Raw genomic sequence first — 471,448 nt, forward strand, 5'->3', positions numbered from 1 at the left:
TCTAAAGGGATTATTAGATCAACCTGTTTGTGTTTGTCTCTGTGTGGAAACTAACAACAGCAGTAGTTCATTAGACATTATTGAGTTTGCCCGTCACCAGACCAATCATAACCATCATTATAAGGTTAGTTGCCAATCCATGCAACAGGTGAGTATGGCTAGAATGCCGAGACAGCTTAGACAACATGCCAAGCAATAAGGGAGAACAGGCATACACCACAGTGAGTAATGACAGTAGTGAGTAGTGACGATACAGGTGCTTCATAAAATCATGAAAACTCTCTGAGGGCTTCTAGTGGACAGGTGCGGCATGACAGGGTTAAAGAAGTCAGCACAAAAACAGAAGTTAGTACAAGGAATAATCAGAGGGAAGGGGAGAGGGACACGGGGCGTGCGACACATGACAGGGTGCTGGGTTTGTTGACGAGACACAAACAAACAGTGCTTCACTGAACGCACGTCAGCTGCACGTCAGCCCAAACAGCTGACAAACAGCTGACAGTTGTGGAAAAAACAAGGGTCACCGCATTGTCAAAAGGTCAGACTGTAACCAAATTTAAGATTTTTCATAGATAAGTACAGTGTGTAAAATACCTACAAGTTAGCTACACAGCTTACGCTTATTTTAACAGAATTCTAGCATGTTGTCTTCTTTTTGTCAAACTTTAAGGTTTGTTGTGATGACAGACAATTTGGAAAAAGTCCAAGCTCCTCAGAGATGATAACTGACAACAGGAGCAGCTGAAACTCTCCAAAGTGTAATTGCTTGTTAGCCAATAAATCACATATACCACATGTTTTGACTTTTTACATGTATAACATAGCAGAATCCATCTAAAAATGGAGAAAACAGACTTTATTTTGAAGGATGCCTCCAAATTAACAAATTTCCTTCTTTTCTCTTATGTTTCCCTAGACATGTCAGTCCAAGGTGTTCGATCTATCAGATGGAGTGTCCCAGTATGCATGGTTCCCCTGTCGTGAGGCCCATGAGTCAGCCTGGGGATATCCGAGCTATTGGCTCAAGGTAAGACTTACTTTATATCCATCAAATATGGCCCAGGTGACATCTAAAAAGGAAATGCACTCAGTTACCTGGTGGGGGAACAATAGTTCATGTCAAACTGCTGTACTGTCACCTCGTTTTGATGCAATTTGAGAGGGTGAAGGACCAAGGAGAGACCTTGTAAGTGTTTAGTTCTTTTCTGTCAAGCAGAAACACATCCAACTCCTGATAGCATTTGAATAAAAATGAGGGCCGCTTTGAGGAAAGGCTTTCACAGACATCTAGTTATTGAAGATTTTGTCCTTAACTTTACACTTTTCCTTCATTCAGGCCCACTTTTCTCATCCCATGGTGGCAGCGGCAGTGATTATACACCTGGCTGCTGATGGGACTGGCTACATTGACCAGACTCAGTGTAACATCACTGTTCAGCTAGTGGACACCAAGGAGGGCATCCATAGTCTCGGTGAGAACTTCCTTATCTTTATATTACAACCATCTTAATTCAGCTTTGGTGTCAGATTGCTAAATATGATACATATGAGTGGAAAACAAGCATCTACATGATGCAGAATGAAACCTTAACTACACCAACATGCGATTTACTCCTCTCTTTCATCCTTTCATTCTCTCCTTATTCACCTTTAAGGTGTGATTAACATTTTCCACTCTGGTTCCCTCCACAGGTGAGTGGCGTCTCAGCTGCCGCACCAACCCTCTGGTGATCCCAGTGAACCACGACCTGTCCGTGGCCTTCTACCACACCAAGGCCATCCTGGTCATGTTTGCCTCTCGCCTTGTGGCCATCTCGGGTGTAGGTCTGCGCTCCTTCCAGTCCTTTGACCCCATCACTATAAGCGGTTGCCAGAGCAATGAGATCTACAACCCCACAGGCCAGAGGTGAGCCCGAGAAACATGGAAATGGAGCACTGGTGCGCATGAGTGTTGCATATGTTAGACACACAGTACAGTCCAGAAGCATTCATATTGAAATCGTAAGATTATGTGCATTTACACAACCATGCTGTCACACACAGATACACAAACTAACACCAAGTATCCATATACGCACATACGTATGTTACATACTGTGCAAGTCAGTTTTATATATATATTTATACAGCCCCAGATTACACATGTGTCTCAGAGACAATAAAGAAGAACAGAGGAGGGATCCCTACTCCAGGACAGACAGACATGCAGTGCTGTACATTCAGAGCAGACAAAAGGCAGACAAAATCTGTCCTCTCTACCACCTTGAAAGAGGACAGACTGCACATACACATGAGATGCAAGTCAAGGTTACCATTCACTCGAAAGGGCAAAGAGACAAGACACGTTAACAGCCGTCTTTCTATATGTGTATCTGAGCTGGAGGGAGAGAGAGTCTTGCGTAAATTAATGGCGCCAACAAGCTGTTTAATGTTAGACGTCTGACCGAAGTTATAGCTATAACAGTAAAACTTTCTAGGTAACAAATATAATTTAACTGGGAATTTATAATCAATTTGGACCTCTTGCTGCAGCCCACAAATTCCTAACCACGCTGCATCCAACACTAAATCTTGTTTACATTGTTTTGTATTGGCTGCAGTGCACGCTGCATAAAAATGTCCCTTTTCCTTGAAAAATCATGCCAGAATAGTTTTTTCTGCAATAGTTTATGCAATAGTCAATACTACACTGAGGTTATGCCATTTTCTCATGTCTATCCCGTTAATTAAATAAATGACCTCTCAATCAGGCATCAAAGGTGATAACTTTAAGCTGTTAGCAAGGCCAACAAAAGAATTAGCGCCTATTCAGCTATAAAACTCACAATTTTGAGTGTGCCGTACCTTTAACTTTAACTACTAAACACATGATGTCAAGTCCCTCCTCACAAGTATAGCTAAACCAGACCACACACACGCACAAGGAGTCACAATTTACCAATTTCCACACCACTGTCATGCATAAGACAATTCATACTGATGATGCTCCCACAGCCCTTTCAACAAGAATTGCACTAATAAACACCACAATACACAAAGAGTGGATGGTCGGGGGGTCTGTGTGGAGAGATAGAGCTGTTTGTGGCTTTTGTTGTGTGCCAGTGAGACATCCAAGAGCACCTAAATAGATTAAAACTATTGTGTATCTGCATCAGCCAGGAAATTGTTTGTTACCGCACACACACGCTCACACACACACACACACACACACGCTCACACGCACGCACACACACGCACACACACACACAGAGTAGTTGCTTTCCCTCAGAGTTCTCGCTGACTTTCCTTCCTTTCATATTCTTTCCACTTTATCTAATATCCAGAGGCTCTTGAAAACTACATGTTTATACGATGGCAATTCAACCAGACATGCCAACTTATCCTCAGCAGTTTTGACTTGAACACGCTACAAGCTGAATGTTGTAATAAAGTATTGCGATGAGTTTATTATTGGCAGGTCTGTCCACACATCAGGAGAAAATCCTGGCTCTCTGTGTCATTGATCTGTTTCTTTTCTTTAATCAACTCCGATTCATCATCTTCATTCTGTCGTCTATACCCTACTTTCAAAAAACTTCTTATCTCTCCTCTCCATTTTGCCTCACTCCATCCATATTCCCATCCCATCTCGACTCCCCGTCCTCTGAATCATATCTGTTATCCCGTGCTGTCTTCCCATCCTTTTCTTTCACACCCCTCGTCCTTTCCCTCAAACTGTTTGCCATCTCCTTCTTAATTCTCCCCTTTCTGTGCCTCCTGCTCCCGCTTTCCCTCTCTCATTCTCCTGGGCTGAGCAGCACATTTCCCGTAATACTTATGCCTCCACAAAACACCACATCCCCTTTTCCCTGACTTGTTAACAACTGGAGCTATTAACATGACTCAGTCTTATGTTCCATGCTTGTCTGCAAGCACATGCACATATATGAATTCCCTTTTGTCGAAGATTTTCACACCAGTGTTTTTTCTTCTCACTTTGATGTTTTTACTCAATTTTTACACTCATCAACTCTTACCACATCAAGAATTCTTGTTTTCTTTCTGGGATATTCACACTATTTTTTGTTCTGTTCTCTCTTTTCTATTCTATTCTTCTTTTTGTCGTACATACTATGCTATTGTGCTGTATACTGTACTTCTCATGCACAGTGTAGGAGGAAAGTTTTCCAGGTAGTTAATTGTAATTTATGTCAGAAATTCCAGAGTGACTAGCAGAAAACCACAAAGAGATTTTGTTCCAAGCCAAAGTGTCCACAGAGGAGGCTTCTAGGCTTCCCTAGTTTGTCCTTAAAAACCCTAGGCGTTAGGGACTGCTGCTCTTGTGCCTTAGCATCTTGTCAACATTTTAATTATGAGTTCATTTGGTTTTACTTCAACTTTCTTCTAACACCAGGTGTTAGACATAAGGGATAATATAGGTACATATGAGGTTTGCATCATTAATAATTTGATAGAAAAAGCATAGAAAGTCTGAACAGAAGCAAGAAAACAAATGGATGAAAAGAGCAAAATAGAGATTCCATTGGTGCAGGAGTGAGTTTAACAATGTTTCTCCAGACCTGTATTTTCTTACATCCCATTTCTCTCTCTCTCTCTCTCTCTCTCTCTCTCTCTCTCTCTCCCTTTCTCTCTCTCTCTCTGTCGGCTTCATAAGGGAACCCTACACTGTAGAATGCGGACTGTTGTAAAAAGGTGCCTTGGGCATCCAAGCATTCCAAGAGCATGAAATGCCTTCTCCATCAGGCTACCAACGCAGAGCTGTGGCCAAACTCTGCCATTGTAGCCTGCACAGAAATATATCCTGTCGCTCTTAATTCTCAAACTACACTCGTCGTGCACACAGACACCCCTTTCATGCGCATAGCAAATATAGCAATCTTTTTTCCATGTGGTTTATTGATTTGATATATTAAACAGTCATTGATGGATGGATGTGGTTGACTCAATGCGTAGCTTTTCTGTTTGTGAACAAATGTGTGACTGCTTCCATGTTTGAGTGTCTGCAGTGTTATTTTATACACTAAATTTATGTTGGTTGTAACTTTAAATGTGGTTTTTAGTTTCTCTCTCTCTCTCTCTCTCCCTCCCTCTCTTGCTTTCTTTTACCCCCCCACCCCCCACCCCACCCTGCACATACACACACACACACACACACACACACACACACACACTCCCTCATAGTTGTGTACATTATTCGTGCGAAGCCATTGACTGCCAGGAACCCTTAATCCGCAATGCAGAGCTCAAGTGCAGTAGCCCTGGCCGCCACTTCTACAATGGGGACCGCTGCACCATCTCCTGCAACTCTGGCTACGTCCTGCAAATCCACCAGGATGATGACATCATCAAGAGCCAGGTAAGCACACTGCTCTACACACTTGTTTAAATGCATGCGGGCAGTTAAAGAGCTCAGTGCATAAAGAGGCACATGAATGCATAAATGTACACATGCAGACCCTTAAGTGCAAAAAGCATTTCTGCAGCATATGGAAGGATGCGTGCAAACATAAATTTGCGAATGCACACATTGGACATGCATTGATGCAAACTCAAGTACACAAATTGCCATATAGAGAGAGGTGCAAACGCGCTTTTCCTCTGCTCTCCTCTCTATCTCTGCATTTATTTTGTCACCTGCAAAAACTAGGCTTGGCACGGCAAGCCTCCTGGGAGAATGACATCATCAACATCCAGGTAGATACGTGCTGCACTGAGGAGCGGAGATGCCCCAGTCTCCTCCTCTTGCTACACATATACAAACACACACATGCACGCACACACACCACACATATTCAGCACAAGCACAGACATAATAGTGTTTAGTCTCTTGCTGAGCATGCCGCACCATCACCTCAAACAGTCACTTTGTATCGCTACTCCACCGGGACGATGACATCATCGCATAGTGTCTGCTCCCTCTCCCTCCCTCGCTCCATCCCTGCTCATTTCGCACACATTGAAGTCTCTGTTTAAGGGCAGAGATTTGCTGCCGCTCTCGCACAGCAGAACACATTAAATGCTTCCATGTTGATGCCAACACATAGACAGCAAAGTACAGACAATCTCCTGCATAAACAGGACGCAGATGCGGACAGATAGAGTATGCACACAGATGCATGCACACCACACCACAAGTAAACAAACAAACAGGGTAGTTGACACCGCATCGTAAACCTTTTGGATAGGGGCCAAGCTGCTGTAAAGGCCATATAAACACTTTATCCTTCTCCATGGCTCTGTAAAGCAGTCTGCAAGACAATCTATTAATGCTCCCTCAGAGAGACGGGAGGTTCAGAGAACAAGGTAAATTTTGTTTTTATGTGTATTTCAGTCTGAAAAAAAACATGCCTGTACTGCTGTATGTGTAGGTGTTTTTGTGGTGTGATGGTGTGCGCGAGTAATGGACAGAAAAGAAGGGGGCGGGGGGGGGGTTTACAGAATAAATCTTTTAATTCTTTTTTTTTTGTGGTATTCATTCTTTCTCCCATCTTTCACACGGCTGCTGCTGGGATCTGTAACTCGTCATAACTGGAGAGTTTCCCTCCGTCCTTCACAAATATACTATATGTTTGCGTACATGCACGGAAGCACATTTACATGCACATCCATACATACTGTATCTACAATCACTATCAGAATAGTTCTCCAATGAGTCTGCACAGACTTCTAATTGCATTAGATTTTGATTGACAGTGCGCTATGTGGCTATTCATCAATGTCAGTTCATCTAGTGATAAATTATCCTTTTCAGAGAGGGAGAGGCAGGAAAGTACAGACAAAGTGGGGTGAAGGGGGGCAGGAGAGAACAGAAAAGGAAGTGGGGCTGTGCCAAAAAACATTTTCTTAGACTTTGAGCTGTCACTCATCATTTGTGGCAGACCTTCAAAGGTATTTAGAGGACCTGCTATTTATGAATAACTTTTTTGCATCTATTCACTCCACTAAACGACATCAGGTCAGTTTAGACTATGTCATTTTCTTTACCAGATGGCAAGATGTTTTTAGATGCGGCCTCTTTGACATCATATTTTTTGTTCTGTGACCTTTGCTCTGTGTGAAATGGCCCATGTCGCACTCATTTTTTAAATGCATTGGATCGTAGCATTTTGAATTGCAAAACATGACAACTCTCTTGGAATTATTTACTCCACGTTTTGGAATTGTAAGTTGTTTACAGATGTTATAATCAGTTCCTTGGTGGGATGATTAAAGTGATGAACTGCATCATTCAAACCTCACATTACATCTTCATTCAGAAGGAGCGACAGAAACCTAGATGCCAAAATCTTCTTGCGACGTTCCAAAATCATGTTCAGTCCAGTCACGTAAAGTTGATAAGGACAAGTAAATCACTCTGCTCAGCTGACACGCCGCTGCTAAAAAAAGATTATGCTGTAAAATAGATGTGCAGACTGAATTATGTTTATAATTACCATAGCAGGAGTGCCTTCTATTACTCGCTTTTTGATCCATTCCAAGTCAAGTCTTTTATCCCCAAAGAATGAAATGATTCTCTGGAAAAAGATTCTACTTGCACATCCCTCCAAGGGCAGTGGAAGTCTCTCCCCAAAAGCCTTTGGAAGTTTCACTGCAAATAAACACATGGGCAACATTTCATATTTAGTATAAACTTCAGTTGTGTTGTTTATTGTTTTGTCGTTGTTTTGACATGTACGTTTCTTTATTCTGACAGGAGAAAGCAACATTTTGAAGCTGGTTTTGTTGTTAGCTATAGAATCCAGCATGAGACAGCACTGTATTGTTTCTTTGACAGCAACAGCAGCATAGCTGCAGGACAGACCTGAATAACTAGAACAATACAGATTTGAAAGAAACACTGGGAATACTCTTGAAAAAATGTAAGAATGGAAAAGTGCTTTATGAATCAAAGGGTCAGTAATAAATCGATCTGGCCAGATTCTTAGTCTACTGAGTCTACTCTAATCTCCTCCTCAAATAGAGTAATAGCTGAAAACCCACATCAACAAATAAAGTGAATTTTGAAGTTTCACAACAAAAGTAAAACAGCAAAAATGGAACAAAATAAAATTGAATTAAAATTTAAAATTGAACAGATTGTCCACATCCCCTTAGTACACATCACTTGATTTATTCCATTCCTTCTTTTTTCAGCCGCACAAGTGTTTACAAAAACACACACACACCACACACACACACACACACACACACACACACACACACCTGCAAACTAAGGTCGAAAAGTCCAGCATGAAGCTTTGTCTTGTCTCCTTTCTTTAGCCAATTACCTTCTTGTTTCAATGATGTCAAAGTAGCTCTGGGAACACCACCTTCTTAGAGAATGCTGTCTTCAGAAGAAATCTGTTTCCCTCACTTGTTTGATTTGTGTATGTCAGTTTTATTTCACACAGGCTTGACTGCTGTCCACCATGAAACAGTACTTGCTCATCTGAATTCAAGCCCAGCACACCTCCATACTGTACCTGCCCTCTATATGATGGCCTTACCCCAACTGAGCATCCATTTTCTTTAAATGACAGAAAAACCCTCTTCAGGTCTCCGAGTGATGATGAAAATGGTCCCACATTAATAATTCCTAGAAATAACTCCTGCTATCACCATAATTTGAGCCATTATGTCCAATGTAAATTTACGAGCTATTAAGATCCATATTGATGTATTATCATCATATTCGTACGAGTGGGCAGTCGGCCAGCTCAGCCGGAGAAAGGCTTTTATCTGCACATCCTATTGACACCCGAATGTGGAATCCTGAATATCTTTTTCAGTGTATCTACCCAGTGAGCAACTTTGATTAGAACGATTAGGCACCATGTTGGAACACTGAAACCAGTTTTCATTTTGTCCATCATGTGAAATTTGGACACTCTCCTTACCCATGCGTAGCTTTTCTGTGGGTGCTCTATGCATGTAAGGTACTGTGTGAGCAGTACTCCTGTCTTTGACCTTTATCAAGGCACTGGCCCGAGAGCTGGAGTGAGTCCAGAGTAGCTGCTCGTAAGCAGCTAGTAAGGATGAGTCAAATGCAAAGGGCAAATATCATTGTGGTTATTAATAATTCACTATAACTATAACTTAAAATGACTTGAAGACATCATCCCCCGCTGATATCCCCAGCCTCCCTTTATTTCCCCAGCCTCCCAGCCAGGAAATAGAATGGTGGACACTACTGTATGTGCCTGGCCTCAATTTATATTGAGGGAAGTCTACAGGGTTCAACCAGACAGTGCTGACCATTATGTGTGTCATTTGTGCTACATTTAAGCCAATAAATTCTACATCCGTTAATACATGAGAGTCCGCAAGGGTCTATGTGATGTAAATTCACGGAGGATGTATGCAAGGCTCGTCTGTGTACTCAGGCGTACCCACCAATTTGTCTGCGCGCCCACTACTCTACAAGGGTATCAACAAACATGGATGCTAAGTTTGAAGAGAGGCTGTGTAAGGAGGTCCGCAGCTTTTGTTCTTCTGAGATGGATGTCTCCATTTTGATTTGATCGGTATCGCACATGCGTGGAATAAACGGTCTACTGTGCATGTATGGAATGCATCCTCCGAGCAACTGCATGTGCGTGGTGTCCACAGTATGCGTCCACAGGCGAGTATAACTAAGGCCTTACAGTGCCACAGCAGGGAAAACCTGCACTGGTGTTCACCTTTGTAAGCCTATAAGCAACCTTTATAAGCCTACTTTGGTGAATGAGGGTGGAGGCTGCGAAGTGTAATACCAGTTTTTAAAGCACAGACAGAGCCCTTTAACATCGCTGACTTTGTGGATGCTGAGTTAGAATCTGACTCTCCCTGACTGGACGAGCATGTGAATACAAATTTTCAATGTGCTGCTCTGCAGTGAAGAGTGGTCAAACCTACAGAGTCCTCCATGTCTGCTAATGGAAAGCCTGTGTAAATGTACATTTAATTCTTCCACTGAAGACAAAAGCTCTCACATGGTGATTTGTAACACAAGTAGGTTTGAAATCCACTCTGTTCAGGCAAATGTGGTTGTCATTTAAAGAAAAACTAAGCCTCCCAGAATTATATCTACTTAGAAGCATGTCTGCTTCTCAGTACTGTTAAATTCTCAGTAACACCTCTGACCACATTCTTGTCCAGAGTCAGTTGCAGAGTTGTGTTGTGTTAAACCAGTGAGTGTGTATATTTTAGGCAAATAAAACCTCTGCTTCTAAGTAAAGAAAACTTTTTCCTCAGAAACAGCCTCAAAAGGGCTTTTCCATGAGGACCAGACAATAATAAATTATACTTAATTCCTTAGCATCACTGCAATAAGTCTACCTATCAATGAAAGGCTGTGTGCTGTTACCATATGTTTTGTGTGTGCCTTATGTGTGTGTGCAATCTGAGTTGAGGCAAACCTCTGAGTTGAAGGAAGAGGCTGTCAGTCTGTCAGTTCATTTGTCTGTTAGTCTGTCTGGCTTGAATTAGGCAGAGTAGCCAACGGTTGTTAAAGTCGCTACTGGAAGAAAAATAGTCAGCTGTAAATTTTTTAAAGGAAGGAAAATTCCCACACACTTACACACATAATAGTACACACAGGAACACAACCCTATATATACACCTAAACACTTGGGGATACACGCCGGATTAAGACGGCTTGTGGCAGATGTACGTAAATGTAAATGTGTTTTTCTGAGTATCTGTGCGCGTACACTTGAACACAGTTTTACACACCCACATTTTAGGATGGGTAAAACTTAACGCACACACATTTTCACAAACTTATTTAACGTTCCACTTGCATACATATTTACAGTCGGCACATTAACACTAAATTGATCCTTCCACATTTCTTCCATGCAGACTTTTGATCACAACCTCCCATCATGACTGACTCATTCAACTCTACACCCAGTTCTTATTCAGCAGGCACTCACATGCGATGCATATGTTACTTTGTTGGATATCCAAATACGAAAGGAGCTTATTTATTTTGAGGGAACCTGATACTGTTTTGCAGTATCATATAATGAGATCAAGATGAAAGATAGAAATACAGGGGAAGAGAGAGAAGGTTATGAAGCAATAGATATGTAGTGCTAACTGAGTCCAGCTTGTGTTGCCTTTAAAATTTGGCCACTCTCTCAAAAGATGTGTGTAATTAAAGGCAACCAAAACAGGGGTAGAATGGTAAAAAACATAGGTTTCCTTTTTTTATTCTGGGAAGGAAAACTCACAATGATTGAGCTCTGACAGTTTTGTTGTGAGATTTCTTGGCACTACTATCAATTTAAGCGTTCATGTCGTGTCACATAGTGCTATTTAATGGAAGAGGATGAAAACAGTCAAAGTTTTGAACGATGAGGTGGCTCCCCATTTTGGTCTCATCTCATCTGCAAATATCACACCACAAGCCAAATAATTGACAGGAATCAGAGCTATTTCTAAAAGGAAATAGACTTAAGATCAGGATTCTTTTTCTGGTGAAAAAAAAAAACAACATCCCAGGAACAAGAGATTCCCATTTTGAAATGTAATGTTTTGGAAACATTCTGGTTGTCCTCTCTGTTTCCAGGAACTATTATACCAGCAAATATTATGTGTTTAATGCTATATTCTGACTCTTGATCAGGAATGGTTACACATCTATATGTGCACATGAGGATGTAAAGAGTTCACACACGCGCACACACACACATACACAATTAATGCAAGACATGTGGCCTTTGCAAGTCTCAGTCAGGCCTTGCTGGGTCCTACCTCCTTCAGTAGTAGATTGGCTGCTGTTTCTAATTAAGGACTATTGATAGGTCGATAATATGAATGGAAGGGATGTTAATCTATTATATTAGGTCTTATATCGTGCTGTAAACTGGAGCTTGTCTTCATTTGTCATAGTAGAGCGCTGTTACCACTGTTGAGTTTGACTCCTGGCCCGAGTCCGTTTCTTGTGGATTTTGCATGTTCTCCCCCCTGTGTGGATTTCCTCTGGGTTCTCCAGTTTCCTCAGCGCATTCCAACAACATGTAAGGACCCAATCGCACAGAGCGCGCTTTGGAGACTTGAATATGTGAGGCAGTCTGGCTTGATTTTAAGAAGCTTACACAGGAAGAAACAGTGGAAAAGTTGTGTTTTTTTTTCCTGTTGACAGGCCACTGCATGGACAGGCACTGTCAATCAAAAAGCAAAGCAGCATAGTTGAGTACATTAGCTAACTTAATGTTTGTGCAACAACTGCCTACCTACTCTTTCCCTCCATTTTCTTTGTCAATGTCAAACATGTTAAGTTATCGGTGCATATAACCGTTTACTTAGTGCGATGACTACACAGCAACTCAGAATGAGGATACATTCACAGTGGGTTGTATTCCAATTGTGGAAGATTCCCTTTCTGTGTGTGTTTCTCTGAAGTTGTCACCTTCCTATCGAAGTCAATCTGTTTGGTGTTCGGGCTGATCGTGCAGTTGTTGGATATCAGTTGTCTGAGTGGCATGACTTGACCTTACAAATGCTATCAGCAGTTACTTGAGCTGCTGAGTTGCCCGTGAAGCTTACTGACATACAGTAAGCCAAGCTCGATCAAGCTTTGTTGGGTTACACGCTGATTAGAGACCTGTTGGAGTGAGCGCGGAATTGCTGTCATCATTTTTTTTTGAGGTAGACATTTATAGGATGTGTGCGGGAAATCAGTCTGTCCCATCGATGTGCAAATGAATGCTCGTATCTGTCACTCACTTTATATCTTGTGTTATTTTCCAGTCGGACTCCTCGGTGACTATAACGTGTGCGAATGGGAAGTGGAACAAACAGGTGTCGTGTGAGCCTGTGGACTGTGGTCTGCCTGACAAATACCACGTTCATCCTGCCCATTTCAACTTCCCAGACGGCACTACCTACGGCAAGAAGATCACCTTTCAGTGTCGAGAACCTGCCCAGCTTGTAGGTGAGATGCATAGTGGAGCATGCACAGATAAATATTATCAGGCCATCCTCAAACAACCTGTCAAGTTTACTAAAAAAAAAAAAAAAAAAAAAAAATGTGTGTGTGTAAATATATATATATATATATATATATATATATGTATATGAACAAGAGATTTAATATATTGTATGTAGGTCGACATACAGAATTACAGGAGTTTAAAATGTTTTTTGTTCATTTTAAACATCCTCATCAAATCTTTTTAATTGCTCTTTCAATAACTACTACTATTTACTATTTGCCAATCTGTGTTTCTTTTTTTTTTTTTTTAATTTTTCTTCTTTTAATTTTCAAATTTACTGACCGAGACTCCTGTATTCACATACCATTTTCTTCTTTTTCTGCTCAGGTACAAACAACACCCTTACCTGCCTAGAAGACGGACTGTGGTCCTTTCCAGAGGCCCTTTGTGAGCTTCGCTGCCCAGCCCCTCCTCCTGTACCCAATGCTGTGCTGCAAACCAAGCGATGCAACGAGACAGGCCTCAAAGTGGGCACGCTGTGCAAGTACAAGTGCAAGCCAGGCTACCATGTCACCAACAAACCTAAGAGGTAGAAAAAGAAATAGACGTAGTAGTTGTTGGATTTAGTTGGCCTTTCATCAGAAAGTTTCTGGGTGAAAGTATATAAGGCCTGAAATCAGTTCCATTAATCGCCTCCTTTTCCTTTAGGCGTGCATTTAAGCGGCAGTGCACGGAGGATGGCAGCTGGCTAGAGGGGGCATGCGAGCCAGTGACTTGTGATCCCCCACCTCCAATTTTCCATGGCTCTTATCACTGTACCGATGGCTTCCGCTTTGACAGTGTCTGCAGACTCAACTGCTCTGATCCTGCCGGTAATTCCGCTATCACCGCCACAGGAGGCTCTGCCCATACGGTGAGGCTGCTGCACGGTCCATGCAAGCAGGTCTGTCCATCTCTTTCCTCTCTTTCTATTCTTGCTTCACCTATGTTTTTGTCTTCTTTTGCTCATGTGTATAAAAAGCAGACATTCTCTCTTTTTTCTCTCTTCTTCGCATCTTTACAGTTTTTTTTTTTTATATCACCTTTAGGTTCAACATGGTTTAATGGCATAGAAGTATTGATCAGCAATTTGTGTTTGTTGGATAGTTTGTTGAATATTGTTTGGTTAAAATCACCACAGACACATTATTATAAGCATACTCCTGTCTAATATCATATAATATAGATCTGATAGCTAATGATAAGATGCAAAACTAGGGAGTTAATGAGTAAAAACCTATTTGTTTCCCCAAATACACTTTCTGCCCTCTTCTTACATTGCCCTCACTGTCTGAGCATTTGTCTCTCCATTCCCGTTTCTCTCCCCGTCTCCCTCAGCCCTACTCAATTTGACGCCATGCTAATTAGATTGCTATTGATTTCCAGAATAGTCCTGCTGCCACAGACTTTTGAAATGTATACACCTTTTAATCTGTTCTGCCTCTCAGGCGTTGTGGCTTAGACGCCTGGAAAAAAAATTGGATTGTATTTCCCACTTTGCAACGGGTTGCCGTCTCAATGTCCTTGGCCTGCTAGTGTTTGTGTGTCGCGTGTGTGTGTGTGTGTGTGTGAGTATAATTGTTTGTCTGTCAATATATGTGGGTTTTTCAGGGTGCAGCATCCAATGTGATCCGCTGTAGGAAGGATGGAAACTGGACAGGGTCGTTCCGCCTGTGCCCACACAGCAAAGGCCAGTGTTCTTTACCTCAAAACCTCCATTATAGCCTACAGTACTCATGCAAGCGAGGACACGGCATAGGTCTGTATGCACAAATTTACTGTTATATAATAACAATTGAGTTTTCTTACTGCTGATGTCATCTTTCATTGTTCCTATTACTCACAGCTTTTGTTGTGTGTGCTATTATTCTTCATTGTGTCATCATTACTCATTCCTTTTCAGTTTGTACTGTTTACAGCCATTTTAATTTGTTCTTAATGAGTCAACAACATGTCTGAACCATAGTTATGTAAGCTAGCACTTTGAATCATAATCATTTGAAAAGAAAAAGGTTAAAGGGGTAAGGATATGTCATTTGAAATGTTCGATCTAGGTGTGGCCGGCGCATACTTTGACTGTTTTTGTTTTTCTGTCTCTTTCTCGCTCACGCGCTCGCACAGGTGAGGAGTGTGAGCTGAGCTGCAGAGAGAGTAACAACGACGTGGTGATCCTCCCTAGCAACATGACCGTTGAAAGTGTACTTAAAGAGCACTGGAGGAACCCGAACAAAGTCAAGGTAGGTTTTCGTATGTGTGTTTGTGTCCGCCTCACAGCTCTGACAGACGCACTTAACAAAGTTCTGTGATCCACATCTCTCCTGTAAGGAATTTCACGTATAGTGTCTACATCCTGGCTCTATTACCCACAATGCAAGATGCCCGTCTTATGCTTGTCTTTTGTGCCCAGTGCCATGCAAATGTTTGTCTTAGCAGCATGGCAACCCTTCAAACATTTTTGTTCTATTTTTGATTTGAAGTGCGACAACGCGCCGCTGCCCTCTTGCATCCCAGTCATCAAGAAGACATTTCATTAACCTTCTTGAAGAGATAATATACGGAAAAGCGTCTCTGGGATTTAACTGTTGCCCTTACACTGACAAACATGTAATCGTGCCATTTGTAACATTCAGTTTCCCATGTATTTGTCTTACCACTGGAAATAAAAAAAAAAGCAGAACAAAAAACAAAAAAGAAAGGAAACTTACTGCTGAATTCTTGGCTATGGCCAAGTTTTAAAACCTTATCAAATGGCAAATCATCAGTAATCACTGTAATTTTCTGAAATAAACCTGTGACGCTCACCAGTTAATTTATATATATCTCACAGCTACCGACTGTACTGGTTAAGTACTGTTTGCTTAAACTAGCAGATAGGAAAACACGGAGGTTAGAGGTTATGGCCGGGGAGGTCATTAAACACAGAACTGCGCACCGTGTCCCTGTGGCGAGAGAAGGGGGGTTGTTGTTGGGCGGGGTCAAGAGGTGGTGGTAGGAATATGGCGTGAGTGTGTGTACTCTTCTGATTTTACCTCCCCATTTAACTTGATTAATGTCAGTGATGTCCAATTTGTTCTCGGTGTTTTACTCAGCTCAATGCCCTTTTTAGCTGAGAGGAGGATCTTACTAAATAGCATCAAGTGTTGTAACTAGAGAAGGAGAAAAGGGAACACATTGTATTTCTCACTGTATTTTGTCCCACAACTCCTTTTGTTTTTGCTTCAGTCACACTGAGTCAGCAGCTTTTTGTGGTAGATGTTGGGAGAGAGGAGTGGGTTGGGCCACGTGGACATGAAATGATCTGTTTTTCATGGATTTGTGAAATTGATAGGATTTGTCCTCAGTGGTAATTTGAGACTCGAGCCGATGCTGTTGGGGGCAGTTGATAGCATAAGAGCAGGCGGAGAAATGAGGGTTGGTGGGGTGAATGCTCGAGACATGATGCACCATGGACAGAGGTTGGAGAGGGTGGAGATTTTTCAGGTAGTGTGCACATGTTTTGTCCTGTGCCACTATGTAAAGTTTATTTCTTAATACAGGCAGTTGAGTCACTAAACCTCGAGTCCCCAGCGTTTGAGTCCAAATCCAAGTCGAGTTCCAAGATGTGCTCCGGTGCTCCACACTGGCACAATCAAAGAGCTGACGTACAAATAAAAGAGGTCTACATCACACACAAATGACACAGCTGTCACCATTTCTAACCCTAACCCAAATTTACTGTGTGTGACACAATGGCCAAACAAAAGCAAGTGCACGCACTAAAACTAACAACAACAAAAAAGGCAGAGTCCTCGTCTCCAACTTCCGAGTCAAAATGCAGTCAGTGCTTGAGTCCGACTCCAACTCATCAGTGCTCAAGTCCGAGTCAATTTACGAGTCCTGGACTCAAGTACTGCAACACTGAATACAGGAAATGCAAGGAGGATCAATTTCATGTCCCCACACACATGCACAAGCACAGCAGCGACACTTTTTCCAATAGCAGTCAGTTTATAAAATCTTCCATTTGTATTTACACTCATGTCAAAGGGTAGGAGATCCTTTATGGTCCACCTTGAGAGTGCTGCCCATTTAGTTGCCTAAGCTAAGCAAAACAGATGCGTATGGCTGATATATAAGATGGTTTTAAGAAACAAAAACAGTAGGAGGTTGCTGTGGTGGAAACAGAAATCAATCATGACAATGATTGTGGTAATAGTAGGAGTGTAGTAAGTATGAATAGACATGATATTTTATACTTCTAAACAACCCTCTAGGATGGGATTCTTCATACAGTATCTTCAAGAGAATTCATGACCTGAAATGCACTTTCTAGTTCTACTTTGCTGAGTTGGAGGTCAATGTTGCCCACCTTAATAACTGATGTTGATTTATTGCCTTTAAACTAGTTGTATTTCGGTTCTTAGTGTGACCCACTTAGAATTCTCTCCTGCTTTTCTACCTCCACCTCCTCCTCTTCTTTTTCCTGTCCCTCTATATCTAACGATTCTGCGCCCCCGGCACCCTCCTCCCCCTTTATCAGCAAAATTACCCTGTCGGGCTTGCTGTGGAATTAGTCATTTTCTATATGACATGACCTCGTCTGTGGTGGCGCTGAGATAGGGATCTATTTTTATGTGGTATCAGCGCCCCGGGGAGGCTTCAGAGGGTGAGGATCCCATACGTAGCGAGGGGTGAAGCCAGGCCACGATCATGGATTATCATGATTTACGGCCTTGCTGTGAGAGGGAAAAAAAAAGAGTGAGAGAGAAAATGAGAGAGAGGGGAAGAGAAGGAGTTTCTGGATGACATCATCATAGCAGAACACTAGAAAGAGAGAATAAAAGTACAGTAGATGCAAAAAGTTTCACCTCTGAGACAAACTGATGTGTTTAATCTTCTACCACATACGGACGAAGCATCACAGCCCTTCACACACATGCGTACACATAGCGCAGACGTGCCTGCATTCTGCCATGCAGTACTACATCACAGTAGTAGAACTGTTATTCCTGCAGCTCTCAGTTGTCCTCGGATGTAATGTTGTTCTTTTTCTCTACCTTCATCCCCCCATCTTTCTTTTTCTTTTTTTGTATTGATTTGCTGACAGTGCTGAAATGAAAAATACCTTAGTTTGCAGCAACAAAAGAAAAGCACGTCAAATTTGTGAGATATTGGGACACAGGGGGTCTGAGAAATGAACCATCGGAGGTCAGCCGGTCCTTTGCTGTGGATGGCACTTTTGATCGTGCACACTACTATCCCAAGTCTGGAGACGCACTTAAGCTGTAAGCAAAACCCTTCTCCACGCTCTGGCTCAAGTACACTCGTATATACAACTGTCCCTACACACTTTATGGAGACATAGTCATACAGCGCACAGCACAGGCACACATGCCCACAGAGAGTCATTTGAACATACAGTATTTTCATAGTATATTCCTGTATGAACAGATATGCAGGTACACATTCCGTGCACAGTGTTGTCCACCTCCCCTGAGCACAAATGTTTTCTGTTGCATTTGAAATGAGCACAGCGGGAGAACAGGATGGGATTCCACACATTCTGCAAAGATATTTGAGAGCATGGTGCTCTTTACCTCTGTCTCTCCATCTGTCTTTCTCGCTCTCAAATCTTTGCCCTCCTGGGGCCATGACTTAGTCGTAAAAAAACACCACTTTTATCAAGTTATATCTTGTCAAAATCAATTTATACAGCTTTGTTCTTTGCTCAGTGTAAATCAAACAAGGCTTCACAATAAAAGCAACCATGTGTAGCACATGAGCCCTGTTGATATCTCCTGTGTTTCACTGTCTTAGGTGTGTTTGTGTGTGTGTGTGTGTGTGTGTGTGTGTGTGTGGTGTGTGTGTGTGTGTGTGTGTGTGTGTGTGTGTGTGTGTGTTTGTGTGTGTGTGTGTCTAGAAAGTACCCAGCAACTTTAGTCAGGATTAGGGTTTTGTGGACTGAAATGCAGGTAAAAAGAACAAAGTCTTGGCAAAACTGTTCATGCGCTGCACATAAAGGAAATAAGATCTTGAGACCAAACCACTGAAAGAACTAGTTTTCTTAATTAATTCAACCCCACCTCAACTTTTGTCTTATTTCACAGACTATGGTGTGCACAATGGGACTGAAGTGGTATCCACACCCAGAATTTCTCCACTGTATCAAAGGATGTGAGGTAAGGGCTCGACCTGGATTAGATATTTTTTTCTTTTGTACTTGTGGAGTAATAGTCTCATCTATCACACAAAACCTCCACTACTTACATTCTTCAACCTTTCTTGATCTTGAATATATAGTGTAAGTATGGAGTACAAACTTTTATTCACTGTGGTTGGCCAAAAGGAGTTTAGACAGACAATGGATTGGCTGATGCTATGCAAGTAAAACACTTAGACCAACTGGTGGGTGAGGACTGATCTCTTGTCAGAATATTTGGATTTATAACTCTTAACATACTTGCAGGTGCAACTGAGATCAGCGACTAGTTTTCTTTTTTTCTCTACAGGCTATCTGATGCGAGGGTAAAGTTAAAAATACAGTGGTGTTTAAACACACACTGGAAAGAAAATGTTTTTTTTTTTTCTCTTCTGATAACAGTTGTTGAGGACAACCACCTGGACAGGTTGCTGTGTGGGTATCTGGTACTCATTGATATAGCTCACTGAAATGTATTAACTTTCTGTAATTTAGCGTGATTACTGATTTATTACCTCGCAGGAAAATCTGTGCACGTGATCATGTGACCACGGGTTAAAACCGACTTTCCTCTAAAAATGGTGCATTTACATGTGAAGGAATTCTATTCCACTTCACGGAAGAATGATATCATGTACTCCCTTTAGGCCAACTGGATAACCTGATTGGTAACCCAAGTGGAGGGTGGGGCCAACCCAATAAATCACCTTATTGGAGTGTTTTCTGTAGCGAATAGTTTATGGTGTCCTCAGTTTGACTTACGGGTCTGGCCCACTAAGGGCTTAAAAAGTCACATTGAAAGATGAGGGAAATTTAATGCATCGGATTCATCAGCAAATCTATCCGCAGACGTCTAAAAGGCCCCGAAAAGGAAACTACCACTAAAACAAAAGGCTTTTTCCAGTAATTCACCTTTTAATCATTATCAACCAGTTACGTTAGCAATATAAAAGGTAGCACTTTTTTTTCCACCCAGTATTTTTTGTCTAATTGACACACTGCTTTTTTCTTGTGTAGCCATTCATGGGAGACAACTACTGTGATTCGGTCAACAACAGAGCCTTCTGTAACTATGACGGAGGAGACTGCTGCCAATCCACTGTCAAGACCAAGAAGGTTAGTGGCATATTCGTACCTCAGAATAAATCTCACCCTTCAGACAGAGACATGATGTTGAGGTTGGTCACACTGATCAACAGTTAAGTTCCCCAACTCATACAGCTCAGGGACAAATCCCACCTCAAATGTGAGCGTTTTTCTTTTTCCCTGCGCCTTACCCACTTGGACCTCCTTTCCTTTCTCACTGCCATTCATCCAGTAAAGGTTGCGTGTTTCTTTTATCAAGCTTTGACATTTATAAATAATATATTCTACCTACAAAAGGTAAGTATTATGGAAGATTAGAATTTGCTGTCGAAGACTGTTTTATTTCACCTCTTGGAACGTCTCTAAACAGATTCTTCCTTCCTTTGCTTTGTGTCCAACCTTATATCACTGGTAGACAGATTACTGACTCCACATCCAAGAGAGTGGGAGTTTTCAGACTTCATCAGTAGTCTTTGTTTTTCTGAGGTATTCTGTTTCCTAATGCGTAAAACGTCTATATTTATCTTTGTGTGTCTGTATTTATACCACTACTCAAAATGCAGGTAGTCATTTTAATCGTATTTATTCATCACACACTTAGGGGTCATGAGTATATGAACTTGGAGTATAATTGACTTGCTCCTCTTCACTCTATCTTTTTTCTTTTTTTTTTTTTTATCTCTTGACACTTAATCGGCTGTGTTGTATTTCAGCATTAAGATGTCAAAAAGTTTGGTCATCCTAACTCTCTTACTTCAAGGAGGTGCTTTGTCTGGCTCGTTCCGTCCAGCTGCTGGCAGGAGATCTGATTGGAAGTGTGTTGTAGCTTCTGTGCTGCAGCATCTGCTCTTCTGGTCTGTTCCATGTGCAGTTTTGACTAGAGCCGGCGTTATCCCTGTCCAGTCCAGGACAGAAAAATAACACTTATCATAAAATATTACTCCTTTTGTAATACTGCATGTCGCTCACTCGGTCGATCAGCGTCTACAATGTGTCGGATAATCTACGATGCAACGAGATAACGGACAAGGCAAATTTGCACAGGATTTAGATCACTGAGACTTTTCGCAGTTATCACTAATTACCAAATGTCTGGCAACTTTAGTGAGGCCAAACAATACTCTTCATGCTTCATTTGATTGCACTATGCTATTTTTTTTTTTTTTTTTTTTTTAATGAACATACATAAACCAGACTCAGACTAGAAAGAGGTCCATCGGCCCGTGATTTGTTTTTGTCCTTTATTCATAACTTTACTATCAGATGGAAGGTATCATATCCTCCGCTCAATAGCAGCAGGAAAGTCGGTGAGCAGCCTGCTGGGAAGTGACCTCACTCCTGAAGTGGTTTCGCTGCTGTTGATTGACGCTATCTCATCTCTACATCTTCTGGCCCCAATCCAGTGCAGGGGCTCAGCCAGAACTTGCATAACTCACTTTTACTGACAGACCCCAATGGGAGGATAGACTCCATTGAATTACTGCAGCAACAAGAGGTCGAGCTGGGCGAGAGGAAGGCAGGCAATGGGTCTTGTTAGAGTTAAGAATTGTTATGTTGTTCATCAAAGGGAGGTATGGTCTGAACATCGTCTGTTTGGATGTCAAGTAAGTAATCTCTGGTTTTAAAAATGAAATGCCTTTGATGGTTTTGACTTTAAGGTCTACTTCCTGAAAACAGTTAAGACTAATCCAAAGGAACAATTTATGTGCTTAGTCTGAATATAGCCTTTAAATCCAACTGACATTACATCGCGTGTTTTTGCAAACATAGCTCTCTAAATCAAACGTCCTACGCTCACCTTGGATAAAAGAAAAACATAAAACAAAAGGAGAGAACATTTTTTTTTTCTCCGTTTTGGTTTCAAGTTGGAATCCCCTAACTTTTGCATTTACCTTTGCATAGACTAGTAATGTCCAAGCTTTATCATTGACAGCCAGACGGCAGCCTGCTACAAAACACAGACTTGGAGTTAACCCACATTAGCTCTCCTGCTCCATCTTACCGAGCTCACAAACATGAACACTCGTCCTGCACCTTAGCTCGTCGAACAAGCAACCAATCAAGCAAACATTTCAAATGCGGGAAAGTGCTCTGCTGACTTACTGTAACTTCTCAGCTAATTAACTACTCAGCTGCTGCACATTAACAGCATATAAATATATCTGCAAATATCACTTGGGTCCACTTAGAGCCTGGTGTGGTCCTCACTCTTCAATACTACTGCTTATAAAACAATGTCTGCTCACGGATTATAAACTACAGTGAAAGTTTATTTATTCTGCTGGGGTTCAGCCCGCCAGCTGCTGTCAGTCAAACATGGACATAACCCCCTCGCCAGTCGCTGAGAGGAAAAAAGTATTTCTGATAAATCACCAAATAACTTTTTTTTCTTCCTTAAAATGACAGAAAAATGTTGATAATGCCTTTAAAATAGCACTGCCTGTATTCGACTGCAAAAAAGGGGGATGACTAAATGTAATTGCAGTTGGACTTTACGCCTTGATGAGGAATCTGGCTCAGGTTTACTGCTGTAGTATTTCCAAGCCAAGGATGCTACATGCCTATGGTCAATAGTAGTGTCTGCAAAACAGGTGTTACCAGTTGGCTGAAATAATAACTGCAGGCAAATGGAGGAAATTAAGTAAATACTTGGTACTAACTTCTGTCACACCAGCAAAGATGGATTAGGTGAGGAGAAGGTCCATTCCGATTACTGAAACCTTGCTCTTTTCGGCGGGCTGCTACGCTATGATACAGTAAGTGGATCACCTGGGCTCAAGAACTCCAGGCTGCTTGTCCAATTTCTACTTGAAGGCATTTTACCTTGGCATTATTCAAAGGAAACAGTCTGGCTGGTGTTTTCCACTTGTGGGTCCCTTGGAAACTGTTCAGAAAGATACGAAAAATTACTCTGAAATAACCAATCATAATCTGATTTATCGGCTGCCAGGAGCAAAGGGGCGAGGAAGGTTACTGTGGGTGAACAACAAAAAAGGAAACACTAAGGAATGGAGCTGATATGTGACGTTGATAAGGGCACAGAGGAAAGCCAGATGTTTGATATAATCCCTTTTGACTTGTTAGCCCATTGCCTAATTGATGCTGCTTACTTGCACACACATGTTGCTTGGTGCATCGGCTAATATAAACCTTGTTTGCATGAAACTCAAATTAACCTGAATGTCAGGTTTAAATTATTAGCCTGACAACTTTATCTGGGGGTTTTATTGCGTTGCTTTGATATTTTTTTGTCCACTTTAAAATTTCCTCTGTATTTGTTATCGTTTTGGTACTTGCGTTTAGTTAGGCATTTAGATTTAGTTGTTTATTCCTCTCGGGCAAAGCCTTCATAGTTATCCCTATTTGATCAACTCCGTCAAAACAGAAACAGGATACTTTGCACCTGATTCTGATTTTCCACCAAACTGAACACATGCGTGGCAGGCAACGAGGGACAGAGCTGCATAAAAACCTCCAAAAACAAAGGAAAATGACACAATATATGACAAAAGGAATCTGTAACTCATTTATGACAGACCTTCGCCTCCGAGCTGCTGAGTAATACACTTGCTGGGTGACAAAGAACGCCAGTTTTTTCTTCTTTAGCGGGAAATCAATGTTCTCGTCCAGACCACAAGTGAATACTTTGTCCCAACTTGTCTAATTGTTCCTGAACACAGATTTTGTTGTCTGCGTTACGGTGGATCTCATTTGATGTCAGCTAGGAACTATCTGTATTTATTGCAGCTCATAGCAACTGTTTTACACACAGAAAACTTTCACAGAAAAAAAATTCTTACTGCAATAAGTCTGCTTAAGTAAATCAAAAGTAAAGTTATCGAAAGTGCTTATAATAGATTATATTAGCTGTTTCATTGGATTGCATTTAATTGACTATTATAGATTAAGAAGCTGCTCCCTTGAAGACCTAATAAAATATTGGTGTCAGAGATCAGACTCCTTCAAAGACCAACAAAGTATTGCGTGTAGTGATGTGTAAAGCAGTTTTTTTTTTTTTTTTTTTTTGTGTCCCAAATCACTGCAATCAGTTCATTAAAAATGTAGTTTTCTCTAAATCGTTGATCGGAGCTCTAGCCCCGATAATCACTGAGCAACACTTGAGGCTCACATATGAAAGTTATTTGTTTGAAGGGATAGACTCACTCACTTGCGTGTATCCCACTCAGTAAGTGTATCCCTGCACGTTCGGTTGCAACTTACTCAGAGCTCAACTGAATTAAGAGATGAAGGGATCGTGATTCAGTTCGGTTTGTTCACCCAAAAGATTTGTTCTTTTGAACAAATTGTTTGTGTAATTTTCTGATTTGCCGTTTTTTTTGCAGTGGATATCAAGTAAAAATACAGGCACCAAAATAGTATAGTGTCGCTGAATAATAGCTATAGCAAACTCTAGTGATATTCTATGTATTTTCATTGTTAATAAATATCATGAACAAACAAAACCAACAATGAATTGATCCTGCTATAAAGTGCTATTCCTCTTTACTGTATTCCTTTACAAAAACTTTCAAAAACACATCAATCAGCCACATGGTTGCTTCATTACAATGTACATGGTCACTCTAGTGTATTTCATGCTTATATCGGAATCCCACAGTTAATATGGACCTGCACTGCAAATATCTATTAATCCACATCTGAAAATCATCCTGCAACTCTAGTATTTACTCCTATAAAGTAATGTTTGCTGTAAACTAAAGTCTTTTTGTCTTAGGAAATGATTTCATCTTTCAACAAAAGTGAAACTATATAGTATATTTGCAACCTTTTTTCAGTAGTCTCTTCTGGGCTTGGTGCTACAGATAGGGTTTGGAAGCTGTAAAGTAATGAGAGACGGTAGTCTATCTCTCAGTACAGCTTCACAACCCTGTTATTGTTGCTTTTGGTCTTTTCAGATATTTTTTATTGCTGATTTTATTGCTGGGGAACGGCAGTAACCAGGGAATTGTGTTACTTTAACTGAGGTTTTCAAATTAAAATCAGTAATTCAACCTTTGTTTAAGCAGATACTTTATTATTTTTTAGAAAGAGTTTATAATCTAAACGGATTATAGTCCGAATTATGTCACAGTTTGAAAGATAAAACATTTGCTTCCTTTCCTTATGATCTGTGAGAGAAACACACACACTCACACTCATTCATGTTCTCTCTCTCCCGTTCACAGTCACTCACACGCACAACACAAACATATACAGCACATGAACAGACACACCAGCCACCAGTTGCTTTGATGCAGAAGTCAGGTGACTCAGTGGGAATCTTGGTCAGTGCTCGTGTCCCCAGTGTGTTGAGACAATGGTATGACCCTTTCCACACAAACTCACACACCTATTATTTGGTCCTTTGCCAAACTCTTACATGCACTGTTTCCCTCTGATCTTTAGTAATGAGGCAAAAGGAAAAAAAAGGGACAAAATGAAATTTTACAACAGATCTTCATCCTCCCTCATTGTCCAGAATCATATACATATCTCTTTTGGTCCTTTAAGCCTGTCCAAAGAGTCCAAAGTTGAAAAACAAATCCTCCTCTGCCTGACTTGTTTTTATCTCTGACCCAACACCAAATGTGCATACCACTATTATGTCTCCAGTGATGGAGGAGATACAAAACACTGATGGAAACATCTGCTCACCCGTCCTTAGCAGAAGATGCTTAAGTGACTTCTTTACAGCAATCACATGATTGTTTATTACTGCGTTCCCCAACATCAAATGCCATGCCTTTCAAATATGAAATGATTCAATGCATCAAAATGAAAAAAATCATAATTTTTGGAATGTGATACAATTTCTTCCAGATACAACAAGTGAGCATTTTCTGCTCTTTCCACACAAGCTTAAAAGCTATTGTAGGAATTAGGTTATCAATTCCTAAATATTTCCAGATTCCTCGTGCTTCCTCTCTTCTCTTTTTCCTCGGAGCTCTGAGTTTCATCCTGATAAAAGCTGAATAAGTGGGGGGGGGGGACTCATGGAACTCAGTTGCTCATTTAGTTTTAGTCCCCTTTCCAGCAAATGCTGCTCTCGTCTTTTATTTTGGTAGAGATTTGTGTATTAAGGAGTTCTGGATGACTTGCTGTGTATTATTCCACCCCAGGAGCTTTGAAGGTGCAAGGACTGGCTGCACGTAAGGTCACCACAGGATCTCCCCTTAATAGTTGCAAGCTGTTGGCTGGATTTGGAGAGGCAGGGAGGAGAGGAGGCAAGAGTATGCCTTTCTGAGGGTTGCCTGCGCAAGACCCTTTTTGTAGGTCCCCTCAACCCCCCCCCCCCCCAGTTTGGAAGGAATTCCTTTCTTGGATGCTGGAAGCCGTACGCAGAGGGCACCGATTATATAGTTATACGGCTTGGCCTCTCTAAAACAACTATTTCTAAATGTGCCTGTATGTTTTTCTGTCTGCGTTGGTGGTGGGGTCTAGGGTAAGTGCTGAGATCTCTCCCAGCCTTTCACCCCTGTTTACAACTCTCAGTCTGGCACAAGTAAGCTCACTACGTGACTTGCTATGTGCCACGATTGATGTTTGTGTCCTAGCTGATGGTCCGTGATAGCCACCCCTGACCACTAACCTCTCCGTCTGAGTTGGTGACTCACATAGACAAATCTCTTTGCTCCCTTTTAAAATGTCATTTACTTCTCTGCGATTTCGTTTCTGTTATTAGATGCATCAAATATTCACATAACTGGATGCCAAAAATGCATGCCATCAACAGCTCTTTATTTTTTAAAGCTAAGTTGACTTTATTTCCCATTGCCCAATGCTCTGCCAGGGCAATTAAAGCGGAGGAGGGGGCTGAGGCATCTGCACAGGCACTAGGGGTATTTCTTGGTCACGGAATCAAGAAATTGTTTGTTACCATCTTACTTTGTGTTTTATAAAACCACTGCAATGTGATGCTTATGGCCAATCATTAAATAAGCAGCAGTATTCCATAGCTTCCTTTATTCCCAACTTTTCTATGTGTATCTGTGTGTGGGGAGTGGGGGCTGAGGGTGAAGGGGGCAAAATGCATCTGAGAGTGAGGGGAAGGAAGGATAACATGCAGGGCTTTTCTACACAGCTGGGAAAGGTTAAGTTAAAAGTTGTACCGTGTTGCCTAAGAAGTTTCTGACAGAAATGTTGCTAGTTGTAATAAACTCTAATAACCTCAGCTACTTGCTAATGAACTGTGTGTTATGCATCCCTAGATCAGCCAGTTCCCTTTTCCCCAGGCCTGTGCCCCTTACACCACCTCCCTTCACACTGACTGACACACTCTGCACACACAGAAATGTAGAGAGGAACTCTGTGTTATTTTGACCTGTTCCTGAGATGGAAGGATGGGGCTCTGACAAGGTCTGCGTTCTTCAGAAGGGCTTTCATGTTGCTGTTAGTGGGTGTCCTCCCCCAGCCTTCCTCTAGCCCTGGGACATGGGGCAGCATGAGGGCCCCCAGGCTCACAAGGCCAGCCAGTCCCATTTCCCAGCCACCCTGAGAGAACCTCAAGTCAGGGCCAGATGTGGCAGCTGGCCCAGCCACCCTGGAGGTCAAGGTCAAAGGAAACCATGTCAAATTTGCCACCCACCGTCATTCTCTAGATAGAGAGATAAACAGAAGTGGCCTTGGAGGGGAAGTGAGGTGTAGAAGGGAGGTGGGAGGCGTAGTGGGGGATTGTGCTGAGAGAGAGAGAGAGGAGGGATAAAGCAAGGTAAAGTAAGGAAGAGACTCTAAAGTAGACAAGGTGAAAGTGTGAAACTGAGAGATAGTGTAATTAAACTGAGAAAGAGTTAGGTGAGAGTGAGGAGCCCCATGTTCTTGGCTTCAAAATGCCACAGAGGAAACACTGCTCACGCGGTTGACAGCTGTTTCTGAAGTGTGTCCGGACCTGGGCTTGTAAAGTCGTCACATGTAGGCCTCATTTTCTCAGAGGAGTCTGGGCACTGCCCACCTGGCCCTCACATTAGGAACACCCCCGCCACCCCCCCTCAACACACACACTCACACACACAAACAACTTATTTAATACGCTATTTCAAAGGGGAGCCTGCGTCACTGCTCCTCAGTGACTAGCATGCTCCCCCATGTCATTCCACAGGACTGCTGTCTACAAATCCCTGACTCTCACAAACTGTTGGTGCTGTTTCCTGTGTTTTGCATAGAGGCATTTACTTTACAGTGCTATCCAAAGAAAAACGTGAGACTGGCACTGAGGCATAAAATCTGATGTCCCATAAATGAACATATACTCTTATTTTTTATCCATTTTTCTCGCCAATTTCTATTACTGAAAGATCATCTGAGCTAAGAAACTTCTTTAATTGTGGTCAGAATCTTCCTGTAGTGGGAAACATGGGGACATTAATTAATATTTTTTTTAAAAAGAAAAGTTCTAAGAGATCTGCTCTTTTTTTTTTTAGAAATGCATGTATTTTTGTGAAAATGTGTAAAAACTGAAAACAATTACCCCTCACAATGACGTTTCCATTAATATCTAGCAAAACAAGATGAATTTATTTTTTTTTTTGTAATTAGTCACTCAGGAAGTGAGTGAGCCTCAAAGTCCCAAAACTTTGGAGCTGACAGTGTGCAATGCAGTGGACACTACTGTTATGAATGTGTCTTTTAGTGGATGGGAAGTTTTCATTTCTTAGTCATTCTTTGCTAATGCATTCAGTAATTACTTGACTAACCTCCCAGATAGTATTAGCTCTTGACGCAATTTATTTGATGGTATTACAGTAGCAGCTACTCCATATTCACATAATTGCTCCATGACCCTCCCCTGGAAACAGCCCCTCCCATAGCAGCCAGACAGCTTTCATTAATAGCTTTGAACTAATAGCTGTCTTTGGCATGAGGCGTGCTGTCAACTACGTATCTGTGTTGGGTAAAGTGGCTGGTATTGTCATTACATTTACATTGTATACTGAGATCCATTGTGCAAAAGAGGCAATACCACTTAGCCCTAATAAGAAAAAGTGACACTGGCCACAGGCCCCCACAGATTGATTTGATAAGCCACCAGAACACAAATGCATACATGCCCTCGGTCTGCTGCCTGCCTTCCATGACTTGGACCACATGTGTTCCTTGTTTGGCCTGGAGAAGGGGGACACATTTTGTGTACTCAAACAGCTGAAGCAGGCCCCCCGAGAGGCAAGCAGACAAGGCAGCAGCAGCTGGTGCTGGTGACGCATTGCCAACGTTGTCCAGTGACGTCAAACGCCGGGGGCAATGGCCAATGATCTTCCGGTTCTATTTTCACCTACAGTGTTTAACTTTGACATCAGAATATCAGAGACCCATGGTTATTGATTTTGTGATATATCATTGGTCTTCTGTACCAAACCCACTAATGGAATGTATGTTCATTTCAATTTCAATGTATGTTATTTACTTGCTACAGCAAGATGTGTATGTAGATGTTTATGGTGGAGAACTAGATTTTATAGAACAAATGCAATTACGCCTGACATGCAGGTATTTGGTGTTTATGGAACTTGGGATCTTGTCTTTAACTTAAAAGTATTGCTGTCAGTTTCAACCTCTTTCGACCACCCACTATGCATATGTAATGATTACATGGGTTGTAGAGTCAATGGTAATTACACTTAATGACTGTAAGTATCTTTGTTTCTCCTGCCCAGGTGATTCCATTCCCCATGTCCTGCGACATACGGGATGAGTGCTCCTGTCGGGATCCCAACGCTATAGAGAACAGAAAGGATGAACACGTCCATTCCCTGGGGTGACCAACCTGAGCAGGGACCTCTGTTCAACGTCCCAGGAACCTTGCTCCAACACAACACAGCCAGAGTGGCCGAGGCAGACCCCTCCTTCATCCTCCTCTCGGCCTCCAGTTTCCTGCACATGCTGCTTAACAGGCATACCTCTCCATCCATACTGCAACCCCAACCAGCTGAAATGCCTCCACCTCCACCTCACAGAAAGATCTAGAAAAAGAGGATGGGACCCATGAGACTCCACAGAAAACTTCATTTCTCAGCTAAAAAGGAAAGTAACCCTGCAATATCATCAATAAAAAAACAAAACAAAAAAAAAAAACATAGCAAGGAGAAAAAAAATTACATGAAACAGACACTTTTTTGAAAGAATAAGAAAACAAACAAACAAACAAAAAAAAATAAACAAAAACATAACCAAGCCTAGGTAGCATGCCTTTTGTTCAGTTTTGTGCTGGCTTCAGTGTCTATTTTAGTGACCTTGTTCTACAATCACACGATTGAACCTAAGGTACCTTAAAATGTGCAAGTTGGGGATTGTGTTGATGTTGGCTCTGTGTTTTTGCAAATATGAAGGAAATCAAAAACAAATGTTAAAAAATAATCCTCACACACTTTGAAGGCATGTTCAACACCTTTTTGGAGGGGCTAGAAGTTTGGGCTTATATCATTCCTGGTTTCTAACTGGTTAGACATTCTGTATCTCTATGTCCTTTTTCAGTAAAGTGTGTTTCTTCATAGGCACATCAGAGGCTATAGAGGTTATTCCTAGCTTGGTGGGGAATGAGACAGCCATATTCTTAAGGCAAGACACTACAGGTGAATAGAGTAAAAAAAAATTAATTAACACGGATCACCATGAAACTTTCCCAGTTGTTTCCTTACATTAAGACAACTATTTCTTATGTTACAAGTTTTGTGAAATTTTCTGTTTAAATATGCAAATGACGCATTATGTAATTTCTAACAGAAATCTAAACATTGGATGACGCTAGATTCAAAATTCTTGTTTCCTTTTGTTGAGATAATAGAGTCAAGTGTTTTTACAGAGGTGGTTTTGAATAGATGTTTTATCTCTCCATGAATCAGAAATGACTGTCAGCCATAACAAATTCATTTTGGCCATGCTTTTAGTAATAAAATGTTATATAAATCAGGCTATGAATGATATATGTACAAACCCCTCTGTAAAAACCTACAGAATACAGACAAGAGTAAAACTGGAAAGTTTGGTGTTTGTAAGTGCTGCTGAAGTGGAGATTTCTGGCTCAGAGTATGAGGAAAAAATTCATTTTGAGAAAACGGCCTTCAAAGATATTTATTGTAAAATTCCATAAATTTTTATTGGAAACCACTATTTACACAGGATACACAGGAAATGACCATGTTTGGATCCCATTACATTTTGCAGGAAAGAGAGAGAGCTTTACAACGACACCTGTGACGACATGGTGTGGACAATGATTGCGGTACTACATGTTGAGTTAGAGTGCTAACTGAATTTAGGAGAAATCTACAGAAACAAATAGACAAAGTGTTGTAAAATAAACACTTAAATGTGTATTTTGGAAGTTATCTTTCCACTAGTCTAAAAGGAGACATGATATGGAAGCAGAATAGCCCAAAATCTCAAAATCGACTAGTGTATGAAAAAACAAAGTTTTTGCCTGCCGTGTCTCGCCTTAATTAAGTTTCAAGCCACAGATTCAACACAAAAGCCAAAATGAAATACACAAACACAAAAAAACCTGAGAGCAAAATCCTGAATGCATAATCGAAACATTTTTAGCATGACTTCTGCTACTGTGTTTGCTGCTACTCGCCATCGTCACATCATATCTGATAGGGTTAGACAGCTTTGTCTGCCTTGCTGCTTACAGTACCTCCTTCTAGCATTCATTCACACTTGCATGTTAGTACACTATACTTTCAGCTCACATTAATACATGTTGACAACACCACATATGAAATGCACTAAGAACTTTAAAAAAAAAAAAAAAAACCCAGAACCTCACTTGTCATTCCCATTTAACCCAGCTGCCCAAGAAAATACTACACACATTGACCACGACTTAAAGAATGTCATCGATAACACCTCACTTTGGGTTGGCGTGATTTTAGTTTCAGTTTGAACTCCTCCCTCATGGTGCTTGATGAGAACACTGTTACCTCAAGCACTGATTTAAAACGTTTAAACTGAAAATAAAATGATCCCAGCCCTTTTCAGAATGTAGTCAATGCTTTTCAGGAGTCTGTGGCTTCTTTTATTTTTTTTTGATTGCACAGTACTGCACAGCACAGTCACACAAAAGTACAGAAATAAAAGGGCTGGACATAGGCCATGGCTCTTAGTGAAAATGAGTATAGGTGGAAGGATACCACATGTGACACACACACCCACGAGAATACATATACACTTTTCTCTCATTCTCTCCCCTCCCAGTAGTATTGGACTCTCAGCTCCAGCTCTGCAGGCAACAATGTTGTCTATAAAAATGACATTTGGATGTATATGTCAGTACAGCATTAGCAGTCACAATATGATCAAAGGTCCCTAAGATTCTCTGTTTTAGTCATTTTACTATTATGTTTGTCTCTGCAGTAAAAAAGTGCACTTGGTTGTGATCAGCACTTTTCAGTATTGTGAACTTGGGTGTCCGTCCCCACCAATTAACATCATTAGATTATATGGCTGCTACAACAGCTTTGTATTTTGTTACTCATCATTCCACACACACATATACACACTAGATTTTTCTCATGCACATTTGATAATGAAGGCTGCTTGGCATATTGGTCCAAATTTTGCTGCTCCTACTTGGCTGCAACAATAACCATGGTTACAGTCAGCATGGTTATAACTTTTAATTTCATTTTGGGTCAATGGCACAGTCCCTCTGACTCATATTAGGCTGCTATAGCATTCCAGATCATTCTCATAAGTAGGGAAACAATGTGTATACAACATGCTGTACAAGTGGTGATGTAAGACCAATTTCATGTCATTTTTCAAACTAATGTTAGTGAAGAACTAAGACAATACCACGACATGCGGAGAAAGTGAAAAGGTATTATTTTCCACCAAATACAAAGAAAAAAAAATATTGTGTAAATATAAATATATGTTCTTGATGGACAGGAGTGTTGAGAAATGTTTTTAGTTTGTTTTTTTTTTGTTTTCATTTTCAGTTTTTTTTTTTTACAAAATGTCATATTTAATCAGTGTTTGTATTATTGACCTCAGTTACTGCACTTTTTAGTTGCCATGTAAGAAGAAAAAGTATATCTTTCAAAAATGTTTAGAAGCTGCTATTGTCAGAATGGTGATCTGAAACAAACTGTATGATATTCGGTCATTTGACTCCCTGTGTTGCTATTAGCTTTCCTATCATTAGTGTTTTAGTCGTATCTGACCCTAGATACTCCTCTTGACTTTGCATTCAATGTTATCAATGTCACTATGAACCATATATTCATCTTCCGTCATCTTTAGAGGCGCCAGATCTTACAAAATAGGGTACACACCAATGCATTATCTATAGAAATACCGTATATTGTCCACATATTTAAGGTCTAGCTAGATTGCAAAGTTGTTTGTCTTTTGTTTTGCCCTGATGTTTATCTTAGGTTAAAGGTGTAAATTTTGGAGAAACCTAGAGATGCTGAAGGTGAAGGAAAAACTTAAATGAAGAAACTCCCATTTAAAAAAGGGACTCTTAAAAGAATTTGTAACTTTTATGAAATATGAAACTTTGTAAGGACGTTCTAAAGGTTACATCATCTTCAAAGATTGCATTTAACACTTTATATGAAAGGTATATAGCCCTGGTTTAAAAAAAAAAAAAAAAAAAAAAAAAAAAAAAAGAATAAAAAAAGACTTGTATTATGTTGATATTATCAAATTATATGTAATGTTAGTACTCCAGATACTGCTGCTTTACATAGAACTGTTACCAGTGGGGAGAGACTGACCTGCAATCACTACACTATGCCAATGACATGCAGTACTGTGGTTCATCATCTGCCATTGAGGTCACTGGAAAGCCAATTCCAACCATTTGAATGGATGAATCCGAAATCTGTCATTGGATCCTTCCCTTCATCCTATAAACTGAGTCAATACAACCTGTTGTTGCTTCCACATACTTTGACTAACTTATAAATATCCTCCTCAACAATTACTTGTATCACCTGGATACCAAAACATCTTATCGTTATTACTATCAGAAAGGCTACAGAATGTGACTGCATGTCAACTTGAAAAATTATATTCTTAATATTGGAGAAGGTACCCATAAGCCATAGCTAAACAAGATATTCATGGAAGAAAGTATAAGATTGCGCATTGGATGAGGACATCACCTCTCTACTGTAGTCTTCACAGGATCCCTTGCTGTACCTCATGCCTGTAATGTTTGCTGCTTCTATATTTTTGGTATTTTAGTGACATTTTTGCGTCTCATAACAATGGTGTAAATAGTAGAACTATTTATTGAGAGTGTTATACTTTTTTAAGTTATATTTAATGTCCATGTAAGTTATTTTTTACATTGTTCTTATAAACAAAAACATTATTGGTTGTGAGTCAAAACTGTCATTTTGTCTGTTATCACACTCGGTTGTGATCATTGGCGTCAAGCGTTGATCAGACATACAGTACACTTCAAGCCCACAACCATGAATGAAATCTCATTGGTCATTAAGTGTAGATGGACACTGCTTGTATCCAATGAGGATTTGCCACATTTAAAATGTTACTGAGTGCAGTGTATCTTTTTTTCCCTTTAAAACCAGAATGTAAAGTTTTTGTTTTCTGTTTTTTGTTCTTCTTGATTTGCTTTTTTTTAAATGCACACATTAGCCATACTTACAAGGAGTTGTGAAAGGAGAACCAAGTATATAATGGTCAAGTACATAAATCCATAATATAGCAAACAACATTTTCAGAGCCAGGGTAAGGCACAAGGAATATATGTACACAGCCGGCTGAGGGCAGGAGAAAATGGGCAAGTGGCAAAGAGAGGGATCAAAAATTAAGGGAAAGAAGGACTGGAGGTCAAAAGGCAGCCGATGGTGCTCCAGATAGAGCGCTCTTAGAGGGGGGGTAGAGGGGGGGCAAAGAGAGAGGTAGGGATGGGTGGGCTGCTTTTCCTGGCCAGTCTAGGTATTTGTCCAGGTGTGAAAATGTGTACTCACAGAGGCTGCCCCTGGGCCAGTGGTGGCCGGTGCTGACTGGCAACAAGCCGAGGCCAATGAGTCAGAGTTTCTTCTAGGGGTGGCAGCCATCCCTCTCTGGGACTCCCCCCCACCCCACCCCACCCTACCCCACCCACCACCACCATCACCACCCTCCTACCTCCACCTCCCCACTCCTCGACACACTGCCTCATCTGTCACTGTCAGGTATGCCTGCTTAGGGCGGCCAGGGTCAAGCTGGCCCTGTAAAAATGAGAGAGGATGTTTGCCCAGCTTACAGAGCCTTTTGAAGTTAGGCTGAAGGAACACAGTTCTTCTCACCTAGAGCCTATGCTTATCACATAATATGATTTGTGTAGCAGTCTTTTTTGACGGGCTTTGATACCTCTCCACATTTTCCACCAACAGTCGCTCCTTTGTTTCTAATTTCACACCTGGTATTTGTATTGCTCTTCTAAAAATGGCAGAAACTTTGTAGTGTCTAACTCATTACGAAGCGATGGGGAGTATAATAAAGAGTGTCTGAAGCCCTAATGTTTTTTGCTCAGATCATTGTGGAGAAAAATACTGATGTGCCATCTTGTTGTAAGACATTTTCTTTGTGTATTGTAACACATGAAGTACCTCTCACAGGCCTCTGGTTATAGAATGGTCCACTTATGTCTGTTTCCTAATCCCTAAATAAATAAAAAAAAAAAGGTGAATTGTCCTTTTTTCTAAGTGGGAAGTACAAAAAAAAGTGTATTTACATATTATGTGGATATCTAGTGGTATTACTGCAATGTTTCGTACCTGATTGCTCAACAAATATATTTTAAGATGTAAATAATATTATATGATGATTGTATTTGCAAACCATGTACTAACTGTTTGGGAGTAGCTCTCTTGGATTCATTTTTATCATAACTATTATACAAAGAGATGAACCGTGAATATGTTGTGCATTGTGTCAAAGTATCACCTGCAAAGACAGAAAAAAAGAAAAAAAAAAGACCTGTGATGCTTTACCACACCACTCGCTGTCAGCATTTATTTGTTCATAAAGGCTTAGTACAAGCACTGTTGTCAGGTGTCTAAACCATGAATTTATCCATTGAGTCATAAATTATTTATTTGTTGTCAAGATGAATAAAATCATAATGGTCATTTCTGGGTCTTAGGAGTCTGTTGAAATTGATCCTCATAATCAAGCTTGACTGATCTTTGTTATGCATTGAGAAGTTTTCAAATTTGATCTGCGTTGACTGGCACCAACCAACAGCTTTCATTTGTCCTCACTCCATACTGTATATTGTTGAGTCTTATCCCTATGCCTTTGTGTTTGCTGAGAATTTCACCAACACTGTAAAGGTAGCCATCAGACTCAGTAGTCCCTCCCTCCCTCTCTCCCTCCCTCCCTCTGATGGCCTCCTCTCTCTTTGGTTCTTACACAGTATGCACTTTTTCAGGCACATATACAACAGATTGGACTTTTATGTTTCAGTCGATGTTTCTCTCTGTTTTCACAGTTGCAATTATATATATTTTTGGTGCTCTGGTACATGGCAAAACATGTCTGATGTGTACTATATTTTCATAAGGAAGAGTCATACAGATGAGTATCATGTTCATTTTGCTGTCATTTATTGTGTAGAAATAAAACACTGGTTAAAGTGAACATAAGCTGCACAAGTGTGGTCACTTTGTTTTTTTTCCATTATTGGTCTGTCCAGGTTCATTTGGAGCTGCTGTATATTGTATTTTCAACTCTTGTATGCCTATAAAGAGTATGTTTCTTCTGGAAGTCATTTGGGCACCAAAGATCCATAGTAAGCCCTTTCAAAATAATAATAATAATAATAATTTTAAAAAATGGGCTGAGGTGGTTATAAAAGAGGAACTCATTCTTTAAGCCTCCATTGATACATTGGCATGGAAATGTGAGTGCTGTTCCTGGCACACCAATGACGTTAATGGCCTAATTTGTGAGAATGAACATCAAGCTACTGATTTTTAAAGTGCAGTTAATGTTGCATGACTGGAAAGAAACTGGATCTCAGCTTAAAGGAATAGTTTGTTGAGGGAGATGGAAAAAGAAAATGCTTCCCAGCAGCTCACATGCAGAGAGGCATAGCCACCTTCAGTTAATGATATAAATTAGAGTAATTCATAGGGGATAGCTGTCTGTTAGTTCAGTGAATGATTTCCTCCCTTCCTAGCTCAATGTAAATATTTTTAAGCTGGATCATGTTGTAAATTGGGCAAAAACCTGGGAAATAACAGGCATTGCACTGCAATCTACATTTGCTGACTTAAAAATATGATGATTACAGCCATTTTCATCTGTGCCTCATTTTGCCATCATGCTAATTAATTCTGATCCAAATATTGCTGTGATATTGTGCAACTTCACTGTAGTGGTTTGCACCCCACAGGCTTCTCTCCAGGGAGGTCTGTGTCAGTCCAGGCAGGACACATGAGGCATGTGCACCACATCAGCTGATCAAAACCATGTAAGATTGAATTTGACCATTTAACAAGACAGATCATTGAAGTCAACAGCACATTGTTCTCTATGTTGTTACATGTTGGTGTTAATGGCCCGAGCTTGTTAGGCCTACCTAGGTTTCACTTTATCACTGGGACACAGTCTGATAAAAAAAAAAAAGGTACAAAAACCTTTGGTCTGGACCAAAGTGGGCCAACCAATAGTAGAGGAATATGGAATGTGTAACATTAGTGGTCGAATGCATATAAAGGAACTATGACATTTAGGGAGGTTTTACAAAGTGTAATATAAATCATCAGCTGTGGATGCATTAACACAAAAAGTTAACACAAAAATCACAAATTTTGGTAAAAAAAAAATTGAACATGTGCTCCAGTTCATTGATTTTCAAGTCATGAATACAATTGGTTTTGGATGTGGGTGTTCCGACATGTGTTAACAGTTGAGGTAACAACATCCCGTTCTTCGGTTTCTTCTGATATGACGTAAACGCACCACAAAATGAGCACTCAGGATTAAACAGGGAAGTGTGGGAGTATCACGTATACTTTAGTATCAAATGGGCTATCAACTCACACGCTGTGACAATTATTCAATCAGCTATTTTACGACGTGCAATGGCAGAGTAAGTGTTATGTTGAAATGGTAGGTTTGAGTCACTTTTTGGTCTAGACTGAGTTGTTTTGGCTTGAATGGATTGCAGAGAAATATAGATACTAGAAATTGATACATTTCTAGTATCTACTTGATTGTTAAGAATTACCAAATTATGACTCTTTATGCCTTACTAAACTATGAGTTTTTTCTGGCTTACTATACAATGACATTTTATGTCTTATTATGCTATGAGTTTTTATGCCTTGCTTTACTATGACATTTTTTACATTTTTATGCCTTACTCTACAATTACATTTTTTGCTTATTATATGCCTTAGTCTACAATATCGTTCTTAGGCCTGAATATACTATGACGTTTTTTGACACTTTAAGGCCTTATTATACAATGACATTTTTTGATGTTTTATGCCTTGCCATACTATGAGGTTTTTATGCCTTCGTATAGTATGAAAATCTTTTGAAGTTTTATTCCTTGCCATACTATGACATTTGTATGCGTGATTATATTATGTTGTTTTTTGACAGTTTATGCCTTACTATACTTTGAAGTTTTATGCCTTAGTATACTGTAATGTTTTTTGATGTTTTTATGCCTTTCTATACTATGTCGTTTTTTTTCTCTTTTGGGGCCTTATTATACCATGGCATCTTTATACCTTTCCATACTATGACATTTTCTGATGGTTTTATGCTTTATTATATTTTGTAGTTTTTTTTTTTTTTTTGCCATACTATACTATGTCGTTTTTTTTCAATTTTAAGGCCTTACTATGACGTCTTCACATCTTTAAATATTATGATGTTTTTTGATGTTTTTATGCCTTTCAATACTATGTGTTTTTTTTTTCGCTTTTAGGGCCTTATTGTACCATGACATCTTCAATCCTTGACATTGACATGCTTAATTATACTTTTTCATTTTTTCATGTTTTTTACCATACTATACTATGTTGTTTTTTTCACTTTTAAGGCCTCAATATACTATGACGTCTTCATATCTTACTATATTATGAGGTTTTTTGATGTTTTTATACTTTATTATACTTTTTAATTTTTTTAATTTTTTTGCCATACTATACTATGTCGTTTTTTCACGATTTTTGCTATCCTATACTATGTGGTTTTTTTCACTTTTAAGGCCTTATTATACCATGATGTCTTCATACCTTACCATACTATAACATTCTCAGATGGTTTTATGCTTTATTATACTTTGTCATTTTTTCAATTTTTTTGCCATACTATACTATGTTGTTTTTTTCACCTTTTTGACATACTATACTATGTCGTATTTTTCACTTTTCAGGCCTTAATATACTATGACGTCTTCATATCTTAATATATTATGAGGTTTTTTGATGTTTTAATGCTTTATTATACTTTTTCATTTTTTCAATTTTTTTGCCATACTATACTATGTCGTTTTTTCACTTTTTGCCATACTATACTATGTTGTATTTTTCACTCTTAAGGCCTCAATATACTATGACGTCTTCATATCTTACTATATTATGAGGTTTTTTGATGTTTTATGCTTTATTATACTTTTTCATTTTTTCAATTTTTTTGCCATACTATACTATGTTGTTTTTTTCACCTTTTTGCCATACTATACTATGTCGTATTTTTCACTTTTCAGGCCTTAATATACTATGACGTTTTCATATCTTAATATATTATGAGGTTTTTTGATATTTTATGCTTTATTATACTTTTTCATTTTTTCGATTTTTTTGCCATACTATACTATGTCGTTTTTTCACTTTTTTGCTATATTATACTATGTCGTATTTTTCACTTTTATGGCCTTAATATACTATGACGTCTTCATATCTTACTATATTATGAGGTTTTTTGATGTTTTTATACTTTATTATACTTTGTCATTTTTTCAATTTTTTTGCCATACTATACTATGTTGTTTTTTTCACTTTTTTACCATACTATACTATGTCGTATTTTTCACTTTTCAGGCCTTAATATACTATGAGGTCTTCGTATCTTACTATATTATGAGGTTTTTTGATGTTTTAATGCTTTATTATACTTTTTCATTTTTTCAATTTTTTTGCCATACTATATTATATCATTTTTTTCCACTTTTAAGGCCTTAATTTACCATGACGTCTTCATATCTTACTATATTATGAGATTAATTTTATGTTTTTAGGCCTTTCTATACTATGACGTTTTTTACCTTGATATTGTTTTCCTTAACACATTCCCATCTTTTATCTTTTGATGGCTGATTATGACAAGCTGTCGTTTGGCAGCATGGTAGCGCAGTGGTTAAATCTGTGGACTTCAAAGTGGAAAGTGCAGGGTTCAAACCCCACCTTGGACACATCTGCATTCACGTTTTTTGCTATACTATATGTTTTTTTCACTTTTATGGCCTTATTATACCATGGTGTCTTCATACCTTACCATACTATAACATTCTCAGATGGTTTTATGCTTTATTATACTTTTTCATTTTTTCAATTTTTTTGCCATACTATACTATGTCGTTTTTTTCACTTTTTTGCCATACTATACTATGTCGTATTTTTCACTTTTAAGGCCTCAATATACTATGACGTCTTCATATCTTACTATATTATGAGGTTTTTTGATGTTTTTATACTTTATTATACTTTTTAATTTTTTTAATTTTTTTGCCATACTATACTATGTCGTTTTTTCACGATTTTTGCTATCCTATACTATGTGGTTTTTTTCACTTTTAAGGCCTTATTATACCATGATGTCTTCATACCTTACCATACTATAACATTCTCAGATGGTTTTATGCTTTATTATACTTTGTCATTTTTTCAATTTTTTTGCCATACTATACTATGTTGTTTTTTTCACCTTTTTGACATACTATACTATGTCGTATTTTTCACTTTTCAGGCCTTAATATACTATGACGTCTTCATATCTTAATATATTATGAGGTTTTTTGATGTTTTAATGCTTTATTATACTTTTTCATTTTTTCATTTTTTTGCCATACTATACTATGTCGTTTTTTCACTTTTTTGCCATACTATACTATGTTGTATTTTTCACTCTTAAGGCCTCAATATACTATGACGTCTTCATATCTTACTATATTATGAGGTTTTTTGATGTTTTATGCTTTATTATACTTTTTCATTTTTTCAATTTTTTTGCCATACTATACTATGTTGTTTTTTTCACCTTTTTGCCATACTATACTATGTCGTATTTTTCACTTTTCAGGCCTTAATATACTATGACGTCTTCATATCTTAATATATTATGAGGTTTTTTGATATTTTATGCTTTATTATACTTTTTCATTTTTTCAATTTTTTTGCCATACTATACTATGTCGTTTTTTCACTTTTTTGCTATATTATACTATGTCGTATTTTTCACTTTTATGGCCTTAATATACTATGACGTCTTCATATCTTACTATATTATGAGGTTTTTTGATGTTTTTATAATTTATTATACTTTGTCATTTTTTTCAATTTTTTTGCCATACTATACTATGTTGTTTTTTTTTCACTTTTTTACCATACTATACTATGTCGTATTTTTCACTTTTCAGGCCTTAATATACTATGAGGTCTTCGTATCTTACTATATTATGAGGTTTTTTGATGTTTTAATGCTTTATTATACTTTTTCATTTTTTCAATTTTTTTGCCATACTATATTATATCATTTTTTTCCACTTTTAAGGCCTTAATTTACCATGACGTCTTCATATCTTACTATATTATGAGATTAATTTTATGTTTTTAGGCCTTTCTATACTATGACGTTTTTTACCTTGATATTGTTTTCCTTAACACATTCCCATCTTTTATCTTTTGATGGCTGATTATGACAAGCTGTCGTTTGGCAGCATGGTAGCGCAGTGGTTAAATCTGTGGACTTCCTTTGGCGTCGTGTAGCGTAGTGGTTTAAGCAGGCGCCCCATGTGTAGAGGCTACAGTCCTCGCTGCAGTTGGCCCCGGTTCGAATCCCGCATCGGAAGGCCTTTCGCTGCATGTCATTCCCCCTCTCTCTGCCTCCCTGTTTCCTGTCACTCTCCACTGTGCTGTCCATTAAAGGCATAAAAGCCCAAAAAAAAAAAAAAAATCTGTGGACTTCAAAGTGGAAAGTGCAGGGTTCAAACCCCACCTTGGACACATCTGCATTCACGTTTTTTGCTATCCTATACTATATGTTTTTTTCACTTTTATGGCCTTATTATACCATGGTGTCTTCATACCTTACCATACTATAACATTCTCAGATGGTTTTATGCTTTATTATACTTTGTCATTTTTTCAATTTTTTTGCCATACTATACTATGTTGTTTTTTTCACCTTTTTGACATACTATACTATGTCGTATTTTTCACTTTTCAGGCCTTAATATACTATGACGTCTTCATATCTTAATATATTATGAGGTTTTTTGATGTTTTAATGCTTTATTATACTTTTTCATTTTTTCAATTTTTTTGCCATACTATACTATGTCGTTTTTTCCACTTTTTTGCCATACTATACTATGTCGTATTTTTCACTTTTAAGGCCTCAATATACTGTGACGTCTTCATATCTTACTATATTATGAGGTTTTTTGATGTTTTTATACTTTATTATACTTTTTCATTTTTTTAATTTTTTTGCCATACTATACTATGTCGTTTTTTCACGTTTTTTGTTATCCTATACTATGTGGTTTTTTTCACTTTTAAGGCCTTATTATACCATGATGTCTTCATACCTTACCATACTATAACATTCTCAGATGGTTTTATGCTTTATTATACTTTGTCATTTTTTCAGTTTTTTTGCCATACTATACTATGTCGTTTTATCACTTTTTTGCCATACTATACTATGTCGTATTTTTCACTTTTCAGGCCTTAATATACCATGACGTCTTCATGTCTTACTATATTATGAGGTTTTTTTGATGTTTTAATGCTTTATTATACTTTTTCATTTTTTCAATTTTTTTGCCATACTATACTATGTCGTTTTTTTCACTTTTTTGCCATACTATACTATGTCGTATTTTTCACTCTTAAGGCCTCAATATACTATGACGTCTTCATATCTTACTATATTATGAGGTTTTTTGATGTTTTATGCTTTATTATACTTTTTCATTTTTTCAATTTTTTTGCCATACTATACTATGCCGTTTTCTCATGATTTTTGCTATTCTATACTATGTGTTTTTTTCAATTTTATGACCTTATTACACCATGATGTCTTCATACCTTACCATAAAATAACATTCTCAGATGGTTTTATGCTTTATTATACTTTGTCATTTTTTCAGTTTTTTTGCCATACTATACTATGTCGTTTTATCACTTTTTTGCCATACTATACTATGTTGTTTTTTTCACCTTTTTGACATACTATACTATGTCGTATTTTTCACTTTTCAGGCCTTAATATACTATGACGTCTTGATATCTTAATATATTATGAGGTTTTTTGATGTTTTAATGCTTTATTATACTTTTTCATTTTTTCAATTTTTTTGCCATACTATACTATGTCGTTTTTTCCACTTTTTTGCCATACTATACTATGTCGTATTTTTCACTTTTAAGGCCTCAATATACTGTGACGTCTTCATATCTTACTATATTATGAGGTTTTTTGATGTTTTTATACTTTATTATACTTTTTCATTTTTTTAATTTTTTTGCCATACTATACTATGTCGTTTTTTCACGTTTTTTGTTATCCTATACTATGTGGTTTTTTTCACTTTTAAGGCCTTATTATACCATGATGTCTTCATACCTTACCATACTATAACATTCTCAGATGGTTTTATGCTTTATTATACTTTGTCATTTTTTCAGTTTTTTTGCCATACTATACTATGTCGTTTTATCACTTTTTTGCCATACTATACTATGTCGTATTTTTCACTTTTCAGGCCTTAATATACCATGACGTCTTCATGTCTTACTATATTATGAGGTTTTTTTGATGTTTTAATGCTTTATTATACTTTTTCATTTTTTCAATTTTTTTGCCATACTATACTATGTCGTTTTTTTCACTTTTTTGCCATACTATACTATGTCGTATTTTTCACTCTTAAGGCCTCAATATACTATGACGTCTTCATATCTTACTATATTATGAAGTTTTTTGATGTTTTATGCTTTATTATACTTTTTCATTTTTTCAATTTTTTTGCCATACTATACTATGCCGTTTTCTCATGATTTTTGCTATTCTATACTATGTGTTTTTTTCAATTTTATGACCTTATTACACCATGATGTCTTCATACCTTACCATAAAATAACATTCTCAGATGGTTTTATGCTTTATTATACTTTGTCATTTTTTCAGTTTTTTTGCCATACTATACTATGTCGTTTTATCACTTTTTTGCCATACTATACTATGTCGTATTTTTCACTTTTCAGGCCTTAATATACCATGACGTCTTCATGTCTTACTATATTATGAGGTTTTTTTGATGTTTTAATGCTTTATTATACTTTTTCATTTTTTCAATTTTTTTGCCATACTATACTATGTCGTTTTTTTCACTTTTTTGCCATACTATACTATGTCGTATTTTTCACTCTTAAGGCCTCAATATACTATGACGTCTTCATATCTCACTATATTATGAAGTTTTTTGATGTTTTATGCTTTATTATACTTTTTCATTTTTTCAATTTTTTTGCCATACTATACTATGCCGTTTTCTCATGATTTTTGCTATTCTATACTATGTGTTTTTTTCAATTTTATGACCTTATTACACCATGATGTCTTCATACCTTACCATAAAATAACATTCTCAGATGGTTTTATGCTTTATTATACTTTGTCATTTTTTCAGTTTTTTTGCCATACTATACTATGTCGTTTTATCACTTTTTTGCCATACTATACTATGTTGTTTTTTTCACCTTTTTGACATACTATACTATGTCGTATTTTTCACTTTTCAGGCCTTAATATACTATGACGTCTTCATATCTTAATATATTATGAGGTTTTTTGATGTTTTAATGCTTTATTATACTTTTTCATTTTTTCAATTTTTTTGCCATACTATACTATGTCGTTTTTTCCACTTTTTTGCCATACTATACTATGTCGTATTTTTCACTTTTAAGGCCTCAATATACTGTGACGTCTTCATATCTTACTATATTATGAGGTTTTTTGATGTTTTTATACTTTATTATACTTTTTCATTTTTTCATTTTTTTGCCATACTATACTATGTCGTTTTTTCACGTTTTTTGTTATCCTATACTATGTGGTTTTTTTCACTTTTAAGGCCTTATTATACCATGATGTCTTCATACCTTACCATACTATAACATTCTCAGATGGTTTTATGCTTTATTATACTTTGTCATTTTTTCAGTTTTTTTACCATACTATACTATGTCGTTTTATCACTTTTTTGCCATACTATACTATGTCGTATTTTTCACTTTTCAGGCCTTAATATACCATGACGTCTTCATGTCTTACTATATTATGAGGTTTTTTTGATGTTTTAATGCTTTATTATACTTTTTCATTTTTTCAATTTTTTTGCCATACTATACTATGTCGTTTTCTCATGATTTTTGCTATTCTATACTATGTGTTTTTTTCAATTTTATGACCTTATTACACCATGATGTCTTCATACCTTATCATAAAATAACTTTCTCTGATGGTTTTATGCTTTATTATACTCTGTCATTTTTTCAATTTTTTTGCCATACTATACTATATCGTTTTTTTCACTTTTTTGCCATACTGTATTATATCATTTTTTTTCCACTTTTAAGGCCTTAATTTACCATGACGTCTTCATATCTTACTATATTATGAGATTTATTTTATGTTTTTAGGCCTTTCTATACTATGGCGTTTTTTACCTTGATATTGTTTTCCTTAACACCTTCCTAATCTTTTATCTTTTGATGGCTGATTATGACAAGCTGTGGTTTGGCAGCATGGTAGCGCAGTGGTTAAATCTATGGACTTCAAAGTGGAAAGTGCAGGGTTCAAACCCCACCTTGGACACATCTGCATTCATGTTTTTTGCTATCCTATACTATATGTTTTTTTCACTTTTATGGCCTTATTATACCATGGTGTCTTCATACCTTACCATACTATAACATTCTCAGATGGTTTTATGCTTTATTATACTTTTTCATTTTTTCAATTTTTTTGCCATACTATACTATGTCGTTTTTTCCACTTTTTTGCCATACTATACTATGTCGTATTTTTCACTTTTAAGGCCTCAATATACTGTGACGTCTTCATATCTTACTATATTATGAGGTTTTTTGATGTTTTTATACTTTATTATACTTTTTAATTTTTTTAATTTTTTTGCCATACTATACTATGTCGTTTTTTCACGTTTTTTGTTATCCTATACTATGTGGTTTTTTTCACTTTTAAGGCCTTATTATACCATGATGTCTTCATACCTTACCATAATATAACATTCTCAGATGGTTTTATGCTTTATTATACTTTGTCATTTTTTCAGTTTTTTTGCCATACTATACTATGTTGTTTTTTTCACCTTTTTGCCATACTATACTATGTCGTTTTTTTCACAATTAAGGCCTCAATATACTATGACGTCTTCATATCTTACTATATTATGAGGTATTTTAATGTTTTAATGCTTTATTATACTTTTTCATTTTTTCAATTTTTTTGCCATACTATACCATGTCGATTTTTGCACTTTTTTGCCATACTATACTATGTGTTTTTTTCAATTTTATGACCTTGTTATACCATGATGTCTTCATACCTTACCATACTATAACATTCTCAGATGGTTTTATGCTTTATTATACTTTGTCATTTTTTCAGTTTTTTTGCCATACTATACTATGTCGTTTTATCACGTTTTTTGCCATACTATACTATGTCGTATTTTTCACTTTTCAGGCCTTAATATACCATGACGTCTTCATGTCTTACTATATTATGAGGTTTTTTTGATGTTTTAATGCTTTATTATACTTTTTCATTTTTTCAATTTTTTTGCCATACTATACTATGTCGTTTTTTCACTTTTTGCCATACTATACTATGTTGTATTTTTCACTCTTAAGGCCTCAATATACTATGACGTCTTCGTATCTTACTATATTATGAGGTTTTTTGATGTTTTGCTTATGATGTTATGCTTTATTATACTTTTTCATTTTTTCAATTTTTTTGCCACACTATACTATGTCGTTTTCTCATGATATTTGCTATTCTATACTATGTGTTTTTTTCAATTTTATGACCTTATTACACCATGATGTCTTCATACCTTATCATAAAATAACATTCTCTGATGGTTTTATGCTTTATTATACTCTGTCATTTTTTCAATTTTTTTGCCATACTATACTATATCGTTTTTTTCACTTTTTTGCCATACTGTATTATATCATTTTTTTCCACTTTTAAGGCCTTAATTTACCATGACGTCTTCATATCTTACTATATTATGAGATTTATTTTATGTTTTTAGGCCTTTCTATACTATGGCGTTTTTTACCTTGATATTGTTTTCCTTAACACCTTCCTAATCTTTTATCTTTTGATGGCTGATTATGACAAGCTGTGGTTTGGCAGCATGGTAGCGCAGTGGTTAAATCTGTGGACTTCAAAGTGGAAAGTGCAGGGTTCAAACCCCACCTTGGACACATCTGCATTCATGTTTTTTGCTATCCTATACTATATGTTTTTTTCACTTTTATGGCCTTATTATACCATGGTGTCTTCATACCTTACCATACTATAACATTCTCAGATGGTTTTATGCTTTATTATACTTTGTCATTTTTTCAGTTTTTTTGCCATACTATACTATGTTGTTTTTTTCACCTTTTTGCCATACTATACTATGTCGTTTTTTTCACAATTAAGGCCTCAATATACTATGACGTCTTCATATCTTACTATATTATGAGGTATTTTAATGTTTTAATGCTTTATTATACTTTTTCATTTTTTCAATTTTTTTGCCATACTATACCATGTCGATTTTTGCACTTTTTTGCCATACTATACTATGTGTTTTTTTCAATTTTATGACCTTGTTATACCATGATGTCTTCATACCTTACCATACTATAACATTCTCAGATGGTTTTATGCTTTATTATACTTTGTCATTTTTTCAGTTTTTTTGCCATACTATACTATGTCGTTTTATCACGTTTTTTGCCATACTATACTATGTCGTATTTTTCACTTTTCAGGCCTTAATATACCATGACGTCTTCATGTCTTACTATATTATGAGGTTTTTTTGATGTTTTAATGCTTTATTATACTTTTTCATTTTTTCAATTTTTTTGCCATACTATACTATGTCGTTTTTTTCACTTTTTTGCCATACTATACTATGTTGTATTTTTCACTCTTAAGGCCTCAATATACTATGACGTCTTCATATCTTACTATATTATGAGGTTTTTTGATGTTTTATGCTTTATTATACTTTTTCATTTTTTCAATTTTTTTGCCATACTATACTATGTCGTTTTCTCATGATTTTTGCTATTCTATACTATGTGTTTTTTTCAATTTTATGACCTTATTACACCATGATGTCTTCATACCTTATCATAAAATAACATTCTCTGATGGTTTTATGCTTTATTATACTCTGTCATTTTTTCAATTTTTTTGCCATACTATACTATATCGTTTTTTTCACTTTTTTGCCATACTGTATTATATCATTTTTTTCCACTTTTAAGGCCTTAATTTACCATGACGTCTTCATATCTTACTATATTATGAGATTTATTTTATGTTTTTAGGCCTTTCTATACTATGGCGTTTTTTACCTTGATATTGTTTTCCTTAACACCTTCCTAATCTTTTATCTTTTGATGGCTGATTATGACAAGCTGTGGTTTGGCAGCAGGGTAGCGCAGTGGTTAAATCTGTGGACTTCAAAGTGGAAAGTGCAGGGTTCAAACCCCACCTTGGACACATCTGCATTCATGTTTTTTGCTATCCTATACTATATGTTTTTTTCACTTTTATGGCCTTATTATACCATGGTGTCTTCATACCTTACCATACTATAACATTCTCAGATGGTTTTATGCTTTATTATACTTTGTCATCTTTTCAATTTTTTTGCCATACTATACTATGTCGTTTTATCACTTTTTTGCCATACTATACCACGTCGTTTTATCACTTTTTTGCCATACTATACCACGTCGTTTTTTTCACTTTTAAGGCCTCAATATACTATGACGTCTTCATATCTTACTATATTATGAGGTTTTTTGATGTTTTAATGCTTTATTATACTTTTTAATTTTTTCAATTTTTTTGCCATACTATACTATGTCGTTTTTTTCATTTTTTTGCCATACTATACTATGTCGTATTTTTCACTTTTAAGGCCTTAATATACTATGACGTCTTAATATCTTACTATATTATGAGATTTTTTTAATGTTTTTAGGCCTTTCTATACTATTACGTTTTTTACCTTGTTATTGTTTTCCTCAACACCTTCCTAATCTTTTATCTTTTAATCCCTGATTATGACAGGCTGTTGTTTGGACGCATGGTAGCGCAGTTGTTAAATCTGTGGACTACAAAGTGGAAAGTGCAGGGTTCAAATCCCACCTGCGACATATCTGCCTTCACGTTTCTTGCCATACTATACTATGTTGTTTATTTCACCTTTTTGCAATACTATACTATGTCGTATTTTTCACTTTTCAGGCCTTAACATACTATGACGTCTTCATATCTTACTATATTATGAGGTTTTTGGATGTTTTAATGCTTTATTATACTTTTTCATTTTTTCAATTTTTTTGCCATACTATACTATGTCGTTTTTTCACATTTTTGCCATACTATACTATGTCGTATTTTTCACAATTAAGGCCTCAATATACTATGACGTCTTCATATCTTACTATATTATGAGGTTTTTTAATGTTTTTATACTTTATTATACTTTTTCATTTTTTCAATTTTTTTGCCATACTATACTATGTCGTTTTTTTCACTTTTTTGCCATACTATACTATGTCGTATTTTTCACTTTTCAGGCCTTAATATACTATGACGTCTTCATGTCTTACTATATTATGAAGTTTTTTGATGTTTTTATGCTTTATTATACTTTTTCATTTTATCAATTTTTTTGCCATACTATACCATGTCGTTTTCTCACGTTTTTTGCTATCCTATACTATGTGTTTTTTTCACTTTTATGGCCTTATTATACCATGATGTCTTCATACCTTACCATACTATAACATTCTCAGATGGTTTTATGCTTTATTATACTTTTTCATTTTTTCAATTTTTTTGCCATACTATACTATGTTGTTTTTTTCACCTTTTTGCCATACTATACTATGTCGTATTTTTCATTTTTCAGGCCTTAATATACTATGACGTCTTCATGTCTTTCTATATTATGAAGTTTTTTGATGTTTTTATGCTTTATTATACTTTTTCATTTTATCAATTTTTTTGCCATACTATACCATGTCGTTTTCTCACGTTTTTTGCTATCCTATACTATGTGTTTTTTTCACTTTTATGGCCTTATTATACCATGATGTCTTCATACCTTACCATACTATAACATTCTCAGATGGTTTTATGCTTTATTATACTTTGTCATTTTTTCAATTTTTTTTGCCATACTATACTATATCGTTTTTTTCACGTTTTTTGCCATACTATACTACGTCGTTTTTTTCACTCTTAAGGCCTCAATATACTATGACGTCTTCATATCTTACTATATTATGAGGTTTTTTAATGTTTTTATACTTTATTATACTTTTTCATTTTATCAATTTTTTTGCCATACTATACCATGTCGTTTTCTCACGTTTTTTGCTATCCTATACTATGTGTTTTTTTCACTTTTATGGCCTTATTATACCATGATGTCTTCATACCTTACCATACTATAACATTCTCAGATGTTTTTATACTTTATTATACTTTGTCATTTTTTCAATTTTTTTGCCATATTATACTATATCGTTTTTTTCACGTTTTTTGCCATATTATACTACGTCGTTTTTTTCACTCTTAAGGCCTCAATATACTATGACGTCTTCATATCTTACTATATTATGAGGTTTTTTAATGTTTTTATACTTTATTATTCTTTTTCATTTTTTCAATTTTTTTGCCATACTATACTATGTCGTTTTTTTCACTTTTTTGCCATACTATACTATGTCGTATTTTTCACTTTTCAGGCCTTAATATACTATGACGTCTTAATATCTTACTATATTATGAGGTATTTTGATGTTTTAATGCTTTATTATACTTTTTCATTTTTTCAATTTTTTTGCCATACTATACTATGTCGTTTTTTTCACTTTTTTGCCATACTATGCTATGTCGTATTTTTCACTTTTAAGTCCTCAATATACTATGACGTCTTCATATCCTACTATATTATGAGATTTTTTTTATGTTTTTAGGCCTTTCTATACTATTACGTTTTTTACCTTGATATTGTTTTCCTTAACACCTTCCTAATCTTTTATCTTTTAATGCCTGATTATGACAAGCTGTTGTTTGGCAGCATGGTAGCGCAGTTGTTAAATCTGTGGACTTCAAAGTGGAAAGTGCAGGGTTCAAGCCCCACCTGGGACATATCTGCCTTCACGTTTTTTTGCCTATGTTGTTTTTTTCACCTTTTTGCAATACTATACTATGTCGTATTTTTCACTTTTCAGGCCTTAATATACTATGACGTCTTCATATCTTACTATATTATGAGGTTTTTGGATGTTTTAATGCTTTATTATACTTTGTCGTTTTTTCAATTTTTTGCCATACTATACTATGTCGCATTTTTCACTCTTAAGGCCTCAATATACTATGACGTCTTCATGTCTTACTATATTATGAAGTTTTTTGATGTTTTTATGCTTTATTATACTTTTTCATTTTATCAATTTTTTTGCCATACTATACTATGTCGTTTTCTCACGTTTTTTGCTATCCTATACTATGTGTTTTTTTCACTTTCATGGCCTTATTATACAATGATGTCTTCATACCTTACCATACTATAACATTCTCAGATGGTTTTATGCTTTATTATACTTTTTCATTTTTTCAATTTTTTTGCCATACTATACTATGTTGTTTTTTTCATCTTTTTGCCATACTATACTATGTCGTATTTTTCACTTTTCAGGCCTTAATATACTATGACGTCTTCATATCTTACTATATTATGAGGTTTTTTGATGTTTTAATGCTTTATTATACTTTTTCATTTTTTCAATTTTTTTTGCCATACTATACTATGACGTTTTATCACTTTTTTGCCATACTATACTACGTCGTTTTTTTCACTTTTAAGGCCTCAATATACTATGACGTCTTCATATCTTACTATATTATGATGTTTTTTGATGTTTTTATACTTTATTATACTTTTTATTTTTTTTAATTTTTTTGCCATACTATACTATGTCGTTTTCTCACGTTTTTTGCTATCCTATACTATGTGTTTTTTTCACTTTTTTGCCATACTATACTATGTCGTATTTTTCACTTTTCAGGCCTTAATATACTATGACGTCTTAATATCTTACTATATTATGAGGTATTTTGATGTTTTAATGCTTTATTATACTTTTTCATTTTTTCAATTTTTTTGCCATACTATACTATGTCGTTTTTTTCACTTTTTTGCCATACTATACTATGTCGTATTTTTCACTTTTAAGTCCTCAATATACTATGACGTCTTCATATCCTACTATATTATGAGATTTTTTTTATGTTTTTAGGACTTTCTATACTATTACGTTTTTTACCTTGATATTGTTTTCCTTAACACCTTCCTAATCTTTTATCTTTTAATGCCTGATTATGACAAGCTGTTGTTTGGCAGCATGGTAGCGCAGTTGTTAAATCTGTGGACTTCAAAGTGGAAAGTGCAGGGTTCAAGCCCCACCTGGGACATATCTGCCTTCACGTTTTTTTGCCTATGTTGTTTTTTTCACCTTTTTGCAATACTATACTATGTCGTATTTTTCACTTTTCAGGCCTTAATATACTATGACGTCTTCATATCTTACTATATTATGAGGTTTTTGGATGTTTTAATGCTTTATTATACTTTTTCATTTTTTCATTTTTTCAATTTTTTTGCCATACTATACTATGTCGCATTTTTCACTCTTAAGGCCTCAATATACTATGACGTCTTCATGTCTTACTATATTATGAAGTTTTTTGATGTTTTTATGCTTTATTATACTTTTTCATTTTATCAATTTTTTTGCCATACTATACTATGTCGTTTTCTCACGTTTTTTGCTATCCTATACTATGTGTTTTTTTCACTTTCATGGCCTTATTATACAATGATGTCTTCATACCTTACCATACTATAACATTCTCAGATGGTTTTATGCTTTATTATACTTTTTCATTTTTTCAATTTTTTTGCCATACTATACTATGTTGTTTTTTTCATCTTTTTGCCATACTATACTATGTCGTATTTTTCACTTTTCAGGCCTTAATATACTATGACGTCTTCATATCTTACTATATTATGAGGTTTTTTGATGTTTTAATGCTTTATTATACTTTTTCATTTTTTCAATTTTTTTTGCCATACTATACTATGTCGTTTTATCACTTTTTTGCCATACTATACTACGTCGTTTTTTTCACTTTTAAGGCCTCAATATACTATGACGTCTTCATATCTTACTATATTATGATGTTTTTTGATGTTTTTATACTTTATTATGCTTTTTATTTTTTTTAATTTTTTTGCCATACTATACTATGTCGTTTTCTCACGTTTTTTGCTATCCTATACTATGTGTTTTTTTCACTTTTATGGCCTTATTATACCATGATGTGTTCATATCTTACTATATTATGAGGTTTTTTAATGTTTTTATACTTTATTATACTTTTTCATTTTTTCAACTTTTTTGCCATACTATACTCTGTCGTATTTTTCACTTTTCAGGCCTTAATAAACTATGACGTCTTCATATCTTACTATATTATGAGGTTTTTTGATGTTTTAATGCTTTATTATACTTTTTAATTTTTTCAATTTTTTTGCCATACTATACTATGTCGTTTTTTTCACTTTTTTGCCATACTATACTATGTCGTATTTTTCACTTTTAAGTCCTCAATATACTATGATGTCTTCATATCCTACTATATTATGAGATTTTTTTTATGTTTTTAAGCCTTTCTATACTATTACGTTTTTTACCTTGATATTGTTTTCCTCAACACCTTCCTAATCTTTTATCTTTTAATCCCTGATTATGACAGGCTGTTGTTTGGACGCATGGTAGCGCAGTTGTTAAATCTGTGGACTTCAAAGTGGAAAGTACAGGGTTCAAATCCCACCTGAGACATATCTGCCTTCATGTTTTTTGCCATACTATGTTGTTTTTTTCACCTTTTTGCCATACTATACTATGTCGTATTTTTCACTTTTCAGGCCTTAATATACTATGACGTCTTCATATCTTACTATATTATGAGTTTTTTTGATGTTTTAATGCTTTATTATACTTTTTCATTTTTTCAATTTTTTTGCCATACTATACTGTCGTTTTCTCATGATTTTTGCTATTCTATACTATGTGTTTTTTTCAATTTTATGACCTTATTACACCATGATGTCTTCATACCTTATCATAAAATAACATTCTCAGATGGTTTTATGCTTTATTATACTTTGTCATTTTTTCAATTTTTTTGCCATACTATACTATGTTGTTTTTTTCACCTTTTTGACATACTATACTATGTCGTATTTTTCACTTTTCAGGCCTTAATATACTATGACGTCTTCATATCTTAATATATTATGAGGTTTTTTGATGTTTTAATGCTTTATTATACTTTTTCATTTTTTCAATTTTTTTACCATACTATACTATGTCGCATTTTTCACTCTTAAGGCCTCAATATACTATGACGTCTTCATGTCTTACTATATTATGAAGTTTTTTGATGTTTTTATGCTTTATTATACTTTTTCATTTTATCAATTTTTTTGCCATACTATACTCTGTCGTATTTTTCACTTTTCAGGCCTTAATATACTATGACGTCTTCATATCTTAATATATTATGAGGTTTTTTGATGTTTTAATGCTTTATTATACTTTTTCATTTTTTCAATTTTTTTGCCATACTATACTATGTCGTTTTTTCACTTTTTGCAATACTATACTATGTTGTATTTTTCACTCTTAAGGCCTCAATATACTATGACGTCTTCATATCTTACTATATTATGAGGTTTTTTGATGTTTTATGCTTTATTATACTTTTTCATTTTTTCAATTTTTTTGCCATACTATACTATGTCGTTTTCTCACGTTTTTTGCTATCCTATACTATGTGTTTTTTTCACTTTTATGGCCTTATTATACCATGATGTCTTCATACCTTACCATACTATAACATTCTCAGATGGTTTTATGCTTTATTATACTTTTTCATTTTTTCAATTTTTTTGCCATACTATACTATATCGTTTTTTTCACGTTTTTTGCCATACTATACTACGTCGTTTTTTTCACTCTTAAGGCCTCAATATACTATGACGTCTTCATATCTGACTATATTATGAGGTTTTTTAATGTTTTTATACTTTATTATACTTTTTCATTTTTTCAATTTTTTTGCCATACTATACTATGTCGTTTTTTCACTTTTTTGCCATACTATACTATGTCGTATTTTTCACTCTTAAGGCCTCAATATACTATGACGTCTTCATATCTTACTATATTATGAGGTTTTTTGATGTTTTAATGCTTTATTATACTTTTTCATTTTTTCAATTTTTTTTGCCATACTATACTATGTCGTTTTATCACTTTTTTGCCATACTATACTACGTCGTTTTTTTCACTCTTAAGGCCTCAATATACTATGACGTCTTCATATCTTACTATATTATGAAGTTTTTTGATGTTTTTATGCTTTATTATACTTTTTCATTTTATCAATTTTTTTGCCATACTATACAATGTCGTTTTTGTCACTTTTTTTGCTATACTATACTATGTGTTTTTTTCACTTTTATGGCCTTATTATACCATGATGTCTTCATACCTTACCTTACTATAACATTCTCAGATGGTTTTATGCTTTATTATACTTTGTCATTTTTTCAATTTTTTTGCCATACTATACTATGTCGTTTTTTTTCCCTTTTTTGCCATATTATACTATGTCGTATTTTTCACTTTTAAGGCCTCAATATACTATGACGTCTTCATATCTTACTATATTATGAGGTTTTTTGATGTTTTTATACTTTATTATACTTTTTCATTTTTTCAATTTTTTTGCCATACTATACAATGTCGTTTTTGTCACTTTTTTTGCTATACTGTACTGTGTCTTTTTTTCACTTTTAAAGCTTTATAATACCATGACATCTTCATACCTTAACATACTACTACATTTTCAGATGGTTTTATGCTTTATTATACTTTGTCATTTTTTCAATTTTTTTGGCATACTATACTATGTCATTTTTTTCACTTTTAAGGTGTTAATTGACTATGTGATCTTCGTATCTTACTATATTATGAGGTTTTTTGATGTTTTTATACTTTATTATACTTTGTCATTTTTTCAATTTTTTTGCCATACTATACTATGTCGTTTTTTCACTTTTTTGCCATACTAACCTATGTCTTATTTTTCACTCTTAAGGCCTCAATATACTATGACGTCTTCATATCTTACTATATTATGAGGTTTTTTGATGTATTTATCCTTTATTATACTTTTTCATTTTTTCCATTTTTTTCCCATAATATACTATGTCGTTTTTTTTACTTTTTTGCCATACTATACTATGTTGTATTTTTCACTCTTAAGGCCTCAATATACTATGACGTCTTCATACCTTACCATACTATAACATTCTCAGATGGTCTTATGCTTTATTATACTTTGTCATTTTTTCAATTTTTTTGCCATACTATACTATGTCTTATTTTTCACTCTTAAGGCCTCAATATACTATGACGTCTTCATATCTTACTATATTATGAGGTTTTTTGATGTATTTATCCTTTATTATACTTTTTCATTTTTTCAATTTTTTTGCCATAATATACTATGTCGTTTTTTTTACTTTTTTGCCATACTATACTATGTCGTTTTTTTCACTCTTAAGGCCTCAATATACTATGACGTCTTCATATCTTACTATATTATGAAGTTTTTTGATGTTTTTATGCTTTATTATACTTTTTCATTTTATCAATTTTTTTGCCATACTATACTATGTCGTTTTCTCACGTTTTTTGCTATCCTATACTATGTGTTTTTTTCACTTTTATGGCCTTATTATACCATGATGTCTTCATACCTTACCATACTATAACATTCTCAGATGGTTTTATGCTTTATTATACTTTGTCATTTTTTCAATTTTTTTGCCATACTATACTATGTCGTTTTTTTCCCTTTTTTGCCATACTATACTATGTCGTATTTTTCACTTTTAAGGCCTCAATATACTATGACGTCTTCATATCTTACTATATTATGAGGTTTTTTGATGTTTTTATACTTTATTATACTTTTTCATTTTTTCAATTTTTTTGCCATACTATACTATATCGTTTTATCACTTTTTTGCCATACTATACTATGTCGTTTTTGTCACTTTTTTTGCTATACTATACTGTGTCTTTTTTTCACTTTTAAAGCTTTATAATACCATGACATCTTCATACCTTAACATACTACTACATTTTCAGATGGTTTTATGCTTTATTATACTTTGTCATTTTTTCAATTTTTTTGGCATACTATACTATGTCATTTTTTCACTTTTAAGGTGTTAATTGACTATGTGATTTTCGTATCTTACTATATTATGAGGTTTTTTGATGTTTTTATACTTTATTATACTTTGTCATTTTTTCAGTTTTTTTGCCATACTATAATATGTCGTTTTTTCACTTTTTTGCCATACTAACCTATGTCTTATTTTTCACTCTTAAGGCCTCAATATACTATGACGTCTTCATATCTTACTATATTATGAGGTTTTTTGATGTATTTATCCTTTATTATACTTTTTCATTTTTTCCATTTTTTTGCCATAATATACTATGTCGTTTTTTTTACTTTTTTGCCATACTATACTATGTCGTATTTTTCACTCTTAAGGCCTCAATATACTATGACGTCTTCATACCTTACCATACTATAACATTCTCAGATGGTCTTATGCTTTATTATACTTTGTCATTTTTTCAATTTTTTTGCCATACTATACTATGTCGTTTTTCACTTTTTTGCCATACTATACTATGTGGTTTTTTCACTTTTAAGGCCTTATTATACCATGATGTCTTCATACCTTACCATACTATAACATTCTCAGATGGTTTTATGCTTTATTATACTTTGTCATTTTTTTCAATTTTTTTGCCATACTATACTATGTCGTTTTTTTTCACTTTTTTGCCATACTATACTATGTCGTATTTTTCACTTTTAAGGCCTCAATATACTATGACGTCTTCATATCTTACTATATTATGAGGTTTTTTGATGTTTTTATACTTTATTATACTTTTTCATTTTTTTATTTTTTTTGCCATACTATATTATGTCGTTTTATCACTTTTTTGCCATCCTATAATATGTCGTTTTTGTCACTTTTTTGCTATACTATACTGTGTCTTTTTTTCACTTTTAAAGCTTTATAATACCATGACATCTTCTTACCTTAACATACTACTACATTTTCAGATGGTTTTATGCTTTATTATACTTTGTCATTTTTTCAATTTTTTTGGCATACTATACCATGTTATTTTTTTCACTTTTAAGGTGTTAATTGACTATGGGATCTTCGTATCTTACTATATTATGAGGTTTTTTGATGTTTTTATACTTTATTATACTTTGTCATTTTTTCAATTTTTTTGCCATACTATACTATGTCGTTTTATCACTTTTTTGCCATATTATACTATGTCGTATTATTACTTTTTTGCCATACTATACTATGTCGTATTTTCCACTTTTCAGGCCTTAATATACTATGACGTCTTCATATCTTACTATATTATGAGGTTTTTTGATGTTTTAATGCTTTACTATACTTTTTAATTTTTTCAATTTTTTTGCCATACTATACTGTGTAGTTTTTTCATGTTTTTTTACCATACTATACTATGTTGTTCTTTTCACTTTTAAGGCCTTAATATACTATGACGTCTTCATATCTTACTATATTATGAGTTTTTTGATGTTTTTATACTTTATTATACTTTTTCATTTTTTCACTTTTTTTGCCATACTATATTATATCATTTTTTTCAACTTTTAAGGCTTTAATTTACCATGACGTCTTCATATATTACTATATTATGAGATTTTTTTTAAATGTTTTTAGGCCTTCCTATAATATGACGTTTTTTACCTTGATATTGTTTTCCTTAACACCTTCCTAATCTTTTATTTTTTAATGCCTGATTATGACAAGCTGTTGTTTGGCAGCATGGTAGCGCAGTTGTTAAATCTGTGGACTTCAAAGTGGAAAGTGCAGGGTTCAAACCCCACCTGGGACATATCTGCATTCAGGTTTTTTGCTATACTATACTATGTCGTTTTTTTCACTTTCATGGCCTTATTATACCATGATGTTTTTTGATGTTTTCATGCCTTTCTATGCTATGTAGTTTTTTTTTTGCTTTTAGGGCCTCATTATATCATGATGTCCTCATACCTTACCACATTATAACTTTTTCAAATGGTTTTATGCTTTATTATACTTTGTCAATTTTTCAATACTTTCGCCATACTATATTATGTTGTTTTTTTCACTTTTTTGCTATACTCTACTATGTTTTTTTCGCTTTTAGGGCCATATTATACCATGACATTTTCATACCTTAAAACATTATGTTGTTTTTAAGTTTATTTTGCAATAGTATACTATGTCTTTTTTTCACTTTTTAGGCCTTACTATACTATGATGTTTCTATACCTTACTCTACTCTGACGTTTTGATGCATTGGTATACTACGGCATCTTTTGACATTTTTATGCCTTGTTATAATATGACTTTTTTTGACCCTTTTATGCCTCACTATGCTATGACATTCTTTGACATCTTTATGCCCCAGTATAGAATGATAATTTTAGATTTATTTTATGCCTTACCATAGTATGACGTTTTTGACATTCTATGTATTATAAAATTTTTATGCTATCAGTGCTGTTAGTAAACTATACATATAACATTTTCTTTACTTTTTTATGTTTTTTATACTTTTTTTTATGTCTTACTATACTATGAAGTTTTTATGACTTAGTGTAATGTTATTTTTTACTACAATGTTTTTTTGATATTTCATACCTTAGTATACTATGATGTTTTTATTTGTTATTATACTATGACGTTTTTTGACATTTTTATGCCTCACCATACCATGACGTGTTTGACGTTTTATGCTTTACTATACTGTGACTTTTTATGTCTTACTATACTATGGTGTTTTTATGCTTCAGGATACTATAACTTTTTATTGCTCATTATGCTATGACTTTTTTATGCCTTCCTATATTATAATGTTTCTATGCCCTTCTATACTATAATGTTATATGTTAATTGTTTGGTTGACAGAATTAAAATGTCAATTTCTTTGTTTTGGAGGGGTAGCGGGGCTGTTGAGATCAAACCTGTTCCTTTGTACAAGAAGAAACAGTGTGCAGATGTAGTAAACAGTTTTGGAATTAATCATTTTTGTGGAGGGAATTATATCTTTTTTGCACTTATATTGTTAACATAGTTTTAAATAAATGCTTCACAGCTGTTCAAGTAAGAATGATTTTTAAACCTAAATTCAATAACATAATTTTTAATATAATCATTTCAGTGTAACGCTGAAAGAAAAGTCTTCAGATTTTTTATACATTTTTAATATTTCACATTCTTCAGAAAAAGACAATCAAAGCCACATAATAATACAGATGTCCTTTTTTTACAATTTAAAATTTACAATATAATAATTTATTATTACAATTCATATAACATGAGATGAAAATATCGAAAAAAGGCATTGTTTCTCTTCATGAAAACAATCCATGGCTTTGAAGTTATGACACTGGCCTGAAAAATAAGAGGATTAAAAAGGACCACAGGTGATCCCTACAATCACTGATTCTTTACAATTCAGTGTACAGTACCTCACATTGTTACAGTCTGTTGGATATAAACTGTTCGGCCAACTGAAAATGTTCCTCGAGATTATTATATTATTTGCCCATATTTATGTGGAAAGCAGGATAATATCAAATTCTGCCACGAGGGAGGAACTTTTCAAAGATGCATTCACATCACCACACTGTGTCTGTAATGCAGCTGACCCTCTTATCTGTGTATTACAGATCTATTTTTAAATTTGCAGAACTTGTCAACTGATGACTTCCGTCACATTCCACTGACAAGTTGTAACTTATCGTTAGTTTACAAGCATATTATATGGGTTTGCAGAAATTATTAAATCCAGTTATAGCATCTGATTTTTTTTCCAGTATTTATACTGTTTTAGTCACATACCAAAACCCATCATAATATTTAAAGCATTCACTTTAAAGACTTCAGTGTGGCAAAAGCATTGCTTTTTGTTTGTTTTGGGTGCTCAAATCAAATCAAATCAATCAAGTCTGGGAAATAAACGTCCTTGAAATTCATTACTATATTTTCAATTGTATTTATTTTGGGTACTGTAGTACTAAAAACGGAGACAAAGATTTCAGCACTTAACTAAGTACTGAATTAAAAGTCTATGAATGAGTATGATGTCTGAAGTCACCCACTGTGTCTTTGCATAATTTCAACAGGCTGCCAGAGGCATGTTTGTCAATCCTGTTACCACACAAAGCCTTGCTATTTCAATTGAATCTATCAAATGTAATACAAGACTAACTACATAGATTCTCACTTACTGATTTTAAATTCATGAAGCAAAGATTTATTTTTTATTTTTTTTTAATTAATGTGAACTTGAAAACAAGTAAGTGATTTTCAAATGGCTTTAACACATTTCAGTTTCTCCTTTCAAATGAAGGTAGTAAAGGCAAATAAGTAATGCAATTGATTTTTCCTTTTTTTCTCTCTTTAAGTGTCCCAGGTAAGCTTCAAAGCACCGAAAAGGAACTACAATATTACATTCAAAGTACTTAAGCCAACCAGTTTTTCTCTTGGCTGAATGATATTTTACATGTTCACACTGCAGTTTCTCATTGATATGTGCAATCACTGGCATTTTGCAGTTGAGAAGTATGTTCGCTCCAGATTTTTTTTCTTTTTTTTTTTTCAATCATCTGTCTTATAATAAAAGTAGGCCACACAAAAATATTTTTTCGGTAGCTTTAACACAATGTCCAGTGAATTCTGAGGTTTTTTTTTTTTTAGGCTCTCCTGGTTTTCAAAATGCACCAGTCACTTGAGAGACACCTGCTGCAGAGTGGAGTGACGAAGTACATCAATCAATGATGTCATTTTGCAGGAAAAAAAACAAAAACAAGATGCACCGCTCATCTCGAAACTCCTGTCTCATCGGAGTTTGGTGTTGCTGTATGTGTTGCGCTGTACAGAAATGAGCTTCTCCATGCAGGTGGTGCGACTTTCATGTAAAGAGCCATGCCAGGTTTTACTGGGAGGACGGCCCTCTTCACTCAGAAGACAGTAGACATATGCCATAGTGTCGGTGCGACTCTGGATGTGGGTGCTGCGCAAAAGAGACCGACAGTAGTGGCTAATTTTCTCCACCCTGCGAAGTATCAGGTTGGCTTTTCTGTCCGAGAAAACAAAAAAATATGTTATTATCTCATCACCATCACATTTAAAGTTCAAGCAGACATCTAACATTAGGACATGAGAAACATATTAAAGGCTCTTCATCTCTGAAGTTCAATGCATAAATGAAAGCACAAGTTTGGGGCGCAAGGACGCATGAATACAGAAAAATTATTTTTGCAATTTTGGTGACAGTAGACACAAATAGAATTCCTGTGCAATCAGAAAAAAGGCTAGGAGCAGGATGATTCATTCAGTGGTTTCTGTAAGGTACACACACACACACACACACACACACACACACACACACACACACACACACACACACACACACACACACACACACCCATGTGATACCGGACACAGCACAACCCAAAAATTAGACAATGGATGGCACATGTTAGTCCTGCTGTTGTATGGTTTTAGGGGTTTAAGGAAGTTCTTCAAACAAGCTGAAAGCAGCTGTGAATTACAATATATCGGTAGAAAAATAACCCATTACTCCAGCAGGTATAAAATCTGCCATACTGCATCAAATATTAAATTAACATTGTATCTCCAATAGATGGAACAAATCAAAAAATTAGTTTATAAAACTTTGAAGAGATTTTTGAGTGCTGCTTTTTGTGTTTGCGATGAGGCATGGAAAAAAACAACGACAACAGTTTTGCTCCACATGGGGCACCTTAAAATTCACTGCATGAGCTGATATACTGTACATAAACATAACGTCAGATGTGCCACTCCACCCACCTCATTGTGAACATGTTCATTTGTTGCCACAAAGTTAACGAATACATTCAAAGAAAGAAAGAAAAAGAATAGAAAAAGTAAATAGACAAATGTGGCATTGTGCTTTAATTTGCACCTCCTCTGGCTTCATGTCTGCACAGAAATACAGCTTTAAATGTTACCACGATTGAAAAGAATTGTAAATGTGTATCTCCTGTCACTCTGCCAGACTGTCAGTCTGGCATTTTGAATTCTCGAGTACTGATTCTGTTGAATGCTACACCAGAGGCAGCTTATCTAGAGTGAGTAAAACTAAGGATTTTGTCTCCAGGACAAGAATCTGGAGCTGCTCTTTATGACATGAAGGAGCCATATGTCAGCTCAGCTCAATTTAGAAAAGATGCCTCACTAAACACACAAACACACATCCATTCCATACTTCCCCAAAAGAGAAAATACACTTACAGTATAACTATTCAAGGTGGTTAAGCTCATATGGACACTGAAATGAGGAAAACACACGCAGAGAACGGCAAAATTCCATTTGTTTTGAAAAGCAGTGTCTGCTGAGCATCAACATCTGTCTTTAGTTAAGCAAGGAGTACAGACATCCTTTTCACTTATTTGCTGAAAAAAAAAGGGGGGGGGGCATTTTCTCATTTCCCTTAAATTCTTACGTCTGAAACAACAGAATACCAAACACAATCAAAGGAGGCTCACAAGCATTTGAGCTACGGACAAATTAAACAAATGTAGTTAAATGTTAAATGTGATTCAAGGTGACAAAGAAGCGACTTATTTTTGTTTTTTTTTTAGAAAAAGGACAAGTTGAAAATATTTCTGGTTTCTGCGTAACCTTTCAGACTGCACATCCAGCAAGTAAGTCAAAGTGATTAAGGTAACTGAATCCTTAGTAATTGATTGGAAGGGAAAGATTGCCAACAACAACTGAAAACATCAAATCAGAGGAGACTGACGTTTGGGAATATAAAAAGTGCACTGAAGTACAAGACAATAGTTGTGTTTACAGTAAAGGTAAAAAAAAAAAAAAAGCACAAAACAAAAACACATCATAGCATATACAGAGAACAATACAATTATGAAAGGGGCTAGTGTTAGGTTGAAACAATGCTGGTGGATATTTGGGGGCTCCTGGGATTCTCAGCTCCTGGAGGAGTGCTGACTGTGCTTACGTTTCACTTGGCCATTCTGTTACCTTTTAAAAAGGCACCACCAATAGAGCCTGCTTGTAAATTACCCCAACAAGGCTCAACCCTGCCAACTTCAGGCAGTAAATAATCCGTGCTCGCTCATCCAAAAGCCACCCCCACCTCTTGCAACTGCCCACACACAAACACATACACAAACACAACATTTCGACCACCCCAATCCCCATATTAAGTCCCAGTGGCCAACCCGTGCCTCCCACCCCCCTTCACCAATCAGAGAGAAGCATAATCTTCCTACAGACAAAAGTTATTCCACAGTTATTACATTATTTATAGCTTGAAAAGGACTGCTTCCAGGCAGTGGGGGTGCACAAACCAAAACATTGGGCTATAATTGGATAAACCAAAACATGGACCAACCAAAGCAGTTGTCAGCCTTGTCAGACTCGAATACATGATTTTTTTTTTCTTGTTCTATAGTTTGAGAGTATTGTTTATCTCCCTCCTTTGTAGTTTTATTGGTCAATAAGCTTCCTATTGTCTCCATGGTGTTGTAATGTCTGTTCACACAACAATCTGTCTATGGGGGTGTCCCTGTTAAGAGGGTGAGGCGTGAGGGGATGTCAGGGTGGCATGGTGTGGACACGGAGAAACGTCTATTTTTTTTTTTTTTTAAATGAGAGAGAAGAGGAAATGGAGTTGGAAGTTGAGTTAGTGTTAGCTGACTATCAAATTTAGTGTTTGGCTTGGCAGTCAAACACTGTTTCAGCATCACCATGGTAATGCGAGGAGCGACTGTAACCCCAGAGTTTTCACGGTCACCTTGCCCATTTGCTTTCCAGTCGAAGCACTTTGGAGAGGGGGGGAATGGGGGCAATTGTGCAACGGTGTTCCTGCTTAGAGGGGGTCCAGACAATGCCATGAGAAATGGCTTAATAGTCTGAATCTGGCAGCACCAGTTCACATGGCTTTGGCTTTTGTTATGTAAGAAACCTCAGGGTGAGTGTAATTGATCCTAAACAACACATCATCAAACAAGATGACAGGGGGGCACGTATAAATAGTGGCAAACTGGGGAAAATAAGGACGTTTCTAAACGAGAAAACTGGTACACATAAAAATCCCAAAGACAACAAACTGTAAATGTGGAAAACATTTAAGCATTTTCTAAGTCGGAGAAAACCGTGCCGTCATCTGAATCTTCTCACCTGGGGCCCAGCTCATCCTCGCTACGCCACACAAAGTCTCCAAACTTCTCATAGTGGGAATTGTAGTGGTGCTGCACTCTGTATAGGAGGGGCGGAGGGATCTCCATCAGTGTGTTGTAGGCCATCTGCTGCTCCTTGCCACTAGTGTAGCCATTGTATAAGTTGTACACCTTGTCTGCTATCTCTGTGAGGTGGTAAGAGAAGGAAAGGGAAGGATTTAACATGAGTGAGGAATGAAAATAATCAGACCAAAGTGTATGGCATGAATTTGACGTATTGATTTAGGACTGCATCTCAATAAGGTTGGTGGACTTGCAAATAAAGGAGCAGACAACAAGATATCCAGATTCTTAGTCCCCAATATAGGTCAACTTCATATAGACTGGATCCTATACTTCCCATAATGCAACTTGATGGTGTCTTACATCAGACCCTCCCTGCCTGGCAAGCACCCAATAATTAGTAAATTGAATTTGACATGTGAAATTGGTGGATTGCTCCTTTACATTTTGTTACAGCTTGTTTTAATAACCACAGTATATAATCATGCATGTGAACATTGAGAGAGTAGTTAAGAAGCTGCAATCAAAGAGAACTGCATGTGAATCCTGACCTCATTCCTCTAACCTTTTTAAGAAAAAAATGAGTTGAAATAAAGCCTGATACTAACTGATGAATACTGGTGTATTTTGAATTTATAGCAAATATTTAATAATTGGATGTGACTTTCAACATCTAACTGGCTAAAACAGTTCGATGAAAGGGTGTAACCATTGTTGGGGAAGGTACTTTGAAAGCATAGCTTTGCAAGCTACCAATTACTTCACACTGGAAGAAGTTGAACTACAGCAAAGCTATTGTGAGAAATCTAGTTTGGTTAACTAAAAAAACTTTTTAAAAAAGTAGTTTAAAAAGTTGTTTAAAAAGATGATGGTGGAACACTGTGGATCCTTTCAGATAGTCACAATTTACACATTTAGGTATTGTAATTATGTGAACGGAAGTGTGGTGGCAATTTCTGTTTAATAAAAGCACAAAGTTATCATTTTTCTTTCTGCAAGTTTCATATCCGCGTCAGCAGATGGAATCACTGCACAGTTGCAAATAAAAAAAGAATATATATAAGTACAAGAAGGCACAGTCGCTACAAGTCAAAAAGGTGAGAGTACCTTCTGCTCGGCTGTCATCCACCATTGGACAGGATGTCCGTACTGAGACGAAGCTTGATTCAGAGTGACTGCCTCGGCTATCCACTGCATTCAGAGTGAACCTGAAGATGACAGAAAATCAACAGAAGAAAGTTTATTATTTGTGACCAACATCCCAAGATAATCCCAGGTAAAACAAAGTGAGCACAAAAGTGAGCAGGAAATACTCAGCAAAAGTTTGAAAGCCATTACCAGTGTACCGTTGAACAAGACACTTAGAGCTCCAACTAGTTACAACCACTTAGGGCAGAAGTCAAAACATAACAAATTCCTCACTGCATCAACTAGTAGAGCACACAAAAACAAGTCAACTTGCTTGACTGAGTGAGAAGGAGAAAGAAGTTTAGTTTGGAAGCATTAACATATGGACAGAAGAAAGAGGATAAACACAAGAGCAGATAAGAAAATATTTAATATGATAAGTATTATCTTTAACATCCATAAAGATAAAAATCCCCAATGTTCTCAGTCAGTGAACATGTTAATACCACACAGTCCACAAAAACATAATCGTCATCACATGACAAAAAGATAACTGCATCCCATGCTATCCAAACTCACATAGCCATCTTGCTGTCAGCAAATGTCAGCATATTATGTTATTTCACTACAAATGAATTCAAATAATTATTTTAAGCTTGCAGGACAACAAGCATGAGGAGATGGCCATCTTGCTGGGTGAGAATATATTTGATCATATATGATATGATCATCATTTTTCCAGGAAATGCCCATGACCCAGGGGGTTGTGGGATTTAATTATATCTGAAAATGAGTACCACAACGGCAGAGGAGAGAGGAGTTAAGGGGCATCCAGTCTGACTCCAGGAACTCTGTAAGGACAAAGTTCCTCTTTCTGAAAATGTCAAGCATCAGAATTTTTTGGGTTCCATGACAGACTTCAGGACCACTCTGGACCTCGATAAGAAACCACAGCGAACAGTTCAAGACAGTGCAATAGGAGATGAGACACAATGAGAAAATCGCTCATAACGCATCTCAGGTATTGTGGGGCCACACAGCTTGGAATAGAAAACAAATGACCTTTACATGTCCTTTTGAAAATGCCAATCTGTGTACTTAGGCATAAGAAAAAAAAGTGCAGGGAGGAACTGGTCATACTGAATCTTAAAAGAAAAAAAAAAAAAAAAAAAGGATCAGGAGCGGCACAGATTAAGCCATCAATATCCTTGCAGCAGCAAGGACACAGAGAGAGAGAGACAGAGAGAGAGAGAGAGAGAGAGAGGGTGGCTGTCGTGCTCATGAACGTGCACGACTATTTGCCGCCACCGTCTTGATGACGGCTGAACTTTTAACTTGTGGCCGCGGCTCACTGTGTGACCAAGGTAACCACAGGAACCACACCAAGGAAGATGTTGCAGGAGCTGCTTTTATTGGTTCTCAAGAGTTCACTGTTTTATGCTCCTCTTAGCTTAACCTGCTATATCAAGTGTGTCATATTGCTAACCGTTTTCATTATTCTAAGCTACAACCAGCTGTATATGTCGACGTCTTTTTCCATGGGAGATATTTTGATATGTCTTAGCAGGTAACGCACAGGTTAGAATGTTAAAATGAATGATGGCTGAATTCCATTTTGCTGCTCTGGTGTTGGGTATGCAAGCTCCTTGTCACAGTCATCAGGACACTTGAATAGAACACAGAGGTAACTACCTGAAAGCACTGTTAAAAGCACAAGTTTGACATTTTGGAGAATATACTTAATTTTCTGGTGGAGAGTGAGAAGATGGAAACCATGCATGTGTTATGAATATGAAGCTACAGCAAATAGCCAGTTAGCTTACCAAAAAGAGCCACTGGAAGCAGGGATGAAACAGCTAGCCCGGCTCTGCTCAACGTGATCAAAATCTGCCCACTACCAAAGTGTAAAAGTGATAATTACTGGTCTATTTCTTGGCTCTGTGCAGTTGCCAGGCAACCAGTGAGGACAGGTGATGTGAGTTATTTTGGCTAATTAGGCCCCTCCTCAGGACTTTTTGGGTGTGTACAGACTCTGCTTGATTGACATCTCCTTTACTCTTGTGTTAGATTTGTTTCACTCGTTGGGGGCGGGATAAGTTACACCTTTATCAACCATATTAGTACATGGTGGTCTGGTGACCTCACGCATTTCCAGCATAGTCCCCTCCCACCTCCAACATGCAGCAGATGTCTTATTAAAGTTATGAAAACAAAAAGCTGTGTGGGTGTGCAGGCCCTTTTATGGAATGGTTACCATTTGGTCTTATTCATGGACAAGGGTATTAATGTTGCTTTACAGCAGTTGACTGCAAAATCTAAACAGTGTTGTTTACTGTCCTTCACTTCTCATTCAAGGTTGCATGTTAAACGTAAACACGCTGTAATTAATGTACCTTTGTGGTGGAAAAATAAAAAAATAAAAAATAAAATATATATTCTTAGGTCCACAGGTACTGTTTTGTTTACTGCAGGCGAAGTTTTGAAAAAGTGAATTAAGTATTGAGAAATGTTTGTAACTAGTTATGAAAAACTAAGCTTTCAGCAGTATTTCCACAGTTACCACTGTAAAAACAGAGTGACAAAAAAAAGGAAACCACAAAACACAGTGAGACAAAATGAACAACTCAGATGACATTCCAATGCTAAATACTTTTAGAAATACATGAAAATAAAGACATTAGGATATTATTGTTTTTACAAAAGCTGCTTTTCTTCCTAAACCCATTTGCCTTTTTTATTTTCTTTATTTTTATTTTTTTTAATGTAATGTCTTTTGAGAGCTGTCCCAATGCTGTCAAATGATTGTTTTGTTTGTAACATGACCTGTTTGGACATTGCTCACATAGTTTGTCTGGTCTTGTTATTCAGCAGGGTGGATGTGGTATTCTCGAAGAACCTCACAAAAGACACACGGGCCTCGCCGGCTCCTCTGCCCAGCAAAACAATGCCGGCATGTAACAGTCACACTGTTTAAATTATGTGGCCACATAACGTGCAGATGGATACAATGAGGTGGGAGAGGGGAGGCGAGAAGGGGGAAGATGAGGGTGCTTTATCAAGGCAATTTGTTTAAAGTCTTGTTTAGGACCCAGGATGCAAGCATGCCAGACTTTTATTGCCGTTTTCGGTTGTTTAATTGGTTGGCATCAATGACAGGTACTGTTTCCCCTTTCATAGCCCCTACAGCAATTACTAGATTGTTATGTACAGTAATAAAGCTGTTGCTGCCAGGAGGTTAAGCCTCTCAGAGTCAGCTTTGGGAGATCTGAATTTTGGTTTGGTAAAAGATGGATAACTGCGCTTATCATGCGAGGAATTCTGACATTTTACAGAAAAATGTATATGGAAATTCTTTGATAGGGGATGGGGGTTTGATGATATGGGGGGGCCAGATGGACAGAGTGTGGTGTCTGAGCGCTGCACAGGCACTCAGTGATGATAAAGATCGCCTGGGAGAACAAAGGAACCAGCCACGGTCTGGCCTGCCATGAGAATGTCAAAACATCAAGTAACAGAATTGGCAACACTCACACACACACACACACACACACACACTTCCCTTTGTCTCCATTTCTCTATCTACATTGCTTGCATATAGCTCAGCTCTGTCTACCCCCCCTTACTAATTCCCTGTCTCTCACTTCTATTCCAAGGCTGTCTGGCTGCACATGGATCCTTTGGAAGCAGCTCAGTTTTGTCCGTGTGCCATAGTTTTGAAAGCTCAGCAAACAATGAAGTGGACAAATGGCAGATTAATGTTTGTGTAAATTAACAATGTTGCCATTAAAGTAACCATTGTCCTCTAATTTAATGAGACAGTGGAGAGATGGCTGAACAAGAGATGACAAGACAGAAAGCGCAGAGACAGACAGAGCAAGAGGGGATGAACGAGAGAAAGTGAGAGAGGATCAATTAGGGCAGTATTTTTGGCATGCGGAGAGAAGCCAGGGCAGTAGGGGGATGCCTTTTCCATGACATCAGCGTTTGGACACACATCAGTTGAGCCAGTCCACAAATCATTCAAAGCCACATAGAATTGTCTCGCACTGCCTGAAGAATTCGTGGCAGCTTACAGTATCTGATGACTTTGAAATCCTCAGATCTAAGTGGCATCATGCTGCTGCAACAGGCCTAAATAAAATTGCCTTGCCATGTATTGTAAAATTGAAAAATTTGCTCAGCTCTGAATGATCTCACTTGCAGACAAGCAAGACTCTATAGTCCACAGTAAAAATGACAACGTCCCATTAAAAGGCCGTTTTAAATGCTTGATATTTCTGGAGTATTCAGAAAATTGGCAGGACCATCATTTCAATAATACTTCGGATGGAATTACACAGTCAAGACAATCATTGTGTTGGATGAACCAGTGTCAGGATGTGCTGTCATGATTGCACTATAAACAAGTGATATGTCCATACATTAAAATGCATGGACAGTCTGTTTCCACAGAGCATGCCTTTATTTATATATAAAAAAAAAAAAAAAAATGTGGACCTGCCTACCTACTGGAACTTATAAGATTTGTAGCCACAGTCCATACCCATGCACCTACAGGTTGCCATGGTCACATGGTTGTCATTGTGCTACTGTCGCAGAACGTCAAGAACGTAGGTCTTACCTAATTTAAGCCTATCCATAGCAGATCCCAGAAACAAAAAGAGAAGCACAGAAATAAAAATGCAAGAATATTTGCCTGTTGCTGAGTAGTGAAAAAGTAATGAGACTCGTTTTGCTAAGACTGATGGACAATGAATAATAACTGAAGTATTCTGGTTTAGTTTCTGTGTTTACCTAAATGACCACAAACCAATGCTGAGCTGTGAGCTGTCAGTGAACAGCTGGCATCCCACCAGGATAAGCTGGGCCCAGCTTCCAGCACTCATGGGAAGCAACATCTCGTCAAACTCACAGGGGTTCAGGTGTCAGGTGTTTCATGTCATTTCTTAGGCCAGTCATCAGCACTCAAGCTGTTAGTAGCTGTAATATTAGTGTTCAAGGCCCTGTACACCCACACACAAAACCCAGGTGTTTTCAGTTACTCTGGCTGATTACGCTTGTGTTCAGGTTGAAGCTGGGTGGAGCAACACACCTATAACTATGAAGTTTTAATTGTCCCACTGTAACAAGTGCATGTGTATGAGGGAGATGACAATTAGCCCCAGTTGGTAAAAGCCCACACAGTCCTGAGTGGAGCCCTAATTAAGCAGCACAAGTGAAAACATGTGTGGGTGGACAGTGGGGCTTTAATCCCCCTAGATGCAACGACAAATCACTTCTCAAGTACTACCAGTGCTGTGACAAGACACACTATACCACATCATTTGTTGAAAAAAAAAAAACACAAACAAAAAAAAAAAAATGTTTTCAAGCCCCACATAGATACTTTTGTGCAATGACATCTGCAGTTCAGAATGAGGAAAATAGTGGGGAGTGTTGTGTGTTCTGGCTGATGAAAACTAGTCAAGCTGAAGAGAAAAAGACAGACAGGATGGTTGGTTTACTGGTAAAAGGCTGCTAACACACAAATAAAAGCTATAAGAGGGAACGAAATGAAATAAAGCACAAATTCAAGAGTTCAGGCTGGCAAAAACATGGCAAAGGAATTGAGACAAACTGGGTGCCTGGAGACACGGCCTTAAATAGTCTAGAGCAATTAGAAGCAGCTGAGGAGCAATCAGGAAGATGCAGGGCAGCTGGGACTGGACAATTCAGGGAAGATTCAGGGTCTGACAAGTGATGCAGACAGTCAAGGCGTGATCCTTGTGCTGTATATAGTATAACAAACTGTCATTAAAAAAAACAGGAAGGAGCAAAAGATCTCTCTAATGCACCCCTATAATATTACAGAAGCTTTTATTAGAAGAACTATAAGCTTTTAAAAACAAAATGTAATTTGGCCAGTGTAGTAGTGTTAATGTGTGTACTTCTGTGTGTGTTCTTATTGTTTTTATTTATTGCTGTCCTTTTTCTGTATTTATTATCCATTGGCTGCTGTCTGGTAACCCCACTTACCTGTCTGGATGCACAAAGTCAACACTGACATAAAAGTTTGCGTTTGGTGAATGGTGCTGAAAGTTTGATATTCCGACAAGTATATTAACATCTGGGGTGATATTCTCTAGAGGAGGCAAATCTGGTTCAGCACAAGCTGTTTTTAACATCTGATGTTTTTGGCATCAGCATTATATCCAGTATATTGGTAACTGCTGATTATTTTCTAAAAATTCACCTTCTGAAATGAGGTGTGTAACTTTTCATAGAGCAAACAGCATTTTAGTTTGCCGGGGCAACATTAGGGCCATAGCAGTCTGGGTAATGATCAAGTGTAAAGTCAATACCAGTAGAGGTCTTATCAGCCCCTTGATTAAGACAAGCGGAGTTGGCTGCAAACAGATGTGCCCTCAGACGTAATTCCGACGTAAATTCTGCTCTTATCAGAGAAAAACAACACTGTGGAGAATGTCTAAACAAAGATAACACTGCTACAAAGTTGGAAATGAGGCTCTTATTGCAGGTTTTTGTTAGTGGAAGCCTGAACTCTACAGATTAACCTAATAGTTATTCCCCTACTATTCTTTATCCACTTTCAAATCCTTTAGGAAACTCTTTATCAGGATTTTTTAACTAAATAGATGGTAATTATGTTGTTGGCATTTTTTTTTATCAGCCTCCAGATCATCAATGACTATTGACTGCTTCCTTAATTGATCTTTTATTACATTTATTTTATCATCTCTATTTACTTGTTTAAATGCTCAGCTCTGAGCACCTGTATTCCTGCTGTGTTAGTGTTTGACACAACTAAATAAATTCTCCTTTTTGTCACTCATTGGGTTGAATTTACCTTGTCTTTTTGATTTCATTTGCATTTAATGGAAATGCCCCTAGTATGCTGGCATTTGGACTCCCATTAGAAAAGCCAGATTAAACTATTGCAGCTTTGAAGCACTGTAACTTTTACTTGTACATCACATGTATACCGACAGTACATATAGATTAAGTAGGACTCTACAACATGTTTCCCACAGCTTTAAATCCTGGTAGTTTTTTTCAGAGGTTCTCAAAACAAACCAAGGCCACCAAACAGCAAGATCATTATAAACAAGTCCCTTAACAAAACCTGAGAAGACAGTGAAACGCAGAGAAGACTGTGTGTTTCACGCGTCCCATGAAAGCCACAACAACATCTGGGTCCTGTCTGGTTCATCCATTGTTGCTGCTCTTGCAACTTTATTTCAAAATGCCTGCCTCAAATCTAAGATAAATATATTTCTAGTCTGAAATGTCCCTCTAAAGACCTTACCATACAGTGATTGATCATTGCAGTGCAATCCTATAAAACAGCCCAGTAATTAATGCTACCAACTTTTCAGTTGTTCTTGACACTGTGTCAGAGACAAGTTGAGTCAGCTCTATGGTAATTTTTGATGCTGTATTTTAATAATAATAAATAGCTAGAAACATATTTCATTGTAATGTTGTCCAGTATAACGTCAACCCATCATGCAGGCACAAAAGCAAGGAAAGTTGAGACTAATACTAAAGTATTATACTCAGCAAAAACTCGACATTTTAAGTTATGTAATATCTGTTGGAGGGAAATTGAGCCGCATTACAATGTGCTGGTCTTTCTTTCTTTTTTTCTTTCTCTCTTTGCTCACTTTGTATTACTGTACACATCCCACCATAATGACACATGGCTTTGTAAGGCCATGCGCATGGAGAGCTGTGGGCTACTAGATGTTGACCATCACTGGTAGGGCCACTGATGCAGCATTTAAGAAGTTGCCTGCTCATTTTTCATACTGTCACAGTTTGGATTAATGTTGTAAAATGCACGATGTGTTAAGGTGATGACCACAATGTCTATGACTGCATGTAATGACTTCAGGTAAAGTCGGTTTGTTAGCTAAATGTCCCCCCCAAAAAACTTCACATACAAAATGTTCACTTTGTTTTTGAGTTTAAAAAAATATGGCCTCTTAACAGGGATCCTCCTGTCCTCTGAGCAAATAGAACATAAAAAAGGAAGCATCCACCACTTCCACCATGTTGAGACTAAGTACGCTTCCCTGGTTAACTGGACCCAGCTGTTGTTCAGGAGTACGTAACAATCACCCCCTGAAACAAAATAACATTTGCAGTGGTAATTGTAGGCACCCAGGGGAGGATGTGGTTTTGCTGATATTTGCCCAGTCATTGTTGGAAAGATGCAAACATGGCCACAATATAATGTTTAATGAAATTAATTGTCTTTATATGGTTATGGGAAACACTGCACTCATAGAAACATGGTCAGAAAAAGTTGCAATAATTATTGTAATCCTTGACCAAGAGCAATGTCGCTGAATACTGTAGGTGAGCAGGACATGCAAAAGAGGGGATTGAATATTAAAAAAAGGTTTGGAAGTTTTCTAGATCATCATCATACAAGTAAGCAGCAGGTTCATGAGAAAATAGCACAAATGTTTCAAAATCTCCCACAATGAAATGGAAAAAAAACTCATCACTTGTCGTTTAGCTGATGACCAATTAGGTGATGCCCTGCTAAATGGAGCACACCCTGGGACACCCTCCTCTTCTTCCAGTTCATAGACATTGTCCCCGACCTCCACATAACACTGATAAGGTGTATTAACTGAGTCTGCGAAAACATGTCTTTAGCACTTCAGGGAAAATTTCAACCACCACAGGCACCTTGCCTACCTCCACCAAAAAAGACTGGTGAGACTTCCTCTGAATCCTCCAACTTTGCCCACTCCACAGCAGGGGTGTCAGTCAGATTCTGGAGTTCTTCAAAGTCAAGGTCAGCAGTTCTCCTTTGCTGAAAACAGCCTTCATTAGGCCCTGCCTCTCCTTCCTGAATTGTGTCATGGTTTGCCATAACCTCTATAAAGCCAAACAAAGGTCCCCCTATAAGGGCCTCCGCAAATCCTTCCATACATTTGCTTCTGTGAAGACATAAGCTGCAGTTCTTTAGGCTTCCTAAAGCCTGACCACTGATCAAGGAGTCCCTTGGGCTAACCAAATCGTAGGTTCTGATACAACTACAAAGGCAATAATGGATCTTTGGAAATGTTGCTGTTTCTTGTAACACATACACTTGTCACGGAGAGTTCATGACTAGCCCAAAAGCCCAATGACAAAACACCGCATAGTTCTGATCGAGGTCAAGTCAGGCAAGTTGTTCCTTCGAGTCAACCCAAAGCTGCATACTCCTATGGGCTGGTTCATATTCTGTCAGGACTAGATTGTAAGACATATTGTCCAACCACATTGGAAATCAAAAGAATTTATACCAGATGAAATGGCCACACTCAAAGGTGGGGGAAAAGTAGGAACAAAGGTGCAAAAACATGCAACAGTGTGTTTTCCTCACCACAACAGTAATTACATTGAGGCAACTCTCTTGTTCTCCGTGGAAAATGAGCTCTTGAGTATTTGGACACCTACCAAATAACTCTCATGCACATAAATCTGGAAAAAGATGGCGCCCAAGGATGGCGCCCAACCTCTTCCCAGGTGTGTGATTTTACCTCTATGCCTACTTATGGGAACACAGTTTCCGTATTGTAAAGGATGTTCATTTTTGAATATGGTGACGTCTGAGAGTCTTAGTCTAGACTCTTACCTAGGACCTGTGTGTCTTGGTAGACCCTAATAGGATCCCTCAAACACAGCTCCCAGTGTTACAGGGACACACAAAAACAAGACCCCTTACGATCAGCAAAACACAATTCTGTCTGTAAACTCTTCCAGCTTCTAACATATTGTATATATCTTCATTTACACAAACATTTGGAATCACATTATTTTCAAATTCATTTTAAAATCCATGCTCTCTATGAATCCTTACACCCATTGAGATCGGAGAACATACTTCGGGACTTTCCATATTTTATAGACATTTCTGTAACAACACAACACAACAGCCACAATAGACCAACTGACTCAGAAAACTTTGCGAAGGGCATCAGCAGACTTACTTGTAGAGACTGTCGGGTTCCAGGCACTTGAAGACCACTGAATATAGCACAGAGTGAGGATGGTCTCCACTTCTCCTCCCGGCAACAACACAGGATGAACCCAAACCAGAAAACAGATCATCCATCAAGCTCAGAACCTCACCTGGTATGAAACAGGAAGGAAAGAAGAAAGTGTAAAATGAACAGACAGAAAGAAACAAAGAAAATCTTACAAAAATTCTTCTTTGGAAATGTTATTTGTACTGTTTTACCATCTGTCATACTTTTTTGCCAAAAAGGAAAAAAAAAGGCAAACTTATCTTTCAACAATATCTTTTATCTATTGTTTCATAGTCAAACAAAGCAATGCCACATGTTTTCGTTCCACCACATGTTTCAACACAGGAAAACAATGGCTCACAACATGAGCTTAGTCATGAATGAATTTCTACATTTGGGAAAGCAGTGCTTTCCTTATCAATGATTGTGCCATTTGACTCTGGTGTTATGAGTTTCCCCTCTGCCCGGTCCGGTAGGAGCCATTTCGCCAGCACGAAGCCCGAGGCTAAATTAAATATGATGTTTTACTGGCAGCATCCCATACACACCACGTTATAGAACTGTAAGAAAACAGATTTTCTTTCTTTTATGGGCACATGGTACTGTTACAGTGATATCTCACTGAGCACCCTTGTGTCTCACAAAACACTACTTCACAAGTTGTGAAATATCTTTCATGTCAGCTTACGGGAAAGGCGAGCGACGCACACTTGTTCATTTAGACACACACATACATGCCGCCAGTTTCCAGTGCTCATGGGGGTGATGGAAAAAAGAGGGAGCTGTCAAAATAGTTTAAAAGCTCTCAAACGGTTGGATTTCCAACTATTTCTACATGAGCTAAAGGGCAGCTTAGTTTTAGCTTATGATACATGGGCCAACTTATAAACACAGGGAGTAAGTCTGGCTGGTAAGGCACATGGGGATGGTAAGAAAAGGTTGCAGAAGAGAGGAAAAAGAACTGCACGAATGAATGATTTGACCTTTTCACAGAAAGAGCTCTGTGTATAGGAGGTTTCCCCTTAAACACATTCCTGTACTGTTGCAGTGTTTTCTCTTTCGAAGGTTTTACCTTTTAAAAACATGAATCTGAAATTTGACTCATTTAATCTGTTAAAACCTGCTTAGCTCTGCAAAAGAACTTGTCAATATCAATTTTACATGATGTACATTTTCAAAATATTAATCGTATGAGTCTATATACAGTATATGTTTATCTAAGTACATATAGTTGTAGTATACTGCACTGTCTTCCAGTTCAGTACTGGGATTTAGACATTTCACATTCAATGCAGTTTTCCTAAATTATTTTTTATGGAACAGATCCGCCCTTCATATGTTTCATCGACCTTGATCTTTTTGACATTATTCTTATTTTTTAAATAATATAAACACCTCTGTCTTACATTGGTGCAATCTGCTTGGTGTTTGCTTTTAACAGGAATGATAAGGAAGATTTTCAGCTGGCTAATTAATGATTGCATACAGACACTATATACAACACTGTCTCCTAGAAATTATGTGTATACACTATTAATTTGCAAACGAAAATTTTTTTCTGAAAAATTTAATGCTGCCCTTATTGTGGTTTTTTTTCAACATAATGTTGGAACCTTATCAAACATTTAATAACAACATACTTCATTTGTTTTTCTTACAATCTGAGCTTGTATCAACTGACACATGAATAATGTTTTCATTGTTATGTTTAAGCAACTAAAAGCACTTTGGTTAAGATTAGGGAAAGATTGTGGTATTGGTTAAATGTTAGAAAAATTAATGCTGACTTAAAATAAAAGACAAGGCATGCTTAGTTTTTAAATATTTAATCAAAAACTGCATTTTTCCCCCTAACCTTAACCAAATTGTTTTTGCAGCCTGTGAAACCAGGTCTCCAATGTCATGGCTCTACAGTTTGTATGCACACCATTTCAACTGTGGCATAGAACAACCATGTGGCTATTTGCCAGTCAGCCAGTTTTCAGGCATGGTATGGATACTCCGCCTGCCAGCACATCAGGACATTAGCATCAGGAATTTTATTTTGCCACTTGATCTTCATGGGCTTGAACTATATAGCAGGCTCCTGGTACTCAGCACAGTTACACTAAACTGAAACTGATATTAGTTGTTGACTTTTTTTCCCCCTGTCTGGGGCAACACAGAACTGTTCCGTTCCCTTATTATTCTTGCAATTAGTGTATTTAGTGGGCTAAGCATGTTAACACACCAAAATTTGGTGGAACAATAAATTACGCCTAGCAGACCACTTTATCTTTTGCAGTAATAATTGGTAATGATCTATTAAAGATTGACTATTGACCTGATTTGGCTTGCGTTCATCATACCTTTCAAGGCCATTCCCCTGCCTTTCATTGCAAGAAACTATGACAGAGACGCAGTGAATCCCAGATTTCTCCTACTTCACAAAGCCTAAAAGTAGAAAAAGAGAGTTCTAAACACAGCGTGGACCAAAGAGGAGTAAAAGGAGGGAAGGAAAGAAAAAAATTGTCAAGAGACAAAGAGACAAACAATAAGACAGGAAAGGAAAAAGGATGGCAAGTGCTCTGATGTTTTATGATTTTGGATGTGGTCAGGTGGAGGAATGATGATGTCAATGGATGTTTTGATAATCAGAATAAATCATGGCGCTGATGCGTGACTACAGTACAGTTCAGGAGCAATCACCTGTGAGTGTTTAAGTAGGGGCGAGTTGATGTATAGTACAGTGGCAAGAAAAAGTAAGTGAACCCTTTGGAATTACCTCCATTCATGTATAAATTTGTGGGAAAACGCGGTCAGATCTTCATCCAAGTTACAATTATGAACAAACACAATCTAACTTTAACTACTAACACACAAATCATTGCATTGTTCTAGTCCATATTGAAAAAATCATTCAAACATTCACAGAGGAGGCTGGAAAACGTATGAGAACCCCTCGGCTAAGGGCATCAATCAAAGCTAATTGTACTCAGGAGTTAGCAAACATGGAATCAAATCAATGAACCAAGATTAGAGGTGTAAGTCAGAGTTCCTTTGAATTATAAAAACACTTTGCTATTCACTATTTACAAGAAATATCTGCTGATGTGAAACTTGTCTCGCAAAAAAAGAGATCTCAGACGACTTAGGATCAAGAATTGTTGATTTGCATGAAGCTTAAAAGTGTTGACTCCAAATGCACAATGCAGAATGATCAGTAACATAACAAAGAACCTCAGAGAAACAGCTAAAGGCTTAAAGGAATCATTGGAGCTGGTTAACATCTCTGCTCATGGTAGTGCATGGTTGCATAAAGCATGGTGTCCATGAGTAACACTGAGGAAGCCACTGCCTCTCCAAAAAAATATTTCTGTGCTTCCGAGGTTTGCCAAAGAGCAGCTTGACACTCCACAACACCACTGGGAAAATGTTTTGTGGACTGATGATGACTAATGAAACATCATCGTGAAGTAGGGGGGAACAAGCATCATGATTTGGGGCGTTGTTGCCTCTGGGCCTGGACAGCTCCACATCATTAAGGCAAAAAATGAATCCTCAAGTATATCAAAGAATATTGCAGGATAGAAGTAATAGTAGAAGTTGGGTGACCCTGATCCAGTATAGACATTGTTGAATGACTTGAAGAGAGCTGTTCACACCAGACATCCTGGGAATATGGCTGAGCTAAAAAGCTGTTCTATAAAGAAGAATGGTCCAAAATTCCTCCTGAACGTTACTAGAAGCTCTTGTTTCAGGTTATTGCCACTAAAGCAGGTTTGTCATTAAGGGGTTCACTTACTTTTTCCACCAGCACTGTGGATGTTTAAGGGCTGTGTTCAATTAAGACATTAAAGTTTATAATAGTTTCTGTGATATTACCTTAAGCATGTTGTGTTTGTCTGTACTTGTGACTTAGATGAAGATCAGATCACATTTTATGACCAATCAGAACAGGAAACCAGGTTATTCCAATGGGTTCACATACATTTTCTTGGCATTGTATTTGATTACAACATAACCCTGACTTGCAAAAATCAAATGGCGGATCTACTGACTCATGCTTGTATAGCAGAGTGTGCTCACCAATAGCGGTGCTCTCTGACGTATTGTCTAGAGATCATTGCTGGGCCACAAGTTTTTCTTTTTGTTTACAGCCACATTGACAATGTGGCCTGTAGACAAATGAACAAACACACACAAACATTGACAAATATGCACTTGTCTCCCAGAAGGCAACAACAAACAACATCAACAACAACAAAAAAGAGCAAAAGTACTATAAAAGGAAGGAGGAGATTATAGGGTAAGCCTTATTTAATATCCCCTGTGGTCATAAATCTAACAAATCAAGAACAGTTGCTGATAAAGTTTTGCTGTAAATGTATAGCTAACTGATCTATTAAAGACACAAAGCACTGAATATGCAATTATCAAATGTGCTCATCATAGTGTTTATACAGTAGATAATTTGCAACATTGTTCCTTAACAGTTGGGGTCCAAAACCAACATTTCACATGACAAAATCCATGTGTACTAACAGAGTTAAAAATATGTTGTGTCTCCCTGGCCTTAATTGAAAGGCATGAGCATGAGCTTAGCGACATGAGGCAATGTGTCATAATTGGACATTACATGTACAGTGTGAGTAGACCATTTATGTCACTGACGGTGCAGGGAAGTGTTTCAGTTAGATCCATCTGGAAGACTAAACAAAAGACAAATGTCTTTGGTGTAGTCTTTTGTGGCTCTTGAGTGGCTTACTGTATAATTATCAATTTAAGGACTCAGCAGGAGAGCACAGTGTGTGTTTTTTTTCTTTTTAATAATCATATACCCTTACCTAGCAAACTTTACCCACACATTCCATGGGTCAAACCCCTTTTTAAACAGAGCCATCTGAAAGCTATAAACTGTTACACAATTACATAAATATAAGACCAGTAAGCAGGTTTCGGGGGGTACACAATGTACTATCATGTGCACACAGTAAAGGGGCTGATAAAGGCCTTTTCTATGTGTAAATGTTAGCTTGCAAGAATACTGAAATAATGACAATCAAATAAAAGCGGATAAATGACAGCAATTTTTATATGAAATGCAGCCTAAGTAATCCAAACAGAGGGCAAAGAAATAGTCTTGTCAATGGCCCTGCTGATTTAAGAGACATCAAATACAATGGGAAGCTACTGAAGTTGTAGACTGATCCTACATAAGAACACTGTCAGACAGTGCTGGCTCCTTGAGAGTGGTGAAAAGTATCTGGAAATACTGTTCACTGCATGTAACTATTACAAAGGAAAGCAAACATAATTTATGAGGAGGCATTTATTTAGCTCAGAAGTGATCAAACCGGAGGGCGGATTCTGGTGCCGGATCTAACAACTGCAGAACCTTGAACACGAGTCCAAATTCATTCTCTGAACCATTTGAACTCAACTAAAACTATGTGTTAATCTTTTAAAGCTTGGCTTTAAGCTTTGAGCACATGGCCGTGGTCTCGCTCTGTATCTTTCCTAATCAAGCCGGTGCTTGATTCAATGTAGAGAGGGAGGAAATTCCAGCAACACTTGCTGCAAAACAGTAATTTATGAATCAGCAGCACATGGTCTAAACATTAACGAAGGCAATATGTTAAAACGCAGCGGAGTGGATCTGTGGCAGGACCTGAAATGACAGCAGAAATACAACATGGACGCACAAACAACTGGACTGAATGAATAAAAGGGTGAATGAGCAGCCTGAAACTCAGAACCATGACAAAATGGTTGTATGAATCACCTGCTGAACTGGAAGTGTTTTTTAAGAAGCAACTGGCACACATGTATTCTACCGAGGACTTTCAATCATCCTCTGCCTCCACGGTGGTAGCTTTTAAGTGCTTGCATACCAATCTAGTATTAGGTAATGCTAAACAAACATCTCCTGCATTAACTGTAGAATAGGACATTAAAACCCACCCAGAAGCAGCATTTATGGTTCTACCCTTCGGAGGGGCTCCTCATGGGTAGGCCTGAGGTCCGTCAACATTTCTGTCAATACCAAAGCCAAACCAGCACACAGCTGGCAAAAATTAAGGCCCCCGAAAATTCTATTACGGTAAAAGCCATTTTGCGTGTTCTCCAGCTTACATGGCGATGGTAAATGCCAGGTGACCTTTTTAGTTAACAGAAAGGGGGGAACAAATAATAGCAGTTCATGGGAACATGACGAAACGGGCTGACCGACAGCGAACACAGAGAAACACTCTGATTCAAACACACACAGGCCTCGTAACTATGATGTAGTTGCAAACAAGTCAAGTTCAGTTTATTTGGACAGACCAATGTCATATACAGTGTCTCAAAGGGCTTTGCTGGACCACAACAGCAACAGTTCCTGACCCAGACTGACCCAGTTTCTAAGAAGACAAGGAAAACCCCTCTCAAAAAACGTTGGCACAAAACAAAACAAAACAAAAAAAAGGAGGGGATGGGGGTGGGCACGGGAGGGGAAATTCAAGAAGAAATCCGTCCTTCATGGGTGTCATGGGGTGCAGCAGTAGCTGTAGGCGGGACACAAAAAGTGAACAGGAAGTTGGAATTTACTGTATACTTTCATCGTATACAATGCAAAATGTGCACTTTTACGACAAACACAGTACATGTGTACGGTATATGCACAATTACACGCAGGCAGACTTACAGAAGCACAACACACGCTCCCCTTATTTGCCCTTGTGTGGCTGGATGTAGAGACGGGTGTGTACATGGTGGCGCGGTGGCATTTCGTCTGATGTTGGAAGCCAGACTTTGCTATACTGTTATCCCTGACATATCATTTCAATTACACTACTGAATTCAGGCACAGTGTAATTGCCTCAGCCATTAGCCATGTCTGTGTGTGTGTGTGTGTGTGTGTGTGTGTGTGTGTATGTGTGTGTGTGAGAGAGAGAGAGAGTGAGTGAGTGTACGTGTAAATCCTCAAGGTCAGTGGGTTCACACATTAGGGCTTTTTTTTTTTTTTTTTACTGCCCAAAGAGGAAATTTGAGGGAAAGTGGCAGAACAACAAAATCACTGCAGTAAATCACTGTTTATTCACTTTCTTAGCTACAAGCTCAGTTTAGTAAAGTTAAATGTATCTTAAATTAATTACATTTTTCTTTTCTTTTCCACAACTGTTAACTTTAGTTCACATTTGCCAGTCAAAGGTTAAAAATGTTAAAAATACAGTCGTAAAATGTTTTTTTTCTCTTCATAAATAACAATATCTTGGTAGTTGGTTTTCAGAAAATACACAGTATTTTAATCCATTTTTGTGCCTAATATTTCGATCATACCAGTTCCAAGGGATTTCATATAATTGAAAGTTTGATCTGATATAATGTCTTTGTGATAACAACAGTTTTTGTGTTGGCAAGTGAGTGATCAAGTTTCAGCATAGATATATCACCATGTGTGCTAAAGTATGGGCTGCTCTCTGTTTTTATTCTTACATGATCACCTTTCATTCTTTCTCTCTCACATCATGTTTCTGTTTGTCCTCAGACTACCCTCTTTCTCGTTCTGTTTTCCTTTGTCCCTCTTTCTCTTCCGACCTACTATCAGTCCAGATAACTGCACAGTGGACTCTTTTTAAACAAACAAAACACAAGCTTTATATTAACAAACAAATCACAAGCTTTATATTTCCTGTGGCCTGCCAAACCTGCAAGGGGCCTCTTCTGTTAAACTGTCAGCACTCAAGCCTCCACTCCCCACGCAGAGCCTACGCAACATCACCTTCCTCCCTTCCTCTTTCTCTCTCACACACACACACACACACACACACACACACACACACACACACACACACACACACACACACACACACAGAGAGTAGACATTATACAGGTATATAAATACTACCCTAACCTAATGTCGCACAGTGCCACCTATTGCAGGAAACTCAAGGTAAAAACAAAAACAAGACACATCACACATTTAAGTGTTTATGTGTGAGAGAGCTTTGCAGTTGAGACGAGGGGATTTACTAATGGCATCCAAAGGAGATATTTAGAGGTATAGCAACAAAGCACTTTGGGAAACAGATTTCTCCAAGCAGGCTGAGTTGCATAGAATTGTCCAACTTTTTCTAATCAGGTAGAGGGACATCCCTTTGGACAACTCTCCAGAGACATTGTGCTGGCAGAGAGATACATCATTTATTTATGAAAACACTTTTTTCATTGTTTGAGACAGAAAGCTAAAATAGATTGGAATGGAGTTATGTGCTTACTTTGAAGCAGCATCATGTCATGTATTAAAATGCATTCTGTATTGCCCTTACGTACACATAAACTCAACTTGTAATGTCCTTGCGCCATTACAATGTAAGTGTTGTGTAACAAGTCCTCTGTATCAGGTCACGGAGACTCCCTGTGTTGGCCTGGGTGTAGACTGTAGAGTGCCATGTGTCATCTTTGATACATACTGAACTGCCAGCAGCTTCTTTTTTTTTTACCTGACAGCAAGGTGCTTCACCTGAAGGGTGCAGCTTTGCTTAAGTAAGGGAGTAACAAGGCGATGCAATAAGTCTGAACAAAAAGCCTTTTATGAATAAATATAACAAAGCATGATGAAGCAACAGTTATGCAAACAGAAAAAAGTCAAATCCTTAAGACGAGACTTCAAGATTATCAGACACCTTTATGGAGACTTTAAAGCTTTCTTTCTCTCTTTAGCGCACCATTGTCATGATCAGGAGATCAACATCAACTATGATAAAAAACCTTTTTTCTGCTGACTTCTGTGTAATATTGGACACATGTTCTTTGCACATTTTTCTACCCGAACCATTGCTCAGAACAATAAATCATTCCACTTAACCGAGGAGCACAATAGCACATCATCAACATAACAACAAAACAAGGCAGCTGTCAACCTCTTCTCTGACTCTGTGAGCCATCATACCATACGCTTAGTCTTCAAGTATATGCTATAATTCCAGTTTAATGCCAACATCAATGTGCCACCATGTGTCATTTTATTGAAACCAAGGTCGGTTTCAATAACCTATGCACACATTCTGCAAACACAAGGTTGGTTTCCCAAAGTGAGTAACCATTGCACTTCCACACCAACCTTTCGACTCTTTTATTAATTTGTTCTTCAAACAAACTATTCACAAAACATGTCCCGAATGTACAGACTTATGAGATTGTATGTTGTTGTTGAGCAGTAAGAAATACAATGGACAACTCAGTGGAACACTTGCATCTTGATAACGCGTTCATTTGCAAGAGTAATAAGAGTATTACGTCAGATAACTGCCTGATTAATTTCAGACAGTTATCTGAAATTAATCAACTTCCTTCCAGCTAATAATAATTGAGTTTTCACCCAGGCCATGGTGTAATCAAAGATAAGATGTGATATTAGAAGCTAAAGTAACATATGGGTCTGAATGAAAACAGAGTAAAACAGGTTAAGCAGATATAATGGCAAAAATTAATTAATTAATTATTTCTCCTTCCCCTGGGACAAATTTGATGTTTAATTTCACTGTCAACCTGTCAATCATACACAATACAATAATATTTCTGCAGCTCTGTGGACTGCTGATATTGCAGGCAGAAGGTGAAATGAGGTCATAACTGAACGACAATAACCACAAGTGGCAAATATGGAGATCCTCGTTGATAATGAAACTGAAAGATGTACCATGCAAACAAGACTTAATTTTCTCCTCATTAAACATGGGTGTATTGAACAATTCTCCACATACAACAGCCTCATCTTACTCCTGCTGTTTTGGATACTCAGTGGCCAAGTCCCTGCCTGTTCGTCAGATTCTTTGTACTGGACATTCCTGGGTTGCCTCTGCCCTTTCACAAGAAAATGGCCCTGCATAACAAGGAATTGGGTCAGGTGTGGTGGTTTGTCACAGACTAATGGCCCCCTGGGTCCATGTCTGCCATTTTGATGTGACCCGTGTGTGGTCTGTTTTTACTGCCCCCAGCTCCTTTTACTGTGGCTCTGTCTCCCCCTGGGTCTGTCCTTGGCACTAAGAATAAACCACTGGGTGTTGACAGGCTGTTGGCTTGTGTCTTACTGTGATGCTACACTGTATTGACTGGTTGATGTGCACTGCCATCCTCCACCTGCTGTACCACTAGACTGGTGGGCTCTGATGGCTTCAGCTGGCTCTGTGGTACAGACACTAGTAGGATTTGTGTAGGCTGACCAATTGTTGCCTGTCTCTTACACCACTTGGTGTCAGTCAACTCTCTGTGCATACTGGCTAGTATAGTTGTTGTGTGGTGGTCATTCTGTTTCACAGGTCTGTGTGATGGCGATCAGTCAGGCTTGTAACTGGGAGTACGTTATGTCAAAGCTTATGTAAAATAGAACAGCAGCTATCCATTGCTACCTTAGTTCTATGGCTACAGGTGCTGCTTCCTGTAGCCATTGAACTCAGGTTACAGGCCAGTTCTCATCATCTGTTTACCTATGAGAAAAAGGCTAAGAAAAGAAATGAGAAAAGGTCTCCCTAGTAGTGTCAATGCATCATTTATGTTAATACTTTTTTGGATTGTGAATCTTTCAGTTTTGACTATTGAGCTTTTTGATTATAGAATTACCATGGTGATGTGTCGATTGAAATGGTCATTTGAGGGATGGACAAAATATTAGAAACACTTCAATATAATCCAATACAATTCAGCAACACAACAGTGTTGTGTATTGTGGCTGGCTGGGGCACAGATACAGTATCAGCAACAAAATGTGTCTCGGCAATGACTATAATAGCTCGAAATAAATCTAGGCAGGGTTGTTGGTCCTTTACTGTATATTAATGCAGAGAGTAATTCCATCATGACTAAATATTTATTTCTACCACTTTAAGTGTTTGCAGTGCCCTGGAGGCAAAGTGAGACTAATCAATCCCAATTTAAAGCTTAAATGCATTTTAAATCGATTTTAGCTAGCGCCAAATTCAACAAAGATCATGTCCACATCACCCTAAGTTCTGTCAATTCATAACATGCAAAAATCTCATTAGCATCCGTATGACTGATAGGGACGCAATGCCCCACAGCACACAATGATGATTGAAAAGGAAGGCACTGAGGGGAAGCATCCTTGTCTTGTGTCAATTACAATTCAAGCACAAATCCACTAACGTGAGTTAGAGGTTTCATGAACACACATTAAGTGTCCATATTTACATAAGAGATGCCAAGGGAGTGTCATGGTTGTTGAGCAAAGGAGAAAAAAAAAATGAAATCGGGAAAGTCAAAGATAGAGAGGATAACTGTGTGTGTGATGAGGCAAAATGGGAAAGGAAGCAAAAAGGGAAAGGGAATGCAGAAAGCCCTTGGCCCCCTGCCTGCAATCTGCAATCTGCTGATGGCGAGGCTCGTGACGAGGAGGTGCACAGCGTCCATTTTTAGCGATGAGGTCATCTTTAATTAACAAAACAAAGAGAGTCAGCTGTGTCACTCCAATCTGTTATCTGCACCCATGCTCAAGGACACCGTTTATCTCCATATAATTCAATCTCTTTGAATGAGGGCTTATCGACGCATTGGAGGGGCATTCTTGGTCTCAACCAATAATGGAGCTGTTACATAAACAGGGGAGGGGGATACCACTGACCCTGATCGCAGAAGAAAGGGGGACATGAGGGAAGTAGTGAGGTATGTGGAGGTATGAGGTATGTGACAGAAGAGGAGAGTAAAGCAGAGGAAGATCCGCATGTCATGCCATAACAATAATCCGACTGTGTGGGCTGGGAGGAGGAAACTGGAACTAAAATAAGGGCAAAGATCAAATGGCTAATCTGTTTCTCAGTCCAACAGTGCCAGTATGAGGTGACATCACTGCTGTGTAACCCTCAGTGCTGCTGCTGTCTGCGTCCTCTCCTCTACATTGTGATCTCTCTTTCCTCTCCTTTTGTCTTTTCTGCCCACTTTTTTCCCCCCTCTGTTCTTCTCACTTTTCCACATTTTCATACAATCTCTTCTCACTTTCTCGTTCTTGCCAACCCTTGTAATTTTCCTGCTCTGCCGTGCCCTCGGTCGTTCTTCATGTCACAAAATCAGGTGTCATACAGCGGTGACGCAACACACAGAGAGAGAGAGAGAGAGACAGAGAGAGAGAGACAGAGACAGAGACAGAGAGAGAGAGAGAGAGAGAGAGAGACTCACAGGTTTTTAATTAGCGCCAAGTGTGTGCATTTGTGTGAGAGTTGTGGGAAGCACAGTGCTACGCTGATGAGCGCTTTCACAAAAAAGTGTCACCTCAGCATAACTGTGATTTAAGGACAAGCCACCCAAATTAGCAGCTGAGGAGACAATAGAGGGATTGTAAAAATGGGATGATGGAACCCAAAAGCTTTCTGAATGCGGCCAATCGGGGGGTACTTTTGGTTAAGCCCTTTATTAGACAAATTTCATTACATTTTTTGGCACATTCCATTTTTTTTTCCTGGGAACTCCCAGTGAGACTCACAGGAAACAGAGCTGAAGGATGTCTGACATTATAGCGTAGGTAAGCCACTAATTATTTCCATGCAGTCAAAACACAGTCTTGCATCCTTTTGCATGAGAATCTGCAGTTGCAACCATGTCATAAGGTGTTCACCCAGTTTCAAAGTAGATGTCTTTAATGGTGGCGGTTGATTATCTGGCTTTGGCACCTTAGATGACTAAAATTGAAACAAAACCAGGTGATTTCCTTACTATTGGTCCAGTCACAGGGTTGTATTTGTAATTTGAAGCACAGGTGAAAAGGACATGCCCTTAATGTCAATACAGTATCATTTAAACAACTTACTGTTGCTAATTCTTTGTTGCTTTGTCACTTATTTTGGCTGCTGCAGGTATTAAAGCTACCTCTAGAGATTTTTTTTTTTTTTTTTAGCATTTATCCATTTTAATGCTGTTATCAGATGTCTGTGATCGTCAATATCTTCTTACATATTACAGCTGCTTTGACCTATTGCTGTGGAGGAATGCTGAGCCCCACACTAATGCATCAGCACTGCCTATCTAACTGGCTTCTCTGTGAATGCTGCCTCTGCCTTGGTGTGCCATCTAGAGGCCTGCATGAGGCCCAGTGAAGTGGATCACTCATCTGAGCATATCCATCACTGATGGGACTGAAATCATAGTGGGGGGGGAAAAGGCTTGTAAAATAAACTGCACAAGGCTTCATGGCCATTAACGTAGGAATGAAGAGTCTGAATTACAAGATTGAGCATAATAAAACTCCATAAGTTATTAAATGTTAATAACAATAATGAAATAAATAAGAATGAATAAAAGGAGAATGAATGGGGGACAAAGTAGTGGCAATACATGACATGTAGATATTCCCCTTTTCCTGAACTAGCATATAATTAAAACCATTGTAGTTAATGAACTGTTTTGATCTATTATTACCTTTGTAGATTACTGTGGCAATAACAACATTGTGCAAGCAGTCGTACCACCAGCAGGGTTTCATTTGACTTTTGCTCCGTATCTTGAAATACGAGAGGTAAGCAGACAGGGAGGATGGGGGATAAAATAGAGTTATATATTTTTGCCAATTGTTTAAACACCACTGACGATCAAGGTTTCCTATAAATATAGTTCTGTTTCTCGCAGTCACTGCCCTCTAACGGGCTCTACGAGCTTAGGTACTGTTCGTTGCCACCAAGATTTACATTTGAACTTGCCTGCCAATCAGGATGAGTTATCACGTTTGGAGACTGCACGGTAGCCATTAAAACTTCCCTATACGTCTGCTTTTTTCTTTTCAGCACTTGAATACATGCTATTCAGACAATTAACTTCAATCTGGGACGACCTCATCCTCACCCATGTCTCATCTCAGTGAGTCAGTGCCCCTCTTTCCTTACTGGCCTTATCGGTAAAGGTGTTCCCTCTCTGTGTACTCCATCTGTACATCTGGCAAGAGCAGTGTTCGGACTTCTTCTGCACTAACCTTGGGACCTGACTCTTGGCAGTAACGACCGTGTCTCCAATACCCTAATTACCACTGTTAGTTTTCGTGACAAAGACAGGGTGACGGTTGTGATTTAAACACCCTCTGGTAGAAGACACTATTGTTGACTCCCGGTGGCTGGAAACTTTGAAGCACTTGCTGATATGCCATCTTGAACACACAGCCTTGGCGAGCTAACAGCAGGTGGTTTTTTTTTTCTTCTGCCATGGCAAAGTTTTTGAGCACGAACTTCCCCAAACTACACGACGGCCTCATTGCACTCTCTCCCTCTTTTAATGGCTTTTTTAAAAAAAAAAAATTTATGCAGACTGATGACTGTTTAATGTCACAGTGTCCCCACCTTCAACTTTGCTGCAAGGATGGGTCGATTGTTCTTGGCTGAGATGATCGCAGCCTCTCCGTGGACCTACCCTGGATGTCGTGGTCATGATGTGTCTTACCGGGTGAGACCCCTTTGCAGTCTGCCCCCTGCCTTCATTAAATTCATGGTTGTCGGTGCGTTGATGATTGCTGACCGTGTATGGCTTAAGTCGGAGGTTGGTGTGTTTGATTCCACCTGGGGCCTCTGCATTGAGAAATGATTAAGTGAGTGTGCAACAGTACCTGAGTTTCTTCAAAGATCAGCATGAGTGGTTGGCAACATCCCTATGATGTACAGGTTAAGATTGAGTGCCGCTTCCGTGTTATCACAGTCAGTCAAGGTCTAGAGTGGGCTCCTACTGATAAGAATGGGTTGCCTTAGTGACACTGTCTCAGTATTATGGCAGGGCTGTCCTCTATGCGTTTTGTGCTTCTTAGAAGATGCAGTTTATATGCAACCAAATATATAACAGTTTATGAATTGCAGGCCCAGTTCTATGACTATAGGTGGAATTTTCTAACCTGTCAACCTTGTGCTTCTTGGTCAGTTTGGATTAATGGATAGAGACGTCATTAGACTGACTGTTTTTTATCCTGGGTAACAAAAAATGGATAGCATGTCCTGATTGACTGGAGGGGTGGTAAAATACCTGCTTTACTTTTGCTCATAGAACTAAGGTTACATTTCATAACCCACATTATAAAATACCTACTTGGATCCCCCAGTAATGCTCACATGGAGTGGGTCAAGGGTCAGAAAAAAAAACAAAACTTCCCAGCTTCTATAGGATCCGGATGAATAGCAGCATTTCTAGTGATGAAATGAGGGTGGGTGGGGTGGGGTGGGGGTTCCAGCGATAGCAGAGTTCAGGAGGTAACAAAGTTGATCAGAGCCACACCAGGCCCTGTCTGCTCACATTCCTGGAAGAGGACTTTACTGTGTGGAAATGGGAGGCTTTCAAGGATAGAGGGAAGCGGTATCTGCTACTGACATGTGATTTTCTTTTTTTCTTCAAGTGCCAGCGAGCCGACAACCTCTTGTGATTAACTGCTAATGTGAACACTAAGACCAACTCTGGTGTATGTCAGGGTAATTGTGAGAGCACACATTACAAGTCAATACTGCAGCACTGGAGCCTGTTGATACTTTGTGTGCACTTTAGGTTTTTACTATTTGACAATGACAGCTGTAAAATATCACTGAAATAGCCATGGAAAACAACACCAATAGAACTGCTTCTTGGTTGGTCTCCGTGTTTTTCTGTTAGGTCAATGAATCATGACCCATGAAATGGAACACATGATAACCATCTGTAAAAAAAAAGAAAAAAAGAAAAAAAAAAGCCAACAATTGAGGATGTTTCAGGTGTTGCATATTGTCATAGATTCCCTCTCCCATGCTTTGCAACCATGCATATATGGGTCCAGACCTGGGCGAAGGTGGGGATACTGCGGCGTGCCAGTAGAGCATGGTGTCCATATAAACAACAAGATATATGAACTAAGGGCTCAGCTGCTCTCCTTGCACATCAAAGCAGCAAAGTCTATCTCCAAGTCACTGTTGACCTCAGAGGGAAGATTTGTGAGGGACCAGGGAGAAACCTTCAAGAATAGATTACTTTTTTTTTTTTTTTTCCCAAACAGCACTGATAGGTGGGGTGATCTAAGGGGATTGGAGACAGGGGTCTTGTTGTTGATGGTTTGTACAGATGTGAGAGAAACGGGTGATGCTACAAAATGACCTGATCCCTCTCTAAAGCCCTCCTGCCACAAAAAAGTAGGGACAAAGACAGGTAAGAGAGAAGGAATGGTGAGAGATGTCAACGAAGGATGTAAAGAGTGAAAAATGGTTTCAGGGGCCATGTGAGGGAGGTTAGAAGCCATGTTAGTGGAAACAGTTGAAAAAGAAGCACAATAATATCCAAACATGAAACTCGTCTTTATTATCTTGTTTTATTTGGTTACCTGTTTTTACTTTCAGGACGCAATTTTTAGAATGCAGACCATCCTGCTGTTTGTGTGCATAATGTTGTCCTGTCTGTGTTTACAGCCAAACATGGAGCTGTCCTCATTTGAGATGATGACGGCAGAAAATGTCACACTAATTTAATGAATGGTGATGAATTTGCGCTTAGAGTCAGACGTAAGCCGGAGTAGACTGAACAAGTAATTGACAAATTGCAGGGAGAGGCCTAGGCGGTATTAGACCCAGCCAGCCAGCCAGCGAGCCAGCGAGCTAACATCATTGATCCTTAAACTGCCGGGCATCATGATGGACGGTTCATAACTTCCAAACAACAAACATGAGTTCGCCACTCAGCATTGATACCCACTACCAGAAAATGTGCATCCCCCTGTAGTATGTTATGTTATGAACAGAGGTGTGACATCATCTCTAGAATTTACATCAAGCAAGAGTGAGTCACATTAGTAACATTTATGGATCTTAGCCTGGAAGAAGATACCATTCACAGTCAAGGAGTCTATGATTGCATCCTGATTCATGCAGGAAGCTGTTACGAGTGAAAAACCAGATCCAAAAGAGTGGCACATTACATCATTTGATTCAGCTTATTAACATGGATAAAACTGCCACCCTGCTTGTGGATAAACTCTTTTGGAGGTTTTATAAAGCAACTTACCCCCACGAATCCCCACTGAGGTGTTGAATTACTCTTAATCTGTTGATGTTGCTGGGAAGTTTTTAAAGTTCAATCGAGTAAGCAAGGATTCATTCATGTTATTTGGATATATGTTTTGATGTCATTAAAAGCAGATTTTTTTTTCATTTCATATGTCCATGTAAAAATATATAATCAAATTATTAAATTATTATTAAAATATGTAGACACAACCTGGATTTATAACACATCTGTAATCTATTTTTCAATCAGACTGCTTGGAAAGAATAACAGCAGGTAGCACACAGTGTTTTCCTAGCGAGTCAAATCTCTGGAATCAAGTCACTCTTGCAATTATAGAAGCCAAATCTGTGGAAACCTTGAAGCTGAAAAAAAGACCTATTTATTCTTATTGTCATATGACTGACCTTAAAAATGTCTAGCTCAGGAGGGATACAGTATCTTCTCCTTTCCTAGTCTAGACAGCACTGACATAGAAACATGGCTTTGGGAACCCAGTGAGGGCTGCATCCAAGTGTCTGCATCTCTACGCTCTCTGTCTGCCATCTGTATGAGTGTGCACATGGCTAAATGTGTGTGCTCTGAGTGTGTGACTCATGCTCAGCGTGGCTGAGTGTTTGTGTGTGGCTGTCTGTTTATCTTTCCTCTCTCTCAGACACCAGCCCGAAGCAATGTTTCAACTTGGCAATGGATGCGGATGCAGCCTCAGCTTCTGTGGATGCCGGCGCCGGCTGAATCCCTTCCCCTGGATGCAGGTGCTGCCCTCACTACTGACGATGTTGGCGACAGCCTTAGTCCCATCTCTCCACAACACCATGTTTATCCGTGTCTCATCTGCCTTCTGCTTCCAGTGGCACTGTCAATATAACTGTCCTTTATATATACTATTTTTGTCCCAGCTCACACACTCAGTTGTCAGTTTATTAGGAACACCTAGCTAAACCCACTGCTTTCCAATCCAACGGTCCTGTGATAAATCTTCCCTTCACGAAGGTTATGATGTTCAGTTTTTGTTGAAACTGTCTCAAAGACGTGTTGGTTCAACTATATGATCATTTTAGAGGCTGTAGTTTGTGATGTTGTTGAACTGCAGTAAGTTATGTTGACAGGTGTTTCTATTATTTTGTCCAACCCACTGAAGTCAAAGTGGGTTGGCTAAACAGCAGAAACGTCTCTCTGTATTATGCAATACAATTCAACAGCAGCACAAACTACAGCCTCCTAAATGCTCATATAGTACAGAATCAACACGTCATTAACGCAGTTTCAACAAAAACTGAACCTGTCATGAAGGATGATTTATGGCAGGATTGTTACATTAGACTGCATTAGTTTTAACTGGACGTTCATAAAAAACAATGAGAAAACTGAATGCATGAGCATCACTTTTTGACTGTGTCTGCCCAAAGATTTCCTTTTTTTGTTTTTAGCTCCTTTCTCATTTTTTTCTTTCCATGTACATTTGTTGTGCTGTTGTCTTTTCAGTATGACAATTGATTTTGTGATTGATACTGGGTTAGTCAAATACTCCATATCCAGGTCTGAAGAAAATGTTGTTTGAATGTATATCCAAAAGGTATTGTTATTAGCTTTCACTACTGATGAAACTGCCTGACCCTTTTATTTTTTTTATTTTTTTTTCCAGTTGTGACATTAAACTGAGGGCAATTCAGAATAGCTTGGTCAAACTCTGCAATATGATCTCATAAAAACCTGAGTGGTACGATATTTGTGCTTCACTTGCACTTATCTGACTACAAGACTGCAACAAGTCTTGTTTTCCATAATATTCCCACTTTAACACTTTAAAATTGAATCTGAACACCTCACACTGCCCTACAGTGCCAACTATCAGCCTTGACTAAGCTTTGGATCAAGATTTTTCCCCTACGATGGTCTAGATTGTTGAATATGGTTTACTGTAAATCAGCCGAATAATCCTTTAGTGTGTACCCGCCCTTAGATGTTGGAGAAGGAGGCTTGACGGCAAGCTCACTGGTTCAAATCATCACACAGTCTTGGAAAATATGAACAGGGAAAATGAAGGAGAAACACTTGCTTTCCAGAAAACCACCAAGATGCCCTCGAGCAAAGTATTTATCCCCAAACTGCTCCATTAGAGCTGCTCCGTGGCCAATGGCAGAAGACTGGTTTCACTGGCAGCTTCCACAGGGGAATGTGTGTGTGTGTGTGTGTGTGTGTGTGTGTGTGTGTGTATCTGTCTGTGAGAGTCAACAGGAGCACTGCTGAGAAAAAAAAAAGCACTGAGGAATGACTGAGCCTGAGAGCATGAGATGCATGTTACTTTAGGTGAGCAGGGCACATGGATAAACTGGATTTCTGATTTATCTGAGCTTTTGGCTTCATTACAAGAACTCCCATTTTCCTAGAAAGTGCCTCTGAGATGGTCCTTAAATAAGAAGCCAGCAGTGGGCGAAGGGAGTACAAATCCAATAATTTCAAAATAAGTCGGAGTAAGTGTGAGAAAACTATACTTCTCAAACACTACGCCTTCTTATTTGCTGAGTCCAGAGAACAAGATCTCATCATTTTAAGAGGCTGCTATTATTTCATAAATCTACCCCGGCGATGCCTTCCAAGTTTGTATCAGCAATCTTGATCCCCGCATTTTGGAGAACAATGGCGTTTTTGAGTAGCTACAGTTTTCAGTACTTGCAGTGGAAGATGGCGCTACCCAGATGCGTACCTATACAGTTCATAATGGTGAACTGAGAGAGAACCTATGGCCTGCCGGTGTTCCCTGCCAGTTAACATTATCTATGCCACACTAAGTTTTTTACTCACTAAAGTTCTACTTCAGCTCTGTCCGGATACTTGAAAGAAAGTTGACAGAGTAGAGAAAACAGACATGACTCACAGGTAGAGATAAAGAGTGACAGACATAAAGGGAAGAGAAAAAGACAAAAGTGGAAGACAATGACTTCTGATCCGTATATTATACTGTCTGTTATGACATGATTTATAGTGGTGACTGGCACATAGCAGGGTGAGTCACCCACACCATCTGCCCCTTCCTACCTCACCTCTGCCAGCACGCCTGTGTCTAGCTGTCTGTACCCTCTCCTCTCTCACCGGTGCCTAGGCTTCATCAGCACTCCTCCCAGGGGTGATGGATGGCCTGTCCATACCTCCCAATGACTAAAGCCAGCTTCACCCAGACCACCTCATTTCTCCAATATTATTAAATTCCCATCACCCTTCCTCTGATTCACCCCGGCCCCCTCGTCACAACCATGACTACTTTCCCCTAGCCCCTACAGCACAATGGTCAGCAGCACCATTTACGGCGCCTGATAAATTGCCCTGCGTCATTATTCGCCCCATCCTCAACCGAAGCTCCTCCTTCTGTTCTGTCTCTAAACCACAACTTCAACCTCATTTCCCACAATTGCAACTTAACTCTTCCCTTTTTGAGTCTTCCCATCAACTCATCTAAAGTCTTCCTTCTTTTATATATCTGTAGCATTTAACTATCCTCTCTGCTCTCATCATCATCCCGTGATTGACCCGAAGCATGGCTCATCGTTGATTTCTCTCTTTTTGCAGAATGTGAGCGCAGTCGACGATGTAATTTTCCTTTTATTTGCGAAACTTTCCCCGAAACTCAGCTGGACAGGAGGCCGTCACAGGATTAACCCAATTTAGACAATTTTAGAGCCTCTAATCCACCTAATTTCCACATCTGTGGACAGTAGATGAATTCAGTGGAACATGAAAAATCCACATAGAAAGTGATGATCATCAGGAACTGGACCAGTGGATGTAAACACTGCCAACCAAAAGAACTGATGAAACTACCAAATGAAAATCACATACAGATATGATCCTCCTTCTCAGTGCTGGTTAAACACCAGCACTAAATAAACTACATTCACAAAACTTGCCAAAATTGTAATCTAGATATTAGGTAATTAAGGAAAAAGTTCCAAACTCATTAAAGAAAATATACCTTTATAAAACTGTCAGATGAATTTCAAGCTACCAGACAAGCTGACTCCATCCTAGCATAGTATTTGAGTCTATACAGTTACAAAAAGTAAATCAACTCAGGCTTTGGATTTAGTTTTTCTACCTGTGTATATTTCCGCTTCCGAGGGGTCCTCCACTCGTTTATGCTGGATGACGTAGTCGGACACCTTGCAGCCAATCAGAGGCTCCACATCCATCCACTCCAGGGCCACCATTGTGCTTGAGGGCTCCAGGTAAGGGGCTAAGCGCAAACTAATCAGAGAGAGGGACAAAACAGATGGGACAAAGTTTAAGATATGGAAAACAGCAGCTTCGAACAAAACAACATTCCAATGCCACCTGTTCTCCAGCAGTGTTCCCTGTGCAGTCTTCCCTCTTTAATCCCTCAAAAGAGATAAAAGAGCAGTATTTCCATTTTTGCCTGCCCTCCAGCTGTGTCTGTGACAATGGCGTGAGAGAGGTAAGTTATCCCTCTTTCATAAAAAGCATGCCATTCGGTTTCATCCTCATAGACAATAAGAAGAAGTGCTGCAGGTTTTTTACAGGTCTTACACTCTGGCGCTGGTCAGAGTTGGAGATTTGGCTGCTGCAGTGACTCTTCTCTGGCCCTGTCGTGCCAGCAGGCACGGGCCCTGGGAAAGCAAGACCAAAACTCTGGTTGTGGAGCCACACCCTTCATGTCCAATTCCACAACCACAGTCCACAAACAAAACCGTCATGAAAGCACCTCAAAGTACTTGTGCAATACTTGTACAGCATAATCTCAAGTATCAATCAATCAGGACTTTTGCTTTTTTTTTGTGAAACATTTAAGAACAATCTCGCCACAGCTGCCAATTAACAGCTGTTGGGGAGTTTTTGAATTGTAGTTGTTCAAATCTTCATGAGAGCTTCTCATCCATGTTGGCTCAAAAGTTGAGGTTCAAAGTTCTTTCTTGATTTTGGGAACAGAATGTATCGTGACACTAAGTATTCAAGCCTCCGGGGATGGCACTGGGCTGTGAGGTGATTTTGACGTGGTGCTTTCAGTTTGTGTTGCAGGAGCATGTGACACATACTGGCCCACAAATACTTTTTCCCTGTACACAATCATTACAGATGAGTAATAGATTTAGTGTCCTCAAAATGACTTGTTGTAATATCTGAATTTGATCTATTCGGTCCAATAGATCCAGAATCTTAGAATAGTAAATAAATTATCTTAATGCGTGCTGAGCTAGCAGGAAGTCAGAGAAGAACTTTAGTAAAAATAAAAATAAATGAAAAATGAAATATAAAAACTTGTGACTAAATGAGGTCTGTCACATTCAGGAATCCAGCCTAAATATATATCTTGAAGCTAAAATCTGTAATGTTTTAAATAATACATATGTATAATGTATACACCTGCATGTTGGAGTGTGTCCACACCTGCTCAACTCACAAGGCCATTGCAAGTAATATTTATGCTGATGTCACCTTGTTTTCACCCATTACCAAAAATGAGTCAGTCAAACAAATTCAAAAACACTTGATACGCCGCCGTCTCTGGTGCTGTCTGAAAGTGGACAGGGGTTGAGATTTCAAATTGAATTGGTCTGGTATATAGCAACTTTGCAGCTCTGCCATCACATTTGTCACAGCATTACCTCAACAAAGAATTGTGTCTAAAGTATAAATTTGGTTATAATTGATAATGTAGGCCGAGCCTTTGCAAATGCATTGGGTGCAAATGTCGTCAGGTCTTGGAACCCAGAATCCTCTCTTGCTGTAGACACTATATTTTATTGTTTTTAAGCTTTTATTATTATTCTAGAGTGGTGCCAATAAGTGCTGGCATTCATTCTGGGTTGTAATATACTAATAGGCATATTTAGTTTTCATTCTTTAATTAAATGCTGTCATTTTACCCTTATCATCTGAAGCCTTGCCCTTTTAACTTCTTGTTTCTCTTTAAAAGTTATCAGGGCAACAATATCAGGGGTGGATGACTCACAAAAACCTCAGGAGTATTGTTAGGACACCTTGAATGAAAGCATGTTCTTTTTCAGAGGGGTGTAAGGGCCGACTGACAGCTATTAGAACTTTGGGGACTGTGTTTGTGTCTACAACTTTCTCAAGTGCCTCAGGAGTCAGTAGAGACAGGTGTGTGTGTGTGTGTGTGTGTGTGTGTGTGTGTGTGTGTGTGTGTGTGTGTGTGTGTGTGTGTGTGTGTGTGTGTGTGCATGTCCACGTGCATACGTGAGTGTGCCTGTGGTGCATCAGTGCATGCATCCATGAAATCTCTCTTGTGCATGAATTCCTAGGTGTCATGGTGTCACCTCACACTTACATTGGCTGCCTGAGGGGACTGCAGTTAGGCAGGCCATCTTTGCTGAAGGCACTCAGGTCACAGCGACACCAGTTATCAATGACATCGCCCTTTCCAGCACACCAGTATGAGCTCATTGTGGCGCTCTTGAAGGCCTGTAAAGGGTAACAGGTGAGAGAAATGCAATTATCTCTTGGAACATGCGCTCCCCCGTCCATCTACGCTTACCCCACTCCCATCTCCCACCCCGCCCACCTTCTCCACCGCTGCCCTCCATATCCCAGGCACACATCCTTATACTTCTGTCCATATGATGACTTTCTACTGACTATATTCATTTCCTTTTGCCTTCCTTTCCCCTAAAGTGAACCATGAGTGCTAATGTGTCAAACCTCAGCCCCTTGAAGCGGTGAGGAGCAGCCAAATAGTCCTTGCTTTACAAAAATGTCCTCTCTCAAGGTCCAGAACTCAGAATGGGTCTCACAAAGATAGAAGCACAGGCACGCGCACACACACACGCACACACACACACACACATACACACACACACACACACACACACACACACACACACACACACACACACACACACACACACACACACAGACACACCAAGTGACCTTTTCATACCCACCGTTCCCAATTACCGGAGGGCATGAACATCTCACTAACATCGACAAGCTTACACTGTGATATCATAGACGCACTGTGATTTTTATGATGGAGATGTGAAAGCTGTGACACTCCCCACCTCCTCCATTCTATGCGTAAGTTTTTGTGTGTGTGTGTGTGTGTGTGTGTGTGTGTGTGTGTCTGTGTGTGTGCGTGCGTGCAGATATGTCGGTGTCGCTGTCGGTCTGTCTGTGAAGGGGATGGAGGGGGCGGGTAGTGAGATGTTAGGAGATGACATCATCTCCTAACATCTCCTTGTGCTGCTTCATTAACGGGCGAAAGAAAAATCAAAGGCAGAAGCTCAGTCATCCTCTAAAAGGCAGCAAAATGCCAATATAACCGTCAAAGCAATAAAGTATAATGTCAGGGCTTTCCCTAAAGCCACAAGCATGATATAGAGTGAGTTCAAGGGAGTTCGCCAGCCCTCTGGCTCCCCCTCTCACACTATGGATCAATGGAGCACTCAGTTATTTATGTGCTCTAACTGGTTGGCAGCACTGCCTCATGCAGACAACTTTGGAGATGTGCTTGATCATGGTCACAAAAATAGGACACTGGAACCATGTGGAAACATTATCACTGGGTACCAGCCATCCAACAAAAAGCAGAGAGGAGCCACTCCTTTGTTCCAATACACCATGACATTCACTTATCCCAAAGCAAAGGAACTGATGAGACCACACACATCTTTAAGACAGCCGCGCACATGCAAGCGCCTGCACACGGGCACATGCAAACTCACACTCCAATTAATGATTGATTTCCACAGTTGGTCGTTTCATTTCATTGGAGAAATGCCAAGGAAGATTTCTGCAGTGTGTTGATTAGTGGAAGTGACATTTGAGATGACTTTGGGCATAGTCCTGACCAGAAAGGCGGACGGCTTGGCCAAAAAAAGAGTCAGGGTATGCACTCAGAAGCTGATGTTAGCATTTCCACAACACTGCATTGTTAGCTGTAGAGGAGGCTCAACAGACTTTCATGGGAACTGACTTCTTCCAATACCACTTGCTTTCACTCAAGGCAAAGGATCTTGAGAGTGAAAGTGACCTAAACGAGTGAGAAAAAAAGAGGACAAGGCTGGAGAGGCCGAAGCAAATAGGACAAAGACAAAAACAAACAAAGGTGTCAAAAAGGAAAGACTCCCAACTCTCACAGCATTCCTCACCTTACTGTGGGACAGGATCAGGATCCATCAGCAGCCAAGGCTTTCCCATTATTTATCCTCCAATACAAGCCCCTCTAAATGAGCCTGCTGAATGAGCAGTTATTATAGGGGGGTAGGCGAGCACTGTAATCCATGGCTATATAATAACCCCTTGGGAAACCAAAAAGGGGAAAAAGGTTATTACATTTTTCCCCCCTTGCCTGAACCCATGTGGCTAACTGCTGCCAGAAAACAACAGCAGCAGGGGTCTTGCCACCTCATGTCAATGTGAAGCAGGCCACAGACAAAAGGCAACACGAAAAAACTTGGACTCAAGGTCTGTGCATGCACACAGACTAGACAAATATGAGAAATGAGAAATGACCTCCGCTGCTAGGGGCAAAAGAGAGAAAGACCACAGGACCGCCATGCGTTTACCACCACCAGATTCCTAGAAAAACCCCATATGGGTCTGCGCGCTTGATTGCATGGCTGCACATGTGAAAAATAGACAAAGCGATTACCGCCGTGTTTATGTTTGAAGAGTAATGCAAGCCAGTCTCCACTGGGTAAACAGGGAATCTAATTGTGGTTTACAGAATGAGGTGGGGGGTACGGTGAGGGGTGGGGGTGGGGGTGGGGGGTGGGTGGGGGGGACAGGAGGTAAAACAGGGATGAGGATTTAGAGAAAAGCAAGAAAAAGTGATAGTTAGCTAATGCATGTAAAGTGATGAAATGTCAAGTGTGTGGTGGTGGAGACAGCATTATGTCCTGCTGTTGCAAGAAAAAAAAAAAAACGTCTGGGGTCAGTAAGGAAAATCCTTTAGTGATTTGTAGAGACATATGGAAAGGCCCAGGAGAGAATACTCAATGCAGTTACTAGATCAGCCACAGCTGAAAAGCGGAGGATACCCTATACTTTATTGATTAACTAAAGATCATGCATTTCCCAGAACACTATAGATCCATATACATTATGTGTTGGCGGGATAAAAGTAAGTAACAAACCTAATCTTGGTCTATGCTTCATGTTTGAAAAGCAAGTGTTTTGACAAAGACGGTCCTGCTGGAGCGTTGACTGTAACAGTGTAAGACAGTTTATGTGCAGTCACGACAGATTCGCTGTCAGGAACTGGTGATGCCCCTATGGTTACAATAACACATGGTTTTACCGTTTCACAAATATGCCACGATTCATCTGCATTGACCTTATCGATACTGAACAAATTGAGCTGAAATGTAATCACCCCCTGCTTTGAGAAGAAGACAAGATCAGTGAGCAGCGAGGCCACTGAGCATCAGCAACAGCTCCAGCCGCAAATTCCAAGCCTTGACGTCATTTGGGCCGGGCAGACTCACTGGCACCAAAATACTATTTGGACCTTTCACTTTCGTGGAAGCCTGTCGTGACTTACAAGAAGGCAAGGGAGGCCATTGTGACCTCTTTAATGTATTAATCTGTTTGTCTAGTCTAAGCCGACCATATTACTGTCTATCTTCAGAGGCTAATACATGAAAACACTGGCCAGCTGGCCCACAGTATTGATTTATAAGATGATCACCACTGGTTGTAAAGAGTCTAAGTCAGCACACACAGGACACCATCAATGGTGACCTAACTGTGCGTGTGTGTGTATGTTTGTGTGTGCGTGCGCACACGAATGCGTTTATGGGACCCTTCAAATCATTTAACGCTAATGGTGTTAACAGAGGAACCAATGGGCTGTTTCTAGGAACCTTATCAAAAGAACTTCCAGGAAAATGGACACAGGGGACAGATGGGAGGGTGGTTCACCCAGAGGTGGATGGGGGATTGCCATGTCACTGGAGAACCCTCTAACAGCAGGTATTGTTTTTCAGGTGTGTCATCTCTGTCTGCTAACTTGACCTGACATTGCCAGCAATGTCAATTACACTATTACTGTCTTACGTTTTATTGTGTGTAACAAAACAGCAATCTTAGCCAACAATAACAAAGCCAACACAGAAAGGGAATAAAACACAATTATGAGCAAATAAAACTTGTTTTCAGTTATGATTTAATGATATAACAAACACTGGGATTTCATGCTCTGTGTAGAACTTTTCTTGTGTCCTTACCACTTGATGAATCTAACAAATGTGTATATATTTGTTTTCAAGTGCTCTGTTATTTTGACTAATAGTCTTAGTGAAATATCAAAAGAAAAGTTACTTGATACTTGGTGAAACCACAGCGCAAAGACTGTGGATTTCATCCATCCAAGGTATCTCTTAATGGCCAATATAAACAGGAGGAATGATTACAACATACAAAATCTTTTACAATTTCAGATGGGCACCTGACTATTGTTTTTAGACAGTCTCTGCAAATTGCAAACCTATCCTATAATGGAGTGATTACCAATGCTGCCTTTGTATCATTCATTGTCAAAGCACATAGGCTAGATGAGTAACAGGGGATTTTTGGGCTTGGGCTAGGGCTTGGATCTTTCTTTCTGATTTAGTGTCACTGCAGTCAATTTGTAGCAAAAAGGACAAGTCTGCACTCCTGCTGATGCAATAAGGTTTTATGGACCAAATGTTGACTACAACATAGTAGGTACAAGTCATACAGGGTCTATATGCATCTCTTTGATGACCTAAAGGAGCTTGCACTCTCCTTGGTACTGAAAAGATGTCTCTGGAATCAAAACATTTTTTTTTTTTTTTTTTTTTTATAAATGTGTGAATTATGCTGTGTGGTAGATTATTGCCTATAGAATGGGAAAATGCTGGCTGCATGCTACTAGACACTGGGCATACTTTGGCTTGTGTTCATGATTATGTTCACTCCACTAATAACTGGATACTGCACTGGTTAAAAAAAAAGTCCCCAAAAAGCAAGCTCCTCCCACCCTTTGCAAATATATATTTTTATGCTGTGTAACGCTGCCACCTCTTTCGTTTTGGTGCAGACACATTGTTGCTCCTCGGAGCCCCTCCTGCCCCTCCTGAAAAAATTCTAGACACGCCCCTGCGAGGAGCTGCAGTAGTGCGTTATGGTGAGAGAATGACAGCATTCTGACCCATTAAACTCACAACCAATTTGTTCAAAAGGTTTGCCATAATTCAGTCACAGCAACACGGGACATAGGTCCACTGGCAAGCTCCACAGGCGTAAGCTTATTTATTTATCCACTGAGGTATTTTTCTCTGGCACTAAAACAGGGGAGTATCTGTGTGCGTGTGTGTATTTGCATGCACACTCCAGGCCTGTAAGCAAGACCACCTTAGTCGAGTCCAAGCCAATTACAAAACCAGTTCCAGTCGCATTCAAGTCAAGACCAGATTTAAAGCGAGCCAAGTCTGAGAGGGAGTAAACCTCAAACCTTTCCTTCCAAATGCAAAACATACTAACTGAGTATCTTACAGACCACTTGAGATAATGAAGTATCAACAAATTTAGCGATACATGCAACTGATGAATGCATAAGCAAGTTAACTACAGGTTTTTACAGGTGAAATTCCTTCTATTGCTAAAAAGACCCAATCTAAAATAAACCCAATAATAAAATGATAATAATAATAATAATAATAATAATAATAACAATACAATGGAAGTGAATAGAAGTTTATTAGAACTTCTACCTACTGAAGAAATAGTCCCTGTTACAACAGTTGACTTATCAAAGAATTATCCAGAATTAAACACTGCATCTGGAAAAAAATATTGCAGTTATATTTTTTTAAATGTCGTTTTCATTTGGATGTAGGAGGTAGATATCACAAAATCGTCAACAGTTTTAAGTGGAACTATTTGCACGGATAGATACTATAAGAGGTGAATTTCTCTCTGTCCGGGTGAATCAAATTTAACATGTTTTTAGGAAATACCCAGATAACTACCCACCGTTGTCTGATAGGATCAGTCTTTCAGGTATTATTTTCCCCAAATCCTTAACTAGTCAATGGTAATGTCAGTACTTGGCACATGCACAAAGAAATACTTTATTCCCCATTCTCCTCTTTGACAGAGCCACACAGAGCAAGCAAAGGAGAGGGCAGACATGCCAGTCTACTTTTCTGCCATTTAGTTGTGTTTCTTTTCAGTCCTGCTAGTGGTCTTTTCAAAGAAGGGGTAATTTCACACTGTAACAAAATCCCCCTCTGGCTTAATAATGAGGAGATTGATGTGAAAGGGACATGACATGTCCTGTCAAACAGTCAGGCAGCCAGAGAGAGGCCACTGAAAGATGCAGGTAGCTGAGAGAGGAGGGAGAATAGGAGCCAAAGAAAGAGTGACAGGTCCATGTAAGTCCAGTATTGGGCAAACGCGGATGCATGCATACAAATAGGTATATACATATAAGTATGACCTAATCATAAACTGGACAACTAAGCCTCTATTTTGATTGCATCAGTAGGTTTAAGGTAAAAAAAAAAAAAGAAAGAAAAAAAGAACCTCATCTCTGGGAAAGCTTTTGCAACACGGCAGCCGTCTTTCCCGACAGACCCAGCCAAGTAGAAAGACAGTCTCAAGTAAAAGTGTGTGTGACAGAGACACACACAAATACGAAGAGAGAGAGAGAGAGACAGAGACAGAGAGAGAGAGAGAGAAAGAGAGAGCGAGTGGTTGTGTGTGTGGAGGAGCAGGTTGTTGTGTCGCTCGTCTCTAATGCAATATACGTATGTGCCTTTCAGAGTAGCAGCAGCAGCAGTTGCGGCCAGGAGAAGAAGAGAAAAGAGAGGAAAAGAGGAGCAGAGTGATGGACTCCCCTCCCTCCCAAGAGGTCGATGACATCAATAAGAAGCTAATAATCCTGCCTCAAGCTACCTCAGAGGGGCTTGCCAGAGCGATCCACTGCAGTCTACCCCTTCTCCTCCTCCTCATACATCTCTACATCCCCAGAAGACCACGGGTTGGGCAGGGGGGAGAGAGAAGGATGGATAGTGAGGTGTTTGGAAGAGAGGGAAAAGAGACATTTTGCTCTTCCTCACGTTTAGCTATCGATGAGGCCCACTAGGGACCGTCTGCTATTGATTGTGCCTTCTTTTCATTGGGGCTGTGGTGCTTGTTATGGGTGGCACGTATAGGGGGCTTTGTGGCTTTGTTGTGTGTCTGTGTGTGATATGAGTGTGTGTGTGTGTGTGTGTGTATGTTCATGAGTGCATGTATATATATATATGATTTGTGTGTGTGTGTGTGTGTGTGTGTGTGTGTGTGTGTGTGCGTGCATGCGTGTGTGCACACATGTTTGCCTCTGGTATTGTTGTTGCCTGCAGTAATTTCAGAAGGTAAGGTAATTAGATGCTTGATTGGGGTGGGGGGTGGCGGCGTGAACCAGTCTGCTCCCTATGGCGTGTGCATGGGTGTGTGTTGGGTGTGAGTCACCTGCAAACAGCTCTGCGTTGGCTTACACACGCACAGAGGAGACATGCACCGGATGCTAGGTAGCGAGACAATGTCAAGATGAAATCCAAACAGAGCAGAATGTGGTAAACTAAATGTCAAGTGAAGCCAGAGCCCCCTTCTAAATTACCTTATGGAAAAGAAATCCGATATGATTAACTTGCACAAAGATCCAAAGACTTCTCATACAGGATGAATCATACACACAACATGTGGCCATTAAGCTGATATTACATTCAGCTGTGTATGCTTGTTTAGAAACAGACACACATACATATCTCACACATATACACACCGACTTCCCCACAAGAGGAGAAAACCATGATGTCATCGTTTTTATGCCCTCTGTATTACAGTGTTCATTTCCAGTGGACAAAGTTAGCCAACTAATGCCACCTAGAGGTGAATCGTTACAACTGCATCAGTTAGACGACAGTACACATGTACAGTATGAAAGAAGGACTATGCCACCACCGCATGGCATGACACTGGGGAAAAGTAAAATATACTGAACATTAAGCATTCACCTCCTGCACAAACAGGGCAGCCGAACATGTGTTTTAATTTGCTTCACACTGACAATAGGCGTTTGCAGACGTTGCAGCATAATCACATGCCAACTTTTATTTATTTTAATTACTCATTTTTAATAAATTGACACCGTTTACAATCATATAAACTAACCACTCATACAATGTCATGAATGAATTTAAAGGAAACCCTATTGATGACATTATGTCGATGTTCATTCCTCTTATTCAACAATATGTTTGATGTTACAATGTACTGATGAAAGTTGATTCCTGGATGTGGATGTTTTTGCTCTCGGTGGGTCTGTTGATGCGTCACATCTCTTGACTTGATTCCCCAGTTATACGGTCACTTTCTAATCCTCTCTCTCTCTTTCTCTCTCCTTCACACACGTGCACACAAGCAGACACACACACACAAACACATTCTTATCTTTGTCTTACTATATTTGTGGAGGCCCGTCGTTAAGATAATGCCATTCAGATAATTCCCCAGCCCTTTACCCTGATTTTAACCATCACAAGTGAAGGCCTAACCCTGACCTGAGCCTAATTCTATTCTCAACCCTAAAACTAAGTCTTAACCCTCAAACAACTCTTTGAAGGTTTGTCAGAAAGTGAGAACTAGTCAAAATTTAGTCACTTTCCCAAAAGGTATAAAACTCAAACTGGTCCTAACAATGTAGAGCTACACACGCCCCATGTTGCTTTCTCACCTCTTTGGTGACGTTGTCTTGGACCAGACTGTAGAGGGGCACCACGCGGCTGACTTCCAGCAGCACAGGGATGGGGGAAGGCTGCTCTCCGCTCCTGCCGTTACCACTGCGGCCTCTCCCTGACACTCCTCCCATCATGGTCTGGTGATGGCACAGGTGGCAGCCAGCTGGACAGCTGCCCTTCTCCTCGCAGCGGATCTCCACGCCACTCACCATGTCGTCAGACAACAGCTGGCTCTTCTGCAGCGCAGACAGGTAGCTGATGAAGGGAACCGACTTCAGCTCTCGCCGCCCTCCTCCTCCGACCCCTTGGTCTGTTGCCTCTGGAGGGGTAGGCAGGAAAGGAAGGGGGGATACGTGGGTATAGGTAGAAGGGGGGTGCAAGTAAAGATAAACAAAGTTAACAACAATAACATTCATTCCAGGAAGTGTGCATTCACACCACAGCTATTTATTTCACTTCCACTGCATTTTTTTTCCAAATTACAAAAGCAATCCCCTCTTCCTCAACTTTCTCTTATCTTTATTATTTCCATAAAGCAGTTTATGAGTTTTAATTTGGACAAGCAAAGAACATTCACAGTCCCTCAGTTGGATAGACTATCCGCATCTGGATTTATTTTGCTTGCTGCCAAGGAAAAGAAGAAAAAACAACAACTAATCCCTTACTGTCATCAGCTTTCATGGACAAAGGATGAATGGGAGGGTGGAGGGAGGGGTGTCACTAGCTTCTTCTCCTGAGTGTCAATTACCACTGTTTGATGTTCTCACTGGAGTTGGGGAGGGGGGGATTCTTTCTCATCATTTCCTCTTTCAGCGAGAAAACAACACACCATGCGGAGAGAGGAGACAGCGACAGAAGCAGGGGAGGAGTAGAAACAGGAGGGAATGCTACTTGGGTGTTGAGTGATTCATTTGGAGGACACATCAGGCCACATGTTACACTGGAGCAGATCTGCCATCTGTGCTGATGTGGCAGATGTGCTTTTGTGTGTATTTGCTTTACAAGAATAGAAGAAACACATTCGAGTCTTCCAAATGAGTGAGACAGGATTCTTTCTAATGACAAAAAATAAAAATAAAAAAGTGTATTAAAGTTGGGATTACTGGCTTATGATGTGCCACTGAGACATTGTGCATCATCAGTCACTGCTACAAAATGTGGAGAAACCATAATGTGTGATTGGGGTTTAAAACACTGAATATGGGTTACACTTCAATGTAGGTTGTTAGGGTATTGAATAACCTGCAGATTAATGAACCTTTTTGTCCGAATGAAAAAACAGACAAGAATAAATGTATAAAAATACAAATGTCTAAGTTACGATCACACCCCCCCCACTCATGATGACACACACACGGATGGATTGATCAGATTACCAATGTTTACATTATTATATAAGCGCATATAAAACACACACATACACCTACAAACCAAGAAATAACAAGGGTGAGGGTTAGACAGCAGGAAAAGCGTTTAAATTGTTCAGAGTGTGTTAATTGAGATCAATTAGGTAATAGTTTTAATGACAGTGAAATCAAATATCCCTTAAGTATTCTTGGTGGGAAAAAGACATACAGTGCATGAACTATAAACTACCGTGTGTGCGTGTTTGCGTGAGAGACAGAGAGAAACAAGTATTAATGTGTTGAAATGTGCCAATTTCCCTTGGAGTCCTGTAACATCAACACTTTTAAATAAGTTAACCCGAGACACGAAAAGGGTGTGTAAACTTTCAACCTTTCATTTCTCAAACACATACACAAGCCAACACATGTGCTTTACCAGCGAGCATTTAACAGCTCTGAGAAAAACAGAACACAGGTGGGGATGTTTTCAAGGGCTATTTTCTAACTAAAATTATCTGCAGGGGGAAAAAAATCACGGAGGTGTCACGTTGACATGATATTTCAACCATGCAAACACTAAATACAAAAATTATCTAATTACAGTGTATTTCGAATGAGTTTTCAATTTCAAGTAAAAGAGAACAAAATGCCTCAATGTAACAAAAAGTTTTGTTTCTTTTTGACATTGCAAAATCACATGATTACAGATCATGTAAAACTGTTTAAAAAAAGGCCGTGTTCTGTTGAATTGTTAAAAGACTAAAATGGCTTTACATTAATTATTAACATGCACATATAAAATTCCTAAATTATTCATTTACATACTTTAGCATTTAAATGAAATTAAATGATGAAAACAAGAACAGAGAAGAAAGTAGCTAAAAGTAAAACTAATTTTAACGTAGCTATTTTACTTATTTATTTTAGTTAACTTAGCTTTTTTCTATCTGAACAATATGTAACTCACTAATTAAAAGTACATAATACTGATTAGAAATGCAAAATTTTAAGACAAGAAAATGGTTATAGCTAAGAGGCTAGAAGACTTCATAACCAATATTAAAAACTAACTGGCAGTATAAAATGTATTATTGTAACAAATATATATAATAGAATATATTGGTATTAGTTAGAAAAGAAAAAAAACAATGATGCATAGTATTCAATTATTCAATGAAAAGTGCACCACAGGTCACTGGAACTTCCAAATTCCCAGAAAAAAACATTAAGGACTTATGTCCTAAATTGTAGCTATGATCCTGTCGTGTACGTTTGTGTGTGAGAGGGGATTGTCTGTACATACATCTATTTATGTATGTCTTTGTGGTTTACTCCCTGTGTGTGTCTATAAGACACTGGCAAGCAGTTGAAAGGGTGGGTGGTAACTTCAGTATGTAAACAGGCTCAAGGGGTGGCCCAAGAGCCCAATTACATGCATTTCTTGAGGCAACACAGACACAGAAAGGAGCTGTCGTCACCCAGCTCTCACAATAAAGCCCTGTAGGTCAGACTGGCTGTGGCTAGCCAGGCTAATTCACTCTTTAATTGATTTCACCCCTGATGACAATTGTTTACATCTATGTTAACAGCTGCATTTCATGAAATATTTGGCACTGTCAAGTATTTATGGGAAACAAAACATAATTGAGGCAATATGATTGTCAAAGTACACTGACATCAGGGCCTTACTTCCTGTACAATCTTGTTTTCTCTGTTTCTGAATTTACTGTTGGATTTTTACAACTTCTTCTTGGTTTGGTTAAGTGTCTTTAAAGTAAATCACATTTTGAGCCTGGTATAGTAAGCTGATGTAACATGTAATTTCCTTCTGGGATCACTGAAATGCTATGTCTGTGTGTGTGTTTATTTGTGTTCGTGCAATGTACAGTTTCACTGAAATTACCAAAGGCGACACCCTTCACAAGGAGAAATTAAATTGGACCACATGTATTTTTGTGCGGTTATGGGGGGGGGGGGGGGGGGGGGGGGGGGGGGGGGGGGGGGGGGGGGTCGTCATTTTGCCTCTTTATAAACTATGACAGCTCTTTGCTGTGTCGAATGAATGTGATGCTTATGCAACACTTGCCGGTCATCTGACACAGTGAAGAGATGAATGGAGTGAATTTCACTGCCATTGATCTTGTACTGCCTTTGTTAATTAAAAATTCTTTCTAGACTGGTTGCTGTATAATTACTCATCAGGGACACAGCCCCTCTGGCCAGGGTTATGTTGCCCAGGCAACAACAACAAAGGTGTCAAATATCTTCCATAGCAATTTAATACAGATGTTGTTGATATGGTTGCTGTTGGCATTGTTGTTTTTGCTTAATTAAAACAGCAGCAAGTGCTAGATGTACCACAGACCTCCGATTTTAACAGGCCCTTGTTATATCTAGATCATACTCATTCATTTTTACACACTTATTTTTAACATAATACCCGTATAATATGAGGGGCATATACTATTAAAATGTGTAGTCTGTCTGCAAGTAAGCTTTACCATTAAAACTGAAACTTGTTATACTTGACTGTGAAAATTAACTTGAACAGCATTACCCTGCAACATCCATTCAGCAGGATAAAATATAAAAACATGTTAAATGACTAAAATGCATTTTCCACATTTCTTTAAATCATATTTGTTTTAAAATTGCTTATCCAAAGAAAAACAGACACTTCCTTAGATGGTCCTAACCCCCATACTTAAACTCACTGTGTGGGAGAATAGGTTGCATGAACATCTTCTAGTGGACTTACTCTGACATCTAGTGGTCCATCTCTATACTTACTGGCTTACATTTAAAAACTGCAAGATTTGATCAACATCTGGATGTTTTCAAATGCAGCTGTAGCCTATGGGCAGTACTTAAGGTTCTCTCTGTTACACTCATTTTCTAAGTTACAGGTCTGTTTACTTACTCACTCAAGTTAACAAATCTTACATGTTCGACTATTTGCAAGATAGACCGATAGATTCAATGACAGAGTTCGTCTTCCCAGTGAAAGTGACAACTGTTTCCTTTCAGGCTAAGTTACATTATATTTAATAAGTATGACACAAATCACTTTCCTGATAAAATCACAATCTTGGTAGGAGGACTATAATTCATTTAGAGTGGGTACTGTGCAAGAAAATCAATAAAATCCAATTTTCTTGACAAAAACTTTTGCCCCCTGTTCCGTGTGAATGACGGAATGTTGTGAACCAGTAAAACCCCATGAACTGCATCAGGACCATGGCATGGACCATGGCTGCCTCGCCGGGACGCCGGCGTGCTCGTGTACAAGCCTACACAGCAGCCAATCAAAACAACCGTCCGGCTCGGAGCTGGCGTAATAACATACCGGGTGCGCGCACGTGACGTCGTCAACACTGCAGTCTCTCACTAGCAGCTGCAGTAGCAGAAACACAGCACGCCCATCAAAACCTCTGTATTTCCAAACAACTGACTTTGGAGAAAAAAAGGTAATGTTTTAAAGCAGAAACGTCTAAAGAGATACAGCACGATGAGCCGCACATCTTATATTTGAATGCACGTTCATCGAAATCAGCCCTGTCATGTTGTTGAATAACATTGTCGAGTTGTGTTTAAGGACAGCGTTAACGTTTCCTGTCATGTAGAGAGGCCTCCGATTTACTTGTCCAAAATTGGACAATTCACAATGTAGTTCGTTTAAAGTCTGTACTGGAAGGTCATCCTATTTTTAGGCAACACGAGAGCATGATGGTGGCGACTAGATATAACCTAGTTAGCTTGCTTATCACATTGCTTGTCATTAGCGTTGCGTGGAAGGATCGTGTGTCCATTAGCCCAGTGATACAGTAAATAACAACAACTAGTCAATTAGCTTCCTTATCATTCTCATCGCTGCTTTATTGTGGAAGCTCGTTTTTTTTGCTAGCAAGAGGATGTAGCCAGTTATAACGAATATTAGCGTTGCTTAGTGAATAACATTCTCTGTTGAGTAACGTTAAGTTGGCATCCCACTTCTTAACTGGTCACCCAATAAGTCATTTTCGGTGTCTATTTATGTCAGCTACACTGCGACAACTAGCTACTTTCAAATAGTGAAGGACTAGCTTGCAGTGCTAGTTATAGATCGTCACATACCTATTCATTTCCCTATCAAATAAAGCTGCAAACTAGGCAACTAGCGTTAGAGTTGTGGCAGTGAATGCATCACATAAGCATCTGACTTCATCGGATGATTTAGATTTCCTTTTCCTATCACTACAATATTCTGCTGCATCCAATATAATATGCAACAGTGTTCACATAGTTTTTGCTCACAAGTTATTGACATATTTTTTTACCTCTCACTCTAAGTAGAATTTCACACAGAATAGTGAAATATTGAAAACACACATTAAAAATATTTCCTTTTGTTGTTTTTTCTCACCCAAGGGAAGGACCATAATGGCGTGGGCATCATCCCCGCTGGACCCAGACCTAATGAGGGAGATTCTTGAGTGCCCTATCTGCCTGGAGACTTACAACCAGGAACAAATGAGACCCAAACTCCTGCAGTGTGGTCACACAGTATGCCGGCAGTGTCTAGAGAAGCTGCTGGCTAATACCATCAACGGTGTGCGCTGCCCCTTCTGTAGCAAGGTCTCCCGTATGAGCAGTATTTCCCAGCTGGCCGATAATCTCACTGTGCTAAAGATCATAGATTGTACTACGTCCTGCAGTGCTGCTGCTGCTGCCCTCATGTGCAAGTCCTGCTGCAACCGTCTACCACGACAATACTGCCATGACTGTGCCATAGTCCTCTGTGAGCTCTGCAAAGGGGATGGCCACCTGCATCAAGGCCATTCAGTCCAGCCGATTAGGGTGGCTGCTGAACAGCGTCGTAAAGAACTGGGTGGCAAGCTTGCTGCTCTGCGTGATGTTATGGGTGAAATTCAGAAGAAAAAAGCAACTATTGACAACATTTCCAAGTCTCTGAGACTTAAGTACCGGGCAGTGCAGCAGGACTATGCTACAGCTGAGCTACGTCTTCAAGAGGAACTCAGCAGGTCACGAAGGGCATTCACAGCTTCCATGGCAGAAGTGGAAAAGCTCAATGGACAGGTCCTGGAGGAGCAGACGTACCTTCTTAACATTGCAGAGGTAAAAGTGGTGTCCCGCTGTGATTATCTGACAATGCGGGTGAGGCAGAGTGACATCGCCTTGCTGAAAGATGATGGTGGAGGCAGTGATGATGAAGAGCTGGATCTGAGGAGCAGCTTTCCCACCATGTTTCAGCTGCAAGAACAAGAGCTAATCCAAACAGAGCACTCCAAGCCCGTAGAAGTGGGCCAGTTGACCACTAACACTTACACTGTCAATACAGATGACGAGGAGAGTGGGTTGGAGATTGCACTTGAAGGTGATGTAGATGGTGTAACTGGGGCAGCAGGGGCTATCAGTGGTGCAATGGGGGCTCCAGTGGATCTTTACCGAGATATTGACATGGTTGCAGCTGTAGAGGAGGCAGTGTGTGGTTCACCTGGCAGCTTTAAATCAAAGTCCCTGGATGCAGGTGGAGGATCCCCTGGAGGAGCTGGAGCAAGTGCAGGGCCCCCAGTCTGCCAGTTTGTGAAGAAGATGGGCTGTAAGGGAACTTTACCTGGTATGTTCAATTTACCTGTCAGCATCTGTGTAACAACTCAAGGTGAGGTGCTGGTGGCCGACCGTGGGAACTACCGTGTTCAGATATTTAATCGCAAAGGTTTCCAGCGTGAGATCCGCCGCAACGCCAGTAGCATTGACAACTTTGTCCTGAGCTTCCTTGGGGCTGACTTGCCTAACCTAATCCCCTTATCTATTGCTGTCACTCCTCAAGGTCTGATTGGGGTAACTGACAACTACGATAACTCAGTTAAAGTCTACACTATGGATGGACATTGCGTAGCTTGCCACAAGAACCAACTGATTAAACCCTGGGGCATTACTGCCATGCCATCGGGCCAGTTTGTGGTGTCAGATGTGGAAGGCGGCAAGCTGTGGTGTCTAGCAGTGGACCGCAATGTGGGTGTGGTCAGCTACAACCGACTGTGCTCTGCTGTGCGGCCAAAGTTCGTGACATGCGATGCAGCTGGAACAGTCTATTTCACCCAAGGCCTGGCCCTGAACTTTGAGAAACGTCACAATGAGCCCCACCTGGAGGGTGGCTTCTCCATTGGTTCAGTGGGTTCTGATGGCCAGCTGGGCAAGCAGCTCAGCCATTTCTTCTCAGAGACTGAGGACTTCCGCTGTATCACTGGCATGTGTGTGGATGCCAATGGGGATTTGCTGGTAACAGACAGTGGCAGGAAAGAAATCCTCCAGTTTCCCAAAGAGGGTGGATTCAAAATTCTCATCCAGGAAGGGCTGACTTGTCCTGTGGGAGTGGCGACCACCCAGAAAGGACAGCTGCTAGTGCTGGATTGTTGGGACCACTGTGTCAAAGTCTACTCATACATTCAGAGGAGGCACTCCTCCACTTCTTAGAGGAACAATCCAGTCTATCTGCACATGAGCGTGTGAGGTTTTGTAGGTATGTGTTGGTAGGTGTGTCGGGAATTTTGAAAAAGGTAGAAACACACTGTCACATCTGTCACTTTAGTTTGGCTGCAGTCCAAACAATTTTCACTCCAGCTTTCTATGGGTTATTTAATGAATGTTCTAGTCAGTTTGGTTCAGTTTAAAGCCTACTGGATTTTAATTTAATACCTCAAATTAAAAATCAGCTAATTAAGCTGCCTCTTACCTGGTTATTTTAATGGATCACTGCACTAAAAACAGACCTTCTTATGTCGAAGAATCCTGGCACAAGTTGTCACATTACAGTAAGCAAAAGAAGCCATTGATGTCAAAGCTAATGCAGGCACAAAGTAAGGATGATTTTCCCTCGTCTATTATTGGCTGCTATATCCACCATTCAGCCTGACTCTCTGTGATGCATGGCTTTCACAGATTTGGCTCGGCATTGCAACAGAAAACAACAAAAAAAAAAACACGGGAGGAAGAAGAGCAGAAAATGAACGTGTATTTACATATGAAATAAAGCATACCAAGGCTTTTGGCCTCTGAAGCACTTTATTATCGACACGTCACTGTTTCCTAATGTTAGGTTTTAGTAGCACAGACTAACACTGATGTTGCTGAATGCAGCTGGCAGCTTTAAAAGTTTATCATGCAGTTAGCTAACGGCAAAACAGTAACTACGTATCAGCATTCATCAAATTGCATTCAGTAACATTCAGGGAACATTATGTGTAGAATATTAAGTTACCTGCAGGAAAGAAGGTGGAACTATAAAATCACAGCATGTCCTGTGGAGGAAAGCTTGGTAATACAGGGCAATAGTAATACGTCATTTATTGGTCTCCCGGGGGTTACCTAAAATTTTTCACTGACATTGTCAGAACAAATCTTTTGTGTCAGCACATTATAGGAAAAACAAAGACACTATCATCTGGTAAAGTAGTCTTATCGTTTGGGTTGCTGAGTTAATTCAATCAGAATTAGGGTCACTGATGTTTAATTTCTAGACTGCATTATTATCATTATAATTTTTTCTGGTAGTTATTAACACTGTCTTGCTAGCCTGTGGACACCAGCCACAACCTGAGTAACTGGTTTAGAACAAAATGGAGCAGTGTATCTGCGGCATTGACATTTTCAGAGCAAACATACTAACATCTATTGTCTGGTCCACAAAGCCTATTGTCTGCATATGTCTTCTTATTCAACCTCCTGCTAGTGACTTCCCAGCCACAGCTTCCCTCACACAGAGGCAAGTTGAAATAACATCTGCAAGATGAAATTCTTGTCATCTAATCCGGATCCTATTCCAGTCATGCATCTCACCTCAATTTCAGGCCTCTGCATCCCTTTCTGTCTGCTTTTTGTTTTAACCTGCAGCATTGAGGTTAGTGTTAAGCGATTTTATGTATGATCACAGACACTGTAGCTTCTCTTTCTATTCACCATCCAGCCCTACATGGATATATCTTTGGCACAATTTAAGTCAGTGAATAGATGACGAGATGGTTTGCTGCAACTGTCAGACAGAGCAGTGTCCATTAATAAAAAAGTTGTGTCCATTAATAACAGTTGCAAAGTTCTACGGTCCCAGATGACTTTTGTAGCTTGCAAGGCCCTTAAATGTGCAAGACTGGGTCCCTCGGCTCTGTTTGTCCTATTACATAACTGTCTTCACATTACTTATGTTACTATGCCAGTACAACCAACACTAAATAACTCATGCACTAAGACCACATTAAGCATAAGGGCACAGCAGACATCTACAACCTGAATAATGTTTACAAGCTTTGTTTAAACCCAATGTTCATTCCAGAGAACTTGTTCCATTGCCTCTTTTTCCTCACTTCTGGACTGTGGTTACATGGGGCAGGGACTGGCAGGAGTGTTCAGAATAGCACTACTAGGATAATGACGAGTGAAAACTCCAGCATCACACACACACACACACACACACACACCAAATGTGGCTTTGTTACACTGGGATGTTGGTTCCGTGTCGTTGTGTCTCCCTCAGGTTTCTATTCAACACTAGACAACTGCAGCCTGAGTTCTCAAGTGTTAGATAGATATGGTAAAGACAACAGCCATATATAGTCTTTTGCTAGTTAGTGCTAGTGTTAGTTAAAATGGGTCTCTATCAGCATGCATTTTATGTATTATTTTATCATGTAAATTAATTGAATTTTTGAGTCCATAAGAAGCATGAAAGAGATTATACTTTCAGGTAAAATAACAATAAAAGACACCTTTAATCAAGAAATTTAGTGGCCTAAATATGGGGAATCAAGTTAATCATTGAAACCCACTTAATAATACTGTATGTAACATATTCTATGTCCGTAAAGTCATAAATAGTAAATATTCCTGCTCTGAGGCAATACGTATCTTCCAGTCCAGGTTTGCTCATAAGAGCATGTTGCATACTGATTCAGCTTCAGCCTTAAAATTGAATAATTTCACAAAGCTGACCTTAACTCTGCACCTGGGGCCCTATTAAACAGTAACATACAAATACACCTATCTGAGAATCAAATCGTAAAAACACATTGTGTATTTAATATTTCTACATAAACAAAAAGATTAGGAGAAAAAAAACCTAGAACTGAATTTTAAGTATCAGGTGAAGTCTGTCACAGTCACATTCTTGTGCTTTTTTTCTTTTTACATGATGTATTTGTTTTATTGTTAGGCCATGTTATATCTCAGAACTATATGAATTATGATTCATGATAGTCTCAGCTGCATGTCGACCTTACCATCAAAATATATTCTTTTTTTCAGTGCTTACACTGTATTCATGTGGTCTATAGAAATAGTCATTACTAGCGTATATACAGACTTACAATGACATGAAAAACGCATAAAATGCTAGAAAAATCAAGTGTCCTTGTGTCAGTGTGCTCAACATCAGTGTCTCACATTATCTGAATATGTTTTGTTGTATGTCATTGGAGAGAAGTTATTTCTTTAGCATACTTCTTCAGAGTTCCACTCATTTATACTATTGTCAATGAACCAAACTCCCACATCCTACAGGTGTTTTGTCCTTTTGGAGGCTGTGAAATTTTACAATGTGTTGAACACATTACAGAAATCTCTGTGTAGTCAAATTCATGTTTGTATTGTTGAATATCTGAGTGCAATAAACATTTATGAAACTACTGAAAAATAGGCAGCAAACTTTCTTCATAGCATTCTAACCTTTGTGTTCACTTATCGAATGATGTGTGTCTACCTTTACAATTTAGATTTCTGTGTGACTCTTATAGTGAAAGCAAACCTCTTGCTGCCAAAATTGGCTGGCTGTAGAACTCCATTTGAACATATTGCATTCAGAGTCTTACTGAAGATAAAGTATCAATGAAATGTATGATCAAAAATAACAGTATTCAAGCAGCAGGATGCTCATTAATATATATTATATTATTGGATAAACATCGATGCAATAACATTACCGATAGAGATCAAGCTAATTTTGTGTAGTTTAATCTATAACAACCCTTTAAAGTAACTAGTACATAGAGAGTAGAAGTAAATGAATGGAAATACTTAAGAACGAATAGCTCAAAGTTGTACAGCACTTGAGCATATGTACTCATTTACTTATCACCAATGTTTCAAATGTACCACTGAAAACAGCATGTTTTCAGTCAGGTTTTATGTACTTTATTTAGTACAACTGCCTTCCCAGTCCTGGGTCTTTCATGCCAGGATAGGCACAGTATGTCATGGATTAGTAGAGTCAGGGAAATGCATGTTTTCATTTGATCAGGTGATTTTACCGATGTATCTCAGTCTAGATGTATTAAATTGAAATTTTATTCCTTTGTATCACATGGATCCCGTACTTGTCATAAAGCACGCTGGCTTTGAAAACAGATTTTTAAATTACATTACTCATTAAGGGGCTGTAGGTGTTCAATCCTGATCCTCATTAACCCCAAATCTATTTTTCTTTTTTTCGCTACAAGGTGAGTAAGTGTGTAATAGGTTTTATTTTGAAACCCAGGTGCCAATCAACAACACTGAAAATCTTGACTGAAAATCAGCATCTTTTTGGATGACAAATAAACAGGATTAAAAACACCATCTAAATGGGACAGTGCTGCAAGATGCTTTTGGGATGCGGTTAAGTCACACTGATGTTTCATTCAATTCATGCAGCTTATGCAGCCTCTTAACCAGAAGGCGAATTGAGGGAGGATGAAGTCTTTAAACATAACCCAGTTTAGTTTGTATTCAGACAAAGTGTAACCCCTCCCCCCCCCCCCTTCCTGTTCAATTATAGCAAATCCTGCTCTACTTCTCTTTCGTATTTGCAGTAGGTTGATTGCATTGAGTTAGAAAAGGTTCAGGTGTCCTGGTAACTCTTGATAGTAACCCCATCATATCTGAAGTTCCCGCTTTCATCCTTTCTTGAACATGGTCTATTCTCTTGTGTACAAGGGTGTGTAGGACTCAGTGGCATCTAGTGGTGAGATTGCAGATTGCACCCAACTGAATACCCCTTTTCCCTCATCCCTCCCTTTCCAAGCATGTAGGAGAAAATGTGGTGGCCATCAGGTAACGTAAAAAATGCAAAAGGCCCTCTCTGGAGATAGTGTTAGGTTTGTCAAATCTGGGCTACTGAAGAAACATGGCAGAGCAACATGGCAGGCTCCCTGGAAGGGAACCCACTACCTATGAAAAATTAAGGGCTCATTCTAAGATAAAGCAAACACAACCATTTGTAGTTTTAGGTTAATATTATATTCCATTTCTGCCAATAGATCCCCCTAAATCCAACACACTGGTCCTTTAAAGTTTAAAAAGATATGTTACATAAATCTCTCTGCCTTTGACAGAATTCCCCCCAAAATTTGATATGTCATGTGTGAGGATAGCTTCTCCGTTCATCTCTCTGGAATTCAGCGTTCATGCTTTTCTTTTGGCCTTTCTCCCTGTCCGTCAGCATGCTCACCTTTCTGGTACTGCAGCCAGAGCTGCTGCTGGGCCTTCTTGCTGGGGAAGTAGATGCTGCAGCTGAGCTCAGAGCCGTACAGGGCCTCCGACACGTAGTGGCTGCCGTATTGCTGGAGAAAAGCCAGCAGCTCCTCGCGTGTGCTGTCTGCTGACAGTGTCTTCAGCACTTTGGAAAAGCCTACCAGGTCAATGTGTGATGTATGCACAATTAATGTCAAAATCAAGATCCATCGAGAGCAGACAAAGGTAGACAGACAGGTAGCTTGATAAATAGATGATAGTTGTTTGAATCAAATGTTGTAACTGACAACAAAATGCAGAATATATATTAAAACTATATAGGCTGGGCGGTAAATGCAACACAACTTTTATAATATGTACCTATGCAATGTTTTGTGATGCTAAGAAATCAACTGTCATATTTTTCAGGCACTTACCTGCAGATAAAGTAATGGAGCTGAGTTTGACTTTGTACAGATTGCTGCGTACTCTCCACTGTTGAACCATAGGGTAGCCGACTGCCTCGCTGAACTGGGCATCCCCTAAGAAAAACAGACAAGAGGAGGACAAGGAAATAAATTAAGACAGAAGGTAGTGGTATAGGAATGTCAATAAATACAACTATTTAAAACAAACAACTAAACTCAGATTCATAAAGAGCTGCCGAAGTTCAAAATGAATGAATAGATAAATAAAAACCATCATTTCATTTGAACAGTTTATTGCAGATCCATTGTTATCCATGATTGCCTTAACATCATTTATTATCACAGCCCATATCCCAGCTGCTCCTGGATCAATGGCAGATATACAGTGCAGCTCCAACTCCAATTGGATTGCTGACATTAAAAGTGAGAGCAATCTTGCCTTTCTCTGCAATTCAATTACCAAACTTTCACACCAGTTTAGAACTAAAACCACAAAAGTGAAGAGCATAGGAAAAATAAAAAAATAAACTGCTTACAGGAACCTTGATTCTCTCCCTCTAGAAAGCTTTTGACACCTGAGGCATTCATGCACGGTAAAAAAGGGCAATTTAGTTTCTCTACGTGTGTCCAATTCTGGTAAAAGCATGACCCCAGTAAAAAAAAAATTATATATATATATATATATCGCAGGGGTCAATGTGGACTAAATACCAATTTAGCTAATGGAGGGATTAGGTAGCAGAGGTGGAGGTGCAGGTTTCAAGCCTAATATTTACGTGAGTCTGTCCCCACCAGGATGGGGTGGAACAGCCGAGAAAAGGATAAAAGGATAAAGGGATAAAATGGGAGGTTAAGTGTTAGAGTTTACAAGGTCCCGTATATGTGTGTGTGTGTGTGTGTGTGTTAGATAGGGTTTAACAGCACAGTGGCACCAAAAGCATACTTACACACAAAGGACTTTGCACTCATATATTGCCACAAAACAGGCAATATATCAGCAACAAGAACACACTGACAGTTTGCATTTACCAGTTTCTATATAAAACTTGTTGTCTCCTCTCTCAGGTGTGTATAGCGACGCTCATCTGAACAAATGATAAAATGGGATTGGAGTCCGGAGCCTTAAAACTGATACATCGTTTAGGCTTTCCGTCTACATAATTCGTTCAAGATGAACGTGGGGGCTGCTTTTTGCTATTGACTTTAATCAGTTCGGAATTTATTAAGCCATAAACCATGACTGGATCTCAGAGAGATAATAGAGCTGCCACTGAAAAATGCAATGAATCAAATGGCTCTCAACAATAGAGACAGGCGAGAAAGAAAAAAAAGCACATATCCACACACTTACTGTACACACACACACACACACACACACCAAACACTCACCTGTGAGGAGCTGCAGGTTGGGCAGGGGCTCTGACAAGATGCCTCGACACTGTTCCTCTACCGGTAAGGGGATGACCATGAGACCATCAGCTAGCTGGGGAAAGTCCTTAATGAAGTTGTTGTCCCTGAGAGAGAGAGAGAGAGAGAAACAGAGGAAAGAAAGAAAGAAAGAAAGAAAGAAAGAAAGAAAGAAAGAAAAGGCAAACAGTTCTGGTATCACGTAGTCATTTTCAGTACAAATACAAACGCACGGCTTGCTAACACCTAGAACAATAACCGAGGTCCACAAAGGTCCAGTAACTATTTGTAATAAAAGGTTAACAGCCCATAGTGGCTTCCAAGCATCACACCTCTACTTTATTTATCTAAAGTTTGTACCTAACAGTCAGGGGTGCAGCTACACGCTCTGGAATCAGCTCAACAGCTCAACAACGGTTCACAACAAATATCTACAGTCCCTACATGTTCCTGTGGCCCATCCAGACGCTGGCCTCCTGAATCATTCACAGACAGGGATTTGGAGATTTCTCTTGCAAGCGTTTCTATTATAATCTTTTATGTGCTGATATTTTCCCCCGTCTCCCCTGCCTCACAGAGGTTAGACTAAAGGAGCTAGGGGTCATCGGCTGCGTGTAATTATTGATAAAATATTTGACCTTTAAACGCGACAAGGTGTACCTGTTGTTTAATGTCTTGTCGTCATGGTAATTTGTTCCAGCCATGAAGCGACAGAGTTCCTCACCGTAAACAACAGTAGCATGGGGTACAAAGCCGAGTCGCGCGCGCGTGTGTGTATGCATGTGCGATGCTTGGTGGTGCAATAAAGACAACAGTTGTGTGCCCCTGTTTGAGGGCAGAACAGAGAGCTGCGACCCAGATAAAAAACAGACCCCTTGGACTCTCTCTCTCTCTCTCTTGCTTTCTCTCTGCTGGAGACGATAAGTACAAGAAAGAATGGAAATGAGAAAGGAACTGTGAAATGTTGGGAGGGGAGGGCAGAAAGAGAGAATCCACATACTTTACTACAGAGAGAGGTAACTAAGAACATCCAGAAATACACACACAGCTGATATTTTGAGGAGCATATTAGCTCTAAACATGTAAAGTAAATAGCAATTGTGAATGTTGAGCTCCATTTTTTGTTGAGGAGATAGACCATTCTGGTTAAACCAAAGCAGCTGTGGTTCATTTCCTGTCAAAAAAAAAAAAAAGATGAGTTGTCTTCCTGCAGTCTGAGAGCATTGCAAGCAGCAGCAACCTATTTCCCATAATCCACTTTTATGGGACCAAGTCTCAGAGCACAGACCTTGCGCCATGGAGACTCAGGGGGTGTAGCTTCACTCTTCTTGATATCAATTTTTCATCCTGTTCCTTTCTTTCCTGTCTCTCTCTCTCTCTCCCTCTCTCTCTCCCTCTGTGCTTCCTCTAACCACAAAGCCTGTTAGATGCAATCACAGCCTTAGTGTTACAATGAAGGGGTAGAAGGATTGACTCAAGGGCAGAGGATGAGAGGAGAGAGGGAGAGGAGAGGTGCTATAAAAAGATTACCGTGGCTTATGCTCACAGAAAACATATTGATTGCTAAATTAAATCAGCCAGCTTCACGCTGAGGCTCAGAGAACCTTTGGGGGCGTGTGGACCAAGACGATATGTAGCTTTATGGATTTTCAAACCCAGATGTGGACTGTCCTTGACACTCTGTGAGAGTTCCTTTTCTTTAGCCACTTTGCTCACAACAAGACACACTATATAAGAAAGTGAAGTACCCAATAGCTCACTTTAGATTTGCTAAGAAACAAAACTGAAAATTGACTCAATTTGGAGAAACAAAAAAAAAAAAAAGGATTGGGAAGACTATTGCCTTGGGTCTTTGCAGCGCCTGATCGCACATAACATTGTTAAATGTCCTTAACCTTCCTCTTCTTCTTCTTCCACCCGAGGGAAAAATAAGGCAAGTGTAGATTGTCGTGCCATCTGTCCCCTTTTGCAGAGGTTAAATGGTAAGACAGCAAATTCAGAATGGTCAAAGTGTCAGTCCGGAAGCTTTCTGTTTACCACGGTAAAAAGACCACAGTTCCTTTGTGCATGTGTGTGTGTGTGTGTGTGTGTGTGTGTGTGTGTGTGTGTGTGTGTGTGTGTGTGTGTGTTTGTGTGTGTGTGTGTGTGTGTGTGTGTGTGTGTATATGTGGCAGTGAGGGGGCTTGAAGCATCTGTTCTGCTGACAGCTCATTAGAGGAAGAGACATTTATCTGTAACTCCACAACCCAAACAAACCAAAGTGGTTAACAGGGTGAGCCAGTTGCTTCATCTCTGTTCCACACAAACGCTAACGATACGGTTTAGCTGTTAGCTGCCCATGGCTAACTCATCACACCTTAGTGTGAAAAACCAACATTAATGGCCTAAAAAGCTGAAGCCTAACAAGCAGTGGACCTGGCAATAAGCCCCTTCTCACAGCAGATGTTTTGAATTCTTTAACACAGATGTAACTATTAACATTAATAATGGCTGCATTCTGCTTAAGTGCTCCAGGACCAGGAATATGCTAATGCATGTGCTGGCCCACTTATATTACTTCCTGAAACTTAAATGGAATGGAGCCATCATTATTTATCATTATTAGTTACACCTGTGCTTTTCCCGCAGTGTTTAGGGCCAAATGCAAAAGCGTGAAGATGCATACCCAGCTGGATTTTCTGTGTACTATATTAAACTGGCCGAGTTTAATCACTTACACAAAATAAATAATTGAACATGCAAGATGTATTAGCCCTCATATCCCATTTTTCTCCAATTTTTTAATAGAAATAATGAAATTGACAACGGCTGAATTCCATTTAGCTGTTTCAGATACCTTGTACATCTTTCAGATATATAACATCTCTAACTTTTCTGCTTTTCCCTCATTTTGTCCTCCAGTTACATTCAACCACATGGTTTTCTGTGATCTATTCTTTTTCTTATAAGTAGCTCAGGCCAGAGCTGTGTGTCCATACAGCCACTAATGAGGATTAACACAGGTGGCTAAAATGAACGTGAAGTAATTCCACAATTAGCAATCCTTGAGACCTGCTCCTCATTCAGGTACCCAACCCATTATTTTTACTAGCCGAGCTTACATACACACACGCACACGCACGTACACGCACACGCGCACACACACACACACACACACACACCCCCCCACCCACCCATACAGCCTTATCTCATTTAACAACCTCCCATACACCAACCCACGAATGTGAGTCTGGTCTGCCGCGGCAATGGCCAACAAACCTGCATATTTACTCATGTTTCATTCAGTACCCATGTGTGTTCATTAAGAGCAGTGGACACTGGGCTCCCTCCTGGCCAAATAGGCCTCCTATCCTACTTGAGTCTACAAGTGTGGCAAACTCTTCCCATTTGAATGAGAATCTCCAAAACACAAGCTCCACCGTCCAGTGTATAATAAAATTATATCTGGTGGGATGAATACAAATATTCTAGACCAGTTCATGCATATATATTAAAGCGCTCGCTCTCTCTTAGTTCTCCCCTCCCTTTATCTCAGTCTCCATGTCTCTTCCTGCCCTCTATGTGTACCATTTCAATTCAAACACACAGTAAAGATACATCTGATTATTCAAGCATATTGGAGCTGAGGTCTCACATGCAAATAGTTTTTTTTTTTTTTTTTTTTTTTTGTATTTCACAGCCAGACATCAATGTCAGTATTTTTCCCTAGGTAGAGTGTAACAATTGTTTGCTGTTTGCTCAGCCCGGTCCCCAGCGGTAACCCTTCCTGGTTTGCTTTCTACATCCCGTATTCCTCTTGTCTCATATTCTCTCTCACAGCCTCCCGTACTCAATCCTCCCAAATCACAGGCAATCTGTTGAATGGCACAGATGAGCGCTATCTACAAGTCAATTTAGAAAAATGTTTTTTTTTTTGTGCCTCTCTGTGTGTGTTTTGAGTGTGTATATGTCCATCTGAGTCTATAATAGGCATCGGGGCTATCTACAAGTCACTTCATTTTCAGATGCCTGTGTCTGTGTTTGTGCATGTGTGTATTTATCTGAGTTTGTGACTGTGTAACTGATATCGAGTGGTACTTATCTAAACATTGTCCAAGGTAATTGGCTCTTGTGCTGTCGAGAAGGGAGAGTCCATGTAGATACCCCCCCACCCCACACAGCACCACTGATCAGACACATTATACCATAGTCACTATGTCTTAACTACACTGACATTCCGCAACATCTCAGTTCATTATCTACAACGTTAAGACTCATCGCGACAACAATAAAGGCTAATGGTGCTTTTCAACAGCGGCTTCTGCTGGAAAATGCCATCCACCACTGGGCTCCAAACACAATGAATAGCTAAAACCACAGTAATAAATGCAGTATACACCTGCAAGAAACTCGGCACAAGCCTACTCTGCAGGTTTGCAATTACACGCTGGTGTTCAGAAATCTTATTTTTCCAAACAATTGTGGGACAGCCAACCAATCAGATCAGAGAATGAACTACGCAGGCATCCATAGGTTCCACAGATGATTAATCCTCCTGGCTTTGGGCAGTTAAGAAACCTAACTGTTTCTGCAAACTGTAAGCCATGCAGGATGCTCTTTTTCACTCATTTGGAAGCCGACTCCGTGGACTGATGCAAGCATTAACAAAACGTTCCTAATTCCCAGAGGAAATGAGCATTGAATATACATACAAATCCTTGGCGCCAAAGGCTTACAAAGGCTATATTCTGATTATCACAGAGTCTTTTCTGGCCCAGCTGCTGACTGAGCACGTGTAACCTTTTTAGGTCAAAACTGAACAAGGAAGTAGCTCCTCAAAAAGTACCAGACATCTACAGAAGACAGTTTGAATGGTAATTCCACTGGCTCGTGTTCTTTTTCACTTCAAAATAAACAGATCAGATTGACTGCTTTAAACTGGATTTGTGTGTAGCTGTGTTGCAATGAACCCCTATTATAACGGCATATCTCAGAAAAGGAAACTCTGATTTTAACAGTAAATTATGTAATGTCAAACACATTGGTTTAGGCAAGTAAACAACCTCAGTTAAGGGCGAGATTAAAGCAGGCCTTATAGTTTAAAGCAGCCTGAATAGTAAGTTTTTCTCATTAAAACTTTATTTAAGTAGATATGAGTCTGCAATTATGAAGCAAGGTTGCTCGATTTGAAGGCCAACTTTATTTCCACATTCCAATTTTAATGTTAGTCTTTTACTTTTTAACAGTCATGGTCTGTTTTCACACTCCTGTCCAAAAATATAGCACCCCTCTGCATCCTGCCACACTTTAATGACCATTTACAGAACAACACTGGATTGGACAAGTTATGGTGCTATGTGGACTCAAAGTGTCTGCATTTCCTGTGATGATGAATAAATAAATAACTTACTGAATGGCAGGAAAAAGAGGAAAAAAAAGCACAATCATAGTCTTCACCACTAGAGGCTGCTCTATCTCTGTGCCAAAATGACAGGTTAATGGCATCGGGATTAGTCCAGTGTTTCTGCGTGTTTGTTACTGCACTTTACATGTGGACCGCTGGGTTCACTTGTTTTTGCTCTGTCAGACTCAAAGAAAAAAAAAATTATTTACTGCAGGAAGTGTCAGGTAAGATCCATCCAATCAGCAAGAACAAGTAAATTCTCATTTAATTACACCCTAACAACACCAACAAAAGTCTGGCTAATTTGTGTGTGTGTGTGTGTGTTTGTGTGTGTGTGTGTGTGTTTGTGTGGCAGATAAGCCGGACATGAGGAATCAGGTTGGGCACAGAGCTGGAGTTCAGAGGTGAGCTGGAGAAGCAGAGGAGCGATTTCTGAATGTATTAGATGGGAATTGATTGCAGTTCTGACTGAGGTGAAAAGATTACTACTCCACTGGGAGAGTCCAACCCGAGGAAGGGTTGAAGAGTCCGGACAGGGCAGAGCGATGGCCTGCTTACCACAGAGAAAGGCGGGGCTGTGAATCAGAAGCTGAGTGTGAGAATGTGGGGTTGAATCATGATCTGGAGATAGGGGGGGGGGGGGTTGCTGTGCGCTTGGTAGCCTTGTAGGCTAACAACAGTGTTTTGAACCGTATGTGAGCAGCCACTGGGTGCCAGTGCAGTGCAGAAAGGAGGGAGGGGGGTTATATTGGAGAATGTGTCTGCGTGGAAAGCAAGAGGACCAGGAGGGAGGAAGACAATGGTTCTGCCACGAAATACAAAGGAAGAAACTGCCTTTTCTAACTCAGCAAAAGACACTTCTCTGAGCAATGTCAATCATTTATGGTCAAAAACCTGGGCCTTTCTGGAGCAGTCAGCACTTGATCAGATCTTGTGTCTGCTTTTGACATATGACTGAAAGCAGAAGAAAACAACTAACAGAAAAAAAAAAACCGTGGCAACAAACTGTGCAATGATGCTGCCAAAATCTGACTTCCTGATTTGCCGACAAATTGACAATAACATGAAAAAGCAATCTCCAATGTTACATCTCTACTTACATTTTCTAAGAGGAAAAAAAAAACTGCTCTACCAAGGGTTTAATAGTTTTAAAATATACCATGACACAGCTGTAAGTGGATAATACTAGTTGGACTCATGTGGCGTGTACTCATCACTCGTCTCCTCCCAATCTTCTCCTTCCACATACACACCAGAGCCAGAAAACAACCAACAGAAAATTTGACATCCAGCATGACACAGCATGTTTGTAATTTCTATGGCTGCCATGCTGTTTGGATTCATCCCTAAATGGGATAATTACCCAGTGTTAGAAAGAGAAGCGTGCAACAAAAGGCAGCACAGACAAAAGGGAAAGAGCCTTGTTCAAAACAGTTGTCTCTACCACAAAATATAGACAATATGCAAAAAAAAAGAAAAAAGGGCAACTGCATGAGCAAACTGAAAACACAGACTAGACTGTTCACTTAAATTTGAATCATCGCTTTACTGTAATTCAGCATCATGCAAAGGCCAACGATACAGAGGCTGTGTAATAATGTCTTATACCTCTAAATACCTTTGGATTTTTACCAAAATTCCAGCCAGCTGCTACGATACATCTCAAATTACTCTATTATGTCCAGGGTTGGTTCACAAAGGGTTGGATTTTCTCACTTGGTGGTCTCAACTCAAGCAAACAGTTTGTACTTAATTAGCCCAGTCCAAGATTTCTGCCCAAACTACAACCAAACAAGTGTTTTGTGTGTTTTCAGAAATGCCCTGATTGCTCTAGTTAATCTTTTACAGAAAAAGCAGTCCCTATGAAAACTAAAACCAATGTGACTCCATCGTTAAATAATAAAAGGAAGAGAAAGGAAATTTCAAAGACATTTGATATCACTATGTAATATAATTTCTGAATTAAACATTTAATGTGTCAATCCAACTGGCTCTCTTCCTGTCGTTTCCCCTCCCATTGCTTTGAAAACGTTGCCACACTTGCCCTTGAGAGTCATCCACCAATTTAGTTTGGACTGCACAATCAAAGGTTTATGAGGTCTGGAGAGGGTAGCCCATCCAATTGCATGTAATATGTTTAATAGCTGTAATATCTGTTATTTGAATAAACGCTTGTTTGCGAGCGGGGCCTGTCAGATGAGTCATAACAAAGATAAAGTGCCCGTGTGTCACCCAGGACACGGGCCCCAGATGAAGAATTAAAGAGTTATTAAAGAATAGCATCCAAAAACACCAGGCTAATTCGTGGTGTAATAAAACAATCAGCCATGTTTACCTTGAGACTTGTGTTACAGTGTCTTATTACAGCTGCAGCCACAGCTCGGTTGATGAATGATTCCGCTGAGAGGAGGAGATCTGGTGACTTTTCAGGGCCAATATTGATTAGGCTTGGGAGGTGATGCTGTCAATGAAACAGCCTGTGATAGAGAGTACACTGTGGAGTTTGTGCACATGAGTGATTGTACGCTTGTACATTTGTGTTTTTATGCGAGCTTCAGTGTAGACAATTGACTAATTTATAAGTAGCAGCATGCTGCCGCCCGACCAATCAAAATCAGTGATACATACAGCATGTTTCATGTAGAATGTAATTTAGCCAGAAAAGTTAAAAAACAAATTATAATAAGCCTTGATGCAGAGATGCAGAGACATGTTGAGTGGGATGATATACAAAGTGTAAAGTGTGTTTCTTTTTGTAAAATATGACATTACTCATTGTTTTTGTCACTCTCTGCCCTTCAGACACTCACAAAAACACACACACACACACACACACACACACAAAAAAAAAACACTCAACCTCACATTTACTCCCCTGGGTCGTGCATAAAATTGGAATACAATGTGAGCGTGCATAGACATTTTTTTTTTTTTGTACCTTGATATCTCTGTTGGCCTGCCTTAGGAAATTGTGGAAATGAACTCTGGTGGCCGGGAGCATTACCATAGAGATGAAGCTTGGTAATGCAGAGTGAGGGGGTCATGCAGGCGAACTAGCTGCGGAACTGATTAGAGCCATTGCTTTTCTGCTTTTTATTATTCCACTTGCACTTTTTCACTTTCTCTAAACCCTTCCAATTGTGTGTATCCTTCCTGACAAACTTCTGTCTCTCTCCCTCTCTTTGCCTCCGTATTCTCAGATGTAACTGTGTTTCTGACAGACTCTCATGTCATCACCCTGAGAGCAGAGTAGCCCTTCCGAGAACTTGACTGAGGAACACAGAGTACAACAGCAGGTTCTCTTTTTGGATTTTGCGCAATGAACAAGAGGCAGTGGTTTAACAACCTTCTATTTTCACAAAAGAAGACGACTAAACAGCCAAAAGACACAACAAATTATCAACTGTCTGTCTTTTTGATCAAGAGAATAGAATAAACAGCCTCTTCAATTTTTTTTTTTTTTTGGTTGGCGTTTGTGGACTTTGAACAATAAAACAAGTATACAGGCTAAACCTAGCTCTGAAACTGAGATATAGGACCTTGTATTTATCTGTATGGATATACTTACAAAAGCATGTGAGTCTATATCTTTATATAAAAGCTATGTGCACCCATCACTAAAGCCCGCATCCTTCATCTTACCAAAAGAAGGCCGGCTTAAGGCCTGGTTTAAGATACACAAAGGACATTTAAGAGACTCCATGCAATTTTTCCTCCATCTTATCATTTTGTATTTGATCTGCTGTAATGGGCCAAGAGAGCGCGGCAGTCTTTGTATTCTTTTATTTTACAGTGTAATTACAGAGTGATATGACTGGCACGGAGGCATGATTAAATGCTATTATGTTATCTGCTTTTCTGTCTATCAACGTGATATGACTAACCGAAGCAGAGCTGTGTTTTTGTGGCCCAATCTTGAAGGGCAGGAAGTGGGAATAAACCGCTTTATAGTGTGTGGCCTTGCAGAGGTGAATGTGGGCGAATACTCATTGTAGCAAACTTCATAACGTTGAATAAAACTCAAGTGCCATCTATTTAGGAAATTATATTTATGAATAATTTATGAATGGTAAATTTACAGTACAAGGCAACAATCTTAAAAAAAAAAAAAAAAAGAAGAAGCAGGCCAGGGTGATAGGGGGAGAAAAAGGTGGAGAGAGGGGAAGAGTGAAGACAGTCGTAGTAGTTCATTAATCAATACTAAAATCATCTAGCCACCAATTCAGGATTTACCCCTGGTCCACAAATTACATACAGTTTTTCCTCAGAGGAAATGGGAGGCAGCTGAGGCCATTTTGGAGGCCGAGCATTGTTAGCTACCCCCTGTGAAGCAGCTCCATCACAGTCCCAGGCTGAGGAGGGTTTAATGCTTTGTGCTGCATATTCTCATTTTTCACCCTCCAGTCTACTATTGATTCGCTGGCTGCTGCACATGCAAGTGATTTTATCAGTCTAGCCCGACTGCACAACAGCATCACCAGCTAAGTTAATTAAATACACAAAATCATTGTCTTTGTCCCTGGATGCTCCCGCAGCATAATTTATGCAAAATAGAAATTTATAACTTCACAACGTAAAGGTTTCAGAGAGAAGCTTGGGATTGATTTTCACCCAAAAAAAAAAAAAAAAAAAAAATTGACTATGCTGTCAAATTTTCAGTGTAATTGCAAAGTCTCTGAGTAGACAAATGAAGAGGCTGTTTAATCAATAAAAAAAAAAAAATGAATGAATTTGTGCTTTAGTTGAACAAGACTATGTTAAACTAGATCTGCTGGACCACAGGTGGCAAACACTTCAAAAATTAAACCTCTGAGTCATAAATCTCTGTCCATACATGGCGCTGGACTCCTGCATCCTCTCTCTCCGTCTATAAATATTATTAGGTTTTAAGTAAAAAGCACAGTATTTGATACAGGCAGGCAGGTGACCATCAGCACCATTCCCCACGTGCAGCCGTTCTCCTGCCTCCCCCTTCCTCTTCCTCCTCCTCCCCGCTCGTCTCTGTCTTTTCTGAAGAGCTGAATTACCGTAAGTGACAATGGCTGGAAAACAAAGCCAACAATGGCAATCTCCAGTATCATCAGTGTACCCTGGCGTATACCCACCGGTCATAGCGTGGTCAAACTCTCCTGTCACGACAGTTTGAGATTCACACACCTCCTTCCACACTGAGCTGTAACTGACAAGAGCAGTAACGATTTGGAAAACACTTGAGCAAACACCTCTTCTCACCATGGGGAGAAATGGAACTACTTGTAAAGTTGCACTGTGTACAGAACCCGCTGCTATAATTGCCTTTCAGAATAAGGTCCAGCAAGGAACTACAATATGTAGAAAGGGGTATTCATGATTTCACCACCATTTACCTCACAATAACAGGGTCTTTTTGAGAATAATAAAATTCTGCAAAAATGGAAATGATGGGAATAGATTTTTTTTTTTTTCAAATTTGTTTGTGTCTAAATGGGTCGTCTAGTTGTTATCTCTTTTCACAAAACATGACACAGCAAATCATTTATGAATATTGGCAAAATAGGCTGACAGGCAAAGCTCTTTTCAAATGCATGAGCTTGCATGTAAACAGCGGCCTCCGTCAGTCTCATACAAGTTAGTAGCAGCAGCCTTGTTGTCTCAGGTCAGGACACAGTACGTGGAAGAACTGATCTGATCAGTAGAATTTGTAATGATCATTAAAGCCGTTTAGGCCTGTGTTCGTTCCAATAACACACTTTCCACAAATCTCCTGAACAGAACTGGAGCAACTCAACAAGACACGAGGATGAATCTCCATGCAGTCGCTTAAAATGATTAATGATGGGAAAATAAATATATTTAATACCAAAGGTAACGGCTACAGGTACAGTAGCTATAGTTGGTTGAGTGATTATGGATATAATGTGTAATTATACTTTTCAGACAGCAGCAGGACACACATCAGGTGAACCAATATTTGACAGTAATCTACATGGCGCTGATTAATTTGAGACGACAAATGAAGCAGTACGTCTGAATAAAGTGAAATGAGTGTAGATGGGCAGACGCAGCCTGCTTCAAGCTGCATATGCCTTGCAACATGAGCTATGTGTATGCATTTACTCTCCTGCGCGGTTGAGCTCTACCTGTGTGTGTGTGTGTGTGTGTGTGTGTGATGTCTGATAACTGCCTCACAGTCCAGCATGCTTAAGAAGCCTCATATGCTGTGTTACTGCTATCTGTGTTTTTCCTCTTTTGCATTTCTCTCACTCTCTGCACTCTCTCCCAGTGTCTCGCTCTCCAACTTTTGCTCAGCTTTGCTCTTTTGATTTAGCCTTTTCTCTTTCCATTTATTTCCCTATTCATTCTCCTTCTCAACCCTTATCGCTGCCTCCAACAATCCACCTCTCTCTCTCTCTCAAACAGCAGGTAGTCAGCCATAAGCCTCTCTGACATTAGCTGATATTAGGCTAGGGTCTATTAGGTCCTGCCTTGCCATGTGAGTTATTGAGCAGAGAGAGAGAGCAACCGCCTCGGGAATGATCACACTCACGTATGCATGTGCGCTGAGTCACACAAGCCAACGCATACCCACACAAAGGTAAACACAAGCCCACACAAATGTTTCGGCACACACACGCGCAAAAGCCTCTGCAATCTCCCAAACATGTTCACCTTATGTCTTCTAAGCCTCAAAGATGGAGGAATCACTGAGGCTTTAAGAGTTCCTCTTGCACATACATCTTTTTTTTTTTGCTAAATTCTCTCCACTAAGTCATCATTGTGTGAATATGAGCAAAAACTTTCCAGGAAGTCAGCTGCTGCAGTGTGTGAGGGAAAGACTTCGTAAAAGTAAAAGTTACTTGATCACATAAGCAAGACTTAAAAAGTTGAGAAGTTCAATTTTCCCCCAAAAAATTAAGCATGTGAGAAAAACAAGACTTTTTTTTCTCAGCAGCTGTTAGTCACAGTGTAGCTATATATACAAGTTAAAGACAAAGTGAAAAGCCCTCTTTGCTGAGAGGGGATACTTATACAAACTTAGTAGAAAACAGTGATTTAGTATTGCACTTAAGGCTAGTGATAAAGTTGGAGACTAAATCAAAGTTAGTTAAAGAATAGACAATAGATATATTTCAAGAACAATCACCAATACTAATGTGGAGGAGGTCATTATATCCTGATTTTTAGACCCTGTGTTCACCTGGTATTAACATACAATCTATACCTGGATATGTTAACCCAGTTTGTAATGCAGGCTTTCTGTAAAAAAAAAAAGAAAAAAACAAATCACCTCATTTCCAAGCCCAAGCAGAGAATTGTAAATCATTCAATGACTTAAAGAACATTTACTTAAACCAATTCAATTCTGTAATTCCAAATTTCAATGAACTAAATAACGAGACAGAGCACATCCTGCAGCCCAATATACATCATAATGCCACAACCTGAGGGGCAGTGAATGACCTAAACACACACAAACACACGCACATGCAAACAATATAATGTAAATATATAATTAATATGCCCATGAATATTCATCTTGGTATTGAAATTGAATTTTGACGCTTTGGCAACATTGTTTTTCCGAAAAACTTTCATGCACCTTTCAGTTGAATTGATAACACTGCTGATATCATAAGGGATTATCTCAGCTACAGAAACTCTCCCCAGAGCCACAGAAAACATTCTACAACTGACCTCCATACATACAAATGGCAAAATGGCCCTTTAAACTTCACCCACTACACTGAATAAGTAAATATACTGTCCCAATTTTCAATGTTCCATGCTGAGCTAGCAGTCACATTTTGTGTATTGCTGCTTTTGTAAATCTATGTAAAAGCAACTAAATATGCATAGCTATACAGTGTGTATTCAGTGAGTGAGCTAATGACTGAAGTCATTAAATATATGCATAAACACATTCAACATCACAGAATATCACAGTCATAAAGCTACCCAGAAACACACATAGCTCTACGTGAGTTCATGATCCACTACACACACACACACACACACACACACACACACACACACACACACACACACACACACACACACACACACACACACACACACACACACACACACACACACACACACACACACACACACACACACACACACACACACACACACACACACGCAGGCAAGAATAAATAAGTAAACACTAGATTCAATGCTGGGAGCTCTTAAAAAACAGAAGGAGCAAGCAGACCACTTATTTCAGGGGGAGCATTAAGAAGCTTCTCATCATCTTTGAGCAGCTTAACCCTTCACTCATTATGTGGGAAGAAATTACCTTATAATGTTTGTTGACTCAACTCCCCAGTAGAAGCTTCCGTGTGTGCACCAAGGAGATAATTACTGAAAATTACAGAGGAACATGGAAATATGGCTGTGTTTATGCCCGGGAGCCTTGTGGGCTGCCAGATTCACAAATTATTCATGTTGTGGTGTCGTCTTAGTCTGAGAGGTGAGCGGTGATGAGGAGTTAGCAGAGTGCCTATCAAAAGCGGTTTTGTCTCTTTTCTTCCTGACTGGATCTTCTCCTTTTTGTGAAAAAAAAAGAAAAGAAAAAAGTTTGACATGGGAGTGACAAGAAGGCATCACCTTCACAAAGCAGGTGAAACTTCTTTTTCTTCTCCTTTCTCAACCACCGCTTCTCATTTTGTCACAACCTCTAACTTCTAACAGCTGTTCGCTGCGGCGCACTCTTGATGTGAAACCTTTTTGTAGGGAATGGAAACGCTCAGGACGGACTGTGAGTCCATCAAAACGTGAAGACATTTTAAAGCTTGATTTTGGACAGGACCCATTTCTCAGGGGTGATGTGTGTGCTGAAATATTTACTCTAAGTGACTTCAATCATCTATCTCGAAGGATTTTACATCTCCAGAAGATAAATGATGTTTTTCATTATGCCATTACTGCAAATTTTAATGCAATTGTGTTCTCTTTCCAGACAGGAATACAATTATCATTATCAGTACTCAGGTCTGGGAAGGTTCTCTTCCATTGCAGCTGGTTTCAGGTGTCTGTCAATATGTTGAATAGCAGAGTGTAGCCAAGCAGACTTACTATCAGCTCTCTCATGCGGTGATTGCTGGAAGAAAAAAAAAAAAAAAAAAAAGTCTTCTCAGAGGTGAGACAGAGAGTGTGATCTGCGAAGAGCAGGGAAAGATGATATGTTGCTGCTCTTTCCAACACTGCTGCTGCTTGGTAGGTGGTGGTGCATCATGCTGCTGTCGGTGTTAGTATTCTCTCCCTAGTGGGATCTGATCAGGTCGACCACATTTCAGATCAGGTCTAATTATCTGCAGGCCTTTTTCAGATCAGGTTCAAACTGCCTAGGTGCTCTCTAGATCAGGTTCTTCTTTTTTTTTTTTTATTATTTATATACGTTGGGTTCAGGTGGGTTTTTTTCACAAGGAGACTATTTCAGATCTGGTCCAAACACCTCTACTTTGTACCACTCAATGCACCGACAGTGTGTCAATGTAAGTGTGTACTGTATGTGTTTCTCCACTGAATCACCACTATTGACTGCTGCCTATCTGCTATTTCTCAATTTAAATCCCTGTATAGTTTGTGTGTGTGTGTGTGTGTGTGTCAGACAGGTGTGTTGTGACAGTTGACAAGGCCAAAAATGTTCCTCTTGGAACTGATGGATAGCCACTATCAATGGCCTACACACATTCACATTCACTCCTCTCCAAATCATTTGGTTTGTGTGTGTGTGTGTGTGTATGTGTGTGTGTCCATATGTCTCCATTTGTGATGTGACAAGATGTTATTACTATGCAATTAAAGGCACAAAAGACAAAATTGAACTCTAAATAAAAAAGGGGCGGGATTCTGAGGAGAAGGCTTGTTTGCATTTCAATATCTGAATGATCTGAACTTTTGAAATTGAAATTAGATACTTACCTTTACGCATTCTCTGTTGGGCGGATGATGTTTTCATATCTTTACATAGCGGCATCGCAATCACATTGTAGAGGAACTGTTCTCAGCCTCCAACATTCACCTTAAGACATGTACCGTTATCATCCGGATTGCACGCCTGCATGGCTTTGTATTAGTCTGTAATTTCATAACAGCATTTTGCAAACTTCATTCCCTGAGACCGCTTCAAGAGGCTGTTCAAAGTGCGATCACTTTGAACCAAAATGTATGCAACACATTCATAAATCACAGGTAATATTTCACATTAAAACACAACCTGCGAAGCTGTGACTCCAATCATGCACGGTAATTTATCTCAATCATCTAATATTTCACTTTGAGATGCTAATGCGAGGGAGTGGGGTAGTTGGGGAGAGGGAGGTGAGTAGACAGTGGAGGTGAGGGAAAGAAAGGGATGCAGGGCTGTGTGATAAGACTTGCATCTGCATATCAAAGGCAGTATGCAGGAAAGTGGAGAAAATGATGAGGATAACAACTGTAACATATTGCTATGAATAAGAGGAGCGTATGTACCGAGCGTGAGGTAGAACCTTGCGGGACCGAGTCGTTCTGAAGACAAAGCTATTGTTCCTTTTTTTTTGACAAAAGACACAGTGGATTTGATAAGGAGAATGAGTACTTTAGTGAGATGACATGCAGTAATACACATGTTTAATTAGAGGCACGGGGAGTGGAGTATTATGCTCCTGTGTGCTCAGCTTGTCTGGTTAAACTTAGAATGATGAATAGCGCAAGAAAAATGTGACTTTCAAAATATTACCTGAAATAAATTTGATCAAGCACATAAAACAAAGACAGAAGCGCAGTGGGGATGCGTATGAAATACCAACTGGTGAACAATACACAAAGCTTGCTTCTTTTTTGTTTTCCTCCCCAATTTCATGATGAGTTCAATCATGGATTCAGCAAGTAACTTCTTTCTTTCTTCCTCCCCTTTCTTTTCTTTTTTTTCTTCTTTTCTTTCGCCTGCCCTCTTCAGTAACTGCTGAACTGTGTACAGTAGGCCGGTTTGCATAAATGCTTTTTGCGCTTCATTTCAGACACGCTCTGCACCCAGAGACATTCGTGTTATCTATCAAAAAAAAAAAAAAAAAATAGAAAAGTCACATCAGCCTGGAAGTGCACTTTGCCTGTCATATACATGTAATCAGCCATGTGTGCCTCTAACTGCAGGGAACGAGATACGTGTGGCTGAGTGTGCATCTCGCAATTAGCATGGAAATTTTCCGAGCCTCTAGGAGCAGGTGCAAATTGCGCAGGTGTAATGAAATGAAGGTTGAGGTGGGAAGGGGGTTTGGTCTCTGTCGTATAGAAGTCTCAAAGTGCACCACACAAAAAAAAAATATAGGTAGCCTATGCAAGGGGATGTAGGGAAACTCCGTCTTTTACAAATCTTTCTGCAAAAATTTTACAATTTTATGACACGCCTAACAAACAAGCAAATTTATTTTCTCAGGTAGAGCTGAACTGCTGCTGCAGTAAATGTTTTGTAATCTTGTCATTTAGTTAATGAGTATTTGTTTTGCAGTATCGCAGAAATTTGATATCCTTTCTTTTTTAGGCTAGTTGTAATATATGTGAGAAAAAGAACAACAGCTTCCGGACGAGATGCAAAGTGTACGACATGAATTATATGCACTTGTGTCCTCCATATGAAGATAATCAGATGTGTTATTGCTTGTGTAGCGAGTGTCCGGGCTGCCATGGTGTTTGACTAGTTTAAAGCTGTCATGTGTATGAACCCACCAGAGACCTGGCTTGACTGCAAATCCCACTACTGGCCATAGTTTGATGTAACCCAGTGTGTAGAGCTGGAGTCTACAGACAGAAGACCCACTGTGCTCTCCACTGCTTGAGGGCAAATGGATCAAGACTGTCTTCTCTCCCCAGTTCTCAAATCCTCAGACTGCGCCTTTGTTTTATCTGTCAAACTGTGCCCTGTTTGGTGTATTTGAGGTACTTCCCAACTGGTTTAGCCCCTTGAACCTTTGGGAAACATTAGGCTCTTAGATCTACAGCCTAATATGGGAAAAGAACTGTCAGTCATTCCTACAAATTCTCTTAAGATGGATATCAAGCCCCTTTTAGCTTTATAACTCTTTGGGTGATCATAGATACTGGCTCCCCTTTAAAAACCATAGCTCTTTATTTCTATCCGTGTTCTTCAGTGCAAATCCATGCAAAGACACGTCAGGGAGGTAAAACAACATAACCTTTACCACCCTGTTCTGCATGCTCTGCTAAATGGCTGAAATCTCTTTAAGGCATTTGTGAAAGTGTTCCCTTATGTTGAAGAATTTTTTATTCTCTGAGAAAAGACTTGTAGACGCTGCATACTTGGGAAATTAAGGGCGCCCACATCCCAAAGGCATCTTCAAAGACAGATACAGACACTATAGTAAACTAGTGTTTTAAAACTCTAATAAATTCAACTTCATGTCATTTAGCATTACTTCTTCTGAAAGACATTTATGTTCAAAATTAAACAATATTAATCAAAAAGTTCATGTTTCATTCACTTATCTGTCATTAAATGCTGAGTGCTTTGAAGAATTATGTGATTTATAATATTTCCAGACTGAGGACTTCACAAAATAACAGCACAGCTGTTACCAAGGCAATCTGGAGATCTCAATATTAATACATTTGATTATGCCCAAATAAATTCTCCATACATTCAAATAAACTTTGTCTGGATTTCAAATTAATTTGTGATCATTTAAACAAATGTATAAAAGGAAAACAGTTCATTTGTTCTCCGAGTCCATGAAAGGAGCATCCAGCGTGACATCTAACCTGTAGAAATCCTGCTTCATATTAATATATGTTACAGAAGCCTAACCCCAAAGACCTACAGCAGACAGATCTTATGGATGTGTTTAGTCAAGCACAACTATTATGACGTATACAGATTAACAGATTATTATGGTTACTTGAAAAAAAAAATGTGGCGATGTATAGTGTGTGTGTGTGTGTGTGAGAAGGAGAGAGAGAGAAAGAGAGAGAGAGAGAGAGAGAGTGAGAGAGAGAGAGAGAGTGGGTAAATAAAAGACAGACAGAGAATGTGAGATAAAGGTTGAGTGTGTTTTTCTGCGCGTACTGGATTGGTGCATAGACAGACCCTCATCATCTCTCTGTGATTACAGGAGCATTTCGCCACAAACAGCATGTGACTTATCAGACAGAGCCAGGTTTTCAGAGGGCTGACAGTTTAGTGAGAACTGCCATGGGATAAGTCTCAATCCTCACTCAGACATCACTCTCTCATCCCTCTCTCTCCCTCTCCCCCTCTCCCTCTCTCTCACATGCACACATCTGTGCAAATGCAGATGCAAGCACCCCAACGGCAAACCCAAAACTGATAAAAGACGACCATTACTCCCGATGATGTGTCTTTGGAGATGCAGGAAAAATGTAAACAGTTAAGATGAGAAACAACAAGTCTCATGGGAAGATTGTAAGTGGAATCTACACTTGTGGATGGAAATAATAAAATAATGTTTTTTTCTCAACAGAAACAGAGGAATAGGGGAAGAAAACAAGCACGAACGTATGAGACAAAACATGATAACGGATCAGATCAAATAAAAGGAAAGAGCCACATGTTGTTGAGTCAGTAACAATAAGAAAATAAATGGTAGTTTTCAATGGAAATCACCTCTATTATGTATCTGTGTAAGTGTAAATGTGTATACTTGTACACTAGTTACCGGAAGGTCATTTGGAATATCTGTCCCAAGTTGACTTGCTGGGTTTTGTTGTTGTATCCATGCAGCATCTCACCAAACAGGGTGTCATTGAAGTGGACATCCTGCCTTGGGCATTTGGGTCCTTCACAGTTGTCTGACTGCAGGAGGCAGGAGCGCCCATCCCCTGCCAGTTTGTACTCCTGCACGCACCTGAGTGGAAGCGAAAAGCTGTCAGTGCAATGTATAAAATGTAATGTATGTGGACCTATTTACACTTGAGGTGAAAGGATACGTACAGTCTGTACAGTTACTGGCCAGATGCCGAACGTTATGAGATGAATTGTGGCATAAATGCTGCAGGTTGATGATAAAGCAAAATGCAAAACAAGAGTTCTGAAAGGCTGACACTGTTTGAACCCAAACAAAGATGTTCCCATTTTACTACTTTGATCTACAGATTAAAAAAAAATACTCTTGGGTAAAACAACCATGGCAGTATCTAAGCCCTTTTCTTTTAACCCTGTTCATTACAAAGGATGTTCACATAAAAATGACTGGAAAAGCAAGCTAGTAATAACGAATATGCCTTTTACATTACTAAAGCAGTATACCTGCAGTTGTCACTGTGGGGACTGTGGACACAAGCACTCTGCTGGAAACAGTTTTAAAACAGATTCCAATGGCGCAGCATTCAGCAGACCATGTAATCAGTCACAAATTATCGTATCTCCTTCATTTAATTGCATAATCCTCCCTTACAGACAAGGTTGAGTATCCGTCGCTGTTAGCTGGCGCTGAGATTTGGGCTCATGCAGATGATCAGGTCTCAGCGCCTCAGTGGGAAGGAGGACTCTGCCATTGTTGGCAACACTGTCCTGAAAATCCGATAGACCTGGTGGTGCAGTGTTTTCCTGGGGCTTGAAGGTATTTGCCATTTCTGGAAACCAGCGATTCGTCCAACCACAGATCAAGGCCATGCTATTCCAGGCAGTGCAGTGTATTAATTTTATCTATTAATTTTACAGTCCAGTTCTAACGAGCAGTTAGTCATTACACACTGGACCGATCAATAAAAGAATCAATCATGGCTTGACGCGTGCCATTGCGCATATACCCTTATTGAAAAGTGAGACCAGTCAATTGTACTGAGGAGATCAGGGAAAGTGGACATTGCTGCAAATTGCATTTTTCATACTGGCCTGTTCGCCCGTAGAGTAAGGGGAACGTTCTGGGAGAAAAATTATGCCATCCCACACTGTAGACCTGACAAATCTCAAGGAGAATTAGGATTTCCTTCACCTGTCAATCTGCTCCGTCTTTTAAGTTCCCAGTTGCCAGAAACCCAAGAATTGTCAGGAGCTGCATACATACAAGTGTGCATACTATAGTTTCTTTGTGTCAGTCATTACAGAAATGGGACTCATAGATTCAGCAATATCCAATGCACTATAATCAATGTTACTCGATCCTCATTTTGTTTCCACACACGCAAATGTTACATATGTGCATATATTGAATTTCCATAGATGAAATATATGTACATATAAAATAAAAACATATGTGTAAAGATTATATGTGAGACCTATTAGAAAGCGGAACAATTTCACATAAATATGTATGTTTATGTATGTATACTTATATTGTAGACATATGTTACATTAATATACATCCATCCAAAAGCTTGTCAATATTTGCTGGTATTATTCCACTTTTCCAGAAAGGGGAGGCAGAAATGTTTAAAATTAATGACAAATTAATAAGGAAAGCGTAACATAAGCATATAGAATTTTTATATGTATATTGTTCAAATATGAATTAAACATATGTCATTAATATCTATGGTTACAACCTGTTATATCATATAAAAAATCATCATATAGATATTTCTAATATATGTACATATACAAATTTTACTATGGGTATTTCATTATGTTATAAAGTTATATCTTCATATAACCACAGGACATATATATTTGTGATAATAATAGATCCCCTTATAGATGAAATTTATGGCAATATTGCTCTTGAAATAAGGACATATATGTTATATATTACATTTCTGTATTACCAGATCATCATCTCCAAATTGGCCTGTATTACTGCTTGGAATCATCTACACCACAAAATGTATGTACAAATCCGCTCAAAGATGACAGTTGTAAATAAAATGGAAAGTGAGAACTAGCAGGGAGTAGAGGTGGCAAGTGTGACACATGACACAAACAGCCTGAATGAACTGATTCATGCTAGCTGGTGTATAAGGGGTAAAAGGTAGTGGTGGCATAATGGTGTGGAACATGATTTCTTGCTACATATTAGACCCGTTAGTAAAAAAAAAAGAAAAACAGCTGGAATGCAACAGTGTAACATTGTTGGTGACCAGCTGCATAGCCTTTCATGGCCGCCGGATAACCCTTTTCAAATGGAAACTCCCTGGAGATTACTATGCCATGTGATACAATCTACAGTAATTCTAGGGCAGGTGCTGAGAAGATTAAAAAAAAAAAAAAAAAAAAAAACCTTTCCAAGTCCACATCCATTATATCAGCTCAGTGGAAAACATGTGGGATGGGGGAGAGGGCGCTCACAGAGTGAATGTATCGCTGAATAATGTGCAGGGAGTGCAGTCGGCATGGTCCAAGATTTCAGGTTTAATCCTCCAACACATGCGTTGAACAATTTAAGCTTCTGTGCAGACAAATGTGTGTGTGGGGGGGGGGTACCCTGTGAATTTACTGTACCCACTGATGTACATGCTTGCTTGTATTTGTACTATTCAAACAGTTGCTTAAATGTACACCATATGAAAGGATTTATAAAAGCTTGCCTGCAAAATAGTGACCCATGAACCAAGTAGTATTGTAAAACCTCTATGATTAGGATACATACAGTATGTATATTCAAACAATGCTTTTTAAACTGTATGCAATCTTGGGTGAATGTCTTTCATCACATATAGAAGTGACTTTGTTAATTCTCACTGACATATATCATTTCCTTCACTTCCTTCCTTTCCTTATTGAGATATCACTCATGACGTCTCATTCACGAGGAACCTTTATTTTCAGCCTTCAGACACCATTAAATATTTCACTGTTAGTCATTCTCACCCGCAAAACATAAGCACGTTGCTGGAGCTGGGGTCATCTTCAAGGGGCACAAGCTGCTGTAGACACAGCTGTTCGCAGCCTCCATTGAAGCCATCCGTGCAGTCAATGCCCCTGGAGTAGTCATAGCAACCTGAGCCATCTTTCATTGGCCTCAGCCCCTCAGGACACTGCGAGAAAAGGGAGATAGAAGAAGGAGGAAGAGGTGGTGGGCAGGATACGTAGAAAGAGGGTGAGGAGGAAGGCACAGATTAGGGAGAGAGAAGAAGAGAGTCGGGCGCAGAGGTCAGCGTGTGCATTTTAATCAGGATCAGGCGTCAGCGTGGAGGCAAAAAGACAGCAAGATGGCAGAGATGAGAGAGGAGAAGAGTGCAGCTGAGAACAGAGTCAGGGATACAAACAAAGCGAAATGAAATATGCTAATTATCTTATTTGATGGGGGAAAAAAAATGGTTGTTTTTTTAAATCTTAGAACCATTATTACAACTCATCTTACTACTTGAATACGAAGACACTTTATTGAGTCGAAGTCTGTGTTGTTTTATTTCATGCCAGAAGCAAAGCTCCACGCGTTATGCTCTCCTGGTGAGAATCTACACGGACAGGTGGGAAGGGAGTGGCAGGTGACTCCGCCTTCACACCTTCAGCCAATAAGGAGTGTAACCACTGAAAAGGAGCGTGTGCGGAACAAGTTGCAGTGAAAAGAAATGGAGATAATTAACATAGAATGTGTAGTAAATTAGTGGCGTTAGATATTCTAAGGATATGGGCTTTGAGGAGCAGAAATATCTCAATTTCATTCATACACACAAACCTTGAAATGACATTGAAGGCACTGAGACTGACAGACGTACGAGTAATGGGGAAGTCAGTGTATGTATGTGATGTGCTAAGAAGGCGCGGCTAATTACAAAATGATATCGCAAACTTTTGCCAGAAGTAAACGTTTTGTTAAGAGTTTCAGTTTCAGTTACACAAATCACATTTACCTGAGAAAACTGCACACACTCTGGTCACACACCTAATGGAGAACATTGGGTCCAAAATCCTATCATTACACTTGGCTAATTTACAGCACAGCATTTCATTTATGAAGTGTTATTTTTAATGAATTGTATTTCTTCCAGCATAAGAAATACTAATTAAGCATGAATGCAGCAACAGCAGATGCATTCTATAACAAAGATGGACCCCATTAAAAATGTCATTTTACTTACCATTAATAACTCGTAGACTTAATAGCCCACTGTTCAGGACTTGGGTTGCATTATGCATGTCAGATGTAAACAAGAGAGGTTGCACTTGATGAACTTTTCTGCTGGCTCAGTTTATTTTGTTTATAATGACAAGTATTGTTATGTTAAAAAAATAAAATCAAGAGACCTAAGTTCATTTAATTAATTCACATATCATTCACATTTTTATCATTTTATACAAAGATAATATTTCTTACAAGCAATTAGAATAAGAAGCAGTGACTGTCAAAATTAAATATTAACACAGAAGCGTTAACGCTACTTTAGTAAGCAAAGTACATTCTAACTATTATATGTATTTGACTTTATATAACTATTTTTTTTTTTGCTATCATTACATTACATACTCAGGCGCAGTTTGAATCGTATAGCATACAGTACAATACTGTTGGCTTTGCCTAATATTCCGGGAGCCCTTCAAATAAAGGGAAGAATTTCTTTACCGTTTGGCCATCACAAGGTACTTCATTAGACAACTTTGCAGACTGTCGCAGCCAATACAGTGAGTGTTATTCCCAATTATACTCGTTTACCACCGTCAGCAAAAGCCTGAGTGTGAATGAAGTGTGTTTAGAAGATGTGCAAGTGTTAATGGCGAAGTGTGTGTCTCAAATAAAGGAAGTCAGAAGAAGCAAGAAAACATCATGTTGTAATGTAGACGGAGAAGCAGACTTTTACCCTGACTGTGAGGAAGGGTAAAAACATTAAGACAACAAAAAAGAAATTCTTGACCTTTTAGCACGGACTGGACTGGTCAGCCTGGACAGTGCTCAAATCATCCTCCAACAACAGACATATCTGACAAATACTGCACGTCAGTACATTTTGTTCTGCAAGCTGCCGGAGATCTGCAGTAAACAAATTAAGATTTTCCTTTGTAATAAACCTTGGGTCACAAAAGCAATTAAAGGCCTCATTTGGTAGGTTTTAATAAAGGTTGCGTAATACAGGACGAGGAAATTAAAAGGGAGGAAAAATCAAGTCAGAAATAAAGACATGACTGAGCCGGGGCTTAGAAGTAACTGTGAGAGATGTTTGGAAAGGCATGACACTTATTACTAAAAATAGGGATGTTAGCCTGAATGTTTTCAGACTAATTATCAGTTTGTTGTTTAATTCAGCAGTTTTAAAATTACAAGTGTTAAAGGGGGGGAAAACAATTTTGTCACATAAAAATACTGTGACAAAGCTTTTCTACCAGATAACTGTCTAGAATGCATTCGACAACATCTGTTACTGGGTGTTTATAGCTTTCTTCTCCCCTTTCTCATCAACAGTAAAATATGAAACTGTTTGGAAAGCTAACCACTGCTAAATGTGAAACCTCCAAAGCGTCGGATGCCCCCGGAGCAGCAGCCGGTCTGCGGTTATCGAGGCTTTTTTTATTTTAGATTTTTTTGGGAAAAATATCAAGCACAAGATTTTAATGCAGATGGGGAACAAACTGGAGAGCGAACAGGTAAATCAGCTGCGGACGAACCTTAGGCTTGTTAAATGATGTGTTTTGACATTTGGAAGACCTTCTCTCTCATGTCAGGCTTTAATTTATAGACTTTTCAACATTAAACTTTTGCCTCAAGGATGCCCGAAAGTTATTTGATGATCAACACGGTGATTTACAATCCAACACTATCAACAACCACCAGCAGTGACTGAACTCTTAGTTTCTAATTATGAGATTTGATTCTCATATTCTGCCTTTTCATAACAGGAAGATCATGTTATGGAATAAAGATCTCCCTCGTGAGATGGAATGTTTTCACATAGCGGGTGAGACACTGACACATGGTGACATCAGCTGTGGAAATCTTATTTCTGATCTCCAGGGAGGAACCACTGCCAAACACTACGAAAAAGAGGATAAATGTGCAATAAACATTATGCATTGTTCACACGTGTGTTCTGGACAAAGTCCCATATGTTCATTATTCAAAGGAAAAGCTCTCCACTCTCAGATCCATTAACTGTATCTCATGAATGTAATGCTAACTTCCTCAGCAGAACAAGATTGGGGCCATTCATCACACTGAGGCGGAGCCGTGGGAATAGCTGTCTGTAATTCAGAACTGTCATGGAGCACTCTGCGGTTGAATGAAAGGACTTAAGGTTAGCCATTAGCACAGCCCACTAGCTACTTACCCTCTCTGTTCAGACAACTCTCTGAAGACACAAGGGCCGGGGAGGGGGAGGATTTGCATTTCAGATAAATGAATTTCAGTCAGTTCCTCTGTGGTGCCTCTGCTCTGGCAGCACAATGAGAGCAGGCCAAGAGATCTGCTGAACCTTATTGACGAGGATGTTGTTAGAATTATAATTATAAGTAGAATTAACATCAGTTGGCACTTGATCATTCATTGAAAATACATAAAAAAAAACATTTGATTCTGGCAGTTGACGTGTTACTTATTTAATACATTAAATGTTTGAAAAGAAAAAGCCGAAAGGACACATTACACACAAGTGTGGATGTGCGTGTGTTTTTGTGCTTGCAAATTTGCAAGTTCAATCAAATTCAACTACTAGATTAAATTTAATGGATTGTTTGCATATTATCTCTTTTTCTTTTTTTACACCTGCATATCTGCTGCATCCCCGAATGTAGGCATATGACGGTAACAAATAAAACTTGAAGGGTTGAGTATATGTGCTCTCTGGGGGCTATTACAAATGGGAATTTTATGACACCATTAAATACCAGCGTGATGATATTTCACTCTTGAGTATACTTGGGGGATTAAAAGTACAAGGTAAGCAGGTTTGAGGAAATGAAAGAAAAATGAAATGCTTCAAACCTAACTGCACATATATCTCCCCACACATTATATACCGCACATAGATCACCCCTACAAATTAAAGTTCACACATTCTGAATGAATGCTATTCATTTTGCTAATCACCCATTAGTGCCCTCGGCTTTAATCAGGAACTGAGCATAATCTATTAACTCTGTCTCTTAATAATCTTGTCAGAATTAAGATGCTAGATGTTCTTACTTAGTGGCCATTACAAAGAAAAAAAAAAAAAAAACGAGAGATAGCAAGAAAAGTGTGAAGAGTGAAGACAATAAGGAAACGTTTTCCTTAATATTTTCTTAAGGAAGATGTGTATTTAGTCTTTCACAAAACAAGTCCGCTCTACATCACACTGACAGGCGGCGGTGGTGGCGGTGGTGGTGGGGGGATCAAATACTCTAAAAGCGTATTTGACAGCCTAATCTGGTTTAGAGGTGGCAGAGATGCATGCCCTGCAGCTCCACTGCTGTTCAAATGGGTTAAATTAGGCAAACAGTTTCATTGCTGCAAGAGCAAAAAAAAACTTGTGAGGGCGCAGTACAGTCCCCAGCTGTTTGCTCCTCATATTCATGTGAACTCAGACTTAATCTTCAGTGAGAAAACACACAGTTGTCTCGCAGCTATTGGAAATGGCGTTGCCCAAAGGCAAAAATAGACTTTGAGATTTAAGATAGATTTAGCTTGTCTTCTTTGATTTTCATCCTCTTTTTTTTTTTTTTTTTTGGTGCGGATGGCTTACATATGCAAACGTGCAGAATATTTGGATGAATACACATCAAAAGAAAACAAAAACATACTGCCTTGTTCTATTTCACATTCACGCTCTGATTTAATATTGAGCACTAACCATCACAGTGAGAATCTGCATGCGTGTGCTCAATCCATCCTGCACTATGGAGACTGGCTGTGTTTAAAGGCCATTTTGTCTTTATTTGTCATCCTCCTTTCTATAGTGGTGACAACACAACGGATGACACTGAGTGTAAAGGATTGCTTGGTACGGCGACTCTGCTGCTCTCAGCTTAGCTTGATCGCCGAAGGCATTCAAGAACTGCTGTTATTTGCTTCCTCTGACGAAGAAGACAATGGAGACGCGGTCTGTTAACGATGAGTTATCTTTGTTTATGCCTGGACAGAAAATACAGAAAGTATAAACACTGGCTAATGGATGCGCCTTTAGATTTTTCAGCGTTCTAACGGTTAACATGTAAAAGTCAATAAGACGTCTGAGGCAGAGATATACAAAGATATATAAAAGACGGACAAACAAATGCGTCTCCTTTCAGATATGAATGGAGGTTATCATAAAAATAGCAGCAATACTCTACAACTTACTGTAACAGCTGAGCAATAAATATTTTATGCCTCTCTTGATCTCTTAATCTTGCCACAAAGAATAAGAGATATTATCTGCAATGTATGTCCAAAACTAGTCCACCTACATTTATAAAATGATTAGACGAGAGAGGAAATTCCAACACCAGCCTGCCTCTGCGTATCAAACCTGTTAGTTGGGAATAAAGCCTGTGTGATTTAATAATCTTTCTCAACCCATTTAATATTTGCTTTGGTTTGGAACTGAGCCACTGAACTGACAGAGACTGATTCTAATTGAAAAAACTTGTCAAATAATAGATAACATATTGGAGCCACCACAGGGGAGAGTGCCCCCTTAAATTAGTGGATTATGATACAATTATGACATAAAACAAAAGCAGCGCTTGAGTTGTTCTCTGCAGTTGTTGCTCATACAATAATTTCACCCATTCAAAAGCCTTGGATAATCAGGGACACATTATAATTAGATTACATTAATATATTAAATATATCCACACATTGCCACACATGTTTGGGTTTTACTGTTATGTTGCAAATATTTGCTAATGTTTCCCTCATAAGGTTTTACCCGAACTGTATTCCACTGTGCACAGATCTTAATTTCCACCCTTGACTGCAGCGGTGTAATGCAGATCTCTGTGGTACACTAAATGACACACTTGATCCGGCATTTAACCAACAGTGTCGGGGCTGAAAGGATGAACGAATTATTACAATGTATTTGCTTTAAAGCATAAAGCATTGAAATTCATTGGTAATGAAGTACACTGAGCTGTGCCGTGCAGCGGAGCGGGGGGGGTGGGGGGGGGTGGCGGCTTGGGGAAGTCATGACGCTTGGCTGTCAGGAGCACGGGGCTGTTGGGACACACAGGGGGTGTTGGATAGAGGGATTAGGGGATGAGGGTTTGCACAAAACTTTTGTTTGGATGCAGTTGCCATTTTTCCTCCCTGCTGACTCTTTATGCAAACCAGCGGTAACCAAGCGGAAATCTGGCTCCACGCTGACAACTCATCATTTAATTCCTGACTTTTTGAGTGTGCCACAAATTTTAATAAACTCTTGCATGCTGAGACAGTATACAATTGCCTTAAAATGAGTTTGGAGACAACAATATCTGTCTTCTCTAAACTGTTATAAACTACCGGAATTTGACAGGCCAAAATTAAAGTTTTGGGTGGTGCCTGAAGTTAAAACATACATCTTTGCCAACCCAGCATCCAAACAACTCTACCAGAGATGTCCCAAAAGGCACATCAACTGATGAAAGATATGCCACTAATATCCCACCATCTGCTCAGCCTCTGAGTACTTCCATTAGGAAGACGGATACTGTAGCTGGATACAACAATGTGCCATAAAGAAAAACATTCTGACATTCCCTAAAAGCACAGAAACCGCCACAATATGCTGCAGTTGTCAAACTTAAACATTAAAAATGGCAAGCTACCAGGAAAAGCCATGTTTACAGAGTTCTGAACTTCACCAAGCAGCCCCGGGAGAGTTCACCGAGTGCATCAGTAATACCACTTTCACACACAAACACAGCGGAAGACACGGTACATTGACCACAGGTTCAACCAGAATTCGACCGTTCATTCCACACCACCGGCTAAATGCTGGATTGTTGCTGCTTTCACAACTCACTTCTGCCCGATGAAGTTCCCTCCTCACAGAGTGCTTCATAATAATAATAAATGTTGTTTTTACAGTTTGCATCCAATACCATAGCCACATATTGTAACCATGACCAGAAAGGTCCTCTAACCTGAAGGAAGTACTTGTTTACACTTATTTACCACTTGTACTTGTCTTTAAAACAAAAGATATATGTTTAGCTTGGGTTTATTTGTCTTTGCATTTATACTCTTTATGCGTTTTTCTTGTACACAGGTCTCTCTTGAAAAAAAGTGAGCTTTCTTGTTTAAATAAAAGGATTTAACTAGACATATAACTCCTTTCTCTTTCCTGTCTTCTCTCTCCCTTTAAGCAATTTAGTCACGGCCATTAGTGCAGAAACATTTCCAGTAACACTATCTGTTTCACACAGTGGAGGGAGGTGACTGTAATCATGAAAACAGCAGTGCGGGCTGTAATGTAAACAGAATAACAACATACACTTTTTCATAGCACAATGCTACTGTGCTGCACAATATAACCAACCGGTGTTTGATGAGCCAAGTGATGAAAAAGGAAAAGCACTAGCACAAAAACATTTCCTGTCTAAAATCGCTAACCTGCGCTTACAGCAGCTGTTGTTGTAAACTGAGGTTAGCGAGCACAGGAATAAACCAGCTGTCATCCTCTCAGCAGAGAAAAAAAAAAAAAAAAAAAACTGGAATGCAATGTCTCCAAAAACTTCAGCACCGGCTCTGACTAGAATTGAATTCATTGCAAATGCATTTCAACTGTCTTAGGAGCAGTAGACAGCCGTGAGGGACTGACTCTGATAATGGATTTTAAGCCCTCCATGTGGCATGTCGCTGCTCTGTGTTAGCACCCACTCTGACAAGGATGGTTAAAATAACACCAACCCATAAGAGTCGGAAAAGAAAATAATACCACTGTGTCTGTGATCCTCTCCCTTAATCTTTGAAGACTAGAAGGCTTTGTCAGTCTTTTTTGTCTGCGTATTAATCAGCCGCACACGGAGGCGTGAGTTCTGAATCATTTCAGAGTAATATTTATACAACATCTATACTTTATGAAAGTGTGAAACTGATGCTAAACCTTTTCCAAGTGAGGTCCAGAGGAAAGAGAAGCTTGAATAAGGCAGATAATATGAGTATGTATTCATTCTGTCTCTACTTCTCTTTCTTTACTGACAGAGGTTATTCCTGGCAGTTTCTTGATAACGGATCTACGTTCGTGCTGATGGTTAGCATGTGTGTGAAATCTGTTTATAAAATATGGCACGATAAATCCAGGGGCGTTTGACAAACAATCCACTGGCTTATTAGCACATACTCATTCATATTTTATACACACACTCTCCACTGTCCACTTCCTCCCAGCTCTGGGTCTAGTGAGGATTCATCGCAGGTGCACCGGTTTAGTATGAAAAACTGGTTTCTACAACTGCGCAAAAACATCAATGGGACCACTGCTATGGATGTAAATTACTGTACATCCGCAATATTTCATAGAATACAGATCATGCACATAAGCTAGCATGACTGAATTCGTATTTACGGTAATTCAACATGTCAAATTTTTTTAGTTTAATGCAGGCAAACATACTGTAAATTGGGTTAAAATTAAACATCGTTATATGATAGCACAGAAATCCTGTGGTAGCACGTGCTGGAAATCGTTAAATCAAATATACTGACATTTAAGATTATATTTGTGAATGTACATTTGGCATTTAAATATTGCATTTTCAAAATTGGTGAGGAACTGCCACTCAAAATAAATAAATAAATAAAATAAAAATTGCCACTTATGTTAATAACTATAACGTGAGCTCATGACGACTTTGCAGCCATTAAAATGCTACAAAACAGACGTTACGAGGCGCGTGAAGTAAATGCATTAGTTGGAAGCCGCATTTAATTGTGCTACTCGGGAAAGAGTGACTCAGTGCACTCTTACGCAGTTCATGCATATTTTTAATAAATTATCCATATCGCAGGTGCAGAGGAAGAAACGTAGAGTACTTGGCTTATTATAAAATGTTATAATATTATCTGTAACAGTATGATGAATATTATACTGTTAGCATGCCTGGGGCAAAAGCCAATTACTGCTATATGTAGACAAAAACCTACCTAGGTCATAAAAAACAGCCATAAGCTACTAAATATGTCAAGAGTGGAAATTGTCTTGGTTCTGATGAATGATGGGGAGCATAATTCAAGTTTATTAATATGAAATAGTCGTCATGGTAACGCAGTGGGAGGTAAATCGTTGGGGATGAATCTGCAGCAGGCATGAGCAGAATAACTTGTGTGTGTATAGAAGTGATTAAAAAGTGTCTTACTGAACATATTACATGTGATGCATACTGTGTATTTAGCTCAGTAAAATATACTGTGTTAAAACCTGTGTATTTAGCTCAGCCTCAGCCAGGTGCCTGGCTGAGGCTGTCAGTCATGGTATACATTACTGCTTAACAGCAGTGTCACAAATAAAGCTGTGTGTTATTCATCATCCGTGATCAGTGCCAGATAAAATTACAGATAGCTGTATGATAGCAGTGTGAGAGTGCAGGAAGAGCTGCGGTGAGGTTTGAATGAATGATGTTTTTGTTAGTGACCATTTGTTTTGTTTTTTTTGCTCTTTTTGGTTGTTCTAAGAGTTAAAAGATAAAGACGAAGAAAGAAAAACAAGAAAATTGCCGTATCAGTGTTTGTCTTTGGTTGGTACAAACCACGAAAAGACCAGTCGATTTATAGCCCCGTCCAAGTACTTAATGACTCTCCAAACCGTCCTCCAGCAATTGAGATGGCTCATCAATTTAATTACTTTACAACGCAGGCCCGCCCCATGCTGTCAAAAGCCTGGCATCGGAAGTTTCCAGCCACCCCGCACTTGTAAATATGCCAGGAGAAAACCTCTTTTGCACTGCATTTTACAATGTTACATCTGAAGTCAAACTAGGGTTGATGAATCAAAGGAGGACATAAAAATTCAGCTCCATCCTTAAGTATAGCAAATATGCATTTATAATACATATAATAGCAGTATCTAACTGGGGAAAAGACGCACATTACTAATGCTATTAGTAGCACTTCTTCTACTTTGCTGTTGTCGCTGGAAAAGTTTGCGTCTGCTGATCCATGTTACAGCGTGAATAACGGCCCCATCGTAGCCAATACAGTAAAGCTCATAGTGTTACATATACCTAAACCTGACCAAAGCAGAAAGTATCATAAAAAGTTAAGTCTGTGTACAGTCAATACCGGGGCACACACTGCAACAGTGTCTTAACTGCTTCTAACCATAAGCCCCATAGTGTCCATACATATACAAAGTGGATAACATCAAGCATACTAATTATGGCTGTAAATGGCACATAAAATATTATAGATTGCTTATATCACAAAAGCCAAGATAGGATATAGCAGATGGCATGCAAATTTAATGAGTGGCATTCATCTTGGGGAAAAACATTAAAAATAAGTGATTATGCAAATGAATTTTAGAATATATACCATGTATCACTTTCGGTACTTAATTAGTCTTTTAGTTGCACAGTCCTGCAATAAGTACTGAGTAGCAGGAGCACTGGTCATTAAGTGAACGACTTAATTCATATATTGCTTGCTGGTAGAGTTATTTTGTATTTTATTTGTTGTTTATTTTCATTAGCTGTTTTGCAGCAGTTGGCTATTGTTTGTCAGGGTTTCCTCAATTTTCCAGTGTGCCCTAAACCCAAAAATGAGAAAATGGGAGCACAGTTACGGGTAAAATACATGTAGCATGACAATCTTGAATGCTAACGTGCCAGAGACAGCGTATCGACAGCTTCTGTGTGTCCAGCCAGACTAAAAGCTTGAATCCAGCATTACATAAGTCTGCTGTCCCTTAGAAATCAGTTGTCAACACCCACTGAGCTCTGCCAGCTAGTTAGCTGCAGCTCAACACCTGCTCAGCTGACAGCAGGCCTGGGCGATAAATGGAACTACTAGGACTTTTATCAGTATGTCTATCACTGACAAGCACATCTCTCACACAAACACAAATACACACACACAGACCTGCACTCGCAAGACTTTTAAGGTACACAAAACTTTCAACCCACAATGTATATACAGATTTTTTTTAAACCAGAGTGGCTTTAATCGACAGCTTAATCTGATATAATCATACAGTATCTAACCATTAAAAATAGTGTACACTCACCACATACATAGCAACTTGCTCATGTCAGTGTGTCACCTAAAGACAAAACCAGCACATCCGAGTACACTTACCATGCAGCCTGATGAGTCCAGCTGTCGGTCGGACACACACTTGAAGTTCTTTTTGCAGCCGCCGTTATCTTTGGAACAGTCACGGACAGGTCCGAAAGATGCCAGGAGGTCCTCCACTGTCTCGAAGTAAGTGGACATCATGGCCTCTTCCCTGAAATGGAAGGAAAAAAAAAAAAGTGAAAAAACATGAAAAAACAGACGCATTTGCACGTTTTCATAGTGCAAATAAGGACATACAGGTACAATTAATGACAAGTACAAATGGATGCTTGAGTAGCTGAACATAATCCTTCACCACCTGGAGAGCAGTTTCTCATAACCTTTCTGTTTCTAGTGCAATTATAAAGCTATTCATGCTTGCACATAATGTGACAAAATTGTGGTGTTTTAATGGCTTTTACCTTTCCGCCTGCAATTAATGACTACTTGTAATGTTTGTGACTCGGGTTTGTTTCATAAAAGGGTATAAAAGTTAGCATAATGGCTAAAATATGAATAGAATGTAAATTCTGAAAATGACAATTAATGATAACAGAGCTGTTATTGAATACAGGAAAGTTTTATTGACAAACTTTTGACCTCTGTGAGCTTTGGTTTCATTTTGTGACTGGCAGTGAAAAGGCAAATGTTAATAAACCTTGAAATAGTAGTCTAATATTGATGTACCCTTGGGCATGTTTTGTGCTTTAGCAAGCTACAGCAGTTTTAAAACAGCTGTTTTAAAAGTTTCACTGGAGTGATGCATGCAGGAGTTCATGCTGGTTCATGGTGGGTCATGTCTGGGACTAATCGGTGCTTTGGCATTAATTGAACATGGTGTGTTGGTGGAGAGCCTAGGGAATCAGCAATCTCCATCCATTAATTCTCACAACTAATCCAAGGCCAAGGCATCCAGGTCCGCCCTAGCTGGCAGCTGGTGTTGAAGGAGACAGCGGAAGAACAAAAAAGTACATGCAAAGACAAACTCAGGCATACACAGTCAAAACTTCATTTAACGCAGTGTATTTTATTAATGCATTCAATTTAGTTTTTGACATAATGATAGCTATATAATGCTATTTCTCATTTGCAGAGCTCCATAGAGGGCTAGATGGCAATGTGCCTGTATTTTAATAGATCTGCATAATATTATATAACTTTATTTAAGTTACACTGAATGCTAATTTATGCAGAATTTATGACATGATTAAGAGTGTATAGCCATGCTAACAACTCTCTGAAGCAGGCAGAGTGTTGCTTTGAGCAACAGCTAACGTCAGCACGTTAACATTGTCCCGAGATCATGTTTGCCTTGTTCACCATCTTAGATAAGTGCGATAGGATGCTATCGTTACCTAAAGATAGGATAAAATTCTGATCTGATCATGGCAATTGATGAAAAGTCAGGGGAGCACTAAAGTCATTACATTTCACCCTGCAAGGACCATGAACGGACCAAACTTAACGGCTATCCATCCAACATTTGTTAAGACATTTCAAAATCACAAAAGTCAGCCATGTGGCAGCGCTAGAGGTCCAAAGTTGGTGGGGCCTCAGCCTTTGGAGACCACGGATGTCTGCACAAAATTTCATGGCAATCCGTCTAATAGTTTTGAGAGATTTTTAGTCTAGACCAAAGTTGCTAACTGACTGGCAGACAGATCGTCATTACCATCTCTGGTAATGCCAAAAGTATGTTTTCGCTTCAGACTTGGATTAAGTCTAATTAGAGATCAATCGATCTGTGTGTGTGTGCGTGTGTGCGCGTGTGTGTCACTCTGCCACTGCTAGGGCTATACTGTTTAAAAATCATTAGAAACGAAGGAGAGATCTGTAATTTCCAAATCCTGGATCTTTGTGCCTTTTTTCTGAGAAATGTCATATTGACCAATCTTGTACAGCTCAGCTGCTGTGTTCACTTCAGCATGCTCAGCCATGCCCATACACTGAGCTCTGCATGCCCGCTGTCAGAGTGAACGAAGAGGTAAGCAACCCCTGTGTTTTCCTTTGCACAGAAACAAAAGCTCTGTCTCTTGCAATGAGACCACAGGGACCACAGTGTGTTCTGAGGATGACTTGACTCAACAAACAGCAACAAGATCTCGAATGATGGGAAGACAGATGCCCTGCTGAGCAAGGATGCTTTTCGGTGTACTGTCACTGTCACTGTTTGTGTGTGTCTTTGTCTCTGTGTACTTGGGCGCTTATGTGGCAATGTCATTTCAAAGAAAGTGCTGAAAACAGGACCACGGAACCAGTAATATACACACTGATGTTGCAGTTGTTGATTTGATTAAAATGTCCTTAAGTAACCTCTGCTCAAAGTGGTTATAAACCATCACAAAGTAATTTATCTTGCAAAGTTTCATCAATGAGCAAAGATGGCGAAGTGAACTCTTATTGACTCAATGTTTACTGCGAAATAGTTTTGTGAAAATAATTGATAAATGAAATAATATTGTGACCTTGTCATTGGCTTTAGGCAAAGATGAAAAGCGAAGCATTAAAATTCATCAAAAAGGTAGCAATGCTCCGTGCACAGCATTGACAAAAATACCTTCAAAATTCATATCTTATTAATAAGAGCAGGGATGTATTGTGGGTAGATGTGAGCAGACAATGTCAACCTACCTTTTCAATTACAAAATATAATTTTTTTTTTTCATAATGTATGCCCATGTGTGATCAGCATTTGGAATGCTGTTTCACACCTCGCACTGTTTTGAGCGAGGGATTCTTCATATTAAATATTTGGCTTTCATGTTAGATTTATGGCACATCAGTCGGTAATTGGCACATCTTCCTTGTGTGAGCGGTGAAGTGTTACGACTCACTGACAGCACATCGGGACTGTCCCCTTTACAAAATCAAACCTTTCCTGGCACTGTGTTGTGCTGATAGCAAATCACTCACTGTCCTCACTGTCACACAAACTGAATATATATATATATATATATATATATAAAAAGATGTCAAACAAAAGAGCCCAGACAAGTAACCTATCAGTCCTGACTTTAATTTATGGAGTCAGATGTTTGAGTTGGTTTGTTTTTTGTAATTATAAGGTAATCCCCTGGCTATTTGTGCTTTGCTATATCAATGGTCACCTAATCAACTATGCCAGTGGTCCATCTGTTTTGAGCATTAATTCTAATGTGGACATTAATGACATCAACTAAACAGGAAAAAAATATATTTTAAAATGGTTTTAGCTTGTTGACCACAAGAGGGATAGTATTCGACTGGAGAATGTGATTACAGATACCAAAACATTTTAAGATAATTAAAATGTCACCTTCTGTTTACAACGGATTAACAAATGTTTCATCGTCCCCAATAGACACTTTTGATGTGGTTATGGCAGAACCATTATATTAGTAGTACTGATGTCACCCAGTAATTCCCAGTACTCAACATCAATGCAAAATACACTCTTTATCTTTTACAGTTTACTGTTTTTGCTGGCCACATGAGCAGCTCTGTTGCAGTTAAGTATTTTGGAAGATACATGCTTTTCTTAAGGCCAAATAAACGGCATTTGTAAATAGGATGAGAAATTGACCTTTTGGTCAACCAGCCATAGTTGCTGGAGGACATCTCAAAATGGTGTATTTAATTATATTTATTCTGCCTTCTTCGGGGAAGCATTTCTAGGACAGCCACAGGATGCAGTATGCGAGTCGAACTCTCCAAATATATCAAATGAAAACCACTGAAAAGTTCACATTTGTTTGTTCTTCCATATTCACTGTGATACGTAGTGGAGTTGTAGATGATTATTGCCGCCACTGGGACAGATAACATCAATCATTAATCTTTAGCCATACTGTAGTAGTTTTTCAGTAAATTTTTCTCAAGAAACAAACTCAGAATGAAAGCAGTTCAGTTGCAGTATTCACACTAAATGGATTACCCAAAAATGACTTCCTCTGAGCAATAGGTGGAGCAGAGGTCTCTATTTGAGGCTACGCTCATCTCCTTGGTGGTGTAGGTTTAATAATGGGAATTAGACCTGGCGATATTGATGTGCCACATTGTCGCACTCAGCTGCAAACTATCCAATGTACATCAGACATCATAGGCCAATCAATCATCTACATCATCTACATCATCTAGATTCAGTTGAAATGTCGCCCAATCATCACTGAAGTGGAGAGTCTCAAGACCTCAGCTGCACCTTGATGAATATCAAAAACAGGAGGTATCCGTGTGAACTCTTGTCAGAGACCAATACCCACATTCAACGTGCTTGACTTAATACCACAAAAGGGAAACACATCTCCCAAGTGTATTGGAACTGAATGGCTCACAAACAGGAACTCTGCCACCTGATTCTACCAGAGGACATCCCACAGGATACCTAAAGCAACACTGCATTTTTCCAAAATAAAAATTGCGTGGACTCAAGAAAGTCTAATTTCAGTGACCGCTTGATTATCCGCTTGGGGCAAACAAGCTGGTCCACTGTTCCAGAGCCAAGGATCCTGCAAGTCAAAAGGCAGAGATCAGTGCAGTACCTAAAGGGCAATGGCTGAGGGTGGAACAGATTTGGTCAATGTGGATCTCAGCAAATGAAAACTTGCCCTTAGACTGTAATCTAAGTTTAGGGAGGTTGCCTGATTTAGTGCGTGGAGTTGAGAGGTACCAACAAAATGCAGTTGGGCTCACCTCTATGCACAGCTTTGGCTCTGGAACCAAACTCCTTGATAGACGGTGGACTCCTACTCAGGAATTGTCCATGGCGAGATGTGCCAGTCGGTTGTGGGACTACTGACAAATCACCGGCTGGCTGCTGCACACTTGGACTTTCTCCCGGTGGATGAGAGGGTCACCATCATGTGGCTGCGTAATGCAGAGAGAAAAACTATTACTGTTGTTTGCGCATATGCGCTCATTTTTGGTTGCTAGGCTACAGTGGTTGGTAAGATGTCCTGCACCACGATCGCATAGCCACAAAAACTATATGCCTGAATTTACCAAAGGGTAGCTGAACACAATGCAGCCTATTTATTTTGAATGTTGTCAGAGAATGAATGCATGTTAGAAGTGGAACAAAATTTATGTTATGAGCACCAAATCCATGATGCAATTTCTGAATCCTGCTTGATTTAAGGACACTCAGGTTAAATAGTTAATAAGGATCAAAAGTGATAATCAGAACACTCTTGCTGATTGGGCCCATTATCTACATGGGTTGATTTCTCAGTTTCTTTTATCTTCTTTTATCTCGTAGCAAAAACTGTAACATTTGTGAGGATAATCTCCACAGGGTCTGTGTTTTGTACAGGTCTGCAAAGACTTGCTCTTTATTAAACTGAGCCCCATTTGCAACCAAAACGCCACCAATGTCACCCCCACCCCCATTAAAACCACACTCATTTTCAGAGGGCGTTCTGCATTAAGGGATAGGGTAGGGTATTAATAAGCAGCTAAAGTGTGGGATGCACTCTCCACACTCCGCCATGACCAGGGAGCATCAGTACGGATATTAAAAGAAGCTTTGACATCAGCTTGTTTCTCTTTGAAATTGGTAGGCTACTCATTGCTGTTTCCTTTATCCATGAACGTTCCACAACCATAAGTGTGTGTTTATTATAGTAACCATGATGGTGGTTTTTGAACCTTAAAGAAGTACTTATCTTAATCTATACTACATCCAACCGAACTGTGACCGTTCCATGACCTTAACCTGACCTGTTTATTATTGAAACCTTGACCGCAAAGGTCCGGTACACCTGCAACTGTAGGGGCGCTATTTCAGGAGATGCTCCCATGTGTCAGAGACAAATGACCTATATGATCGTTTAGGTTGCAAGACATGTTGGAGTAAAGATATACAATTTCATTGTTAATGCATAGCACTCCTAACACAATCAGCATGTGCTATAAAGTAGATAATGTGCATGTGCATATGACCTCTTTATTGCAGTGTTATTGTATTGTACTAAAATCTACACAGAGAGAGAAAAAAAGTTAATTCAATGTCTTGGTCTCCATGTCTTATTTTTCTTCTCTTTATTTGGCAACTCAATTTTTCTGAATTAGACAGGCAACACATGGCATTCTGTGCATCAGTTCTTTCTGCCAGGCACTCAAAGCATTGACAAATGTCTTCTTAATTGAGAGGAAAACAGAGGGTTGGGAAGGTGAGGCAGACTAAAATAATGGGTTGCCTCAGCTGTGAGGTGCATGCTAACTGGCTCTCCTTCTGGATAGAGGGAATAGTCAGTCGAAGAAAAAAAAAAACAATCAATCAATTCCAAGATGCCTGTTGCAAGACAGTCCGAGGGGAGAAAAAGTGGGGAAACGTGCTGAAGGAAACTCTCAGTAAGGATATTGGAAAGTTCCTTAAAATGTTGTGCAACATATTAAATCATGATACAGAGGCTGGAAATAATTCAGCAAAGTTTGCCTCTCACTATTTAATTAACAGGAGTCCAAAAACTGATCTATATGGGCATATAGAAGAGTCAAGCAATCCATACCCTACATCACTCTGTAAAGTTGTTTAAACTATATATATTGTTACCAAAATCAACACAGACTCAAATCCTGATAGTGTTTCTTTTCCAAATCATTAGCTTATCAAGATCATCTCTTCTGGCACTGTGACTCTTTTGCTTGACCTAGAAGCACATTGGTTGCATCTAAACACTGACTAATGTACTTGTTATTAATCTCCCTCTCTGCCTCTTGCTTTTCCCGATGATGAATGACCAGGCGATGCTGCCCAAAGTTAGAGCGCTGCTCCAGCATGATTACAGAGCCCGTTATTGGTCTGCCCCTGCACTTGATTAATGCTCTTGTTCCAGCTCCCCACAAATATGCTGACTCTCATCAAGCACTTTCGTCATTGAATGGAGTGCATTTTCTTTAAGCTTGCTGTAATCACTGAGGAAAAATCTAGTGGGTGAAAAAAGCAGCTAAACTTAAGTGATAAAATAAGGATTGATACATCAATTCTTTGGTTTGAATGTAGAGTTATAAAACATTTTTGACAGAGATCTGGAGTAAGGGGAAGTGGATTTATGTAGTACTTAAATTTTTCCTGGTGTCAACCTCTCGCAGTTGCATTGGATTATTGGCAACGGCACATTTTGATGGTTCACTTGATCACAGTGAGTGAGATCATTAATCACCAGTATGTGGTGTCACCAGTTACTCAGGGTTATTAACAGTTCCCTATTGACAAAAATGCCAGTCTTAGCGCACCGTTTAGAGTGTCTGAATCATTGTGTGTGTGTGTGTGTGTATGTGTGTGAGATATTCATGAGGTGTTCACTGACACATTGCCTTTGGTCCAACAATAATCAGTAGAAATGCCAGGCTAATATTAAATAAGAATAAATGTTAATAATAGCTAGTGGGTCTGTGAGTAAGAGAACTCATTCTTCAAATATCACTAAATATTTGATAATGTGAATGTTGGTGACTTACCATATACAGTTCAACTCATTCTTTACAGTTGTAAATACAAAGAGAAACACTTTTTTTCAAATAGTTCAACTGCAAGGTAAGCTAAAATTGTATGTGTTAAAATAATGGCTTGGAGGTACAACATATACAATGGCTCATTGTTTGTCAGCACTACCGAGACGATAAACAAGGCTCAGCCTGAATTCCACACAGTTATTGATTTGTTAACCAGACTAAACACTGAACACAGCAAAAGAGTAAAACATATTTATACATTCGGTACAGCGCTCCACTGTTAAAGGTCCCATATTTTACACTTTTCTGGTATTTTATTTGAAGTTGTGATATCTGTAAGAAGATATATTTGTGGTTTTAAGCACCACATCTCCTCTCTCAAGTCTTCTCTCTGGAGCTCTAGTAACAACAGGTCGTTGGGCAATTCAGAAGAGTCGCACTGAGCCTGATTGACTCCTGATTGGCTGACTGTTTTGAGTGATCGAACAAAAATAAAGCAGATTTGAGGTAAACACACACAAAGGTTTGATATTGAGTCCGGGCTGGTGGGGCTTGGGGCATGGCTGAGAGAAAGTTACAGAAGTCCTGACAGTTTGTTTTAAGGCTCATTTTCTGAATACAGGCTGTGTGCATTTCTCTGTGGACTGAGTGATTTGACACTTTAACAGTATTTATATAAAACCTCTCACTTTATACAATAAGGGACCTTTAAACTAGAAACTTAAAAAGTGTGAACGCTTACTTTGAACACACAATATTGTTGAGAAAAGACTTCACTAATTCAGTAACATCAGACCCTTTGTGAAAGTTTGCTGACTTTATGACCTTCTATTCACCACTCAAGGTAATGCACAAAGACGTATAAATTGATTTATGAATATGATTAATGAATGAGGAGGGATTTCAAATGTAGAATGTACTGAATGTACTGCATATCTCAATCCTTAAAATAATCCCTTTCATACAAGCAATAACAAACCAGAGCCCAGAACTGAATACTGCATAATAAAGCTCTGCTTTTATTATTATGACCCATTTTATCCTTTTTTTATGTTTCTTGTATTTAAATGTGCCTGACAAAGTCATATGGGCATCCACTGGAACAAACTTTCTTCAAAATCACCTTCATTCTTTAAAATCAGTTGTGTGTTAAATTACAGCTGCATTTTAACTGCTCTTTTACAGGTAAATAATTGAACATGCTTTTTTTGGTAACCTTTTAGTCAAGCAGGTTAATACTGTATGTCAAAATGACATTACCAAGAAGTTTTGTACTCAGGGAGGCACTTTGTTCTATTTCACATAGGCCTTAAACTATAATACACTCTGCACACTCACCCCTGTGGTGCAGGGCACTGAAATGTGCATGCACTGGTTAAAAACACTGGAAACTGAAAAACGAAAAAAAAAAAAAAAAAAAAAAAAAGATTACCTGTGGCTGGCCTTGCCTCTGCTTATCTGAGATAACACTGTCGCTCCTGGCCTAATTTCCATAACCATAAAAAAAAAAAACTAAGATGAATTAACTCTTAATATGAATGCTGTGATTCACTAGCTGCAGAAAAACATTTAAAAACAGTTCTCATTGAAAGTAGCTGAAAATCTCTTTGGATCCATCTCAACACAAACCAAGGCAAATTTTCAATGCTTTAAACACTGAGTGCACAATGGAAAAAATAAAAAAATAAACACACTGAGTGTGTAATTTTAAAACCAGCTCACTTAAAAGGATTATTAGAGAAGCCTAACCGGTGTGAGGTTGGGTGATATTGATATCAAGAGATAAAAATCTTCAGTTAAAAGCTGAGCTTGGTTAAGATGACACTTACCTTGACACTTACTTATCTTCTTTCACATAGAAAAGATTTCATCGGGTTTTTGGCACTGAGCCAAAAACCCGAAAACATCCTGTTAAAGCCATGGCTACAGTACATTTCCCCACCTCCTACATCAACATGTCTATCATGACTGACTGACTGCATCAATGTCTGGATAAACACTTTGGGAACGTGCATCAGCTAGAAACTCCAAAAGGCCCCATGGGACTTTGTTCCACAAAAATGCTTTGGATAATGAGTTGTCTGCATTATTCATGACACTCAGATCCTCCTATGTGACAGGAACTAATCGTTAACCAAATACAGAACATTAACATATTACTCTAACTGAATTGGGCTTTTAATTAGTTATACAATATGTATCCCCCTACATGTTTTAAAAACTCTTGTTTATTTCCTGTGTGATGTGAAGACTGATTAATCCTTCCGCAGCCACTCACGTTGGCAAACTAGAATAGATAGCTTTTTTTATGTAATATAATGGTTAATATGCAACATGTTAAGTTGCCATAAAGTACCATGTCACTTGAAATTAGACACACTAAATAAGCAATTCTAAATGGCCTTCTCTAAATGGAGCTCATACAGTGGAAGCATCAACAGCAAGCATGCCTGAAGGCCTGCCCTTCTGCTGATGAATAGCTGAAGTTACTGCAGCTCAAATGCAGCTCCTCTGCTGTGAAGTAAACACAAGCTAAGTTCTAGCTCTCTGCTGAAGTGCTCAATTTCCACCTTCCCCAGCAAGGTCTTTTCATCACACAATGACTGCAACACTTGAATGATGGTCAAAGAATAAATAGACTGCACAACAGACGCACGCTTTGAAATAATCACTTTACGTCCTAGCTAAATGGAGAGACTAACCTTTTGTGACTTCAGAACAGCTAAGATTAACATGTAGCAGAAATATTGCTATAAACTGTTGTTACTGTAAAACATGTCCTTTAGATTACTGATCGCAACCTCTAAGTAAATGAAATGGCTAGTTAATCGAGAGGGGTGGTGTAATCCCATTTATGTCAGAATAAGCAGATGTTTACAAATACCATGGGAGTTCTGTGCTCCTGAGGCATTTTCATAAAGTCTGTGAAAAGTCTGGATTTTTGCAGTAGTGGATAAAATTTGCAACAATTTCTCTGATGCACATTAGACATAAAAATTCAGTGATTGCTGCAATTTGGGCTTTTCTGAATTGCAAATGAGTTTATCGGAGATTTGGCCTCACCCGAAAAGGTTCTGAGTGTAGAGACGGTTCCGAGAAATCTACCGGTCAGGTGTATGTTTTAATACATTTGCAGTGCAGTAGCTGTCTGCCCTAGTTTCAGTCTATTAAAGCAGTTCATCGCATGCTGGGGTGACAAGGCACTTTGCACAGTATTAAAGGGCCGTCTACAACGCGGACGTCACACTGAGGTCCAGGACAATGATTGTTTGCATTATGAGATCAGCATCAACATCATCAGCTTTCATTCTGCTTTGATTGTTGGGTCAGTCCAAGGTTCCTTATTAGTGCAGTGATTCCAAGGCAGTGATCCCTGAGTCAAATCACCACGCTGCCTTGTTGAATTTGTGAAGCAAAGATCATTTATCACACAAAAGGGACTTTAAAAAATACAAGATAAGAAACAGGGTCAGGGGTTTGTTCCAGACCTCTGACCTATTGTTAGTTCATTTTTGGACTTTTCAAAAAAAATAAAAATAAAAAAAATGTGATGACCCCTGATATTTCCCCTGTCGGCAAAATAAAACCGCAGAAGAGTGAAAGATCTACATTGCCTCTGTCGTCTTTGGTTTAATATTTGCAAACTGGGAAGTTTTTGGTTTTGGGACTTCTGTACTTGAAATCTGAAAATGAGATGCCCATTCTGTTTTTCAGATTGACATTCGACTATCTGCTGACGATACAAACATTCGACATTAATGAGAAATACTAAGTGGCGCAAAAGACAAAAAGTAATATTAAGTGCAATATTTCTTGGTAAATTCCATCGTCTTTGTCTAAACAGATCTCTGTTTACAGCATTAACCATCAGAGTTCATCAAATGTAACTGAGAATCAGACAATGCTAGGGAGCGCTTAAAGTTTATCATGTATTTCAATGTTTCATGGACTACATATTTAATGTTTTTGTCTCTATATTGAGCATATACACAGGTTCAAAAGTCTCAGTTCAAGTTTTGCTTTTATTGCAGCACACGTTGCAGAAATGGGTGGAGTGAATTGATTTGTACTTTTCTTCTTTTAATGTTGAGTCCCAGTCTTTGTTAATGTCAATGTTAATGTTGAGACTCAAGGTTAATGTTAATAATAAGGCTCAAGTTGGGAACGTGACACATTTACCTTTTCGTTATGTGATAATAACTGTATGTTTTTCATGAAATTAAATGAATAAGAATATATTTTTTGCATCAACAATTCTCATTCATTCTCCCATGTGATTTGCAGGATGTACAGTGCGCACATGTGGTATAACTAGGATAGGAACATGTGGCACCACTGCACAGCCTCCATACACTGATATCAATGAATATTTTTCGACAAAATCATATATTTAATTAAAAAAAAACAAAAACCGCATTGTTGCATCAGTATTAATACATGTGTATCCTGAGACGCTGAAGGCCACTTTTAAAAGCCGGTCTAAGGTGTAAACTAATTTTGTGTAGTGACAGGGTAAAATAATGGGCTCTAGTGATTCACACGCCTATACTCTTCTCCTGTATCACATTACTATTCTTTCCTTTACATTATGTGACAAGTGCAACATTTTTTATGCAGCAATGGCAGACATTTGGTTTTCAAATGAAACATCACCTCCCAGGCTGATGTCAGTTAGATTGCATAGGTGGATGATTGTTTTAATCTGCAGCCGATGCTCTGACAATGTTTTGGGATGTTCAGCTGCACTGATGCATGCCAGCACGTGCTGGCTGGTCGGATGAAACGATGTGTGTTTTATATGGTTATTATTGTACTCTGGGCTAGTCAGTCAGATCCACAACCCTGTCAGCAGTAGTTTTTGCTTTTCAGATCGCTATGTGTATAGTCCAGGTTTTTGTAACGCTGCTTTGCCTGTCACTTTATTTATCTAATTTCGAGCGGTCCAACTTTGTTAAAATTTTTTAAGCACATCCCCCATGCAGATACAAAATGCTCATCTTTAATGCTTACCTGTACTTCTAACAAACCAAATTACTGTCGCCTACAGCAAGAAGCATACTGCTGTATAGTGGCTACAGCCAGTTATACTGATATAAACAGTGGTAAGAAGGCAGCCATGACAGCAAAAATAATAATGTGACACTCCTATATACCTGTTATATGGTTGTATAGGAATGTCGAATAAGAATGGAATTCTCTCAGAGTGGCAGAATCAACAATAACACTTCTGTCATTGAAATAGCTCAGACTCAAGCAAAGACATATATTATTTGGGCTTATACACTCCACTACACAAAGGAGATTCATAAAATATTTCTACGCCACTCAAGCTGTCGAGCCAGACTTTACAATTCCATAAACACTGATTTTCCTGTATTTGTTGAGACCTTCCAAAATAAAAAGTGCATGTATTTATGGGCCTTTAAGTTTATAGGGAGCAGTCAGCAAAGAAACTGCTATATGGACGGTTTCTCTTGCAACAAGCCGTGGAGAGCTCTGAGCAGAGTCGGACTGACCTGACCTCCCCTGGATCTTCAGTCACCAGCACGTCTGTCTTACAGCTGGCGATGGGGTTGATTGACAGTTCCACCGGTGGCACCACGAAGCTCTTGCTGACTGGCAGCCACAGCCCTTGGCCCAGACTGTAGAATGATCTGTGTTGGCGCAACCACAAGACATAAATGTCAATCAAACTCCTGTTGCATTATCACACTGAGTTATTGCACACAAGCACGTTTTCCACAGTATCTACATACATAAGCATGCAAAGACAGTACTAAAGGAAGGAGCACACTGACAAGTGTAGGCTTAGTGAGGGCAAGATGCTGGTGTATTTTACAAATTCTATATTGAGTGCCATTTATACAGTATAATGGGCAGTATTATTCTTGTATTCATTCTTTGAATTCAGAGAACATTTTATGTCTTCTCCTCGAGACATTTCTTGCAATTCTATAAATTTCATGATATTCAAGATTAAATTGAATGTACATAGAAGTTTGTGAATCATAAAATTTACAATGATCGCTGCAAACACTAAAAAGAAAAAAGAAACATGTTCTTACATTATTCAATCTCTATAGCATGTTTTTCTCCCTTTATCAAGTCGAGGAAACCTTTTTAGATTATTTAATAATTGCCAGCTTATGATGTCAATCTTGAGTGGCAGCTAATATAATTGGTATTTTCATGTGGTGCATCAATGGCACAGTTGGAAACAAAATTGAATTTGCAGAAATACACTGCAAGTTGATTTAGCAGCATGGCTTTTTTTTTAAGTAACTAATTTAAAAAAAAAAAAGTCTTCTCTTTGCAAGTAACGTGCTCTGCAGCACAATGCTTTGGCATTTCTGTGACATGCGTGGTGAAAACCATAGTTGAAAGGGTTAAAATATTCTGGTTTTGATAGAGATGTTTTTCCTGAGTGAAGATTACTGTCCTCTCCCAGCAGGATGCCTAGGACATACCGCTTGGGAGAAACAACACCTGGTAAAGCCTCAGAATATCACACAGAACATGGCTGCGTTTTGCATCATGTGCTTTAATGTGTCTGAGCAGGTGGGCGACAGGACCACAAATTACAAGAAATCTAGAAAACCGAGCTTCAATCACTTTGCTTTGCTGCAAAAAGCTTGGCATTGCATTTAATCAAATGCTCTCATTTGACGCCCACATAAAATGTAACACCAAATGCTTTTTTTTTTTTCCTCAACTTCACAACACCATCTAAGTTTATGCACTGTTAATTTCACTGACATATAACCTGTACAAGACCAGATTAGTGGAACACCCTGGGCTGCCAAACCTCAGCATTAAAAACCTTCAACTTGCACACATCACTGCTCCCAGTGCATGGTCCACGATCAAACACTGAATACATTACATACATTCTCACCTCCCCTCAATATCTGACAATTCAAAGCAAATTTGACTTCATAATGTCTATTATTCAAAATTAAAATATTACACATAATCCTGCCTTTTGTTCACAGGATGCTTATTTTCTCACTTTTCCCAGCATGAAGGAAAAAAAAGAAAAGAAAAGGCAGCACAGGTTTCCTTCAAAGCTCCCCATCTGTGAAACCAATCCATGTTACAATTAAGCTCCTCTTTTCACTGCTATAGGACTGAAACTAACACTGTCCAGCTGTAGAGTGATGCAGTCTCTTCCCTGATCCTCCCCCTACAATAAAAAAAAAAAAAAAAAACCTTCCAACTGGAAACCATGTTGAGTTTGCTGCATCTTCACTCACTTTGTCTGCAACTGTGTGTGTGTTTGTGTGTGTGTGTATATGCGGCTGTCCTTTCATTGTCTCAAAAACTCTGCACCGACACAGTGCTTCAACCAAGCAGTAGATTTGGTTTCCACCTGAGTGTGTGTGGATGCCAGCATTTACAGTCCCCATCTCCAACGTGGTGCTTTTAAGTGGCAGTGGATGGCTGAGAGATGGAATGTGTGTTTGTGCAGAACAAAGACTGTGGATTTACTACTTCATTTCTGAGACATCGTGCCGAGGAACTAACTCTGCAAGGTCAGTCTGAAGAGGAGCGAGATTACTGTGACAAAAGAACTCTTCCTATCTGCCTACTGGAGAGGTGAAGTGAGCATGAAATCAAGATAGATTTCACCGAATTAAAGCTTATTCCTTTATCTCACTTCGATTACACAACTAAATAGAACTGAATGAGGAAATTCCCACATCGACGTTTTAAAGGTGTGTAGACATGTACTATATATGGACAATCAAGATAGTGGGATTATAGTTTGTGCAATTTATGTTTCCTGTCATTGCATCACACTTACTGGCCTCATGACATCTGTGATACCTGGGGCCTAAAAAAAAGTGATTGTTTATTATCGTACTTCATATGAATAAATGGGGGAAAAGTTATCATATGTGTTTTTCTGTTTTGTTTTGTTTTGTTTTGTTTTTTGATAACTTTTCATGGAAAAAGTTGACATACACAGGGTGTCATGGTTATAAAACAGGGTCCGTAGTCCCTGATTACTAAGAGGTAGAACATATCCATCATGGCACATAACAATGGTACATTTCATATTTTAGCTCAGTAATATGTTTTGCACCTTCATATATATTTAAAGCTCTCCTCAAAGCCTTACATTTATCATCAACATGATTGAGTACTGTGTTTTTAGAAAAAAGGAGACTGAAGTCCATGTAATGCACTACGCAAGGTTGATCTGCGCTATTAACAAAAAGAAAAAGAAAACTTAAGAAATAGTGTAACAATAACATAAAATGCAATTTACTTGTTAAAGTACATACAAAATAAAACAGTAAACATTTTAATAGGAACAGCTGGGTGTTACTGAATGGGTCCATTGAGACTTGCACTTCTTGCAAAAATGTCAGACACAATGACCCCCATCAAGAATGAGAAGTAAACAAAAATGGCAGTAAAAGCATTTGAAAGGAGTCCATCCAGGACGACCCCTTGGGCTATTCCTCCACACAGCAGCCCATGGGTGAGACTTCACCCCAGCACCAGGTTTATATTTGTGTGTCCAGCCAACTGTGTCTATGTGTATCCGCAGGATACTCATCTGTATGCTCTGTCACACACACTCACACACAAACACATGCCAAGAACACCACCATCATTCCACTGTGTGTCCACAGAGTCACAGATGGCCAGCAGAAGTCATGCACTAGGGAGATGCACCAGAAGTGAAGGACTCACCTGAAGATCCTCTCTGGGGCTTGCTCTCCTGTAACTAGGTCATAGCCCTTCTCCAAGTTAGCATATGGCCAAGGACTTGAGAAAGGACACAGAAAGAGGGAAATATATGAACGTTAATATTTGAAAATAAGTGTCATATTTATAATGACATTGAATTATGTTTATCTAATCTGAGTAAAAATCTGGAACACAGGATGATCTTGATTGACATTGACATTTATTCATGCAGAAACCAGAAAGATGTTGCAGCTGTGCACTTAAAATGCTTTGCACAGTATATATATAATGGAATATACTAAACACAGCCTATAGTAAATGAAGCACAAAGTTCAAATCTACCATCACTTGGTGAAACACTCTGGATTACCCTCTGTCAGCTGCTGATCCTACAGAACCGTGGCTGGAAATTTGATCTGCGATTGGACCGAATCCAGCAGATGACAGGTGGAGTTGAATAACAATGTGACCTTTTTAATGAACCAATGATTGGGCGAGCCAGCTAATTGTCAAACAAAGTCAGAGTGAGTGAGAGAGGGTTGATTTGACTTTTCTCTCCCTATCAAGTCAATTTCCACTATTTGTCTGTTTTTGGTGTCACACTTCAGTGATCTGTCTCTCTCTCTTTCTCTCTCTCACTCTTTCGCTCTCTGCCCTCCCCCCTGCTGTTTTGTGTCATTACACACTATAACTTACCTCCTACCTTCTCCTCCATCTATCTGTACTTCTGAGTCCCACTTCAAAGTCTACTTCCTCAAGTTAAAAGACCATACAGGTACATTTGCATGTTTTAGTTCATTAACTACAAATTGCTTGTATTTCACATTACCACTGACCATTTTGAGAGCATACAGTAAGTTATTAAATACATTTTTATACCATTCCTTTTAATACTCTGAAGATGGACTTGCAGGGGCTTGAAACCTGAAACCCCAGATAGCTAATCCATCAGAGCTAACAATTCACCTTTGTTTTATGCAAAGTTAATATTGTGTGCTAATGCAGTTGGGAGTAGGGACTGCAAACCCAGCCGTAAGGCCATTTAAATACAGATGAGACTTTAGACATATAAGTGGAAAGAGCACAGAGTACTTACCCTTCGTTGCGTCCCCAGTCGCTGCGAACACAGAGGTGTTTATGGACAGGATCAGGGGAATAACCCTCATGACAGCTGCATTCTCCTGCCACAGAGAGAACAAGAAGGGACACAGCAGCAGACGTTTATTTATCCTCAGTAGCTGAATAAATTACCATGTATGTGACCCTGTCCAGAACCTTCACTGGAGATAATAGTAGCATAATAGCACTTTTCTAAACCCATGTTACAAGGTGCTTCACACAAGGCAACATCTTTAAAAAAGCAGATCATAAAATTTCAATGGACTAATAAGCAAATAAAACAAATATAACCAACTACACTGTCAATAAAAATCAAGTAGAATCAAGAAAAGCTCTGTGATAAAACTTTGTTTTCAGAAGAGGTCACTAATTCTGCTGACTTGATTTCCTCAGGTCTTACTGACTTACATTCTTACTGCGAATGTTACTTCTAGTTCTGAAAGCATGTAAAATGCTCACTGTGTCTTTGACGGATAAAATGGATTGTATTTTGGAAATATCTCTAAGATGATAAAAACATGACATGACTACACAAGTTTTGTTGTGTGCTCCTCAAAGCTGAAGTTAGCATCGAATGAAACGGCAAGACTCTTTGCAACAGACGTGATGTTTTCAAGCAGGGAACCAGCAGATGGCAGGATTTGTTTTGCTATGTGCTGGGAACCAATTACACTGATCTCTGTTTTGCTAGAGGTTACGCTCCAGAAAGTTATGTGGCAGCCAGTGATTGACATTACATAGGCGGTGATGTAGTCATCTCAAATGTGCCAGGATCAGACAGGCAGGTACATGAGCATGTCATCGGCATAACAATGAAAGGAAACACCACGTTTACTGATAATACGTCCCAGGGGAAGCATGTACAGAGAAAATAAAACTGGTCCCAATAACTGGTACACCCTTCTTGACAAGAGCAAAAGATAACGTGGTTACTAATGGAGACACAGAATCTCCTGTTCACCATGAATGAGGGAGAACCATTTTAAAGTTGTACCAGATATTCCTACCCAGTGGCTCAGCCTGTCTAACAAAATGCTATGATCCACTGTGTCAAAGGCAGCACTCAGGTCCAGAAGAGCAAGGACTGAGCACATCCCAGCATCAGCAGCCATTAAAAAGTCATTAGACACCCTGAGAAGAGCAGGCTCAGTGCTATGATGCTTGCAAAAACTGGACTGAACCTTTCGAAAATGTTATTGTTTTCTGCTACTAAAAGTATAAGTAATTAAGTAAATAATGCATCTGTCAATTTGTTAGTATGACAGTGTTTAGACAGGAATGGGCAATTAAAAAGTGTACAGAACCTTGAAACACTGTTTTTAAGGTTAAAGGATGTAGTGATGTTTTTGAACACTCTATTTCTGAAAGTTTTTATGGAATTCATTACACGGTAACAGATGGTAGGATAAGCAGTTGCCATGTCATCTGATTTTCCACAGATCAAAACTGGAAAAACAGGCTAGTTCCTGAAAGTCATTATTTTCCCCCAAACTTATTCGCAATCATTCTCTTGGTTTGTTCCTCATCAAGCCATCAAGATGAAGCCCCATGTTTCCTCTACTGATTTTTCTCCCAGGATACTAATGGACACAAGCTCCATTTATTAAAGACCTATTAAACATATATTTCAACATTATAATAGCATTTATTTTGTTAATGTATATGTGATGGCTTAAAAACAGAGCTCGGAAAAAATAGCGTCAGTCAGCACACAAATGAGAAAATAGTGATATAAACATTGCTTAGTTGCACACACGCACGTGCATGCGCAAACTCAAACACACACACACACACACACACACACACACACACACACACACACACACACACACACACGGGTACATACTGAAATCAGTGGCATATTCTGTTGGCTCCAATCCAACAAAAAAGGCTCCCAGTATTAATGGAAGTCTTTACTATCCTCACTGAGGTATTTTTGTCCTTGATCTTCACTCAGTTTTTCTCCTACTGCAGAACGAGCCACAGACATTCAGACGGTAGCACGGCACCGTGTTTTGGTGCAGCAAGCTGCCATTCGTGCTGCTTCGGTCACGTTTTACTTTTCTGGCTTTTGGTGCCGCTGCCTCACCAGCTAGCTATTAAGTGTTTTCTGTAATGTAACTTGCTTGTAAATGGACAGCTATGTCATAATGGATCGTTGGACTGCTTATTAATAGGTGAGTGGTGAAATGTGTATGTGGACTGTACATCTTGAAATGTGACGCATTTCTTCTTTCGGTATGAAGCTTTAAGTGAATCACTCATCCACTGAATCATAGGACATTTCACAGGACATTTTAAAAGTACGTGGATTTTACTCCTACATCTATGGGGTTAGCATGTAAGAATTCCCTGAACACAGTAGATCGTATTGTTTTCTGTTTTGTTTTAGCTGTATTACTACCGTGGGAATTATAAAAAAACTAAACAAATAAAAACATTCAGTCTTTCTCTGGTGAACTAGAGTACCTTCAACAATAACGTCCATTTATGATAGTCACAAGTAAATGGGAAAATAAAATCAAACTCTCCCCCTTGCTGCGTAAACACAATATTTGTGAACTCCTGTGCAATTAAGTTACTGCTTCTCAAATGACATCTAACAGTGGTTTATTTTATGAGGGTCAATTCAGTTTCATAAAGACAGAACTTCTCCATAGTGTCGTGTGTGGCAGTGTGTGGTGTACACTGCATGGGTAATGCCTTTTAAGAGGATGGAACCATCTGTGAAATCTGAAGTCACAGATAGCTTCACCAACCTTTCTATTAGCACTGTTCCAGAAATAAATGCTCCTGACTGCTTTCTGTTGACCTATGGAGGCATAACACTGGAAAATGTGTAATGGCCACCCAGGCAACACCATTCACATTTTATGACAAGGTGTTTAATAATTTACTGGTTGACTTTACAGGCTTAAGACTCAACACATGGAATGATGCACCACCAGGATTCGGCCACAGAGAAGCTACAAAAAAAATATTTTCCTTTGCTTGTGGCTATTCTATGTGGCCTTACTAAAGGAGGAGAAAGAGCTCTTAGAATGGGTTTTAAATATGAACACGAGTAAACATCAACAAAATTCAAATAGCCAGCCATTTTGAATAAAAGATGAATGACGAGGACAGAGATGGCAGGATTATTGTTGCATCCATTTTGAGAATGTATTACCATCATTTTATTAAAATAACTTCTAGTTCTTTCTGTCCATGACAAAATATTTCCTATAAATTTGAGACCAATAAAAAGTAACACAATTAACCCAAACCACCAAAACACCAAAGTATACCATTTGACATTGGCCTCCAGAAGCATTTTCTGATATGACGCTATCAGCAGGATGACTTCATTTGTCAGTCCCTTCTAAAGCTTTGACAAAACACCATTTCAAAATTAAAGGTATTCTGAGGTTATAACCCTGCGGACTTGCTTAGGGTTAGGGAAAGATCATGGTTTGGGTAATAATGACCTTTTCATCATCATGGTCACAATAATAACCACTTGGTGGAGGTTAGGGAACAACTGCAGTCATGGCTAAAGGAAAGCAATGTTGATTGACAGTTGGAAACAAGAAAAGACTAGCGTTCTCCCATGTTAAAATCCAATCTAATCACATTTTGTCCACCCATTCACCCACCCATCCATCCTCACCGCCTCCCTCTGCTGACTCTATGGCTCTGTAACTTCACACTATTTCTTTCTTTGCTCCTGGGAGAAAAGAGTCATAATACTAGAGTTGCTAGAGGGCTCTGTCACTTGAACATGAACATACTATATTTCATTTTTGGGTATCCTGTTCAAGCTGTAAACACACACAGTCACACATACATATATAAACACAGACACCCCCATTTCCCAGTGCTACTCTTTACATACATGTTTAACCTAGTTATATTCAATTCTTCCTGACTGCCAGAGGCAGTGCTTAATAAAATCCATCTTGCACATGTGCAGTTAGGTCACATGTTAGCAGTTACATGCTGGAGAGGTAGGGAAGAAATCTAAATAACCTTTCTCTCTACACTCTCTCTCTCTCCCTTTTCAGTATGCCAAGGGCTGGAAGTGACATTTTCATTAGTAGTCTGTTGGTGGTTAGGCTAACAATGGTGCCCCAACTTGAGATTTCTTTTCTTACACATGCAAGGGGAAAGATTTACATAACAAACTCTGATTTGCTGGTGAAAATGCAATGACTGTGCTCTGATTAATTGGAGAGGAGAGGTGGGAGCTGGCTGAATCCAGGAATACCACTGACAGGACTGTGCCTGCTGCTGACAGAGGCTATACTTAGCTAGTGTTTGGATGAAGAGGAAACATCTAATGGGACAAGGCCAACACTTGTTTTTGGATTTCATCATGCACACCAAACAGAGAGCCGATCATTACCTAAATTACCACTGTTCCTTTGCTGAATGAACTGCTAACAGAGCAAGTCTGGAGTCGAGGGCCAGTGACGGACCTGAGTGCCACACTTGCATTCTGTCATGTATTGTAATCCCTTGATGCCCAAAACAACTATTCACATTTAGGCATGTCAACATAAATCAAAACGGTCTGTCCAACAAAATAAAACACTAACGCTGTGTCTCCCAATTTACACACTGTATTATAATATGATGATACACTAGATTATTTTTACATATGAACATATCCCCTTTCTAACCTTACCTGTTTAAACAGTTAAAAAAAATGTCCGTACCGACACAATTAAAGGTTACTTCAACAACTGTGTTCAGCAATCATCGTCAGTTTAAATTAACTTATCCCCCATGGCCCGGGCCTTCCCCGAAGGGTTGTAGCAATATGTTTGTGGATCAAAGCAGTCTCCACTTCTAGGTCAAAGGTGAAACTCATATATATATATATATATATATATATATATATATATTATATATATATATATATATATATATATATGTTTTTTTACCAGCAAATCAGAGTAAACTTATCCACACATTACACAGATAAAGTTACTGTACATTGTCCAGCATTTTCCCTGTCTGATCCCTTCTATACAGGTTTTTATACAGTATTATTGTTGTGAACATGAGTCAGTTGATATTTGGGTGTGCATGAGTGATTAGTGCATCTTACATGTTTACATTCACATGTTCCCCAGAATGGCTTTTGAATGACAGACACTGGGCCCTGATAATAACGGCAGGAGCCATAAACTCTTTGGCAGGTAGTTATTTTGGAAAGGAGAAAATGGACACAGGAAGTCAGTGAACTGGAAGCTTCTGTTTCAGCTTCAGTTTTAGTTTTTTAGCTTTGATCGCAAGCAGAAAGAAAACCTTTTCCTCTCACATTTATTGTATGGTTATATGTGTGTGAAACCGTGGAGGCTGCACAGGGACGCATCTCTTCCACCTCGCACCAGCCTGGAAGCACAGTTTGGCTTTAATCTGAGACACACCTTACTAATAATCAGTGGAGTGCAGCTCTTTCCTTTATGCAAATGCATTTAAGGCAGGATCAAACAATTAACAGGAAGAGATATGTCTGGTTAATTAATTACACATTGGATTAACTAACCTTCACACAATTTGCATGCATCAGTTATGTGCGGCTTTTTACGCGCCTCTAAAAATCTGGTTCGGGGCATGTTAAAAGGAAGGTTCAGGTTAGGAGGGGACACCTGAACGGACTTCTTTGGAAAGCTCAATGATAACGGACAATAGGTAAGAAACAAAAAGTAGGAGTTGTGCTGAATTAGTTAATAAATAAAAAAAACTGCTTCTTAAAAAGATAAAGCTGGCAGTAAAAACAACACACAAGGAGGGGACAGGGAGTTGTGATTGTGCGGTCATTAAACTTGAACTTCACGGAGCTGCTAATGCACTATGGCAACAGCGCTGCCTTTGCATTTACAATGTGTATTTGGCTGCTGGCTTCCTATTCTAGGAAGATATCATCTATACCAGTGCCATCCATCTGTTCTGTTACTATTTTGGACCAGTTACTGATGCGGTGGCTCATTGATTTATTTATTTCTATGAGCCATATTTCCTTTTATGTGTGCTTTTATATCATGCTATTTTTTTTAATACCTTAGGAGGAATTTAATGGCTGCAATTGCATGAATTTGGAACCTTAAGAATGAAGGAGGCAGAAAATATGTTTTCTCAGGTATAACTGCCACTTAATGTGTTCTAGGAAATGATGAGAATTTGTACTTTGTATCAAAACATTTTGATCTTAAACAAGGGAGCATTATTGAACATTATGTCGCCTTAATAAATCAGGTTGTTTCACTTTGTTTTAGGAAGATTACGAATGCGAATTGAATGTTTTCATGTATATCTGGCCTTGAGCGCACAGATAAAGTGGGTTAAATTCAGTGATGCCAAAAGTTAAGGTTGACTGACTACAATAAGTTGTCGGCCTAATTCAGAGGTAATCACCTGTGATTGGAAATTAACATTTGACGACAACAATTCTCTAACTGTCCCTTTCCTGTTGCATCACAGCCATGTTTCTGCACAGACACACCACCTTATACTGCACACGGGGATCGTGCCGTGCTGCATAAACACCAGTATTAGATTGCCAATCAAATTTGTCACCATTATGTCACCATTGTGTCCTCATTCCCCACCTCTCTTTCCTTTGTGCTCCCTTTTACCACCCGTCTGTTCTAAATTAGGAGCCAAAAATGTAAAACAGTTCAAGTGGCAATCACATGAGACCGCAAGCCATTTCTCCTCTCTCTTCCTCCTGTATTACCAACCTCATGTTATAAATGATGTGTTGTTATAATGATTTCTGGAATCCCACTGTGGCCGCATGAGTGATTTTCACATTTCAAGGACCATGGTATGAGCACAGAAACAACTTATTGTTGTCCTGATGTATTTTCATGCTTTCGTGGGGGAGAAGCCATTCTGCCCAAAGACCTTGGGCAGATTTTACATAAGTTTGTTTTTTTCCTCATAGGAGAATGTGTGTGTGCGTGTATGTCCACATGCAAGTATAGTATGCATTGAATAAAGCTGGGGTATATGTTAACACCCCAGCAGTTTCAGTTCCAATTAGGTGAGGCTGGAGGAGCCTGGGAGACATAATTTCAAATGAGGAAAACAAAGGCAGCGGCAGAGGTTCACAGGTCTTTATGAGGTTAGTTATGATGATAGATGGAAAAGTGCTGGCAGCAATCTATTCCTCCTTAGCAGGGCGTATAACTATATGAGATAGGATGGATTGACTAAAAGCATAATAACTCATAATAATAAAGTGATAACTTGAGTCATCATGCTATCATGGCAACATCACTGACTAAAATAATTTCATGTTTTTTCATTAAATTACATCATCTTCTATATAGAGGTGATGTTATTTCATGTAAAGGGTTTTTATTACATTTATTTTTTTCAATCCATCTCCGGGCACATATCATTCCATTTTGACAAGTACTATATACATATCTGGTTGTTAATGCAATATCAGCTCTGACAAAGATGTCAAAGATATACCGCTAAATCTCAAGTATCCAGCAATAGGAACAGTTAACTCATGCCATTCATCTACTGACCTCCGTTCTAGCAGTTGAGTCAAGGAGAGAAGGTGAGAGCAGAGAAGATTGATTATCCAGGCACAGCGATGTAGTGATATAGTGGTAGTCAACAGTGGCAGTCAACCAGTGTGACACTGAGGCAGGACGGAGGCACGATGGAGATGGTGTGAGATAAGTTGGTGGAATGATACACACTTGTGGTTACAGAGCACAAAGAAACATAACAAGAAAATGTCCGCAGTTATATTTGTGTTCGTCATGAAAACTGACGGGTGCGACGGTTTAAATGTCTAAATGTGAGGATTTAAGGTATGTATATGTGTATACAGTATATGTATGTGTGGAATACAGTATACAGTATGTTTGAATGATGTTTGAACAACTTGTTAATGTCACTGCTGTAATACTTTGAAAGCCCCAGTGGTAGTACTGAGAAAGACGTTGTGGTAGACAGCGATGTGTGCTGTTCACACACGCAGATGCTATTTTATCTCCTTCACTTGTTTGAACAATGAGCAGTAGTAGGTCTCCTGTATTCCCTGACATGTATTTTTCTTTAATACAACAGCAGAACTTAAATTTAGAATCTCCATCCAAAAACCTACAGACAACACGAGGACATGTCACCATGTCTTTGGCCAGCTTTTATTAGAAGGCAGCAAAAATCAGCACTGGTTGTGCAGCAGCATCCTCGCACCCAGGTGGAGGAGGTAAGATATATTTGTATTGCTGCAAGATTTTTTTTTTTTGCACCCTGTCACTTGCTTTATTTATTTATTTATTTTAAGTTGTATCAGGTTTTATGAATTATAGTGGTGGGGTTTTTGTTCAAGTACAGCACCTCCTGCTCAATGGCAAATGTCCATTTCCAACAACTAACATGAGGTTTGGTTTTGTAAAAACCAAACATTTGTTTGATGATGCAACACTGATTACTATTTTTTGTTTTTCAACATCCCAGCTCTTTAACTCTCTTACAATTTCAAAGATAAAAGTCAATGCAATGGCTGGTCAGCACAGACCCACAGGACACAGGGTGACCCCAGTGTGCACGAGTTTTGTGGGAAGTCAACAAGTTTGTAGCTGTCAAACACATCTAAACACCACCAGTCAACATTTATGGCAGCTTTTTTTTTTTTGTGTGTGTGTGTGTGTGTGTGTGTATCTCCATGTTAAACAAGCAAGTGTTTTCATGTCACTTGTCAAAAATGGAAAAAAAAATACCCATTTTAACATTGCCTATTGTTGTGGCTGTGATTGCAACGTGCTCACTGCATAGAGAGCAGTGCACTTTTCTTCCCCATGTCATTTCCCCTTTAGCATTTCACAACCAGTGGCTCACCCTATTGTTGAAACGGCAATAAATGTGCCTGAATAAAAGAGGCCCTCTCAGGTGTGCTGCCTTCAAGAAAAGAGCTGTGTGTGTGTGTAAGAGGGTGCGTATCATTGTTGAGAACTATTGTAAGGGTGTTATAATGCATGCTAGAGGACAGTGATGGGAACAGAAGCTCTTTTGTAGAACACCTTTAATTTTGCTGCCAGATTGATGTTGTTGCCCTGAGGAGACACAACATACTTACTGATCAAATAATCTCGCTGTTGAAAAGGACAGATGAAAAGGGAAATAAATGGAGAGAGACAAAGAGACAGGGGGGAAACACAAGTACTAATAATGTGAGAATGCTGAATGCACTGGAGTCTGAATGAGAAAATGAATCCCAAATTGAATTACAACTATTACTGATCTCACAATGCAGAGACGCGCAGGGGCCGGTTCTGGCAAAAGCACGCGTTACGCACACATTCAAGAATCCACAAACATGTGCGCGTGGAGTCCATCTTTGGCATCTCCGTGTGTGCTGACTGAGTTGAGTGTCTGGACCTCTAATACATTATGCATCAGCCCCCCACACGCCCTTGACCAGGGTGACATACATTTCACATACATTACAGATGTAATCCATTCTAATGAGCTTAGGCTTTATCTATCTGGCCACGAAATACTCGAGGGCGTTACGCCAATCGAGGGAAGATAAATATCAACACTGCAGTCTCTGCTTATGTCAGTATATTTTTAATGTCAGCACAGATAGACGCAGAATACAATACAAACAGACAGCCTTTTTTGTGAGGGCGCTAGACTGCCAATCACTCATAAATACCATTGTTTTATTAGTTTTACGGAGCTGTCTTCTGCACCCATTTTATACCCATTTACTTCCATTAGAAGGAAGTGGGATCAGAAGGAAGCTAGTGTGGGATTATTGTGTATTACATGACTGGGATGGTGCCCATTATGAAAGAGAATATAAAATTCAGATTCTATCAGATTCATTTGTGCGGGTAATTTCATACTACCAAAATGCTTAAAAAGTAACAACTCATTTATTTGTTCATTTCAAATATTTAATTACTTAAGTTAAGAGGGTGTGACTTTGAGACCTTAGTATAATGCCCCCTATGATATGTTCCCTGCTGATTTGCTTACAAATTAATGAACAAATTAAGAGGAAATAAAAAAAATTAAAAATAAAAAATAATCAGTGAAATTGCTCAAAAAACTAGACCCCAGCACGAGCATCCGTGTGTGTGTGTGTCGGTACTGTATGTGCACTAACCTGTGTCCTGGTCACAAATCTGCTCGCATGGCTCAGTCGTCCTCTGGCCACAGTAGTCCCGGACCCACTGTGTGGACGAATTGGTCTGATAGTAGAGGGTTAGCTTGGCTGGGTTTAGCCAATTAGAAACATCAAGGAAGCTTCCCATGCTGACCACAAAACTACTTCCTGAAAAGAAGAAAACATGAGATAAAATTATTTTGCTTGTTAAAAAAAAAAAAAAAAAAAAAGGTACATGGGGGGTTGATTGTTTGGTACTTTTAAGAGCTCTCTTCCTGATTCTATTGCAAAGTCAATTAGAAAGTAGCTAATTCTTTTGTTTTCACTGTAATTTTAATTCCCGTCCTGACCAGGCTGAATTTAAATGAGAAAATTAAGACCTATAATGTGTTTATTGATGGGATTTCCTTGGTAATTGCAGTAGCGGGGCTAAAAGGGTTTCACGAGTCAATCGGTAAACGCTATGCTCATTGACGCTGATTTACCTTTCTTTCTTACTGCTCCCAGACCAATCGTTAAACTCTGATCACTGAACAAGATTATCCCTAATTGATGCCAATGACTTTTGGTTCCAAAGGGAGCTGTGAGAAGATTGTTCCTCAGCTCTCTGGTGAACACACAGATTCTTACACAGCTAGGGTTTGTGTGTATGCCGTGGAAGGTAAATTTGTGGCGGGTATAAGTGCACATTTCAGCGTCAAAAGTGAATTTTTAAAATGGATTCCAAAAACTATAGTTGAAGATACAAAGATGACAACTGTTGGATTAAAGAAAAAGAAAAAAGAAAACAAGATTCAAACAATTATTCCTTTTTTTTCCATGACGTGAAACACAGTGATGGTGGTCTTCATGCTGGTTTTCTAAGGAGAGGATTTGTACAGATGGAAAAGCTTAGACAGTAGCCAGCAATCACGTCTGACTCACAGGAAAAATTACAGGGCCAATGCCCTGCAGTAAAATGCAAAACTCGGAGGAGAAATATCTCACAAAGAATGCTTTGCTCTTACATTGTGCAACAGATAAAGCAATATCTCGAGCCTCATTTATTCCGTTTTGCTTTTTTCTTTCTTTCTCAACATTCTAGGTTTTCCACACTTCTAATAGAATACACTACCATTTGCCTCCTCCTACACACATAAGCCACCACCAGCTGCTTCTTTTCACTTGACAGGAAAATGTCACACTGGGACAGTCTGACCCACACAAAGCCTCACAAAAATACACTCATATGTTGAAAGTTTTATTTTCTGACTACCTGACTGGAGCCATTCATCTAGACTGTATAGACCAAAAACGGGGAGGCTGCCTGGCCCTCCAGTTAATATTGTGCTGCTTGTAGCCATTATTCTGCTACCTTTAGCATGGACTAAAAGCTCAAACTGAGGCACATCTTCCTCATATGGTGAAGTCATACGCGAACGGTCCTTAAAAATAGGTTAACATTAGCGGTATAACATATGCTCATGTTTCGTCGTGCCTGAAATGAAACACATTGTGAAAACACCTGGCTGAGGTGCTTGAATATGTATTTTCCTTGCCACTGAATAGAAGAGTTATAAATGTACGAAATGTATAAATCCATAATTTACATTTATGAAATGATTAAATATTAAACAGTGATAGATTAGATTCACACATTCTTTTTTAGAAACAGGGGCTGCTATTGCTCCTGTAAATGAAGTATTCACTGCTCACCAAAATTCCAAAAGACTGAAATATACACATAATTCTCCAGAAAGGATCCCTAAAAGTATTTCCCAGGTCAGGCTGACAAAAAAAAAAGAAAAAAAAAAAGAAGAGCATAACAAGGCTATTTCCTGCAGCACAGCAGTTTAGTGAACAGAACTGGCAGCAGCCCTCATTTGCTGAGAGAGTGGAGAAATCTAATGGCTTCAACTCTCACAGTGAGGAGGCAATTGTTAGATTATGGGTTGGTTTCTCTGAGACCTGTAAAGAAACCCCTCTTGAGTGGTACATCGGAACATCGCTGATTGCCTGCAATTTTGTTGTGCATATTGTGAATTGAGTGCAGAGGACTATTTTGTTAGATTAATTCCCCTTTCAACTGTTTTGGGAACAGAGGTGGAGTAGAAAGCCTCACGCATCTGTGTCATGGCTACAGTGATAATTAAAGAAACAGTGCACATTCAGCAGTGCAACAACTGCGCCTTAATAAATAAAAAAAAAAAAAACAATAACAAAACAACCATTATCCCCAACTTACTTGGCACCTTATTTGACATGTTATTTATTTTTAGAAATTCTGCTGTTTTATTTTTCTGTGCTTCACTGTGCTTTTTGGTGTGCTCTCTGTTATCTATACGGCCATTGAGGTTCACGATTAGACACATAACTGAACGGCAAAGATGATTTCTTATATCTTCATAATTTATGCATTTGCTAAATTACCAATTCCCACCTTTGGGCTGTAATTTCATGTAAGTTATTTATATTTTCCCTCTGTCTGTTTCCTCTCTCAGGTAAGAAAACGCTGTCCTTCATAGACTTGATATTAAAAACACAACTTAAAAAAAAAAAGAAAGAAAAAAAAAGAAAGCAATGTTTTGGAGCGCTAAGTATCAATTCTGTTCAGAACTAATAATACTACTACTACAACCTGCTACTCCACTGCTACCCTGTTGTGTTTGTGTGTCTACCATCCCCTGCCATGTCTCCTCTGTCTATGAGTCATTCCCGTTGACTTTACTGCTCATACAGATGCCAGACCTCATCGCCTGTCTGCTCACCAGCCTCCTATCACTCATCATATCTCCAGTATATGGAGACTGGCTTATAGAGAGCAGCTCTCGCCTTGCATTTCATGTGCGCTGCCCGTGTAGCCATAGTGTTTCAGTACTTTTTATTGCCTCCCTGCTACTGCCCTGACCCAACTTATACTGTACGCGGCTTGCCAGTTTGGATTTGTTCTGTTTGTTTATCTACTGGATTTGTTTGTTTGTTTGCTATGACTGCCTGCCTGCTGCCGACTGTACGCCTGCCAGACTACTGCGTTAAGCCACCTTTTATCACATCTGCTCTGCCTCAGGTGTCCACTTTTCTGAGTCCCATTCCCGAACACGTCTGGTACAGAGTTTCCGAAGGGACAACAAAAAGTCAAAAATAAAAGTCTAAAGGCCTGATTATAACTCCCTAAGGATACTCGGTTCATGTTCAACCATTGGCTTTTTGGAATCCTGCGTGTAAAGAACTCAGGTCAAAGGACAGCTCGAGGCGTATCCATGCTTTAAACATAAGTGGAAACTTTGCCTTGTTAGTCGTGTTAGAGTGAAGGTCAGGGGGTCACCAAAATCAATCAATAATCATTCAACAGGGACAAAACAAGTTCATATTAAATTTCACAGAATGTTAACAATTGTAAAGATATCTTAAATTCTTATATTGAGTGTAATATGGACGGACAAAATAAACCGTCCATTAGAGACTCTGCACTCAATACTATTATGATGTGAGTCAAAGATTCATCCAACTAAGAGCGCTGTGATTGGTCTGGCTAGAGCTGGTAGGAGGAAAACTAACATCATATACACCATTTAATTGTACTAGCAGGTAAAGACTATACCGTACTTACTGACTTCACTCAACTCCTTGCACATTTTCCACTTTTCCGTCTCTCTCCTGCCAGTGAGCTTTATACTGCAGTATCCTGCCAATGAATGCACCCAATTTACAACTATCCCATAGGCGAAAAGGAATTTAAAACAGACTCGGAGGGACGACTCTCCAAGCAGTTCCATGCGCATCCATGCCTATATACTTGATTTACATCTATTTTGCAAATATATTGTTTACTGCTGCCATTTGAGGATGTAAATAGCCCCAAAAAAAAAAACTATTATCAACTACATTTTGTCAAAGATGTTTACGTCAAGGTCTTATTTATTCTACTTCCTTGATATTATTTTTTATGTTGGTGCATATAGCTTCTCTATGTGCAATAGAGACACTTTCTTCTATGGTCTGAATAAAATAGAAATGAACCATGGAGTATTCACAGTGAGTAGTTGAATAGAATGTTTATGTCATGTCAACTGAAACCATAAAGGGGGTTAGTATTCCAATCTACAGTATGCAGACTCATGTAACAAAGCCCTGCACACCGAAGGCTCCCAGTGCAGAAACAAAGAAAAAAAAAAAAACAATCATGTTTTGCCTCTTCATCAGTCTGATGGCTCAAAATGTCACTCAGTTGTTTGTGGTGATAACAAATCATTTTTTCCCATTGGGAGCTTTCAGTGTGTGGGCTTTATTGTCCTGATTTTTGCTCCTTTATTTTTTGTTTTGGTTCCAGCACATGGTTTACTCTTTTTTTTTTTTGTGTGTGTTGTTGGATGGATGTGTGTCTTTTGTACTTTATCAGTCGTGCAGAGGGGGCATTGACACAGCAAAAGCATGGAAATTGAAAACCACACATCACGGTTGAGGGGGTAGAGATTTTACTGCAAGCCATTTGTAAACAGAAACAGGGGAAGCATGCCCAGCTGTCCCTGGCCCATTAGCTGTTCCTCCTCACAACAGAAACCATACAAATTAAATAATATTATTTTTTTTTAATTTTATTTTTTTTACCATTCGACAACAGCGTGGAGCTACTCAACAGTCATGCCCATGATATGCTGCTTGAAGGACAACTGGATCCAATTATAGCTGGGAACAAGCGAAACAGAATTGTAACATATTGGATAGTGGCTATTATGATAACATGCTCCACAAATCTATATCCTGTTTTAACACCAGGCTCGACTGTACCTCGGGGTCTAGAGCCTTCAGCCATGTTTGCCCCTCGACTCTGGAACTCACTTCCACAAGACATCCGTAAAATTGATTATCTCCCTAAACTCAAATCCTGCGTCAAAACACACCCCTTCAAACTCGCCTATACTGTTTAACCCCAGCACTAGCATACAATGCAGTCATATTTATTTTAAGGCAATTATATTACTCTAATTTATTTTGTATTTTTTGCCTTGTGGGATTACTGTCTGTTGCTATTTTATTTCTTTTACTGCGTGCGCCTAAGAATAAAAATGTAGTATTCTCATTATTATTGTTACTATTATTAAAGTTGAGGTAGGTACAGTATATCCTTTCTACATTATATATCTATAGCTGTGTCATCTAAGTGATACCTCACCAAGTCCCATTAGGAATTTTGTGGGTTTCAGTGACCAGCATTTTTTTTTTTCCCTTTACTGCAAAGAATCTCTCTCAATTGGACATAAAAGTTTGTGAGACATGAGAGCTCCTGGGTTTTTCACATCATATAGTTTCAATTAAAATAAGAGAGTGCAATAAAAAGAGGAAAAAAGTGGTGCAACAAAGAAAAAAGACAGAGCTCAGTGAGTAAAAGTTTTCTTTTTTGGATATTCCCTTAGTTGAATATTCTGCCAAGGTCTGATGAATGTGTTGCACTTACCGTCCGCGACAAAATGCTCAGGCACATGGAGGGTAACCTTGACAGTGAGGGGGCAGGAATCCTGCGTGGCATAGACAATGGCAATGACACATGTGCTGATGGTAATCAACGTCAGGGTGACCTTATTTAGAGGACTGTGCGGGTGGCCTGAAGGTAGAGAAAGAGAGAGAAAAGAAAGTTAACGGTGAACTAGTTTTACACAGGCACCTTTAGTTTTGATCAGGGTTTTAAACAAATGGCTGCGTTTGAAAATCCTTGACAGAAAAATACAGCTGCATACTTTTGCGACCATACTATAAGACACACAGACACCGCAACACGCACCTGAGACTAAATCATCCACTTTAGCACCATTCTTTGTTCAAAGTACACCCTCCAAGCCCCCCAAAGCCTTGAAAATACACTTAATTGTCCGTCTGATTTATGAATCTAACCTGGGTTCAAGTTTGGCCTGAGTGAGTAAAAGATGACTTAGAATACCTGAGCCCAGAATCATTTGTTGGTGTGATATATGATCTTATTGCCACTGACAGGGATATAGATTGGTTGTTTTGGTTGCCCTTTGGCTCTGTCAGGGTTTCCCATTTCCAAGCCAGGATATAGGGAATGAAATTAGCTGCTTAACCTCTGTCTACGGATATTCGTCATGGGAGAGAAGGCGGCATGCCGAGAGGAGGCTTACTGGGATGTGAGAGGGATAAGGTGCTGGTTTGGAAAAAATGTTCTGACTAGATTTGAAATGTTAAAAATGTTTTTGGTCCTGCTGAACTTCTCGAAAATGTACTATCGTGCTATTTTTTTTTTTAATCTAAACCTTGGAAAATGTCTCAGGTTCTGCAGGCTTCAGAAAGTGTGTGAATAGTTTCAAAGAAGAGAGCTGCACCCTGAACTCTGTAGGTTTGTTGTAAAAGTCAATAGTAACAGTACAGTCTATTCTTGTTTCCCTGTTCTAACCACTGGACCTCAGGTGGCACCTAGTTCCTGCACCGCTGAGGTGATGTATATTGAAGAAATGTCCCTTTTGCTGATTAGAGTTATGTTACTAGATCAGAGGTTGTCTCAGAGAAAAACGCAGCAACACATCATTTCAGATGTTTTACCTCTTCCAACCAAAGTGTGATTTTCTTAATCACCGCTGAAATGTGCAAAATGGTTAAATGGATTGAATTGAAACAATGTACCATCATAGAAACTCTAACACCCTCTACACCCCGAGTGACAGGAGAGTCCAGGGAAATCTTCACAGAGGTTTGGAAATAGTGAGATGCAGCTCAAGGTCAAAAGCAGGGAGACAAAGTTGGGATAATGAATCCATCTGTACTGAATCGCACGTCTACCACAGTCGCAGTGCTGTGAAGGAACAAGAACAACAGCTGTGTGCAGCAAAAGTGGAAGGGCAGCTAATCCCTTTGGGGTGTGGGTGGTGTCACTGGGCTTGTGAAGGGGCCCCTCAATCACTGTAAAAGCCTACTGAGTAGACAAAAGCATGTACACTCACGATGGCAAACACTTACTTTATGGCGGCAAACCAAACACCTAGTCTTGGCTCTCACGCACACAGTGAGGCACGCTCACCGACGGTGGATATTTAGACTAATGCATAAGTGCATGTAAAGCAACGAGCAAACACACAAATACACTCAAAACTCCAAACAAATGTAAGCTCAAGCTTCGGTTGAAATTCCTTCATCTCACATCTCTTTATTTATTTTTCTCTGTCCATCCTCTAGAGGAAGCTCAACCTGCTCACCCTGGCTGGAACCTTAAGACAGATCATGACCACTGGCTTTTTGTCTGTCCAGGTCGTGTACCCACAATGCTTTTTCTAATAAAATCCAAGCGTCGATTTACTCAGGAACACACAGTTTAGGGCTTTGTCATCTCCAACCATACACCTAAGGCCTTTGTATTTCTTTCTTAGTGAACGATCAGCTATTTTCTTAATTTAATTCTGATTAATTGCATTCTAAATCAAATGTTAAAGGTCTGTTAAAAGATACACACTCTGTTACTGCGGCATTCGCCCAGGGAATATAATTCAGACTTGAATTTATTGAAGCCTGTAGAATCAAGGATCAGAGATCCAATTCTTTAAGCTATGACAGGAACTTGAACAGCAAACATTTTCATAAGTCCTACACTAAGACTGTGTACAAAAGATCAATATCCATGTCCAGAAATCCATCCATCCATCTGTTTTCCAAACAGTTTATGGAGCTTCGGGTCTCTGGGGCTGAAAAATATGAACGAAAAGTAGACGGATACTTTTCAACTTTTTGAAGAACTTTTGTAGGAAATCAGGAACATTCTGGACTCTGGAATCTAGTTCAAGGCTTTGTTCCTCGGTTACAACCTCATAACTGTATCATTGCGTACTAAAGCAGAAAAGGTTCCCATCACATGCCATGTCATGCAACAAAAACAAAAACACCACTATGGCTTTAATCTCATTCACCTTAGCTGCGTTGAGAAGTTGTCGCTTCTTAATTTTTTGGGTTTGCCACAACACTGATTGACAGTATTGATGTCTGCATTATATAACATAATTCTATCGTAATTCTAAATTGAGCAGTGACAGGAGTACAGAAGATTTTCTTGCTTTGAAATTCCTTCTCTCAGGTTGAATTTAACATTCAGGTGTCCCCATAATAAGCTCAGGTAGAGGAAGTGCTGCCTGAGAGGCAAAATTCAGGGCAGTTAAACTGTATAATCCTGTAATAGGCTAATTATTATTATTATTATGCGAGCTGTAACTTTTCCATCTTTTCTGACATATTGCTATGTCCATCAAAGAGGGCACACACTGTGCTTGACTTCCTCTAGGTCGCTCACTCACATACACACAGTGAAGTAAAAATCTACGCAGTCTTTACTATCACATATCACAATGTGGGAAGGGAAGTTAAAATCATGCTTCCCATCAAAGTTATTTGACTCAGCTTTGCTCATCACCGAGCCTCCATTTGCCTCAGCTCATATATCTACTTTGAGTGTCATTGAGCTGTGCCGAGGAACGGCACTTTAAACCCCACCGGGAACATGCATGACTCCTTCCTACTTCCAGCTATGCTGACAATTCCAGAAGTGTCTAGCTTCATTTCACTCAGCTATAGGTCGCCCTTCCATTATTCATCCTCATATTCAACTAGGGTAAAGTTGGAAATGATTTGTTTTTCAAAATGTTTATTGTATTTTATTCCCTTTCTTTCGTTGCGGCCCCGTCAGTGGTATGAGAGGGTCCAACCCACTATGCAAGTTAATGTGTTTAAAATGAAACACATTTATAATGGTTTACAAAGAAGTGCATTCCTTCTCACCTTTGCCACGCCTTCGTCCTCTGTGCTGCTCTGTGTAAAACTTCATTTGGCTGTCATCTTCGGGCTCTGACCCTGATTCTCCTTGAGGACCAAACACACCTCCAGTTGCTGGCAGTGGGATGATAAGACGAAAAAGGTGGAAAGAGATCGAAGGAGAATCAATCAATCAATGGTTTTCACAGCTTTGCAAGTAACCAGCATTTAGAAACTCTTTGTAAGACAGAACACACAGCAGAGAAGTATCTTATTAAATGTTTAACAACCTCCAAGACTATGTACAAGTAAGTTATTCAACACAGGGTTGTCATAATCGTTGTGATTACAGTACCGCTGAAGCACAAAAGGGATTAAGAACACTTCAATTCAAATTCTGTTCAAAGTCTATTCAGTTCAAATGTTAAACATGGAGCGCTTCATTCACTTTTTTGCATCTGTATGCAGAGCATCCACATCAGCTTATTGTTGCTACTTTAGTTTTACTGATATATTCAAGTTTTGGGGAAATATATACATATACATATATGTACACAGGCAATGACAATGACAAATTGATCTAGCCTAAATCAAATATCATCATTCTTGAATAGAAAATATGTCCTTTGAATTACAAAGTATTAATATGCAATCTCGGATACACATATAAACCAGTGTTTTTTTAATAGTTTAGGGTAACTTAACTGCATCATGAAGATGATAAAAACCTGACTTAACTAAATCAAATCAAGATGAAGTGAATGGTTGATGTCAGTAATTTAATCCATCACTTACATTGTTGGGTCATCATTACAGACTCTTGATTCGCTCTATTTATATATTTCCACTATAAGACACTCTGTTGTAGTTGGAAACATCTGTTTCCCTCTCGCCCAGTTTTGTGTGGTGTTCTCAAGGGGTCAGTTTTAGGTCCCTTACAGTAATTTTACTTACATATTCCACTTGGTTTACATTAAAATGCCATACATTTCCACTGATATGCTGATGATACTCTACTTTATTTTGTAATGAAAAACAATGATTCTAGCCGTATTTCATTGGAATAATTTTGTGTGTGATAGTCAAATCACTAAGAATGAATAAAGACCTGTGTTTGGGTTAGAATAGGACAGGTGGTAGGAAATGATTAGGCCCCTGTCTTTATTGACTCATTTGTCCCATATTGCGCTGAAACCAAAACCATTTTTACACTATTCTCCACCATTTCCTGTCCCCCATTGTTTGATCTGTTGGCCACTGTTGGTAATTTGTCCATCATTACTGAGTCTCTGTAGTTCCATTTCTGCTAATCATAATGGGTCACATCCCCAAAGTGTGTGTATCTGTGCATGTCTGTGCTCAAGTCAGGATGAGAGCAAGAGCAAGCCTGTGAGTTAAGAGGCTTTGTTTGTTGCTGCAACACACATCCCTGCTAACTTCACAAGGGTTGCCAACAAAAAGTGATATTTTTCAGGGATTTGCAAAGTGTTAAATCACAGAAGGATATAGAAGCAATCTAAACCTGATATAAAAGATCCACTCGGGAGTTTATGTTAAATATCTTTATTACTGTAAATCACATAACAGATTGTTATTATAGAGGGTTTAGTGGAAGACCCACCCTAAAAAAAATGACTTTATGGTAATAACATCTAATTTCCTCATGGTTGTACATATGTTTTGCTTGTATAATCCCCAAGATCACAGTGATTATACTTCCTAATCTCACTAAGTGGAAAGGGGATAAAGGACAGAAAGAAAATCAATGTTTTTCTCTTGGCTATGAAGGAGCATCTGAGAAGAAACGCTTCACCTGTCAGAGCAAATTACAAATCACAAAACCCGGAAACATGGAAAAAGAAGAATGACTATGGGGTTGGTGTGTTGTGTCAATACCTTGATCCATATGACATGTTATGTTATCTTCTGTAAGATGTTTACAACCACAACGATGATGATAGGTAGATTAAAAAAAGGTCTTGGTAATTGTAGCATTCATGATTCATAATTATAAAAAAAGCAGTGCAATTGAGGGGAAAAGGAGGCACTCTGGGTAAAAAAAAAAATGCACAAAATGTAGGCTACACATCGGGGGTGGGGGGTGGGGTGAAGTTACAAAAAAGAATACCTTTTTCTGCGGTAGGGCACATTCGCAGAATTCAAGCAACTGAGTGTAAACTACCTTGGAGAGGAGAGCTCAATCAAATGTTTGAAAAGCTGAGATGACAATATCAAATGCCAGATCAAGACAGTATTTCAAGTAAACAATACAAATCAGAAAACCAAGAGGCAAACCAATACAGCAGTCAAGCCAAGCTGCTGTGTTCTGAGGCAAATGTAGATAGGAGAGATTGTTTCTAGTCTCTTCTTTAAGTCTTTTTCAGCTTGTAGCTAAGGAAACTTTAAATACAGACAGATACTGCACATAAGGGACACTCTGTCTCTCTGTCTTTTTATTCACCTCAAAAATCTGTTCTTTTCATTTACTGACATTACACTTACATTCCTTATTAAAAGTACTTTTATTGGCAGCAGTAGTGCAACATGTTTTTTTCTTCCTTGTTCGCTGGACACAGTCATAACTCCTGGGCAAATGCTGAGCAGTGCTCCGGTAGGTGAAATACCCTATTTCACTCACTTCATAAACATTATGTCATATCTCATGAAAATTTGCCCGCACCATAAAGATTTTAGACGTGATTAAAAGTTCTATTAAGTCTGAGTGAAAAAAAAAAAAAAAAGAAAGAAACCGCGCACAGAAAGCCGCAGTCATTCTTTCGGTCCGGTGCACTTAAACAGGTTGAGAGAGGGGCTGGATTTGGAGTGCGAGAGTCTGGCAGTATTTGGAGAGTGAGACCAAGGCAATGTGGTGTAAAATTGGTTCTGAATTTATGCATCGTGTTAAAACATGCCCAGAGAGGTGGTGGATGGAAACATAGTTGGGGACTGAGGAAGGGAGACTGAAACAGAAAGTCTTACAAATGTATTTAAAAAAAAAAAAAAAAAGAGCACAATGACATTTTCACAGATCAGCCTGAAAATGTTACTTGTACAGATTGGTTGAAAGTATGTGTTACTTTTTACATCTCACCAAAGAACAGGTTTCATTTACTGATGCACAGGTGTTGTTTTTGAAAAGCAGCATGCACCTTGAAAACCCACAGCACCTGGTAAAGCAATTAATGTCTTAGCATTACAAGACGGAACACTCTCTCCAATGCTACATTTAATGAACTGATAAACCCTTTGTCCAAATATAATTCTGATGTCCCTTATTGTGATGAATATATTTTCTGCAGCTCAGTGATGACCTCATTATGAATTTTAGAAAAGGCAGACATTTGTTGAAAATTATGTTTTTTTTGTTGTTTTTTTTACCTCAGCATCTGGTTGCATTAGGTGTGGTTGTTTTTGAAGTTCTTCAGTTTGGAAGTGTTGAAGTGTAAAAGTGCTTCAGGTCTGATCCAAAAATTCCTACTGTGCACATCTCAACTTTGAATGTGGCTCGAATTAAAAACTCAGGAGAGCCATCAACATGCTTCATGCAGTTTCACATTTGATTAGGACCTTGAAAGACAAACGAATCACGTTGTGAAAGTAATTAAATCTTCCCTTTCTGCAGATCAATACCTGATTGATCTTACAGAAGGCAGCTGTAGAGATAATCTGTTTCCGTATTTACTCAAACTTCAACTTTTGCAGTTAATGTAAGATGTGTTGTTTTGTGCGCAACATCGATCATATGATAGAATAATCTTTGAAGATAATAATAATCTTTGTATCGCTATATAACAAAGTGCTTTAAAATGTAAAATAAAAACAGCAGGGTTAAGACATAAAAGGAATATTTAAATAAAAGAGTGAAAAAGTGATTTAAGAGCTTAGGCTGTTTTTGACTGGTCCAGATTTCCAGATAAGGGGTTTTACAACTATGAAATCTTGCTCGCAAAGACTTTGTCGCCCTTAGAGATAATTCCTAATTTTTGTAACTAGGGGCGTGTGAGGCTGTGAAATAGTTTGATAAAATCTATCCTACACCTCAGAGTGTAGCCCTTGAAGAGAGGCAAGGATGTAATATGATCCCTGTAGTTTGGCTGTGATTAAATAAATGTGTGTGTTACATTTTCGCTTTGGCAAAGCACAAATTACTTACTTTGGCTATGTTCTTCAACCCTAACCCTGCAAGAAAAAAAAAAAAAATCCTTGATGAAATGAGTTCTGACCATAATGCCCTCCACTCTAAAAGTCTTGAGGACAAAAAAAAAAAGGTTCCTACCATTAACACGCAGATACACAGAGGTCAGGTACCATCCACACTCTTGACCAGACTTTGACATTTGGAAGCACGGCACAAATTAGCCTGCCATTAAATTTGCACTTTGCAACCTGCATCAGGTTTAGTGAAACATGAGCTAATTACACAACCAGAGACTGGGGCTTTCTCTTCTAGCTGCTTTATAGCAAAGTCATATTTCAGCGATACAGTAACAGAAATACTCATCGATGATGAGGTGATGAGTAAAGATATTAAGGAACCAAAGTTGCAATTTAAAAGCAAGGGAAACTACTCAGATGATCAAAACATTCTTAAAATAAACAGAATGATGGAGTTGGCATAAATACATGAACCTCTTAGGTGATGAAAAACATAGGAAAGACAAATACAAAAGAAAAGAAAACGACTAAAGAAACTGCCGCCAAAATGTAAATGAATTATCAAGAGAGAGCAATCGCCACAGTGCATTAGCAGCTCAGTGAACACCAAAATCAATTTCTAGTTTAATAACTACGCCGTCACAACTCTCTAAACCCTCTGTGTTTTGTATTATAAAAAGGTCGGATATTGCTCTCTCTTTTTCTGTCTGTGAAGCTGTAGTTCTTTATTTTTGTTTAATGCGGCATCTTTGCACTTTTTCTTTTTGTGATGCATTCACCTTTTTTCCGCCCAACACTGACATTTGAACAGAAAACTGGTCAGCTACATTTTCTCATTCTAACCTTCCTTTAACAGGCCTTTGCAAATTTGTACATCTTCACGAGTTGTAAAGACGCACAGAAATTGTACCAAGGATTCTGAATCCAGTGTAATAAAAAGTCGACAAGACTTATTTCTTTCTGCTGTTTGCATGATACTTCCTCAAATACATATGCATGAAGAATAGAGTAACATTTCATGGATCACACAAAAGGTGAGTTGACAGGCACTGTGTGTGCGAGCGAGCCAGATGACAGGTGAATTGTGCTTCCAGGCAAGAGCCCAGGTTTGATAAATAACACACACAAGAATTCACCTGAAACAAGGTAAAAAAAAAAAAAAAAGTCTTTAGAAATCTGGCCCTGGGTCTTTTTCTATTTCACGGCTTTCTTTCCTTTTTTCACAACATTTCCTCCGCTTTCAGTCCATTTTCTTCTGTCTTGATCTTTCTTTTCTCTCCCTCAGCGCTAATACCTTTGAAACCAAGTCCCATAAAAACATCAACAGCCAGAACACTGAGGCTAAACTCCCGCATGTTGGTACCAGGAATTACAAACACTGGGGCAAAGCCATCTCACTGTTACAGTTCCTTTCAAGTCCATTCGATAATTTGTCTGTCAATCTCCTTTCCCGCAACGATTTCACTACTTAAAAAGAAATCCCCTTTATCTACAGTTAAATACAAAATGTCATAAGTGTAATATTTACATCTCAATTACTTTCAGTCGATGTTTTTGGAATAGTGCAATACCATGTGCAATACGTGTGATACATTATTCATTGCTGTCCCCGACACTCACCTGTATTGACTCCTTCATTTTGATAAGGCAAAGGCACCTGCTGTCACTGTTAACACTCTTTCTAAAGGGTGACAGCAGCGTGTGTGATTTTTTTTTTTCTTTTGCTCTCAGGGCTATGAAATAAAATCTCACCCCATTGTGTTGCACAGGATACAAATTACAAATGCAGACAAAAAGGAAGGCACGGTGTGATAGACTGTGGCATATCAGTTAGTCACAGAAAGGACTGGATCCAGTTCTCACTGTGCTTTAATGCCATTTTAATCCCAATACAAAAAAAAAAAAAAAGAGGACAGAAAAGAAAATTGAGATGAAATACAAAATAAACAAAGAAATACAAAGGCAATGATTGTAGAACAAAATGTTTCACTATTTTGATATAAAGTATGTTGAGCGTTAAATGTAATTTCAGAATCCAATCAATCAATAAGCAGATCAAAAATATTACCGTGTGTATTAATAGAATGAGAATAAGACGTTAGAGTAGTATTATAAACAAAAGGCTTGCAGGCAAAATGAGAATGAGATGTTACAATTACGTACTGACACAGGAATGATGTGATTCGGTGCCGGGGATAAAAGGAGGAAGTTAAGACAGACTGCGTGACTAGTGACTGTTGACTGTTATACAGAGAAACAACACACTCATGTACGAGTTATCAGAGAGAAGCGGAAGTCCAGAGAGGAGAGAGAGAGAGACAGGGAGAGAGAGCGAGGGAGTGAGACTCTTTTATAATCTCTCCTTTAATGAGAGCGATTAACAGTTATGGGAAAACAGGGAGGTGAGGTCACGAGTTCAAGCTGAACAGTAAAAGCTAATCACCTTCTGCATAGAAGGAGGGCACGTCACGCTCTGCTAGTGCGATGATATACTGTACTGTACAACGGCATCAGAAAACCAGCTAACCCCAGAAAATCTGATGGACCTTAGACTGAGGGAGTGAAGAGTACTCCAGTGCCCTTCAGGACTCTTCACATTAGTATGGATTTCCTATTATTCTATGATTATAAATCCTTGTTTCTCCATTTAGGAGAAACACAGATTTCACCCACAATTTCTACCCTATGGAGCCTGCTGGTTTTCACAAAATAAGTTACTTCCTAGACTGGCTGGGCAATAATCCTTACATAACTCTGCCACGACAACTGGAGGCACAGGAATCGTTGCCTTGGTAATATACAACCTAAAGTTTTTTAGAGGCAGTAAATCAGGATGCAGACCTTGGAGTGAGACGCCTTTTCTATGGAGATAACTCTCTGCGGTGCTCTCACAGTCGGTTGTGTATGTCGGCCCGGGTGCGGAATCCAATAAGATCCATCATGACCTTAACTTTTTTAGCAGGTCACCACGTAGTGCCGTCTCTGTATATATATTGTTCTGGTATTACAGTGTCAAGAATTTCACTTTTACAGTGGAGATGAAACCATCAGTCGATTTATGGATGTGTAGATCAACAGGGAAATTAATTGGCACCAATTTCGATGATCGGCTAAATGATTAAGTCGTTTTTAAAGTGCACCAAATGTTTTCTTAGTCTTCTTCGGTAGATTCATCATGAATGAAAATAATGACTCAAGGCAGGATTCTGTGCAATACAATACAGATGTCAAAGAATTTGCTTCTCAGACATGTCTGACAACATATTATTACAGCCGACTGCACAGGACGGTATAACTTGTTTGTTTCTCTCATTTATCATGGCTCATCTCAATGGGAGAAGGCAAATGCAGAATCATGCAAAGGCATTTTTACGTATATAATGACCTGGGGTGGTTTTCACTGGCAATTAATGTAAAAAAAAAAAAAAAAAAAAGAAAAGAAAAAAAAAGGGGGTGGGTGTACCAGATTAATGGTTCTCAGCCGTGTTTTCTATGGAGGCTGAATTTCTGTTTATTGTGGTGTGTAGGCTAAAGCAGAGGTTTTCAGCTCATCAACAGTTGCTTCGGGCTCTTGACTGGCTGAACACACATGATCCAGCTAATCACCTGTGGGTAGAGCAGGGAAAAGAAGGATAACAAGAAAGGCTGTGAACCATTGTACTAGCTCTCGTATATGTGGCGGTAACAGCATAAGTAGAATTTACTGGTCAAGCTTGTATGAGAATCTTGACTCCAGCTGTCAGAGCCCACCAACCATTAGTCATGATACAGTTTTTATATACAGGATAAACTGGACAAATAAGAAGCCAAACAGACACACATAGAGTAAATAGTGTATATGCACAGTAGGTGAATTACACACTGGGTGTCTGTCAGGTTGCTAAATCTGCAGGAGTGACAGAGAGTATGGTTGAGCAAAGAAGGCTGAAATGAATAGTTGTATGGATTGTACAATAAATTATAAATAAAGGTTTGCTACAGAACAGCATCCATTGAGTAAGGCTGCCAGGATACACACCCCTCAAAAACAGATGTTTGTTGATACAGGTGCTTGAACCTGCGCTGAAGCCGCAGCCTTGTTATTCATAATGCATACAGTGCATCACATGTATCTTAATGCGCCTTAATGAATTCTGCTCACTGGACTGACTGTGTTTTCACTGTGACGATCCAACCTGCCAAACAATATTCATCCTTTTAGAGGTGAAAAAGGTTGAGTGCAGTCTTCACACTAACCCCCACCATCGTCATATGGACACGTGAATCGATAACGGTGGGTGAAGGTGTGACACCTGTGAGAGGAAAGACCTTTCACAGGTCAAGGTGCATGTGTGCGTCTGTGTGGGGGGAAAAAAAAGACAGCAGGAGAGGGAAAAGACAGACTGTACCACAGCTGATTTTGCACCTGCCTACGCACACACACAAACAAACACATATATATATATATATATATATATATATATATATATTGACAGATGACTTGTGCATATGCTCACGTGTTCATTCATATTGCATGTGCACGTGTCCCAACTCTCATTTACTGTATGCATATGTGAGCAAGCGATGCTGACGCGGCGTCACTTGCTCACATATGCATACATACTGTGCATGCTCCACAACTTCATTGTGGTGTCAGTGACTTTTGTGCGAGCAAGACAAATCGCCCGGACTTGCGGCTGCTCGACTTCCAGTTAAACGTCAGCTCGCGTGTTCATACCGAACAGCGTCTGCGCTTTTGTACGCGGATACCCCGTGCTGCATGTGCGCCTGGGTACGTACATCTGTGACAATGTGTTTGTGAGTAAATTAAGCTGACAGCACCACCAGTCCCCCCACATGGCTCAGCAACTGGTAATCATATTAAGGCACAGCTGCATTCAGCAGTCAGGCTTTCCGACACCGGCAAGCTAAATATTTCCAACTCAAATTCAATAGCGACTGGCATCTACATTCATACAAAAGTGAGAGTATGCAAATGCGCCATTTATGATGCACGAGACAGCATCTGAGGGGTTGCAAGAGCAGATTTTAGAAGTCATCATCTCTGAGGTTGTATTATGCAGAAAAAAACAAAAAACAAAACAAATTAAGCGTGTAGGTGAGCGAATGTGAATACAAGTTTGCCACTTCAGTGAAATACTGACTTAAAATTCCCCACGATAACAATTGTTGCTTAAATGCCACACTTGCTTTTGAAGTACATTATGTTAGAGTGATTTGAGAAATTGGGCTCTGAGCACAAACACAAGCGCAGGCTGGAAGGGTCAGTATCAAGGGGCGAGGCCTGAGGCGTTCCAGGCAGACATGCTGCACCAAACAAAAGGGATTCAGCGTTGTATACCAGGGACTCACAGAGGAAATCCGGGAGGTACAACCTGTGATTTACTTTGTGCTTTCTCTCTGTCCCAATCTGTCTATTCTATTCAGAAACTGCATATTGGCACTGAATGCCCAAAGGTACGTCGCTGTGGTCTAGCTCTCCTCACCAGTAACTGTCGCTAACTCACTTCTCTCTCATGCCTCAGACTCCCACTGCTCTGTTTGCTTTCCAAAATAATCCCAATCAATACTATTATACTCTGCCGTTGCACATTGTATTTTTAAAAGCTCTTTGCGCGCAACCACACACACACACACAGACACACGCGCACGCACGCACACACACACACACACACACACACACACACACAAACACACACACACAATAAACAACCTAGGCATGCTGAAAAGTTATTACAGAGGGCATCACAATATAAGCCCTGCCGACACCTTTTACAACCTAAATTTATGGTTTGCTACCTGTTATATGGGAGAGAAAGGACTTGAAAAGGTGGGAGGCTTAACAAGGCACCACTTGGCTCTTGTACTCAAGTGGGCTCAGTATTTGTACACTCATCTCTATATATTTTTACTGCGTCTCTCCTGCGTCGAGAACATACCCGCCAATTTGGAGCTAATAAGCAAATGGTAGAGTACAGGGAGACCACTCAGGGATTTTAGATATGCGATTGCTTAAAAGGTGTGACGGCTGTTAAGAGTAATTTCAGATGCAGTGGCCCCTGGCACCCTGCTGTAAGTTGTTTTCTCACCTCTTATCTACCAGCCTGTGCAGTGGTAAAGCCACCAAGGGTGGCACAGGACGGCAGCCAAAGGAGTGTCACCTTGCCACTGCAGCCATCCAAAATGGAATATTGAAAAAGGGCAGCCCTGTCTACACTCCTTTTTTACTCTTTTTATTAAATCAGTGACAATTTAAGGATTTTCACATTAAGCTGACATATTACATTAGGTTAAAGTGTTTGTCTTTCCATCTATTTGAGTCTGAGTCTAACAGCTTGTCAGTCACTGCAGAGCCATTCACCACCCCTGCAGGGCAGTGAAAACAACACATGCACAGTCTGGTGCGCTCAGTCGGTCAGCTGTCTCTGCAGAACATCAACGTTGAAAGGGAGAACCCCCCCAACCCAAAAAAAAATGTACAGGTCGCATTCATTACTTCATGAGGTGAGGCTTGATTTTACAATTTGTGAGCATATGCATTATAACTCCAAAATATCCGGTCTTCAGGCTGTACTTTGCTCCACATTTCAGACGACGGAAGAGATAGTGGATGTTGCTTTATGACAGTCTGGTACAGCCTGCCTCATGGGGGGTTAAAAGGTCAGAGTAATGTAGCTCCAGTAATGGATAATTCATGCTGTGGTCTGATAAAATAAAATCTTAAAAGCAATCCTGGAATGAAAAAGTAACCACTGCAGGAAGGCTGCTATTACGATGATACTGGCACTACATCCAGCAGCAGATAAAATCCCTCTGGCGACATTATGGATGTCTTTTGAGTGATGTGCAGACAAAGGCAATTCTAATAACAAAGGCAATTCTAATAAAGCCAAAAAACAGGGAAACAATGTATGAAAGACCTCCATATAAGTTGAGGAAGTCAGTAGCTGCGGGTTTTATATTATTCAAAGATGCAAAACAAAACAAAAAAACACATTAACACATTTCTTTTAGCTTGGATGTTAAAGATAAACATAGAAATTTGATGCCAATCATTTCAGGCATTTTTACAAGCAATGGGCATAACCATCCATCAACATTGTTTTGATACCATTTAAGGTTATTTGTGTGTTATACATATAAATTATACATACATTTTAATTTACTAAACAATTTATGATAGTGGAATCCCCTTTTTTTCCCTCTCAACCTGTAAAACCAATAAATATAATAAAGAAAACGCTCACATCCCCAAATCACCTGCCTACTGAATAGTAATGTTACCGCTGTAGGCAACATCAAAGAATATCCCCAGACTCTTTGAGTCAAAATATCAAAGAGTGTGGTTAGGACTAAGAAACAGTATCAACAGATCATACTCAAAGGTGGGATGCAAAGAATCGTTCTGAATTTGCCACCAGTAAATTTTAACGCTTGAACCTTGGGTGCCTTTGCTTGGTTTTAAAAGAAGGACTTGAACATAGACATGAGCAGCATGCAGCACACACACACACACACACACACACACAGCCAGTAATGCGCGTATACACTAGTGGTATTGTGATGTACCGATATTGATTTTTTTTCTTTTGCTTATCAGTTCATCTGCTGCCATTTCACGATCCATGAAGTGTAACTGCTCTTTTTTTTCGCTGCAGTTACAGCTACAGACTCTCTCTCTCTCTCTCTCTCCATCTCCCTACAGTTGTATTTGAACGTCATTCATTTGCCAAAAAAGAGACAAAACACACTTCAAAATAGAGTTAAAGATAAATTAGATTTTTAGTATTTATGTGTTTGTATACATAAATATTTGTATTTGTAAATTTGGTACCACTTGACAACAACACGATCCTTATAAAGGATTTATAAATGGTTTATAATTAGCTTATTTATTTTGTTGTTAACTTTATAAACCATAAATAAACAATTATAAACAAGTTGTAACACCATTTTTATACATTGATTCAGGCTCACTATTTGGCAAGATCGAGTTAATGCTTACTGCTCATTAATCTTACTAATAAGTTACTACCATTTATAACTGGTAAAAGGAGCCTTATAGTAACTCATTATTAAATGATGATGTGTTTCACACTTTAGAGTAAGGTTCCCTTTTACCGGTTATAAATCGTAACTCATTAGTAAGATGAATGAGAAGTAAGCATTAACGTGACATGATAATGTGATACGCCATAATTTGATCTCCCAAATAAAACTTTTTGACCATTAAGATGTTGACGGTGGCTAATTGCTATTAACTTAGATGTCTGATGAAGCAACAGGTACAAATGCTGGATGATGGAGAAAACAAAGAAAGCTCAGTAACTAATGAGATATGAGGCTCAACAGTACAGATAAATGTGGGCTCATTATTTGGCAAGCAACAGGTCACTGTTGCCCTTTTATCTAATGTGTCATAACAGCGTATAAATGATTTACAAAGTGTTAACAAGCTATTCAATAAACTAGTTATAAACAGTGATAAATCCTTTATGAGGGAAGTCTTATTGTAAAGTGACACCGTAAATTTTCTCAAGATATTGTGATAATATCGTAATCATGAATTCTTCTGATAAACTTGTAGTGAAAATCTGACAGCCCTGGTATACAAACACACACACACTAACACACACACACACACACACACACACACACACACACACACAAAATGAAAAACAGGCTCAGCTTAGGGCCAGTGAGCCCAACTCCATCACCGCGACCTTACAGCAATGAGAACCAAAGGATCACTTGAGCAGCTGCTCTCAGACAGACAGGAGAAGCACGGCAGGGGGATAACCCCAAATTGCATGGCTGTTTGCTCGATGCCACTTCAGTGTGTCAACACCAGCAGCATTCTCAACCTCTGCCACACTTCTCTGAATAAACTAATAAATTTTGTTCCTCATCATTAACTGAGCCAAATTACAGCACTCCTCACTGGAGTTTGGCCACGGCGCCTGGGAAAACCGCTTAAGCACAACAGACCGCCTCTACACACACAGGCTTTAAGCCACTTTTTTAAGAAAAAAAACCCCAAAAAAACTAGTGGGCATGTTCACATACACTTGTGGTCCACGCAGGCCGAGTTCGCCCAAATTGCACATCCCACTAAGCACCCACTTGTCCTCTTGTGCGGAGGATATATAGATTTCAATAATCAGACGGCTCGGGCAAACATCATGTCATATTTAGGAGCAGTGAAATGCTTCACACAGCAGGATCAATGTTCGGGATTACAGAAAAGAAAGCTATGTTCTGGTGATGGGGATTTTAATTAGATTTAGAAATACTGAAGAGGAAAATCGGGTTTGGGATGTATCATTACGTTATCCGTGTTGATGATAGTATTGGGGTTAAAAAAAGACGTTTTTTAACTTTATTAAATTACAATTGATGTAACAGTACGAGTTGACTGTGTTCACTAGAGTAAGATGTCTAGTTGTGTTGGGTAAGAAGGGCCAATGAATCGTGGTGTTGTATCTTCCTTACTTAAGCAAATTTATGACACCCCGAAGCTAGCCCCAGTGCTAATTTATGCCATCAGTATTTTTTATTTATTTTTTTTAATCGGAACTTTATCAGTATTCATTCTGGTAAAAACAAGTGAAAAAGCAATTTGAAAACCACAACACTCATCAGCACAACACTGAAAATCCTTCAGAGCTGCCATTACTACTAGAGGACCTATGGGGGACATATTACACATACTGTAATGCAATGTACTGTAACCCACTGGCTAAATTATTAGCCACAATATGAACAGAGAAAAAATTAAAGAAAACGGATATGGTCAAATGGCTCTACAGATTATTATTTGATTTCTTTGTGTCATTTTCCCTCCGTCTCTCTTGGTCTTTTACACACAAAGCACATACAAAAACTGAGTAACACTCTGCTCTGACTTGGCAGTAAATCAGCTGTATGGCCTGTTGTAGAGAAGCCCTTGGGCTGCAGACCCACAGCTGTAATCACTGTGTTTTGTCTGCAGTGAAGATTGAGGACTGCTGAAAGTGGAGCTGAACACAGAATGAATTCAAGCACCATGGAACACAAACACACACTCTCTCTCTCTCTCTCTCTCTCTCTCCTCTCTCTCTCTCTCTCTCTCTCTATCCCTCCCTCCCTCCCTGCCACACACACACACATAAGAAAGCATAGAACCACTTTCATGTGCTACTTCAAAGCATCAATTAAACAGGAGAAAAGCTAGATAATAACCATAAGGTTATCCTCATCGTAACGAGCCAAAGTATTCGTTGTGACACATCAAAACGCTATCACAGCTTCTAGCCAGCACATGGAAATGCATTAACGCCACAGCGGGGACCGGCGTACACAGAGGTGCATGCAAATAAGGGAGTGAGTCTTTTAGGACAAATCTTAATACTTGACAAAACCACAATGTTTTGTGACAAAGTATATATATTTTTTTTTTCTGGAATGGTTGCTGGAGCTGAACAATGACGGTTACATATTGAAACTCTAGTTTTACAAACATAGGCATCACCCTGTGTGGCTCTACACAGGCTTTTTCTCTGAATATTACAGAATGCATTTTTATCTTCAGGTGAAGGCAGAACAGTTATGCCAAAAACGGTTGCTACATCATGTACATAATAAGCTAATAAATTGGTTTCTTGCTAACTGGAAATTGTACACAAATATGCATATGTATATATTCTTTTCTTTCCATTGTCAAACCTGATTCACTCTCGACAAAGTGGTTATTTTTCTTCCGTGAGAGTTTTCTGGTGGCAGTTTTTGGGGAAAGAGAGCATTTCTTTTCTTTTTGCAAATGGTAGGCTCGACTGTGGCTTGACAAAATGACACAAGCAAAAAAAAACCTCTTAATACCCACAGCAATCTTCAATGTGTTTAGTGAGCATCAATCTTGGAAGTTCTTTTTTTCCCACTTTGGCCCATAAATGACGCACAGCACCTAGCACCAAACATAATGTGTGGGAGAGAGCAACACTGCACCAAAGTCCATCAGACAAACTTGTGTCTCCTTAGTGTTGATTATAGTTCTGGGGAGAAAGGAAAGTACTTCTCTTGACAGTCAACATAAACTGTGATTGCCAGCATCTATAATGCCGTGTATGGGGGAGATAAGGTCAGAGTCACAGTTATAGTGAAGCGCTTAACAAGGAAGCAAAAACATAAGAGGTCTAGGTTGAACTGCTACCCCCTGACTAAACTTCACAGGGAGGGGGGGACCGGGGGGGGGGGGGGGGGGGGGGGGGGTGTAGCCAGCAGCAGCTCACAGCATGAAAATTCCAGATCATTAGAACCGGTGTTCACAGAGCTGGAAAAAGGCATGTCCAGGGGATTGTAGTGTCTCAAAAGAAAGAGCTTCTGCGTGTACCTCATTGTACTGGTGTACTTCATATGGCACCAAAAAACGAAACCCCCATCTTTCCAAACTTGACAAGACATGGGGAAAATTGCTGACACATACACTTTGACAGCAGGATGCAACAGCTTCTCTCAGGCAGGAAAGGGATCACTGATTGGGCAGTTCAGCGGGTTAACTCCTCTTTCCTCGCACCGACTCCTCTGAAATCTGAGCAGCCTTGAGACTGTGGCCCAGTGCTGGCACCATGCCTACTGTGCTGTCACCATGTGGCAACACTCCCAGTGTGGTACATGGGTCCCTACAAGTGACCCCACCTTGCTGGCCAGCCCTGTAAACAACAGCACTGTAGGTGGCTGTAGGTTAACGAAATAGCTCACCCCCATTCATATAAATCATTTCATGTGATTCATATCCAGATACAATCTGTTTTCTTTTTTTTTTTTACTGTCAATTACATTTAGCCGCATAGATGCAGCTTCGTGAGGCAGCATCGGTCTTGATTTTTTCAGGCTATATGCAAATCACTTTGGTTAAAGGGGCTATTTATGGCCTTTATAATACAAGAGGATATAATACACCTTCTGAACAGTGCAACGTCTTCAGGGCAGATTGGAGGCTACAGTGAGTCACTATCCAAAAAGTAGTTAAGACTGCACGTGGTTTGGAGAGATCTACGCATTTACAATTTCTCAGCATCTGACTAGAATTCGTCCCATGATGACCTCCAAAGGTGGTTTCAGCAATCAAACTGCAATAAGTTCTGTCTCGGTAGAGTTTGGCTTCGCCTTGGCTTTTTTGATCATATATTTATTCTATCTGCCCAAGACACATCAAGTGCAAATGTGCAACCGACAGCGGGTCAGGTTTTATGGGATGCCATAGGACTGCAGGCCAGGTACAACTACAATCTTAGTAATTATTTAAAATTGCTGCCAGTGTGAATAATTTTATATCTATAAATTATGCATGTTGATAGCAATTTCAAATCTCCCTGATCATGCTTTGTGAAATATCCTCCAGATAACGTCCTGAGAGGGACTGCCAGGATGGAAAAAGGGGAAAGTAAAAGGTGGTGACTGTAAGTAGAAAATCTGTGCAATCCAAGATTTTCTGAAAGTCCACGTACAAGACAGTGCTACAAGAAAAGAAACTAGGGCAGTGGATGCCGACAGGGATGTAAGGACTGTTTGCATAAAGCAGAATTTCAATATGCAGGCTTGTGGACACCAGGAGAAGAGTAGATGAACAGCTGCAGGCTTTAGCTGAGCAGACACAACTGCTACAGTAGTTTTCCAGCTGAATGGATATGTAGACGTTTTGTCCTCACAATTTAAATGTGCATCAAGTTAATTAACCTCCTAGGACCTGGCGTCCACATATGTGGACCTAACATTTTGGGTTCTCTAGACCACAATACTAACTTTTTCTCAACAAAGGCCTGGTGACCACATATGAGGATATTATACTGCCACTCAGTAATCGAAATTTAAAAGTAATGTCCTCATATTTGGACATCATTTTTCTCAGGTCCCAATCAGCCTATATAGCAAAGAATAGAGCTCGGGTCTTAGGAGGTTAAAGGTACTTTGGTTTGTAAACTATTGGCAGTTTTACTTGACAACCAGACACTAGTGTGTTTCTATACTGGTCCTTCATTTGCTCTTGTTCCCACTCCTATACAGAATTGGGGAAAATCTCCAATCCAGACAGCCCTCAGGCTCATTGATTGGCCATTAATGGCATGTTTTCTCCATCTCTCAGGCTTCACGGTAAAAAAAAAGTACATTTTCTGAAAATCGTCATATGTGCTGCTAGATGTTGACCTCCCCCATGCATCGTATTCTCACAGAGCCTACTGTTCCTCCCTCACACTGTGATGTCGGGGACAATAGCTTTCTCCTTGCACAGACTAGCCCGCTGTCTGTACACACATCAGCAACATGGTACAGCAAATTGACAGAGCAGATGACACCATCATCCTAGCTAATTACTCAGTTCTGAGGGAATTCGGGTTGTGAGATGTAACGTTGTGCTCCGCTTTTGCCAAGGGGAGGAGGGCACAGGCAGGGCCCATTTTCCAAAGGCAACTTTAAGGATAAGATAATACTCGCCCACAGATTTACAATGGGGCTTAAATAATCTCACCCTTTAAATGCTGTTGGGCAACCAGAGCCAAGTTTTGGTTTATGAAGGTTGAGGGTGAGTGTCTTACTGAATCAGCGTGGTACTCATTCCCTTTCAAGCAGGGCATGGCTGGACAAGATAAGACGAATATTTAACGTTGTTCATTTCTGTCTTTGCAACGTCATTTAGAAGACAGAAATATTTATTCCAGGTAAGGAAGTATTTCATTTGACATTAACCGTTTGCAAGTAAGTAAGATCAATCGCTTCTAAGTGTTTTCAAAATACGCTTGAAGATGGGTAAAACCTCCATGTCTTTATTGTGACCACTCCCTGTATTTTGTGTCATGTATGTCGGTGATATTAATTCTAGCAGCTAGGCCTAAGCACGTCCTGTCACTTCTTGTAAACTACACAGACGATGTTTTCCTCTCCACCTGTCTGTGTCGCCTGGTTAGACCTGCACGACACGGATCCCTGTCACACACAGCTCTACTGACTCATATTATCTGTAATATGACTCACAGCTCATTTTTGACGGTATATTTGACACTGCCAAAGTTATTTATTGGTTACAGAAAGGAAAAACAACTTGCAGGCACTTGAAGCCAAACCTGAGCCGTATCCACATCCCAAACTCTTCTACAAAAGGGGAAACAAACAAAAGAACTATAGTTATTGCACGGCATAAAAAAATGTCTAAATAAATCGGAGAAATACGGAAAAGAAAAGCATCTGCCCGACCAAAATCCACTTTCCTCTTGGCCTATGTCTAGTGCACTTGAGGAATTTGCCAATGCCTTCATTTCACTTACACAGTACTAACCCTCTGGCTCTGACCAATTAACTTTCCCCTTTAACCTCACTCCACCTAACAGAGTTTCCTGCTCAGTTTAAGTGTTTGTCCAATTATCATGTTTGTAGTATTGGCATACGCTTTTGCGCTGAGGACAAATTTTCACCCCTAATTATAGACCTTCAAAGGAGACTATTGACCTCAGAGAGGACAGCTCTCAGCAGAGTCCTTCACAGTTTTGAGCGGCTTGACCTGCACAGATTTTTAGAGGCATCATTTTCACAGAAGGCTGACACAAGATGCCTTTTAATATTTCAGAGTTAAATAGTCAAAAAGGAAACAAGAAAAGCAAAAACCGGTCTTAAGTGTTCTAGAGAACCAGGGATGTAAATTCTGTCAGCTGCTGGATATGTGACTGGAAAGATGGATAATCCCCACCTAGGTAAGTATGCATAATATGCCAAACTGCTCAGTGTTGTATTTTGCATCCAGAGTGCTGTACTGTTCTGCAGTGATCAAAAGGATATCAAATAAGTCCGTCAAGGGTAGGTGAGAACATCATGGTTAATGTCTCATTTTGAATGTTAAATTCTCACCAGTCACAATGGTGCGACCACTGACACAGACTTTAAATTACTGGAAATGTTACTAGTAACGAGCTGAATTTATTTCTGAGGCAAAGGCTGATGTCACCAAGGTGTCACATCTCAAAACTGCACCAAGCATAGCTTTTCAGAAGTGTGAATCCATTCTGCTCTCAACTGATATTTAATGAAATAGAAAGAAAGGAGAGTAATTTGACAGCAATTCTAACAAAATGTGGAAACACTAAATTGCAAAGGTTAAAACGGTACAGAGGGGCCTCTTTTTAAATCTGCTATGACAAAAGATAATGGTTCTTTTCTAAATAAATTAACTGATTCTCTTGAAGGTATTTTCATTTGAAATGAGCTCTTTTATGCACAAAGCCTCAGAAGATAGATGCAACCCTATTATGTAGGTTAGATACAGGGGTGTGTGTCATCATGCAAGATGTGAACCTGAGTGAAGTATATGTAAATTGACATATGTTCACTTGAAAATGATAAATATGTCTCAGACCACTTTTATGCATTATTCCTCACACGCCTAAACCCCCGAAACTATATCCAGTGTCTATATCAGTCATGATGTAAAACAAAAAAATCTACATATTAATAAGTTTCAAAGATATCCATCTGAATACAGAGTGTAGAGTCGCAAATACTTGAAGGAAATTAATTGTGAAATGAACTATGAAACATTGTCTTCAAAGCAATTTGCAATCCTCCAGGGCGAGGTGATGATTCAGTGAACCAGAGATCATAGATTCAAATCTTTGTGAAGAGCTTGCTCATTTCTGCTTTGTTTGTATGCGTTTGTTTCCTCCCTTATTACAAAAGTACACAGGTCAAGCAGACTGGAACATCCATATTGTGCACCTGTCACCTGCAATGTTGACATGAATGCATCAAAAACAATGGACACCAATTGCTACCAATAAGTCCGCTAACCTGAGCAACCCGTATGAGTTACGGGACGAGGACGGTTTGGTTTCGGCGTGGGCACAAAAACAACTTGGTTAGTTTTAAGAAAAGATTGTTTAAGTTTAAATTAAGTACTTCCTTAAGGTCTGAGGACCTTTGTGTCATGGGTAAAAGAAATGTGGGAAAATGGGGACTCTCGTCTTCACACAGGAAATGAAAGGTGGTGTGAAAGAACACCGATGTGAATTTTCTCTTTATACTACATCACCTGACTTCCTCCTTTGCTCCCACCATAATAACTACGGCTATTAGAGGTCGCCTAACAATAAAACCTAACTTTGGGTCATAATAAGCTGCCCGCACAGATGACATATTGCGCTGTTTCTTTTCAGGGAGGAAAGTCTCATTGCTACCTGGACAGTTATTCTTTGGATAAAATTCAGCAGTAATGTAAATGACATGTAATTTGGTATTCGAGTTTGGTATTTTATAAAAAGCCAGTCGCAAAGTGATCTTCAGTGGACAAGCAGTGACAACCTAAAAGGCTGTCAAATACAAATAATGGTTAGTTGGATGCTAGAGTGTTGGAGGGTGGAAAAGGCACATCTAAATTTACCCCTCACAAGAGGCTGAGTGGAAACAGCTCAAACCATATAATCAAATATCCCGATCCAAAATGAGGATAGCAGAAATTGTCCTCTATAAACTGTAAAACGAGAGAGAATATGAAAATATTATAAATGATCTTTCTTGCAGGGTTTGTAACATTCTACCGAGAAAACTAGAAACTCTTTGAATGACTTTTCGTCCCGTACCTCTGGTGTGGCTGGGGACCCTCCGGCGGCCTGTTGATGAGCTGTGCATGACGTGCTGGTAGTGAGACATGTCTGTTGGTGTGTTGGGGACACGGAAACTGTCCTGGAACCTCTGCATCAAATCCTCGACTGACTCCGTGTTTGGGTCGATGGCTGAGAAAAAGAGATGCAAAGTGAAAGTGGCAGGCATGTCATGAGGCTTTAAAGTTAAAATCATCTTGCGAAGAGTGACAGACAAGTCAAGATATAGCACAAAAGAAAAAAATACATACACAAACATGTAAAGTCATAAACCCAAAATGGCTTGCTTTATGTTTCTCTATTTTTAGGAAAGATGGAAGATTAGAGTATGATATGCATCACGAGCCACTAGGCTGTCCCATTTAGACACTGTAAAAATGCACCACCATGTTATTCCTTTTGTTCTATTTTTTTCCTGGCCTTTAAATGATTCCATCTATTCAATATTGCCTCATCTCTACAGGGATGCTGCCAGCACTTCCCCTGATGGCTCAGTCTCACTCTTCCTGATGAATGACTCCAAAAGAACTGGCAGAGGGGGGAGAGAGAGAAGGGAGAGCAGACAGACGGTCGTGCTTTCCTTTCCTTACAGTTTTTAAAATTACAAAAGGAAAGGATAGAAAAATCCCACGATCTGCAGAGATATGTTCTGACTCACTCATGCCAGCAAACAGACACATTTCGGGTAGATTATTATCGTGTCTGACGCACGCAAAAAGTTTGAAATGTGGATATTTAAAAGAGATAATGATGTCCAACTAATTAGGGTTAGAGTATGTGGAGAGCGAAGTATCTTCAGTTTGTCCGGACGGAGTGATGATTTTTCTGTGTGTAGGCTACAGTATCGTATCTTCACTGAGAGCACAGGCTTGGACAAACTGTGGCCCCAAAACAAACAACAACTGTGAAAACTGTGAAAATAACCGTCTCCAAAAGATGGGGCCATTCATCACCCCAACCACTAGTACCACGACCTATCATCCGCATCTTTTGATGTGTCAGTCTGGCTCTGAGGTGTACTCTTTCCATGAATAATGGCGAGAAGTGTTGCTCTCTGTGGATGCTCAACATGCATGCCAATAAGCATGCAAGAGCAGAGGAAGAGGGGGAAGATGAGGAGGAGGAGGGTGAAAGTGAAGAGGCAGAAGTATTCACACAAAGTTTCACATGAAGCGGGGAGCTAACAATGACAGAGGCGTCGAAAGCAAACATTATCCGTGCAGTAATATGCTTTTGTTCTGATATGTGGTTAACTCAGCTCTCTACACCACAGTTAGTGTTCTGTCAAATAGGAAAAAATGCTTAGTATTTCCACGGTAACAGGCTCCGTAACCAGATGGGATCAATGCCGCAAAGTGACCGTGACCTCATTTGGGGGACAGATGTCAGCTTATGTCTTCCGGTTGAAGGTGTTCTTGATTTTTAAACAACATATAAGATAGGATGATTTAAGATATGAGACAAGATATAAACAAAACCCCCTGGGGTTGAAGATCCTCTAGCTTCCCCCCTTGTGCCATCTTTGCTTGACACTGTGAGCAGTTACAATCCTCAAAAGTGCATTAGCTACAATATGTTCAGTTTGGGTGTTAAGTTAAGTGAGGCATCCAGCAGCAGAGCTATAGTACTAACGGCACTTACACAGTTAACCAGCAACTAGCGGTGAACAAAACACATGCATTATAGTCAAAAATAAACTGCACAGTATGCAGTGCATCTACACAGCACATGATGCCATCTACCAGTCTGATTTAGATATAACCCAATGTCTGCCATCTTAAATGTTTCTAGTTTAATTTCCTGTTGCACGGTTTGTTAATATGGCTCACGGAAATTAAACTGGGACCCAAATAGCTTCTTAGCAACAGAAATCCAGAGAAACGGTCTACAACATGTGTTTATGGAAAATAAGCACCTCCTTTTAATAACACGAGCCGTTTAATGTTTCTAGGTGAAATTAATAAATGTAATTTACTTTGTATTAATGCTCTCTGTGTACATATCTCGTAGTGTTGCCACTGATATGCCATAGTACTGCTGCTAAGCGGCCAGTGGCTTCAAATTCACTGAAAGCCTCAAGGCATCGATCACTCACCACCCCAGATTTCATTCATACTTTGCTCAATTTGAGATAGTGCTAGCGCTCAGTGCCTGCTGCATGTAGCTGCTATAACTGCTGCTGCAGCAGCTGAAAACATTTGTTATTCAGACAGGCTTCTGGTCAGTCTGTCTGAATACCTCCCCGTTTTATGTTATTGCTCTTAAATTAGTTCATTGCTTCCATTGTTGTATTTCTTGAACTTTTGTACTTTTTGTGATGTAAAGCACTTTGTGATCTTTTTTTTTCTGTGAACAGTGCTATATAAATACATTTTTACTTACTTTACTTATTGCTTATAAATGCTATATTTACAAGCCAGCAGCCTCCACTTTACCGCAAACTGAAAAGACATTCAATTTTGAAAAAAAATAGAACTCTTACAGCTATAGCTCTTATAAGCCAACATGTATTTAGTCTGTCTATTATGTTGTCATTTGTGCAGATAGATATAACAATTAACACCAGAGCAATGTAACTTTTTTCCCCTATATCTTCTGCCCTGCCTAATGGGAGAGGGCATTACTGCTAGATCCTACAATGAAGGATAACAAAAGTGTTCCTGACTGAAATACCACTTTTTTTTTTTTTTTCCCAAAACGGCCGCACACTGGCTTTGATGCTGAAGCAGCTACTGTAGCTTCTGCTTCTGGCAATGTTGTTGTAAACGAAAGTGCGTGTACACCGACTCTTGGCTGCGAGTGGGATCTGCCTCGCTTTCTTCCTGCTGCCGCCATACAGGAACCCTTTTGAAAATGTGACACAGGAGCTAAAACAGAGTTCCCTACATTTTCTGGCACCGAGTTGCAAAAGGATTTCCCACTCTCACCGTTTTCTTCAAACCAAACAGAGCCCCGCTCAGTTTTTTTTTTCGCACCGGTGGAAGTCCCACATGAGTGTGTACCACGGTGCACTGCGATGCGAAGTTAGCTCTCTCCTTATTGAATTATACACTCTTTTGTGCACATCATTGGACAAGGGCTACTTTATTCTTCACTCTGTTTACTGGCGTGTTAAACAGAGCAGACAAATAGGGCAATTGTATGGACACATTTTTAACTGATCTTCAAATATAAACAGTTACAAGTGGAAGATTTACAAAGAACTTGTACAGTATGCACATCACTCCAGTAACTGAAATGTTGCGTTCAGTTCCTGTAATAAATACTAACTGCATATGGTGATAGTGCTGGGTTGTTGGTGCCCAACTGCATATGTTGATATATGATATGATATATGTTGACCCCAGTATATATCCTGTGTATGTTGACCATTTTGTTTGTGTTTATTGACTGTGGCGCTGTGCAACACACTTTTAGCACTACAATCCCTTATAAAGAAGAGAAAAGTAAAGGGGGTGTAGCATTGTGGGGAAAACTCCTTCTCCCCTTATCTATTCATGTGCATCAGTGTAGTGTGAATATCCTTGGAAAAAAAGATTTTTGAAGGATACAGTTGAGTTTTTCTTTTCTTCATTGAGCCCGGCAGAATCTGAAGATATACAACCCTTTAAACGGTAAACAGGCTTATGTTCATTCATCCCTATCACATTCAACTGACCACCACATTCAATAAACACTAACCTTGAAATGACAGAGTGGAGACAAGTGAGGTACTCAAAAACGGTTAAGTGAGCTCCGTTCTCTGTGGGCAGTTATAGTAGTTCTATTCTGATTCAGGAACACGGGGCTTAGCAAACAAACAAGACGGGCTGGGCGGTTAGCACTTAAGCTCTGACCTGCCATGAGTGAGCAGAGTCTGTGACAGCATGTTTGAGGTTAACTGCTCGCATACATTTTTCATGGGCTGCTGGAACTCTCGTTATCTCTCTTTCTTAGTTCCATTTTGAGGAAGGAGGAGATGCCAGGCCAGACAGAAGAGCTCCGAGCCACGGTCTCCTTGAAACAAATATAATTTGTCTGTGAAGGTTGTCACAACCTTTTTTGCTCATGCTCGTGTGTTTTTATTTTTGTCTTCCGTACACACACACACACACACACACCTCTTATACCTCAAACAGCTTAAAATAGCAAAATAAAAGTTATTTGGTAAATATTTAAATATGCAGAGCAATCATTGGATGGCCACACATGTCATCACAGATCCAACATACGACTTTAGAGTTTGCACAAGATATTGTAAGTCTGTATTAGTCGTGGATAAAAGACAAAAATATGTATGTTTTTTTTTTGTTTTTTTTGCAGTATTCTTTCTCCTGTGGATCTCTCACCACTTTGCTGTTATTCCCCATTTCTCACTTGTGTCAGAAGCAGATACCAAGATATTTTATTTTTGACATTTGTTTTTCCCTAGGCCCCAAGTCCGCGCTGGCTTCTCATTTTTAGTTCAATGTCAGCTAAAGCTCTGGTGCCTTTATTTTCTCCTTTTCATCTCCCTTATCTGCAGTTACTCCCTTATCGGCGCTGAGTGTGTGTTAACAGTGTCTCATAAGCAGTGGATGTCAACAGCATGCTGCCTCAGTCAACCTATTCCTGGTGGTCTCACAATGCCCAGAACGAGAAGATAACCCTTTTCAATTTTCGGTTTTTGTTCAGCTGCACACTTGTGCTTGTTTATATGATCCTGCAAGCTTTTGTGAAAGTCTGCATGTATGTGTGCGTGTATGTTTTTGTCTGAGTAAATGTTTATGCATTTCTGTACTTCCACCCAAATTTTTTTTTTTAAACAATGATGGAAACATCTGAAGGTCGTCCACCATTTTTACAGATTAGATCACATTTAGACGGAAGGTTCTGTGACGTCATGTTTGCTCAGGCAGATAGCCTTTTTCCATTTTGCACACATACTACATCATGGAAGTAACTAAATTCTCCTAAGAACAATGCATCTTCCTATCAGGGTGCTGACAGCACATTATGGACAGAAGACCTTCCAAGGAGCGCGTGCTGCGGGATTTCCTCCCGGTGAAGCAAGTGGTCTTGCTGACTTCTGATTGCTACCCCAAGAGAAATGTCCTGCAAATTCAAAACTCTAGCTGAAGTGGCGCTGGTAAATGCAGTCTCCAGTCATGGGTTCAGTCTTCAGAAAAAAAAATTACGGCATCTGTCTGAGACAAAAATGCAACACCTAATGACAACCACCTCTGCAGCAATCTAGCTTGATGCGTGCACCCGGCTTAAGTCCATGGGGGAAGGTTTGAGTTCAGGCTGGGCTATAGCATATTTTAATTGCAATGATGGACTTCTGTGAAGTTGCATTGTTCATATTTGCTTGTTTAGGCTCAGGGTTTGGGTGCCCTCCTCTGTCACTGTGGAAAAAACAAAGTCATTCACCTGCTTCGTGTGGTGTTGACATGAAAAGTCACGGCACGGTCGGTGCCTCTGCTCATCTTTTCTCTCCATGCCCTCATAAATGCATAATCCCAGTTGTTTTTGAAAATTAAATGCTACGAGATAGGATATGTCTCACTATCATTAAATATTAAAATGACAGGTAATAATAGATTATGACGGAATATTTGCGACTGTCCATCAAAATGACGGACAGCTATATGCAAACTCTGCTTACACCCTGCTTTTATTTCCTACTTCCTGTCCACGGAGCATAAAGTGCAGCGGTTTACATAAAGCAGACTCCAGACTTTCATGTTTTCATGGTCTTTACATAAGTCTTAAAACGGCCATCAAACAAAAAGAATTTAAGCAAAACAAGTGCTGAAATAAAAGAAAAACAAGGACAATGAATTGAATTATATTCTGTCTAAACTCTTACATTAAATGTCAAGACTAATGAACAGTGAACACATGACACTTCACTCCAAACATAATGCATCTGCTTTACCCTTGTGCTTCTCCTTCTGCATCTCTCATTCTCTGGCCTCCCCTGGGACCTCATTGGTGAGCAATGCACTCATACAGTCCCAGAGAGGTAAAATATGCTGCCATTGGCTTTTTGATGGTTTGATGGACATGTACTCAGTGTCCTTATTAAGGGTCCGCTAAGGTGAGAGGCAAACATCACTACTAAGGCAAAACACAAGAAAAAAAAGGTAGGTATGATAAATTTTGTTTTTTCAAGATGGCCAGATCCTCTCAATACTCGTAGAAACCCAGTGACAACCTTAAAAAACTGATGCTTTACCTTCTTCAGTGGCTATTGCCAATTAAACTTTTTTTCAGCTATTTCACCTATGAATGCCAAAGTAATAACTTCTGGTAAATAACTGCAGTGTATATGTCTGCATGGTGAACAGAACTGTCTGTTTTTCGAAAAATGACTTCTCTGTAGCTCCATTGCTGAGGTAAATCCAGTCAATAAAAGAGAAGCTAACAATATTAAAGTCTATCTCTTCAGTTATGAGTGTATCCTAAAGGCCCTTCAAATGTTGACATCATACTTTTGGTTTGATTGCTGAAGATTTACTTAATAATGACAGGAGGGAAAAGCAGACACGCAAGGAGAAGAATAATGCGAGTGGCATAATAAAGCCTAAATTGTCAAAGTAAATTTAGGGGTTGGCGATTGATTGCTTTGCCGAAAACATTGTGAAATTAATGTTCTTAGTAGAACGATGTCTACTAACAACAACAACAATGATAATAACAGATTTATGCATAAATGCAGTCCCCCGGTAAATCACTACTTTCGCAGAAGCTGAGGTTTCTATAAATATACTGCTGGATATTGCAACAAAATCTAATATAATGATGCCTGCGTCTGATGCCTGTACCTTCACAGAAAATGATACCCGGCACTAGGAAGGGCAGCAGTTGATCTGTCAGCGAAAAAAACAATCTGAAGGACTAGCAACTCCAAAAAAGCCAAATGAACAAGACTACGCCGGCTTCCACCAAATCGCTGATACAGCCTATGGGAATTACTGTCTGTCAGAAACTGAAACCTCTGACCATGACTCTCTGTCCATAAATAGTGCTTGACCCTTATTTCTCTTAGGCTCAAGAAGATATTTCCTCTCTATGAGAGTCAGGGAGACACAGTGAAACATTTTCAGGCTCTTCGACAATGCCCTGTGCCCCGAGGCAGGTGGGGATACAGCTTGCAATGTAGCTTGGAAGATGGATTACAGTGCTCTGAATTCACATATATGGTACATTTAATAGCTAACTATGTAGAATCCATTGCATATCATTCCAATTTTCATGCTAAGCTGCCTGTTTTTAAAAAAAGAAAAGGAACTGGGTATTGACTCGGAGCCTGCAAATGTTGCATATTCACTTAACCAGTTTTCCTGTATTTCATTTAGTGTCACCGCATTACATGGTGATTCTGCTGTGTGGAATTTACTCTCCAGAAAAATAGAAAACACTGGTTGTTTGTTCAACTGCCTCACAACAACTTACTTGAAGTGTTATACAGATATTCATGGTCCCCAGAGCATGAACCCCAATGGTTTTGAAGTATCTCAACATCACAATGAATTGGCAGAAAAAAGATTTTGTGCAGACTTTATTGGTTTCCAAAATCTCTCCCTGAGGATGAATTGTAATAACCTTGATCATCCTCACTGGGCCTAAATTTTAATTTATTCAATACTTTGGTTTATGAGCAAATACATGAAAAACTTAGAATGATGGCAATATTCATCAAACCTCAACCGATAGCTTTAGTTGCCGCAATTAAACCATATTTTAGTTTCCCGGGAAATACGGCTAAAATAACTAGTGAAGTCTCAACACATATTTTTCTAAAATCAGTATATATTGTAATTTGAAAAAATACATTTCAAAGTCACATTGGAAATACTCAGTGCAATGATACAACCGCAACAATTTCAATAACTTCAGTGACTAAATTTGCTCATTTGGTTGAAAGAATATAGTAAACAATAACATGAGTGGAAGGACAGCCCTCACTGTCACCGTTTCAAACGTACAGTCCACACATTATAGCAATACCCACCTCCAGCAAAGAAGAATACACAAGAGGAAAACTAAATGAAATGACAACTGTTCAAATGGAAACAAATGCTGTGATATCACATGCGCACCTGTTGTCAATTTCTTTCCCATTTATATTTCAACGACTGGGACTCAGTTATGGACTTTTCCTATTCTTAGCCATCACGCCTGGCAGCCCAACAGCATTTATATTCACAGAGGCAGATGTAGCCACAAGGGAAATGATGGGAATATTTCTGTGGCTCTTTGGACCCTACAAACCCCTGCTGTTTTAATTTGGAGAAAATCTGCAGGAGGAAAAGAAACTGAGAGCGAAAGAAATTAAATTCCAGCAGATTTCTATTGTTCATTACATTTCCTTTTATTACTCACTTTCTAACAAACATTTTTTCTTTTTTCCTTGCCTGTACCTCCAACACATGCCAACACACGCAAACACGTATTCGGCCACATGCACATGCACACAAACACTATTCGCATCCCTTTTTTCTTTGTTTTCTTTCATTCCCGTCATGGTTTGGGGAGCAAATGAGTGCGGAGAGATCAATCGAGAGGAAATGGGGGTTCACCCCACATCTGATTCCCTCTGTGATTTATTAAATTTGCCATTGTTCCAATAGGAGCAGGCCAATCTGGCTTTCTGGGAAAGCTTTGACAGCACTGCCTCTGGAAGTGTGACAGGTACATGAGAAGAGAGTAAGAGGTTAGACAGATACAAAGAAAAAGACAAAAGTGTCAGAGAAAACAAGGGATCCAGACATGAATGGAGAGTGGCTGAGGGAGGAAGAAATGGAGCCTGATGGGTGAGAGGAAGAGAAAGGTAGACAATGGGACGGCCAGGGGTGTCGAAAGCAAGAGAAAAGAGATGATGATGATAGGAAGGAGATGCGGATATGAGAATGGGGATGGATAGAGAGAGAAGAAAGAGTGATCACAGGAAGAGAAGGATAAAAAAAAAGACAAGGACGAGAGTCGACATGCAATAAGAGGAAGAGACAGCAAAATAAATGGGAAAGAGAAAATGACTAATTAGTCAAAGGATGCATGTTGATACTGAGGGAAGAAGATGCCAAAAAGAGGGTAAAGTCAGTACAGACACACAGTTCAATCATTTGGTTTCCCTCCATACACTATAATCAATGATGTCATGAAGATTTCGAAATTACTACCTACGTGACAATGTATATTTTGTAAACATTGCCTAACACTCTCTTCCCCCTTATATTTGAAAAACAAAATAAAATAAAATGACATGACAGGAACGTGGGCTTTTGACTTAGCGAGTCAACAGATCTCTGATCTCATATTCACTGAGATAAATACTAAAAGGCGCACGATGAAGGCAGTCGTAGTCATGGTGCACACCTCATGCCATTGTGGAAGAAGTAAACACTGGCTAAGTTGGGGATGATAAGCTTTAAAAACATAATGACAGGAGACAGGGGTGGGGGATAGGCCACAATGGAAGATACTGTAAGTTTCACTATTTCTTTCTTCTTATATCACGGATGGCACAGCACTTTTCCCCTGTGGTGATTGCCGAGACAGGACAAAATGAAAATGTATTGACAAGTGAAGAGATTTTAAGACATCTAGAGGACTTAGAAAACACAGAAAAAAAGAAAGATACTCCCTGCTCTCCCTCGTTTCCCTCTATTTTTTTTTTTTTTTGCAGGATTTTAACATTTACTGTCTCATGCCTTGTCGTTCCCAGCCAGTGGAAAGCATGTAATGTCCCATCTTTAGTCAGACACTTCTCCTTTCTGCTTGCTTTTGCCTGCCCTTGTATATTTGAAGGCCTCTGCTGTTTGCAGAGGAGCAAGAATAAAGTGCTATCTATAGCATGGCTCTTGCCACAGGCCAGAATAAAATATGGATGCGTCTCCCCATGCCGCGCCACCTGAACATCGCAGGCCAAGTGCTGACCTCCAACTGCTCCAGACAGGCTGAAGCTTCTGACAGATGATCACAAATAAGCCCCTGTTCCTGAGGATCTAAGAACAAGATCCAACACGCGGTATAAGCATAATTTAAAATCATTTATCTGGTGTGACACTGTGCAAGATAGTGACCTAAAAAAAATGCACTGGCAAATTATTCTGTGAGTGAATTTTTAATAAGTAACAGTGACGCGCAGCCTATTCCTGTCCGGAAACACCTGGAAACACCTACTGTAAAGCCTGTAAGCAATATTCTTCTCCAGTCGACTGTGGAAGGCAGAGTAGTAGCTGGCTGGATGTGGTGAGTAAATCATGATAACAACTTTCAAACAATCTCTTTAAAAGTGTCACAGCTCAAGACGCATTGCACAAGGCATGATTCTTTATTAAGATCTATTAAATATATATGAGTTAGGTGGCTTTGTATCTGGCCCAGTGCAATCTTGAAAGATTCAGGGAGCAAAGATGACATGCAGAAAAAAAACGCATACAAAGACACTTTCTCTCTCACACGCATGCATACCTTTGAAGTACGCTGAGCGGCAGAAAGAACGGCAGATAAAAACTGATGGAAAAATTAGATCTTTCACAGTGAGTGGCATCCTTTGACTAGCATTCAACCTCTCCCAAGATGAGTCGTAGGGCATGTTTTCAAGTCTCATCTTAGTGAACAAGGCAGAAAAAAATGAAAATCTCTCAATACGCCGTTTGGAAATCAAAACAACACTATCAAAGAGGAGGAACTTCTGACACGGAACCCGGGCGCCATTTTTTAAGCATGTTGGTAGAAAAATTTCAGAGCAGCTGCTGATGCTCTCGGCATGTCGGTTTGGCGAGGCACCTCCTCCGCCTTCTGCTTGACCTGGAAAGGGCCCAAAAAGTTTGCCAACATTATTCTCTTGGCTGAAGAATCACGCCCCCTGCTTATCAATGATCAGCACTAAGGATTTTCATAGTCTTTGGTGAGACATGAAAGGCTACCAAAAGCATCACACTCACGCTCTTCGGTGAGTCTTTCTCCTCACATGTTTCTTCCAGAGGGCCGCTGACCTAATGGACTCACTTCAAAAAACCCCAGCTGAGCTCTAGGGAACCCCTTCAGTTTGCAACAAACAAACGCTTCCCTAAACTTTTTTTTTTTCCATTTCATTGGATTGCTCAGTGTGTAAGTGGTAAGAAGTGTTTTTCCTCTTTTGATCCTGAGGTGCTTTGGAGAGTGTACAATTCTACAAAGTTGCAATCATGGCGTTCTGGTCAGTAAGGATATCCTGTCGATACTTGACCGAAAACCCAGAGCATGACTGTGGCTAACTTAGCTGTTAGAGAGGCTAGGCTTCCACATACTTAGTAGGGTAGTGATTTTGGTGAAATCACTGTACTTCTGCTCTTTCTCTGGTCTTTTGTCTCTCTCTGTCTTGTGCGGCTTCATGAAACTTTGAACATCTCGGGCAAGGTGACCCCACTGGACTCAGCACACAAGTGGGATTGATTCCTGACATCCTGCACAGCACCTTCAATGGTATCTTCCAGCCTTCTGTTTACTGGGGCTTTGTGGAAGATATCCTTTGATTTTTCTTAACTTCTAAGACCACATGTAAAGATTGCAACCTACTGTTGGAGGGCAAAGCGAGTCTCAGGGACTTTTTTTTTTTGGTTTAAATCACAACTTCCAAATGCACCTTGAATTCTATCAGAAGTACTGTGGATCCTATCAGAGTCTTTTCCAAAAAAATGTCAGTGCTGTTGTACAGTATCTTTAATAGGATGAAAACTCTTTTCTTTCACATTTAAAAACTTCATTCTCTACATGTCACATTATATATGACTGTGATTTTCCCTCTATGTTATTAATGACACTTGGCAGCGAGACATATATGATTAATGTCGTCATGGTGAAACTATAGGTAAAACTTTTTGACAGATTCCAAAGACAAACAGTAAATATTAAGAATTATTTCCAGATCTCGCTGGAGTGTCACTGAGGAATTTCCGGCACATGTAGGAACGGAAATGAAGCAGAAAAGGCATTATACAAATATAATTACGATAGGTTGCCAATTTATCACACCCCGAGATAATTCATCACACCCAGAAACAATCCAGTTAATTTAATACGCTGCGAGCAACAGTATTTTTTTCCCTACAATTGCATATTGACCAAATGCAGACAGAGGAGAACAGCAGCGGCTTTAAAATGGAAGGTTATTCAGTTGAACGGTGGCTCAAACATCTTTGGTTTACAAAGCACAAGTGGAACACGGGGCTTGGTTGTGCGCAGTAGTTGATTTCAGCCGTATTTGCCGTCATGAGTGGGTGTCTTCTGAAGTCGCCGTGTGCCGAGATAACATTCGGATGATCCTGTGTATGAGCGGGGCAGTCTGTCCGGCGGCACCTTCAGGTTTATGATAGGAACATGATTTATTCTCAAGCTATCATTTGTTGGTTAATGGATAGTTGTTTTAGTATTTTGACTTTCTGCTAATTTGACTCCATTTTGGTCAAAGACTAACCCTTTAATATCAACTGCAAACACAAGGCTCATTGTTTGATCTTTATTCCTTCTGTTTTAGTCATAATTACAGACACACTATAAATTATTCAAAAGGATCCAAGCGTGAAGTTGTGATGCCTATTAGTCTGTTTTTATTAGATGCTTTCTTTTAGTTCTGTTTTCTTCCCTGAAGTAAGTGCATTCAAATGTTCAAAGACACCGTCTATGTGAACAGTTTGAATAAGCAGCTTAAATCTCTTTAATGAACTAAGAGCCTTTAACATACGGGGGGGGGGGGGGGGGGGGGGGGGGAATTGAAGGATATTTTGACCATTACATGTGGGTGAGCGGGCCAAACCACATTTCAAAACAACCTCATAAAGATGGACCATGAGTTTGTATGTGATCGACCCGCATTGATCCGGCGTGGCCTTGGTGCTTACAAGCCCATTTCTGCAGACATGTCTTCTTTGTTTATTTATTTATTTTCTGCGTGTCCCTGACAAAGGCCTCAGAGGTTTCAGATTACTAAAGCTTCATTTTTTTTCGGCGAGCTGCTATACCTGGACTCACCGGCTGCCACTGCCCGTATTTTATTCACGTCCTCTCCGCTTTAAATGATCTCATTAGCTGCCGATACTGTGCATGGTGGGGTTTGCTCATTTTGTGCTCCTTTGAAACTTCCTGACAAACACAATGCACTAGAGATTGCAGCGCGCTATGATTGATGAAACTGACACTGGCTGTTTTCACACTGGAGTGGGCAAGAAAGACTAGAATTTTATGATATATTGCTTAAAAAACTGCCAATGCGGTTCACATTCCTTGGATTTATTGTCTTTGTTTATCTTTTAACATGAGGCCTACATGCTTGGTCATGGTCACGCATTGATGTTTGTGCACGCTTGTACATATGCCGCGCGTGTGTTTCTTTAAATCATCTTATTCATCTTCCTTAATTGCCCTCATTGGCAACACACAGCTTTACTGCTTTCCCTGGATAGGGCAAAAAAAGAAGAATGGGGAAGTCTTTGTAATTAACTCCCATCTATTTATCATGGGGAAGGATGACAAGCCTGATTCAGTATTAATCAAAACATTACCCTGAGCTAGCTTGAGTGTGCCAAGCTGGCAGCGATTTCTCATCAATGATGTCACATTAGCGATGTGGAGCTTGACACTGGATTATTACTCTCCAGTCTTGAGTTCAATTAGAGCTCAGTAAACACTTGATAAGCTTGATAATGACAATGGTCATGTGGATGAAGACACAGTACCGTTTTTTTTTGTTTTTTGTTTTTTGTTTTGCTTTGGACGCTGCTTAATTTCTCTTGTGAGTAAACCTCCCGTGATGAGATTTTAGGCATACACTGTAGAGATCATTAACACTGTAAATCTAAAGTAGTCTGACATTTTTGGCCACAGTTTCCCCAACGGTTATGACTACAAAAAACAGACACAGCTAGGTAATCAGATGATTCATCCGCACCATGACCTTGCTCTCCCCAAGGCCAGTAATTAAGAGTCAGATAAAAAAAAAGAAAAAAAAAAGGAATTGCCAATGACTCACTAAATCACACCTCTGCTTTACTTGTTTAATCTACTGAATTTCTGCAAAGTTAGATTATTTGCTCAACTGTTCCCTCTCCTGTGCTTCAGTTGTAGACAAATGAGGAAAAAAACAAAACAAACAAACAATATGCAGATTCACTGTAGTTCTAGGGGTCTGAAGGGAAAAGTGAGCTTTTTGTTCAGTTTGTAATTGGGAGTGGCTCTGATGCTGGTGGTGCTGGTGGTGGTGGTGGTGGTGGGGGGGGGGGGTGGGGGGGGGGGGGGGGGGTGGGGGGTTTAAAAAAATCCACGGTAGTAACAAGGGATCTTTGTCAAACTCTGTGTCTCTCTTTTGTTTATTTCCAAGCAGTATTTAGTCACACATTTACTTCCTCACAGTTGTAGAATCAAAGTATCTTTCAGCAGATTCTCAGCGGGTTACATATGGTGCCCAGGGCTTTATCTGTGTTAACCATATAAAATAAATACCCAGTAATTGCATTCAGCAGTCTTTACAAATAACATAATTTCACTGAGAGGAATGAGAGGCACAACAGGAAAGCCTTTTCGCAACTGTGGAAAATGCTAGACTTTGGCAGAAACTATCATTTGCAGGCAAAGCCCCCCCCAATAACTACCACTATATGCTCATTGATAATAAAGAACCATCACAGTAATTTAACAATGTGCATGTTGCATTAGTTAATTCATCTCATTAGCAAGAGCTCTCCAGGAGAACAACATCACTTAAAGCACTGACCACCAAACCTGATATAGCTGAATTCTAACATTTTACTCCCCGGCATTGTGCACCAGGCAGCACATGCTCACTTGTTTATATTAAAAGTGCAACAGAGCAACAGGGAACCTTCTGACCATGGCACAGAATTATCACATATAGAGTTTTAAAATGATTTGGTTCTTTCAGTTAGTATAGCATTCAATCACTGAATAATGTCACCTTGAATTCTGCTTTCTTTGTCACTTATTATAAATACAAGTACAAAGTAATGAACACTAACTTTAGCAGAGGAGGAAGAAAAAAAAAAAGCATTATTGTGAGTAGTCATGGATGTGGTCGAGAGGACTGATGAGAGTAATTCTACATGGGTATTGGATGGATTGCTTTTTATCATTGCGAATACCAGTTCAGTGGTCCCTCCATTGCTCTGTGTTGGCAGAGCAATGGAGGGAAGTGCTAGCCCCATCACACCTGAAATAAGCTGTTCAACTGTATGTATGTACTGTGTGTATAAATGAACTAAATCTAAACAAGTATTCACATGCTGCAGCCAGGAGCCAATCAAAGAATGGCAGCCAAGAAGAAATGATGTCGCTTTTTACAGTGGACACTAATGAACCACAGTGCAATCTCTTTGGCTTTTGTCCTCCAGACAGACACATTGAGCCTGATGCCTGGGGCCATTTCATCCCAGAGGGAGGATGTTGTTGACCATCCAGAACAACGCATTAGCAACATTAGCTGTATATCACCTTCTGCCATTAGCTGTGCTCTCTGCCGTTGTGGCTCCACTCCATGAAAACAAACAATCTACATGCATTCTCTGCCGTGATGTAAACATTTAAATTAAAAATGAAGACACTGTTATATGTGTAGCTATAAATGAAGTCCATTCTTTTCCATTCGATTTGTACAGCTCGACTTTTGGACTCATAACTCAATCTCAACATTTTGACTTTTCAGTGCTTCAGTATGTCACATATCCATCAAATTTAACGTCTTTAATTTTTATCAAAGAAAACAACAAACAGAAACATGACAGCAGATGGCCATTAGGTTAATGTCACCAAATGCTATGTATGATTATTGCTCACAATAGATGTTATTTGCTGTGGTTGTATAAGCTAAAAATTGCAGCTGACAACAAACTAAAATAGAACCAATATGGTCCCATTATTTGAGAGTGTACTCAAAGCTGGAAAATGGATTTTGTACTCTCTGAGAACAGGCACGTGATGTCTGGCAAGCATTGCAGTTATCTTGATTCAATAAGATAAAGGTAAGGATACATCAAGGAGAGAAAGCGCCTTCTTTTCAAAATGTTTTATAGCTACAAGAACAAAAAGAAAATAAGGAATTACCACCTCTATTGACTCCATTACTGAAAGTGGCTCATATTCAGCGTTCATTCTGTTTCTTACCTAAAAGGGCAGGTAATGGAACAACAGCAGCAACCATGTGCCATTAGTTATTCTATTAATCTGCCGAGCCCACAGTTTTACACCCAAGTTTATAATCAGTTTTGACCTGCGATTGAGATGTCCCACTTTTTATTTTTTTATTTTTATACATTTTCAAATAAGTAGATGGACCAATATTTGAGGCAAGAAGTGATGCTTTATGTGTCCACAGCTCTTTGCAGACACATAAACGCTGCAGTTAAGATGTTACTGTTTTTATCTCAAAGACATCATGCTCACAATTTACTAAATGATTGTTGGTATTTTTTTTTTTTTTTTTAAAAAGGGTCCCATATTTTACACTTTTTCCAGTGTTTTATTTGAAATATTGATATCCATGAGAAGATATATTTCTGATTTCAAGTACCAAAAACCATCTCAGTGTAGTTTTACATCTCCTCTCTCAGGATCTCTCTGGAACTCTATTAACAATAGGTCAGCAAATCGCATGACATAGCAAATTTCAGGTAAACACTCAGAGAACTAAACCAAATCCTGCAAGGCTGGATGGTGGGTCCAGATCGGGTGGCTGAGGGTGGTGACCGCTTTGTTGTGACATCACAAAGTTACATTAGTCTTGATGGCTTGTTATAAGGCACAGTTTCTGAACACAGGCTGTGAGTATTTCTCTGTGGACTGAGCAATTTGATTCTTTCACAGTATTTATATAGTACCTAGACTTGCTTTATAATTTAAAAAAAAGACATGAAAAACTAGCTTTATACAATATGGGACCTTTAAACCCAAACTGAACCGCTGCAGTATAATGATGCTAAGAGGAAACATTCAAAGTGTATGGAAATAAAAGGGGGCCTAATAATAAGTCAAGAGGACATTCCAGTGTAACTCACTTGAAGATGATGAGACAAACTACAAAAAGTCAGAAAAAAGTTAGTAAGATTTTAGTGATAGTAGGACTGGTTGATGTTGGACAAGGATCAAATATAAGTTTGGCCACAACAAGTTTTGATTCATTTGCAGTGACAGATCTTCAAAGAGCTCCTGAGACCTAAGTATATAATTATACCTGCATCTCAGAGCTGCATTTGAACCACATAACTCCAAGCACATAATATGCATTTAACAGTGGAAGACGCAGCATCCTAGTTTACGCTGTGAACTGAGAAGTAAAGGTATGTGAAATGATGGCTGTCTGATAACCGGTCCCTGAGCGCTCGTCACAGAACAAAATTTCCAGCATGCCACTGAGGTTTTTATACACCTGATTTACACAGTCCTTGCTGCCCAATGCATTCCCACAGCCGTGGGAATCGTACTAAATAATGAAATTGACAGGCCTCATTTGTTTGGTTGTCCGTGTAACAAAAGCCAATGCCATGCACAACCCTGTGAGGCATATCCATAATCCCTGGGGATAATACTATTGAGTTTACTTGAATGGGGCTATCTGTCAGCAAGGACAGACAGATAAAGGATGAGTGGTATTTGGAGACTTTTGGGATGCCAAGCAGCATAGGACAGGTGGGGCAGAAGTTAATCGCCCCTGTATTCAAATATCCCCACTTTATGCAGAGTACAGATGGGTAGGCATAGGCATCAAATTAAATGGTTTGTGGGCTATCTATTGGAAAATGCCAGATTGTTTATGGGGTAAATAGAAGGATGTGTAAAGAACTTTATCTGGAAAAAGAAAAAAAAAAAGAAATAACCATTTGGCATATTAGCCACAGAGTCCAGGTGTAATACCTTGAATTGGGCTTCATGTTCCCTACATCACATAAAGTTTGACCTCTAAAAAGTAAACAGGAATATATTCATGATTCAGCTTTTCAATGTCGAAAAGAAAAAGAGCATAGCAAAGAAGGCATTTCATTTAGAATCAGAATTCCTTGACAGTCAACCTTTAGATATCTCACAGAAACTCAGTTTTATGTTGCCGCAGTCACTCTTGCTTTGCAAAACATTGTGGCCACTAAATGTGCTTTTTGCAGCGCACTGCGGCCGCGGCTAACACCATCAGTATCACTGAGGGATGGTAGGAGCCTGTACAAACAGTAAAAAAAAAAGGGTTTCACAAACGTTTGGTAAGCTAGATCCTGAATAAGACTTAACTTTGAAAAGTTTTATTTTGTAAAAAATGTAGGGTTTCTTTTATTTTTTCAGGGCTTGAAAAATGCTGTGCAGCATATGAATTGTATAAATTGACCATTTTGCCTGCCTGCAGGAAAAGTTAAATCTTAACACTAATCGATTTTATGTTACATATGACACCACTCACATCTCAATATTAGAAAAAGTATACTCAATGCTGCTCGTGTAGTTGATAAGTGTGTGGGTGCAGCCTGCTGCTTACAACCTGTTTGCTTGGCTCACTACTTATTGCCATTTGGGGACAATTAGCGCTTTTTTGTTCTCTTGTAACAAAGACATATATTTGGTCATTAGCCAAAGAAACAGGCTTGTACAGTAGGAGGTTTGACCTCTCTGCCCTCTGCGTCACTTCTCTTTCCCCCCCGTGTCTAATCCCAACATTCTGCCTCTTCTCTTGGGAATACATCAGAAATTAACCTCTATCCTGCCACATTTTTTTTTATTAAAAAGAGCTGCTTCATTTGAAACTAAATGTTTCAACACTTAGGTGATGGCTCTGAATTAAATGGCAGGGTTCGGATTAAATAAAAGGATGAAATAACAAGCCAGCGGAAAAAGCTTCATACAACCAATGAATCTGAGTATGCCCTGATTATAACGGGAGAAAAGACAAATAAAAAGGATCTTTCTTTTCGTGTTATCTAAACCACTTTAGTTTTTGTAGCTGAAAAGTGTGTAAATAAGGCTGGCCGTCGCATTAATTGTGGTGATTACTCATGTTACTTGTTCCTGGAGTGAATCTGTTGAATGTTTAATGTTGAATGTTTAGTGAGAAAATCCGAGGATTGTGAGAATTAATGTGAAAATGAAAAATGATGTACTGTAAATTGAAATGAAGTTTGATTCTTGGAATCATTATCAGCTGTGGTCGGGGTCAGGGACTATGCAGCTTTGTGAACTTAACATTTGTTTAAACATGGTACATACCGCATGTATCCTCATATCCTTTATCCATTTTTATCCTCCATTCAAATATGTGGTGAATGTTAATAAAAGGAAAGTTAAACATAATTGGTTTTCTCTGCTGCTGAGCTGCTAGTAAAGCCGTCCTATCACTATCTAAAACACGGATCGACAATGTACTCAAGACAAAATGGAATAATGTTAACATCATAAAATGAAAAAATTACAAAGTATTAATCAGATTTTTTTTGCCTTTTTTCCAGTATGAAATACACACAGTCCGCCGCTAACAGCTTGTGTAAATATAGTTATGTAGAGTGATAAATATAATGGGAGCAGGAGGGCTTTTCCACAAACTTCATGCATAATTCAATGTGACATGAATAACCAGGGCACCCTCCAACTCAGTCAGCACCCTTCAATTATTAAAGTCCAACTTTGCAGAAGAGCACCCCGGGTTCAACAGGATATGATATCAACTAATGCCTCTACACAGCCTGAGATCCTTACTGCAGACAATTCACAGTAAGTTGCTAGTTTTATTAGTGATAGCAAGGTAGAATATTTTTCCCTTGCTTGAGGTGGATACCCCGGACTATGTTTAGCAAGGGTCAACAATCAACCCCCCCCCCCCCCCCCCCCCCCCCACCACCACCACCACCACCACCACCACCTACATACTCTAATCAACTAGACCGATGGCTTCTGTCACCTTTACATGTTACATTACATTACATGACACTGCATTACCTCCCTGGTAGAGTCAATGTCTATGACAGCAGTGAAGGGGTGTTGGTTATGGAACAGTGTGGGAGGAGAGTTTGTAATTAAAAGTAAAATAAATATAAAAGAATAAAAGTATATTCAGCGGTCCATTCAATGCCAATTCAACGCCTCATAGAATACAGGAGTCTTATTATTACCCTTGTGAAGGGATGATTGCGAGTCATAAAAAAAAACTGCTTATTTTTGACAAAATGTAAGCTGGACATGCTGTGCTATCAAGAACATGGGTGGGCTGGCAAGAGCCAAAGTGAACTGTCCAGGCTGGGCCATCTGGGGAGCTGGCACTGAGAGCCTCCACGGATGTACAAATCATGCTTGCAAAAGCAGGACAGCTACCACTGAGCACGACAGATTTTATAAGACAACTCAAATTTGTTTTTCTGTTTTTTTTTTTGGTTTTTCTTTGTTTAGTTTTTTTTTTAAGATGCTCATAGTGGAATGATAGAAGCATCCAGCATCATGCTGTTAATCTCACAGCTATTGTATAATTAATCTCCATTGTATGCATAGAGTGTTGGAGTTTCTATCATAATGAATAGTTTTTTCAAGGGGGAAATGTATTTAGATAACTAACCTACCTCGTTTGTCAAAGTTATGCTTAAGCTCATCTTCCTTGCACATCATGTCTGTGTGTCCTCCAATGCCAATGTTTACTCCGTAGTCCTCCTGCACCTTTCCGTCGTTCAGCTTGTTGTGGAGCTGGTTGGGTGTGGAGTTGAGCGAATGCCCACCGTGGTCCTCCTCATCACAGTCGTAGTCATCAAGGATGGGGGTCTCGCGGATGGGCATGCCGATGACGGAGCTGCCGTGCTGGTGGGCGTTGCGGGAGCCCCGGTAGCTGTCGCGGCCCTGCGGTCCGAGCAGGACGGAGGGAATGTAGTGGATCTCGTGAGTGGCCTCGGTGCTGGCGCTCTTCTGGGGGACACGGCGACGCTTGCACCATCGGTGGCGGGTATACAGCACAAGGGTGAAGAGGAGAATTAGGAGTAGGAGGGCGATGAGGCCTCCCTGGATAAAAGCAGGAGGAAAAAAAAGGAAGTAGAGAGACAGCGTGAGGGATGACAACTCTGATGTTCACTCAATACAAACAATGCAAACAAGGATTTTACCTCTAACAATAACAATTACAATCACTGCTCCAGAGCCAGTTATATTAGGTTGAATGCCAATTAGCACCATTTGGCATTAGCAATCAAAAGAGGCCTGACAATCAGCACTTCGATATGAGAGTTCTCAAAGCAACATACAGCAGCTACTGGGCTTTAAAAACCAACCAACTCATTTGTGCCCAAACTACAGTGCTACTAAATAATTTGCAATATATTTGACTGATACGTGCACCAGTCAAATATATTGCAAATTATTTAGTGTTTAAAATTTAGTATAAATTGGCACTCAACAAGCATATGTCAAATATATATATATATACAATCTCTAGACACTTCATAAATACTAATTGGTCTTCTGCATAATATAATCCACTTTCACAGCAGTGCTATGAATGATGATTTGTTTGCTTCTAAGTGGTATGGCTTGAACTCACTCAAAATGAAGGATGAAATGAGGATGTTCTTTTGTTCAATAGACAAAAGAAAGCCATTGAACTCAGTTTCCCAGGATCCTTCACATTTTCACACCTGGGTGAGAATCTCACCCATAGACAGAGTCTTTCACTACAACTGGTTGAGTGTGGCCTACAACTGATGATGTCAGCCCTACCAATATAAACCATCAGACAGATTCAGAGCTTGCTGCTAGGAGATCTTCAGCACTGCAAATTCCTTGAAGAAGTTTTCCCTCCTTTTCCAGACCAGGAGCAAAGAGACCACTCTTCTCTGAACTCACCATTTGGCCATGGTAGAGTAACATTAACTTAGCATACTCCAGTAAATCCTCCAAACAACCGGTTCATATTTTACACTGCAAGACAACAGTGGATTTTATTTTGAAGGATAGAAGATGACCAGCTTCCTTTTCCTCTGTTTTTCCTCAACCTCGACAAACTCTTTCTTTCCCTTCCGTGGCTCCAGGAGTAAGACAGAAACATGTCTTTTCCACTGACGAGCGTATAACACGCAGGACGAGACCGCGCCGCCATCCGAGCTCTGGCAGACCGCGTCAACTGTGACTCACGTACACGAGCCATTCCCCCGTGTAAGGCTCGATATCTGTGTAGATTTTCTGGGAAGGACTGTGCTTCCCAAGCCAAATCCTGTGCTATTTGATACTGTTTCATGCTGTATTCGATGTTTGAGCGCTGCTTGTTTGCTGATGCTATGTTTTATGTTTGAGAACTGCTAGTTTACTTGATGCTGAATGTATTTGTGAAAGCTTTATTTAGTGAAGCTGTGCTTGTTGACTGATCTGACTGGTCATTCAGACCAGCCTTCGGTAGCGGCTTTACTCGGTTTAGATTTGCATGCATATCCCTCTATTTGCTCTCTCTCTCTCTCTCTCTCTCTTCCTCTGATATACAAACATGGGATGACCCTGATGAAGGCCACAAGCCGAAATGCGTCGGTCTGACAATAGAGTTGGTCGGCTTACTGCAAATGCTGCTGGAGTTTTGACCTTTTCTGATATACAAAACACACACACACACACACAAAGTGATGGACACTGTGGTTCATGCCCGCCTCAGGCCGGTGGTTTTGAATTCACCAGTTGCTTTTTGTGTTTCCACACTTGCGTGGTATCACCTCCATTGCTCTGGACCTGATCCCGCCAACTCTCCTCCCTTTCCTTTCTTCTCACACCTACGCCAACACCTACACACACACACACACACACACACACACACACACACACACACACACACACACACACCACCACAAACTGAGCCCGCCATCTTACCTTTCACACTTACATGAGCCTTGATTCGGTTTTTGAACCATTACCTCACCTTTCCATGTTGCCTCACACACACACACACACACACACACACACACACACACACAGTTTCGACTTCCTGTGGTATTTATTGTTACATTTGAGTAGTATTGGCTGTCTGTTTATTGTTGCTGAAAGATAATAAAACCCTCTTATAGTGGAACAATGAGAGCTCCTGGTTATTTGTTTGAATGTTATGTTGAGTTGCTGCTATATTACCTTCAGCCCACTGTCACTTCATTAGTGTGGTAAACCTAACTGTAATCACATTACTAGTGGATTTATATGTTAATAATTTGACTTGTTGCCATTTGTTCTGATTAATTAAATTGCTAATTAGATTAAATACATTTACTCCAAATCACTGAGACTAGATCAATTAACCTGCTATTGTTTCCGTCTGCGAATGAGAGTGGTGCCCTAACTTTAATATTAATTAAAGTTCTAATTTAATATACATATTTTGTTAATATCCGACTGATCTAAATAACTGTACCTACAAAGTTAAAGCCCTTTTTGCAAGTGACTTTTTCTAGGCTTTAGAAGAGAACGGAAGCTGATGAGGATCAAAAGCATTTGTGGACTTATTCTGGAAAAAGAAGGAAGAGAAATGAAACATGGGGCATCCCAGTAGCAATGATGACATTAGCAAGTAATTAGAAGGTAGGAAGGATATGGACACACTCACACACACACACACACACACACACAATGAAATTGCTGTACAGCATATTGCATTTTTCAGTGCTCAAAATCAGCACTTTGTTAGCTCATTGTGCATCCCTGCAGTCAAGGGGGCACCATGTGATATAATGCAGTCCTATACAACAATCATCATAAAGTGCAACCTCAAAAAAATTTGAAGTTAAGTTGACACCATATGTAAGATCAACAAACTGTACACTTTGTAGAAGAAAAGGGTTCTTGTTATTGTGTCCATTCCTTATATAAAGTCTCACCAAAACATATTCACACAGCAGTCAGGCAGAAATTCTTTTATTCGTAGCACTGCTGCATCCGGGCTCCTTTCTTTAGAGTGTCACACACCCCAGTGCACCAGGGTTGTTCGGCGGTTTTGCCCTCCCTTTCTTAGCAAAGCCTTTACTATGGTCCTGTAAACTCATCAAGGAGCATCGCATTTCTCCATGTTCAAGGTTCAGGTTCATTCAATACAGTATCTCACCATCACAGACACATCAAACACCCTGCCATGCATGCCGTGACTGGGGGATAAAGCAAATCCATATGCACAGACAAAACGGAGGAAAGAAAGGGAGGGCATGACTTATTCTTTGATTTTTCACAATGGCATCCGATAGGTGAGACGTGGTGCTCGACTCCGAAAAGGAATGGCAACCTAGGGGTGATGTATTCATGGTTGTCAAGCCAAAAATGCAGCATCAGCGCTTTTCGCAAGCACATATGCATACATGCACAAAACTTCAGCTACAGTGAATGCATATATACACACACACAGACAAGCGCGTGCACGCGGACTAAATCATGACAGAATAATAAATAAAAACCACAAGGGGTCATTCATCACAACATTTAAAATTCCATCTTCATGAGGAAAAACAAACCCCTTTCAAATTATAACTCATGCACTGCTGGGTGTCCATAAATCACAGTATGCTGAGAGGAGAGGCGGCACAGAGACGACTAGTACCACGGACAAACTTGTTCATTAATCTCTTATAGGATGGCAGCTTTGCAGGAATGCAGTCCCGCAAACTCCCCTCAGCCCGCACTTCTACATTAATTCCCCCTGAAGAATGGCAAAAACATATGAAGGCGTATGTTTCATTTTAGCAGCTGAGTGATAATGGAGTGACATTGTATGGCTGTGCAGCGCCACTGAAAAATGGTGATGTAAAATAGCGAAGAAGAGGCACAAGCTGTCGAAAATCTCTGTTTCAAAACAATCTTCCTTTTAGCAGCAAAAACATCAGCGGAAGTATTTTCTGTGGCGAAATGATGTCTTTATTCATTTCACCAGTGCTGTAACACGAGTTAATCGTCACTAGAGAGTAAAGACGAAATTGTCCATTTGTCATGGAAATTTCTACAAGTAGAAAAGAAAAAAAAAAAACTTAATTACCCTCCTTACGTTTAAATTTAAATTCTGCAGACTTGGTTCACGAGAACGCTTACAGTAAACTCTGAAAACTGCAAGGTGCAATCGCTCCTACTAAAAAGCAATGAACACCACATGTCTGTTTGTCTTTTCAATTCTCTCTTAATTTAGCTGCATCTGTGCCACATCAGTGCCCTTAAGAGTTCATCTGTCTGTCTTCCTAATTTATTTCCCACAAATCTCCCTCCCCATATCCTCTCACAATGTTTTCCCCTGCACTTCTCACCGTTCTCGCTTTTTGTGCTCTCTCTCTCTCTCCCTCCCCCTCTCGATTATGGCGCGTCTCTCAGTCTCCATTCCCCTTCATGTTTGATCACATCTTTCTTCCACTCTTCAGTACAACAGCCATATAAATTCACAGTGGCAGATGTAGCCATGAGGGAAAATGGGTTTTCTGTTCATCTTCAGACCCTACAAATCCCTGCTGCTTTAGTCCTAAGTGACTTCACGGGGAGGAGAGTGGCTGGAAGTCCCATAATTCCACTCTTTTCTCTAGTATAGGTTTACTTCACTCCGTGATTATTTTCCGTACTATGCCTTCCTTTTTTTCCAATAATGCTCCCCATTTCCCTCCTGAATCACTCTGCATGTGATTCTTCCCTTTTGTTCTTCTGTCGCCACCCTCCTCCCATTAACTCTCTCCTGTAAATTTCCCATATTTTTCCTGTTGTCCCTGCTTTTTACCTTTCATGTCCTTCTCTCCCATTCGCCCCTTTTCCTCTACTGTGGATCATGTTGCCTCTTTCCTTTCATGTTCCTCTGCCAAGGCTCGCTTGCTGCCATTTCATCCCTTCTCACTTACCTCTCATCCTCATTCTTTTACAGATTGGATGCAGAATTTGGCAACAAACATCAGCACTGAATTATTCAACACTTTTGCTAACCTTTTTTCACCAGACGTAATATCAGCAGATTCCTCAGATTAAACTATTACCTCGGTTTAGCAGTCATCTTTAAATTACAGAGGGAGAAGGACAATGGCAGATTTGTACTTTTTGTTTGTTGCAGAGCAGTCACGACCAGCGATAATCAGAATAATCTGAGTTGAGTGAACAACACCAGAATGAATTTGAAAGCAGTGAAGAAAGCTATAAAAGTCTGAGTTATGAGGGGGAAAAAAAGAAGATATTTACTGTTTTTAAAAATACCAGATCATGTTGCCACTGGGACATGTTTACTGTGATGCTTTACGTTATTCTAGTGTTTCATGTATTTCATAAACCTCTGCATAAAAATAAAACCTCCCCATGCAGTTTCAGGCTGTGTGAAGGAAAAAAAAAAAATCTATATCATACATTATCTAATATGAGCATAATGCATTCTAGTCATTTTGTTTTCTCTCTACACTCAAAACATATTACAGTGAAATATTCACCACAACGTGAAAGCAGTGAGCAGGATTTTTTTAGATGGCTGGCTTAGAAAAAAAATGCAGTATAATTAACACGATTTAATGAATTTAACATTTGCTTTTGGAAACACAATTTAGCTGTTCAAATAAAATCTCGTTAAAGTTTATGCTGAGGCAGAAGTTAGAATGTGCATAGTCTCTGTATTCTGACATATTTCGGAGTGCGTGGTGTTTAGTTACAAGATGCAATAGGATTTTGGAAAAAAATGCTATTTTTGAACAATTAACACAGGGACGCAGGATTGGAACTTAGAAAATGTATTTTTCATATCACTGCGTCTTTGAAATAACGAACAACAACTGAAAGATATTTTAGTCTTATAATTACATCAGCTCACCAACATACAAGGCAAATGAACAGTAGCCTAATCGTCCTATGGGCCCAGTAGAGAAAATGCTTGAGATACAGTGCAGCCTGTAATTATCAGAGAACATATACAGAACATGTACATACACGGTTGTTTTTGGTTGTATCGCAGCGGGGGCCAGCCCTAAGATCGCAAATGTCCGTGACTGACTGACTGATTGATAGAGTTGTGTGATCGTAGTTCCACCGCTGGTCAGTTGAATGCCACGTGACTGAGTTGGTGTTTCCCCATTTACAATTTCCATTAGTAGTGCGTTTACAGCCTGCAGAGTTGACAACTTGCATTTGTCGCTAGATTTAGAGATTTCTTTAAAAAAATTGACAAAACCTAGTGACAAATCTAGCAACATTTTGGACAAACGTTGGCTACTTAAAAGAGAGTCACCAGTGATGCCCTTTCTCTGCTTCTACTGTGTTCAGGAAGTAGCAGAGAGGCAGAGCAGCAGTTTCTTACCCAGGCGGAGTCTGTGTGAGAGACACAGTAAGAGAGATATTCTGACACTTCTAACTGCCTCTCCGAGTGATCATTTTCCACGTACATATAGCCGAGTTCCTACCCCAGTCTGTGTCTTGACGTTTATTTGCATGGTAATTTTTTTCAAAGAATGTTGCGGTTATAAAAATCAGGATTTTAGCCGGTCAAGCCAGCAGCTCGGAAATGGCTTGGAAGTTTCCACGTGGTAATGGATTTAAGTCACTATTTTATACTTGTTCCGCTGTGTGACAACAGAAACAGAAAAACATGTAAATGAGAAAAGTTTCATTGGGAATTCGGCTGTATTAAAATACTCTATATATGAGCACAGAGAGTAGGAGACAGATAAAGGGCTAAGACCAAATGACTCTAGGCAGAATGCAAAGAGGACGTGATGATGTCAATTGTTTACAGCAGTTCAAGAGTTTTCAAATTCATCCTCAATTACATTTTTGCACATGGTCCAGCCATAAAATAAGTGTTAAATAAATGCTAACATTAATGACTTTTTCTTTAATGCCAGCTGTCATTCAAGAGTCTTCATATAACTTGAGGTTTGTACCTTCTCACAGAACTTACATTACTTGCATGAGCTTCCAATGCAATTTCCTCTTCAGCTTATTTTTTCTTACAGTACAATATGATATTCATTTTATATTACCTCTTATCAAAAGAGGTGTTTAAGTCACAGACAATCACCTATGTTGATCGCCGTACATTGCCCTATGTTCTAATGAGAAAGTCCTGTTATCAGAGTGCATTTTTGTCCATGCTGGGTTTTTCTTGCAAGATATACGGTTAACATTTACCTCAGCAACATCTTGCAAGTATGTAGCAGCATGCTGAGTGTGTTTGTGTAGGTGTTTGGCTGTGTTCTTCTCTCCGCATATTTATTCATGCTGTTGTATCTAATCTCTGCGACGTTCATGTGACTCTCGTTCTGATGGCATTTCTTCTGTTGAGGACAGAAATAGCAGCGTCACCATGGATCTCTCAGATGTGTCACCTCTCTTTGGCCCATTGATAGAAAATAAAAAAGGAACCTACAATTGCAGATGTCTCGACAGATGCTTTGCTACATTACATATAAAAAACAAAGTGAGCAGCATGCAGTCGATAAAAGCAACATTAATTGTAAATATCATCATTCTTATTCTTCACTAAGATGTAATATAGTGAAATTGTTTTTTTGTACCCCTAATGCTTACTAAAAATACACATAACCTTATATATTGAGATGAAGCCTAATATACACAGTAGTTTAGTCTAATCACTACAAATGATCTAAAGTAAATAATATCTAAAAATAAAGATGTTTATGTTGTGGATCACAGTATCAGTGTTGCCACTCTTCTATACCTTCTTTCTTGTTGCAAAAGTACGTGATTGAGTATCAACTGCTAATAAAGAAGCAAATACAAACTGCATTCACTATATTAATGAAAATGCTACTCAATCAAACTCTCCAAACCACAAAAAAACTCTTTAACAGCCAAGAAGTTTGATGATCAATTGTATTGATCCGCTGTTCACTCTTGGTTCAATAGCTCCTGTAGGGGCTTGAGATTTGGAAAAATCTGACTTTTTTTTTTTTTTTTATGTACTTTGGCACATTGCAGCTCCCTTGTGATCCTAATAAGCTTCGTGATGGTGAAACAACAAGACTCGGAGCCAACACATCCGACACATGCTCTGTGGTTTAGCCACCATCTGTGCACAGTGGCAGCAGTGGCTCGCAGAAACCCAGTAAGGATCCACCTCCTGCTCCAGGGGAAGAGTGGACTACGGCAATCTTTAGTGTATTCTTTCTTTAAAGCTTTAATGCTACTGTGAAACAGTCACACGCTCAACTGACAGTCAGACAGGAGCAGAAGAGGTAGCAGGTGATGTGCATGTGTTACCAAAAAAAAAGAAAAAAAAGAAAAAAAAAGAAAAAGAGACTGATGACATACCTAGAAGCATTCACAGCCAAATGCACACAAGTACAGGTAAACACACAGTCCTATACATTGGCTGCCTTGCTATACAAAACAAACATGCCTTCAATGGGTTGTTTCTGTGTTCATGCCGCTGTGTGTCAGGTAAAGACCTTCAAGGCAGAAAAACACTCTGTCCTTCTCTGTATTTTTTTTTTCCCTTTTTCTCCGTCACCATCTTTTTATTTGTTAAGCTCCCACTCGTGCTTACCTTTCCCCCACTCTTGGTGTTTCTCTTATCCCTCTCTCCCAGCAGGAAGTTAAAGCGGCATGTGCCCTAGCATCTGCTCCCCATTCTCTGTGTCCAACTAGAAGTCGCAGCGTGAATGACAGGACTTGGCTCTGTGGTTAATATTTCCACTCTGTTAATTCACCTTGGACAAACCATGCCTGTCCACTACCTGGGCACATGGAGACATGTGGTAGTAGCCTACTACCTGTCCCCTCTCAGACACCTGATATGGACACAGTGTAGCCAGACTCCTAATAGCTTTGTTTTTTTCACAGAGTAAAATGGAAGATTTTTTTTTTTTTTTCTTTTCACACGTCCACTCATGCTGCTTTAATGAAGGAAACCGCTGCCACAATAATACCTACACACACTAAACCAGGATCATTTGTTGCCCTCTCTCCAGTGCAGAACAAGTGTGTAGGTTGCTCTGCGTCAAACCTGTGCGCTTGTTAATACATGATTTTCTTCAGTTGTTGATGTAATATAATAGGGGGATGTGTTTTCAACACACATGGGGAAATAGGTTTAATATCTCAATTTATAAGGCAAACTTTTTATGGTGGAAGTGAAATAATCTATTCTGAAGTAACTGAAAATCATTTAAAAACTCCACAGTCTAGGCTATGTAAATCACCAGAGAAATTACACTGACCAAAAGCCCGTACCTAATCATAAAATCTGATTACACTGTGATTGAAAACTGAATGAAAATCTCCCACAGCTTAACTGGAAAGCACCAGGTCGACCTTTCCATTTTGTCCCTCTCGCCATGGGAACTAATGCATGTTTCCATCATCCTCCAGCCATCCCCTTTTCCATCACCTTGAGTCCTATCCTTTCATTACTCCGCCTCGCTGTCCTCCCATTTTACATGCCACGATGCTCTATCACACACACACACACACAGAAAAGATTTGAGGGCAGATAATGCTGTATTGAGTCCTGGCCTTGTGAATTATAACAGAGAATTAGGGCTGATTCACTAGTGTGATGCTTCCACCCACCCAATAGCTCTCTCCCAGGCTTTTTCTAGCTTTAGCCTCTGCCCCACACCCACCACTTTCCTCTCTCAGCCAGCCTAGCAATAAGTCTGTTTAAGGATCTCCAGGCTTGGAGCCTGTTCTGAAGGATGAAGTCTGCATCCATACCATAGATTACAAAGATGAACGACACCTCAGCCCCTCAAGAAGAGTTCTTTACACATATACAACTCTTGCAGAGGAAAACAATCCTTTAAAAAAAAAAACCCAGACATTGACAAAACAATATAAATTTCATGACTGAATTTCATAAAGTTACACACTACATGCATTTCTGTTGATTTCTACACCTCAGAATCTTATTATTATATTACATAATATTTATTTGCAGGTTGCTTCCTATTGTCTTTATGTTCTAATATTTTATCATTGCGTTGTCATCATTGACATCATTGCTTGTCTCGTGAGCTGGTTTCCAGTTTTACAATGACTATAACTGCACGAATACAACTACAGCGCTACCAGATAAAAAAACATTTGCATCGATTATTTACATAAAACGTTATCCTCCTGCTTTGGGTCCTCTAGTGTATAGTTTGCAGTGAAGTGATACTAAAATAACATTGAGCTCTGTGAGCATGACAGCAATTAAATTGTTTCTGTATGATAATAGAGGACATGGGACCTCTGGATTACATCTCATCCAGCTATGGGGTAGCACGGCTGATAGTGAACATCACTATTTACTAAAATCTTCAGGGGCATTCAGTTAAACAGTTCCCATTATGCCACCCAATGGGCATTTCAAAGTATAATCATACATAAATTTGTTTTGGCCTTCTCAGTGAATGAAAACAGCTATCTTTGTTTTCCATTCTCCAAGTCTCTTTGTTTTCTGAATGAATACGGTTCAAGGTAAATTAGGCTTTTCAATTTTTTTTGATTTATAAATAATGGCCTTTGACTGAGTATTGTTTTTGCACATTACAAACGAAACAATTACAGCATATGGAATCCCTCCATGAGTTTTATTTGATGTAATTACACTTCATGTATAGTAGAAAAAAAAGAATAATAAAACTAGGCGACTGAATAGTGGAGAAAAAAAAAAAACAATACAAAAAAAAAAAAAAACTGATGACTGGATGCATCAGTGTGCCACCCATGAGACTATCCCTTGAGGAAAAACATTTTGCATTTCAAAATTGCACATGTTGAAAAAAAAAAAAAAAAAAGGCTCTGCGTTTAGATAATGGCTAGCATTTGTTTGTTTTTTTGTTTTTTTTCCCTCCACCATTGTAATAGAGCCAGGGTATATTTCTCAGTTTAATGACATCCCATGATGCTCACTGTTTGCATGGTAACCAAATATAATTGCCACTGCTCATTCACCACTGCTTGCTCATTACTGTGGCAAATTAGAACTGCTGGAGAAGAAGAGACTGCAATGCCCCCATGCCCCTAACACCACCCCACCCACCCGCCCACCCACACTACATTATGGCTCTTTCATTTGCTTTTATGAGAGATAAATGATATCTTCACATTGACGCAGTGTAAGCCAACTACAAGCACACATGCCCTCCTCAGTGACATTTCAGAGGATGAAATGTGATTAGAAAGGTAATGCCAATATTTGCAGTGGTGTCATAAGGGACCAATACAGGATTGCTACAGCTGTTGATAACAAGGCAATAAGAGGGCCTGGACAATGAGGCCCTTGGGGTGACTTTGATTGAGGAAAAAAAAAAAAAAGAAGAAGAAGGGGCTGAGGAGTGAAAGGTGCAAGGAATGGATTTTTGCTTTTGTAAAGATACATGCATCACAGTGCGGACAAAGGTGCATACAGTGTACTTGTAAAGAGCAGCATGTGGGAAAATAGCAGTGAACACAGAGTCATTTTGTTTCCCATTTTGTTTGAAGGGACAGATTAGGAAAAAAAAAAGAAAAAAAAGAGAAAAAGTTTTTCAAGGCTCACAAGGTTTGGTCTTTTTGCTGTGCCATCAGGAGCCGATGGGTAGTATTTAGCAGAACACGAAATAAACACGAGATTCGAACTGTGAAAAGAAGGACTTTTCTCACTGTTAGGGCAAGAAATACCCTTACCTTGAAAGCTGACGGGTGCAACGGAGCTATGTGTGATTATAGGTGTTTTTATTTGTTAGGGTGTGCTTGTGCCCATGTACCTCCATCAGAGGCAGCTGGGGCCTCAGCCCTTGTTATATTCCCTGTCGTTTATCTTGAAGTGAGGCCTTTATTTGTATCTGCAGCTGTCGGCCAAGTGTTACCACAACAGCTTGTGAAAGTAGACCTGTCAGTGAGCGCCAGCCAGCTGAAGGGGAAGGTAGTCTTTGTCCATTCGTGCCAGATGCAATCAAAAACTCACTTTCACCCCCTTCCCTCCTGCTCACCCGCATAACCCCCCTCCCTCATCCCTGCCCCCCCTCGCTACTCATATCATAGGAATGTCTCCTCACTTCACCGGCAGCTCCACACCTTGTTATATACAGTATAGAGTGTTTCTATTGACACTTGCTTTAACCTATAGGCCCAAGGTTAAGTCTGTAGGAAACATGTCAATTTATCTTTTAATTAGGCTTGGTAGGAGGGAAAAATAATACACCGTCTTCCAGTAAAAAAAAAATATGCATTGGGTTGAGATTGCTTTGAAAATGCTAATAGATGACACAGGTCTGTATAACACTTCCAAGCCCAATTTTAATGGCACAGATGTTCCCAATTGGTGTTTGAGTCATTAATGGCTCCTAGCAAAACACATCTGCTTTCATTAGGACTAAGGGGAGGGAAAACAAGTAGATCAAATATACATTAATGGGAAATTTCCCCAAGACTTTAATCACTGTGCTTCAAGGGGCCATTAAAGGAACAGCAAGAATTGGGAAGAATCAATAGTGAGATATAGAAGAAGATGAGGAGATGTGGGGGAAAAGCTGCTTATCTGCCTCCTTAAGGTACTTAGTTTGGCAGAGCTCGCTGGTGTTATCTTCAGAGTTCATAGGGGTTAGCGAGATATGCAGTGAGGACAGTCTAATTCCAAACAGTAAATATCTCTGAAGCGATGCAACGACACAAGAAACAACTCAAGTGGACATACTCATTTGCTAGCAATGCGTGTCCCCTGCTTTCGAAACGTAATGTCAACCAGAAAAAACTCCTGCAAAGTTTCAACTCAGTATTCCACACAAGAGTGCTAGAGAACGGCTCTGAGATAAGACCAAACAAACAGTACGTGAAATGAGAGCTACTGTATGGAAATAAACACTATGAAATATATGATGTTGACTACTGTGAAGCACAAAAGCTCAATAATCATGGAAGTTATTACCACTCTGCAACTGTGACCGTACATTATGTCCTTCAAATTAAAATGGTTATAGGCTCTACATATTACATATAGCATGGTAATGAAGAGGGACTAAAGAAAAAAAATCTGCATGTATGATTTTGGATATATCCAATAATTCCTAATAGAAATAATTAACACATTGCCAATTGTAAATGGTTCAAATAGACTGTCAAAATATGAAAAGAAAATATGATATTACATTATATTTGTTAAAATATGTTGTAGATTAATCGGGTCAGGATAATTGTGTCTGTGTTTGAATCCAACATTGTTCTTTCTGTCACTTAAAGTTAAAGTTCGCACATGCTGCCATTACATATTTCTAACGAGACATTTGCTTTGTTGATATTTGGCTGGATGCAGGTTGTGACATCGGGTGCAACAATTCAAGGTTAGGACAACGTCTGATGCCAACTTCAATGCCACATAGAATACCGACGGCGGCTAACGTTGATATTTTGTCCGTTTTAAGGTGCGTTGTGTTGATTAACCAAAATCCAGCGTCCTCCACGTCTCATGCCAACACCATCTTAACACATAAAATACAGATAATGTCTGCCAAACATCACAGCGTCAATTAGCCGACGTTGAACATCTGTCCAACGTCTTTTCTGACTTTACATTGATGTCCGCTGCCTGCTGAGATGCTACTGATTGTTCTGCTTATGGTGCTCAGATCTACAGTTTCCATCAAGTGCTTCCTTTTTATTCCCCCTAAACAGTAGGTTGTTAAAGTAGTCTTTAATGGCAAACCAATCTTGATCTCCTCTCCACATATGCACAGCCAATTATGCTATTATCGGCTTTTTGCAATGACATTATAATGTCATATCAGTCAAGCATCTACACACACACACACACACACACGGGCAGTCAAGAGCACATGCATGAACAGTTATTCAATAATCCTTTCCCTTCAGCATCAGACTTTTCTTTTGTTCCCCGAACTCCTGGTCTCCATCGGTAACTGTTACCCAGGCAACAGAACAGACAGAGAGAAGGTGAGAGAATGGGCAGAAGAGAAAGGGAGAAAAAACAAAGATGGGAGGATGCAGCCACTCATACTTGAGTTCTGTCTCTCCAAAGGTAAACTATAAATAGTATCCTTCCTCTTTCATTTGCACTGCAACTGGAAGTCTGAAGAGAACTAATTTGCTTCGGTCAAGACACTCGCCCAGCGAAACAAGTGCTCTATTACAACGCTTTGTGTCTTCAAGCATGCGGCAAGCGTGCTGTGCGTGTGAAAGAGGGTCGTCCGGACCGTGTATGTGGTGCACATCAGAATGTCTGTAAACGCTCGTGTCAGGGAACATTCTCCGAATGAATATTTGAAAAGAGAATTGTTAAAAGAATTGTGATAACTTTTAAGTAGTATATTTTAAGATCGGGCAAAAAAAAAGAAAAGTCAAATGCACAGGGGAAGACATGCAGAGCAATAACTTTGTTTTCATACAGATGTACATATAGAGCAAGTCACATCTTCATACATGCAATTATAATTGGAACAAAAAAGGTCCTGGGTTCGAATCCATCGGCCAGCTAAGGCCAAGGATTTCCTCCCATAGTCCAAACGCATTTAACTGATGATTTGAAAACTAAGAATCCAAAAGGTGTTAACATGTTTGTCTACCTGTGTCAGCTCTGTGACAGCCTGGTGACCTATCCAGGGTGTAGCCTGTTTTTTTGTCCAGTGGTTGCTAGGACAGGCTCCAGCCCTCTGTGTCCATGCACACAATAGGCAGTTTAGAAAATGGATGGATGGACGGATAAATACAACACAACCCATTCAAATTCTAAAAAGAGGTGAGTGATCCCGAATAATCATGCGGAAAAGGGGGGAGAGCTGCGCTGTGTGAATGTTCCACAGAAAGCTCCACAACACAACCGGAAAAACACTAAAGCTCACCTAATTGTCTAAACTGTCTGTACCATCATAACAAACAAGGACAGCGTCATTCATGTAAAACTAATAAAACCAGGTCGCAGTCTATAATGTCCATTTGAAGAGTCGCAGTTCCAGCATTCCCAGAACCAGAGATCTAATCCATGAAGTTCCAGGTCATCCAGTGCCACCTGTGGTCAAGAGACAACCTGCAGGTGTTATCTATAAACCCTGAATGTAGTCTTTCAGACGCCACTAGCTGCTGCTAACTAACAGTCTGTGCCACCACTGGACATTGGCTACAGCTACTGTTCGTAGTACATTTTAATCATTTAGGCGGGGTCTATTGTTAATTGTAAGCCGACACCAAACCATTAATTCAAGGCTAACTTGTGTAGCTCATAGATGTTTAAAAAGGAGCAATAAATAAATAATAACATTTGTTTTACAGCTACAAGATGAACTGTACTTCTGATTGAATAATTATTGTCAAATGGGGGTTAGTAGGATTCAGTAATGTTAAATCTTGTGCAGGTGGTCCACTCTAATGGGCGGCGCTGGGCGACATGCATAGAACTAGTCTGAAATATCTGAACAGCCCCCCTTGTGGAGAATGTGTGGCTTGTTTAACGTGAATCAAATGTGTTTGTGCATTCTGAGTAACAAACCAGTTCCATGACATCTGTCTTATTGCCAAATAATACGTAATTAACCACAAACACTGTAAACCCCCATGGACATTTTGACCAATAACAGAATAATGGAATAACGTAAAAAATACTGTATGTGTGCACAGAGGGGTGTATGTGGAAATATGTTCAAAATCAATCTAGATTGTGTGATATAACTCATTAAAATCTGCAAACATTCCTCTCTCTGCTACTCTCATGTCACAACCAAAGTCTGGACCCGAGCCATTATGACAGTGGCACAATCTTTGAAGCAGCCCCAGAGCACCTGACCGTGTGTTTAGTGCCCTGCTAAAATCTGGGAACAGAGCAGCTACCAATGAGAGCGTGGGGGAGCTGTGCCAGGAAGCTTCCATGAAGAGCTGCTTGTACCATTCCCTCCCCCATGGATACGAGCAAGAGACAGAGCCAGGGCCAGGCAGCACACACATAAAGAACACATTGACCTATACAGTGTATAGTGGTCTCGAACAAGGTTCCTGTCCTCCTTGTGGACTAATTACAGGAAATTAGATTTTTATACTTGCCCCAAGTGGCCTCATATTCCCATCCAGAGTAAAGGGGTAATACCTGAATAGACCACTGTTAGAACATGTACAAGTACAGTTGCTTAAAGCAAGTATGCTCTGGTTTCTGCTTGGATGGGGATGCCGCAGACATTTACAGTAATGACTCACTACAGCTCACTGATTAGAAGATTCATCTTCTAAAAAAAAAAGGTAATTATGATTAGAATTAATTACATCAGTTTATTATTTGCAAGAGGTCACATGATTTGTAGGACGATGATAAATCCAATGGATTAACAACAGATTTACAACGAAAAAAAATTACGAAACACCATGTTCCATGTTTTCTAATTACATCAACAGTATCATCCCCCAACAGTACGTCACAGCGTTAATGGCTGTGGTTAAGAACAATTAGCACGGCAGCGAGGCGGGTCATTCACTGATTTGATGGACAAGGCAGAAACAGTCAGCATCTTATCACCTGTCAGGCAGGGGTTTGGTTAGTTTCAAATACAGTGCTTCTGTATTTTTAACAGTAGCCACACATCCTTAACGGGGTAGGAGCCCAACTATGTATGAAACAAAAAAAAAAAGAAAGAAAGAAAAACCGCAGAGGCAGAAAAATGAAAAATCTGCTTCCTCTTTGTTTTAGCTGTGACCTCGTTACACGTGTTGACTTTACCCCAACGCTAGCCATTATCAGGACATGCAAGGTAAAACAGTTTCTGCTGAGAGGACACGTAGTCTTTCAAAAACACCCTTATGACTTCCAGCAAGAACCAAAAGGATCTCTGTCCGGAAAAGGGACACCAAGACCCACTCCTGAAACTACAGGCACATTTAGCATATCCCAGTGGATGAGAGGGTCACCCCAATGTGACTGCGCATTGCAGGAATAGCTGTTTTCATACGAGCACCAAATAGCACGTTGAAGTACTTTGCCATCATGGAGACTGGTGCGCTGCTAGATGAAGGATCCCTCTTTCAAATCTATAGTGGTGCTAGAAAACATAAATGGCTAAATTAGTGACTCAGATGCCTGGAGGGTTTAAATGGGAGGAGTATCCTCTCTGTTAGGCATGTGTGTGGTGTTTTTGTTATTGAACATCTGTGCCAGTCATGGATTGGCTACAATGAACACCGTGCCAGAGCTGTGGCGCAGGCAGAAATAAAAGAAAAAAATATATATATAACATTTTAACAGATTGCCTGCTGTAGCACTCCTTGGGGCTGTCATTAATGGCTATTACAGACCAACCCTGATGGTAGTCATCATCTAAAAATGTTGGATTTCTGGTGCGGTGCCAAATACTGTACAGGCGTCGCAATGTAACATGCAGACAGCGTGGCTTGAGGCAAATATGGAGATAAGGCTTACGCTGGAACACGAGACACGAGAGTATTTATTCTCTTTGTTGTTAAAAAAAAAAAAGAAAAAAAAAGTCTTTCTTCTTTGCAAAAAGGGAGATGGGGCAATTACCTTTGGAACTGAATTTAACCTTGAGAAACACAGCACTTCAAGGTTTCTCATGCAACTAACTCCAAACTGATCAGAGAAGTTCCAGCAGGTAGAAAGACTGTAGCTGCAGCAGAGACACATTCATGGAATGAGTTCATAAAGATTATGGAGGATGACTTTCAGAAGACCTAAATTGTCAGACAGGGTATGGGAAACACTGGGGGACCACTAAAACTAATAAATAAGCCCTCTGGACAGAAGGCAAGATATTCATCAATGGAGGGAGCTCAGGGCCGCTCCCCACGGCAGCATTCAGTGGGGGAGCGGGGGAGCGGGGAAGAGCTGAAGGCTCTGGATATTGTTCGGTTGTCACAGATTAAAACGTCTCTTCAGTGCAGTGTGAACTCGGGAACAGTGCTGTGCACTTGTCTTGGCAGACTGCAGCTGCAAAATGGCCAAAGATGATTCTGACAGCTACATGTCTGCCAGGCTACAATGCCATATTGGTTAAATGCCAATATGCACAATCTGCCCAGCCCAATACTTGTAACTAATACATTATTTTCCAGTCTTTCACTGACTGGGGAGTAAGACTGGGTCTTTGTCTGACGTGATGAGCAAGGCAGAGTGCCACACAGCTTGTCGTTAGCTAGGTGAAGTGTGTTAGTCTACCATTGGCAACTTGGCAGTCGTGATGGAGGTGACTCTCTTTCAGTTGTCATTCAACGAAAAAAAAAAAAAAAAGAAAGTCCCTTGTGCTCATGAAAGCTGAAATTGAATGGACAAAACTGAATTTAAGTTAGGAAAAGTCCATTTAAAATAATACATATTGAATTCACTAACTGTTTTCAAGCCATTGGATTTAATTTAAAAAGGTTCTTTGCAAATTAGGTTTTGAAATCATTTAACAAATATATTCCGTTTGGACCCTGCAGCATACTCTCGCTGCAGTCACTGTGTTTGATGGTCAGTCTGCCCTGAAACTTTCTAAAACGTTTACTGCACACGTGACATTGTGAGACACAAAGTACGAGACATGTGGAAACACATGGCCCAATTATCTTTTACTGATGGAGATACCCGAGTCGGGGTCACCTATTTTCATGTGCCAACACTGTCAATGTTACACAAAAACAGCATTTTTTTTACAGACACGCTTCCTTGATTTGGCACATCCAGGCTACTGTAATTTGACATCTTGTCAGAGGAAGGCATTTCTATCTCTATAGGGTTGTAGCTGCCACAGCGGACAAGGAGCAACTTTGCTGTGTAGTTTAAAAATAAAAAATAAATAAAAAAAGACTACCTGACTTCTACGACCCACAGTCATGTTTTTAAGATGATATTTCTTCTGGCGGGAATGTTCTCCTCAGGTGAGGACTCAAGTGAAATAACACACAACACACTCCTGAATTCAGGAGCAACAATCCATTCTTCACTTGTATAATGCTGCAGCTTGACTGAAGTGCGCTAGGGGCACAGAATGATAAGTGTCATATGACACAGTTTTTAGACTCGTAACACATCGTCACTTTCAGTCTGGATGAGTCGGTAAACCACAGGTTTCTTCTACCAGGGATCAAGAGTTCAAATCCAGCATGATTCAGCTGTGCACTCCCTCAGATACACCACAATTTATACATTGCACTAAAATTATTATTCAAATCATCAACATAGGCAAGAATATAAAAAAATGCAATTTGCATACAGTCTCTGGTAGTAGGCTATTTATCTCTTTTCACAGGGTGCTTCCATTAAATTTATATTAAAAACTAATAACAGAAAAGTTAAATAATCGAAAAAAGCACACTGTGTACTTTTGATTGAGCTTAGTTATTAAATTAACTTTTAAACTTATTTCGATTTGCTTCTTCCAAACGTGTTTTTGATGCATCTTCCCAAACTAGATTTACTGGGGAAAAATAGAAATATAAAACATTAATACGTCTTGAAATTATAATATTTTATTTAAAAAAAAAAAAAAAGCATTTTAAAAATAGATTGTTGCCTTTTCGTCTTGATTGACTATTGATTTCATCTTTCTGCAGTAATTACTCAATGAAAAAAACTAAAAGTCATACAACAAAGAAAGTCATGTTTTTGGAGTAAAAGAAAAAAAGAGAAAGAATTCTCCATATCTAAAGAGGTGCAGTACTATACATAGCCCAACGAATAAAACTCCTTTGAGGTGACATTTATATGTGAATGTTTCTAGTGCAGACGAGAGCAGAAAGCTGGATGTCATGCTTACCAGGGGAGTGAATAAAAATGTGAGTGTAATCAAAGAGTTTTACCAGTGCACCACATCATAGTGTTACTCATATTATTACTGAGGTTTCCTGCAGAGTAATGCAGGAGAAGACTGGATTCAAAGGGCTGAACTTTAACACCATCTCACAGACGAACATAGTAACGTTAGTCTGTTAAAAACATAACAAATAGTAAACTCAAAGGAGCACAATCAATATTAAACTAATGAAGTGATCGCTAGTAAAAATCTTTTGGATCGAGCTGAAGCTCAGAGAATACTATGAATGTTGTATTTTCAGTTCAGCGCATAGACTGTGCTCAAAGAGAAAATGAAATCAAAAAGCTCCAGGTAACAATATTTGATTTCTTTTCAGAGTGCTCCTCACTGACATTAGAATGGTCATTAACACTCTCCAGTGCTCATTACAATAAGGGTGGATAGACAAACAGCAACAACAAACACCTTGAAATTACTCCAAAAAACAAGAAAAAAGAAAAAGAAAAGAAAAACCCCAAATTAATCTTTTAAAATCCAACTGAGATATAAGCTTAGATCACTGACATTTGCTTTCAGATAATATTTGTCTTTTTTCAGACTTAATTCATCATCAGTGCTGGTGAAACAGTCTTAGAGGGAACTACATCAGTAAGACTTATCACCTGCCTCTGCGGAGCTTTTTTAGCACCTTTCAGCTCATTGTTTTAGTTTTACAGCCCACCCACATTACAACTAGAGGGTAATGGCACTGTTGTGTTTACAGCCAACAGTGTCTCCTACAAATTCTGGTTAGTTAAAACTAATTTGCAAACAGCTAATACAGTTTATAGGAAACATAACTGCGACCAGAATGTCGCAAATGAGAGAGGGTTGCAAATGACTGATTTTGCAGTACAATATCCATCTCGCCCAAAGTTTTCCATGGCTGCCGGCCAAACAGCTGACTACTCATTTCAGTCCAGGCGGCTACTTCATAATATTCATTTTTGATTTTAATAAAATAGTTTTGATTAATAAGTTGCGATTTTACAACCACGAGCCTCCGCTAAAGAGGGTAAGTAGAGAGCAGAGTCGTCTACCACCAATATTAGCTTTAATTGATGACAAATTAGTATTGACTGCACAGACAGGAGGCATAAAATTGATGCTGCGCGGTAAGTCTTAGGAAGTCCACTTAAAGCATTGCATTTTCCATCTACGCTACATAGATGTTAATGGACTTAATGGATGAAGGAATGAAATAATCCTCTTTTTTTAGATTTTGCTTTTTACAGAAGAGCCACACATCGCAAGCACACACTAAAACAGGCAATGTTGTCAAAGAAACAAGCCTTTGTCATATGAACTAATGTAGCTATGCCTCAGCCTCACTGTAATTTTACAGTTTATAATATCTGAGAACACTTTCATGTTTTTTGTCTTTGATCAATTACACAAACTAATGCCGGACGCCTCAAATCATGTTTGAAACATAAAATATGATGTAATGGAACTTCCTGCAATATACATATGATCAAGCACATAAGTTTTTCCGCACAATACATTTTTATCCTGTCATTCCAGCAATTTTCTCCTGCTTTGTGTGTAACAAAGCGAATGTTCACTCTTCAGTCGCATGTGCTTACTGCTCACAGGTGTGGAGCTGAGAAGAAAAGGGAGAGCGAAGAAGTGGAAAAAAAAAAAAAGAAAAAAGAAAATTGTCAGTCAGTCAATCATGAATATTAGAGTGAATACATTCCTAAAGTTCTGGATGGGTTATAATTTCAATTGTTGTGAAGAATATTTCAATCTAGAACTAATGCGATGTTAAATGGAAAAGTGCAATTACAGTTCTTTTTAATCGTTTTTTTTTTTTTTTGCTTGCTGACAAAGATTCTTCTGATCCGTCAGTAATAGGTGTAGTTTTAAATACTAATATCTATTTACAAATCATGTGGGCTAAAATGAACAAGGGTAATTGTGTTAAGAAATTACACAAAATGTGCATCTCAATATCCCCCGCGAGGCAGGGTCACTTCACAGAGGTGCAGCTGGCTGGGGGGAGTGGAGTTTTGGGGAAGGGGAGAGCAGAGAACATACTGATAAGTCATATGGATTATTTTGGACAGTTATAACCTACAGTATGAGGACGCGTTTGATTGTACAGACAGTATATTAAGTCATAAAAAAGGGACCAAGTCACTAAAAGAAAAAATAATGTTAATACATTTAGGTAAAAAAAAAAAAATACTGCAAGCCGCATTTGAATAAATCTGATATACGAAATATGACATTAATTAGCAATGGTCTGATGTCGGGGAGAGAGGGGCAGCACACATAAAAATGTCTTCGCAATATTCATTAGAGCCATTACGATTGCTTTTTTTTTTAATGTATAAATGGTGTGCATGCTGAAAATTAGGCAAATGAGCATATTGAGCCTGAGACTTGAAATATCACTTAAACCTTTCTATGTGATGTTTGAGTAAAGTAAGTGATACACATACTGCGCAGTGATGATGAAAAGTAGCTTTATTAACAGCACAGAAGAATAATGAGCTCCTTCAGCAAAATCACTTTTCTAATATATATATTTTTTTAAACTCTAGAAGCTACATGTCAGTCTCTTCAGCTGCAAGTTACCAGTCGTTTTAATTAGCCGTCATTTTGTATTCACGGAGCAATAACACGCATGTGTAAAAATTTTAAAAACCAATAGGTGACTGAAACAATTAAAGCTTAGAGCAATTAAATGTTAACTCGCTTGGACTTTAATGGAATAATTGAAAGTGTCCTCAGCCACAGTAGCATTATTCCTGCCTGTGCCAGGGCATGGTGAAAATTAATTTCTGTAACCCCTGATTCCACGGGAGCCGAGGTTGCCTCAAATGCCTCGATGACCCACCACACTGATGGTCATACATCACCGGTGACTGCTTAATTATAAAGGGAGCCATTTCAACCGTGTAGGGTGCACTGTATCTTCATGCATATCTATCAGGACGGAGATAAGAATAGTAGTCCTCCCTTCCCATTGTGTGAGCTCGGGAATATTAAATGACCCCAGGCATACGCTCAATTATACGAAATGAGCAGGACTGAGTTTTTAAATATGAGATGTTTTCTATTCATTTCGTTTTTTTTTAGACTTTCATTTTGGTTTTGGTGGTTGGCTAACTTGTGTATTTAACATACTGTCCAGATAGTCAATGAAACATGTCTAATTTCCATTCCGTGTTGTGCTGCAGACACCATGATCCCATAGAATAGATGATTATGCTCTGTAACGTGGCATATGAAAGGCTCTGAACTGCCAGCCTTTACTGCATCTCATTTTGGTAAAATACTACCTGTCCTCCCCGTGAACTCAAACATGCCATTTCTTTGAAAAATCCTCCACAGTGCTACACACAATATGACTGATAGCTGTTTCCTCTGAACTTCATATTCAAAGTCCCACTGCATTATATCATCCCCAGTTCTGATGAGAAAGAAATGCAATTATATCGCACCTATAATTCTTTTTCAACCCCCCAAAAAAGAAAAGGAAAAAAAAGGAAAAAGAAAAAAAAAATTCTATATTACATCATGCATTGTGCATCATGGATGGTTTCTGGTGGAGAGGTTGCATTGAGGGGAGAAAATTGCTTTTTCTCTGTGATCTGTCTTAGCTGTGGGTTGGGGGCTTTGTTTAAGGGCTGCTTCAGTACATCTCAGAGGTCTGATCAAACCACCGGTGTGACTCCTCTCTGGAGGCAAACTGTCTGGTGTTAGATGTTAATAATTCCATGAATCACATTATCTTTTCTCCTTTTCTTTCTACAAGGCTGTGAAAGTTCTTTCTGAAATGGTCTAAATTCTATCAATCATCTTTGCCTCCAATAGTGTTTTTTACTCTCTTTGTGTGTGTGTGTGTGTGTGTGTGCGTGTGCGCATGCTTCTAATGTTCACATACTTTTTTTTTTTTTTCTGCAAATGTATGATGAAGAAAAACTAGCTGCACAACTGCTACATTCGACTTCTCATCACGGAGACTGAGACCGCAGTGAGACAGTGACAGACAGCAGGGAAGTGCAATGGAGTACTTCACTGAAACTGATATATAGAAAACTACCCTTTCAATGATTTACAGTCACAGTTTGGCTACTGCCAGAACATCCTTCAAAAGGTGCAAATCAAAGAGAGTAAAAGCAGTTTGACAAAAAGCCAACAACAACAAATAAAATCCTTGCAACAGTTGCTCAAGTGCTTTGATGACACAATGCAAATCAAACATTCTCAGATGAAGGCCTCCAGGCAGGGCCCAGGGAAGAGTGCATGTCGTCATTCGGAAATGGGGCAAAAAATTGATATAGTAGGTGCATTATATTAGATCACAAAGGAGGCATGGCTCCAAGACAGACTACTATACTGAACAGTAGTCATAGTCAGACACTGAAAACGAGGGAAATGTGGTCAGAGGAAGAACCCAGACTCCCTTTTTCACAACAAAGATCTCATTTCATTCTCTTGATGATTTCATACAGGGAAGATATTAAACATGATTTAAAATACACACAAATGGAGTGTAATGCACTATTTGGAAGCAAGCACAAAGTATTTAAAACATCCAATGAAACGCCATCCTCATTAGCATAACTATGCTAATGTTTTTTTATGCTTTTGTTTTATTGTTGTTTTTTTTTTGGGGGGGGGGTTGACATGTTCAATGCTCTCTATCAGTACACTTAAAACTAGTAACGGCACTCTGAGGTCTGAAGTGAATCATTCTTAAAAACAGCAGTATATTCTGAGTGTATCATAATGTATGACTTGCTCTTAAGAGTCAGAAATTACTTTTTAAGATAACTCACAATTAAACAATCATCCCACGCTTCTGTGATTTTTTTTTCTTTCTTTACAATGCAGGAAGGTAAATTAATTATAATAATGATATTTAATTTAATTATAATTTTTTTTCTTCTCATTTTTCAATGAAATAATAAATATGTCAGGAAAGTGCTTTGAGAAAGGACATAAAGTCGTGAGATTGGAGGTACAGCATCTGCACATGTGATCACTGAGGAACACTGCTATCTTTTGGGAAATCTCTCTGAATTAATGCATTTAAAATACAGTCAGTGTACCAGCGCTCAGCAGATGCTCAGCACTCAGCTTTTCCCCCTGTGATGTTGCGAATTATTGTGATACATTTAATACGTTTTGAGCACAAACTGTTATGCCTGTATATTAAGCATCAACATTTGGCAGAAAACTTCAGGTTGATGGGGTGGCGACAAAGTGCCATGTTGCCGTTTGCATGAAAGAATTGCTACGCTTTGGGTGGTAAACATGTGTTTGTAAGCACTAAAATGTGCGTGCATTGTCAAGGCAGATATGTTGCTTACAAATAAAGACACAACCATTCTATGAATAACTTCTGTTGATGCGAGCCTTGAGAGGAACAAAGCCATAAAGAAAAAAAAACACTGTAAACAAAATGATTTGTGCGGAAAAACACAAACACACATAAATAAATAAATATCTTAAGAAAAGCCCATTTAATAGTCCACATAATATTATACATAATAGAGTATTACAAAAAATGTCAGCAACTTCGCATTCTTTCAACACATTCTTACATTGTAAATATGACACTGTCAAATTAACTGGTTATGAGCGAGTCACTCAGTGGAAAACAAATTTATCTGATCTTTCCGTCAGTCAATTGTCATTTTCACCCGCGTTTAGGCCGATACCGGCGTCTCCGCCTGCTGCTGTCGTATGACGGAGAGGCAGGGTAGGGGACGGACAGCGAAAAAAGCTGAGAGACTCGGGGAAACGATTGCTTGAGTGAGTGAGAAACTGGCAGCTCAATGCCAGAAGAATAGAGTGCTCACACTTCAGCCTGGCCCAGAACTGACAGCATCAGACATAATGATGTTCACTCAAAGAGCCAGGAGAAACCTTGGGGCCATAAGGCCAAACCCGAGTCTTCTGTCCTGCTCTGACTGCTTCGATACGCTCCTCTTTTCATTCCGTCTTTGCATTTTAAACAATAATGCCTCTTTATAGAGATGCCAGTCGATAAGATAAAGGCAACTCCCCATACACATGTATTCAATAATACAGTGCGCGATTGCGCTGCTGTCAAGAAAACAAACACCATGCAGTGCAGCTAGAAATTCCCGTCTAGCACAAATGAAATGTTAATGCTAGAAAAGGCCTACCACTGCCAGACAGGAAAATAACAGATGTGGTCTCTTGTGGTATGGTGAAAGGCCAGCTGGTCAGCATGCTGACTTCAGTAGCAAAAAAGACATGATAAGAGACAAGAGCTACCATAGCACCAAAACATGAATCCATCACTCTTCAAATGACATAGTAGAATATAAAAATACATTTAATTAAATATAATACATACTACAGAACCTACAATCAATCTACAGCACTGGATTGAGAACTGTGAGAGAGAGGATGGAGACTCGATTCCTTCCACTAGGCTGATCTGTGGGAGGACAGAAAGGTTGGATTGCTTTCAAATGCAAACTTCTCCATGCCCATGTTAATCAGGATGATATATGTAACGGGTGACATCTGAATAAACGCAGAGAAATGGAAAGCTTAAAAATCTCAAGTGCAAAAATCTATTTGTTTAACAGGGAGCTGCATTTGGCGCTGCGTTTTAGACCAGCTGTAGTTGTAATAGGGTCTTGATACTGAAGAGCAGTTCAGAGGACAGAGTAATCTTCAGAGTGGAAAAGCAGACAAAGGAGTGAGTGACTGTTTCAAGGTTCTGAATGCTTTAATCCAACGGAAATGTGCAGAAACTATTTTCAAATCAAAATGAAGGTCTCATTCAAAAACGATGCGTCGATTTTAACTGTTGTCAAAATGTGGGTAAAAGGCCTATTATTAAATTCTGGAAGGTTATTGCCATGTCAAAGTAAAGAAAAAATAACTGATGTAAATAATACAATTAATGATAGATGAACACTGCCATGGCTTAAAGAGCCTCTTGATTAGAACAGAGCCATTGTTAACATTATTAGTAATACATTTCCCTGCTATAACATAAAGGCAAAAGGCCCATCTATAAAAATCACACTGCCGGGAAAGAACTGATTGTCATACCGGGTCAGATGCTGATGTCAAAGATTTCAACATTTTAAACATTTTTTATTGTTCATCATACACACAGTGAGAGAAGGTAGAGAAAGGAGGACTGTGAAGTAAAGAAAGAACCCCAAGGAGAAAAAGTGCAAGTGCATTAACTTCTGTGAAGCCACATGAACAAGGCACAGCACTACGCATGAACCTCGGTTCAACTTTATAAATGTTTAAATGGTTATTATCATTATCTTATAGTTATATTACTTTGAGTGCAAAGTTGACGCTGCTGTAAAGAATCCTCTCCGCTCTTAGGAGAGTGTCTAGAATAAAGTTTTATAAAAATGTCTCATTACAGTGTACGCAGTAATAACAAAGTTTAGTGTTGACCTCAAGGACAAATGCTAAAATCCCTGTAACTGCAAAAAAAAAAAAAAAAAAAAAAAAAAAGAAACTAAAAACGAGACCATAGGTCGACTGTAGGATGAGGTTAATGAAAGCAACAAAGGAAGAAGCAACATAAAAAGAGAGACAAAGTCTGAGTTGGGGCAGTTGGATGGAAGAGACCACTGCTTGTTTCCCATGTGAAACAGAGAGTCAACATTAGCTGCGTTTGGGCGTTTTCTTCATGAACTAAAAAGGTTCCTGTGGCCCATTGTTGTCTGCGTTTCCACCGCGGCCTAAAATACCGGGAAGATTATTTACTTTAATTATTACATTATTCACAGCACTTCGAGGACATAACATGAACGAGAATACGGGATAAATCGCATCCTGTATATATTCAATAAAGGACGCAGCGTTTTATTTCCCGTATTATAGGCGTTTATTTTCATCCATGACTGAGTGACTGATAACAAAGTTCAGGTAGTTGCCACTGACAAGCTCCTATGGGTTGTATCCAAGGGTTGGGACAAGCAGACTATATGGTCCTTTAAGTTGGAGAAATTCTTGCTGGAATAACAGTTTGATTACACTCTAATAGTTCATGTCAAGCTGTTAACCCACATATCTCTTGTTGAAGTGTTAATTCTGCGGTGAGTGCGCCATAAACCGTATGACACTTCCACACCACCACCATAACTCAGTCAGTTTCCACTGCCAGGTAATGACAGGTGTCATGCTAGCCTTATGCACACCTCCTCACTTGAAGTGTCACCAAAAGGTGTTTTGAAGGTGAAAGAGGAGGAGGCGGAGCTGTGAGCAGGAGAGGTGAGAGGATTCGAGAGAACACGGAGGTGGATCGAGCGAGGAGATGGTGCATGTAGAAGAGAGGGCAGACAGAAATAGAGAAGGCGGTGGGATGTGCGAGGAGAGGTGAGGTATAAAGTCAACAACAGAAAAGGTGCGAAATAACGGACTTGAAGCCTAAAAAGTTGGAATTTGTTGGGGGAAAGTGCAGGGGTGAAGTGACGAGAAAAATGAGAGACCAGGAGAGGAGGAGAGAGCTGTAAAAACACAGCTAGCAGTATTTACGGTAAGTTAAACAAGAAGGGGTAAAGCACTTAAAAAGTATTGACATCCATAAAGATGAGAGGACGTTACCAAATAAACGCTTTAAAAAGGCAAGCAGAGCGACAGAATGGTCAATTACAGCACATAAAGTGGTGAAAGTGCAGAGGTTGGTTTTAATGATAAAGTCTGGAGGAAGGAAAATGTTTTGGTGAAAGGATGCTGCAGAACAATGTATATACGTATGTATATGTATCATTTAAAGCATTAGCAAATCCTTACACACACATACCATAACAACACCCCATTGACAACAGGTAATATAACAAGAGGTGCATTATAAGTAAAGCTGGTCAGCTGAGCCTTCACCAGATCTTAACCCCACCGTGTCCACACTGGAGTCATTATTCTTTCCTCTCTCTGGTATCAGTTACACTAACTCCAATTCTTCCTGTAGAAAAAAAAGGCCTTAATACCAGCTGGAAGGACAAACAATAACACCACGCTCATTATGCAGCACGGAGATAAGTTGTTGCTTATCTGAAGCGTGTGATCACATCGAGGTGTCTCGACACACTTACCAATAAGAGAGGATTAACAGTGGCAGCGACACACTGTGGGACTCTGACGGACAGGTCATCAGCATGCACTAGTTACTCTCCATAAATAGATCCTTCATACATATCTGATGGTGGCACGGCACTTCAAACATGGCAGAAAAGGCCGGGTCACATCCGTATTTTAGATGGTGACATTTCATGGCATAATCAATTCATCTTAATGGAATTGATGTGATAAGTCGATTCTCTCGCAAGTGCAAAGTAAATCTGTGCAAACGCAGTTTTTCCCTTTGAATTCAACTCTGATGCAAATGAGTGCCATCGACCAATAGCAAGCTGTCTGCGCTTACTATTGGCAGTGCTGATCTTTAGGGTAATGGAAAGCAGGAGAGGAAGCTATCCTCGCTTATTACGTAGCTGTGTTGCACCATCAACTTTTAATTGACCTCCACAAAAGAGGAATGCTTTGCAAACAGGGCTTAATGGTAAATGTCCTTTGAATAAACTGTGTCAACTTATTGTCTCATTAGTAACCAAGCTAACAACCCCACCCCCCTCTTCAATAACCCTTCATTGAATAAAATGATGCATAATCTCAAGAACAAAATGCCAGAGGGAGTACATGGCATATTACAAAGAAAACAGGAGCGAGCAGGAGGAACTATTGTGCGACTGTAGCAGTAGTTGGTTAATGTGTAAGTTTTGCTGTGCCACTTTCTGGTGTGACCTTAAGGCTGACAAAAATTCATATGACAACCACCAACTGGGAATATCTTGCAGAGTGCAGATTAACATGCTCACACTGTCTAGTTATGACACTATATGACACTTATGACACTCTAGAAGGACGAAGGTCCTAACAACAGCAGCCAACAGTGACACATGACGCTGTGGATGGCCGTATAGACTCGAACAGTCAAATGTAACCACAAAAGGATTTCAAAAACAGCGCGTTTCTCTACGCAGTTGCCACACATGCATTCATAGCTGATCATATGTTTATCCGCATCCACATTTAATCAACCACATCGGCGTTATAACTTACCATAACTGAGATGTGCAGCAGATGCATATGTTCATGGAGGACGTGAGCAGGCTCCCGGGCCGTGGGTTGTGTCGTCTGGGCCAGAAGCTCAGACTCAGTCATGGACACGTGGAAGTACAGTGTTCCATTTTCCAACCACTGCTGCTTCCAGTGCACCTGAGAAATATCTTCACCCGTACCCGACATCTCTGCAGAGACACAAGGAGGGAGGGTAATTTAATCCATGAGAGATTAACATTTAAACAGTGTCTTAAAGTGCAAATTTTTAAAGGGAAAAAAAAAACAACAGCTGAATAATGTGTGATGAATAAGCCAAAGTTCAAATGTGACGGTTATGTGTTACGCATTAGCATTCCAGTGCGCTACTCTCTCCCTCTCCCTCTCTCTCTCTCTGCACATCAAAACTGTGCTGTGACTAGAAACCTTGAACCCTCGAGTAGCTGGACAGACTTCTTAGGCTGTCATAATTTTGTGCTGTTGTGCAGTTGGCTCAGTGAGAATTACTGTCAAGCGACTGCATTGCCTAGCTGCTTTGATGAAATCTTTATGATGACAACCTTTTCACTCATGGTATTAGTGAGAGATTAGTCTGAATTCAAAATGAATAAGCGGCCAGCATCACAAATGTTTCAGCCAGTCCAATCAATACAGCGCTTCAATTATAACCAAAATGAGCCACAGATGGGAAAGGCTTATTTCCGTTAATATCCATTTGTTTACACTCCACTTATTTGTCAGGCAAGGCAGACACACACAAAAACAAAATGGAAAGACAATGGGTTCATCAAGCCTCAATTGAATGTCCAGAGTAGTTGTAGAAATGCTGTGTCCTCCTCTTATCTGCATAAATCATCCTACATTTTGTACCAATATAAAACCATTAGCTCCAGGCCGGCGCTGGCATTAAGCATCCAACATCAAAGGAAAGCTGGAAACATTTAAAAGTAAAAGGAGAGGGGAAAATGTGCAAATTGAAAAAAGAAAAAAGAAATAAAAAAAATAAAAAAAACACAACTCAATTGCAATTTATGGGGGCAATGGAAAAAGGCGATGAAAAAGAGCGAGGGGATCACCAGTTTATCTTGATATGGATCACGGCACAAGAATCTAATGCTATCAAGTGGGAGTGGTTTTCAGTAGAGGAGCACTGAGAAGCCTCGGGGAGCCTAAGATTGCGAGGCTTGATACAGTATTTGTCATGAGGCTGGGTGACAAGGGCATAGACATCTGCTGACATCCCCTATCAGCGGCAGGTAGCAAATGACAAATGGCTTTCGGTGCAGCTGGTTATTAACCCGCTGACTCTGGGTCAGGGGACACGGGCGGCAGGGGAGGGTTAGGTGAGCTGTGCTCGGTAGTGCCACGGGCCCTCGGGTGCAGTGAGGGAGCATACAGAACAGACATCCGAAGTTGACAGAACTCAAAACATAACGTACATACAGCTTATATCATAATGCGCCATTACCTTGTAGGTTACATTATTCAAATATAGTCAATGTAAAGCAGACTTTTTTATAAACTTTACTGTGTCTTTTTTCTTAATTGCTCTTGATACTATTTGATTTATTTTTTTAAATTATCAATTAATTATTTATTCTTGAAGTCCAGGGGCATCTTGAGATTGATATTCAATTAAAAATGTATATAAAACAATCATGATAAATCTTCACATTTGCTCCGCCTTGGTAAATTAATATTATGATTAATCAATGATCAAAACAATTTATGTGACTATATGATTGGTTGATTATTTCAACATTAAGTCAATATACACTTCATCTAATTTGCCATACTCTCTGAAAGCACACTAGAAACATTCTCCCTCTTGTATTAGACCTGTGAAATGTTCTACAGTTTTGCTGACTAGAAGCTTATGATGAAATTTTGTAGGGTGTGAAATTCTTAAACGCCATAACTGCTGGCTGCTCAACTCTTTATGTTTAATCTGTTGGCTGAAGACACACTGCTTGACCTATCACCTTGACAGAAGATAAAGCTTTGTCTGCTGGGCCAACAGTGAGGTGCCTCCTGCCATCTGTTACAGTTTTAAACAGCTTATAAAGCTCCTGTCAAGTTTACCTTGGAACTTTGCTCACATGCTTTGTGTGCATTTCAGATGGCTTTAAATAACTCAGATTATGAACAACACTGACACTTGGTTTGATCCAAATTAGAAGTTATTTTCCTGCAAAACAAATCATGCAGTAATAGTGGTAATAACATGCAGGAAGGATGGACAGTAATAGAGTTTCTAGGGCTGTTACCTTCCTTTGTACGATTGTTATGTAGATGAGGAAGCTCAGCGAGCATGCTATTTAAAGACAAAAGGACTGTGTGTGTGTGTCCTTGTCTTTTGCGCTGTGAGACTTGTCACTGGGCACGTAGCCAGACGTTAGAGGGATATAGGTGTATGGCCTCAAGGTCTGCTTGTAATTCATTAGGAGGAACATTATTAATGTGTATATGTGCATGACTGTGTGTGCGCGTGGATACTGCACGAGTGTGACTAAAGCCAGTGTGCTCCCAGCAAGGGTGTCAGCAGTGCAGTGTCTCCCAAACTGAGTCCAAGGACAACCCAAAGGGATGCCATGATGATGATGATTTCACGGAGCAAGGAAGAATGACTGCATGGATCACAGAGAAATGGTGACACATTGTAATGCTTTGATCCTTACAGAGTAAAACAGCTCATTGGAAGTGCTCGTGTTTTTCTTATGGGTTACCGACACTGTGGCCGTAAAGACACGGTGGCTGTCATATGATTCAAAGCTGCTCAGATGATCAAACTGGTGTTTTTGCATTTTAAGCCATTAGTGTATTCTTTACATTGCTGCTGTCCATTTTCCTAACCTTACACTACCCGCAGTCTACCACTGGTGTCAGTCAATGAAGATCCATGATAAAATTTCATAATTAAACCTGTGCAAAAATCTTCTGAGTGATACGTTTCATTTGTTAAAGAAGGCTTTAATGGGCGGCTTTTTGGAAATATAGATATTGGAATAAGGATCATGTGGATTTGCCTGTTTCTCGTATTTAAAGTGGGTGCTGTTTGACAAACGATGAATACTTGTGTGTGGGGGTGGGGTGGGTTATGGCAGTAGAGGAAGTTCAAAAGGAGTTTAGCTGACTTTTGTAACTATCAGCTCAGAGCAGCGAAGTGATCTTAGTCATTCTGATCTGTGTGCACTCTTTCATCACACTTGTCCATTTCCATTATAGTTATTTATGTAGTAAGGTCATTGTCCTATTGTTCTGTGTTGCTCTTTGTACAATGATAGAAGCAAACTTTTAAAAAAAATTTTTTAAGGGCATCGATTTTACTGTAATATGAAAACCTTGGTTTAGTCCCTTTTCACTTTTCACAATATACAGGAAAGATAGTGACAGCTCAGACTAAATCCTTAATAAAGCCTTCTTACTCTTTGCTAAGTCCTCTATGCAGGTACTTAAGATATAAGTGAAATCTTCTGAACACACATTGTCAGCAGAACTCTTATTACGAGAGCTGGTGATCATATAAGTGCTCACTCTGCGTCTTACTGTGTTTTTCTCCATCCCTTTTCTTTTATCTGCTTCTCCTCCAAGATCTTTCATCATTTCTTCATCATTTGCGAGGTTTGGATGGAAGTGCTGAGTAAAATTTTGAGTTTACTGTATTCACATTCCTTAAAATTTTGCCTTAAGCAAGAGTGATTTCCACTTAACACAGTCTCAGAGTTGGATATCTGATGAGGCGAGGTGTGCAGAGTAAATTCAAACTGTGCATGTCCAGCGCAAAAACACACAAGAGAAGTTTTTCTCATGAAAACCTGTGTTTCCATTCTGGATTTAGTGAAATCGAGTCAGCTAGAGGGGAACATCAAAGGAGTGCCACACATCACTGAGGGACTTTTTCTTCTATCATCATAACAAATTGCTGTATTTTCCAAATCCAACCTGCCACCTCTATCAAACCCGAATTACCCTTACTAATGTCAGAAGCTGCTCGTTGCTCGCTGAAACGAAACAGACCACTGTGATTAGCGAAGCATTGATCATAGAGCCCACCAAACTGTTGCGCTGCTTATTAAACCGACAATATAAATTCTTGTGCTAACAGAGCAAGACGTCTCACCTTAAACCAGGTGTCTGGTGTTTTGGTTGTTTGCTTTCATTTGCACAGATGTCCACTGTCATACTACGTGTCAGAACACTGTGCATCCTTTTCACAGACGGTAGCTCACAACTTCATTCTCTGTGAATATTGTACCTACAGTCATCAGGCACACAAGCCCAAATGTTCATGCTACTCTGTATCCGCTATAAGTGTGAATACGCAACTGTTTGCTAATGTATACCGATTCCTCCTTCCTACATCATTTGCCATGAATTGTGGGTAACTTAACAGGCTCATTGCTGCCCCTTGTGGCAATTGGAGAAAAAAAATATCCCACATTACCTGCAGGTCTCAGTTACCACAGAGGGCAGTAATGAACCTTTGTGATCATACATAACGAGGCAGTAGCCTATTTGTGTGGTGAAAATGATTGAACAAGGTGAAATCAATTTATTTTATCCCACACCTAATTTATTGCACAAAGCGTCTTTGCTCGTTGTAAAGTAAAATCCACTCTAAAACTGAGTACATATTTGATGTTTCAACATTTCAGTATTTGAATTAGCAGGGATTAGCAACTCCCTCATGCTGAACAACAGGAGAAAGACTGGAAATGATGTCATCCAGAGACAAATCCTGGGGCTGCTCCACTGATCATGAACATTAAAAACTCCCTTAACACTATGACGGTAACCATGGTGATTTCACCGGATATGTGGGGATATTTTGAGATTCACAGCTGGAACCCATTTGAATAGGATGTCTCAAAAATCTTATGAGCCCACAGAGTCAAAATCTAATCCAGTGTCAATGGACCATCTCCAAAACGTATTACCTGAAAACATCTTTTCACTTCAATCTTCAGTGCTCTTATTTCCAGTTAGGGAGATGGCAGTGTGTGTGTGTACACTGACTGTAACATCTGAAAATTTGTTTTCCCGTGGAGGTGGACTTTACTTTAACATCTGACTACAACCACACTATCTAAACCATACAGTATTACTCTTAGAATTATATTTTTAGGAGCAATATCTTCAATATCATGACTATCAATTATAGCACAATCAGGCTGCCAAGGTTGCACTGCCTCCAACAGCCTGACGAACAGCAAACAAGGGTTCGACACATTCCCGCATTAGAATATATTGTCTGGGAGCTGACAAACATATGCATGCACATACAAACACAGTCCTCCGCCCGCCCACACAACAACACCGGTTCCCAAAACGCATTCATCGGTTTAAAGGTGATCATAGGAGTGCAGAGTCAGTGATTGTGCAAGCCTGACAGCTCCATGACAGTTTGTCAGCTCGGCAACAAGCACGTGTCATCAACATTTACTATGATGAAAGCTGGCACCCTAAAGGCACTTTGCTGCCTGTCATTACATACGTGGCATAACGCTTCTGTCTTCCACTGACTGCGCCCTGTATTTCATTATACAAGCTGCCTATAGTGTGGATGTCTTGTGACAACACATCGGGTTGATCAATATTCTAATAACTGATATGAAAAAATAAGGATGGATTCATTAGGTTTCAAATGTCTCGGCCCAAAATGAAAGCAAGGACATAAAAGCAGATGTGAGAGTATGTGAAAAGAGAGAGACAAGCAGACAGAGAGGGAAAGGGGAAAGGGATTTATCAGTCTGACACTCATCAAAAGTGTTCAAGTATATTAGCATACCTCCCAGACATTCAGATGCTGCCTCAAAAACTCTGTCATCTGTGACAATGGCAAATTCAACATGTTTTCACTTTTTGATTTCACACCCCTGTCGACAGGAAATGCTAATCAGTAGCAAAGCAAACATGCCTCCTTTATTAGCTACTAAATGGTCTGGATGTCATATTCCCAAAATGCTAACTGTGCTATTACCATTTATAAGGATGTGATGGGAGCTATGGAATATTTAGGCAAATACAGGATGAGCTACAAAAGGCATGCAGGGTTCCTCTATCCAATTTAACAACAGTGTGAATAAATGTCACCCTAATGGCTCTTTGCAAACACTAATGAAATAGCTGGCATTCACATAAAGACCAATGAAAATGAACGCAATTAAAAATGCATCAAGACTTTTTTTTTTTTCCTTCTTTTCCAGGAATCATAAGAGTGTTACCTACACATTCCCGCCACAGTGGGATAATACACGTGTGTTTTTGTTTTGAAATTATGAGAATAACTCAAGTAACGCTTATGCTGGACTATGTTGTTTTCTCACCACCAATGAGCCATACCTAAGAAGAACATTTTCAGACAAATTAGGTGGAATTCCCATTTTTGAAGTTGTGCTATTGCTATATAGCCATTAACAGTTGTTTACTTTCCAGTCTTGAAGAAACAAAGCACTGGAAAAATTTTAGTTTTGCTTCTATTTTATCAATTGTATTTTTCTACTGAAGTTAGCATGCTAGCCAGCTAACCCCAGTCCGGCCATCACTGTCTCGTCATTTTCTGATACCGAGTCACTGTAGCCTCCAGTCGGCCCGGAAGAAGTAGCGCTGCTCAGAGGGCTTATTATAAACTCTTGTCCTGTAATTTGCAACGATGGCCGCAGCTCTGTGCAAGACTGGTAAGTAAACAGTCGTTAATGCTAATGTTCAATTCCATGTAGCAATAGCAAAGCTCACAAATAGCTCCCATTAATGTACATTAAAAGTCAAACTGAATAGGTTAACTTAGTGAACACAAATAAACGTTTAAAAAGGAAGTGGTAACAAAGTAAAGGGGATTTCTGATGACCATTCAGTTTGTGAAGAAAAAGAATAACAGGCAAAAAGAAAGGAAAAAGGTATCAGTACCCCCCCCCTTCAGACCTCCAAGCACTGTGGACTGTTGTCGCTATACTTCCTCGCTCAATCAGCACTGTGGGATCCTATTCTGTTGACTCAACACCTGTTTCTCTGGATGACCTGTTTTTCACCTCACTTCCCTACATGCTCCCCACTGCAGAGGCCACTTTATACACTTTTACAGCAGACAGTTCTTAAGCTAAAATGTAGGCCTGTAAGTAAAACTCATGTCACCACTGATAATTTCACTAGCTACTGAATTACAGCAGTTCATGAATGAAGCACATTTGTCCAAAAATTTCTTACACTTTTTTTTGGTATGATTAAATTTGCCTGGTATAATGGTACTAACTTCATGGGCCTGTTATTTAAATCTGTGTCTGAATTAGTCAGAGATAGACTGCCGCTTTTATTTATAGTGACTACAGCATTAAATTTGCTCTGCATGCAGCATGTGATAAACAAAACAGCCATCCTAGGCAATACCGCTGGAACAGGAGGAATGTTGTAGGATTTCAACAGTGACAACAACTTTGTCCCTGGAGTTCTTAGTGAGGTCCTCTGAAGGATCTCCTGCTAACGAGAGGCCCTGCCAGTGCCACTCAGGCCTTATCGCTGATGTCCACACCCACACTGGCTCCTACTGTGCTCAATCACAGCGGCAGCTGTTGGACTGCGCACTGACCACCTCCTACAGAAAACCAATCATACTTTCAGAGACACTGCCGGTGAGCCTCACAGCATGAAGGAGAAGGTGACTCGTGACTTCAGAACACACAGCCAAGGTGTGGCAATAACAATATTAGGAAGTCGCAGAGAATGCCTTAAAAAAAAAGCAGATATTTCTTCATTTTTCCCGACAAATATCCTCGAAGTTAAGTGAAAGTCAAAGCTATTAATTCATCTTGCATCCTGCTTCTGTAAGAGTATAAATGAAACTACTAAAAAAGACACAACGCAGCTATCCACAAGTGTTGCTAAACATCGTTCTACATACTTTCTAACAACAAAGACAAGTGCAAAGTAAGCAATGAATGAATTATAGGACATCATTTGTTTTATAGTGGGGCTAGAGGGCCTCTGGGAACCTTTAGTGACAATGTAAATAGAATAAACAAATAACTGCTTGTCTTTGGTCCCACTGTGACACAGTGATTACAATCCGTTGTGTGTATCATTGTTCCTGTGTCTGTGTGTGTATGTGCAATTGCACGTGCACATGTGCGTATATGTAGTATATTGTGGGTCAGTGCCTCCATTATTGCTCAAGGTCACTTACGTTTTAAATTATCTGCGGTGATATACACAAAAATATCATCTATGGAGCAATTAAATTATTATATATATTATTATTATTATTATTATTAACCAGGAAATTGGCATCATTAACCCACTAAATACCAGTTAAAAATTTTATTTAGTCCGTATCTATAAATGTTTTGTCCCTTGCGCTCTTGAGGATTAGTGAGGCAGAGAGCCAAAAAAAAAAAGAAAAAAAAAACAAACAAACAAGAGCCCTCCTACTCCTAATGTATTTAAAGTGACACATTAACGGGATAAACAGTCCCCTTATCTGCTGAGTGCATAGGCTTCTTCTAAAACGCTACAATCCCATTAACAAGACCTATTCTGATTTCACATCTCTCTCACAATAATGTAAGGCTTGACCACCAATGGGGGTTGTCTGCCAGTGCCAAAGTGGGAGGCTTGGGTGTAATAATACATGCATTAAGATTTACTAATCCTTTGTTTTGGCCTCCAATGAAACTTCGGCCAAATAAGAAGGGGAGAATGCATTGGCACAGTGAATTAAAACTACACTTACAGCACTCAGGTCGACTCTGTGCCAAGGAAAGTTAAAATGAAAAAAAAATGAACATCTGAAAATGTAGATATTGCTACCAACAAACAAAGCTGATGCCGTCATGACATGTAATGTGGAGGGGTCGCACGGGTACAGAATGAAACCAATGTAGTTTTACAGAATGTTATGTTCTGTAATTTTTTTCCTTACTGTTAAAGCTGGGAGATATTTGACCTATTGCCCTTTCACGAAGTCTGACGAGTAGCACAATTGTGTCACGTCAATTTTTTCAATTTAGCTGGATATTTACTAAGACTATAGATGTACTGAGGCCAGACACAGTTCATCTGATTTGCATAAAGTCCCACTAAATAAGACCTGATGCCAGTCTGTTTTGACACGTGCCGCAAATGTGTGGGAGGCAATGGAGCATAGAAGAGTGTTTTCTGCTGATAAACTTGAAATACTGGTTGTAGAGAAGGCATATTTGAAATAATTGTATTCATCCTGCGGACCACAGAGAAAGGCTATAAGAGAGGGAATACTATGTAAATGGCCAAATGTCATCAACTCATCAAAAAAAGATCCCTGATCCCTTGGACTTGCTTCAAACACAATGCACTGGACCACTGAACCTCAGCCATTTAAAAAAATACACATTTGTGTAAGAATGTCATGAGAACCCATACTCACATATCGTTACCAAGTTGATGTCACGTTTCTTAAAATGTGATGGTACTTGTTTTTTTTACTGTACTGTAGATGTGATTCTTCTGGGACTGACGAGGGCAGTATAATAACACTACAAGCCTCCTAGTCTGACAACAAACTTGAAGACAGCAGGAAGGCAGCCACAGTGAAAAACAAAACGTGGAATGGCAGCAGCAAGTGCGGGTGCAGCAACTATATAAAGTCTGGATTGACCGAAGTATAATATAGGTTTTGGATGAAGATTAGCACGAAGCTGGCTGTCTGCTGTTTGATCTATACCATCTTGATCACACTGAACTCAGTTGCTAGATGATTTTAGTGATCACCTGCTTGGGTCCTGGTCCCAGGGGCCAGTTAAAGTAATGGCCTTGTAACAACAGGCCATGATGTGTTGAGCGTACCCAACTGAAAACACACTGGCCAAGGATGAATTTATAGTGGGAACTCAACTGGGACTCCTACATATCCCAGCATGTAGTTGAGGAAAAATTCATAAATTGCTTGGTTAAGGATTTGATACATAATGGGGTCTGCCTGTCAGGGGTCGCCACATGGGATGTTTCTGTCTAGAACCAGATCCAACCAGACTTGGCCTCTGCTCTCTAACCTCGCCCTGGAAGAGCTTCAGGAATAGAAATTAAGTCTTGCTCTAATAATTGGATACACTGACTTGCTCCCTCTGTTCTTCATTTTGTTCTCATCTTCATTTCAATTACTTCTTACATTATTGTCTCTGGAAATCTCAGCCCCTTCCAGTGATACCAGTTTTCCAATTATAGGACGGACTCAAGTTCTCCACTGCTATTTCAGCCACTTCATGCGGTAGAGCCATGAGCACATCTGTGTGGCTCCACGCTGGCAAAGCCATACCTTATACTTTCAGCACAGTCCGTATATGTTGACAGGTCCCAGCCAGCCATTTATGCATTGGCACGAGCCCTAGGTTGCTGCCTTGTCCCTAAGACAGCCCTATAATGAATTTTGTCATGCTGGCACTGACTACTTTGTAAAAGGTAAAGAGAAACCAATCTGTGACTATTTTCTCCTTAACAGGAATTGGTCTAGCTTGACATGATGAGCTTGACACCTCGCCAGCTGCTTGCAGGATCCATCTACTGCCTGGCACAGACTCTGTGGTGACATACATGAAGGTCTTAATCAGTCTCAACCAGGAAGTGGATTATGAGGCACTGCTCTCCAGCTCTGCAGCCTGTACCAGCGTGGTCACTATAACAGTGCATCCTTTTAATGACTTCCATGTCAAGCTTGTGGCAAAGCAATATTAGAGTGCTGGATAGTGAGACTGAATGGCTGGTACTGTTATTAGCTGTTATTGGTTTACTGCTGTGCTTTTTGTGCTGAAGCAACATTTTTTTTTTCCTTTTTGCAGAACATAATCACTGAACAGAGGGCAAATCTTCCATCTATATCTGTGAGATGAGTAAACACCACCCATTCAAAGATGATTGCCCCGACAAAAACACATCACACTGGAAAGTGGGTTGGAAAGATTATTTCAACTCCAAACATACAAAGTAATCAGAGTAATCAGACAAAAATTATTTGACTTGATTTAAAACAGAGCACAATATCTTTCAAATCATCAGGAATTTTCTGATTGTTAGAGGGAAAAGACTTTAAGTGCACAAAACTATTGACAAAGATTATCACACTGAATTGATATTCTTGGAGATTCATGTCTTTAGAACTATATGTCCTCTATTTTCTTAACTATATCCTTCACCCCATTCAATAGCAGGTCCTCAGATAAAATTGGTGTTGGACAGTTAATCAAAATGTGGCACCGTACCAAAATCTCGCTCCATGGTATCATCACAGTAGGTACTTCATACTTTAGAGTTTGCCTCGTGGCTACATTTTTACAATTGGGAAAAATGTTTAATGAACTTGAGGAGATTACCATTCTTCCCTGCACAGCATTAAAAACCTGAAAATTATTTGCAGCTGTCATTTTTATGTCACTTTTTTTTCTCTTCTTTTTTTTTTTTTTTACTTCCTGTTTCATAAATCTCTGCCACAACTTTTATGATGAAAAGTCATTGCTGGCAGTCTCCCATCCATGACTCCCTTGGGTGTTGGTACGAGGGCACAACCTCTGCTGCCATCAGTGATCTCGCAGTCTCAGGTGACTTCTTGAAATACTTAATGTTTTCAGGTTGGGCTCACACCTAAATGTTGCTTGAAGTTGTGCATTTCAGTGTTATCTTGCTGAATTTTGTGTCATCTGACTTTTACATGTCCATTACTCTGTTAACCTTGACTCTGTTGGGTCTTTATAACCTGCCTGCTCATCCCTTTTACCTCCCCTCCTATTCCTCCCCCGGCGTTTGTTTGTTGTCAGTGTGTAGCTCAGTGTGGGTTTCCTTTTCTAAGAATATGTAGTTTAGGCTAACAACCCACTGCACCAGCTCCACTGTTCCCATCTCTTAAGCCATTGCCGCTTTTCTTTTTTCAACTGTGTACTCTGCTCTTTGTTCGAACCACTGTCAAATGCCAAACAAAAGGATATAATCTATATATCGCTTCTATGGATTGATCAAATGGATGCAAACCTTCATATGACTCAAACCTATCCAAACAGATTTCCCCCCTCTCAACTGGCATTGCAATTTCTAATATGCATGCACAATAAATGTACCTGATGATGTACTTTTATGAGTAAACAAAAACATTAAATGGCAAAATCGGAATTTAAATATATCCTGAAAAAGATATACTTAACATGATGAAACACTAATGCATTACCTTTTAGTCTTTTAGTAGATATAATGACCCCTACTCTCAAGAGGCAAGTATTTACTTTGCCGACTTGGAAAAATACATAATCTGATCCATTAGCACTCTACAATTAAAGGGAAAGCACATTTTTAGATCATTGTAGATCATTTTGTTGACTAAAGCAAATTATAAGAGAAAAAATATAACTGGAAAAAGGGAAAAAAATATTTTTTGCCAGGATTCAGTCCTTGGCCAATGGGGGCGACATGTTGCTCCAGAGGGACCTAACCAATGGATTTAGCTCGGCACACAGTGCGTCCAACACTGGCACTGAGTATCACTAGCCACTCTGGAGCATTATGGTGGCCCATTCTCCAAGTGCTCGAAAAAATGTAATTTCCATCCAAAACAGGAACTTCTCAGCGGGAGGCTAATGTTAAAATAGGATTTGGCAAACAAAGTGGTTGTACAACATTTTATGTACTATTACCAAGCATGGCTAAGAGCTAGCAAGTAGAGCTACTCCTCTCTATGTTTAAAAGAACTAGTGTAATTTCATCCAATCCTGTGTTCTGCACTCATCCATGTCATGAACAGACACGAGTATGTTCTAAGCTGCTAAAACTGTTCTTCTGCAGCGCAGACAGTTATATAAAGCTGAAAATTCCCACACTAATTAATATCAGTGAAGACACTATATTAGAAAACCAAAGAAGGACTTGTTCTTTTTCTGTCTCTTTCTCTATCTCAACTGTTTTATGAGTCTTTCTTTCTTTGTACAGTGGCAAGAAAAAGTAAATGAACCCTTTGGAATTATCTCCACTTATTAATTTGTCCTAAAATATGGTCAGCTCTTCATCCAAGTTACAATTATGAACAAATGCAATCAGTTTTAACTGATAACATACAAGTCATTGTATTGTCCTTGTATTGTGACAAAAAAATTAAAAAATTCAGGCTCCCCTCAGCTAATGGTATCATCAAAAGCTAATAAGAGTCAGGAGTTAGTAAACCTGGAGTCCAATCAATGAAACAAGATTGCAGGTGGATGGGGTTAGAGCAACATTTTGAGTTTGCTATTCACAAGAAACATCTGCTGATGTGAACCATGCCTCGTTAAAAAAAAAAAAAAAAAAAACATCTCAGAAGAGCGATGATCAAGAATTGCTGATTTGCATGAAGCCAAAAGTGTCACAAAGTGATCTCCAAGAGTTTAGATATCCATCAGTCTATAGTCAGGCAAACTGTCTATAAAATGGATATGATTTAGTTGTGTGGATACTCTCTCTAGAACTGGGCGTCTGGCTAAGATGACTCCAAAAGCACAATGCATAATGATCAATAATCTCCTGCTAGTAACAACATGGAGGAAACCACTGCTCTCCAAAAAAAAAACCTCACTGCACCCCTGCAGTTTGGAAAAGGGCAGCTTGACTTTTATCAGTACTTTTTGGCATTTTGTAAGAGAAAAAAAGAAATTAAGAACAATATTACTATTGCTTATTTTCCTCAATGACACTTCAGACTATGCATATGAATATTATATATATATATGAATTTAAAAAACACACCCACACATCAGCTGGGTAATGTTTGTTTTTTACCTTTACTTTTTACTTACTTTCCATCATTAACCCAATGTTCGTACAATGTAGTTAACTGTTAGTGGGCTCCAGGCTGCAGCATACAAAACACACCTGATGCAACGATGGACAAAGTGCAAGCTATTCGGCCGAAAACTGAACATTACATGCAAAACACTTCACCACACTTAAAAACATTAAGCTCTCTCTGCCGTAGACACTACCCCCGGGGCCCGTTCAATACCGGGTTTTGATATCCATCCCTATTTCTAGGAAAACGTTTTATGGACTGATCAAAGTAAGGTTGAATTGTTTGGAAAGAACATGTAGCACTGTGTATGGTGGTAAAAAGGTTTCCGCATACCAACATGAAAACATCATCCCAATGGTGAAGTACAGTGGAGGGAGCTGCATGATTCAGGGCGTTGCTGCCTCTGAGCCTGGACAGTCCGACACCATCGAGGGGAAAGTAAATTACTACGTTTATCAAGGTATCCCACAGGGTAATGTGAGGGTGGCTGTATACCTGCTGAAGCCCAGTAGAAGTTGGGTGATGCAGCAGGACTATCACCCTAAACATTTTAGTAGTGGCACAGTCAGATTCCAGACTTTAACCCAGTAGAGATGTTGTAGAAGGACCTGAAAAGAGCTGTTCACATTAGAAATCCCGAGAATACAAATGGTCCAGCTCCTGGACATTGTGCAGGTCTGATCAGCAGCTTGTTTGAAGTTAGTGCCAAAGGAGGCACTTATCTTTTTCCCAGCAGCAATGTGAATGTCTAATGGCTGTGTTTAATTAAAAGACAAAAGTTTTGTGTTTGTTTTGTGAATTGTTTGTGTGATACTGGCTTCGGGACGAGTGTTCGTCTATATTTGTGACTGTGTCATTCCAAAAGGTTCACATATTACGTCTTACCACTGTACATGAATTTGTGAATGCGGGTTTATGGTATGGCAAGACATGGACAATCCTGCAAATGAATTAGCCACTATAAATAATGAGCCTATGCTGATTTTTAAGAGTTAATTAATTTCCTGTGGGCATGGCTGTGTTGCTCCTGATTAATGATGGTAATGCCACTGGCATGCCGAGTTGGGTCCCCTGTCACCGAAGATAAATCAGTGGTGCACTGTAAGGCGTCATGCCCCAGCTGTGTCCAACATATCCACTTAAACTTGCTTCCTGACCTATAGGCCACTTGTTGGGTGACCGTGAACGTGCTTGATCATACGTCAAGTACTTTGTCACTCATGAGACAGCGGCACAGAGTAAATGACAACTGCATGCGCATAGTGGATTCCTAAGACTCAAATTTACCTTATTTTGTTAACACATATTCCATTGTGGTGATCTCCATTACTGGTATAGTAAGCACCACATGAAACATTGATTTTCTGGGTCTCAGGATACTGTTTTGAGACTTTCATTGGTAAGGATTATTCTTTACAATTTAAAAAAAAAAAAAAAGAATCATCTTTCACTCTAAACTCAACGACATGGATTATTATGGGATGAGGGAGAGGGCCAGTGCCTGATTAACAGTGCTAACGTATAACCATATAAATTCCTTGTAGACTATTAAATATTTCTGTAACCACCAAGCAGAGGGCCTGTTACAAAGAAGACAAAAGCTGGGACTAAATCATACAAGTATTAGGTCATGTCTTGTGGGTTTGTGTGGAGCCTCAGGGAAAAGGTCCTGCCACTGTTTCACGGAAATGAATTCTGAGTCTGATATCACCAGTTCAGTATCCCTAGGAATAACTTTCATTTGGAAAGCATACCACAGTGCATGGCTTATATGTCCAAGGAAACAACACAGACGCAGAGGTCCAGCTGACTTTTTACACCCAGCACCTGGGTCCATGCCATAAATGGAAATAGATCCCCACATTACAACATGGTTTCCTTGAGAATCAAGGATATTTCATACAAACTTTCAGAGCAACATTACATCAAGAAAAGCTGCTCAGTACTCAAGCCGCACATTTCCTCTGAATCCAACTGAATGATTGTGTAAGTTTTCAGACCAAGCATTGTTGTATGCTAAAGAATGTATTCAGGAAAATAGTCCCACTAGTGATTATATAGTTTATATTATAAAATAATAAATTGGCAGAATTGGAAGGGCATGATAAATGATCATATATAGTATGGAAACAACGTTATACATGCAGAGACAGTGATGGCATAAAATGTGTCTTCCAAAGAAAGAATTTGTCAGGCATATGAGCTACATTGAAAACAGAGTACTCCATGGATGGCTTTTCAGTGCACAGTGTATGGCCATAGAGGCAGACCACCCGTACAGATATTCACTGGCTGACACAATGCAGAGTGATCACCGGGGTGTATGAATTCAGGACAAAACTCATGCTCTCCTCTTCAACATATACTCTCTCCGCATATCCATCACTCTACAAGCTGAATTCGAAATTGCAAAAGGGCAACACAATGTTTTTAAACATTTGCAAAATATTCCTGACTCCAAAATTCATTGAGGCTCTAGCTTGCATTATTCAAAAGGCATCAAACCAGTCAACGAATGTGTCCAAGTACCACAGGAAAACCAAGCCAGTGGAAATGATTGTCACCTGCCCAGCTGGCCTGATTGAGAAACAACTGTTTCACAGGTCTGACAGTTTGACAAACAAAACGAGGTTTAAAAAATCTCCGATGTCCCACCTCACGATTTAAAGAAAAACATGTATTCACTGGCAAAGGTCAATGGGAAACTGAACCAAACACAGCTGTGGCGGAGCCCCGATGGTGCTGTCATGTTTTCTATGAGGACTGAGTTGCTACATTTGACCAGTGATGGCACATTGAAGCCAAAAGCTGGTCACATAATATACGATTCTGTGTATAAAAGAAAGAAAAAAAAAAAGAAAAATTAAAACAGGGTGCTCATGGATTCTCGAGTGAAGATCAAGTGCTGCAATGAACGGTATTTATCTTTAAGACTAGACTTGGTTTCTTCAAATATTAAACAATTATAATTATTGAATTTTGAAATCTAAAGCCCTCAAAGCATGAATTAACTGAGCTAATTAACAATGTAATTATATAAACCATTGAAACTGAATATAAATAAATGCTGCTAATATTCCATAACTCTTCCTAGTTGGTCTCCAACCATCCCTGATGTCCTCAACACCCTGTCCACCTTCTTGTGAACTGCATACAAAACTCTAAAGACCTTAATCCTTCCTAATTCCTCTCTTTTGTTTTTCCCTGCTTTCTAGATAAACAAATAAGAGGGGAATCGGGGTCAACTTGGCATGGTATAGTTTATTAGCGTAAGAGGCTTATCATCAGCATATGAACCCAGTTCCAATATTACTCAGTACTGCATAAGCTTTCAGCTTTGGATACTGACTACACTGACAATGAAAATGAAAACTAAAAAGAAGATTATGAAAAGCTGCAGAGGACCATAGAGACTTCAGCAGCATGGTTGATAGAAAGTGACAGAAACATCATGAAAAGTTCATGCAACAAGTACAGAGGAAGGACGACTATGCTACTATGAATATTCACAGCGACATCTGTTCTGGGGGAGGAACTGTGAAAATATCTGTCACATATTCAGTGCAGGCGATGAATCTAGGATTATCCTCGTCTCATGCCAACCTGCTTCATTACAGCTGATAGTAAATAATTGGTATTGAAGGGAAATATGAATTCATATCTATTCATCTAGCTCCTAACAGTCTTAAGGTCATTCGATCTCTACTCTTCCTCTACAGCTCTTCACTTGTTGTATCGATGATTATTTGTCATGGTGCCAATGAGCATGCCTGTACAATTAGAGCAATATTTCCGTTTACAGTCCGCCTTTGTCCCGTCCATTTGAATTGTTACAGTATGTGGCAGTTTATAAGATGTTTCTACTGCAACTTTTAGCAGTTAGCAGCAACCATATTCCAGTGCCATGTTTGAGAGCAACTGTTTTGGTTTGATGGTACACGAGAAAAAAACGAATTACAACCTCTGTAACAGCTGTATGGGGCTCTGTACGTACCAGGAAAAAAAAAAAATTCCTTTATTGATCAAAAATGCACCAAAAATATTCTTAAGTCTTAAAGCTAGTCTTAAAACTTACAATTATGCTCTATACAGTGGTCATTAGTCTTAGCTGTACTTTGTTAGCCTTCAGCAGCACTTAGGCTGAGCTGAATGCTAGCATGGTAACATATTGCATATAAGGTTAATAAGCTAATGTTAAGTATGTTAACACTAGCATGCTACTGTAGCATTTACCTTAAACTACAGCTGAGGCTGATGGGAATTCATTCAGTCATTAGTTTTAGTGTTTAACTTCCTGTTTAAGTTAAGACTGACCTTATTCTAAAAGTTTTAAAATAAATATAAAACATTTAAATATGTTGTTTTTTTTGTTTTGTTTTTTTAAATTGTGGACAAATATTAATAATAATGATAATAATAATAACAATAAGACCAAAACCAGCAGTGTGTAAGTTCATCTCAGTATTTCATGACTTCCATGCAGTAGCCTACATTCTTTCATACTAAATACATAAATCTTTAAAAGCAGGCCACAATTGTTGCTTAAACAGAAGTAAACAGGACAGTTGCTGGAGATACAGTATTTCCAGCTGCAGATTAATGCAAATTCGGTGCACTAACAAGTATTTACAGCATCAGGAGCAGTGTATTTTTTAATGACTCAAAATAAACTATAGTTCCCGCGTTCCTCAAAGTGAAGAAATAAGTCACCCAGTGCAACACTGTGGCTTCATGTAGTATGGGTTTTTATTAGCACACAGGAACATGATACAGTATAGCAGGCTTTAGCTATAGTATGGACATTTATTAAATAATAAATGTATTGTTGGGTTTGGTCTTTTTAAAATTTCACCCTGGTAACTAAAGACATTAAGCTTTGACACTTTTCATTCGTTTCTAGACGCTGTGCGAAGAACGAAGCTTCTTATGTTGTAATTTTTTTCTTTTGTTTTTTCTGTGTCAAATTAAACTTTTTCCATTCCACTCACCCACTTTACTTACACACAGTGTTACCTTTCAGGTAAACAATTTTAGACAGGTTATGCTTCGAACCATTCACACCACCAGGGCTGTCATGTGGACGGCCACATGAGGGAGGAAAATTTTGACAGCCTGCTCCATTTACCAGAAAAGAGAAAAGTGCATGTCTTTATGATAATTAAGCACTCAAAAAGCCATGCTGACGCAGACAGCCAGCCAGCCTGCCTGCCTGCCTGCCTGCACGCTGCATCGGATAGATGTTTCATATTAAATGTGCTGACTTACAAAGACACTTTCACCTGAAGAACTCAGCAGCAGACAGTGGTCTCAGAGCGGAGTTGCATGAGGGCAATTCAGCACTGATTGGAGGTGAATGACTGAGGTTGTGAAGTAGACTGCTCAGGAAATATTTCAGATATTCCCCAAGGGTTCTCAAAAATGTATTTGTGTGTAAATGTTCTTCTGTGTGTTGTGCATACAAATCAAATATAAATCAAGGGGGAACTTTTCACCTGCTTCTCACTCACTCACATTTTCAAAAAGGAGAGAGGCCGAAACACTCAGGAGTAGTTTCGCTGAGTAACAACAGTACAGTATTCAATGAATGGTTTTCATTCCAAGGCATCAGGCAAAGTCCACTTGTTTGTACCATCAAATTAAAGGGGAAAAAAAAAAAAAAAACGAGGAAAAGATCATTTTGTGTAGGTGAGTGTGCCAGTTTTCTAAAGAGGTGAGGTGAGTAGAGTGAGAAGACACAAGGGAAAAAGAATGGCAGAGAATAACTGTTCAAGAACAGCGAGTCACTCAGCCACAATGGGAAATCTCTTAAAGGTTCCAATTCTTTGTCTGGCCTCCAATGTCTCTATCATCCCACTTTGGCCTGCTATTGCAGCATGATATCTTCTTCTGTTTTTTTTTTTTTTCTTTCGGCCAACAGTCTCTTGGAGATGTGGTTCTTTGTTAATGGCAGACAGCAGGCCCCACCAGCCAAGGTGGCTAAGTGGTCTGGCAGAGAAATGGAAACAATAGAGAGACATTGCATACAGTCTTTTTAGCATGGAAAAGCATGGGCTGTAGCATAAGCGGGTTTAGTTCTAGGCTATGAAAACAAACAATGCCATACTTGGGAGGAAGCATGCTGTATTGCATTTGTCACTCACCCATAAAGACTCACTTCCTCAATATACACCTATCATTTAAAGCACAGTTGAAGTATGAATTTTGAAAAGGTTTTGTGTTTGCATCATAAACGTATGCTTTCCGATTAGTTTCTCTTATAGAAATATAACCACAAACATGTACTTGTGCTTCTACACTGTAGGACAAGCACACCACAGGATAGCACACTCCAGCACGCTTTTAAGTACAAGCAAATCCAAACACAGCCAAAAGATGTTAAAAGGAGGCTCTAATAACCCTCTGACTTTACACAGTGTTATTCATGTAGCGATCACATCAAAAAAAGTTACCCCTGGTGTGCTCTCCTGCTGGCATCCTCACGGCACAAAAAAAAACAAAAAAAACACACACGTTTGATAGCTTAATATCTTGGGTGAAATCTTTTATGTAACAGAATCCATTTAGGATATCCAAATAATTCCAGTGAACAGTATGTAATTGATTTAGTTTCTGTGTTTGAAAAATCAACTTTCTTACTCCTATGCAAACAAATCCGACGCGCCACACGCATCAGTCAGACAACTGTGCGCTCATAGAAGATCACTAGCACCACTCATCTACCCTCGACCACATACTAGCCTCTGTCAGTCCGCGTTAGTTCTCTGAATTCGACCCCGTGTGTTCTTTCCCGAGCACCAGCACCTCCCACGGAGCAAGCGCGCGGAGTCTGAGATGTAATCTCCTCTGCTTTCCTTTCCACAGTTGTCCCCCCCATTGTGCCACGGCCCTGTGTTTTTGAATCCAAGGTAAACCTGCCTCCATGTGGTTTCTCCACCACTGATTGTGATCAAAGGTCTGTAAGTGGCTTTCTATCTCACCTGGATTCACTTGACAGGTACATTAATTTGTATCTGAGCCAAAGCCGGTTTCAAATGAGGAGACGTAGGCGTACGTGATGGATGAGCTGATGAAACACCATACGTGCCCATGCGAGTGCCTTTGTGTGTTTACGTATGTGTGCGTGTCCAATGAAGCCTAATGATTCAGTGTGATGAGATGGGTTGATTCTTCTTGCATCACCATGGACTTACTGCCCCGTGGAGTGAAACTGTGACATGTATTTTTTTTTTTTTTTAGATGTAAGCATTCTTTTTCTCTGTTCTATTTCCTGCAACTTTGCCGTAAGCAGAGCTGCAGTGTCCATAGCTGCTGACTCACACAGACATAAAATAACTGTCATATCTACAAAAAAAAAAAGACTGTTGAGGTTGAAACAGCAAATGCTGTCCCGTTTGTTTTTGTTCTTCTTGAAAGCGTACAGAAAACTGGTTACCTTTTCTCACTTAAGTTTATGCTGTTTTTTTTTTTATGTCAGAGTGGGTGATATATCACTTTACTGCCATATGACCGTATAGCATTTCCATCAATAGTCTAATACAGCCAGATACGTAAAGATATAGATAGGCTGGTATAACTGGTAAAATATCCTATCTGATTGCTGACAAATTTATGTGGCCTCACAGTGTAAACTCATATCGCCAACCCCCGTCATGCAATATGATAAATCAAGAATCAGCCCACTTTCGTATGTGGCCAGTCTTCTGTTTTCCTGCATGGATTCATGGTCAGACCACATCTATTAAACAGGCCTTCGCTGCTCTGAGACTGCATCACATGACCATAACAGACGGCCTCTGTCAGATGTCATTAGCCAGCAACTCTGTTTCCTTTAGACAGCAGACAGTGTAAAGACGCACACACGGCAAGGGGAAGAGACACAGGCACCAGAAGCCACGAGCACGCAGAATAAATGCACATGCAGTCACTGGCACAGCTGCTGTTTTCCTGCCAACGACCAGGAACCTGTCTCACACAGCAGGAACATTAAGTTGGCTGAATAACTTTTTTCTTTTCTTTTTTTTTTTCAACTTAACAGTCCAAGGTCCTGATTTGACAGAGGCACGGCTTTTACTCATAAAATTTACCCAGGTATCTGCTTTGTACGATGAGCCCTCAGGTGTTCACAGACACAAAAACACACACACACACACAGTCTTAACTCTTAACATTTTTCCATCTCTATGATAAATGCCTCTAAGGTAACGCCTTTGGAAATATAGCTCAAGGTAAGATAAGTGTGTGTGAAAGTATTTCTCCCAGCAATGAAAAATAAACTTTGGACAGCGCTAACAACTTTTCTTTCTTTCTTTCTTTTTTTTTTTTTTTTTTTAATTGCTCATAACATTTGCAGACTTTTGTGCGAGTGTGTGTGTGTGTGTGTGTGTGTGTGTGTGTGTGTGTGTGTGTGTGTGTGTGTGTGTAATGCCGATTTTAAAATGCATGTAAGCACACTGCGCTCAAGCATTTAGTCAAGTGCCAGGCAGCTGACTAAAGCGGATGTTGACCACTTGGATTGTCCCCACTTTGGCTCTAGCGATTGTTTTGGCTGCATCCCTCTCCTTCTGCTCTGCACGCTGTGTTGTTGCCTCCTCAAGATCCCTCCACAATGAAAAGTGAACATTTTTATTCAGTTAATAAGACGTGTGCATATTAAGATCCCCCACACGTTTCCACTGGAACATGTTTCCCTGAATAAATCTGACCTTACACAGTAATGAATTTTGTGCCACTGAAGAGATCAGTTTCTGGATTATCAAAAGACGCAGCCCAAGCTTATATCCAAGGTGGAGACGCACACAGAAATGATAATCAAGTTGTGACAGTTTCGAGGCCCGACACTCACATCATGCCCAAACAAATCTCTCGAACACATCTCGAACACAGAATTAAGGAATCATAATGATTCCTGATGTTTATGTGCCAACTTGTTGCAGGATCATTATCGGTATCACCAGGCTGAGCAAAGAGCAGGATGAAGAAAATGGTTAAATACACATCAGCGTTGATTGATGCTGAGCATTTTCAGATGCTTCACATGATGATGGGCTTGGTCATTAGATCATCTTTCTTTTGAACAAATAGTTTTTAGAGTCAATTTAGACTGACAAAATGCCTCAATCAATAGTCCAGATAACATGAGACCACTTCATCCTAGTGACGGGAGCTATATCCATTGCATTAGCTAAACAAAGTGTCACATATACTGCATGTTGGAAACTGTGAAAAGCAATGATTTAAAAAATAAATAAATAAAAAAATTCCATCCACACATTACACAAATCCAAGTCAACATTCAAATGAAGCAAATGTTTGCAATGCATTGACAAACTGACAGGAAACAAATTGTTATGATTTTCGCTGACATGAAACACCCATAACCAAGCTCCCATTAGCTCCCTAATCACAGAAACATACACATGCATACCGCATATGCATGACAAATATGTAACAAAATGTTGTCCAAGAGATCTTATATATGTACTGTATGTGTATGCAGCTGTGTGAGTGAGAGAAAGAAAGACAGAGATAAATACACTAAAACCATCAGTAGTGTAGTCAATGGCCCAATTTCACGGTAGCAAGGACAAAGAAGCCAAGGTTTTAAATAAACCTGAGCACAGTTAAAGGCCGAGCCAAGATCCTGTGAATGAGGGCAACTTAAAGGATCACTTCAAACTAAATCACAAAAAAAAAAAAAAAACATTTACTCACTATGTCTTTGTGGTATCAAGTCATGTTGTTAGTTTTTGATTTATGTATATTGGCTTTATCTAAATTCTGAGAAATCTGACACTGACACTTGCTGCTATCAATGAACAATTAAGCAGAATGGAATTAAATTGTGCTGCTCAAAGCACTGAAAATGTATGACTGAAAAACTAATGAACAACTTTCTGGATCCTTTGGATAATTCCCAGATCTCAATGTCAACGGTTTTCCTTGGACTTATTTGAAATTAAAACAGTTTTCAGCACAGGAAAAAAAAAAAAAAAAAAGTGATTCAGTTCCATTGTAGTTGGGTAGCGCCAGAATTTCTCTGAAGATAACAAAAACCTCCATGACTAAATACAACGAAGGGTAAGTAATAAACCTGATGACCCATGTGAACAATTCTTTAAGCTTAGTTATCTCAATCTGTTAAGGACTTGCGTGGAATTACACAGTCTCATTGAAATAAATGAGAATTTCATAACATGAGCTGCATGGCCTCAAATAATCTGAGACACAACTACACTGAGCAAAGTTCTCATTTGATTCTTCTTGGTGTTTGGCTGTTTCTCCTGATAATCTGATTGTGGTGTTATTGCAAAGTGAAACATGAGCTGTTCCGTCACAAATGCTGACTCTGAAGAATTTTTTCCATTTCCTATTTCTCTACAGAGAGGGAGATCTCCAGTCCTGAAACCACATCCGCTCGAGTGAGTTAGAGAAGTCCTGTATTTAAATGGCTTGAGACAGGACAGCTTAGCCGAGCTGAAATGAAATGTGTTGGCAGAACTGTCCTCTGCTGAAAAAACACGGGTCTTGTGTTGCCACTGTCCATTTAAAGGGGCTAAGTAGATGTTCTTATACTGTGTAGCCATGGTAGTTCATTTTGTTTAGTCATTTGAAAAGCCACAATTTGTTTTCAACCTGTAATTTTTTCAACAAAGCGAAGGCTTTTGAAGGATCCCTTTTGAAACTACGAGTTAAATTAACACATTATAGGCAGAAAATGCTCCCCTGGGAGATATTAATATCTCAAGGGAGAAGAAAAAGAGAAACATACGCAAACATTAATTTTTCTAGCCCTTTGTTGGATATCATCAATCACCTTCTTGAGAATATGAGTATATATATATATATATGTATGTATGTATGTATATATATATATATATATATATATATATATATATATATATATGAGTATAATAAATGCTCCTTGTCACAACTTGGACGAGGTCACCACTCTAGACCTCTAAATTATGCAGCACCCTCTAAGCCATGTAGAGTGTGAAAGGAAAGCTGTTATATACAAAAAAAAAAAAAAAAAAAAAAAAAATGGCATTACAAATGTAGATGTAGGAACTTGGCAGTCTGTGGTAGTTGCTTGGAACCAGCAGGAGTCTCATATTAAGGCAGAATTCTCCATGTGACGTTGCAAAAAGCATCAGTATTGTTAGCCTCTATTCTGAGGCGTAGAGGTGAGGAATAGCACTTTTATCCAAACAGCATTCACAGGCCAGTGTTTTGGATTGTACAGCCAAACTAAAAATCACTGATAAACTGAACAGAACCAGAGGTCATCACTGGCAAGATTTATCCATCATATACAACTACAGCCATGTTCGAAATCACTTCCTCATTGATTGATTCACTACTCTTTCTATAACAAACATTCAGTTCTCTCTATGGTGATCAGTGAATTGAGATTTCAGACACTTATGAATCATCACCTCTTGCGTCATCAACAACCGGTGTAGTGTTGCAGGAATGTAAATTTTGGCATCTGGCAATGCCACACATTGCACGGTGGGAATGTTAGCAGAAAGTCTTGGTGCTCAGACATCTTTCCCACCATTGTGGTCATTTGTGAATCCACCCAGAATTCAGGAAATAAAATGGGAGACAGTAAATGTACTACACTTAAAGAGTCATATTAGATGCAGTCCAAGTAAACAAGCAGGTCTACATGTACCTGTGATAGATATCCAGTCAATGTCTCAACAATCACCAACAGAAGCAGGTTTGATAGAAGTGACTATTGATTTTGGTGTTTTTATACAACTGAAAAACAGAACATCCAGATGCATGAAAGACCCGAGTTTCGCACACTAAATAAATTCAGACACATTTCATGTAAAAATTTCTTCTATTCAATACATTCTGTGAATCTGTGTGCCATTCTGAACACTGAAATTCATGAACAAAAGAGTTTTAGATGAATGGAGGTCACACACACTACAGCCAAAGTTGTTGAACATGAGGAGACGCTAAAGATCAGACTCTACCAGATGGTGAGGCAGAGTTTCAGCATTAGGCTCTATTATAGCCTCCATTGAGGGAATAACTGTGCCACAGTCTGTTGATGTAAAACAAGGAACCAAATCTATGCGCCAAAATAAAAAAAGTAACATCCAGGGCCAAGGTGTTGTGTCCATTACATAAAAAATAATGTCTGCTTGCAAAGCATTGCAACAATTTCTACAGCATGATGGCAACCATCTAAACATGGTTTCCAACTTGGCGACAACAATTGGCTGTGATTGCCACTTGAATGAAGCCCATTAAAGTAATGTGACATTACACAGTACATATACGTATAACCTGTTTGTCACTGTTTTTTCTTAAGATGATTTTGAAATCCAGACTGAAAGATTGAAATTTGCAGTTTTAACCTCCCACGCGTGTTTTCCTACAAAAATATGGATCAGAAATGAGACATCAGAGTTACATTCTCACAACAGGGTATCACTTCAATATTACAACCTCTATTAAGAGTTGTTGATTAAAAGTGGGCCCTGTGTCAATGTTTACAGTTATGTACAGTTTATAGCACTATAGCAACTTAATTTCAGGCCCCACTATTAAAAGTTTACCTAATTTTGGTTGATATTATTGTGAGTTATACAAATGTTACACTTGATTTATGATCATATCGACTGTATAACTAAAAGGAAGTACATACAATATGTAATCTTGGCGAGTTGACATTTCTATCGGTCTTACCATTTATCTACCCACCATCAGGAAACAGGAAGTCCGCTAGATGGAAAATCATTAAGCAGACTGCAACACTTGGCTAAACAAATCAAAGACATGAACATAAAAAGACTTGCAATTTAAAGGACTAAAGGAAGTCTCTGCTGATGTACTGTCATCCTGTCAACCCTTACAAGTCGAAGACTTCAATCTCAGTCCTGTCACAGTTTAAAGCTTCTGACTGGTTGATATTTGATATTTCCAGTCCATTTACACAGTCTGGTTTGACTTGAAAGGGTTAATTGTTTACCATTTTGTGATCGTGACATGATTGAGGCACTTTCACCTCCACGTCTAGAATAAATATGGACATTTACGAGTGGCTTGTAATGGGCGACTCTGCCTCGGTGACAGCTTATTATCGTAGCCTGGCTAATACTCATGGGAGGAGTCTATAAAACCACACAACACATCATTAGGAATCTGTCTGACCTCAGCAGGGATATGGCCTCACATCTAATCAAATGGCTTCTGCCAGTCAAGCGGGCTGAGCACCATACCGGGATTGTAACCATCAACTCAAGCCATTTTGATTGGCACGATGGCTTGTTAAGCGAATACAATTACTCAGCATTGAGTGTGAAGATATTCGCTGTACGAAGACTAAAATCCTTGAAAGCAGTCAGAGATTCAGATAATAGGATTTAGTGCAGAACTTTGATGAGGGGACACTAACAGCACGCTGTGTTGTTTTCATGATGAAGAATAAAACTTCTTGGATCTAATTAGTTTTCACATCCGTACAGTCTGTCAGGCTGTCTTGCTATAATTTCTGTTGACCTTTAAAGACTGCTTCATTTTTTCCTCTCTAAGCAATTTATTGTTATACTTGTGAATATGGGTGGTATCTCATTGTTAGCTCAGTATACCCAGAAGGAAGAACACTGCTTCCTTGTTCAGTCTAGGAGAGGCATCACTGCAGTGAAAATAAATCAATACACTAAAAATATGTTTGTTTTGATCCCTGTATATTAGATGTTGACTTTCTTAAGCCATGTAACCTTTAACAGTCACTGGATCAATAGGTTGGAAACTAAGAAGCCTGTTCAAATCCACTGACAAATAGCATTAAGTAGTCAAAGGAAGCAATGGTTTTCACGGAGACACCAGAAAACACAGCACTCAAGTTGCAGTTTGCATGGGAAGAGAAAAAATACTGGCTCAAACTCAATTAGGTTAAGGAGGAGAGGACCCGCCTGCAAGCAGCTATCATCCATTAGGAGACTGTAATAATGACATATAAATGCAATTAATATGACTGATGAGTGGCAACATCCTGACAATCATTTGCCTACTTCATCATAATAGTCAGTCTGGCAAATCCCATTAGATCAGTGGATGTAATAGTGAAAGTGCTAAGGAATAAATCCATCATTGGGTTGTCGGAGAGTTTATTAATGTCGAATCTTCTGGCTTTGACAGTGTTCAGCAAGGCACAAGTGTAGACACAAATACAAAATAAAAGAAAACATGGGACAATAATCTCAAGTGTTTGCATTCTAGCATGGGAAATTCTTTTTACTTCCAACTATTGTCAACTTAACTTAAGGTCTTTAGTTCATCATTGGACTAATCTTTATATTAAACGTGGTGCATCTAATGGCAAATCAAATCAAGACTTTAGCAAGACTCAAGCATTTATGTTCATATAAACTGTTGGCGCCATCATCAAACTTGATATTGAAATGACATTAATTTTATATTCTTATTAAAGAAATTCTGACAACCAGAATAAACATTACTAATATGGGAATATGGATTAAATTATTTAATTAAAAATGAAAAACAATATATGCAATGACGCTATGATTGTGAATATGTCATACGGATATTGTTGAAAATTCTATTGAGTTTGTTTTGTTGACAATAGAAGCATATTGCATCCAAGAATTCTTTTAATCTGGGACACATTTCCTGCTCTTACAAAATCTATTCAACAGGACTTTTACTATAGGTTTAGCATGGATGTCAGGTGACTACAATCACACGACTTCATGGGGGTGATGCCACAGAAAGGGGCAGGGCACTAAGTCAATGAAGAAGCTCCCCTTGGGAACTAAGTGGTAAAACATAGGATAGATTAATGTTATGTATATAAATCTATCATAAATAAGACAATGGTCCTTATTTTTGTCAAATTATGTTTATTGTTGAAAATGTTTTTTTTTTTTTTGTATTTCAAAAATATTTTAGTTGCCGCTTTATTAAATGATTGAGAATGTGGGAGATCATGCTTTGGGTAATCGGGGAAGTTCTTCAAATGGGGAAATATGCACTTAGGGACCTTCTGAAGTTGCATACATCGTTAAAGGCAAAGGCACAGGGGACCACAAGCAAACAATTGGGAGGAAACCCTTTATCTCCCGGGAAGATGAAAATGTCCTCACAGGGCTTGTGAAGACAATTGGGAAACAGAGGTTTCCCCAAAGGATGGAAGATATCCAGAACCTCTTGTTCCAATTCCAAAAAAGAAAAAAAAAAAAAAAAGAAAATGGGAAAAACAGCTTCTCCAAAACCAAGCAAATAATTGGCTGCACTTGGTTTCAGGGCTTCCTGAAGTTGAAGGGTGTTTCTGCTTCCAGAGCACGTTTCCCTCAGTTGCCCTATAGTTGGAGATATCATTAAGTCCTTTCTGGAACTGTGATGAGACGGCCCTGTAGGACCACTTCCCCTGCTCCAGGGTGGTTGCCGAGGTTGGGGGGTTGGGGGGGGGGGGGCATGTTTCCAGGTCACTGCTGTTCAGAATGGAGAGACCACCACCTGCCTTGCCAATTTGAATGCTGCTGATGGGTATGGCACCACAATGATTAGATTCAAGGGCAAACAGCTGAAGGCAGAGTGGCTCCTGGGGCGTTCACCCAACACTGCAGTGAACATGTCTGACAACGGGTGGATAAACAGTCAGTTGTTCTTTGAGTGGGGCAGGCCAATCGTGTAGCAAAGCCTGCCAAGAGATGACCCACATCCAGATGTTCATCTTGATGGACAAAGCTCCCACATTTAAGAGCTGCAAGCATTACTAGAGGCCAGAGGGGTGGTTTAGACAGAACCTTGTATTTGGCAGTCTTTTCAAAGGCCTGGAACAAGGCATTGACCCCTTTGAATGACATGGCTGGCTTCCAGGGAAGTGGGATCTACTTGTTGAAGGGTGAGGTGTCCTGGTCAGGCCGAAGTGTCCCTCTTCAGCACGATCTTTGTCAGTGCCCAGTGGCAGCACCCCACGATGCTGCACCACCTCTAGCACACAAGGTTAAGGTGGAGACAGGAGTGTAAGAGGTCGTGCAGGAAGCAGCATTCCCATTTAAGGACTTGGTCCAAGAAAGACCAACCACCATCCTGAAGAGATCAAAACTACCGTCCATGAACATTTTGCCTGAGTTCAGGGGAGGGATAAAGCAAAAGAGCCAAAGCTAAATCCCAAGAAGATGAAGGAGGGGCCATGCATCATCTGCCACCATGCATGCTGGGACAGAGACAACATCAAAACACAGAACAGTCTGCACTGTCTGAAGCCATTGGTATCGTGTGCAAAAGATAATGGCATCACGTGCAAGGACTGTTTGTTCCCTAATTCCCGAGAGAATTTAAACAAATAACTAATCTAATTGTGACTTGAATCTCAGTTGATTTTTTTTAAATTGTTATATAATGTTAATAGAATGTCTTAAATTAACTTAAATGAATTAACACAGCAGATCTGTTAATCCCGAGATAGAAAGTATTTTTTCCGGTATTTTCTTTACTTAGGCTTGTTCTTTATGAGAAATATTAGGACTTTTTATATGTTTTTGTGAATTAATTTCTGAATTATGCTTTTTAAAAATGGGTGCTATTGAACTTGGTATGCACAAAGTAAGGTTATTTAGGCTTTTTTTTTTTTTTTTTTTTTTTTTTTTAAGAGTATAAAATTGTCCTAGATTAGAAAGTGATTTTTTTTTTTTTTGCACAAAGAACACTAACAGTTGTGGCGTGTCTCCTCTGCGTACAATATCTACATTTTTTCTTCTGGTTTGGTTAGAAACAGTTTAGAGATTTCAGAAAGGTCTAATGTGTTTATCCAATGCTTTAGGTAGATATCAGAATAAGCAAAAAAATGTCCCATATTGCCAGGATTCACCCTATTAGATAGAAATGTTGTCATCAGCTGAAAGCTAGCGACAATTATGTGGCTCCTTTCACAAGACACTCGTTTGAAACAAGTACAAATACAACACTGAAACATACAGTATGGTGCTTCATCAATACACTATGAACAAAAATATTACCAGTATTTACTAAAAAAATGAAAGCGTGGGATCACATATTGTAAAACACCTGCTTGAAAGCAGAGAAAGGCTTTTAATGCACTGAATGCAGTGCATATTTTTCATGTCTCCCCAACACTAGCACAAAAGGATTCAGCTTGATATTAAGAAAAAGAGGCTCTTTGATTATTAATGCCGCCTACCAAAGCCACACATAAAGGGACTGAAATTTATTCAAATAAAAACAAAATACGTTTGACATATCCAATGAGAGCCTTTAGGCCAAAAGCGTTTTATATTCTTTTTAAAAATGGAACTATATAGAGCAACTTTCTGTGTCAGAATTTGCTGCAGGATTTAAAATTACACAAGTCAGAGTTCAAGTGCGTGAGGTGCAAAGGCCTGGAAGTTAGAAACAACAAAATCAATCTAAAGATTTTTGTCTTCACTTCGGCAAAGGCTGTATTCAGAGTATTCTCCCAACTCTGACAGCCACAGTTACAAGCCTAACTAAGTGTTGATCGCTGGAGAGTGCCATTTTGAATGGACCCATTAATTCTGTTTGTTGAGCTGTCTCATTACAGAGTTAATAGTGCATTTGTCCTGATTGCGGTCATGTTATGGAACAGTGATCACACTGTTGCACTAATGGATGGAAGGCACACCACACACACACCAATATATGATGATCTGTCTACTTCCTTTATACCAAAACTCCAATTTATTTTTCTAAAATGTTCCATAAAAGGTCATTTTGGGAATCATTTCGGAAACGGGACTAAATCCGGTTTGTTTTTCATTTAACATATTACTTTAGGTAGTGGTGGAGTCAACACATATATTGTACAAGAGGATAACAAGTAGAGATGTTTTTGCTACTAACGCTTAAACACGCTACAAAAACCTTATTTATGTTCAAGTACAGTTTGCTTGCTGTCCATTTATAAAGAATCTCCACTAAAAACAAAAGATTATGTTTCACAAGTATAATTGTAAATCATGTGTAAATAAATTATAGGATTTATCCAATCAGTAATTACATGTTAGTGAGATGGGCTGTGCCACTGGTAATTATTTGCTCTGCTTTCTGCTACATTTACAGTAACTGGTTTTAACCAGTGATCATCGGCTGGGACATTAATTACAATAATTAAATATTGCATAAAGTTACAAGATGCCATCGTGGTGTCTATATATAATTACAGCGAGGTAAACAACTAAAAATAAAAACATACCAAGTACTCATTTGATAATTATATTCAATAAAGACTGACAAATAATTTTTCATTTACCTAAAATAACTTGTAAAAGCAGTTTTTAGAGGAACTAAAAAAAAATAAAAAATAAAAAGAATCACTCAATACTCACTTCATATAGGTAAAGTGCATCTATCAGTCTCTGATCCTTATGTTTAAACAGTCCAGAGAATGTGGACTGATTTCTAGATGTTGTTGCTTGGACTGTTGCTCAGGTTCACAGTTTAACAGCTGGTTTATTTTGTATATATTGATTGAGTGACTCGGTTTTATTCATCTAGTTGCAGAATACAAGAATTACATAATAAAATGTACAAAAAAATTAGATAAGAATTACTTTTCCTACCTAAATGAGAGACCCAGCAAACTCATCAGGGCAGCCATCTTGCTCTTGTCCCATTGAGTGAGTTTGATGTCATGTTATTAGTGATGGCTTCCCTTTCAACGCCACTTTTTAGGAAAGGTGATCGTCAAAGCTCTGATTTCAAAGCTTACAACAGAATGAATGAAGGCAGAGTACGCAGTGGTGAAAAAAGGAGCTTCAGTATATCATTTTTACCCCCTGGCAGTGGCTATCAGAAGCAAATCAGAGTCCTGACCATCACACACAGATAAGTTGCAGCCATTGGGGATCTTGTACGCACAGAGATGTGAAAAAAGATCAGGTAGTCTCACAGGAAAAGCCCTCAACACTAATAAAAAAAAGAAAATGTGAGGTTGGCTTCTTAAAATCAGCCAAGGGATTCGGACTGTGATTATTTTCATTAGCGTTTAATCTGTTGATTTGTTTTTTGGTTAATCATTGGGACTATAAAATGACAAAAAATAAGTCCCAGAGCCCAATGTGTCTTCATATCACATGTTTTGCATCACTTCAGTAATCACTTACTGTAATTGGCTGCTTGTTTCAGCCCACAGGGACATTCCTGAAGAGGAAAATGTACCTGGATGTAACATCAGTTCAAAGAGTATAGATGAAAAAGGAAAAAGCAGATGCACAAATCTGCATCTGTTGTACATATGAACGTTAGATAATTGTGCTACCATTGAGAAAACAAAAGGGTCCTGAAAGTGCCCCACTTTTTTTCTTTTTTTTTATACCAGAACATAGCACAAGTGAAAAACATTCAAGTGTCTCTAGGGGAGGAACCCTACCCACTGTCATCTTCATCTACATCTTCCAACCTTTGCTACTGAGATGCCTCAAATTGGCTACAGTCCTCACTGTGCTCCTCTCCACGTTTGCCTCATGTGTGATTTATTTATTTAGAAGAGGTGGCATTAACATTAAAACCTAGACACACTGCATGTGTTTTTCATTCTCCCTCCGAACGTGTATTACTGTGAAACAGATGGGAAGAGGATATGTCTACATGCCTGTTTGTGTAAGCTAACACTTGTTTTATCACCATCGGGTCTACGCATGAGTGCATTACTTAAATTGTATTCGTGTAGAATCTTAATCAAATCAGCTTTAATTTGTACAGCTCTACAAACAGTCCACTTCTCACATTAAAATGATGATGATGGACAATGCCTAAAAACACTGCCACATATTGACCGGCTGCAGACCCACATGTGCCGATTGCTCACCTTGACAATGCTCTTATCCAGTTTGAAGACACGTCACCTACCAGTGACCTCATGAGTGCGTGCTCGGTTGTGTTACACTTCTAAGGGTAATTGCTGTTAGATCAGAGCTAATCCAGAGCCAGACAAAATACCTGAAAAAATGCACAGTGTGTGCTGTGCCTCAGAATGGAGGCAAGAGTGATACAGTCATGACATACCAATGAGCTTCCTGTGAATAAGCATACAATGTGTGAGGCCAAATGTCCATTTTCCCCCTGAGGCTTATCAGAAGTATATAGTTGTGCTGAAAGCACCTCTATTCATTTCCACTGATGGCATATGAAAAAAAAAAAAAAAAGATTGAATCTGACTGAGGCATATTCTAAAATGGTAAATAGAATATGTGAAGTTTGATAATAATGATGATATGTAGATATATTTATCAATTTAAAACCCTTAAAGCCCACAGCATCGCTTCCATCCTTCAATATGTACGATTACATGAAATGTCTACATGAGCCATGCCAGTTGCATGATGACAGCAATTTGGAATTGAAAACACTGACAAGAAAAACAACTTTCAAGGAGATGTAATAATTGGCGCTGCTGCTAGCCAAAATATTATCAATTACTGTATATATGATCTTCTATGTGGCTTAAAAAAAAAAAAAAAAGAGACTTGTACAAAGCCGCCATTTTCTAACAAACCAACATTGGTCAAGCGTAACATCTACACTACCTGAGGTCATTCAAATCGTTTTGTCACATCTTACTGATTACTTAGAGGAGGGGCGGGGGGTGGGGGTGGGGGTGGGGGTGGGGGGGTGCCGATGTTTTGATTTTGTCTGAAATCAATTGGCCGATATTATCCAGTCTGACAACTGGAAAACACAAGACTTATAACATGTGTCCCTGTGCAGATAAAGCTAACTCCACCAGGAACTTGGAGAGATGTGCATGATGGTGCATGATGGAGCATAAGGAAAAAAAAAAAAAAAAAGTTGTAGGAGGGAACCCATCGGTCGAGGGGAGATTAATGGTGCACATTCTTTATCTGAAAGGAAATCTTAGAGATTGTACAGCTTGGAGGGAATGCAAATAGGTACAAACACACCAGCATAGATAAAAGGTTTAAAATCTTTTGTAGGAACCATGGGGATACGACAGTAGAGAGCTGTGCAGAGCTGGAACATTTCCAAGGTGCAGAGCAAATTCTGTTGGGAATCAAATTTTATGGGTCTTAAACATCATTGTGACCAGCTTATATGAACAATGACTCTCCTTTTCCTCTTTGAAACACACACACTGCTTGTCATGTTTGCAAAATAAGACCCTTATGTGATTTCAATAATTCCATTAACTAGGTTAGTCGAGACTATTAAACTACATTGCCACGGTGATAATGAACTTGTGCACAAATTGCGCTATTCCAAACTACAAGCTACGCTCTCCTACAGATACAGAAAGAAGATAACCAGGTAGGAAAAATGCATTCTGTTGGACCTGCATTCCAGAAAATGATGTTGAATCATTAAACTATTGAAACATAGGGCAGAGTTTTCTGTTAGAAGAAAAAAAAAAAAAAAAGAAAAAGAAAAAAAGACATGTTCAGAATAAAAGCAGAGGTTGGTGAACAATACAGAGCGTGCATGAAAGAAGCAAGGACGAGAGGGAGAGAGAGCAACTGGAGCCCAAACAGAGTGAAACTGGGATTTCATCCTGCCTGTGATCTAGAAATCTAACCTGTCAACCAGTAGGAGGACATTTACAGGCCATTTGGTCTGTTTGAAGCCAGGGAGGAGGGTGCGGGTGAATTTCGGCATGCCAGGTTGTGGGCAAACCATACATTTTACTGACAGCTTGATGCTGACTCTCCCTTCCACCGATCTTAATTATAGCCGAATAGTGTGGTAGTGTTTTGCAGATTGCAATTTGATGCACCCAACCATGCACTTGCTCAAATAACAAATATAATTTGAAGCATTTCCATTTCCTTTAGCGAAAAGGACACTTTGTGACATCAAAATCAGCCACCCAAAAGAACCCTTCATAAGTGGAGAAAAATGAGAGCATTTCAACATAAAACACTGCTAAAACTGGAAAGAGGGGAAGAATGGACAAGTGATGTTATAAAACGGAGTGAAGCAGTTTACAGCCTATTTTTGGCAATGCACTGTTTTCTATTTCATATTACTCCTTTTAATCCAAACAGACTGACTTGGTCTTTGTTGCCATTCCTGTTATTGGCAAGAAGGGAATGCCAAAGAGAAAACAGACTTTGAAAATAAAAATAAAAAATAAATAGCTTGTACTTGACTGACTGATCCTTTGATTTGCACTAAATTAATTATGCATGAAAATGGCACAAAACCGTTAAAAAAGTTAGTATATCTTAAAACGATCCAAGAAAAAAAAAAATTACAGCAGGTTTTTTAGAGATCTCTGTAAGATGTGAGCAGCACCATCGTTCGTCAAAAGCTGCTCCTCCTGTGTGTCACACGGGGAGCTGGCACAGAGCAGTCTGCAACTGACTGGCTGTGTATCAGCAGGCAGGTATGCAGCATTTTCATTACAGCAACCCCTTGCAAGATAAGTTAGAACTTGCACACAACTAAGAGCTTTGCTCAGGCAAAGGAAATTCCACCTGCTCTCGAGCGCCCTGATAGAACGCGAACACGAGGGTGAACGGTTCCGAGCTACAGCTGCAGCTTCCAAGCAGAAACCCAAATGTGAGCACGCACACGCCACCCCAATGAGCAAACACCATGGTCTGGTCCATACACGTAAATACACAGTCTGCTCTCCAGGCCTTCTTCTCCGTTTGATTTAGTTTACACAGTCAGGGGTGGACTTAATGCCTCACTATTGTGTTCCTTCGTGTCCTAGTCAGAGTCTCCAAACTGGGACAAGACTGTTTTTGCAACCAGAACAAGTAAAAAAGGTAGTTAGCTGAGTAGTTAGTGGAGACTACCCATGTAACTTAAAAGGGAACATCAGCTGTTAATCTGAATTAAATTCTATGTAATGAAAATAATAAGAATGTATATTCATTCACTTAAAAAAAAAAAAAAAAGTTTCATTTGTAATCTGTTTTATGGGTTGTTTTTGTCAATATTAACCAATGAAAGTCAAGTGAATTTCATAATAAACTTAATAACCACAGTGTATTTTGCATGCTCATTTGTGCTAGCAGCCACAGTCACTGTTTAGTTGTTTACTCTGCCTGTGTATGTGTTTCTAAATATGCCTGTGTATGTGTTTCTAAATGTGCCTGTGTGAACAAGAAGCCAAGGGAGAATATATATAATTCTCACCTAACTATTATCTATATCTACTTTTATTCTACTATTTTTTTTTTTTTTTGTAATTTTTAGCCTCAAATATAAATTCACTTTCATTAAATACAATACATAGAAGAATACAAAGAAGAAAACACTTGCTAACAATATCTTTTATGTGGGGATCAATTCTTGAAATGAAACGTCAGGACGGTGCGCATCAGTATCGATCAGCCCTACTTAAATATTGAAATACCTAGAGAGAAAATTCTGAGACAAGTAGTGGAGAAAAAAGAAAAAGAAAAAAGATTCATTTCAAACTCTTGGACTCTCCATGAACTTCACAAAACCAATCAAATCAGGCAATAAAATGATAGAAATTTGGGCAGGTTCAGTCATTCTGCTAAATCCAAATGGTTTATACAGATGCAGGGAGGTGGCCATTTGTTAATCAGCGTAGAGACCCGATGAAAGCCTTGATCTCTCCGCGTTTTAAAAGTTGGGTTCGAGGCTGTGTCTTTATCCAATTAACCTTCTATGGAAAAACCGCCCTTCTATTTCCTGTGTTTTATTCAATCAAACCAGAGCTTTGTTTGAAAGGTCATGTTTGTTCCTCTTGCAGTTTACTAAAGTTGCTGGATGCAATAGCTTTATTTTGCACAAGCTGATGACCTCAAGGAACTGCTGGCGAATTTGAACGTCGTAAAAATAGTCACGTACACATCACGCTTGGTTTTAAATACACTGTGTGCAAGTTGATGGATTTCACCGGAACTCCCTGAGCCCTAAATGTCTGGGGCGCATTATAACAAGTATTGTACTAAGAGAGCAAATACATTACACTGTTTTTGTCACATGGGGCTTTCTATTATGTGGTAGGGGACACACCAGAGGAGCCCAAGAAGCAAAAAGAGCATCTAAATGGAATTGCTTTTATAAATCAGTGTCACATTATGCATTCAGTACACTGACTATAAAGCCCCTCTACAGTATACAAGTCGAAAGTTTATGAATCTTTTGGGAACCAGCTTGCAGCATTCTCTCTTGTTAGATACACCATCCAGGCTGTTCTTTGATACGAGTCCAGATTTAAATATTAAGATAAGTTCTTTGAAGGTACACCCACATAGAAGAATACTAGGGTGGGACAAAGATAACAAGGTACATTATATGTATAAGTACTGTGACGAGGCTCAGCAGAAATCCATCAAAGAGGCAGAATGTCTTAAACTCTTACAGGCAGACAGTGTTAGAGCTGTTTTTTGCGGATTTATTGATTTCATATTTATTGATCAAATCTGATCATTTATCGAGCTGATATAAATTCTTCTTAACTTTTTTGGATTTATCATTGCATCTATAATCTATTGTGAATAATGATCAGCTAGATATGATAGAAGAACAGGGCATCAGTACAGACTCAGACCTCACGTTAGACTAGACATGTTTTTGTCTTTTTGCTTTTAAGGAAAAATAAAATTTGCCAAATGAAAGCAACAGAATCATCGACTTATGTCGCGTCTTGGCTGTGCAGTCATGAAGCGGAGCCCTGTTAAGGGGACACAGATTAAAAGAATGAAAAATTGTAGGTTGCCTTTAATTTTTGATGCTAATGTTTAAATAAATGCAAGCTACTGCTTTCAGGTTACATGAAAAGAGGCATGCAGTACCAGTGAGAGTCCTTGGGCTTGTCACTAATCCTCTCCTCCAAAAGCTTTGAAAGCCATAGTGGAGGTCCTATATGAAAAGCTAATGGCTAAAATGGCTGTCAGGTTGGTTAACAGCAGGTGTATACACTAGAGAGCTTAAGTATTCGATGACCTGCCTTCTCAGCTCAGATTTCTAAATATCAGAATTGGCCATTATGCTTCATAGAGCTCCGGCAATTATATGTATAAGCAGACGACCTAACTTGTTTGATACGTAAGTAAACAGAGCTCACACCTCATGTTTATGTATAAGGACGGATAAACACTTTATCAGGATCTTACGATTTATCCTGTTACAGTAAATCACCAAAAAGATTGCATCTTAGCTGACTCATTTTAAACATACAATATCTGATAAACAAACAAAAAAGAAAGACAAAACCAAGAGCTATTGAATTTGCCATACACTCATTTGCCAAATATTATCTTTGATCTTCTTTGCCAATTAATAAAACAGGAAAACACGTATACATGTTGTTGCTTTGCATAAATGAGAGGGGGGAAAAAAAGCCAAGTAAAGCTGAGCTTGTGCATTCATTAGAGGTATTTACATAAACTTCTTTGTTCATTCCATCAAAGATAACTACAATGCGCCTCTCAGCAATGATGGTAATGATCAAATGATTATCTCGAGATCAAAGCTGTCCAGCCCCTGCTACGAGGCAGGAGCAGAGACACTGGCGCTAAGACAAAGCATTTTCAAAGTAAAGTTCCTGCAATGAGGACACAACCAGCACGGGTCACTGACCACAATTCATTCAACCTTTCAAAGCCATCACTTAGGTCTGTCACCATTAAGCTGAATGAGCATGATTCTTCAATCTCTGCTTGTCGAATGAGTTTCACAGTAGGTGAGGTAATACAGCCTGGCAATATGCCGTTTGTTTTCTTAAGAACAGTTTCCTGTTTCCTCTATATATACACATACACACACACACAGACACACAGACAGACACACACACACACACACACCAATCAAACCAGCATTTAGCATATTTAGACCAGAAGCAGACATGGTGCTGTAAACAAACATGAAAATGCTCATTATGACATACAGGGGCCAGATGAATGAAAATCCGTGCGGATTCAAGCCTGAACCCCTGGCTGCACAAGGACAAAATGTGCCGATGTAGTCCTTGTATCAAACTCTAAAAAAAAAAAAAAAAAGGACCATAGCCATGGTTTTGTTTCTTTTATTCCTATAAAAAGCTTGAGTTCCATTGCCTGAATTATCCATAAATAGATGTGGAAGTGCTTGTTAATGAAAACAACAAAGAAAACTTGCAATTTCACTGTGAATAAGTGAGTGGCGAGACAAAACAAAGGCAGATGCTTCCGTACAGGTGTCACAGATGAGTCTGACACTGATGTGAATTATACGCTTTTGAAGCCACCAGATTTCAGACCAATTTAACACCTATGAGAGATTTTGGACTGACCTGTTAAACAGAACTCTGTTCGGAAGAATAGTGTTTATTGCTGAAGTAGAGAATCAGAGACTTTTTTAATTTGTCATACATCTTGTGTCGCATTGACACAATTTGTCAACAACATCAGAGCAAGCACTCTTATACACAACCATTAAACTATGTGTTTAACACCCAGGGTTATCAATCCTTTACACATTCACATCCTCCTTCACATCATCACTAGTGGTATCTCAATTATCATGAACCTCAAACATATCAAATTATTAAAGGTCCCATATTGTATAAAGTGAGACTTCCATGTATTTTCTAATTATAAAATAGGTCTTGGTTCTATATTAATACTGTGAAAGTATCAAAGTGCTCACTACACAGAGGAATACACACAGGAATACAAAACGAGCTGTCAGGACTTCTGTAACTTTGCGATGTCATAACAAAGCAGTCACCACCCCCAGCTATGCCCCAATGTCCCAGCCTCGCAGTATTTGGTTTCTCAGAGTGTGGCCCTGAAATCCGCTACATTTTTTTTTATTCAATCACTCAGAAAACATTGAGCCAATCAGATGAGAGGCTTAGAGCCTCTCTTCTGATTGGCTTACTGACCTGGTGTTACTAGAGCTCCAGAGAGAAGCCTGACAGAGGAGATCTAAAACTACATTGAGATGGTTTTTGGTTCTTAAAACAACAAATACATCTACTTATAGATATCAAAACTTCAAATAAAACTTAGATGAAGTGTAAAATATGGGACCTTTAAAAAGCTTATAATGGATTGCCATGTTATAATAGACTTAAAGACTAAAGAGCACACAGAATAATGTATATTAGATTAGGTCCTTCATTTCCACTTCCCCATATTACACTTGCATCACGCTAGTCCACCTTGTGTATACACGGTCTAGGTATTTAAAAAACGCACACGTTCATAAATACAAATGAATGTGTAGGAAATGCAATGTTTTTGTGTGTTAGGTCATGGTGCGGTCAGCATCAGAATTCACACTACAAATGAGACTGCATGTAGGAGGGCATTCATCTTAAAAAGACAGCCTCCTATAGGTGTATTATAGGAGGTCAAATGATGATAAATAGACCATTTAATGTCCTGCACAAGCTCCACCATGGATCCCCTTTGCTATGGTCTCTTAACACCCTCAGTATATCAGTAGGACGAGCTTGTTTATAGTACTCCAAACTAAACTGCAAAAAGTCCTTACGAAATCTCATGCAACAGCAAAACCCACACCTCCATCTCGATTCCACACCATGTAATCACTCCCACCTCTCCTGTTGACCTCTGCCCCCTCTTCATTGCTTGTCCTGCAGTGCTAAGCTCAGCCCCTGACATAAGATTGAGACGTGGTGCAGAGAGTACATGTTCAGTGCCACAGGGAACACAGTGCTCCAGTACAGGCATTCTTTTTTTTCCACTTTACCACAGTCGCTTTTAATCTCCCATCTCTAAGCAAGCAGGGTTTGCTGTAACTCCTGTTTAGAAAGATACAGCGGGGCAGAGAGGCGAGACGGAGAGAGAGAGAGAAAAAAGGCTGGTTGACACAGCAACGCTCGATAAGATGAAAATTTTATAAATAAAAGACCAAGATGTTGAAAATGAACAGCGTAAAGATTTAGTCCAATAGGATGGGCAGAGCCGATAAAGGACAGAGAGACATTTGGATGTCTGCATTAAGTGCCTGAAGGTTTTCAAAAAGGTGAACTCCTAATGAGGTGTTTACCGAGTCAGCCATGTTGCTAAACGTATCGATTTCCACCCAGTCCCACATCACTTAAAATGAGCAAAGAAAATTATCTTGTGTGACAAAGCGTAGCAGCAGAGAATTCTCTCCCTAGAATTTCTAAGTATGATGCTACAAACTTTACATCACCAGCACATTTTGCACAAACTAAAACCACATGGGAAAACCACCCTATTTTTAAAGTGAAAGCCCTGAAGCTGAAAACTTAAACGCTTAATTCTTCAAATGTGGTTTAAATGCAAAACCTTCTCCCAACACACACCCACACAATAAACAATAAAAACATATCAGCAAATCCAATGCACAACGTTTCACCGAGGGGCGAGGCTGTCCGCTTATTTAATACATTGATATCTCTCACAGTTTTCTTTATTATTATCTTTTAAACACATAAGGGAAAGAATATGAAAACCAAACAGGAAAAGGAGTGGGGTGGGGTGGGGGTGTGTGCTCTGGGCACTTCCTCTGCGCTGCCCTTTCTGCTCATCCATTCTCCATGACACTTGTGGTAATAAATCAAAGCTGAGCAGGCAGGCCACAGTGGGAAGGGTACTTGCTGTCCCCCCCCCCTTCCCTAACCTCTGACGTCTGTTCAACAAAACAATCAGACATCTGAAGCTACCGCAGAAACAGACTATGCTCATTATGGTTTGGATGGCATTTGGCTAATAAGGTATGCCCCAGCATTTTCAAATCTCTGTGGCGTTATTGCGCTACTCTTTAAAAAAAAAAACAAAAAAAAAAAAAAACAGTAAGTGAATTTAGTTATGAAAGTAGAGAAATACAGCTGATAGTTTGCAGAGAAAGAATTTAATGCATGGTTTGCACCTTCACAGGTCAGTCAAGTGTAGCACAGCGGTAAACACTGACTGATGAGGCAACGGTCGGTGGTATACGTTCCAGCAGAAGTGCTGAGCGCGTATGGAAAGAAGTAATGAACATGTTGCTAATCTGTTTCTGAAATAAAAAATGGCAGTTAAGTTATTTTGAGCAGGAAAAAGGTCAAAAGCAAGCAGGTGCCTCAAGTGTAATGAGACACTGAGTATTATGAGCAAATTAAGCTTCTGATGTATTTATTCTCTGGAATCAGAGTCAGTGTGAGAACCCCAGATGTAGTTTTACTCAAGAGTCAAAGATCTTTTCCACTAATTTTCTGTTCTTTAGACCAAGTTACATTATTGTAGGCGGCATTCGCTGTGTTGTTAGAGCTGCCTGTCTGTTTTGTCACTTTAACTGATGTAAGCAACTTTCTGGAAGCTTCAGAACTTTAAAAGAACAGAATAGAGTGTTTGCCTTAATCCAATATGGTCTACACACTATACAGTTCTATATTTTAATACCCACTAAGTTATAGAAAATGAAAAATAGAATAAATAAAAAAAATTACAACACCCAAGCCTAAGCCTTTCTAATGTGTGTGTGTGTGTGTGTGTGTGTGTGTGTGTGTGTGTGTGTATCTGCTTGGGTTTTTGGTACAGCTTAAGCCTTTGTAGCATCTTGGAGCATCAAAATTCACAATTTTAATAGGAAAGAAAATGATGGGACGGAATATTGATGCAACAAATGCAGTTCTGGTAATAAAAATTCACTGTCTATGTAATTCAGTTTGTTCATTTTGTTCTACTAAATCAACAACACTGTGTATTTTTATGACGACGGGTAAACCATTTCATTTCACAAGCATAACTCTCCTAATACCTCCATCGAGCAAAAAAAAAAAAAAAAAAAAGCTGTGAAGATGACCTAATGCATTCTGATGTTGAATACTGAACACAACTTGAAACGCAAGTGACATCCAAATGTCTGACTCGGACACCGGTGTCAGGATCTCAACACATCTACAGCTACATGAGGGTTTTTCATGACACACACCCAGCAGGTGTCTGACAATACCAGCACGCCATGAAAAGAATTACGCACTGATACAAAAATAGAGAAGCATTTTGCTCGTTTTGGAGTGTTGCACCAGTTCCTATGGCAGACAGCACATAGCAAATGAAAATCCGTAGACTTATGAAGGGTTTGACAAAATAAAAGACATAAACATTAAGACAACAGAGCGAAGCATCAGACCTTTACAGGGGAACATAAGGAAGGGAACATGTGTCGCTGGTGTTTTTCTTGATGGTATGAATTTTTATGTCATGAATTCCAGTTTTGTACTAAGAATACGATGATTTGTTGTGGATACTACTAGACTGAAGAGGTTATTCAATTTCACTGTGTGGTCAGTAGCATGAGTGAACACGCTTGTAATTCTGTCAAGGAGTGGATAGATGCATTGTCTGTAGTAAAACACATTTTTCAACATACTGTCATCACTGTCAGGCTGTTTTCAAAGCCTCACGGCCAATGTAGATAGGACAATTTTCATTTTCCTTTAGCCTGATAGTGTTTCATAATTCTTGAGATCATTTTCAACAATTCCTCATATTAACTCGTGTCTTAGAAGAACACAGTTCTACACACATGCCATGCCTTCAATGTGTATTACAAACATGGGACTACTAAAGCCCTTTCTCTCCTCCTCCCTCCACAGTATGCAGTCATGCACTGGAAGGGTGAAGCAGCAAATTTGCTAGCTGGCTGACTGGGAGGACAGAGAGGCCTTTCTCACCAGTCAACGGCTGTCCTTAATGAGAATAGAAAGTGATTTACTAGCTTAATGCTCCGGCCCTCAGCCCGCCTTTGCTTCACGCAGCCAGTTTAGTCGGCACTCTCCATACAGAGAATGAAATTGAGACCAGGGGAAGAAAAAAAGATCTGAAAAAAAAGAGGAAAAAAGTAAAAGAAAAAAAGATAGCAAGCCTGAGTCCAAAAACTGAGTGAGGTAATGAGACAGTCTCATGGATTCTCTCCATACCCCCATCACTGACCTCCAACAAGTCTTGCATCTTTGTATTCGCCATATAACAGGTTTTCTCTGATGCTGAGCCAATAGTCACCCTGAACTGATTGGGAACTGGAAAAAATACAGCATTTTGCAATTCTAGTCCAAACAAAACGATATGCCATGGCCTCTCTCTGCACTTCTAACCAACACACAAACACACACATACACAGAAAACAGTTCCTCGGTTCACACACCAAAGGGGCAAACATAAAAACATCCATTTCTCATGTGACTCAGTGACATAAGTGTAAAATAAGGAGAAAGCAAGGTAAACAAGTTCCCCTCATGCGTGGTCTCCTCCTCTTCCAAATGTACTTTAGCTTGGTGTGAGGCAGAGGCACTCTCTCGCTATCGCGTCCTCTATGATTATCCAATCAGTGATGCTATTCCCAATAGCAGACTGTTGTGCTGTTATGATTCACTCAGTTATTGAGGCATGTGTGACTAAACACAAATAAAAAATAAATAAAAAAAAACAGGTGGGGGAAGTGGGCAGGTTTCCTTAAAAACCTGCCACGGCCAAATGTTGACAGTGATGCAAATTCTAGCCGAGGATTTTATTCAGTCAAACTTATACCAGCAGCGATGCATGTGTGGTATGAATAAAATACCAATTTCATGTGTATTTGCAGGGCCAAATTGCATTCCTTGATTGGAGCACCCTACTTAGGGTGTGCATGAAATTTAAAATCATAATCATATTAAACCAAAAAATGGGAAAGCCAGACAGAGAAAGAAAGAGAGAGAGAGAAAGAGAGAAAGAGGGAGAGAGGAGGTAAGGAACGGGTGAGAGAAATGTCACTTATACAAGAGTGGTACTTAGTTTGTTTTCCTCACACAAGCAGCACTGCTTTAAGTAAAAAATAGGGGTGAATGAGATCCTGTATTATCGTTTCACCTGGATTGCTGGTCGCATGCCGGCTACACAACATCAGAGTTACAAAGGGAGGCAAAAACAGGTGAAGGAAAACAGGACAGGTGAACAAGGAGGACGTGTATAGACGCGTGATTGGTGGAATGTAGCTCAGGGTGCACACAGTCTACCAGTGTGCATGGTCCCTATGCGCACAAATGCGCTGCTAGGTTGATTGGCTATCATCATGGAGGGGGGAAAACACATAACCACAGCAGTTCTTACCGAGTGTGAAGTAGGGGAGAGCTGTGTTGTCAAGATCATCCATTACGGAAATTCGCCCAGGTAGGTCTGTTCTAACGAATAATAGGAGTCGGGATTCCCCCCCTCCTCCTCCTCCAGTTCCTCCTCCTCCTCCTCCTCCAGTTCCTCCTCCAGTTCCTCCTCCACCAGCACCACCTGCTCCAGCAGCAGCAGCCCCACCACCACCACCACCACCTCCTCCTCCTCCTCCTCCGACCACGTTCCCCGAGGCTCCGCCGGTGAAGCTGAACTCGTTCTCCCGGAGTACGGGCAGGGTAGAGACGGTGACGGTTTTCACCTCACATGGCGTCTCCGCGTCGCTCTCTTTGTCCCGCTCTTCGTCAGGCGAAGTCACCCCTCTGTTCCCCTGGACTGACAAGGTCCCCGTTAGTAAGAGCCCCGCGAGAAGGACGCGGAGGTGCAGCAGTGATATCCTCGCCATCCCTCTCCTTGTGTGTGGTTCCCTCGCTTTGAGTGGGGCTCATAAGCTGTCCGTTCACTTATAGTACAGTCGCTGCAAAGGAGTCGCGTCCGTCCAGGAGGCGGCAGCACAGGTGTAGTGAGAATGACATCTCTCGGCTCCGCACACACTTCCATCTGCGTTCACACTGTGGGACAACAAATCACTTAAACATGGACAAGCACGTGTCCTTTTTAAAGACACATATGAGGTGGAGTCAGCGTGTTAAGTCATTCTGTTTCCTTTTTCTTGGTATTCATTTATCAATCGAATCTCCATCTGAAATGATTATTCGCAATGGTAGACACATTCTGAAAGAGTGAGAATAACAATCAGATGTATTCAATCATTTGGATATTTTTTTTTTCATTTTTTTGTATTAAATTAGTCAATTTGTCAATAAATAAATGTATATGTAAGAGTGTTGCCACTTGACTTATATTCCTTAGCTTTTGTTTTGTTTTTTCCAGATAACTTGTGTCTTTCTGAGGTTTATTCTTGGCATTAAACAAAAGTTGTTAGCAATTTCACAACAAGGTCAATTTAGTAGCTCTTCTGGAGCTTTCAATCATATCACATGATCAGTAGTGGAAGAAGTTTTCAGGTCTTTGACTTACAGCTAAAAACCAAAAAAACAGCTAATTATGCACAAAGGCTAATTTCAACAACAATGTATTTTATTATTGCATTAGGCTATACTAGTTGAAAAATTTTGCAGCAGGTGTAGGTGGGGCTTATTTTAACTAGGGCTACTTTATATACTGCTGGGTAGTTTAATGCATAATGATACATCATAATTGATTTGTTCATTACATTTAGCATTAATAATCTAAACATGAAAATAACGTGTAACTAAAGCTTTCAAATAAATGTAGTGGCATAAGAAAAATGGCATCCAAAATGCAGTGGAGTTGAAGTGTAATGTAGCATGAAGTACATGTACGAAATTGTACGTTGGTGCATTATTGAGGAAATGTACTTTCCACCACTGCACGGATGTAGTTCAACTGTTCATATTTCCACATTTTTTCTGTGCACTTCAAGGACTTCTTTTCCATGTTGGCTTCAAACTGAAGGTTTTAATTTCATTTTAAGACCCTGAATACAGTAGCTGAAAAAATATAAAATACATTAGTTACTTCTCTTCGTTTAAACACACTGCAGACAATAAGTGCAGCAGACAGCCTAAGGCACTGCCCATGATTCCTCAGTAAAACACATGGATCAATTTTTAACACTCAGTATTGTCTTTAGATATGGATATTTTCTCAAAAAGAACTAATGAAAAGGTAGAAAAAAAAAATCAAACACAAAAACACTACGGGTGATTCCACCCATAATTTATAAATGAAGCCCCAGGTCTTCAACATACAATGAACTAAAAGACTCAGCAGCAGGTGCTTAGCAAATGAGTTTCAGTCATTCATACACCCACTGTCAACTCACTCACTGTTAAAACAGGTCGTTTGGAGCTTGGGCATGAAGGGAAATTTAGTCTACTACTTCAACTGAAAGTGCAGTCTCACCTGAAAGATCCCTGTTCAAACTAAAGTACATTCACCCCACCCTGAAATATATATCACAGCGGCTGACTGCACCAAGAAATGAAAGTGAGCAAATTTTCAGAGAAAAATCACAAAGTGGTCTGCAAAGAAGTAAAATAGTTACAAAATACAAACAATTATGAAAAAGAATCCAAATTGAATAATATAAATAAGTTACATTGATAAAGTTTAAAATAGAACAATAAATATGTAGAGCTAATTACAGGCTGTCTGCACAATTTATTCTTCACTTATTAGTATTTCACAACCTAATGGATGAGGCAGGTTGGTCCAAAGCATTAGCCCCACAGACACCTTGATCCAAGGCCTCAGAGTCAAGCTGGTGTGTTAATGCAATACATTCATTTATTTACTTCAGAAAAAAATTAAAATAAAATTAATTCGAGAGATAATCTGCTTCCTTATGCTCTGTCACTACAGTTGAAACAGGTAAATATATACTGTGTCCCAATTCCATACAAGCTACAAGTATTACACTGATTAAAAATCAGTGGACAAGTGTTACATAGTATGTTGTATTTGTCCACTGATTGATATTGTTTTAAGAATTATAACAGCAGAATTGCGTCCTTCCTGGCTGTACTAACAGGAAAGGATACCAGTCATGCACCAAAAGTCATCAATCATGTAGTGACTTTGGAACAGAGGTGTCAAATTAAGCCCGATAAAGAGAATACAAAATGATCCACCAAATAAGCTGTCTCTCTTCTATGAACAACTTTTCCATCTTTCCACCATTTCCTTTGTGTACAGTATTGTGGGGCAGGAGTGTCCATAAACATGCACAAAGAGAAAAAAAAAAAAATGAATGCAAATTTTGTACATATTTTTGTGAATAGTTATTATTTGTCACTTTTCCTTTGTAAACATACTGCTCACTTCAAACATGCTTAGAATGAATATGGAAAAGGGCCACGGTGCCGGCGTCTCTCTCTTTCTCTCTCCATGGTGCTGAAATATTCAAACACACACATTCTCTTCTCTGTGTTTTTTCCATGGTGCTGAAACAGGGTCTGTCCCAGTACCTGCACTTACAGTCTTGAGTGCTTATAAGTGCACATTCACAAGCTACCTGGAAGTTAGGCATATGTGTGTTCCTTCTGAAAAAAGACTAGTTCACGTCCTTTTCCAGCATATAAACCATGTCCCTTTCATGTTTGCCATGGATACTGTGCAATCATTTACTTGAGTCGATGTGGCAGCTGAGCAGACTCAAATGTGTATACTCATAAGCCCCTGCCACAAGTGCAAAGCCTGCATTTATACTTTGCCTGCTTGGTAGCTCTCATCAAGCTAGTGTCTGACCAAAAGTTTTTGTGACAAGCCTTTTTTTTTTTTTTTTTTTTTTTTTTTTACAAATACAGTTTCTAAAAGAGTCTTACAAGTTGTCACATCTAGCAACATAGTCATCAAGTTTCCAATCTTGGGGCAGCTCCACGTGCGCTCCGTTGGGCTGCTTTTAAAATGTCATGCATGCTCATTTCAGCCGTGTGTGTTGGTCACTTAGCCAATCAGTCAGTAAGGCACATTCACTCTTACGCATAAGCCACTAAAAAGGCCAGCAGCCAGTCCACTTATATAACTCCCACTTGATGCAGACTTACCCTAATAATGGTGCGAAGCAGTAGTCGGAGCATTTGGATTTAAAGTGTATCCCATAATTCACCATGGTCTCCTGCTATAAGCTGGTTTTGCAACTGATGCAAGCACAAATAAGTTGAGGTCAACAAGTACCTTGACATGTTGGATTTGTGCAGAGGCGCACCGTCAGGATAGGTAAATGCTTGGGGCCCCCAAGGGGAAAAAGGGCCCCCGATGGCTCTTCATATAGGCACATTTTGCAATGACAACTATAAATCCCCATAAACCACCAGTAAAGCTACTATACAGAGCACTGCTGCTGCCCCAAACCACCCTTAAGTTGGGCCCCTGATAATGTGTAGTTTGCAGTCAATAGCGACTACCCATTGCCTGCATATGAGGCGTTCAGGAACACCTTTGCCTGGGGACACCCAGAGTCTAGAATTGCCACTGGATTTGTGCCAATACACTCAATGGTCTGATGTTAATTGTTTTCAGTGTACACAAATGCATTAAATAATATTTACAAGGCCACATAGTAAATTACTTTTAGTGATTTTTGAAAGAGTGATGATGAATAACTAAACTTTATAATGACAAATAATGCAAAAAAAAAACTAACTTAAAAAGCAATTTATCCAGCCTCAGTATTTTTAATTTTGATGTTGACCCTTGTGTTGGATGCTCAGCAGGAGCAATTACACAGATATTTTAGTCATGAATAAACTCCATGAAATTTTAACAGAACCTCAAACGGCGTTGTCATTTACTTTATTGTATTATTCCCTTAGCCACCCTAAATATGTGTTTCTATTTCACTCATTTCAGTTTATTGTCGCGTTGTTGTAATTGTATCGCTGCTCTTATTCATTCGTTTTTCCGTGAAAATAAAATAAGACCAAATAAAAAAAGCATTTGAGCTGGAACAACTTAAGCGATGGTGAGACCTCATTAGCTAAGTGAGTCCCAGTGCGTCTTTTAAACTCACCACAAAAGTGCAATTACCAAAAATATGTCACACAAGTCAGCACTTAACCTGCAAATACCATAGAGCAAGTGAGGGAATTATCTGTTTGTCTATCTGTGGTTCAAACTCAAGCCTGGTTATGCTATTCACTTTTAGCCATTTTGTTTGAGAGTTGATGTCAACCAGTTTTTTTTTTTTTTTTTATAATAATATGCAGCTCATTGGTCTTTTCAACTTTTATTTAGTCTAGCGAGGGCAAATCTAAAAATAACTGTGAAACAGTGAACATTACATCCTTATTATTTGAGCAGAGCCTCCCATAATGCACATGCTACAAATAAAAAGATGACAAAAGAGGCCACAGAGCACTTCTGTCAAACCATCATATGTCACTTTGCTTCTGATGTCCCTGAGAGGAAAGTCTGTGTTCCCTCTGTTCCTTTGCCGTCCCATCTTTCCCTTGCATCTCTTCTGCCAATTTTAAGGGAAAGGATCTGAGACACACGAAGAAGACGAAAGCAAGTAAGTACGATAAACAAAGGCACAATGAAGACAAATGAGATGAACCCCATGTGTATTGCTTTGCACTTGCAAACCCAGGCTCTCTCCACCATCCTGAAACATCCAAAACCAGTCTGCCTGTTTCTTTGTTTAAATCAACCTTGATTCAAAACACACACATATCAAATTCAGGGCAAATTTAAAACTGTATTTTCATCTTTCCTTTTTTTTTTTTTTATCAAATTCCATTACCAAGGGCATATTTTGTGCTACACACACTTCTGTTATAATTTCTTTATCACCACCACAGACACAGTACATTCTAGTATCTGTGTGGTTTTCTCTATAGCTGCCCTGCAGAATCCCCATCATAGGGTTTCTGTCAGAGAATGCATCAAATTCAATGATCCATTGATTCTCATTTACAACCCTTAGTAACTTTATTATCTCCTTATATGAAAGGCGGGAAGAAGTTGCATCAATCTCACATATTCTAAAAGAAGTATTGACAGAGATTAAGTAGAGGGACCAACTTATATAGCACCTTGTTTGCAGATATATTTCTCCAATCACATACTCTTCCCATTGCACCCTTTTAATTAAACGCACAATCATGGCTCTAAACATTTCTACTCTAAACTGGCCAGTCCAAAGTCACCAGTGGAAATCAGAGTCATTTTATCATTTTGGGTTTATAGTCTTTAGTTTCTTATAGGGAAAACTGAAAGCGATCCTATTTATCTTGCTAATGACACCTAATTTATGCATGGAGTTTGAAGTTAATAGGTATCCGTAAATCACTGTTTAAGTTCTGTGACTCCAGTGTTTAATCCATACTTTGAAGAGCTAGCATCAAAGTGAACTCATCTAAGTCACTGCCACATCCACCGCTCCTACAGTAATTCACATTTAGGCAATGTCTCCCTTTTCCATTCTGTGTTAATTTGACATTTTAGTCAGTCTGTCATAATGATTTCCTGATAGAATAGTTGGCTACAAAGATTAGCCTAAAGGGCAAATCTGACAAGCTTTTGCTGTCCTCCTAGAGAAAGTGCTGACACCGTGGAGAGCTCTAGTGTGGGCCCACTGAGCATATGCCATAGTTTTGCAGACATGACCTCTTTGCTGATAGATTTCATTGAACACTGTCTGTCTTTAATGGGCAAACAGTACCAAGACATCAGATAGGATTGATTGATGTTGGTGTGTTCAGCGAGGTGGTGGAGAGCTGCAAGTAGCAACTCAAACAAGGGGATGGAAGGGAAAACTGCATTGTTATTAGATGATGGAGAGCTTTTAAACAGTCTGTGGTTGGTTATATGAGATTTATTGCTCAGGAAATTGCTTCGACCTGAACGCCGTGGCAGCCGATGACTCTCTCAAAATTAAATTTGATAGACAACAAGCTAACGTTCACTGCACCTAGACAGAGATGGTTAAACAGATTTTTGTAGCGTAATGAGCGAAGGACCTGACCTTTTCCCTCTCCGCTTCTTTCAGCAAGACTGTAGAGCATTGTCTGATGTCAGCAAATGACTGAAAATTCGGCCTTCTGCTCTTTCCTTCAGTTGTTAGGTGTTAATACTAGACTTAAGATTACGACTGTTTACCAAGCCCTAGCCTTAAAGTTATATCACCAAAAAGGCAAATTTCGATTAATAAAGAAAATAAATACTTCTTTTTATTATTTGTTATTTGCTCCCTGATCCATTATTAAAAAACAACCATTGAATAAGCTCCAGATCTTTAAGTGAACCTGTGCAAAGGCCGGCTGTAGAAGATCAGTCTGCAAATGTGCATAAGTGAGTGGGTGTTACTAACAGTTCAATGACCTATGCAACACCCAGCACAGTTTTTTTCTAATGTCTTCTATGTATGCAAGTTAGAAGGCTATGGTTGCTACAGGAGTAGCATGAATCTTGTGAATGTGGGATTTAAACTATTTATTCTCAGGTGGGTGTGATTGGGAAGTCAACATGACATTTAAAGATTGAGCACATAATGAAATTTCAAATGTGAATACATTATGACTGAACCCGACCTTTTAGTTCTCAGTTGTGATGCAGCTAAAAAAATTTTAAAAAAAGTCACTTATTTGTCAATCTAAATCGAACATGCTACATCAAAACATTTTGAGGCAGAGTTTTAAAACAAAGTTAAGAAGAATCTGCAGCCATGCTAACTGCTAACAGCTCTGTGAGGCTTAGGCACAGCTGTGCAAAGAGCTAAATCTCAGCATGCTAAAATATTTAATGTTTACATTTACTCATTCGGTAGATACTTTTATCCAAAGCCTTTTATCCATAATGACCATCTCAGTTTAGCATGTTGGCATGCTAACATTTCCTGGTTTGCAGTAAACAAACTATGGAAATGTGACACCCTCATATGCACCAGTCTAATTGTTTATGAGATATTTATAAAAATAAAATTAAAAAAATGTTGGCCTCATGGTGCCACTTAAGGAAAAGTCAGGGGCTCACCTAAAGAGATTGGGTTCATTTTCCAGAACCTATGAATGTTTGTACTATATATCATGGCAATTCATGACATGTAGTTGAGATATTTCACTCTGGACCAAAGAGGTACACTGAGTGACGATCTACTGACAGACCCCTGGTACATTTCCATCCACAGAGCCATGCCACTTGCAGGACTAAAAAAAAAAAAAAAAAAACCCTATACATATTACTTGCTCCTACAGTTTGTATAGAAACAGTCCCAAGAGCTGTGCTGTGCTGGCAGTGTTTTCCTGTGCTATCTTTGTTAATTGATTAGTTGAAGTTATCTGGAGACTGCCCCAGTTCTGCAGGTGTAAACAAAGAGCTCCTCAATTAGAAACTGGGTTACACCTGGAGGACAAACACACGACCACACAAACCCACAAAACACACATAAGCACACAGCAAACATCATCTCCCAAATTGGTTTAGTGGGTGCTGAGAACTCATTCCAGCAAAATGTGTACGGCAGGGTACTGATAAGTCCTTTTAGCTCTAAGTACTGAAACTTGAAATCTGTTCCCCAAATTTGTCAAATGATGTAACACATGTGGGGGTTGGACCATGACAAATTTTATCGTTCTTCAAAATGGCTTCCATCAGCACTGGTACGTTTTATGAAAGATAAGTATGTTGGGATGTAATTATGAGTGTTTCAGTGTAATCTGCAGACTCCTTTTCCTGAGTGAACATTTCTGAAATGGTTAGGTGAGTTTTTTTTTTTTTTAGCAGCATCAGCATTTTCTTCACCAAAAAGCATTTGGTTTTTGTTCTTGTCCTCTACAGAGGACAAAGAAATTTAATATTTATATCACTTCAACATAGGAGACAACATGGGAGACTCGAACTGAGGCATAGGGGAAAAAATGACATCAAATCAGTAGAGGACACTCAAGCATTTGGCTCATGAGATAATGAGAACTCTTTTAAGTAGGGGTTTTTTCAAATGGAAATGCAAAGTTCAAAAACTCACAGGTTAGAGAAATTTAGATTCAAATTTAGGAGGGTGTTTAGATCTATATGCTAACCTTCATGGCTTAAAAACTAAAATACAAATACTCCAGAAGTTTTTAAATATAACTTCCAAATGTCAGTGTTGCAATTTTTACTCTGTTAAGTCCTGCTGCTGCCCCCCCCCCCCCCTTTCTAAAAATGAATTATAAGTCCATTGATTGTTTTATGCGTAAAAGGTGAAGGCAGGTCGGTACGTGGTGGGGTTTTATTTGTGGTATCTGCCAGCAAACAGCAGTCGTCTGAACCCTGAAAATGTGAACATTATTTTGTGAAGACAGCAAGAGACCAGCCCCACGCCTGTGTTCACTGGTATTTTATGTCTCCTGCAGCGGAACCATGGAGCTGATTCATGTCTCTGCTACATTGGAGCCATGGACTGTTGTCATTCAGGGCCATCTCCCACCTCATCGACAGGCCTGTGGCTCTCTGACAGACTCCAAGTGTTAGAAAATCTACCTCTGGATGACCCCACCCCCTGCTCATATCCTCCTCCATCATCCCCATCGAGAGCTGCCAGGTCAGCTGTCGCCCCCGTTTACCGTCCACACGCTGGCCCACTGACTCACCCATCCGTTAGTCCCGCTGGTGACGGACGGGGTAGGTTTAACAGTCAGGCAAGGTCAGGAGAGTGGCCTCACTCTCATTACTCTGGCCTTGCTCCCTGCCATTACTTTTAGCTTTCCCTCCTCCGTTCCCTCCAATCCATCTGTCGCCAGCATTAAGAGCAGAGCAATATATTCCTCACCCCCGGGCATGTTTTATTACAACACTTAAGCTGTTGCACTTGGACTCTACTGCAGCGAGTTGTTCAGAGAGTTTAAAGAGAATTTTAAATCTCTCTTTGGTCAAAACACACTTTGGTTGCATAGGTGTTTGATTGATTCAATAATCATAATTGCAAAACAAAAAGGAGAGTAGTGCGATAGAACTACAATAAAAAATCCAGTCAAAACTAATGTCAGTGTTGCTTTGGGTAATTTCTACATTGCTTTCAACTGTTTTTAGTAGCCTCTGTATCTGTGTGGTTTCATTTTCTCCAGTCATAACATGTCTCTCCATCACTGCGCTACTGTAATTTATTGTGCTTGTAAAATTGTGCAGCACTAACAATCAGTCTTGTCTTGCTGACATGTTGGATATGAATGTTAACTCATTCCTGTCAATGAATTCGTATGAACTCATCCAGACATGCTCATATAGATACAGGAGGAAAAAAGAAATCAAGCCCATATGAGTGGTTTTCCCTTTATGTTAACTGACCACTCTTTCAAAACTGCCATTAGTTTGTCCTTCTTTTACTCTGTGAAACTTCTGTTTTGTTTTCTGAATTGAAAACTGTTGCTCTGTTACAGAAAGCTTCTACTGACTCTAAACGAAAACAAAGAACAATGGACAATGAACAATGAACAATAACAACAAAGAACAGATTATAAAAGGAGCGGTTGCTGCTTTCAATGGCCTCCGATGGATTTGAAAATTCTCATTATACAGCTTTTTTTTTTTTTAGAGAAAAGCAGGGCCAGCAGCAGGGACAACTGTGTAGAGAATCTCCACTAAAAACTATGGCTATTTTCCCCATTACACATTTTTAAGCTTTCATATCAATATAATCTTAATTTAGAATCCCATAACATAATTATACTATCAGACCCTCTCTCTTAACTAAAGGCCGAAGTTGATTTGTTATCGGTACACTCCAACTCTCAATGCTGGATTAAAATCACTGTTGAACACTCATCTTTCATTGTTATCTGTGAAGCATTTGTTCTTTTAAAAAAACAAACAAACAAGAAAAAACTTTAAATTAAAGTTAGGAATCTTAGATTTTCTTTTTTTACCATAACTCAATCACAAACTTGCCATAGATTTCATATGAGGGTTGCACGTGAATGTTTTCAGGACACACAGCAACAGAAGGAGAAAAAACTAATTGATAATTGGAGGGGATGCTTAGAAAAGTTACAAAGGAAAAAAGTAATGAGTTCATCCATTTATAAATAGTAAATGCCAAGAAAATCTCCCATTTCTGCCGTGAGTACTAAACCAGTGCCTTTATAGTTGAAGCATTATAGATTATACAAACAGAATACAAATTTTGTGCACTGAAAAATTGCAATTTCACATTACCACGTCATCCTATCAAACTGGGTGGTTAACCTCTCTGATGCAAATGTTCCACTGAGACGAGGAGAGTGGAACCAGTTAGACTTATTATCCAGCTGCAGTGGAACGTCCCCTGAGGAGCAAACTTCACTGCAAACTGAGCTCGGCAATTAACACATATCACATTGCTTACCTTCTGTGTCCTGATCAGCTTATGTAAGTGCTACTCTTGACCTATTACAGGAACGAAGAACTGTGCAGGATTTCAAATGAGGGAAAGAGAGTGGGGGATGGGGGGGTGGTGTGTGTGTGTGTGTAAGGACCTGGGCTACTAACGTTGCAGCAGAGATTATTAGAGGGCTACTGTATCTCTTTCATCATGGCCAATGGTGAACTGTGGTATCTAATGCCCCTGGCTCATCAGCAAGACCCCAGACCTAATTTGCAGTTGCTGACATGACCCTCCCACACACTGACTGCTGGAAAAATCTGTGCCTTCGAACTAATTAGATGGACACAGAAACGCAATTAGAGCAACTGATAATTAATGCTGTAACTAAATATGTGCCTGGAAGTTTTCTTTTTTTTTTCTGGATCACAGTCTCAGTGGAACATGATCAGACAGAAAAAGTAGCTGTTGTGGAAGGTGTAAGCAGAGGAAAGTGGAAGTAAGTAGAGGAGAATATCCCCATTTCTGTAATTAATTTTAACATTAAGCCTGTGTTTAGATGAGTTAGGCCAATACTCATCTCTAAAAGCATAATTGTACTACAATTAATGTATCATGTTTTGTTTGTTTTCAGAGAATATTATTGGCGGTTTATCTTGTAAACAATTATGACTTTTTCTCTCTATTGGACTTTGGAATCATAAGTTATAGTTTGGCCAGAGGCTGGATGTTCATCATCTTCTCACAAGCTTATTTGACAGACAGAATAAACAAGGCAACATCTGCATTACAAATGTGGGCTCACAGATACAGAGAGCAGTCAACAGAGAAAAATACTTAAGATGCAAAACATACAAGGCTGCTCCAAACCTGTTTAAGAGTCAAGAACTAACTCTAACTAGAATATTACATTTGATTAATAAACAGTGCAAAAACAAAACAGAAAAAACAACTGATTTGTATAAATGAATGAAAATTACCACTAAATAGAAATAGTAAACCCTTTCTCCAGTGTCATCTTGTGCCTAAGTGTTTGAATAATAACTATAATTCCCAAATTTGATTGAAGTCTGATAGATGCCCAAGACAAACAGGAGCAACAATATGAGTTTATGCAAAAATTCACACAACGTTTTGCTGAATTAGATTCAGGCACAATTTGCATAAAAACCCCAATATATCACATTTGATAAAGGTGTTGGTAGTAGTAGTGTGCTTAAGCGATGTATAATGTAGCAGGTTTTGAGCAAAATACCAAAATAAGCTATAAGTACAATCCATATAAATACAAATACTACACTTTAAGTTAGGATGCTTTTAAATGTACAGTATATTTTACATCACACTTTAATATTCTTGTTTATCACAAACATACAAAACCCTCAAACCTAACATGTATGCGTTATATAAAGACTGCTGCACACTGACTTCACCTAAATACACGTGCTTTATCTTTTGCATGGATACCTGTCTGAAGACCTTTTACAACATGTAATAAGTGAGACCACGTCATGCTGTGATCAGGAGGCTGTAAATATCAAGCAATGAATTAATTGAGGAGACGCAGGCATGTAAAAGAGAACAGCCAACAGCTTGAGAAAGCCTATCCAGGTGGATTATCTCCTCAGTACAACACGCGCTGAGTCATATGGATTATGTATTAAATCAAACACACACACAGTGGTATGGTGTTAGCACCAAATATCACCGATGCTTTCATATGAACTTACATGAGTGGGACATCAGACACGACGCAAGACAAAACAGCAACAACAAAAAACTGTAAATACGCTACAGCGCATGCCAAATGTTCAGAGCATCACACTGTTTCATAGGAAAACTTGTTGTGCTGCTAAGAAAGATTAGACACAAATTCTGCCAGTTTTTTTTTCTGGGCACACCATGGCAGAGATTTGTGTTACTACTGGCCTTGGACACAAAATTACAACGGGTGCAGGGATAAAAGACATATTGAATGTTTTTTTTTTGTTTGTTTGTTTTTTTACTATGGTTACTCTGATGTATACAGGCTTTCAGGCTGTCTATACACTGTTGCTTGTTTTAATATTGGTTAATGGAAAGAGGCAGTAGGAAAGAGCACTGGCACTGGCAGTCAACATTTATTCTGAGCAGCATGCATTTGCAAATTCAATTTTACCTTCCATTTCATATTCTGTGGAAATGCCAAATGTCATCAACAAAGGTGAATTACAGTACATTGGAGCAGCATCTTCAGCTTAACCCTTCCTAAGAAGCCCTTTTATCAAACTGATTTTAAGGGCGCCTTAAAGGGAAAAGGTGGTAATCTTATGGGTGAACAACAAAAAGACTAGTCAGTTTTACATTGGATAGTGCATAGAAAATTAAATACAAGTCACCGAATGTTTTTGGATATCTTCTGAAGACTAGTTTAGAGTCTGATACAGAAAAATATGTAAAGAAATAGCCAATCAGATTTGGGAGATGTAGGGAATGAAAGAAAATCATGAGTAAAAACAAATACAAAATTGCTCAACAAAACCAATCGAAGAAGAAAAAACTGAAAACAAAACATTTCAAAAAGCAAAAGACTGAATCGGAAAAACAACATAAACAGTGCTTTGCCTTGGATAATGCTGTTGAGATCATTTATAAATTTCTCTATGAGAGAATCAAAGAATATTCCAAAAAAGTCCACAGTTGGTTCTGTTTTTTAATGATTGTACAAGATGGTTCCATCATCATCATCATCATCATCATCATCACAGTAGTATTCAGCATATCCTGCAAGTCTGTCCACCACCAGCAGCAGTCACATGCAATGGTAGCAATCAAAAAGAAGTACCTGCATTCTGTAACTGTACTGCATATACATTTCATCCATGCCCATGAAATTGCAATCTACAGCACTGTTAAGGCTTCTTGAGGTGTGTTGTGCATTGTGTAATTCAGTGGAACATCAATGAGCCAAGGTGGCCGCCCACTTGACAACCCAAGTGATTTACCTACACTCATATACCAAGAAGCTGGAGCTACTGGTGACTGTATTATTGTACTTCTATAGTACTTGCTTAAGATGCAAGGGTATTAATGTGATGCCAATTTTATAATGAGTGGATAGACAAGGTCAGTGATCAGCTGTAACAACAAAAGGTGTGTAAGTACAAAGTGGAGAAGTGTGTTTCCAGCATACATATTACAGCTGCATCAGTGAGGACTTAAAAAAAGGTTTTCTCATGTGCGACCAACAGGGGGCAATGTTGCTCTGTGATTAAACCAATAACTTCACCCTGAGACTCCACTGCTGAAAAATCTTTAGGGCATATACAGTGGGAAGGTTGACAAAAGAAGAAAATATAGCAAAACAAATGAATAAAACCACCAGAGGAGATAAGTCTTGGCCAGAGCCAAATGACTTCAGGCAGCTTCATTTGAACCGCTAAATCGGATTTTATGCTGAAATTGTTCAATAATTAGGGAATACAGTGAGGCTATCGTAAATGTCAGACCAAATATATCAGCACAAGCTATCACGCCCAGGTACAGCAATACAAAATACCATGCAAGTCATTCCAGACAGCCCTTTCCTGTGTTTCCCATGACCTCACGGTGTAGAAAATCCATCTACAACACATCCGTTTACTGCACGGTAGCAACATGTTTCTTTCCCTTATTTGTACATCTATGTATGCAGATATACCTATGTATGTGTGTATGTAATTATGCATAATACATGTATGTTGCTGCAGGTATGCAAAACCATAGCCTAGGATAACAGAGGCGTTGCAACCACCAACGTAAATGTTTTCTTTTGCCAAACACATTAGATGTTTTGCCAAACATATTAGAGGTTATCACATTCACTTTAAGCAATGCTTGGCCTGAATAGAGATCCCAGCAGACAGGACATTGTCTTGTTTCCCTTCTCTACCATCTTATACCACATATTATCCCACCAAGATAAACACAAATTTGTGATTAGAACAATGCAGAAGGTAGCAAAAGCTGAAGGTGAAACATTCACACACAAGCTCTGCTAACTTTGCTGGTGCAACAATGACACCCCTTATCTTATGAAAGTTGAGAATCCATGAATAAAACATGCGGTCATGCTTTTTTTATAGCCTCTACAATGCCTCATACATGGCTAGAATAGCTAACAATCAAAGAGTCAAGAGATAGGTTCAGTGGGGAGTGACTCTCTTTTGAAGTTGTGTCTCCCTGGCCAATACTGAATTTCTTTGAAAAGAAATAAGGGAATATTGGACCATATCATATTTGTCCCCCCGTGGAATGTCTCAGTTTCTACTGTATTTATCTATTTACTTAATGGAAAGTGGACGTCTTCTGTATTCAGCTAAGAGTGGGGAGTTTGTGAGGGATGATTTGCACATCAATGCTCACTCTCAGTGGCTACAGAACAATGCACTTTTCCTCTTTTAAAAAGCCCTCTGATGTGTGTGATTAAAATAACTTTTTATTCCTAAGTGCTGTGACTGATGTTGCCATATGTAAGTGATACAGATTCTGATTGTACTCCGTGGAGTTTTGTGGGCGTATTCATCGTTGAACACGGCTTGATGTGTTTTCTATGTGAATTTGCCTGTTTCAAAAGACAGTGTGGGTCATTAAGGTGACTGGGGGGGCAAAACCTATGTTCCGCAGGATTTTGTGTTCGGCACAGCATTTGCGTCGACTTCTTCTCCCTCCCTCTAACTCGAATCTTTTCTGTATCAAAAGTCTTGGGCTTGATGGTACAATGGTCAGGGCTTTTGAGTAAGGGTCACAAAAGTCCCTCAGTGACCCATATGATGCTGTTTCATGGTTTTCATACACAATTCACAACTGGGGTGTAATAGAAGACTGGCTGAGCTTTTTACTGGCTTGGGAAAAGCTCAACAGGTGACAGAAATCTCATATTAAACTCACAGACGAATTAACACAGGACTCCAACAGGGTCAGATACAAGGTCTCATTTGGGAATTAAATTCTGTGAATGGATCCAGAGAACAAAAGGTGTGGGATAGAAAAGTAGTTTTTCATGGCAAAAGAAGTGAAAGATCAATATAGTACAGTTTGAATCAAGAGCTCTCTTGGTAGGAGATTGTGTCCAAAGGATGTCGTCCATGGAATACAAAAAAGGGTAAGTATGAAGTCCTGGTTGCAGGGTTTGTGTTCATGGGGTTGAGGGCAGAGAGACGCAACAGCAAGAGCTCAGACCATACAGAGACATTCACTGCGGGTCATGGCGAGGAGGGTTTTGTGGATGGGATTTATGAAGTGCAATAAAGAGTTTGAAATGAGAACACAGAATGGGCTGCTTTTTCATTCTCAATTATAGATAAATTAGGAAAGAAAAATGTGGTTGGAAAATCAGCACTCCATAATTTTATACCTTTACATCCAGTCCAGCATCTCTGTATGTAATTACATTCATATTGGACAATTTTGTTATGCATGATTTACATTCAGTGCCAATGCTGAGTACCATTGCAGAAGACCAGAGTTAACCAAGAGCTTTAAATGCCAAATCCTTACCTTGCTGCCATAAACACAATCTTTACACAATCATTTGCTCAGTTATTGGAGAAAGAAATCATTTTGAATCAGAACCAACAGACTTGAGATGACACTATCGATGCTGTGGGTAGGATGTAACTCCACTTCAGTAAAATTTAGTATCACAGCAACATAAGAATCAGAGCAAGAAGGAACAACACACAAACCAGGGTGTAAAATAAAAATATGATACTGTACTACTTCACAACTCACTGCATATGTATGGTAAGGTAAGGTAAGAAAAAGTTCAGGAAATAATACATTTATCATTTCAGAATTGAACTACAAACTGCTTAGCTATCTCTGTAGATACTTTGGAGCAGTATAAGGCTCTTATCTAGCAGACTAAACTGCCTTTGTGTTGAAATATTACACCACAAACTGGTGATTTGAAATGTGCAACCTGGCCAAACAGCATAAAAAAAACTGTGGTAAAATATAAAAATAATTCTCAAGGACAGTGTATCTTGATATTATTTGTTTTTCTCAACCATGACAGTAGGGCAGCTCTAGGGGTGCCAATGTCGGTCTGTTGGTCAATCAGATGGTCCACCACTGAGAGGTTTCATTCTGAACCAAATCTGAAACATTTAAACAACTATTAGACCATCAGCCATGAATTGTACATGATTGGACAGACATTCATGGTCACTTGAAGATGAAGCGTACTGACATTGTTGATCCTCTGACTTTTCCTCTAGAACCACCATAAGGTTGACAACATTGTATTTTAGTGATATATCATATCTCTACAGCTGCTGGATATTTGTCATGAAATGAGGCAAAGATATTTGCAATATCAGTTGTAATATCTTTGGTGATCCCCCAAGTTCATCAGTTTAAATGCCTCAGCTATGCTTTATGTTTACTGCAAATTAACCTTAGTATACCATCACTTTAAATTAGGTGAACATAGTAATCATACCTGGCTAAACATCAGCATGTCAACAAGCATGTTAGCATGGTATTAGCATTTCGTTCATGTCCAGCCTCACAGAGCTACATTAGCTGTAAACTCATTCTCATTCTTTCTTCAGAGGTTAACCTCCAGCTTACTTCATCTGAAGACACTGTAAAATGACCTGCTTTCTCTCCTTTCATCACAGCCTAAAAATACAACTGGCAAGTGCCATTTCACTAGTGGACTTCTGCATATGGCTTATTTCCTGCTGGTGTTCTCTCCATCATGACATCAATATCAAAATCGCCTCTTACCCCAACCAAGGTCGTGAGAAACCTGGGTGTCATGTTTGATGACCAGCTATCCTTCTTGTGTCGCTTTGCTCTACACAACATAAGAAAAATCAGGCTTTACTTGGCTCAGTACATCACCCTGCTCTTGGTCCAGGCCATGGTTATCTCTCGCCTCGACTACTGCAATGCCCTTCTGGCGGGCCATTCACACAAGGCGAAACCCTTAGATGGTCCAGAATGCGGCAGCCGTCTTGTCTTCGATCAGCCTGAAAGGGCACACGTCACTCCGCTACTCATCGATTTACACTGGCAACCCATGGCTTGCCTTCAGAATGACTTCTGGGTCTGCACTTATCTACTTGAACTCAATCATACAGGCTTATGCTCCTTCTCTGCCACTGCGTTCCTCCAAGGAATGTCGCCTGGCATTGCCATCCCTGCACACAAGGAAATCGCAGTCCAGACTGTTTGCATCTGTTGTTCCTCGATGGTGGGACAAGCTACCAAATGCTATCGGAGCAGGGGCATCCTTCCCTATCTTCAAGAATCTGTTGAAGACTTATCTGTTCCGAGAGCATCTCCTCGCCTAACAACTCTAACTCCCTAACATGCCTAACTAGCACTTACTATGCACTTTCAGTGCACTTCTTTACCTGATCTCCTTGCTCTTATTGAATAGATGTCGTACTTAGCACTTACACCAAGGACTCCTACCGCACAAAGGTTATAGTGTCGTCCCTCACTTGTAAGTTACTTTGGATAAAAGCGCCTGCCAAATGAGTAAATTTAAATTTAAATGTAAATGTGTTTTAGGTCCCTTGTATACAAGATAAACAAGGACACACAAGACAACACAACACTGTGAGTGGGGCTATGTGTTGGTGGAGATCTGATCTAAAGTCATGTTCCCTTTAAGTAACAAACTGAGCTCAGTTAGATACCTCAGAATCCAATTTATTGAGCGTTGACATTGAGATTTATGAGGTTGTACTGTGTTAAAAGCACTGAGATAGTAAAGCAACAGAATCCTGATGACACTACCGGTTCTCTCCAGGTGTTCACAGACCCCATGCAATGACAAAGCATCATCTTTACAGCACAAATGCTAATTATAGGGTATCCTAAGGTCTTCACAAGCTGGCCTGATATCATTAAGTTTAACCTCGCTCACTTTCCGAAGCAAGGATTATGCATGACTATTCTAGAGAGCAGGAATTACTGTGAGAGATTTACCTCACAAGACATAGCAGTGGGGGTACATCAGTGCACGGCAACCTATAGTGTCAGCTGTTTATTGTCTAGCAGCAGTCAGCCATCTTGCTGTCCTTGCTGTTTTTTTTTTTTTTTCTTCCCAGGGTGAAATGCTGATGTTTGTTCCTTCCTATGCCTCAGAAGCTTAGGATTTAGTAGTAAGAATCTGCAATTCAAATGCAATTATTGCCTTTCCCCCCCTCTGTCACTGGCAACTCCATTAGCCAATTAAATTTGCAGTATCTTTTTATTGGAATTGCTTGCAAGTGAGGGACAAAATGTCAGTGTTTTCCCAATGATAGATAATTTCATTTTCAATACATAATTGGACATGAGCGTGAGTGTGTTGTTACAGAGTGCTGTTCAGGGCATGGGGCAAAAATTGGAAACTTGAAACCCTTGAAAAATAATCTACAACAGCACAAGTAGGGTTGGACTCTTTTTTTAAACCTCACATCCCTAAAGCTATTTAGTTCAATTACATTTCTTAAATATTTTATTTTCAGTCAATACAAAAAAAAAAGAGGTCTAACTGCAGTTTGGAAGTTATTCAAGATTGTGAATAACAAACAAAAAACAAACAAACAAATGACCATAAGTGTGTTGGATACTTGATAGTAAGTCAGATTTATATTAGTTTGTATGATGTACTACAACAGGCTTAGTGTCTCAGCCACAGCACTTATACATGTATTGATCCAAATGCACCTCTGTCTCACACAGTATGAATCCAGAGCAGCATCAGATAATAACCCTTTCCATCTCTGTCAAAAGGCATGATGACTTAACCATGTTGCACTGGGGACTTCCAGCAAGCTATTTAGCCTGGGGAGAGAGCGAGAGATAGAGAGACGGAAGTGTGTTTTTGTGTGTGTGTGTGTGTGTGTGTGTGTGCGTGCGTGCGTAAGTGTGTGTGTGTGTGTGTGTGTGTGTGTTTGTGCATTCAGCGCGGGGGAGGATGGCTGAAAGAGTGACTGTAGCTTATGAGAAAGTGTCTGACAGTGAGAAACACCAAATCAGAGAACAAGTCCTCACACAGCCAGTAGCTATTGATCCAGGTTCAACAGGCCATCCAGAAGACCATTGATCTTAACCGCATCTCCTCTCATTGGTCACCATCACAAGAGGCAGTGACACATGGCAAAACAGTGAGCCTTCACAACACATTCAGGCTGATATTTAACCTTTTTTTTTCTTTTTTTTGACAACATAATTAACCCGAATAGCTCACAGTGCAATTCCACTTATTTGGGCTTTTTTTTTTTTTTCAAATAGTTGTCAATATCTGGGGCTCAAAACAAAACAAAGCAGAAGAAGAAAATGACAGCTGGTTCTACAAAATGACAATACAATGGCACTGATTTAGGTAATAATCTCTTGAGCAGATTTCTTACACAGATTCACTTCTGTCCAAAAATTCAATCTTGTGGAGACGCCGTAGTCACAATGCTTTTTTACACATGGTCTGTAATAGTGCTCACAATCCTTAGTAACCCCCTGCTGGGCACCCACCCATGAGGACTTGTGGGGTGGTCTACTCAGTTTGTCAGCTGTAGGTGGTAGCTACTGTGGAAACTGCACTTCCTTCAATTAGCTTTACACAGGCCCTGAACATCTTTCTTATAAGTTTGGATTTACTCCAGAAATCAGCCATGTGATATAATTTAAAGTTAATCACTGGATCATAACAGTTCAAATACCACCATCAGCAGTCAGGTCATATTTGTGGTTTAAAACTGAGAGACAAGAATCTCGTGAGTGCAGAGATGTTAGCTGGAATCCCACTGAAATGCCTTTAAAATGCAAGTAAGTGAAGTCTGAATATTTGAAATTTTTTTTTAAGATTGATTTCCCATCAAGGGTCATTGCCTCGGCCTCCCTTAAAAGCAGGCCTTGTAAACATCAAGGTTTGGATTAGTTGTGGCAGAGCTTTGCACCTGTCTTTCATAATCGCTGCGATGCATCCAAACAAATCACATTCAAGCAAAAACAATCACTCTGTCTGATAAACTGATCAGCGACATCATAACCTAGGTGCTGTTTCTACCTTTTTACTCCTACCAGCTGTATTTTTCAAGTTGGTATTATTGATTTCTAACACTAGACGTGAAGAATTTTCCAGAGACACCCGTGTCTAATTGAATCAGCGCTTTTTACAACATGTCTGCTTATACTGCTTCAGAAAGGACACATTTTGTTTGTACTGCACATCATGGCGCAGCAGCCAACATGACTTTGAGGTGTTAATATCCAGCCTTCAAAACCTGGAAATTGCGACTGGCTTCCACAGTAGGAATGCTGACAGAGAGGCGATTGCATCTGTTTAAGTCATTTATTACCCCAGTGCACACAAATAGAGGAACTCACCTCTGAATTTTGTTCAATCAGACATGTGGCAGACAGAAAACATTGTCACAAATATGGTTCTACATCTGTCCTTTTGAGATCCAAAAAAGGAGTTTTAGTGAATATCAAACTAAAAACAATGTAGATATTTAGTTTTAATCAGTCGAATTTGAGCAGATGCAGGCTTTTCTTTTTTTTTGTCATAACCTTTTCAATTTGTGCCATTTAATATGTGACGAGACTTTATTTAATAATGACAATTGTGATACCTCAGGCATTTTTGAGTTCATAGCATTCTTTCCACTAATGGCCTCTTCTTTAAAACTTCATTCTAGCAGAGATGTCTTGAAACGCATCAGTGAAACCCAGCAACCACGTCCAAAACATACATTAGGCCGTGCTTTTACTGTGTGGCCTTTCAAGCCGTACTGCAATCCAATCCAAAAATATTTGCTTGAATGAGCAAATCTGATGCAATCTTTGTTTGTGTCTCTATACTATTGTCTCCCTATTTAAAGCCTCTAAGGACACAGTAATAATAATGGCCACCAGAGGCAGCATTTTATTGGACTTACAGTACGTCCAACTTTTATAATGCCATTTGTTATAACATTAACAGCTGTAAATACTGGAGAGTCCATTTATGTCCAGGATCGATGCAAGTGGTTCAGTTCTATCATTAATCATGGAGGCTACCTTTTATGAAGCAATCTCACTTTATTCATAAAGGATAACTGTATGGCTCCATTAAGGTGTCACACTATTTATCTTCCTTATAACCTGCTCATGGCATTACAAAGTGTCTTGGCTTGCTACACTCTTTCTCTCTCTTGCCTCCACTCCATTTGTCCCTTTGCCCTCTTTCACATATAAAATAATTGGAAATACATGGAGGCAATAACAAGGGGGCAGTTTACTGGCGATAACAAGAAGGCTGTAAAAGGGAAAATTGTTCATTTGTTAAAGTTGTGTGTGTGTGTGTGTGTGTGCGCATGCATGCATGCAAGATAAGGGGGTTGTAGGTGTGGAAGGGCAGTAAACTTTTATCATCTATGGAAAAGTGATTAGAGAATCTAGCGATACAGAAGTCAAAGGAACTCATGCTGGTGCAGTTTTTGATCTAACACAAGCTCTTTTGGAAATACATATTCTTCCTTTAGGTTTTTGAAGACTGCATTAAAAGGTTAAATTTATAATACATGGGTGGATTGGTGGTGGTATGGTCAGTAATACAAGATTAAATCCATGATTTTACATGCAGCCAATCCCGTCTTCAGTCTCTAAGGCTGCTGTCTTAATACAACCCTCAGTACAACCCCGAACCAGTTAGGTTATAAAATATACAGTATGCGATTTATTACATCTGAGCCTATGCCAAGAGCTAGCCAGGGAAAGCATGTTTTATGAATGTCCAGCCTCGGAGTATTTGATGAACTGGTGGGTCACTGTTTGATCCCTGGCAAAGGCTGGACCTAATATCATCAGAGCATGTTGGCAGAGCCCTGAAGGAACCACCTCTGCCTCAGCTCATAGTATAGAGAGTCATTCTGGTCATTACTGGCAAATAAATGAAAGCATTAATTTCAAACAATCTGCAGTCACAGACTCATTTTGAAGAATTTCACTTTCACTGAGCCTGCATGTGGAGCTCTCGCCACTGGAAGTCAAAAGAAAGGGATAAAGATAATCAGATCAGAAATAGTGGTATGGTATTCAGATAAACTTTAGATACAGACATTTGTCAGGCTTTATCTACCTCAAACTCCTTGTTTTCCACTTAGTTCAGGGAATAAACATATTCAAAAGAGGGATTGGGCTTTTCAGCTACGCATTGTGATTCAGAATACATTCATTTTAAGTTTCAGCAACCGAGTAATCGTTACTGAAAAACATTTTCAAAAAGGAGCTGTTTGTAAATTTTGCTATTGCTATATAGCCAATGTTATCATTAACAGCGTTTTGCTTTCCAGTACTGCCGAGAGCTTCAGCCATCAATACAATACAAAAGGTTATAATACGCCTCAGAGCAATGATTCTTCTTCAGAGCAGACTGATGCTACAGTGGGGCCGACCAGGCCAGGGCTAGCCGCTTACCGTGCCAACTTCACTAGAGGAAAAGAGGTATAAACAAAAGCAAAACAAGACAGTTGCTAGCTGGTGACAGCTCTCAGTGAGTAAAGGAATCAAGTTTGATTCTGAACTCGCAAAGTTTCTTCTAGACTGGTAAGTAAACATCTGCCAATGCTAATGTTGGCTATGTAGCGATAGCACAACTTACAAAGAGCTCCTTTAAGGACATATGTATTTTAGTTGCTATTGGTATTCACGGCAAAATACTAAAAAACCCCAAAAGTTGCAGAACAAAACCAATCATAGCATTAAGGATTAGGTGAGAGTAGCAATTGTTCAGTGTTACAGTACTTGTTGAAGACATCAACTGTCTTTGATCTCTTTCCAGTTGACAGAGGCGGTGGAGGAACAAGAGATATTCTTTGCTATGTATTGAGTAAAACCCCCTCAGAAGAAAGAAATATCTGCTATTTCTACTTTTTCTTGATCTGTTACAGCATGGTGTCTATATTGCATTCATGGTTTGCTTCTCAGAATTCCATCTGCTGAATATCGCCCCATCAGAACACGAGGCAAGAGTGTTGTCATTGTAGAGTTTTCAACGTGTCCAATGTAGTTTAACTGAGGACCTAAAATTTCTCATCAGTAAAAGTAATATCTTTTTAGATTGGAGAAAAGGCCATTTATATGATCTACTTTTAGTTATTAACAGAATTGTGCATTAGCTGTGGAAGTGTTTCTGCTTGTATCTTATTCTGTCATTTTTATTTACCTAAATTATCATGTTATTTCCTATTGAATTGTTTTTCTGTCTGTCTAATGCATGACTGAAGCACTAGAACACGAGGACACAAAGAGAGATTTGCAACAGCTGATTTCTCCTGAGAAAAAAAATATTTTTATATTTTCTTCACAGGGATTAAAAGCCGTTCTGGCTGCTGGGGAGGCTTTACTTACTTACAGTCTTACTGTAAGTACATCAGGCTCTACTTTTTTTCCTGCTGGAATTCATTGTGGAGAGAAAGATGTTCACTGTTTGTTAATAAAACCATGATCATCAATATTTAGCTTTTATATTTCCTATAATTTGCTATCAGTTTTTTGATTTTTCCTGAGGGCAATCCTATAGAAAAGATACTATGCCACATTGGTTTATGGAATAAAACATAGATTTTTATTGCATGATACATCAACATGGGAACTGTGCCTTCTTTTTCTATCATCAAATACCTTTCATTTCCTGCTAATGTATCTACATCTTGAATGTGTGTGATTTCTTTTTCACCTTGCAGTTTTTCTGTGTGACTAAGAAAGCAACAAGGTGGTTGGGATCATGTGTATATAGAAGGAGGGATTGATTGAAACCCTGACTTTACTTGAGGAGTGTAAATCAAAACTGACCGGAGCTTATCACAGAAATATTGCTCAGATATTACACATTTGAGTATGTTGTACGTCTTTGACTGCTCAACCACACAAAACCTTACCATGGTCAGTCTATTAAAGAGCTTGATCCTGAACCTGTCAACTGCTGTATGATGTTGTCATGGAAGCTACTAAAGGAAATCTGTCCATCAGTGAGGGAGGTGGTAGCAACAGCGTATCGACACTCTTTGGATAAGGAGAGTGACATTAATAAAAGCATGTCTCTCTCTCTGTCTGTGTCAGCTTTACATATCTGAGATGAATCCCTGCTGAAGATGTGACACCAGATGCATTTAGTTGGACTCTTTGGCAGGTTGAAATGCTACATGCTTTAACTAATCAGCTGATTTAACTAATTAAGGAACCCACACCGTTTGCGCGGAATTACACACGGTGCATGCCTCAAATCAGACGCTTCAAATGCAATACAAATAATATCCCTGCTGGTGTATGATGGGTAATGCATTTACTGAAATTAACTGAAAGCAAATTAATCATTCTACAAAGCACATGTGAAGGATTATATTGGTAAATAACAACCCAGTCCTCATCTAACCCAGTACAAACCCATGGTCTTATTTATGATATTAGCATCCATTATGCAGCGTGTGAAGGTATTTTACAGTTTATCGCGCACACACACACACACACACACACACACACACACACACACACACACACACACACACACACACACACACATATATACCACACACCTGCACGCCTTCCTATTTTTAAGGACACTATTAATAGTGCTGTGCATCTGAAGGTTACAAAGAACCTTTTGGCCATACAAAAACACCCATCCCAGCGAGACATCAAGCAAAAACTGTATACAGTGTTTCAAAGTGGCCAAATGGATAAAGACTCTCTTCTGACAAAGACATGACCGGTTCAATCAGTGAATCTTTTCATCAGCAGCCATGCGTCTTTTCTGAAGAGTGAACCTGAACTTAGCTCATTCATCCCATTCATTTTAAGTGAGTCTAGAGGACTGCATCATACAAAATGAGTCTTCAATACACAGATCTAAAACATGCTGGTGGGAAAAAGGAGATCTGAATATGAATGGTGTCTCAAGTCGTTGCAGTGTTAAGACTTGGAGAATGGATGGATTAGCTGCTTTTTTTTTTCATTCCGACTGGGGCATTTGACCTGACCATCGTGTTTGATATGTGTTCTGTGTAAGAAGGCCTCAGATTTCACATGTTTGATAGACTTGGTGCACTGAAGCAAAAAACCCTTTTGATCATGCCGCTTTTCGACTGAGGTCAAATCTAGGTCTAACAGTCTATGAGCGGGGAATAGGACAGAGACGCAGACGTTCAGGCAGAGGAGCTACACTTAAAAGAGACTTTCCTTGGAAACAGTTTTCAGTAAACAGGCCTACATAAACAGCAACATGAAAACGGTCGTAGCATGCGACCAAGTCCACTAGGACTCAGTGTCAGGCAGCAGGTTTAAACTCTAATACAAGATAACTGGAACATGAGTGGGCAGTCAGAGTAGCCAGAACAGAACGGCAGCCAGGTAACACTGACGATCTGGCAAGGAGCATGTGGCTAGAGGCAGGAGTACGTACTGGGGAGCGGACGAGAGAATTGGGAGCAGGTGTGCAGGTGGGTGTGGCAGTCAGGTGACAGGGAAGGTGGGGACACAATGAGGACATTTGGTGGAGGAATACTTGTGACACAGTGTATGGGGTAAAGTATAGAGTAAAGAATATTTCAATTCAACTCACTTGAAAATGATCGTACTTGGAAAACTGAACTAAAAAGAGTTCCCCTTTTGTTCATATCATTCCTGTGCATGTCAGTGGTTACATTAAACATTCGACTGCAATAGAGAATTGTAATGTACCAATGAAGACAGTGAAGAAACATGACAGCGAGCTAGCAAAAAACGGGGGGATATAATACAGTATTTAGAAGGTGCCCTGTGGAATTTTCTCGAATACAAAGTTTCAGCTTACATTGTGCGTGTCATTGAGGTCTAACAAATATGCTGAATGCATCTCCTTCCTCCTCCTCTCTTAAAAGTTTGAGGCTTGCATTGTTGACATCCACGTTTACTCGTGTGCAGTCTTCTTCTTCGGCTCAACCTTCGTTGTATTTCTTTTATGTGTTACCGCTGTCTGTCGATCAGTGGAATAGCACGAGGCCATCTGCAAGAGTGTGCATCATGTCACCCATGTGCACGCGCATGCGTTAAGATACAGTGTCACGGCACCTTTAATGTGGTACTTAACTTCTGTTTGGTTATTATTGTTTTTTTACACCATGTTGTCGTGGCTCATGTTCTTCCCATTGCCACTAAATCCAGCGGAACATGCTGCGTTTGACTGCAGGTGCACATGTCCGTTTCAGTCATCTCCCGCTATCAAACTAATTTTACACCCTGTCAAGAAGTCACTCCTCCAACACCATCACTCACACGTTCTCTAAGATTAAGAAAAGAGTCCATGACAGGATTCAAAAGTGTGTCGTTAAAACATATTCATCCTGACTGCATTTCCTCCTGTCTGTCTATCTTTCCCCACTATCTTTGCGCACTTAGCAACAAGAAAGGTTTTTTTTTTTCATCAAGTCCTCCAATCATGTCTATCCAATTCTGAGTGGGCCACGATAGTGACGGAGCTACGTAAGCTCCTGAACTAATATTATCAAGTAGTGCTCTTTTGTGTCTATCAGTGCATCTTTGGTGACTCTCTGGCTTCAGGTTATTATATTACCGAGCTCCCTTCACCTGATTAAGGTTTTATCTCCAGCCACAGCTGTTCCAAAGATTATACACTATTCTGTGACATTATTTGAGCCACGGGAGCCACGTCTCCCAGCTGCCTGAAAATAAAAAATAAAAAAAACCTACCACTGTGCGTGTCTGTGTGTGCACACTGGTAAATCAGCCTACAACAGTAGAAAAAAAGCACACCCCTTGCTTTAGGAATATGAGTATGTGTGACCATTTCAGTTAAGTCAGAATTATCTTGTATGAGATTTAAATGTGTGACCCAGAAAACATATTTCAAAAGGACAGACTTTGCTATGTGTACAAAGCTTTGTTCTTATGCTACGTTTGTTGCCAGCCCTGTGAATTGAGGGTCTCTAAATCCCCGATCCCAGTGGTCAGCCCTGATTTCCTGTCTCTGAATCTAAAAGGCTTAAAGGCTCTGAAGCTCTTTGCAATTATTTTAAAGGTTTATCGAGCATGATTTGTGTTGACATTCTCAATTAAACATAAGCCGCAGTGTTTTCCACGGAGACAACACAAATTTGCTTACATTGTAAAGTTCTCCTAAAATGTGTCCTCAACCAAGCTGAAGATGAAATAAACGTTTGCCTTCATTAAACAGCCACAATGGCAACTTTTGTAGATGTTATCTGATGCACATTTCTCGTTATCTGAACCTCAACCTGGTTGCTTGCAAGATTCTTGTCAGAAAAGCTTTTGCTCTCATGGAAACAACACATAATACAAAGTGAAAATGAGTCTTGCGAAGGTCTCCCAGAATTCATACATATCTTAAGGATGAATTTGGTTTATGTTTATTGTTTGTATTGTAAAAGGTGTCTGGGTTTTTTAAGGCAAGCAAAATACAATGGTAGATGAATAACATATATACTTGGACCTGCCTGTTGTGATATGTACATTGCTAGCTGTGCCCTTCAGGCTATTATACAGTATTGTATGTATTCCCATGTATATGTGAATTACTATATGGCAGTGTGCCTGTCCATTAATATTTGTTTGAAAATGGATGTGTTGACTTGTAACTAGACTGTATAGAGAAATGTACATTTCTGGACCGTGTTTGCAAATCTTGAATGGATTCATGTAAAGCAGAGACGCGTGGAAATACTGTGACAATTCAGGTGCCCTGCTTCGCCAGCATTCCGAATTGCTGAGGCTGGGACAATTTTGGTAGGAAGCGCTGTATACTCTGGTGGCTGTCAGCACAAAAGAGTGACTAAAAACACTCCATTTTGCACCTTCCAATGAGGTGAGGTGAGGCTCAAGTTGCTCAAAGCATCATCAGCTCATTATAGACGGAGAGAGAGGCGATATCCAAGATGGAATTGAGTTAAGTCCCTACTGCTGCTGCCTCCAGGGTGTCTTCACTGAGGCCGAAGACTGGCCCAACAATTCCTTTTTTTTTTTTTTTTTTTTTTTTTCAGCACTACAGTATCATATGTGCTCTCCATTACCTCTTTATCAAGAGTGGAGTCATCAGAAAATTTATAGAAATGTACTGAAGATATGTAAGGTGACAGGTTCAGATCTCTTGGCTTCTCCCTATGGTACTCACCATGTTTCAAAACATTGCCCTGCTGCTACCAGACAAACTGTAGCCTCCGAGGCTGTTAAGACTCCAAGCTGTTGTCCACCTGCCTAACAGTGAGCTTCTCCCCAAGCAGGAGAAGCCTGATGGTTTTTAAAGCACTGGCAAAATCAAAGAAACTCACCATCCCCTGGTCTCCCCAGGTAGGAATAAGCCCTGTGAAGTAGTTATATCATTTACTTGCCTATCTGGGACTGTTATGCAAATTTAAAGAGGCCAATAGAGTCCATGATTTTTTTTTTCAAGTAAAAGTAATGCAAGCTTAAATGTTGAGGTGGTGCTAGAATTCTTTTCCTGTCTGTGGCAGCTTTGAAAGGGAAAATTTATCTCTCTGGAGCCTCCATATTTTCTGTCTCACCCAGGAGGCTTTGATGGACGGGGTAGAAAAATGCATGAGTCACATCTCAGGACAAACAAGTTTGTCTTTCAAATATGGAAAAAAAAAAAAAGTAGAGCTTTTAAGATAAGTGGTCCAATGTTGCATTGCCTTAACAAAGCATGTTGATACTAAAAAAAACATGATTTGAATATAGTCATTTCAGTCCAGCAGGGTGGCTCTGCCGGATCGAGAATCTCCGATCTATAGAGTTACTTGATGATAAAGGGGTCTTTCTGACAGCTCAAATGTGATGTGACGCCACTATTGCAGAAACCTCTAGGTGGTAGCAGAGGTCCACTCAGATCCTCTCAGCCATACCTCAGCTGATGCGAGCTGTGCCGCACCACAGCGAGAAAGTCACAGTGAGAAGGCTCTGTGACCAGAGAGAGCAGCAACAGTAGAGCGTAGACAAAGGGATGAAAGGAGTGAAGAAAGGTGCCGAGGCCTTTGATTCTAGAAAATATACAGTGGAATAAGGCGTCTCTTTCTTTCAGTCTTTACTTCCTGTTCTGTGTTCCCTTTCACCCCCCCCCTCCTCTATCTTGCCCTCTTTCATTGTTCTCACTTAGTCACCATGCAATGTTTTAGAAAGTCATCCTGTTTTAATGATATATGCACTGAAATTGAGCAAGTGCACTTTTGCTGAGGCCATCTGGGGATACACTACGGTGCAGTGTACTGGGTGTTCTAAAGGTGTGGCCCTCCTATCAGTATCACTTTTTAAAAATAGACTTTTGGCTTCCTGCTGGGCAGAAACCATTAAACAAATGACTTTTTAGCCCCGAGCTGACTTTGAAAAACATTTTGGGTTACAGTGTATACTATTAGTGCAAAGAACACAGTCACTTTGTTTTATCTTTCGTCTCTTCCCTCCTCTAGGCAGTACTTTTTTCTGGGTTACCATTTGCATTAGGTGGTTTAAGCTGTGTGTCTGTGTGTGTTTGCCCATTGTCTTCATGTATGATTTCTTTCTTTCTTTCTTTCTTTATTTCAATAACAGCACTGAGGCTTTCTCATGTTAAATCTTAAAAGTAATAACAATTTAAAAGTCCACTGTCATATTTGACTTTAATTTTGTAACTTTAATACATTAAACATTAAAACATTTTTTTCTTCTCTCATCAGTGGGATGATGGATTGAAAGTAAAATTCTCTAATACCCTTTCCTCCTTCCACCAAATACTTGTGGGGAGGGAGCCCTCACTTATGTAAAGAGGAAGAGAAAACATAATATGAACACATTTTCGTCTCATACATAATGCTTCTCTGCTTGTCAAGCCAAATTTGTGACTTGTTTCATCTTGAAAATATCACTGAATCCAAGTTATCAGGAGACTGACAGAATAAACACAACCAAATTTATTTATATAAGCGCTATGCATTTCAAAGACTTTCCATGGCAGCAAACATTTTATTTTATTTTTTTGTCCGCCAAGAAGCTTTGTATTAGTGAAAGGCAGCATCAGCACAAACAAAATGCTGAAGCTTTAATGGCTGATAAATGGCACTAGACACAACCAGTAGACAGAAAACACACCTTATTGCCTCCATCTGAGCTCATATGCCTCCGTTTACAGGAGACGACAACCTATTAATTAGTAATAGCCTTAGACATGAGAACATTTGATATTCTCTTAGTTTTAAACCAGTGAAATGGGTTATAATTCCCAGTGCCACACTGACATTTCCATGCTAAGAGCTGAAGTTATGCGCAAACCCATTTATTACATGTTCCTTCTGAGAAGCAAATGAGCTTTGATTACATTTCAGCCTTAACTTAAAATAGTAGAATACAGGGAGACTTAGAGAGCAAACCTTTCGACTACAGGAGAAATTATCTAATGGGTTACTTCTTGAAGCGTCTTGAGCTTACACAGTTAAGCAACAATAGCTCCTCTCGCTAACTTCATCTGAAAAATAATTGTCTTACTGGCGAAGACACGCCGAGTGTCTGTCTGTGTTCTTGTGCCAGCAGCATTATGTGCTAGACCAGGTGATAATTCACGCTTCACAGGCCCTACAGCTTTTCCATTATGCTATGGGTTCAAAAAGTTCAGGGTGGCATATTGCAGTGCAAATTGCAGGCAAAAGCATGACAGAAGTGAGTGGAATCAATTACAGCGAGTATGACACACATCAAAAGAATGAAGGAAGTAAGCTACCTTCATAAAAAGAAGTCATGTGTCAGATGACAACTTGCATTCTTCGAAAGACAAGCTCCAGGACATTCATAACTTATTGCTCACTCTTTCTTCACAGCTAATCTTTCTTAGAGGAGATATGTTGGTACAGTAGTCATGAGGTAATAGGAATTGCAGGAAAGTTAATTAAGCGTTACATACAGCGATGGGGAAGGGTGTTAGTGAGACAAACCCTTGTGGTCGTGTATCGCAGACAGTCTAGTTGAATAATTGAAATTTGTTGTAACTGCACGTGTGCTTGTAAAACGAGCCGCATAAAGTAGAACTGCAGGCTCTTAATTCCAACAAAAGTGTGTGAATGAAGAATGCAAACCACAAAGAGAGGTTATAGGCTACTAATGTTAAAACCCATGACCCTAACCCTAATGTCATACAGTAGCCAGTGCAGTCTATTATGTGCATTGTACAGGTAGAGACATGGCAGATGTGAGAAAGTAACAGTACGGTGAGATAAGCATAGTTCAATAGTTTAAGTACAGTTGATACTATTATTAGTCTTGAAGGATTATTGCACTATAACGCAGTCTTTTATCCACATCTAAAAATAAGATAAACACAACAGGGCTAAGACTCGACGGCCATGCTAGCAGCTCTCCAGGGCTGTACTCTGGTGAAGTTGTGAATTGAGCTAAATGCTAACATTAGCATGCTAACATTAGAGGGTGGATACCAGACCCGAGTCTCATTGGACGTGTTGGTATGGTAAAATTTAGAAATGATATTTGCATATGGGAAGGGTTCGGTCACATTGGCCAAACAACAGGCAGCTAACATTTTTGATTTTAAAACAATTAAGTAGTATGAGCTAGCTTACTTGACATGCTACAAGTTCTTTTAAGTGAAAATAGAAGAACTGCTGATGGCATTGCATAATGTGTATGTGTTATATATTTATACATAACAATATCGTTTTTGACAGTCATTTACAAGTTGCCTACACATGTGTAATCAAGGTAATCATGGTAACAATAACTGCATAGCATGGTAACACAGTAACTCAGAGCGTTAGCTTCCATTAACTGTGTGGGATTCAAATAGCAAATGTTAACTTTTCGGTGTCCCTGTAGAAAAAATTCAGGTTCATCAAAGTCAGCAGGATAAATAGTCTGAGGACCATGAATGTCAGTACGCAATATCATGACAGTCACCCCAATAGTTGTTGTTGTGACTTTGTTATTTTGTTTGTTAGATATTTCTCTTTAATCCAAACACGTCAACCCCATGGCGGTGTAAGGAGGAAATGTCAGGTGATCACCAAAGTCATCAGGCTTCATCTTCTGCGTGGTACCATGAATGTTTGTACAAAATCTAATGGCCATGCTGAAATATTTCACTCTGGAACAAAAGCAAGCCAAGCCAAACCATTTACTGACATTGCAACCCCTAGAGCCACCAGAAAGATACTCCCACATTCAGCATTTTGATGATGGTGGTTGAGAACCCTGTATATAACGCTGGTCGAAAATCTCCCACACTTGTTCAGTTGCATTGAAATCTTTTGAGACTCATAAAACGGAGCCCTCATGCCCTGTGTGGAGGCAACTGCATCTGTTATGTGTCTCTACTCATAATTCAGGCTTTTCCTTTAATTTGCCAGTCTCTTGCTATATCTCTCCGTACTTTTATGACCACAGGTTTCTTTCTTCTTCTTTTTTTTTTTTGGTGCAGAAAATTAAGGCATCAGGTAAACCACTTAGGCACTTGAGCCTACAAATGGATGTGTTGCATTTTACGCTGTGACAAAATTTTGTTTCTGTGAAGAGAACTTTATTAAGCTAACAGGCATAGAGGGGATTATTAGCTTATGGATGTTGATGTTACTAAATTAAACTGTAGACTACAGGCTAAACTGATTCTTAAGTGGCATTATCGTATATCAGCCAAATTAAAACAAAATTCAGTTCGGATTGAGTTAGCGGGTAATAATGGTCTTAATTAGAGATAACAGTGACATGAAAGACCTTTTGTTCAAATTGTGATGGCAACATTGAGTAAGCTTACTGTCTCAGTTGTGCAAATGTGCCTACAACATTAAAAAATATCTCTGGACTCAGTTCTGTCAACAAGAAATGTTTGAGAACAAGACTTTCCTCTGATTGTTATTATATTGTTCACTCAGCTCTAAGAGATGTCCAGCTGGCTGAGGGGAACAGAGTGAAACTCTTACACCGAGGCACATAGCTCTTAAGTTAAAAAACACAGAATTCCTTGTGGAGACAACACAGACTTTCCCGCTGTGAGAACAGCAGTTACTTTACCAACAACAGCTACTTTCTGACAGATTCTCATCAACAGGGGCACAGGTTTTTGTTGGATTCTAACCAAAAAAATGCACAATCACTTCTTGGTTGAGTCAAGCCAACGGAGCCCCGTAATTGGATGTAACTGTCTTCACTTTACTTGCACATCAGCGCAAGAAACCTTTCAATGAAAGGTTTTCAGTTGTCATTTTTTCTCAAACATAAAATTGATGTTATTTTGATATTTTTGTTCCTTTTTGCTTTCTGGATAACTGTGCTGCTTTGCCCTCTGTTGTCCATCAAAAATATACCGAACACAGGTAAAAGGAACTAAATCAAAATGATTTATCTGGCTACACTGCCACAACCTCCTGCAACAGTGAAAGCTGTTCCTCTGATGCATAGTGTGCCTTTAGGGCTGGACATTATTGGTTAACAGGGTGAACATTAATCGCAAATTCGGGGCTCCTTTGCTGACTGGCAAGCGTCTCGTGGTATTACTCTCAGTGAGGTGGCTGCTATTGGCTCAGTTTATCAGAGCTCCATCCTGACATCAACCTGTTGCCCACATTAGGAGTTTCATCCTCCAGTAACATTGGATAATATGCTGAAAATAACCCTCTCAGAAAACACAGATGCTACACACCTGCACGCATGCGAGACGTGCACAGCGCCACAGCATCTGACGCTATTGGTACATGGGTTAGAAGAGATTTAGCCACAGTCGCGGGAAGCCTGCCCTGACTATATGCAGGCACGCTGCCTATGTAAGTGCACTTTCTTGTACATGGGTAAAAACTGTGAAAGTGCTCCAGCTTATTGTTGTCTGTAAACAATGTGGTGATCTGACGTTTTCCCTCTCTTATAGGGCATATGATGAAAGTCACTGGTTGACCTGTCCATTGTGGTCTTGCAAATGAGCAGTTCACCTTAGATCCTTAGATAATAAATGGCCAGATACAATCAAATGATGAACCGGATGAAGAGGATGGACACTGCGGAGAAGGATGAAGAATGGTGGTATTACATAAAGATGAAGTTGAGTTCGATGAGGTGCAAAGGAAAAAAAAAAAGGATTTAAGTCTGTTCTGTTCAGCTTGATGTGTTTCCTGATGTTTAAATTAATTTGGATGATGAAAAGCCGGTGGCGTGGTTTGAATAGTACAAAAAGGCTTTACATACTGATCCAATAAAACGTCATGCGCTGTAATAACTGAGACAGGGGCGCTGAATCATTCCACATACAGAAAATAACAGCTCAAGATGACAGCTGACTTTGTCTTTGCAACTCTCTACTCCTATGTTGACACACACGGATCCATCAGTGCGGGAAAGAACTGTCAGTGCGCAGAATGTGGGCAAAGAATACAGATGGACAGCAAAGGGAGAGGGCTGTGTGTTTCTCTTTGTGCGCCTAGATGTTTCTGGCTGACATTTATGAAGTAACATCAACACCTGCTGGTCTGCTGTGTTCACTGCATTCCTCCACTCAGTGAGTAACTGCACAAAGTCACATTTTTTTCAATCAATAAGGCAGATATAGGGGTAATATCAACTCGCTTGCACTGGGTTGTCTTTATGGTTTGCGAACGTTTGTATGGACTTGTATGTGAAATATGTTGAGACAAACAGATCATGCCCTCTGAGAGCTGAATAGTGTAAACAGAGAGATGTTTTATAGATGTTCTTTTTTTTTTCTTTGAGGCATGTGCGTCACGGTTGAACACATCCACATAAACTGACATAAAGAAAACTAGAAGAAGAACCTTCTAACAACTGTTGAAGACACACCTCCGCTGATGTATGAAATCTGTGCCTATTCGACTATTGTGGTGTTGATAAAAGGAAATTTGTGCACAGGATTCACTATCCTGAACACACATATGAGGGGGAGCTATGTTTCTTAATCCTGTCAGTGCAGGGGACTGGACCAGCAGCCCCTCGCTAACAAGCATGTTTGAAGTGCAGGCCACTGTCACACTCACCTACAGGTACAAAGAGGTGTGCACCTGCTTTAGGATATTGTGACAACATTGCATTTTTGCTGCCTTTTGCCTTTTGATTTGTTGTGGTGCATAGAAAGTAGTGCCCCATGATTACTATTTAAATACTTTTATACACTGCAGTAAACTACTCATACAGATTTGCTGCACGGTTGGAGCTCAACACTTTGCTGCTGCTCCACCGTAATCTTCTGTGTGCATCTTTATGCGAAGCTAAGCACATTCTACTGCCTATATTTTACTTACTGAACAAAATGTCTGCGCTTGTACATTTGAAATATTTTGTTGTATAAGTGTCCTGGATGTTTTAGAAAACAGTGGGCTAGGTTCCAAATTACCCACTGGGCATGGAGCGACAAAACAAGCTGTGCTCTAGAGAGAGCTTGTAATAGATTGCAGTGATTCCCCTCGGACATGCTGTTGAGCAGGTGGTGCCTTAGCTGGTGCAACACACGGCAATGAATTTACCATTTCCTGCCCCACCATCTGACTATAAATCACACAGTCTGAAAGCACATTTTTAATAACCAGAGAGGCAATTAAATAAATTCAGATGAGAGTCAGGGACAACTCTCTTTACAGGTTATTTTTCTCATTAACCTGACATACAAATGCACCGACACACATGCATGAACAAACCAAGACACACATGTACACACACACACACACACATATATATGTATAGATATTTTACATTTCTTATAAGTAGTATATTGAATAATACAATTTAATTGTCATGTAAGTGACTAACTTAATTATGGATCCATCCACTCTGGTACATACAGTCAAAAGAAGTCATGCGGAGTTGAAATGTTAAAAGGTAGCCTGTTGAGTTATGACTGTCATAGAGAAAAACAATACTGTAATGTAATCATAACCATTTAGTCATAATGAAAACTCCACAGGCTATCTTTAATTGAAATAAGAAATCAGGTCACTTACATGTAAATTGTTAAACTATATGCATCATAATGTAAAAATATATATCACAATATGTAGTAAAAGTACTTGTTTTTCATATGTTTGTTAATTAAATACAACAATGACCGCATATCCTAATTATTATTAACCAGGGCACTGATAAATTGCCAGCATATGAAGTTGCTGTATGTTGTGCCATATCTGTAAAAAAAAAAAAAAAGAAAAAAAAAAGGTTACAAAAAGTCTCCTCCAACAGTCCAGCTGATAAAATCACTTATTTCTGCCCTGCTAAAACCGCCTACAGCAAGAGCCACCTGTCCATGACTGGCTGTTTTCCTCTTTCTGTTAAGTCACACACCCTCACAGGTGGTTAATCCCTGTGGAGCTCAGACGGTCACCTGTAATGTTCATATTTTCCTCGCTTCTCCGACAGTGAGGCATGGAAGCCATTAGCTGTGGGAGCTAATGCTGAATGAGGCAAATATGATATTATGGCTATTTCTTGAGTAGTGCTAAAGGATGGTGGAGGTGGGCGGTGGGGGGGGTTCTTGTTTTCTATAATCATTTGGAGACTTTACAAACACTTGGTTAACAGATGAATGTAAGAAGACCATGTTTGCTTTAGTCTTTAGTCTGGGAGACATTAATCTTGACTAATTGAAACAACAGCCTGAAAAATACAGAGAAATAAATGTACTTTCTACATTTGGTAAATATAATATGTGTTAGTACTAATTAATCAGCATGGGGAGTGGTATATTCCTATACTTTTGATGCCAATCTCATGATTTTCTGAAGACAAAAACATTTGACAGAGATAAAAAATGACATTTATTATTACTATTTGTTCTTTCTTTGTGGATTTTTTTTTTCTATCAAGAGACATCACTGCACAAACACTGGCATTGCAGTCCAGAGATGTACTTCTTGCTCGTCTTGGATGGTATCCACCGTAATTAGTTCCTCAACAGAGCCGGTGCATCCTCAGGCTTAATGGGGAACAATCAATGCCAACACAAACAGTGTGTTCTTTCCTCGTGTGCTGCTACAACTGTTTGTTATAAGATCACTGAATCATCTCAAACTTTGTATTTTGCCCCGCTGCTGTTCTGGATCTGCTCATGAAAATGTTTAACAGCTCACACTTGTTCTATCCACTATATTCCACATTTTCACATAGTTTGGGATGCACACACACATACGGGATGTCAGAGCAGAAAATGATATATGCAAACACTATTGCTTTCTCTGTCTCTCAACCTGCTGTCAGGGGTTAGACATATAATTGTGTTTATGGCAGAGCACATCTACACAGAAATATTCCACCTACACACACTTTGAAAATCTCATTTATTTTCTATGGCCATCTGCAAGTACTCCACAATGAACCTTGTGAACCGAATGAATCATTCTGTTTGCAGGCTGCAGCGCATAACTTTTCCTCTGAAATGCGTAAGTCTTTCAAATTGAAAATGTTTTTAGTTACAATCATCCTCTCACTGTTTAGATCTTCACATGCAAAACACACATTCCTACAGGGTGAGTTAAAGGACAGGGAATAATCTGGAGAAAACAGTGTTATTAGGTGCAAAGTTACTGCTAAGGTTTGCTTTTTAAAAATCTGAATTTTTGAAGTTGTGTAAACAGAAATGTTCTAGCTTCTATTTTTGACTGAATTGAATTGTTCAAACTAAACAAAAAGAGAAAAAAAAAATCATGATATTGAACTTTATATATTAGAAGCAAAAACAATGGTGAAGTTTCACCGCATGATACAAAGCCGGTAAGGTTGTATAGATCTGTTCCAGCTTTCTCCAAAGGAAGTAAAGCAGCTGTAGACCATATAGAGACCCCAAATTACTAGAAAATTACTTCGAACAGCTTGTGCAGCATAATCCAATTGTGTTGTAGTCAAAGCAATCCATGGTGGGTCTAAAAGGCAAATAATTAATGATGCTGAACATGTTTTCATGAATGTTGCCGCAGCATTATGGAACCAGCGCTACTTTTAGTGCATCAGAATGGCTGTAAAAGCAACCAATACAGCAATGTAATTGTTTTCCTCAATGACACAGGGAGTGGGAGAATAGATTGGCTCCAGAAAACTGTGGCGGTATTTCAGATAAAACTTGGGAGGCATGATGCAACTAACAAGTGTGTTTCAGCATTTTCACACACCGGCCGGCCCCCGCGGTGGGAATTATTTTCACAGCTTAAAAACAAAGCCTTCTGACCAGCTCAGAGAGAAAACACATTCATGGAGGATTCCATGGGAAACTTGTGGGCTGAGACCGAGTTTGATTAATGATCCTCAAGCCACTTTCAATAGGCCATAGATGGGTATCTCGGAATACACTGAAATCTCCTGATCAAAATGCAAATTCTGTTGTGCGCTTACACCACAATTTGCTCTTATGGTACTTTTAAACTTGATAATGCTATTCCCAAGTCAAGTTTGTTGTGTGACTTACAATTTGTCCTCCCTGCGTTACTGATGTGAATAGAGAATTCATCATTTGCTGTTCTTATACTTGAGACTGCACTCCCAAGAAACACAAGTGTCAGTATTTTCAGAAAGGAGGAAATAGTGTGACATTGTTGTATGACCTGTTTTTATGTGCATTTTCAATTTGTGCATAAATAAACAAATGAATGCCATATTTTTGTCAGGTTTTCTGCATTGTTTTCCACAGGCTGAGGTGCTCCATGTCATCTCGCCGCACCCTATTCTTCTGCAGTGGTTTAATGGAAGCTGACTGGGGAATTAATATGTAATAGTAGTGGATAGAAATGTGCACAAATTTGCTTCTTGGTTTGGCTGGTTTTATGGAAATTTGGTTAAAATTTGTGCTTTTGATGGAAACCTAGTTATAGATCCACAAAGTCAGGGAGAAGATCAGGGCAGTTAGATAGGTCAAGTCAACGTTGAACATTGATGCAGTACACTGCCATTTGCTTCCCAATTTGCACCGACAGTGAGCATTTGTTTAATTTAATCATAACCACGATTGCTTCCTAACCTTAACCAAATAATAAGTTATAAATAATAAGTTTAATCTGGACAAGGGTTGTCTAGCATTAACAAAGCAATAATTTCATCCCAAATCACAACATTTTCCTTAGCATAACCACGTTTTGGTACCGTAACCTCAACAATAGTTGATCACAAAAACTCTTTTGTTTTTGGAATAGTTCTTTGGGCCATCAGCAAATCTTTAATTAGAGTAGGTTTACAGCAGTACAGGAAGAAATGCGTTGGAGATATATCCTTTAACACATAGAGCCCATATTTTTTGGGGTTCATAAGTAAACGGACACAAGTCAAACAAAATCATCACACAGTAATAAAACCTTTTACAGTCAATGACTTCCTGAAGTCTTTGAACCATAGACATCACCAGACACTTGTATCTAGGCTTCACTACAGCCACCTTCAGCTCTTGCTTGTTGTGGGTTCTCTCTGCCTTAAGTCTGGTCTTCGGTGGAATACATCTTAATCAGATTGAGATCAGCTGATTGACTCAGCGAGTCGAGAATGTTCCACTTCTTGACCCTGAAAAGCTCTCAGTCAGTTTTGATATATTTGGCTCAATCTAAGCACAGAATGCTCCTGTATACCTCTAGATTCAATCTGTTGCTTCCACCAGCAATGAAATCATCAATTGATGCCAGTGTGCCAGTTCCACTGGCAGCCAAACATGCCCAAGTCAGAACAACCTCCACCATGATTGACAGATGAGGTGGTACAGTTTGGGTCTTGAGCTGCAACTTTTTTTCCACCACACTTTCCTCTTTCCATGATTGTGATGGAGATTGATTTTGTTTCATCAGCCCATCAGCTTTGTTTTCAGGCATGGGGGGGGTTTGCATCTCATAGTGTTATAGTCACAAAGTCTTCTCTTGATTATTGACAAGGAAACATTATTATAAACCTCATTACTCCTCATATTAACAGACAAATCCACCTCAGTCTAAACTCTCGACTCCCAGTAAACTGTGAGCCACATGTGAGCCTTTTAGTGTGTGACCTAACTTTTAAACCCGAAACATAACATTTACTGACCAAGTGTCCGATTACTTTTGCACCTTCACACTTTCGACATGATGTGTTTAAAGGGCTATACCTCGCACACAGTTCTCCTATTCAAATTAAAGCTGAGACTTGGCACTTTAATGTAATATCCATTATTCAAATTTCAAATTGAATGTGCTGAATTACAGAGCCTGAAGAACAAAAGAATGTGTCACTGTCCAAATATTCCGGCCTGGATATGCATGTGATACGCCTGTATATTTGTCATTCTGGAAGGCAGTTACAAACATTGTGTTTTGTTGGTACATATTGATGATGTTACATGGAATACTATATAATGTGCTCTATTGGCACATGGGGAAACATCATGGACTTACTGATGCACTTTTATAAGTCTCTAGGCATAGAGAAAAAAAATAACTGCTTTGTCCTTGTCCTTCTAGTCCAGGGTCTCTCAACATCTTCTTGAATGTGAACCCTGATTTCTTTAAAGATCATCTGAATTCCATGTGTGTGCGTGTGTGCACGTGTGGGGAGAAAAATCACATTGATATGTCTCATGTTTTTGGCGTGGTGCCATACATTCTGTGGGAGGTTCTTGCAACTAACAGGCATGACCTTTCATTAATTGCCTTATACTTCATCAGTTTCGTGTTAATGAGCTATATAAAAAAAAATTTAAAAAACAGGACGACTCTGTGGACCACTGCCGCAAAACATCAGATAAGGCAACATCAGCCTTTCATGAGGTAGTCAAAAGTCCAAAGGTTTAAAACTCCCAAGGTAACTGAGTCGCGTTCCCCTCCGAGCAGCTTGGGTCGCCGTTCATTAAATCTTGTAAAAGCTAACATCTGCTGCACATATTGCAAAATGAGATGTTATTTTCAAAATTATAAAAACAAACTATGACCAATCTGGTGTATCATATGTTGTTGTACAGTTTCTAGAATTACAGGATTACATTACAGCACATGTCTGAAAAATATTAATAACAGTATCAATTCATACCGTCTTAAGAACATATGCACAGCACAAATCCAAAAGGTAAGGGGGTAAGCTATGGTTAATTAGGACTTCATTAATCGCTGCAGTATTAAATTGAGTTGCAATGAGACAGTGCACACGTTAATTCTCAACAGACATGCTCTACAATTTGTGTCCCCTTCACAGAGCCAAGTAAGGCTTTGGTGCCAAATACGTTCCCACCAACATATTTTCCACACTTGAACACACTACCACCCAAGAGTTCAGTGTCAGCTTCATTAAAATGCATGGCTACTCACACAGTTGCACCTTGTGTATGCACAAATTTACATGAATGATTTCACTCTGTGTTATCCCAGTTGGAGACCCTACATGACTCTAATGTTAACAGACTAAATGAGAGTACTTGTTTCCAGGGCTGAGTGGACGTGCGCTGTAACTGACTCTGTTCCAACGAGGAGAAATGCAAAACATGAAGAAAAAAAAAAAAAAAAAAGCTTATTTAAATGTCAAACTCAGAAGTTAAGATATTAAATGCGATTCGACTGCTTGTGTCACCTTCAAAATAGGAACCGACTTGAACCTCGATGATTAATCCAAAAGCGAACACATGAATTATGTCTCTACTGAGCGTCTTTTAAATGACAACACAAGGCAGATCCTTGAGCCAGGAGCTCTTATCCCTGTCGCATGCGAAACGGAGCATCGCTTTGACCATTGTTTGCAGGTGTCGTTTAAAATGGCGAGCATAGAACACTGATGTCTCTCAACAAGACATCAAAGCCGTTTCCCGTGCACATCGTCCTGAATTCTCAGTCATGTTTTATTAATCAAAGTGGGGGTTTTATTTTTTTTTTTTACTTTCCAGTGGACTAGCCACCAGACACACAGCCAACTGCGGACACGGCCCCTCTTTCAGGGTGGTTAATTTGTCTTTGGAGAACCTCATTTGCATTGCAATTACCTAAGAAGAACCTATAAGTGGATCCTGCTGCCTCTGACAATTGAGATGGAGTGGGCATTTCTGCTCTGTGCTATGAAAACGCAATTGATGCGGGTTGGAGTTAGAAGTATTTCTCATACAGTGTAATTAAGTGGCACACAACTCTGCCAGGCACTGCTGTATTACATCTTTTGTAGGAATCACTTTTTTTGTAGTGACATGTTTTAACAATTTGGCAATTCTTTATTTTTTTTGTAATCATTTTATAGTAGGTCTGCAAGCAGCATGTACAAAGCCAACGAGTGTTGGTGCTACCGCAGAAATCACCAAGGCCAGAGATATAAAAGAAATGGGAAAAAAATTCAATGGGCACATTATTAATTCAGAATGGTATGCTGTCATTACAGCAGAGAAAATGAAATTATTTATTATGATTTATTTTTAATAACATTTTGTTCTGTCAGTATCTGCAGGAAAAGGCTGCTTGAATTTTATCAGGAGGAAGTTCAACCTGACTAACATGGTTTAGGTAACAGACTCTGTACAAGCTCTCTGTACATTCTGAACGTAAAAGCGTATTGTATAGTTCCATATGGTTGCAGTTCAAGCTTCGTGTCACAATTTATTCTTTTAAAAAAAATCACGGTTATTACATTTCTCCCATTCTAATTAACCCAACAGTGATTGTAGAGGAAAGGTCAGATTTGATGATCTGGTTTTGACAAATTGCGCTGTTCTCACCTTGTGCCATTCTCTTTCTGACCTTTTTAGTTCCGCAATACCAGAGAGCTCTTTCATGGTAGATGGAAATCCAAATTTACACTTATTCTAATAAAATCATTCCCGTTCAGTAAAGGATCTGACAGGCAGAAATGAAGCCCAGTCTGCATTTTTGTTTGGAGAACTGTTGTTGCTTCCTCGTTGGTAGATCAGGTGATGCATCAGCACAACTTGCGTTTTGCCACAAACAACGGAGCAATCTATTAAAACTGTCACACGCTCTGCTCATTCCCTGCTTCTGCTTTCTTTGCTGCAGGTGCAATCCTTCCAGTGAACCCCCCACCCCTTCTTCATGGAGTCATGATTGGAGGCTGCACTGACATCTCTCTTTCTGCTCACACCTTTGTCGGCCTTGAATTAAACCTCGGATACAAAACAAACGGCAAAATAAAATGTTCCTTTTATTCTCATTAAAATGTTCCCTACCAAGAAACCAGTCTACTTACTAAAACACCTTGAATTAATTAATCCAATGCTTTAGCAGGTTCACAGAATCAGTTAGCTAATGGCAACTTGTGAATTGTTAAACATCACATATGTACACCTTTAAGTAACTGTGTTCTTCCTGTACAATTATGTTAAATTAAATTACTATAATTATTTATGGGAGATGTGATACTGCATCTATATCCAATTTGACAACTCACTTTACGAGGCATTGACTAGAGGTGGAAAAGGCACTGAAATATTTGAAAAAAGAAAAAGTTGGAATAATTTGAACATTAATCATCTTTTATTTTCAACAGCCAATTGACTCTCTCAGTGACAGTGGGTAAGTAGTGCATACCACATGGTGAAAAAAAGAACAGGTGCAACGAAATAGTGTTGGGGGGGTAAACGGATGACGGGTAGGAGGTGGGTGGAATTACTCTAAGAAAATAAAGTTTCTTTGAGCAGAGATACGGTTCGAGAGAAAGGTAAAAAATAAAAATAAAAAAATCATTAAGTTGCTGAACCTTACGAGTGGCAGGGACACAGTGTTACAGTTCTTATGCAAAAATTCTGCTAATAGGAAAAGTCGCGCGTGCTAACGAATGTGCCGCCGTCCCCAAGGGATTTTTTCACACAGCTGTTTCCACCTGCTGAGGATTTTCTCCGTTAGTTTGGTTTTGTCTTCTTCCTTTGAACACGAGAACATCCTGATGGCTATAATTAGCTCTGTCACTCTGCGCTTGTGAACATGAAGCGCGCTGTCATTCATTTCTCCATACTTCACACACTATGCCCAACCACTCAAACAGCTGTTTTCAAGCCTTGTGCCACTCATTTTTCATTTACTTTTCCCCAGCACAACCCTCGCCTCTCTTATTTAACCTTTCTGTAATATCCCGCTTTTACATCCTTTTCCCATTTACTCCACTCCACTTTTTTCTTTTTCTGCTTCAGATGATGAAAAAAACTTTAAATTGGTGTTGCAAGAACTAATGGTACTAATAACAAAAGCAGTAACCTGTTCCATATTGAAAGGGTCACTGGCTTCTGAGCTGCCAGATGCGTGAATACATAAGTTAGGGTGTGTGCAGCCATATAACACAGTTTAAACACACAGACTTACATTCTTCTTATAGAACTGTTAACACACGTTGAATATGGTGCCACTTAAATGTCAAATGGCAGAATACCCATAGAGTAGATTTGTGTCAAAAATATTTTCATGCAGTGGTTCCTAAACAAAAATACCAGCAAAGGTATGTTCTGCTAATTATTTTTCATCTTCAAATGTAACTGTAAGCTAGGTCTGCTTTGTGGTAGTGCTAATGCAGTCGTATCTTTGAGAAAAAATGAGAACAGGACGATATTATTACTAAGATAGAGAGACCGCTTTTAGTTTATCAGGGGGTCTTTATGTAAGGCACGCTGTTAAATATTAAATATATACTCTTAATTTGTCATAATCAAAAAGAAAAAAAAGAAAAAAACACCTCTCAGAGTGCAGTAAATATAGCTCTCTTTTACCATGCCAACCTAATTTCCTTGGTATTCATTACCTACTGAGTATCTGACAAATGAGTTTTCTTGGCTTTATATTAGACAATGGTCTGCTTTTTATTTAGCTGTGTGTGTGTGTGTGTGTGTGTGTGTGTGTGTGTGTGTGTGTGTGTGTGTGTGTGTGTGTGTGTGTGTGTCAGGAAAGCTGTGTTCATTATTGGCCCATGTGAGTTTAGTACAAACTAGGGATCGACCGATTATCGGCCGGGCCGATTATCGCCGCCGATATTCAGCATTTTGACGCATATCGGCATCGGCCTTTTTTAAAATTCGACAGCCGATAAGAGATCAATTTAAAACTGGGTTAATTTGGCTCTGATGCAGCCGCGCCTCTCTGTCTGCTGTCACTACTCTGTCGCCAGCATTGTCCCACCCACAGCACCATCTGATTGGTTACAAGCAGAGCCACGGTAACAGCCAATCAGCAGTGAAGCTGTGCATGAACAGTCATTACACACACGGTGGAGAAGGTCCGGAGAGCAAATACTTGTTTTGAAGGTAAGTTAAGGCAGCAGAGTTTCCTGAAATTGTAATAAAAATCCCAGTCCTCTACAACTCACAACTACTAGTAAGATTACTGTGAGCCCATTAACGTTATATAAACATAAGCGGCAGCTCTGCTCGCTCGCAGTCCCTCCAGACGTGCCTGTTAATCACTTGAAACAAGGTTGCTGATAATATCGATATGTCCGGTTTTATTGCAGGGAAGCCTGTCGAGGTGAAGGCTGGTTAGCTTTTAGCGTAACGTTAACCCATCGGTCCGCGGCTCTAGATGCTCAGCAGACTGTAGCAATGGGGAGAATGTCTGTTATGGTTGAGAAAAGTGTGTGTTTGTGTGGAAGTCACATGAGAAACTCTACAACTCACGACTACTAACGTTACTGTGAGGCCCAATACGTTGGCGGCAGCTGTCTGTTCCTACGATAAACACTGATTGTTAAAGTGAAGATGCTTTAGGCTATTTAGTGTTTAATCCCTTGAAACAAGGTTACTGATAACATTGATACTGAAATCGTTATAAAAGTAAGAAGTGTGTGTGAGAAAGAGAGACACAGAGAGAGAGAGAGATTGCAGGGAAGCACGTTGAGGGGATGGCTAGTGAATAATGTGTGTGTGTGTGTGTGTGTGTGTGTTTGTGTTTGTGTAAGGCACATGAGAAGCTGCAGAAACTGACAGCAAGTACCGTCAATCTGAGAGAAAACTGTAGGGCAATAATGGCTGTTTAACTACCAAGTACTTTACCTTTTTCTGTGTTGATTGAGAGATCCCAAGCAGCAGAAAATGACATATTGTTAGATGAAGTGTGTCCTGAAGCTGTCTTTGATAGTTTCTTGTACAGAGGAGCAGGATATTGCTGTTCAAGACTTAAGACATAATGTAACTGCATCATAAAGCCTACATGAACTGCATTCTTCAAACTGCAAACTTCAGGGAACTATTTATTTATTTATTTAAATTTTCAGTTAACTTTATAAGAGATGCTGCTGACCCTGGGAACTCCTTGCACTTTTTGTTTTTGTTTGAACTTAAAACAAAGATAAGTGAAAGATTAACTTTTCAGTTATATTGAAATTTTGGAAAACTTTATTTACTGTAGAAAACTTTAGTGAGCTATTTATTTGTTTAAGTTTTCATTTAACTTTATAAGACATGCTGCTGAGCCTGGGAGCTCCCTGCATTTTTTGTTAGAATTTTAAAACAAAGATATCTATTGTCAAAGAAAAAAAAAACTTTAACATGTTGCAAATATGAAAAGCTGTTAAATAAACATATGATTAAAGGCATTTGAACAAAGTTAAGTGGAATTTTTCCATTATTCAAAATTTTCACGCCAATATTTTCCCTTTTATTGCAAATAAATATCGGCTCCAAATATCGGTTATCGGCCTCCTTGACTACTAATAATCGGTATCGGCCCTGAAAAAACCATATCGGTCGATCTCTAGTACAAACAACAGATAATGAAACACACATGACAATAACGAGCCTGAGCTTTACTTCATATTTCTAGCTTTTGAAAGTTTAGATTATTAGTCGTCACGAAAAAAAACAACAAAATAAATTCAATTAAATTAAAATAAATAAAATTTATTAATCGGTTTCTTGTTCTGAAAACAACTTTCAGCCACTTCCGAAAACCACATGGTGTTGCTTTTCAGGAAAGGTTCCAGCACTCGAACAAATAAGCAATGCTGTCATTTCTCAGGTGAGGATGGTCTCGCTAAATGCAAAAGACAATCTAAAAAGCTATTTCCTGTCTGTGATGCTAGTTTGTTCATCCATAGCAGGTCCTTTTCATTCATCTGGTTCACTGTGTCTACCTTGCATAGGTTTCTTCTGGGTGCTCTGGTTGATATGCAAGCGAAGCAATGTGGTGACTCTAATTTGGCCACGAGTGTTGTCTGTCTACATGTGTTAGCCCGGTGACAGACTGGCGACCTGTCACGGGAGCGCTCCGTCTCTCACCCAGTGTGAGCTGGGAAAGGCTCCAGCTCCCATGTGAGCCTGAACAGTAGAAACTGTTTAGAGAATGGATAGATAGATAGATGTGTTTGTGTGGCCGCAAGACAATACGATACAAGACGTTTCAGTGTCCTAATACGCTCCGACTGTGCTGTGCTTTCCTATAAACAGACACCAGAAAAATGTGTCCATTTTAATTTAATTAGAAGGAGCAATAACACAATAATCATTCAACAGCCTGTGTGAATTACAAGCTTGATGTGGACGCAGTAATCTAAGTCTTATTTCCTCCTCTCACAGCTCCATACAATAAAGCGACATTGATTCCCTTAAGTAAATGAGGTTAAATTGTCCGTGCATCACTGCACGTGCTAACTAACTTTGATTGCATTATTTAAATACCCTTGAACTAATGTTGAGGTTGGTTTGTTTGTTTCTGTTAAAACAATAAAATAACTTGCATTCTGGGTACATAATGGATAGATTAAGAGGATGACATGAATGACGCAATTTTTCTTCAGAATCTGGCACCTACATGTATACATACCTAGAGTACATATGACCCATTATGCAACTCAACCGATGACAATTTGGTGAGGTGTCTTATGCTAGTAGTGGTTAATGTAGCCTTTGCAACTTCCACTCTCAAGCAGAGATGAGACTCAGGGTACAGAGGTCTGGTAAACACACTTTTAACTCCACACGTTCAGAATTTTTTCCATTTTTAGACGTGTAATCTTAAACCTCAACCAACGTTGTTGCCTCAAATGACATAACTTGAGGCAATTATCAGATTTTGAGCCTGTAAACAGACTTTCGTGCGTAAAATCTGTGACACTGCCCTTTAATATAAGACATAAACATTCTTTTCGACAGCTGTCTGCCAAGATTTCCGCCACAAAAACGGTCCTTCGCACTCGTGTATCCGATAAGAGGGAGCGTCAGACGTGTAGGCAGAATCTCATGAAATGAAATCTGAAAAGGGCTTTGCATATAAGTCTGTGATACCACTGACTGTCTGCCAGCGTGAATGAAGATAGTTACCAGCTAGCAATCAAGTAAGTGATGCTAATGTTTGCAAGGCAGTGATATCTTTATCTAGATGCAAGTTAGTCCAAAATTAAATATTTCTAGCACTGTAGTGTGATATGAAGAGGCTGAATAGAAAGTGATGCTCTATCTACATGTTTCTTCAGTTATTTGTTTCATCACTCATTTGTTTTATCAAAATACAAAAAAAAAAAAAAAAAGGTATTTGAGTGACAAAGGGTTAACAGTGAATTATGTTAATAGCGTCCTATCACAGAGCTGTCACTTCACATTTCATCAAGGCAGCCGGTGTGCATACTGTGAGGGGGAAAGGGGCAATGTCCTTGGAGTCAGATGACACTATTCCCCTGTCTGCGATGTGTCATGCACTCGCTGTCAACTCGCTGTTTCTCCCGCGGATACATGAGTGGGAATTTGCCCATTACTTAATACGGCCTAGAGAGCTGAGGCAATAGGGAACAGAGTTTGAGCAGAAGTGCTGCAGCGAGTTTCGAAGTTGGGGGCCAGCTGATGGCATATTAGCCTGATGTCATGGCAACACTAAACCATGAGAAGTGTGCACAAAGGTACACCATTATTTTCTCATTATTTTCTCAGGTTTCCTTTCAAACTAATAGAGTCCAAGCAAACATATTATATTTACCTTCATGCATTTTAATTGGGCTGCCAATGCAACATCTCCCAGCAACACTGCTGTGTGCTTTATGCAGGGTCTACAGAAAACCCAGAAAAGGGCAAAGTACTTCATTATAATTTTTATATTTTCACTTTACACAAATATTTCCATTTTCTGTTAATTCTATTATATTCAGTGCAGCCAGTTACTTGCGCTGAAACTTAAGTTGACTAACAAAATGTTACTTTTCTTGCCAATATGAAGAAGCGGCCCAGGCTGCTACTGTGAATATACTGCCTTTGTTTTCTGTCTGAATACAAAATGAAACTATCCTATGGCGAAGTTCTTTAATCTAGCAAATTACAAAACCACAGATAGTGATTTAACCTCCCATTTTTTTCTGATAAAGCGAAAGTGAAAACTTTGATATGACCATTTCGCTGGCAATGAATAGGACCAAAAAAATGTAATGTTATCTAATTTAAAACATTTAGTCTTGTTAGAGATTATGAGAGGCATGATTATCTGTATACTGGCAGAAATAGCTATGCCACATGATATTTTCATGTGCCTTGTGGTATTAAAGGAGCTATTTATACGTTTTGCTCTTGCTACATTAGCCAACGTTAGCATTAACAGCTGTTTACTTACCAGTCTAGAGAAATTGTTGCGAGTTCAGCATCAAACGTAATTCCTTTACACGCCGAGAGCTGTCTCCAGCAGTGGAAAGCAACATGAACTTTTTTCTCTATCACATCCTTTCTTCTATTGAAGTTAGCACGCTAACCAGCTAGCCCACCCTGTCACTTTCCAATAGCAAACCACTGTAGTCTCCAGTCTGCCATGAAGACGTAGGACAACTTATAACCTCTTGTCATGTAAAAGCAATGATGGCTGAAGCTTTTGTCAAGTGACAATCAGCACCACCTGTTCCCACCAAGACACCATGTTTGGCGGCAGATAAAAGTTACAAATAGCCCCTTTAAACAACAGTATAAAATACAGGCCTACAGCAATTTGTGAATGACGATAATTTGTGGAACATGACGCTGCCATGATTAACCATGTGCATGTAAGCAATAGAGTGCTTGCATATTGCTTTTGTGAAGCAGGCCCCTGCCCTGCCAGCTAACAGTAACTTAACTGCTCACAGAACAGGCAAGATATTACTATGTATCACAAAGGAATTGTAAGATTGAATCACTTTTAAAGGGTCACAAGCAAATCACCTCTGATTTTAAATGATCACAGTTTATAGAGCTTAAATGAAACCTAGAGGGAAAAGCCAAACCAAGTGGAGAGAGCATGAAAATCTCAAAGAAAAGTATAAAAGTATAAGAAATTTTCTTTTATAACAGCACAAGTAAATTTACAGTGCCTTAAAATAATAGAATGTCTTCTTATTTCTTTTTAGAAGGTAAAGGACCCACCCACAGGGATGGGCAACAGAGAGAAGAGAAACTACTCCTGCATCCTGGAAGTGGTACAGGATGATGGACGACACGCTTAGACCTAAACATCACATTAATCCTCCGGCCCAGTGTGACTCCCCCAAGGACGCAGCAGTGGTTTCTCCTCCACCACGAGCACAGGGCAAAAAAGCTGGGCAGATTGTGAAGAGGAGGACACACCAGTTACGAAGCACAGGGAGCCAGAATGGCTGGTGTAGCTCCAGGAAATGGAGAGGAGAGAGGTGAAGAGGGAGAGGAGATCACTGGAGCGAGAAGAGAATGAGAGGAAGGCATTAGAGAGAGCAGAGAGGTTGGAGAGCGGAGCGGGGCAGACTTGCAACAGAGTCGCTGGAGAGAAAATACAGAAGGATTCATAGAGAGTGGGGCGAGAGAGGACAGACTGATTTTGATGTTTATATTCCTCTTCCACTACACTTGAACAAAAAAAGGAAAATTATCCTGGTGTTCCACTGAATATGGGGGGGCAGACCACATACTAGGGAAACAGCAACTATAAAGGTTTCTTACATTTTTCAGCTGATAAAAACAGAATTAAACTCACATAGGAATTAAAATCATAAACGTAGAAAAAGAATGAACAGTCAAAAAAAAAAGGTTTGTCTAATTTATACAGTATGTATTTCGCTTGCTCGCATTGACTCAAGAAGGCAGCAAACTAACGACAGACAGATTGAAGTGCACTTTTCTGCTTCCAAATAACAATAAAAAGGTTTGAACTTCACTATACAAATTTCAAATGGCCGTTGTTGTAATGCTGCAATTTATGACAGTCAACAGTAAGAGAGATGAAAAGAAATGCGGAAACAGAGAACTGGTGAATGGCGTGCAACAAAAGGACCAGGGCTTTGAGGTCCAAGATCGGTGCAACTACAACACCCCAACCGTGATCTCTTGATCAGGCATCCCAGGCACAGTCATCATGTGGGTTGTCCGTTTGTGTCTTTTGTTGGCCTTGGTGTGAGTGAACGATTGGTGTGAGGGCAGAGAGGCTGCCCGTACCACATACATCCATTTCTCCTCCTCCTACCTTTGCTGCATAGTCTGAAATATAATAAAAGGCATGTAACTGAAAAAGAGGCTCCAGGAAATGACACGTAGCCCCAGCAATGGTGTCAAGACCAATGCTAAAAATATCTGTCTTGCCAACATTTAGGTAACTTGATCGGCTTTAATTCAGATGTCATTTGGTTTAAGATAGCCAAATTGGTTTAAGATACTTCAAATACTTTAATTAGATACGAGGTACAACTGCATGTCATCTGCATGAAAATTAAGCTACGTTGTAAGTTGTATCTCCTATTGGGGATCAACAAAAGATTCAGATTTCATTTATCATGCACACACTGCTCATGCAACAACTCTGCACCTTCCCATGGTCACTAGTATACTCGTCTTCGAAAGTAGCCAAATTGCGTCTTCACAGTATGAAGAAGCTTCGTCTTTGTAAACAGTTTGATCCTGTCTCGCAATTTATGGCTCTCCAAAATACCTAGAGGCATGAGCATTTATTACTTTCTTCTAATATCAAGGACACCAAGGAGATCAGCAAAGCAATTAATTAATCAATCAAGTCAAGCTGTAGCCCAGTGTGTGGGATGAAGATCTTCCTGTATTGTACTGTACCTCTGGAGCTTGAGGGTAGTTTTTCACAGAGGCTCCAGAGAGCCTTTTGTCTCATGATATCACTACAGAAGCTGCTGGATGCTGAGAAAGACATGAGAGAGTTGTGATCAAATAGCAAGTGCTTTCATTGCTTGGCATCCAGGGAAAAAATTAACAGCACCGGGGTAAAAAAAAAAATATATATATATAATCTGATTTGCAGCCCTATGTGCTTTTAAAGGAAATAGTGGATTGGGTAGATTTTTTACATATACACTTAAAGAAAAATAAAGGCTTAAATGTCAATAGAAAGATTATCTTCATCTGAGCAGCCTTAACCTTATGAAATTCAAAATTGTTGTAATGCAGTAAACAGCAAGTGATTTGTATTAATAAACATACAGTCCGCAGCATGTGGTTAATATTACTTTAGCTGAAAACTTTGTTATACATCCACTGTGCCCTATATACTGAGGTGACTGTGCTTTTTCAAGCTGTGGCACGCAGTTTGTGGAACGCTCTCCCCTTATCGTTGTGATCCCTACACTCCTGCGATATCTTTATGAAGCAGCTGAAAGCGTTTTTATTCAGACAGGCTTTTGGTTAGCCTGTCTGAATTACTGCTCCATTTTATTTTATTGCTTTTTATTTGCCTATTTCCTTGTCTGTGTTTGGAACATTTGTACTGTTTCATTGATGTAAAGCGCTTTGTGATTTTGTATCTGTGAAAGGCGCTATACAAATAAACGCACTGTGCACCTTGAAGATAGGCAATGACTAAATAATAAATGTGACAGTGTTATAAAACAGAAACTAATTGCCACCTGTATACTGTATAGGGAATGTTATATTTTGCGTTAAGTTTTTGCAGTATGTTAGAAACTGAAATAATACAAATGCTTAAAACTAGAGATAATGTATTAAACACATTATGTTTGAGTATAGTTGTATCAACACTGACCTGATCTTGGACCTGTCAGTTCATATCTGAGGCTTTACACGTTTCCAAAATAATAAGTCTAAATTTTTCCAAAAAGAACGACATTCAGGTCACATGACTTCTTCTATTCAGGTTGCGGCCCCTGATTCTGGAGTAGCATGTACTCTGCAGACAGGCCTGCCTGTGTGACACTGATGTGGGAGCTGAGCATGGCGGCACAGAACACAAAGAAAATGCAGAGAGGCTCATACTACATCAACCTTTCATTTTCCATTTCATTTAACAAATTCATTTATTACCCCACACCATTTACTTCTTCATTATGTTGACAAAATGCCACCATTATCGATGTTAAAATTTCAGGAAAGCAACAGGACTTTATCCAAATTAATTCCTGGTTTTAACCAGTACCAGAGTTTTGATGCTTGATGCATGCTCCATTTATTTGCCCTGTACCTCATACTGAGTGTATGATTATAAAAAGAGGCTGCTCGAGTCCATGTTTGGCAACTCTCTGTGCATGATAAAGCCTCAAGATATTTTCATGTGTGCTGCTCATTACTGTTGACTTGAAGTATGAAATGCATTCATTAAAGTCTACCTGTTTCATATCTCAGTATTTATTCTCAGTGGCTCAGTGGCTAATGTTGCCTCATTACAAGAGGTACAAGGGTTCAAGCCACAGCCCTGCAGTGTTTACTATGGTTTACATTCAGCGCTCCTACTACCTCCCCTGTGATTTTCATGGAGGATTGTAAATACTCAATAGGTCACATGTCATTTTGTGCCCTCTGCCCATAAGACCTCAGTCATCCGTGGCCCTGAAAAAGCAAGAAAAAAATGAATTAAAATATTGGATTTGCTCGTCTTATTGATTTTTTTTTTTTTTTTTTTTTTACAGATCATTCAAGTCAGCCAATGATCCTAGAGGGAAATAAAGTCCATGCTCATGGCTGATTTTTAACAGAGATGAACTTTAATGATTGTTTGTAAGTTTGGTAAAGCAGATGAATCACTACACTGCCTCACATGACACCATTTCCTTTCCCCAAACACAGCATTTGGCTCACAAGATATAAAGCTCAGCCAGTACCATGTGCTTTAGGAAAGTGCCTTCATTCTTCTTCCTCTTCTATTGTGTTTAGCCAGAACTGAGCACTGATGAATGTCTCTGTAACCTTGGCAAAAGTCACGCTGAATACATCCCCAGCAAGTTCGGCTGTCAGCGAGTGGTTGAAGTCAAATGCACAGCCTTTACTCTCAACAGCATAACTCTACTTTATCACACATGCAAGCTGTGCACCATTTCTTTCTTTGGAAAATGACAGTGGTTGACGGACTCTAAGGAAACCAAACATTAAGCAGCATTTACTAACAAAAGCTTTGAACTTTGCAGATACCGTAGTTCTTTTAATTACCCTCTAAACGCCATCTGATCATTATGTACGCTGTGCCGTGTCATAATAACGCTTAGCTGCTTCTGCGGTTCCATTCAGCTGTGGCCAAACAAAAATCAATCCAGTGCTGTTTAATTAAAGGCCAAGCTCACATTACATCAAGTTCTTTCATCCAGACTGGGCGCTCCCTGTGTTTGCAGCGAGCATCTGTTTTGGTTGAGTGTTTATATAACGGGAAATACTTTGGCATTGTTGGCATTTATTTGGATGTGTGACCTTTTTAACATGCTTTCAATTGGGGGCCATCGTGTTTTCTCACTGAAGCAAAGGTTTTGTGAAAATGCCACGGAGTGGCAGCGTATAATGGGAGAGTAATAGGGAGGTAGTTAGATATGTCTCCGAAAGACAGATAAAGTGTGCATGCAAAGAGATCCACAAACCGCTGGATTAAAAGCTTCTGTTTAGACGAGTTCCCTTATATCTGTGTGTGTATCTTCTTACAGGCATACATACTGTCTCATAATTTATTTCTCTCACTTTTTTTTCTTCCCTTTGTTCAGTGCTGTGCTATTTGAAATTGATGTTGTTTTTCACCCTGGCTCGTTCTGGAAAAAAGGTCCTCAGGATAAAAAAATCTGAAAAGCTGTAGTTACGGCTTATACACAATATTTGGTGCAGTTTGAAACAGTTCTATCTTCATCCTCTCCATCATGAGAGTCTAATAAGTGTGAAGACTCACAGCTTTATCTGGCTCAAAAGCTCCAGTTTGTTCAATCAACAGTCGGATTAACACTTTTCCTCTCTCAACAGCCAATAGCAGCACCCATATGACTCACATCAACACGTCAAACCTGTCATTGTGCTGTGGTAAACATGTTGATACCTATGTTAGTTTTGGGGTTTTTTCTGACACTGTCAGATGGTGTAGGCAGAAAGAGCAACACACGGTTACATCCCAATCAGATTCCGTCTGTCATCACAATATGCAAGCCTGGTCGGTAGGCTGTCAGCTGTGTTATACAAATGTTAGCGTTTTAACATTTCAGCAAGATCATTTCTATCACTCTCTCTTTGTATTGCATGAGACGATGTTGAGTGCAATTCTATGCTTGTATGCTTTTACCTGCCATTCTGTAGATTTTTTTTTTTACAGGTGGAGACAGGCTGAGAAAAAAAAAAAAGAAAGAAAGAAACTTCTGCAATATGTGCTCATTTTAGTCTGCACAGAATCTTGTGCACTACCAGGGATGAAAACTCGTGCTCTTCACAGATCGATGATAAATATTCTATAGTTTTAATGCATGATAGAAGATACAGGTGGGCAAACAGCCTGAAGCATTACATCCCAAGCCAATACCAGCAAACAATCCAACTTGTATTCAGGATGAAGAAGCTGGTGAGGCCTACCCTATAATAACCCCTCCCCCCCCCCCCTCTCTTGTTTTTGTGATTTCCAATGATGTATAATCATGTCTTTCTTTTAAAAGTAAAGCAGCAATTTTCAAGAGATATTCCCGCTACTGTGCTGTGAAACGTGCACCGTTATTGACATACAGCCGCGTGCTCCTGCGTGTTTAGGTGTTGAGTCAAATTCCCTTCGGCATTCAAGTCTCGCTCCCGTAGATCACTGAAGCCTACATCGTGATTCTTCACTGCTGCTGTCCACCTCCACACCTGTGGTGCATGCAGGGGTGTCAAGAGCGAAGTTCTTCTCCATAGTTTATTTGTATCCTGCTATTTTACGGAAAGACTGCAGTAATTGCTTGACTTTCACACTAGGCATGTTTTGAATGCGATGTGATATGCTGTCTTATATTGTTGTTTATATCCTCCCTACTCACAGGTAATTGATACGAGTTATAATCAGCAACTTTACTCTGCATATATTCTGTTCGGTTAAGTGTCTGGAATATTATTCACTGGCTTTCATATTTATTCGCCTGTATTTCTGCCTGTCAGTTCTGTTTAAGGAACAAAGTTCTGTTTATGTGTTGATTTTAAAAAGATACTTCAACACTTAGTGAAGCCTCTCTTGCATCATTCAGTGTTGTGCGTTTTTATTGCTGAAGAGCCAGAGGGACTCTTTAGTCAATACTTGTGCACACACAAGATATTTAAAATCAATAAAATGTTGCTTATTTATTTATTCATTCATTCATTAAGTTCGCACAGCTCCCTCGCTTGTTTCAAGTGCCCAGTGCTGTGCCTCATAAATGACACAAGCATTTTCTTATGGAGTCGGGTTTAGGGAATACCACGTCCCGGCTGGAATGTAGAGTCACCCCGCCTTAATCTGGTCATTTAGAAATCAGGGCAAACAAGACATGATGAAATTTGACCCCCCTTGGATTTCGTTGCTGTATCTCTTAAGATACCGTGTCCATTAACTCTCCTCTTTTTCCTCACAATTACTAAAAATAAGGAGCTTCAGAAAAGGTTGCTCGTAATAAGCGTTCAAGTTTTGCTTTTGTGTTTGATAAAAGAGCAAGAACCACAGTCAGTTGGGGGGGGGGGCTGCATTGACTCCCCATTTATCAAAAGCTCTAACTAGATAGACAATATTGATCTGAGACGTGGAAAGGTAAAACCAATGGGAAAGCAGAGGCAATCTCTCTTTTATGCATTCTCAAACCTGCATTGCAGCAGTTTTTTTCTCTAATAGATGCCAGGGTGGTTGTCAGAACTGTCAAATCAGTGTCTATGTTTGTGTTAGTGTATGTGTGCATCTGTTTCTATGTACTTTACTACAAAAAAAAAGGTCAATTTTTTTTTTTCACAAATTGATTGTCTGACCATTCCTGTTTCATTTTTATTTTATTTTATGTAATATTTTGGACCTTTGTGGACTTTATTCTGGCAATGCTGTTTCACCACCTCCCCTGATCTCAAGTTGGTTAGTGAAATATCAACATAGCCTGAAGGCACCATGGTCAGAGCTATGAAAATAAGACCCGTGTTGCAAAAAGGAAAAAAAAAAGTATCTACCCTTAATAGCTCTTCTTTGCCCTCACCATCTTTGCCAAGGACAGTGACAAGCGAGGTGCAGCTAATCGGGACATATTCGGGGTCTGCAATTGACAGGCAGTGCCAAAAAAGGAAGGCTATCCGCAGCTAAATTGGGAGGCCTTTGTTTAGTACAAGGTCAGACAAAATTGACTGTCATTTCTTTCTGACTTGCATAGGTGGATATACACTTTTTTTGCTGGTAATTGTCCTAATAGGACCCAGGTGATGGACAGCACACAAACCTGTGTACCTGCAGGCAATATGGATGAACTGACTCAATCAATGATTAAAACATGTATATGGGTTGCACAGGATACATTTTATCATTCATTCATTGGGTGATTTATTGTTTATAATAATCTTCTATGAACTGAATGTACTCTTGCTGTTTTATTTCATATTTTGTGGCTTAAATGGTAAAATCCTAAATTGACCATAATCAGGGAATTATCACATGCTACTATCTGTATATCAAAGAGCCTATGGGGATTGCTCTAAACTCAAGGGAGCCGGGAACTCCTGGAGATTGTCGGCGGCGTGCTGAGGTTCCACGCAGATGTATTAAGCAGGCTGAGGATCACCTGCTGCCTTTTAGTATACTGCTCTTACAGTCTGCGGCAGTGTTAGAGCCTAATGAGCCCGTTAGAGGGTGAAGCCTCTGTGAAATTCTATACATTTAGGGCCCTATTTTTGTGAATCATGACAAACAGCACAAAGCGCATGGGAATGTGCAGTGGGCAGAGAGCAAGGCAGGTTCTTTGGCTGGAGGCATGCAGTGCAACTCACAGAGTGCTTGTTAATGGTTTGGAATTAGGAAGAATACATTAGCATACATTATATATCAGCAGGTGTATTAGGGATTGTTAGGGACCGGTAACAATCACATCAGCGCCTCTTATTCCCCTATTAAAAAAAAGAAGTGATCTCCTAAGTATAACGTACTGACAGTTTGATATTCAAAGGAAACTGCTGACATACAGTAGATATTATTTGTATTAAAGAAATAGTTATGGTTGAATATGCTTACTTGTTTTCTTGCTCAAAGTTACACTACTCATATATGAGGCTACAGGAAAGAGACAGTTAGCTTAGCTTAGAATAAAGGCTGGAAGCAAGGAGAAACAGCTGGCCTGCACAGCTGTTGCAGTCAAGTAACCCGTTGTTTTCGGTTTAAAAGAAGGAGAGATGATTGGAGGGAACAGTGTTCAGTGGTGTAGAGAGGAGAAATAACTTTTTCTTTTTTTATTATTTTCTTGCGATTTTTTACAGACACATTGGACCCAGACAGTCCGCAGTGAGTGAACTGTGTGTGTGTCCAGTCTGTCCCGAGAATGTTGCCCTCTCCAAACACTCCTGACGATTTGCATAAACACAACCAGCCAGTTTCATGTGGACAAGAACTCTCACTCAAGAATTTTGCAGCTTAGATGGCAGCAGCCTGGAGGTGCGTGTGCATCCCTTCCACCTTGAAATGACTGTAGGGATTTAGTCAACGGAAAAGGGAAGACCCTAATACATCATGCAGAGGCTAGGTCTAATTTTAAATTCTATCTCACAGCACAAGTTGTGTGTCATGTGTCAACTAACCAGGAAAAAGGTTCAGGTTCTTAGTCAACAGTTAGTTTAAGTTTTCTCTATTTTGAGTAAATGTTGCAAACCTGATATATTACTATAAATGAAATGAAAAGATTTTGCATTAATAACACTGGCTGCTATTGAAAACAAGGCTATCCTTCACTAAGTTGAGGGCTTAATAAATTGCTATGGAGGCAAGTAAGGCACTGCTCATCACTTGGGGTGGACAGGTGAAGAATGAGGTGGGCCTATTGTTGGCGGGCTTTGACGAATTAGATGACTTCACTGAGGGAACAATAGCCTGTGGTGCTCCTTTCTGCAAGCTACAGTGACCGGCTTGATCTGGTTATCTGGCTAGTATTACTGGTAAATCCTTTACTTTACCCTGCACATAAGCTTTCTATATTGTAAATCAACCATGGTTTGGGTGGTCCACTTCAAAGGCATCATTTTTCTTTCTCTAAATACAGCTTTAGAAGAAAACACAATTTTCACTGTAAACTGGAAGTCACCTCATTGTCCTATCCATATCAATTTCAGACATAGCACAGCAGTCAATACATTAGTTATTATCTATAGTCCTACTATTTTCTACTTTAACAAAATAACAATTTTTTTTAACAGCACTAAACAAGTAAAGACAAAAAGAGGACGCCGTTATGAGGAGTGTGGATTAGAGCGCATCACACACTGAGTGGAAGGACACGCGACTCCTCTACTATCCACAGTTCACCAGCGCTGTGAGCAGATGTGATCACAATGGCCATGTCAGCTTCACTTATCTTTGCACTTGACATTTGAAATAAACTGACCCTTCATGTTTTGAGCAGCAGTGCTTTGACATATACTGTGGCCTTCTCACAGATGGAATGTACACACTGGCGTTCCACGTTTACTGCGTTATTTTAAAAACCAATTGAAATTATTTTTGCACATCCTGCAACTGCAATGAAGCAAAAAAGCAGGTTTTTACGGCGACCCAGAAAGGTCAACGCAATGCAAAAGCCACAGCACAAATGCAAAAGCCACAACATGAATGCAAAAGCATCAACAGAAATGCAAATAAGCCACAACGGAAGTGAGCAGCGGTCTATCTGTACTATTACTATAACAATACATTTAGAAATCCAGCCAGCTTGGGGCTGAAGTGGAGACTCACTGCTCAGAAAATACTAAGCACTCTAACCACTGGGCTATCAGGACACTCACTTCTGCTGTGGCTTAGTTTGCATTTTTGTTGCTGCTTTTGCATTTGTGTTGTGGCTTTTGTATTTATGTGGTGGCTTTTCTGTTTGTGTTGTGGTTTTTGTATTCGTGTTTGTGGTTTTTGCACACGTGTTGTTGCGTCTGCATTGACCTGTGTTGACCCGTCTGGGCCACCGCAGATTTTAGTCAATTTGCAAATGTATTAACATTTTTGTCAAAATCAACGAAATACTGAATGTGCCATTTCAAATGAAGTGAATAAGAACACATACTGCTCATGCTAAGAGTAACACAACAACTCATGAGTTTTACCTTGATGAGACAAAGTGGTGAAAGCTTCCTCTCTTTTGTGGCGGTATTGCTCAGTTTGCTTTTCGAGATATTTTGATGATAGTGGAGAATACAAAATAAATGGGGTTCCTTACTGTACAGATGCTGGTACAGCAACCCAAGACAGCAGCAGTGTGTTTGTGGGCCATGATTATGCAAACTGATTTGGCCGATAAATCAAACTATATATATAATGTAAGGCAAAGCTTGGTGGTTAAGCAGTGCGACTGCAGGAATGCTGTCCTGAAGTGGTTTTTCAGCTTGGGGGACATCTGTCACCTGTCCACTCTGTCTCTGCAACAGCTGCCGTCATTCACTTGTCACTTCCACCTGGAGCCTATCCACAGAAAATATGTTAAAAGGCTATTTCTTACCTAAATCACTTCAAAACAAACGTCACTGTTTGGGTAGAAGGACTTAACAGCTGAAAGTTTTTTTGTTTTTTTATTTCCTTGTGGCTATGACTGATGCTGATATTTAATGTATTTTCAGAAAGCTTACTGATCAAAAGAAATTAATTCCACATGGAAAAGGAGGGGAGAAATCGGCATCCTCTTTGCTATAATGAAGCCTAGCTACTTCAGCAGATTAATTAATTTCCTTCCCTAAAAGAATTACTTTGTTTTTTCCCCCTTTACTGTCAAAATATTTTCACCAGTTCAGTGAGTAGTTGTTGTTTGGGGTCAGGGTTTGACTGTATACTGATAATCTGCACCTGTGAGCGAAAGCAAAAAAAGAAAGCGAGTATGTAGTCTGTTTCACCATTGAATTCAAAGCAGACTCCAAGCTAAGTAAATATGCAATATTTAATGAGAAATGTAAGAAAGTGTTTCCTCTTAGTGCTACTTAGATGTTTTGGCCAGAGGCTGACTCTGTAATCCCTACAATGGTTTCTCAGTTATGGCAAAAAAATAAGGAAATCACTGTCTAGAACACTCAATTAGGATCAGACCTAAGGACATAGATTTACATTAAGTGTTCCTCGCTAGAACTGCAAGACATCAATATAACGAACAGCCAAATTACTTAATTCCCAGTGATTGACACGGATGTTTAGGGCACACGGATACAATGTGCTTCCCTGTTTGTGTGATTTTTAGCAATTTTCTGTGTCCACATGCTGAGAAGTGTTACGTGGTAGACTGTAAACTTGTTATGTTAGCAGGGGACTCTGTTTCTATACAGCCCACGTACCCCACACATACAGATCTTCTAGAAAGGGTTTCACAACACGGCAGTTTGAAAACTGATATTTCATGATTTATGCACACCCACATACAACCATAGAAAAAAAGACTCGGTAGCATTCTTACAATTAAATAAAATTCCTAATGAATATGTACAATCACTGTGGCTTGCCAATAGGCAGTCGATTAACATTTATATCCACGCTCTTTTTGTTGTTAGATAAATTGACACCAGATAGTTTTCATGTTTTATTTTTCATTGTTATTTATGTCCTCTGGAGAAGCAAACTTCATCTTTATGCAATTCTTCACAAGACCATGTGAAACCTCATGGACCAGGGCCTTTTCTTTTAATGCTATAGTAATGTATGGATAATTAAGGTATAATTTTATACAAACAGGAAAAAATCATTCTTCTGAATGAGACCAATTATTTTATATGATTGATATGATACTTTATTTCCACAGCCAGTTTTAAAGATGTTGTCAAAGCCGGTCTCAGTCTGTTCTGTCTCTCTTTGCAAGATGCTACCAAACAACTCTATGAATGACACAAAATTAAACCATAAAAACTAATTCTGAATCAATACCTTTGATATGCAAACTCATCATTTGCATTCAGAAGTGTAGCTCTGTTATATTCTTTGCTTGTTTTTCCGCTGATAGGAGTCGATGAGGTTTTAAGTTCCAGCATGACTGTCAGCTTGACTCCCTGTCGAGGAGCACTCTACAGAAAAATAATAGCCTCATGCAGCTGAGGATGGCAAAGGAGACATCTCTGGGGGTTTAGGCAAGGGCTCACCTTCCCTATAGGCAGGCATGGAACTAGCAGAGAAACTTTGTCCTCGGTAAGAAATTATTTTTATTTGTAGGCCAGCCAGTATAATAAATGTCAAATGAAGGATTTTTTTAAAAGGTGAAGTTAAGTGGTGAATCTGTTCTAGGTCTTGATTTACCTATGCAGCATTACAGAGACATATTAATAGTCCTCCTGTGGCCTTGTATAGTCCGTAGTGCAAACAAGCAGAGAATTCAGCCATTTGTCTCATTTGTCCCTACATATTAACCATTGTAAACCATTTAAATGCAGTGTTTTCAGCTTGAAGACATGTAGTGTGGAATTAAAATAAATTGCATTGGGCTGCTGCCTGCAAGATGGTGCATAGGTTCATTAGGCACCCTGATACATTCCCAGACATAATGGCAAGAATGAACCAGGAAAAGGCCTAAGTTGTGCTTCTACGCCAACTTTACTTTAGGTTTCTCTGACATTCAAGAGTTAACTACAGCACTTATAATAAGACAAATGAGGTTGATTATTATGTTCTCTGTTGCCTCTCAACATCCTATAATGCAAGGAGAAGCTCTAATTAAGACATATTTTAGGAACCCATTGGGGGAATCTGAGAGAAATCACAATACAATCCATGAAGCAAAGAGGAAGAATGCTGCCTCAGCTCCAGAGTTATTGTACATATTCACCACATTAAAATAAACTTAACTTAAAACTTCACCTTATAGCCCAAATATAAGTTAGTGTATGATAATTGTTTCATGTGTTTAATGTCGGTTGTGCAAGTTCATAATACCACGATGATCTGTATACAACTCTGCAATTTTTCAATTCCAATTAAATGTGGCATTTTTCAAAAAGGTAATCAGTCAGTCATTTACTTCCACTCATGTGTTGTTGCACCATGAGGAGCAGCAGTTTGCTATACAATGTTTTTCAAGAATTGAATATGTTGCACTCTTATGCAAAATGGGAAAACTTTCCCATTTTAAGAGAAAATAGTATAATCCAATTATAGTTTTTCATTTGCAGATAAACTGTATGAAACCAAAAAAAGGAACACTACAGAACTCTCAGAGGATACTGACGTTTTCTAATGAGCTTATCCAATCATATAGAATCCCATATCGTATTTAAGACTAATTGCCTTAAATGACGCCTTTACAACAAATCGTCTATTTATGTATGCAAATATTGCACACCATGCTATAATGCTAATTCACTTCACACTGATCAGTCTAAACGTTATAGACTCACGTGTTTGTGAGAGGCAAGTTCAGGCACTCCTCATTATTGCCCTTGGAGCTGCATCTAATCTGGCGTCTGTGCTGTGCAAGGTGAAGAAGTATTGATCCCTGGACACAGTATGTGTTGAGTGAACGATAATGAAAGCAGCTGTGAGGATAGAGCCTGTTTATTATAGAGAGGCTTTCCTTGCACTTGGCTATAAAAAGGACATAGTACAGAAGCTTATCAAAGAGCCACAGACTGTACTGACATTATGAAGCATCCGTGTTAAAAACTCTCATTCGGTAATCATTTAATCAAAAACAGTAGTTGTCTACTGTAGATGTCTACATAAAAATTTGAAATTTGCATTTATCTTCACACTGCTTTTTAAAACTGTGACCCACAGTTGTCAGATTGTGAATATTTTGGTTAAATTTGCTTTCATTTTTGTTCATGGAACACATGTTTCATCCCTCCTGCTACTGGCACACCATTTGCTACCTGCATGATATACTTTAATGATCAAAAATTGCAAAAAATTATTCTAAAATGTTTAATTAATGTGCTTAACACCTTGATTTTGCATGCACTTGCCCCAGGAGAATACCGGATGTTTGATTAATCCACCTAATTGTTTTGTCTTAAGAGCTCAAAAGATTCAGGGGAGAATACCACAATAATTTATGGACAAAAATCAGCCTAAACCGGAGAAATGGTGCATTACATATAATTTCTTTCAAGCACAGCATCAGTGTGATTACTTAACTGTCATCAATCAACAGGACACATGCACACTAATGTCATTAGCGCTAACAAGCTTGGTGGTGTTGTGCATCACAATGACAATATCAGCAATTCATGGACTGTTTAGTTCCATGTTAATGGTACACAAAGTTTCAGAAATCTGCATCATGACTTTGTTAAACGCAGGAGTAGGGTTGCTATTTTTTTTTTAAGTTTTTAACAGTTTACTTTCTAACTGCTGTCATTTCCAAATGAAGCCATAGCAGTGTTAACATGTTGTTATTCATTTATTGCCAGCTAAGAAAAGACTTCAAATCATCAGTGTCAGATGTAAGTATGTAAATGGAAAGTTATGACAGTTGACTCAAATGCATCTCAGAGGCAACAATCAGGTGGAAAGGAGCTATTTGTAAGTTTTAACATTAACATCAGCATAACAGCTGTTTACTTACCAATCTAGGAGAAATGTTACGAGTTCAGCATCAAAGTTAATTCCTTTACTTGCCAAGAGCTATCTGCAGCAGTGGTTTTGTTCTGCTTCTATTTCGATCATTTATTTTCTGCTACCGAAGTTAGCACGCTAACCAGCTAACCCTGGCCTGGTCAGCCCATCTCTTCACTTCCCGATACCGAGTCACTGTAGCAGCCTGGCTGCCCTGAAGACGTAGCACTGCTCAGACATTTTGATGTTAAGAGAACATCCCTCTACATTTGGCTTTTGTTTGCCTCCTCCCCTTTTGTCTGTTTTTGTCCTTGCTCACCTGAAGGCTTGGACCTTTTCATTCTGAAATAATTTGAGCTAATAATAATTGAAGCATCCCACCGGCTGATTCAATGTAACATTTGCCATCAGTTAGTCAGTGTTACTTCCCGGTGTTGGGCATGATCCCCCACTTTCAGTAAACTGACTGACAGTTCAGGAGGAGCAGTATGTTTATTACTGTAATTAAAAGGATGTTTTTGTGATAATATTGTTACTGTAATCATGATTAATAAAATTATATTAGTGGCATTCCTGCTGTGCCCCCTTAACATTCTGTGCCTTTGGCAACCGCCTATGTCGCATATGTCACAAGTCAGTCCCGGTGGTTGGTATGAAGAGTGAGCAGAGTTAGCAATCGCATCATGTATGGAACAATGTTAAAGAGCTTATAGGGTCTGCAGCTTACATGTTGGTGATTACTCCTTTTCATCATATACAAAGGGCTTTTGTTCAAACCATATCTGGCCTTATACACCATAGATGAGGCCTGCTCTTGTAATTCGAAAATCAGTCAGACGCCTTAGTAAATGAAATGAGTTCATCTATTGTTAATAGAGAGTGGTGAATTTGTTGCTCCCTGAGAAAAATGACAGGCTGCCAATGAATGATGCTGGCTGATCTTGACCTTGGCGCACCTTATTTGACTCCCGGTCCTTTCAATCAAGGTTGCCATTTATCTTTGTCATTACCCTCTGGAAATTTGTAACTGCTTGGCTAAACAGTGTTAAACTGGACATTAGAAATCTTTGCCTGTGCCTAACCCAAAAGTATTGCAGAAAAAAAGATATGTATAAATAGATATGTATTTCACTATTTGATATTTTTAATAGAAGTTCAAGGTTTAGATTTGCTGTTATCATACACATAAAAAAAAAAAAATCCTCTCTGGCAATGGAATGTGATGCATTTCTGGTGGAAGAAAAACAAATATGACAGCACCAGTTCAGAAAATTAAAATGCAAGGTAAGAGACAACTCAGTACTCATTACACAGGTTGACTGCCAAAAATAAGATGCAGTGCAAGATCGCTATAGCAATAAATGCTTGGCACCAAACACCGCATGTTGCCTTTGGCAAAATATGACGATCTCACAAATTGCCACTTTAAATGAGACAAAATACCGCCACTTGATATTTCTTGAGTGTGTGTGTACTGTGGGTGTTTTATGCTGCCACCTGGGCTGCTAGAGCCATGCAGAGAACAGTTTGTATAGCTGACATTTTAATATAATGCGCTCTAAAACAACGGCAGAAACCACAGCTACGAAAATTACAGTAGAGGCATCACCTCTCTGACACACTCAATAAATATTTAACATGTTGTGTCCACCTTTTGTACAGAACATTTTTTGCAAAACGAAAAGAAAACATATGTATACAAGCTGTTGGATCCTCTCCGCCAAAAAGGCCCACATATTTGACAAAGGACTTTAAAGCTAACAGCTGCTGATTAATCACGATGGGTCTAAATTACTGGCTGGCTCTCAACCGGGTATGAAGCTCGATGCCCACCGCACTTAGAACCTCCTTTGCATGTACTTGACAGCTGCACAGAGTAAGTGCCACTTCTGCCTATTTAGCTGCATCTTTACTCCTTCTACAGTCAGCCGGAAATAGCCTCAAAGCACAGTGTATCGAAAGTACACATTCAAACTAAATTGCTAAATAACTGTAAAAGTGGGTCATAGTAAACTTTAATTTTTGGGACTTATCCTCATAGGATTACTATAATCTTAACAACTCACCTTTACATCATTATTTACATATCACTATGCAAAACTGAGGCTTTAAAAGTGGCAAAAAAACTAAGTTTACAACTAACATAAGCTTAGCTAACGTCAGTGACTGCACTTTAATATTTCCAGTACTTGCTGCACAGTATATTGCGAAATCAGTAAATTCTTTTTTATATTTATATTTATTTGATTCCCATTAGCTGTAACCAGCACAACAGCTTGGGGCGAAATTTACTGCAGCAGTTTTATGTACATGGTACTATATGGAAATCAGTGTGAAGTGAGTGAAAGTGAAGTGATAACATACACTTATTGTATACATTGTATATATAGAATATTGATCATTTTATTATGACTTACGCGATAAAGAGTAAAAAGTAATTTCACCAACCACATATCAAAATGAAATTAGAAATTAAAGCAGACATCTTGTCCACCCTGAGGGGAGAGATTTCTGAAATTATAAAGAAGGTGCTTAAAAGTGCACATGTGGAGGGTTTTAATACAGGAATGCACACAACTGGTTATATCTAAAACTGCAGCCATAACTAGGAGCTTACAATAAGTCAGCCTTAAGTTGCCCCTTGTTTACACATGTTAGGTTTATATACTTGGCCTTGAAAAGTATATATTATTGAAAATCAAACAAAGTTTCATCCCTATTGTGTCTTTTGTCTTGAGAAATTCTTAATTTCAAAATTTCTGTTTTATAATAAAAAATGTGATTCCAAAAGGAAAGTTAAAGCAATAGAAACGTAGAAAGAGTCCTCCTGGTTGGACCACTCCTACAACTGAACTTGATATTCACCTCTATATTCATGGTAGACATGAAATAGAGCAGTTGCATCACTGAGTTGTATCGAATGATACAGTGTTGCATCAGAAGGGTCTGAATAAAATCATAATGAATTTCATGTATTATAGGTAGGCTATGTTGTGTCTTTTATTTTTGAATTGTGAAACTCAAGTTGCCGTACCCAGTTGCTTTTAAAAATCCTTTTTCGACATGAATGATTCCTCGTGATGTGAACGGGTTCCCAGCGCTGCCAACTCCACTGTGAATGAAAACCCCACTCTGTAGCTTTTTTTTTTTTTTTGGCTTTCAACCGGCTTTCAGTTCACCAGTCCATGAGGTTCAGTTCCAATAGCTCTCACAAACCCCTTATATAAATCATGGCCCGCCGTTTCCATTACATGAACTCACACAAGACGAATGCATGCTACCTACTCAGTGCAAAGATGATGGCGAGTTAAAGCGCACAATTGGCTTTTGAAGGAAGCTGCAGACGTAGCAATCTAAATTGGGGTCTTTTTCCCTATAGAGTACTACAATCCAATGTTGTTAGAAGTAATGAGACGTGAAGGAATGTGCCGATAAGCTAAAGTGATAAACATTTAATATCAAGATGAGCACACTCTCATACAGATGTACAAAGTGCAGCACACTTTTCTTCACTAAATAAATAAATAATTGAAATCTGAAGACTTAAACTTTTACTTATACACGTCCCTGTATATGACAATAGTGGAAGAAAATGTTTGCTTCCAGCACAAATCGTTCTGTCAGCGACTGCAATAGAGATGAAGAGGCCTGTCCTTGGAGCACCTGTCTTGTAGTTGTCAAAGAGAACTGGGTGTGCGCGCATGTGTGTGTATTTGTCCAGAATGTGGGAGTATATCTTGATCCACAGCAGCTGCCCCTCAAGCACAATGACAAGCACGCTCATTCAAACACTCTTTGTGTAAAGTAGAATAGAATCAAATCTGTTCTATTTTCAGATGGAACCAAATCCTATTTGTGTGTTTTTCTCCTCTGTCCCAACAATACTTTGTCCTAATCACATTAACACAGTTGATGTGAAAAGTTAATAGACTTAAAATGAGCACTTGTTATCAGCAATCCTGCATGAGTCATCATTTTCTCTTCAAATTTAAATGTAGGGTATGCTGAAATGACATTTGTGAGGCAATTTGTAATCATATATCCTTTATTAATGGATTTTCTCCTCATGGATGTCCACATTATCTCACGGGCATTTCATTATATTTCAGTGTGTTTATTTAAAAAAAAAAAAAGAACTAACCACAAGTCTTGTGGTCAACAGTTCTTCGTAGAACATTAACTTCTGCTAAATGTCACCAACTCAGTGACATGCTCACTTTTAAATGGACAAATGTTTAACAAGGATCCAGAAAAGTGGAGAAAACAGAGGTAAGATGAAGTCTTTGCAGTTAAAATGACCCATTCACCCAGAGAGAATGTGCTTTACAAAGGAGGCATAGTTGATGCACCCATTGGCATCCTCCTGTCCCGCCATCAGCCTGTCCACCTCATCTTCCGTCATCCTCTCCCCTAATGTCGCCAGCACATGACGCAGCTCAGCTCCCATGATGGTGCCGTTGCCTTCCTTGTCAAAAACCCGGAGCCCCTCCACGAAATCCTCAAAATTGCCTTGATCTTTTGCACGGGAGATGTGTTGGAGCATCGGCAAGAAGGTCTCGAAATCCACCATTTTAGTGCTCATGTCCTCTGGCCGTGGTTTCCCAAGCACTTTCAGCACATCTGCATTGGTAGGGTTCTGGCCCAGAGCTCGCATCACATCCCCGCATTGGGCATAGGTGATTTTCATTTCTCCGGTGGGTGTGCGGTCGAACAGGGTGAAGGCCTCTTTGAACTCATCAATCTGGTCAGCGGAGAACTCAAGAGTGATACTCTTGGGGTCAAAGTCAGGCTCCTTGGGAAGCTGAGGCAGAGGCTCTGGAGGTGGGGCTGGCTTAGCAGCTGGGGCAGCATCTTTCTTAGGTTCTGGCTTTTTAGGCTCAGGTTTCTTTGGTTCAATTTTCTTTGGTGCCATGTTGTTAAAGGATTCAGAGGTGATCTGGTACTTGCTGAGAAACAAGCAAAAGTCAGAAGGGATCGGAAGGGATTCCCAAGCACACAGGGCCGTCTCTCCTTCCAAAGCTTTTATATGTGCTTTGTCAAGGGAACCAGATAGCAATTTCCAACAGCACACTATAAAAGGAAGAAAACTGAAATAGATCCCCATAGCAAGTGATGTCAACATTAAGTATTGTTCTCAGCTGCTGTCATCTAGCCGACAGGGCTATTTGCTGTCATTAGCGAGGGTCCAGTTGCATTAGGCTGAAAATGTTCTGTCTCTCTGATGGACAAAGGGATCAGAGCACAGCCAGTGTATCAGCTCATGAGGGAGAGGGCCCAAAATAGCTCTGCTCGCTAACTGCTGAAAGTCTGGGAATCACTGGTTTCTGGAACAGTGCTTTTTTTTCTTTTCTTTTCTTTTTTCCCTGAGTATTGTTGTAGCTAACTCACAAATGGTTAACTCTTTATGTCAGAGGTCTCAGGAGGGCTGAGTACACTTTGGGACTTGTTATTATGGATTATTTTATAATAGGGCATTCTCTTTTGAGACAGTAAGATGATAGGGCTAGGGAGAAATGCATTAAATCTGCCCTAGAAATTCATGCTATCACTTTATAGTTTTTAAGAGACACAATGTCTGCCAAACCTTTTTTTCCCTACCAGTGAGAGATGTGTTTGGACAGTATCAGTGCTCAATGTTTCATTTAGGGATTTGGGTAATTTCTCATTTTCCTAGATACAAAGATAGCTTGCGTTTTCCTTCCTGTCACTGAGGAGCTTAGAGTATTCCACCATATCTAGGAGCCTGGCAAGCTCTCACAGATTCTAAAGGGACTTTTAATAAAAGCTTTACTAAAGGCTGATGTTCTGGACTGGTCAAAAAGTTAAACCAATGAAATTTTAAATTTAATTAATTGCTGGTATCAATTGTCACTCAATATTTATGTATAATAAAATAAAATAAAAAATAATGGTAAATTCACTTACATAACCAAAAACAATTTAGACCAAATTCATGATTACATTGAAAGTCTGGGTATTTTTGAGAGGCACCATCCTGTGTGGGTCGACTGTGTCTGTCGTCTTTGTTTTCCCATGGCCAGCTCCATGTAGAGTATATTATACAGGGTTACAAGGTGAAAGCAAGTAAGGCAATTCCATTATGTGTCAAGTTTATAAATACGTAATATGTCACTTGGCTTTATGTAGATGACTGTGCTGTAATTCCCTTCAGTGAATGACAAATTAACCTACAAAACAGTCATTTCATTTATGGGAGAGCGGGTATATATATATATATATATATATATATTTATTTATTTAAGATATGCAGTTCTGTGTCACAATTTTAATCATAGCAACTTTAAGTTTATGCATGCATCACAGTTTATCAATTCAGTTTAAGACAGCTAAAGCTTGTCATGCGATAATCACATTTACCCTTCTCAATCTTCATGCCAGTCCCACTTGATCCGTCGGTCTAGAGCCTCAAGTCCTTGGACAGTGTGGTTTCAGTGTGCAGATGTGTGTGTGTGTGTGTGTGTGTGTGTGTGTGTGGTGTGTGTGTGTGTGTGTGTGTGTGTGTGTGTGTGTGTGTGAGTGTATGTGTGTGTCTGTATACTTGTCCTTAGCCTAAGATCATTATCTCCCTTCTCTTTGCTTTTGAGGTCACATGGCTAGTAAAACTGACAGCTAATTTGTCGTCCTTCGGTGTGTACGTGCATGTGGATATGTGCACATTTTTGCCCGACAGAAGCGAAGAATAAGACCTGCAAGAGGGGCAAAATGGAATATCTATACTGAAAAGCAACATATGTAGGATTACAGGAAGTTCCCTCGTGGCTATTATTCCAAAAAAAAAAAAAAAAGGGAGAAATGATGAAATAGTCTAATGTTTTATCTCATTCCCTATCATCTTCACTTGGATGGGTTACTTACTGGTAATGATTACTGTCATTTTGCTCACCAAAAGGTTCAAATTAATCCATATATATATCAATCATACCCACTTTCCTAATAGTGCCTTGTGTTAAGAGTGATTTAATCCTCTCGCATTCACGGTAACCTCAAGGTTATGGCTGCTGCTGTTTGGCATCTTTAAAAGTTTAGCAAAATGAAACCCCATATTGGATGGACTAATGTGAGTAACTAAAGATCAGACCACAGTAACACAGAGAAACAAACCATTGCAAGGTCAGTTTAATGGCTTAAACCTCTGACCAGAACTCTGGAGCATAAGCTTTGTCAAGCTGTCACTTGGCTGTGCACAGATGCGCTGGCTGGATGGGTCGTGGAGGAACAGACTTGTTATTGTTCCTGTTTTTTGGGGGTTTTTTTGTTTTTTAAAATCAAAATTTTCCTCTTACAAGGCTTCAATCAGTACTGCTGTTGCAATGATTGAACCAGTTAATTACTGCTATCAGCATCTGAAGTCAAACAAATGGAAATTTCATTGGTCCCTATGATCTTTGAAGAGCTGTCAGCCAAGTGTTGAGCAGTTTTATCACAGATCTTCAAAAACTCACGCAAACTGATTTCTTTTTCTTCAATTTTCAACGGCTTTCCTTAAACTTTAACGTATAAACCGGCTCAAGGCTGGACGAAGGAGGGAAAACCACACGTGAGTTATGACTAAAAATAAGTTTGTCGTGCATAACTGAAAAGGAAATTAATCTAAAGACAAACAAAATACAACAAAACCAAACAGGGTGGAAGCCAGGGGAAAGACGGTGTGACTGACTTCCACCAACTGATATAGTGAAGACCACATCAGGTGAGCTGAATCTCCCTGATGACCGAACTCCACCCACCAGGCTCCTGCAGTGTGAGACCTGCTTAGGGAGGGTTCTCACATGCATATGCACATTTTCAACTTGAGTAACACTGATTCAATAAGAAAAACTATACACCATCTTTTAATGGGATCACACCAGCCGTGATGCCCGTCAACATGTTGACGTTTCGCTCCATGAGTACACACCATCACTACATTATTAGATGAGTATTCTGCAGACCACACCCATCTTTGAACTCGAGCTTAATCTTGATCTCAGCTACACACCTGCAAACTTTCATGACTGCACGGCTGTGATGCCATCATGGTGACAAAATCTGTCCACACAGACATTTAAAAACCCACCAAGGTACTCAAAACCACCAAACAATATGATTATAAAATAATGTAGTACAAGGTAAAAGTGAAAGTCTGACACTCTATCAGTCAAGAATGAAGATGATGTTGAATACTGCTCGCTCCTGTGTTCTGTAACTGGCATTAAGATGAAGAAGTTAAATCCAGGAGTGACAGTGCATAGCAGTACAAGAGTATTAAAATGCAAGTGTCCAGGCAGGCATAAACCAAATTGTGTTCTTTCAATTCATATTGATGACGCTGTCAGCACAGATATAACGGAGACTCATGAGTATGTCAAGGAGTTGACAACACAATTGCAAAGAAAGAAGACAGCGATAAGAATCCTGCACGGCATTATAATCATTCATAGAGGGATAAGTTTAAAGCAGGATAAGACTTCATATGCACAACATTAGAGAGCACACACACATATTCACACTCTGCATGCGGCTCAAACATGACATCCTGTCCGTGAAAAAGCATCCAGTCTTGCATTCCTTACTGAATATTGATAAGTTAATGCTACAGTAATCCATACGGATTGGTGGTGTTAAAATCGTACTCAGTAAGGGTTCTTCTTCATTCCATTGTGAAACATTGATCTTCATGGTATCACTCTGATTCAATATGTGGGAATGTAGGTTATCCTTATTTTTTTAGAGCTGCACTTATCACACTTTCTTTTTTATATTACAATAAGTTAAATCACTTTTTGTAAAATGATTACTAATTAACCTTGGATTAATTATCTTGGGCGTACTCAAGGTGATGAACCCATGGATCTTTTTAATCTCTTTTAGTTTATCGTTTTGGTTTTAAGGCCCATAAATTCAAACCAGTTTACAGATGGTAAACTAAAATAAAATAAAAAGGTGATAATGTAATGTGGGCTGTGTGTAAGCTTATGGTCGTGTTGTTCTGCTACGGAAGTGCATTGCATTCACAAAAGAAACATTTGGGATTTGTTTAAATTTTTCTGACTTACCATTTCATAATAAGGAGAATGAAATCTAGTAGCCTAATTCACAAGATCCAGGTATCAAATAATAATCTCATAATTACTAGGTACTGTACAGTAGACTATTGGGTTATCAAAATAATTCAGTGGGGCCGTCATTAACTAATTTGGTGAACTTAATTTTCCAAAATCTAAACAAATATAGGTTAAAGAAAATGGGGCTCAAGTTGCAGCCCACAGTGCAACTGCACTGGGGAAGGAATTGGGACCGCTTCAGTACTTGCCTGAAACTCATCACATTTTTAAGACTTCTTAGGTATCAAAGTAATTTAGTGAAAATTGTCCGTACATCCTTTGGTACGTAGCAAAAAGGAACTGTTAATAGGTAAATCAGCGTACCTAATTTTCAAAAAAAATAAACAAATATAGGCAAAAAAATTGGGCTCACTTTGGTAAGTAAGTAACCAGCTTTTCACGCAAGAGAAAAATTTTAACGTTCAATGTTACATTTTCCAAATAAACTAAGCATTTGTTTTAAATATATACAAGGTAAACCATTAAATCAGGTAGCGCCATAAAACCTGTTTCTTGTCAGATAGTGACGATTGATATTGACTCTTTTGTCTTTTTTTCTCATAATTACTGGAACAGGATGTTGTAATCATGACATCCTTTCTCATAAAAATGAGTTCTCCAAATGGTCTCTTTAACTTGATGAATACATTGTGCTTCACTAGTTCTGCCCTGAAAAAATGCAGCTTTGAAGAGGATGTAACTATTTGTCTTCTTTTCTCTTAAACAAAACTGTCTGCACTTTAACACACAATAGCTATTTTGAGATTTTAGAGGCGAAGGAGCAAAACAAAAAAAAGCAAAAAAAAAAAAAAAACTAAATCCCCCAAATCCCTATCTAAAATCAGTCCATTCCCTCCTAACTCCACTGGGTAACTCCTCCCCTCTAAACACATGTGTGGGCGAGTGTGTGCTTGCGTGCCTGTGTTTTGTGGAGGTCTTCAGAGTGTTTGTTTATATCTGTGTGACCAGGCGAAGAGAGGGTGGTCAAAGACAGCAAGCCCTTAATCCCTGAGATAACACTGGGAATGAGGGCAGGCAGACCACTGGTCTGGTCGGGGCTAATAAAAGAGAGTGATTGAGACAGCGGTTACATTCCTCCTACGGCCTTGACCGGGTGTGACTCAGACTTTAAAGATTCAGTGTTTTGTTAACTGGCTAAAAAGGGAAGCAACCCTGAGCCCTTTCTTTCCTCTGGAGCCCCATTGCCTGTGTTGTATTTTGGAATTATTTAGCTCACACCATAGTATGAACAGAATACTAAAATGATGGATTTTCCTTTGTGAGAGAAAAAAAAAAAATGAAGACAGTCATTTTTATCTATCCTTGAAATATCATCAAAAATAAAATCTAACAAATCTCCAGCTCCACACAAAGAGCCAGCTGCATTGCAACATGGAAGTCTTGCTAAAAATACTTTGAATTATTGCAAAGAACTGTTGAGAAGCGATTGTTGAAGAGAGAACTATAAACACCTAGCATTTGCCCAACAAGATTCAATTATGTGTTGACAGTGAGATATTCAACGTGTAAACACTAGTGCGTTCCCTCTCTACAGCTGCCACTCCAAAGGACGGGAGCTTTTTTTTTTTTCTTTTTTTTTTTTATATAGCAACTTCCAACGAGATACAGCACTTGTTGGAATTAGCTAATCTCAAAGAAGAATTCATTTCTCTATTTTATGGTGTCGTGAACAGCCACACAAAACTTTTTCGTACGGGTCCAGTAATAATATTGTATATAATGGAATGACTGTTGCAGGAACCAGCTTGCAGACATCTGTGTAAACAATTTAATTAAGACCATGTTTGATGAATTATAGTTGGTGAAGGCACTGCCTGTTCTAATACTTCAGTTTCTTAATTACACCAGACATCCATGTGTTCAGTCTCTTTGCCCACTCTGTACACCCCCCCCTGCTCACAATGATAGAAATTGAAAAACTACAAAAGGGAAAGTGCATTTCACACTCTACTGAAGCAAGGCAAGCAATTTGAAATTAATCAAAACACAATAAGTTTACAACATGATAAAGAGGTGCTGTATGTGAAAGGAGTGGAGTCAATTTGTGATATCCAGCTCTCTGTTTTATATTACAACATTTAAAGTAGTAGTGGCCAAGAATTGCATTCAGACTAAATTACATTTTAGGTGAGAAATTTGAAATATTTACATTACAAAAAGAGCAAGTCTGAATATAAAGTCTTGGTTATCCTTTTTGAGAAAACGGAATTTGCAAATGTTCCTAGGACACATGAATAACTGACAGTAGATGACTCTGTGGAAAAGTCCTCATGGGATCACGATTTTGTGTCTTTCATTCAAACAGATATATATAGAAGCAACCTTCGTCATTAAAAAAAAAAAAAAAAAGAAAAAGAAAGGTACACCATCAGTGAAGCCAAGCATTGAATGTCAGCACTCATAATAACAATAGCACTGACTTAACCCAGTGAACCTTGAATCAGAGGGGAGAACATTTCATGCTCGGGGTCGGATTTTCATTCGTGATTCAGACAATCAGTGTATCTTGTTTCCTTTGAGAGGCCCATCAGATACCGGCACAGTTCAAAAATCAAGGAGATTCGTATTCAGGGGGCCTGTGCCCCAATTAGACAGGCTACAGATCAGCAAAGGTAACTGATAGTGGAGAATGCCTTGTGTTGATACCCCTGCACAGAGGTGCCCTAAAATAAACTCCATTTTATTCATGTATACCAGTTAGAAAGTAACAGAAAAACAGTGATGATTTAAAATTAATTAGCTTCTAGTACACTATGACATAATGCTGAAATTAACTTGCAAAGTTTCAATGTGATCCTTTATACTTTACTAACTTTTTATCTATAGAGGTTCCTATGTCTAACAAACAATAGCCGGGAGATTCACAGTGCACATCCGCCACACTAGGAATGAGCACTATGCCTCCTTCTCACAAGCCTGGTTTGGAATTGTGACGGGGAGATTAGGGAAGTTTCCAAGCTATTCATACCCCCCCTCCTATTCTCCACAGAGTACTTGGCTTGGTGGCAGAATCCTCTCCTGTTCAGCTGGACTGGTCTATTTCTGATGTGCCTCTGATGCCGTGTTTGGAGCGTGTCTCTGAATGGCTTGTACCTGTTTATCCCAGCAGCACGCAGGCTTATGAGATGTTTTCCTCGAAGCTTACCGGGTGCTTTTCTCAGCTGGAATGCCTGTATGTTTAATTCAGACCCTTAATCCTGGCAAAAGTGGACCAAACATGTCTTCAGAGTGCTTTCACTATCTATCACGGAAATGTGGACTATAAACTTTTACCTTTTTTTCCCATCTCCTTCGGTTTTGTGCGTCTGCTCCTCTCGAGAAAGTAAAACTCGGTCTTCACCCACAAGTAATGTATTCTGACGAAACTGAGACGATGACACAAGCATGACACAAACCAGAATGTATTTTACGCACAAAGGGGATTTGCATGAAGTCAACGCACAGCTAGCATTCTCCATAATATGAGCATTCTCCATTATGTTGACAAAAAAGCTCAAGCAAAAAGCACTTATAGTGAGCATGCACAGTTGGTTTGACAGGTGGTGAAATATTGACACAAGGTATTATAGTTGCTATGGCTACTGTGGCCATCATATGTGAATTTGCTCAGTCTGTATTTCACGCTCCAGTTGTGCCTCAGCTGTTTTACCACACGAAGGTGAGGTGGGTCAGTGTTGAGATAACCAACATCTTCTTTTTTTTTTTTCCCCCACCAACAGGTCATTAGTTTGACATATTTATTTGTGACAGATTTAGCTTTATGCCATATTATGATTTCTGCAAAGAGCTCTTGTTTGCTAACGAACAGAAATTTTCGACGGTCTGTGTGCTGGATCCACCATTTGTTAATTTTGCATTGTTCTATTCCTTATTTTAATTTCATTAAAGCTAATATATTGCTTTTGCAGTTTTGATTTCTTTTTCATGTGGACACCAAGAATATTGACTGTTCTCTCAGTTCCGACTTAATGAGATCAAGCATATGTGAATGAGAACTTACACAAGCCGGTTCCTTGTTTATCTAATTTAATACAACGATGTGGAAATATAAAGGAAAAAAAAACAAACATAAAGGTAGAGTAAGTGAAGACATTGTGATATGATTTGATGCTAATTTCAGTGACATTCATGGCACCACCAAGGAAATCTCAACTTCCTCATCTTAGAAATCTAGAGAGCTAGAGAGTCACTCAGCAGAAAAGATGCCCCTGACCTGAGTGTTGTGATGAATAAGTTATGTACATTAAATAACACAATAAGATAAATGCGAAGGATAAAATGGGAAACACTTGTATAGCTTGAGAATTCATTTTGATCAACAAAACAGTGCAGAGGAGGCTGGTCCACAGAGACAGAGGAGGTTGCTCCTCCTCTACTTTCCGAGAGGCAAGAGGGAGATAAAATTTAAAAAAAGAGTAATATGTTGAAAAGAACCGTTATCATTTACAAAATAATGCTTCAACAGAGACACCTGCAGGGCAAGCAAGAGGGGAAAGGGTAGTCTGTGTTAAGTGGTGGTGGGGGCCTGCTGAGCAGGATCTATTATATCAATTTAATGTACTTTTTTTTAATCTGTTATTGGCCAAAACACATAAAGTAAAGGAGGACGTCCTGCCTAACCAATCAACAACCAGAAGAAGAGAGTATTGACATTGTTTTGGTCTAATGATAGTTTCCAAATTTCAGCTTCAGTTCTCTACCACTGTACTCTGAGTGTGACGTACTGCTGGTAAAGTGATTAGGGGGCAGCATATACCAAAAGAAATTCGAACATATAAATTGAAAACTACTTTTATACACATCACTAAAATTACATTTTATTTAGGGCAACAATTCTTTTTTTAGATTTACATTTACCTTTGAGTAGTAGCTACTAGTTACTAGCTACTAGTAGTAGCTTCTGTTAGCCTACAGAACAGTTAGCTGGTTAGCAGCTCTGAAGGAATGTTAAGGTAATGGTGGGAAAGGATTTGGACTCGGCGCTGCGAGAGCAGCAAGACCATTTCAAAAGCAAGTGTTCTCAAGTTGGGTCCAGCGACTAACACTGCGGGGTCTGTTTGGCAAAACATAGAATATGCCACTGCAAACATTTTATAATTCATCAAGTATCATCTCAATAACAAACATGGAATTTATGATTTGTAATCATGAATTTCACCCTTCATATTTAACATATTTAATCCAGGTATAGCCTGGATTGCAAGTGTTTGCAAGCGAAAATTTAACCATCATTAACTGTTTGGAATGGAGTCAGAAAATGCTGCAAATAAACTAGACTATAATTAATAATTCCGAAAATGAAATGCAAAAAATTGAAAAAAGAAATTGATCGTTTCCTGGGCCATTACAGTTGAGCAGGTCATTGAACTCAGAGCAGCTCCCTCAGGGCTGGACTCTTAGCATCTTTAGCCTGAACGCAAACGGCCCACAACTAAACTGTCTTAAGAAACATCTAGACACATCTTCTTTGAGAGGATGCTGATATGTGGTTTAACAGGCTTCAAGCCGCCACTGAAATGGAATAAGGTTGTACCACGACTGAAATATAACAAAGAGTAGCTATAAACATTAATTGCAATATTGGGTATTGGGAATTTGAGATGGATTTTGGGACAATGAAACAACATGAATTGGATTCCGGAAAAGACACGATAAATAAATGGGATACGCTAACTTTTTTCATTTAGCAAATTCTAATCAGCTCGCCGTCAGCTGAAAGACATGGAAAGTCAAAGCCTACACTCTCCATTGGCGGTCACTGTGGGAAGTGCCCGTTCTTCTCAAACCACCATGTGTGGTGACGCATACACATTGAGACAAGGTCAGTTGCTGGGCAACAGAGGAAGCAATCATGTACACAAGCTGGTATTTGACAAATGTGTGCTTTTGTCCATCAAGGCCACTGACTCTGTTCAGCTGTAGATGTGACCACAGAGCAGGATGGAGGATATTTGTGCTTTCATAGTGGCACGAATATTGGACCGGGCTATGGCTGATCCCACAGAGCAGATAAGTGGAGTGAAATTTCCAGCTTCTTATGCTACTTAATTAGCTATTGCATTGAGATAATCCTTTTCTGAAGTAGATATAGAAACAGTGCAAATTGGATCCTAAAGTAAATGTTTCAAACTGCCAATTAAGACGGAGGCATGGACTCAGCAGTACAGGACAATAGAGTAAAGGAAGAAAAGTTATTTTGTATTCAGAAGACGTACAGTATATGCTGCGGCCTTTGGAAAGTGAGATATTCAAAAATTCACAATTTTGCTTATCTATACTCTTTAAACAAAGTCTGCTGTATTTCGTTATATCACATTTACATTCATACATTTTCTATACTTCTTCATTTTTGTTCTCCTGCTCCCGATTCTGCTCAGCGTTGTGGGGAACTGATCATAACCCAGCATGTAAGGTACATTCTGGAAATGTTGCAGTTCCATAACAGGGCTAACACACAAGACGCACAACACCACACTGCACCGCACTGCACTCCTGTGTGCGATTTAGAATTTCCATATCATCTAACATGCTCGTCTTATGAGTGTGGGAGGAAATCGGAGCACTCTGAAGGAACCCGGGCAGAGACTGGGAGAGCATCCAGAATCCAAACAAATATTGAAGACAGGAAATTGTGAGTGTGAAACGTGAGATCTCTTCCAAAAAGTGGTCACTTGACTTTAGTTACCGACTCTCTTGTTCAAATGTATATGTGAAAGAGATGGCATGCCTGGGCAGCGCACATTTGACTGATACCCATGGGCAACTGGATATGTGTGTGTAAGGGGGTTACACTGCTTTTGATAGTGTTAACATCAACTCTTCGCAGAGTATGCCGTACAGTCGATCTGTAATTCCCCTGCGATTTTTAACTTGTCCAACCTGGAAAACAGGCTGTTTTGCGTCTCCGTGTTGCGTTGTGACTCCCGTCATACTGCGACCAAGTGTCCAACACCACTCCATGCACAAGCAATGTTTCCACACCTGTACAACAAACATGAAACAGATGAGTTGGTGCTACGTTGAAAGCCTCGGAAGTCAGAATACAAATGCACCACGGCTCAACAGGCATCAGGAATACGCTTTGTGTATTTTTAGTGCATTTCCTCAATTACAGAGGAAATGGCATTTACTACTCGCTTTTTGACATGATTAGATTGTTATACCAATAACCTGCGCCCCTAAACCAACTGGCACTGCTTCCATTAGTCTCCACAAGCCTGAGGATATAGTCGGCCTTGCCAACTGATACACTCATATCATCCACCTTAGTGCAATCAAATGTGCAAATAATTTACCAAATCAACATTTATTCGGGATATTCAGAGAGAACGTTTTTCTTCTTCCTGATGATATAAATTTCATTTGAGTCTTCAATCTCTCATAACTAATATATCTTTGAAGAATCCAACAGCATTACAGGCTATAAATTTAATGGGAAATCAGTCCTCCTGCCCTTTACTAAGAAGGAGATGGGCATTATAAATGTCACAAAGATAAAACACTTTAATTATCTAAGACGAAAATGAATTGCTTCATCTGTGCCAAAGAATTGCAGTGTCTTCTGTTGCGACGTATCATCAAATGAGGATGGTATGTTAATCTGCCAGTGTCACGTCAGGCCAACAACTCAGTCATTAAAAGTGAACGTGCTCCCTCATCTACAGTTCCTGTGCTCCATGCTAACATTGACACCACTACAATTGCCACTGGGAGGAATCGCGCTCAAGTTTATTTGGAAAAACATAACATCCTGTATTCAATTGTCATCTTTACAAAGATCAATAAACTTTGTGGCCAAGAAATTTCAATTTTTCCTTTGTGCTCTGTCCCCCTGTATTGTTTTGCCAAGGATGTTCACTTGTGCTGCACGTCATAGTTTTATGGAGGACATAAATGGAATTTATTTTCTAAGTGAGTAAGCAAGCAAGCTTTGTAGGTATTCGCAAATGGAAAATATGTGTGTGCATTCTGTGTACACTCAGGATAATGAACTCAGGAGGACGGCTGTCATTGTAGAAGAATCTCTCTCGGATGCATTTTCAGATTGGCTCTCCTCTTGATAATGAAAAAGGGTAGAAAACAACAACTAAGTGACATTAACCAGCAGCTACAAAAGTGCTGCCCTCCATTAAAGAAAGAAAAGCATTGCCACACAATGTAATGTGCACATTTACAGAACGCAGCAGAAGTGCACTTGGAAAAAGATTTGCATTAGACATTAAGATCATAGTACTCAAAGATAGAAGGAGATTAAACTTTGGGTACATTTTGGATGAGCTTATTGAAAGTCCTGCATTCAGTGTAATTGCATTCACTGTGGCGTTAACAGCTAATTAGCACTGCAGGCTCATAAGGTTATAGGGTGACAGGTTAACTTCACGCACGTAAACATCAAGCCTTTCGGACACAGTTACAAAAGGATAGATATATAAAAATAGGCCTAAATATTTTTTGCCAACCACTACAAGTAGCTTGCCAGCTAACTCTTTTACATTAGCTAACCAGACCGCAGTAATCTGCAGGAAGTCCCTTTTGAGATGATCTGAACTGATGATCAATAATTTTATTTTTCAACATCAGGCATTTTCATACTGACAAATACTGGGCAGCATAGCCTTTTCAATACCCATAGAACATTTGCACAATAAATATTAGACTGAGAAATGGCTACTCCTGAGCTTTTTGTCAGACGTTGCTGTCTTGTGTTGCTGCATTTGTTGTTCTGTTTGTGACCACAACGGGGTCTTTAGATAACAATTTATCTACTAATGTAGCTGCAGGATGTAGATATTTCCATGTCCCAACAAAACAAGCATCACCAGGCCTGGATATAATTTACTACTTTACTACTAACCCTAACACAAACACCACATTTTGAGTGACACTGTGTTCACACTTTTCAGGTGGTTGTGGTTATACATTTTCCGTTAATGCTTGGAGACTTATGGAATACCATATAGAACCTTTTAGATAAAAACATCAGATAGCGGAATGGATTAAAACTAGAGGCTTCATTTGTTTGCCTACGCCTGTTTCCATTATATTCATTGGAAGGAGATCGGAGGTGGCGCAGGTTAGACAAACTGCCTCTGGATGCTCATTTAAAAATCAGTTTGTTGTTTTCGTGCACAACTCGCATACAACAAGAAAGACACTTGCAGTTATCCAACATTTCAGCACATGTACAAATCACATTTAGCAGTGCGAAGATATACAAGTCAGATAAAGAGGGAAAGCAAAACAAAACAAATCAGATAAACAACTGCGCATGCTGCTGACAGGGCCTTTCATTTTTTGGCAGGTGCTCATGCTATATCAATCGCTTTAAGTGTGAGATTTTTATTGAACTAAATGGTATGCACGAGTAACAGCTGGGCCCACTGCATCAAAATGTAATGAGTGCATAAATAAAGACAGAGATGCTGATGAGAACTACAGAGGCCTGCTGGGATGTTACACCTCTCCAAGGTAGCATGGCTGGATACAAACTAATACCTGCCATAGGTGTGTGTTGTGATTATGTAGGAGAAAGAGCTAAGCATCTAAGATAAAACAAATATTATTATGTCCTGAGACCATATGGTCAGCAATTCTTTTGTAAAAGGTACAAATGGTGCAACTCTTGCTCCGGTTAAGTCCATTTGTTTAAAAATCTTGCTTTTTTTCCCCCTTTTTTTTTTTTTTTTTTTACTCCTTTCAGTTGCCACCATCACAATGCTTTACATTGTGAGTGGACATGTTATGTGCCCTCCAACCTAAATTGCGAACAGTGAAGCTAATCTGCAGGCTCGGTCAAGGGACCCTATGGAGTGAGAGAAGAATAGCTTGTTGCAGCTATAGGCGTTATATGCTGGGAGGTGCAACAAACAAACTGCTTGTGGAGGAGAGACAGTATGGGAAATAAAGCAACTCGCTGAGTGAGACACAAAACTTCCAGCCGCAATGGAGGTATAAAGCCTCCCCATCAGCTGCAGGAAAAACTACATTCATTGTCACAAGATATAGATTGCAAAATATTCAAAAGCATTATTTTCCTCTGGAAGATGCTGTAAACACAATATTGATCATTTGGTCTCCACCAAATCCACCAGCACTTGAGCATACAGTGGGTTTATCCGAGCTTTTTTTTCTGAGCAACACCTTTCACGGCGTGCATATTTAATTTGATCCATTGTTAATATTCAATAGTGCAGCTTTAACTATTAGCATCATACAGTGGCATTAGTAATGAGAGGTCAGCAAACTCATGCAACACATTATGTGTGATGTATGTAAAAGAGAAGACCATAAAAAGATCTTCTTCCACCAGGGAAAAATTGCACTGGAACGACCCTCACATAAACCCAGCAGTGGTTTGACAAGACTACTTATACATTCACATATTCCATTCAGCCATAGTCTCTCAACTCCAGTGTTAATCAAGTGTCACTTGACATTTTTATGGCAGGGGATACGAGAAAGTAAGCACTAACTGAATGTTAGACCTTAAAAAACAATGTGCACCTGTCCCAAGGCTCCAGTTGGAAAGCTGATCTCGTTGTACATACACAACACGCTTCTATGTGTGTATGTGTGGTCTTTTTTTGAGGGTGTATTTGCAGTATGTGACTGTGTCCATGTGTGTGTGTGTGTGTCTGATCCAGGTATTAGTCATGTTGTGGGGACCTAAATCTGTTACAGTCACAGTCACATAATGGGGACTTGTCTTCCTTATGAGGACAAAAAGCAAGTTCCCGTAATGTAAACCATTAGATATTAAGGTTAAATTTCACTGGGAATTAGATAAAATAACTGTTAAAATAAATAAATAAATATATATATATATATATATATATACTTGAATGAAAACAAAGGATCAAATATACATAAAACACTGCCTATATAACTTGACTTGACCCGAGCATTTCGCATATCAGAGAATATATGCCCTGATATATCTGTGATAGGCCAAATCGGTCAGGCTCTTATTTTAATAAAACAAAGTCCAAATAAAAACAACAATATGACCGAACCAGGAATAGAAAATAAGAAACGCACTCAGGAAAAATACAACAGCAAACAGAAAACCTAAATGCTGAAAACACTAGGGCACCAAGCACAGAACAGAAAAACCGCCAAGGAAACTAAGACAGACAAACTGACAAAGACAAAGGGGAAGACAGAGACTTAAATACACAAGGGAGGCCAGGGTGATTGAACACAGGTGAAACACATTAGGGCGGGGCAGATAATCACATTGGAGGGAAACAGGACAAAGACAGGAAGTAAGATTAACATGAGACACACAAGAGAAGTGATAACAAAAGAAACCAGGAAAGGAACAAATGTCCAAATATAAAGAGTCGAAGTTGAAAAAGTTCAAACCAAGAGTCAACATAAACAGTCCTGTAAGGGCAAACCATGACACAAGTTGTTGATGGCGATGTAGCAGTAGTGTGTGTGCGGCTTCTATAAGAGTATATGCAATGCCACTTGGCCGACTTTTCCGATGCAGTGCTTCAAGTCAATGAAATTCTATCTCCAAGACAGGAAGTAATTTTATTTCTTTTAGCAAACCTCAATCTGGGAGAAGCAAAACGCCACGCAGGCTCAATCCTTGAGCCTCTTCTCTTTAATCTTAACATATTTCCTTCAGGACTAATTCCCCAAATCAATGTGAAGTAACTACAGCCCCTTAGATTCTTTCCAGAAAAAAGGCATGTTATACATGAATATCTGAATGTGCAATGTGTCTGTACCTCCTGAACCTACATGCTGAGAAAGTGGGATGAAAAGAAATGCTCGGAGTGCCCATCTCCGTCTTTGAAAACCAAACAATAAGGCAGAAGTCTTGTTGTAATTGTGGACACATAAGTCACAAACAAAGTCTGCTTGCGTACGGTGCTTTGAAATGCCTTTGTATATGACATGTGCTACATAAATAAACTCCCTTTGCTTTTCCTAATAATGTCAGCTACAAGCTTTACAGTTAGAGACCTATACAGCCTCCAAATTATTATGACATTAACACCGGCAGCAGAAACACTCCACTGCGATAAGAGTAACCTTTCCCTGAGAAACCGCAAAGAGATATTTACTTTGGTAGCATGTGTTCGATCTGGCAGTTCTGCTCTGTGATTTGCTAAGGAGGCTCACAGTGGTTGATATGTGCATGGGGATATCATGGACTAACCTTTCTTCCCTATTGAGGTGGCTGTGGATAGGGCTGTAGTGGTGCAGTATCACCCTGGCTACCCTTTGTGGGCTTTGCCAATATGAGAGATGACAGAAATGCTCCCAACATGAAATACCCAACAGTTTTTGAATGTACTGTAAATGAGCCAAATGAAACTAGTGACTGCGATAAAACAATTTTGATGCTCATTTAAAAAAAGTTCCTCTTCTTCTTTCAAGTTTCAGAAATAAAGGCTTAATTTATAAGCTGAACTACCTGCGTTTGTCCTCCTCTCTCCACTCTGCCATGATACAAAACACTTGACACATCAAAAAGACGTAATTATTCCCTCCGGAGTTTCCTTCCCTCCACATATAAAGCTCAAAATACATGTGATAAAAGTGCCATGCTGTCTTCCCTTTTAACCTGCGGGAGACGTTTTTATATGCTTCTGATGATACCTGATGAGGTTTGTTTGACAGGCTTGTCGAGCTGTGTGTGGTAGAACTTGGCTATGGCCTTCGGGCTGTCAAATTTGTAGCAACAGCCATTAAGATTGACAGGGAGGACAGCGGGAAAGTATAGGTTGTACTCAATCTTGGTCTCACGCTGACTGGGAGACAGACCCGTAATTTAATAAATTCTTCAGAGAAAATCAGGAAAATGTGAACAGATGTATCCCTACAGGGGAGCTTTCCCAATCTTCGGCCAGGTCTGGGAATCCACACCTTCTGTGTAAAATAATGCAGTATAGGGTGAAGACACTCCCTACTATTTGATTTGGGAGCCACAGATCTATGAACCCACTTTATGATCCCTGGGGATAAAAACTTTAGTATCTCCAGAGAAAACAGGCTATAAAACTGGTGGGTTCAGCTCCTGTGGCACTGTCAACAGCTCTGGTAATTTTAACATTCTGCTGCGGACTCCCACAGTAACAGTCAGCGCCATTAAGAGAATATGGCCATGCTGCGCCCTGCTGCAAAACACACAAATACCCCCCCCCCTTCCCTCCCTCTACCACACCCAGTTTTATGGATACATAACAGTGCACACACCCAGCATTCTCTCAATGGCGAACATAGGCTTTGTGACCCACATGGTTAGTGTTGTGAAATACCTTCACAGCTTAGCAGTGTTGACAGCATTTAGAGAGGGCTCGAATTTATTTCAACGAATCAGCAGCAGAGCCAAGCACCTACAGTAAATATTTTTAATAATATGCCTGGAAGAAATGGCTTGGCAAGACAACTGTCATAACAGCCCTTAATATCACGTTCAAATATATTTGCCCTATTACATAAAAAAGGATATGAACAGGGGTGTGCAGAGATTTTTAAAAGCAATAACAGACTCTACAGTATAGCCATTATAAAGCAAGTAGACATTGCACACACACACACACACACGCACACACACATACATACATACAAGGAAATTTTGAAAAGGCTGTTGATAGACTGATATAGAAAGCATTTCCATGGCCATGAAAAAAAGCTTACTCTCCATTGTGAACACACTCTTGGAAGTGCAGCACCACTTACTTCATACATGATGTTTTTCTTTTTTTTTTTTCCTTTTAAGGACGGCCGTGTCCTTTGTGACTGCAGCTGATGTGGCTCACACACAACAACACATCAGCCATACCCTCTTAAATGCAACATACAACCCCGCATGAGCTGCCTTTCACAAAAGAGCCACAACCGAGACAGCAACAGTGCTATTGTGTTGATCCATAAAATAGGAGCTGAAAGGACAGATTCCCATTTAAAAAGCAAATTATGAGGGCACCCTTTTCCGCAGATGAATAGGTTTCCTATTTTTGCACACAGCAACTGTTCCTCCTTCCAACAACGCAGACGTACCAGGTATTAAGGTGGATGCCTCTATATTCAATTAGGTTTGCCAGAAAGCTATTTTGCATTTCACATTTGTCATAGTTTGATATATGATTTGTGCAATGTACTCGTTTCCAATGTCTTTTTGTGGACTGGCCATGAATTCTAGGACATACACTCAGCTTACACTAATGCAGTCCAATATAACAGTCCTGCAATAAATCCTGCTTTCATGATGGTTATAATGATCCGTTTTGTATTGGAACTGTGTTAGAGACGTGTTGATTCAACTGTATGATCATTTTGGAGGCTGTAGTTTGTGGCGCTGTTGAATTGTATTGCGTTATACGCAGGGCTGTAAACTAACGGTCGCCACTCGCCAAATGCGACTAAAATATTCCCCTGGCGACTTAATTTTGGAGGGCTACATGCCATGGGGCAGGTAAGTGTTTGTCACAATATAGCAAAACATTGCTGCGATAAAATGCCTAGACATTTTTGGAGGTGCACGTCGACGGACGCAGAGGCTCTGTGTCGGGGGTTCACGTCGACGCAGAGGCTCTGCGTCGTGACGGCGTCGACTTGACGCAGTAGTATAAATCAGCCTCCACGCGTCACCACCAGCCCGCGCAGTGTTGTTCCGGCGCAGCAATGTGGAGGCACATACCCGGTGTGAGTGACCCAAATAGAAAGAGTATAGAGGAGAAAGCAGCGCACCAATTAATTTGTGGTTGGCAATAAAACGATGAAACTCGAGACCATCCGAGAGCACGAAGGAAGCAAATGTCACGCTGTTTGCAAATCAGTGTCTCGGGCTCAGTCCGAGCATCTCTTCACTCAACCTGCCGTGACTGCTCTGACGTCTTTATCAGAAGAGACCAAAGATCATGCACTGATCCACTTTGTTCTGTTCTATTTTTTTTTTTATTTTCCTTGAATTTTGTTATTATCATTTGTTATCAGAACAGGAGGTTAACTGCCCATGTTCGCAATGTTTTGAATATTCAAAATATTAAAAATGTATTTTGAATAATATTTTGGTCTCTTTCCTACTATATATATCGCTATATAATACTGTTATCTCAATGAAAAGTACTGAAACAGATGTATATGTAACAAAAAGAGGCAATTTATTACTTGGCCGGTAAAAAATTTACTTGGCCGGTAGATTTTTTCATCTACCGGTCCCCTTGGCAGGTGAGCCAAAAAGTTAGTTTACAGCCCTGGTTATACGGATGGGTGTTTCTCTTATTTTCAATTTTCAAAAGACAGCAAAAATGAAAAACGAAGGTGTGATGTTATTTCTCCTCACTCTAGCTTACAGTGGGATGTGATAATGATGAACTAAATCAACAATAAAATCATATTCTATTTTATTACATAGCTTACAGAGAAGAGATACTGCTTGATTGACAGGTTTCTCAACTTGTCACAGACGGCAAATATTCTCTCTTTCTAAACTGACAACAGCAAGAGGTAGATCCAGCCATCACAGCTGCTACATCCATGTTCTTCTGTGCAAAAGTAAAAATAAAAAAAAACTTAAAGTAAATTGCCTGAAAATTGAAAGTTCATTCCAGTAAACATAAGTTTTGCAGAGCAGTTATCCAGAGTGTGTGCGTGCGTGTGTGTGTGCGTTTGTGTGTGTGTGTGTGTGTGTGCGTTTCTCCTTCTCCCAAAACAGATTTATCCTGTGACTCACTACAGCCTGTGGTGTTTTGTGTTAATGATTTGGGTTGAATTTGAGGTTCCCAACTTCCACACATGGAAATAGTTAAATATTTCTACTGACATGAAATGTCACCAATAAGGGTATTTTTTTTAGTTTTAAAAGATAGAATGGCTTTTAGTCAAATTTAGCTTTCAGATATTAATAATTGAGTGAAGACATTATGAACCTCAGGCCCACAACACTGAATGATGTTGACGTAGTCCAAAGTGACAAACATGCAATTACAAAGTTATATTATACTACCTACAGGGAGTAGGTAACAGGAGCCACTGTGACACCTCTCATATGTCTTCACAATGCCATCTTGTGGTACAATCCTATGCAAAACATAGGCAGCCTCAGAGATTATACTTTATTACAGGAGCACAAAACTCATCCATCATGTTTCATCTCGTAAAATAACCAAATTTTTAAATTATAGCTCATTAGAACCAATGTATTCCAGGAGCAAATACTGAACTTACTTCGCCTGGAGATGTGTCATCAGTACTTAAACTTTTTCTTCTTTTTTTTTTTTTTCTACTCTCTGTACTCCACCTTGCCGCCTATTTATAAACATAAAAAGAGACAAGAGTAAAATGTCAGTTTGCATTCTGCAGACTACAAAGAATAATCACTGCTTATCAAGAAAGTCAAATAAATGAACTGCAGAGAATTTTAATATAGAAGTAAACATGACAAAAGTGTAAATGTCTTCATTTTTTTCTCGTTCTCTTTTTGACAAGTTTAGTTAATTTGCTTTTTTTTTGTTTGTTTTTAAACTAAACACACATTCTTTTGTGCCATTAGGAGGGACAAATATCTATTGTGTTCAAATGCTGTGCATATACGGTATCTGTGCACATAAGATGGCACATATGGCAATTTTCCTGTTCATGTTTTGATAATGTGGTGATACTGTGAACAGATGATGAAGCACATGCAGTTTTACACTCCACTTGTTCTCTACATATGGTACCAGCCTGCAGTAGTTTTGTAACATAGAACAGCTGTAACACACAGTGTTGTGGTATATGATTTTTTGGGTTTTTTTTTTTTGTTCTTTCTGTATTTCGTTTTAAGAAGTGGCTGATAAAAGCAAACAATAGTGCTAAGCACAAAAAAAAAAAACAAAAGGTACAAAACAGCATCCCCCGACATCCTTCCAAATTTTTAGAACTTTGGAAAAACAACACAACAGACACCTCACACAGCAACCACATGTGCCGGGTTGAGAAATTAGGTATGACGGCAGATTGTTAACCTCACCTTGAACACTTTTGCTTTCAAACATGGTCGGACAACACACCGTACAAACCCAGGCCTTAACCCTCACCATGGCCCCCAACCCTAACCTCAGCCATCTGTAATCTAAAGCATTTGATTAGTGGAGTGAATCAGATGCGGTGACAGCGCGGAAGGACGGAGAACGTCTTTCTCCTTATCAAATCTAGTGGCGTGTCCCAAAGGTTTGCGACTTCACCCTCATGACCCTGAACTCATTGTGGTGATTGGTTTATAGTTCCTGTCAACATGTTCTGTATATGCCCCCCCCCCCATGAAACCTCATTGTCAGCCAAAGTGACCCTTGTGTGACGTCTGTGTAACATTCTGTTCTGATAAATACGGTGTATTGTTAGGCCTATTCTTGCACGGATATCCTCTTTGTTAAGGCAGCCTTCTCACCTCTGCTTTTTGCTGCAGAATTGCACGTCTCAGCTGCCTACGCCTGTCTGCCATTTTTCCGCTCGCGCTCGACATTTCACCTCTTATTTCCCTCTTCGCTGCATAAAAATTGCACAACTACTGCAACAGTTTGCTGCAGGTCTACCGCAACAGTCTGTGTCCTGGAGATTTGGGTTAGAACTATGTGTACAAAAGCATTTTGATGTGAAAGAAATTTGGAATCTGTGATCCCTATTTTGTATTGAGATGTTAGCTCATTTATGATTACTGTTATGTTAAACAAGAAAACAGTAAGGAAGTTTGAAATACTCCACATTGTTTTCATAATGTGGCTTTGTGGGCGCCTATCCTGAAACTTTGCACCAGTGAAATGGGGTTGCACAGGGTATAGCTTTACTGTGAGCAGGACAAAGAGTACTACACTGCACCTCTATCACATTGTTGCACTTGATGCAGAAGCTACATATTGTCTTTTTTTTTTTTTTTATTCCATTCATACTTCTTCTTTGTCGAAAAACCTACCTACAATGCAACATGACCGCAGACGGGTTGGTCGCCGATGCCGGTGTGTTATGCTAGCAGCTGAAAATGTAGCCTCAGGCTGATTTTTGCGCGTTGAAACATTCTGAACTCGGCCACATGCATCTCCGTCGTCGATTTGCGGTGCCCCGAGGGAATTTTGCATCTTATCGCATCTCGCCACTCACATGTATGCAACTGCGCTGCCTCTAAAATGCACCTCACATTCTGTCTGCATACACAGTAACTACCTACACCCTGATCTTTTTCATTGTCAAACTTTCAGGCTCCCACCCCAACTGACATTGCCTCAAGTTATGTTACGAATCAATTTATCAGACTTAATGCAGCTTCCTCTGGAGCAACAAAAAGGCTTTATACTATATTATATTATAAGGCTTAACTTTTTTTTCTCACATAGGTATTTGTACCTCCCAAGACCTGTAAACAGACTTTGATGTGTAAAATTTAGCAAAGCACTAAGTTCCTTTAGTCACAATTGTGAGTGATGGCCATTGGATAATAGTTAAAGAAGCCTTATGAACCTTGTTGTATTGAATAATTATTTCCCTATAGAATGCAATACCTTTGCTGCAGACACACTTACATGAATGGGCACTTACACCCTGATTGTTAATGACCCTGACTGAGTCTAATGTGGCTCTATAGTGTCGGAGCTTTACACAAGATACAAAGTACTCACTTCACTTTCACTTGTTGTGTAAGTTGTAAGAATGGATAGAGTAGAAATACCATACGTTATATCTCCACTCATGATTTCCTGAACACAGTATCCAGGAACATCATGTGGCCGCCATGTTTGGTGTGCAGAAACTGATGGCCATGATTCTAGGAACTGCTCTGTCATTTGTAATTCTGCGGTCGAGATGTTGACAGCCTGTGCCTGAAGGTAAAATACGAGCCTGCTATGCAGCTCACGTGGCTGTTCCCCTTGCAGCTCCTGATTCTCTGTGGGGAGATAGTAATACTGAATTGCTTTGTGTTGATGTCTGCACAAGGATAGAAAGATTTAACTGGTGAAGTAGCTTAGCTAGTGCACTGCTCAGGGACATCATTGTGAACAGATATATAACCTATGAAAATGTCCAAGAAATGTCCAAGCGTGACCTCAGTTTCCAAGCAACCGGTACAACTGAATTGATTACTCTCTTCCCTTAAGCTTAGAAGAGATCTAGCATTTTCCGAGCTTCCACATCTATTTTTTTTTTACAAGAGGCCGGCCTCCTGTAATTTATAAGAATGCAAAAATGTTTTTTTTATGCACAAAAAAGATGAAATATGAAATAGTCACGCTCAAATATGAGAAAGCAGTCTTGTGGCCTGCCCCCCCCCCTCCGCACACCCCGTATTTTTTAGTGTTGTTCAGTGTACAAAGCTAAACTTTTCTTTTATAACCATGACACAAAAACATTAACTCACAATTTTAGTTATCTGTTCGGAAAATCATGAAACAATAAAGTAATGAAGACATGACAAATTTGTGTTATTGTAATACACAGGAAGCCAATTTGGCATATTGTTGCTTAACCCTTTTAAATAGACATATAATCATCACATTAAATCTTATTCTCAAATGCAACACATAGTCTTAATTATGTTTGGAAAAGCGCTGCATAAATGATGATGACTATTATCGTAACTGAATCAAACATGAATGGCATTAAAACAAAGAGCAGAATATCAAAGACATAGGAAACAGAAACATTTAAAAGGCTCCATCTTCCAGTGTACTGTGCAAAGCAGGTGAGGTGACATTTTCCACACCCCGTGCATGTTTGATATTTTAGTGACTTGCTGAGCAGCTTTGTGAAAGAGAAGGCACAATGGGGAGAGTCACCGGCAATCCAGTGGTGCAGTGCATCTTTGTTGTGAAGACTGACCATGTTTTGTGCTGTCCACAAGTAACAACAATGACTTTGTATCAGGTTGTGAGAACTGTTATAAGGCTTCTGGCGCACAGCAGTACTGTGCAGCTGCTTGCAACAAAACTTCAGACTTTAACACGGGAGACAGCTGTTCAATTCTAGTTTTCTACTGACTCAACATTTTTTATTTTCTTTTTATAAGCATGACAGATGTCAACGAAGCTCCGCTAACTTTACCAAAGTATGTATAAAGCCTGTTTGATGATCTTTCCCTAAAACCGATCGTTTCGATCCTTAACTATATAGGTATGAGATCTTAATTAACAGACAGGCAAATAATCCTCCAAAATAACAATTTGTAATTTATTTTAATTTAATCTAGTTTAATCTAATTTAAACAGTTCGGTTTAAATTTAATAATGCATTCCTCGACCAGTAAAGACTTAACACCTGGAGGAAAAAAATGCCAATTATGGCACAAGTGCAGAGTATAAATAAATATCTGAGTCTTGCCATCATCTGTGATCCATAATATCTCACATGCTCATTTTCAGTTGATTAAAACTACCTGAACACAATCTAAGGTTGGCAAATATTTGTTCCTAACTAATTCTAGTGACATATGTTGTCAAGCACTATTCTCACTAGATCTTATGTGTTTTATCAAAATATTATTCAGATACTGAATAATATATTTCACACTTTAAACTGGATCTTAATACTAAATAAAATTGCACATTACACACTGGAAACAATATTGATCAATAAACTATGTTCTGAAATGTGAATTAAAAAAGGGGTGCCATCTTCTCTTGGCATGATATTTAGACTGCTGTATCTTCAAACTTGTGACTCTGCGCATCCGAAAAGGAGATTCCTTTCAAGAGAAGCTGCTCCGAACTCTCTGTTCCATTACCAAACTGTCAGTACGTCACGGCGGGAGAGCACTGCTTTTAAAGAGGATGAGAGGAGCCTGTTATGAAAGGCAGACTGACTCTAGCTCCTCGCTCTGGGAGCCACCAGACCCTGAAAACAGCAAGCCACAAAGTACCCTGAACTCATAGAGACTGTCCGACATGCAGGTCAATTTCCAAAGGGTTTGTTTATTTTGTGCCCAGATCAAGTTAGATCACCCATCCTTCCTCAGCTCCTGCTGCTCTGATTTCACAGTTGTTCCAATTGGTGGTACATTTGTATAATACTTTTGTCATCAAAGTTAAACTTGTCCAAAATGAATGTGGCTTCTAGACATTCCTAAATACACTGCACCAGGTCTACTACCGTAACTGTCTTTACCATACCATGAGTAAAGGAAGTCTTCAAATGTTTCAGCAAGCTCAAGAACTTCAATTATAGCTCAGATAAAATCTTTGGAATTTGATTTGTTGAATTTAGAGTAAAAGTGTACATTTATGTTTAAAAAAGTGAGATTGATTGTACGTTTCCTTGTATAGTCATATACTAAAACAATATCTAAATTGAACCCTATTAATAAATGTGACTGATAGAAACTATTTACTGAGCTTGAATTTACCTGCTGTTTGATACAGCTTTATTTAAAGATGCTATGTACATCCAAATATTGCCAGCAAAAGATAAATATCCAGTGATAGAGACACAGAACCATACAGTGCTAAAAGAAATGATGTACACATTATATGAAGGCAGTCTACACAGCATCTTCAAAAACGTGACCTGTGCCAATCACAATTCCTTGACTCATGCTCTGAAAGATAAGCTCTTTACCCAAAGGAGTTTGAGCAGGGGTGGCTCAAAATGATGCAACTGGGAGGTAAGCATGTAAGACAAAACACCAGCCCATCACATCAAACTGACAGAAGGTGATATAATAACACAAGGTAAGAACCCATAGTATATGGCTGGACCATGTCGTAGGCTGTTTGCATTCTGCCTAGTGTCAGCCAGTGTCAGCATAGACAAGCGTATCTGCTGAGGGATAGACGGACCTGGTGCTCACATGGGCAGTACTAGCGACTGTCGTCTACGGAAAGTCGCAAAGGTTTGTCCAAAAAGTTGCTAGATTTGATGCTAGGTACTTTTTTTGAAAAAAAGTTACTTAAGGGATCTAAAAGGCAGTAAATCGACCGTCAGGAAATTCCAACACTCAGCTGGCCAACCAATGGTGTAATCTTATCACTAAGTCATGCAGCATTTGACTGGTGTAACTTCATCACTCACTCAGTCAGCGACATTCGTATATTTGGGGTCCAGCCAAAAATTACCAAAATGACTTAAACAGGACCAAGTACAATTTAGTCCCATTCTTTTTGTCTTATTTTGTCATTGATAAACCATTTTAATGTCCACATGTAAAATGTAATCCCTCTGAATGCAACAAATTTTATCAGAACCAGACATGAGTCTTTGTCAGTTTTGTACTGGCCAGTGCTCACTGCCCCTGCACACAAAAGGGAAGTTGTCCCTTCATCTAAAGCTGACATGTTCATTTTATCTGAAGGAGCTTTCATTCTGTGTGACAAGTAGTCTGATTAAGCCAATGTTTTGATGGATTAGAAGTGGCTTGCTTAATTTGGCTATCTTGCAGATATATTCAGTGAAGCAAACAAGATGTGGAGAACAATGCAAGACGGGACACAACAAAACTGTATTACCCAGCATGAATTAAACTTGCTCCTAATCTAGAATAACCGAGACAGGTCACTTCAGGTTTTTATGTAGATGTAGACCAAAGAAAAAGTCCATAAAAGCAAGTCTTGTGATCTGAGAGCGCCAGTGTGTTCTCGGGTGGGAAGCCAGTGTGGGATTGCATAGTCACAACAGTGACTCCTACTGGTTGAATGGAGCACAGGAGGGTGGGATATGCAGAGAGACAGTCTTCTTTCCAAAGAAGAAAGTGCTCACAGGAAGAAAAAAGAAAAAAATGGGGGGGGTGAATACTGTGCACTGTAGCATGGTTTTTATACGACTAGCCATGAAAAGCACATTAATCTTCATCCACTTGGCCACTTGAATTACACAATTAATGGATGATACATTCAACAACACTTTCCCTGATTCCCTCTTACCACTATTTTCTGGACTATAAACCAATTAAATTAGTTTTACTTGTGGCAAAAGGTTCAACACAGATTTTAAATAATAATAATTGACAAGGATTGTATTTGTGACAAAATATTAAAAACTTTTTTTTTGAGTTGTAATGATTTTTAGGAGATAGATAATCAAGTAACAACTTAAAATGTGTGGATTTGTTTCCATTCAAAAACTATTTATTTCTAATCTGCTATATCCCTATATGTCCCTATAGAGACATGGTTGATTAGCTACAGTTAATCTACCTTTAGAAAAGGAATATAGCCTCCAAAGACAGACTGCTTAGAGAGAAGACTCTGTCCTTTCCAGTGAGAGGATTTACATAAAATTGGAGAGGGTATGTCACACAGAGAAAACCAAGACATCACATACAGATACATATTCAAAAGCTCAGCAAGATCCAGTACCCCCACCAACCACCACGCTGGGTGCATAATCTGAGCAGAGGTACAACACAGCCCAGTTGCCAATTCTTTTGGGTATGGGGACATCCTGCAGGAAGCAAAAAATACTTCTATAAAACACAATATCCGAGAAAAAAAAATATCATGACAGCAGGAAGCCAGACTGGGCTGTGTGGGATAAACTTATGTTGTTAGATAACTATGCCAAAATATACTGCAGAGTAAATATGATCAATATTGCCCATTCAGATGAAGAAAATGTCACAGTCTCCAAAAATTGGTCAAGAGATTTGAATTAAATGTCATGTTAAAAGTGAAGAAATTTGATTTGAAATTTTGACAATTAGCAATATGTTGACTGTATGTTTTAGTTGAGTCACAGCCCTTTCAAATTCGAAAACAAATTTTATGCTAATTTTGAATTTTTTGCTGAAATGTTTTCACAACATAACCCATTAGAGATCAGTCCATATGAGCTAATAAAAAGTATACATTTTTATGCCGTACTGAATTCCTGAATTGCTGTTGGCATGGTCTACTATATATAAAAATTTCCATAGCTCTTAATCACACTGTGCAACTGCAACCAAGTTTGTGCGTAAAGAGCACATAACCACCTCTGAGCGATCCTGTAAAATCAAATGTCATTGCAGGTCATTACAACAACATGATTACTTTCTTTCTTACTTTATATTCACAATATTCCACTTTAATATATTGAATCACTTGTTCCTTGGCCCCTGACTCAACTCCCTTGAAAATATCAATGAACAAGTTTTTGAGATATTTACAGAAATACAATTGGGACTGAAAACATAACCTCTTTGGCAGAATTAATACAGACTTTCACAAAACTTGTTGCGGTGAGAAAGACTTTACTGATTGGAGGCACAAGCTGTTGCCAAGGCGGGCAACATGCTGCAGTGAGTTTCAGTGGACTGTTTATTTTTATTGGATTCTGTTCTGGATGGCAGCACAGAGTGAGCTCTTGTGTGTGACAAACAAGGGACTTGAAACTCTCTTCAGAGCTTAACAAAATGAAATAACCAATGCCAACAGGAGCAAGAGGGCAGCTAACATTCAAAACTCTGAAAGCAAAAGTGCTGATTAAATGCCCCACAGATTATAACCATGTTGACCTTCTTTCCAAATAATTATAATAGCCAGGCATCTGATTATTTTTTTCTGAATTGCCCCTTAGTGTATGTTTAAAAGATTCATTGCTATGTTACCATCAAGATGAGGTGAAAGGCTTACAAGGCAATTGTAATGGATTATGGAACAATTTTCAAAATCAAGTCTCATATGTTTGACTTAAAAAATTGCAGTTTTTTTTTTAATTTTTTATTTATAGCTATGAAACATTTTGCAACACTGGTTTTTAAAGTGCTATTACCTCTACTGCTACGAACATGTATACGTTGTTGTCATTTAAAATATCTATTTATTCATGCGATTGTCTGACAGTATAGAAAAAAAGTGTTTCAACAAAGATGGAAAAATATGTGTCAAATACCCAGTCACAAAGCATGTTTGTCAGACATACATTTAAATTAAATTACACAATTTGAAATATACAGACAAACAACATTTCATCTTGTCCAATGAATGCTAGTGACATGTTGTTGCTACACCTCTAACATTTGCCTGGCTATATTACTTTGCATTGTCCTGTTTTGCCAGGCAATCGCAGACTGATAAACCAAGTTGTTGTCATAATCAATCATTTAATTCATAAAAAAAAATATATGGATTCCTTTCAGGTTATTTAATTTAAAAACATTGGAGCCTTTAATCTGAAAAAAATGGAATGTAGCTTTTAACTACTGCCCACCAAAGGTATGTAATGAGATGAACAAAATGAAATCACCTCTATAGTCATTCTCCACAGATAAAATGTAACCTCACCACCACTAACACCACGATTAGGGTTGCGAGTGTACAAATCTTTGACAGCAGGGAGGTGTGAGGCCCCTTGGCCCCAGCAGCAGCAAGCTGTTCAAGTGCTTAGTGTGATGTTTTTAAAGGGCTGACAATGCATGCAAATCATCTTGAGTGTCCGGGATGTTAATGCGCCTGAATCACCAGAGAGCAGTATCCTGCCAAGCTGAACTTTAACCAGTGCTATACCTGTAATCACAGGGTTTACTCCCTAGCTGTCTCATTGGAGGGAAATTAAATGCCTTGTGGGGCCTCAGCAGTCAGATTGAATGTTTGTGTTGTTACCACTGAACACACACTGTCAATCATGACAGATTGCCCAAGGTGGAAGGGCAGATTAGGAGACACTTCACGGGTTTAAATCAGCTTCTTGTCAGAAACCAGGCATCTGTGAATTAGTCTGGGGCCTTTTAATGTGTTTCTTAAGCCCTTTATTTAAAAGTGTCATGTTTTGATTAGCAAACTTTCCAGAGGGAGGATGGCTGTAATTATAAGCAGTATCTGATTCTTACTAAAAAATACCAAATGAATTTTCCTCTGGAATGGAAACTTTTGTAACTGAAACATAACGAGTGCTAATACAACAACGGAAAAGTCCTCTTCTTCTAAACAGCAAGACACTAATTATTAAAAGCTTCTGACATGTATTAGATTAATTATGGTATGATGTTAGCACGCTGACTATAGACATCTCCCCACTGCCCTTTTCTATCAAGCGCTAGTCAATATCACCTTGGGGATCCAGGGGTGTGGAGGCGGGTTATAAGAAGTATTTAGTTGATGTATGACTGGCCTGCATCATTTCTGAATGCCTTATCACTCAATCACTCAGCAAGATGGAGATGCAGAAGCAGACTGTTTTAATGGCCCCAACCTCTACCCAAGTCAGACGCCTGACAGGTCATCTCAGTAGTTCACTCAAAATCTAAGATATGTAAGCCTGCTCCTGTTTTAATATATTTTCTGTGCATCAGGTGAAGTAACTTTCAACATGGAAAAATATATATAATGACCCTATATGACATAAGATAGATGATCAAGGGGTTCTCGTTTTTCAATAGCACCTGTCATTTTGCACGCATTGAATGTCCAGCACAGAATCTTATTTAAATAAAGACATATGAATTGCCTATCTGTTCATGACCCTGATTTGTCTGTCAACTATAGTATAGCTACTCTGTATGTAAAAGTGATTGAGGTTGGGGTTTAAATGGTCCAGAGTCTGTACATGTCACGTTGAATTCCGAAGTGTATGCCAATCAGGTGCACAGAGCCTTATCCCTTATGCAGTTTTGACCCTTCGAATAGATATATCTTTGTGTGTGTGTGTGTGTGTGTGTGTGTGTGTCTAAGCAATTTTGCAGCCTCCTCAGTATTTTTCGTCCATAATTGCCTCCTGTCAAAATGTCTGAGTGAGCTGATTGCAGGAAATAGGACAGGACATGTGTGCCCCTCATTAACCCATCAGTTGGTGCAGCAGATGTGGCAGATTGAAAGATAGGGTAACACAATCACATATCACCTCTGTAGCACATGTATTTTTTTCTGCATTATTTTATTTTATTTTTTTGTCATTATTTTCAAACCTATTAAACCAGGAGTTAAACCTCGTGCTTAAAATAATCTTTATTTCATCAGTGTGTTAAGGTATATATGACAAGTCTTCTTGAACCTACAGTACAGTGTGCAGAATGATATGTCTAAGTGTTGCACTTGAATGCTAATGGAAATTCCCCTTTGAAGTTTAAAATTTTGTCACATCATATCAAAGATTTGGGATTTCTTCATTGTAACAAATGGACAGATCCTGCAGGATCAAACAGGGCTGGACAGGGTACACCTAAGCAGCAACCTCCATGGCTGAAAAATGGCCACTTGAGGCTGGCTCAAAAAAACGAGCGTAGACTCCCATGTTAAAATGGCCAACTTTACAACAGAAATAAACATGTTTACAGCCTGGTACAAAAACGATTTTGGTTTCTATAGCTAATTTCCCCCTTCAACTGTACAGGCGCGTCAATTTTTATACAACTCCCCCGTTTTAATTTTATTAAGGCTTAAATTTATGTATAATTGAGAGTATGCAGCTTTGAATGACATGTGGGGAGGCATATGCTTGCCACAAACCGGCATGCAGTGAAGTCTCGGCTCCACACATGCCCCACCTCTTTGTCCGTTTTTGGATTAGGGAGTTAGGGGGAGTCAGGCACTGCCAAGATGGCCACAGCGCAGTAGCCTACTCTGAATTTCAAAGCCGCTCTTAAGAAACCTATGGGTGACACCACAGATGCTACGTACATCTTTATATACAGGGTTATATATAGGGTACACCCTGGTCTGGTTGAATGCGTAATGTATGGCTAAAACAAATGGAGAGATTTATTTATTTTTAGTTTCCACCTTCAACTTGCAGACTTAAATTTGAACTGTGGAAGAAAACCAGATACCCCCAGACAAGGGGGAACACATCAACTTCACACAGAAAGGTCTCAGCCACCCAACAGATTCCGATCCGGGAGCCTCTTGCTGTGAGGACACAGTTCTGACCACTGAGCCACAATGGCGTCCATCTTTAAATGTAAAAGCCTCTGCTTATGGCGGTGCTCTATAAATGAATCCAAGCAGCATATGAGATTCTGAGGGAGCACATTAAAACTACAAGAAAAATACGAAAGAGAACCCAGAGGGTAGATATCGCAGAGATGTGGGATATACATAATGCACAAGGCAAAAGATGCCATCTCAAGTATGGTAATAAGACTGTGGAAGAGGAGGTGGAGGAGGGAGAAATCAGCACATGCACTACAGCAGGAGTTAGCAGTGAAACCAGCAGACGTAGAAGCAGCATAAATGATCAGAAGAGTGAGAGTGTAAGCTTGTTAGATTATTAAGGCTGTCTTACTGACTTGTTTGAATGTGACTGTTGATTGTAAGAGACAACTAGTACTTATCAGCTAATGGTGTGCATGACTTCAGTGCACCGCCTGAACTCACACAATTTCAGCCAGACAACGTGAAAGGATTTAGAGCCATTTATTGCACCAATCGGCAATGCAATTGCATTCGGCATTAGGGTCTTTGTGCTGGTGCGCACTCCCCAAATGAAACCAAACAGCATGTGAGATTATGAGGGGAGCAAAGTAAAACCACAAAAATCACAATATTGATCTCCTTTTAAGCCTCCAGTTAACAGAAGAAGCAATGCAAAACAACAGAGCCTGACATGCACCTTCATTGTATCTAATACAATGTGGGTGTACGATGCATTTCTGCGACATGACTCTTACAACATATACTACTAAATGTTTCAAACCTATATGCATGTTGCATTTCTGCACTGCTATACAGTACAGTGATATTTGTAATGAATTTTAAATATAACATTGATTTAAAAATTAATCTCCAGTTGAATCAGCACAATTCTTCCCTGCTGAAGTGGTAGAATCCTCTCTTTCCGTCTTAGGTTACTAATTGCCATCCAGACTCTGTTTGAAACCATTTAAAAGTCATCCTCCACAGCCTCTCCAAACAACACCCTTCAGTTTTTGCTACCACAACAGCCTTTTGGCCTACACAGCCTTTTTGGCCTGTGGCAACCTTTCCTCTGAGTCTGGAGCCGGCTGTGCCAACCAGGCTTGGATGGCCTCCTTCTTCAGTTTGACAGCCTCCCTCACTGCTGCTGGTCCATGCTGTGGGGGGTTTGAACGATGTTCAAATGTCCCCAACCTCTGCCTATAAATGGTGAAAGTTTGCTCAAAGGTGAAAGTTGTAAAAAACTTTTGACAGGCGCTTTGCTAAGCAAATCTAAACTGCAGATAACACACACGCTACAGGACAGTACAACCCACATTCTTAACCGTCTGATCCATATCACTACCAGCTGGTAATCAGTTGACAGCTCAGCCTCTCTCTTCACCCAGGGCATAACACCTCAAGTCTAATGAGACAGCTACAAAGTCAGTCATTGATCTTTGGCCCAAAGTGCTCTGCTACTGCCAAATGAACCCATTTGAGATTTGGGCAGACTGGCACAGCTGATTTTGTGTTAATGCGGATCATTGGCACAGTGTGATTTGTGGTGCACATTTTGGCATAGCATTTTGTATTGCATTTGTGCCTTCTTACACCACTTTTAATTGCAAGCGCAAAGAACAGTTTTTGTGACAGCAGTCTGAGCGAGAACAAACAGTTCTGCCAGGCTCACATTGCAGCCACAACTTAATCCTGCTTTTTGTACTCTAAATGCGAATCATCTTGTGTTTGGATTAGTGTAACTCTCACACGCATGAGCTCCTGAGTTCCTGTGGCCCCACAATTCATCCTGAACAACGCTACCTGATTGGAGTAAGACTATTTTCCAGGCTCAGTTAAGATATAATAAATTAAAATCCATGTCACACTAAAAGACGATTAGTAACCAGTTGATGAGTGAATTTGGCCCTTATAAATTTATTTATTTCATATTTATACTGACATCATTAGAACATTGTATCTTCTTAAGTAGAGCAATGTCAATGGCAAAGGCAAAGCCAGTGAATGAGAATGATTAGCCTCTTGTATTAATTGTAATTTCAAGATCATGGTAAAAATAAACAATAAATGTATTTGATTTAAATCATATGCTGCAGAATATCCTGTATTTGTACAGAAAAATATAGAGACTGGGCTGCTTATGTTTGCATTACAATGTCACTTTTTTCTATTTCTATCAAAAGAGCAATTCTGTAATATGTTTTGTGAATTTCAAATAAATGTAATAATTGCTAATGGGACTCTAAATCATTGAGCTATTAGACCCATGGATTAACAGTAGGTCTTTTTTAATCCACTGAAATTGCACAGAAACCATTAAAGTCTGAGCTGTTCACATCAAATAATTATCATAAAAGTAAACCACCGCATGCGTTGACACTTAGAATACAATGAAACAGTGAGTGGAGAGTGTTGAGACTCCAAGGTGCACAACAAGGCTAATTCATACAGGTGTTTCATAATGTCACAAAAAAGTCACATCTTTTTTTTTTGACAAAATGTGATATTTATATTGATAGAGTAAAAACCATAACACATAAGAGTAACAACACTTCGTTATCAGGTGTGAAGCCGCATTAAGACGCACTTCTAACGGCCAAACAGCAGTTAGTCAGACACTCATTCTCAGCTTCATGTAACACAAACACCGTGACACTGACACACCAGAGGGAGACAGACACCTCCACCGGTTTTATTAGAATTGACTCCAAAGCTTTGTTACCAAATGAGTCAGACATCATGGTTGCACGGGCTCAAAAACAAACACACGCACGCACACACACACACGCAAACGCTGCACCTAAAGAGCCAGCTTGTTTGTGAACAAACAGGAGCAATATGTCGTCTAAATGTTGTGATGTTGGGGGTTGAGTTGCACAGGATGTCACAGCTTTAGTCGCAAAGGATTCCTGTCTGATTGTGCCATTTGTATTCTGCCAGACAACACATATGGCAATAAAAACAAATTCATCAAAGTGTGTGGTACATAAAAATGTTTTAAAATGAAGCTATTTAACTTAATATAGGTTATGGATTTGACCTTTATTGTTCATGTTTAGTTTGTGCAGATTTTGACTTGAGTCCACACAATCAGCCTCAGGGCTACATCAACTGGAACACTGACAAGCTTGCCTTGGACAGCAGACTGCAGACGTGTATATCACCCTGTTTGCTCAGCAGATATATCACTGTTCATTAAACTATGTAAAGATCAGACTAATAACAACCCTAACAGATTTACCTCGCACAATTAAAATACTGTCAGTTTCGAAGAATGAGTATTAATGTGTTAAAGCAGAGAATCAATATGCTACAGTATTCCATTTCACATATCCTTTCTCACCTCTCCTGAGCAGATGGCTTGTAAAAGAAAAAAAAAAAAAAAAAGTATGCCAACTAGTAATCATATGTGCAATAAATGGTGCTGGTTATGTTCCTGTGGAGTGACTACAGATGGCGCGGAGATGGCCTTGCCTCAGAGTGCATGTGCATACTTTAGACACACCCTTCATACTGCCCCAATGGGGACTTTTAGCAGAGACCGTGTCACTACGTATTGCCAAGGCAGCTATCCAAAAGACCAGTAAATCAGAGTGGAAAGGACTTTTATGGACATCTCATTTTATTGGTCTTTACTAGGCCAGATGCTAACCAGTGAGCAGCGCTAATTATTTTTTGGTCTATATCAAAAATAGAGGAATATAACCTATGATTTTACCTGTCTCTATTGACAAGATAAATATGAGATTGCATGCATATTTTCATATTTACATACAATGCAATAAATATAATAAATATAAATGTGATCAGCAGAATGTTTGTGTTTCACCTGTTGTTGTCTTATGACGTCCTTAATACCAGAAGTATTCTTAGATATTTTCGCTGCAGGAAAATGGTAAAGTGTCTCCTTGTAGCAGGAAACTCAACAAATTGTAGAAGCATGCAGACACAATATCTTGTTGAATATCAGTTTACAATTGTCTTCCTGAGCCCACCTTGTTGTGTTCTAGGTGGGTGGTAGGTGACAGGGAAAGGCAGCTTAAAGCATCTGTGCGTTTACAACCAGACAATCCACAGTCAATTTCACCGTTTAATAAACATTTGTGCTGGTTTATGGGAAGACATAAATCTCTGAAAGTGGAAAGTTTTTCTGACAACTAATTTTGTTTGTATTTTCTGTGACACAATTGGGCTATTTTCTAAGCAGTTTGCTGTAAATGTTACAATTCATCAACATAAGTCATAATTAAACTTGCAGCACCATGAAGAACAATTAATTTACATTGAAAAAAAAAAAAAAATGGAGCATAGTGTTGGTTCAGCCACAACACTTGCATTAGTTGATTGGCTTCTGCTGTTTCATTCACAAGCACATTCTTCAGACGCTTGACTACCAGCTAACTACTATCATACAGCAACATGGATGCAGTTTCAAAGCAGGTTTTCAGTGCCACCTGAAACACCTCATATACTCATGCCAATTGCTGCCGCAGCTCCCTCCACGGCCCCATCCTCTGCCATATGTACTAAATTTTTATGCCTCCGCGCCAGTGACAGCCAGGGTCAGAGGCATTGTGTTTTCAGGCTGTGCGCCCGACTGTCCGTCTGTCCCATTCTTGTGAATGCACTATGTCCTTGAGGGAATTTCTTCAAATTTAGTACAAACATTCACTTGGATGAACTGATTAGATTTTGGTGGTCAAAGGTCAAGGTCACGTGACATCACATGTTTTTGGCCTCTTGATTGTGATATCTCTAGACCACCTTAAGGAATTTCTTCAGATTTGACACAAACATTTACTTTGACTACCGATTAGATTAAATATTGGTGCGCCAAGGTCAAAATCCAAGGTCACGGTGACGTCATGCTCTTGTGAATGCGATATATCAGGAACGCCCAGAGGGAATTTTACTACATCTGGCACAATCGTTCACTTGGACTCAGATGAACTAATCAGAATTTGGTCACTGTGACTTCACAAAACATGTTTTTGGCCATAACTCACAAATTCCTACACTAATTATGACACTTTTTGACACAAATGTCTAATAGGAGACAATGATAAAGTAAGGGCATTTTACATCCAAATGGTCAAAGGTCAACTTCACTGTGACATCAAAATGCTCTGCAAAAACACCTCTGGCTATTCAATGCCATAACTCAGAAAGGATCGTTCTAGCTGGTTTAAAAATTTCATGTGCATGAATGTGTTTATTGTCAGGATGAGTTCCAGCAGAATTTTTGTTACTGCTCAGATTTCTAGAGAGCCCCCTGAAAAAGCAAATCCTTTTCCACTAAATCTAACCAACTATTTGCTATAAATGGCCAATTCCTTTACATAACTGTCTGTGCTGCATACTGAACAACAGTAGATAAAGTTGCCTTCTTATTCTTAAAAAATGCAGCTGCTGTGATCAGACCTTTACACATTACATCGCAGGCAGATTTTCTTTTTCGCTAAGATTTCTTTTGCCCTGCTGAGTGGATGAATGCTCGTACTTGTCAGCTGCCGTCTATGGAAAAGCTGTGTGATAGCAAGGTGAACAAGGGGGCATAAAGAATTGCTGCCTGTGACTCCCATCACATCAACACCATCTGGTGCTGTTTGCTATGCTATGGAAATCTATGGACTGTCCTCCCACGACTGCCACTGTTTACTATTAATGCTGTTTGCACAATACTGCACAGCTTCTGTGGATCTGTGTATAAGTCTTCATTCAACGTGTCACAGTAGCCACAGGAACAACTGCATGTCATTGTTACTTAAGGTTAAGACCTCGATCCATGCATTGTCCTCCAACTCCATTCTGTCGTACGGTCTCATGCCAGCGATGGCAACTTTTCCATTCCCTTCCTTTTAGAGCTTAGACGTCCCTCAGACACGATGATAATGATTTACAAATAATACGATTTTTAAGATTTTTTTTATATTGATATGGCACTGAGAACATCACATTCACAGTAACAAAGTCCTTTTGATTTCCAAAGCCCTTTCTTTATCCTCTGACACATCACATCGTGTGCCTGCCAGCCACAAGCGTGTGACATAAAAGAATCAACACACACGGCAAGCTGTGTGGGTCACATGTTCCTTACCCTTTTGCATTTGAATTCAGGAACTTAACAGCTCCAAGGCTAAAAAGAAAAAGTTGTGTCTTGTACCAACTGTGGGTAAAAATAGTGGTGACCTGGTGTTCCAGCATTTGAGAAGCGTGCCATTATCCTGCTCCCGCCCCCCTTGCTCTCTGTCAAATTAAGGTAAAATGAAAGATAAATCAATAAACACAGAGACAACATCCTCCAACTTCTGCAATACTTCCCAGACAGGTCAGTACATTGCTAATGCAATCCAATGCAATCCTTGATCCGGCAACATTGCTGATTTGCTGTAAAGTCAAATTTTATTCAGGTAGTGCTTCACTGTGTGTTTGATTTTATCATTTCAAGTGTATCGTTAGGGAAATGCAACATCTCCTCCTCTTATTTCAGTTGTGCTGATGACACTGCAAGTTAATCCATTCTTTTGTTGCTTCACTTGGCGGTGAGATGTCAGGCGCTACAGAAGAAAAGAAAAATGATAAGGGATGATAAGCAGGGGGGTTTCACTTCACATAGATTTGAATGCTATGTTTAGAGGAGCCTTTTCCACTCCATGCCTTTCTGTATCATAGATATTCCTATGCTACTCATTTAGACTCAAAGTAGTCAACCATGGAAGAGAGTTTACATTCATACGTTATCTAGATGTGCTAAGGTATGGGCAACTGGATTTCTGCGCTAGTCAGTTTTAACTAATTCTTGGGGTAGTTGTTGAATCTCACATGTGGGCTGAGTCATTACATGGCAGTCATTACAGTTATCACGGTCATATGAACTCCAGTGTGAATTGGTGTGAAACTGCTGGGGAACATCAGACTTCAGGATGACGTTTTAAGTAGCTGATAAATGCAGTTGCTGGCTCTTTTCACCATTCAGCGAATAGTTGCGCACGTTAGACTCCCTCCCTCACTCCTTTTCCAAACCAATCATCATCTGTCATCTTTCTCTTCCCCTCACGCCGCCTGGGAAAAGAGGAGACAGTAATACGCTGTGAGCTCCAGCTTGGACAAGACATCCCAATGCTATTCAGCACCAGGGACAGCGCCCACTCCCACACTCCCGTCTGGGGTGAGTGTGGGAGAGATCGATACTAGATCGATACTCTCTAGATAATTTGACAAGTGCTTTCAACTCTATGTGCCCCAACCTGTGCTTTGTATCTTGATTACTGATTAAATGAACGGGCCCATGACCTGACCTGCAGTGGAGGGATTCAACAGCGATTTGGACTGTGACTCAAGCACTTGTAAGCCTGTCAATTCCCCCTATTACCACATCATCTATCACTCCGTCTTTTCTGTATCACCACCGGTCAAACTTTCTCACAGACAGGGAAATTATATTTCAAATGAAGATCTTTCAGGTTTTCAGTAATGACCATGCACGTTGGGCGGCCTGCTTTCTGCCTCAAGAGTGACTTTTGAGTCATAAAATATGACCCACCCGTGTCCCTTGCGGCGTGTACGTAATCTGACATGCAGCGGATGAAGACGTGGATCAAACTGAGGCAGAGGAATGAAGGAAAAAAAAATCACACATTAAAAACATCAATCATCTCGAATTATGACCACTGATATGTTATCCAATAGAACATCCTAATGGAATAGAAGTTTATCCTGTTAATGAAGGATGTGCATGGACTAAAACTAGGCTTACTGTAACTGATGATTAAATAGACATTAAGCTGTACATTCTGTAAAATGAGTCCAGGGTGTACACAGAGGACCCATTGGGATTCAGTCCAATAGAAAACTGGATAAGAAGAACATCCTGAGAGAATAAAACAAGGAGCACGATGTGGCCAAAACATATTGGCTCATGCATTTTCTAATAAATGATATTGAACTAGTACAAGTTGCCTCACCTCTAGATATTCCAGCACAGGAAGCATCAAGGGTTCAATATGTCTGTGTGTGATTTTCATCACAACAATTTGTGCTTTTTGGAGCCGTTTCAGGAGGGCTGGTTAAACTCATACAGTATGTTGTGGGTTTGTTTTCTAATAATTATTCAGGTAATGATAATCACCTCATCACGGCACTGTGACCTTTACATATCCCCATAACAGAGGAAATGTTGCCTCATGTAGCAATGTGTCACAGTGCCTATGTCGCAGCTTACCAGCAAAGACCTGCAATACTGCTTCTTCACTATGACCTATACCTATCAGACCAGACAGAATCGCCCTGCATGCCAGAAATATCACCCTGCCTCTGGCAAAATGACCTGCTTGCTTGCCATCTTTCCAAGTATCTATTTTATTATTCTTTGCATGTCCTAACAGCAGCGACTTCTGGCTGTTCCAAGGTCAAGGCTGAAAACTTGAGGTGGCTAAGCTTTTGCTGTTGTTTCTCCTCGACAGTTTCCTGTCTCTGACACAGCCTCTCTGCAGAGAAACCAAATCTTTGCACATGTTTAGAAGGCATCTTGAAACTCGCCTTCTGTCTGATGTCCTTCACACTCTGTGTGTGTTCTTCTAAACGCACCACTGTTTTGAAAAGTGCTATGAACAAGCTCCCTTTCCATAAGTCTACTAGATGGTTCTGTGTGGTTTTCTTCCTCATTTTCTTTTAAGCATTCCGGTTTCCTGGTGTGATGGACTGCAGTCCTGAGAAATTATAGGTGCTTGATAGGTGTTTCATCAAATTCACCACCTTTCTTTAATGTGATTGCCTCGGTGGAAATTCATCCTGCTTGTTCCAATGACTCAGACTTTTGGGGTCTAATATTTCATGCATAATATAGTGGGGGTTTTTTAAAGTGCAGTTTAATATCCCCTTAAACTTCATGTAAAATTCCCACCTTCTTCCTCCTTTATTTTTGATTTACTATTTAATTCAGGTTCTTAAAGAAGAGTTAAGATGATCGTTTGGGTTTATAACTGCTCTGTTTGTCTAGGTTTAGATAAATAGCTGCAGCATGTTGTATATTTTTAATTTGTATTTTTCTCATCAGGGATTAATCCTCTAAAATCCAGAATTTCAGCCATTGGTCTAACAATTTGAGAGCATTTTTTAAAGATTCTTGTTGCTGGTTCCACTGTTGAGGAAGAATAACATTGCTTTTTCAGTGTAGCTATTCATTTTATGGCTCTGTCAATCATAACTGGAGGGTATCCGCAAATGAGGCTGCACCGATCAATCCAAAAGATGCTGAAACTCGCATCATTACAATGATACGGTCTTTTAAAGTTTTACTCCTTAACTCAACATGCAGCATATCTGTTCTCACATAATGTCCTATCAGATTTGGCGCTATCATATGTTGAAACCTTCCTGTTCTACTATTTCCTTAAAAGCAAGTCTAATCTGGATTCTCATCAGGGGTTTAAAAACTGTCTGATTTTGCTTTTATTAAAGTTCTTTCTTATCACACTCATATTTGCCTCTTTCCCCTCTCCCTATCTTCTCATTCATACTTGCTGCCTATTCTTCTCTCTTTAATTTAATCTTATTTCAGTCTCTCTCTGTAATTTTATGCCTCTGTATGCCCTATCTGATGTGCTTGCTCTCTCAGTTCACTTTCTTCATTTAAATCCATTTCAATCTCTCTTTGCAATTCTCTTCCTATCTTTTCCGCACCTTAATGTGGTTGATCACAACTGCCTGTCCATTCCCTGTGTAATCGGCCGTGTTGTGTGACTGTATCTCAGTATCATTTTATAAAACGCTCAGGTGTCTGATTAAATAATCAAACAGTTCTCTGTATTCATACTATAAGCGTATTCATGTCTTCAAGTAGACCGGAGCGAGGTAGTAGAAATGTGGGGGTGGGGTTAGGGGAGTGGAAATGGGTGGGTCGCACATCAAGCCGTATACACCTATTGATTAGAAGCATGTTTTTTATATTCACTCTAAGGAGTATTCTGACACACTACCACTGTTTGATCAACGGCTGATAAACCTTCCAAGCAATACCGGCTGCTGGCACTCTATTTAACATTTTGCCCGTATCACTGCTGCTGCAAAAAAGCAACATGCTGGAAAGGCCAAATGGAGCCCACCCTTCGTCAGATGAAAGGGCTCGAGTTTTTCCGCCATAACAGGCGTGACAAAACTTAGTCAGGGAGATGTCAAACAGGTTTGCACTGGTAACTCCTACACAATCCTGAGGGGGAATCAAATCAGATAAAATAAATGAAAACATCTGTGTACTGTAGGCGTAAAATTACTCTAAGTGCAATCTGAACAGTCATGTACAGTATACTGAATCATCACTACATCACAAGGCATGCTGATCAGTAAGGCTGCCAGTTTTTATTTGAAATTTGAACATGGACAAAAAAATCCAGCAGGGCACAGATGTAAAATGCAGTCACTCTGTCATGAATCACATGCTCATCCTGTTGCCTTATCTGTAAACTAACCAATTGTTGTTCTCTTCAACAAAGCAAAATGGAGACAACCAAAACTATGCAAAATTGATATTCATAACATACTGTCTTTTTACATAGTAGTTCTCACTGGTTAAAACTTGAAATACATTGTCAAGACTACAATAGTCCAATCTGTGCCAGCAGCACGGTGGGGCTATGCTTTGGGGTAAATGTTAAGTGTGGCATGTTAGCATGCTAAAACATGCTAATTAGCAATAACCACAAAGTAAAGCTGAGGCTGACATTAGTTTTGCTGGTATTTGGTCACAAACTGATGTATTGGATAAATTAAAAGTTTGACCTGAGGACAAATCACAGGATCACCAAAGTCAAAAGGATTCAACCTCTTGGGACCATGAATGTCGGTAGGAAAATTACATGGTAGCACATGCAGGAGTTGTTGGGATATTTCAGTTTCAACAAAAATAGTGGGCCGACAGACCTGCATTTCCATCCCTAGAGGCATGCTGCTAGCAGAGTTACTCTCTCAAAACAATTTGAAGTTATGTTTGTATAAAAAGTGTTCTCCTTGACTATGAGTCAAGGAGTCTCTTGACTACTAATACCCCATAAAAATTCAGAATGAACTTTGAAAATAACAAACAAATATTAAATTTTACCATATAAATAAAAAAAGAAAATTCCAAAATGTGATTTATTAGCATGGGAAAGATATTTTTGATAGTCTGTTAATATGCCTTGCAATTACCAGCTCTTTAATTGAATGATTAAATTGAAGTGACATTTAAATATAGCATGGATTGATACGGTCCCCTGGGATATCATTAACTCCTACACCATTCACTGCATCCCCAGGGAGGGTGGGATGACCCTTCCATGATGATAACACAGCAATTATTAACCAGTCCCCAGCATGTAATGTGTTGCCTCAAATCAAGATCATTTAATTATGATGACCCTGGACCTTGGACATGCACAGTTATCTCTTGAAGTGAAGAACATGGGAAAGAGCCACATGCTGTGATTAAGGTGTTAGACCCAAAGTACTTTGTGTGGTGAATAATTCATTCACATTTTCATAGTGAGATGGGGCCAAAATGAAGTCTTTCAGATTATTCCGTTTTATTTTAGAAAGAAACCCACTTCCACATGTTCAGAAGAGATTATTTTAGTTTCATACATAACTGTCATACTCCCACACGCCCAGGTCGAAGCAAATCCTCCCATCCCATCTGAACCTGTTAGATATTAAAACATGTCAAACCACTGCGCATTCATCATGTAAGTATAGGCTCTATACAAGTAGAGAAAACCACGCCTACAGCAAAAACAATAATTGAAACCTATGCAGTTAGCCTCTATGTAGAGGAGAAAGCAGAGAAAATGGTGAGTGACAACTGATCCCTGAGTCGAGAGATTATTTCTTCTCCTTCTCATCTAGTCTCTCAATACAGCTCTTTTATATTTTGAGGTACCTTTAACCACAGGAGATTACTACTTCTAAGAGTAAAGCCTGAGGTTGCACCACTTTTTCATCTTTTTCTAGAGGGCCAGATGTGGCTCTTGAAGTTTCTTTGATGTGCACTAGTCAGGGTGCCAGAAGGTGAAACTCAAGGTCACGCACAGGAATTGGTGATTATAACTCCAGCAGGTTAAAAAGAAGCTTTTTAAAGTCAAGGCTTTTGATATAACACCATGCATGGATTTACCGTGCTGATCTGGAACACACCCAGACTAATTAGAGTACAGAAGTAATGTCTTTTTTGAGGGTGGTCAGTCGTGTCTTAAATATTTGCTCTTCGTTGCCGTGTTCAGTGGTGCCGAGAATGCTACAATGCTCGATAGACCACAGAAATCAAAGGAGCATAACAAGCACATGTCCAATTCACAGAGCAAAACACAGCTGTCAGATTCATTGTTATTTCACATTCTGATATTTTGAGAAACCCAAACAACACAAGAGCCAAATCTATAAATAATGTGGGAAAAAAAAAACACAGATTAGTTCAGGGCTGTTTACTTGATTTTTGCTAAATTCATTTGATGAAGCTTTCAGTCCATGCCAACAATATTTGTTTGCCTCTCAGTGCTGGCATCAAAGCAGCAACCCTTATCATCGTGTCATACACTCACTGCCATCATTCATTCACATAACTGACAGCTTGCCATTTCGTTTCCATAACAATGGGAAGAGAATAAACCGACAACTTCATTTGTGTCATAACTTTTGCTCAAGATGCTGTGTTTCACCATTTGTAGCTGGCTGACCAGCAGCTACTAAAAAATGTATATTCAGTATAATTGCATAAAGTACATGTACATACAGAAGTATGCTTTCAGTTCACAATATAGCTAGGTCCCAATTCAGGGACCACATTTTTCAGGGGCTGCATTTGAAGACCAATTGCGTCACAAAGACTTGACATGGCTGTCCCATTTCAAAGGATCCTTCAAATACAGCTTTCTTTTCCTGGGCAACAAAGGCTCCAACAGGTCGATCCTTCATTGCCAAACCGATGCCAAGATTCATTGTGTGCCGGTAATGAAAATAATATAGAAGATGTTTTAAATTGAGGGTGTTGTGGTGGGAGGTGCATTTTACCCCAACCCATACAAATACAAAATAGGCCTACAACAATACTATTACACACACACAAACACACACACACACACACACCAAAAAAGCAGCAGCAGTAACAACAACAGCAGCCAGGTCTATAAAAAAAAAAGGACTCAATAATGCTATTTTACAAATAGCTCACAATAATGCCATAACATTGCAATACACATGTCCAAAATCCCATTGTGCTCAGCACACAAGAACATCCAAATACGTACATGTTTTCAACAAAGGTATAGGTGTAATGTTAAAAGTTATTGATAACTGAAGATCAGAATGCTCAGCGGCAGCCTACAACACTACACCATCAAATGTATGCCTCTATTGCAACTAGCAGGTCCAAAAGCCCATTGCCATAGCACACAAGAACATACTCAAATACGCACATTTTTGCAACAAAGTGACAGTGTGATGTTAAAAGTTATTGACAACTGAAGATCAGACTGCTCAGCGGCAGCTTACAATTCAACACCATCAAATGTACGCCTCTATTGCAACTAGCAGGTCCAAAAGCTCATTGCACACAGCACACGAGAAGGTATCCAAATGTACACATTTGTATATTACATAATGTGACAACTGCATATTAAACTGCTCGGCGGCAGCTTAAACAAAATAACTTACCTTGAGCTGCAGACAATGTGGTCCAGTAGTTATAATAATCCAAATGTGGAAAGTCTCTCATCAGGGCATGGATGTCCAATGAGTTTAAAATGTTTGTTGATGGAGCTTACATGATGCGTCATCTTGAACTCTGACAGGAGACTCTCTGGTGACAATGCCTAGCATTTTGAGCTGGATATCAGGGCGGCCTGGGTCCAGCTCCTCGGGAAGGTGAAGGGGCATCGAATCTACCGGTTTCCCTCTGCTGCCTCTTCACACAAGCAAAACACACAACGTGACCACACTCCGCCACGTAATGAGGCTACTTCCATTTAGCAAACCAAGTTGGTGTAAATGCACGGCAGAAAGTTTATTTACCAAAACGTCTGGTCGGAAAATCGAAGTTGGGTGGCTGGAGATGTTCCTAAAATGCCGCCAAGTTAGTCCTACCCTGACACCTGTTAACAGCAGACTCCTCATCGTTGACTGTGCTAACGCTGATCAGGCGTTCAGTCTCCGTCTCCGAGGAAAAACTACAACCAAACGAAAACTGTGCTGCTGGTGCTGCTCTCCTGGGAAGGCTGGACTTCATTTGTGCTCTCTTTAGCTGGTGGTTCGCCAAAAAAAATCTGCAATACGATTTTCCCACGTTGTGATTTTATCCTTCGATTAGCTATCAATGCTAAAGCAGCCGATGTAAACTTACGAACCCTACCATAGAGTTGACATGACCCGCCCTCGGCGCCCCTGATTGGCTAATGACCGTTGCCTTCGCTGGTTGGATTGGTTAGGTTTAGGCATGCAGAGTAAGAATGGTTAGGGTCAAGGTAAGAAGTCATTCTGAGGCAGAGTAGAACTGGTCATGTCAACACAACTAGAATATTATGCCCTCGCCATTAGCTCCTACAGTTCCCGCGGCCATGCAGACAGAGAGCCCGTGGATAACGCTTTTAAAAGTTAAGTATTGGGTTTCAGCTCAGTTGAACAGCTAACAAAAAAACCAAGGGCCTTAAAACCTGAAGTTTGTGTAATAAAAAGTTATGTGTTGTTAAGGTTGCTCGGCGACAGGAGCAGCGCTTTGCGACGCAAAGGTAAGGGCGGGCACAGCAGGTGACGTACAGCGGAAATCATTCGTGGGCCAGATTCATTTCGGTTTTGCCTTCACGGTCTACAACGGCTACGAAGGCAACGGCATTCTCCGTAGCTAGCAGCCCCTGAATTGGGACACAGCTTATGTCCACCGTCTTTTTGATAAAGTCCCGACTATAGTTAATCAGGGGAGGCAGTTGGAAAGTAGTAATGGAAAAAAGATTGTGATTTCTTTGACTCGACCACTGTGAAATTAAAAAAAACAATGCCACATTCAAAAGTGTGATACTACTGATTGGACTGCTTAATCTCAGGATGTTAAAATACAGACAATATGTCATTTACAATTTTCTAATATTGAACAGACTTTACTGGCATTATTAACTGCTGGTTTCCATAGGCTGCTAGATTTTTTTTTTCTTGATGAGATTATATATTGTGAAATACAAGTACAAACATAAGGGAAATGTCAGAGGCTTTAAAGTCAAAACATTTTATATTGAATGACGATAAGAGAAATGCTATTTTGTATCTGCTTGTCCAAACATTTCATTGCAGCTACTGAGTGAAATAGTCACACATATTTTCATGGCTGCATCAATGAAAATAAATGGAATTTTTTTTTTTATGTAAGGTGCATAGCTTTGAGACAGCTCAATCAAAATCTCACATAAAAATATCCAGTATCAACTGAATCTGTTTGTCTGTCTGTGTGTCTGTGTCTGTCTGTCATCCTCTCCGGTCCGCTATCTATCTGTCACCCGCTACGTGTCTGTCTGTCAGACCCTTTTGTCTTTCCGCCTGGTGCCTCTCTGTGCGACTGCCCCTCTCCTCTCTCTGCCTATGTCCGTCTGTCTGTATGACACAGTCTGTCAGCTGGTCAGTGCCTTAATGGCGGCCCCTGTCACATCAGTCTTGGTTTAACTTATTGGGTCCCTCTCCATCTGTCAACTGGTTGTTGTCATCAGCAACTGCCTTCTGGGAATCTTGACCATTTCTCTGACCTGTCTTTGAATAGCTCACACTGTTTCACTTTCTCCCAAGGACAGGCTTGACATGTGATTGTGATGCTCTTGAAAATTGTGTTACTGCGGTGTGCTGAAATAGTGAGAACAGCAACAATGTCTTTAAAGAAATGCAAACACGGTTGTTACCAATCTGTCATTTGTTTGATTAATGAACTGAGTGCGTGTTTACTTGCAATTTTTGGTGTGAGACTGACCGCAGGCCTCTGATATTTTCATCGCTTTAATTGGTGGAAGAGCATCCACATGAATCTATTTAAAATCATACAGACCCCCATCTATGCATTTGCCTGTCTGTCTTATACATTTTTCAGCCAGGAGACACGTCCATACGCCCTTAAAAATACAATTTTACATCATGGCAATAATGCCGGAAGGCAGAGGATGTTATTCTTACAGCATCTGTCATCCACAACAGCTTGCAAGTGTGACAACCAGGCGATTAACTCTCCTAACAGTAATCTGAAACCAGAGGTCTGTTCTATCCACAGCCTATAATTTCAGTGGTCTACATTACCTATGCTATAGTTTCACTGTGGTCACCCTAATTAAATCTTGCACAAGAACTTCAGAGTGAAAAAGTTTGCAATTACAACAATTTAAAGTTCGGTGTCAGCTCTAGATAACCCAACTTCCTGAGGACGTATTGTTCCACTCTTTCACTCTCAGTTGGGGTGCCACAGCTGAATGTGTCATCGACTGTGTGGGGAAAAGTTGCGGCTGCGAACAACAACAAAATGATGTGTTCAAGCAAAATCAAGGCTGGTTATAACTGTGTTGCTTAAGTAGAACAGAAATTGTTTCATCCCCATTTTGACACCAGTGACATTATTGTTGCATTTAAGTTCTTCCAACTATAACCGAATGAAAAAAAGTCCACTTAACTGTGACTTGATTCACATAATTATCACCCTGCTGTAGGCCTAAGTGTCAAAATGCAGTTCTAGAATGAGTCCTGAATGTGTCAGGCTTAAAGTTGCCAGGTTTTTAGTGAATATACACGTAATAAATCAACACTTTCTTCTTCTTCACTCATGCATCTTTAATAAGGATATTTAAATACCAGTGTTCTTGTGTGTTTGTGTGCTTCACTTTATGCTGGCATGTTATCGCAGGTGTAATGGTGAGTTTCTGTCATAAAAAACAAAACAAACAAACAAACAAAAAACTGGTTAAGTCGTCCTTTTTTTTAATGAATAATAAATTATTCAATCATGAGGAAATACAGGGATTACTCCATTGTTGTACTGTTTGTCACGCTCCCGTTTTCTCCTTTAAACACTTCCCCTGCTCTCTTTTCACTTCCTCTTTTGTCCTGATCATGGCCATTTGTACCTATTCTTTTACTCTCCCATTTCACCTTGTGTAGGGGCTGTGATTCAAAGTATATAATGATGTTGTGGTTGAATTATGAGCACGAATTAAGCTATAAACCATGCACTCGCCAGTGAATAGACCCTTTAAATCATCAGAAGAAATGCTAACTGCTGTGCATTCTGTTGCAGTGACTTTAGGACCTTAATTTCATGAATGCAGTCGCTTGCCTCTCATCAATATCACATAGGCCAAGACGTGATAAGCTATGTGGAACCATAATTTGAAAGGCTCTGCAATCCTCATTAAGACCTGAGAGGGAAATTGTTTTTGTCAGCATGAGAGGAAATAACCTAAGCTCTCTACTAAATGTGCTGTAATATAGTAATGGAATGTATGCGGCAAGAGTGCATTTCTGGAATGCAGCAAAAGAGATGGATGCGATATAGTGTGAGCGAGAGAAACACCATACTGACCTTGATCCTACTGTGTGATGGTTGTTGTCGCCACCCCTGTAAATGCAGCTGATGTCAGGACTGGACATGTGTCAAGGTCCTGCTGAACTAATTTCAAGTTTTGGAGAAAAGGGTTTTGTTGTGTGCTATTCTGAGAACATGAATGATATAATCTTTTTTTCTTTTTTCAATTATTGAATGTATTTAAAAAAAACTGTTATGAAACCATGTTACACCCTACAATTTAATGTCAGAAATTCCTAATCATACATTTATAATGTAAGCATTAATTAAACATTCCGCAACAGCACCTTTATTGCTGTAATCTAACTGGAAATGAAAGCATTCAACAATTTCTATGATAAAACACTAACGCGAGTACAGAAAAGACTCCAACATGTTCTCTTCATTGTCAACCTTCTGTGTCAGAGGCTACTGCATTGTGACAGACAGAAAAGTATAGATGTCCATAAATGTTTATTTTTTTCATGTAAGACTTCCTAATTGGTTGCCAAGTAAGTATTACACCCACACACCTGTGTTAATTGATTTTTTCCCATCACGGGGGAAACTGTTTGGCAGCCTCGAGTATGCAGTCTGCATTGTCTCCTGACATATTTGTATGATTATTTATTGAAACAATTTGTACGGAGCACGCTGCCGGGAACTGGCCACAAACAGGCTGAGGCAACAAATCTATAGGGGCAAAGAATTTATACACTCACGCAGATATCCATTCATCAAGCTGTCTCAGAGGGAGTAAACAACAAAGCTGCACACCTCCTGAGCTGTCCTCGCTGAGGTCTGCTGGGCGGTTGCGGCTGACAGTGGGGGCAAACCATTACGTCCCCGCATGCTCCCTGTCACGGAGGCAGTGACAGCACCCCAGGGTTTCCTTGCCATTGGTGCACTTCCATATAACCTGGGTATGGCAGCTGGCGCAAGTCAGCTTGGTTATGCATTCAGTTTGGTCAACTCTGTGAAGGAGTGCTTTGTCTGTCCTTTATCACATGCTGTTCAGCTAAAAACAAACAGTGTTTATTGTGAAAGTTCATTTCCACACTCTCCGACTCTGCCATCTCTGACTGACCATTAAAAAATGTGGCTGATAATAGTTAGTGTCACAGATCCACTATGTGAGGACACGTTTATGGGAAAACTGATCAATCTAAAACATTTGAGACACATTATTAGAAGTCCAAGAGTCATCTGTGACTTTTCATTGCCTATATCTATGAAATTCTCATCACTGCGCATTGAACTGCCCCATTTTTACAAAGTGTGTTTTATCTGCAGTTTGATGCTCAGAACATTTCCGGCTCTTATGACAATGTTTATATTCTAAAAACAACTGCAGCTGTGATACACACAGATCATATCTGTTCAGTCAGTATGTCGTTAAAAGACCAAAACTATTCACACATTATCTGGACCAAACATATTCTAACATCTGAATGACTGATATGTGTGACAACAACTGGATAAAACCTCACCACAGAGAGAGAGAAAAAAGTAAGCAATCACACTGTTACATTTTATATAAAGAATATCAAATTGGTTTTCTTGAATATGAAGAGAAAAAAAAGTATATTTGTATATTGCCAGTCATGAGATTTTGTTGTGAGAAAAGAGATAAAATATTGTTGTTATAGTGATATAGGATAACACTTGAACATACAGTACCATACACCATGCTCACTATTTTCTGGTGTAACCTTTTTGTTGTCTTTTTTTTTTTCTTGCGGCAGTAAACGCTGAAATTTGATGAGAAAAGTATACGCATTAAATATCATAAGCAACAGAGGGCAGAGCAGCTCTGGCTCTCAATGCAATAACCTTGTACTATAATTGATATATGTGACAGGAGATTTATGTGCTTCGATTCTTCCTGTAAATTGAGGCTAAATAAATGTACACACACACACACTTATAATTTATGAATTCATTTTTCCAATACAATTTAATTCAACATCGTAGTTGGTGTGTGTAAACTTAATGAACACTACTTATTTAAATTTAAAAACTGTTTGTTAAGTAGAAGATTTTGATAGTAACCCACATGGCAGCCTTGGTCCTTCCTGAAAAGCCTTTAGAGGTAAGTATCTTTCCTGGCATTTGAATGTGCTTATTTTTCTGTGTGCAGGGAGACGTGCATTTCAAAGAAACAAATTCCAGTTTGTGAAGAACCCAAGGACAGGAGCAAATATAAAAGCAATAAAAGATATCCAGGAGATAGGAGCTATCTGCAGTCATCACACTGCAAAGCATGCATCATGCTTTTGTCCTTGAGACATTTTCCTCTCCCCACCCTTCTTCTAATACTTACCCTATCATATGAAAAAAATGTGATTAAAACTGTTCAGCAGCTGAAAAACTACAGTGATTTTCCCAAAGCCATTATTTTGGAAGCTGTCGATGTGGCTGTCCGGGTTTCTGCACATGGACTGCACCTTCTCCTCTCTGCTTTATTCCTTGTTTAGTCCACATTTTCAGGGACCTGGGAGAAAGCGTTGGTAACTGTTCAACATTCAAGCATAAATTCTTCATAATCAAATATAATCTAATATAACAGAAAAAACTTAATTTAGATTAAATTCCGAGGGAAACCTCAGGGATGCAAGACAAACAAAAACACTCATAACATGTCAAACAGAGAGAAATACAGAGACTCTCACATAATATCTCATAATAACATTCCGGATATGAAAAATTGATTTGATACATTTTGTGTGAAAACAGTGGTTTACCTGCTCTTCAGTTTAACTGGGTAGAAAGTTATTGCAGTCTGTCAGGAGAGATGTGGAGGCGTATTGTTTTGTGCTCCTGTGGATCTAAAGCAAAAGAATTTTAGTTTCATGTGGACAATATAAATACCAGTAGCACGTATGTCTGTGTATCTATTTATGTATTTATTTTTGTACATACAAAGCCTTACATTTCGCAACCAACTACTCATCAGCGCAGCTAATTCTAGTAATCCTATTGCTGCAGTTAAATTAAGAAATGACTTGCCACGGAGTGAAGGGAGAAAGTCTGGAGAGGTTACAGAGTTCATAATTGTCATTAAGTGTAAATTATAACGAGGCAATTATTTGGGGGTATTTTTTTTATGATACTCAGGTGTTTTTGATTAATTTCACTTTGCTCTTCTGAAATAAAAGTGATCCTTTTTTACACAGATACAATCTCCTTGACTGCCTTTGTTACTGGCTACACAGATTTGTAGCCATTGCATTGGGAAATGACATCAGAGAAACATCTGCTTGCTAGTCAGTTGGTCTGCACTCTCGCTCTCTCTCTCACACACACACACACACAGGCAAAAATCAATGATCAATGTATTTTGCATTTCTTTTATCATAACTTTGCCTGTGAACAGCCAACAAGACGTGTCTGAGGATTCTCATCTCTCCGAGCAGCAGTAAAACATTCAAAGTGAAGCGTCATGTACAGAGACTGGAAGTCAGACATCCAGGCCACCGGAGAGGAGGGAGGGAGGGAGGGAGGGAAGAAGAAAGAAAGAGAGAAGGAGAGGTTGCAGGAAGAAAAAAAAAATTGAGAGAAAATAAAGAAAAAATGGGCTTAACGCTACAGTAGAGGGATGGTGTGAGAAGATGATGGATGGAGGGAAGAAGGATAAAATGGAGGGAAACAGTGAGGAAGGGAGGAATGGTGGGAGACAGAAATGGATGGAGGGGGAGTAGAATCAGGGACAGAAAGAGGGAGGAAAGATAAAGGGAATAAAAGAGCAAGAGATGAATGGTGTGATGGTGCTGTTGCCTTCCTGGCCTTAAGCTTTTATGATTGATGACATGTTTTGTTTTTTTGTTTTTTTTTATCCTTTCTTGTGTGCCATGTTTGACCATCCACTGCAGGGTTGTGTTTAGGAACCACTCCAGGACACTACAGATGGCTGGGCAGTGGTTGAGAGAAGAAAAAGAAAAAAAAAAAGAAAAGAAAAAAAAAATTGGACAAATGGCACAACCAAATTTGGGATAAAATTAAAAACTAATGAAGTAGCCCTGCTGTTGTTTTCTCTACTCCAACAGTTTAATGCACAACTCTGTGTGTGTCCTCAGATTTGAAACCTAAGCAAAGTGCTCACTTCCCACCACTTAGGGGAAATTGAGAAGTTTGCCTGTCATGTTAGGTAACGTTACAAAGTGGATTATTGCTCCTGCACCCGGGGAGAAAATCCTATTTAAGCCACTATCTGTTTATAGAATGCCGCAGCTGAGACAATGGGGAGAGTCACGGTGTCATCAAAGTCAAACCCAGAAAGGTGAGTTTAAAAAGTGAATGTTATAGCAGCACCAGAAGGATAAGAAACCAATACCAAGCAAGCAATTACAAGTTTATCTGCTATACTCTACACCTCTGCAATTATTTCAGTTTATTAAGGCAAATGAGCCATGCTGCTTATTGTGTCTAATAACAGGGCTTAAATTTCACCATCCTTCAACCATGATTTGATGACGATGATCAAGACATGATCTGGATACGCATCTAAATATCTTATAAATATCTAAACATATCAAACAACAATATGTCATCTCACCAAGCACCAAGTTAATTAAAATGTCTGCCAGGCTTCTTCCTCCCTGGGGCCACATCTGGCTACAGGCTCAGGCCATTAGGGAATCTGAATTTAAAAAAAAAAATAAATAAAAAATGCATCATTTGTCAACCTCATGATGCTGTGTCCCCTGTCCAGGATCTGCTGAGTGCGCACATTGTCATCAGATGTCAAGCTCGCTGTTTATTTCCTGCTGCCGTTACTTATCCGTGTCATGCCCCCCTCTATTACTCCCCAGAGGACGACGCTGTTGCATTGATCTGCCTCTGTTTTCAATTTTTCTTGGCTTTATATTATTTCTCACTTATGAAGCAGAAGCCTTGACACCAAAATCAAATATCAAATTACATTTAGTGTAGGCCTATACCCTGTTAAAATGAGGCAGGAATATATCAGCTCGGCTTCAAGAAGATATGAGACTAACTCGAAATGACAGAGCGGACCAAGCTGCTGGTACAAGTAGTAGTACCATGGGTATTCTTCATCCTGCCTGTAGGTTTTTCACACACTTTGGATCTTTACCCCCCGAAATATTTTATTCTTTTTATATACGTTGGCTCTATCAAACCAGACAACAACAAAGCAGTCAAATAATTGTACCATTTTCACATCCACAGAAGAGCCAGGTTTGATTCAGCTGACTTCAAATTCTTTGAATCTGTCTTTGACTCTTCATACTGCTGAGAGTTTGTCCTATGTGATTTTTTTAAAGTCATTTTTTTTTAAGTGGTGACATTTCCTCTGCTCAGAATATTTAAGTTAAGTCCTTGTATAGATAAAAGCCATATCACAAAGCATCTTTGCCCATAAGACAGACTCTGAAGGTGAGGAGCTGTTGAGGAAATGCATCTTGGGAGTTTCTTTTTGCAGACGGAAACGTTCAGCAAACGTTGAATAGCGGGGATTTAGTCCAGTGCTGCAGATGAGATTGCGCGGGGACGCTGTTTCTAGCCAAGCTTTACCTCAGATGTGTTTGCATCACCCCGCTCATTAAAGTAAAGCTATTAGGCAATTACATGAAGCTGTTTCACAGCCATAATTGATTTTCTTTCTCAAAAACACCTTTGATGGATAGAGCAGGTTTTCGCCGTGTTGTCGGAATCATTGATGGGACACATGTCCACGTCATTGTCAGCGCTGTTCATCACGCTCTGCGAGAAATTGCACTGATTTGACAATGTCCAGAGCCATTTTCACTTGCTCTTAATGGCTAATCAATCTAATTGTTATAACAGTATTTTGTCTGCACAAATATTGTAAAGGTCTGTAAGTGCTGCACAATTATTCAAAAGTTTGATATACTTCTTTTCCGGGAACTTTTTCTCAAAGTCATGACATTGCAGTATATATTTTTCAAATTAGGACATTTTATTTTGGAAAGTGTCAGTGGAGCTTAAGGCCTGTGTGATTATGGAGGGTGGTTCCCTGTGTGCATTCTGTATGATTTAAAAAATGTATGGAGGTTTTCCTGGAGGTGCAGAAAAGTGTCTAACAGAGCTTCTAACTGATATAAACTTCTTGTCAGTCCCAAGCTACATTTGGATAAGATTTTTTTTTTTTTTTTTTAAGTTGCAAAGGCTTGCTACTAACTGTAGTTTAAGCCACAAGTGATAACCTTGCAGTATTATACATATCACTGAGCAAATCATTTTAAAGACTTAAACAAAGCTGTCACATTTTCGTTTTTTTTTCTCCACCTCATTTATCAAGGGAAATTTTTGCTCAGAGTAATGATCCCTTTTTGAAGAGCAACTTGTTCAATCTCACACTGTAACACACATTTACACCTGCGAGCTTCCCAGCAAAGCCGCCTGTTCAGTCTGTCCTGGTGGTCACTGAGCAGCTTCACTGGAGCAACGGGGGGGTTAGGGGCCTTGCTCAGGGGTCCCTCAGTGGAGCTAATGAGGGAGTGCCAGTGGTGCTCACTTCTGACACCCAGGTTAAATATGAATCAGCCTCAGTATTGCCTGAGACACACTCTCTGTCTCCTGTTCAGTATATAAAGTCAACTTTGGCCTGGATTTCCATTATCAAATGTCTTACTTTCCATAAATAGACAGTAGGCCTGTGCATGCATGCAGAATGGATGAAAGTAGAAACTATGCACAAGGCAAACAGCATAAGTGAGCCAGGAGTCTGTGGGCTCTTGTGAGATTGCTTTAGACATCCTAAAATCACAGCGAAATGAGACAAATTGTGTTTCCAGCAGAGGTTGAAGCCACAGGCTTCTGAATCAATCTAATTGAGGGAAAGGGTCTTTGCTTCAGAGTCCTGGAGCACTTTTAAACATCGCTCCAGTGCCAGTATTAAGGAGAGTGCTTCCTGTATAGTCTTTCCTCAAACCAATCCACTCCACCAAATCCCTAACCTATGGCGATGAACTGGATTCATGTGGGCTTTATAATGAAAGGTCACAATATTCTCAGACTGGGGGAAGAGGTAAGGCTCAGTTATGTCAAATTATGTTGTGGCCTTTGGCGGGCCAAAACAAAATTACATGGAGGATGGGAGTCAGCTGAAGCCTGGCCTGCTGGCGGGCTCATGCTTTAAAATTTAGATAAATCTGTGCAAAGAGTAGTTTATGTTCAGGAAATCAAAACAAACAGAGACCTTCCAGAAAATATTTCTAATTGCAAAACGATTGTTCCTCTAAAAAAAACAAAAAAAACAGGTCGACAGCAGCATTTTCTTCAGGAAAACACAAAGTGGCAAATGCTGTATTTCTGTATCTTATCAGTTACTGTATCACTTATTGTCAACACACTATCTTTGTGGAAAATACATTCACATAAGTTTGAGAGTACCTGAGCTAAGCAGCCATCATGAGCAGATAAAAAATTATCAAGAAATCTTAAGTCTCTTTGAAGCAGTGCGGGTGATATCTACTGGGAAGGTCCGTACTGATTCCCGAGATTGATGCCAAAGTAAAAGATATCGTCCTCAAAGGGCAACCTTCAAAGGGCGATCCTTACATGTAATTGCCCATCCTCCTCAGAGTGGGACTGAGAAAATACTGTTTGCAAGGTTGTTTTATCTGGTTTTGTATCAGTCATCAGTCAGATCATAGTAACCTATTTCACTGGGTCTTGGCATTTTTAATGATTAGAGCATAATTTATACGTTGATTATAACAATGATCCATCCATGTTGAATTATGTTTCTCTTAAAAGGTTCAACAAATGTTCTTGAAAGTTGGTTTCCTTGTATGAATCTTGGGGTAAAATATGCCTTGTTTGCACATTTTAAATCAGCCCCAGTATACGTGAACTCAAGCAGCACTGGAGACTGTACATTGCTGTCTGATGTATATTGCATAAGTGAATATATATTAAAGCACATGGGCATAAATGATTCAAAGCACTGAAATACACTTACTTTACATTTTTATACAACAAAAAAAGAAAGACATGTACAAACACCCAAATTCTTTTGAAGTTTTGTCCTAATGATTTTGTCTGTTTATTCTCTGGTCCTGAAGAAATGTTATTTCATTTGAACCACCAGCTCTTTCACAGTTGATGTGATGAATAAACTTAAGACTTGAAAAATGATATCACTATCGTCTGGTAGAGATGAAATCATTGCAGACATTAAACCTTGTCAACACCAAATGGCTGCAATTGTTTTTCTTCCATCTATCTGAACAGGTGTTTTCCCTTCAAACCAACACTCCTGTGGGGATTGCCTGTGCCAGAAAGCGATTAGATTTCTCTACTTTTTGATGGACGAAAGTGACCGGAAAATAGACAACAAATAGAAAAATCAACCTGTTCTAGCTGTGTATACACAACTACAAATACACAACAGAAACATGGCTGAACAGTGGGACAGGATTGGGTGTTCAACCCAACCTTACGAACCATCCGATACTCCTATGCAAGACCTTTAAACTTTGAAATCATCACTTCCAGGTGGTTTGGATATTAAAGTGTAGATGTTATTATAGGGGGAGAAAAAAAAAAATGCAAAAATGCAGGTGAAAGCTAAACACACCTGCCCTATTTTAGGGCTGACGCCCCAGAAAAGCAGCTTTTTTTTTTTTTTTCGCTCCCTGAAACTCGCAGCCTAATTTGGCATCTTCTGCTGCACCTACGCTTCCTCTTTTGTCAGGTGACATTCGTTTGTGGCCTCATAGTTGTCAAAATATACAATGAAAACTTTGAGGAAGAAAAAATACCTAGACCTTTATGACCCACAGTCCCAGCATTACAAAGCTAATAGTAAAAATGTCACTGGCATAGCGGAGAGATTGGCTCTGCAGGTGAGTAACACACAATAGATTTCTGAATAGACTTGGATGGCCTGCTTGTACTACAGATATCAGAGGATGGGCGACAGCTCGAGCGCAGCCAGCATTCATTCAGGCGTTCTAATTTCTTTCTTCTGTACCGACATCTCCCAGGGAAAAATGCTCTATATTGGCTTTTCCACAAACCTGCTCCTGCCTCTTACAAACTCAGTTATGTGATTAGTTGACAAAATTTCAGAAATTGCTTCATAGCTTTATTGTTCTTCTAAATTTGTCTAAAAAGTCCTGTTCTGGTTTTGGACAGAATCTTTTATCGCGTAAAGACTGAAAGACACGTGCTGTTGTCACGTCCTCAGACTCATTGTATCCAGGTAGATCTCAGTTTAGTATTTATAGGCCCAGATAAGAGAATCTTTGTTATGTTGAATTCTTACCTGAAAATGCTGCGACCATGTTGTTGAATGAGTTTATTTTGATGTGATGATAGAATTGCATTGTATAGGTGGTTTCTTTGGTCTGTTAATCAGTTTTGTCAAATCATGTAGCTATGAATGTTGGCTGGTATGAAGTCAGAATCTATCTATCAACAAATCTTTTCACTGTCTATTTTTACTGGGAACCGCACACCTCAAGCCTGAAAAATAGGCTCCACGCCGAAACTGTAGATGGCGCACCGCTGCAGTGAATCTTAAGACAGTAAAACGCACGTCTCACGCTGTGTGGCTGCTCTAACCTGTTAACATCGGCGCCAAAATAATAAAGCGCGAGGTAACGTGACCGTCACGCACCTGTGAGCTAAGCTGTGTGGCCGGGGCTCAACACTCCTCGTAGATTGGATAGTTAGTATAGTATCTGAATATGACGCAGACATGAAAAATATACTAAGTACTTTTTCTTTTTCAGCTTCCATTTCAGCAACTGCATGTTATTAAAAGGAGAAAATGGAGGCCACGTTCGCACATATGCACTATATAGTCAGAGCAGTAACCCAGCGTAGGTTATAATTATGTCAATAAATTGACAGAACACTAGATGAAGGTCAGCAGTTTTCCAGTGCACTCTCTCCCTCTCTCTCTTTTTTTTCTCTCTCTCTATAAACTAAATATAAATTCAATTTTTAATTAAATGAAATCAAACATTTCTATTATTGATGGCCATTATCAAAAGTAAACTCGATGTAGAAAGATAGGGCTGGTGGGACACACACACACACACACACACACACACACACACAGGAGCTGCAGCAGTTGAGCGAGGTAGCCGCCACGCACAGGTGTGAGGTGAGCAGTGTGGCTCAGGCCTCAGGGAGAGAAGATACAAGATTTTTTGGTGATTGGAGTGATAAACTACGTGTTTTATTTAGTAATCAGTATCGCTGTTGACACAAATCTACCAGTAGCTTATGGCAAGTTTTAATCCTGAGAGGTAAAACACAGTATTAGTGTCATGACATCTTTGTAGTCACTAGAGTCATAATTGATTCCAGGTTCAAGAGTTCAGGTTTCAGCATAGTCTGGGTAAGCCTCCATGAACCGTGGGACATACACAGCAAACACAAAGTGACATTAGTCATATTTCTGTTCTCCCACTACATCATTACATCTTAAAAAAAAATCCATACATACACATGAAAAATTTACCAGCATATACTGTAGTGTAAGGCCTAACCTTGGGCAGATGTTTTTTCCCTTTCATCGTGTTCAGCCCCTTCATGGCTGAATACATCTAAGAAGTTGTCTAACAAGACAAAGCCATATTGTTGGTTTAGTTTTCATAAGAAATCTTCACTTTATTCACTGACCTATTTAACTCAGCAGCCATACTCTCTCTGTTCCACTACAAAGTCAGTGCAGGTTTTTACCAGCTGACTAGGTATCAAAGCTTTTGGACCTGGCAATGGTGAACATGAGATTGTCATCAATGAATTTAATAGTAAACAAAAGATGGTGTGAAGTAGATGCATGTGAACACATTGCTTTTATTTACAAGTAGCTCCAAAGTAGGCCATGTTTTGTAAAATGGATTGCACAGAATATATCACATATGTTTAGAGTCAGAGGATTAAGTCTATGCTACATTTTATGCCATAACGTCTTTTTTTAAGCACTAAGGGAATTTCCCTTCACGCTGAAAATGTCAGCTCACTACCACAAGGGAGGATGTATCATGTGGAACTTATGTGTAAAACAAGAATATTTCAGTTGGTGACAAACAGTATTCCTCATTGTTTCACACTCCGGCTGAACAAGGCTCGACTTGTCTTGTATAAAAGGTTCAAAACACTGAATGTTTTGTTGCTCAACCCTTAAGATACAACAAAACATGAATCATCACTTTGCTTTTACTATGTTTTATGCACAAACTTAAGGTGTTTGACTTTCCTCATTTTTCCCCTGATAGCTAAGCTAGATGCAGATTGCTTTGGACATGATATGCACTGCATTATTCTTTTTAATTAGGGGGCTGATGTTTATAAGCCCCAAACAGTAACTCTAGATAAGAGTGGATTCGTGTCCAGTTAATCAAAATCCTGTTGGCAGATAATGGCTGCCAGGGGCTCCACCAGGTTCGCAAAAATTTAATTAGGAAAGCCATGAATCTCTACAATGCTTGCTCAAGGGTGAAAAAGGACTGAACGCAACACTGCGTTTGTGGTTGTGGAGTTTAAAAAGCGAAAAGGTCTTCTTTTGAAGGGATGGGAACACGTTTTTTATTTATTTATTTTTTTTATGCAACACCACACTCAGAAATGTATCTAACATATGAAGCTGCCATGTGTGCACCAGTGCTTCAATTAGTTTTTCTGTCATCACTGGATAATTATCTCTGGTAGTGGATGTTTGGACTCAGACTATGACACACAGCAGGTAAGGTTAAAATGAGTTTTACTGAATCATGCTTCGAAGCAGGGGTCGGCAACAGGCAGTGAATCAGGGAAGGCAAATAAATCCTAAAAGGGAGCAGGCAAGCAGGTTAAAAAAAAAGAAAAAAAAAAACTGAAATACACAGGAACCAGGAAGGCAAGTGGACAAGAACAGGGGCCTGAAAGCTATATGGCTGCAGGGGCACAATAAACAATCTGACAGTGACAAGGTGGATGGCTGGTATATATATATAAACTAAGGGACTAATGAGGGAATGAGGAAGAGGTGATCAGGTGGGTGTCGAGTGCAGGTGATGTGGAAAGGCTGGAAAACACTGGGGACAACTGCTGGACAGGGAGGAATTAACAGGTCTGGAAAGTTCCATAAAAATGCAAGGGCCAGGAGGAAATGAGAATGTGAGGCTTAAGGGTGTGACAGAGATACAGTGATACAGAGAATGTGTCCTCATGACATCAGCAACTTTGAAGAGCACAGTAAACCTGTGAGGTGCTTATGACTTAAGCTATGGCCATATAGAAGTCAGAGTTGTTTGACTTCAGCAGTTTGAAGACAAACTTTGGAGACAGCTAACTGAAAAGAGGAAATAAAATACTGAAAAATGACATACTTTTAAAACACATAAACATTTTATATTTTTAATTTGAATCTTTTGTGTGAAATGTTAATTAACAGGTGGGGCTGATGATAGTCCAGACTCAGATAATAACACTGACAATCTGACAATTGGGAAAAAAAAAAAAAAAAAAAAATCCTGTGTGCACCACTGATAACTCTACTAAATATGGTAATCCATCCAAAAACTGTCAACATTAGTGATGTGCTCTGATGTCATCTGAATCCAAATGGATGCACAGATATTCTACTCGAATTACTTATTTTCCATGATTTAGAGACCCGCACCTGAGCGCACATCAGCATTATCATTCCACGGGATATAGTAACATATTACACAGAAGTAGGCTGGTTTTAAATAAACAAACATTTATTTAAACCAAGAGTTGTTTTTTTTTTGGTAAAATGAAAATAGCAACAGATTTTTCCACAATAGCTTGAGGAGAGTCTGACATTTTCAATCCATCCACACTGAAATTCTGCTTGTCACTTCTACTTCCTGATAAAACACTAACTGACGGAAAATGAAGCTTAAAATATTTTCGCATTTTACAAAATGTTCTTAATATTTTCCTCATACATAATATATTATTTCATCCACCCATAACACATCTGCTGTTAATCTGAATGTTAATTTCTATGAACCGGCCTGTGGATATAACTGCAATCTGCGCATCACTAGTCAACGTGTGTCACCAAAAAAATAAAAAAACTGTCAACCTCCGGGTGGTGCTATGGAAAATGTTAGGCAATCACCAAAGTCAGTAGGCTTCACCCTCTGGGGACAATGAATGTCTGTACAAAATGTCATGTATTTGTTAAGATATCCGAACCAAAGTGTTGGACCAGCTGACCAACAATGCCATCCCAAGAGCCACGCTCCCAGTGTGGTTTAAAACTAATCTGAGGGCATTACATTTTCCCCTGACTGCATTTCCCTATTGGGATATACTGTAGTTGCATATGAATGTAATTATAAAAAGAAAGTTTGAACAAATTGTGAATAACCACTCAAATATACTGTAAATAGTATTGACTTGTATTGAACCTAAAATTACAGTGTCTTCAAGTTTACTAAGACTGCTGTACGGACTGGGTGACTTTTAATTCCTTCCCAAGATTTATGTGACACATATTAATGTTCATGTGGCCCTATGCAACTATTAAATTACAGGATTTTAGATTTCAAAGCATGGGGCTCATGGGCCTTCTTATATATGGAGAAAAAAAGGGGACGGTGCAACACGGTTCTTCTAGCTGGACAGAGAGCACACATCAACAATAAAAAGTAAAGGATGATCACGACACTGAAGAGCTCACATAAATCATAATAACAATAATATTCGAGAACCTTTGAGTGCCGTGTACATCATTTACCCTTTATTGTCTTGTTTCTAACAACAGTCATGAGTCAGATTTCCCACTAACATTATTGTCTCATAGATGCTGTCCTCTTGAAACCTTTATTAAACTTGCAATAATTCATTGCGCAGACTGCAGGGAAGATATGGAGATTTTCCGACCGTGTTTCGCTCGACATTAAATGAGTTTCGGATTCAGATCTCTGCTTGCGCCCAGCTGCCATCCCGACAAGCAAATGGAAGCATAGTCCAAGCAAAGCCTAATGCACCATGGAGAGGACATTAGAAACACATATCCTGTTTTATTAATGTGGTCAATACAGTCCATTAGGCCAGGGATTTAAAAGCCGCAGAGCTCTCTCACCTCCATTAATATTTTCCTCTGACCCATGGTAATGTTGTTTTTTTTTTTTTTTTTTTTTTGAAGAAGGCGGCCAAGTTGCTTTCCAACAGCAGTAACATACTGTAAAACTGTTATGTATGTAAAACTTTGTATAGCATTTGTAAGTTTTATATTTCGGTGACGAGCCTTGAGTATCAATAATCAGAAGATGACATCAACATGAGTTTCTGAGATTACTGGTGATGTTTTGATAGCATCCCTCAGTTTTCTCAGTTTTATGGCTGCCTAGTTCTCTCCTGTATAAACAAAATTCCATGTGCAGCTAAGGCAGGGGTAATTTTAAGCATGAAAGGAACAACTATGCCCAGAATAGTAACTAAAGTGAAGGTTACACCATTGACTGTTGTTGTTTACCAGAAGAGCAGAGCTGTATACCTGAAAAGGAATGAAAGAGCGAGTTAGATGGTTGCTAGTGTTGGAGAAGGCAATGTCAACACATCAGTAATCAGTGACCCCGGTGTCTTTACAGACCTCATTACTCAAAGTGAAAACATATGACAAGATCAATGGTGTGACCCTAATGTGGTACAGCTCAGTGAGAAAATGGAAAGGATAAAAATCCACCACATTTAGGGACTGAAAAGAAATCCTGAGTGCATGTAGAGATGATAATTGGTAACAGTTCAGAGAATTCATTCACAATAGATTTAGGTGGGTGGCCCATACATAACAATGCAATGTCATGTGGCATTATAGCTGCACGCCAGCTCTGAGCAAATTGAAATGTTGGCACTGGGAGACCACTGAGTCATTGTGATCTGCATTTTGATAGTTGCACAAACGCGCTCTATAATCAGATGCTGTTAATTCCCAATTATAAGCTGGTAGTCAAAATGAGGATGATTATTATCCAAATAATGAACAACAATTAAAGCCATAATAACAAAAATGATTTATAACAGCAAATGGTAATTAAGACAAATCACTGGAGTTAATATGTTTAAAAGGGAAGTAGAGTGCTATCTGGCTAAAGTGCTAAACACTTTAAAGTATGTGTGTGTGAATTCATGTTGGTGACATGTTGCTATAGAATATATGCATTTACTTTGTAAGGACAACAAGACAAATGATGTCACATGGGGTTGAGTCATAGTTTTGCAAAGCAGCAAAATGTACTATCTATATCTATGACTGTGTTTTTTGAGAGAGGCAGTAGTTTTCTCCCTTTTTTTTTTTTTTTTTTATCTGCTATGAGATTACTGACATGGCACACCAGTATTTTCTGGCACCATTAGAGCATATCTGTGTCTGTGCACTATGCAGCCAAGGTTGTCAAGTTATTTCCCTCTGTAGCCCCATTCATAGCTTGTGTCAGACCACTCCCTATGACAGTAATGGTTCTTTAAAAGCTTGGCCGGGGTGTATTCCCTTTGCTGTCTGACAAGGTTGAGCAACAATGGTCAGAGCCCACCTTGTCCCACACCTGCTCTCCGCACCCTTCCCTCTCACAAGAGCCCTCTTTCAGGTGTGTGGATGTGGAGTCTATCCTGATTCACAGAGACATTATGCTGCACAAAGAGATTCATGGGTGCAGTGTCATGCCCTCATTCGAAGGATCTGTACCGAGCAGTTAAAAATGTTCCTTTTTCTTTTCTCTTGTATTGTATCCTGATTCCCAGGGCAGAGAGGGACCAGGCAGATTGCACAAAGAGATAAGACACAAAACCCTTTTATTCACCACTGGGTTTGAAACAGGGAAATTAATTCAGTCCTATTATCTGACTGTTTCAGGAGCCAGAGGACTGAAATTATGGGCTGAAATTTGAGGATCTCTGCAGAGATTTTCCAAAATTGTGTCCTAATGCAGGTTCTGTGTATCACTCAATTTCCATACAGAACATGAAATTACAACTTCATTTATATGTAACAAACTTGAAGAGTTCATAACCGGTACAATAATGAATATATGTATCAGGCGAAATAATTCATTTGTTTAGTCACAGAAAGTGGAAATTGAAATGGAGTTTCAGTTGGAAAGTATCACAGTGTAACCAAGTCACATTGTACTCAGGAAAAACAATAAGGGCTGCACAGTTTCCACTGTACTATTGTAAAACTGTGCCTTCTGTGTGCTTTCCACAGCACAGATTCTGAGGTGGGTAAGGTTTGACCCCTAACAGTTTCCCACAAGGTTAGCATGCCCTCCCTACCATGTTCATCCTGTAGCCCCATACATCAGCAGTGACACTGGGAAAATTAATGTCACTGAGATCCAGAGCTCAGCAATGCCACTGATGGCATTTTCTTCAGTGGCCAGACAGAAGAGAGATCAGCTCAGTTCATCCTCAACAAAGCATTATGTTTGACTAAGTATTAAAGGAAACTAAGTATCAGGTCTCTTGAGTATGATATATCCAGAATACTCCATGCTCACACTCATAAGAAGTTGCTGTAACATTAGATAGGACATATTCTCCTCAATGTTCAGCAGCATCTTATATTTTCTCACTTCTTTTGCGATGGATCTTGAATCTTTGCTGCAATACAAATGACTTTGCAAAGCAGTTAAATGAAGAGTAATGGTGATGATATCTTAAGAATGAACTCTGAGATTTTGCATATAAAGAACATTTTATATGAGGTTAGAATAACTGAAGTAATAAGACGAGCGGTTCTCAGTGAGAGGCCCCCTAGTTTAATTATGCGATCATTAATAACACATTATAGATCAGTCCTAGGGAACTAACAATTTATCATGTTAGTTGAAGGGTCACAAACATGATGAAGTAATTAAAAACTAATGTTTAGTTAATGATCACTGCAATACTTGGAGTTCAACAGAATCCAAGTGCACTTTGCTGAGGCAGTTTCAGTCTGTCCATTTTGGCTGAGTATTACCAAGAAGATATGAAATGTCTAATATCCCTGTTATCTCCAGAATGCAAATACCTCCGGTCTTTCATCATATTCCAGTGGTCACTACAAGGGATTACTTTTTTTGTACCATTACTGCTGTTTACCTTTGTACTTACTTTGAAATTCAGTTTATTACCACAATTTCACTGTCATTTATGTACAACATCTACTAAATACAGATGTTTTACCTATAACTTCTGAACTCCTATTGTGTCACCTACAGTACAAGCAATCCTACCTCTGGTATGACCTTTCTGTCAATATATCATTAACATAGTACTGTCAAGCTGAAATGAAATGCAACATAGATACAGCAGATATTCAATTTACTCCTGAATGATATCCTAGACAAAAGCATGCTATTACTTTTGTCACTAGTTTAATAGTTTCTAGGTCATGGAAAGATATGATGAACAGCTACTAACTGAACTTAACCCCTTGAAAGAAAATATGCTGTATACTGATTAGCAATCCGGAACCACTGACCCGATACAGTATCGGTCCGATACTGGCCAACAACGCTGCATCTGATATCAAGGGAAAAAGTATAATCCGATATGATCCATCGGCCTAAACTATCACATAAATGCTTAACTTAACTTGATGTGCTTGCCGTGCGACCAATCACGTGTCAGGACAGACAAGGATCATACTATTAGGTTAAAAAGGGGAGGGGTCACAGCAGCTGATTACACATGTGTAAGTAGCATTTGATGTTTCAACATTATTCTTTTTATACCAAACATAATGTAAAATAATGGTTATAGTGATATACGTGCACACATACAAATCAATGGTCAAAATTAATAAGTAACTGTTAAATTTGGCTGAATTATAAAAGGCAAAAGTGGTACTGAACGAAGAGCCACTTGGGAACTGAAAGAGCCGGCTCTTATCGATGAGCTGAGCCAAATGATCTGGCTCACCAAAAAGAGCCGGAATTCCCATCACTAGTTGGAAACTTCAACATCACAAACTTGATTAAACACTTGCAGAAGCATCGTGGAAAGGAGTATGCCAAATTTATACAGGCAACGAGTGTCGAGAAGAAAAGCAACAACAAACATCGCTCGAAACAATTGACATTCTGAAACTCTCTCCAAACAGCAACAAAGCAAAGCTGATAACGGAGAAAGTCGCTAAATTCATTGTGCTGGATGATCAACCACTTTCTGTTGTTGACAATGTGGGTTTCTGATGCTTAATTGAACATTTGGAGCCTCGCTACATGTTGCCAAACCAGCATTTCATCTCCAAAACGGCTATCCCAAATAAGTACAAGCAAGCCTGCGAATTCATTTCAAAATGCTTGGAAAATGTTGCCATGGCTAGTTCCATAAATGACATCTGGAGCTCAGACGTGAATCCAATGTCATTACTAAGTCTCTTCTACTTTGCAAAAAGCAGTGTTGCTGGCTAAGCAGTTTGATGCCTCACACACGAGAGGGTCCATAGAGCTAGAGCAACAGGGGAAATGTTAAATCCATGGAAAAATGAGAATAGGACAATCCATGTCATTGAGACAATGCCAGTATCGTACTAAAAGCAATGGATCGCATTGGAGTTGTCAGTTTGGGATGCCTCATGCCTACCCTGCAATTTGTTGTGAACAAGGAACAGCAAAGTGGAAGTGATGCACTGGCTATCGACAGAAAAATTGTGGGTCATTTCAAGCACTCGCCCCTTGCATAATCACACTTGGACAACATCAGAAAGTGAAGCTGAATTTGTTGCCAAAGCGTCTGCAACAAGATGAACGAACAAGCTGTAACAGGAATCTTACATGATCAAGAGCCTAGCTGCAAAGAAACGGGCCTGTTGTGCATGGACAGCGGAGTGCAACCTGCCACATTGATTGCAAAACAGCGGGGCGGGGGGGTGGGGTGGGGGACTACTGGAAAAGACCGTCACAGCCCGAGCCCCTTTTGAGGATTTGACAAGGGAAGGTAAGCTCTTCATCTGCGTCTACATCTGATGTCATCCCATTGTCAATGTCCTTAAACGCGTTCTCACTTGAGAAAAGGAGGCTGGCGAGGGAATTAAGACCATGAGCGGCGCCCTCCTTGATGCTGTGAACAGACATTTCAGAGACGTGGAGTCTGAGCCAGTATACTCAGTGTATCACTACTGGATCCAAGACATAAAGAGAGGGAGAGAGAGAGAGATGAATAGAAGAGAGGGAGAGGGAGGGAGAGATGCACAGACAAATCCCACACCTGTCAATGTGTTTATGGAATTTTTCCATTTGCACATCTAATGACAATATATTATATTAAACATCAGCCTTCAGAATGGGATTAATTGCTTGATGTAAAAGGGTAGGCTAATTTTATATGTTTCATATTTTTATCGTTCCCGTTACTTCACAAATGCAGAATTCTGAAGTCATGCAAAGGATGCATTCGTGGCGGAGATAAGGAAGATGGAAGACGTGTGGAGGAGGACCACATCAGATGGCTCAGAGCCAGCAGAGCGGACATCATCTGAATCAACAGCCTCAGAGCTGGCAAAGAAGACTCCATGTGTGGAGGCTGCAAGGAAGAGCAGACTTGTTTTTTGATGAAACCCTGGAGGAGAACACGATCGAACCTGGTCCTGAAGTTCTTTACCACCACAAGTGCACACACTGCGGAGCTGGACTACCTCAGCGACACAGCTAGTCTGTGTTCAAACACTCCACTGCTGTCCTGAAGAATCAACCAACCTAGACTGCGCTCCCTGGCGGCTCCAGAGCAAATTTCTGTGTGCACCTTGAGCAAGCTTGGAGAGCGACAGGCTCCATTATTATTGATGAATATAATGTTAGAGTGAAAAAACTTAAGTCACATAAAGGCTGTGAAAAAAAAAAAGAGACTGTGCTTGTTTTTTTTTGTGACAGTTTTTAAAGGTCAGGCAGCTACTGCTATGTTTTATCATCTTAGGAGAAAACTTGAACCAAAAACTTTAGTTGACATTGCAATTATCTTTTCATAGTGGGATTGTTCCAGTCAGAGTTTCAGCCGTGCCATGTCTACTATATTGTGTTCCACTGGACATTTTATACTGGAGATGCTATCATTTTTGTGTTAAGTTATAAGTTATAGTCTTGTTTTTTTGCTGTGTCATAGGCTACACTGGATGTTGAGTTTTACCCAGTATTTTGCATTTAAATTATAATTCTTTTGTTATTATAAATACTTATATTCAAACTTTTGCACTTTAAATTTCATTCTGAGTGCTTATTTCATTTCATTTGAATGGCACTGACCAAAGCTCTCTGTGTGAAAAGGTTTAAAGAAAAAGAAGCGGAGGTATTGCATAACATGAGTCATGTTGTGGGCTGTGTATTTCTTCCTTTAGGGGAGTAGAATATTTTCTTCACAGTTTGAGCACGATGTTTTTTTTTTTTTTTTTTTTTAAGATGGCGAGGTTAAGCAAAGTGCATGCAGACAAATGTATCATTAACATTGGCAGATACTCAAGGTTGCAGTATCAGTATCGGTATTGAACATGAAAAAGTGGTATCGAGCCATACCTAATTACCAACAACTGGCTTCTTACACAGACAGACAATATGTGCTACACCAAACAAGGATGAGGGATAGAGAGAGAGAGAGAGAGAGAGAGAGAGAGAGAGAGAGAGAGAGAGAGAGAGAGAGAGAGAGAGAGAGAGAGAAAGAGAGAGGAGCAGGCAACATTCCAGCCTGCAGTAACCTTGATGACACCCTTCATTACTATGTGCAGGCTGACATCCTGACAGAGCCATGCGGCACCAGATGGAGGGGAGGGACACGGCGCCATTCCCACCCTCCACTCGTCCTTTGTAGAGGGGCATTGAGAAGGAAGTTATGGGTAGGGAAGAAAAGCTAAAGGATAGCGGTTGCGTTGGTGCACAGCTTGACTGACACTGCACTGGCTCAGCTCTGCAAGGCTGCCCTTGTCCTTGTGCTTTGACAGCGGGGTGGCCTCAACTCTGGCCCGACCTTGCCATATCAAAAACCTTAGCCTAGTATTCTGCATGAGGCAGGAAGACCCTCACTCCAACCCCTGTAAAGTTTGCCGAACATCCCCTATAAAGATGTCAACGCCAGTTTGCCTCATCACGAATTTAAAATATCACAGTGGGGTAAAAAAGTTCCATTACTTAAAAATGATACACAGCAAATTGTAAGAGTATTAAAAACTTCTTAAATAAAACACTAATTTTATATTAATGATGTTCACAGTTCAGCATGAAAATCCCTTTCTAAGCATTAAGTGGATATTCTTGCTTAGCTCATTTTAATCCAGATTTCCTACATGGAATTCATAGTTCCAATGAACAGAAACTACAAAGCAGCGGTGGGCAGGAAATTCACTGGACACAAGGTGTTTTTTATAATAGGCTACTCAAAACCTACACTGTTAGTTTGAATGCTACAGTATGACAAAGAAAGCTATCTAATAGTCCCACTGCTGTGGGAAATACAGTCATGGTGGACTGATCAAAGGTGGCATTGCCAGCAAGTCCCCTTTAAGGACATTGGCAGTTAGCACAGCCTCTTTGTCTTCCTGGCAGCCCTTTGATGAGAGTCCCCTGGGTGATTCACTCTTACTTACAGAAGTGCACACGGCTGTTAAGAATTGGATCAAAACAGACTGAGAGGGGGTTGAATGCACAGCGAGCAAAGATATTAAAAATGGGAGATAGATGGGGAGGATAGAGAAACAGTGTGTAAAAAGTAAGAGACAGAGCATCGGGCAGACAGAGGGTGACTTGAAGAGGGAGAGATTAAATTGTTGAAATATTCTGCGCTATTCGTCAGTTAACTGTTGTCACATTGAAAGACAAAAGGTCACTGTACTTAATGGCCTTCTTGTCCTGGAGTGGGCAACATGGCTTGTGCAATCAACTTGAACAGTGCATCAGTCACGCTCATCTTTGCATGGTTACAAATCTGATGTAAATTTAGATGAATTCCTGCCCTACTTAACTCATCAGCCTTGACAGTTTTGCATGGACTTCGCCAGTCTCCATTATTGTCTGCTGCCTGAGTCGTGGGGTGAATCTGAAAGGTTTTACATATCAGAATATTTCAGAACTATTTAACCGTGGTGGAGTCATTTTGACGACTCTTATTTTGTCCGATTTTAAATATCAGTGTTATCATCAATACTGGTGTATCATCACAAGGCAGTGGAATTAAGGCTGTATTCGCTCAGTTGTGGCCACCACATCAAAACAAGTTGACAGGCACACCACAAATTACCAGTTTGTAGGTTTTTTGTGGGTAAAATGTTAATAAAAACTATTTTGCTTAAAATGATTCATTACAGGGGTCAGTGAGAGCAGCTTATACAGTAATTGTGCTGGCATAAAACCATAAACAATGAGCTATAGACAGGCTAAAAAGCCCTGTAGTGCTACTAGAGTTGGGTGTTAATTCGCTATGGTCTCTGCATAATTAGGGCTCCTTTCACGTTACACTTTCATACACAACGTAGAACATTTCACATTGCTATATGTGCATACACCATGCAGCATAGTCTGTATCTTCTGCTATGTCTGTAATATTTCACCCTATCATTGATTTGCTGCAGCATTGGTTCCTGGCTGTTCCTGCAGCGGCAAGAGGCACATATTAGATCTGCTAAATTTTGGTGGCAGATGGCAAAACTGTGTGCTCTCCCACGGGGTGGCAGCCAGCTGGCCTTTCTTTGCCACTGTGACTAAGGTGAGCGGTAGAATTGCCACTTTATGTACACTGAAATGAATAAAGGAAACATTTTTGTTGCTTCCTACTGTGCATGTATTGTACATTTAGGCATGTTGTGAATTTGCTTCACCAGCTGGGAAGTGATTAAATCTGGTTTATTTATAATGTATTATTGTTGTTTAATGTGCAGCATAGTTCAGCTGTATGGCGTATCTGGGGTTCCTGTGGGGGACTTGATGCTGAATACAATACATTATTGTTGATATTGTTGAATCCGTTGGAACAAAGCTGCTTCGAAATTCATCATTCTTTGCTTTCGTTTTTTAATCTCAGAATGACAGCTTGTAGCTCACTCATTTGTAGGAATTCAGCCTTGACCCAACGAGCGCTTGTCTTATTAGCTGTGATTGAAGAGGGTCATGTGGTAATTTCAGTTTCTTCTTCCAAGAAATCTTCATAAATAATGCAAAAACCTAAAGACACAGCACCAAAACAAATGCACATGGCTGAAGTTGCTAGGCAACAGGCTCGTTAACTATGGTGTACAGCATGAAGGTAACAGAGAAAATCCCAGAGCCATTTACTGTATGCTTCCACTGGAGCTTTAATAGCTGCAACAGTCTAGAGGAGCTGATGAAAATATTGCAGAGCAGCCTAAGTTTGTTTACTGAAATGTGAGTGAACTCTGACTGAATATGAATGCGGATTAACAATGGGACAATTACATGCACCAAAGTGATTCACCACAACGCGAATGGCTTAACAAGCTCTGGAGTTAAGTAGTATGAGAGGGAGACGGGTGAAAGAATTTAACGATGCCAAAAGGCATCATGTCCAACGAAAGCGACAGTTATAACAGTAACACGTGTGGTGATTTATCTCATTATTGTTAACAAATATACTACTACAGCCAATTCATAATTCACCTGGGAAAAAATCCTATTGCTAGGTTTGACAAACTGCCACAAACGAATAGTCTTGTACTTGAATTGAAAGCTGATTGAAGTGCATACTGCATATAAAGATTCTGTCATTTAAAATATGTTTTGTGGATTTTTGTGGGAAAAAAAAAGTCAAACATTCAAATTACGAGCGTTCCAGGTAATATTTCTTTCACACTGATTAGCACATCACCCTTCCTGCAAATCAAACTTGATAATTAATGACCTGCCTTAAAGGCAGTACCCGAAGGAGAGCAATTTTCCACAGCGGGAAACTTTCTAGCCTGATAATCAGACTGAATTGCCTTTTTTTTTTTTATATCATTATTCAGTCAGACATTGTTAGCCATATTTTCTCAATACCAGAACAGTTACCAGTAGCTGTTGCTAGGGAGCAGAAAACACGTTTATATTTTTTTAAATAATCATATAAAAAATAAAACATAAACACAACACTTAGAAAAATGTATGTTTATGTACATTCTTAGATATATCAGTGCGCAGCAAAATGAAACATTCTCTCATTGTCTCACAATGGCTGACTAGCATGGTATCGGCGTAGACTAATTACTTGTCCTACAAATCATAATTTGTTTTTCCTACGATTCCTCTCAGTAGCATGCAAAATAAGGCCAAAGGTAATCCCATTGATTAGTGTCGTGTGAACTCAGCACCTTTCAACAATGAGGTGAGCATGCCGTCCCATTAAATTAATTAATTACCTTTTGCCATTGGGGAACCATTTAAATTTGTAAAAATGTGCCTGGGCCAGGCAAGGTTAATTGGGCATTTAGCTCTCAGAGCTCCCCTCAACACCCAGGAGGAGCTTGTCCCTAAAACAGAAGCAGGTCCTTAATAAAAGTAGCACAGTGACCCCTCCAATAGACAATAGCTGATTTCTCGTCTTTGACCCCATCTATCCTGATACTGATAAATGGAAACATATGACTGTGTCTTCATAATCTTACTCCATTCTGCCACAATCCCTAGTAAGTAGGAGGAGAGGACGGCTAGAAAGGTGTTCCTTGCTTGTGTTTTGTAACTGTGATCATGGTGCTTGTGTGTGTATGTGTCGTCCCCCTCCGACAGAGACAGATGGAGTGGGAGCCACCAGATTTACCAGAGGAAGCAGTTTATAGAATATTGTCAGGGGAGAGTAGGCAGTTTCTGAAATACAGCTTTCAAGTCACAGCCATCAATCTCACCAGTGCCTGTCTAGATCAAGCAGGCTGGAGAGCTAGTTTGTTAGTGTTCACAAAAGATGAGTGTGCTATATGCTACGCTATTCTGAGGCCTCAGAGGGAAAAGAGCCGGCTCCATGCACCAGCTCCATGCAAAGAGCTAAGTGGTAAAGGTGAAGCTGTCGGTCAACAGTATGTAAATAAATTGCCCCATTCTGTCAATCAGACAGTGAAACTAGGGCAGGGAAAGTGGAGGTCCTGTGTTAATGAACATCCTCTCAGGACTATTTGCAGGCACATACTGTATACTGTACATTTAGGAATAGCAACATGCCCATATTTTGACTCCAATGACCCTGTTAATTTTAACGAAAATCTGAAAAATTCAACGCCAATAGTGATGGTGATTTTCTTTGTAAGTTTTCCTTACATTTTACGAACAAAATACGATAATTGATATAGATAACCAGGGTGGCAAATGGGGTGACACGGCTTTTTTATGTTTCGTCCGGCCAAATCAAATTTCTTATTTACGTAAAACAGGAGACTGTCCTTCTGAAAACGAGCCCATAGGTTGTTTGTGCAGCAGGTTATTATGACCCATAGTTATATTTTTTTGTTAGACGACATCTAGCAGCCAAAGTAATTATGACAAGCGCAAAGGGAAAAGTGCGGTGACCCAGTATATAGAGCAACAAAGTCTACGTTTGCAGGAGGTTGAGGTGGATGGATGGGTCAACAAAACACAGGACTATGACATGGACGAGTGTTGTTCGATTCACATGTTGAAGTAGCAGTTTATGTTGTTTCTATTTTCCATGACTGTTCGACAAAGTTAACCACATTGTTATTGTAACTGTTACGCCCTGAAAAGGGGAGATCTAAATACAAGTGTTTGGACATGATGCTTCCTCCCAGGCAGCTTCAGTGAGAATGTATTATTCTCAGAATTAGTTACAAAGTTACAGAATTTCTTTAAATGTAAACTATTACAACATCAGTATGCATTTTCTTTACATTAAAAACTCAATTTTCTAATCTAATTTCTTCTTCTTCCAGGTTTCTTTCACAGGTAAGTAAACAAGTAGGTATAATAAAATTTCACCATTTTTCTTTAAAAGGGAAAATCAAATATGAAGTAAGTATTCATGAAAATAGTCTATAAATCATTAAACATAACCTTAAATGATCAAAGGCCAATGTATTGCAAATAAAATATATCCTATAAAACATGTGCAGCAATGTCTCTTCAATGTATTATTATTCTGTATTCCTTATCACATTTACAAACAATGAGCACACATTATCTTTAAAACACACACAAATATAATAAAAGTTACCCACACACATAAACACTAGGAACTTTAGCTCTATAAATGTGTCTTACTGAGCCAAAAATAGTCAAACTGCACACAATATGCGTCTGTAGCTGTGTTAATCACGTGTCATTCTGTGCTAGCCAATGCAAAAACGGAGTTCAGCTAGATGCACATCAGTGTAACAATTAACAGTCAAAAGAACTAAATAATGCTTTTAAAACACTCAAACTTAAGTCAGTATGCTAACAGAACATTAACAAAAAGTTTTAGCCATCACATACCAAAATTAAAAAGAATAAATGCACATTTTGTACCTGAAAAGGGGAGATGTAAACAAAGGTGCTCGGACACGATGCTTCCTCTCAGGCAGCTTCAATGCGAATGAATCATCGCGGCGAGAGCTCCCCCTTCCGGACTTTTCAGGGATGACTAATCAATCACAGGTTTCGATTCTCAAAGGATCAACAAGTCGATCATGGATTAACTCCTTACAGGTAGGTATCTTTACACCTTTTTAAACGTTTTTTTAATTATTATTTTTTAATCCATATCAACTGTTTTTAAAACATTTTAATCTCTCTTGCAGGACTTTTGCATTTTAAACCTTTTTAACCATTTTAACCCCTTTTCCCACAGGACTTCGTTTTTACAGGACATTTTTACATTTATAGCCATGAACTATTAATAATGAATTTTCCTTTGTCTCTCTCTGTTTTAATGACATCTTTTTAAATGACTGTTTTAAAGGCTAATGAACTTACATATTTACAGCATTGACAATAAGCTTCCTGATAAAAATCAATCTATCACATAATCATGACAACAAAGATCGTCTAATTTAGAGGAAATACTTTTACCCCAAATCATGATATTTTCCTAAACCTAACCAAGCCATGACCATTATTATAGTAACCATGGCAATGAAAGTATGCTACTCTCAATACACTCGGCGTGTTTATTGTTGTAACCACGACAACCATGGTCCAGTACGCCTGCCACCTTAGAGGAGCTATTTCAGGAGACACTCTTATGGGTCATATCAGGGGGTTGAAAAAAAATACCTATATGGTTGTTCCCATTGGAGGACTATGTTATAATGACAAACTAAACAAAAGAATCTAGCTGGCCAAATAGTGGAAACTTTCCATATGGAAACGTAAGAGGAAATGAAACCTTAAAATCTGTTTCATAAAGCAGCTTATAAAACTATATTTTGCACCATTTATCATTCAGTAAGCAAGACTCAGGGCTGCTTACAAAAAGAGAAAGAGAAAGGAAAAAAAATGTTACAATTTCCAAGGACAACGTCTGAATTCCTATTACTGACAAGCTGCAAGGCAGTGATACTGAGAATGCCAACCGTGTCTCTATTTCTTTACCACCAATGAGCTGTTAATAGATTAAACCACTGAGTCCATCATAAAACAGGGACAGTGTTCTCTTCCAATAAAATAGAGGGTTTCAAATTACATTACCACCATTACTGTTTATGTTCCTGCCGAGTAGTGTCCCGCTTATGTCAGGTCCCTTGGATCAGCCTCGAAATCTAATTAGACCATATGGCTTGCGAGACCATGACTATAGAAGTTACACTGAAAATGAATGTTCTCAGTAATATCTGAAATAAATGTACACTGGGATCCAATGACCTTGATAATCCTAATACAGAGCCCATGTGTTCCTGGTACTGTGTCCGTCCAAATCTACCCAAAGTATTGTTTCAAGCAGCAACTGAGGAACATCCTGAAAATGAAAGAAGTAATATATTTTGACACAACGAGCAGGTGAATCCATCATATGGGTCAGAGCAAGCGAGTCTGGAAAGAACAGGAAACAACTTTCAGCTTGGACTGAAAAGTGAAAGGAAATTATTCTTTCAGACATATAGGGGAGGAAATGTTCAGGGTCTAGAACATTACAGGATATAAAGTGTGTTTACCTATTCAATCATAAGCACCTTCCCAATCAGCATGAACATCTACCTTAGTATTGATGCAGAACCTAAAGCTTTGCATAAGGTGCTAACTATCAGCTAGCTGTTGATGAGTCAGGTTAATAGCACAGGATTCTGTCATGCTTCTGACTTTGTTTTTTAAATCTAAATCCAGGAATAGTGAAAGCCTAATTGCCCCTCTGCTGCAGTTGAATGGCAGTTCTGGCAGGTTAACATTTATGATTACTAGCTGCTTTTAGTAGACTGCACACGTGGCATCAGCAACCAGGACAAATTTAGATTCCACAGAAGGTGCAGCACTAAAGCATTTAATAAAAGTCACTTTAGATCAGACACTGGGATATTGTTGCTACTTGTGGTTAGTCTGTGCAAGTTCTCATTCGTCCAGGTCATTGCCATCTACAATGTCGCCCTTTCATCGGTACCCAGGAGAGTCAACAACATAACCTCAGACGACTCTCAACGATCGTCATCCACCAGGGGCTCACCTGACCCTAAAAACTGTTGTTCACTCGGGATAACAACAGGGTCACCTGATCTCACACTTGACCTCAACAATGGTCAAGTGAAACCAGTACTTTCACAGGTACCTTGGTGGACCCACCCACAAGAGGTTAAATACCTGGGTCCTACTCCACTTTCTTGGTCAGACTAGTGTGGACTAGAGAGACCAATACATAAGAACTGATGAAGCCGCTTGGATAAGAGGCGAAACGTCTTCCACAGACAAATACAAGTCCAGTTGCCTTCGATTTAATCTGAGAAAGCGATACTTGTGGTTAATATCAATTTACACTGCATTAGCATTAGCATGAAGCACAACCCCGCTAACAATGAGGATCAGAGCTATTAGAGGGTCTTTTGTCTTGCTAATAGAGATTATGTTACATTTCTTGTTCTGTTCAGCCACTAGCTAAACTAGTAAATAATATAAGACATTGTAACATTGGTTTTGTGGTTTGTGGTTGTTGAATAATTGCAGTGTTCAGCGTCTAGTTGTACAGATGCATTTGTGCATGAAAACAGATGATCTGTGGAGAATAAAGAGATCACAGCAGCGGTCTTTTGAGGCTGTGTAGATTCAGTTCATGAAAATATGTTTTCTGAATTGTTAGATATTTTTTGTCCTCTCAGCCCTATGTCTTTGTATGTTTTTTAACTGTCACGGTGGTCTCTGATTTATTGTGCTGCTGTGTTATTTTGTGTTTTTTGAAAGGTTGCTTTGAGTCATTATTTCATGTTTTCTTTGAAGATTTGTGATTTTTGCTCTGCACCTGAGGGCCATCATAAATAACACCACAGCTGAACTCAAAACATCATAATATCAAGACGGATCGTCAAACCACATTAGTTTTCACCACGCACCCAACTCTGTTAAGGTGTTTCAAGTCATTTGAATCTAGCTGTGAGCCATATGACAACATGTTGCACCTAAAATACTTTACGCTGTTATTTTTCTGAGGCTTGTCACAAAAGTCAGTCTGCAGAATGCCCTTAACATCCGCGCTCACACATTTCTGTCATCCACAGCTGTTAACAAGATTCCAGAATAACAACAGCCTTGAGGTGTTTACGGTGTAGTGTCTTCAATTATCAGGAGAGCTACCTGCCAGGTTGTGTCTAATTCCTTGCAAGGCGAGAGTGTACACTAACAAGTGTGTTTATTCCTGTCAGCTGTTTTTCTGCCCAGAGGAAAGCACAAACTTTACAGTAAGTTCACCTGTTCCTTGTTAATGGGCTTTATTTATTTGACATTTATTTAACCGAGGCTGGATTGCTTTCCCCACTTATCCATTATACAAGGGTGTGTGTTTCCATTGTCCCACTTTTTGTCATTCTACTCTGCTTCCTATTGTCTGGAGGCTCTGGGATTTATGAACTTTAAGAAATATGTCTCTTTTTCTTTTTTTTCTCTGCTTCAAAACATAATCAGTTCCTGTGAACCAGAGGGAGTGAGGGGAATGAAGGGTGTAAAAAAAATCGGAATTGGTATCTGATTTTGCACTTCCCACGTAAAATTCATTGTACTGTATTTTTTTTTCCTAAACCTTGTGACATACATTGTTGCCACCTTGTTCTGATTAAATGAGTCGCAGAGCTTTGATTCTCTGCCAAATTCCTATTGGAAATGGTGTCTTTGATAGAAGGCATCTGTCTCCGCTAGCCTTCCTGTTTCTGAGCCGCACTCTGCCAGGTGTTGGCTGTGAAACTCCACACACTGCACCACAGAAGTATGCACTGAAGACACCTGTTTAAGCATAAAATTAAAGAAGCAACTTCATCAACTTTGCTAGTTTCATAAAAAACAATTCTGTGTGGCAGGGAGATTATTTACAAATTGTTTTGCATTTTAATTGTGTAGCTTTTGAATATTTACAGGTAGGTGGTACTATTTGTTATAGCATATCAAATGCTTTAAATGACATATTTGAATTTAAAAAATGTATGTTGTATATATAGCACAATGGCTTAAGAAGCATTTTCATGTCACAGCAATAAGTAATCACAGAAGTGACAACCATACCAATGGCCAACAATATAAGCTAGCATGATGCAAACTAAACCTGAATAAACCCGTTAGTATGATAAATAGGAATCTATATACAGAAGAACTCTAATATAAGGTAGGATGCTGCAGTCTACATAACACACAGCAGCACGTTTGTGCCTGCAGTGTGAATAGTTCTTGGCCAGCTCTGCTGACTGGAAGGTGTTTTCTCTTGAGACATTTCATTACTATCATGAAAACAAAAGCCTGATGTATTTTAAATGTGCATTTTGTCTTTACATAAATGCATTTACACAGAGAACATTTACAACTGCAGGCTTAATGGTTTAAGTGTGGGTGGCTACTTCATGTGGGCAAACAACCCGGTGTCCACGAATGCATTGTAACAGATTATTACTGAGCTAGCCGAAAAGCTAGAATGCAAGATAATCAGAGGGCATACTAGCCAAAGGGAATCTTCATTGATGAACTTATTACCTGTCCACCATAGACTGTATAGCTGTTAACCCATGATTCTTATATACAAATGTAGACTATACTGATGACTGAAATTCAGTCACTATCATTGACGACTTAAGTGACAACCTTAAGACCCTTTGTTAGGTCTGTTATCATAAGGATTTAGTTTATTATTTATTTGAGTATGATAAATAATAATGATAAGTAATAAACTACAATAGAGTACATAGGAAATCTTGTTACTGTAGCTGTTCATATGTAAATTAAAGCTAATAAATCATTCACTATGAGCATACACTATATACTGTATGATAAAATTCTGAATGCATTTAATATTTAGCAGGGAGTTTAAGATAAAAAACAATAGATTATGTTATGTATGTGTGTGGTCATGCACATGATTGACAATATGTGATGCTTTTTGCATGTGCCTTGCAAATATGTGTGTGTCATTTTAGGCAAATGATGCCTGTCTTACATCTCTAGACTGTGCTCCTTTTCCATCTGTGTCCTTTGTCTGTTTGGGTTGTAAAGCTTGGTCTTTGCCCTTGTGTGTCTCTCATCAATCTGGCAGAAGCTGGTGTTTGAGGAAAGGGTTGGCATCTTTGAACAAGAGGCATCACCGTGGCTTCCCCAGAGCTCCTCCAGGAAAGGCCTCCCCTTGAATGTCTTTTTCTGATTCCAGACTGGATTCACCTCCATCAACACTACAAAAGCATTGTGGGCTTTTGTAGTGTTGATGGAGGGCCATTGCGCAGTCATTTTTTTAGACGAGTATGTGCCAGTAACCTGCAACATTCAATGAATTAAATACTGAATACATACAAGTGATATTCAATGTCTTAGATAGTAATGTTAAATATTACAGCTTAAGAATTTCTTCAATTCATCACACATAAAAAACATATTTGCATATTGTAATGAACATGCAAAGAATGACAAAATTGTTCCTCATTAAATATTAAAAAGCATTTCATCATCATGCCTTAGTGTGCATACAAAAATCCAGTAATAGAAAAACAAATGAAAGGTGGGGGATAAAAAGAAGCACACCTTATCAAGGTTGTCAATTCCACCTTTATTTCTCTTGTACAGTAGTCCAGGACAGCCCTAGGCCTCTTTTCCTCCCTGGTGCTCACTGCATCATCTCTGTGCATGGTGCTCATCAGAAGAACATTTTTGTTTCTCTTAGGGAAGTAGAACAAAAGTGTTCGTGTCTCCATGAACGCTAACTTGGAGCGCTGTTCTTTGTGGTCAGTTGTGCAGGAGGAAGTCTGGGCTTCTTTTGTCTGACCCTTGCTCTCCACCATGGTCAGTTTTTTTCTGTAGCAGCTCTTGGCTAAAGGCATTTGAAGTAAAGAAATTGTCACATGTGATGTTTTCCCCCCTGGAGACCTGCTGTCATGTCCAGGACCACACACTTGGCCTGGTTCTTCTCTGGAGCTCCACCAGACCCGCTGGTTGTGATCTGTGACCTGAATGAATACATAACATCCCTTCACCCTGTCTTAAATTCCTCATGCTTCCATTTTCCATCTCTCAAGACCAGTGTCACTGAACACTAATCAGTTAAGTAGTTTTAGTAGATGAGATAAAGCAATTGCTAGGAACAATGTTTGTGTGGGTTTTAGTAACAGCTGTTTTCTTACCAGTCTAGAAGAAACAATGCGAGTTCAGCATCAAACCTCACTCCATTACTCACCAAAAGCTGTTTCCAGCAGTGGAAAACAAGCCCCTTGTTTTGCTTCTATTTCTATTTCTTCTACTCTAGTTAGCACGCTAACCAGCTAGCTCCAGCCTGTCTTGTCACTTTCCGATACCAAGTCACTGTAGCATTCAGGCTGCCCTGAGAAAGTAGTGCTGCTCAGAGGACATATTGTAACCTCTTGTGTTGTAAATGCAACAATGGCTGAAGCTCTTGCCAAGACTCGTAAGTAAACAGCTGTTAATGCTAACGTTGGCTATGTAGCAATAGCAAAACTTACAATAGCTCCTTTGATGTTTAAGCATGTCTTTTATCTTTCCCATCTCTGTACTGGGTTGTCAAAGCAAGCCTCACAAAGATCACCAACAAGCAATAAAGATGGAAGGAGTGTTAATATGAAGGTCTCTCACACACACACACAGACACACATACAGACACAGTTGTAGACTTTTGGACTTTTACCCCTAGAGAATATTGGATGTTCAAAAGCTTTATCAAAAAGCATAGTATAGTACATGCTGTTTGTACTATGCTTTTTGTACTATACTTTTGTCTTGAAAGAATTAAAGATTATATAAAGATTATAGATTTTTTCTTGCCATATTGTCTTCTTCTAAGTGCCTGAAGGTCATTTGAAGCTCATTAGAACAGTCTCATTTGGGACTGTCCTTTAGTTCTGTGGCTTTGTTAATTTAAAAAAGATACGTCCAAATAGGCATAAGCCGTGATGGTTTTAAGTAAAATGGAGAAGGGCCTCACACTGGTCTTTGCCTAGGGGCCTCCAAATCAGTACAACCACCCCTTTTCACCACAGCAGTGTTGGTGTTGTGGTGATGCTCCAGGTACTGAAAACAGGCAGGATTTGAAACAGCTGCTGCATCATTGGCGCTTTACGGTCACAAAGAAACCAGGCTTCAAAATTCATTGAGCCTCCTAAGCATCATATGCACATCCTCAGAACTTTGAAGCAGTCCTCTAAGACACTGTGTCCTAAGTCTTTCATCTGGGTGATGAACTACAAAATTCCTCCAAGGATTGAACCACAGCCTCAAACTTCAAAACAGATCTTTTAACACACTGAGCCATCTGGTCAGACACTTATGAGCTGTGTGTCTTAGAGCATTTGAGTGTTTGGGTGTTGGAATTTTAAATTCATACTAAGGACAGAACACACATCTATTAGAAGATGGAGATTCTGACCATACATGTGTGCACACGATCAGCATCAATAGTCCGAGTGGCTGTGACATTTAAACAATGATTAATTGGTATGGAAGGGGCCCCTAACCAATAAAACATCCGATGGCATCCGTTGGTAGCTAGCTAGCTAGCTAATTCACTAAGGAAAGACTTGAAGTCTATGGCTATAATAAAATTTTTTTGTCACATATGTCACTGACATATGTTTGTAGCTATGTATGACTAATGCCAAGGCAGACCCGGCAAGCTCCCTGGAATGGCCCACAGTTTGAGAATCACTGGTCTAGCTAGCTTGAACTCATTTTGATTTTGATTTGGAAAATGGGCTGATGATAGAAAGAAAGTGAAGTGACCTTCCTTTGCCTTTGTAGAATCCACTTAATAAGTCTTCAAGCCATAATTCATTTCCCCTGAAGCAAAATTATGAAACACAGCATGCCAGCAGAGTGTTTCACATTTTCTAATCTTATATTCAATTTACTGTGAAATAACCTTAAATTGGTGCAATTATCAGATGAAAATCTAAAGATTTCTGGGCTGGATTAGGCCTCTAAAATCCTAACAATGCCTCTGATTGGGTTCATGGATTCATGTTGACACCAAACTCTGCGTACCTCAGCAGAAAGTAGTATTCATCAGACCAGGCTTTGTCTTTCCAGTCTTGGTGAGATTGTTCCCACTGCAGTCTCAGATATGTGTTCTTGGCTGACTGGAGTACAACACAATGTGGTCTTATACTGTTGTAGCACATGCACTTCAAGGTTGGACGTGTTGTGCATTCTGAGAAGCTTCTATGCTCACCACAGCTGTAAAGAGTGTTTGTCTGAGTTACCGTAGCCTTTCTGTCAGCTCCAACCAGTCTGGTCCTTCTCCCCTGACCTCTCTCATCAACAAGGCGTTTCAGTCCACAGAACTGCCGCTTGCCGCTTGCCGCTTGCCGCTTACCGCTTACCGCTTACCGCTTGCTTTTTGTTTTTTCCATCATTCTGAGTAAAAACTCTACAGACTGTTGTCAGTGAAAATCCCTGGAGATCAGCAGTTTCAGAAATACCCAAACCAGCTTGTCTAGCAGCAACAATCATGTGTTTTTAGTGATTAATTTAGATGAAGTAAAATTATTTCACTGCTGATGCTTTTATTTCAACTTTATTCTGATTGTTACACTTTCTCTTTTCTCACTTTTTAGATTTTAACACGTTTAATTCCCTTGCCTTCTTGTTAAACCTTCATTTTAATATAGTGTGAAGCTTGAAACTAGTTAGGACAACCACCAAAGTTGAGTTTTTATGTTAGAAAAACGGTAAAAAAAACCAACCCATTTTTAAGGAGGTTTATTACTTCAGGGTGTAGCCTGTTAAATAGCCCCCCTGTAGTCTGAAAGCCTTCCTGGAGCTGCAAGCCATTCACACTGTGGAGGGGTATGAAATTCTATATATAATATGAATTTCTTGGCTAAAATAAAAATAACTTCACCAGAGGTTTTTAGACATGATAGCACAATTTAAATCATGGCCAACAGGGGACCTCCAACATGTCCCCTGTTGGCTCAGCGATCCCAGCTACACAAGAGCACTTGCATAAGGGTCTGGGAATAGAAGTCTGCCCACTTGATAGATGGATATTTCCCTAGATTCTTAAATTTTATACATTTTGCTCTTAATTGTAGTTTCACCCATTCATTTACTATGGCCACTCATACGTATGGATGATTACATATATATTTCAGACACTGTATTTGTTAATTGGTGTTTTGTCAATTGTAAAAAAAAAACCCCAAATATGCCCAGTCAATTTATTTTGCACATTATTTACATTTTTAATTTTGCTTATGTAAACTTGTCTATTTAGTTATACATTTATATTGGTATTTGGTCTTGGTGTACATGTGTAGCTGCTGAAAAACTGTCAAATTTCTTAAATGTGTCAACATGCAGTGCACAACATAAAAGAGGGTCATTTTGATTCTGATTAGTAACTATGAGACACTGATTGTTTTCTGGCTACATCCTAAAATGAAAGCCTCTACTGAATGTTAGAACGTTCATTCATTCATAGTTACACAGTACAGTATTGTTTAGGATGAGTAGTGTTGTGGCTGTAGGTCTAATAATGCAGTCCAGTTCAATGTACAAATTTCCTCAGGTCAACAGAAATCTCATTACCAGTCTCAGAGGTTTGTAATATGCTTGTCATATATGATTTAGGAATGTAAAGTTTAGTTCATTCATAGGTTCAGTTACCACCTGCAAGGATGGTCTTAACGGTGGAAGTAGCTCTTAATTGAATTTGGCAGGGAGCTGGTTTAACAGGTGAGATCTTGCTTTAGCAGCATGTTGCTAATGGCAAACGTGTTTGGTGAGCTTGTCTATCACTGAGAGAATGTGCTGGGGGCACCAAAGCAGTAGGTGTGCGTTTTTAGAAAGAGCAGAGATTTTGTTAGGTAAATTGATCATTTAATTTCTCATTAGGTCAATTATTTGTGATTGAAAAACATTAAGAAATATAATTTGTGTGAATGTGAAGAAATCAGTGCCAGTAAAGATGTGAAGATAGAAGGGGGTCACTGAGAAGGTTTTTTGAAAAAAAAAAAAAACAAACAAAAAAAACTATGACTTATGTCAAAAAGAAATTAATGATCATCTTCATTCGCAGTGATGAGTTCTGAGGTTTAGCAGGGGGAGCTATCATTTGTAGCTCTCACTCAATTATCATGAGTTCATTTACTCAGATTGCAATGTTGCTCGGAAATTCAGAGAGCCTCTAGGCAGAGATACAACTATTTGAACTGCATGAGTGTTGGTGCTGTAAGTGTGGCTCATGTGCGGCACTTCATATTAGAATTCATGTCATAGGGATCAGATGCAGTGGCTGGTGAGACGAAAGTGGCAGAAACATCAGAAACAGTGATATACGTGAAGATCAGATCCAGTGTGATACCATTACAATGGGTCTTTTCATGTACAGAGCAAATCATGTCTATTTAGTGGCAAGAAATCTTACCAAAGGGTTCAGATGCAATATCTATATGAATACCGAATATGCAGATAATAAAATGTAAGGGTTACAACAAAGCCGCTGAAATCCTTTATGATCATCAAAGCTCTTCGTGTTTCCAGTGTTACTGATGCTTTGGTCTGGCTGTGTGTCATCCATGGATTTTTCTAATTATGTGACACTGACATATTGAATTGTAACATATCATATTTGCATTTAATGAGGTAAAAAAAACAACATGAACAATGTGCAAGCTCACAAGAATATGTTATGGACAGTGTAAGCACAATGAGAGTTGGGCAAAGACTCATATTTATGTTCTTTCCACAACCACCCAAAATTTATCCGACCACATTTATTCACTGTAATCAAACTCTGAATGTTCCTTCTGAGCTTTGAATAGAAAAGTTTTTTGAAAGTTCTTGTTAGGGAATTGAAAGGATTGGGCACAGCTCCCATTCTTTGGGAAATAATAACCCTTGTGAGAGCATTTTCACATGTGCAGCAATGTGTTTGAATAAGGATACTTTCTTTTGTGTTCCTCTCTTATAAACAGGAACATGTCAAGGTGCTTGTTCACTGCTCTGTCTTGCCATTGCTTTAGTTTTGCAAATGCAAAATCGGTGTCTGGCTGTGAGGATATTTTCATTCTTTCCCTGCTCAACTGAAAATTTCTGTAGTTCATCTGTGAACTCAAATGTGAAAGAGGATTTTGGAAAACACCTCTCCGTGCTGCACTATGCATCCCACTGTATGTTAAGGTAAACAATCAGGGGATGTGACTTAGGATAACTGAAACCTTGGATAGCTTATTCTATGACAACAGTCAGATTACGGTGCAGTGCTCGTGTGCAAAGTGGCTTATCTACACATCTTGACATTTTTCTTTCAGCTTACATACCAGGGTCTTCAATCTTAACGGTCTTGGATGCTGAAGACGGGCTGCAGAGGAGGCATAGCGTGGCGAAAAGCATCAACTTCCCTTTCCAACTTGAACCCCTCCTTCCAACCTTACCACCCACAAGAGTAGAGTAGCACCCTAAAGTGACCACATTCCTCAGAAATGGCAGGACATTTGAAACACTGTGTGTGATCCCACCTACAGTGAGAAGAAAAAGGTCATGCAGACCGCTGAGCCACAGCAACAGTATGGCATAGATAAGACATCAAACACATACCAGGCCTGTTCATGTACTTGCTCCCACTTAGACATATGGACGCACCAAACACAAATGACGAGGTGCACACAGATTGGGGAAGACTGGGTTACATGTTACCGGGCAAGAACATCTGGTGTGCCACTGTAACATGGCTGTAACATGAAAGAGAAGGACAAGACATATATATCTATATAGATATATATGACAGCCAAGGAAATTTTGATGTTTTTATATTTTTTATGTAATGTAGCTATTTGAACAGATGCTTGGCTTTCTATTGTGTTCAAATCGAATTATCATAAAAGCTTTTCCTCAGTTTCTATGCAAAAACTTCTAAAAGTTCAAATCACAGCTTGAGATGACAGAACCATTTTCTTTGAAAAGAGGAACTCTGGGTAACTAAACAGTCAGTCATGCCCATCAAATCAAGTTTTACCCTTGAAAATCATTATGTTCATTCCTCCTTCATTCCAGAAGGTAATGTTTTTAAAAACCTTCCATTTACCTACAAAAATGTTTGCAGTGCATACGTACAGAAAACAAAGCCAATCTCAGTGTACCCAGCACATGACGTGATAATATAGCGTAACAATAATTAACAAAATTTTGTATTTATATCCTGGTAGATACAAAGCTGTTAAAATATAGGCTATATACACTCATTCGGCACTTTATTAGGAACATCTTTATGCCTACTTATTCATGAAATTATCCAATTATTGAACCATGTGGAAGCAGTGCAATGCATAACATCATGCAGACACAGGTCAGGAGTCTCAGTCAATGTTCACATCAAACATCAGAATATGGAAGAACTGTGATCTCCATGACTCTGACTGTAGCATGATCGTTGGTGCCAGACAGGCTGGTTTAAGTATTTCTGAAACTGCTGATCTCCTGGGATTTTCCCTGACAACAGAAAACAGGCTCTAGAGTTCACTCCGAATGGTGTGAAAAACAAGTCAGCAGCTCTGACTTGATTTTCAAGTGAGCGGCAGTTCTGTGGACGGAAACGTCTCATTGATGAGAGAGGTCAGAGGAGAACGGGCAAACTGGTTAAAGCTGACAGAAAGGCGACGGTAATTCAGATTACCACTCTTTACAACTGCGGTGAGCAGCAAAGCTTCTCAGAATGCACAACACGTCGAACCTTGAGGCGGATGGGCTACAACTGCAGAAAATCACCACGTCAGGTTCCACTCCTATCAGCCGAGAACAGAAATATGAGGCCGCAGTGGGAACAGGCAAAACTGGACAGGTGAAGACTGGAAACGCGTAGCCTGGCTTGATGAATCTGGATTTCTGCTCGGGAGCGCAGATGGTAAGGTCCGAATTTGGCATAAACAGCATGAATCCTCGGACCAAAATGTCTTGTGTCAACCATCCAGGCTGGTGGTGGTGGTGGATCTGAATCCAACGGAAGACCTTTGGGATGTGGTAGAATGAGAGACTCTCAGCATGAATGTTCAGCTGACGGATCTGTGAAAATTATGTCATATAACAAATTGCAAAATAAATATATAAAGATAATAAATAAATATATGTCTAAGTGCCTTCTGAGTGTTTCATTGACACATTTTACAGTACTTACTTACTTACTTATTTTGAGCAGCTGACATGCAGAACTCCAAAATCTGTCCCCCAGTGTATCTGACAAAATATGGAATATCTGTGCAGGGAGGGGTAGTTAGCAGCTAGGGTTAACATAAGATGTTTGTTTTTGTTATCACCATTCGCTTTGAAGCGCTGTAGCCTTATAGAAAATCGTCCACATGCAGTGGTGGATGGAAAAAAATGTAGACTCCTGCTACTTTCTAATCATTCCATGTGTAAATACCTTCTTGTCACTGAATGAACAGAAATGGAAGATAACTATTCATCGCAAACTTTAAGAAAAGGAAATATCAAAATGTAGGGCATATGATATAGCTGCATATCAAGTAGACTACACTGCTGGAGCTAGCAATGTTAGCATGCTAATTATGCTAGACTGCAAAAAAAAGGTTTTATTCTTTCAACCACTTTCTCTCTTTTAAACGACAAACTTCCCATGTACAACAGTTTTTGTCTGTGTAATGGGAGAATAAACAATTTTTTTTATGCAGCAAAAAAATGAAATGAAAATATGCCCAATTTCATAGCATCATGTGAATCCTTTGTGAACTCTAATAACTGCGTAATAGCAGCGCAAAGAGTGTTTTTCAATAGTGCATATGATATCATTGGCTCTCAGTGTGAGGAGACTGTCGTCTTTTACGTAATCTCTGTCTTGGCATTTAATTTGTTAAAAAAACACCTCAAGGCAGCATACTGTAACTTTGGTAGTAAGTTTGTTATAATATACACACATTTTAATATGCAAAGCTATAATACCATATAATAGTATTGTGCATATAATGCTGGTACACATTATAACAAATCAGGCAGATTAAAAAAAATGTGCCGTGTGGTGACAGAATTACTACTTGCCTGTTCACCACTGACAAAGTTGTTATAATTTATATCAATAATCATTGCTAGAATTGTAATAATCATTGTGAATGTGTGCAGTAGGGGGCACTGCTGCTATTACCGAACAAGAATGTTCAAAAACCTCGGCTATCATCACTTTGTCTTTTGCTTTGGCATTGTAAAAGTGATTTGTCTAAACCAGGGGTCAGATTTGGTAAGGTGAAAATGTGTGGGGGCCGACCATTCAGCCTGACATTCTTTGAACCATTAACATTAAATACAAATTAACTATTTTATGAAATTTTTATTGCAAATGGCATACTTCATTTTTTTTTTCATTTTCAAGTTTTTGCCAAAATCACTCTGCCTTTCATATTTGAAGACCACATAAAATGAAGAAAAAGCCTGTCTGGAAAAAAAACTTTTGGGA

The 471,448-nt window shown here is 39.2% G+C and overlaps 4 protein-coding genes across 4 annotated transcripts in view; 2 read left to right on the plus strand and 2 right to left on the minus strand.

The window, feature by feature from the left end:
• pappaa (pregnancy-associated plasma protein A, pappalysin 1a) overlaps positions 1 to 36,788 on the plus strand; it is an 89,608-nt gene extending 52,820 nt beyond the window's left edge. Inside the window, exons 11-22 of the mRNA XM_056404099.1 lie at positions 917 to 1,027; positions 1,337 to 1,472; positions 1,693 to 1,906; positions 5,182 to 5,356; positions 12,718 to 12,901; positions 13,290 to 13,491; positions 13,611 to 13,815; positions 14,553 to 14,700; positions 15,063 to 15,178; positions 19,028 to 19,099; positions 20,137 to 20,235; positions 29,853 to 36,788. Coding sequence (XP_056260074.1) covers positions 917 to 1,027; positions 1,337 to 1,472; positions 1,693 to 1,906; positions 5,182 to 5,356; positions 12,718 to 12,901; positions 13,290 to 13,491; positions 13,611 to 13,815; positions 14,553 to 14,700; positions 15,063 to 15,178; positions 19,028 to 19,099; positions 20,137 to 20,235; positions 29,853 to 29,957 — 1,767 coding nt within the window. The 3' untranslated portion in view covers positions 29,958 to 36,788. The remainder of the gene's footprint in view (positions 1 to 916; positions 1,028 to 1,336; positions 1,473 to 1,692; positions 1,907 to 5,181; positions 5,357 to 12,717; positions 12,902 to 13,289; positions 13,492 to 13,610; positions 13,816 to 14,552; positions 14,701 to 15,062; positions 15,179 to 19,027; positions 19,100 to 20,136; positions 20,236 to 29,852) is intronic.
• A 25,800-nt stretch (positions 36,789 to 62,588) lies between these two features.
• Positions 62,589 to 311,290, minus strand: LOC130186481 (astrotactin-2-like). Its single transcript, XM_056403643.1, has 23 exons — positions 310,548 to 311,290; positions 264,768 to 264,955; positions 234,597 to 235,026; positions 214,036 to 214,188; positions 193,310 to 193,417; positions 189,993 to 190,139; positions 184,559 to 184,726; positions 174,407 to 174,491; positions 173,314 to 173,388; positions 170,127 to 170,264; positions 157,201 to 157,351; positions 145,902 to 146,068; positions 142,813 to 143,001; positions 123,757 to 123,881; positions 122,377 to 122,481; positions 121,938 to 122,117; positions 109,112 to 109,434; positions 100,697 to 100,830; positions 98,489 to 98,637; positions 77,398 to 77,539; positions 67,388 to 67,488; positions 66,219 to 66,402; positions 62,589 to 63,107 (listed from the first exon to the last, which is right to left on the minus strand). The coding sequence occupies exons 1-23, from the start codon at positions 311,005 to 311,007 to the stop codon at positions 62,867 to 62,869; spliced, it is 4,143 nt and encodes a 1,380-aa protein (XP_056259618.1). The 5' UTR covers positions 311,008 to 311,290; the 3' UTR covers positions 62,589 to 62,866.
• Positions 113,829 to 120,138, plus strand: trim32 (tripartite motif containing 32). The gene is made up of 2 exons (XM_056403644.1): positions 113,829 to 113,928; positions 114,869 to 120,138. The coding sequence occupies exon 2, from the start codon at positions 114,881 to 114,883 to the stop codon at positions 116,936 to 116,938; it is 2,058 nt and encodes a 685-aa protein (XP_056259619.1). The 5' UTR covers positions 113,829 to 113,928; positions 114,869 to 114,880; the 3' UTR covers positions 116,939 to 120,138.
• Positions 311,291 to 380,168: 68,878 nt separating the features above from the next.
• On the minus strand, positions 380,169 to 381,552 carry LOC130186079 (myosin light chain 4-like). Its single transcript, XM_056402807.1, has one exon. The coding sequence runs from the start codon at positions 381,235 to 381,237 to the stop codon at positions 380,419 to 380,421; it is 819 nt and encodes a 272-aa protein (XP_056258782.1). The 5' UTR covers positions 381,238 to 381,552; the 3' UTR covers positions 380,169 to 380,418.
• Between the last annotated feature and the right edge of the window lie 89,896 nt (positions 381,553 to 471,448).

The sequence above is a fragment of the Seriola aureovittata genome, chromosome 18 (genome assembly GCF_021018895.1).
Source record: "Seriola aureovittata isolate HTS-2021-v1 ecotype China chromosome 18, ASM2101889v1, whole genome shotgun sequence".
Classification (NCBI taxonomy): Eukaryota; Metazoa; Chordata; class Actinopteri; order Carangiformes; family Carangidae; genus Seriola; species Seriola aureovittata.

Excerpts from the sequence above, each read along its gene's own strand:
- trim32 (XM_056403644.1), top strand. The coding sequence starts at position 114,881 with ATGGCGTGGGCATCATCCCCGCTGGACCCAGACCTAATGAGGGAGATT.
- LOC130186481 (XM_056403643.1), bottom strand. The coding sequence starts at position 311,007 with ATGGCGAGGATATCACTGCTGCACCTCCGCGTCCTTCTCGCGGGGCTC. Across the intron at positions 122,482-123,756 it reads CAACCTGCAGCTCCTCACAG|GGGATGCCCAGTTCAGCGAG; the intron begins GTGAGTGTTTGG and ends TGTTTTTCTTAG. Across the intron at positions 98,638-100,696 it reads AGTCCCCTCAGGCAGCCAAT|TTTGCGCTTAGCCCCTTACC; the intron begins GTAAGTGTGAGG and ends CTCTCTGATTAG.
- LOC130186079 (XM_056402807.1), bottom strand. The coding sequence starts at position 381,237 with ATGTTGACATCACTTGCTATGGGGATCTATTTCAGTTTTCTTCCTTTT.